This window comes from Mauremys reevesii, linkage group 11 (assembly GCF_016161935.1).
Source record: "Mauremys reevesii isolate NIE-2019 linkage group 11, ASM1616193v1, whole genome shotgun sequence".
In the NCBI taxonomy this organism is placed as follows: Eukaryota; Metazoa; Chordata; order Testudines; family Geoemydidae; genus Mauremys; species Mauremys reevesii.
The window spans coordinates 48632197-49179868 of record NC_052633.1 but is presented as its reverse complement, the minus strand read 5'-3'; the positions used below and the strand labels follow the sequence as shown (position 1 = coordinate 49179868).

The following is a 547672-nucleotide window of genomic DNA, read 5'->3' as shown; positions in this document are numbered from 1 at the left end:
CTGAGAAAGATTAGAAGATTAATGTGGTTACTCCACTATAAGGAGACCAGTTTTAAGACAAAATGTTGCTAGTTTGATTACTGGAAGTATTGAAACTCAGTTAAACTGATGTGTTGTATACAAGTCACAATAGTCAAACTAGCAGTTTAGATTCAGTTCCTAAATTCAAATCTACACATAGCGAGAGCACTTTTTTCTGTCTCAAACATATCTGCTGCATTTAAATTAATCTTATCACATCAAACTACGTAGGTGGTGATACATACAAGTGCACATGCATCTTGTCTGGTTGGAATTTTTTGTTTTATTTTGTATTCATAAAAAATATATGTGGTGTGTGCAGCTAAAATAAGGGCACAGGGGTGGGTAAAATGCCAACTATAATACATGGATTTCCTATTCTACAGCCCCAGATGGCTTTCTCCAACTCTTTCTTCAAAAGTAAGAGATGCCGTGAAATGGTCACATAATGAGGACATTTTTCTCTCTGCAGGTGTATAGAGAAAAGAGCAACAATAGGTAGTTACGTCATCTGCAGAGAACATTCTCTCTCTACTAGGAATCAAGTGCACTTGCAGTAGGATTTTAGAAGAAATAAGATGGGGACCTTATGCTTCAGGATATAAACCAATCTCTTACCACAGTGGTTAGGAAGAGACTTCCACTATGGGCAGGTTACTACACAATTGTCCACTGCAGATCTTCTTGTGAATCATCAGATAGTGGCCGTTGTAGGAGACAGGACACTGTACTATAGGATCACTCATTGCAACATTCCTGTATATCTCTATTCCATTTGCAGTGAGTTATCAGCCAGCACATGAGACAGGATCCGGAGAGGATAGTGAGCGTGAAACACAAGGAGGAAATTGAAGTGTATAGATCCATACATAGGTATCGGAGGCAGCCATCCCAATGCTTTTCTCCCCATGTGGCAGGACAATTTACTTCAATATCCTTCAAAAACCTTACTGAATAAGCTTAAGTATCTTTGGAGTCCATTGTATTGAATGCAAAGTTTATATATTACTGTCGGATTGCAGGTAACTTTTCTAGGAGAGAGATGTGGCCAGCATTATCCTTGGGACGTGTTATGAACTTCAAAAAACTATTTTAATCAATGTGCCAGAGAAGAAGGAACTTTTGGGACAAACAAAGTTAAGGAAATACCTGTGGGGAGGTTAATGCAAATTCCCACCTCTTGAAGCTATGCTCTGAACAGAAAACCATTGTCTGCTGATTACCTATTCTTAAACATGAAAACCAGAGGCCAAAGCTGTATAAAGAAGAGACAGACTTATTCATGTGTGTTCTTGTTCTAAGCAAAAGCTGTAACTGCGGAAGAACCCTGTGAGAGAGCTGAAGGACTCTTCACCTACCAGGGCTCTTGTTGGAGTTGCGAGTGATCTTTGGTAAGCTTATTAGCATGCATGTAGGTTTTCTATTGTTTTTAATATTTTCACTGTAAAGCTTTCACCCTGAGAATAAATGTGCTTGCTTAGAAAGAGCCGTGAGGTAACTTTTAAATGTGGGCAATTACAGCTGTTCATAGCCTCTGAGGAGAAAGCAAACTGACACAGGCCTGTTTAGGCAGTCTAGCTTTCAGGGAAACTCAGTGTCAGCATAGAACTGTGCAGCCGGGAAAAACCCAAGTCAGGATGGGGAGAGAAGCAGATCTACGCCCAACAGAGATGACAGCTAAGGAGATGGGAGCCTAGAGTGGGTGCCTTTGGTTGACCACAGAGAGGGCATACAGGTGCAGTTGCTCTGATGTGTGATATATATGGTGGGAGCATGTGTGGATCTTTGACAGTGTGAATTGCCATTAATACCCAGGCCAGTGAAAGCAAGTACTCTAGAAGAGAAAAGTCACAGTCTGCTTGGGAATTGTATAGTGAAAAGAGAGACGGGGGAGGGAATGAATTACAAACAGCTGAAGAAGGAGTCTACAGGTGCAGTTGCCCTGAACTGTGACACTCCCCAATGAAGCTGTGTTGCTGAGTCCACACTCCCAGAACAACCCCTGTGGCCCAGCAGCAGCAGCTGAGGGCTACATTCTGAAAAATGTTAATGCAACCAGGGGTCAGGACAGACAGGTAAAGGACAACAGACAATGGCAAAACACTTAGCAACCACAGAGGGAGATGGCCCCAGAGTTACTGCCCAGGATATAGCATTCCTCCTACAAAGTAACCCCAGTTCACCATCACACAGATAAGACTCTGTCACACAGGGGAGAGTCTGGCTATTGGATTCACGGGGGCCCCCTTCCTACCGTCACTTGGGTGACATTAATCAAGGAAGAAGGTAAAGAGCTCTAGGGGGTCCCTTTTTTAAAGAAGCTTCTTGTACCACAGCTGTCAAGGGTTCAAAGTTCCTCCTTCCCCCATGACTTCTGGTGTTGCTGATCAGGTTGGGAGATACCACATTTCTCTGGTGGTGGTGGTGGTGGTCTGGGGATAGAGGGAAGGGGATCAAGAGTTCTCGTTTCCATTTATCATGCTGCTGGTGTATGGGGGGAGGCTTCCAGAACTATTCTTCCTTCTGTCCCAATTTTTTCTCAGTTCCTGTCTCCTCTTCTCTAGTCTCCACCCTTTCTCTCTCTTTTTCCTACCCAAACAGAGGGAGATTATGTAGCAAGGGGAGAAAGGCAGAAACTGAAAAAGAGGATGAGAATGAGGATTAAAAGGAGGCGTTAACAAATATGGGCTATGTAATGAGTGAGAGGAGAGAGGGAATGAATGAATACAGTTACATGGAATGGAGGATGAGGGGGATTCAGGGGAGAGGGAATTGGAGTGGGCAAAACTGTGTTTCATATGTTTAAACTCAAACTCTTGGCAATCTTTCATTCCAGCCCACAGGAAAAAAGAAAATAGAGGGCATGTTGCCCTGACTCCGCTTTCCTCTATGTTTCACACTCTGACCCCCTCATAATTCCATTCCAGGATGATTTATAAACATGCAAAATCTGACATTTTATCATTCATTTTCTATATCAAGTGCTCATAAGGATCCACCTCAGCCATCTCCAGATACCAATCCTTAATTACAGAAAAAGTACCACTCTAAACCTCCAAGACTGAGAGAGAGCAATGAAATCCATCATTTAGCTGTATCTAGTAGTGCTGAAAAAAGTTATAAGAATATCTGCTATAAAGTGGAGGTTTATAATCCAATTATTTTTCTATTATGTTAATCATTTCCTTTGGGGCATGATCCAATAATATTAGTCAGGATGCTGCCTGCTCTCCCACATCTCGAGCGAAAGCATTCTTATTTAGTCCACATTCATAGCCATGGGGAGGAATCCAAGATGTTCTTTGCAAGATTTGGCATTTACATTGCTGTATGTTTAATACGATTGTTTGTTATTAGTGACTGGAAAGAGCTAGTCTTTCCAGAAAAATTAGACTAATTCTTCATGAGTCAGATGCTAAGGTCAATGAATACCCCTTCAAAGTATGGTTTTCATGCCAGAACATCTTGGGAGGAAACAGACGTGAATTTTCTCTCTGCATTTTCCTTTAGTTAAAGATATTTGAGTTCTGAATCAAATGGCCAGACCATTGGCCCCATTAGGTCCCTTTTGTACCACTCTGGTGGTGTCAAGTAGATTAACAGCTGCCCTAAAGGTGTAGTCAAGGTTTGAAACAGGAGGAAGTGGGGATAGGAGTGGGGTGGTCCCCGTGTCTTATCTCACTTTGCTGATGCATCCTGGGTTTGGTCAGTGTCCTTAGGCCAGGCAGTTCTTCCTGCCTCATTAGCCTTGTCTTTTGCATGTGTCATCGGTCTGTCCCCCTTAGCTCAGATAAACACCCACCTTGAAAACAGCATCTGTCCTCTTTTTTTCCCTGGTGCTTCTGCTGGGGGAAATTCTGGGCTCCAGTCCCCCCGTCAGCTTCTGTGTAGAGAGTCAAACAAAGTCAATGGCCGATTGTTCTGATAGGGGACAGTCATTCAAACCGATTGTTCTGATAGGGGACAGTCATTCAATGTTGATGGTTTTTGATGGCTCTACCATATCTCCTCGGACCTATTCTTTCCACTGGGTGTCAAGCCCAACTATAAAATGGTTGCTCTAATCCACACAGGAAGTTACAATACAATGCAGAGCCCTGAAACAAACCTGGCTTCGTGATCGACACAGTAATATCCCCAATCTGTCACACATAGTACTTATTTTAAGATACAACAAAGTAAAGCACACAAAAAATAAAAAAAAAGATGCTTTCCGCTGGTTCAGATTCTAATACCCTTATGCACCTTGAGTAGTACCTTACTGCTCAAGTAGTTACATGAAATGGGATTACTTGAAGACTAAGGTGCAACTAAGTAGGAATCCGGTCTTTTATCTGCATTATTCCTATAGAAAGTAAGTTACACACTAGTGGAATCCACAGACATATTAATTGTGAAGGAACTCTCAAAAGATGTTGTTATGCGCTAGTCTATTAGCTTGCCTTCTTCCAGCGTGCTTACCACCACTCTTCTTCCTCCCGACACAACACTTGCCAAACACACAGACATTATGTCTAAACTTGGAGCTAGGGATATGATTCCCAACTGGAAGAGACATTCGCTCACTAGCTTGGCTAACAACAGAATGTAGCCAGTGGCCACCAGCAGGAGGGGCTAGCTGCCCTCAAGTATGTGCCTATGGTCTCACACAGAATAGTACTTGGGACAGCTAGCTCCTCTCGCTGCTGCAGCTACACTCCATTTTTAGCAAGTAAGCTCTATCAAAGCTAGAATGGGTATGTCTTCTCAAGCTGGGAATAACGTCCCCAGCTCCAGATGTAGACACACCGAGATATGTATGCATCACTTTCTCTTTCAGCAGGCAAGACACTGTATAACAACTGTACAGTTATCGCCAGTGTAATACACAGCTTCTTCTCTTACTATCTGTCCTTTTAAAATCCTCTTCTTGGTAATGACCCAATCTATCTGTCTGGCCTAATCACCACTGAATCAGCCCTGCTGAAAGCAGAAACTCCTGTCAATTAGTCACAGGGAGACCTTTATCCAGAAGAGCAGTTTAGTAATATGTCAGGCCCAGAGTGACATTTAATCCTTCTAAAGACATTGTAACCCATTTTGAAGACTTAACCCCTCCCTCCCATCAAAAGTAACCCTAGTGTCCCTTTGCTGATACAGAAAAGAAGAGGAATGAGTCAGACAACAAGGAGAAAGGAAGGAAGAGCCTGTGCTCGCCTCTGCTCTGTTGTCCTTGTCCTTTTGCATTTATTCCTTCTTTCTTTAAGCAATTACACAACAAATGGCTAAGTGAAATGCTATAACCCTAATGTAATGGTGCCACAGCTACTGCTCTGCCTTGCTGGAGGCGACAACAAATCACTGTTTCATATGGTCCTGTATGGATTACTGCAGATACACATTTCAGAAGCAGTGTGGCAAAATGGACTTACTGGCTCACACTACTTAACAAAATAAACAAATATAATGACCATTTTTATAGAGGGTAAATTGACATTAGAATATTAGAATTTAAACATGAAAGGTCAAAAATGGATGTTGTAAACCCTTTATGATTTCTCAGGCCCTTCCCCAAACACCTTGCTCACAGAAACTGGGACAATACTACTGGATCCCGATACAAAACAATGTCCATTAGATTCACAACAACCCATCCATCAATAATCACAAATTTTTTCATGGACACAATGGAATTTTGCCAGGAAAACCATCAGGAAATACAAGATGAGGGCAGATGCATCTTGTCCTGAGAGCAGATCTTTCGATGTGAGTAAAAATGAAATTGCTTCTCAAATATGATTTTATTTTCAAATGTCAATGCAATTTTAAAGGCTTCACATAAACTGTGTTCATGGTTTAGAATTTTAAAGAGCTATAAAATTGTTTACAGTTCACTTTTGTATATGGAACAGTATTTGACACAATGGTGGTATATTAGTTCATTACAGTATAAATATTTCTGGCATAGCAGTTAGTAGAAAATAATTAAACCTATATATACACTTGATACTTATTTCCCTTTTTCACAGACTAAGCGTGAATATATATTTCCCTATAATATAATGTGTGTATATTTATGTATAAGTGCTATTGTTGTTTATTATGTTTCCATTTTATTGAGTGTTTATTGTACTCTAACAGATGAGACCTTCAATTCTATATTGTGATACTGCAAAGATATAATATCGTACATTAATTCTGAACTGATCAGTCTAGACAAAGTAAAGAGTTGGTTAAATTATAAAGACAGAAAATTGACCATTTCAATATTTCATAAAACATCAGTAAAGTTAAAACAGTTATCTGAATTGTAGTTGTTCAAGAAGTCCATGTGAATGTACGTACACTATAGCTCATAAAGGGATTTCAGTTTGATGAGGTTTTCTGAAAAAATACAGTGCTCTAAAGAAAATCAAATTAATTTTGGTCTGTGCCAGTCAAATTTAAATTTTGGAAGTACAGCAAGCAGAAAAACATCAGGTAGTTCTACACTAAGTAATGGCGATCATTCCCTCAACCAATTACTACTTAAAAAGTGGAAAGCTCAGAAAAAAGGAGATCCCAGGGATCAGAAAATGATGAGCAAGCATATTGATTCCTTAAATGTAAATCCACATTGGCAGTTCAAACATTATAGATTCCTGCTGTGATAATATCACTTAGGTCATATGAAAGTGTCATGAAGGAAAAAACATTGCAGTAAAACTAGAATATGTTATTATGGTTTACTCATTGTATGTAACTGAAGAACATTTTCAGGAAAAAGAATGTTACCACTGCAATAACATTTCCTATGAAAAAATTACACTATTCTCAGCAGTAGAGGCTGCTGTGGAGAAACAAAAATATTAACTGAAAATAAGTTTATCCTCTAGAGAGATTTAAAAAAAAAAATTTTTTTTACAGTCCTAGAACATTAGCATTAAAGTCTCATCTTCTTTACTACGTTTCCAAAAAGTGGTGGACATTCTTTTCAAAGCCTTGCTACTCTCTAGATTGCCATCTACTGGATGGATGTTTATTTTACATTTATAAGCTTCAATTTTCAAACAAACGTTTTAAATTATTCAGCCTTGTCACTGTTTCTTTCCACACATTTTTTAACACTGCTACAGACCTAAATGCAATTTCAATTCTATTTAGCTTAACAAACAGAAGGTAAAGGGGTGACAAGCCATCTACAAGGGAACAAATACGTAATGATGGGCTCCTCAATCTAACAGAAAAAGGATAGTCTGAACAGAAGTTGGATAGTCTGGCTGGAAGTTGAAGCTGGACAAATTCAGACTGGAAACAAGGCATAAATTCCTAATGATGAGAGTAATTAACCATTGGAACAATTTACCACGGGTTCTCCATCAATGACAATTTTAAAATCAAGATTGAGTGTTTTTCTACAAAACATGCTTAAGGAATAATTTTGCGGATATACTGAGGCCTGGGCTACACAGGAGGTCAGACTAGATAATCACAGTGGTCCCTTTGGGCCTTGGCATCTATAAATCTATAAGGGGGGGGCCAAGGTATTGTTGAACAACCAGACTTAGTTCTGGAATTTCCTAACTGTTAAGTGTTTGACCTTACATGCTTAATAATGTTTTTAATGATATTTTACAATGTACGTTAATCATGTTCCCTTTGTGTGTGTGTAATTTTCTAAGTTTTTAAAGAAGCAAACTGAAAAAAGAGAAATTCCATCGTATTGACACCCACATGGTCTGTCTGCTGGCTTGGAATCTTTAGGTCTCTTTAACAGGCCTCTGCCACTTGAGCTAACAGTAACTGACAGCAATAGCAGGATTTCATCCTCTGTGAACCAGCACTAGAAGGGGATGAGAGAGACACTTTGTCAGTGGGTTTCAAAGATATTTGCTGGCATCTGAGGAATGGTGAGACTCAGGAATCTTGGGTTCTATTCCAGGCTCTTGAGAAGGGTGAGCTCTAGTGAGCACAGACACCTCTGCCAGTGTACTCCAAGCTTTCTCCTTCTGCCCCATCCTCTCTAACCTGTTCCTGTCCCAGTTCTGTCTCTTCTGCACCTGACTCCTTGTCCAAGAGCCATTTTCCTTACCTACCCAATCCCAGTCAACTTGCACAGCTAGTCCCAATTCTGACAGTCCCATCCCATGTCCTTGCCCTTGCACCCAATCTCCTTGCTCAGCCAGTCACAGTTGCCCCCTCCTGGTTCTTTATTCAATCTCTCTTCCTCTCCCTTCCTACCGCACAGGCTCCCAATAGAATCTCTACCCCCTGGGCTCCTCATTCTCTCACTTCATACCTCCAGCCTCTCCCTGTGTTCTTGCCCAGCCAGGCCCAGTTCTCCCCTCACAACCCAGCTCACTGTTCAATCTCAGTGCTCTCCCTAGCACCACCCTACAGCTGGCTCCCAGTCCCACCCTGCCATTTCCCTCACCAGCTCCCCATCTAGTCTCCTCCCTTGTAGCTCCCAATCCCAGTCTCTTTGCCCAACCAGTTCCAACCTGTCTGCCACCCCGCCCCCTGCAGTTCCCAGTCTCTTTGCCCAGTCAGTCCCAGTCTCCCACCCCCCACAACTCCCAATCCGAGTTTCTCCCCACTCAAGTCCCAGTCTCACCAGACTCCTTGTCCTTTCCCTCCCCCATTTGGTCCCCTCTGCATTTGAATAAGATGGCTTCTTTCGCCATGCTGCCTGAACACTAGCAGGAGGATCATTGAGAACAAAGATAGGGTGACCAGACAGCAAATGTGAAAAATCAGGACAGGGGGTGAGGGTAATAGGAGCCTATATAAGAAAAAGGCCCAAAAATTGGGACTATGCCTATAAAATCAGGACATCTGGTCACCCTAAACACAGAAGATACACACTCTGTGCCCTCAGGGCCAGTGCCCAGCCCCACCCTCTGGCTTAGAGCAGCTGGGAGCAGTGCGAGCAGTCATTACAGGGAAAGTATTTTTGAGCCCCCATAGCCTAGGACTGAACATGATCAGTCACCCGGTGTGAATGGCGCATACACAGTGCAGTCACATATAGGAGCTGTGAGAAGCTTGAGCATGCTCAGTGAGGATGGAATATTTAGAGATTTCAGCAAGTGCTAGCAAGTCTCTACTAAGCGTGTGCAAACTGTAATTATTCAGTGTCTTATGACCTGACCAAATTTGGGTTGATTTTCATGGGGATGGCAAAAGACACCTGCCTGACACACAGGCCACCCCTGACAGGTTTAAAGTTCCTATTCTTAGCCCTGGGGGTGGGAGAGCTTTTCAAAGAAAAGGTTTCCAGAATTTTTTAACATGGCCAAAACAATGTATTTTTCCCCAGCCTTGTTTTCAGAAACTGCTCAATTGTTTTGGCTGAACTTTTTCAGAACAATTGAGCCTGAGGAAGACATCCAGCACATAAAATTTCACCTGAAACAGTTAAAGTTTCCAAAGTTAAAAGCAACTGGAAATTTATAATGGGAAGTGTCTGGCAATCTTAATAATAAGGGGTGCTACCAGCCCCACCTATAACACCACGTAGTCCTTGACAAAGGCCTGAAGGATAGATTTTTTTCAGAGGTACAAATGGTAGTTAGGCACCTATTCCTATTGAAAGTCAACAGGCGTTAAGGGCCTAACTGCCATTTTCACCTTTGAAAATCTCCCCCTTGATCCAGTGAAGACTTATTTAAAATTATCAATGAATTTGTGTGTATAGTCCTCTTAAAGTCAATGAGGCTATCAGGTGGTTAAAGTTTTGCATGCATTTAAGTGTTTTGCTGGATTTGGACATAAAAGTCCATGTTAGTTTTCTGTGGCATTTTGTGTTCAGTTAATGGAGACTACACCTACAAAATGTTTAGCTTTTGCTGTGGGCTGTCCACTGATTTCAGTTGATGGCGCTGTAGCTATACTCATAGTCTACATAAAGCTATACAATTTTACCAGTTCCTAATGCTTTGACTGCATTCTTTCCATGAACAACTTGAATTTACTACAATAATAGTTCTACATTCTAATGTTTTATGGTTTTGTCGGTAATGTTACTATGAGGTTACTAAAATAATGATATATCAGATTTGCATGATAGCTTTATTATGGCATTATTTTCTTGGGAATACTATTGAAATGCATCAAGTAAGGAAAGGAGGCAGATGAAAGATTGTTCAAGGGGAAAAACTGCTAAAATATTTTGAATAGGTTATTACAACCTAAATCTTAAGTGAAGGATAGAGATTCAGCCACAGTCATAAAGAAATGCTAGGCAAAATTTATGGAGAGCCACCAAAATAATAAAGAAAATTGCAGTTTCAAAATATTTTAAATTAACCAGGCTCCTATCAAGAGTAAAGAGTACCTTTGTTTTGCTCATTTTTCTATCAGTATAAGCAGTAATAACATTTTATTCCATTTTATTCTTCCATGTGATGTACATTTATTTTATAATTCAAAGGACAAAGGAAAGCTTTTAAGGGTGAGTCATGGCTATAATTTATTTAAACTTAAAGGGGGAGTTGCAATAGCACTGAAAAGAGAAATTGCAGGTTTTGAAGAATTCTTAATACTCTTACTGTCATACATGCAAAACATGTTGTATAAGATTCCTGTATTGACTGTAAAAGAAAAAGCACTATTTTAAACAGGATATGTTGAGGCATATTATATAAGATTGAATGCTAGCTGTAAGCTTCAGAAACCACATTTCATAATGCACATTACACTGTGAGTCTTTCAAAGAAAAGAAGCAGCAAAGAATCCTGTGGCACCTTATAGACTAACAGACGTTTTGCAGAATGAGCTTTCGTGGGTGAATACCCACTTCTTCACCAGACTAACACGGCTACCCCTCTGATCAAAGAAAAGAACTCACCCAAAAATCTATTAAATCTAAATTAAATTCTTTCACATGGGACACTTAATTTAAAGTGTTACCGTCACATTAATCTGAACATGACTCAGAGATGCTAGCAAGATTTGAATCATATAAAATAGTTTAAACAGGCTACCTATATGGAATCTTCAATGTCTGGTTCTAAAATTCTCTTGAAATTGAGTAAAAAATTTTGGAAAAATTCAGCCAAACTGGTTCAGCCACTTCTAAGAACAAAGCTAGGGACAAATACATTGTTTTTCTTATGTTAACAAATTCTGGCAATCTTGTCATTGAGACGCTTTGGAGCAGAGACTTGAAATTTTCCAGGGGAGATCTTTTTGTCAGGGATGTACCTTTTGCTGTGCCCATGAAAAGCTGTCCAAATTTGGCCAAGTCATAAGCCTTTGAAAAATCACAGTTCACACATGCTCAGAGACTTCTTAGATTTTAGCAGATAAATTCCCCCCAAAGATTCCATTCGCACTGAGCATGAACTGAGCATTACTTTCTCTACAATTGCAGCTCTGAGCCACAGCAGGCCATGTGGGGTCTGGACACATGAACTGAGAGCAGGGAGCCTGTCTCTCCTGTCCTCTCCCATTTATTAGCATATGAAAATATGCAAACCCTTTCCTTAAGGTAATGTTAGTAATTTACATTGAGTAGCAAAAACACAAAATCAAAGGATGTGGTTCAATTTACCCATCTATTAATTGTATATAATAATACTTATCTATTTCACAAGGGTAAAATGAGGCTAAATTAATGTTTGAAAGATGATGAAAGAGGGCCTTAGAAGAAAGGTACTGTGGAAATACAAGGTGTTATACAAAACTCCAAAGCTGTGCTACTTTGTGATCTGGGTTGAGTGGATTTCTTTGTGGGTAGTTAACTATTACATAGTTTTGTTACAGAGCCTGCTAGATTGCAAGATGATCACTCAATCATAAAACTAGGCATCCTGAATCTACTGTTTATCAGCTTATGCAGAGACTGATACAGTAATTGATAGTGGGGGAGGATATATGAAAGATGTTAGGGTCAGTGGCCGGAAAGGGGTTGGTGTGAGAGAAGCTGCATGAAGATTGACTTACACAATGCCATCCAAATAATTCCAGCAAGGTGGATTTGTCCCCCTGTCAAATGGGTCCAGGATGAATGCAGCAGATTCCATGAATTGCCTGACAAGTGCATAAAGGCATCTACATATTGATCCTGTGTCTCTGTTCTGGCTCTAGGGCTTCCCACATCCCTTACCTTCCATGCCCACTCCCTTCCCTAACAGGATAGCTTGGCTGGCATCCCACCTACCATGGCTGTCCCTGGAAGGCAGCCTTTAAACAGGTTCTCCAGCATAAAGGGGATTCTACAGAGATGGTATAAATTCATTAGCAGTTATTCTACATCTCTATGGGAATTGCAAGGGGACAATGTGCATCCCAGCACCATGGCCCATCCAGTCTGTAACCCTGCATGGATCCTGACCCTGTGGGGACCCCTTTGTGGAAATTGTGACCTGGAAGCAACCTACACTCCATTCCTTTTACCCCTCCAACCCACACATGGATATTACCCTTTGTGCATGGCTTCAAGGGTGTGATCTGAACCAGTGATAGGTTAACTTCCCTTTTAATCTGTATTTGACATAAAGAGGAGTTGTCCTTTCCTCCCAAATACTTTTCAAAGGACACCAAACCTGTGGCAAGATCTTCTGTCAATTCCACTTTGAGGTTTCCTGGACAAATAATACAAGTTCTGCCAGACAGTAGAACTATGGTAGGTTATTTGAAAAGAAAAGATGGAACAAGAAAGGAATAATGTCCAGACATGCTTGTGCTGACACTTACAGACAAACATAATTGGATATATATTTAGCAGCCTACATTCCAGAAAAAAGGGAACTGCACATCTTTGTCAGAGTCTTAAGTTCATCTGACAAAGAGTTAAAGAATTGAAGCTTCAAAAACAAGGCTTACAGAGGCTTGGGGACAACCTAAGGCATAGTTGCTGGCTCTGTAATTTACAAAATAAATTTATATGACTCAGACAGCAAACTTTGTGTTGAAAAAATACTGTTTCTCTGTAATATGCATGTATCTTTATTATTAATCAGTTAAATACAAGCAGTGTACTTACAAAATTTAGTATTAATGGTGTAACTTTTTTTTTAAAGGGAGCACAAAAAATGCCATGTCAGACAGCAACAGTCAAAACAAAATGTTACAAAGCATACCGAGTAGGATGGAAGAATAATACTGAAAATACTATAATGCCATTATATCTTAATATGCTATGTCTTTATCTGGAATATTGTTTTCAGGCTGGACCTTCCTATCACAGACATGATATAGCTGAAACTAGAGGTGGCTCAGAGACAAGCAACAAGAAATATTAGCGACATGGATAAACTTCCATATAAAGAGTTGCCTGTGATGGGGTGTTCAAACCCCATACTGGACAGCAAGGGGTTAAAGAACTACTCTGGGTCCAGCCAACCCATCCTGCCACAGTCATAGCAAATGCACCAACTGGAGGAGGAGTGAAAAGGCAGGGGAGCAGCTCATTGGTGGCAGAGAAGAGAAGAGAGCAGACCTGCAGCTTCAGGAGCCACAGCTGAGGGAGGCAGAATCTCCCCCTAATCAACTGCCCAAAGGTTCCTCCCTGAGGGAAGAGAGGGCATGCTGCAGAGACAGCCTGATAGGGATGCATCCTCATCTCCATCTCATACAAATTCCGGACTTTATTTTTGTTTGGAGTACCCCAGCGGGAGGAAAGCCCTAGGACTGAGCTGGCCCAGGAGGGCGGGCCATACTGCAGGAGGAGGCAGTTGCCACCGGAGAGAGAAAAGAGAGTGACCTCGCTACACGTGCAGATGCCAGAAGATGCTTTTTGGTGAGCAAACCCAGATGGTGACTTTGGGACAGTTGTGTGTGCGTGTGTGTGCGTGTGTGTGTGTGTGTGTGTGTGTGTGTGTGTGTGCGGAGGGGGCGGGGGGGGTGATAGAAAGTGGCCCAGGGAGGTCGGCCTTTAGGAGCCCTGGCTGTGAGAGCACTGACAGTCCTCAAAGGGCCCTAGCTCAGAGCCTGCTGGAGTGGGAGGGCCTGAGCTCCCCTGCCAGCAACCCCCCTGCACATCATTGGCCTACACCCTGATCACTAGGCAGCACTCCCCTACCAATCACCCCGAGCAAAATCCATCATATTGCCATAACTATCTGCAGCAAGGCTACTTGCACTTTCTGCTGAAGCACTCGGTACCAGCCCCTTGGTTAGATGGATGTCTGGTCAGATTCAGTATGGCGATTCCTCTATTCCTCAAATTGACAAAGTCTTCATGTGTGTTGGGACATGACTTGTTTGTAGAACTTTTTCTAGACAGAAAGCGTAGTTCAGTAGATTTTTGTGACAGTTCTGAATCAGTTGAGGTTTAACTTGAAGTTAAAATGTGAGTAAGAAACTATTGGCAAATTGACTCAATTTGAATTGGGGCCTGATTCTGCTCCCATTGGAGTCAATGGAATTTTTGCCTTTGGTTTTAAGAAGAGAGAGCTAGAACATACAAGAAATACAGTTTTTTTATATATAAATGGAGTTAAGTGAGAAGAGAAACAGGCCCTTAGTATCTTCTTTCTAGTACCTAGATGATCAAGCAACAGGACCACAGTCCAAAGTGGATTGCTCTAATTTAATTTTTGGTATCCTCCACCATCTTTCAACCATCAGTCATCAGCTGTGACTCTAGAGAAAGTAAAGGCTTGCCTACCTGGTCCCACAGCTTGCACTATGGGGATGTGAATTACAATGTGCTGCTGTGCTGTAACTCACCCAGTGGATGCTGCTGGCGTGAACACAGTGACCCATGTGGGTACTCCTGGCATAGACCAGAAGACTACATTAACGTGAAGTCCTTTTTAGTTTGTGGCAGCGCATCCACATGGGGCAGTTAGAGTACAACAGTTTGCTTTGCTCTGCAATTCAGACCCCTTTAGTCTGCACTGCAGTGTGATGTAGACATATCCTTAGGGTATGTCCATACTACCATTAAAAAACCCATGGCACTGAGGTTCAGAACCCAGGTCAGCTGACTTGGATTCATGGGGCTTGGGCTGTGGAGCTATAAAGCTGCAGTGTAGATGTTCAGGTTGGAGCCCAGGCTCTGAGACCCTCCCTGCTTGCAGGATCTCAGATCCAGGCTCCAGCACAAGTCTGAATGTGTACACTACACTTTTTAGCCCCAAAGCCCAAGCCCCATCAGCCCCAGTCAGCTGACCCAGGCCAGCCATGGCTATGCCACGGATCTTTCATTGCAGCATTGACATACCCTTAGATTAGTGGGAATTAAGGTGTAGATAATCTTGTTTCTCTGGGTCTTGGCAATGAATATCCACTTTCCAACCAGGAGACAGATGTTTTCTTCTTCACAATACATTCCACGTATTTGTCAGCTTACTCATTTAGGTTTCTCCTGACTTTCAGAAATTTCAGCATAGCAAACAATTGTTCTCAAGGAATAATGTCCAAAGCAATAAAGGCAACATCATACTAGAAAACAAAATGTGTACACCCAGATATTGTAATATTCTAGATCCTGAGAAATGACAATGGCCAGATTCTGCACTGTGGCAGAAATAAATATCAGAGAGATGGATTAGTGGGCAAAGTGCTAGTGCAAGTGGCCCAAAGTCTATGATAAAGAAATTAATCGGTTGACTGTGCAATTTATCACATGGGTAGCACCTCCATCTGTGTGCTGAGTGTACATATTAATAATACAAATATGACATTCTGAATCATGAGAATGCGTAACATTTAAACAGTGCTTTTCAAACAATACTTAATCAGTGCTCAAATACCCTGTGAAGTAAGCAAACTGTAGTGATGGCTACCAATGTTTTATCAAGATGTAAAGTTTTCCCCTTTAGCATATGATTAAACCCACAGGGTCATGTTCTTGCTGAGTGTGTTTCTTTCTCTTTACAAAATTTCATCAAGTTAGACCATGACCTTGTTGAGCCAAGTCAATACACAATGCTGACCACAACTTCGCAGTCATAGAATCTTAGAAATGGAGGGATGGAAGGGACCCCCCAGAGGTCATCTAATCCAGCCACCTGCGCTGAGACAAAACAAAATATGCCTAGACTATGCCTGACATGTTTGTCTAACCTGTCATACAGAGCAACTTGGATCACTTAGTAAAATTGACCCATTAAAACAAAATGCATTTTAATACAGCCAAATAAAAAGTTAGGAACAAGGAATGCAGGCCCTACATATTGTGATGGGGCTACAAACCCCACACTGGGATGGAAGGGGTTAAAGGAGAGTGCTGGGCCCAGCTAGCCCTGCCCTTCCAACTCTGCAGAGCATGCTCCAACTTGGGACAAGGTTGAAAAAGGAGCAGCCCAACTCAGAAGGATGGAGGTTCGGGGGCAGTACAGCCCTACCCTGCAGTCTCTTGCCAAAAGGGGCTAGAATCACCTCCTTGACTGGAGGACTCTGTGCTGAGTCTGGTTGGGGCTGATGGGTTAGTGTCCTTTTCCATTTTTTTTTCCTTATCTGGGACCAGAAGTAGAGGGAGGGTAGCTCAGAAGGTCCACCCCCACTCTCCATGGGCCCTGGATCAGGTCCTGGTGGAGTGGGTGGGCTCAGGCTCCCCTATTCCCTCAGTGGATCCTAACCACTAGCCCCCTCCCCACCCCAAGCCCTCTGAGGACCACTGGGCCCAGCTACCCAGAGTAGGGGACTGTATCCTGGAAAGCAGTGATTCTAAAAAGGGTTTAGGGATTATAGTGGGTGAGCAGCTCTGTGGGAGCTCTCAGTGCAATGTTGTGGCAAAAAGAGCTAATGAGATACTTGGATGTATAAATTGGAGTAGGAGTAGGGAGGTGACTTTTACCTCTGTACATGGCACTGGCAACACCAATACTGGGATGCTGCATAGAATTCTCATGTCCACATTTTAAAAAGATTGTAAAAAAACCTGGTGCTCCAGACCAAGCATAAACATTTACATGGCTATTTTTAGACCACAGTGCAAGCCTCAGTCTGTAGTCCAGGCTCTGAGACTTGCTGTTGCCAGGCCTTTTTTTGCTGTGTAGATATACCCTAAGCATCTATGAACATAGCACCGATAACGTCTGGCACAGGCATATACAGTTGCTATTAGTAACAAGTTAAATCTTTGTTCTTTGCAACTCTGTTGCTGAAGAAGTGTGATTTGATATTACGTGGGGGGAAACGGTGTGTTCTGTTGTTACTATTCCAACAGTGGTGGTAACAATAATAATTATCTCAGGCTCCCAGTGGACAATGACAGATAGTTAAATTTGTTCTTGCAGCAAGTCAATATTTATAAAAATTGTGAGATTTGCACTAGGGCAACTAAATATGTATTTATTTAATAAACATATGTATTAGTTTACCTGAGGAACTGCAAAATACCTGTTGTACCCTCTTTGTTCAGTCACAGGGTGTGAATGGTGCTTGAAACAATCAAATCGGTGGTTTGTAGTTATGAGTTAAGAACTAGGGCCCACAACCTTACAATAAGTTCTGTCCAGGTGGATCTCTATGTCCCAGTGCAGCTGTTCATGGGGTTCCACACAGGTCCATGGGTGCACCTACATTGGTGCTCGTTGCAGAATGGGTACCTAGAATTTTAAATTTGGACATTTCACTGACCACTTTGGAAATATGAAATATAAAATGAGGTAAATAGTGCTCACTATTGTACCAACTGTGACTCCCCAGGGCATTGGGAGGATTAATGAATGCTTGTAAAGCATCTGAGGTTGAAAAGTATTACATATACTGTAACAGAAATCTATTGCATTTGTGAATTTTCATTACATGCAGGTTGTCCATTGCCAATTTTCATTAAAGAAATGCAAACTCTTTTAATTTATCTTTGTTAGTATTATTTATAAAAATATTCAAATAACATTAAATAGTTCTTGTTTTGCAAAATTATATCAAATGCCCCCTGTGTATTTTTGGCAAAATGTGCCACTGGAGAATCATTATATATCTTATGTAGTGGATGTCATCTACTAGCGTATTACTGTTCATATATGCATCTACTGCACTTATCAGTATGCTTTAATTTTACAACAATCTTGTGCAGTGGTGCTGGTTTTTAAGAGTAATTCAAGGAGAATACTGACCTCAATGTATCACTACCATGCAATTAAGTGGGGGAAAGGGGCTATGTTTTTTGTATTCAGTTCACAATGATGTCTTATCCCATATAACTTGTTTTTGTTTGTGGTAAATATAATTCCTTGTTTATTAGACCGTAATCATAATTTTTAACCTCAAGCAGTGAAATATCTTGAGCCTTTTTAAAAAACCAAAAACCTTTGTGCAAGTCAAATTCTTGCAGGTCTATAGGGGATATTTTGATTTTTATGAATATAACAATAAAAAATAAGACTGAGTTTAAAAAAACCAAAGAGGAGACTCTTGCATGAGATATACTGGAAGTGTGCTACTTATATTTCAACACCAGGTATAACAATATTGGATTAGATAAAGAAATCAGAATTAACTGGCCAGATCCTCTGCTTCGATTGTACACGTGCAAAGAGTAGATGAAAGTAATGCTAATGATGGTATGGCAAATGGTCCACACATAATGGGAGAGTGTGGCATCACCCTTTTTTCCATCCAAGCCTCTGGACGTCCCTCCTTGTTGACACTGGAGAGTTTCCTGTGGGGTTTGGGAAGTTAAATGACCAGCTACTGGGGGGCAGAGCTAGGAAGGTGAGAATGTCTCTCGGTGGAGCTCTGCAGATCTCCAAGGAGACAAAGTTTCCTGTGGTAGTTAACCCTGCTAGATTCAGCATTAATGCCTGATGTGCAGCTTTTTACTCCACTTAACGGGGTCATTCAGTTGGGGGCAGGGAATCCAGGGGCGGCTCTAGGAATTGTGCCGCCCCAAGCAGGGCAGCAAACCGCGGGGGGCGCTCTGGCGGTCGCCAGTCCCGCAGCTCTGGTGGACCTCCCACAGGCACGCCTGCGAATGCTCCACCGAAGCCGCAGGACCAGCGGACCGTCCGCAGGTATGTCTGCGGGAGGTCCACCGGAGCCGCCTGCCACTCTGACGCCTTGGCGCGCTGGGGTCTGGAGCCAGCCCTGAGGGAATCTGAGGAGTCACATGGAGAGGATGGCCCTCCATGCATGGCCCATGGGCCTCGCAGATGGGGATTGAATTACCCACAGCACTTGGCCATAAGGCAGATCCCTCTAGCCCCTCAATGGGGCCTTAAATCATTCCCCTCAGTGGGAGGCAATTCTACAGTTCCCAAGTCTTAGCTATTTTTGTTTTAACTTTTCCCTTTCACTTGACTGAAAGTGGGATCATTTAATCCAGTATTTGCAGAATTAATTTCTCCATCTCTCTTGCCTTCACTGCAGTATGTTAATTTAATTCATATCATTAGTTACAGACTCAGAGGAAGGAAACAGGACAAGGCTGAACTGCACAGACTAGGAGAGGCAGCTCATGATGCTACTTAAAAGTATGAGTTCAGTATAAAACTGGCAGTAGAAGATTTTGATTTGTCTAATTTAGGACAATTTACTAGGGGAGAGACAGAGGGGAGCAGAGGTAATGAGCCCCCCTGCTTCATGTTAAAATAAATTTTCTGTGCCTCAAAGTATTGCTATGGTTGTGATCATTCTTACTACTAATATTTATTCATGGCTACAGCTTTCCTTCTAACTAGCCAGATTTTAAGTATGTCCCCCAGCAGAGGGGTTTAAAAAGAGGTAGAGGGAAAAGCGATAAATAGAAAGGGGACTTGCCTCCTTTAATTGACACTGTATCCTTGGTCTTGCTGCAGGAAGATGAGAATAATGTTTGTTATAAGCAGGCCATATTTTGTTCATACAGGCCTGATGGCCAAGCAGAAATGATGTTTCTATTGCAACCTTCTCAAGTTCTTTACATTATTCTGTTTTACTCTTTATGTATATTTAATATCCATGTTTTTCACCACTATTCACATTCTTCTCATTCCTGCTATGTACCGCACAGCTTGCTTGCTTCTATCAAATAGTCCAGCGTTGTATCTGTCAGAAACCATAACGGGGATAGTCAGATACAGTGATTGGAGCCATGGCAGTTGGGCTTAGTGATTGGAGCTGGAATCAAGAGTCCAGAACTGGGTTGGAGCAAGGCTGGAGTGAGAGCAAGGCTGAAGCAGGGCAGCAACAAGAACAGGGATGGAGCAGCCTAAGGCTTGGGAAGTCTGTTGTCACCATCAGGCAGGAGGGAGTTCCAAGCCCTGGAGTGACAGTGAGCAGACTGAGCTGCTGTTCCTCCTGTGGGGCTGGTATACCTACCCTGGGAGTCACCAGATCAGTTCCTGGCTTGCAGATTGGCTTAAGCCCAACACAGGAGTGACTTATCACCTTACAATATCCAATTGGGGTTACTTCTTATTTTTATATATTTTCCCTGTGAAACACAACAAGAGTTGTGATAGTGTAAAATCCTAAAGTAATCTGTTTTCTCATCATAGTGTAGGAGAATATTGTGACCTCATTCCATTAGTTGATCAGGAATATCTAAATATTTTTTTCTCTTCCCAATAATTGTTTTCATAGTTTAACAATGCTGTCTCCTAATTTCAGAGAATGTAAGAACTTAGAGCCCTTTAAAACTGCAATGAGCCAGACAGACTAATTGTTTCGTCCATGCCATCAGATTCCATTTCAGTTTGCTTCTCAAGGGCAAAAAGAAAACCAAGACAAAGGAAAAACAAAATAAAATACAGAGAAATCAAAATGAAGTATGAAAACAAAATACAACACAAACAAAAAGGAAAAAAATTAATGAACTAAACCAAAATGAGATACAAGTACAAAGAACATACAGTGCACAAGATATGAACTGAAAGGAAAGAGAAATCACTGACCTTGGAAAACTGAAAGTACGATATAGATGAATAGTTTGTCTGAAGGCTCTGAGAATAGGTACGTTTATAATGTAAGCTATCCAGTCATAGAATTATAGAAATGTAGAGCTGGAAGGGACCTTGATAAATCATCAAATCCAACCCTCTGTGCTGAGGCAGGACCAATTAATCCTAGACTGCTGTTAAGTAGATTTCATATTTATTACACAGTCTTAGGTATCCATCCTACTTGACTTCTTATTTTGAGAAGGTGAATCTTGTAAAGTGGTCAGGGAGTGCAGCTGGAGTGTTTTATTAATAGTTTAGCCTGGCATTTCCAAAGGAGCCTAAGGGAGTTAGGTGCCCAAGTTCCAATCAAAGTTAATAGGAGTTGAATACGCAACAGCCTTACAGCTCATTTGAAAATTCCAGCCTCACATTTCAAGGGTACACAGGGTATGCTGATCCCTTTGTTAAAATGAAATACTGTAATTAGCTTAGAGGGATGCTGACAAACCCCAAATATAATCCTCCCTCCACCACCAAAATCATTCTTTATGGAAATCTTAGATCCCGCGTTTGGTCCTAATATAAAGTATTACAGTCAGCTCACTGTATAAACACCGGGAAGAAAGGTCTGTCAGCATTGCAGCTGTAACAGCCTAACAAGGATGCAATGTATAGTAGCTGTATCACTGCTGAAATACTGAAATTCTCATTTACCTTTAAACTTATGTTTAAATGAATTTTCTCCAAGGCAGTTCACAATAAAATATTCCTTGTTATGTGCTATTTTTAGACATGATCTATGGAAATGAATGGAGTGAGAGAGTCTAGCTAATCACTTTTTAAAAGCCTACCATTATTCTGGCTTTTGGTGGCCTATGTACAATGAGTTTGGTGGCCTTAGTTTTAGTTCCTTGTCATGAGGTGAACCTCATGCCTCAGGGCTTACTGCCTACTGTGAAGTTGCTTGCACCTGCCTCTGAAGCATCTGGTACTGGCTGCTGTCAGAAACAGGATACTGGGCCAGATGGACATATGGTCTGATCAAGTATGTCAGTTCCTGTAGTCACATAACAATCATGCCACTAACACATATGGTATTGGCAGTCTTTGCATTGGCAAGTACTCGACATTATTGGCTTTGACGTCAAGGGGATTACTTGTGTGTTTGACAATTATCGGTAAGTGCTGTGCTGGATCAGGGTGGGTAGTATTGTAACCCCACATGGGATTTCTCATCTCCTGGAGCTCCAGTCTGAGTGTGTAGGGGGCTCTCTACAACTAAGTTAGCAGCCAAAGCCCCTTCACTCTATTCTCAGCATGCTTGGAGTCAGTGGTGGGGAAAGAAGAAATTAGAAATCCCTACGGGGGCCAATAGAGAGGTTTCTGTCTATGAACCGCCCACTGGACCAATGACAATTTAGGGCTGCACAGCCCCAGCATGTTGACGGGAGAAGTGGCAGCCTGACTTTAGAAACAAAGAAAGAGAGTTTGAGTTTGCAAGCTGCAGACAGAGTGCAATTCAGTGAGTCTTTGATTTACCTTTTTCCCTCCTGTGTTCTGGACTTTAAACTTCTTGTCAGCTAGGAGTATTGTTATTGATTTCTTAAGGGATAGGATGTCGTGGCCAGCATGTAGGAGGCTGAGTCTAGTGGTTTATAACCTACTTCAGAAGAGTCATGTTCATGTTCCTGGAAAATACGCATGGGGCCAGGCACTTATTTGGGGCATGAGAACTCAGGCTAAAATCAGAATACTAGGAATCAGGCAGGTCAGAGTCTGTAGTGCCAGGCAAGGGGTCTGAGCATCAGCCCAGTAGCACCCAGTTGTACAGACAACTTCCAGTGCCACTCTTTGAATTTAAGTAGGAAGCCCTGGCCAATCAGATATCCTGGTGTTCCTCCAATCAAGGCCCAAGGGAAGCCTCCAAATGTAGCTTCAGGTTTCAGGGTCTCTCAACCTGGTAGCAAGCTGCTGGGTGAAAGCAAGGAGTTGTTCAAAAATAACATGCAGAGCAATCCCTTCTTTCAGGAGCCTCAGCCTGACAGCAATGCCCAGGCAGAAGACAAACTCTCTTCTGCTCACATTGCTCCCTCTACCCAGATCCTTAACAAAACATAGCATAATATAACATAACCACAACACACAAGAGATCTTCTCAAAACTGAACATTTGCTCACACTCTAATGGACAATTATGTGTAATTTGTTATCTGGTGACTCTTGCCATAACAATACATTTATTTTTTTAAATGTAAAGTGTTTTTCTATTTGACTTAGACAAAACCCTAGTACAATGTGCTCAAACATATGGGAATTACTTCAATATATTGAAAATACAGCAGTGTAATGGTATATATATTAAACTGGTTGTGCATTATTCAAATGGAGAGAGAGAATGTGGAGTGGCCAAAGGTCATGTGGCTCATATGTTTGTCCACATACACATATGCAGATATCCCAACCATATATTGAACTGAGTACCTTACCTGTGAATTTACTTGTATATGAGAAAAGTTAGTGGTGTAGGTTTACAGATTACAGGAGTTAAATTTGTTAATGTTGCTAAGTGATAGGGGAAATGTAAAAGCAAATGGAAGAACTTATCTGGGACATTTTTTAAAAAAATGAAGAACATTAAGAGGAAGAACACCCGAAAGAATGAAAAGAGAAACAAGTGAAAGGGAGAAGGAAATAAAAGTAAATAAGATCCTTGAAACCAGAGCTGCCTGCATAATGAAGCCGAGACATCAGAACTCAATGGACAAAGAAAAGGAGACTAGAAGAATAGAAAAGTGATGGAGAAGACCAAATACCATATAAACACAAAGGGGAAAAAAGCATCTGCTTTTGTCCTAGTTCACAAAGTAGCCTGCTTTAAAATGAGCACTTATAGTTCACAATACAAGAAACTACTTAAAAAAATTCTAGGGTAGCATGCCCCCTGGCATCCCTAGATTAGATTAGACATCACTCAAATACTACTCTTTGTTTCTCATTCTGGAAGAAACTAATGTAGCTGCACTGCAGGGATACAACCATCTATATTCTTTCTACTTCTATTTTTGATCAAAAACTGTACACTTCCATAAAAGAGAAAAGGCAATACTTAGGTATATTCTATTGTAGGTGTACCCCAGGGGAGGTTTCTTTGTGACTATCCTAGAAGAAACAAAATAACAAAAATGAAATTTAATCCTAGGTTCTATTTTTCATGAGGAAAAAAGCAAGATTACTCCTGATAGCTGTGCATATTTATTTCCAGGGGGTCTGTAAAACTGCCTACTCTATTAAAGAAAGAGAAAACTTTTTTGGAATCAAGGTATAGATCATGCAGTGGACTTTTGCACTAGCCTTTTATATTTAGAAATGGAGACAAATCTTGCTTTTGTTTTCAGCTGTGTATACACATAGTTAGTCTATTTGCTTCCAATGGAGTTACTCCACATTTACACGAATGTGAAGGAGAGTAGAATTTGGTCTGTGGTTTAAATTCTACATAGTTTTGAGCGTGGCTGGATATTTCACATGTGTTGCCTGCCCACTATACCTGGCTCAAATTAATGCTAATGCCTCAGTTTTGTGGGCAGAAATGCACTTATCCACTTTAAAAAATGGGGGGAGGGAATATCCATAAAATATGTTTGTATAAGGTATTTTTACATTTCATGGGGACATTAAGTATTAGGCCTTTTTCTTCCAGTGCAATTCAGGAATAACTCCTCTGATGTAAAATTGGTTTAAGTGAAAAGAGAGTCAGGACTACTAGAATTACCCCAGATTTACCATGAGTGCAACTAAAAGCAGAATGTGGCCACATCAGACAATGTGGTAAACTGTTACGTTATTTCAATGAACGGAAAAGTCTGATGACAAAGTTCTCTTCAAAAACCAACCATCATACTTAACAAACACAGCAAACAAGCACAGAGAGAGGGATTACAGCTAAGGAATTACACAGAGAGACAAATGTCTGAAAAATATAATGGAATAAATCTGGTTTTGAACAACCATCAAGTGCATTGTGAACTAGCCCACATAGCATGTGACTGGGAGGGTGTAATGTATCCATAATATATTCACAGCTGTGCCTCTCCAACCAATGTATATTTTTATGTAGGGATTTTTGAAACAAGTAATGTAGCTTTATGATTACAGTTCGTAAGAAAGGAAACACGAGGTTATTTATTGGATGGAGTAGTAAGGGTGCCAAGGAGTGTTCACCACCACATGCTGGAATCTGTGATACCTTAGGTACTTCTCTGACTTAAATAACCAGATAGTTTTGGTAACTGTTGGTAAATGGTGACTTTTTAATGGCAATGACCTCCAGTAGCTGCACACTGGGGGAGTTTTTAAAAATATTACCGAATTTCTTTCAGATAAATAGACCCATTTATTACAAAGATAATATTTTTATTGTTAATGTCATGAAACAGGCTGAATTACCTAAATTGTAAGAGGCCAGAGGCTACTTAGTCAATTTAGAAAATTTAAAATAAAAAAAAAGTTTTTGTATTTTTATGGGAAATTTTTTTGCTTATGCTTAACTTCTAGCAATTTAATTTTAGTTTTCAGGAATATCTAGAGACTCTAAACAAGAGACTAACGGATATGAAGCTAGTCTCAGCTTCATTTCAGGCAATGGTCATTCTTGTTAACTGACTTCAAAGGGTAGTATTCTACTCAGGCATCATTGTCAAAGCAATGTCAAGACTGCCTTGAAATGATTTTACCTTGCACTGTACATGACCTACAAGGATCCTATTACTGTCACTGGAAGAAAATATCTACTATTTTTCAGCCTCAGTAACAACCTTCCTTTAGCCAACAGCATTTTCTTGTGATAAGATGATCTCCCAGTACCTGCATTTGTTATCTTAGAGTAAATTGGGAAAATGCTGGCTTACTAATATACCAGATGTGCAAATTGGAGCGTATTTGGATACCTGCACTCAGATAATAGCCTTTTACACCCAACTTTTTCCAGGTAAAAATTCTTCACTGCATTTCAGCTTTAACTTCTCAACTGGAATCAACTAATATTAATTCTACTACAATGTTTGTAGAACATTTACTCTGTTCATTCCATTTTCTGATTTCAACAACATAGGTGTCTTTTTCCCCTATCCACCCACTGATTATCTGTAAACATTTGTGAAATGGTACCCTAAACTTTGTGTAGGTTAAAAGTTTACACCATTCATACTTGGTCCTTTTCACTTCCCATAAGTGATTCTTTTCTTATGATGTTTTATTTTAAATATGCCATATGATGCTCTGTGTTGTAGTAAAGTACTAACCCAGTAATGATTTACTGGAATGTATATCAGTTGCAATTTCTCAAGTGATCACGAAAAGGTATAAAAATACTTTGTCAAGAAAATAAAAAAAGTTCAGAAGCCATGCTAGCTGTGAAATATGAATTTGGTAGTGGTTTCTGGTAATTAGGGGTAGTACTGTTGTATTAATTTAGATGAAATAAACGGGCCAAAGATGTTAATATTATCCAGTCGTTGTCCACCCTTAAACAGTGTTAAATGAGGTTTGGGGTTTGGTATACGGAGACCTCAGCCTGCTTAACACCATGGCAAACACACCACGAAACATCCTTTTAATCTTTTATTAAAGATAAAGAACAGAAGGAAAAACAGTTTAAAGCATCTGAAATGTAAAATATTAAATAGGGCTTTCATTTTAATGTTTCCTGTCCCCTTTCCCTTTAGCTGGAGAGAGTTTTGGAAGGAAAAACTCTCTTGTTTGACCCATCTCTTAGATGGTATCAAAGATGGTAATAATTGTCCTTTGGGGTAAAAGAGAAGAAGTTAGTTACTATAAACTGGAGTTGTTGTTGCCGCTGCTGCTGTTAAAGCCCAATTCCATATGATCTCAGAGGGTATTTGGAATTCAGCCAGCACTGGTAGAGGTGGTATTGTCATCTGGATCCCTCTCACTCCTGGTCTGACCAGGACATCTCTCAAGATCAGGATGATGGAAGCCCAGGATCCCAGGAAACAGTGGGGGTAGCAGCCAGGACCCCAAGATGGTGAATCTCGCTCCAGTAGCCTCCATCTTTTTCCCCCTCAAAATGTCTTTATTTAAGGACCCACAAAGGGAGTGGAGAGTGGAATAGCCCATTCCCTCATTATTTTGTCCACTAATTAGTCCTAATATCTGACACACTAATTTTGGTTTATTAATTTCCAGTTCCACATCTTCTGTTTTTTTTTTACCAAGTAGGATTTTAAGATAGTCATTGAGTTATATCAGTAGGCCTTTTTGTTTAGATTAATTCAGTTTTTTTGTCTTCCTTTCATACCTTATGTTGTTACAGGTTATTGTGACATTCCAATTAGGGTACATTTTTCGTCCCCATTATTACAACAGTACCTCCAGTACAGCACCTTTAGAGAGTTTTTTCACGTGCTCCATGGATGACTACTGTTCTATCATCCTTCTGACACACAGTTATTACTTTAAAATGTAGAAGAAAGAATGTTGCTTTCTGAGCCTCTAATTACAGAGCAAATACAGATGTAAACATAATTACGGCTCATGTATCTTTAGGACAGGGTGTAGACTTGAGTGTCTTCTTATGGCTCAACTAAGGAACAACTATAATTGTCTTTCAGTTTTACAGGCAGAAAACAGTCTGATGCTTAAGTTGTAACTTAAACTCATGAAAGCAAAGAAATTCAATTAATTCTGTCATTCAGTGCTTTTCTCCTATAGTTGTACTTTTGCATTTTCAAGATCTCCCATATATAGCAAATGTATTGCAACACAGGCAGCAATTGTTAACTACAAAGATGTATGTCTTCTCAATGATGAATGGCAGGATTTAAAGAACAATATTACCAGCTCTGATTGGCTGCTTCTTAGGATGAAAGCAGTAGATCTTAATGGCTCCAAAATGGATATGATAGTGTATTGTGTAAAGGAATACAGTCCTAATTTGGAGTGGGGGGGGTGACTTCATTTCTTTTAGACTTTCATTCTCTAGTGAATCCTCTGAGTCTGATCTCACTTAAACTGGTTCTATAGCAGTGCAGCTCAATGGAACTCAATGGAGCTACTACTGATTTACACCAGTGCAACTGACAGCAGAATCAGACTTTTCATCTGCTAATTATTAACATTTTGGCCTTTTAACACCAAAATATCCAAATCAACTTTTTTTCGAATTTTATTCCTCCCCTCTCCCCTACCCCCGATAATCCAAGAGATGCCAAGTATCCATAAGGAACTAATTTCTGTGGCCTAACTGTAACTATTTGCAGTTGGTATTAGCATTTCCATTACAAACTAAGATGATCTGCATACAGCTCTAATTCACTGGAAAAAGTTATTATAATGGAGTAGCCAAGTTGTGATTTATAAAGTAAATTCAGAGTTAAGGTTGCTATGGTTTTATAAGCCTGTTGCTGTTTGCATATGCACTCCTTTCATAATATGATGAGATAATACAGTATGAAATATTACTGGTAAGTTTTTATTGTACAAATATGGGTTAACATGTAAAATAGTAAAATATTTCATACATTGTTTATATTACATTTCCAGATTATACAGGTTTGATAATTACATTTTCAATGTCAGTATTCAAAATTAAACCCCCAACTTGTGTGTGTACAAATGTTCATGGGCACAGAATCCATATTTTTGTAGATAGCTTAGTAACCAATCTGCATATGCCAAGCCCTGTCTGTTTTACCAAATGCAGATTTTGTTTGCGTGACACTGTGCAGTTGTGGAGGCTGGCTTTCAGGCTGGTTGTAAAACTGGTTCCACCATATGAGAGCATCATTGTCCAGTTGTTCAACCACTGATGTGGTCCAGCAACATTTCTAAAACTTGTTCTGTGGGGAATCATAGGTAGAAAAGAACTAGAAGTAAGGTGGTGCATAGTTAGTCAGATAAATCATTAAATTATTCAATCAAGATATTTCAACATAGAAAAATATTACAAATGGGGTGTCTGTCCAGCAACATGCTTCCTCACTATTTATCTATCTATCTAGATAGCTATATGTGGAATACACTTCCTCTTTATCTCTCTCTCTCTCTTCACATATAGATGCAATACCTGTTTTCATTAAAATTAGAACAGTGATGAGGCTGTGCTAAGAGACCTAGTCACCAAAAACCTGAGCAGCTTTTCAGTTTTGGACTGGGAAAATATAAACTGAAAGCAAGATACCTTATAAAGCCTGCGGAGGAGGTTGAACAGCAGTGACTGAATCCTTCTGGCACAGACACATAACTGTAACTGTTTCTTTTGGCTGTTCTAGATAAACAGGAACAAGATGAAATGGAAAGGAATGGCTTAGCTAGACAGAACAAAGAATGTAAGGGACTGAAACCAGAAAATTGTTGTTTTTGCAATATACATTATATAATTATCCCTCAGTTTTATGGTAACCCAGGTGCAACTTATGGTCCCTTGTCTCAATTATTCAACGAAGGCCAGGAATAGACAAGCTATGACAGCCTTATTTACTTCATTTCAGACGAGGCAAATGTGATCACTGGGTGGGCTCTAAACCAGCACTTGTATTTTTGATCCCTGATTGAAGTATTTCTCTGAACCTTAGTGTTCTTATATAAATATAGCAATAGCATCACAAAAGATTTGTTTGATGAAAGGAACGAGACATAATATACAGTGTTACTTTAATTATACATGACCCTCGCCAGCAGTATATTCATTGAAGGGGACTTGACCTAAGGCCCCAGTATAAGAAAACACTTAAAGGTGTGTTTAAGCACACGATACTGCTGACATGCTTAAAGTGAAGCCTGTGTGCACCCCAGACAGATCCCCACCAGAATTAGCAAGAGGGAGCAGTGGGCTGGGTGATCTCCCTAAGGCCCTGTCAGCTTTGGAACTTGCTCCCCCAGTCTGAAACACTGACAGTTTATCAACCTTCAGTACATTCATCAAGGCCCACTTATGAGGGTCTGTGAGGGATCTTGTGGGAGATTGTAAAGATCATATGTATATTTTTCTGATATGTGTTAATTATTGGTGAAAAGTGGGGTTGCAGGAGTAGCCTGGTTTTATAACTATATTTTTTAGCTTACTCAAGGAACACCTAGAGCGAAGGCTACAGGATACTTTTCACTGAATTTACAAATCAAAATAAATAATCTTCTGAACATTTTAAACAACTACAAACAGATTGGATGACTTAGGGTTCTGAAAACAGCCCTTCTGGGTGACATGGGATCTGTTACAAAACTCCCACTGACTTTAATGGGAACAGGACTAGGCCCTGGATTACTCAAGGTCTGATCCTGGGAGATGCTGAGCTCCTCTTGCAAGTTGCTGAGTTCTCTGAACTCCCATTGAAGTCAAGTCACATCTCAGAGGAAGCATGCAGCACCTCTGGACTGGGCCAATACACAATAAGCAGAGCCATATTAAAGTAGCTGTGAATTTAAGTCAGACTATAGGAAAAAATCTTACAATGCATAGAATAATAAGTATACCCCCCTGAAATGATTAAATTAGCAGGCACTCTGCTTGCACTGTCTAGGAAGTACAATTCTTTGCTAGGTTATTGCCTCTTTTGTAGACACTCTGGGCCAAATCTTAAGCTGGGTATATTCCATTGAGCTCTATGAAACTGAGCCAGTTTACACCAGTGAGGATCTGATCCCATGCTTTCGTGCACTGTGGTTGTCAAGTGTTAAACACAGACTCAGAAAGATACTGACACTTACCTGGCCTCCTCATTTCTGAAGAAATATGTCAAAACTAAAATATAGTCACAAAACTAAAGAAAACCACCTTGTTATTCTAAGAACTGCTCAGTTCCTTTGGGAAACTGAACTGGGTTCCATATTTTCCTTAGACCAAGCTGAGAAAAAGTCTGTAGAAAAGGATATATTGCATTCTGCCACTCTGACCAAACAGTATAGATAACAATATATGAGAGATACAGGCTTTCCCATTTTGCACTGAGCTCTCATATTATTGATATGGACGATAGTATAATACTTTGCCCTTTATAGTGCGTCTCAAAACACTCTACAAATATGCAATAGAGTACGCCTCTCAACACCCCATTGAAGTAGAGGACTATTATTAACCCCATATTGCAGCTGTAGAAGTGGAGGCAAAGAGAATTCGTTCACCAGCTTGACCAAGGGCAGAAAGAAAGCCGGGTGTAAGTCCTGAGCGAGTCTCAGAGTGGAGGGATAGCTCAGTGGTTTGAGCATTGGCCTGCTAAGCCCAGGTTTGTGAGCTCAATCCTTGAGGAGGCCATTTAGGGATCTGGGGCAAAAATCTGGGAATTAGTTCTGCTTTGAGCAGGGGGTTGGACTAGATGACCTGCTGAGGTCCCTTCCAACCCTGACATTGTATGATTCTGGTCTCTTACACCTTCTATGGGTATGTCTACACTGCAATTAAACACCCACGGCTGACTCAGGCTTGCAGGGCTTGGACCAGTGGGCTGTTTAATTGCAGTGTAGATGTTTGGGCTTGGGCCCCGGGAGGGAGAGGCTCTGGGACCCCAGGACTGGGATGGAGGAAGGGTCCCAGAGCCCAAGGTCCAGTCTTAGCCTGAATGTCTACTCAGTAATTAAACTGCTCTGCAGCCTGAGCCCTAGTCAGCTGACATGGGCCAGCCACAGGTGTTTAATTGTCATGTAGACATCCCCTTACTGACTTTACATCCTCTTACTGACTCCTTAGGCTATTTTAACAGCAGTGCATCAGCTGGAGGTTGCAGTTCACTGGCCACACTCATTTTCCTCAAAGCCATTCCCTCGAAATATCTGCTATGCAAGGAGGATGCAAAGGGCATAACATAAAGCTACTCGAGCAGGTCCTGCACCATGCAGAGATGTCTCCATGCTGTGGAAAGCTGTAGGATGCTAGTTAAGTTAGCTGCAAAGCTGCTTTGCAGTGGTCAAAATCTGGCTGTGTACATGTAGAATTAAATTCTACTTACTATGCAAAGGCAGTTTTGGAGGCAATGAAACACATTTTTATGACACAATTAATGTGAGATTGCCTATGTCTGAGCATACAGGCTTGCATGCTATGAACTAGGCATGGACCTACTTTTAGGGAGAAGAGGAGGAGTAGGAGTAATATAAACAATTTGTGTGTCCTTCTCCACTAAGTATGTGGCAGAGTGCAGAGACAATATTCTAAAGTTGGCCCCGGTAATATGTATTTATATAAAACCAAGTGATGCTCACATTTTTGTTTCTAATGCTAAGCTCCAACTATATATACACAAACACACAATATATTAATGTACTACTAATTAATTGACCTGATAGTCAAAGGTTCTGGACACCCGGAGGCTCCCAGTAAGACAAATGGTGTCTAACAATGAATGCTTTGATGTGGAATGAAGTGCCTATTTTTAGGTTCCCACATTATTAATGCTTTGTTTTCATTTTTAACTATTTTTTGCAAATAATTTTTAAGATTCTGACTGCCATTTCCATTGAACTGGCAACCAATAATATTTATGTTCTTTACAGGGTCTGTTCACTGAGTTTTATGTGAGAAAGGACTATAGGGTCAGACACACAATACAGTGCATCGCTTTGAGCCTATCCCAGAGAGAGAAGAAAAATCCACATAGCTAAGCTTCTTTGAAAAATGGTTCTTGTATCTTGTATCTATCAACAAAAATCATATATTCTAGATGTTGAAGGTGGAGCAACATATTATATTTTCTTTGTTAAGAATATGAAAGGTATTACTTCTTCACCATGTACATACCTCTCAGTTTCTCTTCTAAGCCTTGTCTTTTTTCATAAGGTAGAACAGGACTAATTCCCTGTAGAAACAACTATATCAGATTCATTGTATGAGTTATATACAGAATGGAGCTCACTGAAAATTGCTGTGTGGCCACCTTGGTCTTCAAATTAAATACACAGATAAATCAATGGATGATGCATTTGCAAATGAAAACAAATGGTTAAGAAGACTGTTTCAGAGAGATTAAATTTAAAAATTGACCTATACCTATGGATATGAAACTTGAAAGACTTGCTGGGGCCAAGTTAGCTTTGTTGCACCTTGTTTAAACCAAGGTATCACATTATGGCCTCTGTTATTCCTGTGCACCCTCATGATTTCAGTGCAATTGCATGGATGTCACCGAGATCAGAACCTGGCACGGTGTATGTTTCCCATTACAATTTCTGGACCAGATTCTGATCTTACTTACACTTGTATAAATGAGGAGTCCCTGAACCAAAGTCAGTGAACTTACTAGGTTAAGTGCGATCAGGACTAGCTCCCCTCTCTTGACCCACTCTTTTTTTCATCTATCTTCTCATGTGACCTTTCCTCCCCTTTTCTCACAAGCCATCTATCTACTTACTATGGTGATACAGGCTAAATATCTGAGCACTTTAGGCATATTTGTTTTTCTGAGCGCTTGTCTTTCGACATCCTCAAAACATTTTACAAACATTAAGAGCCCATTCCTAGCTCCCAGCCCTGTGCTCACTTCACTGACAGTACCTTCCTAATGCTGTATTTATTTGAGGGGGTTTTGTAAATAGTACAAAATCTGATTGCATAAGGTGACCGGTTTGCTACTTTGGTGATAGATTCATATTATAAAGTTTTATTTCGAGTGACATTGCTGTGGATGGCTTTCCGGCATGCTTTTTGAAAATAATTTTGCTTTGGAATTTAAGGCTTATTTTAAGTTCATTTTTAAAAGGACCAACAAAGCAAAACGTTTAACAATAGCTCATGCTGGTTTGAATGAGAAATGTTTAAATAATTGTACTCATTCTGGAACATGTCAAGCAACCCACTTGAGAGCAATAGGACCAGATGTCATTTTTCAGCATGCTATAGGGCAAGAAAGAAATGGATAAAAACAGAGTCCTTCCTAATGTGGACTAAAAATAATCTGAAAAGAGCAATAACTTTACTGAACATTTTATAACATACCCAAATTACAGTAAACCTTCTGAAAATTTAGGTCCTAATTCTTTGTTATTGTCAGATATAATTTTACTAAAAGTTCTGATTTAGAAAATAGCAGCAGCCATAACATACACTGAAATCCTCACTGCAAAAAGAAAATTGATTCATAGTTACTGTACAGACACTGTTGCTGCTAAGAATCAAACACACACAGACTTGCACCAAGAAATAATCAGATGGGGTCACCATGTTAGCCCTTGGTACATATACTTTACATTTAAAAATGGCCAAGATTTTTTGTCTAAAAAATAAGACCTAGCCTGAACATTTGCACTTACTTTGAAAGGAACACTTCTCCCCCTACTCTTTGTTGATGGGCTCTCTCCCTGCAGCTGATGTTGCTTCTGCAGCTCCATTCAAAGGCTTCACTATCAGCAGTGCTCCAGAGTGCATAATGCATAAACCTTGTATAAGATGCAATGACATTTCTGGGGTACCTGTGGAGCAAATTAGCCCCCAAATCACCCAAGCACTCCACTTCCTCCCAAGGCTAAGTGCTCTACAGTTTGTAAGGATGTGTATTTGTACTCTGAGTGCACACTGAAATGCACGCACATGGTCTTGCATATTTGAGGGCATTTGGCCCCCGTAGGCAGTACAGAAGAGAGCTTGCATTTGTGTTAATATGGCGGGTGGGGGGCTGCGGTGTCCATTCAGGAGGGAGATGTTTAGACATCTTAAAGATAGTTTGTTTTTTTTAAAGTTGGTTTTATTTTCAGCAACTTTTTCACATTTTACTTGTGCGTGCCATGATTTTGGAAAACAAAAACAACCCAGCCATTTCTGGTAAAATGTGGAAAATCTGTGGCATGTTAGCTATCTACAGAATAGGCTAGAAGTCAAGGGGCCAGATTCTGGCTCCCTTTCCAGCCATTTTGTCCCACTCTGGCATTGCAAAGAGGCTAGAAAGCTGTCCTAACTGGATAACTGAGGCTTCCCCCAGGAAGGGTGTTTCAGAAGCATGGCCAGAGTGCGCTGCACTCCAGCAATCCCTGAACAATATAACAACTCCTTAGGAGTCATTCAAGCCAGCAAAATTAAGAGCTCTAAGTACTGAAGTGAACCCATTTTCATCCTTGGCAGTCCCAAGGAGCAGCGGAGTGTAACGGTGATGGAAAGCCACCTTTGATCTCGCTCGCCACAGCTGCAATTACTAAAGCTGTGTCGTGGCTGAATAGCAGGCCCAAAGCCTTTATTTGTTTATTGAGGGAATCATCCAAAATCCATGACCACATTCCATAGGAAACTTGAGGCCAAACTGGAAGAAGTTGAGGGTGTGGGGGCTCAAATTCTACTTATAAATCCAGGTCCTGAGTTAGAGGAAAGATTTCCATAAGGAGTTAGGGATTAGGAGAAGGAAACACAGGACCAGCTGAATGCCCAAGTTCAGGGCTAGTTATTTTTAAATACAGAGGGAGAGTCTAAAGAGAGGACACAGCATGCTAGGGACTATCACACTAAGCATGAGAGAAACAGACGACAATCTGAAGGCCCAAGGACAGGGTCTTTTTTATTCTAGTCCAAGCTGCTACATGAAACGATATGTGACAGGGCTGCTGTGCTGTAAATGCACTGTTTTCTGGGTCACAAACTCTGCTATGAGCAAGTAAATGGAATGTACTACGTGCATATAACCAAATGAAACAGAATGAAAGAGAATTTTTTTGAATGAGTTTAGAGCATAGTGACTTCCAAAGGTACACACATTTTATAGGTACACATAAATTATGTGCATTGTGCATGTGTAAGGGCATGTCTACACTTACTGGGGATCGATGCTGTGGTGATCGATGCACCAGGAGTTGATTTAGCGGGTCTAGTGAAGACCTGCTAAATCAACCCCATATTGCTATCCTGTTGACCCCGGTACTCCACTGGAAAAAGAAGCATAAGGTAAGTCAACGGGAAAGTGTCTCCCATTGACCTAGCATGGTGTAGACACCTCAGAAAGTCGACCTAAGCTACATCAACTCCAGCTATGTTATTCATGTAGCTGGAGTTGCGTAACTTAGGTTGACTTACCCCCGTAGTGTAGACATAGGCTAAGTGAGATCTTCTCTACATTGTGTATAGATAATGGAGACAGTTGCCCATCATTAAGGTGGTGATTGAGATACATTGGAGGAGCATTATGGAGAAGTCTTGCAGTGTTGTTGTTTCTGCTGTACCAGTCCTGCAGATTCAGAGGAAGACAGGAAGTCAATCTTAGATTATAAATTCTATAATCAGGGACAGTCTTTTTGTTTTTTGTTTGTACAGCACCTAACACAATGACTGAAGACCTTTGATGCTACCATAATATAAATAATAATTAATAATAAACCTTTCACAAGCACTTAGGTCAAAATTTTGGAAGTGTGCCTAGAGTTGAACATCCAAGTCCATATTTAGGCACCTAAATAGGTGAGCTGATTTTCAGCGGTGACAAAGAAGCCACAGCCACCAATCCATTGTTTTAAAGGTTTGTTGCAGGTACTCAGCAACTCTGAAAATCAATAGAGTTACTCATGATTTACATTTTGTGAGATCAGAATGTAGTTCCGTATATCTATTTCTATCCTAAGCTTGACAGGTGTATTAGTATATTACACTGACTCTAAACAAATATTGTGACTCGCAATATAGATTATGTCATATTTTTCAGAACTGCACCAGGGCTTCAAACATGATCAAAAATTACAAGCTACTAAATATTGCAGGTAGACATTGTCACAATGTTTGCCAAGGTCTTCATTTTTGAGAATGTAAAGAAACACTGTTAGCAGCTGAACACAGTAGCAAAGGTCTCTCTTCTTAATTATCTGTTGCTATTTCTAGACTATCAAGATGTTGTAGCACTTGGACGAATATATGCTGTGTTGCACTGTGCGTTGAAGTGCATAGGATATGTAGCAATTAGGAAACTCTGAGTTACCAAGTTTGGATCAGAAATTAGCATCCTTTGATCTGGTTTGAAGTTATTGCAAAGATTAATACAAAATGCAAAATTTAAATCTAGACTGGATTTTTTCTGAAATTTAGGGGAGGGGCTAGGATCCAGAATTCTAGGTCATATTCATCTCTATTTGTTAAAGTCCTTTCTAATGGAAACACTCATGTATGTGCCATCATTATTTAGAATCTATTTGCTTATATTGATTCTTGGTCTCATGAGTAATAATATTTCTTACTATGAAATTCCCTATGCTGTTTTTTAAAGTAGCTTTAATAATAAAAATGTTTAGCACTTATGCAATGATTTTCAACTCTAGATAACAAAGAACTTTATAAAGGTGTTCAGGTATTGTTATTCTCATTTTACGGATGAGGAAATGGAGAAGCAAAGAGGCCAATAGTTACACAATAAGTCAATGACAGATCTTGACTTGCACCAAAACAATGGTTCTTGACTCCCAGTATGGTGCTCTCTCAACTGGACTATATTTGACTCTCTTTAGGCTGCTTCTTACATTAAATTGCTTACATGAAATTTTTTATTATTAAAACGCCTACTGAAGTTATAGTGCTTTCCAGCTCAACTGAAAGCCCATTGTGTCAGGAGAAAATCCATTGTAAATAGGATTGTTGTATGACAACCAGTATATTAATTCCACTCAAAAATGAATTCTGCCAGCACTTTGTTTCAGCAGAGATTTATGTAGTTACAAAAATGTTCCAAGCATTAGCTAGTGTGCAGGTCAAGTAGCTAATTTTAAAGCACTGTGACTTAATTATTTTTAGAATTGTTTTTGGGTCAAAATATTGGGCAAATATTCAATGCAGCTTGTGTAGCGGGGTGAAATTAAAGCCTCGTTTGTATTTCCCTGATCCTTAGGAACAACTGAGAGCAGCCTCAAAAGTTGTAGGATGTGTTTTTAGAAGGGTTAGAGATGGAAAGATTTTAATTATCTGTGCCTTTATGTCAGATTAAATTTTTGCATCAGAACTAACATCTTTCAAACCAAATTGTAGTTTGCTCTACTTTCAAATTGACAGACATTAAACCATGAACATCAATGGATAAATTAATTATAATTATTCACTTCAAACTTTTAAACTTATTTCTTCATTATTCTATTCTATTGTATTCTATATAGGTGCTTATATTGCACTCATTACTATAGTGTCTTCCAGTAATGTGTTCAGCAACATGACAACACATCTGCCATGTGGTGTTTGTTCTCTCATTTGTTCCATGAGTAAGAATAACTGACGATAACAAAGCTTTAGTAACCAAGTCTTTGCTAGCTTAACTCCACAGACTTCAAGTAAAAATTCTTCCCTGCCCTTGTAGAGGACATTGGTTTTATCCAATAAACATGGATCAAAACTCTACTGAAGTCCATTCAGAGACTAATTTACTAATTTGGTCGTATATGTCTTACTGAGCTGAAGCCTAGGAAAAAGTAATGTTTTGTCTGTATTTTCCATTTCATTTATAAAGATGGCGCACTTGGCAGGAGTTCAGAAGAATGAGAGTTGGAACTGGGAAATGTGTCCTTTGTTCACTATTAGAAATGTAATGTGTAAAGGGCCACACTGATGCTCTGAGCTGTTCAGAGTCTTACATAGAACAGTAATCAGTGCAGCTGACCAGAAAACAAAAGAGGATTTAATATGCAGGAGGGTTAAAGGGGTTTTTTGTTGCTGTTTTATGTTTTGTTTTGTTTTGCTGTACATTGTGTCGTGGATTCTCTCTTTTATTTTCAGTTCATATACTGGGAAAGATAGATTGTCTCCCATAGACATAACAGAAATGATAAACAAATTGGAATCTAACAATGCAGATATAACTAGTAAAAAGAAACAGATGTTATTTAAATGCAGGGGCCAATGTTAAAGATTATTATCATGCAGCCAAACTAAAATCTCTTTCCAAGAAAACTGCAACTTGCAGAACCAAAGAAATTCCAGGTTAAGCTGCTCATTCTGTCCCTACCTCAACTCACTACTAGCCAGATGTTGTGAAACAATCTGAATTATTAGTTTGAAACAAGGCTGTAGTAATGAAAATACATTTCACCCATTCAGATAATTTGTTTACTCTCATGCAGCAGCAGAATTTACATAAAAGAAGTTGCTACTAAATTGTCTTTTAACTGATATGACACAGCTACAATATTAATATATGCTGTAGAAAAAACAAATATTATAGCTAGAGTCTTATTTTACCTGTCCTGGAGGAAAGTTGTGCTTCAGTCTCATTTGTCTCTCTAGACACCATCCTTTTTCTTATCCTTGTTTTTTCTAAAGTTCCAGAGTATGCGTCTGGGTTCAAGTTTTGTCAGACCTGAGATTGCTCTAATTTATGACAGCAGTGAGCCCCTGGCTGTCTCCTTACAGGGTGAAGGTAAAGGCAGCATACAACCTGATCACCCCCATGCCTTGGGTCTTGCGCCAAGCAGATCTCAGCTAGACCTAAGGATGTAACCAATCTTTTCACAGGTTGTAACTTGTCATGATTTTTGCCTTCACAATTGGAAAGCACTGCAGTCTTTTAAAACTCCATATTAGATCTTCTCCAATATGGCTTCTGACCTCACCAGTTCACCAAAACTCTTTGACTTAAAATCATAGATGTCCTCCTGCTTCCATATTCTTGTCTTTGAGCCTCTCTGCTGTCATCATTTGTCTCTTCTTTTTCCTCCCCTCTCTTAGCTTCCATAACTTCGTGCTGTCCTGGCTCTCCGACTGAGCTGTCTTCAGCATCTCACTGGTGACTTTTTGTGCTGCTTTCTGTCCAGTCTGTTTGCTTTCTTTATCTTTCTCTGTAAGATCTTCAGGTGGGACACTTGTATTTCTCTGTGTTTGTAATATGCTGTGTTAATTTTTTTGTCTTTGTAAAATTTTATACTATGATGCATAAATAAAATGAACTTGAAACCTGGAACAATGCATACAGGAACCTGTCTCTGAGAGTGGGAGAAATCCCTTTAGTTACAGTTGGCTAAATTGAAGCAGATTGGGGAAATTGTGCTTGACGGCAGGTGAAAAGGTGGCTTTGCATTGCCATTTACTTTTCACAGCATAGAAGTCATTGCATTTTAGAAATAAAACACAGTTAAGCATTGTTATCTAATATAATTTATTTACCATCCTGCATTCTTAAAGGATAAATTACATTTATTGAGGCTTGCATTTTAAAGGACAATACTTTAAGTGTTGATGTTAGATTTCTTTCTCTGACTGCCTCTCTCTCTTTTTCTGTTCAAATGTCAGAACATGGTTTAGAATTCTGAGTGACAGAGTCATTCCCTTTCCTCACTTAGTGCCAGTGATGCAGATTTTACAAGGTAAGTTATGGAGATTCAGTGATGTTTAATAATTTTCTTTGAAAGAAAATGTAACCTTGTCAGGCTTGCTGGATAAATCCACTCAACTTATCTTGGCTGTGAGCTTCTGACCAGTCAGACATAACTTGGGTTTCCACACAAGATGGATTATATCACCAAGAGTGATGTGCATTTATGTGAAAAAATTAATTTATTCGTCTGTCACCAAAGGAGTCCTGCTCCATGTCGAAGTATGAAGTGTTCCAACATTTATACTATCTGTCCTCTTAAAGCATCAGAGATTTGGGGCCAGATTCTGCCTCTGTGCACTGCATAGAGTACATTGCAGGGGGAAAACCAGCTTAAACAGCTAGTTGTTGATTCCTCTGGTATAGTGGAATTCACTAATGGCATACTCAGCTCTACATTATTCTCTTTCCTGGTACCAGTCTAGGAGGCGTGGTTAGAATGCTGCTGTTCTCTGGTGATCCCCAGCTGCATGAATAGCCTGTTGGGGCCATCGACAGAAAATGCAAGTTAGAGCAGACTTGAAATGGGGAAGCAGGTATGAAAGGTGTGAAAGTGGCATATCTTTGTCCCTAGCCGACCCCCCCTCACCCTCCAGGTGCTGCTCCAAGTGGAGCTGAGCCAGACCTTGTGGTCTATGCCATTCTCTTCAAAAGTTGCAGTTTGTAATATTTCTCTGTTTTCCCTGTTGAGTGGCATTGTGTTCTGTGCAGTTTTACAAACTGACCTAGTGGAATGAGCTTATGCTCAGCCAAGCCTGTAACGAGGTGGTGACAGCAACTGAAGAAAGGACATACTAGTTGCCAGATTTCTATTTTTCCTAGACCTTGATCTCCATTACAGCAGCATAAATCCGAAGTAACTCCATTGACGTTAGTGGAGTTATTCCAGTTTTATGGGGATGTAACTAAAATCACAATCTGGTACTATTCAATTTGTGGTGCTCTATACCTGTAAACAGGCAAAATCAAAGAGCTTGAATGTGAAATACTGTCTATAAAATGGAAAACTATATGGAAATTATATAACTGCTCCAAGAATGATTGATGTTCTTTGAGCTCAAGCCTCTCTGGTGGTTCTTGGCCTTCATTTTGCCTGCCTACTGCTGCTGACCAGCATTAGGCAATCCTCAGAAGGTATCCATATTCAAAATAGCTCAGAGCACTGATGTTTATGAGCTGTTGATTAGTATTCTATATGAGATACTAAACTGGAACAGCTGACATCTTTTATTTAAGCCAAAAAGGGCCTTCTGTTGTATAAAAGATTGCCCATATCCCATAGGTGAATATTCAAAACAACTTTCCTAGTATAGCCAATCACAATGTTTAAAAAAAATTAATCATGACTATAAAATGAAAGCACAATAAAAGTATGATATAGAGCCATAGCTATGGGGCAGACACTTAGAACTGATAGATATCAAGGCACTTCATTGTTTACAGCCAATTTCTACCTTTACTGACATCCTGGGTAGTTCCATCAAATTGAGTTCCATGTGACTACACAAGGTGCTAAGGGAAAAATTGGCCCACTCTCTCCAGCTTGTAGCAGTTTATTACCATGTTATCTCAGAAGCCATTTTTTATGGTCTATTGAGGAAGAATGTAATGATACATTGAAAAAATTCCAGGTTCAGTGTGTGGTTCCCCCCCGGTATCATATTTCTTCTGATTTAGTCTGCAACAAAGTTTTAATGCAAGGGAAATTTAGCACTGAAATATGACTGAATTTGGTCTAAAAGTCATTGTAAACAGAGAGACGTGTGGTGATGCAGATGGCTACTTGTTTGCCCTTCATAATTAAAGCATGTGTTGATGCTCCAATAAGACTAGAAATGTGCCACAAAAGCACATTGATTTCAATATAGCCAATCATCTGACTAAAGAAAAACTAACATCTGTCTACTACTGCACAACACAAAACCAGAATATGTAGATGGATAATATTCACTTATCCAACAAGGTGGTGTCTAAACTAAATGTCTAAAAACATCTTATGCTGTTAAAAATAGTAAATTCAACATGATTTTTCTTTAGTATAAGTTTGCTGCTATGTACAAGAATGTCCTTCTCATACAATATACACTGATTTAGTTTGTTAGCAAGAAGTATATTTGTTCAAGAATATTCCTATGCAATCAGCAATAAATAGTGAGAATATCCAAGATCTCAATAGGGCAGAAAGGGGGGAGAGGAAGAGTGTGTGTACTGGGTGGGGGGGAGATTAATCTAAACTAGATGAAACAACTGAAGAGAAAAAGATAAATGTGAAAAGAGAGTATATATTAATCTATTTAGCTGTCATATAAACCACCAGCTGTTTGGAAATAAACACAGCACCTAATAGAATGGGGCCTTCTTCCTCCACTGACTACCCTTGCTTTTGTTTTGTTCTTTGTCTTTTAAAAGCTAGCTCATTTCATTAAACTTATTTCTATGTACAGTAAATGCTGCACTTCTTACCATCCATCAGACTCTCTTAATCATGAGTCAGGCTGGTAATCTGTTGTTGGATAATGAACTGAATGTGCTATGGTTGGAATAAATCATCACTTGTCAAAAAATTGGATAAGACTCTTTAAATGCGATACTGCACTTCAGTCTGACCTCTAACTTATCCAAAATGGATGTAACAGCTCTGATGACCTCTGGGAAAGAATTGTGCTGATGAACCCAGCGTGAAATAGCACTGCAGGTCTTGAAAATGACATTCCATTAATTTTGCTGATGAAGTGTAACTTAAATGTGCAGTGTTAAAATAGTTCATAGTCGTTTTAGAGAGATCAGACCCATTGAACCAGATGGTATTGGAGCATTCATAAGGAAATGTCAGGGTTATATTTGCCTGTGCCCAGCCCCTTTAAGGATTGAAGGTCTTCTGAGAAGGAGTAAAAGGGGATGGCTCTGGTTGCAGCAGCAGAGTTGTGTATGCTCTAAGGATTGAGCAGCAATAGGGCTTGTGAAAGCTGTATTTGTTTGGTTTTTTATTACTAAGTTTAATAAAACTCTAGTTTTAACACCAGTGTAATATTTGGCAAGCACAGGCAGGACAGGCTACATTGCAATGATTTGACCTCTCTGAAAGAAAAGCCTACCTGCAGCTGCTGTAGACTGTTCCAGGAAAAGATGCCAGAGGAAATTTAATTATTTGCAAGCACTATTGCTGGGAAAGAGAGGACCTGCATATGGAGGTAGGAGGACTTTTATACCAGTTCACGGATGAGCATTTAAGAGAAGTCTGACTCTCTGGGAATTTCTGAGACAAGTTGCAGTGAAACTGCAGCAAAAAACTATCTTTCTTTAATTAAATATATAAGAAGCTACTTAAATAGGCAGGAAAAATTGGAAGATCAGAGGTTGTCTACATTGCTGGCATTAAAAGATAAGATTTTACACCTTGTTTCTACATCAGAAAAGGAGCAAACTGGAACAAATGAAGGACAGACAATTCAGATGGTACGCTGAAAAATGAAGATTGCTTGAAATACTGTTTCAGGAAAGCATGAAAGAAATTATGGAAAATCTGTCACCACCACCCCAGAAAACAGAACCAATTTTAAAGAAAGACTTTAAAATAACAGGACAGAGTGGGGACTCCCACCTAAGCAACTTGGTGTATCAGATTGAAAGTGGCATTCAAAAGGGGTACCCTGAGGCAGAGATCATGGAAACTATGATCAGGGCAGTTTGCCCAGGACTGAGCCTCAGGGGCTACTTGGAGGGACAAAACTGATCTGAGCCTTGCAAAACTGAGGTGCATCTTAAGGTCCTATTACCAGGAAAAAGGTGCATCTCAACTTTTCCTGCAGATTTTAAGAGCCAGAAGAGACACCTCAGGATTTCCTAGTCTGAGCACTTGATTTGAGACAGAAAGCATTGTTTGCCTCACAAGAAGCTGACTCTGACCCAAGATATGACCCTGTCCTTGTACAAAACATGTTCCTCCATTCAGGCCTGACAGGCCTGAAGAATGACAACATTCGGATTGTAATGCGACCTTACTTAAGAAGATAATTAGGTTGCAGATGAGACTTTGTTTGAGAAGCTGCACACTGCTGTAGGTGAAGAGGTAGAGAAACAACAGAAGTTGGGGAATAGAGCATGTACTAAGGCAGGTCTGTGCAATCACCCTACACAGAGCACAGGTCACAGAATAAAGCAGCACCTTCTCCCAAGAGAAAACTGATGAATGGGATATGGGAACTATAGGCTAGAATTGATTAAATCAAAGGTGTGAAAACTCAAATTAATATATGAGCAAGTTGTCCAGGTGCATGACAAAGGAACTGATAATGGTATGAACAGGCATGCAGACAGGATGTGCTAGCTGCAGGCAATCTGGCAGAGGCAATACTTGTAACCACTGTTTCAGATGTGGCAGGAAAGACCACTACCACTCAGGATGTTGTGCAGGAAAATCACAAGAGAGCAGAGACCAAACCGATACTGCATCTGATTTACCAGTAGCGGCCTTCATTTTCCATCTAATACCCAAGCAGCAAACCAGAGTAGCTAATTTAGTTGGAAAGAAATGTATGGCAAACATGGTGTTTCCTCAGTAAAGTAAAGACTCAGGATTGATGAGACACTGGAACATTGGTGTGCATGGTCTCAAGTCAGTGGGTGGAAGATAATCTCCCAGGGACAGGCCTTAGAAAGCTTGAAGAGTTATTGGAATTAGAAGATGGGCTTGATCTTAAAGCTGCCAAATCCCTTTCAAAGGGTGGATTGAAGTCCAATTCCAATTAAGCAAAGATGATGAAATCGTGACTTTTCCTGTGCTGGTCTGCTCACACAAATTAGAGAACTTGATCATTAGCTACGATGTTACTGAGGAGACAGTCAAATACCACCACTGCAATTTACTTGATGAGGCACCAGCCCCTAGAATAGAACATCATCAGAAACAACAATTCAGACGAACTGTGTGTTTAAAGTAGGGAGAAGGAATGTAATTATCCCCGAAGGAAAAACCACTAGTGTAACATGTTGGGCTCATGCAGGCCTCGATTCTGAAAGTTTAATGGCAATATTTGAGCTAGATGCTGCTGTTCAGTGTTCTGAGGATTTGGACATAAAAAAAAACATTAGTCAAAATACCCAAAGGATCATCTTGCTGGATAAATATCCCTGTGAGTAACCCATTAAAACATGACATCATTTTGAAAGGACAGCTTGTGCTGGGAAATTTACAGCAGATGAAATCTGAAATTCCAGGGAACATTCCACAGATAAAATCCTCACTGGTGGCATCAGTGTTAAAAGGCAGAGATGTGATATCCTGGATCAAGGACTGAGCCAACAAAGAGAACAACCTCTAAGCAGAGGTGAAGATTGAGCTCTGTCTGAACAACCTAAGCAGTTTATCAAAGATGCAAAGGAAAATGGCCCAGCAGATACTGAAAGAGGAGTCCAAAGTTTTCTCCAGAGGTGATGGACACATGGGAAAGATCCCTACTCTGCAGATGCATAGCAAGTTACATGACCAACAGCCTGTACAGAAGATTTAACAGTGAAATCCTTGCTCGTCTTAAACACAAAAGAACAGCTTACAAGAAGTGGAAGATTGGACAAATAACCAGGGAGGAGTATAAAAGTATTGTTCAGGCATGCAGGTGTGAAATCAGGAAGGCCAAATCACACTTGGAGTTGCAGCTGGCCGGAGATGTTAGGAGTAACAAGAAGGGTTTTTTTAGGTATGTTAGCAACAGGAAGAAAGTCGAATGAGAACCTAGTGACAGAGGATGTGGAGAAAGCTAGTGTACTCAATGCTTTTTGCCTCTGTCTTCACAGACAAGGTCAGTTTCCAGACAGCTGCACTCTGCACCATCTTTAAAAAAAGGAAGAAGGAAGATCCAGGAACTACAGGCCAGTCAGTCTCACCTCCAGTCCCTGGAAAAATCATGAACAGGTCCAATCCAAATCAATCTGAACCACTTAGAGGAAGGGAAAGTGATCAGAAACAGTCGCATGGATTTTCAATATCTTCATTAACGATCTGGAGGATGGTGTGGACTGCACCATAGCAAGTTTGCAGAGACACACTAACTGGAGAGAGGTGGTTGATGCTAAGGACAAGTGCAGAGTCCTGCACTTGGGACGGAAGAATCCCATGCACTGCTACAGACCTAGGGATGGAATGGCTGGGCAGTGCAGTCAAAAAAGGACCTAGAAGACTAATGGCATTTTGGGTTGTATAAGTAGGGGCATTTCCAGCAGATCGAGGGATGGATCATTCCCCTCTACTCCAGCACTGGTGAGGCCTCATTTGAGTAACTGTGTGTCAGTTTGGGTTACACTACAAAGAAGAGGATGTGGAGAGAGAGAGAGAGAGTCAGAGGGCAACAAAAAAATGAGGGCTGGGCACATGATGACATGAGAGAGGAGAGCTGGAGGGAGATAGTTTAGTCTGAGAAGAATGAAAGAGGATGGATCTAGACTGTTCTCAGTGGTAGAAGATGACAGAACAAGGAGTAATGGTCTCAAGTTGCAGAGGGGTTAGGTTGTTGGATTAGGAGGAGTAATGGTCTCAAGTTGCAGAGGGGGAGGTTTAGGGTTGGAGAAAACTTTTTCACTAGTAGGGTGGTGAAGAACTGGAATGGGTTACCTACCTGGCTGGGATGATTTAGTTTGAGATTCTATGATTCTAAGATTTACATCTCAGTGCCTCATCCACAATATAAAGAGGTAAAGGAATATCTGCAAGATCTCCTGAACAGGGGATGCATCACAAAATCAAAGTCATTCTATTCATCACCAGTAATGTGTGTCCAGAAAAGAAATGGCAGTTTATGACTCTCCGTCGACTATCAAAATTTAATAGAAATACCATTTCTTACTATAAATACCAGACAGACAACCCATCCCTCAAATCCAAGATGTTTTGAATGATTAGGTGATAAATCTTTTTCTCTGTCTTAGATCAAGGGAGGACCTTCCATCCAGGTTTTGTGGCTGAAGAAAGCTGTCACCTCACACAGCCTTCATTACATTAACAAATGCATTTCCTGCCTTCCAGCAGTGCATGCAAAGTGCCTTGCAGAATTTAGGGAAGAGATGTGTATTCCCTACCTGGATGATGAGTATTCCCTACTTAGACAATGTCCTTGCGTAAAGTGGCACTATTGAAGAACATTTTGAGGAATGTAAGGAGAGTATTGAAACAGTTAAGAAGCTTGGAATTAAGTTGAAAGCTTCTAAAAGTGAACTCTTTCAGATAGAGATACATTACTTGGGAATGGTGGTGTGTGCTGAAAGATAATCGGTGGATTCAGCTGACACAGTTGGTGTTCGTGCTCTTGCAGCAAAACCACCAAACACCAGAGTGGCACTTTGCAAGTTGTTAGGCTTCTTGTCTACTACGAAGGTATTTGGGTGAATTTGATCTATGAGTGACCTTGTGGGAAGAGACTAGAAAAATTGATGTTGATTATGAAAACAATGGTTCCTAAATGCCAGTACAAATGCATGCACCAGAATCAAATCAATAGTGCTGAGAACATATTGCGGACACCTTCTCTGCCCAACTAATGGTACCCTTTTTGTGGGTGCAATTTATCATTGGAGCAGAATGCCAATCTCAGGCACAACATATAAGTCCTGGTGCAGGAGCTGCAAGCGGTGTCTGTCTACTGCGTGACACAGGTGTGGCTGCACACCTTCTGCATGCTATGGGAAGAGTCTACACATACACTAATATGAAGGAGCACAATAGGGGTGATCTGGGGATGGGCTTGGTGGGGAGTACAGATTGATATTTACATGGATCCAGTAGCTCCAGTACCCTATGCACATGGCACAGAGGGGCTGCAGCTGCTATTCAAGTCTACAGTAATTGCATCTTTGAGGGATGGGATGAGATTGTACTGCAGCCTCATCACGCTTGCCCTAACTTGTGAATTTCTCCTTCTTAACTCATACTCTAAGCATATGGAGTGATTTTTTCAACCTGTAAGAGGATGTATCAATTTAAGCAAGTCTTCCAAAAAGAGTATGGGCACATTCCGTACATAATGTGAAATCAGTAAAATAAATTGTCACCTCCTGGCATATCAAGTACTACTATTCAGCCCATTCAAAAAGTCTACCAGGATTTAATGGCAGTGATGGACATCATGAGTTTAACAGTGTGTCGTTATAAAGGCTAAGCCAATTTGCAAAGAGAGATTTGACATACCTGATATTTTTATTCATCCCTTGCCACTCATCAATGCTCATGAAAATTGCAGAAACAAGTATCTTGTAGAGGCTAGAGAAAATATGATTCATTCATTCTTACAATTAATTAAGGGCTAGTCAAATGGTGGGAAAGCCTAAGGAAAGCACTGCATCTATTCCCTGATCCTGGGGCAGTGGGACTAAGGCATTTACCATGAGTTTCTCTATAGACAACAAAACCAGTAGTTATGAAACCCCACAACATTTTTATTATTATTATTATTATAGCTTTGTGGCACTGTATAGCAAAGAACACTAAGCATATGGGAGCAATTCCTAACAGTAAGAATTTCATTTGGGAAACAGTAACCCTGACGCAAGGCACATACCTTATTATATTCCTTATTAATAACATCATAAAGAATAGCAACAAATGTTTTCACCAACATTACCTTACTACTCTAAGTGAGAGAGATGCAAGTTCCTTGAAGGTTTATGCGTGACCCCAAAGTTCTGGAGCCAATGCCTCTTACTTGCATCTCGGCACAGTGCTGTGTTGTAGATGCATGTTTAACTTTTGGCTTGACAGTGTGTTTGGTTTTCACTGGAGTCTATGATAGCCTTATGATCCTTTATGACTCTGCTGGAGACTGTTACAAATGAAACCAGAGCCAATGTCAGGCTTTCTTCCTTTGTGAAATAATATTTTTCTGCCTCTCTGCCTGCTTTTGCTGGAATAAGCTCTTCTTTCAATATTGTCATATCTTCACAGTTGTTGATTATGAGCCTGTCAATTGGCTCAACGTATCTCTGCAGCAGAACCCAGAAAACCAAAGCAAGCCACTACCTTAGCAGTATGTGTCAGTGAGATCTTTCAGGGACAGAACTGCTGCAGTCATTCTGACTACAGTGCAGGGCAAATGGTGCATCTGAAAGACTCCTCCTTAGGGAAACCAATTTACTAGTTCTGCACTTGAACAAAACAAACCTTAAATGGGAAATTGTTTTATTAATTCTTTGTCTCCTGAATGAGTACTACCTAGTGATCACAAAGCTGTCTTGCCACTCTGTTCATCTTCCAGCCCCGCCCCTACCCTCTGTCTGTACAAAAAGAAAACTGGAGATGTAAAACAAGCCAGAGTAAGACTTAAAGAGTGCATAGCCCTTGTGTCAGAGGCATGAACTACAGACCTCCTTGCTTACTTGTTTGTTCTTATCCCACTTAGAAAGTGGATAAAATATGCTAGAATCAGGGACTGGAACTGTTGAATGTAGGTGTGAAAATAGAATGAATTATATTGTAAAAATAAGAATGGATTAAAGAAATGTTGTATGTTTAAGTTCTCACCCTTTTATCTGTATAAATAAGATAGTCTGACAAACTGTGAGTCCTGAGTCTAACTTTGATATAGGTCACCCTGAACCCTGTTGGGTTTTGCTGGTAACTGTTATATTGACATTCTCTTAGAATAGTTGTGCAAGCGTAGTAGGCTATTAGCATTCGGTATCTTAAAGCCTAATTCTCCTATCACTTATTAGTGATGAAGATTTATTAGTGATAAGGACTATTGTAAATTAGGAATAACTCCACTGAAGTTGACAGAACTTATAGCACTGTAAAACAAGTTTAAAGATATGTCTACTGGAGGTGTAATTCCCAGCTCAGATGGATGTACACATCCTAACTTTGATCAAGCTGGCATGCTAAAACTAGCAGTGTAGCAGAGTGGGTGGTGGCTTGGGCTAGCCCCTGAGAACAAGCCCATCCAAGACCCTAGATAGGTACTCAGGCAGTTAGCCCATGCCACCACCTGTGGCTATATCAGGCCTTCTTGAGGTCCAGAGAGGTCTGGTCCACTTCCAGCTTTTGAGGCCCCTAGCCATAATTAAAATAAAAAATGATGACACATGAAAACAAAATAAGGCGCCAAAAAAAAGTGAGACATAATTTGATTTTTTTTATTTAACAAATGCTTTTCTAGACTTTTTCTGTGCAAATGCACTAATTATTGAGGAAAAATCTAGCTTTCATGCATATAAAAACAAGTTGTGAACTTATCAAATGCCAAAAAATTAACAAGTGTCTAAATCTGAGGCCCCCTAACTAAACAGAGAAGCTATGTTTTAATTCTGAATTAATGTTAAAGTTTTTACTTACATTTTGAAAGGTGAGGAAACTTTGAGTTAAGATTCTCTCAGCACCATTAGCTGTGCCTCTTTATTTGTAGGCACTGCATATAAACAAACCTCATTTTATCTGTGCAATAGCTGTTTGCCTCATTTTAGGTGCTAAATGAGATTTTTAGCTCTTGTTCTGGGCAAAATGTACGAAGAGTTTAATTTATCAGTGATATTGCTACTACTGCTATTTATTATGGCTTTCCATTTAATCGAGAAGAAATGATATGCAAAGTAGTGGGCCTGATTTTTAAAGCGACTACTTTGAAATGTATTCATGGAGTGTTTAAGGTAATGGTTCGCATGTGCTATTTTTTGACTTGGCCTAGCCCAATCCTGGAATGCACCTCAAAATGCTATTTCTAGTTGTTCTTTACATTCACACTTGATCTGGGTGGCACTCGGTCTTTGGGATTTGCCATGATGATGATTTATATTCACTCTATCTTTTTAAATAGTAACATTAAATATCTTCTCCTGTATTTTGTGTCATGTTTGTGTATCTATGTGGTGACATCCCGATTCCACTAAAGTCAGTGGGAGTTTTGTCATTGACTTCAATAGGAGCCAGATTTCTGTTCTGTTCTGTCCAATGGTGTTCTGTTCTCTCAGATTCTTCCCCATAGACACAAGAAATTCAGTTGAAAAACATGATTTAGAACCCAAGCCAAACCAAAATGGTGATGATTATATGGTTAAGTTGTACCATACTATAAATATATTTGGAAGACTATTTTGAATTACAGTATGTTGCCACTAGATTTTATAAATGACACTCTCACAAAATGCTGTGAATATGTTTGTGTATCAAATTATGGTGGTACCACATGTCTTTTCCTGCCTAGGCACCTGATCCAAACCCTGCTGAGTAAATGGAAAGACTCTCATTGATCTCTGTGTGCTTTGTATCAGGCCCCAAATCCTGATCCTGTAATTGGGTATATGAGGAGGGGCCCTTGTGTCCAAATATAAGCCATTGAAATGAATAGGAATCTGCTTGCATGGACCTGATTACAGATTTGATGCCCCAATTTTGTATTACGTTTGTCTACATTAACAATAAATATTTCAAGAGGAACTCTCATAGAAAATGACTGACAAAAAATAAAGCTTTCTGATTTTGATGATTCATAGATTTTTAAGGCTAGACAGGACCATTGCGATAATCTAGTGTGACCTCTTGCCTAACAAATATCATTGAATATTACCCAGTAACTCCTGCATCTAACAATTATTTGGGGTTGAACTAAAACATATTTTAGAAAGACTTCCAGAGTCAATTAGCAGAAGCTCAAACTCAGGCAGCCCAAAGTTTCAGGGATCTTTCATGGTTTTTGTGTATGAAATTGTTATCAATACTTTTTGATAGTCCCAATGGTCCTCATTGTGGAATGGTCTGTCCTGCATCCTAAAATGTTAGTTTTTGGAATATTCTACCGACTCAATTTTAATTCAAATTAGAAAACCCCTTCATGGATCATGAGTGACTGAATGACAATGGGGTTATTTTGTACTGCTAGAATGCAACACTATGCTCCGAATTCCCTAGTACAATGGAGCTGCTTGTACCGCTGGCAGATCCAGCCACTGAGAAATTCCCATGGTGTAGGTTGTGGTTTTGTGGGGGGTGGTTAATTGTCTGTCTCCTGAAACCTGAATTTCATTGATGTATGTGCAGGAACTATGTGTAGCATCAGCAGAAATTAAAAGCTCAAGAATAAGGGTAAGTCTAAACTAGGAACATTACAGCTGTGCAGCTGCAGCTACACTGCTGTAGTGTAGACTCTTACTACAGGAGAAGGGATTTTTCTGTCACTGCAGTAAATCCACCCCCTCGAATTCTATCTTTGATCTACCTGTGTCTAGAGTTGGGGTTAGGTCAACCTAACTACATTGCACAGGATGTGAAATTTTTTACAGCCCTGAATGACGTAGCGAGGTTGGCCTAAATTTTGGTATAGACCAGGCCTAAGATCCAAAGCAAGTGAACTCCAAGGTGGTGGTGTTCTGTCTCTCAGTTTATAGCATGATAGAATTCCCAAGCACTTCCATTAAGTGCAGAGTTCCTGGCTGGAAAAAGAAAATTCTTTCCAGGGCATTGCTAATAGCAAAGTATTTCTTTCATTGAGCTCATCTGAATGCTAATGGAAATTCTTATACATTTATGAGTTTGTCTTGGCATCCACTCCCATGACATGCTTACCTTTCTGCAAGTAGTAAGACAGATATACACTTTCATCAATCCATCTATTACCACCTGGAATGATATCATGGATGTGGAAAGGAGCTGAAACAAATGTAGGAATACTCTTACAGGTGAGAAAATTGGTACTTCCTCTTATAACAGTTATAGTAACTAGCTACAACGTTCAGCACTTTTAATCCCACTAAGTAGGCTCTCCTTAGTGTAAGCAGAGTCAGGATGAGCTCTACCCTGACATCTGGTGGTAAATTATGAGGAGTGGGGAAAGGAATTTCAGGCATTTGCATTGGCAAACCCACTCCACTTAGCATAGTTCAGAGCAGCCTGGGATGGTTATTTTCACAGCTGTGGGATCCCCAATTTCTTTGTTATTGGGGCAGGAGGAATAAAGTGTTGTCACCCTGATTATGTGAATGAGGAACTTTGAAACTGCCTTATGACAGAGAATCTCACCATCAAGTAAATAGCACTCGCTAGACAAGGGACATGGGTGTCCTGACTCTGCTTACATTAGTATAAATACAGTTTATATAATAATCAAAAGTCTCTGCCGTGCCAAGCAGAATGGCAATGAAATGTGTTATACCCAAAGACATATGCCAGGAGAGGCTGGAGAGAGCAGCACAGGGAATGAAGAAGTGCTGGAAAGAGAGACAAGAACTATCAGGACCTGAGTGAAGACTGGACAGGACAGAGGAACAGTGACCAAAGGACAAAGTGTCCAAAGGTCTGATTCTGGCTTCCATTCACAAATAGGCCCACTCATTTGCAACCAAAAAGGAGCAAATTTAATTTAGTCTTCCTCAAGAATCTAGGCAAATAACGATGCCATCTGCTGCCCTGGCCACAATATTTCTTTCTTGGACAAAGGTAATCAATAAGTTGGTTCTGAAAAGACTCCAGGTGCAGCTGACATTTTCCAGTACACCAAACTCCTTACATTCAGGCTTCAGACAGGGATATAATGCAGAGATGGAACCATTGGATAAACTCTCCATAGCCATTTAAAAAAAATCCATGATGATATTTTTATATATATTGGAGGAGCCTTTGACACAACCAATGATAAGGTCTGCTGCTGACACAGCTAGGAGACCTGACAGAGTTCCGTGGAATTGCATAGAATTCATTCCTTTTCAGACAGATTTCCAAGGAGTGCAATGGGCAGTTCTTCTTGCATGTGGATTTCCATACAGCTCAGTCCTGTCCCACATCTGGTTTATTGTACATGTCTTATACCATTAGTGAGTTTATGAGAAGCAACAGGCTTTGATGTCAGCAATATGCTGGCGACACTCAACTTTACATTTCTTTCACGTCTAATGAAAACAGGGAAATAGGTGTCCCAGTGTTTGGGAGATATAAATGCATGGATGAAAAGCAGCTGACTCAAGTTCAACTGGGAAAAGAATGCTATGGTGCTGACTGGAAGAAGAAAGCACTTTGAGGAAGTTGCTTGAAGCTATTATGTGACCTCCTCCTGAGGGTTTTTGCATTCCAGTTGCAAGGTGTGGCATGTGATCTCTGGATCCTCTTCGAATTACGCTGCTCCTAGATGTCCAAATAAGAGCAGTGGCATCAAATGCCATTTTCTATCTCAGGCTAGCTAGAAGACTATGCTCTTTCCTACTGAAAGACCAACAAAAGTAACCCATGTTTTCTTCACCCCCAGATTAGACTTCTGCAGTGCCCTCTACGCAAAAGCGTTGAGATCATATAATGTCCTGCCCTAGATCCTGATCCAAATCTTTATAGCCCTAAATGGACTAGAGATTAGCTATCTCAGGGACTGTCTTTCATCCCAGGCCACACTGCAACAGCTACATTCCACACTGTCACAACAGCTGCTGGAAGCTATGGAACTCCCTGCTGCTGGTGATCAGAATAAGTGGAGGCCTCTCTCTGAAGGTCTTCATCTGGACAATTAAACCATATAGAAGAGTATGGAGTAACTGGAGCGGGCTAGATACTCAGAGTATAATCCTTTTGCTTTCCAGGGGCTGAGTGTATTAAGTTGGAGGATTTCTCTGGGAGGGAACTGCTGAGATCTATGTCAAACCAAGTCTTATAATACATTTTTATTAATCATCGGAGAGGGGGAGTAAACAGTATGATAAGGAAATCCACAGAGGATATTAAATTGGGAGGTGTTGCAAATCCTAGTGAGGACAGAGAAAAAAGTACAAAAAGACCCTAACATTATGTCTACACTGCAATAAAGCACCACCGGCTGGCCCATGTGAGCTGACTTGGGCTTGCAAGGCTTTGGATGTGGGGCTATAAAATTGCTGGTAGATGTCCGGGCTCTGGCTGGAGCCTGGGCTCTGGGAACCTCACCTATCATAAGATCCCAGAGCCTGACCACCAGCCTGAGCCCAGATGTCTACATTGCAATTTCATAGCCCAAGCCCTGTGAGCCCAAGTCAGCTGACACCGGCCAGTCACAGGTGTTTTATTGCAGTGTAGACACACCCTGTGAAATTAAAAATGTAGGTAGAAAATGACAAAGTAAAATTCATTTTGGAAAAATGCAAATTAATATTAAATCAAGGGAAATAATCCAAAACACATTTACTTAGCAGCATGGAGAATCCTATAAACCAATAATGCTGAAAGCGACATAGGAGTGTTAGAAGACAGAAAATTAGATATTAATTTGCATTATGACACAGCAGCAAAAAGATCACTAAATGTTTGTGCTGCATGCCTCGTTAGCATTATATTATGGGGCAGATAGTCTTTCTATAGTCTGCTATTACATTCATTTGTGGGTGCTTTATTCCCAGAATGATAGATTTACTGGAGGGAGAACAGAAAAGGGACAAATGAAATTGATCCAGGGGATGGTTAGAGGTATACACTTACTTTTTTCTCTCTAACTATTAGGGGCTAATGTGATTGGCTCACGTCCTTACATGGCTTTGGGGAGCAGTGGGCACTGTAAGGGGCTCTCTGCTCAGTTTCCTCTTCTGGTCAATTGTTTTTTGCCCTATAACCTTCACTCCCATCCCTGGTTTCTCATTTGTTGTCCTCCAGAATCAGCTGTAACCCTCATCTACTCACCCTACCCCTGGCCTTAGCTATGGGTGGGCTTAGGCCTACTGTTTTTCCCTAGTCCTATAATAGGTACTTTACTTCTGAGGGAATTCTGTGCCAAAAAATAAAAAATTCTGCACCTAAAAATTCTGCGCACAATATTTTAAAATTCTTCATTTTTTGTCAAAATAACGTAGTATAATCAAGGTGGTTTCAATTATTTTGGTAATTTATTTACACTACAATACAATAAATGGGGAGCACTGGAGGAAATCACCAAACCCTCTCTATCTAAAAGTAATGTAGCTAGTACTGAGTCTTTACTTCTAGTTATTAGTCAACAAATATATGCAGCCATATGCTCAGTGTTACGTCATAGGTAACTGAAGAGCAAGTATATACCGAAAACCTACCGACCGCTATGCCTACCTTCATGCCTCCAGCTTCCATCCTGGGCACACCACAAGATCCATTGTCTACAGCACTGAGGTACTGATCTGCTCTCTCTCCTCAGACAGAGACAGAGACAGACCAAAACACAATCAAAAAAGCATTCTCAAAAACTACAGTACCAGCTGAGGAAATAAGAAGAACAGAGCAGAGAGCAAGACCCAGCCAGAGCCTCCTAAGAAGAGAAAAAAAAAGAAAGAAAACCACCAAAAGAAACACACAGCTCACAGTCCCCAGCTAAACCCCCCCCAGCCTCAGATCATCATCATCATCTACAATCTCACACCCATCCCACACACTTTTGGGCAGGCCCAGGCAGCAGGCCCCAGTCCTCCAGTCTGCCACCTGCCAAACCTGAGCATATTCAACCATTCACACACACACCACTACCAGTAACTCGCACCTCACCAACCCAACCCACAACACCCACCACAACCCCACAGATCTCACCACCAACCACACCATCACACCACACCAGATCAGCCACACCACCACCACCACACCACCACCACCACCACCAACCCATCACCGGTAATATATCATATGCCATGCTGCCTCTGCTATGTACATGCCCAAACTGGACAGTCTCTCTAAGAAAGGAAGGATAAAGAAAAAAGGAAATATTAGAATGGGATATATGAAAAAAAATGGGGAAACACTTCAAGGACACACACACACTCTAGGGATCTTAAGGTGGCCATCCTGGGCCATCCTGCAAAAAAACTTCAAAAACAAAAGGAAACTGCTCAACTGAGCTCAGTTGATCATCAGCTCAGGATTGCTCAGGAGAAAACAAAGCTCAGGATGAACAAAGACAATTAGTTCTCCAGCCTCACTCACTCCTCCTCACTTCCTCTTCCAGGGCCTCATCCTCCCTGATTGAACTAACCTCGTTATCTCTAGCTTGCTTCTTTGCTTTGCATATAAACCTGCCCCTCCTGCTTTCCACCATAAACCCCACCGAAGAAGTTCGTATTCACAAGAGCTCAGAAGAAAGCGTTCACCCACAAATAAAAGCCCTGCAATAAGTGCCATGAAGAGCAAGTGAGGACTGAGGACTCAAACTCACAATTTATACTGGCTACTGACCATCTCCAAAAAGGTCAGTAGCAAACAGTTCATGGAGCACATTTTGATAGGAAATGTTTTCAGTCTAAAATTTTAGACCAGTTCAAATCACTAAAGCACCATAAGCATTTGTAAGGCCATACTGTCCTTTACAATAAGGCTCCTTTACACTACTCTGGCAGTTTTATACTCCTAAGGCAATTCACTAAGACCAATGGGAACAATTCACTAAGCAGGCAGGCTGCTACATTCTGCTCTGCATGAGGGAACAGAGCCTGCCCCATGCCTACCTCTTCAGAAACATCCCAAAGCCCTACGCCTCCATGCCAAGTGTGCCACAATAGCAAGAGAGAGGGACAAAGTGTCTCTCTCTCTTTTACATGCACAACTGCCTAGTTCCCCCCTGGCGGTGATTTATGTCTCTACTGGCTGCTCTGGGTGCCCAAATTGACCTTCTGCAGTTATGGGGATGGCGTGCATGATCACGTTTCCAGCTTCCCTTTGCTTCCCCATCAGAAGTCATTTTTCTGTGGGGAAGCAAAGAAATGTGCAGGGGCCATGAATTCTGCACATGTACAGTGGCACAGAATTCCCCCAGGAGTAGTATTCAGACATCTCTCTGCTCCCCCGCCCCAGTAGTCCCCCCCTGCACTGGCCAATCTTGTGACCTCATAATGGCCAGATTAAAACAGCTGAATATTTATAGTTTATCTAAGAAGTAATTAAAGGAAGTGGGGGAGAGATATGATTGTGCAAATATTTTAAAAGTGCAGTGCCAGGAGGCAAAAGGGGAATTATATAGGGTGGCAAAAGTTGTTAGGAATAATGTGAAAATATATTTCTTAAAGAGAGAATGCAGGCTGAAAATTAGGAAAGATATCCTGACAGTGAACTGAATTACATTTGGAACAGTGTCCCAGAGGTAGTGGGAAAACCCATCACTTGGGACATTTACAAGTAGACTACACAAAACATTGGGAAAAAATAATATAGAGACAATCTGGAGTGGCAAGGGCTGGATGGCCTAATCGATCACTGCTTGATGGACTTTCATGAGGGCTGTACACTGTCTTCACAGAATCCTGTCATGACTGTATTGTAAAGTGCTTCACAGACTTCTACCCAAAAAGACTGACCAGTTGTTACAATACTTACCCAAGTACTTCATTCCTCCTCACTTAGGATGCTAAAATGTTTCACAGCCTTAACTGTGAACACTTACTTATTAAAAGGCAAAATGATTTTAGTCAGTATGCCATAGCTATAGACAATAAACTAGACAACAAAATACTTTGAAATCACTTATATTTGTTGTTATTAGTAGGAAACAATATAAACATATATTTAACATTAACAAAACTATTTTATAAAATAATCTCAAAATTTTTAGAAAAAAAATAATTTTTAAATCTCTACATAAATACATTGAATATATACAATTTTCTCAGCAACTATATACATTAAAATAATTCATATTATTTGATTTTTTCCCCACATAATAGCCTTCGTCTATGTAACACTACATATATGGGAAACCATCTTTATCTTTCAACCTGTGCTTATAAGGACGCTGAAAATGACAGCCGAGGTGAGAAATAAAGTATGTTTTTAAGAAATAGATACATGTGATTATATCACATAACTCCTTGGAATCCTGATTGAAAATAAATGTGCTTACTATGTTCTTCAAATTAGTAATTATGTAGATATGAAGACTTAATTTTTATTTTTCTTCACTTTAAGTAATTGTCTGTCTTCATTTTGGATCAACTTTATCTGTAATTTAATGCAGTTTTTGTTAATTTCCTGTTGTGTTTTGATAGTTTGTTTTATTTAATATTTCTGTAATGTATAATAATATTCTGAGTACATAGAAATCAAACTCAAATTTACTCATGTTAAAATATTTAAACAAAAGAAGGTCTCCATATTCCTCCTCTGCATGCTCCATGAGAAGGCTTAGGAGAATTTACCCAGGAGGTCTCTGCACAGGTTGTTGGGGGATGGGAAAGTAGGCTCTTCTACAGAAGTCGGCTGCTTCTATTTATTTGTACTGGTAGCAACAACAAACCCCAGTCATGATGGACCAGGACCCCATTCTTCTAGGCGCTGTACAAACTGAGGACAAAAAGATGGTCCCTGTGTACGAAAGAGCTGATAATTGAACTGGGTGTTGTGCTCCAGGGCCAGGGAAGCAAATTGTGACACTACACTGGCTTCACCTCTGAGCCTGTGCCTGTCCCCTCGCCGCTCCTTTGCACAGTAGGAATAGGCATGAACCGTGACAGTGGGTAAAGGCTCCCATCACCATGCCAGGGGGCAGAGAGGGGGATTTCTCTGTCTTCACAGGACACCTGGCTCAGAGGCAGGGTGGGGACAAGCTGCCGTTGCCTGCCACCAGGGGAAGGAAAAGATCTGGGGACGGGATGAGCACTGCTCTTGACACCCTGCTGCCCTCTAGGCTCCAGGGAGGGCTGCTGCTAATGCAGACTGAGGAAGCCAAGGGTCTCCGGCTATGGCAGCTGCTCACGCTGCCGCTCAACCTGAGGCACCCGCTATAGGCGAGCTCCCCGGGCCACTGGCGTTCCGGACGCGGGCGGAGCTCCGCCAGCAGGGGGCGTGGAAGAGCAGCGGCGGCTGCGCTGCAGCGGCGAAGCGTCGCTGGGTCCGGACCGCCAGCTGCCCGTCGACCCAGGAGCCTAAAGGACTTTTCAGTGGGGGCACCAGTGGGCTGCTAGCCGTGCTCCCCCTCAATCTAGTGACAGTTTCCCCTGCCAGGTGCTTCTCCCCTCCATTCCCCGCCTTCCCACGCTTCAGCTTCGCGTAGCACAGGGCTGCCCCCCTCCCGGGGCAGATCCCTGAGTGGCCTCGTTTGTGTCTGGAGGGGTGAGCTACAACCTCAGCTGTGTCAGGAGCCCAGCCAGTAGCTGCACTCCTACTGCAGCTCCCCAAGCTGTCACCCCTTCTGCCCAGGGCCTCCAGCCCCCCGTCAGCTGCCCACTGGGTCCGCAGGCAGCGTGCTGATCACAGCTGCAGGCAGGGAAGCAGGCGCACAGCCTGGAAGACCAGCAGCAGCCAGCGCACACCAGGCTCTCCCTCAGCCTCCCTAAAGAAAGGTGTTATGGAGAATAAGGGCGGGGGGAGCCAAAGAAAGGAAACGAACGGCTGTGGGCACTAGTAGGTGCACGAAGGGACAGCTGTGTAAAATGTGAGGGGTTAATGGAATTCCCTTAAAAAGTTATGGCAGGGCACAAAATAGCGACACTGGTAAAAGTTCATCAATAGGAAATTTTATGAGTGCTTTTTTTAAACACAAAGAGGGTACTTTTTTAAAAGGAAATAACCCAGGAAATTATTTTATTGCCACCTCCACACACCTTTAAACTTTAAGCAACCAGCTATTAAGTTGTAAAAAATAAAAATGTCAGAGCAAACTGCTGCTGTAACTGTTTCTTTCAAATATCAGAGGGGTAGCTGTGTTGTCTGGATCTGTAAAAGCAGCAAAGAGTCCTGTGGCACCTTATAGACTAACAGATGTATTGGAGCTTTCGTGGGTGAATACCCACTTTGTCGGATGCATGTAGTAGAAATTTCCAGGGGCAGGTATATATAAGTCTGTTAGTCTATAAGGTACCACAGGACTCGCTGTTTCTTTCAATGCAACCCTAACCAGGCAGTGGGTACCCACGCCCCCTGACAGTAGTTGGCCCTCATGCTGAAAAGGTTCAACTGAACTAGATGGGTCCTTAGAATAGCAAGTGTCTGATCAGTCCAATCCCAAACCATAGTGTTATCTCTGGAGCCCAACAACATCAGCTTTTTATTAGAAAAGTAAAAAAGCTCTATGGTGTCCCATCTCTGTGCTGTGAGTATATTGACCAGGTGATTGCATGAGCATAATGTTGGGGGGGTACTTCTCTCCATCCCCTGACCTTTCATGGGGGGCGTGGAGGCTGGGAAAATTCACTGTTGGGTGCTGCAGCATGGGGGTGCTTGTTGCCCATCAACTGTTGAACCCTTGGGCTCAGTGGAATGCACCCTCCTGCCTCTAAGGCAGTGATACACAGACTTTAAGTGATTCAGGAACCAAATTAGCAATCAACATTACCAGAAAGGGTCACAGTCTTGTGAATTCATTGTTTCCTTCACTATTGTACTATATATTCAACCACACAGTGTTTTAATATCATGTGCCATAAAGAGCTGCAGGAGACACATTAAAGATCCACTTGCAGTTCCAGAACCTCAGTCTGAGTATCCCTGCTCTAGGGGTTGTTTTGCCTCCTTCCTGGGCAGCTGAAAGGCCTCCCAACCCCCCTCCCCAAGCCAATCCTGCTATATCAGAGCAGAGGAGTCAGCCAGGAGACTGAGCTAGACTAGATCACAGGGAGGAGACTGCACCACCCCCAGGCACTCCTGTACTCCCCTCCCCGCCACCCCCAGGAGGGAAAGAAGGGGAACTGGCCCATGCACAGCCCCATGCATGTGAAAAGAACATAAAATGCCTCTACTAGGTCAGACCAAAGGTCCATTCTAGTCCAGTAGCCTGTCTTCTGACAGTAGCCAATGCCAGGTACCCCAGAGGAAACAAACAGAACAGGTAATCATCAAGTGATCCATCCCCTGCCGTCTATTCCCAGCTTCTGGCAAACAGAGGCTAGGGACACCATCCCTAATAGCCATTGATGGACCCAACCATGAATTTATCTAGTTGTTTTTTGAACCCTGTTATAGTCTTGGCCTTCACAACATCCTCTGGCAAAGAGTTCCGCAGGTTGACTGTGCACTGTGTGAAAAATACTTCCTTTTGTTTCTTCTAAACCTGCTGCCTTTTAATTTCATTTGGTGACCCCCTAGTTCATCCACGGGTGGGATACAAGACTGGTAGGAGAAGGAAGCTGAAACCTGAGAGAGGGGAGGTGGGACTGGGAGGACCTTGGCGAGGAACTGGAGGGAGGGGCGCATGGTGGGGGGTTGCTTTGGCTGAGGGGGACTGTGAGGAGGAGCGTTAGGGAGGCAGGGGTATTTAGATGGAAGGGAGAGTGGGAGGCTGGTTATGAAGGGGAGGGTAGAGGGAGGAGTGTGGGGAGACATGGATAGGAGAACAAGGGGTAGGCAGTGGAGGCTTGGGGCACAGCAAGGGGTGTTTGGGGAAAGGGGCTGGGCTGGAGGGAGGCGTGTGAGGTACCGAGGGAAAGGAGCAGCGCTGGGGTGTGAGGCGGCGAAGACGGAGGGTTTGAGAGGAAGGAGAGTTAGGGACTATTTGCGGAGGAGGGCGGTGTATAGAGCGGGGAGGGAACATATTGCTGGGGAGCCTGGCGCACCACTGCGGTCCTGTGAGGGTCTTTGGGCCCCTCACGTGTGGGCAAGATCACGTGGCGACTCTCTCATATGTTCTGCATTAGGTGGCGAACAACTCATTTGCACCGAGCGCTGCCTCTGCTGTTGATGATGTGCCACAATCGCAGCAATTTGTCGGCTTCCGAGCCAGTGATCCACGAGCCGTAAGCCGCAGCCCGTTTGCCTGCTCTGCGGGAGGCGGGTTTGGAAGCCGCTGGGGGGAGCCCGTTGCTCTGGGGGGCGCCGGTGCTGCCCGGCACTGCAGAGCCAAGCAGCAGCGGTGCAGGGCAGGCAGGGGCAGGGGCAGGCGCGGGCGGGCGGGGCTAGCCGAGCTCCGCCGCTCCCCGCACGCGCCGCCGCGCGCACACCCCCGGGCTGCTGCCGCTGCCTCGCCACGCCGCGAATCGCGCCGCCCGCTAGCATGAGGAGGAAAAAACCCATGGAGCGTAATTCCCGTTCCAGCTAAAAACCTGAACGGGCGCAACCGACAGGCTGTAACCTCCGCCCCGCGGTGTGCAGAGGGCGGGGAGAAGCTGCCAGCCCAGCAGGGTCCTTCCTGCTGAGCTGCCCGAGCCGGGCTCCCGGGGTCCCTCCTTGCTACCAGCCGCCGCCGGGGGATAATGGGGGACCCGTATCTCAAGCCGTCCTGTAAGCAGCAGAACCGGGGCTGAGGAGAGAGAGGAGCAGGTCCTGAGCCGCAGCTAGGAAGCTGCCTCCTCCCGGGGATTGAGGTGCCCGGTGCTCGCCGATCGCCTCTCCGCCCATGTGCCTGACTTGTGCCCGGCTGAACAGCCGATAGTGAGACCCGGCTGGAAAGAGACTCACTTGCTGGGTGGGGGGATTAGGAAGGGCAGGGGGTCAGGAGGCTGCCGCTGCCGTTCCCCGCCTTACCAGGGGTGCACTGAGCCTGGGAAGAGATGCCTTTGTGCCCGGTCCTCGCCAAAGGATAGCGCCGTGGAGGAGCAGGAAGACGGGGAGGAGAGGGGCAAGCACCTGCCCTTCTCATTGCAGGCTTTGCAGCTAGTTTGCTCGGAATACATCGGTTTTCCCCCTCTGACATACAGGTGCAGCAGAGGGAAGTGGAATAAGGGCGATACAGAGCGAGCGAGCTGCACAAAGGTAAAACGGGACTGCATGTCTTTGTGTGGCTCCTGGTTTTAAGGGGGGTGGGGAGGGAAGGGAAGGTTCTGCCTGTTAATTAGGGAGCGATTGGAAAGTAAGGGGTTGCAAAAAGAAGCAGCAGCTGAAAAAAGGGGAGTGAGGGGAGAAGCAGGAAGGGAAAGAAAAGATTAGGTAAGGAGAGAATCAGAAAGAGGAAGGGAGACAGAAAAGTGCAGAAGGGCAGAGAAACAGGGAAGGAAAGAGGCAGGGAGAGAGAGGAGTAGAAAAGTAGAGAGTGAAGGGGAGAGGCAGACCCTCGCCCCCTTGTGCTGTGCAAGCCTAGTGGTGCCTCCTTTCTGGTGACTCTGGCTAGCTCCTCCATATTATGTCTGCACTCCGAAGGAAATTTGGGGACGATTACCAGGTAGTGACCACCTCTTCCAGTGGCTCAGGCTTCCACCAGCAGCAAGCAGCAGCAGCTGCTCCTAGAAGAAAGAGGCAGCGATTTGTGGACAAGAATGGTCGTTGCAATGTGCAGCATGGCAACTTGGGCAGCGAGACAAGCCGCTACCTGTCGGACCTGTTCACCACCCTGGTGGACCTCAAGTGGCGCTGGAACCTCTTTATCTTCATTCTCACTTACACTGTGGCCTGGCTCTTCATGGCCTCCATGTGGTGGCTCATCGCCTACATGCGGGGTGATCTGAACAAAGCTCATGATGATAACTACACTCCCTGTGTGGCCAATGTCTACAATTTCCCCTCTGCCTTCCTGTTCTTTATTGAAACTGAGGCCACCATTGGCTATGGCTACCGCTATATCACTGACAAATGCCCCGAGGGTATCATACTCTTCCTCTTCCAGTCCATCCTGGGCTCTATTGTGGATGCCTTCCTCATTGGCTGCATGTTTATCAAGATGTCCCAGCCTAAGAAGCGGGCAGAGACACTGATGTTCAGTGAGCATGCTGTCATCTCCATGCGGGACGGCAAACTTACCCTTATGTTCAGGGTAGGCAACCTTCGCAACAGCCACATGGTCTCCGCGCAGATCCGCTGCAAGCTACTTAAAGTAAGTTCATGGTCCTGTTCTTGTCCTCTCCTTGGTGGTCAAACAGCCTCATGAACCATTCATTTCTCTGCACAGCTCTTGTGCTGCTGTCTCCTTCGCAAAGTTCATCCGGCTCCTCCTTCACTTTCCTCTTCTCTCCAGAACCTTCACACCATCTTTTCCGCCTCCTCTGCATTAACACCTCCTGCACATTCCACTGCTTCCTGTAGTCCTCATGCTGCCTCTTCCTCCACAGAGCACTCACATTTCACCCTTCACCCTCTCCCCAGAATTCTCTCACCTTTCCTGCACCTTTCCTCGTTCCTTGAAGCACTCAGACTTTCTTCCCCTTTCATCAACCTCCTTTTCCCCAGACCACTCTCAGCTCCCCTTCTACTTTCCCACCTCTTCCAGACAGCATTCAAGATGATTTCTTCACCTTACCACTTCTAACTTCAATACCTTCCTCCTCTTTTCTCCAGAGCTTTTCCATTGTCTTTTCTGCTTCTCCTTCCTTTCTCCTCTTTCTTTACAGCACTCTCAGCTCCATCACCTTCCTTCTGAGCACTCCCATTTCCACCTTCCTCTTCTATCTCCAGAGTACTTGCATTCCCACTCTATCAGAATTCATCTTCATTTATTTATCTTCATTTTCAAAGCATTAGATTCCCAAGTCATAGTTAACTTTTAAACTCCCCTCCATCCAGCTCAGTTTTTTAAATCAACATTTTTCTTTGTTTGCTTCTTTGTGCGTCAATCTTTGGAGTATCTTGGAAGCACAAGTGTATTTTCTACAGTTGGCTTTAACTTTTGGTCTCTGCACCCTTTACACTATAGTTTGCTGTCAACACATTTCCAGTTTGTTTACTATGTCTATTCAGTACTGTAATATGTGTGCATTTTATAGACAGAATAGGTAGATTCCTGCCCTTAACATTATATAGTCTACATTTTGAGCTGTTAAGTAAACGGGGTCTATTTTTAAAGAAAGCAATCTCCATTCAGAATCTCTGGTTATTGTTTTAACTTTTGTTTTTGTTTTGTCAATTTTCTGGTGTATCTTTTTTTGAATAATATTGAGGACTAGTCATGGAGATATGTGCAGATAGTTCATTAACTTCATGGGAGGCCTAATCTCAAGATAGTGGGTTTTAAAATTGTATAGATGATTTGTAAGGAAAACTGATCGTTTAACTGACATTGTAAATATAATTTAACATCCTTACATGACCTAAAATAAACTTAGATTCAAGTCAAATTTTGTCCAAAACCTAAAAGCAATTTAAATATTTCTATGGTGTTCTACAAGAAAAATTCTGTGGTAAACAGTACATATTTTAAAATATCCACCTGAAGTGTTTGCAACTCAGACATTTCAGTATTCTTATAGAGCTTGATCTAAAATCCATTGAAGTCAATGGGAGAAACTCCCATTAACTTCAATGGGCTTTGGATGAAGCCCCTAGATTATAGTAGTCTGCAAATGAAATTGACTAGAATCTGACTAGTCAATCCTCATCCTCTAGAAAATGGATATTCACTACACTAAAATATTGAAAATTAATTTTTTTTAAATATTCTCAAGGGTTATTGGTAACAAAGGTTAAGATATTCCCCCCTCCCCCGTCCCCCCAGCCAAATTCTGCTCTCAGTTACCCCTGTGGAAGTCCTTTAAAATCATGGCAGTTCCATGGTTTTAACTAAGGCCCCAGTCCTGCAATTTGAAAAGTGTAGGCAGAGTCCCATTGATTTCCAAACAGTGAAGCATATATGCCACAGTATGGTTAAATGCAGAGGCTGCAACTTTATTAAAACTTTGTAAATTACCTGGCAGGGCTATTCTAGAGCAGGTTTCAACTGTTCATCAATGGCTCCAGCTTGGCAGACATGAGAATGGAAGTGAGGGAACCCTGGCTGGAAGCCAGAGTCCCAACCTGTTTCCCTCTCCTCCATGCAGGAGGTAGAAGAGATGAGGGGACCTCACGGTGCGTGAGACATGGGAGCGTACCCCCTCATTGTGCAATGCTATTCTTGGGGTCCTTGCTGAAGCAGCCCCTTGGGTTACATGGACCTCACCTTGGAAGCTTTTGAGCCCACCAATTGTACTAGAAACTTTTAAAGTCATGACAGATGTTATTTAAACCCTAAATCTGGACCTCCAGGATTATGGCTGGAAGGTGAAAAATCCCACATAGAAATTTGACAGTTTTGTCTTATCGGAAAATATCCCTTCCAGAGCCTGAAGAAAACTTGGCAATCAGATTTCTCCTGGCATCATAAGAAATCTAGCTCACTAGACAAGGGTGGGCCTGGAAAAGAGCCCAACATGGCTGCTTCCAAGCACCAAACAGACACAGCCTCCACCTTCTTGCTGCCCTGTAGGGGAGAGAGAATCAGCTGGCCCATCCCCACCCTCTGTGTCCAATGGCAGCAGCAGTAGTAGGCAGGACAGGCCCCTCCCCCTGCCCCACAGCACAGGGAATGGGAATGGGCGTGGGAAAGGGGAAGAAGCAGCACTTTTCCCCTCTCCCATACACACATGCTATGGGGAGGGAGAACCTGGGGAAGTGCAGGAACTGTGCCCCAGCTGCTCCTGCTTCAGATCTTTCCCTCTCCCCCCCACTTGTGGGGGTGTCCCCATTGCTCCTGGACCCATCAACGATGCACACTGCCTAGCCAGATGAGCACCAGTGTAAGTGTCTCACTACATGGATTCAGTGGCAGGATTGTGGCATTTGGACCTGAACAAACATTTCCAAATGAGATTATTCTCTATTTTCTGTAGTATTTGGAGAACCAGGTCCATAGTTACATACTAATTCATGGAAGAGTCTAACCTCCACACATTGTCCTCAACGTCAGTGAATTTCTCGTATGCATCATAGGATAGAAAAATTTAAAGAAATTGAAGTTGCTTCTTTATTACCTTGCCAGGATAATTTCCATAGATCAAAATTGAAATACTTAAGGGAGGTACTCTAACTTCCCCCGTTGGCAGCTATTTTAGATATTTTTGATAATTAAATCAGACATTAGTTATATATTTTCCATATCTGGTTAAAGGGGATTGTTTTCTATTATCAGTACTTTAAATTACTAAAATAAATTATGTGTGAAATAACCAGGTTGGTGGTGTTCATCTAGTCTTTAGAGGGCACCAAAATAAACCATGGAACTGCTTTACATTATTAGGCTCTACTGTCCAGTTAGAGGTCAGACTACTGATCTTAGCCCAACCTTATATTTAAATTAATTATTGTAAGGCATTTAGCCCTGAGGTACATTTCAATAACAATGCTGGTCTATGAATTAAAAAGTTCTCCCTTTGTGTAATTTTGGCATGTCCCTGCAAAGGATTATAAAAGCTGAAGCTGCTTTTAGAACTTGCCATGATTCCACAAAGCTTAGCAGATATTACCAATGTGAGTGCAAGAGTCCATAGTCACTTTTTATGCTTGGTTTAGAAGAGTGAGCCAGTCCATGAGTGAGATGTATTGTGCAAATTTGTTGAATATAAATATTTCTATGAAGAAACTTGTATTAGTATCAATTTAAATAAAACACCAAATGCATCGTAATATGTAGAAATAAAATCACATAAAACCAGTCTACAATTAAAAGCATTATATTAAAAATTGTACTGTAGACTGTTCATGCATACTGTGCCACACAAACAGTAACAGTATGAGAGTTTGTGCATTATGGTAACTTTGGACAGGATTGTGTCCCAGAGCTGACATGCATAGAGAGTGCTCTTCCCGCACACATTTATCCCTGACTGTGGAAGGATGAGGTGGTTTTGTGGAAATATGTCCTTCCTCAATTTTTCAGACCTGGTGGAGAGCTCTCTGTGAGGATGGGGATGTGTGTGTGGAGTGAGCTAAAGGAGAAGAGTAAGTTAGGGGCAGAAAATGGCTAGAAGCTATGTACACTGACCCCAACTAGCTCTGCAGGGTATACTCTGAAAAGTTTGTGAATCTCTTTTCACCATGGATCGTCCAGCATGCGCAGGTTCTGGGAGCTGAGCTCAGAGCATGCTGGACGAAACTTGGCTCCTAGATAGAATTATTCGACAAAAAATTCTGCAGTCAGAGTGATCTTGTAGACAAAGGAAAACTTTAACAAAGAGTACTGAAATGTGTAAATAGTCTTTTAAAAAAGTTTTCCATTCCAGTATACTACTTGGTAAACATTTTTCTCTGATTTGTGAGACCTATTTTGGATTTTCTTTATTTGAGGAACACAGGCCATTTTAGAGGTTAGTGAAACATTGTTTTATTCCAAGACAAAGTAATAAGATTGGAATTTCAAAGTTATCTCTACAGCTGGTTTTAAGAAAACCTTCTGTTAAGATGCTTATTTGATGGAAAATGGCTTTTTCAACAAAGTAGAATTATTCACAAAAATGTAAGTTGAGATCTTTTTGTTTTTTGCTGAAAAACCAAAAAACTCAAACTAAAAGTTCTGGAAAATGTTTGGTTTTGAGTTTTTTTTAACAAAATCCTAAAGATTTTGAAGAATTTTGACAAAAGTGAAAAACATGTCATTTCTGTTGACTCCTTTCTCTCCCCACCCCCTTTCCTCTGCCTTAAATATATAAATATATATTTCCCAGCCTTCTCTGGTAAACTCTGCCCGTCATCATAAAGTTCATTTGAGATCACTTGCAAACTACAATCCTATTGTTTAAAATAATGTAGGGACCAGACTCTTATACTCCTGTTCAGATTGAGTAGCACCTTGACTTTGGTAGGACCTCCTGTGGAATAATGGATTATATCACAGCTGTGAAATGTAAAAATTTTGTAGTGTAACATTAAGGGTATCCTGACCCTAGTTCAGGTACCAAGGGGAGCACAGTGATGAACATCGTATGCAGGGTAGAGTGATTTCATATCATGATCTGGACACCCACAGAACAACTTTTAGATAATGTTTTCACCTCTTAGCTCAGAGAGCTTTGACTAGACTTTCTCTGCCATGTGCTGAGTGGCTGTTTGCTCGAACCCTCTCCCTTCCTCTCCCTCACAATTGCTTCACCTCAGCTTCAATCCACACCTGCACTTCTTATCTTCTCTCCTGCTCTGTCTCTCTCCTTCCTTTGAATATTCCCTCTCCCTTCACTTTTCTTTCCATTTTAGCTTATTCCTCTTAACTAAACCAACCCCCCTTTCTCCCCTCCCCCTGCCTGAAAAAAAATTGTGGAGCTAACATGTTTGCCACCATCACATTGTTCACTCTGTTTATGTGTTATACTCTTTCCCTCACTCTGTGTCTGTCTTGTCTATTTACCCTGTACGCTCTTTGGAATGGGGATTGTCTGCTACTCTGTTTGTTGTAGAGTGTCTAGCCTAATGGGGCTCCATTCTTAGTTCATTCTTAAGGCACTACTATAGAAGACTTTATTATTAATAATAATTAATTAGCCTCAGGCTTCGTCAAGCAAATTTAAAAAGATCATTGTAACATCATATTAAAATTTATAGTGAACTAGATTATAAATGTTGGGTTTTTAAAAATACAAATTAAGGCTCTGATCCTGGAAACATGTTAGTAGATAGGTAACTTTATTCCTCTGAATACTTCAGTTGGACTCATAATGTGCTTAAAGTTTAAGCATGTGCAAAAATGTTTGCAGCAGTAGCTGTTAAAACTGCATTTTTATTAAAACCAGTCTTTGTAGCATAAAATATTGTCATGTCAGAATGAAAGGGCTTCAGCACTAACAATGAAAAGTGATTTAGACTTTCAATATATTATCAATTATCGGTAAACTTTTTTTATGCACATAGGCCAAAATTTTCAAAAATAGCCTAAAATTAGGATCCTAAACCCATATTTAGGGAGCTGAGGGTGGGATTTTCCAAACCACCTAAGTGACTTAGGAGCACAAGTCCCATTGACTTCAAATTGCAAATCTTGATAGAGAAATATAGCCTGGTCTAAGTATTTCAGCCTTCTTGACTTGTGGAAGTTAAATATATCAGAAAGTGGCAGATATAACACGGACTTTTCACTTATTTGTTTTTTGTGTCTGAATTTGTTTTGCTCATAATAAGGGCAGCATTGAAACCTTGGACTTTTCCTTTTCACTACAGATGAGGATTTTAAGTGTGAAACTTATTATTTAAAAAAAAACCTCCATGTAAATCTGAAATTCCACTAACATTTACTACGAAGACTAATGAAATTCTACTAACACTATACACAGTTTGGAAACTAATTAAACAACCACAAAACATCTGCATTAGCAGTTTAAAGTGGTAAGAAGGTAAAGAACTAGAAACATGGAAATAAAAAGCTGATTTAAATATAATAAATTAAAATAAAAAATCATTATTTCAAATGTTTTAGAAGTCAAGTTTTAAATTTATTTTTTTAAAATCATGATTTTATTTCCATTGACCACCTGCTGATCCATTAGGACAAGTGGCTGAGGAGGGACAGGGAATGTGTGGAACCATGCCTCTTGCTCCTTCAGCCTACCGAGTTGGTCGACCACTTGGGAGGAGGGTGCATGTTATGTATTGAAAGGGTGCAACAAATTGCTCCTCACTTCTAGTACAACCGGGATGCTCCTGATTCTATTCATGGGTTGGTGCTATTACATACTACTCCTTATTTGGGATGTACATATAATGCAGTAAAGAATCAAGAGGTTTGCAAGACTACTAAGATCATGCATTGGAGAATACTGAGAATATCCTGGAAATCTCAGTAAATCAAAAATCCTGAGCTGAACCCTCTTAAGATAAAAAATCACGAAGCAGAGCTTAAAACCTCATGAGATTTGCCCCACAAATCATGAGATTTTTAGAAACATCATTAAACCATGTTTTTTAGTCTGTCTTGTGACTTTTTAATTCCCTTCAACTCTTCTGGGTATGTGTGTGTGATAGTTTCAGCTTGAATAGTAAACCTTTAGTGCACACAAAATGCATGCCTCTTCCCGGCTGCTCAGATGGAGATTCCACTTACCATCGCCTCACCCCTAAGTTGTCTGTGGCAACTTCCAGACATTTCCTTTTAATGTCTTGACTCCCTTCTGCCTTGATGCCCCCTGGAGCTTCTCTTCTTCTCTGGACCCAGCAGCACCACTTCTTCAGCTCTTCCCCTTGTTGCCTTGCTGCCCCCCCCAGGATTTCTCTGTCTGGATCCCGAGCAACACTGTATTCCCCTGGCTGCTTTGGGAGGACTCCCCTTTTCCACTGCTACCACCAGGCTGGGAGAGCTGCCATCTGATACCTCCATCTGCCACCCCTCACTGTTCTCTGCAACCCCTTCAACCTCCCTCCTCTCCCAATTCCCTCTGCAAAATTTGCATCCTTCTCTTCCCCCCTGCTCTCCCTGCCCATAGCCTCTATTAAGGACAGCCTCACTGAACACCACATGCATCTAGACTGTAGGGAAATGGCCATCTTGCTGGCTTCAGCCTCAATGGCAGTAATAGGAGATGGTGGCCATTTTGAATATTTATGAAAATTAATAAATTGTCAATGTCAGCCTTTCATTATTTTTTTCTGAGAGAGGTAAGTGAACACTCCTGAATCGCTAGTCATGATAAAATGTAGAAGGTGGCAATACTGCACTCTCATTCAGCTGCCCCTTGTTGTGATGTAGCTCAGCTGAGATTGCCTGTGTCCATCAGGGTTATAGGATTTGCTGCTACTGGCCACCAAGGGCTCCTGTATAACCTGCCAAGCAGGCAGCCAGGAGGCCTCCATACCTACTCTCTTCCTGGCTTCCCATACTGGATCCAGGGGGAGATGCCACTGGGAGGGTTTAGGCAGTGGCAGAAGGTGAGGGGAAAAGCCCAGCTTTACCTCAGACAGCTCCATACAGCAACCAACTATCCCCTACAGCAGGCGTTCTCAAACTGGGGGTGGGTTCAAAAGGTTGTTATGGGGGGTCACAAGCTGTCAGCCTCCACCCCAAACCCCGCTTTGCCTCCAGCATTTTTAATGGTGTTAAATATATAAAAACGTGTTTTTAATTTATAAGGGGAGGTTGTACTCAGAGGCTTGCTATTTGAAAGGAATCACCAGTACAAAAGTTTAAGAACCACTGCCCTACAGCCTTCAGCACCCATCTTAGCTACCTTAACATCCCCCAGACTTTCTGCAGCATGCACCTGTCCTCTCCTCCCCCACAGTCCCTCATCCACGACTTTTGAGTTTTGTGTAGCTCCATGCCCAACCTTAAGTGTTTAAGGCAGGTTGTGTTGCTTATAAACTGAAGTTCATGGTTGTATGCAAAGTATTTTCAGCTATTCAAAGTGCATACAAAACACAGTGGAGCAGCACCAGTTTTGGCAGCTATTGATTTATATGCCATTGCATTGTAAGCATGTCACCAAGTTAAGTACAAGACTGTATTCAGTTGCATTGTTTTTTTACATTATTGAAGTGACCACAAGACTGCTAACAAAAACAGTTCCCTTCCAAAAATGTTCAGTGGCCCACCTGTATGTTTTTGGCAAAAATAGTGTTCCTGTGAGAAGCACAGACAAGGATATTTGTACAGATGCGTTTTAGATGTTTGATTTGATATATTTACATAAAGCTCATTGTTTTGTGGTAGGATGTGATAGCAGAGGCAGCTTCGTCACTCCTATCTACAATGGATTTAAATTCATTGTCGTATTGGAATCCTGTTTTAATAAAATGCAATAAAATCTCTTGGGCTTGTCTCACCCCGCCCCCATATTTCACAGCTAAAACTTCAGGGCTATAAAATATAACCTATGATTACATGTGAATCTGAAATACGATTTTCTTAGAGACTGGCTTTGGGATTTTTGGTATCGTTTAGGACCAAATCCTGAGAGAGGACCATAATAATAAACAGGCAATTACATCACAGAACAAACATTTTACTGAGGGGTTCTGATGATGATATAAACTATTGTGTAAAAACATGAGTATCCAATCTCAAAATGGAATTATAGCACTATCATTTAAAAATTAAATCGGATGCTTCAGAGTGCTGGACCTGTGGCTTTCATGGTTCTTGCTCTTCCACTGCTCCCATTTTGGTTAACCCTGACAATTCATAGAGAATTCCTCATTTGTGTCTCTCCCCCCCCCCCATCCCAATTTCCCTTTTCTGACCCTCTGTTCTGCTGCCTATCTGGAAGAGTCTTTGGGTTTCAGAGGCTTTTAATATACAGCTGCCAGAGCAGATTCCTCTGCTGCTTAAAAGCTGGATCTTTCTCTCAAGGCAACCAGTATGACTTCCTCTGGTACCATAATTTGTCGGATTTTGTAATTCACTGCTATGTTGACTATAATACCATCAACACTACAATCCACATACACACACTTTAAATATATGCAGATACAGTTTTATTTTTGTAAATGTTTACAGTCTAAGTATAATTAATTACAGATGCCTTCTGAATTATAACAACAAAAGACATAATTAGAGGAAATAATACAAGCTGGATCTTGCCAACATTTAAGAATGTAACTCTATCAGTGTGTGTAATCCCCTTGATTTAAATAAAACTATCCATGTTAGTAAAGTAGCATGCAAGATCTGGCCTACATCAGCAATGAATAGTTTAAAAAAGTATTACAATATTACTTTAAACCAGAAACTTCATTTTGGTCACTTATATCAAAAGTTGGTATTGGCAGATGTGCCAGTTTTTGACTTACCGGTAGTTCACTTTTACTTGGAGAAAATAACTTCTCTGTTTTGTCAGGTAAAGTCAACAATAAGCTGTGGTTACCAGCAAAGGCTACAGTGATCTGTGCTAGTCAGCATAGTCAGAGCACTAAGAAAAGGAAATAAAGAATCAGAGCAACAGCAGGAGGTGGGAGAGAAGAAGGGAAAAATATGGCAGAGCAGCAGGAAAGGAGGTGTATTGAGTCAATAGGAAGAGACGAAGGAGGGTGATATATGGTAACAGAATTGCAAAGTGTCCTTTGTTATTATACATCATATGTAAATTAGTAATCCAAAAATTATATAAAGCTTTAATTTTTTTGCGAGATCATGGCTATATTAACAAATCATTTGCATTTCACTCAGTTTATTGCCTGAGCCACTTGATACAATTAAGTATATAAAGTTGTTATATTTAGTTATTGAAGGTAGGATAATTTTCTCTTTATAACTTGGTAATTTATGAGTTTAAAACTAATTGGAAATAAAATGGAAGATTCCTTCATATATTATAAGGCCAGAAGGGACCATTGTGATCATCTAGTCTGACCTCTTGTATGACACTGGTGTTAGGACTTCCCTGAATTATTCCTGTTTGAACTAGAGCATATCTCGTAGAAAAAAATCTTGATTGTCAAATGTCCAGTGACAAAAAATCTAACACAGCCCTTGATAAGTTGTTCCAATGGTTATTTATACTCTCTTTTAAAACTGTACACTGTATTTCTAATCTAAATGTGTTCTGGTCTTGCTTAAATTTAAATTTTATAAATATGAGTAGCCACATGAGTTCTTACTCATGGAAGTAAGGCCAAGGGACTACTTATGTGAGTAAGGACTCATCACCTGGGGAAAAGGTTTTCCAGAACAAACCTTAAATAAGTACCATAAACTTGAAATCTAGTCAAATTTTAATAAATGTGTTAAAAGTGGTTTCTGATTCTATACCTGCCCTTGAATCCCTCTGCTAATTTTTGTGGTTTTTACCATCACATTTTCCTATTTAAAAAAAAAAACCCACAAAAAACCCAAAACATTTTCCCTCCCATCCTCTGTTGCAGAGCAAATAATTTTTACAAACAGAAAGAAAACTGACAAGCTAATGCTCCAGACCTGCCTTTGCACAAGAGGAGTGCTGTGTCCATGCAGAGCCCATTGTAGGACTAGGGCCTGATCACATGTAATAATAAAAAAATAATAATAATTGGAGATATACCAATCTCCTAGAACTGGAAGGGACCTTGAAAGGTCATTGAGTCCAGCCCTGTGCCTTCACTAGCAGGACCAATTTTTGCCCCAGATCCCTAAGTGGCCTCCTCAAGGATTGAACTCACAACCCTGGGTTTAACAGGCCAATGCTCAAACCACTGAGCTATCCCTCCCCCCAACAGTAAAACACTTTTACTGTTTTATGTGAAACAGTAAAACTGACTGTACGCAAAATACTGTCAAATGGACAAAATAAACAAAGTGGAAAATCACATTCTGGTCTGCAGTATTTTAACCAATGATTGCTACAATACCTAAGCTTACTGTAACTGAAAGAAAAACAATCTCCCCTAAATTTTGAAATACGTACATTTGAATAATAGACACACAATACAGCCTAGTTCTAGACACGCAACGTAGCCTATAAAGCAAGAGGTTAAATTAAATCAGATTAAAAAGTGTCTTTCACAGCACTGGAATGATATTTCTCATCTTTATAGTTACAGTGATAAAATGACCTTTTTTTTAAAGTGTAAAACTCGGAAGGTTTACGTTTTTTAACCAATGTTGCTGCCTTATACAGGTAGATTAAGATGATCAAAAATGGAGAAAAAAAAAGTGGCAGTTGTCATCAACATTTTGAAATCTGTGAATTTTTCCAAACTGCTTGAAAATAGATTCCATTTGAAGCTTGATCTGCAGAATTGTCTTTGATATTCCAATTCTGCTACCTACCAAATAGCTTTCATAATGACTTGACATTAAACCTAGAAAGCTTGCATCCTGTTTCCCTTGTTCACTAACAAACAGAATCATGCAAAAGAATAACATGAAGGAGGACACATGACCTGTTTTTTGATAAAAGGCAGTTTTAGCTGTTTGTGTTAGTCTTGTGATATATTTTAAATATAAAACAAAGCTTAGAGAAAAATTGAAGGGCTTGTCAGTATTGCCATGCAGTTTGAACTATGAGGCTATGAACAGCAATGCGCACCAAAGTGCTGCACTGTAACTCCCTTGTGTGGATGCTGCTGGCGCAAACTAAAAGGTTCCTAGTTCATATTAATGTAATCCTCTTCAAACTGTATTACATTAATGTGAACTAGGAACCTTTTCACTCACACCTGCGACATCCACGAGGGACTTTGAGTGTAGCACTTTGGTGTACACTGCTATTCAGGCCACGGTAGTCTGAACTGCAGGGCAGTGTAGAAGTGCCCTGAGAATCTATACATCATATAATAATGGTTTATTATTCATACAGGCTTTATTTGCAACTTATTATTACCAGTGTACATTTAGATATGGTGAAATTTACCCAGCTTCTTAAGAGACACAGTAGTTCCTAATACTGCAGAACTGCCATGGTTATGCTGCATGAGACAAGGAAAGAGGACTCCATACTCCTTGCATGCAATAGAATTGGGCTCCACGACTGCGTTGTGAAGGGCAGTGTGAGTGTGGTGTTTTGGTGGCAGGCCTAGCTAGTGCATTTGAGATTATACAGTTGCTAGTTCAGGTGCTGAAATAATAATGACCTGCAAAGTTTAAATTAAATATGCAGATTTTTTTTAAACAAGGTTTATTTGAGCTGAGACTTTGAACTTCAGCATTCAGCTCAGAATATTTTTACAGATTTGTTATGAGATTTTTTTAAATACAGTTTATAGGAAAGAAGTTGACAACCATTAACTACAACAACAAACACCACTCTCTACTCTGTGATTATGTACTTATGCACACTGAGTATGTAGTAGAGAGGGAATACTTTAAAATATGTTTTCTACTCACTTTTACACTGCCATAAGCATTGTCAATCAGCTTCCATACACCTGCATTTCATGGAGCAGCCCATCTACATTTAAATGCAGTAGATTTATGTAATAAGTTTATTATAATAGAATGCCTATATGTGGCCTTGTGACTCTTTGGTCTTCTCGATACATTCTGTAGCATGCCGTGGTTTTATATTACATTTTAACATATATACACCAGTGGCAATAGGTTAAACTTATAGGAGGGGCAATGTAACACTCTCTGGCTGCACAGATACTCATTAATGGCCTGAATCTGCCACCCTGAGTCTCAGGGAGTAGTCCCTTACATGTGAATAGTCCTATGGACTTGATTGCAACCACTTGCCTGATAGTAGCAGGGCTCTAATTAAGGGTACTTTTAAAATTTCCTTTCAGCTGTTTTTGTGGCTTTTCAATGAACTCTTGCTGCTTTTCTCTGGGGCCCCCTAGTCAAACATGCACATTTACACTCTAGCCTGAGCTATGGGAGGAGCTGCCCCTGCATGAATGTTCTGTAAAATGAAGGCTGTGAATGAGCTGCAGAATTGGATTAAAGGCACATTTATTTTACTCTGATTTTATTTCCTAACTTTTCAGTGTGGCAGTGCCCCAGGTGTCCTGGTGGCAAAACCACCACTGATGTACACCCACTTCTGTAATTTGTGTTAACAGACATTTTGGGGCCAGGCATTTTTCCAAAGCTCATGAGTTAGTGAGCTGTAATTATAGTAAGATGTATATCATAAATAATTCATGCATGTTCCGTATGAACAACATTGGGTTTCTGCCTGGTTTTCTATAACATAGCTGCATAATGATTTGTTTGGATTTTGTCTCGGATGATTGATAGTGCAAAGTGTTGGCAATGATGTGAATTGCTGTCAGGCTGTCTCGAAAATTGCTGTACTAGCGGTGATTTTTTCTCTTTTTTTCTGCATGCTTGTCTAGTCTCGGCAGACACCTGAGGGCGAGTTCCTCCCCCTCGATCAACTTGAACTGGATGTAGGTTTTAGCACAGGGGCAGATCAACTTTTTCTTGTTTCCCCACTTACAATCTGCCATGTGATTGATGCCAAAAGCCCCTTCTATGACCTCTCTCAGCGAAGCATGCAAACTGAACAGTTTGAGATTGTCGTCATCCTAGAGGGCATTGTGGAAACAACTGGTGAGTAAAAAAACCAACAACCCAGCAAAACATATGTTTGTATATAGTTTATAATTGTGTTGCTTTTTCCAAAGGTGAAATAGATTTTTACAATGGCTTTTACTCTATTGTAGTAGAATGTCATTAATGCATATAAGGTTACTATACACCTATTTTCAGATGAACTACATATTATTTGAGCGATTGTTTTGAAAACGAAAACGTATGTTTTAATATGCATCTGCATGCCCAAGAGGGTTGGTAAGCTAATAAAATAACAGTAAATATCTGTAGAATTTGATTCAGCTGTTCAGTTGTGCCTGTATCAGGCCTTTTGGAATGTAGAAAATAAATGACAGATGCATGCAGGTCTGCTCTCATTGCAGTCTTTACTGTAGAATAATGTATTTTATGCTTGCTGCAAGGCACATGCATGATTGTGTTGGAGTTACTAGTGGATAGACTCACCAGTAGGCTTGTGTGCATGCTAATAAGCATGACTTCAATGGGAGAATATTTAGAGATAATACATTTAGGAAAATATTCTATTTACTATTTTTTCAGTTCATATTTTTGTTTTTAAATATTTTTGTATTACCCAAATGTAATAGGGGAAAATGTTTAAAATAAAGAGAAACTTTTGATATTAGATTCCTTCTAAAGGAGAAAAGTGCACTGTGTGCATAAACAAAGGAGTATATTTTATGAAGAATTTATGGCACTAACTGTATTTTTAATCCAAACATACTGTTTTAATTCTGAACATTGTCAGCACTACTGTAATTTGAATACACCTTCTTCGGTTCCAAAAAATACCAGTTTTTTGAGGATGGAATATTGGATAATATAGGGCCATGAGCATGTGGACAAGAGTCAATGAGCATGTGGCAGGATAGAAGCCAGAGGGCCTAAGCTCGCAGTCCTTGAATAAATTCAGTACAGCTTCCACTGAAGTCAGTGAGAGCAGAAGTAGCTCCTCTGTCCTTATTCAACTAAAACTCCTGCTAACGTTAGTGAGTGTTTTGCTTGTGTAAAATCTTAAGGACTGAGACCCGGAATGTCTATATAAACAGAATTACTATGCATATGCTATTTATTAGCGATTGGTGATATTGGGAAAAGAATTCTGCAAATAATCATTGGAATTTTTAAACTTGCTTTGGCTATGTTTTCACCCCCTTTTTAATTCAATGTTTGTAAATATTCTAGTCTTAAAATGATCTTCATGTTATCAAAAATAAGCTGCTGGGAGTAGGATCTTATTCTGAAATCCTAACTCACATGAATTTGCAGGACCAGGAGCGAGATTTATAGAAGTAGTCAAAAGTGGGATAAACAAAGTGAAAAATAATATATATGGATAAAGCATGAAAAAAATGAAAGAGCTTAGAGTACAATAGAGAGAATGTGAACAGAAAATAGAAGAGGAGACGCTCAGAGAGAAAGCAACCCAATTCTCGAGTTAACTGGTTAGAGATGAAGCAGAATTAGACTATTAGAGTTTGAGAATGGAAATTAAGCGGACTGCAGCAGGGAAAGCAGGCTGTGAGAAATTAAATGGGAAAAGGATGGAACTAAGAAAGAAAAAAGGGAGGGCCGATTTCATACAAAATACATTTGGCATCAGCACTGTGGACAGTTTTTACCGTGAATCTGGTCTATAGAGAAGAAAGGATAGAAGAAGTGATACAAATAAAGAACTGAAATAAAAAGGCAGTCTGGTCTAGTTTCTGGTGCCAAACATATTACTTATAGGGATTTACCACATGTTCCTGGATTGAACAATAAACTGTGTTTCCACTAGATTAAGTGAAAATTATAAAGTTTCTCTCTTGCCTTTTACATTTTAAAAAAAAAATCCTTCTCCAGTTTTTTCCTTCTTTTCCTTCCTACTATCCCTTCCCAAAAATATACTACAAGATAAAAATTAAACAAGTTTTCATTTTTAAAACTGTCCTGTAACATTTTTAAGCATACCAGTTCTGATCTTCTCTAAGGACCAGATTGTCATCTACCTGGGAAAAACAGAGTTCCCAATCAGACTGTCTTCTGAGTTTTTTTGGGATTGGAGGCAGGATTTGCCCACACACAGACCTTGAAAAGGGCTTACCCCTCTAACTCTCTGGGATACCTGGCAGAAGCCAGGGCTGTGCACATGGACATCCTTTCCTATGCACTAGTTTCTAGGCTCACTTGTCTTGTGATTGCTCCTGAATCTTTCCTTGGGAAGGAGGTCAGTTCTTACAGTGGAAGGTGCTACCTGTGTAAGGTAACATTAACTGATTCAGTATTATTTTGCCTGGGTTTCTGGGCTGATGATGCTGTGGAAAGGTTGTCACCCTCTGACCACATGGTTTTCACATAGAGGGTCTTCTGTGATCTCTGAGACCAGGAAACACCACTCAGCCTCTTTCAAATGTTGGAGGGCTTCTCCACACCATTTGGGTTCCCCCCACAACACATAGCTTTAAATACTGCACGGTGACTTTTTTACTTATTGGATCCATTTGCTGGCCTTTGTAATGGTGTGTTCATTATAAGTTTAACTGAGATCATTGGATCGTCTTTCACCAGTGTGAGCTCTTCCTCGCTCCAAGGAAGTTACTGATGTAATATTTTCAGTAAGGGGATTAGACTTGGCAACACACCCTACCGCCTTCATATGGTAAATTGAGGCTAATGAGGAACTCCCTTTCTGCTTTGATTTGGGGACAGCATCAGCCCACACATTTGGCCTTAAGAGCATAACTTTAAGGGAGAGGATCCTCTTTTGAAAATATAATAATTATGTTGCTATGACTTCTATTCATATAGATGTCACTTCTGCAATGTCATCTAATGGTCACAGTTGAATCATAACAAAGACGCAGGAAACTGTAGTATCCAAACTCCTTTGGAAGAGTGACTGTATTTCTTCAACACAGAAATGTACAAAAGCAGTCCTAGGGAAACAATATGGGTTAGGACAAAAGTGACAGATTTCTCTGTCCGCACTAGCAATATGTGTTTTCATGAGGCTTCCCAGCAGATATGGTCTGAAGCAGGAATTTTTCCTTCAAATTTGGACAGCAGGTGCAGCTTGATGTATGTTTACTATAATGAGTGTATCTTAAATTGAAGAGTATCTCCATTATTCCAGTGGTATTCCTAACTAATATGATGTAAATGATGATGACTATGGTTCCTAAGTGCCCTGCTGCCCACCTTCCATTATTGTGAGAGGTTGGGATATCTCCTTGAAGAACCAGGTAAGGGTTGTATAAAAACTACTCCTTTAATTTTAAAGTTCAGTAGAGAAACAAGTGGCTAAAACCAAAACAACCTTCCCCGCCCCCGGGTTTCAACCCTACAAAATACTCCTATCTATGTTAAAAGTGATCTGCTAATCTACAGCTCAGACAAGCATTAAGACTCCTGGCCTCACTGAAATCAATGACGAAATTCCCATTGACTTCAATAGGGCAGGATTTCAGCTCAGGCATAACCTACTGCTACAGCTAGGTTTCTGCTTGCTCCTTTGTTATTTTTAGCAGTTGCTTAAGTGCTTCCCTTAGCTGTTCAACTCAACCCTCTTGATGATTCTGATCTTGAGAGTTGCTGAGCAAAGTGGATTGCAGCTGTATAGCATCTACCAGGATCAGTCCATACAGAATTGAGGAACAATAATTCCTATTTAGAAGGATTAAAATCTTCCTGCCAAACAACCCCTGGAACCATGAAAAACTACAAACCACAAACAACATCATTGTATATTACAAACATTCCTATAGTAAAATTATAATCTGTGATGTATTCTGTATATTCTGAATAACAAAATGCTACCCAGTTACTAACATACATATCCCCAGAGGCCACATCTAAAGTCAATGTTCATGTTACTCACCCAGCTTTTGGGTGTGTCTGTATCACATGGAGCCTCAAAGTGGAAGTAGGACATCAAAGGAAAATAGCAGTTTCCTGTGTTGCTGCCTACTTTGTTAGTAATGGTTCCATGGTATGAAGAGGAGGATGTACTTCTGTATAGGTTGGCGTGAATGTAGCAGTGAATGTATGAGGTGGCCTTGGAAAAATGCCATTCCCACTAACACACATGCCTGCTAAACTTTGCTGAATGTAATGTAACAGCAGAAAGGAGGATATAGGCAGTGATGAGCTGCCAAAATCTTAACAATCGGTTCCCTATAAAAAGTTCTGATTTAAGGGAGTGTAGGAAGACAAACAGTGCTAGTGTAAGCAGGTATATTGGAATGTCTGAGACAGTTCCCTTTATGGTCCCTGTTTAAACATTGCTGTTCTTGGTGCCTTCTGTAGGATCAATAGGCATGGACTTCACTCCTTCGTCCATGAAATTCTCTCTCAGTGACATGCAGGTTCCCAGAAGATGATTCCACTGGAAACCCTCTCAAACTTTCAGAACCTTCCCTCAATTTAAAGCTCACCCGATTTCTTGACCTGTATCTTGGTGGGTTGTCCTGCTAACCTAATGATGCACATCTTTTTGGACGAGACCTATAAATTGTAGGTATCCCTAAAGTGATACCAGTATCTCTGATAGAAAAGAAGACTACATCCTAGACTGTTACATGCACGTTTGCTGAATCATAATATTCAGAAATATTCTTGTTATTGCAGGAGGATTTGTAATGTTAGAAATAATTCAATTTGTTAACAAATGGAAAAATTAGCTTTTACATAATTTCTTCACCCTTTGGTCTCGCTCACACTTTCATATGGATTTCTGTGTTCTCTTGAGAGTACATTATTATTACCTTACATGACCCTTGACTAACAAGCCTGAAGAGTGGATTGGAGCTCTGTATCAAGGATGGCTTTTAGCTATCCTGGCTCTTGTATTATTCCACCTCTAAATATGTACCTTTACTATTAGGGAAAAATCTCAATTTCATACAGACTGGGTTGATTGTCTCAGGAATGAGAGAAAATGAATAAGTTATATAAATTGTTTCCTAAGGAATTAAATTTGACAGTTTTGGCAAGACAACATTTATGTTAGGCACAGTAGATTCAAGGGGTAAGAGTAACCACACCACACAGGTTTCTTTGAGTATATTCTAATACAGTATTTCAATCCCATTTTCTCATTTAGTAGTAAATATTAGCAAAATAGATTCATTTTACTTATATTTGTGGAAAGAGTATAGTATAAAAACTTGTTTTACTTTAATGTAGTAAAATACATATCAGGGCACCTTACTGTCTTTTAAACACATACATTATTGTAAATGTTGGCAACTAGGGCTAGAAATTGCTTCTAAATGCTAGCAGGTCTTTCAGAGCAGAAGTGGAGATTTCCGTAGGATTTTATATATTTTGCAACCCTCCCTGCAGGATTTTTCAGGCAAAAAGCTTTTAGAAAACCCTATGTTATCAGGCTATTTGGAATCATCAATAAAATAGTGTTAGTTGCCTCCAATGTACTGCTTAAATGATGCAGGGATACGCAATGAAAGTTTTAAAATGTCCTGGCTCTTTATGAATATACACACTGAAAAGAGCATCAGGCCAGTGGACTATTAAGCATACAGCTGGAATGGTTCTTGTTGTCTAGAACTAGAACTTCATTTTCTATTATATGCAAAGTAAAGCTTCTTTTCAGCATTTTTCACAAATGTCTTGTGAAATTCAGTGAACAGGTCATTAAGTTTTGTGTTTGAATGAACCTGGTTTGCAGGTCACAGTAGATGGAACTAATGGCAGTACTGGAAAACATCTTGTGATATGTCTCATGTGACCTACCCTAATCAATCTTTGTCAGATTCGACAGATAGCACAGAACAACTTCAATACTTGTGAATGTTTAGATGGGGAAAAATTGCAATGTGTGTTGATGAAGTTCAGATGAACTTCAGATGTTTTTGTAAATGACATTGGTGGCAGAATTTGAACCAAACCGTGTCCCCTCTCTCTCTCTCTCTCTCTCTCTCTCTCTCTTTTTCCCCTTTGATGAGAGTTTCAATTAACTCTCTCACAGAGCTCTAGTTCAGAAAGGTTTTGTTTTATTTAGGCTGTGGCTCAGTTTAGCTAATTTTTACTTTCACTACTTATCTATCTTTGTCATAAAATGTGTGCTGCTTCTTAATGTGAAGTTTTTGCTGATTGAAACCAAATACTGTCTAACTGTTACAAATGTCTCCTCTCCTCTCAACAAATACTCTTCAATAAAAATGAAATTTCATGGCGTCCAAGATCTGGTGCATCAAGTTTTTGAAGAGTAGCTTTACATGCTTAATACTTTCACCTGTGCTTTCATAGAAGTCCTTACTTGGTTGACTAAGGAGTTTGATTATCCAATTTATTGATTATCCAGTAAACTTTACCCCTGCAGTAAAGAAAAGTGGAAAGTATTCAGTATGCCAAGTTTTCTTAAAAAGAATACAGAAATCCTAAACTTTAAAAAAATATACGTTTGATAGATCAGTAATTTTAATTGGTTAACATCAACATTTCATTCCAAGTCTGCATTTAGTGTAAGTTCAAGACCTTTATTTTTGATGTTGGTCATATTTCATATATATGATAAGTCTGTGAATTCCATTATAATCTTCAGTGATAATAAATATGAGGTGAAGGTTAGTAGTTTAATGTTTCATTTTAAATGTAGTGAAGGATGAAACATTTTTGCTATGTCAAATGAACACATGAGAAGCAATGATTCAGTGATAATCCCTATTGTCCGAATCCCAGCCCCATTGAATTCAATAGCAAAAAGTCTTATTGACTGCAGTGGAATCAGGAATATGCCACATATCTCAAAATGCACATGTAGAAGGGACTGCTTTTTACTACATGTTAATTACCACAGTGATTGCATGATTGAAGATAAGCAAGGGAGTAAAATTTCTTATTCCCTAGGATTTGTCTCTGTTGCTACTCTGTCCAACATTGCGTCCCCCTTTTAAGTTCCCACAATGTGGGAAGTGTTCTTGAAGAACTGCTGCCTTAAAAGTCAGCAAGGGTTTTTCTGAAGCAGTTGCAAGCAAGGGATTGGGATAGTGTTTTTTGAAGCTGCATTTAATCTAGGTGTGGGTGTCAGCCACTTAGGAAAGAAGCCCCCCCTCCCACTTTCAGATAGCAGATCTCCCACAGAACATATTCCCATGCAATGTGGGATTGAAGGAAGAAAGCAGGGCATGGTCTTAACCATAGAGTACAAACCTTCCCATCCTTCTCTGTCCAAGCTGCATCCTGTCTGATAGCTGATGGAATGACAGGGGGCGTTATCTTTTTGCTGTAATGGGAAAACCATTTGTTACCCCATCTATCCTGGCATATGGTTGGTTCTTTTTTCCTAAGGTGGCATATCCAAAATTCAAATTTAAGACATATGCAACAATGTACTAGGCACATGTTACATAATGCCTTTTTATTATTCTGGTGTTTCTCTCTGTAGACAAAGATCTTCTCTGTAACCATTAAATAAACTATTGTTTGCCTAGATAACTGCTTTTTTAAAACTTTAAAATCTGACTCTAATTTCAAATTCACAGTATCAAAATATTTTATTTTTAGTTCAGATGCCTCACTCTCTTCAGAGGATCAGCACAGGGGTGAGTTTCAAACACAATGAATTTATATTTAGAATAGTATACGGCCTTTCTTCTGTTTTGCATCTACCTTTTTTTATTTCCAGACTGATTTTACATGTCAGCACAGAAAATATGATAACATAATATATCTGAATTTCAAAACATTAAGCAGACCTGTAACATAGTTAGTTTTCTGAAGCTGCTTTCTTTTTTTGTAAAATTGACTTGCAGACAGTCATTACCATGGAGAAGAGATCACTTCAGAAATAATAAAATTATCACATAGGGGAGTTGTGTTTTCCCCTTCAGTTGTGAAGAGCTCACAGACTAATCCTTTGTGGTTCATATTAGAGTCTTACTCCAGTGCATTTGTTAATACTAACATGACAGAATGAACAGAAAAGGCCTTGCTTAGTGCTTATTGTTTCTATAGCTTGAGTTTAAATGGGAATTCAACCCATCTGCCTAAACTCAGTTTTTGCTTTTTTTATGGTAAATTTAGTCTCAATACGCTCTTGAAAAGTACTGTGAACATAGGGGCCAATCCTGTAGTCTCCCAGCACAAAGAAATCTTACTGAGTTCTATAAATGGGTGGTTTATAGGATTAGGCCTCTGGAAGACTTCTACCTTAAAATCACTCCATTTTAATCATCTAATTATAATGAATAAAGTAAAAAAAAAATCCTTAGTTGAGAGAGAGTGTAAATTACTAAAGCTACTGTGCTGTTTTTAAAGACAAGAATTCTAGTGAACATTTGAAGAATCTTCATTTCAACTATGTATTCAGCATTCTCTATCATCTCCTTGATACTGATATGCCAGATATTGCATCATAGAAAAATCCAGTATATGAGGTTGAAAGGAAGAACTTTATTTCCTTTAAAAAAAAAAAAGGCAAAACAAAAACCTGTGTGAAGGAAAATATGGAATTCCAATTAAGAAAAAATATGAGAGTTGGAGTCACGAGAAAAGTATCAGGGGAACAATGTAGCACTCAGGTTTTTTTAACATTGTGTTTTATATTTTGAGACTTTTCCCTTTTTTAATTCTTACAGACATTTATTTGAAAAGATCTTTAAAAATGAAAAGTTTTCCTTTAATAGATGGGCTTAAGCATAGTTGGAAATAAAACTGTTTTAAATGTGAAATTAATGTGCATGACTTTCTTCCTGTTACTTCAGGGTGACACAGTACAAAATGCTCAGTGACAATACTACAACAATATACCTTGTCAACAAACAGGGAGAGACATCAGAGAACACCTTTATGATCCAAAAAATAGAGACTACAAACAAAGCAGAAGACTTCTCACAGTTGCTCTCCGCATAATACTGTTATAGAAGGCTAGACTAGGTTAGTGTTTGAGAAGAGGTGATGGGAATAGGTGGGAAAGCTGTCCCACTTAAACAGGGAGGGATAGAAAAATTAGAAGAGTTTTCTCCTTTGGGAAGGGAAGCAGGACTCCAATTATGGGGGAGTGGGGTAAAAGAGCATAGGAAGTACAAACTACAAATATATGTATCTTCTGAACCTCTGTGCAGACCAGTACATTTCAGTATACCTTTTCTGTTCTAAAGGCTGTAACCAGAATGGCTAGAACACTGGAAGATGCACAGGGAAGTGGACTTAGATTATCATATTTATGTCTCTCCCATCTGTAATTTTTAAGTTATGAATTATCAGGAGAAAATCCAAGTTGGTGGTCTTTGTGTGGCAGCTCTGTAAATCTCAGCTAATAGCTGAATTATGAATTTACTGTAATTCCTTCCTGCCATGTAGGGAAATATAACCCCTTTGTCAGGTACTTTTCCATCCACCCACTCATCTGTGAGACAGAAGCAAAATAAATTAGGCAGATCTTCCATTTCTTTATTCCCATCTGCTAAATCCTAGTCTGTCACTTTTTTAAGAGGGTCTATTTCTGTTACCTTCTGTCTAATGTTAATGCATTTGGAAAGTGCTGAACTGTGATCGCCTTTATTGAAAGGACTAATAGACTCTGAGTATGTAATCATATCTGGCACATCACAATAATATTTGGTGGTTTCATGATGTGACACTTACATTGCAGAGGATGTAATCCTTTTTGTCCTTGAAAAGCTTTTGTGTAATTTTTACTCATCTCCCAATTCTGTTCCTTAACTCACATGTTGTTACAGTACATGTTTAAATTGTGGATAAAAGCTTATGCTAAGGAAATGCTTTGGGAACATGAAAAAGTAGGTTGCCAACATTTTTGGATTATTCAAAGAAAGCTGCAAAACAATTCCATGTGGTTCTGCCAGGTTCATCAACCCTATCTCAGATGCCTACTTCTGAGGTGTTTGGGGCCAAATTTTGCTATTACTGCTGTAAATCTGGAGTAGCGCTATTGAAGTTATGGCGTTATTCTAGGTTTACATTGAAGTAACTGAATGATTAGTACTCTCTTCATTTTTTCTGTTCTTTTCTTCTTCTTGGTATTTGAAGTTCAGCTTAGCATTACTTTGCTTCTCAAAGATTGTGCAAAATTTGAAGGAAAAAAAAAAAAGGAACAGCTAAAGTGCTCAAGAGTGGCCATGACTCGTGAGGGTAATTTCTAATAGTTAAGGACCTGAAAATCATCATTTTATATATCTATATATATCTATATATATCTATATCTATATATATAGTCTCCAAAGTATGAAGATACCCTCATAGATGATGATGTACAAGTTTTTGAAGTGCCCACAAAGCATTTCTTTTCAAAATTGACTGAAGTACTGTCCCATTTTTGTGAAACGTTGCTGTAATAAAGATTTTTTTTAGACATCTGCTGTTAATATAGGAATAGCAAAACTTCAAGAAATTGGCTAGAGAGAAATAATGTTTGAGTCTTATATTGGATTTCCATCAGAGGCCTCAATTACTACGTATACTTAGGAGCCCATATCCTTTATAAATTGCAGTATTATCCTGCAACTTACTGATAAGCTACTGAAAGTGTTACAAAGCATTTCATCAGAATCTGAAACATGTCGGTGCCTAGTAGGAAACTGGTTCATGAATTCATTCTTAAAGCTTATTAAATGTTATTTTGAAAATGTTTAAACAGTATCTTCTGAGCACAGAAATCAAACAACCTGTCACATATTAATCAAAAAAGTTAGAATATAACTGAAAGCATATTTTTCATTGTTGATATATATATAAAAAACACGTTTTCTGAATGATGAAAATTTAGATATCCCCTTAAAAGAGCTTTCTGAAATATAAATTCCTTTCTAATAAAAAAATGCCTAAGTGATCAATGAAGTGCAGTGCAAATGTGGAAGCTGCATATAATTTATATAAATACTAGTCTTGTTTTAAAATATGTGAGGCACTAAGTATTGTCCTCAAGGTTACTCTATTCATATTGTTGCTTAAAACTTAAGGAACTTAAAAAAAAAAAGATAAACTGGTGACAAGCAAATACAAACACATTGTATTTCCCATTGTTTCTATTTTATGATCCAAGTTGTCATCTCCAGCACAGACTCGGGCACGATGGAGAGGGGCAGGGGAGTTTGTAAAGCACTTGGAGATTTGCAGATATAATAAATGCTAAATGTTTATTATTGATTTCAGCACAAAGAGACACATACATTGTAAGCAACTTCATAAATCCTAAGTAGGGTTCTGAGCCTTCCAGGTGCTGAGTATCTCTTGAGAAATACCCAGTACATTGTTAGTTTGGGAGCTAAATCAGGAAGGGGGGCCAGGGAGAAGCTAACTAGTGTAGTAAGAAATGTGCCACCAGCTGTCTCAAAGACTAGATAAATTCCACTTTGTCCCTCTACTTTTTAATAGACATTGGGCACTAACATACATACATATACATACACAAATATTTTTTTACATTAAATCTCAAAGAGCTTTATAAAGGAGGTAACTAAGAGGGACAAATGGTCAGTTTCAGGATGGAGAGAGGTAAATAGCAGGGTCCCCTAAGGATATGAAATGGGACCAGCGCTATTCAACATATTCATAAATGATCTGGAAAAAGGAGTAAATAATGAGGTGGAAAAGTTTGCAGATAGTTCAATTCAAATCTGACTATGGAGAGTTACAAAGAGAGATCACAAAGGGTACTGGGTGACAGGGCAACAAAATGGCAGATGAAATTCAGTGTTGATAAATGGAAACTAATACATATTGGAAAACATAATCCCAACTAAACATACAAAATGATGGGGTCCAGCTTAGCTGGTACCATTCAAGAAAGAGATCTTGGAGTCATTGTGGATAGTTCTCCGAAAACATCCACTCAATATGCAGTGGCAGACAAAAAGTTAACAATGTTAGGAAACATTAGGAAAGGGATAGATAATAAGACAGTAAATCTCATAATGCCACCATAGAAATCCATGGGATGCCTATACCTTGAATACCCTATCTCAAAAAAGATATATTAGAAATGGAAAAGGTAAAGAGGTCAGCAGAAATGATTAGGGTATGGAATAGCTTCCATATGAGGAGTGATTAAAAAGACTGGGCCCGTTCACTTTGAAAAAAGAGACAATGAAGGGAGGAATATGATAGAAGCCTCTAAAATCACTAATGGTGTAGAGAAAGTGAATAAGGAAGTGTTATTTATCCCTTCACATAACACAAGAATCAGTGGTCACCTAATTAAATAAATAGGCAGCAGATTTAAAACAAACATAAGGACTTCTTAATACAACGCACAGTCAACCTAAGGAACTTGTTGTCGGGGATGTTGTGAAGGCCACAAGTGGGGTAAAAAAAGAATGTAGATAAATTCATGATGGATAGCTCCATCCCTGGCTAATAGCTAGGATGGTAAGGGACACAATCCCATGCTCTGGGAGTCCCTAAACCTGTGACTGCTGGTTGTTGGGACTGAACAATGGGATGTATCACTTGAAAACTGCCCTGTTTCTGTTCATTCCCCCTGAAGCATCTGGCATTGGCCACTGTTGGAAGACACGATCCTGGGCTAGATGGACTATTGGTCTGACCTAATATGGTCATGCTTATGTTCTTAATTGGGCAGTTAACAGGATTTTAAGATCTTGCCGATTCTAACAATTTCTTATCCAGGTAAAACTCTTACTGAGGTATTGAGACATATGTCTGTTGAAAAAATATGCTTTCTTTTCTATATTCAGAAAAAAATATAACTCACTGTGTGGTTTTTATTTATCAGGTTTTCCCAGTGTTTTTTTTCTTGGACTTCTGTGTTGTGAATTATTCTAAAGTATTTATATGAACATAACACATATTTAAATATTTTGAATATAAAAAGTCTCTAATTTCATGCTAAATGAAAACTTTATTTTACAAAGCTAAAAGGGAAACAATGTATACTAGGAGAAAATTAGAAAGTTAGAACTATCGAAGATCTAGAATGGAAGTTGAATGGGTGGAGTCGGTGGTTGGAGCAAGTGGTGTGCCTTCTGGTTAGAATCAGCTGTTATTGATCACTGCTTTTTACATAGTTAAAGTGATAGGAAACTAGCAGTTGAATGGATGGAAGTAGTGAAAATAGATAATTCTTCTAAAATAAAATGTAAATATTTGAAGGTAATGCTATGGAGCCAAATAAAGATTTGTGCTTGTCTGAAATGCAGAAAAAATATATTTTTTTGATTTGTGAGGCCATTATCATGAGGAAATGTAATTGTAAATGGAGAATTGTCATTGATCCAGTGTGTTTCCAGTCTGGTCCCACAGGGGTTGGTTCTTGGCTCTACGTTATTAAACATTTTATCCATTTTCTGTAAGAAAACATAAAATCATCACTGATAAAGTTTGCAAGTGACACAGAAATTGGGGGAGTGGTATATAAGGAAGAGGACAGATCACTGATACGGCGCAATCTGGGTTGCTTGATAAACTAGGCACAAGCAAATAATATGCATTTTAATACAGCTAAATGTAAATGTATGCATCTAGGAACAAAGAATATAGGCCATACTTACAGGAGAGGACTCTATCCTGGGAAGCAGTGAGTCAAAAACATTTGAGGATCATGTTGGGTAATCAGTTGAACATTAGCTCCCATTGTGATGCTATAGCTAAAAGAGCTAATGTGATCCTGGGATCCATAAACAGGGAAATCTCAAGTAGGAATAGATACCTGTATATACTTTACATGTATATTTGGCTCTGGGGCGACTGCTGCTGGAATACTGTATCCAGTTCTGGTGCCCATAATTGAACAAGGATGTTAATAAATTGAAGAGGGCTCAGAGAAGAGCCATGAGAATGATTTAAAGGATTAGAAAACATACCTTATATTGAAGGACTCAAAGAGCTCAATCAATTTACCTTAACCAAGAGAAAGTTAAGGGGTGACTTGATTACAGTCCATAAGTATCTACACGGGGAACAAGTATTTAAGAATGGTCTCTTAAATCTAGTGGAGAAAAGTATAACACGATCCAATGGCTGAAATTTAAAGCTAAATAAATTCAGACTGGAAATAAGGCATAATTTTTTAATGATGAGAGTAATTATCCATTGGAACAATTACCAAGGGTTGTGGTGGATTCTCCATCACTGACAATTTTTAAATGAATATTGGATGTTTTTCTGCAAGATACGCTGTAGGAATTATTTTGGGAAAGTTCGATGGCCTGTGTTATACAGGAGGTCAGACTAGATCAGGGGCTCCCAACGCGGTGCCTGCGGGCACATCTAAATGTGTGTTGCACTAAAATAATGGAAAATGTCAAAGTAAAATCATGGAGGACAGGACAGTTGAATTCAGAATTTTGGGGGGTTTATATTACTTTCACGCCAGTCAAGCCAGCTCAGCATCAATTAAGTGTGTGTTTTGCACATTCTTTTGTTTTGCTCAAAATATATAATGGGGTAGGTGCTGAAAAAGCAAATAATTTGGTGAAAGTATATTGTTATCTAGAGGCAGATGCAAAAAACAGTAGTATCTAGTTGGCAGACGAGGGATGTTATTGTTATCTTGTGTTTTACTTACAGAATTGCAAGCTTTTCATTTTGGACAGTGTTTGCATTTTAATGTTTGAAGCATAAATATGCTAATAAGGTGAATTTATATAATGTTTTGTGTTTCACTTAATACAAGGTTCATGTATAGGTTATTCCCTTCACTTTTCCCCCCCTCAGACTGATGTTTTGGCTTGTTTTTCTGGGTAGGGAATAGCCATAACAATCCTGGTGAGACAAAAGAGAGAAATGATAGCAAAGAAGTTTTAATATTATGAGTTAGTCTTTTGGAGCTTTCCTTTTACCTTACATGACCTGAATGCCTGGAAACCAGTCATGTCGTTTAAAAACATTTAGTGCATCCTTTAATCCAGTGGTATTTAACCCTCTGGGACTAGCCTTCATTTACTGATTCAGAGGCATACATAACATTGACCATATGTGGTCTGTGTATACATGTATTTCAGTCTTTTCATGAACAAGTATTGAAGTGATAAGCATGAGTTAGTAATCACTGAGGGACTGACTTGTGCAATGATCCAGAAAACTTAGGCGCACTAAACTGTGATCTCTGATTGTATCATAAATCTGAGCAATGCTTGCAGCAAGTAGAACATATCTAACAGGAAAATATTAATTCCCAGATCCCTAAGCACATGTGATTTATATCCCTTGTGCAAGTGAAGCATTTTTATTTTCTTTTTAAAATATTGTATCTTAAATGTAGCTTAGAAGGAGTGAGTGCAAGTTAACCTTTAGGTAATTGTAGTAAAATGAAAGCACAGCCATGGCAGGCACTGATTTATTGCATCCTGCAAAATCCATGAACATTGTTTAGACATTTGTATAGAGGAGAAGAATACTTCTGTTTCCTCACAAAGTGATTTTAATGCTGTAGTGGCTATTGTTATCTCTTCAGTGCTGCAATGCTCATGTCACATTCTGTGTGGGATGCATTTTTATCACATTAACATTGAGAATAGTCTTGAAGGTGTGGATTCTACTTTGCAAATAAAGTACTGAATTGCTCCCTTCAAGTGAAAGGTAAACTCCACAAGGAGATCCCTGTGAAATTTCTCTTCTATCATCCTGTCCTTGATGGGAGTATAAATTGGAGCAGCGTGAAGTCATTATTTCACTCTTCTTGTATACTGTGTTTCTTGCTTCTTTTCACAAGTGTGAACTGTAGATTTCCTGGGCAAAAAATACAGAAGGAGTATTTTTGACTAAAATGGCATCCTATTGCAAATCCAGTGAAAACCCTAATATGTGTATAAAGGGAATAGCTTCTATGTAGGCTTGGAAAGATTCAGAAATGGTTAGTCATCAGTAAATGTCAATTTTATCTGACATGCAGAAATTGACAAAAATGCATCAGTATAATCAGGGAGCACAGGACTCCCTCTGCATCTTTCACCTACAGGGATATAGTATCCTGTTCCTCACATGTGTGTAGGGAGCCCCCTGGAACTCCACTGTCACTGGCCCCATTTGCTCACTCACCAGCTGGGCGGGGCCTAGTGGTGAAGGTGCAAATTTTCATCGCTACTTGTTGGGTGCAACCCTCCAGGAGGGACTTAAACCATTTTAGTGCCTGACCCTGGACCCGAGCCACCTTTCTCACATGACACAGCAGAATCTTATGGTCAGCAGTGCTGAATGCTGCAGAGACGTCCAGGAGGCTATCCTCTATCTGTTGACTGCAGGAAATCATTCATCGGTGTCACCAAGGCAGTTTTAGTTCCATTTCTGGTTCAGTTGTCATCTAAGTTCAGATAAATAAGAGTTGTTAAACTTCTGTTTATCAAAAGTATTCTCTTAAAGTCTGTATTGTGTCATCTTTTGGGGTCAGGGTGGAATGGGTTAACCACTGTGTAGGAATTGAGTCTAACAAGTAAGTTTTTTATAATTGTCTATGAGATTGTGGTCCAGCCATTATATAGTAATTTGTTTTCAATGTTAATGTGCTTAACCGTTCAGATTCTGGATTAGATTGACTTTGGTAAAATTCTTTAGTTGGAATTTATAATCAAATTGCCAGCCATCTTTTTAGAGTTCTTAGAATCTGTAAATATAGATTTTTTTTGGTATTTAATGATTTAACTCTAATCCTATATTGAGACTAACTTCATTGGTTTGTTGAATTGATCTGATAGCTGTAATACTTTTAGTTTAGTTTAATATTCTTAACAGTAGCTTTGTTTGTTTTCCTGTTTTGAATTTTAATAAAATAAAACATTTCTTTCAATAAAGCAATGTGGGTATAGAATCTTTGAGGTGGGATACCAGCTGGTCAACTTAAAAGCTTGACCAGTTCCCCCTAATTAGTCTTTGGTTTCCAATGACTTAATGAGTTACAGATTTTGTTATGTGAGCACGGGAAAAAGGCATAACAATACTAAGGGTATTCCTACACTGGAGTGGAAGGTGTCTCCTTGAGCTGGCAAGCACATACCCTGCTAGCACCAAGTGTAGCCATGGCAGTGCGAGTGGTGGGAGGGGCTAGCATCCTCAAGTACAATCCCATCCAAAACCCTAGCTATATACTCAGGAATGTTAGCCCCTCCCACCACTCGTACTGCTGTGGCTGCACTTCTATTTTTAGCATACTAGCTCAATCACAGAGAACTGGAGTATGTCTCCTTGAACTGGATATTATATCTTCCAACTCCAGTATAGACATACCCTAAGGTTTCCATTGAGATGGACACTGACCACTAGCAATCTTACAAAAGCAGTGAGCATTGCAGGGATCAGACATCCTATTCCCTTTTTGTAATGGGGTAATGCCAGCGTATCAGTATTCTCCTTTTGATTTGTAAATTTTCATGAGACTTTCTTTGAGAAATACAGAAAATAAAACTGTAGGAAGTACAGTGATGCAATTTTGTTGGTGCCTTGCCTCCCACATCCTGGCAAAGAAATGGGGAAAACCATCTTGACTAGATAGATGATTCAGGAATCTGAGCTTTATTACATTAGCTTCTCCATTTCTGCACAGAACCAGTCTTTCTTTCACCACTCCTTTTTTGCTGAGTGGTGGTGGTTTCCATTGTTGAAATTAGAATGCTTAATAATGTTGTTCATCTCTAAACAAAAATCAGTCACGTGACTAAGGTAGGTGTGAGAAGCTGTAGAGACAGTGTTATGACCTCTTGCATAGACCAGCTAGATTGAATTTCTTAAATGATATATCTCTTTATATGGTAGCACACTTAGGCTTGGTCCACACTAAAAAGGGGGTTCGAATTAGGGTATGCAAATTCAGCTACGGGAATAGCGTAGCTGAATTCAAAGTACCCTAATTCGAACTACTCATCCGTCCAGACGCGGCGGGGTCGAACTCGAACTAGAACTCGAACTCTAGATCAGACGCGATAGTTCGAACTCCATGAAGTCGAACTCACCGCGTCGACCCGCGCGGTGAGTATGGACCTGCCCTTAGTTGTGTCCATTGACGAGTCTTTGATTAGAACAGATGCTCATATTCAATATGTTGCAGCGCATGCCAGGTTTAGCATTAACAAACCTGAGTTATGTAACAGCAGGAAATAGTAAATCTTTTATTGTATGTGGATCTATGTCCTGGCAAAAACTTTGCATTAGGTACTCATAAGGATTTGGTGTTTTCAGTAGTTAAGGTCTCTGGTATCTGTCATCTATCAAACAGAAACAATAGCTTGAAAACTGACAATGCTATGCCCAAGTGAAAACTATTTGAAGAACTGTCAACCTTCAGTCCCTTTTTAACAGGGATGGTGAAGCCAAATCCCAAGGGCTATTGCTGGAAACTTCAAAAGTCAGGTTTCACCAGCTGTGCATGGTAAAGGACCAAAGAGATTTATTTGTATATTGTTGATCAGTAATACAGTAGTATCATCTGTGATGATAGAACAGTAAAAATTTGCTGTGAACAGGGAGTCAGTTAATACTTTGCCTTTTTTCCCTATGGAAATATTTCGGAGTCCTTTGTTCTGGTGCGACACAGCCTACAGAATCTCGCACATGCTGGTGCATACAATGTGTTATGCGCCACATAGACTACAGTGTGTGGAGGGTCAGGAATCATCTATAACAGTGTTTCCTTAATGGTGAGTCCTAGGAAGGTTCTAGCTTGGTCACTATGCCCAGGGTCAGATTAACCCATCACTGAGAGTGAGCCTGCCTCGCACTCATCCAACAGCAGCCTTCTGTCCCACAGGCTGGGGCTGACTTCCTATTCCAGGCATTGCGACCTGATGCAGGGGTTCGCAGCACCGCTCAGGTTTGAAAGCTCACCCTTTTGCTTTGGTTCTTCCTTCAGGTCAACATGCTGTTGCAAAGAGCATCATTGAGTTGATCACTCTGCAACCACTACTGCCTCAAAGATTAGAGTGCTTTGCCTGGACTGGCAGGGAAAAGAGGGGGTGGCTCCTTTAAGGGTCTCCCCTTCCCTTGCGGGTTGGCAGGCAAAGTGGCTGGGATTGGGAGACAGGGAAAGGCATCACCTGAACTAGTGGTTGGGCCAATGGGCACCTGGGCACCTGGAGGAGGGTATATAAACTCTGTCCCTCCAGCCGGAGCCCCCTCTCATACCTTGATTATCAGCTCCTATCTGAGGAATTATTGTAGGACCATTTGTTGCTCTGCTGTTGGAATTGCACTAATGTCTTTTTTGGGTACCGGGAAGACATTTTTCCTCAAGGCCATATTGGCTGAGGTGAGAGTGGAAGGTGTTTTTTGCCTTCCCCACAGCAGCTCGGACCCAGTGGGGTAGGTCGGGAGGTAAGGTTCAAGTTGCTGCAGGTGATAGGTGTCCAGTTCAGGTGCTTGTCTGGTTTCCTGATAAACCAGAACTAGAAGTGGACTTAGGGAAAGGTATTCCCTAAAAAGCTGTGCAATGGGAGTTGGGGTAACTAGTTCTGTGTAACTTGAAAGTTTGTGTCTCTCACCAACAGAAGTTGGCCCAATAAAAGATATTACCTCACCCACCTTGTCTCTCTAATACCGTGGGAACGACATGGCTATAACACTGCATACAAGGAAAATTCTGTCAGTTAGAAATTTTTCATTGATTCCTAAATTGCATGAGACTTTGTAAAATGAATAAACTGCTCATGAGTTCAGAGCAGGCATTTTTACAATTATAAAGAAAATAAGATCTTCATAGATTTAAACAAACACATGCAAGCAGATTTCTTTCCCACATTGCTCCAGCAGGCACATGGAAGTATCCTGCTAACTGACATGAATCTGTCTTTAGAAGAGATTCTAAGTTAGTGTAATGAACAGATCATTAAGTATTTAATTTTTTCCTTCTCTACATTGATTCACTGTTTACTGCAGTTCAGTATGTGAGTCTTGATTTATGTAGTGTAATCTGTAGAAATATAAATCAAGTGAGCATTCTGTCTTCAAGCATAGTTTACAAGCCTCTATTCAGCAAAGCACTTAAGCACAAGCATAATCTTAAGCATGTGCTTCAGCCCATCCCAGGATGGATTGATTTAAATCAAAGTGATATAGGTAATTTATCTTATTCATGGTTTAAATCAGCAAGCAGAAAATTTGATTTAAGTAATTGATTTTAATCTTGTTTTATATTCACACTTTTTAGTTATTTTCTTAAACAAAGAGTGATTCACATGTTCATTTGCAAATAACTATAGCCTTTACACTAAATTTGGTGCTTCTTCTTGCTAAGCAGGAGGATACATCACATCTATACATATTTACTTAAATCATTATATAGCTTAATTTACCTATTCAGAGTCTTACTTTTATATCTATTATGTTAGAAAAATGCCAATGATGCATTTCTTATTTACTAGATGACTAATTTTTTACTTGTCGTGTGTCAGTCTTTATTGGATGGAAATTCAATTAAAAATGCCCCAGAACAGAATTTTAATTGTTTTTTTTATTATTAATCTACCTTAAGTATGCTAGAAACATAAGGAAGGAAAAGTTTATCTAATAATTTATCAAACATTTGAAACTGGTTAATTTAAACAAAGAAAGTATTATCTGTAGTTAGTGCAATGAGCTGTTTGTTTCTGGTCAGTGTGTCCTTCAGGGTTTTAGAACTAGTAGATCTCATCATTTCACACCAAGTTTTCATTCATAGATTGAAAGGGGAAAATGAGCTTTCCTGTTTTTTCAGCTTCCAATTGGTTTCTTAACTTTGAATGAACTAGTAATTGAACTGAATTGATTGAATAAACTGAAATGAAGAAAATATTCTCTTTGTACCTGTAGAAGAGGCTACTGCTATCCAAATCTGTTTTAGCACTTCAGCAAACTGAGGTGCTCAGCCAGTGACTTCCACCAGTATATAATCATATACTGGGGATTTACCTGAATTGTTATTGACTAGAATGATAGTGGCAATTTCACTTGAATATGAAGAGGGAAGCCCATGTTAAAATCTTTCAGGTGTTTGCATGCTTTTAGAATTGTTACGGCTTTTTATGTAAAAGCAACAAAGAATCCTGTGGCACCTTATAGACTAACAGACGTTCTGCAGCATGAGCTTTCGTGGGTGAATACCCACTTCTTCAGATGCAAGAAGAATACCCACATTCTTCAGATGCTTTTTATGTGTTGCTGAAAAGAAAATAAGATTTTTTTCCATATGCTGTCAGTATTAATGTAGATATTTAGTTACTGTTTACCATTTTCAGATTAACATGCTTTAGAATATTTTTGTTGGTCTTTTTGAGAGAGATTTTTTCAGAAAATATTTTAATATCCGTATTGAAATGACCAAATTCAGACAATGTTTTACACATTGGTGCAGTGAATCTATGATCACTCGCATGGTGCTTGGAGACATGAGTATACTGAGGTTGTTGGGGAGGCCATTTCAGAGCTGTGCTGGTATCGCCCATACACCAAAACATTGAAATATTGCTCTGAAAGGATTGTTCTTGGTCCAGAGCTGGGTGAAGCTCTAACTTTCAGGAATAAAATAGTTTTTGTGGAATTTCACCCAAGTAATCCTTGCTCATGAGAAATGCATGTGAAACCTAGTTTTGTAAGTCTTATGGAGTGAGGCTAAAAGAAAGCAAAAAATGAAACCATCCATTGGGGGACATTACCCTACAGATCTTTGTCTCCAGCAATTATTTGTGCTGTTGTGTGGAAGTGGGACCTATAAGAGGAGCAAGGTAGGTCAGGGAGGAGAAGGGTAAGGTAACAGAACGTGACAGGATTTCTAATTTTCTTTAGGCTTGTGCTGCTGTATGGAGTTTACATACTGAGCTTTTTCTTCAGGATTATGTTAGGTTTTTATCTGGTGTCTAAGATAGATACTACATCTTCTGCTATGCAGAAGAGACTATATTGACTGTTGGGGAAAATTAGTTTTCTATTTCAAAAGAAGAAACTCTCATTGCTCTATTTCTTTGACTACAATTTGCCTGATGATATGAGCATTTTTTGCTTCCACTCAAAACTAAAACTGGTGGTTGCTGAAATACAAATACTCTGCAACTTATACAGTGCAGAGCAGAATGTGTGTCAGCTCTCTTTTATGTTACTGTGCACAGGGTATAAGAGGGTGTATTTTGATCCACTGGGTAAAACATTCTGCTTAGAGAGAGGAAAGTAGAAGCCCAGGGTTTTGAACAATAGCAGCTGCAGAATGGCTCTGCTGATACTCCATGGCCTTGGGAAGAAGGAGTTCTGACCACTGTGGCCAATGCCTGGGCAAGGGTCTTTAAGTGCATTTTTATCTAAGTTTCTTTGCACTGCAAGCCTTGGGTTGTGTAATGTAATGAAATCAGTCTTGGTGGGGGAGAGAGTTGTTGCACTCAACATACTGATACTGATTTACGTCACACCCAATGTACCCTCTGGCTGATTTTATGGGTGGTATTGACAGGGTGTAGAGCAAGGTCACATCCTGATGCAGGGTTTTAGACAGCTGTGGGGGGAGGGGTGTGTGTGTATCTGTCATAGGAGCATTGTGGGGATGAAATTGGAGGAGAAAAACCTGCATGGCTTTCCCCTCCTCACCAAATAGATTATTATTAAAGCAGTATTAAGCCATTTTGATGCATTTTAGTCATCATATTAGATAGAAGAGGGCAGAATGGCAAACAAGCACTTTTTGCTACAATTTACCGTAGTAGCATAATTTGAGTGATTTGTTTTAGATTAATGTCAGACTTCTACAACTATTTACAGCCTTTAGAGTATGTCCCTCAAGCAAAGAGGTCTTTGTCTAGCTAGCTGGAAGAAAAGGGGTATTGCCCCTTTAGAGGTTCCCTTACATTAGGTGGGAGAAGGGAATGTTTACAGGGATGGACAGGAAGGGCAGGAAGCAGTTGGGGCCAGGTAAGGAGAAGGTACTGAATTATGCTTCCTGCTGACCAGAAGAGTGTGTGTGTGTGTGTGTGTGTGGGGGGGGGGTTAATAATATCCCATGAAGTCCTAGCAAGGCCCTTTTTTACTGGGATCGGGTTGGCAGCAGCAACCCACTCTCAAATTTGGCAGGAGGATCTGGTTCCCCTTTGATCCACTGCAGACATTATATTAGTTGCCCTTTTCCTTGTAGGGCTGGAAAGGAATATTTCCCACACTGCCGGATTGGGGGTGGGGTTCACTTTCCCCACAGCAGGTCTGGGACCCAGTGGGTGGAAGTAGAGGGATTGGGTTATGATGTTGCAATTTAGTATGTAAAACCTTGTGGCAGATATCCAGTGCAGGTAGTCTGGTTGGAAGAGATATGGATATTGGATAAAATAGATTAGAAAAGGATTTCAAGAAAAGCATTCTTTAAGGTAGCTAAATAAGGTGGGTTGGGGTTCATATGCCTGGAATTGCGGGGCGCCAACCCCCTCCTCTTACAGTGCCCTTTCACCTTATGCAAGGGAAGGATAGCTGGGCGGGGGGTGGTGGTGGAACAATTTGTATAGTGGGGGTGCTGACAGCCATTAGACCTGTAATGCTGGAAACCACTTCAAGACGGGGGTGCAGCCGCACTCCTAGTTCACACACCTTTGTAGTTGGGACCTGGCTGGGGATTATTCGGAAATGTTTAAGGAAAGGAGGGTGCAGCAGCGCAAAAGTAAGGGAGGCAGTACTGCAACCCCCCCATAACCTTGTAACCCCCCCACAACTCCTTTTGAGTCAGGATCCCTACAATTACACCACCATGAAATTTCAGATTTAAATATCTGAAATCATGAAATTTACTATTTTTAAAATCCTATGACTGTGAAATTGACCAAAATGGACTATGAATTTGATAAGGATAAGAGAGAGAAAACCTACATCATGATGTGATCTTCCACCTATTTCTCATCCATATTCTGTGTATGTCAGACCTGTATGTGCAAGGTCTGAACTACACCTCTACCTTGATACAATGCTGTCCTCGGGAGCCAAAAAATCTTGCCGCGTTATAGGTGAGAAACGGCATTATAATGAACTTGCTTTGACCCACCAGAGTGTGCAGCCTCCCCCCCCACCCCCCCGGAGCACTGCTTTACCGAATTTGTGTTATATTGGGTTGCATTATATTGGGGCAGGGCTGGCTTTAGGCCTATTCTACCAATTCCCCCGAATCGGGGCCCGCGCCTAAGTGGGCCCCGAGCCCAGTGAGAATCCCTTCCCTGGCTAGAGGTGCCTTTTTAATTTTTACTCACCTGGCAGTGCTCCGGGTCTTCGGCAGTGGGTCCTTCGCTTGCTCTGGGTCTTCAGCAGCACTTTGGTGATGGGTCCTTCACCGACGGGTCCTCCAACACCGAAGATCCGCTGAAGACTCGGAGCACCGCCTGGTGAGTACAAGCCCCACATGTTTTTTTACATGTGTTTTTTGGGGTTTTTTAGTCATTCCTGCTGGGGCCCCGTCGAAACTGTTCGAATTGGGTCCTGCACTTCCTAAAGCCAGCCCTCTATTGGGGAACAGGTGTATCTGTATAATATTTAATCTAAGCTTTTTGAGAGAGGAGCTGCCTTTTCTTACACATCTGTATGCTTCCAAGCAAATCCAGCATTCTGTAAATAATAATTACAACCACAATCCAGATTAGGCTAATTCACAAATAACAGTTGGTGAGAGACAGTGGGTCTGTATTGATATATTTTAAAAGGTCTTGCTGTAGATACAGATTAACTTTCTTTGCTTAGTATTTATTATTGTTTCAGCTGTAGTAAAATAAAAACTTCAAGCTCATTGATAAAGAAGTTAAATATTTGTCTACTTACACTTCAGTGGTACTTACAAAAGCTATGTCCTTAATGTGCTGTGGGTGGACAAAGGTACATTTTTAATTGTTGAACATGAAATAATTTTATTGTAAAATGGCTAGAGAAACACGAAATAGTAGGCCAGCTCTAATTGTGTCTCTTACTGACAGCTCAGGGACGTGACTCCCACTATTTTAGTCATGGGGGTTCTTTTACATACCTTGGGGAACGCTGATTACAACGAAGCAAAAGAATCTCAATTATTAACCATAGCCATTATTTAAGAAAAAGAAAATATGAAACAAAACATATGATAAAGTGGTTACTGTAGTGATGTGTTTGTAGAAGATTATAATTTACAGCTTCCCTCATAAGGGATAGTATTATGAACATAGGAATTTGGAGATAGGTCCTGAAGGTGTGGGTTGGGAGCACTGCATGGCTGTGTGCATGTGCAGCAGTTTGCCAGAGACCCTCTCCAGTTTGTTTTATTAAAGTTTAATTCCTTTCCCTTTCGCTGGTTTGTTATTTAGTGAACTCCAGGATCGTTACTGCTACTTATTTTGAAATCTCTTTTGTTTGTCTCTTGTGGAGAGCTGTAGCCAGAGATTACATCTTTGAGAATGGGGATGCCCTTAGTGAAGCACTTTTCTTTTGGTACATATTGTTGCCAATCCTCCTGGATTGGCCTGGAGTCTCCAAGAATTAAAGATTAATCTTTAATTAAACATAGGCATGTGATGAAATCTCTAGGAATACATGCAACCAGAATTGACAACCGTTTTGGTATGCTGAAACCAAGGTCTGATTGCCCAAAATGATTGAGTCCAAGCTTAGAGTACCTCAGAAAAGCAAAGGCTGTTTATTAATTAGCAAAAGAATTAGTTTAAGGACAGGTGAGCTTGTCTGCTTAGTGTTAATCACCAGACAGTTGATAGATGAGCAAAGGAAGCAATCTTAACTAAATCCTATGAAATTCAAAGCTATTTTAATCAGTTACTTAGGAGAAACCATTCGAGGAGCTGTCTTATGACAGGCCAATTAACAAATATTAAGAGTCTTAAGTCCAATTAAATACCGCTATTTCTCTCGTTCCCTAACACCCCTACTCTATTTGCGCTACATTGATGACATCTTCATCATCTGGACTCATGGAAAAGAAGCCCTCGAGGAATTCCACCGAGATTTTAACAATTTCCATCCCACCATCAACCTCAGCCTAGACCAATCCACACAAGCGGTCCATTTCCTAGACACTACTGTGCTAATAAACGATGGTCACATAAATACCACCCTATACCAGAAACCCACTGACCGCTATACTTACTTACATGCCTCCAGCTTCCATCCTGGACACACCACACGATCCATTGTCTACAGCCAAGCTCTAAGATACAACCGTATTTGCTCCAATCCCTCAGACAGAGATAAACACCTACAAGATCTCTATCAAGCATTCTTAAACCTACAATACCCACCTGCTGAAGTGAAAAAACAGATTGACAGAGCCAGAAGAGTACCCAGAAGCCACCTACTACAGGACAGGCCTAAAAAAGAAAATAACAGAACACCACTAGCCATCACCTACAGCCCCCAACTAAAACCTCTCCAGCGCATCATCAAAGATTTACAACCTATCCTTAAAGATGATCCCTCACTCTCACAGATCTTGGGAGACAGACCAGTCCTCGCTTATAGACAGCCTCCCAACCTGAAGCAAATACTCACCAGCAACCGCACACCATACAACATAAACACTAACCCAGGAACCTATCCTTGCAATAAAGCCCGATGCCAGCTCTGTCCACATATCCATTCAAGTGACACCATCACAGGACCTAATCACATCAGACACACCATCAGGGGCTCGTACACCTGCACATCTACCAATGTGATATATGCCATCATGTGCCAGCAATGCCCCTCTGCCATGTACATTGGCCAAACCGGACAGTCTCTACGCAAAAGAATAAATGGACACAAATCTGACATCAGGAATCATAACATTCAAAAACCAGTGGGAGAACACTTCAACCTCTCTAACCACTCAGTGACAGACTTGAAGGTGGCAATTTTGCAACAAAAAAACTTCAAAAACAGACTTCAAAGAGAAACTGCTGAACTTGAATTAATATGCAAACTAGATACTATTAACTGTGGTCTAAACAAAGACTGGGAATGGTTGGGTCGTTACACCAATTGAATCTATTTCCCTATGTTAAGTTCTCCTCACACCTTCTATGGGCCATCTTAATTATCACTTCAAAAAGTTTTTTTTTCCTCCTGCTAACGATAGCTCATCTCAATTGATTAGACTCTGCCTGTTGGTATGCATACTTCCACCTTTTCATGTTCTCTGTATGTATAAATATCTCCTGTCTGTGTGTTCCATTCTATGCATCCGAAGAAGTGAGCTTTAGCTCACGAAAGCTCATGCTAAAATAAATTTGTTAGTCTTTAAGGTGCCACAAGTACTCCTGTTTTTTTTCACTATTTCTGTGTTAACCAGTGATTAGTAGCCCCTGCCTCCTCTCCAGGAATATATAGTCTAACGTTGTAGTGATTAACAACAGAAATTGTTAGTATCTTAAATTACAGTAGCATCTCTGAAGGGTTAAAACCTATGTGCATTTTATGTAACAATCTCAATATTCAAATAAAATAATTACAAGAGTTATTAAATGTAGTTCATTGCCAGTGTCTTTAGTTAACTTCAACATAAATTGGTAAAAGGAAGTTTTCTTTGGGTTGATTTCTTCTTGAGTCTTCTCTGTTTTTCTTAGCTATCTGTGGCAGCTTGCTTATGGAGATGGACATAGTGAGTTGGGTTGAGTGCTGTGTGTCTGAATAGGGTAGCAGAGTGTGTGTGAGGGGGGCTCACTTCAAAGCTTTGTACTCTTCTCCTTCCAACTTTCTTGCAATTATAAAAAAACAAACTTCTTCCAGGCTTGTTTAGTTTTATTGTTGGTTGCTGTCATCCTTTCATTGACTCAGTACTTTCATGGGTTGGCCTTAGGAGTGTCTTCATCTTATGAATATATAATTTTGTTAATGCTATGTGTGCATTAGGGTTGTAATTCTTCCTTGACAGTTTTATATTTCCTTTGTCTCTCTGGTGGGAGCATCTCAGAACATCTTTAAATATAGACATTTAACTCTCTTATTCAATCAATTTTCTAAGAGATTTCTTCAGTTTCCTTAGGCTTTAACAGGAAAGGAAATATTTTCAGAAAGTCCAAACACACCTGTTCTTTATATAAAAGCTTTCAGTTTTCAAAACAGTTTTTAAAATTAAATAACTATTAGAGTCTTTAGCTTAAATAGTTATTAAAGAAGTTGTTGATTCTTTAACAATTTTTTCCTCCAGTACCTTGTGTACTGCATTGACTGACATTCCCAGGGATCGCTTCATCAACAGAAGGGCTGAAGGTTGGCTTGTTTGTTTTTTTAAACAGTTAGTTTTTTATTTTGTGCAGAAAATAAAATTTGTGAAGCAACCCCAAATCCACTATAAAATGCAGAATCTTCAGTAATATTCTGCCACACTGAAGTCAATGGGAGTTTTGCCATTGATTTAAATAGGGCAAAAAATTGTGGTTCCATGCGTTCACAGTGCCCCTAGTGATGGGCAGACCCCTGAACAATTGCAGGTTTGCTTTGGCTTAGATAAGCTTAGAGAAGTGAGCTTACCTGAACCTTTTGAAGTTGCCCTTGTCCTTCCTTTCCACATACCATATTTCTTTTCTGCAGATCCCACAAGTCCTGACCCATGTCTCAGTGATGGTGGTAGGAATAAGAATGGGCAAGGGCACAGGGTCTAGCACCTCTCTGCTGTGCCTTGTCCAGTACTTAGTTTTGCATGCTTTTGTGCTTCTTCAAAGTCAGAGCCACTCCAGACTCCTGTGTGTCTTCTCTCATCCAAGTGAAATTAATTTACAATCACAAGTTAGCTCAGTAGAAACAGACAATCCTTGGATAAGACTCTGAGATGGAATTTAGCATAGGTACCTGGTTGGGAATCAATTTAGGGGCAAGGGTGTTACCAATATATGATAGGTTCCGTTTGGTTTCAGTTGTGGACTAAGCTTCAGACTGGCTTTTTTTTCCCCCGTATGACATTGCTCAATTATGTAAACAGTGGATACTGCGCTTGAAAATGCGGAACAACAAAATTATGTCCTTTGTTATGTATGATCCTCATGCATTTTCTTCAGGGCATGCGGTGCTGTGAATTCTGCACATAATATGCACTTTTTAATATCCTTCTTGACATTGTTGCCTAGTGTAGTTTTATAAAACTATCTGTTTCTCTAAATGCATTGGAAATTGGGTGACAATTGGAAGATAAGTGGTTCTAAAATATTCTGTACGCTTCAGTCATTTTAAACAATAAAGAAAACAAATTCTTCCAGAACCTAGGTAGCACTAGTCTATTTGACAGAAACTATGCAGGATATATATATAGTAACTTATCTGTTAATTAGATAGATCCCTAAATATGTTGGTAATATGCTTTGCTTAGAATATAATAAGTGGTACATTATTTATATTAAATCCTGCTGTAGATAGAGATAGACAAACCATTTTGCAAAATATTAAAACCACAGCCATATCCCAGAACATGTTTAGTTTTGAAAAAGTTTAAATAAACAGCTGCTCTCCTTCCTTTTCAGCTATTGAATATTCCTTCCCTGTAGGTAAGCTAGCTTCAGATTCAGACCTGCCACCTCTGCCCAGCTAATTTGAAGATCTCATTATGAAAGTTAACAGCGATCTGTTTCTTTGATAGAGTTTGGGGGAGAAGTCTGAGGTTTCCTCGCTAGAGGTGTCGGAGTGTTTTGGTGCATGGCTTTGGATCTTGTAGTTTTAAACTACATTTTCATAGGGGTTTGGGGCCTTATGGTTATGTCATAGGCATTGACCATTTCCAAGTGATGCAGTGCATGCATTTCCTAATGACATCATCAGTGGGAGGATAAAGAAGGGAGAAATACCTACACCTATTATTTTAAATTGGTGAAAAGAAAGGAGAAATAAAGATACACATTACTCTAGTGTACCTCTATTTCCTGAAACCTTGTCCTGTCCCCGGGTGTAGGCATTTTGTTTAAAACTGTACGTGCTTTATCTGGATCAGCAGCCAAAGGCTATAATCCCACAATTTGTATGCCAACTCCTTTTCCACTGCACTTCTCTCCTCCTCCCAGCTTCTTCCCATCTTCAACAAATGTTTCATCTTAAACTGAATTTAGAGCATTGAACCAGTTCATGATCCTACAGTAAATGTTCATTTAAATTCAGTCCGGCACACCACTTCCCATGACACTCTTTGGACACAGAGAGCCTCAAGGGTTTGACAGACAGCAGCCCCATGGCAGCTGATTAGCTCCTTGCCCCATATAAACCCAAGGGGCACTACAGGAAGTGTCCAGGCAACAGCATGGATTTTCTGTAGCTGCCATGATCATGCCTGCTCCTTGCTCTTGAATTCTTGGCTTGACCTCGGCTTGATTTGGACTTTGCCTCCTGACTCAGCTCCTGAAACCTGATGTGGACTCTGACCGTTGATGTGAACCATTGCCAGGATCTGACAATGAACTCCTCAACTATTCCTAGTCAAGAGTTTTCCCCTGCTCTGACCCTTGGCCCCAACTGCTCATGTTGGGATCCTGACACTACCGAGAACAATCTTCAAATGACAGTTTACCATAGGAAGCTCAGTTAATTAATTTAAAAATACAGAAGGAAAGGGGGAAGCAGAGGAGGAAAAGAGTGGCAGTTTGAAATTGTTTCTTCTTCCTCTTCCCCATTAGTTTGGCTTCCCTTTCAGCCTGTGCCTAGCAACCTCCGTGAAAGTGACATCTTTTTCCCTAGAAAAAAATAAAACGTAGGCTCTTACTTTAGCTTGTTTAAAAAAAAAAAGAAAGAAAGTGAGAGTCAGATTTATCCTTTGGGCCACACATTGATAGGGCAGAGATGTTCACATGGGAGAAGGAGAGGGTGAAGCAGAGCATGTGTCTGTGCGTGTGTGGGAAGAAAAGCAGAGACTGAGTCATTCAGGTGGATTTGAGGAAAAGTTTTAAAGTATATAATAAAAAGAGAGTTTTGCTTGCTGTGTGAGATAAGGAAAGGAGTGGCTTCTTTGTTATTGGTCTGCATCATCTTGCCATGGAATTTTTTTTAACCCTCCCTCAGACCTCCCTTTCTTATTAAAAAAGAAAATCTGAGCTATTCAGTTTCTGGAGTTTGCCACTCCTTTGATTTGTAGCTATAGATTTGTGGAGCCTTTGGCTTCTGGATCTGGAGCTATTTGTGTTGATGCATCTTGAACCTAACTGATCTTTCACTGAAATCTCCCAAACCAACTGTTAACTCCATGGCATCCTTAACTCTGTATCTGTTCAAATTTTAAACCATACAATAAAGTTGGCATGAGGCTGCCTGGTATTGGACATAGCTAAGAGCGCCAATCTCAGGTCAGACTGCTATAAAACAGAGCACGTTCCCCAAACTGGGTGGTATCATAAGAATTCACCAAGCCAGTAACAAATGTGTGCTTCCAAAATCCTGTACTAGTTATTATGAAGCCATAGACAATCTCCTTCAGGAACTTTAGCCCCTCATACACCACCCAGACAAACCAGACTTCTGTGATACATGATTATTAAAACCAAAAATCACATATATTAGGTTCTTCCAGTTCCAAAGAACCATGGGAGAAGGAGAGGGAGCCTTGAACCAGTTTGACATACTCCAGGTCAAAATATACTTTAGATATTTCCAAAAAACCACACTGGTAGCCAATCCTTTAGTAACTAAAAACTAAAGGTTTATTAATATAAAAAGGAAGAGAGTTATTTATAGGTTAAAAGGAACCATATGGGTTACAGCTGATTTCAGAGTTTGTAAATAAGGATAATATCAGTGATGTCTAATCTGCCAGTTTGTAATAAGTCTGTCTAGTTCCTCCCAAATATTGAGTTCCTTGGTCCATTGTTCAAAGGTTTTCTTTGTTAGATATCATAATCCAGAGAAATGGAGCAGGAAAGAGGAAAATTAGTAATGTCACAGTCTCCACTTTTGTATCCTGAGCCCATGTGCCTGGAAAGTTACTGGCACAAACATGGAGTCTTGGATCACGTGGCCTTGCATGGCATTGCTGAGTCATGGGGCATCCATTGTCTCCGTGCCTTCCGAGGCATCTCCTTAATGGCCCATCAGCCATGGCTGGCTGGTCAGGATGTAAATCTGTCTCATGGGTGTTACATGTTTGAGATACAAACACATAGCAAAAATTCATAACATCATACACAGTGCTAATACACACACATAAACAGGATAACATTGTTCAACAGATCACAACTTTTCCAATGGTACCTTGCAAGGCATACTTCGCATAAGATTTATCACAATTGCGCAACAGTGGTGATACCTTCGTGTACATGTGGTCATTTCTCTTTCTATAGGGTGTCACAAAGACCAAGCATGGAAAATGTTAACCTCGGAGATTGTGTTTGAGAACATCATAAGCAGCTGAAACGGTGGGCTTAAAATGGAAGGTGAAACTCCAGCTTGGAGGATTCTGACATATTGGACCTGATTCTCAGCTGGCATAGCTCCATTGTCTTCTGTGGGGAATGGAGCTGAGAATTCGGCCAAAAAGGTGAATGGGGAAACTTACGGGGAAACTGCTAGCATGTGAGATTGGAAAGGAGAAACTGGCCTCAAGCCAAATAAAGAAGCTGGATATCTGCTGGATCAGCAAATGTTCCACCCTGCACCCTCTTCCCTACAAAGGGCCTGGCCGAAGTGAGTAGGAACCTCTTGGGGTTCAGAGAAGGGAAGAGGACCCTAAAGGGTTAGACAAATATCTGAACATGGGAGTATCGACCCAAACCAAAAAGGCAGATTCTCTGAGGTTCACATTCTGACTTTTAGGTGGGAAAATGATAGTATTAATATTTCCCCCAATGGGTTTAATGCTTTATTTGTTAAAGCTACGTTGTTTAAATTATCTAATCACCTCCCACATAGCTGTGGTCTCTTGCTACATTTTGTTTTATAATAGATGAAATGTGCACCAAGAACTACACAAGAATTAAAGTGAAAAACATAAATCTCTACTTTTTTGACAAGTAGGACCTGCAAGTAAGCAATACAATCTATACCCTTCATGCTGTTCAATGATAATTCATTGAGAGAAGCCATAGCTCTGTGGTTTAGCACTCACAGAAGAAGAATGTAGTTTGTCTGAGAGTTATGTAATTTGAAAGGACTAGGAAGATGTGTTTTCTGTTTCACTGATATAAACCTATTTATTCTGCTCCTCACACTCTGTTAAATAATGAGCAGTTTAAAATGAGACTTCTGAAGAGAAGTGTCGTTTGTACTTGTCATACAAAAATCATACTTTTTAGTTGGTATCACAGCTTTTATACATTTATAAGTGTGACGAGGGCTTTGCTCTCATTTCTAGAAACCTTTTGAATACGTGAAAGATTTTCCTGTAATTGAGAGGGGGAAATAGAGGTGAAACCTTTTAAGTGAATCTTAGTGACAAAGTAAAACTAAGTCATTTAAATTACATGTGCAGTTAGAATATTATTGGTGTTCTTCATTTCATGTCTTAAACTTTTTTTTGTTTGGCGTTGCTCTGCACATGTTCCATTCCACAGTAAGAGAAATGATTTCTATTTGTGTGTGCAAATAAATTTGGGTTCCTTATATTTATAAAAGAACATGGAGAATCTGATGTAAAATTACAAATAGTCAGTTAGTTTCGCACATTTATAATAAACTCCCTGTTTATAGCAATCATCTTTCTGAAGCACACAAGGCATGTCTCCTCATAGCTAATGTCGAGAGAGCAATATTGTATATAAACTTACTCGCTGTTTTGCATTGAATCCGATTCTTAAAGGTATTAGAATAATTTGTTTGCTACAGTATGTAATCAAATGCCAGTCAGCTTTTGTTGCATGTAAATTGATTCATCTCAGAGGAGAACCACCACAAGAGCAACTGTTCTCAGTTGAAATTTAGAAAAATTAGGTTTTTGGGGATGGAAAATGATTGTATTGCAATTATAGAATGAATTTTCTATGTGTTTGGTTTTATTTCAGATAATTGTACATTCTATATTTTGTACACAAGTTGTTCCACAGACCGTAGCAACACCAGACAGAGTTATAGGCTCCTATTGAAAGACTAAAGATAACAAAACATGAGCCAAATTGTTCCCTGGTGTAATTCCATTGATTTAACATCAAAGGTGAATTTAGCTTTAGATATTCGTACAGCTCAGTTATAGACACTGCTCCCCGTTGGGAACAGTGCAGAGTTCCCCAGTCCCACTGGTGCTATACTCTGTCAGGGATGCAGCATATTTCCTACTGTGTACCCCGCCAATTGTTTCTCCCTTGTGCACCCCTGGAGAAGCTGGGCACATTCATGGTTCTGTATGTGTAGAATGTGGAAAATACTGGAAAGCAAGTACAGATATATGAAGCCCAGGAAAATGAGCCTCCCCTAATCTAAATACAGTAATTAACAGTAAAATTGATAGGATAAATTGTGTAGTGTCATAGTCCCTATTATATAATACACACAATATAGCACGTATATAGCAGATTTGTAAAAATTGGTTTCTGCCATTATATGAAACAGCACAAACGATAATGAAAGTGGAATCCTCCAAGACTAAATCATTCACTAAAGTACAGTTCTTTAGTAATACACCTTTTTACTACGGATTTGAAACCATTTCTAATCAATCTGCCAAGTCAGTTTACTGAAGCTGTGTTAATGCTTTACAACATTAGCCAGTGCCCATTGCATTCTTTAATGCTGTCATTCAGTCAAAGCCTGTCAAAAAACAATCTTCTTTACTACAGTTTTGCTCCAGTTTTTAGAACAGATTCATAATTATCTAGTCCTTTATTCAGTTTTCTGATCTGGGAATGTGTGTGTGTGTGAAGTGATTTCTTCCAACATTTAGTGTGGCTTATTGGTACTGAATTGCAATAACCCAGCATGATTCTTACAAAACATTAATGCAAGTCAACTTTAAGGACATCGGATAAGGTGGAGATCTATTAACATTTATAGTGGTTTCATAATCACAACGTGGAATTTGTTGAAGAGAGAAGAAATTAAATTCAACAGGATTAAGGAAACATCATAAAATGATGTATGTTCCAGACTGAGAAATTATTGCACTTTCTGTATACTGCTGCACTGATTACTGTACAAATGAAAGAATTACTGTTATTTTTTGAGCTCATGAACAGAATATTCTGTGCTTGTTTAGGTTGAATAAAACTAGTTGTTACAGTTATGGACAATTGCACGACATAATTTTCACTTGATGTGTATTTATAATCAAATATAACCAAGTCATTAAATTTACGTAAGGTCTTCAGTTCATTATTCATTTAATTTAATGTTGGGGAAAGCCATAGGCTTGGTAACCTCCCAGACTGAGTGATCCACTTCCAGGAGTGACCAAGTTTTCTGCTCCTTTGTTGTGGTGTCAAGTTTCTTTCGGGACTGTCCAAAATCCATATACCCCACTCTGCCAAGTTCCTATCTTCTGCACAGTCCCCAGCCACGCTTCTGGTACAGCCTAATGTGATGATACAGAATGGAGGGCCGATTCTACATCCAGATACACCGCTTCTGTACCTCACAGCTTGGATGTTGGCTGGCTGAAATTCATGGACAGATCCTTTTTCATAGATGTTCAGAACATTCTTGTTTGTAGTGGAAGAGATTCTACTATACTGACTTAGTCAGTGAAATGGAAGATGATCTATATCTGGACAACACATAAGCAACTATTCCCATTAGAAACGCCAATATCAGATATTCTGGATTACTTACTAGACTTGATGTTGAAGATTCTCCACCAGTTCCATAAGAGTCCACTTGGCAGCTATTTCTGTTCTTCCTCCTCCTACGAAGGTCACATATCTTCTCACTTCCTACAGTTACTAGATTCTTTAAGAGCCTAATTCATCATTTCATAGAGTTTTAAGGCCAGATCACTGAATCTGAACTTCTCTATATCATGGGCCATTGAATTTCACCCAGGTATCCTTATACTAAGCCCAAAGTTAGACTAAATAATTTCAGTCCACAGGAGACTTTGTTGTTGTGTGCACAGGCAGAGAACAGGAGAGACCAAGGTGCTACCGATGCCCGAGGCCCCTGCAATGACAAGGAATTGAGATATGCTCAGATGAAACCAGTAGGCAAACCGTATCCCATGCTACAGAAAAAGGTGAACCCTCCCCCTCCCTATGTCCTGGCCAATCTGACCTGGGGGAAAACTCCTTCCTGGTCCAATATATGGCAAGCAGTATGACCCTTGAGTGTGTGAGCAACATATAGCAGACGGGCATCTAGAAAGAGGATTTCCTGTATCACCTCAAAGCACTGTTTCACCCTGGCCAATGTCCCATCTCCATTTGTGGCCAATCTATAGTGCTTCAGGGGAAGGTGGAAAACCCCTAGGATACATCTAGCCAATTGTGCACTGGGGGAAGAAAACCTTCCTGGCTCCTGCAGGTGACTACCTGAAACATGCAATTTAATTGCAGTCACTATCTCCATGCAGAGTTGCTAGTGTTATGAACATGTAGAGAACAATGCAGGTAATCCCATTCTCCCTGTGACCCATCAAGGGAGGGGATTCTCAAACCTATCGACTCTCAGGACAGAAATGATCACCGTGACCATTCAGCCTACCATCCCATCCCCGTGTATATAGGCCACAGAATCTCTCCCAGAAGCAAGATTAAAGCATGGCTTTTTAAAATCTGTGTAATCTCATTTTAAAGACTCCAAGCAATGGTGTCTTTAGTCTTCTCCAGGTGAGCTGTTCCAATGTTTAATTACAGTCACAGCTAGGAAATTGCATCTTATTTGAAGGCTGAATTTATCTAGCTTCAACTTCCACATATTGGACCTCGTTATGCCAATGTCAGCAAAAAGCCTCCCTCTTTGCTCCCCTCAGTGTCAAGTATATTTTCCAACTCTAAGTACCCATACACAATGATTAAGTCACCTCTCAACCTTCTCATGAATAAGTTAATTCATGTCTTTTCTTCAGTTGGAGAGACTCCACCTTTAGGGAGTATTATTGAGATTAATGGGACTGCCCTTTGAACCCATGACAACCTGTTCTTTATATCACCTGTCCATGAAGGCAGCTTTCTTAGTGGCTATCGAAAAGAAAAGGAGAGACCCTCAATCCTGGATTCTTTAGCTGCTACTGCAATAGAAATAATTAATCACTATTAGTATTGTATAGTATTGTCTATATACTTTGAGTTATAGCCTTGTTTTTAACTTTACAGATTAGAAATTATAGGTGAAGCCTATGAGACTACAGATGACACTGCAATGAAATATCTGTGAAGGTCTTTCATCTCCATATTGTGGCCTTCTTAGCAAAGTTTGAGCAAAGTTGCTGATTTTTTTGTGAATAGGAGATCTGTTCAGTAATTGAGGTGTCTTTTTGGAGAAAGGTGATTCAAACTTTTATTTTAAAATCAGAAATAGATACTGGTACCTCTGAAAACAGAAAAGACTTTTCTGCAATTTACTTTTTAAAAAAACAAAGACCCCTTGTTTTTTTTTCCTGTTAGGTTTTCTTTTTAAAAAAGGCTAAAGAATTAAGGGATGAAAGAATCCATCACTTCAGTGTATTTTTGAAGCTTAATTTTAGTCCCTGATATTTTGATTAAATCAGTAGAAACTGTCATGCTTAATACTGAGGAAAGGTTTAGCACCCCAGATTCATTAATGCAGCTGAATCCGAGAATATTCCCTGGTTCTCTTATTTCAGACTTCTTATTTCAAACATCTTAATAAGATGATTCTCATTTTTTGAGTTATTTCACCTACATTTTAAGCAAAGGCAGGATATTGTCAAGTACTGCAACATTTAATATATCTATGCTTTCTTAGTTTTCTGGAGAATAATAAACTTGAATATCAAAATTTATAATTTACTTAAAGGACTGCTCTGCCTTTTAAATGTTGAGAACACATCAGGTTGGCAACTTATTTTTCTCTATTGCTTTGTGCCATTATGACATCTGTCTCAAGTTGCAGATTAAATCTCAGTTTTGCCCTCAGGTCCATGTTTAGGATCTATAAACACTGGACTTACAACAATTTAATGCTACCTAATTTTAGCTTCTGAGTTTCACCGTGCTGTGATTTTGTGAGGTTGTCTGCCATAGAGCCACAAGTTATCACACAGTAGGTGTGTTCCAGGCAATTAACACGGTGGTGGATCTGTGCTTCCTCCATTTTGGTTACAGAGTCTAATTCTGTCATTGTGAAGACTTTTTTTTTTTTTCATGGGGCTGTGGATCAAGTTACTCAGATTTTGAGTTTCTGCTTTTATGGTGTGGGGGTGAGGGAGAGTGAGCAGTGGCTTAAGGGACAAGGCTACTTTTTGGCTTTTCTGGCCAGGTTTGCTTACTGTGGTTCTGGAGATGCTCCATGCCAAAACCTGTTAATTGGATCCCTGTCCTTTGTGGCTGTTGGAAGGAGAAGGGTGCACATTGTCCTTGAGGAAGCCATAAGCAATCATTGCTTAACATTGACAGTTTTGCCACTTATTCACCTGCAGCACATCTGTTTTGGGTGAAAATAATTGAGAAGGGTGTGGCAAGTTAATTCTGGCAATTTCTGGAGTCTTCATATTTTCCAGATCCCAGTCATTTGGATTTTAGGATGGATTTGAATAGGAATGGAGAGATCAATTGAAAAAATATTAAAATAGCTTGTGGTAAGAAAGTACTTTACTGTCCTTCAAAAATGTGTATAACAGATCATGTCTCTTTCACCTTTGCAATAGTGGATCTCAAAATAGAGATGAAGTTTGAGCAAAAGTAGTTGAATTATGTATAATCTATAAGGGGGGTGGTCAAACTTACTGACCCGCTGAGCTGCATACGACAGTTTTCATAAGTTTGAGAGCTGTGCCCCGGCAGGCACACCCTGCAGGAGTGAAGCCCTGAGACCCCCCACTTCCCGCTGGGCAGAAACCAGAGGTGACACACACACGTCAGGTCTTCCCTCCCACACCTGATTTTTGCCTCATGGTGCCTCCCTGCACTGCAGCTGCTGGAGCCAGCAAGCTGGGAGCTGTGGCTGCGGGGAGAAGCAGTGGGAAACAGCTGGGAACTTCAGGGAGAGCCGCTGCTTTTGCTGCTGCATCTCCAAGTGGAGTTAACATCTGGGAGCTGCAGGTAGGGGCTGCCAAAGGTCAGAGGGGGGTATGACTGCAGGGGCATGACTCAAGCTGTTGGGAGGGCAGAACTTCCCACTCTCAGCAGGCAGCAGTCATCTCTGGCAGAAGCCCCTAGCCCCCACACCCCGCTGCCGCAGGGCAGAAGCCCCGAGCTCCCTCCCCAGCCTAGTAGGCGGAGAATGGGAGTGGGGGGCGAGGGAGCTCCAGAAGCCACAGTTTAACTGTAAAAGAGCTGCATGTGGCTCACAAGCCGCGGTTTGGCCACCCGAGTCTATAAACTGTTCACACTCTGCTGTCTGAAACAAGTGGTCCGGTGTTGCTCTAGTCAAAATAAGCTACAGCCAACTTCTTGTGGAACAGTTTATGAGCCTGCATAAATGTGGAGCCAAAAGGAAGTTGTCTGGCTGTAACTGGTGGGCAAGTTCCTTCATCCTGTACTTGCGCCGAATGACAAAAGCAGGAGCAGATGACTTATTAGTGGTTACTTCTAAGCTAAGTGATTCTAGCATTGGCTTTTCTCTCTGACTGCTGAAAAATACATCAGATAATGGCTCTTTTCTCTGACCAAATCCCAGTAACCTTTAGTTTCTCAAAACTTCCCCTTGTATCGCTTACACAATTAGGTGTGAGCTGTATGAAAATCTTTCAACTGTGTGTTCAATAAAAGGGAATAAAAACATTGTAGTGTTGCCCTCTATAAACATTTAATAGAACAAATATCAATGAATGTCAAATGGTGCAATTCCACGCTAAAAGGATAGCTCATTGTCTATGCATCTGATGAAGTGGGCTGTAGCCCATGAAAGGTTATGCTCAAATAAATTTGTTAATCTCTAAGGTGCCACAAGTACTCCTGTTCTTTTTGCGGATACAGACTAACACGGCTGCTACTCTGAAACCTGCCTATTTGCATTTCCCAATCTGAGAAATGGGAGAACATGCAGAGGGAAAATTAGAATACTCTGCTAGTTAGTTCAGTTTCAGTGACCTGTGATAGTAAAGTTTAATATTTGTATAGCACTCACTCTCGCCTTGGTGCTTAATAAGCAAGTATGAAGACCGGGACCTTGTTCCAGCGAATTTACAGTCTTAGTATAGTCCTGTAGCCTTAAAACTCTATTTGTCTCCCAGTGGTTTCTTACCTGGCAGTATGAATTTTATTAGAAAACATTGAGGGCCTGAATTTCCTTTATACTCAGATTCCCTTACAGTGGTCTGGCACAAGAAAGGGGTGTTAGCCTTGGATTAAATGAAAATTGGGCCCTCAGTGTTATCCAGTGGAATTCACCCAGCCATGGAAGAAACGATGGGCAGGACAAAGAGCAGTGTGAAGGGGCTTTAGTGTAAACGAAAATTTAGCCCTCCATTCCTGTAAAACAGTGGTTCTCAAGCAGGGATCTGGGGCCCCCTGCTGGTCCACGAGCAGGTTTCAGGGGGCCAGCAACAGGGCCCATGTTAGACTCGCTGGGGCCAAGGGCAGAAAGCTGAAGCCCCACCGCATGGGGCTGAAATCCCCAGGGCTGCACCTGAAGTTTGAGCAATGAAACTGTGGGAGGATGTAATACCAACGGACCGTGACCATCGGTGGGGGCAGGATTGAACCTAAGACCTCCGGTGCTTAGTGCATGACTCTCTACTGCATGAGCTAAAAGCCATATGGCCGTTAGCTAAGGCTGTAGAACAGACTCATTAATCTCTCTCTCTAAGTGGTCTTGGTGCCACTAGAGGAACAGAACACCACACCTAGGAGGTGTGTGGGTTACATGGGGCCCCAGGCAACTGCTGTGCTTGCTACCCCCTACCGTTGGCTCTGGCTTTTATATGCAGAAAACCAGTTCTTTTGGCACAGGTGGGCCATGGAGTTTTTATAGCATGTTGTGGGGGAAGCCTCAGAAAGAAAAAAGGTTGAAAACCCCTGCTGTAAAAGACATGCCCTTTCTGTAGAGCATATGGGATACTTATTCTTCCAGGACTGAACTTATCGATAATGTAAGTGGATTTTTTGAACAATATGAATTTTTTTTTACCTGGCAATGTACCTTTTATGTGGTGGTTCATTATGATCAGTGGACAAATGAATAGGGAGGGAATGAACGAAAGGGAGACCTGAAGTCTTTGAAGACAGGTACTTCTTTGGGTTAAAAAGTGAGCTCAGTCCTAGGGGCTGGCAGAGTATGGTCTACCCCAGGGGCGGGCAAACTTTTTGTCCTGAGGGCCACATCGGGTTTCCAAAATTGTATGGAGGGCCTGTTAGGGGAGGCTGTGCCCCCCCAAACAGCCAGGTGTGGCCCGGCCAACGCCCCCTATCCAATCCCCCCTGCTTCTCGGCCCCTGACAACCCCCCCCCCCGGGACTCCTGCCCCATCCACCTGCCCCCCCGCTCCCTGTCCCTGACCGCTCCCAGAGCCCCCGCCCCTGACTGCCCCCCGCTGTCCCATCCAACCCCTCCTCCTTCCTAACTGCCCCCCCGGGACCTCTGCCCCCATGTTCCCTGGCCTCTGACCGCCCCAACCCCTATCCACACCCTTGCCCCCTGACCACCGCCCCCCGATCTCCCCTGCCACCTTATCGTGCTGCCTGGAGCACCGGTGGCTGGCAGTGCTACAGCCGCGCCACCTAGAGCGCCAGGACAGGCAGCTGCACTGCCCAGCTGGAGCCAGCCTCGCCACTGCGCAGCACAGATCACCGGGTCAGGCCGCAGCTTTGCAGCTGTGCTGGCGGTGCAATGAGCTGAGACTGCAGGGGGAGTGGGAACAGCAGGGGCCGGGCCGAGGGCTCAGAGGCCGGGCAGGAGGGTCCTGTGGGCCGGATGTGGCCCACAGGCCATAGTTTTCCCACCTCTGGTCTACCCCGAGCTATTGGTTAAATGCCTAGTATGCAAGAGATGGGAGGGTTGGGCATGTAGCACCTCCTTCTAATATGAAGTTAATAAATGGCCTGGCGCTTAAATCCATCCCTGTATCTGTCTTCATTTGCCTGCATGTTGTAATCAATATAGTTCAGGGGTTTTCGGCCTTCTGTCTGAGTCCTCCCTGCCAACATGCTATAAAAACTCCATGGCCCACCTGTGCCACAACAACTCTTTTTCTGCATATAAAAGCCAGAGCCAGTATTAGGGGGCAGCAAGCTGGAGAATTGCCCGGGGCCCCCATGAAGCTATATTGATCAGGCTTCAGCCCCAGAAGGCAGGGCTCCGGGCCCTGGGCATCATCCCCATGGAGCGGGGCTTTGGCTTTCTTCCATAGTGAGTCTAATACTGGTCCAGCTTGGTGGCCTCCCTGAAACCTGCTTGCAGCCCCCCCAGGAGGCCCCAGATCCCTGGTTGAGAACCACTGACATAGCTAATGGACAAAGTGTGTAAGTATAGATTCAAATAGACCCTTTAATTATATTAAAATACTCATCATATCTGGCAGAATTATGGATCTGGAACCTGCCCTCTGTCATCAAAATATACACACAGTAATAATTGTAATATTAAATACCAGAGTCTGGTAGCAGATCTAATGATATTTTGATGTCCCTGCATAGATCGTTACACGTACCAGTTTGACTCCAAAATTGCACTCTAGTCTAAGGGTCCAAGGTTTACGTTTCTAAATATTAATCTAAGCACTAGTAAATTTGTTATTTTAAGCATTCAAGCATATTTGTAAACATTCCGAGGATGTTTTATAATTTCTGTCTTTATTCACAAATTATCAGTCAGTAGGTACCCGAGTGATCTTGTAGGTTGCTGCTTTGGAAAAAATAAATATTTAGAATGTTGCTATTTTACTGAGCCAAACTTCATGAGCAAAGATTGTAATCAAAAATTATAATTCTACTACAAGCAATCTTTATTTCTGTTCTGATTTTGGGAGAGAAGAGTTTCATTTTAATTTAGTAGAAAATGGATGTTCTGTTTAAAGGGGGATTCCTGTTTTTTTTTTTGAAGTGTTTTGTATGCAGCATACTGTAACTTTTAGGGGAATTTTTAAAATTGCCTTCACTTCCTGTAAGGTTCAGTTGATAACACTAGTTCTTGGTCTGGAAGAGGAACAGTTGTCCTGTCATGTCTCACCCCAGGATTTGAGCTACTTGCCAAGGCTCATACCGCAAAGTTGAGGGAAAGAGGTGACCCTACATTTGGCAAAATATTAAATTGAGGTTCCTTCTGTCTGTCTCATGTGCTGTCCAAATAAAAGATGATGAGCTGATTGCAGGACAGGAACTGAACTTACTCCTTAAACCCTGCTCCACCAACTAATTATTATCCCGAGCTAGGTTTCCTGGGCCCCTATCAAATCCAGCTTCCCTGTGGTACACCCTGTCTTTGTTGGGGAGTTTGCCAGCAAAAGATCTTCTAGGGAGGACTCACCAGTGGAACACTTTTTATCCCCAGGCAGGAGAGGCCAACAGCATTATTTTGCTGTACAAAAAACTAGGTATAGTGTTAGCAGCAGCTTCTGTCTTGTTGCTGTCAAGAAGAGGAAGACAAGTAGCAGGGGTCCTTAATCTACTCATTTTCTCTTAATTCATTCTAGTCAGTGGCTTAACATGGGGACTTGACTTTTGCAATTGCTGTTTGCATCAGCCATCAGCACTCTTTGAGCTTGTGTAACCCACTAAACTTTGGGTACTTGTATAATCACTATAATTCCATTTTACAGCAGGAATACTGAGCAGGTTCAGTCTGTTTTGACAGCAGAACTCCTGTCTATGAGTAATAACACACAAGATAAATATGCAAATTTGGACTGTCATGGATGCACATACCCTGAGTTGCTTCAGTTTGGAATAAAGACACCACAATGTCATAAAGCTGCTAAGACTAAAAATCTTTAAGTTTATAAGAGGGCAGTTTGCAAATACTATGTAAGCAAAAAATAGTATGAAACATACAGATGTCTTCAGTACCAAAAGATACACAGACCACAAATCCTATGCATTTAAAACATGCACCATTGATTTGGCATTAATGTCATCACACTGTTCTGAGCTGAACAAGCAGCAAGCGCCCAGTTATTTGAATAGGCTGTATCCTTCTCCTTGTGGCTATCTTCTTGCCGCAATTAGTAAAACCAGGCCTTTCTGCTCTCAGATTCAGCAGATCTTACAGAGTAAAGGAACAAAGGAGCTGGGAAGCAGAAAATGTGTTGCATGGGTGTCAGATGGCTACCTGGCAGCTACTGAAGAGCACCCCCAGCAAGGATCTCTGAGCTTTGGACTGGGGGTTTTCACTGACGGAAAAGGAAGATAATGAGCAAAGCTCTTTAGCCCATGCCTTTCTCCGCCACTATCAGAAAAACTCTCCTTGCTGAGGTTATGTGATGAGCTCCCCAAACCTCAAATTAGTATTTTGAAGTCTTTTGAAGTGTGTCCAGGAACACTGGTATTTTGGCTAACAATCTCTCTCTTATTAAACCAGTCTAATGTCAAACTGTGTATGAGCTATTGCTGAGCTCATGGCTGCTGTTTGTCTACACATAAACTGCACCTCCAGAATTTATTAGTCATTACTTTATATAGAACTGAGAGATATTGTGAGTGCCAATGCACTGTATAAAAACAAATTCTGTTCTGTTCTGTAATTGAATTCTATTGCTGACAGCAGTAAATGTCATCTTTGTCAATAAGACTTTTGGAGAAAAAAATGTGCCTCAAAGTAGCCTTAAAACTTTCCTGGAGCTGGGCAGAGAGATTCAGGTCAAACAGTATAGAGTGATATAGCTAGGCTTTTCCAGCTAACGTGAATAAAAATATAGGTTTACCTCACCTAGCAGTGCTAAAAGTGCTGTAGGGAAAGATAAGCAGCTGTTTGTTTGATTTTTTTTAAAAAGCAAGTTTAATTCCCATTCCACAACCACAAGATGAAAAGTTGTTACTATCAGCAAAAGCCAATCCAGTAGATACTGAACATATGGGAAATGCAGGCAGTATTTGATTTCTTTTTGAAGAATCTTATGCATATAAACTTGTGCAAGCAACTTTGGTCTGTATATAGAGTCTCAGCAAACTAAAATGTCTACTATTTTATGGTGTGATCAGATGGTGTTATCTGAAAGAACAGTGAGAATTACAAGCACTAGGAAATGGGTAGAATTTTGTATAGGCAGCATATATTGCAAGGGCTTTGACATTCCTATTTGTGTTTTCAGGGCAGGTACTTCTCAAGCAGAGCACATATTTTTGAAAAGCACTTGTCCAGTGGAATTCATAACACAGCTTCTCTCTCTCTCTCAGTTTTCAAATATGGAGCTAGAACAAGCTAGAGACGGAGACAACTTAAAATGAAGGTGAAAGAAATAAAGATGATGAAAAATAATATAAAATAGGAACATCAATAAATGTTTAAAAGAAACCAGTCAGTTCAAGGAAAGAAAGAAGGTGCACATGGAGGGGGGAGAATAAATGAGGGAGTGAGAGAGTAATAAAGTAAAGATAAAGAAGACTTGATATAGTTTTTATTGAAATTTTATTTTATTGACAGTATGGCTTAAATTAGCTAGCAGTTTCAGGGGACATTCAAAACCTTCAGATAGCCAGGTTGCCAGCTCTGCAAACTGAATTCAGGCTTATTTTGCATAGCTGACAATTTCTACTGTAGACTACTGGGCAACTTCCCCCAAAAGAAAACTTTGTGCTGAGGCCCTTAGACACTTAATGGCTTTAACTTCTGAAGGCTGTAATTTGACAGCCTCAAGGGCACAGTAGCAGTAGGGCACATCAAAGTGCCCCAATGCAAAGTATGCCCTTAACCACCAACCTTGGAAAGTGTATGTCAGTCTTTATAAATATCTGCACCTACTTTACCTTAAAACCCATTATAACCCTGTTTTGGGCAACAGAGGATTTCAGATAAGCTTTGCCAAATATCTTCTCTACTTGTTATTATATTCCCCTAGAAAATGGCTCTCGGCTTTTCTTATTTGGAAAAAGAAGTGATGATATAAATGATGTAGAGTGCTGCTGCTGTTTAGTGTTTGTTTCTAGCATAAGTTATTAGGCAGGTCTTTTAAAAAATCATTGCCAGGGCGACTAGTAGCTTTTTCTCTGAATTTCCAGCCTTCTTTGAAGAAGTGTGTATTCCCTGCAATGGTTTCACTCTGATAAATGTATTATTTTAAAGATCTGTTTACTTTAGTGCTTTATTGTTCATTTTTATCTTTATTCATTCTCAGTTTAACTTTTAAAAACTCAGTTTAAAACTTAACTAAAAAAGAACCAAAAATTTCTTCCAACTGGAAAGAGTTAAATACCTTACAATAAGAGCCTGAATCTATACTAGTCATTTCTAATCTAATGAAATATCACTGTAACTGTTAAATATTTTTTATGTTGCAGTATCTGAGTTCTTTTAATTTTACATTTAGGATTTATTAAACACATTTGCACCTTCAGACATACAGATGAATACAGATGGGCAATGCAAGCTTTTACTTTCCATGGTAGAGACATGTTCACAGCCTAATCTAAATGTAGAATTGTGCTTGACTGAGACTAGAACCCATCAGTAGTATTAACTTAAAAAAAGTGTAAGTTTAAAAAGAACAGGTGGCCTTTTTTTTCCCACCTGACCTTAAACTGTCATAGTATGTGAAATATGTCACTCTTACACTGCTGAAATTGCATTTATTTATCTTTTCCACAAACCGCTCTACATTTTTAATTCACAAAGTAGAAGAAATCTAAGCACTAATGGTGCTCACACATTCCTTAATTTATATGCCTGCTTGTACTGGGGCCAAGTTCTGTGTTTGAATGCATATGTATGTATCCCACTGATGTCAGCGGGAGCTTTGCAGACATTCAAGGAGAGAATTTGTCCCTGATCTCCCTTTTAATAACGTTGTTTATTTCTAAATGTCTTATAAAGCAAGAATGATTATCAAATTACAACAAAGCATTCTTACGGTATTTCTACAATGCCTGAATCAGTAAGATACTTTCTGTTGCAAAGAGTTGTAAAGTTAATATTTTAATGTAAAGTTTTGGGGTATTTTGGTTATAGTCCTTGAATATTGACAACAGACCATATTCTTTCTTCTTTGTCCAAGGAAGAGGTGGTTGTGTGTGATTTCTGTATTTCTTACTATTGATAGTCTTCCTTAACCGAGCTAGTATTTTATTTACTATATTAGCCAAAAAATTGGTTATTATGGTTACATGGTAGCTTAATAGGTCAATAGGGAGGGTATATAGTAGCATCTTACTGTGGCAAGGATTATTTTAGAGTTACTCTCACTAATGCTGTAAGCTTCTTCCCCATTAGTATAGTATTTACAAATGTCGGTCAGTGGGCCTATTAACACTTCTTGAAAAGTTTTGTGAAATTCATCAGGCTAGCTGAGGCAGAGCTTTCCCTGGTTTTATATCTGAGTTGGAGGCCCAAACCTCACCTCCTAGCATAAATGTTACCTACTTATGGATATTTTTATTTGGGGCATTATATTTTCCTTGCAAAACTCTTTAACTTCCAAACCAAAAGTCTGCCCATTTATTTTGTCTTTTCATATTTGTTTTATTTATCTAAGTTCTTTTTCAGTTTGAGTCTATTTAATTTCATCCTTGTATTTTGTAATTGTTGAAAAAATTCCTTTGAACCATTTTATTTATATAACTGGTCCAGATTAAGTACGTTCTTATCCATTTATCTTGTCTTTTGTGTCTTCTTTAATTGGGAGCATCTGCTAATTAACTGACCTCTCATTACAGCCTTCTCTGAGTCTAGTGAACAGGCCCCTGTTAATGTTATCTTTAAGTTCAAAGTATTGAAGGAGCTCTCTCTTTTTTTATAGCTTCTTTTCTCTGAGGAAATGAAGCCAGTTTAATCACCATGAATTAATCTGGGAAGACAATTTCTTAGGTCAAGTGAGGCTGGGCCATTGATCTTACCTTACGACTGTTCCAATTGTGCTGTATTCAGCTAATTGCAAGAGAGAATGTATAAAGATATGTTATATTAGGTATGGTGAAGGATGTCTGGCTAAACCCTGTCCTGCTTCAGTGTCTGATGATTCATTTGTGTCTGTACACCATGCTGCCTAACCTATTAGCAGTAATATATGTACTGTCAGTGATTCCTAGTTCAGGGTGGGTAGGGTGGGTAGGGTGGGCTGCAGGAATGGAGGCAAAAGAGGCTTCACATGGCCCCTGTGCTAGACAAAATCTTGGGAGCTTGGGAATGCTGGCCAGTCAGCATCCATCTCCTCCCGCTGGCCAGTGGGTGCTAGCGACCCCCCAGGTAGGGTATCACCTTTTCAAAAGGCAAAAGTGGGAAACATACAGTAGCCCTATCCCTCTCTGTGGGCCCTGCCTCTTATCTCTGTGAGGCCCTGGCCAGGCCAGAAGCCAGAGCCATGCTGTGGTAAGAACCACCCAGGAAGGTGTCCTGGGCAGGGGGCTTGGCTGGTGCTGCCCCTGAGTCTTGGGCAGATGCGGATTGGTGCTGCAGGATATCTGGTACCAATGCTGTCCAGGAGTCATTCACCCTGGGACCAAGACATTTGGGGACTGTCCCACCCAATTTGGGACACATAGTCACCCTACTCCCAGGGGGAGGAACTACCTATTGTCCCTTGGCGAGTGTCTCCCTGTCTTGCTACTGGGACTGTCCCCCTTTCACTGCTGTTCCCCTCAATTTCCTCCACCTGGTGATGAGGGTGGGTGGCATTAGCCAAGTTTTTCAAAGGAAAAGAGGGTCCATTCTGATCTTTATGGTTCTGTGGCTAAGGAAATGTGTTGTAGTGTGCAACTGCTAATCTAAAACCAAAATGCCTTATCTGTCAAAAATAAAGATACTAAGGATCAAGTTTTAGCCATCTGAAATAAGTCAGCATACTGGTTTTCCTATTAACTTGAATGGGAGGAGGATGAAGTCCGTAATGAGTAGGAAAGAAATAAGCTGGGACTAATGTTACTGCCGTATTTGCTTTTCAGTAGAAACCAACAATACCTTGGCAACTAGAGATTGTGCAGAAAACGTGTTCAGATTAAAGTTACCTCATCACCACACTCCAGTCCTGTTTGTTTGTTAGCATCACTTGTTGCTTTTGGTCTTAAATTTAGAGTTGTAAGTTGTTTGGAGCATGGACTCTCTTTTACTATAGTTTCTTGCTTTGTACAGCACATAAGCTTGAAGGGGTCCTGATTTTCAAAATAGTGGTGTAAAGTTTAATTATTTTTTATTTTTATTTTTATCATTAAAAAGTCTCCCTGTTTTTCCTTCATGGAATAAGTCAAAACAAGCTTACATGACTTTGCTGAATTTCTTGAAAAGAAGTAGGTAGAATAAACCTGCTGTGTGAATTTTCCGGATGTGGAAAGGTTGTTGAATTTCAACATTATATTATGTTTTCAGAATGGTTGATGGGATTTTAAATATGCAGTTGCTAATAAATGTGTGTCTCAGTGGCAGCATGTCATGTACCATTTTGAAAAAGGCTTGAGTCACAGATAGTTCAAACTTTTCACTTTTGAGCATTTTTGTTTCTTGTCTCTGTTATTTCTTATTTTATGTTTATATTTTTAATCATCAGCATAAGAAGAAAATTGCAGTCAATATTTATGGTCATTAAAGCCTACAGTGATTTGCTTTGGGGGTAAAGTAAACTCTTCCAGAATAGGGGATATAGAAATGTAACAACTGCATTAGCAATTGTTTGTTTTTTAAATGTTGCTGCTGAGAAGATGGGCTTCCAGCAAGGTGAACGTGCAGTGTTGCGAGCTCATGCATTGATTACATCTGTCCTTTTGATGTTTTGCTTTTGAAGAAAAGTAGTATCTGTTAAAGGTTAAAACCATATTTAACTACTAGTTCATTTGTGAACACTATGCTATAATTTTCTGATGCAAAGGCTATCCCTCTAATGGCCTTTTAAATACAACTGTTTAGTGTGAAACCAGAGTTTCTAAAACTCATTTTTATTATTGACTGGTTGTTTTTTTTCATAACCACATTCTTCAGTAAATGTCTAAACTGCCACCTCATTCAAACTGTTTAAAAGCTAAATGTATGTTCTGGAAAATATTTGACCTGTAGCTTACCTGATGCAATAATTTAGAAATTATGTACTATGTAGTAATGTTAAGAACTTACAGAGCAAGCGTTATTCACTTCTCTGATCCTTTTTGAACAGAATTATTTTTAGTAAATTAATTTTCTTAGATGAATGAAATAAAAATTTGGCTGCTGTTCTTAATGTTTTATTTATTATGATAAATATTTATGTAATCCGTTCAACATAGTCAAGTACAGTCTTACTGAAGATATGTCAGACTTGCTATACTTCATGCAAAGCCAAACACTTGTGTTTAAAAAAAATGTGAGGCAAAAGTGGGGCAGGAGATCCTCAGCTGGTGTAAACTGTTATACATTGGCTTGACAATTTACAGTAGCCGAGGATCTGCTTGTTAGTTTTTATATAATTAAAACGATGTATTGAGGGACATGATCTAAGACTAATAAAGTTAATGATGATGGTTTCCATGAAATTACAGTATATTGACTCTTAGGCCCTGGACTTGAAAGCTGCTCATGTGTATAGTTATTATGTGTTGTCACCTGCACAGAATTCCTCACGAGTGAGTGTTTGCAGGATTGGATTCTTAGGCATAAGCTATTACATAAATTATGATACACAGAAATCATTAAGGCCCTGTAATGGGGAATATAAATCCTCCCCTGGTCTGGAGGGGGTTATCTTGCTTGTATTAGCTATTAGGTCTGGGTGAAGGACTTAAAAGAGAGAGAAGCTGGGAGGAGGAGGAGGGGGAGAAGAGTAGACAAGCTTCTGCAGCCTGGTGCAAGCTGGATGCCTGCCTCTGTGGGGTTCTGGTGAGCCATAGCGTGCCTGAACCTCTGAGTAAGGGGGAGATTATGCCAGCTTCTGGACCATGGGGTTGATCAAGACACAAGTGCCTGTGGTTAGACAGGAGGATAGCTTCTTGCAGCAGCAGCAGCAGCATGCTGTAATGGGGTGGCAGCAGTTTGAGCCCAGCCAGGATGAAGGTTTGATTGTTTGTATGTTTCTATTGCCCTTTATTAAAAAAACCAAAAACCTCTGTTGCCCTGGAAAGGGCTGGTCTCTGTAAAGTAGTCTGGCTGGTGATCCAGGTTGTTCCTATGGCCAGAGAAGGCCAAAGTTAGTGGGGAAAAACTGAAGCGGTGTTGCTACATCACTGTGTGGCCAGAATGGTAACTTTGCTACAGGCTCCAATTCAGGCACATATATGCTTAAATGTTTCTCCAGACTGAAGCATTGTTCTTTTAGTGTGAACAAACTTGAAGTGTTTTAAATGTGTTGAGTGTCTCTTCTGAGATGATCAGCCCTTTGTTCATTTTTAGTGCTACTAGGTTTTGAGAATGGTTCCAATATGTTCCTGTTTTGTGGATATCTGATTCACTATAAATAGTGTGTGGGTAAAAATGTTTCCAATGTTTCATATTTTTATATACATGTGAATGAACAGTGCAGTACAACAACACTGCAAGTGTGTGTGTGTGTGTGTGTGTGTGAGAGAGAGAGAGATGTGGAAAACTTGAGGAGCTCTGTGTAGCTTGAAAGCTTCTCCTCCACCAGTAGAAGTTGGTCCAATAAAAGATATAACCTCCCCCACCTTCTCTTATATTTTATATAAGATTTAAAAAACTCTGTCTTTTAATAGCAAAATGTTTGGTGTGTTCATAGAAGGGTAGTTTCTTTACCTCTCAGTTAACAATATCAATAAAAAAAAAATAGACTGGGCACAGATTAACAAGTCCAAACAACTGTTTTTAATTAAGCAATACACGTTAGTATCCAGTTCCGCACTAGATGAATTAATGGTGCCAAACTTCCTAATTCTTATTCAGTCTTTGAACTGAAAATTGCAGGTTTTGGACCCTAGTATGTGAACAAATAAGACGGTTTTCCACTGTTTCTGTAACCTCTTCTGGTGGTTTTATTTATTTAGAAGGGTGGTGGTTATTAAATAAAAGACAATTTTAAGAATAAGGATTTTAATACTTTAAGGGCTGAATGCTCATTCTGCATGTAAAGATGAAGTTAAAGGAGCTCTATGTGGCCTGTGGGAATCCTCTATACCAGCGGTTCTCAAACTGTGGGTTGGGACCAGGGGCGGCTCTAGAGCCCAGCGGGGCAAGCACCCGCCTGGGGCGGCCCTTTCCCAGGGGGCGGCAGGCTGGGCCGGCGGACCTGCCGCAGTCATGCCTGCGGGAGGTCCACCGGAGCCCCGGGACGACCGGACCTGCCGCAGGCATGACTGCGGACGGTTCGCTGGTCCCGCGGCTCGGCTGAACCTCCCGCAGGCATGACTGCGGCAGCTCAACCGGAGCCGCCGGATCAGCGAACCGCCTGCAGCTGCGGGAGGTCCAGCTGAGCCGCGCGACCAGCGGACCCTCCGCAGTCATGCCCGCGGCAGGTCCGCTGCTCCCGCGGCTCGGGGGCGCCTCCCGGGCATGATTGCTTGGGGCGGCCAAATTTGTAGAGCCGCCCCTGGTTGGGACCCCAAAGTGGGTCATGACTCCGTTTTAATGGGGTTGCCAGGGCTGGAGTTAGACTTGCTGGGGCCCAGGGCTGAACCCGATCCCAATGCCTGGGGCCAAAGCCCAAGCCCAAGGGCTTCAGCCCTGGGTGGCAGGGCTCAGGTTACAGGCTCCCCTGTCTGGGGCTGAAGTCCTTGGGCTTTGGATTTGCCCCCCCGCCCGGGGTGGCGGGTCTCCGGAGGGCTCAGGTTTTGGTCCCCCTGCCTGGGGTCATGTAATAATTTTTATTGTCCGAAAGGGATCACAGTGCAGTGGGGGAGGGATAGCTCAGTGGTTTGAGCATTGGCCTGCTAAACCCAGGGTTGTGAGTTCAATCCTTGAGGGGGCCACTTAGGGATCTGGGGCAAAAATTCATCCTGCTAGTAAAGGCAGGGGGGCTGGACTCAATGACCTTTCAAGGTCCCTTCCAGTTCTAGGAGATTGGTATATCTCCTATTATTATTATTATTTTATTTATAAGTTTGAGAACCCCTGCATCTATACACATTCTGCCTCAACCAAGTCCAGGGCATGGAGCAGCTGTGCATTCCTGTGGCTAATACTGCAGTCTTCAGGCTGAAGTAATGGCATCAGCAAGCTATTCGGCCCCCCGCCCTAACTCCGACCACATGGGTATTTTTGTCCCTAGATCTGTGTAGTGTATTGACCTTCTGGCTGTTTTTGGGGAGCAACAGTGGGAAACTGAGTCACAAGTCCACTTAATGTAGGCTTAATCATTCTTTGCCTTTATTTATACAATTTTAGACAGAATTTTTGTCACTTACAGTGTCTAGACATGTTTATTTCAGAAAAATAACAGATAAGATGGAATTGGTAAACGGGCCCAGGTCACTACATTCCAAGGCACCTGGAAGTCCTTCCACCTTCCATGATAGTCATTGCCTTCTCTGATCCCTTGCTCTGGTCCTCTAATCCCACCTTTCAGTTTCTAGTCTGGTGTTTCTCCAGTTTGGACCCATGTCTGGTCTAGTCTGGTGTTTTTCTGTTTGGGCCAATGTTCACATAGGCCTTTTATCTGCAGTAGATTACTTAATCTTTATCCAATTGGCTTTAACACAGTAACCCTTTGGGTTTTAGGCAACCTGTACATTATGGATATGTGAGCTTCAATTACCCAACTTCTGCATTTTTCCTGCTGGCTTTGCAGTTTCTGGGTCATGTCATCCTGCCCTGGGTCATCCCTGAAAAAGATATTTTTGTTGTTACATGTTTGCACGACTTTTTTTTTTTAATACATCAAAACCTCCAGCACAATGTTACTTTTGTTCTGTCAGTAATAACATTATTTTAAGCAACACAGCAATTCTATGTAAATAGGCAAAACAGCACTTATGCCAGCAAGGCCTTGGCCTAAGTGTTACCTGATCTGTACTCATTCACTACCTGGAATTACAAATCATTAAAATATAACTGGCAAAGCTTTTAAGATTACCATTTAGCAATCCTTCACTTTTCTATTTTAGTGTTATAAGTCAGTATATGGGGAGGGGAGTTTGGAGAACATGCTAGGATTCTTTAATGTCAGTGGTTCATATCTTCTTTAAACATAGGGTTTTCATTCAAAAAGTTCAGTTTTGTTCGTGCATCATGACAAAAACATTATTAGAAATTATTTTGTGAATGCATTTTGATACGTCTCAATTTTAGGGCCTTAATATTTAGTTGCTTTTAATGATACCCCAACACGGTCTCCTGGCCTCCTCTTAACACTCCTCTGGGCTTCCATGGACCAAGCCCCTGCAGAGCAGTGTTATGCAGGGTGCACCATGCGTTACTTTTCTGAACCTGTTACTTGGTTAGGAATGTAAACACTTGGCACCAAATTTTATAATCTATATTCTTTGAAGCCTGCTTTCTGCATGGCTGATATTTGGTGGTTCCACTGATTTTTGGGTCCTTAGATGCTTATTCTGTGGATCGCTCACAGAATTTATCCCTACATCTGAGATTGGGCAGTTGTTGTAGATTATGTGGCTAGAAAAAAATGTAAATGATGCATTAAAATGAATTTTCTATTCATAGAACAGTATTCTCCAAGCTTAAGCATTTGAGGAAAGCCTTGCATGATGTCCTGTTGATGCAGCAGTTGTGCCACGGGACAGAGAGATACATACTCACAAACTGCTGGAAGCAGAAATTTTTGGTGGTGCAAACATGGCATAGCCAGCTTTACATTACCCTTGCACCTTCCGGCAAAGGGGAGAAATGGCAGGAGAGAGCAGGATGGGGTGCACATGGTTCAGACTGATCCATGGCCAGCAGAGGATGTATAGGACAGCGCCAACTGGCATAATTTAGAGTTGTCAATGTCCTCCGATTTGGGGGAATAAAAAGGTGTCTTAGAGGCACTTTCTTCCTCCCTTTATACCTCCCTGAGCTATGCCAAGTGAAACCTTGGCTCAGTTGAGGATCTAGTGGTTTTTCACTGAGAGGTACCACATTTGTATTTTTCCGTAGGTATAAATACAAACCAAGAGAGACCTCTCAGAATGAAGTAAATAGAAGCTGTGAAGTGTAATTCTAATTGCTGCTTCTTAGGAAAAGTCCTTGAAACTGTATTTTTTAATGTAATGACGCTATAGGAAAGTAGCCCCTTTTCCCATGTAACATTAACACTTTATCCTAGAATATAGAGAAATTACCAAATACATGTTTGAACCAATTATAACAATTGCTTTTTTATTTTCCTAATTCCCATGATTCTTCTTGCATAGTCCAGGTTTCCGTTTAATCTGCAATACTTTCAGGGGGACTGAAATTTCTTTTAGTATACAGACTCAGATATTAAAAAAAAAGACTTGTACTAATTACTAGGGGGCGGGCTGTCGATTAATCTCAGCTAACTCATGCGATTAACTCAAAAAATTAGTCGTGATTAAAAAAATTAATCTCGATTAATTACAGTTTTAATTGCACTGTTCAACAATAGAATACCAATTGAAATGTATTAAATATTTTGGATATTTTTCTACATTTTCAAATATATTGATTTCAATTACAACACAGAATACAAAGTGCACAGTACTCACTTTACATTATTTTTATTACAAATATTTGCACTGTAAAATTGATAAACAAAAGAGAGATTATTTTTTGATTCACCTCCTACAAGTACTGTAGTGCAATCTCTTTATTGTGAAAGTGCAACTTACAAATGTAGATTGTTTTTGGTTATATCACTGAGCTCAAAACCAAAACAATATAAAACTTTAGAGCCTACAAGTCCGCTGAGTCCTACTTCTTGTTCAGCCAATTGCTAAGAGAAACAAGTTTGTTTACATTTACGGGATAATGCTGTCTGCTTCTTATTTACAATGTCACCTGAAAGTGAGAACAGGCATTCACATGGCACTCTTGTAGCTGGCATTGCAAAATATTTACATGCCAGATATGCTAATCATTCGTATACCCCTTCATGCTTTGTCCACCATTCCAGACGACATGCTTCCATGCTGATGATGCTCATTTAAAAAAAAATGCATTAATTAAATTTGTGACTAAACTCCTTGGGGAGAATTGTATGTTTCCTGCTCTGTGTTTTACTTGTGTTCTGCCATATATTTCATGTTATAGCAGTCTCGGATGATGACCCAGCATGTTGTTCATGTTAAGAACACTTTCACTGAAGATTTGACAAAATACAAAGAAGGTACCAATGTGAGATTTCTGAAGATAGCTACAGCATTCGACCCAAGATTTAAGAATCTGAAGTGCCTTCCAAAATCTGATCTGAATGGGGTGTGGAGCTTTCAGAAGCCTTAAAAGAGGAACACTCCGATGTGGAAACTACAGATTCCTAACCACCAAAAAAGAAAATTAACCTTCTGCTGGTGGCATCTGACTGTGATGATGAAAATGAATATGCATCAGACCGCACTGCTTTGGATCATTATTGAGCAGAATCCAACATTATCAGGGACGCCTGTCCTCTGGAATGGTGGTGAAAAATTTCTTCTATTTTCACAGTGCAAATATTAATAATAAAAAAACAAAGTGAGCATTGTACACTTTGTATTCTGTTGTAATTGAAATCAACATATTTGAAAATGTGGAAAACATCTTGAAAATATTTATATAAATAGTATTCTATTGTTTAACAGCGCAATTAATCGCGATTAACTTTTTTTAATGGTTAAAAATGACTACTAATGACTATAACACAGACAAGATGGGTAATTGCAAGCTCAAGCTAAAGCTAAAAAAACAGTGGAAAATTCCATCGGCTGTTAACTTAACTAAAATGAGTACAGTATATTGAAAAATCTACTTCTAAGCAGGACAACTTTAGGGATTTTCACATAAAACTTTCATGCATTGTGTTCTACATCAGTTCATAGTGAGGCTGTTCTCTTTTGGAAATGCCTCGTTTGTCTATGTGGCACCTTCGGTTAAAAGTTATGAGAGGCTTATTTTGCCTATGTGATCAATTAACTCCTTTCTTCCCAAATGACCGTGGATGGTGATCTAGGACATCTTATGGTTTTCTTTGGACGTAATTTTCCTTTGGGGTCTGGTTTTATTGCAATATATATGAGAAACTGGACCTACCTGACAGTATGCAGACAGTAAACATCTAAGTGGTGTGAATTATGCTTCAAAATATTTGCAGGCACTAAAAAGGGAGACTGTATGAAAAAATGTAATTGTTTGTTTCTTTGTATTTATGTGTTTGTATGTATTTCTTTGTATTCCTCCATAAGTGTAGAAGATACTTAATGGGGTGAAGAGCCTGGTGGGAGGGAATATCTTATGCTGTTAATGCTTATGTATTTTCCTCTGCCATAGAGCAGGCGATACTAGGGAAAGTGGCCAACCAGGGTAGGTGACAGCCCCTGTAAGACTTCAGACAGGACTACTCAAGTAATTAAAACAAGCAGGATTTCAAACACAATTTTAGAAAAAGAAGGCATCTAGAAAATTCCCTTTTTGATTTTTGTATTTTGAATGATCTCTTCTATCATTACCAGTTCTGCAAATTCAACTTTCCTGTCCGTAGTTTAATTCTGATCAAATGAAAAATCACTAACTCTAATGTATTGGGCTACAGAAGATCACACATTAATCAACTCCTAGAATCACTGAAGACCTAGGAGTAATTTATATATTTCTGAGAATAAATACCCAAAGTCCACATGGGACTGAAAAATCTAAAACCATTTTGGTTCTAGCATCCCTCCACTAGAGGGATGGATTTACTGTATAGTGCCACAAGACTTTACTAGCTGCAACATAATCAGCATGTATATGAATAAGCTATTCTGTTGGATCAAACATACTTGAATGTATAGCAGAATACAGTGAACTTTTCTTATACTTCAATAATATATCTATCAATCTATGAGATTTAATTTGGGTATCTTGTTCCATACTTCAATCACTGGTTTACATTTCTACTGTTTATTTCTAGAAAGGTGATGATTCATCAAATGACTGTCTGTTATTTGAGTGAAGTTTGAAATATTTGACTAAACTTTGTCTTTGTTAAAGATAAAGATTATTTGGAAAGAATTGATGGGGAAAAATCCCTACTTATCCAAGATGTATACAAAATAAAATAAAAATTTCAAATACAGATTACCACACCGTTACTTTGTAGTGAGATGCTTTTTTTGGATTCCAATATTGTGGTAGAGTATACAAGGTTTTTGTTTAGGTTGGATACTAAGGCATTAAGGATGTAGTGTACTAGCTGGTCGGTTGTTTTTTCCTGTGTGTGGCACTGTAGTTTACAAAGTTTAAATTAGGAATGAGCAAAATGATACAAACTTCTCTTCAGGTGTGGGAAAGATGAGATATAATCCCCTCCCCCTTTCACCTTACCTTTGGCAATCCATCACAGGGATGATAATGGGAATACCCAGGGTCTTCTCTCCCCACGTGTTTTTCAGGGGTTGAAAAAGAGAAAGGAGACAATTCACAGTTTACATCTGTATGGGAAGAGTTGGTTGGTGGTGTCAAACAGGCTTCTTCAAGAGGTAGCTGTATATTTCAGTGTATGGGATCTGGTGCCTCTGGCATCAATCTGTTGAATTTTTCTAGTGAGCAGTATCTGTTGGTGCCAGTACCCCTCCACGTCCCTCATGAAGGATTCCAAGGATACAAAAGGGAGAGGGGTTCCAACTGCCCTCTAGTTCTTTAACCATTGAAGGATCAGTAAGTTGGAATCATACACATGTCGGTCTTGGGTCTCAGCCTGGCATTATGTGTTATAAATCAAGCAAGTCTGGACTAGGCTTCTTTAATATTAAGCACAACGTCCATTGTCTTCAGCTCTGCTTCGAGGTCAAACAAAACCCAGTGTCATTGGCAAACTCCCTTTTTTGGGGGGGACTAGAATCAGGAGGTCCTCCTCATGTTCCTTCTGATTTTGTTGGTTCAGGAGGTCTGCTGAGATATTGCCATAGTTGTAACAGTCTTGGCAGTTTGGTTCAAATATACTAGTTCTAAAGTTAGCAACACTTCCATATTACTGGGCCAGTGTCTTCAGTTTGAGGTAAGAATCCGCACCCGATCATGGATTGCCTTGGATTATGCCCTAACTTCTAGAGGTTTTGAATATTCAGGATCATCTTATGAGTTCTTCCATAGGGGAAGGGTTGTCATGGAGAGGAGTTGTGATTTCAGATGCCACCCTCACATACTCAGTCATTGTAATACTTTAGTATATGGAACCATTGCATCATGTACCACTAGGGTTACTTGTGTCTTCGTGACTGCATTGAAAGAATGTAGATTTCTTTATTGCTGTATACTCAGTTGTACTACATCAGAAATAGATGCATTTTGCTGCCCACAGGGTACTGTCTGGTGAGATACAGGCCAAATGGCCTTCCATATGGGAAATGTGACTTGGTCGGGGCCCTTATTGCCATTTCCAGCCTCAAGTCACTTATGTTTTCATGTCAAACCTGTCATCTACTACTACTGGTATGAAGAGAAGAAATGGCTGGAGCCCACTGACTGTCCCCTCCTGCAGCCTTACTCTGCAGATGGGGTTTTGAGCTGGTGTATCAGCACTGTCCGTAGACTCATCCACCACTGTTATGGCCTGAATCCCTTTTTTGCCACAACCATTCCTTTGTGCTGAGTGGCACAGAACTGCCCATGGGTATTTTTGTGGCAGTATACAAGAGTGTGTAGGTGAAGATGTTTCCTCTGCATTTTGACCTTTGCTTGGCTGTGTGAGGGGGAGGAGGCAGGATTTCAAGAGAGTATTTCCTTTTCTCATACGGCTTCACTTTAACGAAAAGAACAAAATAAATAATGAAAATTCAAGTCCACTAATTATTGAAGAAAAATGTTTGTAAAGACTTCTAATAATGTAAACATTACCCAAAGCCTAAGCAAGACTATACGATCTTTATAGAGAAGAAGCTTTGAGGGCCTGATCTTTATCTGATTTTAAAGCACTGGGGAAACTCCCATTCATCTCACTGGGAAGTGAATCAAGCCCTGAATGAAAAACTCTAAGGGTTCGATCTGTGAAGTGCTGAGCACCATTTACAAGGTGTTGAGCACTCTCATTTTTTGTTTGAGGACACTCGGGAATCTGCAGCATCTAGCCTTAAAAACTTTTGAAGGCACAATAGGATCAGAGTCTAAACAAGGCAACTAATTGCATAATTAAATTGTTTGGCAAGAGAAAGATGAAAAAAATCTTCATTTGGCAAAATTGTTACATTTTTGGGAGGTGTTATGGAGGCTAAATCAATTTAAATATAATTTTTTTTTGGGGGGGGGAGATGTGTATTTGTGCTGAGAGCCTTCCCAACAAGTTCCAGCCCAAGTGAATTAAAAATGTATTATGCAATCGGAATGCAGAAAACTTCTTAATTATAGTGGCATTGCCATTAGACGGGTCCGCAGAGTGCAAGAGAATCAATTACAAAGCTTTATAACTTTCACTTATTGTAGTTGCATATATTATTCATGCTTATGTTACATTCTTGAAACGTAAGCAATAAAAATAAATGATGAAATAGCTGTATACTCAGTTACAGCAACAACCTGGATCCCGCAACAACTTGGATCCCGCATATATTGGTTTAATGTGACTGAACACACACGCTCCCTCCAAAAGCATTTTTAACATGATGGTCCTGACTGGGCTTCTCAGTTGCATGTCTGTAATTATCAGTTAAAATATTTTTGGAATAAAGCAGCTGGTTTGCTGCATGCTTTAAATGTTCTGTACCTTTATAATGAACACACTATGAGCTAGTTGAGTTTAAAAATCTCTAGAAGCAAGTAAACAAGTTCTTTGTTAATATTAGTTGTACTGAATTGTGTGTAGTTAAGCAAAGTAAGGAAAATAAGTTGAGTCTAAACACTGCTATGCTCAAACATTCATATTATTGGAAATGAGGCCTTAGAAATGTGCCATAAGGGGATAATGATAAATCTTATTATCTCCAATCCAGAGCTGACCTGGTTTAAGGGTTAGTCAGATGTTGTCTTTTATTATGGTCCACCATTTGTGCTGAAATTTTAAGGGTACTTGCTTAAGGTCTAAGCTTTAAATTCTTAACTACATATGTTAAACTTTCTATTTTTATTAACTTAAACTTTCAGGGACTCTTGCTTTTGTTTTTTGTTTTTTAACCAGACAAATTTCAAAACCTGTTCTAACCTTTTATCTTATTTGATGGGCAATATGAGGTTATAACCAAAAATCTGACTGAACAAAAATGTTCAAATGAGCCAATAATCTGTGATTTTTATTATGAAGGTATGCATAGTAGATAGGTACAAAATGCAGCAATAGATCTCTGCTTGTCTATAATATTGTTATGCAAAATCTTATTATAAATGTGTTTTAATATGGGTTATTGCTTTCATAAAGGTGTAGAGTATGACAGAAGAATAATCAATTAACGGTACATCCATTGTTTAGAATAGTTTCTAAATACTCTTGTGAGAGCTGCATGGTGATATTCATTGTTACTTCATTACTTGTTGGGGATTGCCCAGATGTGTCATGATGCTATCAGCATGAGAAAGCAATGTCTATGCTAAATTATATCAGTATTCTAATACTAATTTTCGGCTGTAAGGAGTGTTCTGCCCAGTTTGGATAGGAGTGTTCTGTTTTATGGACACAGTTAGGATATCAGGGCCATAGGGATTGAGTGTCAGCGTAGGGTGGCAAGGCAGGCAGGTTAGTGGGAAGCTGCAGGCGCTCCGTGTTAAAGGGTATCCTGAAAAGTGATTGACTGATATTTCCATATTTGATTGCTATATCTGTACAGATCATCCTAGGGGAGGAGATGCAGTTGCATATCAGTTATGCACAATGGCTAAGGTGAGGTAAAACATGGCGGGCGGTGGAAGAGGGAGAAGACAGGTTATGTATTGGGAGGAACTGCAGAGCTGGCTCTTTGTAAAGAAACGCTTGCATTATGGTAGGACTGAAAGCTTTTGATCTGACCTGTTCCTGACATGCCACTCTATACCGGGACTAAATGGTTAAGAATTTGGGGAGTTACCCCATCCTGATGGTGTTAAAATTTTTCTTTATATTGTGGCTTGCTTGATCATATTGAATTATGTGATTTTTTTTTTCTTTTCTTTTTCTTTTTTTTTTTTCTATAGAGGGGACTGAGTCCTGATTTCAACTGGCCCCTGGTTCTTGTTCATGGAGGGCGTTACTCCTCACCTTTTTCCTAAGTTGTTAACTCTCCATAGGCCGTCATGTTGTTTGTGAGGTAGTTCAATAAATTGTAAAGCTCGTGGAATAACAAACTCAGTAATATATCAGGTGCCCAAGTGTGTCTGGAGATGAATAATTATGGGATTCATAGAGTTACCGTTGAAGAGATAATAGTTGAGAGGTTAAGAGTGTTGCTGTGCTGTTCTAAATATTGCTCCTGGAGGCATTCAGTGACAAAAAATTAAAAATTCTGCAAATTGTAGTTGTCAAAATAACACTGCATAATCACGCCAGTTTCAATAATTTTGGTAATTTATTTCAAAATAACTATCAGCAAGTATGTTTGTAACAATCCAGACACACACCAAAATTAGGGTTGCCAACTTTCTACTCACAGAAAACTGAACATCCCTGCCCCAATGCTCCCCCGAACCCCCCCATTCTCCGAGGCCCCACCCCTGCTCTCTCCATCCCCTCTCCCTCTGTCGCTCGCTCTCCCCATCCTCACTCACTCATTTTCACCAGGGGTTGGGGTGTGGGAATGGGTGAGGGCTCTGGGCTGGGGATGAGGGGCTTGGGGTGCAGGAGGGAGATTGGGGCTGAGGGTTGGAGTGTGGGAGGGGTTGAGGGTGCAGGCTCCGGGCGGTGCTTACCTCAAGTAGCTGCTGGAAGCAGCGGCATGTCCCCCCTCCAGCTCCTACACAAAGGCATGGCCAGGTGGCTCTACACACTGCCCCATCTGCCGGTGCCAGCCCCACAGCTCTCATTGGCTGTGGTTCTCAGCTAATGGGAGCTGCAGAACTGGTGCTTGGGGCAGGAGCAACACATGGAGCCCCCTGGCTACATCTAGGGGCTGGAGCGGGGACATGCCGCTGCTTCTGGGAGGCACGCAGAGCTATGGCAGGCAGGGAGCCTACCTTAGCCCCACTGCACCACTGACCGGACTTTTAACAACCCGGTCAGCAGTGCTGACCGGAGCCACCAGGGTCTCTTTTTGACCGGGTGTTCCAGTCAAAAACAACCCTAACACACATTCCTCCAGGAATAGAGTTAAAGAAACCCCTAAGATAACCCAGGTCCAGTTTCTCTGCCCCCTTCTCTCCTCCCCGTCCAGAGCCCAGCCAGGGGGCAAGACACCCACAACCCCTCCACCTAGAGCCCACATGTGGGGTCCCCCCAGCCTAGATACCCACATCACATTCCCCCCACAGCCAGCCGTGGGACCCCTCTGGCCCAGATATCTAACCCCTTTCCCCCAGAGCCCAGCTGCAGGGCCCCACCCTTCCCCAGACACCCATCCCCGGTCCCTGAGCCTAGGGATACAGAGGGAGAAACAGCTTGATGCTCAGTCCCAGACTTGCATGGCGTTTCCTGCACATGCTGCCCTCTCCTTCCCTCAGGTCAGTCTGGGAACTGCGGCGGCCAGGAATCCTCTAGCGCCTCTCCTTTCCCCTGGCAGTGTCTTCTATGTGTAAGCTGGACTCTGCCGAGTCTAGTGATGGCTAGCAGCACTGCAGCCCATTTCTGTGGGGGAAAGGAAATTCTGCACGCACAATGTTAATTTCTGCAAAATTCTGCATTGCGCAGTGGTGCAGAATTCCCCCAGGAGTAGAATATGCTTTCATATGCTTTTAAAAGCTAACTTTGGGCCCAGATAATGCTTTGTTTGGAGTCCTCCATATTGAAAGGCGTTTGGGAGCACTTCTATCCTTTGGTGCTCCAGACTCTGGGTTCCAGGCCTCAAAATAGAATTAATACTAAGAGGAAAAGTAAATTCTTCTTTAGCTCACGTCACTAACTGCTTTTGATTATGTCCTTGGTCACCCTTGTGTTCAGCACTTTTCTACATCAGGCTTTGTGGCTTGTATTCTTCCTAGAATGTTTACTCATTCCCTGCTTTTCCTTTATAGTGTATCTGGCTGAAATGGTACTTTAATTCTAATGCCCTACTTTCAGTGATTTATACTTTCTAATACAACTACTTTTAGTCTGATATTTCTCATGCGTGTTCTCAACCCAGAAGAATTTTTTTTTAAAGTTGGTAGAAAATTCACTTAGCTTGTTTATAAAGATCACATAAACAAGCACATTAAGACTGAGGATATGATTTAGTCACAGATGTCACGGACGTCATGGATTCCATAACTTTACCAGACCTGTGTGAGGGCTACAGCTGTCAATGGCTGCAGCCAGGGCCGGAGTCAGGATTGTGCGTGTACACACGCTCACCCGCTGCAACTTTGCCTGGGTTGGAGCTAGGGCTGTGCACCCTTGCTCCATAGCTGCGCCACCCCCACCCTCCGCCACACACACACACAGCTGGGGCTGCGTGCCCTCCCCTCAGACCCCCATGGATGGTGGGACTTGGGCTGTCAGTCCCCCTTCTATGGGGCTCCAGCTGTCCTCTCCTCTCCTCTCTCCCTCTGGTTTTTAGTACCGGTACATTTTAAGTGGACAGGTCACTGCTCCCCTGCCCTTTTGTTTATTGCCCGCAACCTGTCCATGATTTTTACTAAAAATAACCATGACAAAATCTTAACCTAGTTGGTCATTATAAAGGTTATTTTTCTATACTTTTTAACAGCCAAGGAAAGTAAATACAAAAAAGGCAAAGTTGCACAAAGGTTTAAATTTCCTTTCATAAAGTAAGGAAAATTCAGTTATGTTTCTCTTAGCAATGTTACTTCTGCCTCTCAACACAGTGGTCTCTCAATTACCTGAGCATCACACGATACTGAGCATTATTGCACGAGTAGACATAATTTCCAGTATATTGAAATGGAAAGGTACTGCATTCTTTTCTATACTATTCCACTGATAAAAATTTGGGTCCTGATCCTACAAGGTTTTAGCCACATAAGTAACTTTACTCTTGTGACTAGGCCTTGAACTCCAGTGGAACTGCTCTCATACTTAAGTGTCTGCAGGATTAGGGCATGTGTAAGTAGGTTACGTGGAAAAAATATCAGATTTTTCGCATGCCGAACACAACAAAGGACATACAAAAGTCACAACAAAACAGAAGGATTGCCTTGCATGGCGTAAGGGATCCACCTTCATCGTTTCTAGGAATGTTGCAAATTTGAAAGAATTCTGATATGATGTCAGAAAAATCATTTCAGGAGTTAATAACCCAAATCTTTATCTTAGAGCAAAGTCCTGATCTAATGAAATTGAACAATCACAAACACCCCATTAAAATCCCTTTGACTGCATGACAGTAAATGTTTTATCACTATGGCTGAATACAATACCTACTATGTGCTGTACATAAACAGAAAACTTGGCAAGATGTAGTCATTCCATTAGTTTAATTGCTGAAGTATTTGAGAACAGTCAGAGGAAGATGAACTGCTTTTTTTTTTAAATGTAAATGCAAATTGTAAGAGTAGATTTAATCCATAATGTAAACTACCTCAACTCTTGCTCTGTTTTCTTACTCGTACTTACCCAGTATAGTGAATGCTGTCTTTGTTTTATAATTTAAGATGTCAACAATTCAACTTAATGTTAATAAAAATTACCAAAGCATTTTGTATTAGTGCATACTTTTACTAAAACTGTGATGCAAACCCCCATTTGAAATGTATACAAAAGATAACATTTTGTTACAGATGCTGTGATAACATGCATTTATTTTCTAAACCTTAAAATGAATTAACGTATCCAGATTCTGCACTCCTCCTTTGCAGCCACATGAAACGTAACATGGAGGCACAGCTGTAACTTGGGTCAGAAATTTGCTCCTATACTTCAAGGTTTCTATTATAAAATTAAGGGAACAATGCAGAACTTTTGTACATAAAAATAAATTGGATAAACTCTCAATCCTTACTCTTTAGCGCTCTGTTGAAACACTGTACTAGTGATAGCATCAACATTCTGCTCAACTCAAGAGACTGAGCATATTGCGATTAGCCAGTGATGTGCTGCCAAAATGTTAATGAGGAACTCTCAAAAATATATCCTCTTGTTGTTTTTGATTAAACCCCCTCCGCTAGGTAAGTATGCACAATTTGGGGCACTAATAAACCTCAATGGAGTCTCACCTCCCACAGATTACCCATTATCTAGCAGATAATTATGTAGCTTCAGAGAGATTACTTGCATGCATGCATGCATGCCTAAAAGAATCAGAGGTATGGAAGAGACCTTGAGAGGTCATCTAGTCCAGTCCCTTGCACTCATGGCAGGACTAAGGATTATCTAGACCATCCCTGACAGGTGTTTGTCTAACCTGCTCTGAGATTCCACAACATCCCTAGGCAATTTATTTTAATGTTTAACCACCCTGACAGATGGGAAGTTTTTCCCAATGTCCAACCTAAACTACCCCTGCTGCAATTTAAGCCCATTGCTTCTTGTCCTATCCTCAGAGGTTAAGAAGAACAATTGTTCTCCCTCCTCCTTGTAACAACCTTTTATCTACTTGAAAACTGTTATCATGTCCCCTCTTAGTCTTCTCTTTTCCAGACTAAACAAACCCAACTCTTTCAATCTTCCCTCATAGGTCATGTTTTCTAGACCTTTAATTATTTTTGTTTCTCTTCTTTTGGACTTTCTCCAATTTGTCCCCATCCTTTCCTGAAATGTGGCTCCCAGAACTGGACACAATACTCCAGTTGAGGCCTAATCAGTGCGGAGTAGAGTGGAAGAATTACTTCTCATGTCTTGCTTACAACACTCCTGCTAATACAGGGGTTCTCAAACTGGGGGGTCAGGACCCCTCAGGGGGTTGTGAGGTGATTACATGGGGGGGGGGGGTCATGCACTGTCAACCTCTACTCCAAACCCTGCTTTGCCTCCAGTATTTATAATGGTGTTAAATATATTAAAAAGTGTTATTAATTTATAAGCGGGGTCGCACTCAGAGGTTTGCTATGTGAAAGGGGTCACCAGTAAAAAAAAGTTTGAGAGCCACTGTGCTAATACATCCCAGAATGATGTTGGCTTTTTCTTTTTTTTCAAACAGTGTTACACTGAAGGGTCACTTTACCAAAACAAGCTGCAGCCACTAGTTGAATTTCTCTCTATTTGCCTCAAAACATGAAGCATGTATCAAAGAACCAGTGATTTTTGCTATGTATTCAGTGTCATTCATGGTACATGATACCCATTTGATCACTTGGGTTTGAATAACCAGGAGTAAATAGAATACATGCTTCAGCAGATTCTCTGAGGAACAGAGACTAGAGTACCACAGCTGCTGCTGTGTTCAGCGCAATGGTGGGTATAGAAAAACTGGCTATATTACAAGTAGCCCCCACCAAAAAAAAAAAAAAAAAGCCCTCTTTGGACACTGCAATTCACCTACTTACTGCTTCTGATCTTCAGGTCACTTTTATTAATGAACACTTGAATCTGAGCCTTGTTACCATCTATAACACCACACCTCAGCACCTATTCTTCTGCAAACAAAGCCATCAGAGGTAAAATTATGAATTTATTTATAATTACAATGTACCACCACATCTCTTGTGCTGTTAGTCAAAGATGATTTAGTGTTCATCCAAAAACGAAATGGATATTGGCACCTTGCCACAGTCATAAAAGCAGCATCTATTGACAGGGGCGGCTCCAGGCACCAGCACGCCAAGCGCGTGCCTGGGGAGGCAAGCCACGGGGGGCACTCTACCGGTCACCGCTAGGGCGGCAGGCAGGTTGCCTTCGGCGGCATGCCTGCGGAGGGTCCGCTGGTCTCGCGGCTTCAGCAGATCTCCCGCAGGCTGCCGCCGAAGGCAGCCTGCCTGCTGTGCTTGGGATGGCAAAATACCTAGAGCTGCCCCTGTCTATTGGCAGATCTTACTGCACCCAGACCGTGCTGATGGATGTGAACTTCCTTAGAGCATGATGTATGTGATGAGGTTGATACAGATGTTAGTTCAGAATTGACAGATGCTTTCATTTCAACCACAACCCCTGCAGTAACCACGCAAACTACCAGTATTTGCACAGCTGAAAAGACAGTAGTCACAGTTGAATGGTTTTGAGTTTCCCAAGTATGGCAGTTAAATTTGATCCCAGCTGAAACCCAGAAACACTTCAAGTGAAGCTTGGGGAGGCGTTCTAAAACAATGCTGTCAATTGTCAACTGGGTTTCCCTTTGTTTGCCTTCTGTGGGAACACTGAGGCTTCCCCTTTGCCCTTTAGCCCTTCAGGGCCTGTATCTGAACCGCCTGGTTAAGGAAAACTGGGCTTCATAGTCTTTCAATACTCCTCCATAACTGGCCAGAGGGTCACAGGTGAACAGTGTGAGTGACATGCCACACATAAGGGCTCAGCTCATTGCCTATGCAGCGCTCCAAGACTTTAATTTCCAGGAAGCAAGAGGTTGGGACATAGGCCCCACCATAGATGAGGCTAACAGTTCCCCTAGGTTTGTTTATCATCTACAGTATTGGTGAATCTGTAATTTTTGAACTCAACATCCAATAAATTCAGGTAATGTTATGGGCATCAGTGAGCACAACCCTACTGACTGTGGGGCAAATCAGAACTCTGGACCAGCCTGGTTCACAGGAAATCAGGGCCCCTAGGATGCCTGGTGCTACAAACAAAGGAATCTCATAGGCAGCAGTTCAATTTACCATGTAGGACGAGTGTCTTTCTGTAGCCTGGACTCATAACAAAAATAAGGGTGCCTTACAGGGAGGATTTGGAGGAGAGAAGTGGAGACTGGGTTGTGAGGCAGGATTGTGGCAGACCCTGGCTTTGAGGTCTGCTGTGATAAAACAAGCAGACCATAGATATCAAGTGCCACTGAAAGGATTTGAGCATTTTTATACAAAAGTGTGAGTATAAAAATGTAAAACAAAAAAGTACATACATATGCTCATCCTACCCCAGGATGGCTGGTGGTGGCAATTAATTGCCAAGACAACTTTGCAGGCAGCGCTAAATGCTACTGACCTAACTGCAAGATCAGTGTCATAATGCAGAGAGCCTCTTGGTTGGTTGCTTCTGAGATTCCAAAAGAAGACCCGGCAAAAATAGAGGACTTATGATTTGTTTAGCTCAAAAACTGATGAGGTGTTAATCACTGAAGGATATACAATCAACCCACCATTGTTTAGGGCTCTCTGCCCATCACACAGGAGGAAACAATTCAAATCTCGGATGACTTTGAGGCAAAGACCATCTTCTTAGTAGTTTTACTATCAGAAACTGACCAGTTCTTCTAAGAGACCATGTTTTCAGAAAAGAAAGGCAGGGAACCACCCACATATTTCCGGTTTCCCTGCAGAAAATGGCAGGGAAGCAAAGGGAAACTGAGCTCTGAGGGGGAAGGCAGGGGACGACCATGGGTGCAGTTTTGGGGAGGGGATTGCCTGCTTCCAAACAGATGTGAGGCATGGGGGGGCACATGAGGTTATATACCCCTGTGCCCCCCGGCCGCATTCTGCAAACACAGTGCTGCCCATTTGAAGGAGGCTGACTGTGCAGCTGAATGCCACCTCCTGGTTCCTCGTGCCACCCGTGTTCCCATTCTGTGTGTGGGAGCCTTCCTGTTTTCTGTTCTGTTAAACAGTGAGTGCCCTCAGTGGGGCTGGGTAAGGGGGGTGGGAGGAGAAGAGGCAGTGGGGAAGGAAGTAGGTGGAATAGGGCAGGGGAATGTGTGAGTGAGGGGACAGGAATCTTGGGGGGTGAGCGGGAGCCTGGCATGTGGCAGCCCCTTGGCAGCAGCTGGGGCTCCCTGTTAAGCAGGCCCATCAGACCCTCATGCTGGCAAGCCCTACCCCGCTACACCTGGTCTCCTCCGATGAGTCCCCCACCCCCAGACCCCCATCCCACTGATCTCCAACCAGCTGCACCTGGACCCCACCCCATCAAGCCCCACTCTTCCAGCACCTGAGCCCCCCACACCCAGACACCCCCCCCCAGTGAGCCCCATCTCCCCACACCAAGCCTCTCCTCCCGAGTTCCAACCCCCTTCACCTGGATCCTCTGCAGAATCCCATTGCCCCTGCACCCAGACCACCCCCATGAGCCCCGGTGCATCCAGATCTCCCACTGAGCCACCTGCACTCAGATTGCCCCACACAGAAACCTCTCACCCCACACCTGGATCCCGCCCCACTAATCCCCTCCACACTTGGATCCTGCTGGGCTGCCCACACCCGGTGTACCTGGCACAGGGGTGTTTCTGGTGCAGGCCCAGCCCTTGCACTGTGTCAGGGTCAGGTGCAGTCTCACTGCTGAGTCTCTGAACCAGGGAGGTGAGGGCTTCAGGGTCATCTCCTACCTCAATGCAGCCAGTGATCTGTGCTCCCCACTGCCCTGCTGGAGCCATGTTTATTTATTTATATAAATTCTGCAGAATTCTAAAATGTGTGCATACTTTTTAATTTTTTGGCACAGAATTTTAATTTTTTTGGTGCAGAATTCCCTCAGGAGTAAATTAACCTGGTACTTTCCTGTGTGTGTAAATCAGCATCTTTGAGACCAGCACGGTTCTAGGAACAGTACTGATTTTTATAACCATTGTTTAAGAGCCAGCAAAAAGAGCTGAACAGTTGTTTCTTATGAGTCCTGCAAAAAGGGACAGTGTCAAGTAATTGTATATAGATCTTATTTTATTGTTTTCATCAGTTACTTGCTGTCTGTAGTGCTCAGAAATACCACATTCCATTAATAATCCTGTCATTTTCCACTTGATAACCCTCAAGATTTTTCCTGTGTCACATACTGAAATTGACACTGTTGTCTTTTTTTAATAAACAGAACTATCAAGTTACATAACACATTCTCCTGCCAAAACATTTTTGTTTTTTGAACCAGTGTCATCAATTGATCTGAACACAGCTCTGGGAATGGAGAATAGCAGCTGTACAGCTAGCAGCGGGAGCAGAAAGTATAGTCTGTATGGCTGTCAAAAATGGTGGCCCCTATTTTAAAATTAAGTGATTTTTTTTACAGTAGCTGCAGAATGCAGTGATTGCATCTTTCCCATATCTGGAAAACGGGTAGTTCAGAATCCTTTCTAGAGGGAACTTTTTGAGCATGTTTTGGGAGTCCATTGCCCCTAATGTCCTACACAGCAGTTCTCAAACTGTGGGTCAAGATCCCAGAGTGAACCACAACCCTGTTTTAATGGGTTTTGCCAGGGCTGGCGTTAGACTTGCTGGGGGCCAAAGCTGAAGCCTGAGCCCCACCTCCTGGGTCCAAAGCCAAAGCCCAAGGGTTTAAGCCCTGGGTGGTTGGGCTCAGGTTACAGGCCCCCTGCCTGAAGCTGAAGCCCTAGGCTTCAGCTTTGCCCTCCCACCCCCAACACCTGGGGTGGTGGGGCTTGTGCCCTCGGTCCCCCCTCCTGGGATCATGTAATAATTTTTGTTGTCAGAAGGGGGTCATGATGCAATGAAGTTTGAGAACCCCTGTCCTAACACAATGCCCAAACTGTCTGACATGTCAATTCTTGAGATTAGTCTGGGAAGTTGCCTGGAGTATACGACACACAGGCTTAGCAGTGAAAGGAGAGCCTGTAAGAATGAGGTAAAGTCTTCTGGTCAGTGCTATATTTTGTTGTTGCTTGAGGGAGTTCCCCTGTACTCTTTGTCAATTTTGTAGGAAAGTAGACCCTTTTATACTCTTATTTCAGAAGAAAGGAATCCTTCAGCTGCTACTGGGTGATTCAGGAGAAGATAAGTGTTTCTCCCTCTTGGGTAATTAAACACAAGCAAAATTGGTCAGATTGTGCTTGCGACTAGGGCTCATCTATATCTCCATGTGGAATTGGCATGTGTTTGTGTTGAAGCTTGTAAGTCTTTTTTGCATCAACTGCTTTTAGCAGTTCTAGGGTTTCTGCAGCATGAGGTGCAATGCCTGGAGTGGCTTCTCTGGGGAGAATATGCTTGAATTTGCAAGCAACCTAGATTTTATTTTTGTGGTGTTCTGGTAATTTTGATGCATAACCTTTCTCTTGATGAGCTATGGAGCCAACATCCATTGCCAACCAAATTTTACACTGAGAAGCCTGTAAATATGTTGGGCCTGACTGTGCTTTGACCTACAGCCAAAGTAGCATAAATGAGCTGTTAAGCCAGCAGATCTGACCATAAAATAGCCCAGATGTAGACTGATTTTTCCCTGGTTGGCATAGAGCAGGCAAAACGGCTCCATGGGCTCCCCAAGCCCTTTCTTACCGTTGGTATATGGGACTCCTAGTGGGTGTGGCTCCTTTCCAGTTAGTTTCAGCTGCCTGAGTGGCTCTTGGGGCCAGGGCAGCTCATTGTAAGTTAGAGCCACCCTAAGGCTTTTACAATGAATATGAGCAGCTGATCCCAGAATACAGAGAAGTTTGAAGGAGGCATTAAGTAGAGCTTCATATGATGCTTGGTCCATAAAATATCTGAGATGCTTTGAAAACCTGTTCTCCCACTGCTGTTAATTTATGTAACTCCATAAGTTAGTGAACTTTGCTCTGCCTGCTCCCAAGGACATTCCTCTCTCTGTGCTTGCTTTCTACAGAACGTCTTTTGAGAGGATGTGAAGATGAGGATACAGGCAACAAATAAACATCAGCATTATTTTCCCGTGTTAAGTTTATTTTTCTTTTGCATACCAAGATATTCCCAAGTATTGTTTTCATTTGTAGTGAAGTGCTCAGTCATCACAGAGTGAAGTATTCTCTAGTATTTAAGGCATTTTCACAAAGCTAAGACGTTGTTACAACTGCTTGGACTGACCAGATAAATTTGTACCCTGGAACATCATGTTCGCTGGGGCCCCATCCTCTTCCATTTCACTTTATTTTTACATATATTTTTGGGGCATAGCCTAGGCTCAGGGCCCAGGTACAACTGCCCCCCGCCATTATCTTCTTCTCCTTAGCCATGCCGTATGGGTTTGTACACCCAATACTTTAATTCTCCAAAAAATAATAGGAATAAATCCACTTAAAGTCAAAAGGAGCTGAGCTGGAGTTCCAGATTGAATATAAATTGAAATGTTAGATTCTGCACCTGTTTTTAATATTGCAAATATATCCTCGATCACAAAGACACATGCCATATCTTGTTAATAACAAATACAACTAGACACAATTCTTCATAGTTACTATAGTGATGGCTGCTACTGGAAACAGAAAGATCATCCATTAACCCAACAGACAGGCGCTTAGTTACTCAGTGGGATGCTGCATTGATATACAGGATACGGACAGGGGTACTGGAACAATTTGTATAGTGGGGTCTTGAGAGCCATTGAACCAAACACTGAACCCACTTCAAGTCAGGAGGTTTGACAGCACCTCCCTAGTTCCAGCACCTATGGATACTGACTGATATAGATGAACTTTTTAGTTTGGTTTTTAGTAAAGAAAAAAAAAATCATTAACCATTTCTAGAACACTTTTTTAATAAATATTTTTGGGAAATTGTAAAACCTTTAGAAAAATGAAAGATGTTTCTGTTTTGAACTAGGGCTGTCATGTGATTAACTGCACTGTTAAACAATAATAGAATATCATTTAATTAAATATTTTGGATGTTTTCTACATTTCAAATATATTGATTTCAATTACAACATAGAATACATGTACAGGGCTCACTTTATATTTAGTTTTGATTACATTTGCACTGTAAAAAAACAAATAGTATTTTTCAATTCACGTAATATAAGTACTGTAGTGCAATCTATCATGAAAGTTGAACTTACAAATGTAGAATTATATACATAAAAACTATTCAAAACTAAAACAATGTAAAATTTTACAGCCTGCAAGTCCACTCAGTCCTACTTCTTGTTCAGCCAATTGCTCGGGCAAACAAATTTGTTTACATTTGCAGGAGATAATGCTGCCCACTTATTGTTTACAATGTCACCTGAAAGTGAGAACAGTGGTTCTCATTGGCATTGTTGTAGCAAATGTTTCAAGATATTTATGTACTAGATGCGCTAAAAATTCATGTGTCCCTTCATGCTTCAACCACCATTTCAGGGGACATGCGTCCATGCTGATGACAGGTTCTATTCGATAACAATCCAAAGTAGTACAGACCGACGCATGTTCATTTTCATTATCTGAATCAGATGCCACCAGAAGAAGGTTGATTTTCCTTTTTGGTGGTTCGGATTCTTTAGTTTCCTCATTGGAATGTTGCTTTTTTAAGTATCAGAGGGGTAGCCGTGTTAGTCTGGTTCTGTAGAAGCAGCAAAGAATCAACAACCTGCCAACCTGAAGCATATTCTCACCAGCAACTGCACATATCTACACCAGCAACACCATCACAGGACCTAACCAGATCAGCCACACCATCAAAGGATAAATGGACACAAATCAGACATTAGGAATGGCAATATACAATTTAACACCATCAGTTTAGGACTAAACAAAGACTGTTGCTTTTTAAGACTTCTGAAAGCATGCTCCACACCTCTCAGATTTTGGAAGGCACTTCCGATTCTTAAACCTTGGGTCAATTGCTGTAACTATCTTCAGAAGTCTCACATTGGTACCTTTTTTGCATTTTGTCAGATCTGCAGTGAAAGTGTTCTTAAAATGAACAACATGTGCTGGGTCATCATCTGAGATTGCTGTAATATGAAATACATGGCTGAATGAGGGTAAAACGGAGCAGGGGATGTACAATTGTCCCCCAAGGAATTCAGTCACAAATTTAATTAATGCGTTATTTTTTTAACGAGCATCATCGGCATGCAAGCATTGCCTCTGGAATGGTGGCTGAAGCATGAAGGGGCATACGAATGTTTAGCATATTTGGCATGTACATACCTACAAAGGTGCCATACAAATGCCTATTCTCACTTTCTGGTGATGTAAATAAGAAGAGAGCAGCATTATCTCCTGTAAATGTAAACAAAGCTGTTTGTCTTAGCTATTGCCTGAAAAAGAAGTAGGACTGTGTGGACTTGTAGGCTCTGAAGTTTTATATGGGTTTGGTTTTGAGTGCAGTTACGTAACACAAAAAAATCTACATTTGTAAGCTGCACTTCCATGACACAGAGATTGCACTACAGTACGTGTATGAGGTAAATTGAAAAATACTATTTTTATCAATTTTACAATGCAAATATTTATAATCAAAAGTAATATACACTTTGATTTCAATTACAACACAGAATATATATGAAAATATAGAAAAACGTCTAAAATATTTAATAAATTTCATTTGATATTCTATTGTTTAACAGTGTGATTAAAACAGCATTTAATTTTTTTAATCGTGAGAAATTTTTTTGTTAATTGTGTGAGTTAAGTGTGATTAATCGACAGCTCTATTTTGAACACTTCACACTGAAAGACGCTTCAAAATTATGAATTTTTTCACATAGGTTATTATTTTTCAACAAATTCTGCTAGATAGGATGGGATCATCAGACTACCAGGCTCTGAGTAATTATGCCGTTGCAAAAGAAATTGCCAAGAGCCCATTTTGGATCAGACATTGATTCACCTGTTCAGTTTAAATTTGAGCCCTGTTTCTCCACTGTCTTGCATCTTTTATAATTACACCTCTGCAAAGTGCTACTGCTATGATTTTGTGTGTGCTTGGTGCAGGTGACTACACAAGGTGCAAGGCAATGGAGAATCAGGTATATAAAGTTTAAAAACTATATCAGGTGAACAATTAAAGGCGGTAAATTCAGGCTATGCTTTATTAGATCAAATAAAAAGAAATAAAGAGTGAGATATACAATTTATTCAGAAGAGTGGATTGATTTAAATTACTGAATTTAGTCTTGGTTTAAGTCAGCAAGCAAGAAACCTAAATCTAAGTTGTCAATTTTAATCTTTTTCTGCATTTTTAATTTTTAGTTACCTAAAGGAAAGTTTGTTCTAGCTGGTTGGTATATTCATTAAAACATGCTGATTTATAACTAAATATAGCTTTTACACTAAGGGTATGTCCATACTACCGGCTGGATTGGGTAGTCTAGACGCGATAAATCAACCCCCGAGTGCTCTCCCGTCGACTCCTGTACTCCACCGGAGCAAGAGGCGCAGGCAGAGTCGATGGAGGAGCGTCAGCAGTCAACTCACCGCAGTAAATACACTACGGTGAGTAGATCTAAGTACATCGACTTCAGCTACGTTTATTCACATAGCTGAACTTACGCAACTCTAGATCGATTTCCCTCCCCTCACCCAAGTGTAGACCAGACCTAAATTTGGTACTTTTTTGCTAAACAAGGATACATCCTATACACATTTAAATAAGTTAGCTTTATATTCATTTACTTAGCTCTGAGTTTTTTATTAAATTAGAAAGTGGAGAATGAATCTAGTAAATTTCTTACTTACTAGATAAGTATTTACCCTGGATTTAGGTAGAGCTTAATTTGGATAGAAAATGGAATTCAATTAAAATTATACAAAAATAGCATTTGAAAATATTTTTATTAGTTAAAACTGCCATTAAATGTGCTGGCTACATAAGGGGGAAAAAAAGCGTATCAAAATTTTGCATTCAAAACTGACATTAAACAAAGGAAAAATTAACTGTAGTTGGCAAATGGATAGATTGTTTCTGGTTGCTGTGGGCCAGATTTCCAAAGGTAGTTAGGTTCCTAAAGATAGGTGCCTACTGGAATTTTCAAGAGCATCCAAGCAGCTTAGGGGCCTGTTTCCCTTTGGTTTCTTATCTGTGTCATTAAGTGCCTAAGCAGGTTAGGTGTCTATCTCCCATGGAAATCAGACAGCCCTATGTCCCTCAAGATTTTACAGTTTTCTCTCATCCTCTCCCACCTGGATTTTTCTCATAGATTGGAAAAGGAAAATAAGCTTTCCTGCTTTTTCAGTTCCCGACTTTGAATGAATTAGTCCAAATAAAGAATATATTCTCTTAGTATCTGATAGCTAAACTGAAACAAAAAATAATTAAAGCGAAACAAATTAAAGCCCAACAAACTGAAACTGCTTGCATTTGGAAAAAGGTAAACACTGGTATTCCGTCCATTGTAAAGCCTGCAAATAATAGATATTTAGTTAGTGCAGGTGATATTGTGGACATCATTAAAGCTCGAGTTGACCTCAAGAGTTAAAGATGTTGTTTTCCTCTGATTTTAATATAAAATTTAAAAAGTAGCACTCTTTTTAGCTTATTAAAATTTGAAGAGTGCTCATTGATACAGCATATTCTATTTAAATGATTTTGATTTTAGTAATATTAGGCCTTAACATAGTTTAAAGTTATGACATTATTTTTTTATTTAAAAAAAAAAAAATTTTTTTTTTTTTTTTTAAATGTTTTTTTTTTAATTTTTTTTTTAAAAAAAACAAAAAATTTTGATTTTTTTTTTTTTTTAAATCTTTAATGCAAAAAAAATAAAAAAAAAATTTCATTTTTCAATTCATTTTCATTTGATTCTAAATAATTCAGATGCTTGGGATGGCGGATTGTGTCATTGACTCTACCATGTACATTTTCTCTTATGCCTCTAGTGGCAAAGAAGGATTTTAGACAGTTTCGGGGGTATGAATTTTGTGTACTCCTCTAACTGATAACATTGGATGGATTTCTCTGGAAATTTTGCTGACAGATCTCATCTCGTACCTGCCAATTTTGTTGACATGGAAGAAAAGAGCATAGGAAGGCAGAAAATAAGATTAAAATTATTTAAAAAATATCAGAACATGCAACTGAAACGAAGTAGAAAAATCTGTTAGCAAATACTTTTTAGTTTTGTAACTGAGAGCAAAGAGCAACCTTGATCTGAAATTTTGAAAATGAGACTATACCAATTGCTTTATTTATAAAGAGGCCTACTCTTCCAAATGGGAAAATTATATTTTAAAATTTAGATTACTGTTGTAAACATGTGTCTAGCCCCATTTTCTTATGATTTATAGTAGTTACAGTAAGTGTTTTTCACTCCTGGAAATTTAACATACTAGTAAAGAAGACTATGAATGTTATAATCTTGATTGCATCTGCATTATGGGGCAATAGCACACAAGGATGGTTTCACTTGAGAGAAACAAAGAAGTCTGCTTTGTAGTAAAATTACCTTTTCAAGACAGCATATTTTGCCAAAAAATAGTTTTAATATAGACCTAGCACGTTGAGGATATCTAGCTGGATTCAGTCTTGAAGAGGGAATGAAAAGGGAGTGCTGTTTATAGATTTCTAAGTGTGAAGTCCTGTCCCTTTGAAGCCAATGAGAGTTTTGCCGTTGACTTTACAGGGGTCAGGATTTCACTTTAGCATGCAGTCTGCTAACGCCTGAGTACTCAACACAACAAAGTTTGTAGGTGTTTAGATCCAACAGTTTGCTTTTGAGTCCAGATGCAGTTTCAGATTTTTAAAACCTCCTGTGCCAAAGTTTTGGTTGTTAAGATTTGGGATTTGTTAAGGACCTTTCTACAGACTGGGAGTTGCCTAAGTTATGAGAACCTATTCCCCCTAAAATAAAAATAGTATAAACATTTTAGGTGTAACTACTGTAGAGCTGTACATCAAGCTATCCCTATTTCAAACATCGTGCACTGGAGATTTATCATATTTCAATAGAAATATTGATCACGTAATGACGTGAACGCCTATTTCGTCCTAACAACTATTTCCTTTGTTTTCAGTACATCGTTTGTAAACCATATTTTATGACAGCTATTAAAGTGGTGTCTCCTTTGCCTTCAGGAATTTTCCTCATAAAGAAACTGTTCAGATATTTCAATTATAGGCATCAAGAATTACTTAAAGATGTGTAATCAGTATTGGCTTGCTTTGTATTTATCTTAAATGGTTGGAGAAGTGTCAAGCAAACTGATGTTTAATTACCTACCTTAACACTTTTTTTTTTCCATTTGACGTGATTCCAGTGAGTTTCACTGTTTGAAAGACTCCGGAGCATCTGGTAATTAGAGTTTAAATAAGTTGCAAGATTCTGCATAGGCATTTTTTATTCTTCACAATATTTTATATTCAGATTTTAATTAAATAATTTTACATCAAGTAAAATATTATGCTAGTTAAGTGGTAGGGTATATATGTGGCTGTTGATTCTTTAAAGATGAAGATAACTTAGGATATGCTATATGGGTGAAATGCTGGCCTTATTGCAGTCACTGGAATTTTGCCTTGATTTCAGTGGGGCCAGGACTTCACCCTAGATATACAACATGAAAACAGTCTGATTGGAATTATGGATAAGTTAAGCATAATTGTCAACTGTTAGATCATCTAGTCCATATCTGTGCCAATGCCAGCTTGTTCATCATATAAAATTGTCTGATGATTTGTCCAGTCTGTTTTCCAGTGCTCAAGTAATAGGGCTTTTACCAGACTATAAACAAAAAAAATGTGTTTCCTCTTATGGTATGTCTACACTGCACACCTCTAGTGGTGTCATGTAGGGCAAGAATAGCTACATGCTGCAGTGAAAAGTAGGCCACTTCCATGTGTGGTGTGTAGCTACACAAGCCTTTCCCTGCTATCTCCTTTATGCCAGAGCCTTTCCACACCTGAGAGGATTGCCAGAGCCTTTCCCTGCAGCAGGGGAAGGCTCTGGCAGTGGGGAGGTTACAGTTGCTACACTGCAAAAAAACAGCAATGAGGACAGGGGAGGCACTACTTGTGCATGTAGGGAACATACCCATAGAGTTCAAGCATGTCTTTACTCACCTAAGCAGTGCCTCACCATATACACTGCTATTTGTACTCATTCTAGGGGGAAGAGGGCATGTAGTGTATGTACTCTACACACTGCTGAAGAGTGTGCAGTGCAGACATACCTTTGAGATATGCCTGCACTGGGGCTGGAGATGTAATTTCCAGCTTGGGTAGATAGACCTTCTTTAGCTCTGGTCGAGCTAACAGCAGTGTAGCCACAGATGCATGGTTGGTGGGATGGGCTAGCCACTTCATATGTGTACCTAGGGTCTCCCTGCGTGAAAAGAAATATTATCTATAAAGCTATGCTATTTCATCATGCAAGGCGAAATCAGTGTTGTTTCACTGTGGGAAATGTAATCCTCATTGCTGCATACAAATTTGAATTTTAGGCTTCTAACTCAAACTGCAAATGTAACAAGAAAGATGAATTATCCCACAGTGAAATAAACAGTCAAGGATAGCACAACAGCGTGTGCCCTATGCAGTGACTTAATCTAATCAAATACTTCTCAAGTGTCTGGTAAAAGAATAACATCCCAAAGCATAATTTGGATATATTTATATTTAGAGAGAAACTCTCTGGGATCTTATCTATAGCTCTTATTTTGCTAGATTCTCACATGGTGTAAATTGACTTAGCTCTTTTGGTTTCAATGTTAATTGAATGTTGCATGATGAAATAGCATAGAGCTATATTTAAACTCCTTGCTAGAAAAAAAAAGTTATATTAAAAATATACTAATATATGTTTCCCAGGGCATTTGATTAATCCAAAGGCTTTCTCCTTGAAAGACATAACCTATCCACTTTTCATATATGGCTGGGGCAAGTTATTTTAATACACAATATATATTTAATTCACAATATAAAATTTTCACTAAAAGTAATCTCAAGATAAAAATTTGATAATGCCTATAGTCAGCCATTTTCTGTGAATGAATCACCATCACACTAAAGAGCTTTTGCATTTTTAAAACACGCAAAGCATAGCTACCATTTATACACATACTCCACTAGCCCTTTTTATTGCTCCTGTTAAAGGTTAGAAGAAGGGTACAAAGACTAATGAATGATCATGTGACAATTTTTAAAAGTTACTCAGGTTTTCCCTGCTTTCCTACATGTGCCACAGCATTGAGAGGTTAAACAGAAGAGATACAGAAATGGAGCTCCTCACTAACATTAAAGAAAAAGGGTCATATAATTCCCTTAAGCTTCATGACACAAAGAATGAAAGCTGTAATATTGATCTCGCATCTCTAATGCCATCGACAACAACACATTATTGTTTCCTTCTGAATGAACAGAGGCACCTCTGTCTCAGTGGGGTCTATGTGTTTTAAAGGAACCATGTCTGAAGAGAATGGCCTGAGACAGCTACTCGGCCACAGTAGCGTTCTCTCAGCAAATCTAAAATCGAATTCCTACAGGAATTAAAGTTGACATTATCAGTAATAATTTCTGCATATTTTGCTCCTGTTTTATGACATCCCCCTGTCTGGGAGTAGGAGCAGAGAGGAAAGGAGTGGCAGTATGGCTGTGACCACTATGCTGCTGGGGGAAGGAGGCCCAGGAACAAGTGCAAAGGCACCCGCTCTTCCACAAGCACACTGGAATGAGAAATACTTTCCTGTGTAGCTTTGCTTTTTCTACACGTTTTTTCCACTTGATGTAGACCCCCAAATCAGACCTTTTTGTTTTTAAGAACTAGTCCTCTTACAGTAAAAACTTTCAGTGTAGTCATAAAAGTCATAAAACACTTAATGGCATAAGTGTCAACTAGTCCTAATCCTAGTGTGATTAAAACATTAAGTGTATTTCTTCCTAGTTTGTTTCATATTATTCATTTAGTTCCATTCTGCATATTCACCTCCCATTGGCCAGTTTGTCTGGAGCTGGAAGGAATTTGTGTAATCTACTCCAGCTGAGCAGTGCGTCTATCCTTCCTTCTCCCAGTGCCCAGCTGATCACTGGGACCAGAAGGAGAGTGAGAGGTGTTCCTTGAGTAGATGCAGTGTACTGCATGGGGCCCCCAAGAGATTTTTTGGGGCTGAGGAGGTAAAGAAGACTTGCAGATCTGGGCTACCTACTTTGGCTAGTTCTGGGACAAATTAACTGGTGTTGATCTACCTAGTCTTGGTAGGTTTTCCTAGGATTCTGTGAAGTTCTCTAGCTTTGAGTACAAAAATAATGATGTGTATATTGTCCAGCTGTCTAGAGTAATGAGTGCCACGAATGTGAGTACCAACCTTACGGCAGCCTGTTATGAACCAGGGCACAAACCCCAAACTGGTTGTGGGGTCTGTAATTGGATTTCACCAACCTAGTATCAAGTGTGACTTCTTCAGGCACTATAACAGCCTTAACATGGAGTCCCCTTGGATACTCTGGTCTATCTTGCCACCTATGCAGATTTGCGTTTATTATAGATGGCCCCTTATACAAAAAATGTTCTGAAATGTTCATAATTCTGAACAAAACATTATGGTTCTTCTTTCAAAAGTTTACAACTGAACATTGACTTTATACAGCTTTTAAACTTTACTATGCAGATGAAAAATGCTGCTTTCCCTTTATTTTTTTTAATAGTTTACATTTAACACAGTACTGTACTCTATTTGCTTTTTTGGTTTTTGCTGCTGCCTGACTGCATACTTCTGATTCCAAATGAGGTGTATGGTTGACTGGTCAGTTTATAACAGGGCCGGCTCCAGGCACCAGCATTCCAAGCAGGTGCTTGGGGTGGCAGTCTGCAAGGGGCAGCAATCCATGTGTTTTTGCCCCCAAGCAGCACACCGAATTGCCGCCGCGGACAGCGGGGGGCAGTCCTTGTGCCGTTAGGGCAGCACACGCGTTTTGGCGGCGGCGGCAATTCAGTGGCAGCTTCTATGTTCAGCTGTCCGTGGCAGCGCAGCTTCTCTCTTCCGGCTGAAGACAGAAGCTGCCACCAAATTGCCACTGCCGCAGAAACATGCGTGCCGCCCTAAGGGCACACGGACTGCCCCTGCCGTCCGCGGCGGCAATTCGCGCGCTGCTTGGGGCGGCAAAAACAGTAGAGCCGGCCCTGGTTTATACGTCTGATGTTTGTAATTCTGAGGTCCTACTGTATGGTTAGAATAAACATTTAATATCACCTTATAACATGGAGTACAGGCGTTATAAGTAAGATTAATACATGCAGCATCCTATAAGCATTTCATAAAGTCTAAACACATTCTTTTAACTCTCTAATATCTATTTTAACAATACCTAACACCAGGTGAGCCAGGCAAGTTTCCAACTATGCATTTGCCAGTGTTCTGTAAGGCTTGGGGCCTTGGCATGAGCTGGCACCTGGTCTGTTAGCAGCACATATTTACTATGGTAAAGCATCACGTGCATCTGTAGAAACACATTTTTTTCTATTGTGCTTTTATGGCTGCACATCAATTTTTGTTCACCTACAGTATGCTAAAAGTATAGCCTTCTATAAAGGCTTTTCCCCCCTTCTATTATTGTCTACCATAGCAGCAGCAGTGCATAGTTATAAACCTATAGCATGCCCTATGTAAATAAAAAAAAATACAAGTAAAACAAGACAAGATCCAATTAATACGACTTCTTTGCTCAAAGGAAAAAATAGCAACAGATTCCAGCAAAAATAGTTGAATGTTGATACTGTAATTAATCAATTTGCAAAACTTTCTGGAATTAAAGCTATATTCTGAAAGTTTTCTAGTTCAGATTAAATGCTTCATTAGTATTGAATAGATCAACCTGAGAACACCAAAAAGTAAATAATAATAATAAATAATGACATTCAGATAATGCAGCTTGCTATTCACAAAAGCATATTGGACAGTTAGAATAACTTAGCCTATCTTAGCCTTAGTCCAAAATAACCTGAATTTGGCGACTTTCTGAGAATGCTCCTAAAGATTTGTTTGGGGGGATTTTTGGAGAGGGCTGGGAGGCATGCTTCCCAGAATTATGAAAAGCTGGGAAAAAGCTGCTGCCTTTTGTGGTGGTGGTGGTGGTGGTAGGCTGGCAATGTTCCTTTTTGAATAACTGTTTCAATCATGCTGGGATTTTGTTGTAGTATTAAGTATGTTTAGGAGGAGGGCACCTACTCCTTTGCATAGTCACTTTATTATTTTAATTAACATAGATAAAAGGATCTAAGCAGTAGGTACATGTATTTATGAATGTGTAAAATAAACTACTATACCCAGCAGTAACTGCAGCAATTATACAAAATCTATGAAAGTGAGGTGTAGAGATGCTTACTATGGTGATGGTGGAGAGGGGATCTTTTAGAACCGAACTGCTAACTCAAACAATATAATAGACTCTATGCTTCCTGGCCTCTCCCATCCTAACACTTCTTACACAGCACCAGAAATGTCAGATAAAATGAAGACCAGTTTTATAGTTAATGCAAGAGTGTTCAAAAAGTTTCATCACTCTGCCCAAATTCACTTAATGAGTGAGAGGGTTTAGGAAGGCATAATGGGGAGATAATTGTAGATGTTAAGTAACTAAGATAAGAACACATTTATAGTCACATGCAATAACGGAAGGATAAAGTGTGGGTCCTAGTGGCACATAAAGAGGAGTCAAAAACTTCCTGTTAAGCAGGATTATGGGTTAGCTTTCAAGCATCCATTTTTGTGCCCCTGAAGCTCTTTAAATAAACTGAGGAGAGAAAAGTCCAGTTTAAAGACAAAACAAAACAAAAAACCCTTTGTTTTGAGTAAACTCATTGGTATGATGAATGAGCCCTGGTACTTGCTGAGAACCGATGCTGTTCAAGGTTTCCTCAAATTAGCCAGTGCTTTGTCTGTATTTGGCATTGTTTTGTTTTGTTTTTTTTAAGATAAGTCTTATTAATATAAACCAGAGAAGTCTGAAAGTAGACACCCTACCAGTAAGACTTATTTTTTGAATTAAGTTCCCTGCTCCTCTACATGGTCACTCTAAATGCTGTTCCCCAATTATTGAATGTTAGCAAGTATTTTTCTTTGTCATCTTGGTGCCCAAGCTGGAGGTCTGCCAATAGTAGCAGCTGGTACACTTCCTGCTGCCAGGGGCCTTTCCCAGGGTCTGTTCTGGCAGAGTTCTGGCCAAATCTGGCTCACTATAGTTGCATGTAAATTGCTATGTTAGGTTGATTAGGATGGCTTTGTGTTGTTTTGGCTACTTACAGTTGACGCTAAAGCTTTAATGCATGCTGTTCTTTCTGTTAGACACCCTGCTGGATTGAGGCAGATTTGTAGCAACTGGTATCTGTTATCACCAACTAAAAGCTTGATGGTCATTTTTTTTTAACTGCCTTTCCTGCAAAGACTTGTCTAGATGCCCAAACAGGAGGTTTGCCAGCCACTTAAGTCTTAAGTTCTCACTTGTACTCGTATGGAGCTTGATCTAGTTTAACGTCTGATTCCACATTTTGTGCTTTGCAGAAAGGATTTATCCCTTCAAAACTCCATGTCAGAACAGTATTGACAATGTGTTGTGACCTTTATACTAGCATTTCTTTCTTGTGCAATGAAAATGGGGTTTTTCTCACCTGTTTTTGCTATGCAAAGACCTAGCCAGTGACTCTTAAAATGTCGTACTGCCTTGAAATGCAACATAATCAACGGAGGACATAGACGCTTTACAGTTCCCTCAAGCTTTAGACGCCAACTGCAAAAGAAAGAGCAGACAAATTAGCGCAACTGCAGGCTATATAGTATCTTCACTTTCTGTTTGTCATTGAGTGTCTACCGAGGCTTCTTAAAAAAAAAAAAATACACCACCACGAGCAGGTACAGTAATTATAGGTCAGTGAATAAGACTCAGGACAAACTTTAGATGAGAAATATTTAAAGATTTAAAAAAGAATGCTCACAGTTGTAGTTTATTTTGCTTCAATACTTATTTAAAGCTGTTCCTCCACACATTAACATCAGCCTTAAATTTTTGTTCTTAAAAGGAATAAATCATTGGTAATGTGACCATTATATAAAGACACTGTGGAAACTTAGGAACACTGCCACATTTTGTTGAATCCTTTCAGTATGTGAAAGTCAAGAATTTCCTGCATGTGCTCTCAAATTCTGTTTTTCTGTTGGCAGTGAAGGATTTCCGTTTTATTCTCAGGCATGTTGTTTAATATTTTTTGTTTTTAAGTCATCAACGACTATAGCCTTTTTAATGGCAAATTTATGCAAGACTGTACATATCAGAAGTTGTCAAAACTCAGTGTCTTAACTTACTTTCCAGTTGTAATTAGTTTGGTTTATGAGAAATGATTCTTCTCTGTTGAATCATACACTGTAGTTTCTTTGTGATACTTGTCATGTAACACAGACTGATCCTTACTTGCAGTAACCAGACAAGGGTCAGTGCCACAAATGGTTCCCAGCACTTTGTAAATTTAATATCAATTTTGGAGATGGATGGCTGTACCTCTTCCTTGACCTACTTCCTATTTTTTCCTCTAGTGAGTACCATTATAGCTGCTAATTAGTAATTACGTTCTGGTCTTTACCCAGGGCTGTGATCACACTCCATGCCCACTGTTATCATTAGACCTTGGTGCATATCTAAGATGTTGTGTAAATGTTTAAGTATGTTTACTATTTACGACAGACTTTATTTTTTCTGTCTCATGAACGCACAGCTTCAGAGACATGCAGAGAAGCTTATTGAAAGGAGCAGCTCTCAGAGAACATAGAGAGGACCAGAGTAGTAACTACATATACGAAGTCTGTTGAGGGTCCTAGCTCAACCTGACAGCAAATTATGAAGAAGTGTCAGGATGGCAAAGATGAGTGGAGGACTGTGGAGCTGTATGATTTTGTTTTGTGTAGTAATTTTAAAGGAGGTTCTGGTTGTCCAAAATGAAATTTTACACTGTTAGGACCACACTCACAGTAGTAGATTGCTGTGTCTGGACCAATCAATTTAGATCAGATTCTAGAAACAATTTATCCCATTCATAAAGATGTTTTAATCTATATCCAGCAAAGTATCATGATGTACTGTGACATCCAGTGTTTGTGCTCTTAGAATTGGGTCTCCTGATTAAACCCATTCAAGAAGAAAAATTGATTTTGTGAAACAAAAGATAATATAATAAGGACGTGCAAATAGTAATTATATAATAATTCCATGATGTATATAGATACTAATATTAACCTGTTTTTTTCAACAATCTGAGATGTCCAAATGCACAGGCAAAAATATTGTCTAATGTGCTCAGGTAACTTTTGCAGTTGAGTACATGGATGAAAAGATAGAGGTCTCTTTTAGCACTGACAAATCCCAGGTTTTATTCAAAATAATTGTAAAATATAGCATAGTAGCACATGCAGATTTTGCATACATTTATGGATGCATTTGTGTACATATTTGTAGGAAATGTGTAAAGCTGCAGGGAGTCAGAGAAACAATCACACAGAATAACATTTTCAAAAGAGCACAAATGAGCTCAATGGGAGGTAAGCACCTAACTTGTTGAGGTGCCTTGACAATTCTATTAAATCCCTATCTGCATCTTTGAGCACCCAAATTACTTCTGAAAAAAGGGATTTAGGCTCCTAAGTAACTTATGTCCTGATATCTTTTTCAGAGGTCTTTAGGCACCTAAAGGTGCAGATTGATTTTACCTATTAGAGTTAAGGGCTAACCTGCACAGTGATTAGTGGGATTTTCAAAAGCACCTGTCTGTATCCTAAGCATCTAAATACTGTAGAAAATCTGGGCATGTAATACATGAAGGGGGGTGGGGGTAGCACCCTTTTATGAATACCTGGCCAGCCAGTAGCTATAAAATCCCTCTGGTAGCTGTTCTCTAATTGCTCTACCTGTAAAGGGTTAAGTCTCACTGCTATGCATAGGTAAAAGGAAGTGAGTGCGCACCTGGCCAAAAGAGCCAATGGGAAGGCTAGAACTTTTTAAAATTGAAAAGACTCCCCTTTTGTTTGTCTGTCTGTCTGTCTGTTCTCCTGGGGACAGGGCAGCAGCTATGCTGTAAGAAGCTTGGGCCAGGTATGAAAAAATCATCAGTATCATACCTAGAAACTACTCATTTAAAATCCCAGCTATGTAAGTAGATCAGGAAATGTCTAGGAAGACATGATTAGGTTTGTCTCTTTTATTTCGTTATGGCTTGAGGATTCCTCTGTGCTAACCCCAGGTGCTTTTGTTTTGCTTGTAACCTTTAAGCTGGACCTCAAGAAAGCTATTCTTGGTGCTTAATCCTTGTAGTTGCTCTTTTAAAATCTATCAGTAGCCTGAGTTCCTGGATGTATTTTCTTTCTTGTTTTTTATTAATAAAATTTACCTTTTTTAGGAACAGAATTGGATTTTTGTGTCTTCAGAGGTTTGTGCACATGTTGTTCAATTAGTTTGTGGCAACAACTGATTTCCTTTTCATTTTTTCTTTCTCAGCTCTTCCCCGGGGGGAGGAGGTGAAAAGGCTTGAGGGTACCCCACAGGAAGGAATTCCCAAGTGCGCCTTCCTGGGCTCTCAAGGAGTTCTGCACTTGGGAGGTGGCAGCATCTACCAATCCAAGGTCAGAGAAAAGCTGTAAGTGGCCAGTATTATATGGCTTGGAGTGGCCAGTACTAATTTTTAGAATCCTTGCAGGCCCCCACCTTCTGTACTCAAAGTGCCAGAGTGGGGAATTAGCCTTGACAGGCCCTGAGGTACTTCTGAAATTTACCCCCCATTCAGAACAACACTGTTGGGTACAGTCAGTATCATTTCCCATTGTTCCTACCTACCTAGGGCGAAATTATTTCATTCAGGAGACTCAGAGAATAGATTACGTGGATCCAGTAAAGTGAGTGATTAAAATCAAACATTCACTGGAAGAACTAAACATACTAATGGGCAAGACTGAATGTTTGTTTGAGAAAGAATCTTTGTGTCCTGACTGTTTTCAAAGAAGTGGCCTCTGACTGATAAAGGATCAGAGTCATTAGGGACATTGCACTTTCTAAGCAGGTCCCCTACTAGGAGTTGTGTCACTCCACTATCTGGCTCTGGAAGTAGACAGCTGAATGTGAATCAAACCCAGCTGGGAACAAAGTAACCGTTTAAACTCTCTACTTTTGTGTCCAGTGTCATGTTGGGTTGTTTTTTTTTTTTTGTTTGTTTGTTTGTTTGCAATGCATTTCTATAAATACCAGAATCAGCCGCTCAGTGACTCAGGCCTACTGCTCATGGGTTTCTGTATGTTTTCTCTGCTCAGTTTTAAAATGTATATTTTGTGTAATCTAGAGTCTAATAATTAATTATTTTGTCTAAACTGATCTGCATTCATGATTTTGTCATTGGATGTAATGTCTCTATTTTTTGTTTTTGTTGTTTTTTGCCTTTTACTTTCTTTAGAAAATTAGTCATTTAAGGTAAAAAAAAATAGGAAATGAGATCTCCAAATACTGTCTATGTTTTGAACGTTTGTTTAATTGTATAGGTTCTTAGGATGCATTAGTAATTAATAAAAATAATACTGCATGTTTACTTATAAAAAGTCATACTGCCCTAAGAATAAAGTAGCTATCCGAAGAATTTCAAAAATTCATCCTGCCCATATAACATAGATACAGTATTTGAACTAGTATAAAAATTCACCAATAATTTCCTGCTTAACAGTAGATAACTCTCCATGTAACTATCCCCGTGAAGAAAAGGATAATTGCATATTGGGCTAAATAATGTCATGTAGTATTTACAGTGCTTAGCCTGCTACACTCTAGGTACTACACACAAACCCTTGTAAATGGACAAATTTCCTTTTTCTGAAGTAAAATCTTCATTGCTGACCTGCAGAGATGATCTTCTTCCCTTTAGCCAACCTGGTATGGGTTGATACCAGTTTAGGCATTGGGCTTTCTTTCCTAATAGATTTTAAACGTATATCTGATGTCCTTAACCTCTTTGGATTCAGTCCGGGATCCTGCAACCAGCTCTTCTTGTATTTTGCTGTGGCATTGAGCCAAAAATGTAGTTACTATCTTATAAACTCATAATGTTGGGCCAGCAAAGCAGCAACTCTTCTCATGATTCAGTTAGACTTAGATTACTCTGACAGAGGATCTACAATTATTTATATCTCTTTGATGCTTTTGTTTCCTTACACTGATTTTTTCCCTTTATTTTATCCTAAAAATATTTAAACTCTGTTTCCAGATGAGCTGGAGAAAAGAATTAGGAACAAGCACTGGCAGGGCCGGATCTGGCTTTTTTGCCAGCCCAAGCAAAAAAAAAGGGGGGGCGGGGGGGCCGGAGCGGCAAAGCAGGGAAAACAAACAAACAAAAAAACCAGTGGCGCGGCTGGAGTGGCAAAGGAGTGGGGGGAAAAATGTTGCATCCGGAGCGGCAAAGCAGGGGGGGAAAAAACAAACAAAAAACCTGCGGCACGGCAGGAGCCAGGGTGCAGGGGGACTCCCTGCGCTGCAGACATGCCTCAGCTAGTGGAGGGGAGAGGGAGGGAGTGGGGGGGGGAGAGAGAGAAGGGAGGTGGCCAGGGCTTCAGCGGGGCGCTCGCCACACGGCTCTGACCACCGAGCCCTGCGCCGCTCCAGTTGGCAGGGAGGGAAGGACGCGGGCTGCCCGGCTTGCTGCAGACCTGGCACCGGCTGGGGCAGACGGAGCGCGCAGCCCACTCCCAGCAGGGCGCTACCCTCCTCCGCGCCACCACCCCCTACAGGGCGGCCGGATCAGCAAAACAAAACAAAACAAAAAAGTGGCCGTGCTGCCCTAGGATTGGGCGGAATGCCGTCCCGTAGAATCTGCCACCCCAAGCACGAACTTGCTCGGCTGGTGCCTGGAGCCGGCCCTGAGCACTGGCCATCTGTGAGGCCTAACAAACTTGGTGATAGCTGGTTGCTCAATAAAAGAATATAAGTTCAACCTTAAACTTTCTAAAAACAACTTTAAAGTTAACAAAAGAAAAATTTAAGATATATTCAATTGGGGTACAGCCCAATTGAAAAAGGATAGAACCTAAAATGGAGGACAAAACAGCAAAACGTAGTGATTGGAAGTCACTTGTACTATTACACTAGAAGAGTATGAGCCTCATCAGTAGATTGATACGTAGAGGCGTGTAGGCATCATCTAATACACATGTATGACAAGGATTATCAGGAAGTGTCTTAGTTGTAGGTCATTCGAGGCTCCATGTCTCTGCAAGGTTAATGCTTCATACGGCCCCCACTCATGTGCTACACCAGCTCCCCATCTCAAGCTCTCAAAACTATACCAGGATCCTTAATTTTCTTGTAACCTTGTTTCTTTTCTGACATGCATCCAGAATGCTGAAATCTTCTCTTTAATGTAATATTTCTGTTGAAACGTAATTCACAGCAGTGTAGTAATTCCTATTGCTGCTGTGAAGGATTTGACTTGGGGGCTAATACATGCCCTTCAAAACCATATTTATTAAATTGGCTGTAATGAAAGTTTATTGTATCTAGAAGCATTGGGAATACTTTTTGTAATGTGATTCTGTATTTCTTTGAAGATGACCGGAGGTCCTGGAGTTCAGACTCCCATTTTCACAATAAAGTTTAAATCAGTGCATCAATAATTAGTCCAGTTACATAGCACAGGGTGTATATCTACCGGTGAGCTTTTTTGTATTTTTCAGAGGGGAAATCCTCTGGCTTTAAAATTATGCTTTGGCAGAGAGAAGTGCAGTATCTCATGAAAACCATGCAAGGATTTCCTACCTGCTGTGCTTAATTTCAGAATTCAATGCTATCATTAAAGTAATCATTTTTGGGGGGAGGGAATCTATTTGCTCTTTCATCTGTGTCCCTTGCTGCACCAATTTTTTTCAAAACACACGTTTTCAGAGTGAATGCCCTCAGGCACCCCAAGAATTTAGTGTCTTTGGTTTGCTGTGTAAATTGATTCTATTTATGCATGATGTGAAATATGTCATTTTCCCCCTGCAGAGTGGAGGAGGTCTCAATCTCCCTGCCAAGACCTCTAAAAATTCCAGTTTTCTCAATAAGCCTACCCTCTCCTTGAATTGTAGCACTCTTCTTCTGGCATAGGGGGACTGAACAGCAACAAGATTCTTTCTTTGCAGTCAGTCAATGCTGCTTTTTAATTTGCTCTTGGGGTAGTTGGATCTTTGCTGAGCAGTTCATGATTCTCTCTGCACACAGGCCAACTGAACAGAATTCATGGCACTCGCTCAGAATTTTTTTCTTGGGTTTAAGTGCTGAGCAGCATGATTTAGAAAACATGATATTAGCATACATAAGCTTTTTAGGGGACCATAGCCTATATAGGGGAATTATACCTGTATTTTGAAGTGCACTTGTGATAATCCTGGAAATGCACATTTTCATAAATGACCAGTACCGGTAAATATTATTGGCAGTATTTTCAAACCTGGATGCCTAACTTAGACCACCTGTTCACATTGGATGCTGACATTGGGACCTGTGTGCTCAAATAATCATATTAGCCATATGGTCAAATGCTGCTGTTACATCAGTATAAATCCAGAATAACTATTGAAATCTTGGAGGCTGAAATCAAATTGACATCTATGTAATGGAGAGCAGAAAATTGCTTCTGCATGCTAATTTAAGAACCAAAAGGTAGAATTAACCACCTTAACGCAAGTGTCACAATTGAAAATCTGGGATTCTGGTATTACTGTAAAAAAATTTCTGTTGACATATAAACTTATTGTTAACTATTATAATTTATCATCATACATTAATATCATTGCTTCCAACTTTTGCTTAAGATTGTATCAGCATATCTGTTATAAAGGCAATCCTTCTTCCTATAGTTTATATTTTACTGGTTTTACTTAAATCTGAAATTGAAACTGTTACAGTCTATTGGAAGCACAATATATTATGCAGAAATAGCTCTACATATTAATTCACTCAACAGATCAGAAGAACAGAAAAAGGTAAAATGCATTTGATTGTGTTTAGACATAATTATAAATTTGTAGTTAGAACTGGTTGAATATTCTTCAGATTCATTGTTTGATTAATTTTGTGTGTTTATCATCAAATAATAATGTTTAGCCAATTTTATTAAAACAGCTCTAGTATTTAATTGAGAAGGGAAGAAAATACACTGGCTCTCAAGAAACTCAGTGAGTACTTCACTGATACACAGGAGACAGGGCATACAGTCAGGACTAACCAAAGTCTTTCCTATCATATTTGCAATGAAGGGCCATGTAGGTATATCCAGGGGCAAAATTTTGCTCATTACAAACAGAGAGAAATATATTTTTGGACATCTATTGAACTCTAGCCAGGATTTCAGTTGAGCTTCCCTGCATTTATTATGTAAGTTTATAAAATGTCATCTAAGTCATACCTTTGCTATTGTGAGTATCTTATTAACATTAGTAAACACCCCTTCTCCAAATGCTTATAACATTTGCTACTGTAGGTCAACATCCTTTCTTGGTATCTTCTTTTGTACTTTCCGCCATTATTAAATTTTACTCATGTTATTCATTAAAGCGGTCTTCTATGTAATTCTCTTCATCACTGCTTCACGAATATTTTTTCATACAGTCTTGGAGCCTAACACTTCACTTTTTCTGTATGTGGCTTCTTGGCATACAAGGTGAATTTCATTGATTTAACTCTAAGTCCCCATTTTAAAAATACCAACTTTCCCCGTCTCCAGGACAGGGTGAATTTATAAAGTTCTGAGATTTTTATGCGTTGAGACCTTCTATAATATCTCATGGCACTCACAGGCTTCAGAACTCTGTAACTATCTCTGATGGATCTGGCCTACTTACAAAAAGTGTTTGGTGTTCTTTTGTACTAGAATTTCAGACTTCAAAGGAGTAAAATTTAGCTTCCTTTTCTTGGCATAAATAGCTTGAGATTATGCTTGTGGTATCATTGCACATTAAGTGGCACAAGCAAGAGTAAAGAAGATGGAAGGCAGCCACGTCATTCAACAACAAGAGTGAGATGTTCAGAAAGAACAAATTTCTTTGTCATCATTTTTGAAGAAAAAGAAGGGAAATATAACAACCACTTTGGAACCTTATCTCCTTTTCCCACTCTGCACCCAGTGCTTTGATAGGAGTTGGAGGTCCTCTTCTTCTCTTGTGAAAGAGATCATTATGCTGAAAGGGAAGTAAACAAGATATGCTTTCAAACTGAGATATGCAAACATATCTGCTATTTTTAGCAAATCACTAGGATCAGGAGAGGTATTTAGATTTGAGACTTGCATTAGATTTTAGTTACATCTTCCATCTTGAAAATATTTTTTTAAGTTAATATAAGCTTTATATAGCCACAAGCTTGCCACGGCTAACTGCATTTGTTGTTGCTTTGCTGAGCCTCAGATCAGGTCAGTTGTATGTCTTTTACTTGTAATGGCTCACCTTGTTGTGCCTATGAAGGAAAACTTGTGTATTTTTAATCTGTCTGCTCGATGGGGAGAAAAATGGGCATATTGTCTTTCATTGACAGACCTAAACACCCAGCTGCTGATCTGTTAATGTCCTTAGATTCTTAGGTGATATGCTGTTCCTTAATGTACACTGTAGCAACCTAGGAGAGATTTTTATATTGAAATTGCAAATTTATAATAAAGATGTCACCAGTTGGTTTACAATACATTGACTCTATATTAGTTTTTATTTATAGATTAAATGGGAGATAGGATATGATTGAGGCCATCAGCCTTGCTCATTTAAGTGGCCTCAAAGTCTCAGGATAGTTTGAAACCTTTCCACAATTCTCCATACAATGTCCCAATCAGCCTTCCACAGTCTTTAATGGTAAAAAGCAGGCAGGCTCACTGTAGTTGACACGCGGACATGTTCTCTGTACTTACAGCTTCTGAATTTTTATGTTAATGTAGGTTATCAAATTAACCTGGAATTATATATTAGCAGCCAGATTCTGCCACCCTTACAAGTCTTCCCATTAACTACTTATGGAGAAAGGTATTCATCAGCATTAGTAAGTGAGACTGAATTAGAACCTAAATGAACAGACCGCCTGTCACTGATGTCAAAAGTCACATTTGCCTGATCATTAGAACCAAGAAACCTGATTCTAATCTTACAACTGGTGTAAATTAGAAGCCAAAGGAGTGTATGAAATAGTGTAAATTAGTTCACAGGCAGGCTCAATAAAGCTTAGGCAGGAGAGAGATATCAAGGACCGAAACACTGGAAGTCGTACCATACAAATTCTATAACATGTTGAGTGTAGCATGGGATTCTTCATACGGAACCATGCAGAGTGTAACTTACTTTTGAACATGAGTTGATGAGTAATAAATATTTTGCATTTCTGTAGTGCTTTTTCACCTAAGCATCTAAAAACACTTTACAAACATTAATTAAGCCTCATAACATCTGTGCAAAAAATATAGGCTACTTAGCATTACTTCACTCAGCAGGGTAATAAAGTTGGTGTTTAACAGCACAGAATAACAGTACGTAACATTTTAGGATTAGCAATGAAGAGTAGGAGAAAAATTTAGGCAAGTAGAAAATAATCACTTGATTTTGAATTTGGCCAGAATACTAACCATTGCAAAAACTGCCATAGGATTTGTAGGCCAAAATTTCCAAAGAGGCTTTAACTTGGCCTTATATATGCACCTTAATTTTGGGTATGTAAATTAGTTAGCTTCTGTGATTTGGGTATACAAATGCAGGTTTTTCCAAGAACAACAAGTGGTGCAATGTAGAATTAGAAGCCACTTGGAAAATGTGGTCTTCTGTTACCGGTTGACTGGACCTTGGTTTTGTGATTTCATCTGAAAACTGTGCAGGTTTTTCTTGGAGTTCAGTAAACCAAGTATTGACCTGGCCTTACTCTGTTTAACTTGTGAGATCTGATGGAACCATAGCCAAAGGTGGTTTGGCTTCAGGCCCAATGTGAAATTTATCTCAGTAGTGTTTAAGTGGATTCACAGCAATGAAAAATGTATGTAGTGAGTAGTCACTGAAGTTATGATAGTCTGCTTGCTCAGGTATCTTAAATGTCTTTAGCCTAATCATTTTCTTGGTATGTATGTTTACCAGAATTTCTTAGAGAAGGTCTACACTATCACGTAAGTCGATCTAACTTATGTCACTTGGTGGTGTGAAAAAGCCTCTCCCACCTCCCAAGTGATGCAAGTTTTGCGCTGTCCATGCTGGTGCTATGTCAGCGAGATACTCTTTCCTGCTGACATAGCTCCCACTTCTCGCTGAGGTGGAGAATTATGCAGACAGGAGAGTGCTCTCCCATTGGCATAGCGCATCTTCGCCATATATGCTACAGTGACACAGCTGCATCGGTGCAGCTATGCTGATATAGCGCTGTATGGTAGACTTGCCTTTAGTCTCAGGTGGTGTCAGTTATGTCACATTGAAAAAATTGCAGAATTGGAAATAAAATATTAGCAAAGTGCTCCATTCAATAGGAAGTCTTTGTGAAGCAGAAATCAGCACTTCAGATTTGTGCAAAAAGAAGGTATTCTTTAGAACAGTGAGCTATATGCAGGAAGCGGGGAAAAGGAACTCTTGTCATAGGGCCTGATCCAGCTCCCACTGAAATCATCTCATTGATTTCACTAGAAGCAGCATCAGTTCCATGGTGAGCTTTGCATGGTATTGTCTAATAAGAAATAACTCAGTGTTACTTTAGAGTGGGAGTGAGTCATGGACTTGGTTTTAAATTAAACCAGCATTTGTCCTAATTTGAAAAGTACAAAATTAGTCTGCTGCTAGCAATTATTTCTTTACCAAACAGAGCCCATTGTAATGCACTGTGTTTTTTTTTAAATACTAGTCTGGTGATGAAAACACACAGCAGCAGTACAAATTGTGGCTGACTTGAAATCATCAAGCCACATTTCTTTTAGAACAAATAAGTAAAATTACTGTCATAGTTTAAATGATCTCAGGATGGCCTCAATCTGTCTAATAGGGTAGATTTACTGCAAAACTTTTTATGCATTGCATTTCTTTAATGCAACTTGGGTTATACAGTTTATATAAATGTACAGATATTTTTCTGAAAACAGTGTGATGGATATATCGCAGATTTTCCACTAAAACATGTTTAAAATTAAGTAAATTTTATTGTAATGTTATCTTAATGGCTATAACAGATCTTGATCAGTGTATAGAATATAGACTGAAAAATCCTATGTTCTGCTCAGAATGTACAATAATGTGTAACTTGAGTTGCTGCTAATGTATATCTATTGATGTGTTTTTCCTGTTGGCTGAAAACAAGTACCTACATAAATGATTTGTTGAGAACCTTTATAAAGGGAGGCAGATTTTGTATTCGAACAATGTTTCTTGATTCAAGTAACTTTAAGGATTGTAAAGTACAATATATTTGCAAATCCATTTAGACTACAGTTTGAATTATAGTAAGAGGCAAGACCGTGACAACATAACATGTGCAACATACACAGATGTAGATGCATTCTGAGTAGTGGCATACTAGTAGAGTTAGTATTAGTGACTTATTTCATTGAAAACACGAATCAAGAAGATCGACCATATCGGGTCAGACCACTAGTCTATCTCGCCAGTAATCTGTCTCTGACAGTGACTGGTGCCAGATGCTTCAGAGGGAATGAACAGAATACTGCAATTTCTAGTGATCCGACCCCTGTCATCCAGTCCCAGTTTCTGGTAGTTGGAGGTCTAGGGAAACCCAGAGCACGGGGTTGCATCCCTGACCATCTTGCCTGATAGCCCATCGGTGGACCTATCCTCTTTGAATGTATCTAATTCTATTTTGAATCCAGTTATACTTCTTCCCTTCGCAACATCCCATGGCAATGAGTTATACAGGCTGACTGTGCATTGTGTGAAGAAGTACGCCCTTATGTTTTAAATCTGCTGCTTGTTAATTTTATCAGGCGACCCCTAGTTCTTGTGTTATGTGAAAGGGTAAATAACACTCCCTTATTCACTTTCTCCACACCATTCATGATTTTATACACCTCTATCATATCCCCCTTAGTCATCTCTTTTCTAATCTGCAGTCCCAGTCTCCATATGGAATCTGTTCCATATCCCTAATAATTTTCATTGTCCTTCTCAGCACCTTTTCATATTCTCATATATCGCTTTTTGAAATGAGGTTACCTGAACTGCATGCAGTATTCAAGGTGTGGGCATACCATGGATGTATATTGTGATATTATGCTACTTTCTGTTTTATCTACCCTTTTCCTAATGGTTCCAAACATTGTTAGCTTTTTTGATTGCCACTGCACATTGAGCACATGTTTTCAGGGAGCTATCCATGATGACTCCAATAATGCTTTCTTGAGTGGTAACAGCTAGTTGAGACTCCATTTTTGTATTTATAGATAGTTACTTTTTACAGTGTGCATTACTATGCATTTATCAACATTGAATGTCATCTGCCATTTTGTTGCCCAGTCATCTAATTTAGTGAGATCCCTTTGTCACTTTTCACAGTCAGCTTTCGACTTATCTATTTTGAGTAGTTTTATATTGTCTGAAAATTTTGTCACCTCACTGTTCACCCCCCTTTCCAGATCATGTACGAATATGTTGAACAGCACTGGTCCCAGTACAGGTCCTTGGGGGATCCTGCTATTTACCTCTCTTCATTGTAAAAACTGACCATTTATTCCTACCCTTTGTTTCCTGCCTTTCAGCCAGTTATTGATTCACAAGAAGACCTTCCCTCTTATCCCATGACTACTTACTTTGCTTAGGAGCCTATGGTGAGGGACTTTGTCAAAGGCTTTCTGAAATTCCAAGTACACTATATTCACGGGATCATGCTGGATAAATTGGTGAGGCATGATTTCCCTTTCAAAAGCTGTGTTGACTCTTCCCCAACATATTGTGTTTATCTGTGTCTGATAATTTTGTCCTTTACTATAGTTTGAACCAATTTGCTTGATATTGAAGTTAGGTGTACTGGCCTGTAATTGCCTGGATCGCCTCTAGAGATTTTTTTTCTAAATAGGCATTACATTAGCTACTCTCTAGTCATCTGGTACAGAGGCTGATTTACACAATAGGTTGCATACCACGGTTCTTCAATTTCATAGTTGAGTTCCTTCAGAGCTCTGAGTGAAAACCATCTGGTCCTGGTGACTTATTATAGTTTAATTTATCAATTTGTTCCAAAACCGCCTCTATTGACACTGCGGTCTGGGACAGTTCCTCAGATTTGTTACCTAAAAAGAATGGCTCAGGTGTTGGGATCTCTGCCATATCCTCTGCAGAGAAGACCAATGCGAATAATTTATTTAGCTTCTCTGTAATGGTCTTGTCTTCCTTGTGTGCTCCTTTAGCACCTTAATTGTCCAGTGGCCCTAATGACGGATTGACAGGCTTTCTGCTTCTGATGTACTTAAAAAAATAACAGCAATTTTTTTTATGTCCTTAGAATTTCAAGAGCAACTAACTTTCTTGGCCTACTGTATTATACTTTTACCCTTGACTTGCCAGAGTTATGCTGCTCTCTATTTTCCTCACTAGGATTTGACTTTCACTTGTTAAAGGTTGCTTTTTTGCCTCTAAGTACCTCTTTTACTCTGCTGTTTAATTAGGGTGTCTTTTTTTATCCTCTTACTATGTTTTTTATTTACAGTATACATTTAAATTGAGCCTCTGTTATGGTATTTTTAAGTAGTCTCCATGCAGTTTGCAGGCACGTCACCCTGATGACTGTTCCTTTTAATTTCTGTTGAACTAGCTTCCTAATTTTTGTGTAGCTCTTCTTTTTGAGGGGTTTGTTGGCATTTTTACCCCTACAAGGAAGTTAAATTTAATTAAATTTTAGTCACTATTACTGAGCAGTTTAGCTATATTTATCTCTTGGACCAAATCCTGTGTTACACTTAGGACTAAATCAAGAATTGGATTTCCCCTTGTGAGTGCCAGTACAAGCTGCTCCCAGATGCAGTTATTTATGGTGTCAAGAAATTTTATCTTTCATCCTTTCCTGAGGTGACATGTACCCAGGAAATGAAATCCCCCATTATTATTGAGTTTTTTCTGTCTTTGTAGCCCCTCTAACATTTCAGAATCACCATCACTGTCCTGGTGAGGTGGTTAGTAGTATATTCCCACTGCTACACTCTTATTGTTCAAGCATGGAATTTCTAGCCTTAGAAATTCTCTAGTACAGTTGGAGTCGTGTAAGATTTTTATTTTATTTGACTCTATGCTTTCTTTCACACATACTGCCACTCCCTCATCAGCGTGACCCACTCTGTGTTCGCTATATATTTTGTACCCTGGTATTACTGTGTCCCACTGATTTATCCTCATTCCTCCAAGTTTCCGTGATGCCTATTATATCAATATCCTCATTTAATGCCATGCACTCTAGTTCACCTATTTCAGTGTCTGACTTCTAGCATTTGTATATAAGCACATGAATACTTTGTCAATATTCAGTTGCTTACCTTCATGTGTTATAATATTTAAATGGGAGTCTCTTACGTTTTACTGTTCCTCACTAGCTCCTACCTGTACTTTACCAACTTTTTTCCTAACCTCTTTACTAGGATATAGAGTTCCTCGTTAATTATATTTATCTTTAAAGGATGTCTTGGCCTGAATCATGTGCTTCTCTGCACCTACCAGCTCTTCCACAGCTCTTAGTTTAGGAAGTCTTCTAGAACCTTTTCTTTTAATTTTATAATGCCAGCAATCTGGTTCTGTTTTAGTTTAGGTGGAGTCCATTCTTCCTGTATGGGCTCTTCTATTCCCAAAAGGTTCACCAGTTCCAAAAAAAATCTAAACCCTCTACTCCTTACACCAGAGTCTCTTCCACACATTGAGACCCTGCAGTTCTGCCTGTCTAACTTGCCCTGCATGCAGAACTGGAAGAATGTCAGAGAATGCTACCATGGAGGTCTCTTACCTAGCAGTCTAAATTAGGCCTCCAGAACCTCTCTCCTATAGTTTCTTACGTCATTGATATCTACATGTACCATGACCGGTGGCTCCTCCCTGGCGCTGCACATAGGTTTGTCTAGATGTCTCGTGAGATCCACAACCTTTGCAGCTGGCAGGCAATTTACCACATGGTTCTCCTGGTCATCACAAATTCAACTATTTATAATTCACTTTGGGCCAATGGTGCACCAGCACTGAGGCTCCCCTACTATAAGCTGAAATCACTAAAGAGCTAAAATTACTGAGAGCTGAAATCACTGAGTGCTGTGGGGGGGCCTGAAGATATATTGCTGAGCAGCTGGCAGAGCAGAGCGGTTTGCAGGACAACTGGAGCAGCTCACGGGACAGCTGGTGGAGCGGCTCACAGTGAAGGCTGCAGCAGAACCCCATGGAGAAGTGGGGCAGTCGGCCTTGGACCACATAAGGTGCCCCTTAACACCTCTGCCCCCTTTTCCCCCCCTCTCTGGTTTTACCTCCCCCCCCCTCCGGGCTGGGAGGTAAAACTCTGCAGATAAACTTTTGAACTCTGGGACTGCACTGACCAGGGACAGAGACTTTTGGGTTGCTGGACTTAAGACCCTGATGGGAAAAGGATACTGCCAAACTTATGGGAAGGTGAGGGGAGTCTTTTGCTCATGGTTTGTGTTATGAATCCTGTTTGTGGTGGTTCCCCAACATAATGCCGCATTGTTTCCCTCCTTTATTAAAAGGATTTTGCTACACTCAGACTCTGTGCTTGCGAGAGGGGAAGTATTGCCTCTTAGAGGCACCCGGGGGGTGGTATGTAATTGTCCCAGGTCACTGGGTGGGGGCTCAAGCCAGTTTTGCATTGTGTTATTGAAACAAAACCCCTAGATACTGAACCCAGCCCTTGTTGCTGCCAACTCAGACGGGCCGAAGGGTTACACTAGTAACTGGGGCTACCTCCCCAGGAGGGGTATCCTCAGTGCAAGAGGATACCATGACATCATCTAGAAGGAGGCTCCCAGCTATGGGATTGTTTTCCCTCCACTCCAGCTTAATGTTCTCCTTTGCTGGGACTTTAACCCCCCTTAACAACACAGAGTCTGTCACACTGGGAATGGGACCATTCTGTTTTGTCCCTGAAAGTCTTCCTTATCTAGCTCTCTGTCTCCCTTAATTCCTCCAGTTCAGCCACTCTGGCCTCAAGAGCTGGTGCTGTGTCTTTGAGAGCCATGAGCTGCTTGCACTGGATGTACACACATGCCATTTGCCCACAAGGCAGGTAATTGTACATGCTGCATTCAGTGTGATAGACGGGATAGCCCTTACCCTGCCTGCATTGTTTTTGTAATTCTTGCTGGCTTGTAGCTTTTTTTGGTGGGGCGGGGGGTGGGTGGGAAGGAGGGCATTATTGGCCTAAGTTTAGAGTATGGTTGTTAGGTGTATCTGCCTCTTGCACTCCATTGCAAAACTCCAGGGTTCGCTACCTCCTGTGACTGCTTACGAGTTGTCTCTTTAATCCTGTGTTCTGCCTGATTTAGCCCCAACCCCTTGTCAAGGGACATTAAAGGGGGTAGGGATCAAAGGATGGTGGGCTAGGTCCTCATTAGTGAGCTCTCAGCCTAGCCTGGCAGGCTGCTTGGCTCAGCACACAACCCCTACAACAGACCACTAAAATCTTTAATCCAGCAAGCATACAGCAAGCAAGCAGACACACCATAAACAGACAGACTCACCCCAGTCCTTATGTAGTCTCTCCTCCTTCACCTGGAAAACTCCCTCACAAAACTCCCTTGTTTGCTACTCCCGTTCGCCAGCAATCAACAGCAGTCATTTGTTTATTGACTTTCTTACAAAAAGCAGTACATAATTAGTATACTGTCATCTACCCATTATCTCACTGACACTTTCTCAACAAACTGCATTGCCTAACAAAGGTGGCAGTTGTTCCATGTGTGCCCAGAGATCATATTTAACAAAAGTTGCTTCTTTCCTCTGGAATGGAGCACAGAGCCTCCATGTTATAAGGGGATTTCTTATTCTGGTATGACTATTACTAATGATTAATACTACAAATACATATGCCCTGAGTCTTTTAAATGGAGGCTCTTATAATGGCTTTGCACCTACATGCACTGTAATAAGTTACTTTATGTTCTCCCTTTGCATGAATTAATGATAACGGAGAAGGAGGTTGCATAAAGAAAAGAATATTGTTAAAGAACCCATGACTCAGCTCTTCCCTGTCAGGGTTTGCACCAGGAAAACCTTGATTTCATAATATGAAAAATAATTGGAGAAATTAAAAGGAACTATATGGCGCATTAGAAATTGGGGGTTAACTGTAAACTATTAGTCTTTTTTTTTTAAATGGACCTCTATCCAGGAGTCCATAAATTTTGACAGTGCAGTGGTGTATATGCATACGCGCCATATTTGTCTGTAGAAATCGGATAGCTAAGCATACCTATACCTTGCTTGCTTAAGGTAAATGTATGAAAGCAAATATAGAGGTCTGTTTGAATGTTTGGCCCTGAGAATATAATTGAGAAGAATGAGAATGTACCGGGACAACTTTCCAAGCAGAAACCCAGCTCTCTGGAGGAGTGAGATTTGTATTTACCCTCTTTGTGGGTTCATGTGTTGTATCTTCTTCTGGTGATAGGAGATTAAATTTGAGGGGAGAATATAAAGGCCCAGAACAGAATTGGTTAAGACTGTGTAGTATTTTTTTCAAGATTAAGCTGTTAAATCCAAAGCATCTTAAATGACCACAAGTGGTCAAGACTTTGATTGTACATCTCTTTTGAAAATGTAGCACAGTACAAACTGTAGCACAGTACTTAGAATCATGCAGGTGGTTTAATTATGGATTCAAAGAAAAGAAGGCACCTACTGAAACAGCACCACCACACCCTGTGCAACCTAGCTTAAGGTCCTCCCTCCTAATATGGATCAACATTTACCTTGCTTAGTTATGAGGTCTGGCAAGTTTACACCCCCATTATAGGTGAAGTTCACCCTTTTTGAAGTTCTAGCAAAGGACCTATGCATCCCTTAAGTCCTTCCTTAAGGTATTAAGTGAAATGCAGTTTCACCCTAAAAGTAAATGCTGAATATTGCGGTGGTTGAAGGTATGATTTGAAATGGAGTATTATACAATAAAAAATTACTTTGCAATGTGTCGTCTTATCCCTTTTCCTCATTACACAGCTGAAATTCTAACACAAATTCAGTCTATCTACATACTACCCAATTCATGCAACTCTTTTTATCTTCTCTAAAACTCAGTACTAGTTGAAGATTGTTTTTAAATTATCTCATCTTCTATTAGCTTTCTGTTTATTCTTCAAGGAAGTGTGTGTGTATTAGACCTTGTAACCAAAACTATTTATTTTCTTGAAGAATCAACAGAAAATATTCTAGTTTATTTTTTTTCTTGGAAAATATGCCTGTTTCCTTCTCTTCTTAGGGTAGGGACTAGTATTTTATCCTGAGAAATGAACTCCATGTTCTAACACAAAATAATGGGGCAATTTATTACTCTACATTTTATAGTCATAGCTACCAAGAGCTACTACTAATTATGTCCCACTGGGTTGCTATGTTTCAGCTGTGGCTCTTAGAAAAGTTACAGCAGTTCAACTTATATTAATATTAAAAGGTATCCTTAAAAATCTTAACTTCATCTTCTGTTTGAGCCATGTTCATATAGTTAAGTTTCTCCTAAGTCTGCCTTGCAAAATTAATAATTCAATTCAAATAGCATGCATTGTTGGTTTTGGACTCCAATATATGTAGAGCTGTTGGCACAAAAAGGAGGATGAGAATGTACAGGTTTTGCCTCCTTTATTAATTGACTTGAAAAATTACAACAGAGTTGAAACTTTTATATACATTTTTTTATTATATACATGTATATATATTTGTATTTTATTTGATAAAAATATGGCAAAACTTTGAGTCATATTCTCACTGATCTATGCTTCAGTCTATCAGTGAGAAATCTGGAAAAGGAGAACAGAGAATTTGGAAAGGGAGAAAACCCCATGTGAAAGTGTATTTGCGAAATTGTATCTGCAGTCTCATCCCTTCGTCATTGCTCTCTGTGCCCTAAGGACTAGGGGCCAGATCCACAAAGGTACTTAGACATTGCAACACCTAACCCTTAGGTACCCTGCCACCTACAGAAATCGTCAGCCCTGAGTTAATTGCAAGGCTTCCTGTGCATTGTATGTCTATGAAAGAGATCCTCAGAAACTAGCAAGCTGAGCAGGGAGCCACCTAAGCTATCCAAGAGTGAAATACACACCTACAGGGTCAGGACAAGCTGGCAAGATAAGTCGGGGAATGCCTCATTTGAGAACCCCACTTTGAGGCCACCAGGGCTTTAGCAGCTTTGTGCTGCCTACTGGTGAAAACTAAGGCATCTAGTCAATTTGGCGGTGATTTTAAGATTGGCACCTAAAGAGGCAGTTAGGAATGTAAATACCTTGGTGGATCTGGCCCTGATAGCCTTCGGCCCTAATATGCATGCAAAGCCCTGGTTGACTTGCTTCCCAAAGTGGCAGTCTTTGCAAACTGTTTGCCTAAAAGTGAGAAGTATTTTTCTAGGGTTGGTGGGGTTTTTTGTTTTTGTATTTTAGGGTTTTTTGCACGTATTTCAGGTTTAGCATTCTTATTGTCATTGCTACACATGCACCATTTCAAACAGGCATGCCCAGGAATCCAAACCTCATCTCACATGTTGACTTTTAAAGTAATCTAGCTGATTTTGTAAAAGAAGAAAATGTAATGCCATGATCAAAGAAAAGAAAAGCTAATTCATATCAAGTTACACAAAATATGTGGTGCAGCATGTAAGGCAGACTTCTGTGAGGAAACGTTCATAATCATCATGAATTAAAATAATGTAAGCAGATTTTTATAAGCTTGGTGCAGTAATTCATGCTGTTGAAATTAAACACCAGTAAAAATTATTGATTTAAAGATATGAAAATTCTGTTCAAGATCTCCTATTAAAATCAAATTTGTTTATTTTATTTTTCATTTTAGAAATATTAAAGATACAATTTTGTGGGAAAGAGCTCGCTCTTATTTTGGAAATTAAGTGTACTTTATTTAATGCATTATAATAGGATATACAGACTCCTGTCAAATCATGGAATTGTAGGACTGGAAGGGACCTCAAGAGGTCATCTAGTCCAGTCCCCTGCACTCCTGGCTGGACTAAGTACCGGTGTTATCTAGACCATCCCTAACAGGTGTTTGTCTAACTTGCTCTTAAAAATCTCCAATGATGGAGATTACTTTTCTTCTTTCTTCTTCGGCTGTCCCTCAATGAGAGGATGATGTCTGCCAAGGGGGTTCATTGGTGGGTTTTTTGGTGGCTGTGGAGCCCAATTTGTGCCCTGCAGATTTTCCCACAGAAGTAACAGGTGTAATCTTGGAGGAGACATAGTTGTTGGCTGAACTGTTGTGCCCTTTCTTTCCTCCTTTGTTGCTTCTCTGTCTCATGAACATGTCTCTTCTTCTCAAAGTGAGCTGTGGGTTGGTGTATGAGGTGACGCCATTGCGTTCTGTTCCGCGCTGAGTCCTCCCAGTTCGTTGGGTTGATGCCTCCCTTTTTAAGGGGTACTTTCAGTATGTCTTTGAAGTGCTTCTGCTGCTCTCCACGAGCCCTTCTTCCCTGACTTAACTGAGAGAAGAGTACTTGCTTCGTGAGGCGGGTGTCAGGCATACGTACACAGTTGCCAGCCCAGCAAAGTTGGTGTTTCATGACCTGCATTTCTATACTGCTGATGTTGGCTGCAGAGAGAACGCTGATGTTAGTATGTCAGTCTTCTCAGCGGATCCTGAGAATCCTCCTGAGACAGCACTGCTGGAACCACTCCAACTGCTTGAGATGTTGTCTGTAGGTTACCCAGGTCTCTCACCCATCGAGAAGGGTGGGGATGATAATTGCCTTGTAAACCAAGATCTTGGTTTACTCCTGCTTGCAGATCCCTATCATTGAAGACTTGTTTCAGTAGTCTTCCGAAGGATGTGCTGGCACAGCTGAAACTGTATTCAGTACAGGATCTGATGGAGATTCCAGAACCTGCCTAGGCAATTTATTCCAGTGCTTAGCCGCCCTGACATTTTCCTAATGTCCACCCTAAACCTCCCTTGCTGCAATTTAAGCCCATTTCTTCTTGTCCTATCCTCAGAGGTCAGGGAGAAGAATTTTTCTCCTTCATCTGTGTAACAACCTTTTATATGCTTGAAAACTGTTGTCATGTCCCTCTTCAGTCTTCTCTTCTCCAGACAAAACCAAACCATTTTTCCATCTCCCCTCAAAGGTCATATTTTCTAGACCTTTAATCATTTTTGTTGCTCTTCTCTGGATTTTCTCCAATTTGTCAACATCTTTCCTGAAATGTGGCACCCAGAACTGGATATAGTACTATTGTTGAGGTCTAATCATGTACATATCTAAAAATGGCACTGTAAATAAAGGGATAAAACACAGAATGAATAACTACAAACCTACGAGGACAATGTGTTTACTTTAAAATTATTAGGTGTGACCTACTGATTTATGGCTAAAACTGTTTAAAAATTATTTTCACTAGTAACAATGTTAATGTTGCCTTGTTGCTGCTTTTAATCCATTCATATGTATTTATCATTCTCCTATATATCCTGATCAAGCCACTGTTCTCAGTGGGAGCTGATGGGTATGGATGACTTCTGAAAATCTATTACATTCATGTAGGTGTCAAAAATGGGAGCTGGCCTCTTCTGAAAATCTGGTCACGAATGTAGTTGTCTAAAGAAGAGCCCTAGGGTGCTGAACACTTTTGAAAAGCTGAACCTATAACAATAGTAGTGTGTATTTGGTGTAATTTTAGTGTGTGTGTAAGCAGTAACAAATAATATATAATGGATTTACATTTAATACAAGTGTTCTATTAACAATCTATGAGCCAGAATGTGACACACACACCCCAACTCCCGACAGGGAGCATTTACTAACACAAATAGGCAGTGGAGTTGCTCTCATAAATTACTGCTCACAAATGTGATTTATAGGGCGAGATACTGAACCTGTCATTTTAATGACAACACCCTTCTCTTCTATGACATCCCACTCAAAATAAAAAGAGTGGATCCTAATGTGCAATATATCAAAAAGGCTTCTCCTTATCCATTGAGGAGAGGCAGCTGTGAGAAATTAGGTTCAGGAACAAGGCTGACTGAGAGGAGGATCAGCCAGACCCTGCGCGACTGGAAAGGCTTTTTTTTTTGCAAGCCTGTGTCCCCCCCAGGCAAAAAAAACCAGCTGGGGCTGGGGAGAGAAGACATGAGGGCCCAGCGCTTCCATGTGGAAATACCGGGGATGAGCAAGCACCAAGGTCCTAGCTGACTGACCTGATACTCGCGAAGTGGGCTCTCCTCCTGAGACCCATGCCAGAGAAGAAAGGTGGAAATCCTCCTATGTACAGGTACATGAGGGGGTTGCTGCCAGACATACGAGGTGGTCTGCAAAATGATCCCTCCTTGTGATGAACTAGCCCAATGCCCAAATCTAGGAGAGCTATGCAGTGTGAACTGGGGGATATAGGGGGACTATGTGATCTAATAAGTCTGGTTGGGGGTGCCGGTCATAGATATACACTATAGCCTGTTAAGATGGATGAGTATAGAGACCACGCGGCATTTGACTCGGGAAGAAGTGCAGTCACATTAGGGAAGGGGGTCAGCTGCAGGGAACTATCCAACTATCCAAGATCCTGGGTGTGTGGGGGGGTGTGTGGGGATCAACAAATAATGACCCTGGGACCCAAGGCATGGTCAGATAGTGACCCCCTTCCCCCCTTCCATGAGTTTAGCCAGGAGGATTTTCTGATCCTGGATCAGCCTGATAGAACGCAACCAGGATGTGTTCTCGAAAAAAACCAGGGACGGAGACTGAGTTCACCATCACATCAGAGCCCAACACCCCATCCTCTTCCTCAGTAGGAAGCTCCTACTAGGGAGGGAGAAGCAGAGAAGCAGCCAGCAAATAGGTGCAGCAAGGCTCTGCCCTCTTCCTGCAAGGAAGACTGCACTCTGTCCCCAGAAGAAAAAAAAAAGCAAGGGGGACTGAGAGAGGAGGATCAGCCCCCTATCAGTTACTCAAAGGTAAGTGGAAAGTCTGTCGTAAGCTCTGCAACAAGCACCCACACTTGAATAGCAGGGGGCAGTAGGACACCAAAACCAATACAGGGACTCTTCATTAAAGCAGTAAAGGGGATTACCAGTCACAAAAGTCTGAGTCACCAGCCCAGGCACTGGCATTTGAACTTGGGAAACACTGCATAACAATGTTTAGTATAAATTAGCTGGATTGCTTTTTTAAAGAATTACTAGTAATCTTACTGCTTCACATCTAACCATTCATATCCTCTAGTTTTATGAAAGTTTGACAAATCAAATTAATCTCCCTGGATGAGGTACACTTCCATTTTGTCTGGAAGCTGTTTGTTTCTGGCAGTGTATATATATTCCCATAATGTACATATATAAAGGCACCGTAAATAAAGAGATAAGAAATAAAGGTAAGCATTGTTACTTCCCCAAACATCTACAATCTGGTGAAGGTGCTTTATTTTCCAATATCTAGCATGACCAGAATTGACAGAACTTGAGCCAATTTAGTCATTATGAACATTAGTTTCTTAGAAGAACTTGTGTGCCTTACAGTATTTTCAAGAAGTTTTGTCAATTAATATCAGACTACTGAATATCATGCATCAAAGTCTGTGTTCAGTTCAAAGGATCCCCTGTGAAGTACTGCAAATGAAGTCTAAAAACATGACCCTAGCTGTACTCTATTGGGAGATGCTCATTATGATACAACTGGTAGTTAAGAATGCCATTTAAGTAGAAAAAGAGCATCCGAACATATGGTAGATGCAGATGAAATAGTTGCAGATGAAAACTAGTGGAAACACAAGATCAGACATTAGCGGTCTCTTGTAGCAGGAGATAATAGAATATTCCCTTCAAGATGTAAATTACTATTTTGGGATCCTTAGATTAAATTGTGAAGGTGAACTTGATAATCTTAAAGTTTTGCATGAACACTAATATTTCTAAGTATCTGTAATGTTTATCATCTTAAGGAAGGAGGGAAAACATGCAGGTCCAAATTCCGTCCTCAGTTACTATGAAGCCAGAGATATTGGGCATGGGTATATAGCCTGTAAGCCATCGAACTAGATTAGAAAAACTGACCTATGGTTCTTAAATACAATGAGATTTGTTGCACAGTACTTCATGTTCTATATTTCTGGTTCAGGATATCAGATTCTGAATGCTAGCTTCTTGGATTGAAATCCATGTTACGGTTTTTGAGAGTTAAGAGGTTGTCTTGTACTAAATACTTGTAGTTCAATACCAGTATTTGAAGCAATACAAAAATATACAAAATGGATGTTAAAATCTTATGGCTTATGTTTAAATAATTAAATGCAGTATGTATTAAAGGAGCTATTATAATTTCCCTTGGTATGTGACTATGGTATGTGATTGAGTTCATGAACTTCTTTAAAATATCTAATTTTATCCCTTAAAATAAAACTTGTGAAGACAATTATGCATTTTGGATTAAGATTTTTGATATTTATTTTTAGAGTCAGATCCACAAGCACAGTACATTATGATCAGCTATTCTCTTCCTCGAATTGAAGCCTGTGGAGATTATTAGTGTGACTTATGTCATCCAGAATTAAACCTCCTGAGGTTCTAATTGTTTATTATAATCAGTGTTTCAAAGCTTTATTCACCTCAGAATTTATGGAAGCAAATATACTATAAAATGATAAAAACAGCATGTTTTACTTTTGCTTTCAACAATGAATTTGAAGATTGATTTGCACAATTGCTTCATACTGCTGTATTCTAGAGAAAGTGTGCATATTAATATAATTAATTAATGATATGGCACAATGTCAAAATAATAGTATCAAACATTAGTTATGATTATCTGTCTCTGTTATGCAGGAATTATTTTGCACAGGAATAAGTGATGAATTTTCAGAACTAATTAATGGCTGATAAAGCTGCTAAACTCATATTAAACAATATTTTAGCCACTATAAATAAGCTTGCTTACATTTGGATATTGCTTTAAAAATATAGTCTGTAGATTTCTATTATGAAGAAAAAGTCATCAGTGCATATGCTACTGCTTTTTTGTTCCGTACTGTTTTAATGATTTTTAGCGAAATTCATCCCTAGTATAAGTAAATTGACTTCAATAATTGTTGAACTTTAACCTCAGTGAGAAGAATTCAACCAGTTATACACTCTCTTGAGGATATATGCTTCCACAGGGTCTGCATCAGAGTAAAGAGATTTTCAAAACATAATACACCTCTATCCCGATATAACGCAACCCGAGATATAACACAGATTCAAATATAATGCGGTAAAGCAGTGCTCCGGCGGGGGGGAGGGGCAGGCCGCACACTCTGGTGGATCAAAGCAAGTTTGATATAATGCGGTTTCACCTATAATGCTCCCGAGGACAGCGTTATATAGGGGTAGAGGTGTACAAGATGCTACCTTCCACTTGAACACATAATTGCGTGCACATATAATCAAAACACTGTACTACTATATGAATTTTTGATATCCTAATCTATTGCTATTCAAGATCACTATTGAAATTTCAGCTTTTTCAGTTTCATTGATTGTTACTGATCTTGTGTGTGGAAAGTGTGTATTGCATATCCCTAAAATATTTAATTTAGTAAATATTTCAACTATAACTAGAAAAGTAAGTCATTTTCACAACTTTACATGACAAGGATCAAATAATGAGCAGATTTAAAAAGAGTAATCTTCAGTTTGGTACAAAAAATATGCTAGTTTAGAGATCAAGAAAAAAATAACTGATGCAGAAAATTGTTTATCATGTATTTTCCCTTTGCTCAATTCAGGCTCTCTATCATTACTCACTCAATGTTTTTTAATTAACGATATGTCAGTTTAAAATAACTATGATAATTCAGTCATAATAATAATAATCGGAACTCTCTTCTTGTAAAAAACTGGAGTTCAGATATTTAAATCCTGGTTACATCTTTGAATCCTGAATATCAATAATATGTTGTGATGAATTTTGTTTCTTTAACATATATTTCCAGAGAGGTTTTTTTCATGACAGGAACCTCAAAATTGCACTAGCATGGAAAATGCTATATTAAAAAAACCTGCATATTTTTAGTACACATAACTATCTCTGTAGTATTCAGTTTTTGGTCTCCGCTTTCCCGCATTTTATATGAAATATATATATAGTTCTGTTATACACTTTTGTGACCTGGGGAGTTGTGGCATGTAGCAGTCAAAAGAGAGCCTCAGGTGAGTAAAATTGTGTGTACAGGCTTGGAGGATTGGGTCCTATAATAGTTACATCACATTATACCTGTGTTTAAAATAAGAAAAACAGACAAAATATGTATGGCTGGCAGACCAGTAGTGCAACTTTTTACACTATGTCGACAGATAAACTTGAAAAGGAGATGGTAAAAATTCGACACCATTTTAGACAGATTTCAGTATTTTCTTGCAAGTTACACTTTATTTAAAACCCGGCCCACCAGTGGTTGATAATTTTCTTTTTGTGTATCTGAGGTCATGATGTAGCAAAATGTACATTGCTGTTCTTTCCATGTTTCTATATGTGTCTGCTATATATATATTTTTTTCAACAGAGAAGGACATCCTTTAACACAAACTTTTCAGGGTTTGATGCTACAAATAATTAAATGTACAATTAATTTTACTCACATATTCCTGTTGAATTCAGTACTATGGGATGAGAGCTCTAATGACCAACTCGGGGGAAAAAACCACTTATGCTCATGCTCCATAAAACAAAAGAGAATCTCCAAATCAGTGTGTTGCCATATCTGTGTTGGATGTTGTGACTTGACTAAAGATAGGTGAAATTAGAAAAATAATTCAGTAATAATTTGTATTATCCAAAATTAGCTTAGTTGCATTCACATTTCACTATAAGGTACTGTCCACTTCAGATGCAGCAACTTGCAGTCTTGATCATCCTTGTAGGGTATCAGCTCTGCAATCTTTGATTTATTCAGAATTGTCGGGGTTGGGAAGACAGGGAAGCAAAAAGTACTTTTACCTTTTATCTTTAACTTAAGTGAAATTGGTAAAGCTAACACCCGTGATCTTGCCAGTTCAGAGATACTTGACTGACATGTCCCATGATATCCATGACCACCTTCTGTAAAGAGTCCTCTCTTATAGAGTGCAGACTCCCACGGGCTGCACACATCCCGTGCCTCAGTTTCTCCAATTTTGGCTGGGGTCTTAACCATGCCCCAGTTTCCCCGTGTGCAGGGAGGGGGAATATGACAACTTTTAGAAGGAAACAAAAAGTATAGTGAAGGGGGAGGGAATAAAACATAAATCAAAGTTGGCAAAGGTTTTATTTTATAGAAAGTTTGCTGCCAAAACACGCAAACAATGAACAGTATGTACAATAAATATTCTTAGTCTTGTATCTGTGACATCCATCTGGCTTTTTTCCACCTATTTTAAAGCTATTTAAAAAATGGAAAAGCACTCATTCTGACATGAATACAAAGGCTTTTGGTCTGCTAGTCATGTAAATGTATGATTGTAAAACTTCTCTTAGGTCTGTTGTGGTAATGGTAAATAGCGAATTTCACCTATCATCAGAATAGAGGCATTCTTGTCATGTTATTTTGGAGTGCAGGCTGATAATGACTCAAAGTATATTAAATCTTTGAAATTATTTACTGGCAGAACCAGGACTGAGTCCAGTCCCCAGCGTGCCAAGCGCGTGCTTGGGGCGGCATGCCGTGGGGGGCGCTCTGCCTGTCGCCGGGAGGGTGGCAGGCGGCTCCGGTGGACCTCCTGCAAACGTGCCTGTGGAAGGTCCGCCGGTCCCGCAGCTCCGGTGGACCTCCCACAGGCACGCCTGCGGATGCTCCACCGGAGCCGCGGGACCAGCGGACCCTCCGCAGGCACGTCAGCAGGAGTTCCGCCGGAGCCGCAGGACCGGCAACCACCAGAGCGCCCCCCGCAGCGTGCCGCCGTGCTTGGGGCGGCAAAATTGCTAGAGCCGCCCCTGGGCAGAACCCATAGAAATTGTATGGACTGCCCGCCCCAGCACCACTGGGGTCCTGGGCCACTCCCTCTCTAGAGCACCCACGGTGCCCCTGGGCTGCCCTCTGCCCCAGGGCACCCAAGATTTAATCTGGGGTATATAGTACAGGTCACAGGCCATACATTTTTGTTTACTGCCCGTGACCTGTCCATGGCTTTTACTAACAATACCCATGACTAACCCATAGCCTTAGTGGCACGTAAAATGGATTTCCATCTCGAATGGTGCCTTGCAAATTGTCTTCCTTCAGCAAGAGTTGGAATGGGAGGATTTAGGCCAGTGGTTCTCAACCAAGGATTCGTGTACCCTTGGGGGTATGCAGTGGCCTTCCAGGGGGTACATCAACTCATCTAGATATTTGCCTAGTTTTACAACAGGCTACATAAAAAGCACTAGCAAAGTCAGTACAAACTAAACTTTTATACAATGATTTATTTATACTTCTCTATATCCTATACACATAAATGTAAGTACAGTATTTATCTTCCAATTGATTTATTTTATAATTATGTAGTAAAAATGAGAAAGTAGGCATATGTTTCAGTAATATTGTGCTGTGACACTTTGTATTTTTATGGCTGATTTTGTAAGCAAGTAGTTTTTAAGTGAGGTGAAACTTGGAGTATGCAAGACACATCAGAATCCTGAAAAGGGTACAGTAATCTGGAGATTGAAAACCACTGATTTAGGCTTCTTAAATCCTTCAAAATTTCATCTTCCAACCTCATTCTAGATCAGCCTTGTCCTCTGCTTCCTTCAACCTCAGGTTAATAAACTTTCTGTAAAAATATACCTTCTTCTGCAGGTTGGACATGACCCAATTCATATATGCAGTATCTGACATTTAACATATATTCACAATCGAACAATCTTTTGGATTATTTGCTAGGTGTAAATACATGCTAGCCCTCTGTATAGGGACGAATTTCACTTCTCTTCCCAATCCTGATCACTCGGTCCTTCAGAATAATGCTAACCTCAGAGTCCTGTTTGTCCTCTTCTTCCACGACCATCTCTACAATTCTTACATCTCCCCTTCCCCAGGAATCACCTTTCCTAAGCCGGTCCTCAAAGCCCCTAACTTTCCCTCCACATTCCTACCCAAAACTTGCCAATTTAAATATCTCATTTATTTTTCTGTATTATTCTATTTTTTTAGCCTTTGCCAAGTGCAAGCTCATTGTCCTTCCTCATCTGCCTTTCCTTACGGTTTTGTTATCTGCCATGTCTTTAATTAATTTGTAAACACCTTGAAAGAAGAACCATCTCTTTTCTGTAGTGTGAGGCAACTAACACACTTCTGAGGCACTGTTGCTATAAATAATAATAAATTGCAGTTTACCACCACTGGAGAGAGGAGAGGGCCAGTGGAGTCCCCCTTACACCAGCCAGGATAGAGACTTGCTTGCTTGTTTATGTTGAATGTTCAACCTGTAATGACCACATACAAATTAGGGGTGGGAGTTAACAAATCTAAAGCTACATCAATACACTTGCAGTTTGTTTAAGTAAATCTCATGATTTTCTTGCGGGAGGGAGAGGCGGTTAGAGAGGTATAGAACGAGTGAAGAATCAATTTATTCAAATGTAAAGGACTGTTTTTCATTTTTGTTTTTCTTGCCTCAGAATTAAAACATTTTTAGTGCATGATTTTTTAAAATACTTCTTTTTAATTTCCCCTTCTGAATGTATGATTGCTGAATTTCTGTTAAGTATTTATCCGGTTCAAAGTTCTTGATAAATTAACTGACCTGAAACAGCATTTTCTGGTCAAAAACTCTTCCAGATGGAAAATCTGGAAAAGCACAGAAAAGTACTGCATTCTTGGCTGCATTGCTAATCTGTAATGGGTCATATTCTGTTCTCAGCTTCACTGGTGTAAATACAAAGTAACTCTATTAACTGCAGAGCACAATTTGGTCAACTAAATGTCCCAATAAAAACTGGTTGTAGAGTAAAGGACGTGCAGCACAGAACTGCATACTCTCTTAGCTTCCCTATGGGGAGTCAAAGAAAACAAATGATTTATGAGGCTTCAAGTTTAAAGGGAGTTCACTTCCAATATTAAATTAAGATGGTGATTTAGACTATTCCCTCCAGATATTCTGATATTGATCAAGGGTAATTTAAAACTGCTCACTGCTAAAATCAGAACTTGCTACTGGTATAGTGATGGTCTTTTATAGTCAATGTAGATTGTACACAATTCAAGAGCAGCTGCAAATTTAAAAAAAACAAAAGTTGGAATACATTTGCAATATTTTGCTATCACAAGGAGGCATGTTCCCTGTATTATAACATCTTCTCATTAGTCTGGCAGCAGATTGAATCCTGCAAGCATTTTCTACCATGGTGCTCGGTACTGTAACTAGTCCCATTGATCAGACAGACAGACCCTTATCCAGCGTGTTTTACTACATAGACTTTTCATAACCAGGTAAACCATTCATGAGAGTCTTTTTAAATGGTATAAGATGTAGTACAAACCTGGGTTTAGAGAGGCAAAGGAGCAGGCCTTAATGATGGCTTGAGGCTCAGTGCAGAGGTCCTCTGAATGTAAAGTATTTAAATAATTATTTTGCACGACAGCCAAAGCTGTCAATATTTCAGAATCAAACCTAAAATCACCTTATGTGGGTTCAAACTTTATCGCAAAGAGTTTGTCCAGTCCTTATTTCAAACCAATTCGTACTTTTTCTTACAACCTCTTCACTGAGTAACATCATTTTTTCCCAGTAACTTTTCTTTGAAGATTTGCATTCATTTCCCCAAGAGTTTCTCAGGTTGAAAGAGAGGGGTTTCTATTGAGACTGTGACTCAGTACAATCTACAGAGAAATCCTGTCTTTGAAAAACCTGAAGCCTAAAAGCTTTTAGGTTTTCTCAGGAAAAACAAGCATGGTATATAATAGTATCTCGGTTTCCTCTTATCTGAAAAGACTAAATACAGGATGTTTTAGGGGGGAAAAACTCTGAAATTTAAGAGAAGAAAAATTATTTGTCACATTATAAAGATTTTTGCTTCTTCTATACAGAGGCAGAGTTACTAGTGCTATTTATATACTTGGGATGCTTCATGTTACTTTCTACATTCTGTTCTTCCTCTATGTATGTTGTATTTAAATATATTGGTATTTTTCTTTAATTATCTTTATTCACATCAAGTTTGTTTCGGATTACTTGGGCTCATTTCAGAGCAAGACACACTCTAATGGCAAGAAGCTACATCTCCCACAGAGGAGAAAATCCAGAACTGATATTGATACCTCCCTGATCTCTTCTCATGGGGAGGGAGGATTATGCTGAGTGAGCCTGGTTTTCTGCTTCAGTGTCGGTGGAGGAAGAAGTTTGAAACACTGCACCATCCTTTCTTCCCTTTAGTGTGTTTGAGTCATAAGAATGGCCATACTGGGTCAGACCATCATCTAGCCCAGTGGCCAATGCCAGGTGCCCCAGAGGAAATTAACAGAACAGGTAATCATCAAGTGATACATCCCCTGTCTCCCATTCCCAGCTTCTGGCAAACAGAGGCTAGGGACACCATCTTTGCCCATTCTGGCTAATAGCCATTGATAGACCTATCCTCCATGAACTTACCTAGTTCTTTTTTGAAACCTGTTATAGTCTTGGCCTTTACAACATCCTCTGGCAAAGAGTTCCACTGGTCGACTGTGCTTTGTATGAAGAAGTACTTCCTTGTATTTGTTTTAAACTTGTTGCCTATTAATTTCATTTGCTGACCCCTAGTTCTTGTGTTATGAGGAGTAAATAACACTTCTTTATTTACGTTCTCCACATCAGTCATGATTTTTTAGACCTCTGTCATATCCTCCCTTAGTCGTCTCTTTTCCAAGCTGAAAAGTCCCAGTCTTCTTCTTCTTCTCTCATACAGAAGCTGTTCCATCCCCCTAATCATTTTTGTTGCCCTTTTCTGAACCTTTTCCAATTCCAATATATCTTTTTTGAGATGGGGCGACCACATCTGCACGCAATATTCAAGATATGGACGTACCATGGATTGGTATCGAGGCAATATGATATTTCCTGTCTTCTTATCTATCTCTTTTTTTAATGATGCCCAAAATTCTGTTCACTTTTTTGACTGCTGCTGCACATTGAGTGGATGTTTTCAGAGAACTATCCATAATGACTCTGAGATCTCTTTCTTGAGTGGTAACAGCTAATTTAGACCCCATCATTTTATACATATAGTTGAGATTGTTTTCCAATGTTCATTACTTTGCGTTTATCAACATTGAATTTCATCTGCCATTGCTCAGTCACCCAGTTTTGTGAGATTCTTTTGTAGCTCTTCGCAGTCTGCCTGGGACTGAACTGTCTTGGGTAGTTTTGTATTACCTGCAAATTTTGCCACCTCACTATTTACGCCTTTTTCCAGATCATTTATGAATATGTTGAATAGGACTGGTCCCAGTACAGACCTCTGGGGGACTCCACTATTTACCTCTCTCCATTCTGAAAACTGACCATTTATTCCTACCCTTTGTTTCCTATCTTTTAACCAGGTGCCAATCTATGAGAGAACCTTCCCTCTTCTCTCATGACTGCTTACTTTGCTTGAGAGCCTTTGGTAAGGGACCTTGTCAAAGACTTTCTGAAAATCTAAGTACACTACATCCACTGGGTCCCCCTTGTCCACATGATTGTTGACCCTCTCAAAGAATTCTAGTAGATTGGAGAGGCATGATTTCCCTTTACAAAAATTATGTTGACTCTTCCCCAACAAATTATGTTCATTTATGTGTCTGACAATTTGTTCTTTACTATAGTTTCAACGAGTTTGCCCAGTACTGAAGTCAGGCTTACCGGCCTGTAATTGCCGGGATCACTTCTGGAGCCCTTTTTAAAAATTGGTGTCACATTAGCTATCCTCCAATCATGTGGTACAGAAGCTGATTTAAATGGTAAGTTACAGACTACAGTTAGTAGTTCTGCAATTTCACATTTGAGTTCCTTCAGAACTCTTGGGGGAATACTATCTGGTCCTGGTGACTTATTACTGTTTACTTTATCAATTTGTTCCAAAACCTCCTCTAATGTCACCTGGGGATCACAGTGGACAATAAGCAGGATAGGAGTCAACAATCTGCCCTTCTTGCCAAGAAGGTTAACGGCATATTGGGCCACATTAGTAGGAGCATTGCCAGCAGATTGAGGGAAGTGATTATTCCTCTCTATTTGGCACTGGTAAGGCCACATCTGGAGTATTGTGTCCAGTTTTGAGGGCAACGAAAATGATTAGGGGACTGGGTCACATGGCTTATAAGGAGAGGCTGAGGGAACTGGGCTTATTTAGTCCGCAGAAGAGAAGAGCGATTTGCCTTCAGCTACCTGAAGGAGGGTTCCAAAGAGGATGGAGCTAGGTCGTTCTCAGTGGTGACAGATGACCAAACAAGGAGCAGTGGTCTCAAGTTGCAGAGGGGGAGGTCTAGATTGGATATTGGGAAAAATTATTTCACTAGGAGGGTGCTGAAGGACTGGAATGGGTTACCTAGGGAGATGGTGGACTCTCCATCCTTAGAGGTTTCTAAGGCCCAGTTTGACAAAGCCATGGCTGGGATGATTTAGTTGGGGTTGGTCCTGCTTTGAGCAGGGGGTTGGAGTAGATGACCTCTTGAGATTTTCTTCCTACCCTAATCTTCTATGAGTCTATATAGCTATAAGACCTACGGCCACTGCAGCTAATGGAAAGTCTTCTTTTTTCAGCAGTTAAAGGCCTGAGATTTTTTGAGTGGAAGGAGAAAGCTGTGTTCATGTATCCCTAGAGATTACACTGTGGCCACAGTGTGAACTATAAATAACTGTGCAGCCATAGAGTCACTGCAATTCACAAGGGAATATGGCAGATAATCTAATCTTTTCCAGCTTTATTTACCATTACTTGTCTTAAATGATTATGCTTGGATTTATTTTGGCATAAGTGTCGGTGCAATCCCTTAGATCATAGGTGCAGTGCATTAAAATTAAATAAATAATGCACGAATCTTTACTACAACAAAAACAATGCAACACATAATATAACCTTATGCCTTTCTGTTTGTTATTGAGCTTTCACAATTACTATTTTCCTAAGTGACGTAAGTGAATACAGCCTGTCCATGTTTGAAAGATGTATTTTTTACCCCTTTTTTCTTTTACTTCTGGATTTCTTATGTGATTGAACATGCAATAGCTTAAAGAGAAGAAACCTTATATTATATGTATATATAGCTCAAAAGTTACTGCATCATTCATTCTGTATATATGATGACGCTTTGGCAGTTCTAGTTCTGTTATAAATAAAAATAGAAATTGGTTGTCTGGGAAGTAGGAGGGAGGAAATCCATTATAATTTATGCTAACCTATACCTTTGTTCATGCATCTTTTGGCTGTTGTGTCCATTTGTAGTTAATACTAGAAAAGAGCTATGGACAGAAATATCACGAAACAAAAATAAGAATTCTGCTGAGTACTTGGACCTTCCATTCATCTAGTTATAAGCCCTCCATATCTTGGTGGTTTATAATAATTTATTTTTCACTGCTTCAATAACTTATTCAGTCATCTTTCTGATATTTTTTTTAAATAGAGCATACTGTATTCAGTATGTGTTAATCTTTTAGATCAATGAAAGTCTCCTTTTTGAGGGATTCTGTCCTTTTGAAATAACACACTCCTTTGGTGCATAGCTGAGTGGATCTTCCTTGAGAGAAAATATTATGCTATGTAATATAACTGCATTGTAGAGATAAACAATTTATAACTCCTATTACTCTACATACAATGATTCCTAATGATAGCGCCATTCAATGACTGGAAAATAACAAAAGGATGAATGCTGCTGGTAATTGGTCAAGAAGCTGAATATTTTTAACATCTAAGCTCTCCAAAGTATCAATATGTTGCATATTAAAATGTGCAGATTTGTTTAGCTTTTTAAATAGCATATTTGTCAGTCAAAGTAAGGACTATGAAGTGCATATCTCACAAAATTACATCGTGCTGGTGCCATGGATGTGTCAGACTATTATTTGGACAGTGCCAGCAATATGTCATTATCATTTAAAAAATCATGATCTTAAAATGTATTGAAAATATGAGAATAGATATTTTTAGAGATTTTATTTGAGTGGTATATGAAAAAGAAAGATCCACTCAATACTTCTGGATATCATTATCATTTGGGTGAGAGTGATTCAAGATACAAAATTAAATGTTTTTCATCTCACTCCATAGTTGACTGCATTCTGTATCAGAGAACAGCACTTTCAGAGTATAACCAAGAAGTCATCGGTTAAAATAAAAATCATGTAAGACAGCATGGGTTGTAACTCCTGCCTGTTATCTGGCATATGGATATATCTGATAGTGCCTCTTTTCTGATCTCGGGCATATGGCTACATCTTCTCCCTCCCTGTTCTCTCTTCACTCCATGTCCCTTTTAATTTTTCCTCCCTTCCCCTCCACTGGCCTTGGCATTAGTTGCCTGCTGTCTTTTTACACTGTGAGTCTACTGTTGGTACTAGTAGGAAGAAACTAAGATCCCTTTCTCTGAGGGATCCATGATGATGATCTTTATGGATCAGGACATTAACTACTTTTCACCCTGGTGCTGCCACTCATTTGAGTAACATACCAGTAGTAGGGAAACTGCAAAAATTGGTGTGTGACAAATGAGCCTTTAGACATATCTGCTCAAGAGTGTGATTGAAGGTGCCTTGAACCTCAACCTACACTTACCCCTCACCTTCTGTGCATAGGGTTAAACCAGCGAAGTTGATAAAATGGCCCACAAAACATTTGTGTTTCTTAATATGTTCTACATAAGAGGAATTATGGGACAGGTCCTCAGCTGGTATAAATTGGTGTAGCTCCGTTGAAGCTAATGATGTTATGCCAGTTTACACAGTTGAGAGAGTATGGTCCTGTGTTCTTAGAAGTGAGGAAACTGCTACTGACAAGTGCCAGTCCTGAAAGGAGAGTGTTCTTTTACAGTTGATCATTATGTGGTAAGTGAGGGTAACTCTGATAGTAATAACTAAGGCTAAGATTTTGTCATGGTTATTTTTAATAAAAGTCACGGACCGGTCACAGGCAATAAACAAAAATTCACAGAAGCCATGACTTGACTTTTGCTTCTGTGGCTCCATGGTTTCCCCTACCACTGTGGTGGCTGGGAGCTGTGGTGTTCCCCCTCTGCCTGTGTCAGCTGGAAGCTGCAAAGGGCCCCCCCTCCATCCACAGTGGCTGGGAACTGCAGGGTGACCATAATTCCCAAATCGAAAATGGGACACTCCCAGCTGCTCGCAGAAGGCTTCTCCGCTCCCTCTCCCTGTGCGTGAAGCTCTCGCTCATTGCTGGAACCCTGAGGAGGGTCCCCTCGGGAGTCTGTCACCTGTCGCTGCCGTTACCTGTCATTGGAATCCTGCCAGGGCCCTACTGGCTGCCAGCTCCAGAGTCCCGCAGCCCCTGGGACTGAAGCAGAGAATGTCACAGAGGTCTCTGGATTCCATGACTTCCGTGACATAACATAGCCTTGGTAATAACCAATCCTGGGTTTCTCTTTTGTAGGAACAGTACTTAAATCTGCACTGGAGCTTTCTGACTATTACTAATATTCCGTGTGTGATGCTGTATTGAATCTGGGGGACACTTGAGATATTATTAATATTAATATTGTAAAATTATGAGTTATGCCAGATATGCCATGTAAGGTATCTGAAAATTTTTTATGACTTGCCAGATATGATAATCTCATTTATGTGTTTGTATCACCTTTGTATTATGAGTTATAGATATGTATGTCTGTATTTCAAACTTGTGCTGTACTTCTGGGTGTCATACCCAGATAGTTTGGGTGTCAGCTCTGCCTAGCCTGCTCGATGGCCCATTAAGGACCATCAGCTATACAATTGACCCATTGAGAGAAGGCAGATACACCTTATGACTCAGCAAAGCATGCAGGGGCATGCCTACAGACAGAACTCTAAGGCCTCCAAAGCCATGTGCTGGGCAGCTTTTTTGTTTGAAACAAAGGAAGCACAGGCCACATGGCAAAAAGACTATAAAAGGCAGCTGCATCTTCTCCATTTTGTCTTCAGTTCTGCTTCTTACCTCTGGAGGAACTTTGCTACAAACTGAAGCTCTGAACAAAGCACTGAATGACCCATCTAAGCTGTGCATGTATTCCAGAGGGATTTTCAAGCCAGCAAACTCAGCAATACTGCGAAGAACCTGATATATGGACTTCTTGAAATTTTTGTATGTATGTGACTGTATTACCATTTAACATCTCTCTCTCCTTGTTTTTTCTTTTCTCTTTATAATAAACCTTTAGTTTTAGATACTAAAGGATTGGCTGGCAGCGTGGCATTTTGGGTAAGATCCAAACCTATACTGACCTGGTAACATGGCTGACCCTTTGGGGTCAGAAGAACATTTTGTATATGTGAGTAGAGTTTTAAAATAACTTCTCACTGTATTGGACTGAGGTGCTGATTGGGAGCCAGAGAACTGGAATGCAATGAAGGGCTGTGTGATTTCTCTTTTGCTTCTTGATAACAAGTTGGGGGATCAGAAACACGGTTTGTGACTGTTTGGGGCATTTAACTTCAGTTTTACTCCTAAGACTGGTGGGTATCTGCTCTTCCTTTTGCAACCTGCCCTGACCTTGGCATTTTCAGTGAGGGCTGCCCTAGGAACGACAGGTCACACCGTGCATGTGTTAAAAATGTATTATAATAAACACTAATAATAGCTAGTTACTTCCCTAATAAGTACCAGCTATCTTTAAGGCCCCACAAAATGATGGCTATATTTAGAGAGTGATTAAAAATGGCCCTAAAAAGAGGATAATATATTTGATCAAAAATATCTTGGCTGTCACTGCTAGGTTTTTTTAAGAACTGAGAACTTCTGGGAGAACACTGCAATTTGAACAAGCTAGGAATGTATTCATAGTACTGGAGCATAAACAAAGCATCTAAATTGAGCTGCAAAATAAAAGGTTCAATTTGCTATGCAGCATGATGGGAAATAAAGTATAGCAGCATATTGTGATGTTTAAATGTTAGTGATCTGAATGTATGTATTTTATTTCCTGATGAACTGTATGTATCTTCCTTTTTTACACTTTATTCACTTAAAAAGTGGTAGGAAATTAAAATATTAGAGCATCTTATAGATTTCATTAATAAAAAGTGATTAGGCTAGGCAGGATTTTCTAGGAGCAGCATGCTGAAGATTTAAATTCCAAAGAGAACTAATAAGGTTTTCTTTCTCAAACAGTAAGTCATTTTACCCGAGGCATTGTGCCACATCAGCGCCATGCCTGAGACATGATAAACTGATTCATGGGAAGAGGAAGAATTAAAGCATGATCCACTCACTGCAGTTAAAAATCAACATTTTTTTCTGATAATCTGGAAACTGCCATAGTTTCCCATGTTTTTAGGTTTAACTATTGTTCCTTTTCATCATAAAGATTCATAAGGCATTCAGTTGCCCTAATATTGTAATTAATCACAAATCAATGTATCCCACTGTAACACTGAATTTAGATTTACATTTCAATACAGTATATCTATATCTGGGATGATTTAGTTGGTGTTGGTCCTGCTTTGAGCAGACAATTGGACTAGATGACCTCCTGAGGTCTCGTCCAACCCTAATATTCTATGATTTTATGATTCTGTGATCAGCAGTGACTATATGGGTCTAGTATGAATTCTACATAATGATTATTGTAGTAATTGGGTTTTTTAGGGGGTTTCACTAGAGGGTTGAAAATCTCATTGACAGAGATCTTATCGACACTGAATTCTGAAGAACTATCTTAAAAGCTCAGTGCTATTCCTTATTAGCTCACAATGAATAATGATTTAAAATCTTTCAGCTGAGCTACCAAGCAGTTACAGAATTTCATAGAATCCTACAACTATGTTGTAGGCCCAAATCTTGTGGAAATTATAGAGCAGCTGCAGGAAAGGTCCTCGCAAGTCTTCTCCGGAACTGTCGTCTTCCTCTTGCCAAAGACATTTTTCCTGAATCTCAATGTGGGTTTAGAACATCTAGAGGCACTAATGACATGATCTTCACTGCTCATCAGCTGCAGGAAAAATGTATAGAACAGCCCAGACCACTATACCTGGGGTTCATTGACCTCACAAAAGCCTTTGACTCCATTAACAGGGAAGTGTTGTGGAAAATCCTTCTGAAGTAAGCCACTGAAATTTGTCACGATTCTTCATCTCTTTCATGATGACATGCAAGTGGTGATCCTCTTTAATGGACCTACTACAGCTCCTTTTAAGGTTGACAGGTATCAAACAGGGCTCTGTCATTGCCCCGATACTCTTTGCTGCGATGCTCTATTTTGATCACTGCAGGGGCGGCTCTAGACATTTCGCCACCCCAAGCACGGCGGCATGCCACAGGGGGCGCTCTGCTGGTCGCCGGTCCCGCGGCTTCGGTGGACCTCCCACAGGCATTCCTGCGGAGGGTCCGCTGGTCCCGCAGCTCCACCGAAGCCGTGGGACCGGCAGACCCTCCGCAGGCATGCCGCCGAAGGCTACCTGCCTGCCGCCCTCCCAGCAACCGGCAGACCGCCCCCCCACGGCATGCTGCCCCAAGCACGCGCTTGGAGTGCTGGGGCCTGGAGCCGCCCCTGGATCACTGATAAGATCCTGGTAGGACTACAGCTAATCTACCAAATGGAGACCGCTTCTGATTCAGAATCAAAACATTGCCGACTTCAGTCATCAAGCTTCAATATTCTGATGACGCTGTAGTGTGTGCTCAGTGAGAGAACTTCAGGTGATCATCAGTGACTTTGCTGAAGCATAGCAGAGAATGGGATTGACACAACATACAGAAGACAAAGGTCCTCTATCAGCAAGATCCTGGTGCACAATTCCCAGCACCAGCAATACAGATCCATGATAACCCTGTAAAGAGAGTTCCATATCTTAGAAGCCTCTTCTCACTGGTATTGATAAAGAAATCCAGTACTGGCTCAAACGTGCAAGCCAAGCTTTTGGTCGTCTGAACCAAAACCAAACTCATGGTCCATACAGCTGTTGTGATCCCTACCCTACTGTATGAGGCTGAAATGTGGACAATATTGTTGAAATATCATCAACTCTATATACTTAAGATTCTCCAAATCAAATGGGATGATAGATGCACTAACATCAGTGTCCTCTTGCAAGCCAATATTACAAGCATCAAACTGATGATTATTTATCATCAACTATGCTAAGCAGGCTCTGTTGTCCAGATGCCTGCTACCAGACTGTCAAAACAAGTCTTCTGTTCTCAACTCAGCCAAGATAAACATGCTACAGGAGGGCAGAAAAAACACTACAGGGATGTCTTCAAGGCCAATATGAGGAAATGCAACATTGATATCAACTTGTGGGAACATATAACACAGGATCGACAACAGGGGAGGACTACTTGAGGCAGGGAATTCAGCATTTCGAGAATCAGATGCTACTGCATGTAATGGAGAAATGGAAGTGACAGAGCATTCTGTGGCTTGAACCAATACCCAAGGTTCACCCACGCTGATGAGAAACACATGTCTGCAATGCGGAAGACTCTCTCCGGCTCTAGACGAGACCTTATTAGCCATCAGCAGACCTACAGATATTTTAAAATGGACAATCCATAAAAGACAATCATCCTGGACTTTGAGGTATTCCTGATGATGAGGCCCAAATCTTGTAGCCCAGCTAAGGGTTACAGACAATTTGTAATGCAATAGAATCAGTATGGTTCTGCTGCAAGCAGTGTGGTGAGTATACAGTATATGGACCCTCTGTGCGCAGCAGAACAAAGCTTTGCAGTAGCTCTGTGCATCCTACTGGAGAGAAGTTTGGGATATGGTCAGCGCCAATGGATCTGCTTCTTGTGGCTCCATGTGTGTACCCCCATGATGGAGGCTTGGTGATCTGAGAGGATTTCTTATCCCTTCTCCTTCAGACACCATCACCCCAGCACATAGCACATTTACTTAATCTAAGTCCTGTGAAGAGGACTTTCCCAAACAATTAGAGAGCAAAATGAGCTATGTGTTAGGTCGTCTGTATACTATCTAGGATAATTCTCAATATTATACAGTGCGTTGGCCATTAAAATTTTAAGTGACTCAAGCAGTTGTGTTTCTGCCACTTTGAAAGAGGAACATAACAGAAGACACTATCCCATAACTAGGAACAGTTATCGGATAGCTTCTGTTATTTTTTAAATGATTTTTGTCTCTTACATTTCAATTAACTTCTTAAATCTTCCCCATATATAAAAGTCTGAGTTGTAAATACATTGAAAAATTATTCCAGTAGTAATCAGTACATTCATACACTATCCATCAGTGCATATGGTAGGTAGCCATCAATGTGAGGGTGGATTATCTATCTCAGTTCTACTGAAAAGAATCAAGTTACAAAAATGAAAGCACAGCAAGATGATACATTTAACAAAGTATGGCACATCTAGGGTGGGTAGCCACAATTTAACCCAAAGTACTTCTCCATGCTGGCTCTGATTATTCTCAGTCTAATACACAGCATGTTCTGATAACATATTATGATAAAATAGTAATAGCAAAACTTCATCAAAATAACTGGAAAACTTTTACAGTTTAGATACTGACTAGCACCTTAGAATTCCTTGGCTAGATAGACAGATTGCATATTCTTCATAATAACCCCTTTTATGGGTTGCCATTCTAAATTTAATTTCAAGGGTTTTCATGATTGAAATAAAAAGTAAAGGGGTAAAAGCATCCATAGTGTGAATCTCTTTGAAGACAGAGCTCTGTGAAAAGATTTTGACCTACTAAAATTTTCTCTTCTCTTGGTTATGGAAAATTTTCGTATTCACCTAAGTAATCAGGGACTTTCAATTTACATTTCTTTACCTCTGTTTACAATGTCTCTATTTTCTGTGGCCAACAACAACACACAACACAAAACAAAATATATTACAAGTGAATACTGCCATAGCTGGTGGAAGCAAAGGGCATAGCTTACCATGGAGTCCAGCAAGGACATTGATTTCTATTAGTTGCTGTCGATGATATTCTGGTATTTGAGTGTAGAGGAGAGAGTTCTGATTTGGGGTCAAGATTGTTTGAATTTCAAATACTTTGTTAACACAGAATCCAGTCTGTTCATTTCAGTATAGTATTTGGTTTACAAATAAAGGACTGGATTGTTAGGGCTATTACCTAGCAATGCAGGTCTTACTGCCCTGCTCAGCCCAGTTCAGATTATGACTTGTGCTCCCCTAATACTCCCTGCAAGTGAGTGAGCAGGGAGGGGATTCTGGCCTCTCTCCTTCCCAATGTCATGCTCACTCCCCAGCCAGAGGAGCTGGCTGGGTGCTCAGAGGGAAATAAACAGCTCTAGAAGCAACTCACTCTCCTCCTAGACATCAAGGGAGGAATTCAGGAGGACTTGAATTCACCACTCTGTTCCTGGGTGCAGCTATGCTTATGTAGCGCAGATGGTAAAGTTACCATCTAGGCCAAATAAGTCACCTGCCCTTTTACTTTTTCCTGTGATAATATGCTTATAATCTAGTTCCATAATTTTGTTTTCTAAATCAATTATTTCCCCGTGTACATGTGTGTAGTTATGATAAGCCATCGTAGGGTTTTATTTTCTTGGGAGTATATTATATGTCATCTTAGGACATTGCAAGCAGTGAGGATTCACACCTGAAATTTAAAAAGAAAAAACCAAATGCATGCTTTTTCCTGGCTTATCTCACAATTCAGTCTTCAGTGCCTAAACTCTGTCTGCTTTAATTATTCAAAATGTATGAGAATGTGAGTGTGATCAGATAATTCTGGTGGTTGGGTTTAATGTGTAAGAAGGGGACCTGGCAAGCATTTGTAACTAGATGCATTTCAATCCTATTACTTGGCTGAAGCAAAGCAATTGCTGAGTCTGAAGGAACGCTGAGAAACAGAGGCTGTAGTTAATAAATGAAACACCAAAAATAGAAATGGAAATGGTGGCACCACTCTGGAGTGGGGGTGGGGGAGAGAAGCAAAACAGGCATAGTTGAAAGTGGTAGTTGAAGGGGCGGGAGATGTATCGAGGGGCAAAGTGTGGTACAAAGCATTAGAGTTGGAATTCCTAGTTTCCATTCCAGATTTCACCACAAACACACTGTTTTGCCTTGCTCAAGTCCCTTAATATCTCTGAGCATTGGTAAACTCCTCTGTGAAATGGGCATACCTACCTCATTAGGAGTATTCTTCTGCCTAAGCAATCTCGGTAAAGAAAACTTAGTAAAGCCTTTTGAGATACTCTGATGAAAGGTAGTACATATTAGTAAAATAGAAATGGCAGTTAATGAATGATAGGATATTGGCTAAATTCAGTAATAATGGGATATACATATACCATCCATATAATAATGTATTATGAGTTTTAGAGATTGATTAAATAGATTCAGCTCTATATGGATACTTCAGAATTCAGGAATGTTTTGAGGCTCATAGTAGGACAAGCATTTTGACTTAACTTACCTACAAATTTTGGCGTAATCCTACCCCCCTTCGAAGTCAATGACTTCCAAGAGACTCCATTCAAGCTTTTGAGATGTTGCTTTTTTTATTCTTTTGCAACTGTAAGAAAGTACTGCATCTGAAAATGGGTATTTGCTGAATGACAACACAGTGAATAAAATGGTGATATCATTTGCAGAAATGTTCTCTCTAAGAAATACTTTCCAGGGGAAAGCATTAAGATTTTTTTCAACCACCTTTATGATTCCATGGTTAGGTTTTTAGTACTTGTCCTTGGACATTTTAATCTGGGATCATATCTGATCAGTTCATGTGACGTACTCATCACTGTAGCAACCCCACCTAATACACTATTTAACATACTTGTACTAGCTAGAGTTAGCACAAGTTGCTGAGCCAAAAATCAGACCTCAGGTAAGTGGGTGCCACTCCATTAGAGACACTGAAGTTAGATCCACTTACAGACAGTTTAAAACTTTTTAGATTTGCTCATAAAAATAATGATTCATGGTCATGGTAACTCATATAAACTTAACGACTCTTAGGTTATTTTCTTAGCAGTCACTTTTATTACAGTCATTTTAAAGTCTAATGATTATTAAATTTCCAAATAATTTTGAATCTCTTGTTTTTCTGTTAGACACTTAGCTCATATTTTACTTAGAAGTAATTAGGATAGATACACTGTAAAGACATTGGTCAAAATTACCTCTTCTATTTTTATTTAATTATTTGTATAAAGTGCCATGTGAAAACTAATTCTAATATGCTGTGCTGGAATATTTGCATAATCCAACTTGTTTTCTGCTCATTGGTGCCCATGGGAAATAAGATACTGCATCTCAGTGGTGCCAAAATGCCATGAAATCTTAACTAGCTACACAAGAAGATAAAGGCTTAGACAGTCTACTGCCTGGCTGAGGTTGAAGTAATTACATCCAGTTTTTCAGTCATGACTAGACTCATAGATCTTCTGTTCTGAAGCCAAAAAGTTCTACCTCATTAGATGTAATAATTTGTAATTAATCATTTATAATTTGGCAAATAGATGCATTATTCAGTAATGAAATTGTTTCTTACAAATAAAGCACATAACAGAAAAATACATAAATGTTACCGGGAAGGTAAATAACATAATCATCTATGAAGCAAAAAAGCTAGTCGAAACCCCACACTAGTCTTCCAGAATTCTTTTTATTTTCTTAAATTAAAACGGTGAATGGAAATTCTGTTCAATATGAATATTTTTTCCTGCATGCCCTCCCTGTGTTATGTGCCACTGTGTTATGTGCCAGTCTGAACAAAGGGACAAAAGATCAATATGATTGGACACAAGGGACTAAATTAATCTGTAGTTAGTTTACTTTTAATTACATGGATTTACACCAGTGATAAATTTGAGTCAAGATTTTCAAAAGCAGATTCTGGCTCTCTTCTGTCAAAGTAAGGATAACAGACATAGGAAGGGGTTGTACACACATAATCACTATGGTTAGGAAAGGTCGCATCGCCAGTACCAACGCTGCTCCTGTCTCCTCTGCCTGCACCTGTATACAGACCAGTGGTTCTCAAACTTTTGTACTGGTGACCCCTTTCACATAGCAAGCCTCTTTAGTGTGTCCCCCCCAATAAATTAAAAACACTTTTCTATATTTTACACCATTATAAATGCTGGAGAGAAAGTGGGGTTTGGGGTGGAGGCTGACAGCTCGTGACCCCCCTCCCATAATAACCTTGTGACCCCCTGACCCCCAGTTTGAGAACTCCTGATCCAGACAGAGAGCCTAACCATGAATGCCTCTACCCAGATCCTGGTGTGGATTTGTGCCTGCAATTCCCACTCTCAGAAAGCCAGGTTGAGGGGACCGTCTTGTGTGAAAGGTGTCTGCTGGTGGACTCTCAGGATGCAAGTGTGAGAGCTACAGGAGAAGGTGGCTAGGTTGAGAAGCATCCATGCACATGAGGAATTCATTGAGAATATTCATATGGAGATGTCCAAGGCTGAGGAAGCTATTCAGCTAGAGAGGACTGCTGTTACATCACCTGGGGAGGATGATATAGCTCTGTCACAGGAGGGCACTGGCTCCTGGTTATTTCTGGCAGCAGGCTGTGCTCCATCCCTACTCTCAACCTGCCACCATAGTAATGAAGAACCATTATGCAGACATGGCAATGAGGAATTGCCCCCAAAGTTAGAGGAAGAGAAGCCATATATCTCCAAGGCTGGGAGGATTACAGCCACCACTCCCAGGAGGAGCCATAGGAGAGTGGTGGTTGGTGACTCTCTTCTGAGTGGGATGGAGGCGTGCATATTTTGGCCTGACACGGCATCCCAGGAGGTATGCTGCCTGCCTATTGTTGAGGATCATCCATCCCTCTGGTTACTACTCCATGCTACTCATCCATGTGGACACTAATGATACTGCAAGGTCTGACCCTGAGTAAGTCAGAAGTCACTACAGGGCTCTGGGAGTAAGGGTGGAAGGAGCTGGGGGTGCAGGCACTGTTATCTTTCATCCTTCTGGTCAAGGCCCAGGCAGAGACAGATGCATCCTGGAGGTGAATGCCTGGCTGCAAGGATGGTGTCACCAGGAGGGCTTCCTTGACCACTGGATGTTGTTCTGGGACGAAGGACTGCAAAGCATAGATGGGGTCCACCTGTCAAGGAAGAAGAGCATATTTGAAGACTGACTGGCTAACTTAGTGATGGCTTTAAACTAGGTTTGATGGGGGCAGGAGACAAAGGTCGAAAATCTGAGGGGCATGGGGCGTTGTAGCAGAGATATCCACCTGTCAAGGAAGAAGAGCATATTTGAAGACTGACTGGCTAACTTAGTGATGGCTTTAAACTAGGTTTGATGGGGGCAGGAGACAAAGGGTCGGAATCTGAGGGGAGCATGGGCCGTTGTAGCAGAGATATGGGAGAGACGAGAGAATAGAGGGCGGAATCAATCAGTATCTTAGATGTCTGTATAATAATGTGATACGTATGAGGAATAAGCAGGAAGAACTAGAAATGGTAGTTAATAAACAACTATGACATAGTTGCAGTGCTTAATTTGTTATGAAAGAGATGCCGGAGCTCACGCAATTAGGTAGGTTCCAGGGCTCAAGCCATGGGTGATGTCATGGTAGGGGTTTACTACAGACCACCTGCCCAGGAAGAAGAGGTGGATGAGGCTTTGTATAAACAACTAACAAAATCATCCAAAGCAAAGAACTTGGTGGTGATGGGGGACTTGAAATACCCAGACATCTGTTGGGAAAATAACACAGCAAGTTCTTGGAATGTATTGGAGACAATGTTTTATTTCAGAAGGTAGAGAAAGCCACTAAGGAAGAGGCTGTTCTAGATTTGATTTTGATAAATAGTGAGGAACTGGTTGAGAATTTGAAAGTGGAAGGCAGCTTGGATGAAAGTGATCATGAAATGGTAGAGTTCATGATTCTAAGAAATGGTAGGAGGGAAAACAGCACAATAAAAATAATGGATTTCAAGATGGCAGATTTGAGCAAAATCAGGGGAAGCAAATCTAAGGGGGGAAATAGTTCAAGAGAATTGGCACTTTTTCAAAGAGACATTATTAAGGGAAACAAGAGCAAGTTATCCCACTGCATAGAAAATATAGAAAGTAAGGCAAGAGACCACACTGGCTTCACCAGGAGATCTTCAGTGATCTTCCACTCTCCTCTGCACTGATTAGGCTTCAACTGACCGCCTTGGGAGGGGTTCTATCTTGGAAGATAGAATTATAATTCAAAATGATGTGGATAAATGGTCTGAAGTAAATGGGATGAAATTCAATAAAGGCAAATGCAGAGTACTCCACTTAGAAAGGAACAGTCAGTTGCACACATACAGAATGGGAAATGACTGCCTAGGAAGAAGTGCTGCAGAAGTGGGTCACAGTGGATCACAAGCTAACAACCATTTATGTACTTGATCTCAAAGGTCTAGAACACATGACTTATGAGAGAAGATTGGGGGAAAATGGATTTGTTTAGTCTGGAGAAGAGAAGACTGAGGGGGGGGCCTAGTTCTGGTAGCTTGGGTTTACTTCTAAGTGAACATGACTGCTCTTCTTATATTATTTAGTACATGATAAAGGATTTCTAGGCGTTGACATGTTAGGAAAGATTTAGAGAAGTGAATATGTATAGATTGGAAATAAACAGATTAAAATGTGTCATAACCGTCTGTAAATATCTGAAAGGTGTCAACATCAAAGGTGAAAGAAACTTTTCAAAGTAGTGCCAGTAGGGATAATTACAGTTTGAAATAGCATGAAGGAATTGCAGCCCTGATCTTGAGAGGCGATGAGCACCTTCTGTCTATTGACTTCTTGGCTTCAGGAATGTTGTTGTTCTTAATAGTAAGAAGAGTGAATTTAAAGAACTGGCTACTAAATTCAGTTGAAGATTCTCCATCACAGGTAAGTGGAGAACATGGAGACCTGGGAGATGGGTCAGAAATAGGAGAGAGTTTGGGCTATAATGGCAGAGAGAAAGAGTCAGGGCAAAACTGGAAGGCAAGATCAAATCAGTATCTTAGATGCCTATATACAAATGCGAGAAGTATGGGTAATAAGCAGGAAGAATTGGAAGTGCTAATAAATAAATACAACTATGACATTGTTGGCATCACCAAAACTTGGTGGGATAATACACCTGATTGGAATGTTCGTATGGATGGGTACAGCTTGCTCAGGAAGGATAGACGGGGGGAAAAAGGGAGGAGGTATTGCCTTGTATATTAAAAATGTACACACTTGGACTGAGGTGGAGATGGACATAGGAGACAGAAGTGTTGAGAGTATCTGGGTTAGGCTAAAAGGGGTAAAAACGAAGGGTGATGTCATGCTATGAGTCTACTACAGGCCACCTAACCAGATGGAAGAGGTGGATGAGGCTTTTTTTAAACAACTAATAAAATTATCCAAAGCCCAAGATTTGGTGGTGATGGGGGACTTCAACTATCCAGATATATGTTGGGAAAATAATACAGCGGGGCACAGACTATCCAATATGTTCTTGGACTGCATTGCAGACAACTTTTTATTTCAGAAGGTTGAAAAAGCTACGAGGGGGAAGCTGTTCTAGATTTGATTTTAACATAGGGAGGAACTCCTTGAGAATTTGAAAGTGGAAGGCAGCTTGGGTGACAGTTGTTATGTAAAGCCTCCACTCAAATGCGATTGTAAGATCTGTAACTTGTATCATTAAGTTCTGCAACCTTTTTGCAGACTTTGTAACTTCAGTTATTGTTAGCATAGCCTTTTAAGTTTTGTAACCTTTGCAAGCTCTTTAACCTTTTCAAGTTACCACTTGTATGAACTTCCAAGCTGTGTAAATATCCCATCACACAATCAGAGAGAGTGTGAACAAGGGAGTGTATGAGGGACTGGGCAGAGAGGAACTGCAAGGAGAAAGGAGCCCGGAGACAGGTGTGTCTAATATAATCTGCCCTGAGAAGGCAATCACGGAGTGCTATAAAGAAAAGAAGAACCTGGTATGCATGAAAGGAACTGGTCTAGGAATGCTTCTCGGTGATGGACCCAGAAAGGAAACTCAGTGTACGTGACAGGAGCCGCCCAGTTCCAAAATAAGAGGAAGAAGGCATGCACACAAGCCCCTGCTTCTTGACCTGCTCAGCAGCCTGGATTCGTGACTGCAGGCAGACATACCAGATCTACCACACTTCGGCTTCTCGGCCTCCATGCTGTCTCTGGTAACTCTCCACCTGTGTAAGTGTGTGGGTGCATGAGGGTATGAATGCAGTGAATGTGTGCGTGTATGAATAAGCTCCATCTCTCTTCTATCTGACCTAACAATGGCATTGTAATAAAACTAATACAAGTATGACCCTGGGTTGGTTTTTAGGGGAACAGAGGTAACAAAAGTGATCATGAAATCAGAAGGAAGGGTAGGAGGGAGTACAGCAAAATAGAGACAATGGATTTCAGGAAGGCGGATTTTGGTAAGCTCAGAGAGCTGATAGGTGAGGTCCCATGGGAATCAAGAGTGAGGGGAAAAACAACTGAGGAGAGTTGGCAGTTTTTCAAAGGGACACTATTAAGGGCCCAAAAGCAAGTTATTCTGCTGGGTAGAAAAGATATAAAATGAGGCAAAAGACCACCTTGGCTTAACCATGAGATCTTGCTTGATCTAAAAAATAAAAAGGAGTCATATAAAAAAGGGAAACGAGGACAAATTACAAAGGATGAATATAGGTGGTCAACACAGGAATGCAGGGGCAAGATTAGAAAGGCAAAGGCACAAAATGAGCTCAAACTAGCTACAGGACTAAAGGGAAACAAGAAGACTTTTTATCAATACTTTAGAAGCAAGAGGAAGACCAAGGACAGGGTAGGCCCACGGCTCAGTGAGGAGGGAGAAACAGTAACAGGAACCTTGGAAATGGCAGAGAAGCTTAATGACTTTTGTTTTGGTCTTCACCGAGAAGTCTGAAGGAATGCCTAACATAATGAATGCTAATGGGAAGGGGGTAGGTTTAGAAGATAAAATAAAAAAAGAACAAGTTAAAAATCACTTAGAAATGTTAGATGCTGCAAGTCACCAGGGTCTGATGAAATGCATCCTAGAATACTCAAGGAGCTAATAGAGGAGGTATCTGAGCCTCTAGCTATTTTATCTTTGGAAAATCATGGGAGACAGGAAAAGGGCAAATATAGTGCCCATCTATAAAAAGGGAAATAAAAACAACCCAGGAAACTACAGACCACTTAGTTTAACTTCTGTGCCAGGGAAGATAATGGAGCAAGTAATTAAGGAAATCATCTGCAAACAGACATATGCAAATTTTCAGTAATCTATTTGTTATATACTGATAAATTTAAGCTATACATTCTAGAGTAATTTATGCAAGATTGACTACTAATTGCAATATTCAGGCTACATTTCTTCACATATATAACTTGAAGAAAATCTAAAGCATATTAACAATGGACATAGAACTTTGTATGTCAAATTCTCCTTATAAATTCTTGAGTGTGCACACTACTTCCATGGAATTCAAAGGGATTTGTATGTATGGTTCAGAGAACGGTTAACCCTCCTGAAATGAGAGGTAGCACATCTATGTGTCTCCATATCCTTAGTGACTGATTCGTGTCTCGTTGATTTCAGTGGGAACAGGACTATGCCTGAGTGTGTAATTAACATAAAGCTGTGTATATGTGACAATGGAACACGGAAAGATAGAAGATGATTGAGGATATGCATTTGGTGCTCATCACCATAGTGTCTGAGCACCTGTATCGTATCTGGGTGCATCTTAAATGGTAGTAACATGCTGACAGTTGGGGCCTTCAGGAAGCATTCATTGGTTTGTCCACCTGGAAGGAGGAGTGGGGGGGGAGGGGAGAAGATTGTCAAGAATGAATTTGTGATACTGGACTTTGATGGGTATTTTAGCAGTCTTATAAATTAATTGCTAAAGTAAATTGAACTAATTTTGTTACACTGGAAAAAATTGTGTTTATACTATTCCCTTAGGCAACAATTAAAAATGTTTACTAGTCTACAACTATAAAAAATGACCTTAAACATGATTAAAACAAGACTACTTAAAACTGTTCTGTTTCATTAGAGGCTAGATGTTCATAAACCAATATTTCCTTGTGATGTTACAGTATCTGTCTGTCCTCATGGTAACCTGATTGCACATTGTTGTTGTTAACACACTTTTCCTTACAATAGGTATAAACCAAGTTTTATTATAGTTTAGGAGGGCAGCAAAACTGAATTGAGATAAATGATTTAGCTGGGCTTTTTCATTACCCTACATATAAAGGTAGAGCTGTATATGATGGAATCGATGTCAAAAAATATTCAAACAGTGTGATAAGCTCAAATATTAACAATGTAAAACTGTTTAAAACTGAAGGTAATGGCATTTTGCAGTGTTCCCTTTTGGGTACAAATGCAAGAGAAATATGTTTTATGTTCAAGGTATCTGTACTCTTTAAAGCTGTGAGCCATAGAACCTCCCAGGATATTGTATTCCAGCTGCATCATGTTGTCCATAAACTATTAGAGCCTTTTCTCATTATGAGTGAAGTTCACCTCTGTGCAGTAGACCAGCACAAGGCCTACTGCACATACATTAGTCCCATGTAAGAGGGAATTAAATGATACGCAGGGCATGTGCCATCTCTCAGCACAGAGATGATGTTCCCCATCTCAGTATAAAACGACTTCAGATCTAGAGATTTGCTATCACACAAAGAACCCTAATACATTTACAGGAACCCAGGATTTCTTTGGCCAAGATTTCTGCACATTGGTGACACTGTTAACACTTTGCATGAGGGAACAGATTCAAACATTTTGTACTGTCGAACAAGATGTCCATTAAAGCTAGTTTACAAAATATATTATTTGACCATCTTTTCAGATTTGAATACCGGTTGCTTTTGATTCTCTATTACATATGATAATTGCTTTCCTTGTCCTGTAGAATAGTGTCTAACAAAATCACCACTACAATAAACTCCCATTTATCCAAATAGCCCCAGGGACATCAACAAGTTTCAGATATCCAGCCATTCCGATGAACAGCACTGATTAGCTAATGTAGGGGTACATGGGGGGACGCACTGATGGATTCAGATAATGAGAATTTTCAGATAAAAGGAATTGGGATAACTGGAATTATACTGTATTTACCTAAGTTACATCTGGCCAATTTATGTACTGATATAAGACTTTGTTCAGTTACATGGTGTGACAGAATGTGCAATAGCACAATTACATAATATAATGGCACAAAAGAAACTATTGAGAAGAACCTTTATGCCATCTCACCACAGCTTTCTTTAATGCCATCTGACTGCAAAGGAAAAATGTAGCTCCAGGAAATTCTGAAAAACAATGCACTTGGTTATAATTGGGTCACTTAAATATTTCAGTTAGAATGTTCTTTTTAGTTACTCAGTTACGGTCCTGAGTGATTGCAGCTGCAGCTACTTAAGGGGGAAATTCATTAATGAATTTTTAGCCCATAATTCTTCAGCATCCATCAGTAGCTACAGTCCAATCAAGTTGGGAAAACTTTTTCCTTAGTCATAGGCAATAAACATTTGTTAATTGTAGCCTAAAGCAATGAAATAAATATAATTTTTTTCAAGTGTTGCAAAACAGATTACGTTAAGCGATTAGATTAAATGTATGCCTTCCAAGATATCCATCAGATGACAGTCTTACACATGCTTTTATCATAGTCTTTCTTTCAGTACAAATCAGTGAATACTGTATGTGTCTTTTAGCTCTCTGCTTATCTGCAGCTCAGTTTGCTACCTGTGAACTGTCTCCTGTGAGAAGATAGAACTCTCTCGTAGTTACGTGGATTACTTTCATGCAGGAACTTTTTTCAGATTTTTATTAAAAACTAATAAAAATTAAACTATCCAACAAACAACAAATTCAGAACCACAAGCATCAGTTGATTTCTCTCTGTCCCTTAAGATTTAGGGTACTGTCTGCACAGAACCACTCTGTTAAAGCTTGGTTCAGTTTCTCTCACATGCAAACCCCTAATTTGTTTTCAGTGTTTCACGTTTTAAAAAAAAATAAGGCTTTTTCTGCTCTTCTGTTGGTGTTTATGAAGTTACTTTCAGCAGGAGAGAAGCTGCCTACATATGCCTAAACCAGGGTTAATAGTGTTCAACATATTCCTCACACCTCTGGCAGGTGCATTCCAAAAGGGGACAGGACCATTGTCCTACCTTTTCCTCACCCTCTTTGGCCTGGTGCACCCTGGGAGCATACGAAGAGAGTGATCAGGTGGGGACTACAATTGTGGATGGTCCTTATGTGGGCTGCACAAATAAGTGTGGCTCTTTGTACCATTCCTCCTCACAGTCTGACCCTAGGTTCCATTCATTTATCCTTGTGTAGTGCTATTGATGGCAGTGGAGTTACACAGGTGTAACTGGGAGCCTGCAGAATCATCATTACTGGTGATGATATGCTAGATGGAAAAGATTCTGCTTCACTCTTAGAGCTCAGCTTGAGTTTGCAGGGATGACAGCTAGGAGGGAAAAAACTGTACTTGTAAGCTAAACACACTTGTTATAACTATCTGTGATAGCAACCAAACCTGTAATCTGTGGTACCATGTTTGCAAAGTCATTTTTAAAGAAGAACCAGACACTAAGGATTAAGTGAGTTTAATGTTCTTTTTTTAAAGCTCTCTGGGATGTTTGAATGAATGGTGCTAAGACAGTGCAAAGACTTATCTCATATGCTATAGCTATAGTTAAGCAAAAAAAAAACCAACCCACTTCAATTAAAACTCCTTGTTTTAACTTGTTCATAACTTTCAAGGGGCCAGTGTTGGTATAGCTTCCTTGACGGAAATATGTGTCTCATTGAAAAATTACCATGCAGTCCCTTGCTGTGTCCTACCTCCTGAGTAGGACTGAGTGATAACTCACCCCAGCCCTCCTGCATCTAGCCCCTGAGTAGCTCACACCTCTCAGGGTGCAATGGGTAATAAATACACTATCTGAACCCCAAAATGCCCCATTTAGAGCTCTCAGCTCCCAGGAAGGACTGCATAATAACATAGTAGAACCTCAGAGTTACCAACACCTTGGGAATGGAGCTTGTTCATAACTCTGAACAAAACGTTATGGTTGGCCTTTCAAAAGTTTACAGCTGCACATTGACTTCATACAACTTTGAAACTTTACCTTGCAGAAGAAAAATGCTGCTTTCCCTTTATTCTTTTAGTAGTTTGTTTGACACAGTACTATACTGTATTTGCTTTTTTTCTCTCTCTCTCTGTGCTGCTGCCTAATTGTGTACTTCCATTTCCAAATGAGGTGTGTGATTGACTGGTCAGTTCATAACTCTGGTGTTCGTAACTGAGGTTCTACCGTACACTCAACCAAATATCCCTCCTAATCTCCCGACGTTCACCTTCCTTTCTTCTTGTTTACTGAGTATGCACTACATCAGAGAGGCCCATTTGTGGCCAGTGACAGCATCTGCCTTTTTAGTAGTTTCTAGAGACAGGTGTGTTTCTGATTTCCATTACTCCAGCAGGGACACCCAGCCAGGTAGCTGGACACCTACTTAAAGTGGCCAGAGCACTTTTGGAGAAACAGGTGTGAAGACAAGTGAGGAACGAATGGCGTATGTTTAAACGTGTACACCAGATCAGAAGCTGCCGAGAACAATTCACTGTAACAGAGCTGGAACAGACACTGGGTAGCATTAAGTGTGTAACAGCTGCATGCTATGACAACATATTTCCAGAATTCCTGAAAAACCTTGGTCCCCGCTTGGTCCTACAGCGCATGTTACCCGACATGGAGAGAATTTTGAGCCCTGACCAAGCTGTCTTTCACTGAGGCCATAGCACATGTGACTAAATACTTGTGCTCACCAAATTTGTTGAAAATGGCTTCCAGAGAAACTTGAAAACAGGTGCTGTTTTCATCGACCTACAGCAGTGTATGAGAAGGGGAGGGGGGAGAAGATGAGTGCTTGGAGACGACAGAGCAATGAGTTACCCCAGGGCTCTGTGCTTTCTCCAACCCTGTTTAACCTTTACATCAATGACTTGCCAATAACGGAGTCATGAACGTTCATTTACACAGATGACATCTGTTGCGGTACCCAGGCCCGGACATTTCACAAGATTGATGCCACCTTAAACCAGGACATGATAAAGTTAGGTGACTACTATAGAACTTGGCACCTCCAGCCAAGCATCATAAAAACAATCTCCAGTTTATTCCATCTTCATCACGCCAGTGCAACCCAAGAACTGACTGTTTATCTGAGTGGTCAGGTGAAGCATGAAGTATAACTAGCCTATCTAGGTGTGACCTTAGAACGCACACTAAGTTACCATGCCCACCTGAAGAAGACAGCAGCTAAAGTTAAGACGCGTAGCAATCTTCTTAGCATGGCTTTCAGTTCTGAGCAACATTGATCTTCCTAGTATCGGATGAGAGGTTGCCGCTGGCAAGTTACTGGAGAAAGTACGTGCCAACTCAAGCCTGCCACTGCACAATGACCTTCTTAAACCACCAGCTGCACGTTTGCTGTCACTTTGCCCATTCTGGTGAGAGGAATGGGTATCTGCTATAATCCCCAACCAGGCCCTCATCGCCGACCCCACAATCTTCCCGCCTGGTTTTGACCTGCCCCGTCGCCAGTGGTCCTTGTTGAGCAGGTTCTAGACCAGGCAAGGTCTCTCTGCAGCCAACTAGGATCTCTGGAGCCTTCGTGACAGCCTATTGTGCAGCTGCAGCACAGCACAGATGATGCACATTGTCAATGAATGCCTGCTGACTAGGTTCAGTGGTGGCCTAGAAGAACTGCACTACGCCACTGAAGATACCTATGCACATGCTCAATAAAATAAATAATTCCAGCATGTCACTTAGGACTTATCTACACTTAGAAGGCTGCAGAGGTGCAGCTTCACCAATGCAGCTGTGCTGCTTTAGTGCTTCAGTGGAGATGCTACCTACACGGATAGGAGAGCTTCTGTCGCTGGCATAGGCACTCCATCTTGCTGAGAGGAAGTAGCTATGTCAACAGGAGATGCCCTCCCATCAACATAGCGCTGCCTACACTGGGAGTTAGGGGTATAACTATGTCATTAAAGGGTGTGGATTTAGTAACACTGACATAACTGCTAGTGTAGGCCAAGGCTGAGTTAAACTTAGATAGCTGACACGGTCATTTTTGATTACACAAAAACTTGTGTTTATAATTTGCGAGTTAGTGACTCAGAAAGCTCTATGCAAGTCATCTTACAAAAATAATTAATGCTGTAATATTTATGCTATTTTCTAGTCATCAGTGTACACTAGACAGTAACCCTTGAGCTGTTCCTGCTTTGTGTCTCACTTTCATAGTGAATTAGATATAATTTGAACCCCATCATCAAAGGCCACAGTTTGGGTGTGTTGTCAATTATCTCTTTTTTTGTAAAGAGATCTTTTCATTTTATGTAATTTGTTAACTACACTAAACAAAGGTCAACAGAGCTAAACAACCATGTGGTTTACAGTGATCACAGATCTAATTTCCAACACTGCTGTATTCATTTTCCATATATTGCTTACAAACACCCATCTACTAATGAGTTCCCTAGCTAACATGAGATAAAAAGAAGCTGAAGTTGAAGGTTGTCGTTGGGATTGTTCTTTGGCTGTGCCTCTATAGATAATGAACAACTGCATAATAAAGGACACAGATGGGCCGCGTACTCAACATAATTAACACTCTGCTAAAATTTATTTCATGATGATCTGTTGTGTGATGTGATTCTTTTCCACAATAACTTCATAACAAAATTGAAAGGCCCTGGGATAAAAAGAAAACAGGTCATCAATCTAATTTATATACATGAGACATAGAAAGAAATTCACTGCGTATAAATAATATAGCTTACCTGAGTGGAAGATGTCTATGGTTGAAGATTTGTTGTGCAGCAGGACTTTTCAATATCCTACTTTCTTTCACGTTATTTTAATAAAAAGCAGAAATGACCATGAAAAGAATTAAACAAAACTGGCAGAATAATACTAGTATGATGCACTAAAGCATATCTGTTTGCATTATTATAATTAATTAATTTGAAAATGAAAGATATAGGTTTCCAGGAAAGACTGTTCATCAGCAAAACAGTGGATTAAGTAAGGCTTTGTCAAAAATTATATTCTGACAATTGGGTTGGTTTGTTTGTATCTTTCAAAGGCTTCATTTAACTTTTTCTCATTTTTGAGTGTTGTCCTTTGTTGCTGCCTAAACCAAGGATGTATGCTCATGTATGTGTATCTTCCCCAAAACAAATTAGCCATTCCTACTGTTCGTAATAATAAATAGGGTAAAATTGAAATTAAGAGTTGCAAAACACGTTGGTAGATTTAGAATGTAATTATGTTCGCAGATAACTGCAAATAAAAAAAAGTCAAATCAAACCATCCATGGGAATCAGTTACAATGACTGATATGAAAACGTAGCTGTTGAAAATATAGCCTGTTCCTTACACTCAGTTCTCCTTATTTCTCCTAAATCTCCTGATTAAAAAGTATATTATGGTAGAAAACTGATTTTATTTCAAATTTTCAGGTATGTGAATAGGCATGACATCAGGCATTGGGTTGACATTAGCAGCAAAACATTAGAGGAGGAACCCCATTTTTAAACACTTGATTATAACTTGTAACAGGAGCCAGTACACATGTTTTGAGATTAGCAAAGGCTCAGTACATAAAAGTGAATTACCATATAGAACCGTACAGTGCATAAAAGTGATTACAAAACAAAATTTAGCCATTGTTGAACAGATAACTATTTCCCCCACTTTTCTGGGTCCCAGAAAATTCTTTGCCTTACTGTGCCCAGCCCCCTGGCATACAACCTGAAAGTGTGGGGCCACTGCACCCATTAATTCTCCAGCCTGGGCTGTGTTTCTCTCAATGCTTTGCCAGTGACAAACAGCAAACTCCTCCAGGTGCTGTTATCACACAGCCACCGGCATAGAGAGACACAGCCAGCGAAGTTGCATGAATGCTTTCTAAGCCACTCATGAACTGTACAGAGGGAAATGCCAGCAAATTCGCCCCGGATTCCAGCCTTGCAACCCAAAAATGTACCCTCTTACACTGTTCAAGACCAAGCTCATTAATTAGTTTGCTGCTTCATAGAAAGATTTCTACAGAAATCTATCTTTCTACAGAAAGATAGATTATAAGTGGTAGGCATAAAGGTCGGAGATAGTTACCTAAGAAATAAAAAGTAAACACATTCTAAATCCTAAACTTTATCAGACTCATTACACTTTTCTCACCCCACTGGATGTTGCAGTCAGGTTACTGTTCTTAATACACAGGCTGAATTCCCTTCTCAGCCTGGGACCAATCTTAGCAGTTCGAAATCTCTGTCTTGCCAGTGTTCTTGCTGCCTTCAGAGTAGATGGGGGAAGTGATCTCATGATGCCACTGGCCCCTTTTTGTACTCTCAATTCATGGGCTTGGAAAAATACTGGCCCAGGCATGTCCTGGTGGGCTTTGCTGAGTCACAAATCCCCACTGTGTGGGGCTTGCATAACTGTCTCTTATTGAATTTTAAATCTCTTGTTTATAGTTCCCCTGCTGGTCAATGGCTGGTGATGGTTGTTTAACACCCACCTGGGTATGGGTCACCTCCTTTGTTGCCACTGGTGAGCTAGCTGTGGGTGTCTCCTAAACTCACAACATATTTCAATAATAACCATATAGCAAAATCTCATAACTCCATATATAATGATGATCTGTATTTTTTCACAGAACAATGAGTTTTAGAAGATCATAACCTTTTATATGATACCTTACAAGGCATTTGTTGTAAAAAAATAAAATAAATAAACATACACTAGTATTGGGGTTACAGGGCGTATTTTGAGGTACCATATGTCATGCTTACAAATAAACATGCTGACTGAATTGTGGCTAGTTTTCTTCCATGAACATGTAAGTGACCATGCTCTCTAGCAGCCTCGATTCAATTTTGCATCTTTTAGTTTTTGCCATGACTTGTGCTTCTCTTTTTATACTTCCTCTAATTGGTTTTCCATGCCTGGAATCTCTTTTGGCTCATATGTGGTCTTTGTTATAAAACATGCAGCTGCTAATAATTTCTCTACTTCTGTGCAAAAGCAGATGGAGTGGAACAAATTCTTAGTAGAATACTGTGGCTCTGAGCATTCTCATGCTCCAGGTACAGGGCTCCAGTTGAGATACTGAATGGACAGCGGTAACCCAGAAAAGGGACTGGATAACCAGTTCCAGGAGTGATTCCCCCTTTGTTGTTGCCCTACACAGCCCATGCTGCTAGTTGCTCACTATTTCACACTTTTCTCTCTGTGGCCTCACAGAAGGAAATTGCAGAATACATAGTAGAGAGTTAATGCTCTCAAAGTAAAGTAGGAGAGCTGAATCATAATAATCTATTAAGGATTGTGTGGATTTTGTAGTTGGATGAGCAGGGCAGGTGCATCAAGTATTCAGTGATAACAATGTTTGAAATTAAGTGAATATTAGAGCAAGTTCTGCAAAACTGGGATTATTTTTATGAATAATCTGGCCAAACATGCATTTCAGAAGTGTGCAGGTATTTACTTAAGTTCCTTCTGTGTGTGTGTGTGTGTGTGTGTGTGTGTTAGTTAATATAAATTCTGTGGAAAAAGACCAAGAATTTGCCAGTTTGGGGAGGAGGGGTGTTTAACTTTCTTTTTAATGCATTTCAAAATCTAACAGCGTTATATATCATGCTGGATATGCCAGTACATCAAAATATGTTATAAAAACATTATAGATATACAACTTCTTTAAGAAAAATATGTTTTTTTATCATTTGTGTGCAGTTGGTAGAATTTACATATGCAAAACCCATTACCTGTGCGGGCATATGCTCATCATGCCGATATACTCTCGCAAGTGACACACAAAGGGGAACGTGTTAAAAATATGGCCTGTAAAATGCTACATAGAAATAGTGATAACAATACTTAGCATTTATTTAGCATATTATATCTTCAAGATGCTTACAAATGTGAATTGATTAATCCTTGCATCTAGTAGTTAATGTAAGCATTTTTAGGCAATGTATTATCTTCATTTTACCTGTGGGGGATTTAAGACAAAGGGCGGTTAAATGACCTGCCACATTCTGTGTCAGTGCAAACCTGGGAGTTCTTGGCTCCCAAAGAAGGTTATGTTCCTTGGATGGCAAGATGACTAATCTGTGTCTAGTTCTGCATTGCAGATGGTCTGCTCTCTGAAAATATAAACAAAGTCTCTTTTATGCTGAGATGGGAGTAAACAAGAACTTTTAAACCCTCAAGATTTGGTACTATTCATTTAAACCCTGAAGAGGCAGCTTAATATTGTTACACTAATGTTTGTCACTTTCTAATTTCAAATCTAACTAATTGGCCATTAAACTACATTACTATTTTATCTACACATTTGGAAACAGAACAGTCACCACATAAACAGTCATTTTAACTGAAGTACACTGCTTTGAGGTCAATATAAAGCAATAATATAGGAATGATTGGCAGCATGAGTGATTTTTTTTTCTCACAGCGTGTTTCTGGACTTTTAAAATCCATGTATCCATTAATAGTCATGACCCAAACTCAGATTGCTATCTGCCCCTCTGGTAGCTGGTATTTGTGGGACAACAACGTTTAGTGCAGTTTGTTCTTTTGTTTAGTGTCCACTTCTGCAGCAGCTACATACTTCAGTTACAGAGTAAAACAGAAATGAGCAAAAACAACTAAGAACAAAACTCAGTCAAGTGCTAAACAAAATAAATGGGTCTTGTATTGTGCCTGAATTGCCTGCTAGATGGGTTGCCAAATTTAAATACATAACATAAGTGGAGAGGGAAGGAGCTATCTGCTCATTCCATACCCATTTCCAAAGGAGCTGTGGAATTGCTGCATGACTGTGTATGTGTAGCCCTATTATAGCTGTACTTAACTCCTGATGAATGACCAAATTTACTTTACTGATGTAAAGCCCAGCTATTTGGGGTCTATACAGGGCTCGGTTATGGATTATGCACTGTAGGCTTAGGGCCCAACATTGAGTCGTCATATGATAATTTTGTAACTTGCTGCGCTCAGGGGGGTGTTTTTTCACACCCCTGAGCGAGAAAGCTGTACTGGTACCAAGTTAGGTTCTGATCTGCAATCTTGTTTGCACATGACTCCCATTGGAGAAGAGCAGGCTGCAAAATTTGATAAATTGTTTTTATTCAAAAATGCTTGTGAAATTTGTTTTCTGTTCACTGATGAGCTATAGATTTAAATTTATTAAATGACAAAAGTAAAAATTCAATGAAAAACAGAACTGAGGTTGTTCTGATATTTTGTGACACACACACACACACACCTCCCACCCATTTTCTGACCAACTCTATATTGGAGACAACAGTAATTTTGATTCAAGAGAATTATTTGATTGGAGATATGCAAAATGTGCAGGTAAGTGTCAAAAAAGGCCTATGTAACAATGTTTCTGATACAGGAACATATCTCCAAAATAGCTAGTCAATGATTTCAGCGTTTAATTAGCACTGGTGTGTTAAATGCATGAAAAAAGCATAACGTGTTTATATGACATATTACAAATCAAGATTCTATACATTCAAAATCAAGTTAGATTTGATTTATGTAATTTTATTTCTTAATAATTTATCAAGGCTTTTGTTTCCTTTTTTGTTACAGGGATGACATGTCAAGCCCGAACTTCATATACCGAAGATGAAGTTCTCTGGGGTCACCGTTTTTTCCCTGTGATTTCCTTAGAGGAAGGATTTTTTAAAGTAGACTATTCCCAGTTCCATGCAACATTTGAAGTCCCTACTGCGCCCTACAGTGTGAAAGAACAGGAAGAAATGCTTCTTATATCTTCCCCTTTAATAGGACCAGCTGTAAGTAACAGTAAAGAAAGGAATAATTCTGTAGACTGTCTAGATGGTCTAGATGACATTAGTACAAAGATACCCTCAAAACTGCAGAAAATGACTGGAAGGGAAGACTTTCCCAAAAAACTACTAAGAATGAGTTCTACAACCTCTGAAAAGGCCTACAGCATCGGGGATTTACCTATGAAACTTCAGCGAATAAGCTCGGTTCCTGGCAACTCAGAAGAGAAACTGGTATCTAAAACTACAAAGATGATGTCAGATCCTATGAGTCAGTCTGTGGCTGATTTGCCACCAAAGCTTCAAAAATTGTCAGGAGGAGGAGCTAGAATGGAGGGGAAACTTCCACCCAAATTGAGGAAGATGAATTCTGATCGCTTTACATAACAAGAATAGACATTTAGATATTATTTAAAGTTTGAATTATTAGTCAATCCAATTTGGGCAGGAAAGCAAACTCTCTGAAGAGGGTATAATAGCTAAAAGGTGAAAGTTTCCTAAGCACTACATGCAAACTGGGACAGCAGTGTTCTTCCCAGATAATGATGTACTGTAAGTATAATGTTATGATAAAAGACCTGAAGTCCTGACTGAGGTAATAGGAGAGCAAATATTAATTGGCATGTAGTATCACAACAAGCATGCAATAATAGTGTGCAATTTTTGCATATAGTTTTCTGGCATGATTCTTACTATATTTATATTGTATATTCTGAAAATATGTAAAGGGGGGTGTTATTCTCCCCTATATTTCTTAAGGGTAAGTAGTAGGTAAAACATGAGTAGGAAACTTTCAGGGCAAGTTATAATTTCATTTAAAGTGTATTTATTTTTTCTGATGTAGATTGTGATGTTTTGTTCAAACAAAGTAGTTATGGTGCATGTTTTCTTTCTTAAAATAAGGCTATAAGCATTAGTCAATTCTGAACACCAAATTTCTTAGCCTTAAATTATTTGCCATTTTATAATTTGCTCTAATAATTTCTTTGTTTTTTTTCCCTGCCATTACAATGCTGGGAGAATTTAAAGTGTACTTCATAAGAGGTGTTAGCAAAAAATTGTACTATTTAGGGCTGGGCAAAATATCTCAGAGTTTGTGTTTTAAGTACAAAATTTAAAATAAAATCATGAGATCATTTTGTTTCATGACTAATAATATTAGTGTAACAAAACATTCAAAATGGGCACTTTGCTTGATTTCTGATGTAAGTAGTATCAGTCTGATAGGAAAATGTAAAATCGACTACTTAGACTTTCCGAGTGAAATTTTGTCCCAATTACATCAAAGGCAAAATACCGATTAGCTACAGTGGGGCTGGGTTTTCACCCTCCACATTTAGGACCCAGTCATGCAAACTGTTACTTGTGCATTAGTGGGACTACTCACTTGAGTAAGAGTCTGCAGGATCTTTTGCTTTAGTTTTCCAACCAAATTGGAATCTCACAATCAGAATTATTTTTTCTGAATTTTCAAAAATTGCTAAATCATTTACTGAAATGCCAAAAAATGTTAATGCGCTCTTATTGTCGACAAAGTCCATCTAGGCAACTTTCCCCTCTTTTAGGGGAATTTTTCCCTCTTGCTTTTTGAAGTGCAAGAGGTCAATTCTTCATAAATGTATTTTTGAACTTGTTTTATTTTTCATTTCACTTTGTTCTAAATTCTCTTGGCAGAGATGAGCCAGCCTGGTATGGCATAGTATAGGTACCGCCAACTCAGCCATGGGTCGGTAGCATTTTGGTACTGATCCTCTGCTTGGAGTTGTCCTAGTTCTTCCACTAAAAGTTGAACTTCTATATAGCGTACATCACAGCATATGGAAATACTCATTCGTTGATGCTATATCATTACTAGAAGTGTTGCTTTGGCACGGTATCTGCATCTGGTTTGGCATTTCAGGAATAGGTCTGGCTTTCGGGGTATCTTCAGGCAGTGAGTATGTCTATGTTGGCTCATCTCTATTCTGTTCATAAAAGGGTCAGTGTGATTAATTTGACCATAAATGTGTAGCTGGTGCACTTATGGAAACAGGGTCATTAAATAAGACAACAGCAAAAATAATAGTAATAATTATTAATCCTGATCTCAAAGCGTGGGATGTAATTTTTTTGTAATTATCCAAAAGTACGGTAGTACCACAGTGAACAGGAATCTTTTTACTTTCAGAACATACATTGTTATTTTGATAACTGTGTGGTGTTAACTGATTTCAAAGGGCTTTGGACCATCTTAAGTGAGAGAGTGCACATTTGTAGTACTGTATAAAGAAGTAATAATAATAGCAGATCTACCAATATCTGGAAAAAATAATTTTTTATTTTATTTTGTAATTGGTTGTAAGGAATGAAAAATAGGGAACCTACGTTGCTAGAAGTGTTGATCCAAACATAACAAATGATACTCAGCACTGTTCACCATCTGCCAATTGTGTACATATGGATTTCACATTTACTTACCGAGTTTTTCAGAGTTTATAATGATCTGTGATCTACATTGCATGCTTGTTAGACTTTTGGCTAAACTGTCAGCCCTTTGCACATTATTTGGGGTGTGTAGTAGTACCATGCTGTAAATGCCTGGTGAGCAAAATTGTGATGCGTTAAAAGATTAATTCTGACAGCTTCATTGTCCCTTTGGTGTTGATACTTTATGACAGGCATTCTTACAAAATACATTTGACATCTGTGCCATTCAAGTCTGAAAAAGTCCTGTCAAAGCAATTTTTGGCACCTCTTATTCCATTGTGTAAGTTTCTGCAGTGTGGAATTTTTTTTTTTTTAAATCTTACCCTTAAGATATTAACTTTTTAGCATTTGCTTTTGGGAAACTTTGGAGAAAGTTTGTGCAAGAATATCAAGCATATTTTAAAAAAGTAAATAAATTATGCTAGTGGAACCTGAATACAAATGGTATGAGAATTAGAACTGTTGATAAAGTGCAAGTGAACCACAAATTACTTAGGTTGTGTCTACATGACAAAGTTTGATTGGCGTGCAGCTGCAGACTTTTGAATACACTTGGGCACGCACACACTTGGGTGCTTGTGTTGGCGCTGTGCATACTCACCACAAGTGTAAAATGGGGTGCACCAGAGGTAGATATCCCAGTATTCCCCATGGCACCATCTGGTGCAATGCCTTGTGGGATATTTTTTACTGGGGCTTTGTGAAATACCAGGGATTTCTGGGAACTAGGGGTCAATTTTCCACCATGCCACTTTCTTCATCCTGTAGTGCTTGCCCCAATCCCATAATTTTTGCACCATTTTAAAAAACTTCCACAGTCCTGCAAACTGCTTTCCTGTCTCTACCATCTCTGGCAAAAGCCTGAACCCTGCACAGCTCCACACAATTCTCATGAGTGTTGCTAATACAAGGCGAACGATTCTCCTGTATTTGCAGAACTTGAATGAGTACTACTACAATTGCTCATGCAGTGAGGAAGATGCAGAGATGTTTAAGCACAATGACTGGATGCAGATAGACATAGCGGGGGCCGGGGGGGGGGAAGAGATCCAGAGCAGCTCCACATGGTGAATCTCTGTGTCTGGGCCTGAGAAACTAGTACTGATTGGTGGGATTGCATCGTAATGCAGGTTTAGGATGACGAACAGCGGCTGCAGAACTTTTGGATGCAAAAGGCCATGTTCTTGGATCTTTGTGGCAAGCTCACTCCAGCCCTCCAGTGCAGACACACCAAAATAAGAGCTGAATTGACAGTGGAGAAGCAAGTGACAATTTGGATTCTGGAAACTTGCAATACCAGATTGCTATCAATCACTGGCCAATCATGTTGCAGTTGGAAAATCCACAGGGGGAGCCACTGTCATCCAAATGTGTAAGGCCATTAAGTGTGTCCTGCTGCACAGGACTGTGACTTGGCAATGTGCAGGAAATAGTGGTTGGACTTTCAGCAATGGGGTTTCCAAACAGTGGTGGGGTGACAGACAGACAGATATACTTCTAAGTGTGGCTGATCCTGTGGTTTTCACAGGTCAGTGTATGTGTAGCTATGGCTCGCCTGGTTTTCCCCCAGTTGGCGTGGTAGCAGTAAAGATGTATACCATATTGCCACTTGTTACATGGGGGCGGGTGGGTATCAGACCACGGTGTTTTCCAAGGCCTGGAAAAGCTACTGAGTCTGAGGTCTCTGGGCATATAGGTCAATAATGCTCTGTAACATCTAAGTTTGTTTTCCGAGCAAACCCATCATGTCCTGATGCATTTCCCAGTATGCCTTTTTCTTCTCCTGCAGCAACCGCTTTCTCCATTCTTGGTCTTTCTCCATTGTCACGATCATATGTCTTCTCCAAGCCCTGTGTTTACAGTCTGAGTTTGTAGAGGATTGGAAGATCTTGCAGAACATATTCTCCCTAGTCCACTTCTTTCTCCTCCTGATCAGGATCAAATATTCAGCAGATCTGGAGGGGGCACCTCTGAAGACTACCAGGTCAGAGGTTGCTGATTAAAACAGACTGATATTGTATTAGATTTATACCCACAATGGAAAGGGAATGATAAGTCTAAAATCTCTCATACGTTATTTCCTGTAATAAGAAATGCTGGTTGTCACTTCAGTTTTGGAGCGACTCGCAACAGCACCACTCTGCAGCCCAAGCCATGGTGAGTGGGGTGTGGGGTTGTTCTTTTGCATGGAAGGTTTAAATGCTAGGTGCCCCTGGGTGTGGGTATAGGCAAAGTGCAGTGAATACTGGCAGTATTTTCACAGGCAGTGATAACTTTGGCTGATATCTCGGCACAGACAGCCCTACTGCCAATGGCATCCCAAAGCTACCTGGGCCCATATTTACTGCAATGGTGCCAGCCAAATGCAACACAGATTGTCATGGGAAAATCTCATAGCGGGGGTGAAGAAAAAAGGCTGTCATCCTTAGAAAGGTTTGGGAGAGGATCGCAGAGGTTCTCCATGGACATCCCTGTTCAAATTAACAAAATTCTCTGCATGACCCCCTGCCCAGCCCAGCAAACCAAAGAATAGAAAAGTGGATGCCAATTCTACCTCTGTTTGGTCTACCTCTGCCTGAGCACAGGGCACTAATCTGATGTGAATTGTGTAATCAGACTGCCATATTACTCTTTCTGAATTTATTCTCTACCATTTTTTTCTAACATTATACCAGTTTTTGTTCTCTACATTTGCTGATGAGATGGGCACCCTTTTTTAAATGGGGAAGAAGATCAAGATGGGAGGGAGATGAGATTACTGCCAATGAAAAGGGCGAAATGATTATAAAGAATAATGTCTGTACACACTTACTAACACTCCCTTCCTATCAGCCAGCTCATCTGCGTTTACATGGTGGGACTGGTTTGAGTCTGATGGAAATTCAGACTGCTTCTGGCTTGTGGCATGGTTTTTCCCCTTCTCCCTACAACAGGTCTGCAATTCAGGCTCCTCCAAAAAATCCACAGTAGAATGCAGGGTGCTGGCAGGGTCACAGCCACGTATGGCCTGCAGGTCATTCTAAAAATGGCAGGTCTACAAGTTAGCATCAGTTTTCTTGTTGCCTCCCTCCCCTTCTGGTATCCCTGGCAAAGTTACTTCATTTTCACACAGCACTGCTGGTCATCTCTGTTGTGCTGCAGTTTCAGTATCCCCTGTGCAATTTGCACATAGATGTCTATATTTCCACAGCTATTCCATAGATTTTACAGTCTCTTCTCCCCACAGGCCAAGGAGATCCAAGACTTCTTGTTTACTCCAGGTAGGAGCATGTCTAGTAGAATCTGTGTGCGGAGCCAGCATGGCCAGATGCACACAACAAAGGTAAGCTGGTAGGTGTGCTTGCCAAGGTAGGCAATCAGGAAGAGTCATTTCAGAATCACATTGGAGGTGATAATAGGGAGGTGGGATGGTTAAGGGATTCCAGTCTCTGTGACCATTGGCACTGGAGTTCAAAATTGTTACGGGGACATGCATATTCTGAGACAGTTGCCGGAGGACTGCTAGAGATGTAATTCAGTATTTACACTTGCACTGCATCAACCTTAGTAGGCCAACCGTGGCTCTCTGACAGTCAGGGAGGTGGTGCTGTGTGATGGGCACTTATGTTGGTAGGAGATAGGCTTTGGTTTAGACACGTGCACAACTAGGGTCAACACAAGTGGACTTAAGTTGACCTAACTTTGTAGTGTAGACCAGGCCTTAGTAATCTGAAGAAATCATGCTTTGAAATTGGAAAGTACTGTCCTTTTTATGTTATGTTTGATGCTGCAAAATATTTTGATAAATATTCAGTTATGATTAATTCAAAATACCTAATTTTTTATACAAAACATTCACCCTTCCCTGCTGGGAATAAGGCTGCTGAGTCCTGTGGCATGTACTGGAATATAATGTATGTTAAGACTAAAATATTGATAAGTGCAAACAAACATGAATAATAAATTAGTTTGTCATTTTTTTTTAAGAAACAGAAGTTATTCTGGGTTAATATTTAATTTCTGTTAGCATAGCCACTTCTCTCATTTCATCATTTTTGTTTTTGCCCAGCCCTAGTGCTTAAGCTAAAAAAGTATTTCTGTCTGACTGCACAGCAGGTCTGTGTTCTCTACTGCTGAATTTATGCTTGAATTATATTGTAAATTGTATATATTCAAATTAGAATAAACTAATTGCATTTTCTGGCATGCAATCTATAATTGTATAAATGTACAAGTTTTTTTGGATTATACAAAATTACAAACTCTTGTATTCGTTAATACTGCAAGCTCAGTTTTATCTAAAGCTATATTAAACTTTCAAAAATTGTTGGGTTTAAACGTCATAGTGTACTTGTCATTTATCAAATGTACCCTACCTATATTTTTTAACAAATGAATAAATATTCAGGGTTTTGATTTTTGTACAATTATTTAAATGATGAGGTGGTAGCCTTATGATTTGGCATATACTATACAAAAATGACAGGTCCACTTCAAATCAAGAAATGAGAACGGGACTTCAGGTGATTCAGTTTTTAAGCAACAGTGATCACAGCAAAGGACATTTCTGGGGGGGCTTTGGGCCTGATCCATCTCCTATTAAAGTTAGTGGAAAGACTTCAACTAACTTCAGTGGATATTGGATCATGTTAGCCAGCTGCGAAGAACTGATGGCCCATGACAGTATTAATTCCAGGCAGTCGTCCGTTTTCAGGAAACACTATGCTCAGTAGAAGTTATTGCTCGTAAATTGTATGATATTGCCTCCAGGTAATTTGACCTTCTGTACACACATGCATCCCTCTATGGCACCTCATATGAGTCAAGATCAAAATTAAGTTCTAAACATAGAACCAGCAACAGGCTGTCTTTGGCACAGATAGGTGTATCATGTCTCTTTAAGAGCATTATTAAAAGCTACTTCCTGTCCCCCACATGTGATGTAATTTTTAAGGTTCTTCTGGGAGGAAAACTCCTTTTCCCCAAGCCTGTGTTAGTAATAGGCCAAATACTCTTTGAAAGTTTTGGAAGTGGATTCCTGATATATATTCATATTCACTTTTCTTTAATACGCAGCCCTTCTTAATAAAGCTGTTTACTTAGGAAGATGCAGGATGCGGTTTCAGTTAACCTAGATATTGTTGATTAATACAGGTCCATTTCAAACAAAGTCTTTGAATGTCAGACATTTCGATAGTTCATTTTCTCTTCTGAGATGGATTTATATACCTACTAGTTTCTAGAATTCTTGTTTCATTTTAATAAAAATATTCTACGCTAATGAACCAAAACACCTCTTACCACTATTGTAATTGTTTAAAAAAAACAAAAAAACAAAAACCATCATTACTATATAATATGGTAGTGGGTTTTTTTTCCAAGTCATCTACATTTGCTGGTTCAGGAAAGAGAATTAGTTTTGATATGAAGGGATCTGTGAATCAGACTTTAGTTGCACTGTCATAAAACCTACCAAGCTGTTCCCTTACCATGCTACCCAAGCCAAAAATATCTTCCTAATGCAGCCTTGGATGTTGTTTACCTGCAGATGATTTGCCGTCCATTGCATCAGTATGGAGGGCCTTTATAAATAAAATTTTTCAGTTACAACATAGTTCAATTATTCTTAGTGAGCATACCCTAATGTTCAGAAACATCCTGCTGATATCATTCCCAGATGTTTTAACCTGGTAGTGCACAAATTCTCTTTTTGCAGGGATGAGAGCAGGAACCTAGTAAAATAGAAGTTTAGTGGACTTGATGATGTGGATGAGCCATCACAGAACATTCAGACAGAATGGAGCTGTCCAAAAGACTTTAAGCTTCACACTGCTATAAATGAGAATACATTTCATGCTATATGGGAAGGTATCATTGTTAGGTCCTGTATTTCTTTACATTAACTATCATCCCATCTGCACAAAAGTGGGGAGTTCTGCTTCTGTGGCCTACTCCCCTAACCCTGAAAAATCAGGCACAAGATGCCTCCAAAAATCAGTGGCCACTTTTGAAAATTTAAGCATTCTGAGCCTCAGTTCCCCAAAAGTACAATGGGACTAATAACACTTTCCTGCCTCACGGAGGAAGTTGTGGGGTCCTTGGGCACTACAGCCATTGGCACATGCAAGTAAATGGAATCATGTGGGTTAACTCCAAGTTTTCCTGTAGTCAGCAGTTTTGGGGGGAAACATGCCACATTTTGCAGTAACCCTGCATCCTCTAGCCATAGCCACTTTTTCCCTGTCAGATCTTGGCTGCTGGATATTTTGTGAAGAATTTATCTGTGAATTTTCTCCCTTTACAGGTGAGAGCAATATTTGTGGGCCATGGATTGATAGGGACGATTGTACTGAGGTACACTGTGGGAAGACTTAAACTTCTGTATTTAAGGCAGAGGCTGTTTCATCTTCACATTATTATGGGAAAAACCCAATCAAGGATTTATAGTCACAATGCTTTGCTTTGGAAAAAAACAAACATTGATGTTAATTTCATTTGTGTTTTCATCCCCTTGATGCTAGAAAATGCATGATCAAGAGAGAAATTGGAAACAGAACTTTCAGATCAGGTAGGATTATTTAAAGGGGAAAATTATTTCTGGTACATTTAGGCCTTGGGTCTGAATGAGGCTTTGTCTTAGAGTAAAAGTAATGTTTGTATAACCTTGTCTGGAGGGTAGGGGCATGGAAAATATGGGCAAACGTAATTTTGTAACGGAAAAAGAGCGAGAGAGTGGGTGAGAAATTTTGCATGACATTTATATACATCAAGAAGGGAATGGTAATTTTTCACTGGATGTCCATGAACATGAACTTGTTGGAAGAAAACTGACCTTCTCTCTGAATGTATAATCTAAGGGTAACATTCCAATTTCACTGCAGTCAATGGGAGTTTTGCAACTGGAAAGTGAAAATCGCACTGCAGGCACCTGTGTGTATCATTCGGTACCTTAATACCTTTAAAAAACTGGCCCATAGTCACCTTTTGAAAGTGGAACCTAGGCTCCTAAACCACTTAGGAGCTTTTGAAAATGTTACCCTGATTCAAATTACACTTGCAATAAATACTTTAGATAGGATTTTATATTTAATTAAAAGATGTAAATAGAACTTAAATGTTAAGACAAAAATTCTAACAACAAAATATAAACAGGCAAGTTTGGAGCTCAAAAATCTGATCTTTTTTGTTCTGCAAGATAAGAGTGAAAAGTTTCACTGTAAGGGAAATAGAGAATATACAGCAGTTTGGTATTATTACAGACATCACCTTATTAATCACCTGGTGTAAATCGATTGACTGTCATGATTTACCTTCACACTTTGAATGCAATCCATAACATTTCATTAATGGCCAAGTGCTCAATGACCTGAGAAATCGAGGTATCTGAAGATAATCTTTTTCATTTATAGAAAAATGTTTAATTTCCTTTCTCCATTTATAAATTAGTACAATACTTTGATTTTATATACATAGTGCTATGTATATAAAACTGATCGTATATACAATCTTCCTTTACATTATTTTTCCCCATTTTGAACTGAAAATGGAATCCTATAATCCATAGCTTCTTTTAGCATACCAGCAATACTTACTACCTCAACCATCTCTTACAGCTCAATCTGATGTGCTGTAAGTGTGCATGTGGTGTTTTGAGATTGAACTGACTCCAGGAGAAACCCATGTTTTCACACACTGCTATTTTAGAGATTCTTACATTTAAATTTCATCTTGAAACGGCAGAAATATTGTTCTTTAAATTGCTATTTCTACTCCTGTTATGAAATATCATTAGTAATTACATAATACTGGAAACATGCACTGTGCATTACGGAACAAATAAAAAGAAACGTCTTGCCCTAGAATAATAGTTGGGCTAGATTCAGTAGCGTTCCTGTGGATTCACACTGGTGTACTGAAAGTAGAATTTGACCCTACGTTCTAAGACAGCCAACACCATTGGGCAATTGCAAATATTTGAGGCCTGCCTGATTGTCAAAAACAAACAAATATCATGGTGATAGATACAGCAAAGGAACCTGAACAGAATAAAAACAACATGTTCATAATTTGTGGATATAAACAAAATTGTTCATTTAGTCAGTTAGATACATAGTTGCACACACAAGTCCCTGAAAGTGGCAATTGCACTTGCCCATTTTTGAAAACCAGCCCCTGAAATCTCTGATGTAGCTTCAATGAATACAATCTGCTCCCATAGAAGTAAGTGACAAAACTCTGAGTGGGTTTAATAGGAGCCGGAATAGATCCAGCAGGTGAATTGCCATGGGCACAAATAGTGCTTTATAAATGAAGATGAATCTCTGCTCTGAGTCACTGGTCAATTAAATTATTGTCATTTAGTAAAGCTTTCATCCAAACCTCTTTATAAATAATATTTAACCATCTATATAAAATGGGAATTGGATAGCAAGAAGTGTATGTTGGGAAGCTGATCTGAAGGATTTGCTTGATTCACAGTAAATGATTGGATTCATGAAGACATGTCCAACTTAGTGATTTTGTGCCAGGTTTCAATGGGAAAACATTTTCTTTGTTATTTTTTGCCCTTCTGATTTAAGTGAAGAATTGTCCTCCCAGATTCAGTTTCTTATTACGTGTGTTAATTTAGAGTCCATCTACCCCAGTCAGGATTCGGGTTCTAGTGCACTGGACTCTGTACCACCAACATGTTGGAAGAAACAGTTCCAGTCCTTAATCTCTCACCATAGAACAAGAGACAAGAAGAGGGTGTGACAAACAAACCAAATGTGATGGTAACAGAGGTAGGCAGATGTAGTTACATAGATGAGGTAGGTGCACAATGCATGCATTGGAGTCTGCTTTTTTTGTGTGTGTGTGTGTGTGTGTGTGTGTGTGTGTGTGTGTGTGTGTGTGTGTGTGTGTGTCTTTTTTTTTTAAAGGATAAGGAACTCAAAGTTCCCACTTTGTCAATTCCTAGGCAACCACTGAGCCATAACAGTGCACTAATTATGGGTACAACAAATTTAAGGATCCCAATTTTTAGTTACTATGGGTGAAATCATGGCCCTGTTACAGCTAATGACAACATTTCCATTAATTTAGGGTGAAATCTTGGCCCATGTGAACAACGTGTATACTACGATCTATGCTTTCCTGAGGTAGATCATCAACTTTATAAAGCAGGGCATACCAGAAATGGAATGTACCCATTTCATTATTTTATTTACTGGTGTTATTTCCCAGTACAAAATCAATTAAAGCTCATTTGTATCACCATGATAAGATCTGATGATCAGTGTGCTGTGGAGCTTCTTTGTAATGTCTCATAGGTATCTGCCCAGCTATACCTCAGGAAAAAATGTTAGAGCTGAGGCTTCTAATGCAAACATATGTGGAACTGGAAAACAGTCTTTAAAGAAACATTGTGAATGAAGTGAAAAAACACATTGTGTGATACTATCAAGATTATTTGTGGAGCAAAATCTGTTGTTGAAATGGGCAGATGTTTGACAAAACGAGATCATGATGCTACAGAATGGTATCGGTCATTTTGTGTCATAAAACATAAGACATGTTGGAATCTATTTCCTCAGCCATGTACGTTACCAAGTGAATTGGTGACATTTATTCAGATTTAAAAACAAAACAAAACCCTGAAAATGCTGATAGGTTAAAAAATATTTATTTCAGAAGAATACAGCCTGGGAGGTGAATGTGAAGGAAATTGGAGTGAAAGTGAACCACAAAACCTGGTAAAATAGTAAGCCAAAACCTAGGTTATAGGCCCAATTCTGCTCCATTAGCTTCAGTTGGGACAGAACTGGGCCCCTAATTTTCCAAATTGTTTAATTACCCTAGAAAAGATGTTTGACCTTAGATCTAATATTTGTTTAAATGAGCACGCTGAATAAGAGATCATCTTATTGATGCTGATGTTAAAATATATATAAAATATTTCTAGGATCCAATCTTTTTTTGAATACATGTGTACAATCACTCATATTTGGTATGAGTGCATTAGGATTGCCTCTAGGTGAGTTAGCTTTTTGGGACCCTATTGAGCCCCACATGAGGCCAGTGGCATATCAATGTAGCATTGACAGTACCGATTTTTCTCCAAGCACTGCCTGTGTTCATAGACCAATTATTCAGGGAAAGACGGGTGGAGTCATGCTTTTAAAAACATTCACTATTTGTTTGTGATAAACAAAATTACCATTTTCATAGATTCAAGGTAACTTATGTTTATGCATTTCACATTTCCACTTCAAGAAGAGAAAAGAGAAAGAAAACAGATCCTTTTATGAAAGCCTAATTTTTGTATGATTACAAGTACTATTTAACACAAGTGCAATGCTGGTTTTGTTAATCTGTTTACAATACTTCCAAGTACTCTATGATTGCTATGAAAATGAACTTGAATTATTATTCCAAAGATAAACATCTGTGCATCATCTCCTATCAAGAGGTGAAAAGGCCCAGCCTACTCTATTATGGCATGGCTTTATAACCAGCAGGATGACTCCATATAAATAAATGTAATGATCTTTAATTTTATTATAGGAATCCTGGGAAAAAGACGGTTACTCACCGTGGTAACTGTTGTTCTTTGAGATGTGTTGCTCCTATCCATTCCAGTTAGGTGTGCGCGCCGTGCGTGCACGGCATCTCGGAACTTTTTTACCCTAGCAACACCGGCGGGCTGGCTGGCGTCCCCTGGAGTGGCACCGCTATGGCGCGTGTTATATACCCCAGCCGGCCCGTCCGCTCCTCAGTTCCTTCTTGCCGGCTACTCCGACAGTGGGGAAGGAGGGCGGGTCTGGAATGGATAGGAGCAACACATCTCGAAGAACAACAGTTACCACGGTGAGTAACCGTCTTTTCTTCTTCGAGTGATTGCTCCTATGCATTCCAGTTAGGTGAATCCCAAGCCTTACCTAGGCGGTGGGGTCGGAGTGAGACGTGGCAGAGTGCAGTACCGCGGAGCTGAAGGCTGCGTCGTCTCGAGACTGTTGCACCAACGTGTAGTGAGAGGCGAAGGTGTGGACCGAAGACCAGGTGGCCGCTCGACAGATGTCCTGGATCGGAACATTGGCCAGGAAGGCGGCAGACGAGGCGTGCGCCCTCGTCGAGTGTGCAGTGAGGCGGCGTGGCGGCTCGCGAGCAAGCTCATAGCAGGTCCGGATACACGCGGTGACCCAGGAGGAAATCCGCTGGGAGGATATCGGCTCGCCTTTCATGCGGTCAGCAACTGCTACGAACAGCTGGGGCGAACGCCGGAAGGGCTTAGTCCGCTCGATGTAGAAAGCGAGCGCTCTGCGGACGTCGAGGGTGTGCAGCTGTTGCTCCCGAGGCGAAGCATGTGGCTTCGGGAAGAACACCAGGAGGAAGATCTCCTGGTTGAGATGGAAAGCTGACACTACCTTCGGGAGGAAGGCCGGATGAGGGCGAAGCTGCACCTTGTCCCCATGGAAGACGGTGTATGGCGGGCTAACCGTCAGAGCGCGGAGCTCAGAAACTCGTCTCGCTGATGTAATGGCGACGAGGAAGGCCGTCTTCCAGGAGAGGTAGAGCAGGGAGCACGTGGCTAAGGGCTCGAACGGAGGACCCATCAGCTTGGCCAGCACGAGGTTCAAATCCCAGGTCGGGGCAGGACGCCGCACCGGCGGGTACAAGCGGTCCAGGCCCTTGAGGAAGCGGGAAACCATCTGGTTCGAGAAGATGGACCGACCTTCCACGGATGGACGAAAGGCGGACACTGCCGCCAGGTGGACTCTCAAGGAGGAGACCGCAAGACCTTGCTCCTTAAGGTACCAGAGGTAGTCCAGGATGGTAGGGACCGGGACTACGAACGGATTGAGACCTCGTTGATCACACCAGAGTGCGAATCTCTTCCATTTCGCTAGGTAAGTGGAGCGAGTGGAAGGCTTTCTGCTCTCAAGCAGGACTTGCTGAACTGCTGCAGAACAGCCCCTCTCCGCGTGGGTCAACCACTCAGGTACCAAGCTGTAAGATGGAGGGACTGCAGGTTCGGATGGCGGAGTCTGCCGAAGTCCTGGGTGATGAGGTCCGGCCACAACGGAAGGGGGATGGGTTCCCGAACGGAGAGCTCGAGCAGCAGGGTGTACCAGTGCTGCCTCGGCCAGGCCGGCGCTACGAGTATGATATGGGCTCTGTCCCTCCGAAGCTTCAGGAGCACTCGGTGCACGAGCGGGAACGGAGGGAAGGCGTAGAGGAGGCGATCCGTCCAGGGGTAAAGGAAGGCGTCCGACAGGGAGCCTGGCGAGCGACCCTGGTATGAGCAAAACAGGTGGCACTTCCTGTTCCCCCTGGAGGCAAATAGGTCTATTTGGGGAAACCCCCACCTCCGGAAGATTGCGTGGACGACATCTGGACGGAGGGACCACTCGTGGGAGAGGAACGACCTGCTGAGATGGTCGGCCAGCGTGTTCTGCACTCCCGGAAGAAAGGACGCTTCCAGGTGAATGGAGTGGGTCACGCAGAAGTCCCACAGGAGCATCGCCTCCTTGCAGAGGAGGGAGGATCGGGCCCCGCCCTGCTTGTTCACGTAGAACATTGCTGTTGTATTGTCCGTGAACACTGTTACACAGCGGCCTTGCAGGTGGGTGCAGAAGGTGCGACAGGCCAGACGGATCGCTCGCAGCTCGCGGACATTGATGTGCAGGGCGAGCTCCTGGGGCGACCACAGGCCTTGGGTATGAAGATCGCCCAGGTGAGCTCCCCAACCGAGCGCTGAGGCATCCGTGGTCAGAGTGGCGGACGGGCGAGGAGGGTGGAACGGGACTCCGGCACACACGACCTCCGGGTCGAGCCACCAGCTGAGGGACTCGAGGGTCGTCCTGGTGACCGTGACCACCATGTCGATGGGGTCTCGATGCGGCCGGTACACCGACGCGAGCCAAGACTGGAACGGGCGGAGGTGGAGCCGCGCGTACGTGGTGACATACATGAATGAAGCCATGTGGCCCAGGAGGCGGAGGCAGGAGCGCACTGTCGTGGTCGGGAAGGTGACGAGGTCCCGGATGATGGAGACCATCGTCTGGTGTCGAGCGCGAGGGAGACAGGCCCTGGCCACCGTGGAGTCGAGGACCGCTCCGATGAACTCCACTCGCTGTGTCGGAATCAAAGTGGACTTCTCGGCGTTGATGAGAAGACCGAGCCGCTGAAAGAGAGACAGGATTTCTGTCATCTGGTCCATCACAAGTTGTCGGGACTGACCTCGAACCAGCCAGTCGTCGAGATACGGGTAGACGTGTATCTGACGACGTCGGAGGGCTGCGGCAACTACCGCCATGCATTTGGTAAATACCCTCGGGGCGGTGGAGAGTCCGAACGGCAACACGGCAAACTGGTAGTGGGTGTTGTTGACCACAAACCGGAGGTAACGACGATGGGGAGGATAGATTGCGACATGGAAGTAGGCGTCCTTCATGTCGAGGGCGGCAAACCAATCTCCCGGATCCAGAGAGGGAATGATGGTCCCCAAGGTGACCATGCGAAACTTGGGCTTGAGCAGGTACTTGTTTAGCTCGAAGGTCCAGGATAGGACGTAGCCCCCCTTTCGCTTTGGGGATGAGAAAAAAACGGAATAGAATCCCTGCCCCGCCTGTCTTGAGGTACTGCTTCTATGGCACCCACTCAACAGAGTCTGAACCTCTTGTAAGAGGACTTGCTCAGAGAGGGGTCCCTGAAGAGGGACAGGGAGGGTGGGTGGGAAGGTGGGGCGAAACAAATTGCAGGCGGTATTCCGACTGGACCGTTTGAAGCACCCAGTTGTCTGTTGTTAATTGGGACCACGCCGAAAAGAAATGGGAAAGGCGGTTGAAAAATAACGGGGAAGGATCCGGTAGGGAGAGTGATGGGCCGTCCTCGAGCGTCCCATCAAAGGGCCTGCTTGGCCCCCTGGGGGGCCTTGGAAGCGGCCTGGCCCTGGTTACGGCGGTTGCCGGAAGGACGACGGCGATTTTGGGCCTGTCGCCGGCTATTGTATGGCCGATATCGTTGCTGATAGACGGGCCGGGAGGGCTGCTGCCGGAAGGACCTGCGCTGCGTCGCCGGCGTGTGCATGCCGAGAGTACGGATTGCAATATGGCCGTCTTTCAGGGTCTGGATCCGAGAATCTGTCTTTTCGGAAAAAAGACCCTGTGTATCAAAGGGCAGGTCCTGCAGCGTGTATTGGACCTCCGGCGGCAGGGTGGAGGACTGCAGCCAGGCGATGCGCCGCATCGTCACGCCGGAGGCTAAGGTCCGAGCTCCGGAGTCCGCCGCGTCGAGGGCGGCCGTGATGGAGGACCTAGATGATCTCCTTCCCTCGTCCTACATCGCCGTGAACTCTTGGCGGGAGGCTGTTGGCAGGAGCTCCGTAAATTTCGCCAGGGACGCCATGATGTCAAAGACGTACCTGGCGAGGAGGACCATCTGATTGGCGATACGCATCCGCAGACCGCCAGCGGAATAGACCTTACGGCCTAGCAGGTCCATACGCCGCGCGTCCTTCGATTTGGGCGCAGGGGCAGGTTGGCCGTGCCTCTCCCTATCGTTGACCGATTGGACGACCAACGAGTCCGGGGTCGGGTGAGTATATAGGTACTCATAGCCCGTAGGGGGGACAGAGTATTTGCGCTCCACCCCACGGGCCGTAGGAGGGACGGACGCAGGCGTCTGCCAGAGCGTGGTGGCATTCTTTTGAATTGTCCTCACGAATGGCAGTGCGACGCGCACTGGAACCTCTGCCCCAACGACATTCGTGATGGGGTCCTCGTCCTCCTGGACCTCCGCTATCGGCAGAGCCATAGCCGTTGCCACGCGGCGAAGTAGGTCCTGGTGCGCCTTCAAGTCTATGGGTGGAGGCTCCTTGGTCGACGCTCCGGCCACCGCTTCGTCAGGCAAGGACGAGGAGGACAAGCCCTGGATGACCGCCTCCGAAGATGGATCCGCTGCCTGCTCGTCGGGAGGGTCGGGCTGCGCATGCCCCTGGGGTTCAGGCGGTATGGAACCCGCGCCTGGTGGCGAAGGGGCTGGTCGGCTGAGTGTCGCCTCCGGTACCCTGCGCTCGGACGCCAGGGGTCTCGGGGGGAAGGGCAGCCCCTGAGCCTCATACTGGGCCCAGGGAACCCAGAAGCCCCACGGCTGTGCCCCTTGAGGATGGCCCTGCGGGGTGGGCGGCAGGTGTCCGTAGCCCTCTGTCCCCGAAGCGACCGACGCGGGGCAGGATGGCCATGGAGGTGCCGAGGCGCTGACGGAGTGCGCCGCTGAATGAGGCAGTCCGTCCCCGGATGGCAGCGAAGAGCGATGCTGGTCCGCTCGGTACCGGGATGGCGACCGGGAGCGACGTCCGTCACGGTGCGGGGAGCTCGACCGGTGCCGGGAGCTCGACCTGGATTGAGACCTGCGGTGCCGGGAGCGGCGCCGGGACGGAGACCTCCGCCGGTGCCGACGTGATGGCGACCTGGACCTCGTGCGACGCCGGGAGTACGACCGGTACCGCGATGATGAGCGGTACCGGGACTGCGACCGACGTCTCGATGGCGATCGGTACCGCGATGGCGAGCGGTGCCGAGATCGCGAGCGACGGGACGGAGATCTGGCATAGGACCGGGAACATGACCGGGACCGGGTGTGCCGTCCATGTCGCCTGTCCAAAGACGGTGGCCGGGTCATTCTGGCCGGCTTTCCCGCCGACATGACAGCCCGCACCGGCGGTGCCGGGGGCCGGAGGCTCGGTGCCTCTATGAGCTGAATCAGCTCACGCGCCGAAGAGAATGTCTCCGGCGTCGACGGCAGCCGGGGCTCAACCACGGTCGGTACCGGGGAGCGTGGCGGCGCCGGACTCGACGGGCCTTGCGGCGCCGGAGTCAAAGGTCCGGTGCACGACTTGTGCACGGTCACCGCGGGGGCCACAGGTGGCGCAACCGTTTTCGCCGAGTCCTCAGCGCGGGCCTGAGCAAGCGCCTTCGCCAGCTTATGTCTCTTTGAAGGCGAAAGCGAGCGGTGCCGGGACTTCGTAGCCGCTTTCTGAGGCTGCGGTGCCGCGGAGCCTGAGCGGCTCGGTGCCGCCGGTGCGCTCTGCACCGAGGAAGCTCGCGGTGCCGGCGCGGACGGTGCCGGGGGCTGGAGCGACGCTTCCATCAGGAGCTGCTTTAAGCGGATATCCCGCTCTTTTCGAGTTCGCGGTTTGAAGGTGGAACAAAGCGAACACTTATCTGTTCTATGTCCTTCGCCCAGGCAACGGAGGCAGGCGTCGTGCGGGTCTCCGACAGGCATAGGCCTCTGGCACGCTGCGCAGGGCTTAAAGCCCGGTGCCTTGGGCATGAGCCCGCACCGGGGGAGGCAAAGGGGGAAAACCCCCCCTTTTACCTTATCTAAACACTAACTATCTAACTAACAAACTGTAAAAACTAATCACTAAACTAACTATGTACAAACAAGAAGCGAGAGCTAGGGTTGTGGAGGACAAAGAGCACTCCACAGTTCCAACTGGCCGTCACGGGCGGTAAGAAGGAACTGAGGAGCGGACGGGCCAGCTGGGGTATATAACACGCGCCATAGCGGCGCCACTCCAGGGGGCGCCAGCCGGCCCGCCGGTGTTGCTAGGGTAAAAAAGTTCCGAGATGCCGTGCACGCACGGCGCGCACACCTAACTGGAATGCATAGGAGCAATCACTCGAAGAAGAAGCCTTCTTGTTGATGGAGTGAGCAGTTAACTTTTAAGTTGTGCTTCTAATAAAGTAATTTTTTTTATCAAAGCTTTATATTCAGACATTTTTCTGTTAAATGTCTCTTTTCCTATCACCTACAAATAATACATACACAAGTATTAAACTCCATAATCATACAGCAGTAAATCGGAAGTTACATTTAAAAAAACACCTGAAATACAAAGAAAATGGGGTACAATAATTAGTCACATGCAGACAAAACAAAAAAAATGTATCTAAACACCATAAATTCTTCATAGAGATCATAGAGCAATAGACTTTGAGGCATATATATTAGACTTAGCAAGATAAGCAGTTGTGCCCAGCTGTGATGAACATGGGAGCTATCTGTCTTAGATTTATAACATTCATAAAATTATCTGTGGGCTTTCTGGTGGTTTATATTTCTGGCAAAAAAATAAATGAGAATTAAATCAGGCTTAGTTAAGTTTGCAGGAACCAAATATCAATGGCTGTAGACTATCCTAATGGCTAGTACTCAAAAATGGATGTTATAATTCCTTTGAGGTTTACCTCTGCTAATGTGAAATCAGCATGTGGTTGGTCCAATCGAGGTGTGTGGAGCTTGAAAGCAGTTAAAAAGCAGATGTTATGAGGAGACAAGGTTGCTGCTTGATATCAAGGAGAATAGGGTGGGGGGCACCACAGCTATCTACCTGCATTAGGTAAATTTTAGATAATCCTTAAATACATATTATTAATATTGTCTTCTTTTTTTAAGTCTTCTCTGTTTAAGTTCCTATTGATAAATAATCATTTGTTTTGAGCAAACTATTCCGTGTCACTGCATTTTCTATCTGGTCATAGCTCCTGGAGTGAAGTATATGGCTGAGTCCAAAGGCAGTTGGAAATGCTGAGGTGATACAGTTGGTAAGCAAGGGATGTTGAAGCCTGGGGATTCATTCTAAAAGTGGGGTGAATTTCAGGATTCCACTGTGCGAGAAGTGCAGGTGAAGGCCTGGCACTTGAAAAGGATGCCCGGAGAGAGATTGGGGGGAAGTCAAAGGTACACCTAGCCCTGGAACCCTAAAACCAGGACGCAAGATAATTTTTATATATTCCTTAAGGCTGTAAGATTCCCCATTGTAAAGATATTTTATACATTATTGTACTACATACTCGGGGGGAGGGGGGAGGGCGGGCAGGGGGTTGACCCAAAGCCCACTGAAGTCAATACTCAAACCACTTTCTTCTTCCTTTCACCAGCTGGGGAAGGTGAAATCACACTCCAAACAATGGCACAGCTTCAGTTCTCTTTTCTGGGCATTCTGTACTGAAAATATTCAGACCACCACAATACAGAACAGTATCACTGCCCCACAGCTCTTAGCATGTGTTTCCAGGGCTTCACCGTCCTTACAGCCCTTCTTCCAGGGCTAACGCTTCCCTCAGCTGTTCTCATGCAGGTGTTTCCCTCTCAAGGTTTTCCACCTGACTGGTGTAGAGAGCCTTCTCGGTTCCTCATCCTAAGATGCAGGAAGTCCTATATGCAATTTCTTGTAGGGCACATGACTAGGAGCCAGCGAATGACCTGCAACTATAGCTCCCAGTCTGAAATGGCCTCAGATCTGTAATAGGCAGAGTGGGATGCATGCAGGCACCCTAAAGCCCAATGCCCTGTCAGATCACCCTCCCTGTCACAATTGTTAATTCCATTAACTTTCCAAATACTCAAATTTTCAATTTTGGTGTCATTCTTTTACCCCTCCTCTAACATCCAAACTATTCCCAACACCTGTTGCTTCTCTATGAACTTTCTGCCCATTCACTTGGGCTTTGTGCAGGGAACCAGGAGCTCTGTAATTTATACCTTCCTGCATGCTGTTTCTTCTGAATCAGGCTTGTTGTGTTTTACAGGAGTCCTGGTGTTGATTTTATAAATATTCCTGGTTAAATATCATCGATTGCTGGAGGTGAGTTAAAACTTTTGATGCCAGGCATCCTTTGACCCTCACCAGTCATAGCCATTTTTGGAAAACAATGTGTCATTGTTCCCCTCATATAAGCAGAATGACCTTTTCTTAATATCATATTTCAGGTAACCTGTTTTATCACTTGATATTTTTTAAATATCACAGAAATATGCTAATAAAAGAACAAAGCTAATGAATTCCTGTATGTTTTATTTGAGCAAAATGTAAGACTTATAAAAACTGTATTTTATATCTGACAGTCTCCAGTGAGAGAGACCTATACTCATGACTGCCTGCTCCCAACAGTCATCTGTGCTAATGGCTTGACAATATCTCTGTTACTAAGAGCTTTATCATCTTCATTTTAACTCACATTTAGACAGAAATAACCCAACATTTTTTTCCAGCTACACACAGACCTTATCAGCTGTGTAAAGTGAACTGCAAGCAACCGAGTAGGAGGGTTGGAAAGGATTTTTTTTAAATGCGAAGAATTCTAGTTAAGAATATTTTAATTTCTGCCTATGTGAAAGAGCATTGTAAAACCTGTAGCATGCAAAAGTGAAAGTTGTCTGGATGGTCTCTTTTGTTATAGTGTATTAAGTTATTACAATGGGATAAAAATGTGGAGTCATCTGATTTTATACAGATTTCATTGTATTCTACTGGAAAATAAATCTTGTACTTAGATTATGTATAAATTCCTACCATGTGTGCTATAGCCTTTTATTTTGCCCTAGATAATATTGATCATCCTGAATTACACACATTCATTTTACAAAAGAAATTTTTCCTCAACTTTTATTAGTCTATGTTAAATATATAGCATTTTAAAGCTGCATGGTGCTTAATAAATGTGCACTGTGTTTAATATACGCTCCGGACTGGACAATTTCAGTATTCATCAGTACTTGATCCTTTTTGGATTTATAGTCTAGTATCCATAAATTTCTATAGGGTTATTTCTGAAACCAACTCATGAGAAGAATTTTACTCTGGACCTAGTTATTTATGGGTACTAGTATCTCCCTCTGTTTTATTTAATTTGTTTTACTGCTCAGTTATCAATCGCTTAACTCTTATCTGCTTCATTTATCCCTAGAACAGATCAGCGCGCCCCACAATTGTTTAAACCCAAGGGGCAATAGGACAGGGAAAGTAAAATCTCAACTAATGGGGTCTTGAGATCTCATCTTGGGATGAATCTATTGTTTTCTAAAACAATCATCTCTGGAATTTTCTATACCAAAATTATGCCATTACTTTTATTCCATTTGATTATGAACTCTGTGTATGCATCTGTTTCAGACTGAAAACTCCATTTTGATTGGAAGGCTGATTTTTATTTTCCTACTGTCTGTTGACCTCCATCTTGAATTAGAATTCCAGAGGGTTGCTGGCACAAGGCTAACAATAGACTGTGAAACTTTGTCATTTGGATGGTCAGTCCTCAAAGAGATGGCAGCTGCTGCTCAGGGCAAACCAGTTTTTCAAATTTGTACTTAGTGGGGGAGAGAGGTCCACTTTGGCAGTGAAATGATAAATAATCCCAAGCTTAGTTTGCTGCTTTGCTTACACCAGAGCATGCCAATGGGAAGGCCTCTTGCCATGCAGTGGAAGGGATCTATTGTCCATTATTGTGATATCTGGAATATTCATTTGAAGCAACAACGGCATTTCTGCAACATGTTCTTTTTGCTCTCTGTTAATTTTCTATGGGGGAGAATAAACCAGCTGTCTGAGGTTCTGGACAAGATTTTGAACCCATTCAATTAGCAACATTCTGGGGCAGAGTCTCAAACTCATTGTCTGGATTTTCACACTTATTTTCATGACTAGACTCAAGAGGACTGGATTAAATCTGATGTTTCAGTCTCAACTTGTTGAGGAATATAGAAACAAATATATAAGACTGAACCTCCGGAATGCTCCTGAAGTACTATTGAACACTGTTAAATCATTTATAAAGTACTATAAATACATGCTGTTTTTTACCAGCATAAAATAATTACACATTTCAACCTGTTATTGAATTATTTATACTGTGCTATCAGTGTGTATAGCACTTTACACACATACAAGATGATGACAATGTCCCTAAATGAACAAAAGTTAGTTTGGATGAGGAGGGAGAATTACATTGCTTAGTGCATAGGAAGTAAGAGGATTTTCCAGGGGCACTATCTAGCACAAAAGAGGCACATGGCTTGGAGGAGGCACAAGGAGCATTAAGCAATGGAAATTGGCCAACGAGGGCTTGGGGAAGATGTAGATGGGACTGGAGCTCAGTAGAGCCTTGGAGATAAGGCCAAGGACCATTTGTCTGGTTAAATGCCATCTGTTGCTAGAAGTGAACGCCTAGTAAAGGAAGTTGAGGAGGGTCTGAGTGTTGGAGGAGAGGCATATATATGGAACAGCTGCATTTTGAATAGACTAGAGAAGCTTCAGCATTTTGGTTAGTTTCCCACATCTCCACTCTCTAGTCCAGGGATCGGCAACCTTTCAGATGTGGTGTGCCAAGTCTTCATTTATTCCCTCTGATTAAAGGTTTCGCGTGCCAGTAATACATTTTAATATTTTTAGAAGGTCTCTTTCTATAAGTCTATAATATATAACTAAACTATTGTTGTATGTAAAGTAAATAACATTTTTAAAATGTTTAAGAAGCTTCATTTAAAATTAAATTAAAATGCAGAGTCCCCCGGACCGGTGGCCAGGACTCGGGCAATGTGAGTGCCACTGGAAATCAGCTCGCGTGCCGCCTTCGGCACCCGTGTCATAGGTTGCCTATCCCTGCTCTAGTCTGAGACCAGAAAAGGAGGAGGCTGCAGTAGTCAAGGTGAGACATAATCAACACATAAACAGATGTAACCAGGTGTGACTCACCACTGCAGCACCTCCTGCTGGCTGTCCTGGGAATTAGCTCTGTATGTTAGTGTGCCCTCTTCGGATTGTGCTTTGCCATCATCACTCTTGCTCCAGGACCCATGTCAACTCTCTCCAAGGACCACAGCATCCTCTTCAGCAACACAGTCCTCCGGCCGTGCCACACACTGTGCTCCTGCCTTCCAGGGGACCTGAGGTCCACTGTTCAACCACTTCCCTTAGTGACTACTGGCCACTTCCTCATAGCCCCCAGCATCCTCTTCACCCTCACCACAGTGTCTCAGCCTGCAAACCCCAGCAGCCAGCCAGCTGTATCTCGGGGTACGTCTACACTACGGGATTATTCCGAATTTACATAAACCGGTTTAGTAAAACAGATTGTATAAAATCGATTGTGCGCGGCCACACTAAACACATTAAATCGGTGGTATGCGTCCACGGTCCGAGGCTAGCGTCGATTTCGGAAGCGTTGCACTGTGGGTAGCTATCCCATAGCTATCCCATAGTTCCCGCAGCCTCCCCCGCCCCTTGGCATTTCCGGGTTGAGATCCCAGTGCCTGATGGGGCAAAAATCATTTTCGCGGGTGGTTCTGGGTACAGCCTCACCCCTCCCTCCCTGAAAGCGGCAGACAACCGTTTCGCGCCTTTTTTGCTTGGTGAACTGTGCAGACACCATAGCACAGCAAGCATGGACCCTGCTCAGCTCAATACCGCAATCGTGGATGTTTTAAACACCTCGCGCACTCTCGTGCAGTATGTGCTGAACCAGGACCTTCGAACCGAGGCTAGGAGGAGGCGGATACGGCAGCGCGGCGATGACAGTGATGAGGACGTAGACACAGAATTCTCTCAAACCGCGGGCCCCGGCGCTTTGGAGATCCTGATGGTAATGGGGCAGATTCTATCCATTGAACGCCGATTTTGGGCCCGGGAAACAAGCACTGACTGGTGGGACCGCATTGTATTGCAGGTGTGGGACAATTCCCAGTGGCTGCGAAACTTTCACATGCGTAAGGGCACTTTCATGGAACTTTGTGACTTGCTTGCCCCTGCCCTGAAACGCCATAATACCAAGATGAGAGCAGCCCTCACAGTAGAGAAGCGAGTGGCGATAGCCCTGTGGAAGCTTGCAACGCCAGACAGCTACCGGTCAGTCGGGAATCAATTTGGAGTTGGAAAATCTACTGTGGGGGCTGCTGTGATGCAAGTAGCCAAAGCAATCACTAAGCTGCTGCTACGAAAGGTTGTGACTCTGGGAAACGTGCAGGCCATAGTGGATGGCTTTGCTGCACTGGGATTCCCTAACTGTGGGGGGGGGCGATAGACGGAACCTATATCCCTATCTTGGCACCGCAGCACCAGGGCCCCCGGTACGTAAACCGGAAGGGGTACTTTTCAATGGTGCTGCAAGCACTGGTGGATCACAAGGGACGTTTCACAAACATTCACGTGGGATGGCCAGGGAGGGTTCATGACGCTCGCGTCTTCAGAAGCACTACTCTGTTTAAACGGCTGCAGCAAGGGAATTACTTCCCAGACCAGAAAATAACAGTTGGGGATGTTGAAATGCCTGTCGTTATCCTGGGGGACCAGCCTACCATGGCTCATGAAGCCATACACAGGCAGCCTGGACAGTGGTCAAGATCTGTTCAATTACAGGCTGAGCAAGTGCAGAATGGTGGTGGAATGTGCATTTGGCCATTTAAAGGCGCGCTGGTGCACATTACTGACTCACTCAGACCTCAGCCAAACCAATGTCCCCTATGTTATTTCTGCTTGCTGTATTCTCCACAATCTCTGTGAGAGTAAGGGGGAGACCTTTATGGCGGGGTGGGAGGCTGAGGCAAATCACCTGGCCGCTGATTACGCGCAGCCAGACACCAGGGAGATTAGAAGAGCACACCAGGAAGCGGTGCGCATCAGAGAAGCTTTGAAAAGGAGCTTCATCAATGGCCAGGGTACAGTGTGACTGCTGTGTTTGTTGATGAACACCCCCCCCCCCTTGATTGACTCATTCCCTGAAAGCAACTCTCCCTCCCCCTTCGAGTACAGCTTACTTATGCAAATAAAGTCACTCTCGTTTAAAAATCATGAATTCTTTATTAATTCATTATAAAAAGAGGGAGAGAAGTAAGGGTGTGGTTTGGGAGGAGGATAGGAAGGATGGAGAAGGCCATTAAAAAAATTTCACATTAACGACAGCCTTCTGGTTGGGCTGTCCACGGGGGTGGAGTGGGCGGGTGCACGGAGCCTCCCCCCACGCGTTCTTACACGTCTGGGTGAGGAGGATATGGAACATGGTGAGGGTTGAGGGTGGTTACACAGGGGCTGCAGCGGCACTCTGTGATCCTGCTGCCGTTCCTGAAGCTCCACCAGACGCCGGAGCACGTCAGTTTGATCACGCAGCAGCCCCAGAGTTGCATCCCGCCACCGCTGATCTTCCTGCCGCCACCTCTCATCTCGGTTGTCCCTCCTGTCCTCACGTTCATCCCTCCTGTCCTCACGTTCACTGGCCTCTTTCCTGTAATTTGATACCACATCCTTCCACTCATTCAGATGAGCTCTTTCATTGCGTGTAACTTCCATAATATCCGAGAACATCTCATCTCGCGTCTTCTTTTTCCTCCGCCTTATCTGTGCTAGCCTTTGGGATGGAGGAGGGATGGTTGAAAAATTTGCAGCTGCATGAGGGAGATAAATATTTAGAAAGATACATTTTACAGAACAATGGTTATACTCTTTCACAGTGAACAGCACTATTCACCTAGCACATGTGATTTCCCTACAAGGCCTGCAGAAGCTACCAAGTCTATGACCCCTTCGATGGCAGTTTTCCAAACTGTCACTCCAGGCATCAGAATTCAGCTTGCATAGGGGTTACTTTTTTTTTTTGCTTGAAATTCCTTGATTCTTTAAAAATACTCATTTGTAATTGATTGATTTAAATAATTACTGTACAGCTTAGGGGAAGATTGCCAGTGACCAAACATAAAAAAGATCATCGGCATTTCACTCCTCCCCTCCCCCCGCTTCGCTACGTGCAGGAAAGGTTTTTTTAAGCTTGCAGTCCACGAACCCATTAGAAAAATGGCCACCCCCCTTACTTAAATTCCTGATTTTTAACCAGGTTATCCTGAACGATATCACTTTGCTGAGGATAACACAACAAGATAAAGAACGGATGCTTCTTGAATGCCAGCAGTCACCGGGACCATACGCTGCTATGCTTTGCCACGCAATGATACCTGATTACTTGCTATATGCATGGCGTGGTAAAGTGTCCTACCATGGTGGGCGGAACAAGGCTGCCTTGCCCAGAAACCTTCTGCAAAGGCTTCTGGAGTACCTACAGGAGCGCTTCATTGAGATGTCCCTGGAGGATTTCCTCTCAAACCCCAGACATGTTAACAAACTTTTCTAAGTAACTATACTGTCTGCGACCGCATCCCAAGTCCTCAGGGCAAATCAATCATTAAAAAACGCTTGCTTAAAAAACAATGTTTGCTATTTACAAAGGTACACTCACCAGACCTCCCTTCCATGGCGTCATTGTCTGGGATAGTTGCTTGTGAGGGTAATTCCGTCAGGGTGATAAAAAGCTCCTGGCTGCTGGGGCTCACGGAGTGCTGTGTGCTCTCTGCTAGGTCTTCCTCCTCTTCTTCATCTTCATCTTCCCCATCTGCATAATCCTCAGACATGGCAGAGATTACAACCCCCACCTCGGAATCCACGGTCAGGGGTGGGGTACTTGTGGCGCAGCCCCCTAAAATTGCATGCAGCTCAGCATAGAAGCGGCATGTTTTTCGACCTGCCCCGGACCTTCCGTTTGCTTCTTTGGTTTTCTGGTAGGCTTGTCTGAGCTCCTTAACTTTCACTCTGCACTGCACTGAGTCCCTGCTGTGGCCTTTATCCGTCATAGCCTTAGAAATTCTTTCAAATACTTTTTCATTTCGTCTTTTGGAACGCAGTTCTGTTAGCACTGAATCCTCTCCCCATATAGCGATCAGATCCAGTACCTCCCGAGCGGTCCATGCTGGGGCTCTTTTTCGATTCTCAGGAGACTGCATTGTTAACTGTGCTGATGAGCTGTGCGTGGTCACCTGTGATGATGAGCTCTCCACGCTGGGGAAGCAGGAAATGAATTTCAAAAGTTTGCGGGGCTTTTCCTGTCTACCTGGCCAGTGCATCCGAGTTCAGAATGCTGTCCAGAGCGGTCAGTGGTGCACTGTGGGATACCGCCCGGAGGCCAATACCGTCGATTTGCGGCCACACTAACCCTATTCCGATATGTTAATCCCGATATTAGCATCTCGTCGGGGAGGAGTACAGAAACCGATTTAAAGAGCCATTAAAATCGATATAAGATGCCTCCTAGTGTGGACGGTTGTGGCGTTAAATCGGTTTTACGCTCCTAAAACCGATTTAAACGCCTAGTGTAGACCAGGCTTCACTCTCCCACTCCCTGCTAACAGCACTGCTCTGTCCAGGGTGCTGGCAGTTCTCATTCCTCTGGAGACACAGTGCTTCCTCCCTGGGCTCCCAGCAGAGAACTACCCTCCTCTGCCCTGCAGCTCCCTTTTAATATGGGCCTGCTTGGCCCTGATTGGTTGCTCCCTTCAGCCCTTCTCTGATTGGCTGCCTCCTGTGCAGCCTTCCTAGGGCTCTATTAACCCCTTAAAGCCCAGTGTGGAGCAAGTGCCCCATCACAACAGGGTTTTAGTGGTACGGACAGAGAGCAATGTTGCCAACTCTTGAGATTTTATCACGTCTCATGATATTCAGTGTTTTACTTAAAGCACTAGCTCAGAGAGACGTGATTGTGTGAGACTCCCAACTTTCATATTTAAAACAAAAGTTTTTACCCTCGTTTGTGGTTGCAGAGAAGAACTTGGAAATCTGACCCAAGTTCTCCCTAAAGGCTCTAAAACTAAAACCTGAGCATTAAACCTGAGCAACTGGAACCTGCATTTGTCATCTCTGATCCTCAAGATGAATGTCACCTGTCAATTAGCAGCCTTCCTATCCCACTCAGGGAAGGAGCCACATCTATAAACTTTGAATCAACTTGTACAATGTAAAAAAATCCACTTGTATTTAAAAGCTAACTTTATTGTAATGTAAATTAACATGTAAAAAGGCTCATTATATTTAGCTACTAAAATAAGCATTTTCTGCTTTTCAAATTGTAAAGTGATAGTGTTTCAATCTCCTATGAAGTGGGCAAATGCTTCAACATTTTTTCAACAAAGAGATAAATTAATCTAATAAATTATTTGCGGCAAATTTTCCTCTCCACTCTAAACCCCTGAGTGGGAGAAGGTGGTGTGCAATTAACCTCTGTTTCCTCTCTTGTTTCAGTACCGGTGATAAGAAAAATCCCTAGGATTTATAAATTGAGGCATGTTGGATTGGGACTAAATGTGGAGTGCTAGGATTGAAAAAAAATACTCAAATTAACTACTGTCACTATAGTTTAATTTCATTGTCAGAACAGGTGAGCTATCTTGTATGAACAGCACTTTCTGAAAGTTCAATGTTTTGTTGCCTGAATTGTAAAACAGATGCAGCAATCTTCTGAAGAACTCCTGACTGGAGTCTCTGACTGAACTGCACCAGCCTGAGGACATTTAAATATGATGTTCATGCCACTTGCAGACATATTCGGGAGTAAAAAGTAAAGCAATGCCACGTAAGACAAAAGCCTGTAAGTACATATACGAAAAAAAGAACAAGGATCTGTTTCAGAAAACACAATTTCTAAAAATAGAAGACTTCTCTCCCCCCTCCCGCTCTCCCTCCCCCCGAATCTCAATCTCAACAGTAAGAGGTCAGGCACATCTGGAATACATTTCTAAGATATAAACACAACTCCAAAAAAGCCTGATTCTCCATTGCTGTTCATCTTATGAATTCATTTACACCTGGGCAAAGCATTCTAAAACTGGTGTAAATGAGTGGAAAATTCTAATTTGGTAGCATTTAAGATTCATTTTGTAACTGACTACAAGTGGTGCAGGGTAGAGGAGAATTTGTATGTTTAATTTTTCTAGGAATTAACCAGAAACAACTAGTTGCTGTCCTGTCCTGCTGCTATCATGCTATCCTATTGAAACTTACAATTTTTTTTCTAGCAAATGTCAAAAAATTAGCAGCAGATTTTCAGAGTTTGCACTCGAGCTAAAGGCCATGTCATGATCTTAATGTTGTATGCTATAGCTAAACAATTTACAAGCTACTATACCTGCAGAACTAAAAAGTGACAATATTCTCAAAGAGTTGAAAACATATGTGGAAAGTTACATCTAATGTATCTAGGATTAGCTGTGATGTAAGCTTGGGGAAATCTGCTGCTGAACAAAGCTCACATTGAAGATAAATGTTCTAAGCTTACCAAGTTTATGAGCCTTGAGTGACTTATTGTGGTCTGCAGCCAGGACACACTAGTCTTCGGTAGCGCAAAGAGATTGGCTTGGGCAAACCCTTATGTCTGTGTGGCACTCTTTGCAGGATTGAGGCCTAAGTCTGTGATCTTGCTATGCTGCCAGGCCTCATTAGTAGGTGGGTAAGAGACTTCCATATACATCCCATCAGGCTGTAGGGAGTAGTATTTATTGTTCAGGTGATTGAAACCTTCCCTGGAATCTGACCCAACAATGAAGCCAATGGATACTGTTCTGTGCATATGTATATAAACGATACACGTTATACAGATGATATCCATGTGATAAATTGCACAGGCATATATGATAAATAAAGGTAACTGATCTCTGATCCATTAATTGATCTCTGAAAGACATAGTCTAACATTCCCAAACCACTACCAGCATTTAAAAAAAAAGCCATTTAAAATAAACCAACCTGCTAGGAAAACATTTCCTCTTCCTACCACCAAACATGTGAAAGTGAGAAGGGGTGCAGAAGTTAGCAGCGACCACCACCTTGTAACAGCCTCCATCAAACTAAAACTGAGAAGTGTGGGTCCACCAAACAAGGGACGTAGACGTTATGACACTGACAAGCTAAAGTCCCTTGAAATACAGAAAGCCTTCGTTCTGCAGTTAAAGAACAGGGGAATGCAGATGAGATCAACAAGAAGTTGGACAAAGTAACAGCAATTTATGAACAGAGCAGTGAAGCCTGTCTAGGCTACAGGCAGAAAAGGAGGAAGGAGTGGATTCCACCCAACATATGGAACGCCACAGAAACCAGACGAACCCTGACAAAAAAAGTTTTAGATACAAAATCCCAGAAGCTAAAGAACAAATATCATGAGCAGTATAGCAAGGCATACCGGGAGGTCAAACACCTCGTGAGAGCGACAAATAGCATTATATTGATAATCTGGCAACACAAGCAGAGGATGCAGCTGCTCGTAGTGAACAAGGAACCGTCTATAAAACGATGCAGCTTATCAGTGGTAAATGGCAGACACCAACAAACACTCTCATCAGGAACAAACAATATACCGAAGAACAAGAAATGCTCTGAACAGAATTGCTGAACAGGGAGCCACCTAAAGAGGAAGCAAACATCCAGGAGGCAGAAGAAGATCTTGCTATCAACACAGACACCCCAACTAAGGAAGAGATCATCCAAGCCATCAAATCCTTAAAAATGGGAAAGCACCTGGCAAGGATAACTTGAATGCAGAATTGTTCAATGTAAATCCTAAATTAGCAGTATCTATCCTGAACCCTCTATTTACATCAGTCTGGGAAAGGGAAAAAGTGCCATAGTGGGTTATAGATGGGGTTATAGTGAAGATACCAAAGAAAGGAACTCTCAGTTATTATAATAACTGGTGTGGTATCACACTTTTCATTCAACCAACAAATTGGACTGAAAATCAATCAAAGATATCATGACCTTTAATATTGCCTCATCATCCCCGGTACAGATAGAGGATTGTGTTCTCACCAATGCAGAAACATTCACGTACTTGGGCAGCACCATCAGCCAGGACGGTGGAACATGCCAGGATATCCGGAACAAAATCAATAAAGCCAGGAACACCTTAAGGAGCTTAAATACAGTCTGGAAATCATCAAAATACAACACCAAAACTACTCAAAATTTATCAGAGCTGTGTACTTTCAACACTACTTTATAGTGCAGAGTGCTGGGGAATGAGAAAGTATGACATGTCCAAACTGTCATCATTCTATACAACCTGCCTTAGAAAAATCCTCTGTATCTTTTGGCCCAGAACAATCTCAATCCAAGATCTATTGACACAGTGCAGACAAGAGGATCTGAGCACCATCACTGCCAGGAAGCATTGGAGATGAAACTTGTGCTTCAGATGGAAACTGATTCCATCAGCAGAGTAGCAATAAGATGGCAAGTGAAAACAACGCCACTCAAAAACAACATGGTGAAGAGCTGTGGAAGCCGAGCTGAAAAACCTGGAGCACAGCTGGGGAACCATTGAAAGACTTGCCAGAAACAGACAGGAGTGGAGGAGCTTCGTCATTGCCCTAAATGCCAGAGGCGTAATAGGAACAGGATGATGATGATGACCACAAAACATGTACTTTCCTCACCTCCAAATTTCCCCTGCTGAATACACAAGTTGGGCAATTTTCAGTCCTGGCCCAACAGGAGCTTCCTTTGATACATAAACCGTCATTGCTTTAAAGTCCAATTGTTCATGACCCTACAGGCTACAAATGAGCGCTACATGTGCTACAGGAAATGGCAGAGTCCCCTCTTTGTTATGGGACCTATTACTTACCTCTAGCCTTGGAACATTTTTATGTATAGAAAGACTAGTTATAGGTCTTTTTTCACTTTTACTCTGTCTCTGAGCCTCACTCAGATCAAAGTAATTAAAGAACATCACTTTATAGCTGGAGGGATCCAAGAAAGTACTTCAGAATAGAGCTAATCATAATTTTTCAACATTTTATATTTTAAATTTCAGCAAAAAAGAAAAAAGAAAATGTTCTTTGACCAGCCCTATTTAAAAACACTTGGAAACATAATGTAACATGGGTCATGGATATGTTACATGAGAGTTTGGTGTGGTTTTAAGTTTTTATCAACTCTCATTTGGTATTACCTGCATAACTCATTCCTGATCTCACCCCAAATTGATGCCAATAAAATCTTTTATATTATGCCACACTGATATATTAAATACTCGTGTATGTATGTAGCATTGGTTTCTAAAACCTTAGAAAGCCAGTGTGAAAGAAATGACACTATAAAAATGTAATCTGCTTATAATGCTTAAGATTGAAATTAATAGAACAGAAAGTTAAAAGTGGTCTTATAACTCAGAAGCCAGAACAAGTCAAAATTAGATGAAATATTTTAAAAGGGTCTTTATGGGTTTAGGTTGTGTGACAGTTATGCCATTTGTTACCACATTAAGGTAACACCCCAATCTAGCACTTTGTTCCTTATCTGTATGCAAAATAATACTGCTTTAGCTGGCTGGCAGTCCGACTCTCTCACTTTTTATTTGCTTTGCACTTTCTAATAGCAACTGATTTTGAAGTGCTCTCTCTTCTCTCCCCCTCTATGTGATGCACATCATCCTGCCCTTGGGCTTTTCAAAAAAAAATACACAGAATGAGAATAAGATTCTGAGGCAGTGATTTTGTTCTGCAGATTAACTTCTACTTCACCAGCACCAGTGAATCCTGTAACTACAGTGTTTGATGGCTAAGAAGAGTGACAGTCATCTGCATTTGTTAAGCTTATTATCTCTCAATAGCCTAATGGAGACAGTTGGATTTATGATGAAAATGCTCAATAAGCAGCAGAGAGCACAAAGAATGTGAGAGGTTAGTTCACCAGTGTTGTTGCCAATTGCTGTGAATAGTTTACTATAGCTGTAATATATATAGTGACTGGAAGTCAGGTCTTATATATATTATATATAATCATAAAGGCACTTGGAGTCAAGTTAGGTGAATTTATTTCAGAGACTTACTAAGTAAGATCCAACTTTGCAGAATTTGAGGCACTGCTCCCACAATACTAATTACTGAAATTTTATTCTTGGTGCACAAAACTCATTGGCGTTATATCAGGGATAAATTTTGTTCAAGTGTTTTGAATAGTCCTTCTTTACTGAACATCCCGTAGGAAAAAATCTTTTAAATAAATGCTTTAGCATTATCATGACATAAAAAATTCTCTTTCCAACTTTTTGCGCTTTCTTCATTAAGAGATGAAGATCATCATTAAAGGGCTGAGAATCTATAATATTAGACTGTGATGGGCGGGGAAACTGCTCTCCAAAACTCTATGCCAGCAAGTGTACCAGGCAGCCCTAAAACAGGTATAGCTTTGTTTAACACTATTGAAACTAAGGCCTTGGCTACTCTACAAACTGAAGTCGACTGAAGTTAAGTCGACGTACAGCCACTGCAGTAATTAAAGTGGTGGTTCATGTGCACACTCTGCTCCTTCTGTCAGTGGTGCATGTCCTCACCAGGAGCACTTCCACTGACTGAAGTGGGGCATTGTGGGGCACTGACAGCTGGAGCCTGTCTCCCCAGGGTGTGGAGGGAGATCTCCAGTTGTGAGCCCCACACTAGGCTGACAGCCAACAGGGGATGTAAGTAATGCAGTATCTACACAGACACTGTCGTCTGTGAAGTCAATGTAGTAGGCAACTTACATCAGCAGGAGCACCACTGTAGTGTAGACCAGGCCTAAGTTTAGCTTCAGATTTAGCTAAGGCACTAGCTTTCTTTGGTGGAATATAGTCATGTTGGTTGAGATACTGCCTCCAATGAAATCAAGGGGAGTTTTGCCATTGACTTCAGTGAAGCCTGCATTTTACCTTATGATTATCATGTAGATTACATTAGTGTATGCTGTGCAGTAGGCAATTCCCACAAACAACAGAAGACATATGCCCTTCTCTGAAGAGTGTATAACTTAAGAGAGACAAAGGGTAGGGGAAATGAATACTCCATAAAAGCATTGTGATCAGGGTGCTGATACGCATGTATCCTATTAGTAGCAGGGCTTTAATTTTTTTTGTTTTTTTCTAAAGTAAACATTAACTTTACCTTTTCTCATCCTTCCTCCACAATTCAAGCCCCTTGTTTTTTCCCCCCACCCTCACTGGGAGAGACATGGATGGATATGAAGCTGAGAATATTTGATCCTTTCCCTCAACAAAAATGAACTGGTCACTCTCAAGATAAATTGATGAAAGAGGCTTGGCCATCTTCATGTAGACATTGTGGAAAAAATGGACCGTTAGGAGGACTATAAATGAGGTTTAGGACAGCTCCATGTGTGGAACACGGACACCTTACCCCTTCTAGAAAACAGTACTAAGTATTAATCAAATTCATAGCTCACCTAAGTTTGGAAAATAGACCTAAACTTAAAAAAGACTCGGACTGAAAATCATTCTTTTTAAATGAGAAAATCCTTTTCTTGGAGGCTAGGAAAAAAATGTTTCAAGGTCTAGTATCCTTAGCCAAGGCAAAGAAGATTGCAAAGCGACTATGGGCCTTAGGAAAAAGTAAAATGATAAATTTTAAAAAGGAGGCTAATGAGAGATCGGTGAAGTCTCAGAGCAGACTGCTATAGGAGACCAATATAAGAGCAAAGCCTTGGCCCATTTTAATCCTCTCATTAACATCAGTTTTTGTGACATCTCCTGTTTGTTTCCAGCATGGGTAAAAGAAATCTCGCATTCTTTTAAAATGGTCTCTACTCCTAACTGACTCCATAACTCTTCTAAAATCCCATTTCTCAGAAATAAGACACTTGTCATAAAACAGGCAAACACTTGTCACAATGATGAACCGTTTTCTATGGTTCTAAGGACTATCCTCAGGCAAAAATTTTTAGTGCTGGACACCGTCAAGTGCATAAACTAATCAAGTTGGCCCCAATTTTAATGTCCACCAAGAGAACTAAGAATAATGCAAAGAAATAAAAATTTCCAGTTAAGGCTTAGTTAAACTTCTTTTACAGTTACATCTTCTCTGTCACCATGCATTTCATATTATAGTACATAGCTCAAACAACACATTATGCAAAGTCCAACAAAATCATACATTTACAAACATCTTAACTTGAAATGATTGACACACACATTAGTTATATTATATTTTTCTTTGGTGTTTTGTAAATAGAAAGAATGATTTGTAATACACAGTCATAAAAAAGTAGAAATAGCAAACCCTGTATCAGCTTTAATAAGAACTGATGGTAGTTTTTCAATTCCACCAACAGATGTCATTAGCAATTTCTATCCTCGTTACACAATCAAAATATACTCCACAAGCCTCTCAGTTTTTCCATGCTTGAAAGTATTCTCTATGACAATTGGTCTTGGTATCTCTTTCCCCACCCTATCAAACCTATAGAGTCTTCCTCTATTTTGTATTGTAATGTCTCAGTTTACATGTATTTGCAGATGTAACTTTTCTGATGCTAGCTATGCTATGCAGGAAAAAAAGCTAATTCTACATTAGCATATCATGCTTGCATTTAATGAGCTTGCTAATTTCCTTTTAAACTTTAAATTGTTTATTTAGCTTTAACACCTTAAAATTAGCTAATATTTAGAAACAAAAAATTGAAAATTTCAGGCTGCAAAGAATGTTTATTTATAATGTAGAAAACTCGCTGTTTGCTGAGTAAGCCCAGCTCTTCTTTAACTACACTGGAGCTCGTGCTCCTTCAGAAACAGGCCAAATCCTATGGCCCTTAGTACTGACTGAATCCAAGATTAAATTGGGACAAATACTAAAATGTGCTGAGAAGAAGCAAATCTCCTTGGGCCAAATCTTGAATACTTTACTCAGTGGGTAGGTGTTACTGTATTTAGAAATGTCATGTCTCCATTTTTGAGTGCTACTGGTTAAGGGGAGAATTGGCAAGAATGATACCTGCCTGCCTGGCTGAAGGGGTGACACTACCATGGGTGACTGAGTTTCATGATCCTGGAATTCTATGAGACTCTCAGCTGCAGGTGGAAAATCAAATAGCAGATGCAGCCAGATGAAAAAAAATTGCTTATCTGCATCTAATTTAATGTTTCTTTCCTGTGTGGCTCTTGCTATCGTCCTTGGCTTTGCCGGTGCTAGACGAGATTCCTGTAGAGTTCTCTGCACAGGATGATGATTGGCTACTACTTGGAAATTTAAGGTAGTGCAGAAAGCAGCATGCAGGGAACGTGCAACATCCATACTTAGAGCGTTTCAGTGGCTCCTGATACATTTCTGAGGGGAGTTCGAGGTGGGTTTTAATCTATGAAGTCCTGATTTGGGACTGTTCTTTCCTTCTTGGCCTATACTGCCATGACTGTGATCAATGGAAGTGCTTAAATTGAAGCACTTTCAATGTAACAGAGAGAGCAGCTAGCAGGATGCATCTGGGGACTTTGAGTCTGAAGTTCTCTTCCTTTGTCAGGCCAAGAGTGTTATTTATGCCCATTTTACAAATGTGTAAACTGAGGCACAGGAATATTAAGCTCAAGGCTTTTCCCACTCTTACATACACACATGCTCTAATACTAGAAAACAATGGCTCAAATTAAAAAAACAAAATGCATGCAGAGACATGGATACAATCTCAAATTGCCTTGAGTCGTGCAAAAATCTGTCAGCTTTTCTTGACAGTTTGTTGACTACTACCTTCCTGCCCTTTGCAAAGTTTGGAAGGCTTTAAATGGTTTATATAACCACTATTAATACTTTGCAGTCACTTTCCTCAATAGTCATCTTACTATGAATAGTTGAATGGAAAAGTCATGATGACTTTGTTTAAATAAGAGATAAATGTAATGCATATTTTACTTATAAACCCAGAATTACTTTTATATGCAGAAATCTCACCTGATTCTCCTCAGGATTGTATCCAGTATGAATGGCAGTAGAAATGAAATATTAAGACCACCAAATACAATGTCTCTACATCTTGTACATACTAACCACTTAGCTGAAATATTTAGGAATGAAGAGCTGCTCATTCATTCTGAAAAACAGCTGTCAAAGAATTCTTATGACTCTGACTCTTACAGCTCCTGCTGTAATAGCAGCAGGCAGGGGCGGCTCCAGGCACCAACACAGCAAGCACCTGCCTGGGGCGGCAAGCCACGGGGGGGGTGGCCTGCCGGTCGCCGTGAGGGCAACAGTCAGGCTGCCTTCGGTGGCTTGCCTGCAGGAGGTGTGCCAGTCCCGCGGCTTCAGCGGGGGGTACACCGAAGGTGCGGGACCAGCGGACCTCCTGCAGGTGCACCTCTGAAAGCCGCCTGACTGCCATGCTTGAGGCAGCAAAATACATAGAGCCACCCCTGGCAGCAGGCTAATCAGAAATATGTTCACTAAACATGAATGAAACTTGAAAATAATGTTTTTTCTTTCACGAATTGTCGATGGTGTCCTCTCCCCAACTGTATTTGGGGCAGGTATTGAGGGGAGACAATAAAAAAAGTGCACAAGAAATGAATCTACCAGAAACTGACCTGAAAATGACCCTTACACCCTTTGTAATCTATGGCCCTGATCCTGCCAAGATTTTTGCACATGCTGAACTTTATGAATAAGCCCATATTTAATATTGGCGTAGGCCCTGACACAAAGCCCACTGTGTACAGTAGAATTACTCTTTTAGAATCCTTGTGGTACCTCGTTGTTCTTACTGACACAGACTAACACGGCTCCCCTCTGAAATCTTTTAGACTCATCTCCCTTAAAGAGTCAGTAGTTTCCTAGAATCATCACACAGTACAGTCATAGTTCAGAGCAACTGCACCAGTATTACCCCCTCTGTGGTCCACTGAAGACACTCTTTGCTCCCGGCTCCCTGGATGTCTCCTCTCTGGGGTAAAGACCTGCATCTCTCTCCCTTCTGATCAGTGCTTTTCCAGGCTGCACAGTTCCCCTTCTGCATTGTGATATTCCTAGGCAAGCCCGACTGGCTAAACAGCCCAGCATTTGTGCTATGCTTTCTCTTCAAAGGTTATGAACAGCATAATGTCCCATCCTCATAAGTTACCACAAAGCTCTTTCTAAGTAAGCTAATTTATTATGAAGGTGAAACCATTACAGACAAAGCATATTCAAAACAATAAAAGAATCTACACACTTGCCAAAAAGCTTACCAGAGGTCGCCCCAATTCCAACCTCTGGCTCTGGTAGGTGTCAGTCCTTGAACCCCACAACTGAGTTTTTCCCAGTTCATAACTGTCTCCGATTCTGGCAGCAGGCCAGGTGCTTATGGAATTTTGGGGAGGGGGATGCCAGCTCCATGCCTTCTCCTGTACCCCAGTCCTCCCAGTTCTATGGATATCCCTCTCCAGGTGCTCTGTGGGGATGAGGCTAAGTTGAGGGGATCCATTCATTCCCCAGTCACTATGGCTAGCCCCAGTGTAAGTTAATGATTACTGTCCGCATTAAGGGACAGATTGTGCTCCCTTTGAATGCAAGGGAGTTTTTCCATAGTCTTTTATGGGAGTGCAATTAGGCTCTAACTTACAGAGGTTCTGCTCAGTGCACAACCAACCCTCTTAGCCCTGAGGGAGTTGGAGCAAGAACCCAGCAGGGAGATATCAGCATCCAGGTATTGGAAAGAACCACGATGCCACAGACACCAGAGTCTGGAAGAGAGAATGGAGACCCGGTGCCTTCACATAGGTGATCTGCAGATTTCACAGGCTGAACCCTCTTTCACAGAGCTCTTTCTTGCCTCTAGCACCTATCAGGCCGAAACTCAGAGGTCAAACTCTGAATCCTTCACATATCCATGAGCAGGCAATTTGACACCACTCGCTTATGTCCTTTATTGGCTGCAGTCTAATGACCATCATCTAGCTTTTCATTTTTAATAGTTCAATGTCTTTCTATACTAACATGAGTATACGCCTTCCTATGGTTAAGAATGCCCGTTACAAGAGTGCTCTGTATATGTAAACAGTTGCTAGATGAAGTGTCTATAGCTGGTGCCCAGGAACCTGTATCTCAGCTCCTGGGTTTTGTACGACAAGTAAAACATCTTGTGCAAACCTAGTTAACATTTCTAAGTGTTAGGTACCATGTTCACTTGGAGACTTAGGCTATGGCTACACTACCACTTATATCGGTATAACTTATGCCGCTCAGGGGTGTGAAAAACACACATTCGAGTGACATAAGTTACTGACATGTGTGCCAGTGTGGACAACGGTATGTTAGCGGGAGAGCGTCTGCCACCAACATAGCTACCGCTGCTCATTGGGGGGTGGAGTAATTATGTTGATAGGAGAGCTTTCTCCTGTCAGCACAGAGCAGCTATACAAGAGCTCTTACAGCGGCACTGCTTCATCGGTACAGCTGTGCTGCTGTAAGCTCTCTGTTGCCGTAGGCCCTGTCTACACTAAACTGTTTTCCTGCTACCCACAGTGCCTCTCTGAACAGCACAAACGGAATGGTCACTGTTAAGGGGGTATATTTCCCCCCTCTATCTACAATACATAGGTTTGCAAGTGATTGTTTACAAGTTTTCCTATTATGAGAATTGTTTACTTCTCTCAGGCCTCTACAGTTGCCTGAGCATTAATAGTATTAATCCAAGTCACATTTAACCCATCAGTCTGGCCTACAGGATCCACATGAAGACTGGCTCAGACTACCACTGGATGGGGATTAGTAAAAGTCTGCTCTGCTGGACACTGTGCATAGTCAGACCTGTCCTTTGTGTTGCAGAGCAGCTGGAGAAAAGGTGGGATAAGGGGCAGGCCAACCTGGACTATACAGATGAGTTCCATGCAGTAAAAGGTTAGTGATGTTGGGCTAAAAGGCTTCCAGGGAGAGAGAAACTGTATGCTTAGCCCGAGAGAGGCAGGACAAGGCTGCAAACAAAAGATGCTGTTCCTTGGCAACAGGGCTTCACTCACTCATGTCTCAGCTCAGCAGTCTGCAAACAGAATTGTCTGTGTGCAGTTTTGGCCACCACTGTTGAAAGTGAAGAGCCCTGTGCATACCTTGTGTAACTAACTAAATGACACTGGAAAGTACCATCTGCCCGACACCAATCTTTCTGCCAGCAGGAAGCTGAGCCCTTGCAAAGGCCCAAATCCATTATGGTTTGCAAAGGGGATAACACCATTCACTGTACACTACCTCACCCTTAACCTAGATGAATTGCAGGTAGGGGGCTAAAGCTGTCTTCTCACCCCATCAGCCCAGGTCTTCCTGCTGAAACTACCACACCTGGTAGAGGGGGTGGGGGTTATGTAACAGAACATCTATCTGTTAGACATGGACTGGCAAGCACTGACTTGTGTACAGCCATCGAATAATAATGAATCCAGTTATCACTAATTTGGCCTGCATTTGAACCCACCATGCATAGGTAAAAGGCTCCATAGCCTATTATGGGTACCCTGCGTTTTCTAGGGTTTCTGAATTCCTCATTTTATAATACCAGATCTAGGTGAAATATTCACCTCTTAAAAAGCATGGGGAAAGGTTTCCATACTTTGGACTATCATTTACAAATGTTATGGCTCCAGAGTGATAATTCTAATAGTTTAATAAATCTTCCAGCAAATTTACAATAAGTGCCTAATGCAATGCACTAGAGGAAAAAGTAGAGGTAATGCTTTGTAAATCAAACAGAAAATCAGTCAGCATGTCCCACATTCCTGCTCCACTATTCCCCCTAGGTCCAAGAGGCCTCAGAATGTGACCTTAGAAAGCTTGCCGAAAAAAAGCAGTCTCCGTTAACCCTTCTAAGAGATGTACTTTTCTAAAGGAGAACATGGAATGCAATGCTCCAGATGCAGAACTTGATAGAGGGTATAACACGGGACCAGATTGTCCTCTGAATAAAGCAACCGTAAATGTATACATCATTTAACATGCATGCAAGATACAAATTACAAGTTAAAGAAAAAAAAATCTTGTAATCCCGCCCCACTTACAGTTCTGGAGACCAACCGGGCAGAAAACCAGGTCATTTGTTACTGAATCTGCTCCACTATGCAAGGCACCATCTAATTCATAGTAGATGTTTTATGTTCAAACACGTAATCTAATTGGTTCAGTAGTCCTATATGTTTTATTTTGTACTACAGCCATTAAACATTTAGGGACAAATTCATCCCTGGTGTAACTCCACTGAGTCCAATAGAAATACAAGACGACTGGAATTTTACCATTATAGTTCACCCAACAAAGCAGAAAAGGCCACTAGAGAGAGAGATTGTTAGATTTCCATCCTTTCTTTTGTTCTTCATTCACCAACCTTGATTACTGCTTTTTTCCCCCCTCACTGTCAGAAAGGGTTCTGATATGCCACTGGAAACTTAATTCGCCTTGAAGTAATGGGCGTCTTTTACCCCAGCAGAAAATCTTGTCTTGGGCCGAATCCTCTATGGTCAGTTCATATTGGCAGGTCTTGTGCAGCCCTGCAATTACTCAAACTCCCTGCAGCTTTCCAAACAACCCTATTTCTGAAGGCTTCTGAAGGTTTTTGAATCAGGGGTTTACTCCATCTCTAGGCATGAAGATTTATTATCTCCTCAGTGCACACATCTTGCATTCAGATGGCACTGGGAATGATATGCATATATGGAGGGGAGAATAAACTTTTATCATTTAACTATGTTGTGAAGAAACTATTATATACTATTTCAAAAGCTATTGGAATTGAAAAATAAATGGACAATTGATCTGGACTAAATCTTAATCAGAGATGCAAACAAATAGGTAAGGAAACTGCTTTGCTCTATTCATTGATTACCAGAATTATTTTCAGGTAGTTAACCTTTATTCTGCTTAATACATTTCTCCATCATTGTTTTTCTGCACATCTCAGTTTAAAGATTCTATTCCTTAGTGACACAACCACTTAATTGAACTTGTCATGGAAATCCATGGCTGAGACTGAGCTGCACTGTTCATGTGTCATGTGACGGCATACAATAAAGTCGAGGAATGTTATTTGGAACACATACAAATGTGGATGAACCGTCCCTTGGCTCTCTTGCTGGACTGGCACATGCCGGTTCTGCATAGATGAATGTGTGAATATGTCTATGGTGCTCTAGTTCTGGCTAAACCGGCCATATTATTCCCTCTCCATGTTTAGCTTTTAGGACGGATTCTCCAGAAATCTGCTTACACAGCAGAAAGGTGGCTCTACCTGATTCTGTCCCAGCCCTGTTGCAAGTTAGAGCTGCCTGGTTGGGACTGTCCACCAGCTGGTAAGCACACTCCAGCCATGCCCCTCTGTGCTGGGGGTACAGAGGGTGGGGTATACAAGCCAACAATTCTGGCATTATGTACTGTAGGTCTGCCGGGGTGGTCCCTAGCTGGAACATTCAGGCAGTTTCCATTCTTTGTGCCAGCTGATTTGCATAAAGTGGAGTGGAACTGGGCTGTGAATCTGGCCTGTAATGGTTAATATACTTTAGATATTTGTCCCCTCCTCCTTTCTTTGCATATTTTAAATCCCAAGAAGAAAATCATGCACTTCTTATGGGGGGTCTGAAAGTATTGGAGGTGGAACTCATTACCCACTGCATAAGGAGTCAAACCCCACTGCATTTTGCAGCATCATCTTCTCCTATCCCCGTGGATTTTTCCATTGGCAGAGGCAATGTGGCCCTCAGTTCTCGTTCAGGCAAACGCTTATATAAAGAATCCCAAAGAAGCTTGCCCTAGGTCCTGGGGAAGACAAACAGAACACACTTTGAAGTGGACTAGCACTGCAGACCTAATGTACATATGCAGAGTCTAAATACCACAGTGATGGACACCATAGAACAGTGTTTCCTAAACTGGGTCGCAAACCACCAGTGGGTTACGGGAAGGCTCTAGATGGGTCACAGTCTGCTGTGGTGGAGAGGCCAGGGGAAAGAGTGGGGCTGGAGGGCGAGCTCCACAATTCAGCATTGTGACCTGGTGCATGAGGCTGCAGCGCCACTCAACTATGGCCTGGCTGCCCTTCCAGCATGACAGAAGGGCAGCCACATCAAATCTGAGTGAGTGGCATGGCAACCTGGTGTACAGGGTCTCAGTGCCACTAAATTTGGCCCAGCCACCTTTCTGTCATGATAGAAGAGGGCTGGGCCAGACCTCAGTGGCGCTGTGAGGCCACACGCCAGGTTTCAACACACAGCGTGAGGAGCTGGGCCCAGTCCCACAGGACAGGAGCCACAACCACAGGGTGAGCATGGGATGTGCTCACTCTCAACCCCCCCTTCCCGCTCCAGGGCTCCCCTCTGTACCAGGCCAGGATCAGGGTTGGGGTGTCAGGGTGGAAGGTGCTGCTGTGGGTGGTTGGTGCTCCATCGGCAGGGTAAGGAGGCAGAGGAGAAGGATGCAGGCCTATGATTTTGCATCCCCCCCCACCATGAATTTGGACCTTGGGTGGGTCGAGTTTGGTGGTTCAATTTAGTGAAAAGTTTGGGACCCACTGCCATAGAAACCACAGAGAGATTGTATGGAAATAATAGCCACACAAAATAAAATATTGCTTGTCATCCAATACTAACTATTTCAGCCACACAGAGCAAACTTTTTCAGGGTTTTGGGCATAATTCTTGCTAAAATCCATTTCAACACATAACATTAAAAAGGAATCTAGATTTCTAAATTGTCCATGTACTTATCATTGGCAGCTAACAAGTGTTCTGCATTGCCATAACAGTTGATGTTCCTGGCATGCAAACAGACAAATGAGATAAAAGCATGAAATGCTGTTGCTAGAAGGTTGCAATGTAGGACTACTTTATTTCTGAAAATCCAGACACAACAACTAAAAAGAGAGAGAGCGAGCATGGGCTACTCCCTAAGGCAGAGAAGCACAGCTCATTCTATCTTGCTTTAGGTCGCCTTCTTGCAGACTAGCTCCAACTGCAAGCTTCCCTATAGCCATTTAGCCTGCCAGCAGGACCAGACCCCCCTACCACACACATCCACACTCTCAGAGCAGTAGCTTGCAACTCCAACACATATCCTCAGTTCATCACACTATGGGCTGCTTAGACAATCACATGTAGATGTTTTAGCAGCCGTCTGTCATAATGTGGCTACAGTCATCAACAGACGATTATCATCTATAACGTACTTGCTGTTTGTCACACTAGTGGAGTAGCAGATTATACACCCAGCATGCAATCTTCAACTCCTTAGGGCATCTGTCATAATTAGTAATGTGTGGCTATAATTTTCCAAAATAATGTATATTGTGTGCTGCGGCATACACACTAATAAAAGTCCCTGCTTGTTCTCTTCCTGCATCTGGCTGGGAACTGTTTATTAGCTACATGGGGTATGTAGTCATGAACACTATTTGAAATAGAGTTTGTTGTAGCCCACAGCACACCTCCAAGCTGATCTCCAAGCTGATGGAGAAAGCTTTTTTTGCAAGTCACAGTATCTGCTCCTTTATTGCCCTTGTCTGAGGTCTTAAATTTGAAATCAAATTGATTCCTGTACTTCTTGTTTCCTCTCAGTGTGTGTTTTATAGCAGAAATACATTTCATGGGCTGTAATATTATCAATGCAGGGTCCAGTCATACTATCTTTAGCTACAGGTGAAGTGGGAGCACCACATTGTCAAAATATTAATGAAAAATAGTTTAAAACTATCTGCTGGATGCTTTACTTCTCTCCAATTGTATTTCCAACAGAGACTGAAATAATCCACTGGGAGCTGCATGACCAACATCTACCAATTTTAAATGAAACTCAGGAGGATAAATCTTTACTGGCTAGACATATCTTTGCCTGGTCGCCACCACAGTTGCTTGCATGGACGTGGCATCTGTGGGTTTCATTGTGCTATAGCCTAGTTTAAGCCATCTTCAGTCTTCTTACAATACATAAGTGGAAAGGACTCTAAAATAAAAATGATACGAATAAATGGGACACAGCCCTGGCTGTCATCTACTTTGTTTTCAACAAGGTGTCCATTATCATCACTGAAAATACAGCACATTATTTCCCAAGTATCATAAACTGAGAGTAACTAATGAGATCACAACAAGCCTTAGCATGTGAAGACTCACAGTAGCAGAACTGCAGATGGGAGTAGTAGCCTGTTTCATTAGAGCTAACAGCAATTACAGCCTTGCTCTTAGGAATTTGGGAAATAAATAGAACATGAATTTATGTTTCTGAGCTGGGCCCTTGTGAATCACATAGGATAAATATTCAGGACTAGGGGACAGGACATCCCATGATCACTAACAAACCTGTGAATTGAAAAATCCACATCTGCCCTCCATGTGTGCACGCGCACAGGGAAGTTGTTTGGTTTTTTTCATTATAGATCTGTGAATTTTCAAGAATTGTCTAAGTTTTCTCTGCTACAGATCAGCTAATTTTAATGCCCTGTTACATGTGCTGTTGTAATGTCGACAGACCCAAGTCATTTTTCACGTGGGCTCAAACCTGGGATCTCTGGCGTTTAATGCATGAGCCTCTACTGCATGAGCCCAGGCTGTGGCAGGCTCATAAATTGCTAGTTGGTCTAGGTGCCACTAGAGAGGGACAGAGTGCCACACCAAGCAGGCATGAGTTATAGTACACTCTATGCCAGTGGTCTCCAAAGTGAGGTGTGCAAGAGGATCCTTGGGAGTGTGCGGCTGGAGGCGCACACGCTTTTTTTTTTCCGCCCGCTTTGGAAGTTGGGGCGGGAGTCCGAGCAGCACTGTTTTTTTTTTTTTTTTTTCACTTTGGCAAAAATGGTGGAGCCGGTGTGGCAGGGCGTGCGTGCTCAATTTTTTTTTACTGATAGGAGTGCACGATTGAAAAAGTTTGGAGACCACTGCTCTATGCAATAAAGACTTAATCCTGCTCTCATCAACATCAAGGGGATTTTCCCCATGAATGGTGAGAATTGGCTATTGTACTAAGTTTCTTAAAACATCTGTGGGTTTATAGATTTAGCAGGACGCTCCAGTTCGTCTTGTCTCTGGACTCACAAATTGGGTAGAAGCACTAAAAAGATTTTGATGTGAGTGAACTTTTTCTACCTATGACCTTGGAAGGAAACATAACGGCTACCTGGCCTCTAGATTTGTTCTCCCTGATTTTGGATCTGTGACAAACAAGATATTTGGGAAGGAGGTATGGGATGAGGTGAGCCAATGCTGAGCCAAAGGTTAGATTGCTGTGTTTCAAACCAAAATGGAAGATTTGGAATCACAGATGATAGGTAGATTTTGCACTGATGGTGGTGGTTCAGGCTTGCCTGCTTTAGGCCTGTGTGAAGTAGTTGATTTCTGCCTGTGCAAGGCTGGATAAATTGATTTAAGAGTGTCAAAAGTATCACAAACTTGTGTGTGAACTAAATCAGTTTTTGGTTAAACCACGGCACTTGTAATAGAGACACAGCCGAAACTTTCCTGGAACATATCCAGCCCCACAACACACAAACAAAAGCCCTGTAATGCAGCTAGTTCTGCTACAAGCTGGGCAGGAAGAATGCATGGGGGGGAGGGGAGTTGGCAGGTGGAGATGACGGAGGGAAGGAGGAAGAGAAGGAAAAAAGAAAAAAAAGATTGTTATTTCTATTTTTAAATACTTGGGATTCACTCAGATAGTTCAGTGATCAATGCCTTATACATAACTAGATAGGTGTCACTGTGAGCTGAAAGGGCAGAGGGAGGGTAAGGCTAGGAGCTGTATTTATGCACATGTATAAAACAATTTTCTTGGGGAGGAGGAGAGAGCGCTTGAAGGAACATCTTATCAGGAGGATAGTGGTGTTCTATGTATGCTTTTCTTTTTCATGGGGAAATAAAGGTCAGTCCACTCATATTCTTAATCCACCTTTGAAAGACTCAGTATCTAAAAATTTTGCCTCCACATACATACATGGCTCCATAGGAGTTCTGTGTGTTCACATATCTATACATTGTATGTGCTGTTCCTGGATTTCAAATGAAATATTTGTATCACAGAAGCCAATTGTGAACACTATACTTGCCTAAAAACTTCAAAATTTGGCATATGATATTTTTATGACTATGTAACCTAAGTGCAGACATAGCGCCCAGTATAAAACATTATTATATAACATATTAGAAGTCACACCTCTTTCCTAATGTGGAAAATCTCAACATAGCACTCAGATTTCTCAGCAAAATTGCCCTTTGCGTCAGGGTATAATTTGAACATTTGAATCTGCTAAAATTTTGAATGGTATAAATTACCACCTGTCTCACTTGTGTTTTCAAAATAAGCAAAGTGATTGTTCAAGCTCCACAGTACAGGAGTCTGGGAATATTTGGAAAGCTACATTTTTACTGAGCAAGATAATTAATGCCCTAAAAATAAATCGCCCCCCCAACACTGAAAAAGTTTAGAACCCATCAGTAACTTCAAGCACAATTTATCCTGTGGTGTCTCTGCATATACAGTAGTACTCCTGCACAAGGGTGCCAATAAAGCTGCTCTGTACACGTAAGCTTTATATCATGGTATTAGATCTTAAAATAATCTGATCACCTTTAAAAGGTTACCTCTAAGTCTCTAACCCTACAAAGGTTTATGTATGTGCTTAACTCAGTGGGACTACTCATGTGCAAAATTAAGCATGTGCATAAACTGTTCCAGGATTTGGATTTAGCTGTGCTCTTTAGCAGGAAAATAAAGGTTCAAAGTATCTGAACATCATAGGAGAAGAAAGAATGTCCCATCCCAGCATTGGCAAGTGGGAGGGGAAGAATGTTTGATTGGACTAAAAGGAATGATGCTTAAACTCCCGAATGGGGGAGTGGGAAAGGAACAAAGGGGCCCCTCCTCCTATATCGGTGAGGAACATGCATGAGGGGAGGCGGTTGTCCCCCACTGGACAGCCAGGAAGGGGGGCAGGTAGTGGAAAAGGAATTAATTGTCTATTATTCCCCCATTCCCTCAAATTTAAAACCTGCCCAGCCTTGCAGCAGCCATCTTGCTTTTAGGGTTGTCCTGCCCTCCCTGCCTTCCTATAGTTGTTCTGTGCTTTTAGGATGCTGTTGGCCTGGCTGATCCTCTCTTTTGGGGCTCAGGAAGGAATTTTTCCCCGTTAGGCAAAATTGACAAAAAAAAAATGGCAATTTTTTTGCCTTCCTTGCAAAATTGTGGAGGATCAATTATGTTCCAGGGGCAAGGGGATGTATTATTGGGAGATAATATAGAAAATTGTATTCATTGCAACTTGCAGCTGGAGTCCAGGGTCATAAATGCAAAAAAAAGGGGGGGGGAGCAGCTCCCAGATGTGCCCCTTAGTGGACCTTGTTTTTGTAAAGTAAGAAGAAGGGGAAACCTGCAGTCTTCACAAATGAACTCCACCTTGGTATCCTTTGCCTCCTTCATGAATGAGAGGAAGAGGGGCTTCCGAAGAGAGCTGAGATCTACAGCTAGGCCGAGAGGGTCTCCAGTGAGTTATTGGTGGTAATACAGTGTGTAGCCTACAGAGATGATGCTTGCTTATGTTATATAGAAATGTGTTCAAATGTAAGTAGGCCCCAAAATCTATTCTCTAAAAATAGGTTTGGCAAAAGTCAAGCGAGGCCTGGTAAAATATGAGTAAAATGAAGTGAGACAATTCAGAGACCAGTTAGGGCATAACTCCAGGTCATGTTGTAAACATGGTTTGGTCCTAACTGGTTTTTACAAGTGTTTTAGATGAAATGTGAATGTGTTGGAAAATGCTATCTATATTGATAGTTATCAGTATGGTGTTTATGCGGATGTTAATTAAAATTATACTTAATATTAAATAGCCAATGAGAAAATAGGGAATATTTAATTATGGTAGCAGAATATAGATATGGTAGAAGGTAAATGTAATGTTAATTTTAATGTTAACACCCCTTAATTAATTAAGGGATGTTATTATCATTGATTATAAATAGGGCAGTTTGCCAATTTTAGATAAGTGCACCCATCCATCAAGGTACGAGTAGGGACAGGATTATACCTGTGTGAGGCTGGCAGACAAGGTGCCCTGTCTTGCCAAAGATTTAAAGCCGAGCACTGACAAATTCATTGCTGGAAATCAGCCCGTTTCACCTGTGTGTTAGTACGGTTAAGATGGGTATTGGACTTATAACAATGCATTTAGTGTTTAGACTTTATGAAATGCTTGTAAGTTGCAATGCATTAATTTCACTTATAATATCTTTATCATTTGCTATAAAGTCATATTTCAGTGTTTGCTTTGTAACTGTAAAATATGTTTGTTCTGATACTGTGACCCCAGTCAGAGGGATCATCTCCTGCCCCTTAAGAAGGCCTATCAAAACTCAGTGGGCTGTTGTGGGAAATTACAATACGAAGACTTTGTTAATTGCCCTCTCAAATCCACGAAGAGGTGAGATACAAAAGGGCTCATCCCTTCGGTTTGAATTATGGAAGAAGGAAATAAAAATAGCTGACAAGAAAATATTTCATCTTTTGCTGTTTGGACTCTCACAGGCGGGAGCGATGGAAATACCCTAAAATTGGGGGGAGCTGAGAGGCCTGAACTGTTCCCCCCACTTTCTTCCCCAGGCCCTGCCCCATGCCACCCATTCCCCCAAGACGCTGCCCCCACACCACCTCTTCCACCCAAGACCCCACTCCCCACGCGCTCCTCTCTACCCTCTCCCCCTGTTGTTCACTTATACAGCCAGTAAAAAGTGGAAGGGGGCATGGCTCCCTGGCCCCCCTGTTCCGGCACCCCTGCTCACAGGCCTGGAGCTACGAAAGAGAAGCAGAGATCCCCAGGGTCAACTTGGTTTTGCCCTAAAATACTTACAGAGCTGAAAACTCTGTCACCTTTTGAAACAATTGACTGTAACTCATTTGTATATATGTATTTGCCTACTTTAAACGTAATAACTCTCGTTTCTGTTCTTAGTTAATAAACCTTAGATCGCTTACAATACTTTGTGATCTTTGGCTTATAGCAACCATCTATCACTAAGTCCAGCTTGCTTGGGTGGCAAGACAGACTGGAATGCCCAGGGGGACCCTCTGTGACTCTATAGTAAGACTGTTATAGTGCTTTATAAGTTCACACTTGTTACTAGATTGGGGTCTCTGCCCTGCTTCTTGACAGTCTGCCCTGAGGTTGGCATTCATGGTTGTGAACCACTCCAGACAATGTGAGAGCTCATTCTTCTCATCCAGGGACTCATCATCCTGGCTGCATTTCATCTTCGAACGTGAGCATTGCTGCAGTGTATGGTCTTATTGTAATGCCAGTTTGCTTACCTAGCTATTTTATATAAAGTCTTTCGTTTTATCACTCATTGTGGCATTTCCAATCCTCTACTAAATTAAATTGTCTGTAACTGCCCTGGAGGATCAAACCTTAAAGAATTCGTATTGGTTTTATTCCTTGTCTTTAAACTACTAATCAGGAACACATAAATCAAAGGTTATAGAATGGAGTACTGCAACCTCACACTGGACCCAGCTCAGTGCCTGGTATGTGAGATTTGGGGAAGCTGTCTGTGCAATTTGTTAATTCAGCATGAGATTATGAACACTCTTTATGTATCTTTACCAAGCTGCAAATCCTGTTTTCAATGTGCAGCACTCTGCCTTTGGAATTGCAGTCTGACATGGAGGTAGAAAAGGGAAAGGGACAACAACCAACCAGGAGAACTAGTTTATCTGGGGAGAGGTCACCTAGCAACAAATTCATTTGGTGAGGGTCTGGGATCACTGGGAGAAGATGACCCAGGAGTCACTTGACGGAAGGACGGTTGTATAGGACAGTCAGAAGCTGATCTATTTGCTCTCTCCCGGGACATTTTTCACCAGCATGAGAGGAGGGAAGCTGTTGCAGGAGTCAGATAAACTGGGAAGGTGCTGCCAACCTGAACACAAATGTTCCCCCAAAGACTCCCAAGGGAGTGAAGGCAAATGCCTGTAGGGTTTATTTATTTTTGTATAGTTCTGTATTTTTCATGTGATTCAGTAAAGAACAACCACAGTGTAGAACTCTGGCCAGTGTCTGTGTGTGTTATATCCTACAACTTTCACATGCCTCCTGAGAGAGTTAAACTGGAGCCTCGGTGATTCACACCTTTGGTGGTATTCTGGAAAAGGGTGTGTTTAGGCTGCTGGGATATCTTGGGTGTCAATGGTGGATTTGGGGGCCTAGACAAGTGGAGTGACGGGCTCTATTTCCATGAAGGGATAACAAAGTGTGTGCCCAGGAAATGGGCCAGAGAGGCCAAGGGAGCAAACACTGTGTCAGCCTGCTCAGACTTACAGAAGCTTAAAAAAACCTGGGGAAACAGAGGCTGGGTCCCTATGCAGTCTAGTGAGTGGCCAAAAGAGGGAACTCAGTTGGAGCCGTGACAGATGTCTAACACCCCACCCTAGTGTAAGTTAATAAGGTTGTGCCCTGCTGCGTAAATCCTGCCCCATCTGAAAATGATGACATCATTCTTACCTTATACAAACAGTCTGTGTGCAGGAAGTCAGAATACCAAGCTGTTGCTACCATTCACAATCTGCTCTCCATACCTGTCTGATATTTTGGGCTGTTGTATACATCCATGTTCTGTGCCATTAGAGAATGTGGTTGAGTGGAGTAAATTGCTTTACATGTGCCATGGTGTCAGGGAAGAAAGGGAATCTTTCATTTGTTCCTGTGGAAAAAATAAAAATGTAATAGTTATTTCTGTAGGTGAAATAGGATTTATAGACATTATGAAGTACATTTCAAACTCAGTCCTGTGACAAAAGTAGATAGAAATCAGGCCTTCAAGGCCCTACTATCAGTAAATGTAAGAGAGTCTCATTTAAGAAAATAACTGGAAAGTTAATTAGAAGGCAAGGTTCCATGTCACAGATTATTGGCTACAGGGAGGAAACACTTTTTGCACAGAAACTTCTCAAACACAGGAAGAATGATAGGTCTGACCTGAAAAAACAGTTACTGTCTAAGGTGGGAAATATTAGCAAATAATTAAGTGGGGTTTTGCAACAAAGACTAGCATACAAATGAAGGGTAGTGACTCTAAAAAATGTATGAAACCTATAGATTAGACTTTAGTTAGGATAATGGATTATCTTTTCCTAGGGAGGGTGTAATGTTAGAGGATTTTACAATACTGGAAAATGCAAATTATTTCAGCTTTTCAGAGGTTGTTTTTGTTACAATGGAGGTTTGATAATGATGAACCATGTTCTCGCACAAGTATCAGAGTTCAGTTGGTAGATAGGTTAATTAACAGCAAAGAGGGAAATCAGGTTGAAGTATTTCCTACACAGGAAATGGATAATCTTTCAGATAACATATGTAAATCAAATTATACATATTAGTTTAAGAAATGACTGACTTTATTAAAGACTGAATTGTGACTTTGCCACAAATCTCAAGGAAGGGGCAGCAGATTGTTGCCTTTCCTCTGGAGCAGACAAGGAAGCAATTTGTGTCTAGGAGAATCACAACCTGCTTCCTGTTCAGACCTGATTTTAGGGAGAAGTAACCAGTGCCAGTCCTATACTAGGCACAGTATATTTCCCCTGGTACGCTGGCATGCTTGTTCTAGCCAGTGCTTTTGGGGGACGAGGGTGGAGCCAAGACTGTGCGTATGGGAAGAGTATAGTGATTCCATGAGCCTGTTCTCCTCCCCATGATGCAAGTCATGAGAGAATAAGAGAGCATCTTAACCCCCTTACAACTTGGAGCTGCTGTGTAAACTGGATCTCAAGCTGGCCCAGTGAAAATAGGTACTAAGACTAGGGTATAATAAGCAATGACGCTTAGGCATATTAACATGAGAAGGATGCGGTATAATGGGTATCACTCTGATTGTGAGAGAAATGAGTGGGTAGGGCCATAGAGCTTATCTTCTCCTCCAGGGCATAGCTGGCCTATGTGTTTATGGGGGCGGGGCTTATAGGAACCCTGCCCTTGGGCTCCAGGCAGCATTGTGCCTCTCTACCCTTAAGGACTCCAGTTCTACCTTGCTCCCTGTCAAGCGCTATAACATTAAGCCACAATTGAATACAAATATTAATGTTTGTAACCCTACTAAGCCAATTATATTCTGCACAGAGGGACTGAGAGATGGTTAAAACAAACACCAATGGAACATGCCTAGTAAGTGAAATTATGTTTCTCCCTCCCCCCCAACCTCCGTCCAGATGTAAATAAATGTTTCATTCTTGGATAGCCCCAAAGGCAAAGATGACAATCTGAAAAGGAGGAAATTAGAAGGTGGGCAACTATAGATAACATGCTGTCACCCAAACAAAGCCAAAACACAAAGACAATTACAGGAAAATTTCTGCTGAAACATGAGGAAGAAAAAAAAATCAGAGTGCATGTTAAAAAGAAAGAAGATACTACAAGGGAGACGATGAAGCTAAGCTGAAATAGGCAAATGGAACTGCAGAATGGGAAGAGATACTGTGGTGACAGAGTCAGTGTTTTTCCTTAATTGTCAAGATTTTTCTGAAAACCTTGTTATAATAGAATTATGCTTCTTTCTCTGTTTTGGTTTTGAAGACAGACATTTTCACAGCTTGCTTAACCCATAGTGGCTAAGTAGATGCCAGAGACGACTCTTGAAGGCACAGCTATACAGCTCCCAAACTATAGTACTGTATGACTAGTGTCAGTGTATACTTGCACTAAGAGCAAAAATAGCACATCCCATGTAGTGATTCTTGAGCTCTAAAGAGATTAGGAAGCAATTCCTTAAATTGGTGTTCCATTTAACACCAGGTTCACTCAGCTTCTAGCTGAAGGTGAATGTGTTTTTTGGGACTTATATTCAGCTTTAGCTGCAAGAGTTTGTGTATGAACCTCAAAACCTGAGTAGGAGTACAGAATCTGTTCTGTGATGCCTGTTGCTAGGGAAACCACTTCCTTTGTCTGCTTTGTTCCGAACAGTGGTTTATTTAGGGACTTTAAATGATGCAAACCATATTGGGGCATCTGGAAAAAACGGTGTAATGCCTTTATATAAAAATATTATTGTATAATGAATAATGCTATAAGTACCTAAATGAGTATTCACTTACACATATGCCATCAATCCATTTTAGACTTGAGGAGGGACTAATTCATGAAAAAGCTATTAAGGTGCATTGGAATGTATTTATTTGAAAAAAGAAACTAGAGGAGCAAAACAAACAAAGTTTTCTTTCTGATTAAAAACATATATAAAAAAAGTGATGATCAGAATGCAAAATTCCTTCGGGGTTTGTGTGTCAGGCTTGATTATGCTCTGTTACACAAGTCTGAATCAAGAGTGACTCCATGGATATGTCTACACAGCAAAGAAAAAACCCACAGCTGGCTTATGCCAGCTGACTCAGGCTCACAAGGCTCAGGCTGTGGGCTGTTTCATTGCTGTGTAGACTTCCAGGCTTGAGCTGGCATCTTTGCTCTGGGACCCTCCCATGCCTGACTAAGAAGGGGAAGAGCATTTTTCATGCACTGACTTACTAACTTAGTGAGATGAGCTTTAAACTAAATTTGAAGGGGAAACGTCTCAAAAGCGCACAGTAAGCATAAAAAAGGGACTTGAACAGAGAGTTACATGTTGGGAGTGACGTGGAAAATTAGAATAGGGACATTTGAGAAATAAGAGTGAAATTAGGGAGGGAATCTGCTCAACATCTTAGATCTCTATTCCCCATACTCCTTGCATTTGTGTATAAACAGGAAGAACTGGAAGTATTAGTGTGTAAGCTAAATTATGTCTTAATGACATCACAAAGACTTAGTGGGAAAAATCTTATGACTGGAATATTGGTATGAAAACACATAGCTAAGTCAGGAAGTACAGGCAGAGAAAAAAAGAGAGGTGGTGTTACATTATAGATCAAATATATACACACTTATTCTGAGGTCCAGAAGAAGGTGAGAGGCAGACCAGTTGAAAGTCTCTAGGTAAAGATGAAAGGAGGTGATGTCATGGACATGGCTGGAATCTATTATTGACCACCAAATCAGGAAGCGGAGGTGGATGAGGCATTTCTAGAGCAAATATCCAAGACACAAGCCTGATAATACTGGGGGACTTTAACTACCCAAACATCTGTTGGAAAAGTAATACAGCAAAACACAACGTCCAATAAATTCTTTGAATGTATAAGGGACAACATTTTGTGTCAGAAAGTGAAGGAAGTAACCAGTGGACAACCTCCCTAATATACAGACTTGCTGAGTGAACTCTCTACTTCTGCATTAATGGCAAAAGTGACTGTCTAATAGAAATGTGTGGAAAGCAATATGAGGATATCTGGTCACACATGAAACTATTGCATATATTTTCAGTTTAGTATATATTAGTCCCTGATACTTGTAGATTATGTTCTTACTTGTTTGTCTATTTAGTCACTTTAATAATTAATATCTTGCATGACCTTTAGAGATTCAGGGGTTTCCTCCCCCGCTCAGGTTTTGCAAATAATGAACATTGAACTTCATTATTTATATGCTATTTCCACTTTATCTATTTATATATGTTTTGTTTCATTGTATACTTATATTTTATATATAAATAATAAAAAGAAAGTTTAAAAAAGTGGAGGAAGTAACCGGGAGACAGCCATTTTAGACTTGATTCTGACCAACATGGAAGAATTGGTGTGAAGGTGGAAGGCAATATAGGTGAAAGTGATCATGAAATGATAGATTTGCTGTTTCTAAGGAAAGGAAAGTGTGACAGCAGCAGAATAAGGATAATGGACTTCAGAAAAGGAGACTAAAACTCAGAGAATTGACAGATTTTCTTCCCATGGGATCCTACCTAAGAGATAAGGGAGTTCAGGAGAGCAGACAGTTTCTCAAGGAGACAATATTAAACACACTACTGCTAATTATTATGATGCAAAGGAACAATAGTAAGAGGCCAATGTAGCTCGATCAGGAGCTCTTTAATAACCTGCAAATACAAAAGGAATCTTACAAAAACTGGAAACATGGAAATTCTTATAAGTTGGGTGCACAACTGGTTGAAAGACCATACTCAGAGTAGTTATCAATGGTTAGCTGTCTAACCCAGATGGCCCAATCTAACTGGGTCCTGCACTATTCAATATTTTCATTAATGAGTTGGATAATGGAGAGGAGAGTATGCGTACACAATTTTTTTATGAGACCAAGCTGCGCTATGAAGTGCAGGATTAGAATTCAAAAGGAACTGGATAAACTGGAGAATTGATCTGAAACCAACATGAAGAAATTCAGCAAAGACAAGTGCAAATACTACACTTTGAAGGGTGAAAAATCAAATGCACAAAAATAAAATGGGGAATAACTGGTTGGGCAGTAGAACTGCAAAACAGAATCTGGATGTTACAGTGGATCACAAATTTAATATGAGCAAACAGTTGCAAAAAAAGCTAATATAATTCTGAGGTGTATTAACAGGAGTGTCATACATAAGATGTGGGCGGTAAGTGTTCTGCTCTACTTGGCACTGGTGAGGTCTCAGATGGAGTACTGTGTCCAGTTCTGGGTGCTACAATTTAAGAAAGATGTGGACAGAGTGGAGAGAGTCCAGAGAAGAGCAACAAAAATAATAAAAGGTTTAGAAAATCTGACCTATGAGGTTTAGTATGCAGGGGGGAGGGGCGCTGGTAACAGTCTTTAAATATGTTAAGAGCTGTTACAATCAATTTTTCTCCATGTCCATCAAAGGTAGGACAAGAAGTAATCCATTTAATCAATAGCAAGGGAGATTTAGGTTAGATCTTAGGAACATCTTTCTAATATAAGAATAGTGAAGTGCTGGAATAGTTTATCACGGGAGGGTGTGAAATCCCCCTCATTGGAGGTTTGTAAGAACAGATTGGACAAACGCCTGGCAGGGATGGTCAGCTGCTTCAGACCCAGGGGCTGGACTTGCTGATCTCTCAAGGGCCTTCCAGCCGTACGTATCTACGGTTCTCTGATTATGACTCCAAATGGAGTTATGTAAGTATAAGAAAAAAGGGTCAGAGAGAGGAGAATCAAAACATAGTATTATAGATGGAATGGTACAAAAAATAGGCCCAATCATATTTTTAAATTTCTTTGTGACAGATAGGACAATTTCCTGCAATATGTTTGAAAGACCTTATTGTATTAAGTGTACGTATTATTGTGGGCCAGGATTGAATGTAACCTCCCCAGGGAACAAATGTGACAGATGTAATACCTGGAAGTTCAAAAGAAAATGTGCCAGACAAGTATGGACTTTTTGGACAAGAATGGTTAAATGGATTTCATGGAGAATCACAATGCAAATTACCCAACTCAGGTTATGCTAAAACCCATCCTTTTAAAGCTATGGCCTGAGAAGAGGGTGATTTTCTGTTGATTACAGAAGGCCAAGATCAAAGGCTGAAGTTCTATAATGAAACTGCTGATCTGCCCACCCGGGTTCTGGATTTAATACTGATATGAAATTGTAAGCATGGGGAAGACCCAGTTGTGGGTACTGAAGTATTGAAACCTACCTGAGTCCTATGCTGGAGTTGGGAGTGACTTCTGGTAAGCTTTTAAGCATGGATGTAGGTTATTTTATTATTTTCTCTGTAATGTTTTACCTTAAGAATAAATGTGCTAGCTTAGAAGGAGCTGTGTGGTAACTTATAACTGAGGGCAATACACTGGGCATAGCCTTCAGAGCGAAAGCAAAGCCCCAAACCATACTGGCATGTTTAGGATACTTGATGATGAGGTACAACAACAGGTTCATTGGTATGAATTTCTCTTTTACAATGTCATATATGCACACCATTCATATTGTTTGTCTGGCTTTTCTATTTTGTGGCTAATATATTTGTAATTGCAGGTTCAGCTTTCTATTTCAATTTTTGCATGGTTGGACAAACATTAGAAAAGCATATACTTTTGACATTCTTTAGACTGCTTTCCCCTGTGCAGAGAAGGGATGCTCCAAGATCAAAAGCAATAACTATGCTTATCCATTCATAAAATCTTAAGAAAAAATTAAACTGCCCAAACTGCAGCAAGCATCCCGAGGATTGCCCTCCAACCAAAACGTTCGTCTAAGCTGCAGAACTGCTTTTATGCCGGAGCCTGTGTAAGATGTGGGGTGATTTTGTGATGTATAAAACTATCCATTTGTGGCTAATATGAAAACAGCAAATGTATTTCATTTGTGACATACTGTAAAAACCAATTTGCAGTCTTGGTGCCAGAATGCAAGACACACAGGACCACTTAATGGATTTATATGGCCCAAGTGACATATTCTGCTTTCTTTCAAGAATAAAATTGCTAACCCTTATGTATAGCCAGTGATATAGGCATATAGGTAAGAAATGGGTCTGAATTAAGGCAGTAACACAAAAGCCTACAGATCTGAAACCTGTAAGACTATAGCTTAGCCACAGTAACTGAAGTTGAAGGACTAAAGCCTTAGCATAGGTAACCAACCCATACATGACCTTATAGTATAAGATGTGTATACTAATAAGTTTGAGGTAGAAGATTTAGTGATCTAAAGAAGGAGGAGACCCCAACGTTAGTATAAGATAATGAAAAGGGACTGAAACCCCTATGGAATCTAGGTGTTAGCTAACCTATGATAAAAGGTACATGGCCTCTTACATTTCAAAGAGATTTCCTGGAATCTGCCATGCCAAGGACTGCTTAAGGGTAACCTTACCTCTTACAGGCTCTCCAGCAAGAGATGATGTGAGTATGAGATTGCTTGACACTCTATATAATTTCTCCCTACTTTGCTATGTTGTATTGCTTGTGATATTACTAATTGTGCTAATAATAAAAGTATTACAAATTCAAAAGGTCATATTGAGAGTGTCTCTCCTGCATCTACCAGGGTCCACACTCCCAGAGTAAATCTGTGGCTGATCTAGAGGCAACTGAACTCTGCCAAACCATGGAATGTTAATTGGAAACTGTACATAATACCTAACCAATAGATCAGGAAACACATGGTAACAATGATAACATTCCAAATGTGAACTGAATGCAAGATTTTCTCCCTGAGTCTGCACATAAACTGAAACAATAGTTTAGATGTGCTCTCCTCTGCCTCTTATTAATTACATTAGGGTGTTAACGCTACAGACTGTTGATGAGACTTTAAACGTCAGCATTAACTATTTCATTGCTGATCATTTTAGCAGATGGGACAGGAAAGTGAGTGGGAGTGGTCCAAAAAAAAGTAGAGGTGGCATTGGGAATTGCTTCAAGGAAGAATATGCAGCTAGAAAGCAGGAGGAAGACGGTAGAGAAACAGAAAGGAGAGTGAAAAAGAAGAGAAACAAAGGGAAAAAGTAGCATTGATGCTAAAGGTAAGCATGCTTTCCCTCTGAGCAATATTAAGAGCGGCAACTTTTGTGGGATTGAGATCCTAGCCTCACTGAAGTCAATGGCAAAACTCCCACTGACTTCAATTATCTTTCAACAAACCTCCTGGGGACATGGGTCAGTGTTCACATTGCACTCCACGTCAGTACCTGGCCTGGGCCAGGGAAGTTAATGATCTACCTAGCAGACCCAATTTGATGCTGAATCTTGGTCATGTGCCACCTGAGGCATGTATTACATATGCTAAGACAACCAAAAGCTCCTATTGACATTAGTGGGAGACTTGCTGTGGCTTGAGGGTAATACAGAGACAGTGGCGGCTCCAGGCACCAGCACTCCAAGCGCTTTCCTGGGGCAGCAAGCTGCAGCGGCCACCCTGCCGGTCCCTGCGAGGGCAGCAGTCAGGCAGCCTTCGGCGGCGTGCCTGAGGGAGGTCTGCCAGTCCTGCAGATTCAGTGGCTATTCGGCGGCGAGTACGTCGAAGCAGCAGGACCGGCAGACCTCCTGCAGGCAAGCCGCCGAATCCGCAGGACCGGGGACCTCCCGCAGGCAAGCCGCCAAAGGCAGCCTTCCTGCCGTGCTTGGGGCGGCAAAAAAGCTAGAGCCGCCCCTGTACAGAGAGCACCACAAAAAGTGCATTCTAGTTTTAAAGGTATTAGAAAGTCCAGTGATGATTCCATACTTGACATTGGAAATACAGCTGGAACCAGTAATACCTCTAAAATTGGAATTAACTTTTTAGTAGCACCTACTGTGTGCAATCCTAAATTTGGATAACGGCTTACAGACCAAATCAGAAATGGAATCCAGTCCCTCTCACTGAATGGGTTTGACTGTCCTGTTAGTAGGTTTTAATGCTAGTGAATATGAGAGACAAATAGTTAAACTGACCTATATCATCCCTCACGTTTAACACCGGAGCACTCAAAAAGAGGAAGTCTGGTCTTCTTGTCAAAAATCTGTATTTTTACAATCTACAGGAAAAAAGGGAGAGAGAGAAATTAATCCCCTTAAGCATGTACGGTGAAAAATAAAACCTGTGTAAGAATGTTAGATTGGGTTCAAATCTGAAACAGTTAACAAGTTACATTAATACCAACTAAGATTGGCCTAATCACTACAGCTTAATGGAATCTCACTGTATTTGGAACTAGCTTTCCCTGTTTATTTTTGGGTTCAATTCAAGATGCTAATGCTCATCTTTAAGATACTACATAGTAAGATACAGAAAGGGGCAGCCTTTCACCCTATATACTAGCATACTAGGATTCTTGCCATTGGCTGCTGGGATCAAATACTCTGCATCTATCTGTAAATAGGCATCTAGCTACTATGGTGATAATTGCTCTTTACTATATTAAATTATATACAATATAGTATTTTGGGACCTGTCTAGATTATTGGGCCTGGTCTGGTAACTATTTTCTTTTAATTTACTGTATCCTATTCAGTCTTATAGTCATGTGTTAAGGGTGTATCTATGGAGAGACCTTGTGTGCATTGCCACCGACAGCAAGGCTTGCAGAACTAGAGACTTTTAAGGGGAACCATTAGGAACAGCAACATGCTCAGACTTGAAATCAAACAGTTTTATCACTGATTTTCTGGTAATTCAAACTGTTCCTGTGCATTAGCCACTCACCTGGCCTACCTCTTTACAGAGGAATTTTCAGTAGGAGAGTATACTCCTAGTTAGGACTTGCTCTACACTCCAATACAGCCATAGTCACATTCAGACCCAAACACAGCATCTACAAAAGTCAGCTCAAATCAGTGTGTGGCATGCAGCAAAGGCTTCTGTTCTGCCATGCAGATGATAGATGAGAAGATAAATATGCATGTATATGGGCCCACTTTTAAAAATAATTTTACACCCCATTCAAACCAATGGATGCCTTTAAACATAATTGTAAAATAAGAATGGGACTTGCTCCTTTGAGATCTGGAAAACATGTTGTTACAAATCTGGTGGAGCTTCGCTTGCTGGACACTCAGACTGCTGAGCAGGAATCCAAAAGCTGAATCCTTGCTGGGCTGGGCAGAGTTTAGGCCCTGTTCCTGGCTTTGAGACTTTAGGTGTGCACTCCAGGTGTAGTCCTCATATCTGACACCCTTCTTGGCAGTGGGAACCACACAGCTCAATTGCCTAGCTGCAGAAACTAGTGCCATCTTCCACAAGTATCCCAGCAACTCTTATGCATTCTCCAGAATCCCGCCAAAATCCAAGCCTTCTGGTTTACAGCTTCTCTCTTCAGGGGCACGCAGTAGTGAAACCCAACACACATAAAGACTTCATATAGGATCCTAACCACAAGTCATTCCTCACTTATCACAAGATAAAGAACACAGACAAAATCAAAATACTAAACACACCTATACACACTTTCTCTGGCTCAGTTTCCTCATTACTATGGAGAGTTCTTCAGACGTAGGGCAGAGTCCTCTAAGGAATCCAGGATCTGTTCTCTTCCAATGACTGCTGACTCTTTTATAACCTCCAGCTCCCTTTTGTCAGGATACTTCCTGATCAACCTTATCAAATGATCAGAATGCCCCACTGAGTGATCTGTTGCTCAGTTAACCGACTTGGGCATCCTGGTTCCTCTGGGTAGGAGCCACCCTATTGTCCATGGTGGTTTCATTTCAGTGGTAGGGCACTTAAGTTAATGACCCTTTATTGTTAGTTTTATGCTACCATCTCTTGGAATTTCAGTCAAACACAGAGGTAAAAAAAACAGATAGGGCAAAGAAACAGCACATTCAAAACTGAGTTTGCAGGTTGATAAAGATACCTACTAAATTCATAATCTCACACAGAATAAATAAATTGTACAAAAATGAACTCCCCAGATGGTCACTCACGTCTCATAGTGAGAGACTAAAGAAACTTAATTTGTTTATCCAAGAGAAGACTAACAGGTGACTTGCTCACAGTCTACAAGACCTGGGGAAGAGATTTCTGAGAGCAGAGGGCTCCTTAATCTAGAAGAAAAAAGCAGAACTAGTGACAGACCTGAGACCTAGGAAGTGTAACAAATTCAAAGGCTTATATAGAAATGTGACCAGAAAGGCACTGATTTTGGGGGGAGTAATTGTTAAGTGGGCTTCCTGAGAATCCTTGAGGAGTGATTAATGCAATGTACACAACCCCAGTTAGGCAAAAACCCAGCCTTTTGAAGCTATGCCTTGATGAGAGGGCCATTGACTGGAGATTACCAGTGTCCAGAGACAGGAGATCAAAGGCTCAAGTTGTATAAAGAAACAGCTGAACTGTTCAGTCGGGGTCTGGTTCCTGATTTAAAAACTGACATAAATTTGTAACCAAGGTTGCAAACCGAGTAAGGGAGTTTGAAAGACTGACAGTTACCAGAGCCCTAAGCTGGAGCTAGGGGTGACCTCTGCTAAGCTTTTAGCATGCATACAAGTTATTTTATATGTTATTTTTGTAATACTTTTGGTCTAAGAATAAATGCAGTTTGTTTGTGAAGGGTGTTTGGCAATTGGTGTACACTGTTACAGCACCTGGAGAAAGAGTTAACCACAGGTCCTGGACCTTGGTCAGATCTCCTGGAAATTCGCAGTGAGGTGAAGACGGGACAGCAAGCCTAAACTCCCAGTCTGAAGGGAGAGAGAGACGAGTCTCCATCCCAAGAGAGTTGATGGCTGGGGAGCCAAAAACCCTCAGAGGTGCCCTCAGAGAAGACCAAGAGGGGGAATCAAAGATGCAGTTAACCCTGAATCTGACATACCTAGATTCAAGTATCAGAGGGGTAGCCATGTTAGTCTGGATCTGTAAAAAGCGACAAAGAGTCCTGTGGCACCTTATAGACTAACAGAAGTATTGGCGCATAAGCTCCATGAAAGCTTATTCTCCAATACTTCTGTATACCTAGGTTCAGTTGTCTGAAGCTGAATTTAGAAAATTAAAACTTTACATGTGATTAATAGTCTGAACATTGAGGATAATCAATCACTGGAAGAATTTACCTAGGGATGTGGTGGATTTTCCATCACTTGAAGTCTTTAACTACATATTTTTAAATACATATGCTATAACTCAAACAGAAGTTATGGGCTTGATGCAGAGATAATTTGTTGTGGTTCTTTGGCCTATGTTCTACAGGAGATCAGATTATATGATCATAATATTCCCTTTCTGGTTTTAAAGTCTATGAATCTGTATTCATTAGTCTTTATATTAATTATATTAATACAGACTAATACTGGCTGAATACAGAATCATAGAAATGTAGGTCTGGAAGGGACCTTGAGATGTCATCTAGTCCATCCCACACATGCTGATGCAGAAACAAGTAAACCTAGACCATCCCTGACAGATGTTTGTCCAGCCTATTTTTAAAAACCTCCAATGATGGGGATTCCACAGCCTCCCTTGATAACCTATTCGAGTGCTTAACTATTCTTATATTAGAAAGTTTTTCCTAATATCTAACCTAAATCTCCCTCACACTCGATGAAATGGATTACTTCTTGTGCTACTTTCAGTGGACATGGAGAACAATTGATTGCCGTCCTCTTAACATTTGAAGAGGTATCGAGCCCCCGCCCTTTTCTCAAGACTAAACATCCCCAGTTTATTTTTAACATGACCTACGAGGAAAAGTTTGCTAAATCTTTTATAATTTGTATCCAGACCTCTATTAGCTCCTGCATGTGGAAACTGCATGCTGGCCTGACCAATTCTAAAAATGTACAAGTTGTTGTAATAAAAACAGTAAAGTAGCTGTTCAGCAAGAATGCAGCCAGGACCCTGCCCCTTCCAGTGTGCCTTGTTAGTAAATATAGTCCCCTTCTCCTTTTTGTATATGAAATTTAATCACATATTAACTGTTCTCCCCAAATCTGTATGGTAGTAGCAAAGAGTGTGTTTCTAAGGCCAGGGAGCTGGTTTTTAATCTGTGAGTGAGCTGCATTCAGGAATGTAATGTGACCAGATACTTGAGCAGTACTTTATTGTGGCTGGTACCGCCAAATCTGTGAGGAAAATAGATGTCTATTGAAAAGACCTCTCACAATACAGAAATATGATCTAAACAAGTCTGGGTGATTTGTTAAGGAGTGCCTAAGATTTTGTTATTTTTTTTATTGATAAGAGGTACTTGTTGCAGGGCTGGCCCCCAAATCTTCATGCAATAATCATCTTCCATATCATGACTATTCTTAGTGCTGCAGGCAAGTATAAGCAGTGCTAGAGTGAGGATGGCATTTGGGTACCATGGTAACAACTTTCCTTTTCTCCCCTGTGTTCTGGATTTTGCATTTTGAAATTAATTATTCAGTGTTGAAGCAACAGCAAAAAGAGAGACTCCTTTCCCCCCCCCCCCAATATAGCCAGGAAGAGTCACGTCTCCCAGGTTTCTAAGAACAGCGATAATAAAAATTGCTTTGTTGTATGGTGGTTTATGATTTTGTTTCAGAGGAACTATTTATGCATATTCAGACAATTCAGGCTATTTAACTGAGCTGAGAGATTTTTTTTAAATTCTCTTTCAACAAAAGTTTTTGATAGATGTAAAGTTTGTTGTACTGTAGCAACATTGTGCATGATCCCATTGAATCAGAAACCTAACTGGGCCAGATTTTGATTATAGGACCCTATCTTGCAATGGATCTATGCAGGAAGATCCACTGACTTCAATGGAAATTTGTGAGGGTATAGTAGTGCACCCAGAAGGATCTGATTGCAAGCCTTTAGTCACACTGGTGTCAGGGCAGAGGAATTCCATTGATCTCATTTTTTAAATTATTTCAGTTGAGTTTCTCCTGTTTTACAGTGCTGTAATTAAGTGCTTTAGTCTGTGCCATTATTGTTAAAAATTATAATTCTGCCTGGCAAGTGAAATGTCTTTCTTTCCCTTTTTTTGTTTTTTAAAATGTAGAATTGTGTTTTGATTTGGGTTTTTGCAATTATTTCATCCACATTTGAAAGCTACAAAACAGGCCCGTTTATGCTTATGTAAATTAGTGTTATATGATGGTAAAATAAAAGTCCTTTTTGTAAACATTTTTTCAAGAATTTGGGGCTATAAAGCAAAGTGAAAGACAAATTTCTACTACTGTTAGATATGCCTTAATATTTATTTCCTTAACATTCTAGAGGTATTAATTTCTACTGAAAGCTGATCTCATCAGTGAGCTAAATCGCCTTGAAGTGGAACCTGGCATTTTTTCCATGTTGTTTTATTCTTTCACGAAAGGCAGCATGACATTCCGAGGAGAGGGTTTATTGAAAGAGCGGTGCATTTGATGTGACTGATACATCATTTGTCTTCAGAAATCCAATTTCAGCCATTTCCTGCAGCAGCACCAGGGAGCCCTGAGTGAGTGTTGGGTCTGCAAGCCCCTCTGCTGCTTCCCACACAGAAGAAACTAGTTTCAATGGCACCAAGCTCCACCTTCCCATTCCCATACTGTTCCCATGGTCTGTGAAGAGAGGAATGTAGCAGCTTCTGTGGCGCCTTATAATGCTTCCTTGCCCCAGTAAATCCCTGATACACAGTCACTGGCAGCAAGAACAGAAACGGGGGCCTACCTCTGTAGTCTCTTGTACCATTCCATCCACTGATTGTCTTGGACTCTAGCAACTATTACAATGCACAAGCCCCGATTCTAACACTCTGTCCCTCTTTTTCCTCACCTCCTCCTTTCCTTTCTTGCCTCTGTTCTGATCTCTTCTTCTTCTTCCCCAACATATGTACCCCTCTTTTTGCTGCTGTTAAACTCATTCCTTCCACTATTTCACTTACCTTCTTTTATACCTTACATTTTCTTCATCTCTACCAACACATCTGTTTATTGATGTAACCTTGCTGTCTTATGCCTTACCTACCCTAGCATTTGCCAACACTTGTCTACCGTTAGACCACAAGTTCTTCAGAGCAAGACCTCATCAATAACTTTGTAAAATGCCTGACACGCTAATGTTACAAAATGTTAATGAACAAATGTTAGCTAAAAAAAATAAAAATAGAATAAAACAACAACAGTGTTCAATTCTGAGACCTTGTTCATGCTGAATAGTACTTTATTCTGCAACAAAAGCAGTGCAATTATTAGTGGCATTAGGGTGGCAGAATCAGGCCTTTAAGTAGGAATATAGGAATTGCCAGACTGGATCAGACCCCAGATCCAGTATCTTATCTTCATCAGTAGCCAGTACCAGATGCCTCAGAGGAAGGTGTAGAAAATCTCCTATTCCCTAACAGAGATTGACTTATACCCTGAAGCAAATGCTATTGCAACTGAAGCAGAGCACCTGCTGGTGCTGCCTTTGGGGCAGTGCAACTCCACATGGCTGTTTATTATTTTTCAGTCAGAAGCAGTAGACAAAAGGCTCAGTGTTACATGCCAGAACTTTTATAGTCTTAGGTTAGCTGATCTACACAAGGGTACTTACATTTTTGTATTGACCCCTGTGCAATGTGAGGTTACAGTACTTACCCTGTTGGTTCTATATCAACAATAATTAAATAACTAGTTACATTAAATAGTTTAGCACATGAGTATTAAGCTCAGTAATAATAGAAATACTGTCCTATGCGATTCTAGTAAATAAATTGTCCTATTTCTATTTTCACTTCAACAGCTATCTTAAAAAAGCTAGATGAGGCTACACATCCACAGTGGTCCTTAGCAAAGAGCCTAGTATTGACTAGATTATCTGGAACATTCAATGAAAAAAAGGCCCTACCTAAATCCCTTTATCCATGGACTTGCTGAAAAGCTCGCATTTAAAATTATTTTGCTTGTCACCAATATGGAACTGGAGTGGCTCCAGGCATCAACATGCCAAGCATGTGCCTGAGGTGGCAAGCCACAGGGGGCGCTCTGCCGGTTGCCGTGAGGGTGGCAGACAGGTTGCCTTCGGCGGCATGCCTGTGGAGGGTTCGCTGGTCCCATGGCTTCGGCGGACCTCCCGCAGGTGCGCTGCCGAATCCGCAGGACCGGGGACCTCCCGCAGGCAAGCCACCAAAGGCAGCCTGCCTGCCATGCTTGGGGCGGCAAAATACCTAGAGCCGCCCCTGCCTGTGCAGCAGCAGTTCCTCTGGTCCTGCACAATTTTTTCTGCACCATCCCATCCTGCACACTGACACTCAGCTGGCTCTTTTGATTTCAGGCCCCCATGCACAGTAGAACTGCACAGATTCCATGGTCAGGGCTAGTTGGGACAGGATTTATCCCACATGGAGAGTAGAAAGACAATCAAGATCTGCTATGTGTATCTGATTCAATTTTGTCCTTTTAAGTATCCACAGCCTTGTGGTCAGCTAGGGATTACAAATATCTTAACGTAGAAGCCAAATAAAACAGTACTAGAATGGGTGGGATTAAGTAAAATCTCTATCAGAAAATGAGAGCTAACCAACCTACTTACCACCGGGGCTGTTCATAGAATCATAGAATCTCAGGGTTGGAAGAGACCTCAGGAGGTCATCTAGTCCAACCCCCTGCTCAAAGCAGGACCAAACCCAACTAAATCATCCCAGCCAGGGCTTTGTCAAGCCTGACCTTAAAAACCTCTAAGGAAGGAGATTCCCTGTTGGGGGAAGAAAAGACAAACCAAGCCAGTAATGCCTGTTCCATCGCAGTACCAAGAATTAGTAGTGACTCAATGCAGCCTTTTTCAGAAAACAGATGCTTTCAGAAAACTGGCCCTTGATTTAATGATGATTAATCTAATTTTACCATTGTGTACAACACTCCACTGGTGGAGATCCAAGACTCTCTTTTCTGAAGACCTTGTTAAGTAAGCAGCAGTTCTGTACCAGGCTTTTCACAAAAGACAGTCCAAACATATGGTTTGTGAGAATCTTATAATCTGTAACAGGGTACGCTCGCTGCCTGAGGGCCTCCTTGTGGCTAGGTCTGGGGATTAGCTCTTACCCGGTCTGGCACCCATTTCCAGCAGTTGCTTGCATTGTGGCCTCTCTTTCACTCTCTCTTTGTGACTCAGGCCTTGGGCCAGGTCATTATTTAATCCTTCCCTTTCGGGGTACCAAAATCCTACTAGAAAAGCTGTCCATACGCCGGGTCAGGCATTCTTCCTGTCCCAGTCCAGGTCCAGTGCCACTTTCCCAGTGGCTGGTAGGGGAACCCCAGCCCGCCCACCCACTAGTCTGCCCAGGGACTCTATGCCTAGCAACCATGGTCTACTCAATCTCAGACCCTGTTACTGTTTCCCTAGGCTCCGTCCTACCTCACTTCTCTATTTCTTGGCCAGTCTCTAGGTTTATCAGTCCTTTGTTCCAGTGGCTCCATCACCTCTCCCAGCTTCTTGAGAGGCCAGGATTGAAGGGTTTACTCTCCCCCTGGAACTCCTCCTCATCCCTAGCCCACTCCCTTTCTCTCTAGGTGGTGATTACAGAGCTCTTACTTGCAGCCCCCTCCTGTGCTCATCTTGCTGGCTTTATACAAGCTAAGCCTAGGCTTCCTCATCAGTTAGACTGTATCTGTCCCTGACTCTCCTTCAGGTGCAGCCTATAAGGTTAATTGACACTTTTTAACCTGCTCAGACCTTGTGCAGTGTGAACACCCCCTTGTATCATCAAATGCATGCTGTACAATTTGGGAAGTATAGGTTTTAGGTGTTTGATTGTGAAACTCATGAAAACAACGTTAGTTTTGATTGAATAATGGGTAAATGATTTTTTAAAAAGAAATACAATGCAGATACCTCCAAATGTCATGGATTTTCTAAACTAATTTTGCTTTTAAAAAAGTTCATCACATTACTTTCTACTCCATTTACAAACAAAAAACCTTGACAGAAGAAACCATATATATTTCTTTAAAATAGAGAGAACCTTGAAAAAACACTGGCAAAGCGAAAACATAGTAATGAAGCCTGTTTTTTTAAAAATGAATTGCTTATATCTACACTTGTTCAAAAAATTAAATTCACATTTACTCTTACATTTTAATTAGTTTAATATATCCCTTATAAAAGCAATAGAAACAGTATGGGTTAACAGATTTCTGCTACAGAACGAATCTTAAGTCTGTTCCTTAAAAGTCATTTTTTCTTCTTTTAAACTTCCAGGGAACATGTTGGAAAGCTTTTTGTCCTTTTCCTCAGATGCAATGGAAAAGAACTTTGCAATAAGTGACCACTATGCAGTGCTGTAATCAAAATATCTCAGAGTGAATAGTTCTGGTGTGCACAATTTATATAATGAATATATGAATTCCAGAATCTTAGCAAAATAACATTTCATATTTTATTTTCTCTTCTGCAGTTTTTTTTTAAACCAGAAATTATGTCCCTTAATCAGAATTAGCGTTAGGCAAAGATATGGCAGATGATAATACTATAATTAAAAGATTAACAGTAAGAATATAAATTAAACTGCTGTTTTGCTTCTCTATGCTTCATAAACTGATCAACATATTACACTAAAAATGTGATTGGTAGCATTCTTTGCATGCATTACCCATTATGTTTAGATTTGATTGCTACACTTGCAGACACAAACTATTTTTCATTCAGCAGACAATAGGAAGTTATGAAACAGTCACTGTTAATTGTGAATTAACTATAGATCAAAGATTTTGCTATGTGGAAGCAGCACTGATCATAAACACATAAGATTTACTGAACTTCTGCCCTCAACTGCACAGGATAATTTCACATCCTTAAAGACTGAAAATAATTTAATGAAGTCAGTTAGATAAATGACCTATGCACTTCCGCTGGAGTTGACATTACAAGTGCAGGTTGCCAGGAAATAACTATTTTTCCGTTATAGCAAATGCTGTTCTGGAAGCCTGTCTCTGAAGTCAGAATTGTTAAGGGGTCAATCTAGAAAAGAAGGATGTTTAATACCCCAAATGAAATAAGAGTCTGCCCTGCTGCTTCATTTGAACTTCATGTCTCATTCTTATGTCTCACTTTTAGTGAAAGGAGAATAGAAATTAATCATGGTATCAGGAACATTGTATTAACACCATTGTTCTGCAAATGCTTTAGGAAGCTTCTGGGTTAAGTTGGTTAAAAAAAGAGGGGGGAGGGTAAATTAGAATTGAAAAACATTGCTTTTTTTCTTAACTGAAATTTTGAAATTCAAAATTTAAAAAAATCTGTCCGGTTCTATAGCTGATTGAAAAACAGTGAGAGTAACAAGTGAAAAAAACAAGAACAAAATAAAACAAAAAACCCAACAACATACCAATGATATTTTAAAGGGTTTTTTTTAGGGCTGTTAAATGATTAAAAACATTAATTGCAATTAATCATGCTGTTAAACAATAATAGAATATCATTTATTCAAATATGTTGGATGTTTTCTACATTTTCAATATACTGATTTCAATTACAACTCAGAATACAAAGTCTACATTGCTCACTTTATATTTATTTTTATTACAAATATTTGCACTATAAAAAAAGAAATTGTATTTTTCAATTCACCTAATACAAGTACTGTAGTGCAATGTCTTTATCATGAAAGTTGAACTTACAAATGTAGAATTATGTACAAAAATAACTGCATTAAAAAATAAAACAATATGAAACTTTAGAGCCTACAAGTCCACTCTGTCCTACTTCTTGTTCAGCCAATCACTCAGACAAACAAGTTGGCTTACATTTGCAGGAGATAATGCTGTCCTCTTCTTGTTTACGTCACCTGAAAGTGAGAACAGGCGGTTGCATGGCACTGTTGTAGTTTGTGTCACAAGATTTTTACATGCCAGGTGCCCTAAAGATTCATATATCTCTTCATGCTTCAACCACTATTCCAGAGGACATGCATCCATGCTGATGACGGGTTCTGCTTGATAACGATCCATAGCAGTGCGGACTGATGCACGTTCATTTTCATCATCTGAGTCAGATGCCACCAGCAGAAGGTTTATTTTCTATAGTTTCTATAGTTTCTGCATCTTTTAAGACTTCTGAAAGCATGCTGCACACCTCGTCCCTCTCAGATTTTGGAAGGCAATTCAGATTCTTAAACCTTGGGTCAAGTGATATAGCTATCTTTAGAAATCTCACATTGGTACCTTCTTTGCGTTTCATCAACTCTGCAGTGAAAGTGTTCTTAAAATGAACAACATGTGCTGGGTCATCATCTGAGACTGCTATAACATGAAATATATGGCAGAATACAGGTAAAACAGATCAGGAGACATACAATTCTCACCCAAAGAGTTCAATCAAAAATTTAGTTATTGGATTTTTTTTAAAATGAGCATCATCAGCATGGAAGTATGTCCCCTGGAATGGTGGCCAAAGCATAAAGGGGCATAAAAATGTTTAGCATATCTGGCACATAAATACCTTGCAATGCTGGCTACAAAAGTGCCATGCAAACTCCTGTTCTCACTTTCAGATGACATTGTAAATAAGAAGCAGGCAGCATTATCTCCTGCAAATGTAAACCAACTTGTTTGTCTGAGCAGTTGGCTGAACAAGAAGTAGGACTGAGTGGACTTGTAGGCTCTAAAGTTTTACTTTGCTTTATTTTTGAATGCAATGTAACAAAAATATCTATATTTATAAGCTGCACATTCACAATAAAGAGATTGCACTACAGTACTTTTATGAGGTGAATTGAAAAATACTATTGTTTGTCATTTTTACCGTGCAAATATTTTTAATCAAAATAATATAAAGTGAGCACTGTTCACTTTGTATTCTGTGTTGTAATTAAAATCAATATATTTGAAAACATAGAAAAACAGCTAAAAATATTTAATACATTTCAATATATTCTATTGTTTAACAGTGCGATTAAAATTGAGTGAGTTAACTGTAATTCTCAATATTGACCAGCTCTATATATGGAAGTTTCACCAAGGAGTTCAGGGAGGACAAGGTGGGGTCCATAGTGTAACTTGCGGGTGAATCTTCACTGTGTTCCTCCAATTTTACATTTTCCATTGATGTCAATGTAATTACATTGGCCTAAGAATGGTAACACAGTAGTCAATTGGGACGTTGTAATCTAAAATAGCCTAAATCTTTGGGTTTTGTTTTTCTTAGAATTGACATGTTAAAGTTTCACTCTGATTAATTATGAGTAATTATGGTTAACTCAGCACTGGTTACCTATCAGACCTGGGAAAGTGTACCCCAATATCACAGCAATTAAAGATACAAGAGGGGGGAATTATTTTGTGGAAGGCGGTTGAGTACAGTTACCAGTTACAACATTTCTTCTGAGAAGGTCCTTTTTTGTCATCACTTTGGACTTTGTGTATTTGAAACCAATAACTATTTTATTACAAAAAACATGGTATAACCAGATAGCTCTTAAATCAATCAATCATTTTCTAGAATTTATACAAAAAAGTAAAAATCTCATAAAATCTCACAGGAATTGCTATCTCCAATTTTACCACCTTAAAAAGCTCCCAGCACTGTTTGCTGTACGTATGTAATTATTAAACCTGGCTGTAAAAGGTAACAATCTTTATGTTTTTTTTAAAGGGATTTCCATTTAGTCTTAGAATTATATATGTCTATTGTATGCCTGTATTGTTCCTTTGTCCTCTTTTTACTGAAATAAACAGATTAATATCCTTTAATTTGATGCATGAAAAATACATAGTGTTAGATTAATCCTTAATTCAACTCTATTGCCTTCAGTGGAACCGAGCACCAGCGATGACAATGACCCAGTACTCTTTGTGCCCTGATAGTAATCCATGATTAGATCATAATAATCAACAGACGTTGCAGCCTGAAATGTTCATCTATTTTACACAGAAAGAATTCTCTGAACAGCAGACTTTATTTACAGCTCAGTAAGCAGAACTCCAATTAAACCCAGTGACTTAAGAGGAAAACTGAACTAGTTAAGGTCAACAGATATAATAGCATTTAGCATAACAATCTGAAATAGCAGCTATACAGTGACTAAGCGAGGGGGGGAGAGACAGAAAAAAACCATGCATCATTCTTGTCTGAATCAAGAGATATCAGGTTTAGAAGACAGTCAGATACAACTCTGTGCTACTTTCTTAAGGGCTCAGGGACAGATTAACAAAGGGACTTTGGCACCTGCCTGCACCTCTAGGTGCCTAAATCCAACATTTAGGTGTCAATGACATTCACAAAACCACTCACTCAGCCAGGGCCAGCTCCAGGCACCAGCTAAGGAAGCAGGTGCTTGGGGCAGCCAATAGAAAGGGGCATCACATCTGGGTTTTTGGCGGCAATTCGGCGGTGAGTCTCTCAGTCCCTCTCAGAGGGAAGGACCCGCTGTCGAATTGCCACCAAAGAATGAAGTGGCATGGTAGAGTTGCCGCCGAAGTGCCACCGATCATGGCTTTACCTCCCCCCCACTCTGCTTCGCTGCTTGGGACAGCGAAAAAGCTGGAGCTGGCCCTGAACTCTGCTGCTATCTAAATTCTCATAGGCACCTACATTTTTGCCGGTGGGCATGCACAAAGCTAATGAGCTGCTTAGAAGTGTCAGACATGTCTAAACTCTGGTGGGATTCTCATTCGGAGTGTCTCCCATAGTACCCAAAAGTCCAGTGGTTAGGACACTCACCTGCATAGGCGCCAACTCCATGGGTGCTCTGGGGCTGAAGCACCCATGGGGAAAATATGGTGGGTGCTGAGTACCCACCGACAGCCCCCCTCTCAGTTCCCCCCGACTGCCTCCTGCCCACAGACCCTGCAGATCAGCACCTCCCCTTCACTCGCCATGACTCCCATCTGCTACTATTAGTTGTTTCGCGGCATGCAGGAGGCTGGGAGGGAAGGGGGAGGCATGAGGATGTAGCGCTCTCGGGGGAGGGGCAGAACTGGATGGGAAGAGGTGGGGTGAGAGGAGGTGGAGCAGGGGTGGGGTTTTGGGGGCAAGTGGTGGAGTGGGAGGCTGGGCCTGGGGCAGAGCCGGGGATCAAGCACGCCCCGGCACTCTGGAAAGTCGGCGCCTGTGCTCACCTAGGACATAGGAAACCCACATTTAAATCCCCACTCTGCCTTAATTGGAGCAGGGACTTGAACCCAGGTGTTCTATATCCCAGATAAATGCCCTAACCACTAGATTACTCCTGCTCCAGTACTAATATTGATGATGTAGTGCCCCTGCCAATGTGTGCATGGGTGTAGGCATTACTGTGGCACCTACAGATGCCTATCAAATGGGAGCTAGGCTTCTAAACAACTTTGAGTATCTGGGCCCTAAAGCCCTACTCCTCTCTTCTGCATTTCACTCCTGGCTAGTTTCCACACAGCTTCTCTCTGTTTTTCTGGCCTAGTTTTTCTTGCGTGCTCAGTTCTTGATATAACCCTAATGAATGTTATACTGTGTATTTTCTTGTCTTTTTCAGATGCAATTAACTCTTCCAAAATATTGGTGCTGGTTGGTTAGTCAAAGCATTTGCAACATATTGTTCGTTTTGGGCCAAATCATGGGCCATGGTGTCATCTGAATATAATAGTGCATAAACCCTCTATTCTGGTGCTATGTTAGCTTGATCTTCTCTGAGCAAGACAAAAAGATGAGGGAGGCGTGTCTCTGGGGCTGGAATAGAGAGCTTACATAAATCAATTTCTTTGCCATCATAAGCGACTCTTAAATGCTTAAAATTAGTTCCTTTTAAAATGTGTATTTCCAAATATTTTGTATGTAATAACTTCCTAATATTATTGTTATGTGAACAGGAGATGTTTCATGTAGAAATATAACAAGGTTATTTTATGTTGTAACTGGTGATTAACATAAGAAGCCATTTGAATATAGAATATTCATATTAACTGGGGAATTAGTTATCTGGTAATGCTTTCACAACTTCTTTACCAAACTCTGAAAGACAAATGATGTCTCCAAAGATTGCTAAGGACAATGACTTATTAAATAACAATTCAAGTTTAAAAAACTCTGTTTAAGAATTATCTATGTTTAAAAAGACCATTTTTTGAGCTGAATAACTTTCATGTAGAAAGGAAGAGTGTTTTGAGTTATTTGAAATAGAATTTCAACTGTTGCCAAGCCCAGATGAAACTAAAGAGAGATATCAGAAAACAGACTAAATAGAAGAAAAAAGTTAAAACTCTAACTTTAAAGATGAGAATTCCTTGCTATGAAGACAAAGGCTGTATAACCGTCAAGTTAAGGAAAAATTACAATTCTGCGGCATATGAAGTAGCAGATCACTCGTGAACTAACAAGACAACCTAGGAGGATGCTGAGACAATGAACGGTTGACAACAGCTAATTTTAAATCTAGCCAAACCTGAAAGAGGTGTGCTTTCCTCCTTCTATGAAATTATAGGAAAGAGAAGGGTATAATAACTTTCTGAATTGAGCAAAAAGCAGTACATTCTGCTCCCATCCTCCACTTGACAGCATTCATCGCAGCCCCACATCTCTGCTCAGCCTGTCTTTACAACCAAAACAGCTGGAAGGAAACAGCTACTGAGCAGCAGAAGCAACTTTCCAGGTCAGATGAGAATATCACCAGGACCTCAGCATGTGTTGGTGAGATAAAGTGTTAAAAGCACTGCCAAGGAATTAGATTTAAATTTTCTTGTAATTACTTATTGAAATGCTATGGTATTTAAGTACTAACAACTCCTCCTGTTAAACACCAAAATGTTAAACCATGTATTCCTAGAAAGGAAACATAAGCTAACCTTTGCTAAACTGAGAAATAGTGGTACTCCAATAGGATTTAAGTGTCTTAATATTTATTAATTCTCTGGTCTCAAGACAGCTTCTTGAATGACTTCTTTTTAGTAAGTGACTTAAATACTTCCTTGTTTCATAGACTTAGTTAAGCTCCACTATGTTCATTTATAAACTGTTTAGGTTATCCATGATACACCAAATAGCATTCATGTAAGTGAAGTTTCTTTGGCCATCTATAAAATGGTTTCATTATCTGTGATATACCGAACCAGGACTCTCTACAAGTTTGGAGGAATAATATATTTCTGTCACAAAGAGACATACAGAAGAGATTATAACTGAAGTAATCATTGTTCTTTTGTTTTTACTTATTTTCCTAGAGGAGGTAATAATCATCATCATATTCAAGCTCAATTGTGATTATGTTGCTTTTCTTTTATTGGGGTGTCCCCTAAGGCATGGTAAAGAACTCCTTGTGACTAAAACAGGGGGAGTTACATCCCTGGATTGGCATTACGAGAGAGAATTCTCAAGATTTAGCTGCCATTTCTTGTTTCTCTAGACTGTAAAGTTTTAGCAATTTTGAAGATTAAAATTGCTTGGTGTTCAGGAACCTGAAACACCCTTTTCCATCCCACAGCATTCACCGTCTCCCCAATACCATTCTAATCAGCCTGCAGATAGACAGAGCCACAGATTCTGTCCCCTGACTAGAGGTCTGGTGTTCAAGGGTCAGGAGGTGTTATGTGACCACTTGAAAGACAGTGTCCTCTGCTCTGAATACAATTAATATTCCAGTGGCATGGAGCATGATTGGACCACGTATTGTCAAATGGGCCTTATGCAGCACAAGGAGCAGGGAAAGAATGTGGCCCATGATTAAATTACCATTTAACAGTTCAGGAGCTTTTACTCCTCAGCTCTATAGATTTTGCAGCTATTTATCATGATCTGGGAGTGTGATGTACAAAACAGCTACAAACATTTTATTTATTGTGTCACTGTGTTGACCAAGTGATCATTTAAAACTTGAAAAATAAATATACAAGTCAGATTTGTGTTGATAGTTTCTCCCTCCCATTTGTATTACAGATTCCCTTTCTTCTAATGTATTAGCTTGCATTTTTGCAAGATCAGCCGCTATCTGTTCTTTTCTTGTCCATATTCCTAACCTCTCAGTCCCTTTATATTATTTCTTTGTCCTTCTGATGATTGCATAGTCTTTTAGATCTACGTTTTCTTTAGAACTATTGGTATTTGACCTTTCTTCCAGATCACCAATAAAGAACAAGACACAGAAATCACTTCCTGAAGCACTCAGTCTAAGGGCAGGTCTACACTATGGGGGAAAATCGATATAAGATACGCAACTTCAGCTACGTGAATAACGTAGCTGAAGTCGAAGTATCTGATATCGAATTACTTACCATCCTCACGGCGCGGGATCGACGTCCGCGGCTCCCCATGTCGACTCCGCTACCGCTGTTCGCGTTGGTGGAGTTATGGAGTCGACATGAGCGCGTTTGGGGATCGATATATCGCGTCTAGATGAGACGCGATATATCGATCCCCGAGAAATCGATTGCTACCCGCCGATACGGCTGGTAGTGAAGACGTACCCTAATACGTCCCCTCAACTCGATACATTAACCAGTTGTCCCCAACAAAAGCCTTAGTAGTTAGGTTCCCCATGAGTAGAGCATTCAGTCATTTGAAATTAATGAATAGTTGGGCCAAACATTTTCCGTTCTCATCCTTATGGTAACTGCTTACTGTAGTTTTCTTTGTAATTTCTCATATTTTTAACCCACTTCTTTTACCACTACCTCTCTTCATTATCCATTTTTCACCTCTCTGGCTCTCAGTAAAGAGCTTTGACATCCTTCCATCTTTCCTTACTTTTCTATCTTTCCAACTTTATTATATACATTGCACGTAACACTATTCATATTCCACTAAGTCATGCTTACCGTTTTTCATTTCTGTACTTGAATTTGTATGTAGAAACTGAATTACATGGATACTTTACAAATATTCACCTTAAGTTGCTGTCTTTCTTATAATTCAAACTGGAAATACATACCATAATTTCTGTTCATTTCATACCTTGTTTCATGTCCACCTTACAAGCCCCACCCAGTTTTGAATCCTGGATATTTAATAGTTATCAAAGCACTAAAGCCCATATTTTTTAAAAGTACTTAGGCTTGAAATCAATGGCAGTTAGGCGCCTTTAAAAATATGGGCCTACAACTCTATTCTGCAAAGCACTTAAACACATGCTTAGCTTTAAACACATAAGTAGTCTAATTAAAGATTATGGAATGAGTCATATGGTTAAAATTAAGAATGTGCTTATGTGTTTTGTTGGATGGGGACCTTAAATGATAATTGAGTAGTCAGACTCCTTTACTATATTTATAGAATCAGTTGGACTGTAAATCCCAAAAAGGGCTACTTGAACAAATCAATTTATTCTTTTACCAGTTACCATTAAAATACAGTGTTATATTCATTTAATAGAATTGTTTTGGACCACAGATGTGAGACACTTTACCTCTTTGCAGAACATGTTGAAACAAGATACTATGATGGATGGAATGAACATTTGTCGCAATGTTGATACTGCAGGATCAAAGGTTTTTAACCTGTAGCAACCATAATAGGCTTTTAGATTTAACATAAGCTTTGATTGCCATGAACTGCTGAAATATTGATGGTGAATTTCAAAGCATGCTAGATAAGTGAGAATCTGGGACTGCCAAGGAAGTTCACCACGTGCATGAGAGAAAAACTCCAGAATAAAAACCTATTGAAAGCCAGGCATAGGGGTGGCTGGCAACAAATGTGTAGTTTAGTACAGTGAATAACTGCAGTAATCCATTCAATGTCAGGAAGAAAGACACACTGAAGACAACACATAAGCAAAAGATAAAAACATGATTTAAAAAAAAATCCCAGAAAAATATGGTTTTGCCCTTTTATTGTTTTAGTCTATAACTCTCAGTTGCTAAATTAGGATCTGACCATATGAAGTGCTGAATGCCTCCTGAGATAGTGGAGTACTCTCTGGTCCCACTGAAGACAGTAGTGCTAAATACTGATAGAAGGCTGTCCCAGTGCCTGATAGAAAGTTATCATAGAAAGCCCTTTAAGGGCTTAGCCTGTGATGCATCAGCTACCCTCCCCAACAGCTGATCCTGATCAGTTGGAGATCAGTGACTTAACATAGTGTAGGTGTCATAAACAGATAGTTAAGGGTTAAGGTCTCTTTTACCTGTAAAGGGTTAACAAGCTCATAAACCTGATGGACACCTGACCAGAGGACCAATCAAGGGACAAGATAATTTCAAATCTCTGTGGAGGGAAGTCTTTGTTTGTGGGTTGTTCTCTCTTTGGATCTAAGAGGGGCCAGACATATATCCAGGCTCTCCAAGTTTCCTGAAGTATTTTCTTCTATTCAGTATAGTGAGTATTAGAAAGGCGGATTAGTCTTATAATTAATTTCTGTATTTGCAAATGTGTGTTTGCTAGAGAAATCTCTTTATTTCTGTTTGCTGTTACTTTTGATTATTCTGAGAAAGGAGGGGGGGGAAGTCCCTCTTGGTTTATGTTAAACCCTGTAATATTTTTCATCCTGGTGTTACAGAGATAGTATTACTTTCTTTCTTTCTTTTAATAAAATCTTTTCTTTTTAGAACCTGATTGATTTCTTCCCTTGTTTGGAATCTCAGGGGAAGAGGAGGAGGGGGGAAAAGGGAATCCCTCTTTGTTTGATTCAAGTAGTTTGAATCAAGGTGATCTCTCCCGTCGGCTAAGGGAGGGGGAGGTGGGGGAATGGGCTATTTCCCTTTGTGTTAAGAGCCAAGGAGTTTGGGTCTGTGTTCCCCAGGGAAAGTTTTGGGGGAACAGGGAGTGTGCTAGACACTGGAATTTCTAGCTGGTGGCAGCATAACCAGATCTAAACTAGGATTTAAGTTTAGAGGAGTCCATGCAGGTCCCCATCTTGTGGACGCTAAAGTTCAAAGTGGGGAATAAACCTATGACAGTATGTCTACACAGCAGCTGGGAAGTGTACTTCTCAGCTCAAGTACACATACATGCACTAGCTCTGCTCGAGCAAGCACACTAAAAACAGCAGTGTGGCTGTGGTGACATGAGCAGTGGCTCAGGCTAGCTGCCTGAGCACAGTCCTGCCTGGCCTCACAGGGCATGCACTCGGGCAGTTAGTCTGAGCCACCACACATGCTGCCACAGCCATAGCCACACTGGTATTTTTAGCACCTTGTTCAAGCAGAGCTAGTGTGTGCATGTTTACCCAAGCTGGGAATCACCCACTCTCCCCCAGCTGCTGTGTAGATCATTCCTTTAGTTATCAGTACCAGCTGGGAGAGAGCTGGGGATTTCCATAACGAGCTGGGTGAGCCACGTTGGACAAAGGAATCCCAGAGAAGAGTTGAGGTGGGGAATTCCTTCTTTCTGGGAAGCAGCCTGTAAGAAGGCTGAGAAGCAAATAGAAGAGGACTACTCCCAAGGTGTGCTGGACACCTGCCTGAAGGCAGGAATTCTGACCAGTGGCAACCTGCCTGAACCCCTTAGAAAGGGGAGGAGTGTGCCAGTCCTGGGCAATAGGGTTGTTTGAGGTACAGGAGCTGGCAACAAGGCCTGGGGAAAGACAATGAGTGAACCTGTGAGAAAGAAGCACCCCACTGAGCCCAGCTGGATGGAAGGTTTGTTTGGTTGATATTTTTGTTGGATTTTGCTAAAAGACACTGAGGCCCAGAAGGGGCTGGACTCTGTGACTGGTCTCACCCATGGCCTGAGTAGGCCAAAGAATAGCAGGGAAAACTGAGGCAAACTTGCTGCAGCACTACAGCTGGACATGAGGCGATATGCTGGAGCGGCAAGTTTGTAACAAAAGCATTTAGCACCCCACAGAATTGGATCCGTGTAGCACTCCAGTTGTAGAGGTAGAAGTTGAGTTTTCCTCAGTGAACATAATCTAAACAAACTCATGCATATGTAGGACTTGATGAGTAAATAGCCCAAGTGTTGATCCTTTCCAGCCCCATCTGGCTAATCTCTGTTGGCTTGAAAAGGGACCAAGAACAACATATTTGTGGACATAGTCACACAGTGAGTACTTAACAGCAATAGCAGCAACAGCAGACAGCACTAATGGGGGACTAACCTAGTCTTGTTCTTTATGATCACATCTAGATTTCAAACCAGATGAGTATGAGACAAGAATATTTTTATTCAAACTCTTGAACCTGAAGTAAGTTATTACACAATCTCAGTTCGCCTTACACCGATGGCAATGGCGCTTTAATTTAAAGTGAGGACAAACCTAAAACAAAAAGAGTCAGACACAGAAAAAACAAGAACATAAAAATAAGAAATCTTGACACAAGAACACAAAGTAGCACAAGTAGAGTGCAGAGAAATGTTTCTATGCAATAACAGCAACAATATTTCTTTTAAATTTATGAAAGGAAGGAGTCCACAACCTGGAAACTGGAACAACCACATTTGAAGTTTTAGTCTCCAATGGGCCAGTGATCCAAATATTTTTCCTAAACTTCAACCATATTTCCCCTTTCTTACCTGCAACTAATATTCCCCATCCCCTTACTTTCCCCTCAGATCTGTCTGTGGTCTATGTAGCCAGATCTGCAACCACAGACAATCCAAAACTACGTTAGGGTTGCAGATTCCTTCCCCATTGTCTATCTAACGACTATATATTTACCTTACCTATGAATATACTCTGTCTCACTCTTTGTCAATATTGTACCAAGTAAAATGTTCATCAAAGCATGCCATTCTGCCTCCTCTTTTTCATGCACCTTATTGTCTGAGTTCCCAACATCAATATGGTGTTTCTCTCTCTTTTCCCTTCCTGATATCACTGTGCTATTTTTCTCTGGTAATTCTGCATGGTCACTGTACTACTTTCCTCTGTTATTGCACCATTTTCTTTTTTAATACAACAGTATCTTGTTCTGAATGTTTAGTCTTATTATATTTTCCTCTCTTCTGATCTGAATATCACACTATCCTCTCCACCATGTTATTGAACTTTTCCTTATCTCTATCCACTCACTCATATTGTTGTCAGCAATACTTTTGGTTCATTTGGAGGAATTGTTTAAGTTGTCTTCTTTTTGCTATGGAAAATTTCTGAATCATGCATTCTGCCTCAGGTCACCTGGGGTGAAAGTCACCCCTGTGCAGAAGGCCAGCACAAAGCCTATGCCAGATTTAAACCTTATTTTGAAAGCTCAGTGCTCATCCACTGCTACTAAATAATGCAGTCTTCCCAACAAATATTTAACACACTTTTGTTAGATATGTTGAATAAAAGTTACATGATATGTGATATTCATAATATTTCTTGTCTTTTCTGAAATCTGAGCTGTAGGTTTTGGAACAATTAAGCACTTTTTGAACTTCTGTTCTGTATGGATATTTAAAACATTTAACTGTTTTAACTACAATAACAGCATTTTTGCAATTTCTTACTAGCAAATGCTGCATTTCACAAAGCTGATCATCTGAGGATCTGAAAGCGCTTTGCGAACTAAACTCCACAGTACTGCTCATCTGTGTGGCATTATAGATAAGTACTATATAGAACACCTTATGCACAATCTAAATTCTGCCACATCTTTGTGAAACTTTAAAAGATTTTTACTAACAAACAGCAGTGGACAGGACAAATAAGTGAAGCAGAGGATGATAACCAATTGAAACTGTAGGAGAAATCCAGATAGATTGTAACAACCTCTTTTGGGATTTGACAAAGACACCTCTTCTTCTTGAAAAGAGCCATGGAATTCTTAATGAACCCAAGCAGGAAATACTTTGGTTTTGGGTCTCATTCAAGAGACTGTGCCTCCAGCAATTTTCTGGAGCATTAGATCAGTACTGACTCAAAAAAGGAAGGTGCTGCCTATTGAATCACCTGCTTGGTTAAATGAACATTGAATAACCTTTTTTCCTAAGGTCTCTGTCTACCTTGGAATTGAAGGCTGAGATTTTCAAAGCCGTCCAGATTCTTTTGAAAATCACAGTTTACACTGCTAGCTAAACTATCTTTATACCAGTTCTGACTAATTTGATGCAGGCACTGTTTGTCAGGGCTTTGTAGACCAGTATAACATAATTATTTTTAAATCTGCTATTGATTAGCTTGCTCTGGGATTTACACTGTTAGACTGACCTGATTTTAAAATGGTCTACTGTGGCCAAACTAATTCTGTTTAAACAATGTTTGCTTGAGCTAGTTTAAAACCAATTTTACAATCTGCTCAACTAACAGTTCAATGCCCACTAAGCTGAGGGCCTTAAAAGCTGCACTTTTCAATAGTAGTGAAGGAGATAATTTCTATCATACAAATAAAATTGGTTCCAGAGAGAAAATATCTAATGGAATTATAATCCAATATAAGTAAATAAATGCAGTACATGGGCACATCAAACGTGTAATTTCTACAGACTAACATTTCACTCAGAGAGCAGAATGGCTAAGTTACTGAAGGGAATTCATTGATTGAAATCTTTACAGTGTTGTAAAACGTTCCAATCTCCTAGTAACATGAAGTCTCAATAATATAAAATTGTTACAAGAAAATGTAAAACCCTTAAAAAAAAAACAAAAAACTTTTGAGTGTAGAAACCTGTACAAAACGGTAAGAGAATCCCTGGCATTCTATATTTGTTGTGTGATCTCTCTTTTTCTCTGTAGATATATACAGATAAATAAATAAATGAATTATTTTGTAATTCTAGATACTGAGTGAAAAATCACCATTTTTGCATAGCTCACATTTTAAGCTTTATTTGTCCTTTGACACCAGATTGATGACTTAAATTTATCGTGAAGAAAATAATTATACATGCTATGTGATCAGAATCATCGATTGTCTTGCTGGCAGAATTTAATGCTAGTCACATTTGTCTTGGCTTTACAAATTTGCTTAGCATTCCAATCCAATATAGGACCAGTTTGATTTCACTTATAATTAATCATTTCTAGTTTTACAGTCATGCTGGAGAAACTCCCTGAGGTATCCCAATCAGGAAGAATCTTTCTTCAGGCTCCTTTGGGCTTCGTACTTATACAAACACATAGGAAGAGGAAGTCTTTGCCCCAAAGCAGGGCCGGCTCCAGGCACCAGCAGCTGCTTGGGGTGGCAAGTCCGGGTCTTCAGCGGCAATTCGGTGGCGGGTCCCTCACTCCCTCTGGGAGCGAAGGACCAGCCGCCGAATTGCCACTGAAGACTGAAGCGGCTTTTTTTTTTTGGGTGGCCAAAACCCTGGAGCCGGCCCTGACCCAAAGACTTACTATCTAAACAGACAAGCCCAACACAGGGTAGGAGGCGCAGAGGCACCGAGAAGTGACATTACTTGGCTAAGGTCATACAGAAGGTCAGTGGCAGGGTTGCAAATAGAATCTAGGTCTACCAGCTCCCAGTCCAGTGCCCCATCCACTAGGCTACACTGCCTGTCAGATAAAAAAAACTACAACATTTATATATTTTTGCGGGGGCCCCCCCTTGAGCTGGGGCCCTGGGCTACAGCCCCTAAAGCCCCTTCCTTAATCTGGCCCTGCCAGCAATTCTGTTTCATGGATACAGATAAATATCCTGAGGCAGTATTACTAGGATCTTTGAACTACCCCTGTTCATCTTTAAGGGTTGTGAACTCTAAGCCCTAATGATGACAATTAATTGGCAGTTGGTGATGGATGCTGTTGAACACTGACGGACAGCAACTTGGTTTACATACCATAGACAGATCCTATATTTCCATCTGAAAATTTATATCAGCCTCTACAAACCAGTGAACAAATGTATATTTCCCTGTCAATCTCAAAGGCACTCATTACTCAATAGACTATCTGCAACCAAGAATCTCACTGGGAAGTTCAACACAAAGGGAAAAGTTCATTAAAAAGCATTCATCTCCTGCTTGCTTTACAGTTGGAATAATTTCTAGCATAACAAGAACCAATGGCTGGAAGCTGAAGCCAGACAATTTCAAGTTAGAAATAAGACACACATTAACAGTGAGGATAGTTAACAAATGGAACAAACTACCAAGATAAGTGATAGATTCTCCATCTCTTGAAGTCTTCAGAGAAAGACTGGATGCCTTTCAGGGAGATATGCTTTAGTCAAGCACAAGTTATCAGGCTCAATACAGTAGTAACTGGATGGAATTCTATGGCCTGTGTTATACAGGAGGGTCAAACTAGACGATCTAATGGTCCTTTCTGATCTTAAAATCTATAAGTCTTCCTTCACTGAGTTCATTACTCCATAGGCAAAACTGTGAAGATTTTATAAGATGTTATAAGACATTCCACTGCCTTTTTCTGTCCACATTTAAGACTACAATGAAGAGCATAATCATCATCAAAAACTGGGCACTTAGATGCTATTTATTAGCACTACCAAAATTACTATTAATCTATTGTATGAAGTACAAAATATTAGCCCTAGTGTGCACCCTTCTGTTAAATGCTCATTTATAATTGGAAGACTACAGATATAGATTTACTTTTCAAGCTCCTTGGGGAAGAGATCATGTCTCCCTCTGTGTTTTGTATAGCATAGATGAGTAGCCAATAAATAACATTCAGGGCAGGTCTACACTATGGGGGAAAATCGATATAAGATATGCAACTTCAGCTACGTGAATAACGTAGCTGAAGTCAAAGTATCTGATATAGAATTACTTACAGTCCTCACAGCGCGGGATCGATGTCCGCGGCTCCCCATGTCGACTCCGCTACCGCCATTCGCGTTGGTGGAGTTACGGAGTTGACATGAGCGCGTTCGGGGATCGATATATCGCGTCTAGATGAGACGCGATATATTGATCCCCGAGAAATCGATTGCTATCCGCCGATACGACGGGTACTGAAGACGTACCCTCAGACTGCTCCTATGATACAACTAGTATATGGGGATCAGGATGTTTTTTAAAGTGACCAGTGATTTTTGATAGTCAAGTTTTGGGCGACCAACTTGAAAAACTTTTTAAAAGCTTGATTTTCAAGAGGTGTTCAGCAGTTTCTCAAAATCAGATCCTAAAGTGTCTTAGGGCTGGTCCACACTAAGAAGCGGGGTCGAACTAGGGTACGCAAATTCAGCTACGTGAATAGCGTAGCTGAATTCGAAGTACCCTAGTTCGAACTACTCACCCGTCCAGATGCCACGGAATCGAAGTCCGCGGCTCCAAGGTCGACTCTACCACCGCCGTTTGCAGTGGTGGAGTACCGGAGTCGACCGCGGCGCTTCCGGAGTTCGAACTATCGCGTCCACATTAGACGCGATAGTTCGAACTCCGAGAAGTCGAACTCACCGCGTCGACCCGGCTGGTAAGTGTAGACTAGCCCTTAAACTGGGCACCCAAAATTGAGGTACTCTAACCACTAATCACTTTTGAAAACATTGACTCCAATATAAGGTCACATAACAGGTCAATACTGATTGCTCAATGGAAAATAAGACTATTAAGACAAACTTGGGTTGCCACACTCATCCATAGGTCAGTGGTGAAGTAACACATTCCTTTTATTTGTTTCAGAAGCAAACTTTCACACATGCTAGGGAAAACATGCCAAATAAAAGGAATACAAATGGGATTATCAATTTAGCTATTAATTCTCCCAATAGTTTATTGGGAAACCTTCTTTCCCCTCCCCTCCCCTCCCCTCGACACCCCCCAAGTAATTAATAGTTATTTGGAGAGCTATAATATTGCTTTGTGCTTTGTTTTTCTACATGTTGAGTGTTATTTTGTAGTTGTGGTGAAAATACTGGAAAACATAGAAGGAAGGGGAGTCAATAAAAATAAACCAGAAACACGGGTTTTGTACAGATAGGAGGATTCTGAAAGCCTCAATATTACTTGCGGTAAGATTAATGTCATGAGCATACAGCAAGGGTCTCATTAGAAAACTGTTCCCATCTGGGATCTCTTAAAATTCTACTGTTGCTTTCTTTATCATTGAGGTTAACTCACAAACTGACTCTACACAGACAAGAATCATACAGGTGTTAAGTCATAACAGGCAAGTTTACATTCTAGCAAGCTAACAGCAATGGAAAGCAAGATGAATTTGTGTTTGCACTTTTCATTTAGCTAGATTGGGCTCTTGCTTTTTTTTGTTTTCCTTTTTCTTCAGAGGACTGGTTTTAAATCTCTTTTTATGTATTTGTATTCTTTTTCTGATTCTGAAAATGTAAGTGCTGGATTGAAAACTCTTAAGAGATTCTCTCTCTAACACACCTCATTGCATTCATAGTTTCCTTGGTGAATGATGCCTCTCAGTGACAGAAGCACAAGCTCGGTTTGCAAGGTCAATGGTGACAAGCTTCCTGATATAAATAAAGATAGATAGAAGCTTGTGCTCCTAGTCTCTATAGAATAGTATAGGAAGACCAAAATAAGTAATTATGTTAAAGTAAGTTTTTATACCTTTGACTGGCTTTATGTTGTACCAATTGTGGCTCTGAGAAATAGTGGAATAGATGGTATTTGTGAACACATAATAGTGTGTGGCACCATCAGAAAGCACAAGGGAAGGCTGTCATAGACAGGTTGCAGGCAGCCAGACCTAATGGTCAGAGCCAGAGTCCAAAGTCATAAGACAGGAGTCAAGAGTCACTGGATCAGGATAACAAGGGGTCAGAGGCAGGAGACAAACTGGAAGTCGGGAACCACAAGTCCGATGGCAGGAGTCAAGCAGGGGAGCAGGAGCAGGACGGATTCTCGTTGTTCAGACAGCTTCCTGTTCCTGCTGCTGGCTTAAGCAGGACCAGTGGGCCAATCAGCTGCTCTGGGACTCTGCCAATAGGACCTCAGGGGTGGAGCCTCAAATTGGGGCTGGACTTTGTGGGTCCTAGGTATGCTGTCATCAGCAGGCTGCCAGGTACAGACTTGGAGCATGGCTGCTCCTGTGAACCCTGCTGACCTAGGTTTGAGGCCCACAGTCATGACAAAGACTATATCAAAGGGTTCTGTCTATTGTATCCAGTATTTGTCCATTCAGACTGACCAGCAAGACAGAAAAGGAATATTTACCCTAAAATAAACTTAAACTTCCTTAGTTTATTTATCAGTTGAAAAGAAGATAAAGAGAAATACTCCTTATGCACTTGATAGAGCTTAATGCTGTATTCTGTTGGACATGTTTGCAAGAAAAAAACCAAGAAAAAATTGGCACTGAGGTGAAGTTGTCTGAAGTTCAATACTTTTCCCATTGAAAGCAATGGCAAACCTCACAATGTCTTCAATATGGCACCCTGGGTGAATTCTTATAAACCTGGTTTATACTAAAATTAGAACAAAACAGTGTGATGGGTTCCCCTGGGGTGCCACCTGGAACTGGGGGTACCACTGAGCCCACCTGACCCACCATCCTAGGCTCCCTTTACACTGTACTGCTGTGACAGGCCCTCAAGCCCCCTCCAGCACACAAACAGGTAGGGACACACCCAGCGGCAGCTACATACAGACACTGAGATCAGCTCTGCATGGGAAGGCTTCAGATAAGGAAGTGCACACCCCCATCTGGAAGGTAAACCCAAAATTATACCATCTTGCGCTGCACAGAGATCTGTACAGCATAAGTTCATGAAATTTGCCCCCTCCCTCAATGTGGAGAGGAAATATAAAACAGCTTTTTACCCCAAGTTATAACTCCCACACACTGGTTTGTGACAAAGCAAAAAGAAATGTATTAACTACAAAAGATAGATTTTAAGTGATTATAAGGGATAACAAACAGATCAAAGCAGATTACCTAGCAAATAAACAAAAACGCAATCTACGCTTAATAGACTGAAGAGATTGGACATGAATAGCAAATTCTCACCCTAAATGATGATTTAAGCTAGCTGCAGAGATTCTTGAGGGGCCAGCTGCACTTGCTTGCAGCTTAAAAAGCCCAAGTATTCCTTTCACAGGCTAGAAATCCCTCTGAAGCGGTAACTGAAGTTGATGTAGTTAGATCCACTTACTGCAGTGGCTACACTGCACTGTGTCGATGGGAGAGTGTCTTCTGTCGACTTTATGCTTCTTGGGGAGGTGGAGTACACAAATTGTTTTAGCATGTCTTCACCAGACTGGCTAACTCGATACTTGCTGCATCAATTGCAGCAGTGCCAATCTACAGGTAAGTGTAAATACAGAAGTGATTTATTCACCCCCCTGAGCGACATAAGTTATGCTGATATAAGCTGTAGTGTAGACATAGCCTTAGTCAAATCAAAGTGCTTCTTCAAGGCATCTTAGAGCAATAAGGTGGGTGAGGTAATATCTCTTGTTGAACCAAATTCTGTTGGTGAAAGAGACTAGCTTTCAAGCTTACACAGAGCTCTTCAGGTCTTCAGATTTGTACAGAAAAAAAAGTCATGGCAGGGTGGAAAAGGAGGAATAGATTCTTAAATGTGTTTGTACAAATATATTGTATTGTAACACTTCTTGGGATATGAAGAATATGTAACATTCACCACCTGATTATTTACTTTTTGATTGACTCCCCAGTGTTTCCCACTCCTATGATGCTTGTGCTTTTCAGCCCTGACCAACAAAATACATGCATAACTTTAAGCTTCAATGAGACTACTCATGTGCTTAACGTTACACACCTGCACAAGTGCTTTGCTGGATCAGAATCCTGACGCAAAAAGCCCCTTGTGGACTCAAACTACGTCCCCATTTGTTGATTACCCCCTTTTCTTTTATGTCTCTGTATCACTCTCTTTCTTTTTAACATTGTCATAAACAGATAGTTAAGGGTTAAGGTCTCTTTTACCTGTAAAGGGTTAACATGCAGTACCTGATGACCACCTGACCAGAGGACCAATCAGAGACAAGATAATTTCAAATCTCTGTGGAGGGAAGCCTTGGTCTGTGTTCTTTGTGTAAGTGTTCGTGCTCTCTTTGGATCTAAGAGAGGCCAGTCATGTCTCCAAGTTCTCCTGGAGTAGTTCCTACTATTCAATAGTGAGTATTAATTAGAAAGGCGAATTAGTCTTATAATTTGATTTCTACATTTGCAATTGTGTGTTTGCTGAAGGAAATTCTTTATTCCTGTTTGCTGTTACTTTGCTTTTACTGAGAAAGAAAGGAGGGGGAATTCTCTCCAGAGATTGATAAGTTTAGACCCTGTGTATTGTTCCATCTTGGTTACAGAGACAGTGACTTTCTTTTTTATTCTTTAATAAATTCTTTTCTATTAAGGACTTGGTTGGTCTTTCCTTGGGTGAATTCTCAGGGAAAGGAGAGGAGGGAGGTATCCCTCTGTAGTTGGATCCCGGTATCTCTCCTAGGAAAAGGGAGGGGGGAAGAAGCAGGGGGGGAATGGTTTATTTCTCCTGGGTGTAAGAACTCCATGGATTTGGGGCTCTTGGGATCCCCAAGAATTTTGGGGAAGGACTGTGTCCCAATCCACGTACCTGATTGGGTGGTGGCAGCTTTATCAGATCTAAACTAGGATTTTAGTTTAGAGGGAAACCAAGGCAGGTCCCCATTTTGGAACCCAACAGCTCTAAGTGGGGGTGAGACCTATGACAAACATAAATAGTGTTATTTATTCTACTGACAAGGGAGAGAATACGCAGAAACTTAAAGTAAAAAATATCCAAACTAATTCAGATGAAATTAGTAAAAGAGAATAAAACATACAAAGACTATCTGCTTTATATTTAAAGATGGACTTAAGCTGAGAAATTCACATCTGAATTTCCCCACTGGTGGAGGGAGATCAGATCCAGGATTCTCATATAATTAAGGCCATAGTAAAAAGATGGAGGAAAAGACTAAGCAAGGGAATGAAACAAGGGAACTTCAGACAGACTGTAAGACTAAGATGTTCATATAATATTTCATCATGTTGAAACCAACGGCTAAGGAGATAATTATCTGCATTTATTAGTAGTGAAGTGATAATATGTAGTCAAGGCCCACTAATGGGCTCAGTAACATATTGTCTCCAGCAGCGAGTATTTGTATTACTGCCAATTAATCTGTAATGGTGCTTTGAAAAACAAAGTGTTAGCCAAGACACTGGGGTGACTATCTTTGAATGCTACACTGAGTAGGGCAGAAGGCAGAAGACTGTTAGTATTCTGAACATTCACCGTTCCAAAAATAAGCAGATGGAAGCTCAGTATAAGAGTTCAAATAGATGGAACACTGGAAAGTATTACCTCTAAGGACTTGATCTTGCACATCCTCTCACAAACCACTGCACTGAAGTCAATAAGATTATTCGGGCGACTACATACAGACTCATAGAACTATAGAGTGGGGAGGGATAGCTCAGTGGTTTGAGCATTGGCTTGCTAAACCCAGGGTTGTGAGTTCAATCCTTGAGGGGGCCACTTAGGGAGCTGGGGCAAAAATTGGTCCTGCTAGTGAAGGCAGGAGGCTGGACTCAATGACCTTTCAAGGTCCCTTCCAGTTCTAGGAGATGGGTATATCTCCAATTATTACTTAAGTCCAGCCCCTTGAACTGAGACAGGACCAAGTAAACCTAGATCACCCAGATTTTGACCATCGTATTCTTAAAAACATCCAATGATGGATTTTTGTATGTGGTTGGGCCATGATATTGCATTACAGCATTAGGACTGAGCTCCTGGTTTAGATTTTAAATTAATAGTCTTCCTTCCTAAATATCAATTATTTTGTTTGCTTTAAGACAGTTGCCATAATCTGATCAGGAGCAAGCTTCTGCCTACATAATCTCAGGAATTTTATAAACACAATAGCCACAAAATTATTTTTATATAAAATAAAAGAGAAAGCAGTCACAGATGTCCTAATCCAGCACAGCACATTAAACACAAGTAGTCCCACTGACTTTGCTGAATCAAGGCTTGAGTTCCCAAATGGATAAACTATGAGGGTACAAGTCACAACTACCTGGAAAAGTGGCTGAATTTGTCCTTTTTAAGGGGTTCTTCAGAGAGTATCTTTTAACTAGGGGCTCACTGTCCGTTTGATATGATATGGCCTTGATTTGATAATATTCAGGACACACTTGGGGCTCTGGTTCCAACCCCAACATGCCAGTGAACACAGCTGATCCAGCGAGTGGTAGGTAGGTAGAATAGATTAAGAATGTGCTACTGAACAGGACCAGCATGTTCTCCCTGTAGGGTAACGAAGGAATCTTGCCTCTCTGAGGCATGATTTCTTTTCTGAGTGCTCCTGGGGTGGCACACACACTCACCAGCCTTACACAGGACAGATTGTAATTACACAATCCAATCTATGAACAGTACAAAACAAAATTCATCACGTCATACATAATCGATATCCATTCCAGGTCTTAATCCTATAACCACACAGTCTAATTTGGAGCTTGATTGCAATGGCATAAATCAGGAGAAACACTAATAAGGCAAATGAAGGTGCACTATTGCAAAACTGAGGTCACTGGTTTGAAAATCAGGCTGACAGATACCACATCTAATCACACATACATAGCAGAGAGGAGCAAGATCTGTATGCTCCCATAACCAAATGACTTTATTATTTGTACTGAGGTATCACCTAGAGCAGTGCTACTCAAAGTGGTGGTCCATGGACCGGTGCCAGTCCGCGAGCCATTGGCTGCTGGTCCGCAGCGAGTTTCCAGGAAAGAAAGAGAGAAATAATAGTATAATTTAAAAATCACACAGGAATTCCACCAAGAATAGTTATCAGTTGATAAAAGTTAACAATATTAAATATTATGTTTGCAGAAGCACATATTATATCGATAAACAAAATAAAAATGTCTGCCAATTTTTATTTTATTCATTATATTGTTTCTGATATAAATTAATATTACTACAAACCCATTAAAGTCAGTTAATATCTCATCTTGTCTCCCAGATTTTGCTAGAGAATTATTTGGAGGATCAGAGAACTGGAGCAAGAGCTTTCTCAGCTCTCAAGTGAGAGGTGCTGAATCTAAGAGACATCCTTTCTCAAGTATTTATTTTAAAATAGAGGCTAACATAAGTAAAACAAACTAATAAAAACAGTTTATTCAGAGCAAAGTTGCCTTAAATTGTCTGGTAGTAGCCTCTGAGAAACTCTTCATTGATGTAAAGCTGAAGGAGACAGCTCAACCACGCTATCACTTGTATAAGGAGATGAAGGCATGGGTGTGGGGGGGTGGAATTCAGCTCTGCTACACCTAATCCTTCACTGGCTAAAGAAAGACCTGCTCCTGCACAGTTCTAACATGCACAGACACCAGAGCACTGAAGATCAGGGAGGCACAAATGGGTCTCTCTAGCCTCCCCTGTCATTTGAAGCTTGGGTGGAATGGAGAGTTTGCTGCAGAGAGTTTTAAACAATCTGACTAAAATTCACTTCTTCCCTCAGTTCTTTCTGTTGTGACTACTTGATCCTACCAATTCTCCAATAGTCCATAGAGTCTTCAGCAAAACAGGATAGGCAAGACAGTCTCATGTAGAAAACAAGTAGAACTTATACTAGTGTTTTTGAAAAAAGATACTCATTATAAAGAATAAAAAAAAAGGGATAAACACATTTTATTCCCCTTTCAGAATACCTTTAAGCTTGCTTATTTCCTCAGGTGTGCCTAGTTTTTCCTCTGTATATCTACAACCTTATATAGGATTTCAAATTAGTGTCCCTCAATTGCTGTTAGATTTGTGGCATGACCTTCATTTAAATTTTGTATTTAAAGTTCTGCAAGGTTGACTTCTCACCCTTCTCTCCCCCCAGTGAAATGTGTTTTGGCTATTGGGGCATAACAGATCATAAAACCATTTTGTTAAGTTCTTGAAATGCACAGTAACTTTCAGAGCACTATCTTGAGGAAACAAAGTTTTGGGGAAATAACAGAAAAATCCAACAATAATCTTTGCACTTTCACTTTATTAAAACCATTTTTATTTCTCTCTGTGAGAAAGCTATTTATGTCACCAGGAGCCATCTAAAGTCCCCCAGTAAATTATTTCTGAAAAGCTCATGGCTCATTCTCTTTTCCTCTGTTTTTTATTAAGGACAAAATGACACAACAAACTAGGTATAGAAAATTGGAGGTGTGCTATTTATTTGGGTGCCAAATTGTTAAGCACCTAAGCCCAGCTACTGAAAACCCACAGTGATGCACTTAATGACAAGGAGCAATCTACAAGAGTGATATTGATGTAGAGTGCAATGGAAGATGCATTAATTTAATATGACTCCAGAATGTGATGCCCCAGATATCCTGGCTAAGAACCAACTTGTGGCCTATGGAGCCAATCTATATTTGTTATGTCTCTCCTAGTGGGCTCATCATAGCAGCTGTTGCCTCAAGAATTTGCCAAATTGCCTCCCATTGGTGAGCAGGCTTGTAATAAAATGCAATGGTAACTCATTGTCATTCTTAACTACAAGGGTTAATAGTGAGAAATTGTGCTATTATCTTTTTTACATATACTCATAATTGGAGGGGATTGCAATACACTGTTATTGAATAGTAATAGGCAGTCTTATTTTTTTAAATAAATTAGACATGTCATGGCCAGCACAAATTTGAGAGACTCAACTGTTGCCAAGAATGTTCCAGCAGGAAAAAGTGACTACACTGTAAACATGAGCTCACTGTATAGTTTATAACTGAGTGAAACAGCATCATGAAATTTCCACATCAAAAACAGAAGATTTCCTGAAGATTTTGGTCTGGTGAATTTTTTTCTGTGACTGAAGCTATGAAAGACTGCAAAGTCTAATGGCCAAATTCACAAGTGACGAAAATGAGCACAACTCCATTAAAATCAGTGTAACTGTTTCTCAAAAAATCATCTCTGCACTAATTTCTATGCGAAACCCTATGCATGCAATAATCTCCCAAACTGGACCACCCAACTAACACTCTTTCATTTAAAATTTCCCATGAAAACTCATTCTCTCTGTGATTCCTTCATTTAGGGAGTTAACTATTTTCATGTACACATACACACACACACACACACACACACACACTTACACTTTATATATATATATGCATACACAGGGCAAACTTAAAAAGTTGGAGGTAACCAGTTCTAGTGCTATATCCTATTCTTAAACTGAAGAATTCCACTATAACCAGTAACACCTAGAATCAGAATGAACACAGATACATACGCTTCCTTGTCCTTTGCCCCAGCTCCACCCTTACTTGCAAGACATTACTTAAATTTAGATTGTAAGGTCATTGGGGTTTTAGAGTAACATATTATAAAAGCAGCAAAGAATCCTGTGGCACCTTATAGACTAACAGACGTTTTGCATCATGAGCTTTCGTGGGTGAATACCCACTTCTTCGGATGCAAGTGGTGGAAAGAACTGTGTATCTGATCTCAGAACTATCTCAGATTACTACCTTTTAATCAGGTAGGGTGACCAGATATCCCAATTTTATAGGGACAGTCCCATTATTTGGGGCTTTATCTTCTATGTGCCTATTACTCCCCTACCTCCTGTCCCAATTTTTCACCCTCGCTATCAACTCATCCTATAATCAAGGGTGCTGGAACAAATTGTACAGTGGGGGTGCTGAGAGCCATTGAACCAAACTGTAAACGCTGTATATGATGGAAACCACTTTTTGTGAGGGGGTGCAGCACCCCAGCACCCTAATTCCAGCACCTATGCTTATAATGGATATTATATTTATACATTAGGCTAGATAAGAATATGTCCCTATTTTGTTTTCTTTATTAAATGGTAGCCATATAATAAGTCCTGGCTGGAACAGATCCTCTAGCACAACATTTAAATGAAAGATTGTCCTAGTGCTAGTGTCACAGATCTGAATACAAAAGAAAACAATATTCCGCAAATATAATGTTATTATAGCATTTTATGTGCTGTCAGCAAGACACAGAAAAACTAAAATGAAACATCAATTCAGTGACTCACCTGACACACAGATAAACTTCTCAACCTGAAGAGGATAAGAACACCCATGTTGTGTGTGTGTGCGCATGTGCCAGAGAGAGAGAGAGAGAGAGAGAGTGTGTGTGTGTGTGTGGTGGGAAGGGGGGTCGGGGAGGCACAAAATAATTTGTTTTTATGCACTCACACGCTGATGTTGTTTCTCATTCCAGGAACTTCTCTTTTAATTATATGTTGGGAAGCATGTTCTGAAGCATTATTAAAAGGCTACTTATCCCGTGAATAAATGATCCATAAAAAGACATTTGCTGGCACTGTTCGGATACATGCAGCGTATTAGTTTTACTCTACTGGCAATTCAATAGCTGTTTTTTCTAGGTCACAAAAATAATAGATCTGAAGTCCTAGGTTTTTGGACAATGCCACAAATAAATCTCTAGAACTACTTGAAAATTTTCATAATTTTGATGAAAATCAGAAAAAAAAATTCCATATTCTTTTTTTTCCCCCTCATTTTCCCACCTAGCTCTAGAAATCTCTGATTGAAATTAATAAGAGATATTTCTGGGTCTGTAAGAAAGAAATGGAAAGAAAAAGAAAAAATGAATAATCTGTTCTTCTCCCAGTCCATGAATACAGCACCTCTTACTTGTGGGCACATCTCACTAATCTTTTAATATCATTGCATGGAATTCCAAACAAGCTTTAATTGCAGATGCTTAGCTAAGCAAAGGCCTATTACAAATGTATAATGATACCATAGCACAGGTATTCAGTAAAACCTTGGGAAGAAAGCAGTGAGAAAGAACAACAGTATTGTGAAAATAAGGATGTATTGCCTGAGAAAGGATTGCTAGATTTGGCTCCCCGAGCCCCAAGCTCTTCAGATCTCAGCAAATAAAAATACTTTGTTAACTTGTAATTGTCTTGATCATGTCTGGTGATAACTTTTTTTTGTTTAAAACTGTAACAGATGTTACAGGCTCAGCAGATATCACTCTGATTGACTCATTAGAAATCCAAAGATGGATTTGATAATATTTTTTTAAAATCACGTTAATAAAACATTATAATAAATATTTTCAGAGGGCTTTTTGGAATTTAAATAATTGTCTTCTGCATGATGGCATTTTTATAAAATGTTTTGATTTTTTTTAAATCTCTGTGGGGAGTATCAACAAACCAGAAAAATCTAGATCAAAACATTTGACAGCAATATGCCCAGCAGGTAAATATATAAATATAGGTGTAAAAATGTAGATGTAAAAGTACAACAACACTGGAGACAGAGCAGATAACTACAGAATGTCAATGAAAGCCCGATAGTCTCTATCCTATAAGGCTATCCAAGAACCTAAAATACATAAATAAGTTATGGCTACAACTCATCTAGCAAAGTTCAGTCTGCACTCCTGAGATCTCAGTTTTAGAAATGACATGAGCTGAATGTACCAATGCACATGTTTTTCTGTGCTGGAGATAGTAACAGAAAGGAAAAAAATATCAACATTTTGAACACACCATGAGGATAAAAGCTGCAGGATGCTGAATTGATACAGAGGTTCACTCTAGACTTGTATTAAGAATTATAAACAGAACTCAGACTCAGCAGCGTCTTGAATACCTCAGTAGAGGACACAGAAATGCACGTGACTTTCCCTGACACTAAATGAACTCCTCTTTTTCCTGAATAGCTTAAAAAATTGGAAGGTGACCAATACTTAGCAAGAGTGTGATGGAGAAGATAAGTTGCAAATCGTCTACAAGTTGCCATTTGCCGTGAGAACAATTAAAAACCCAGGATGTTGGATGTTCAATAGTCCCTATTTAATTAGACATGACAGAGATGGTTCATCATTAAAACACTTGTTTTCCTCATAGTGAGCCAAAATGCTCCACCCCTCCCCCCGACCGAAGATATCCTCAGAATCCCTTCCCGTCTGTTCAGTCACAGGAGTGTTGCCCTGTACAGAATAACTCAAAGGAATGTTCTTTAAACCTGGTGGATCCTCAGGGTCATCCGCATAGAAGCCCTGTTCCTTCACACCAGCTAGTTCCCACCAGATATCTGGCAGTGCAATTACTAGATGCTCTAATTCACTGCAACTGCCCTGAACTATTTGGGGTGGAGGCTCCATAGCAAATATAATATAGACAACCCCACCCCAGACCACTCACTCCTTACTCAGAGTCTGCCTAGTCTCCCTCCCTTCCTTGTGGGTTCCAGATCTGTGAAGCACACTGAATGAGTTCTGGAGAAAAAGGGGATAGTGCTGCAGAGATCATTGGGTTTCGCTTCCCCCATTCTTGCAGGAAGTAGCGAGCTGTCCATGCAGAGTCCCTTCCAGTCCCTGCCCAAAACTATAATTAGACAGGGAAGTAACTATGGTATCTCAGATATTGTGCCTGATCCAAAGCCATTGAAGTCAATGGAAAGGTGCCCCGGGGAGTTTCAATGGGCGTTAGATCAGGCCCATTGTATGCTGTCAGGCAACTGACTTTTCAATGGTGACCTCAACATCATGGCTTACCTCTTAGAGTGCTTATACATCAATAATCTCTAAGTAAAGATACCTTGCAGCAACTGCATTCTGGGAGTCATTAAGGGTATCATCTGAGTTAAAGCTCTATACTTTGTCTGGCAGTTACAGCTCTAAGGTTCCTTTGTCTAGAAGAGCAGCTCCACAATAGAAGGGTAAGCACGTAGGCCCACCTAACCAGACCTTGCAGTCTCAGTGAGCAGTCTTGGACTAGCGGTTTCTCAGAAAAAAGTAAGGGTCTGAGGGAGAAGAAGGGATATTTCATGAAGCAGAGAGACACTGGAAAGAGACAGAGGCCCAAGGCAACTCCTTCTAGGCATGGGGGAGGAGCCTGACTCAAGATTTCTGCAAGGAGGCAGTTGCTTCTATACCCTTATTACCACACTACTCAAGAAAAGATGACTTGTGTACAATTTGTATATTTCCAAATTACATTAAGAAAATACCTGACCCCACATCACAATTTCTGCCTCACTTGTGAAACTGACTTGCAAGGCTCTGAAAATCTCCTTTACCAAGCAATAGAAGAAGAACCATTAAAGAACTGGTATGGTGCGTGCGCAGGAGCATGGCGGCTCCTTTATATGAAATTGTTTTCAACAAGACTGGAGGCTCCTGAAGGTTAGACCTCAGGGCAGTGAACTAATCCTCTTTTTAACCCTCCTATACAGAGTGTATTTAAAGATTCGATTCCAGGAGTATGACTTCATTGTGTATTAGAGCAGATATAATGAAAGCTTGCCACCTGATTAAGTCTAATAAGTGTTTTTCCCCCTACTTTCATGAAAGCCCGAGGATACATTAACAAACTATAGACTAATTATGTTCACTGAGCAGAAATATTTTGGCAGGAGTAAAATCTGTCCTTCCCAAAGAGGGAGAAAAGTCTAACCAAATGAGAACATAAAAACAATACAGATTTTGTGTAATGGCATAGTACTTCCAGCCATTTAAGGACATTACACATACTGGATAAAATTAACCAGTGCTAGTGCATGGCATGGCTGTGTTAATTACTTAGCTATTTAACGTGGAGGCCCAGTGGTGAATGGAAAGGTGTAGTGTCTCCTTTCTGCTGTGGCATCTTTCTCACTAGCTGGCTTTTCATCACCAGGGTTCTCAGGGGGCGTCTGTATCAGCTTCTGCTAGCATAGACCCTGCGGGAGTTTAGCCTACTGTCTGGAAAGAACAGCTTTTGATAAACATGTCTGCTTAACTCTGCCAGGAAGCGTAGCAGTGTTTTCTAACCAAAGTCAGCTATCCCCAGTCTGGTTCACTGTCTGATTATGGACAAGTCATGGCAACTCTCTGTGCCACAATTTACCCACCTGTAAACTGGATATTACAAGTGCTTATTGTACTTCAGGATGTTTGTAAATTGCTTTGAGATCCTTCCATGGAAAGGACTACTTAAAGAGTAATTATTCAGTATCATTAAACTACTTACAAACTTCTAGTGTTAGGGAAACAGCAAAGAAGATGTTTTACAAGATTATTTTGTATAGTAGATTACTTAAAATCTTCAGAAGAGATCATTTTAGAAAGATCTTTATTAAGCCAAATAAGTAGATTCCTTTTTGTACTACCTTCATATTCCTAACAGACATTTACATGAATTTACCAATTCAGATTAAATTGTCTTTTTATTGTAATCATTATTTGTCATTATACTCAGCATTTTCAGAATAACCCATTTCAATTTCAATTTATGAAAGTAGTGCACTATTTTAAAATATCTGCACTAAGTTAATTATTGAGAAAAATGAGATCTAAGTAGTAAATGTATTTGTTCCAGAATTGAAAATATTCCAAACGGTTCTAAGCTATTAAGCCAAATTTTTAAACTTGAATGCTTCAGATTAGGCATTCAGCACCATATTTATTCTCCACTCCTACAAATAGATCCATGTAAGTGGATCTTTGCATCCCATACATGACTTAACGGGATTCCACATAGGCAAAAGGTATTATAGCCGCATAGATCTGATTGCAGAAATGCAACTAGAGTTGGTTGGTTTGTCAAAACTGTATTCCATTAGAAAATGCCATTTTGACAAAACCTAAATTTGTCATGAAACTATCAATTTCCATAGAAATTCCCACATAATATATTTCAAAAGAAAAAAATAATTAAAAAACTTCATTTTGGAAAAATGTTCAAAATTTTGTTTCAAAATGAAATTTAATTTTTTTTTATTTTTCATGTTTATATTACTTAAATTTTACTTTATTTCATGGCATGTCAGTAGTAGTAGTGGATAGTATGACATATCCTCTACTACTCACATCATCGTATGATATGATAGTCAAAACATTCTATTTTAATTTATTTTTAAAATGAAAAAGGGAAACTGCTGTTTAGTACTGGCTGAAACATCATATCTTATTTGATGTTTCAGCCATGGGAATTTTCAAAAAATACTTGCTTATTTATTAGCTAGGAATGAAAAACTTTGAAATGTCAAAATTTCCCACAAAACAGAAATTACCCATTTCCACCAGCTCTATTTGTAACCTTCAATGCCTAAATGTAACCTGATTTTCAGAAGTCCTGGGCACCAAAAATCTACTAAAGGCAATGGAGCTAGAGATCCTTAGCACCTTGCAGAAATCCTCATTTTTAAACAGCTTGTGGTGTATCATAACTTGCAGCAAGTGTTGAAATAAAGAGCACTAGCAAAACCATATGAATCATTTTTCATCAAGCTGTGGGCAAAAATGGCTGGAACAGAAATCATCTTTTTGTTCTGTTTGTGTACAGTGCCTAGCACAACAGGGCCATAGTCCACTATAGGCTCCTAGGTGCTTCACAATACAAATAACAAACAGCAATAATTAGGTCTCATTTAAAACATGGATAAAATAATGGCAGGTCTGGGAATGGGGATTGAATTATCTGAAAACAAAGTAATGTAGCTGTTGTGCTATTAAAGAATCTCTAAAAATAAAAAGTAACACAGCTTCTTTGAATCATTACAGCATCACTTTCTAGCTCCCTGACAGTGTTAAAAAACAATATGGCATTTGGAAGAAAATTTATACACCAAAGCCTGCTGCTGCTGCTGCTATATTTGGATTCTCCTGCTGCTGTTACAATAATGCCAGATAGAATTTATTCCTACTAAATAGCCATTAAACCAATCCATTTGGACAGAAGCAGCATTGTGGTATTTTAAATAAACTTTTATCTAGTTCATTCAATATATAATATTCTACTGAAGGGCACAATACCGTGCAGTATTTGCAGGTAATCTTTTGAATCAAAATGGGCTGTATACAGGATTATATTCTACATAAAGTAGGCATCCCCAATAGAAGGAGAAAATTGTTTTCTATTGTCCTTTCTGTATATTATTTCACATCAGATATATTTTGGAGATTTTAGTCACTTGGTCAGGTTCACTTTAGCTGGGGAAAGAAGATGTGTTGCATCATCTTCCCCCCCACCAGTTTAACCAATTGCCCCTGGGAGATTCACCGGAGGATGGGTGGGCACCTTCCATGGAGAGGAGGTTGCATGAATCTCTCCCTGGGAGACTCCCTCCTGCAGGGTGTCCCTTGAATGAATTTGGCCCATAGTTTTAAATTGAAAAACAAGCTACTCAGGTAATGGACAATAAAAGGTATGGGGCGGGTAGGGTCGGGGAGAGGTTAGAACACCATTATTTCAATCTGCTGTACCAGGGTCCCTGAACCTTGAGGTGCTGAATGCCCTCAGCTCCCACTGCCTTCACCTCCCATTGACTTTACTTTATATGTCAAAGAATTGTGCCCACACAGTTAACAGTTGAACAACAACTGCTATAGAAGTTATTTGCTTCTTTCCTACTCACAGGAGGAAGCAGCAGTTTCTCTCTATTTCTGATGTACATTTCACACAGCTAATTCACAGGAAAGCAATTTTCCCCATGAGCTTAGAAAATGCTACAAGAAGCAGAATATTTCCTGCCTGCAGGTAGGTGACCTGATCTCTTTTAGTTAAATTAGGGTAATTTAACTCATTTTATCAGAGCTATTCAGATAACATGTGACTTGAATTTTACATCCAGTACTATTCTGCAGAGAATGCACTGGAAATAGCAGGATATCCTGAGTAAATGGGCTGTGCAGGCAAGGCTGAGGAATGGAATCCTCATCCATATCCTGCAGCAACGGGAACAGTGTCACCCTAGGGTCTCTATTGCAGAGCACAGACAGGAGCTCTGACTCTTCACATACATGACTTTGTTGGCTTGTAGATTTGTCAGTTGTGCACCCCCAGTTTATTGGACTTGTACGATCTGCAATCTCCTCATCAAGCTGAAAAATGGAAACATGTTGGGTCCGTTGTGTTTTGACTCTTTTCAGCCATGGTGAGGGTACAAGATCCACTTTTAGTTCCACTGACTGAAAGAACAATATGAAATAGTAACTTAGAACCATGGTTCACAGAATAACAACCACCCATTCTTAGCAATAGGGTTACCTACTCCCGTTGAAGTTAGACAGACTTTAGCCACTGGCTTCAATGGGAGTTTAAAGGGACCATTCTTTTGTGGAGGTTTCTGTTTGCTATTGTAGACAGAGTAGTGAGCATTTGAAACCTCACAAATTAAAAGATTATCAGGATTTTCTAATATAAGTTTGAGAAAATGTCTTGCATATAAAAATAAAGGCAACATGCAAAATTCAACTATAAAATTATGTATTTCATTGTCCAAATTAGAAACTAGCAACTTCAATAATTTCTCTATTTGTCTAGTTACTTTGATGGCTGTCAACATCTTAATATATGATGAATTACTTAGAAGCCATAAGCATATCCTACTTCATCAATCGAATTCTACCTTTAACTTTCATTAAAATGTAGTAGTATTGTCAATGCATTACCTGCAATTTACCTAATTTTATGTAGGTTGATGACTACCAAGAGTTTTTTTGTAACTCATGGTAAAGAGAGTGGAACCATATGATAATCAGAGTTACTAGCATCCAATAAAAAAAACATTTTGCCTTCCAACCTTACAGTACTTGGTATTTCACAGACATCTTTTTAAAATTTGATATTTCCCAAAGAGCCCACTTTATTTCTACAGAAAGAAAACATCTATTCTAGCTAGAGTGTATCTTTGCTTTAAAGAAATCTGCGTAAAGATTAGAGATTGAATATGATCATACAAATCCCAAAGTCCCCAGTCAGGCAAAATTTACAGCTTTGATAAGAATTTTGCCTGAGTAGGAAAAATGGCCCATATACATCAGTAAGAACTGTGGATTATATGAGCTATGTAAAACAAATGGTACAGTTGTTTATATCCAGAGGCATAGCATATTAAATTACAGCACTAAAATAATTAGGATTAATCAATTTAGGACACAAGAATCCTAAAAGCATTGGCTGAGGAGATCTCTGGCCCACTGATGCTTAATTTTAATAAATCGTGGCTTTTCTAGAAGACTGGTAGAGTGCTAATGTTATGCCAATATTAATAAAGGTTAAGTGAGATTATTTGGGTAACTAAAGGTCAATTAGCTTGACAAAATAATGGAAAGCTGATACAGGAGTCAATGGATAAAGGATAGGAATATAATTAATGTCAGTCAACATGGTTTTGTGGAGAATAGGTCTTGTCAACAAATGCTATTTCATTCTTTGATGAAATTACAAATTTGGTTGATAAAAGTAACTGCACAGATGTAATAGATTTTTATAAAGTGTTTGACTTAGTACAACACAACATTCTGATTAAAACAATAGCACTATCCAACATTAATAGAGCACATGTTAATGGGAGTAAGAAGTGTAGATGACAGATCTCAAAAAGTAGTTGTCCACTGGGAATCACCACCTAATAATAACTGGAAGTAAATATAAAATCACTGCAGATCAAATTTGCACATGATACTGAGGATAGGGTGGTCACACACAGTGATCTGGATCATATGGGAACCTGGGTCAACTGTTGAAACAAAATGTGTTTCAATAGAGCCAAATGCAAAGTTATACATCAAGGAAGAAGGAATGCAGGCCATATCCACAGAATGGGGGATTGGTCCTGGAAGGCAGAGATTCTGGAAAGGATGTAGGAGTCATAAGTGGATAAGCAACTCAACATGAGGTACCAGTGCAATGCTGTTACAAAAAGGGCTAGTGTAATCCTTGGATATGCAAACAGAAGAGTAGTGAGCAGGAGCAGGAAATAGTGTGTACAGTTTTGGTGTTCATTTTTAAAGAGGAGGTTGAAAAATTGGAGAAGGTGGAGGAAAGAGCCACAAAAATTATTTGAAGGCAGGAATACATGCTTTACACTGAGACAGTTGGCTCCATCTGTTCAGCTTATCAAAAAGAACATTGATTACACTGTATAAGTACCTTCACAGGGAAAAAATATTCCAGGTACTAAAGATTCTTTAATATAGCAGAGAAGCACATAACAAGAACCACTGGCTGGAGGCTGAAACCAGACCAATTCAAATCAGAAGTGAGGCACAATTTTTTAACAGTGTGGGTAATTAGCCGCTCAAACAGACTACTCAGTGAAATGGTAGATTATCCATCACTTGATGTCTTCAAATCAAGACTGGATACCTTTCTGGAAGATATACTTCAGCCAAACACAAGTGATGCTTTAGTTAAGCACAAGTTATTGAGCTCAATGCAGGGCTGACTGGGTGAAATTTAACAGCCTGGGATACATAGGAGGTCAGACTAGATGACCTAATGGTCTCTTCTGGCCTTAAACTCTATGAATCAGTGAAAGTAATTGCTGCTTCCTAGCGATTATCTTCCATTTAAGTAGAATTAAAACAAAAAACGGAAATGCCAAACTAGTATTACCTAAGTTAATTGAACGGGTGGGATGAGCTGGAATTGTTCTTTTAGTCAGATTTACCAATAACTGCACAATCAATGACAAGTAGCCAAAGCAAATGAAGTGCTAATGGAATACAGAATCAAATAGGATAGCATGTGGGACCAGATTTTTTAAAAGGTCTTCATGCACCTGAAAATGTAGATGGGCATCTAGTATGATTTTCAAAAGTGCCTAGGTGCCTAACACCTCATAGGCAGTTTTCAAAATCTCAGTAGGCACCTGTTTGCATCTTCAGGTAGCTAAATATCTTTGAAATAGTGGTTCCTTGCTGTTAATTGTTCCATGCACAACAAGTGTACTAAAATAAAAATGGACATTCACTGTTAGTGACCTAAATATATTCTGTCACATTTTAAAATAAAATATATTTTTTCTCTTTCTTTAAAGACAAATCTAAGTACTGGTAACAAATATTGGTCTACTTTAAAATAATGTATTTCTTTACAGTAGAAAACTATAGCTATACACAATTAGTATAATATACATGGCAGTTCTTACCACATAAATTATTTATTTTTCCTGACAGTTTTATCTTATTTTTAATATAAACAATAAGCTCCCTGACTTTCCGCTCAAAAGTCAAATGGTTCAGTCCAAGAAGCCACAAAAAATGTTATCTTTATACATAAATCTGTGGAAGCATCAGTGGGATGTAATGTCAAATATAACTTATGAGAGAGTTTTTATGACTTTGAGCTAAAGTCTCCAAACCCTTTTTTTTAAACTGCTTTGCTGCTGCTAAGTGTGCCAAATCTGTCCAGCAGGATGCATTTTCAGTGCTACCAGACTTACTAGTTACCCAATTAATTTCAGGAGAACAATCAATCAAATAGTCACCACTACAGTGTAAGTTAAAGGTTTCTGGTGTTCCCTGAAACTCAGGGTATGGAAACACAGATTTTAAAGCCTGCCCACCAGCAACCCTAATTTTAGAGGCTCTATTCAGGTTGCACTCTGGATCACAAGTGAAGATCACCCTTGACCCTTCATAGTCCACCTCCCACAAGGTCAGCTATCTCTGCCAATGAGGTTCTAGGAACTTGAATACAGCAAAGACGATCCCTTGCTGTCCAAATGACTTAGCAATGAAAACTCTGGAGCAGTAACCAAGTTTTGGTACCCTGGGAGTTTCAGATAACAAGAGGCATCAGTTATCCCAGTGCCTGATACTGCTCCCACTGAAATCAGTGGCAAAACTTGCAATATCTTTGGTGTCCCACAGGAGTCCAACTCTGCAGTCTTTACTCAGGCACAACTACCATTGGCTTTAATGGGAATTTTATCTGATTTAGGTCTGCATAATTGGACTTATTAGGAAAATTACACAAATGATTCAGAAATATTTCCATAGCTTTCTCAGATCCTAATAATGGCAGCACAGATCTCCTCCTCCCACAATAACACCTGCATGAGAAGATTTTGGGGGAAGCAAATCTCTAGAAAAGATGCCACCACATCCTTCTGTCAGTAGGTCAGGGTTCCTCAACAGCACAGGGGCTTCTGCAGGAATGACTATGCAACCTGGGGCTGTATTGTTTGTTCTCTGTAATATCCATGGGGCTACAGGAGACATAACATGCACTCTCTGTGACTCTAGGAGCCCCTCAATGCCCACTGTCAGAGGGCCCTCTATATTTGTAACTCATAACACACTAATGTCATAATAGGTATCCAAAAGGTATCGTATAAGGCATCATATGTAAACTGGTGATGTGCTGGTCAGGAATATCATTGAGTGATGTATGTACAGGTTGTGTGTAAAAAATTGTGTGTGTGTTCTGGAAATACATTCTTAAAACATGTTTTGGAGGCAATGAACAAATCAAGTCTGCCCTAGACAAAGGGATGTGGATTTACCTGTCTAGTCGGTTTCATTATAGGCAGAGGACAATGAAAGTACATTTACATGTATGTAAACTCTTACTATGTAAGTGGTCCATATTCAAAGTGAATTATACCACTGATTTAATGTATTTTATGTATATAGTTTTCTTGTAGAACTTTACATTAATTTATGCAATGGGCATGCCATATCCTGCATACCTTGTACATGAGAGGAGTCCCACTGATTTCCATGGGATTACCTGTGTTAGATACAGACAGTAAGATTTGATCCTATGTAGGCTACAGAGACATTTAGGGATATTTATTTCCATTTTTCATCAACAGTTTGAAAACAAACAAACAAAATATGAATTTCAAGCCAGCGATCCCTCTTCTCTATTTTCTTTAAATTCAATTTGGTGTGAGTTATAAGCCTCAGTTTTGACAGCATTTGGTTTTCAGTTCCAAGTTTTATTAAATCATATGGTAGGTATTATTTACTTCTGTCTCCATCAGTTCACATCTAGGAGGATTCACTGAGGTTAAAAACAGCCACTGTCACAATCTTGTTTTTCTTCTGTTTCTTTTTCATCATGGCTTGTGAACCTATACAGTCCCAACCTACTGGGTGTCTTAATGGTGTTTAACAGCCCGTAAATAAGGGTAAACATTTTAAAAACACTTAACTCCCAATGGTTATTACCAATGACACTTAGGTGCTTTTGAAAATTTTACCCATAATGCATTTAAATATAAGGGCTAGAATACACATTTTCGTTCTCATTTTTTACTTTTTGGAAGGTGTTATGAATTTCCTTTCTTAATCATTAAGAAGGCCTATCTTTATTCCAATCACTGTGTCATGAGCCAGAAAGCTGCCATCATCAGTGTCTGACTGTCTCCAACACTAGTTTGCCAGTCCCATGAATAGAACTCTCTCTGTACATATTATCATTCCATAATTATCTGACAGTTAAACAAATTTGAGCACGGCTTCGTATTTCATTATAATCGCCTTGATTTTTTTTTATGGGTTGAGTTTGCTCTGCTGGTTCTTCACACTGCCAGTACTCACATCACACAAACATAAATGGTCCTAGTCACGATTTCCCTGTAGCCCATCACACCATTGTCAGCAGAAAAGGGCCATCTGCTGGACAGAAAAATGCCCTTCGGAATGTCCTCAGAGTCAGAGAGTTCTCCAGCCAGCACATATAAGTCTCACTTTCTTCCAGTTCAGAGCAGAGGGGGAAGCGTCAAGGGAAGGAAGGGGCTGTGGCTTGAGTGCACTACTCTCTGGCTGTTCTCAACTGGTGGATGGCCCATGGGTGTACTTGTAATACATTAAAGCAGACCTGAGTCTCTTTGTAACTTACACCAGAGGCCTAGTAAGTCCCCAGACCACTCAAAGAACACAAAAAGCACTTGCTCCCTTCCCTGCACCCACTCTACTCCTGCACCAAGCACAGAGATGCAGGAACAGAGAATTGGAGCCATTATTTTTATCATAAACTTTTACAAATATTTCTAAATTCTATTAGAATTAGAAAGGTGACATTGAGCCTGAATGTACAGGGTAACCAAATGTACAGAATTCCTTACTCTGATCACTGTGGTACCAATTACATACCCATAGCTGCATTGAATAATGACACTACCATAAATCCTTAGAGCCTGATCCTCAGATGTGCTGTGAGACCACCACCACCATCAGCTCCCAGTAGTGGTCTCTCAACACTTCTCAAGATCTGAGCTATAATGTAAATACAATAGAAATCTAAGCTTCTCTGTGTTCAGTGATTTTTCTTTTAATGCTGACAAAGCAGAAGACCAATGTGACACTGATCTATAAGTAAAACAATTGCCCGACACTCTCTTGACACAATTGAGAAGCAGTTTGCAAGAATTACACAGTCCACTGCTGATCTAAAGGACAAAGCATTTAAAAAAAAAACACAACCAAGAATTCATTTTAGTAATACCTAGGGCTTCTTTATATGTGAGTAGCAGCAGCCACTAAAATAATTTGATTAGTCTTTGTTTTACTTTGGCTAGACGTTCTTTGAGGAGATTAAAGGTATATCTACACTGCAGCTGGAAATGTGCCTCGCAGCCTGGGTAAACAGATTTGTGCTAGCTGCACTGGCGCTACCATGCTAAAAATAGCATATTGCTGTTGCAGCATGGGCAGCAGCTTGGGCTAGCTACCTGAACTCAGACACTGGGGTCAGGAGGGCTTAGACTCAGATAGCCAATCCAAGCCACAGCCACAATATCCACATTGCAATTTAGCTTTCTAGCTAGAGTCTGTCTTCCCCGCAAACATACCTTAGATGGCTCAGTGTTTGGGAATGGATTGTTAGAGGCTTTCACTTCATGAACCAAACAATGCAAGCTTTCTATGTGCACAACTCCCACTAGAGCTGAAGGGACTTACACACATGGAGGTCCGCAGGTCCTAGGTCACCAACCAATTTCTGTGCAAATCCTGCTCAGAAATATAGTGTACTAGGCTGAGAGAAACCAAGCTCCTCTTCACAGGTTATGGTAAGGAAAGGACTCACTCCATCTAATTGCCTGGACAGACTATTGAAGTGGGGATGAACTTTATGTACCGTCTTATCATGTCTTCTATTGATGTACAAGAGGAACACTTCACCCAGCTGCAGACCATGCTGGGGAGTGGAATGGCAGAATAGGGGTAGGGGCAGGGCTTCCAGTGTTGCCTGTTTAGTGATGAGTCTATCTCCTACTCCTCCAGATTGTTTTGTTTTCTGATTTTAGGGGGAGGCCTTGGTCAGATGGGCTCCATGTCACTGTCTGAATCTGCTTTGTGCCTAAGGCCTCTTAAACTTCTTCCCTGCCTGACTTTTTGTCAACCAAAATGAGAACTTGACATTTCATAGAGACATCAAGAGACACACTGGACTTGAGGAGCAGATGCCCAGCTAAACAGATTTATATCAGCTGAGGATTTGGCTGGAAAAAACAAAAGTAGTTCTAGAATACTGATGACTCCAAGAAACAAGATTTTCATCTGAGAGTAAGGAGTGGACTCAGCTTTCACAGAGTCTAAAAAGCCCACTGAGGTTTTGTGGATCTGCAGAAACAACTAATTTTGCCTAGATTGGGCACGAAGAGTGACACATGATTCAGTGCAGAAACATCCGCACATGGTATTATGCAATACTTAAGTCTCGCCTAAACCCTGCAATGAGTGATTCAGTGGGGCTTAAACGATGTCAAGAGCAGGCCCTATTTGTTAGTTTGATATTTCATGCTCAAAATTCTCAGCAAGAATTTTCCTTACTAGTCTTTTGGTGACTGTGTGCAAGCAGTATCAATGTGTGGTGAAGATTATGGTATAACATCAAAATCTTACAACAATATGTTATCATTGGAACTGCAGTCAATGTTGTTATGAGGTGGGTGAAACAGCATTACATGTTGAGTTAAAACCCCATTGAGATTGATAGGTGTGAAGTTGCCCTTCAAATAACATAATTGTAAGAATAAGCCCCACCTAAGACAAAAGGTGTGTGTAAACCCATGCAGGAGCTTTTGACTGAATATAGTTTTGGGTAAGAGTGTATTAGAAGGGAAGAGAGAATACACAGAAACTGAGAACAGACAAGAGCACAGAGAGCGGCAGAGGCAAAAAAAAAAAATCAAGAAGCCAAGCAGTAGCTGGTGAGCACAATGTAACCCCCGAAAAAGGTAGAGAGAGAGCTTTTGGGTCCATTGGCTAAAGAGGCTTGGAGTTGTCAGCTAACTGCTCCTTTTGTTTTTGATTCCTTCTGCATTCAGAGAAACAGGACTTCGTACATTCCCGGTAAATAAACCAACCTATATCAGAGAAATACCTGACTATCACCAATTTCTACTCCCAGCTGGAACATCCCCATGACCCAGAAATTTGACTAGCTGCTCAGGTTGAAAAGGGGCAACAATATAATCTATATATCACACATTTGATATAGTAATTTGCTTGTGTATATTCATAGATATAGTTTTCATGTGTGTTTTGTTTGCATACACATATGCATGTACAAAGTCTCTCTTACGTATCCTTTCCCTAACTCCCTTTTTCTTACTCTGAAATAAAATACATTTTGTAATTTTAAAAAAATTGAAGAAGAGTACTCCACACAATGAATTATTCATACCTTGCAAAGAAACAACTGTAAAGAACTATAATTTCCAACAAACTGTGATTTCCATTCAGTGTTTTGCCTTAAAATTTCCCCAAGAGAAGTTGCAGCCCTTATACTTGCAGAATATATTATTGTAATTACAGTGGCTACATGAGCGTTTTCCCACATTATTGTCATTTTTGGTTTATGTGATTTTTAAATATTCTATTTTTATAAAGATCATTTTTGTACACAATAAAATTCCTAGCTCTTTTGAAATAACAGAACAAAGAATTCAATGTATATATAATTTGCATCTTTTAAAAAAAAAGTTATGGAAATAGGAATCTCGAAAAGCTAAGCTAGACTTTAGGATATATAATTTCCAGAAAATTATTTTAATTTTCTTTCCTTTCCAGTCTTTTTTTTTTTGTTCTTTTTCTTGTACTTGTTTAAATAGCTTAAAGTTATGGTACAAACTGCCATAATAAAGGTGATGCACACAAATAGAGGGTGGTAGATTGACACACACTATAAAGCTGTCCTCTCAGCAGAATCTATTAACAGAACAGCATATCAAAAATGACAACCCCATTAGGCTTCCAGTTACCACAGGAAAGAACTCATAACAGTAAACCAGGAACCACAGGAAATTACTGTTCATTCATTATATTTAGTGACATCTGATTTTTTTTTTAGAAGTTTTACACAGTCTGAAGAGATACTGAAACAAATCATCATTCTAAAATGGTTTCCTAAAACACTTGTTTTGCACTAACACACATAATCAATGGACCCAATAAAATATTTTAAAGCCATATTAACAAAACAGGAACAATAGGCCAAATTCGGATCTCACTGATGTAAATCTGGAGTAATTCCATTAATTTCAGTGGAGTTTTTATACCAGTGTAAATGAGAACAGAAATAGTCCAGTATGTATATATTTTGTTTGTATTAGTGATGCTACAGAAAGCCTGCCTTCAGAATATTATTTTAAATGCATACAGTTTTCATACACAATGATCCAATAAGTCACAAAAAGAGTTGAAAATCACTTACTCAGATTGTAATTGCTTCTTCCACCAAGTTATAAAATTCTGTTTTATGTTGCTGAAAATGAAAAGTTCTATTATTGGATTTGATTTAGTGAAGATTACTTACAAGAGTAAGGACTCCTTCCATGAGAAAGGATTTATAGGGTCAGAGCTAAAATGTTTTCACTGATTTTAGTTTATAAATGTCCTCCTGGCTCATAGGAGACAAAACATTACCTATGTGAAAATTGTATTGTAAAGTAGTTGGGTTATCTCCTGGTAAACTGACATGCAAAGGATTGCAGCTCCCCTTATCTTCAAGATAGACATACAACTTGTGAAGAGTACAAGTTCCAGCATGTATTACCCAATCTTGATCTAGCTAGCCCAGTATTTCAAGAGGGGACCTGCAGGATGACACCTTGTGAAGTCACTTTGGGCAGCTCTAAATGAGGTGAAAAATGCAACAAGGGAGAAGCAAGCTCTAATCTCGGTGCAATGACTCTCTCAAATAACAATGAAGGCGGTTGCAGGGCACATTTTTAAAATCCTTGAGCTACACACAGATAACTTGCAAGGTCTTGCTTTGCCTTTCTCTGATTTTTTAGAAGTCAGTTATATCTCCTGATATACAGTTGCCAGTGGCTTCACTGGAGTTGCTTTGGTATAACTCAGGAGTCGGCAACCTTTCAGAAGCGATGTGCCAAGTCTTTATTTATTCACTCTAATTTAAGGTTTCACATGCCAGTAATACATTTTAAAGTTTTTAGAAGGTCTCTTTCTATAAGTCTATAATATATAATTAAACTATTGTTATATGTAAGGTAAATAAGGTTTTTAAAATGTTTAAGAAGCTTCATTTAAAATTAAATTAAAATGCAGAACCCCCTGGACTGGTGGCCAGAACCGAGGCAGTGTGAGTGACACTGAAAATCAGCTTGCATGCCTTTGGCATGTGTGCCATATGTTGCTTACCCCTGGTATAACTAAAGGTAAAACTTAGAAGTTCTGCTGTTTTAATGAGGACATGGATGCTTGAATGTTTGAAACAGTTAGACAGAAAGTGAATATCTGTTTTTTTCTGCAGGTAATTACAGTGCACACTAAAAGAAAACATTGGAGGCCTGGGGAAGAAGCGATCACAACCCTCAGAATATATGGTGACCTGGATGCGGAGCAGCAGGAATGGACACTGAATAAGTCAGGCACCTATAGGCAGAAGAATGTGATGGATCTGCAAAGCAGGGGACTACAACTCACAGGGCCATCCTTAGGGAGGTGCAGGGCCAGGGACATTAGAAACTCAGTGCCTATCTGCGGGGGGGTGGTCACCTCTGGCTCCACCCAGGCCCCGCCCCAACTCCACTCCTTCCCCCAAGGCCCCACCCCTGCCCTGATTCTTCCTGCCCCCACCCTGCCTCTTCCCCACCCAGTTACACCCCCTCCCCCGAGCGTGCTGCACCCACCCTCCTCGCCCCTCCCCCTCAGCACCTTGTGACACTGCGAAACATCAGTTCTGCGGCAGGTGGTAGGCGCTTGGAGGGAGGGGGAGGTGCTGATCGGCGGGGCCCACCGGTGAGCAGAGAGCACTTGGGGAAAGGGGAGGTTCTGGGAGGGGGGCTCCTCCTTGTCCCCCCCCAACCCACCTGCTGCTCACCTCCCTCGTTCACCTCCTCACCCTGCTCGCCCGCCTCCCACCTCACCTCTCCACCCATGGGCCACCCCAAAGTCTCTCCAATTCACCATACCCAAGGGATGGCTCTGACAACTCATCAGTCCCCTCCTGACCACACTTCTCTTTCTCCTGGACAGGTAAGGGAAAAGGTCCTGAACCAGACATTACAGCTGGATGCAGAGGTGTATGGGATTTATGGGGAAGCACCAGTGGCTGGCAGAGAGCAAGGGCAGAGGGTTCCCAATGCAAGATATTAACAGATCCTGGCCTGGAAACCCGAGTTCACCTATTTGCTTAGGTAGAGACTGGACTGGAGAGGGCACCACAGGCATTAGGGTTGAGGAGCCCTGATTCTCAATTGGACTGCCCCAGGGACAAAAACATTTACCACTACTGTTCACCTTGAACTAACTGTTTAAGCCTCTGTACCAAGGCAACCTTTCCCTTCCCTTCCAGCGCTAGTCAAATAACCTTTCCCTTAGTCATGTCTGAATGGTTATTGTGACCCACCAGGGCTAGTGCCTGCAAGGCCTAGATGCTTAAGCACCTATAGAGCTTCTCCCAAAGTCTTTGTGCACTAGGTATGCTACTGGTACTCTAGGGATTTGCTGTACTCAGGCACTGAACAGCAGCAATAATTACAAGAGTAAGGAGCCACTAAGGGTACGTCTACACTACTGGACTATTCCGAATTTGCATAAACCGGTTTTGTAAAACAGATTTTATAAGATCGATTGCGCGCGGCCACACTAAGCTCATTAATTCGGTGGTGTGCGTCCGCGGTCCGAGGCTAGCGTCGGCTTCTGGAGCGTTGCACTGTGGGTAGCTATCCCATAGTTCCCGCAGCCTCCCCCGCCCCTTGGAACTTCCGGGTTGAGATCCCAGTGCCTGATGGGGCAAAAATCATTGTCGCGGGTGGTTCTGGGTAAATGTCGTTAGTCACTCCTTCCTCTGGGAAAGCAACAGCAGACAAGCATTTCGCGCCTTTTTCCCCTGGATTGCCCTGACAGATGCCATAGCATGGCAATCATGGAGCTTGTTTTGCCTTTTGTGACTCTCACCGTATGTGTACTAGATGCCGCTCACAGAGGCGATTCAGCAGCGCTACACAGAAGCATGCTTTTGCTTTTGCATGACAGCAGAGATGGTTACCAGTCATACTGCACCATCCAAACTCTTCCATAAATTGGAACTAAGATGATCATGGCTACCAGTCCTTTTGTACCATTTGCTGCTGTCATAAGTGCTCCTGGCTGCTCTTAGCCGGGGTGCAAAAGCCAAAATTGGGAATGACTCCCTGAGTCAATCCCTCCTTTTTGGTATCTAAAAATAGAATCAGTTCTGCCTAGAATATAGGCAAGTGTACTCGATAACCACTGTATCATAGAACCAGAGAGCACAGCTGCTCTGTGTCAGATCCTGCAGAAACTATGATCTGTATGCTATTCACAGGGGGTGCTCCTGTAACAACCCCACCTGTTGATTCCGTTCTTCCCCCAGCCTTTCTGGGCTACCGTAGCATTGTCCCCCCACTTGTGTGATGAAGTAATAAAGAATGCAGGAATAAAAAGACATGGTGACTTGTTAGTGAGAAATGAGTGGAAGGCAGCCTCCAGCTGCTATGATAGTCCAGACAGGACATTAAGCAGTGTGTAGGAGAGAAGCCCAACATCCCTCTGCTAGTCCAGGGGCAACTGAATCTGTTCTTTACACATGAAGGGTGGGGGCTGATGGAGCTCAGCCCCCTGTTGCTATGATGACGATGGTTACCAGCCATACTGCACCATCCACCATAAAAAATTAGGGCCAGGCGCCCTTGATTGACCTGACGGATGCTAGTCAGCATGGTTACTGCCCCATGTGCCAATAGGCTGATGACGAGGACGGTTACCAGTCCTTTTGTACCATCAGCCACCCATGGCAGGGGGGGAGTGAGGATGTTGGTGTTGACGGCTGCAGCATCGTGTCTATCTGCAGCATTCAGTAAAGATAGGGTGACATGTAAAAGAGTCAGAGGATTGTTTTCCCTTTCGCTTCTGGGGGTGGGTGGGGGGGGTGAGTAGCTTGCCAAGCTATGCCCTGACCCACCGCGGACACTGTGTTTGACCCTAGAAGCATTTGGAGCTCAGCCAAGAATGCAAATACTTTTCGGAGGCTGCAGGAACTGTGGGATAGCTTCAGTCCTCCAGTCCATGAGTGTCCATTTGATTCTTTGGCTTTCCGTTACACTTGTCACGCTGCAGTGCGCTGAGTCCCTGCTATGGCGTCTGTCTGGAGATTTTTTAAAAAGGATTCTGAATTTCATCTTCTGTAACGGAGCGCTGATAGAACGGATTTGCCTGCCCTTACAGCGATCACATCCGCATGGTCCGTGCTGGAGCTCTTTCTTTATTTTGATTTCGGACTGCATCGCCACCCGTGCTGATCGGAGCTCCACACTGGGCAAACAGGAAATATTCAAAAGTTCGCGGGGCTTTTCCTGTCTACCTGACCACTGCATCTGAGTTCAGATTGCGGTCCAGAGCGGTCACTGCTGCACTGTGGGATAGCTCCCGGAGGCCAATACCGTCGATCAGCGTCCACATTAACCCTAATCCGATATGTTAATACCGATACTAGCGCATTCTCTCGTTAGGGAGGAGTACAGAAACCGGTTTAAAGAGCCATTAAAATCGATATATGGTGCCTCCTAGTGTGGACGGTTGTGGCGTTAAATCGGTTTTACGCTCCTAAAACTGGTTTAAACGCCTAGTGTAGACCAGGCTCCAGTGACAATTAAAGGAAAGGAGACCAAGTCTACAACTTTACATGACTGTGATAAAACTTTTGAGCAGTGGTAACCCTTTTCCTGTCTCTGCCAGCACTCACTTCCCCTCCTCCTAACCCACAGTCAATTCTCCCTGTGAGATGGCCAATACTCCATCTCTTTTGGGGTGTCCTTCCTTATCTCCCCACCCCCCCAAAAAAAACAGATCCTTCGTGGGAGCAATATTTAAATGCCAGCAGGAGGCAAAGCTTCTCCCCGGAAAGGAATTGGTGTACACTGCCCCTTCCTGTTTTCAGTTAACTCTATTTCATATTTCAGTTCATACACACGAGCTGCCTGCAGAGAAGCAAACTTTGCAAACTGGGTTTTATACTATATGACTAGCTCTGGCATGAAACCAGCTTGCTTTTACCTCTCCACACTGTGACATTTCAGCATGTTTCTCATGATTGATTTTGCAAACAATTTATTATGCTGTACTTCTTTCCCTCTACCCATTAGACACATATAGGTGGAAGAGCGGAGGAGTGAGAGAGGGTGAGAAGGAACAGCATCATAATGTAAATCAAAATATATGTCAGAAGAGTCCTGCATTGGGGTAAGACAGAAAGAAAATTCAGTAACCAACCATAGTGAAGAACAGTCAAGATAAGTAGTCAAAATGCCAAAGAGCAAAATGAAGAGAAACAATGGATCACTGAGTTTTAAGAGAAATTCTCAGCAGCGTGCAAGTTACCAGCTCCCAACAGGAGCTCCTCTTCAGTATACATTTATAGATTTATTAGATTTTTCTCAAATCATGTTTGTAGATCAGTTTATTCTTGATTATACTAGCAGTATTTAAATTCCCTTATAAATACTCCTAATTCCTTAAAACAAAACAAAAAACAAAACCAAAACAAAACAAAAGGCCTGGGAAGGATACACTATAAAATGATTTGACAATTCAACCACATACTTCTAGGATAGCAAGTGCCAAGGTGAGATCTGGGACCCAATTAGAAGGAAGAACACAACTTTTAGATGGTGGTTACATTAACACCACCCTATACCGAAAACCTACCGACCGCTATGCCTACCTTCATGCCTCCAGCTTCCATCCCGGGCACACCACAAGATCCATTGTCTACAGCCAAGCACTGAGGTACAACCGTATCTGCTCTAACCCCGCAGACAGAGACCAACACCTAGAAAATCTCCACCAAGCATTCTCAAGACTACAGTACCCACACGAGGAAATAAGGAAACAGATCAACAGAGCCAGATGTGTACCCAGAAACCTCCTACTGCAAGACAAACCCAAGAAAGAAACCAACAGGACTCCACTGGCCATCACATACAGTCCCCAGCTCAAACCCCTCCAACGCATCATCAGGGATCTACAACCCATCTTGGACAATGATCCCACACTTTCACAGGCCTTGGGTGGCAGGCCAGTCCTCGCCCACAGACAACCTGCCAACCTGAAGCATATTCTCACCAACAACTGCACACCGCACCATAGTAACTCTAGCTCAGGAACCAACCCATGCAACAAACCTCGATGCCAACTCTGCCCACATATCTACACCAGCAACACCATCACAGGACCTAACCAGATCAGCCACACCATCACCGGTTCATTCACCTGCACGTCCACCAATGTAATATATGCCATCATATGCCAGCAATGCCCCTCTGCTATGTACATCGGCCAAACTGGACAGTCTCTAAGGAAAAGGATAAATGGACACAAATCAGACATTAGGAATGGCAATATACAAAAACCTGTAGGAGAACACTTCAACCTCCCTGGCCACACAATAGCAGATTTTAAGGTGGCCATCTTACAGCAAAAAAACTTTAGGACCAGACTCCAAAGAGAAACTGCTGAGCTCCAGTTCATCTGCAAATTTAACACCATCAGCTTAGGACTAAACAAAAACTGTGAATGGCTTGCCAATTACAGAACCAGTTTCTCCTCCCTTGGTTTTCACACCTCAGCTGCTGGAACAGGGCCCCATCCTCCCTGATTGATCTAACCTCGTTATCTCTAGCTTGCTTCTTGCTTGCTTATATATACACACCTGCCCCTGGAAATTTCCACTGCTTGCATCCGAAGAAGTGGGTATTCACCCACGAAAGCTCATGCTGCAAAACGTCTGTTAGTCTATAAGGTGCCACAGGACTCTTTGCTGCTTCTACAGATGAAGTCAGATCATTTCATTTTTGAAGTTTAATTGGTTTCTTTGCGGCTGCATGCTTTGATCTTTTCTGGGTGATAAAAGTATTGTGCTCCTTAATCAGATTATATGTTGGGCTAAACTCACATATGCGGGGGGGGGGGGGAGCCAGAATAGTCCTAATGATACAGGACACAGTCAATATTAACTACCTTTTAAATTTATTCCATCATGCATGAGTGACTTTTGGGATATTATTAGGAAATGGCGTCGAAGTCTATGGGCACAATTCTTTTCCAAGTAAAGTCAATAAGAGTTTGGTCATTGAATACAATGGGAGCAGGACTTGGCCCTATATTTCTTACAGGTTGTGAGAATTAATGATATTGAGACGTGCCTGAACTTTACAGACTATTTACTAAACTGCGTTGGACATGACCTACACTCCTTTGTGGACAGGATCTGTTATAGTTTTACTTCTAATTAAATGATAAGAAATTAGGTATATAGATATATGTAATGTAAAGTATGACATTGCTCTATAGAGATTCATAAGTGAAATGACTGGTTGAAAGTTGACAGCCTGGGCTGAAAACAATTAAATCTAAATCTTTATGAAGATACCAAGCCACATCAACCCTTCATCAGAATATGAATAGTGGAAGCAACAGCATGGACCTTATTTAGCTCCCATGACCATTCCTGCTCCTGAACTCTTAGCTTTGTCCTCAGCTTGATTTGGACTTCGCCTCCTGACCCAGACCCTGAAACCTGACTCACTCTGAACTTTGGTATTGACCCTGGCCTGGAACTCGACTACAAACTCCTCTGCTACTCCCAGCCTCATGTTTGCCCCTTGGTCCTGACTGCCTTTGATGGATCCTGGCTGTTTGCCTGGACCACCCTAGCCAGTGGTGAAGGCCTACCCTGGGGGAACATGGAGGCAGCAGACCAGCATGCCCAAGAGGGTACTGGAAATGTCTGAATGGGTTGACCACTTCCAGGATGAGTTCCCCATGCTTCAAGCCCATGTATCGAAGCTGGCAAGTCAGAAACAGCTCTGTGCAGGCATCCACCCAGCTCCATGATGAAAATGTGGCACTGCAGGCCAGCTGGCACAGTATGCCACAGAGAACCAGATGCTATGAGAGCAGGCAGCCAGGCTGGAGGATGAGAATGTGCCCTACAGCATTCACTGCAGATAAATACCCAGGTTCCCCAGCCTCCCTCCCAGAATGTTTTAATGAGGATCACCAAAAATTCAGGGGAGTTATTAACCAATGGCACCTGCTGTTTCTGCTCTGCCCGCAGTCCTATACCACTGGCCAAACAAAAGTAGGACTCATTAGCAGCCTCCTGATGGGAGATGCATTGTATTGGGCTTGCCCCTACTGGAACAAACAAGCTGGAAGCTATCAAAATGGGATACCTTCCTCCGGGCATTCTCTGCCTTATCTGACAATCCCCACCATGCCTGCTCTACAGAGGTTGCCCAGTGGTGCTCTTACTCACGTCTGGGGAGCTCTGAAGCTTGTCTCTATCAGCAACAGAAGTTGGTCCAATAAAAGACATTACCTCACACACCTTGTCCCTCTAACATCCTGGGACCAACATGGCTACAACACCACTGCATTTATAGACCTAATCATATGCATTGACAATAGGTTCAAGGAATAACATGAGGAAAGGAAGGGGTCTCTGTTGCCACCCAGCCAGTGCCTCTTGGTACCTGTCTCCTGGGGCCTGGATAAGCCCCAAGATAACACCCGCGACTCCTAACTGAGACATGCAGTGAGTACAGTGACATCTTTGAGAAGAAGACTGCTGACACCCTATCACCACAACAGGATGATGACTGGCCAACTGAACTGAAGTTATGGGGCCAAGGCACCATTTTGCCATATCTACAGGGTGTTGGAACCTGAGCAGGCTGCCCTGCATTCCTGGAGAATCTGGCCAAGGTTTCATACAGCCATTTACCTCTCCCATTAGGCCCCAGTTCTGTTTGTTAAAAAGCAAGATGGACCCCCATGCCTTTGCACAGATTACTAGCCCCTCAATCAGGTTACCTTCAGGGAATCAATACCCCCTTCCATGCATTCCGAAGCTACTGGACTGTGCACGAGCAGCCCAGTTGTTCATGAAACTCAAACTGTGGAGGTGGGGGCTTACAACCTGGTTCAGCACTGAGCTGGGGATGAGTGGAAGATGGCTTTTAGAACCTGGTCTGACTACTATGAATACCTGGTTATGCTACTTGACCTAAAAAATGCCCCTGCAACATTCCAGCACTTCATAAACAATGTCTTTCATAGCATCCTAGACCAGTACATCATAGTGTACCTAAATGTATCCTTATCTCTTCTGAGGACCCTGAACAACACACCTAGCATGTCCAGTTGGTCCTGGGACAGGTGTACCAACATAGCCTGTATACAAGCTGGAAAAGTGTAGCTTTGATCAGTGCTCCATGGAGTTCCTGGGTTAGAACCTGTCTCCCAATGGCCTTGGAATGGACCCAAAGAAGGTGGAAGTTGTATGGCCCTGGGTGCCCCACAAAATATCAAGGAGCTGCAATACTTGCTGGGGATCACTAACTTTTATGGACACATCATCTCTAGGTTTTCAAGCTAAATCATCCCATTGACAGAGCTTCTTTGCAAAAACACTTCCATCAACTGGTGTCCGGAGGCCCAATAAGCACTCAACCGGCTCCAGAGGACCTTTATCCATGCCTCAATCTTGATCCATCCCAACCTGGCATAACCCTTCATCTTCAAGATTGACATCTTCAGTGTGGCACTTGGGGCCAGCACCTTGCACCTACTATTCATGGAAGCTTCTCCAGCCAAACAGAATTATGCAATTCTAGATAAGGAAATTCTAGCTATCAAAGCGGCCTTTGAAAAGTAATGCACTATCTATCCCTCTTTCTCTCAGAGCACTTGCTTTAGAATAAAGTAAGAGAAAATTGCCTATGATGTCATAAACAGGACAGAAGCAGCTTTTCCTGCAACCTTGGAGACAAGAAAAGTTATATGGAAGCAAAATGAGTATAATTTTTAATAAAGTATTTATAAAGACTAATACTATTCTTGAACTTCACAATTTTAAGAAGTGATGTCATATAGTAAAAACTAACCTAGATGAACATGAGGAATTTCCCCCTTACCAGTGCAACTGTAGAATATGTACTCTCAGTCATTTGTGGTTTTGTCCCAGCTTAGGAGAGATATTTTCTGCTTCTGCTGGTTACTAGTGTTTCTATTATTATTATTATTATTTTTAATCAATAGTTTGAGGTCTGTAACAATCAGACTGCTGACTAAACTACAGTCAGCCAGTTTCTGATCCTATTGAAGTCAGTGGTTTTTTTTTCTATTGACTTTAATGGGACCAAGATTTAATGCAGTATTTTGATCTGTTTGTCACAGTGTGTGGTTGCCAACATGTAAACAGAGTAACGGTGCCAGTAATGCATGTGGAACAATTTATGCTCTATAAAATCCACCTCAAGTATTTGATGAGAGAGAATCTTAGTAATGTTGGGGCTTACAGGTCAAATATTCCCTTTAGCTTTACCAGTGCAGCTCCAATGAAGTTAATAAATTAATCTCTAGGTAGGTTCCTGAAAATGAATTGAGCATTAATATTTAATCTAGGTAGGAACAAAGCTGTGCAACAAAGACCCTTAGATAATTTTGGTGGAAGCTGACTTTTTCATTCAGGTGGGCACCCAGAATTCATTCACCCCCAAATCAAACTTTAGGTGTAGATGTGAGTCTGGGAAATTTACAGGCTGATCCTCAGAGGTGCAGAGAACTTCCTAAAAGATGCTGAGCACCCAAAACTTCCATTCACTCAGAACCTGATCCTGCATCATTAGTCAGTTGTAGTTTTGGTCCCAGTTCAGGACAGTACTTATACATCCATCTCCCATCAGGACAGCACTTAAGAATGCATTAAAGTCTCATTGAAGAGAATGGCACTCCAGCAACATATTTAACTGCTATCCTGAATAAGGATGCTTTCCTGAATGGAGGCCTTTGACAGGAGCATGACTGGACCCATCGTAAGGAGTTAAGGACACTCAGAACCATACCGTTGATGCTCAGAATCTTGTAAGATTGGATTGCTATAATTTATCTAGTGACATTTGTGCTAGTATAAAACAGGGGCAGGTAAAAATATTTTACAATATCCCAGATTTATTATTTAATTCTCATTCTTAGTAAAGTAATAATCTGAATTTTCCTGCTCATGTTTCTTGTGAGCTACCACTAGACGCAACCAAATGATACCTTATTATAAAGTGAATTTTGGTAAGGAAAGTTGAGCATTTATTAAGGCGATAAATTCTTAGAGAGAGAATACAATAATAGTGGCTTGTTTAGAGTTTGGTACTATTACTACAGATCTTTTGTATAAGGGTAGCTGTGAGTTGGAGGCCTGAGAGTCCTCCTCCTCTACCTCATGAAAATGGGTGCTAGAATTCTCTCCGAATAAGTTTAATTTGAGCAATGCCATTCCATTTTAACCCCCAATTGAAGATGCAGACCTTATCTGTTCTGTGATCTACCTACTGCTATATACACTGTAAATAGTAGTTTAAGCATAGCATTTCCTCGCTAATTCTTTCTTTGTTGCTCATTGCAAAAAGAACCCTAAGATATTGATTGACTCCTGTGTAAATAGCAAATGGTTCTTTTACAAATCCTTTTTCAATTTTTATTTTTTCTGTGTGCTGTTGAAAAGTTCTAGGTTGACAGCTCTTGAAATGGAATTCGCTTTCACTATCAACTCAAAAACAAAGATTCAGGCAGTGGCAATTCTAATTCCCTCATGCCCGGCCAATATGCTGCAACCCTGAGCAAGGATGACCACTGTTAGGGATGGAGAAAGCAGCTCAGACTCAGTACCTGTCTAATCCTTGACTTCTGTACTGAGTCTGTCATACAGTCCTAATGTGATAGCTGGTAGCTTTCCGAACCTCAGATCGTCTGTTTGGGCATATTAGCTCTTATTGGCCCTAGACTGCAATACCTCAGGGTGATATCCAGGTGGACTCAATTGCAGGCCTGCGGCAATTCTTACCAACTCATGTGAAAGGAACTCTGTAAAAAGGAAGAAGAAATGGAGCAGAGGAAAACTGTCCAAGTTAGCTTTAAAAAAGTTAAAGAATTGACAAAATTTAAAATACAGAGTGAAAGAAATAGCCAGAATGAAAGAGGAGGTAAGTAGATAATATGATGTAAACAGGTATGTTTACATGTTCTCCTTACAATCAGTTTGCACTAGTTATCTGAACACAGGATTGGGAGCCAGAGAGTCCAGTAATCCTGGTTTTGACATTGTATAACACCTCTGTGCAAATACATTAACTTCTCTGCTTTTTTCCTCCTGTGTAAAAATGGGAATACCAACTTATGTTACAGATATGAGAAATAAATTAGTAACTATTTGTACAGTGCTATATGGCCAAGATTTTAAAAACTGACTCGTGATTTTGAATGTCCAACTTGAGATGCCTTAACTGGGCTTGATATTTATAGAGGGTAGATAGATGTGCAGCACTTTCTGAAAATCGAGCCCCTTTAAATGGTCTCAAAGTGGGCACCCAAAAAACTGAGGTACCCAAAATCATTAGAGTCACTTCTGAAAATCTTGGCTTATGTGCTAAGTAACGTTCCTATTACAGCAGTAATGATCTTGGCACAGAGCAGTTCCCAGGGCTCAATCCCTCCCAACCGATCATTAAACTTTAAGGAAATGCTTTGTGCCCCTATCATTGCTGCTTAATCAATTACAGTATTATAGCTCTAGTACTACCAAGACCTAAAACCATTCATTGCTGCTAATGGGTTTTTGGTGAGTCATGAAGCCACTCAGATCTACTCTTTCCCCTCATTTCTGCCTACGACAAAGTTCATTATCACTTAAAGGTTTAAATTTTAAAAATTCAACTACTTAGGGTGCACGCAGAAAATAGTAGCCTGCCCTTCAGTAATACAGTTATTAAAAGGTACCATCAACAAGTCAACACAGTGGACTTACAGCTAACCCATATTCTGAAAGACATGGAGACAGTTGTATCTGAGGTAACGGATCTATGCTTATCGAGGTAACTTTCAAATGATGGTTACTATACACAAGTGGGTGGAGGGATGTTCTGTGACTCAGAACCTGGATTCATTTCCTAGATCTGCCACTGGTCTGCTGGGTGACCTTGGGCAAGTCATTTCCCTTCCTTCAGTTTACCTCAGCTGTAAAATGTGCATATGATAAACATTCCTGCAACTGTGAGAAAAGTTATAATAAGCTATTCTTAAAGTTATTTCTCTTGTTCGTTTCAAGAAAGTTGTTCCAGACTTTATATAAACTATTTTTTTTCATTTGGGGTACAGTATCCTCTATTGTGATCATTACACTCAGACAAGAGTCTTCTGTTTACGTGCTCCTAGCCTCACTTTGGGCACTTCTGAAGCTGACAGTTCCTCAACAGTTAGAGCCCAAAATCGTCAGTTGAGACTCTGTAAACTGACAGTAAAAACTGGGCTGCTCCAGAAGCCCCAGGAAGAACAAACAGACATCATTTATTTAACTATAGTTTTCAAGAATCCAAGCAGAGTTTGGCAGAAATACTATGCCTGCAATACAAGATTCAATATACCTGGGTAAGCTTGTCAACACATGCCTGGGCATCTCTACAGACAGCTCCGATTGGCATTTCTGGCCCACTACGGGCATATTTCTACCCCAAACCAGCATATTTCTTTTTTTAATTTATTTTAACTAGCTCAACGATTTGTTTCCCATTCATAATGAATATAGGATTGATTTCAAGGGAGTCATTACAGGTCCAGTTATTGCTAACTTTCTTCGTACTTCCCTCGTCCCTTTGAGCTTTCCCTCTTCATTTAACAGTTTTTGACCTGGAGGCTTTAGTACCTGGGTAGAATGGAAAGGAATTCTGATTATTTTGTGAGTCACACCCATGATCTGAAGATATAAATTAGGATTGAATTTCAGCCAACAGAATCCAATCTACTTGATACAAGAATGCATTTAATATAAATATATGTTCTTTGTTCTGATTACAGGGTTCACTAGCATTTTCCTTGCATAAAGCAATTACTTCTGTTTCATGATTTTAAGGAATATCAGATTCAGCACCGACAGGCACTTCTTTCTTTCATGGAATATTTAGGGGGTGGAACTGCCACCAGCAGTAGGGATGAATGCTGCACTCTATTAATGTGTTGGCTTGGGATGGAGCTATTTCTGCCTTTGGTGGGGGAATGTTCTGACCCTTTCACCATAGTTTGCATTTCTGTTGTACCTCCTTCAACAGCTGAGCCCTCACTGGCAGACACTCCTAGAATATTTATAAAATACAGATCACTGTTAAGAGAAACTGTTCCTTTTAGTGTTTTATAAGAAAGTTACATGTCAAATGAGGCTCCAGAGAAAGGGGAATAAAATCAAATTCCAAGTATGGCAGGGTGTGAGGTGTGCTCCTCTCATATTTTTGACCAGGAAGGTTTGGATTGTGTTGTGCCAAGTGTCCAGGAACTGGGGTATGACAATGATTCTATGTACAAATTTCTATGCTTGGCCAAGCGTATGAGTAGAAACACAAACAGGCGGAATTTGTAGTTATGATAACTGGTAAATGACTGTTTTCCTCCATTTACAGGTTGCCGTGCCTATTAATATTCTCATCCACTATTTTTACTTAGATTCTGAACTCCCTGGTGTCCTGCTTGCTATTGGTTTGTACACTGCCTAGTACAATGGTGCCCTGATCCCTTATGGGGGCAGGGGTCTATGCATTACAGTAGAAATAATAAAAAATTACTAAGAGTAGTAAAAGGCATTTACCCATTTAATAGATGAAGGCCTATTAAGGGAGTTGATTTTAATTCTGTCCATCCCAAAGGCTTCTAGGAAGCAAAGCTGGCAATAATTAGTTTCTTGCAAATAATGAATTTGTTGAAATATTCAGAAAACTTTCAATCTGGTAGATCCATGGTATCACTAAAGGATCCCATAACTCATTCCTGCCCTTATCAGTCCTTTGCCTTCATTCTCTGTCTGTTCCAATTTATGAGCAGTACTAACGGTATGTAATAGCTTTGTAAAGTGTTTTCAAATACCTTGAAAATAACATATGAAACCAAAGCCTTTCTATTCTAATTTCAAGCTCTATTAGAAACACAAGCAGAAATAATTCCATATTTGCTGCAGGGAAAGAAATGTTATTTCACAAATTCTAAAAGAGCCTGCAAATAATTGAGAGTAAAACTTTTAACTGTATAAATGCAATGATGCACAACAGAGAAGGGGAAAGTCCAACTTGTACATGAGGTGAGGAAAATGTATAATGTGAATTACAGTAGGTTAACAATTATGTTAGTTTAAGAAAAACAGGAGGGTTTGAAATTAGATCAGCATACTAAAGTGCTTAGATTTAGAACCCAATCCTCCTTTCATTGACGTAGATAGCAAAAGCCATATTAGGAGCAGGATCAGTCCCTTAATATTTTAGAGTGCAAGCCAATAATTCAAAATATCCAAATACATTTATTTGCTGCATTTAAAAATAGATTGCTTCTACACTGAAATCTTGCATACCAACTCACTCAGCCCAGATTGTATTTCTATGATCAAGGTGTTACGCCAGAAAAATATGGGTTTGCAAAAGATAGATTACACCCTTCACTGCTGCAGTACTATGGAGGTCCCTGCTGAAGTTTTACCTAAATATGGGTGTGGAGGAGGGAAACAAACATTTGCAGAATGCACAGTATATCAAAGAACAACACTGCTAGTAAAAGATCTGAAGGATAAAAAAATATCTTTGAAGACCAGCAAAGCTTGCAGTAATTAATCTTGTGGGTATAAAAGAATATACTTTTTGTAAATTTCACAAGAACAGTCATTGAAAAAAAATATATGCATGCTTTGTTTATATATAAATAGCTTGGCACCCATTTTAGTAGTATTTTGGCATTCATGTCACCTATTTGCTTAAAAGTTCACAACTAAGAATCTAGTTTGAAATTATTACATTTAGGACAGGGGTAGGCAGCCTATGGCACAGGTGCCGAAGGTGGCATGCTAGCTGATTTTCAGTGGCACTCACACTGCCCAGGTCCTGGCCACTGGTCCGGGGGGTGCTGCATTTTAATTTAATTTTAAATGAAGTTTCTTAAACATTTTAAAAACCTTATTTACTTTACATACAACAATAGTTTAGTTATATATATTATAGACTTATAGAAAGAGACTTTCTAAAAACATTAAAATGTATTACTGGCACGCGAAACCTTAAATTAGAGTGAAAAAATGAGACTCGGCACACCACTTCTGAAAGGTTGCCGACCCCTGATTTAGGAGGTTACATTGAGCACTTTGTTTATTCATTTTTACAAATGCCAACCTGTGACTTGTGGAACACCATCTGTCTCTTACCACCAGATCTCCATGAGAAATATGTCTAAAGTGTGGTGCGGGATACTGCATTAATTTTACGTTACAGTTATATTCTGATTTGGTTTGGAACATTTGTATTTTTATTAATTATACTAATGAAAGTATTTAAAGCTTTGCTTTGCTTTGCCCTTAGTGTGAATGTCATTACTATGCATGCCGGGGGTCCCAACCAGACATTGAACTTAATTCTGTAGTGCCTGATTCTGGGACTAGAACCTTTTAAACCGCAGAATTTTAAATTAGTGACTAATTGGAAATTCTGAAAAAAATCAATAATTAACCAACAATCACTCATTGAATCAGGCAACACTTGGAGGTATACACAGGAGAGTAGAGGAGTAGGGAGGTATATATGGCATTGGTGAGACCGATACTGGAGTATTGTGTGCTATTTTGGTGTCTATATTTTAAAAATCGAGAGGGTGCAGAAGAGAGCCACAAAAATTATTAGAGCGCTGGAGAAAATGCCTTACAGTGAGAGACTTAAACTGAACAGATTGAGCTCTTTATCACATAAAAGATTGAAAGGTGATTTGATTATAGTTAAGGCTACGATTTAGTCATGGGTATTTTTAGTAAAAGTCATGGACAAGTCATGGCCCATGACTTGTCCATGAATTTTACTAAAAATACCCCTAATTAAATCTTAGGTGCTGGGGGCAGGTGTGTGTGTGGTGCTCCCGTGGACACTGCTGCTCCTGGTGGGGGGTGGGGTGGCCCAGGGCACTGCTGGTGCCGGGGGAGAGGGGGGGGGGAAGCCTAGGGTCCTGGCGCTGCTGCTTGAGTGGCCCTGGGATCAGCTGCACCAGCCGCTGCAGAAGTCACAGAGGTCCTGGAAAGTCATAGACTCCGTGACTTCCGTGATCTCCGTGAAAGACTTGCAGCCTTAATTATAGTGTACAAGTATCTTCATGAGGAAAAATACCAGGTACTAAAGGGCTCTTTAATCTAATGGAGAAAGGCAAAAACAAGAACTGAAGGATAAAACTGATGTTATCCTCCATAACATATGCAAACTCTGTTAAATACTAAGCCTGACATCTTGGACATTCTAAACAGTATATTTCACATATTTTATAAAGCTGAAAATTTGTCTTTTTCATAGCATCCAAAACACTTGTTCATTTGGGATCCTGTTCAGCACCATAGCTGTAACCAAATTTCAGGTTAAACAGAGTCTGGCTAGACTTAGTGGGGCAATTTTTCCCCACTATACGGAACATGGACAAACGGCACCACAGCCAAGAGGGAACCTTTATATTTTGCAGAATCCAGCTTCATGGGATTCCCATGGCTGTCAGCTGAATAGGTTTGCTTGGCAGCATAAAGACGTGGATGATCTTGTGTCATGAATGAAAACCTAAGATCCATGAAGATCTTGAGGGATCTGTGAATCCAGGGGACCAGACATGATTCTTCCATGGGAACAGTGGAGGAGGGAACCCAGCCCTAGAGGGAATGAAGCTGGAGGAAACACCATAAGAGGAACACTATAGAATTCCCTCCTCTGAAGGATCTTAGTTCTTCTGGCAGGAATTCATGTGAATAAGTGTGATCTGGGCCAGTACTAACATCACTCAAATATAATTGAGGGGTTTGTTAGTAATATAAAAAACATTGACACAGGATAATGATCTCCTGCTGCTATATGAACACAGACACATTTATGGAAATTGTAACAGTAATGAAATTACTGTTATACCAAATGAGTGATGTAAATTTAATAATGTTATTAGATGGATGATGGTGCACTAGAGTAACAGTTACTCACAACATTGTTATTGACCTGCTGAGTTATAGTTGCCTTTAAGACCAGACCCACTGGCCCAAATTCATCCATGCAGAAAAACTCTATTGACTTCAACGAAGTTAATAGTGGGGATGAATTTGTCCCATGTATTTCCTAGTAAACCAGAGATCTTATACATGGGGTTGGGGGGTTTAATCAAATGTATGCCAATTTTATAAATATGTATTAAAATTTAAAGTAATTAAAAACACAATATAGATATGTCTGGATAAGAAAAATGTAAGTTGCCAACATGCCTTAGAAACCTTATTGCAGTACATGCATATCGCCAATTGGCCAGAGAAAGAAGCAAGAGCTATTTTATTCATCAATGAAAGGATAAATTAGCTTATCTAACACTGACTATTGAGTGGGTTAAGGGAGTGGGATATAGACTGGAAGAGACAAGACTTCTCCTATCTGTCAATATCTTACAAGACACGGTCTGATAAAATATCACTTAAAAAGAATGTAGAAAAATTGGAAAGGGTTCAGAAAAGAGCCATGAGAATATTCAAGGTCTAGGAAACCTACCTTGCAGTGAGAAATTTAAGAAGCTCGATATATTCAATTTATCCAAGAGAAAGTTAAGAATTTGACCATGGTTTATAAATACCTGCTTGGGGAGAAGTTTTCTGATGGCACAGGGCTCGTCAGTCTAGCAGCTAAGCCATAATGAGACCCAATAGCTGGAAGCTGAAGCTAGACAAATTCAGGCTAGAAGTAAAGATGCACATTTTTAACAGTGCAGGTAAATAACTATTGGAACAACTTACCATTGGATGTGGTGGATCTCCATCAGTGGATGTCTTTAAATCAAAGCTAGAAGTCTTTCTAAAAAGCTTAACCAAAATTTATGGCCTTGATGCAGGAATTACTGGGAGAAATGTTAGGCCAGTATTATGTAAATAGTCAGATTGATTATAATTAGAGCTGCATTACAAACTGATTTAAGTTCACTTGCCATACCCCATCCCGCCAAAAAAAAATTTGTTTTGAGACAAACATCTGTGTCATTTGCTCCAAAGCCATTATTTTTTATAGAATTGAAATAAACTTCAAAACAGAGTCATTTAAAATTGAAACATTTTATTTTATTAATGTTTTGGTTTTCATCCAAAATAATTTAGCAAAATTGACATGAATTTGCAAAATGTGTTTGGTCACCCTAAATCTGCATTTTTCAGGAAAACAAAGTTTCAGATTAAACATTTTGCCTAGTTGTAATCATAATGGCCTCTCTTCTGGACTTAAAAACCTATAATCTATCAATCTACATTTTATATGAGGTATGTTCTTCCAGAGATCTATCATCTGGGATTTCAGGAGGAAAAACAACTCGGATTCAGCTATCCAGGTAAATAGTCTTTGATCAACATCTGTTCCACACACATTACTGATATGAGTCCTTTATTTTGCAATAAAATCTTAAATTGAGGAAGACACTTCAAACTTAATAGGTTTAGACTCTATGGCACATGCTTAGATTCTTGATTAGTTTGTTTTCCAAATTAGCCTTCTGTCCTGTCTAGAAATTCAAGCATGCATTCTGAATCCTAATATTTTGAAAGGGTTTACAGTTCTTCTTGGAATATCTTTCCAATAATTTTCTGTTTTTCTTGTAAAAAATTAATAATTGCATCTCTATTTTCTTTCCCCTTTCTCTGTATAGCTGACATTTTTGTTGTTGCTGCCCTGCTTACTTCACCATAATTGTTTTTTGCTTTAGGAAAAGGTGGTATTGCGGCAGCATTTCTAGAGTGCCTTTATTTAATAGAGCCGAAAAGAATGCCAGTGAATTGAGACATTGAAAGATATAAAATCTTAAATGGAAGAGAGAATAAAAATGTTATTCTAGTTTTGTTTTAATACTAGAATTAGTAACCCCCCTCCTTTATTCAGATCACTGAGCAAAAGCAGTACTGAAGCACAGGCCAAGTCACAAACAAAGCGCTCAGCAACTTTTTGAGGCTATTTATCATATTTTATGGCCCCATCACCATAACCTGTGAGCATCTCATAATCCTTAATGTATTTAGTCTCACAATACTCCAGTGAGGTAGGAAAGTATGATTATCCCCATTTTATAGATTGGGCAAATCACTTGGTCCCAAGTTCACACAGAAAGCCTATGGCACACTAGGGAACTGAACCTAGGTCTTGCAAGTGCTAGGCTAGTTCCTAAGCACTGCACCCCCTTTTCTGAACTTTCAAAGTGGCCTATGCTGTAACTTGCTAGGTATATTGTAACTTTCTCCTTAGTCCATTATTGCTTAAAACTAGCATTTCCAAAGAAATCTACAAGAGATGAGATGCCCAATCCCCACTGAGATGCAATAGAAATTGGGTGTCTAACTACTAGTTTCCTTTGAAAAACCCCAGGCTAAGTGAGATTACAGTAAAATGAAATATGGGGCAGAGAGACATGCTCATCCTTTTAGTGTTCTGGCATCTGAGGGCCATGTTATTCTCTCTCCTTTATGGGTCAGAAATTGATTGCCTGGTCCCCAAACTCTAGGAGAGAGGAGCCAATACGCTCATTCTTTCTGATTCTGTAGTAGCCCCTATGAGCAAGTGTTGCATGTTTGTGGTGCTGCAGGGTATTTTTTGAAGGATCACATAGCCATAGGTAGGCAAAGACAATGAACAACTACTATACATAGCACTGTTGCTGATTAATTCTCTCCTGAAATTTCTAGCAAGATTTTTGAATAATTAACTTCTGCTCTGCCCCTTTCACACCACTTTGATGAGGAGAAGGTGGTGCAGGTAGGGAGTCAATGACAATATAGCTCATGAATGAACCATATTGCTATGGGGAAAAGGTGGACCAGGGAAAAGTAGAAAGGAAGGTGATTGTGCAGTTCCTCCTGAGCAATGCAAAGTGGCAGACAAAATTCCCTCTGGTTCCTAAGACAACCCACAAATTATTCCCTTCTTAGGGGGTGATAAATGTGAACTGAGTTTCCCTACAACATTTTTTCTTCCTATGTGTTTAATATAGGAGGTGATGATTGAACCCCAACTAGGGAGCAATTATGAGCCTCAACCATCCTCTCTTCTTATCCAGTGGTCAAAATTACAACTTGTGATATTCAACCTCTACTCTTGTTATCATTATGCTTTTAAATTATACTATAGATTTTTCAGGAGTGCTATAAAAATAATACACAATGAGATGATAAACAACAGTATAAGAGTTTCCTTTGTTCTTCACCAGAATTTCAATGAATAGCTGTGCCTATGATCTCTTTGACATCCATGCATATTTTAGTCAAGTACAAGCTGTGCACTTGTTTTTGGTGAATGCCTAAGTTACATTTGTCTGATTTCAAGTTGGTACAGTACACATTTTTCTAGGTGACCTATCTTATGAGGCTATCCAAACTACACCACATTTTAAAACTTGTGTTTTAAGAGCTATTTGCATTTATCATGAACTATGACAGGCAAAGCAGTCACCTGCCACCAAGAAACTCACAGAAGGACCACAGCAGCCAGGAAACTCAGAATTCTCACCTGCTCTTGTACATTTGCAAGGAGGTCAGAGGCCTGACCTCCCACATCAACCAATTCAGGGGATCATAGGTGGTGAGGGCCTTGGGGGGCTAAAGGGGGGTGCCCCCCAATATATTTTTGAGCCACTGCCTACACACATTCCCAGTTCAGCAGGCAAGCCCCACATCTGGCAGTGCTAACACCAGGAAGGGGATGGCATGGGGGGGGGCAGGCATTTCCTGTGCACTGGATTCCCAGCAGGGAGCGCTGGCTTCTGAGCAGCAGTTCATGAGAAGATTCTCTGGGATGGGAAGAGACTAGTCCTGGGGTGGGAGGGAGGAATCATGGAGGAAGAGGAGATCCTGAGGCGTTACAGCCAGCAGTGCTAGAACCAGGAAGGTGGCGAGTGGGGTGTTGCAGGAGGAAGGCCCAGTCTACACAAGGACACGCATATCAAGTGATGCTGTGGTGAGCGCCTCTGAAACTGTGATAAGCGAGCCAGAGGAGGGAGCTGGGCCCAGCCCCATAGGACAGGAGCCACCATTGTGGGATGAGCTTAGCCCTCCCCATCCCCACCTCCCAAGAATATTTTCACCCTCTGCTTATAGAAGGGAGCTGCCAGGAAGGGAATCCCCAGACCTGTAGATTCAGAACCAGTGTACAAGCATATGACTTCTCCAGTACTGCCTTGTTGCCTTATCCCCACTTCTTTGCTGGAAATGGGCAACAGGGGATGGATCACTGGATGATTATCTGCTCTGTTTATTCCCTCTGGGGCACCTGGTGTTGGCCACTGTCAAAAGACAGGACACTGGGCTAGATGGACCTTTGGTCTGACCAAGTATGCCGTTCTTATGTTCTTAGGCAACATGGATTCCAGTTATCTGTGCAGTCATTGGCTGAGCCTCCCATCTCAGATCTCTTACCTCATCCTAGAATGATGCAACCTCTCCATTTGTTCCTCACCACAGCTGTGCTTCAATTTCCAGCTATTCTTCACCTCTCTTGGACACAGCCCCCTCCCTAAGATCTGCAACTTTCACCCCTTATAATCAGGGTTTCCAAAGTTCTTCTTTCCTTAATTGCAAGGGCCCAAACTGAATCCAGCCAGCTCTTTAGCCACTCTGGACACAGGTCTCTGCCAGGGTTATGACCAACTCCCATCCACACGCTGTGGCAATTTCCTCCCTCTTCTTCTGAAAGATCCAACTCCGCCCCCCTAAGAGGAAGCAGATGCCTGACATAGGTTTTCTGCAAGCTCTACTTCAATGAGTCACTTTCTTCACCCATTTTTGCAGCATGTCTTTAGGCCTCCACCCCATTCATGGATCAGGTTTTTTCCCCCCACTGAACTGAAGCTCCTACCCAGACCCTAGACTTCCCCCCTGGCATTTCTATATATGCAGAAACCCAGAGTTCCTGCCCTTTATCAGTCTTTTCTTTTCAGTAGAGAGGAACCCATTTCTCTTCTCAAGCTTTCTCCTGGGCTCTCTAGCACAGCCAAGTCCTTTTCCAGGCCTCTCAAAGACAGAACTAGTGAACATCCTGTCCCCTTCCTAATCTCACTCACTGAGGGAAAGGAAGCTCTTATGTCCCTTCCCTAGCAAGCATTACTATCCAGTCCACATCCACTCTGGGAGCTATATCTCCCAGATAAGTCCTGGGGGAACTGGGATGGCCTGTAGCCTTTCTTAAAGGAGTCAGCTCACCTTATTACAGCACTTTGTCCCAGGACTGCATATTGGCAGTGGCGGAGGGAACATAGCAGGAATTAATGCCATCTCAGGCAGCATTACTCTCACCTGTGATATTTGCAGTAGAGGTCTGCCCTTGTCTAATTTTTATGCTCTTCCCAAACTGGATCCAAGCCCACCCAATCCAACCTTGACCTGACCCCATCCTTTATCCCAAACCTGAGTCAGCATTGCCACCATCACTGCCTCCTGTCCATGGAGTCGGCTCTCCTCCTCCTGCCTGTTAGGTCACTGCAGCAGCAGCCACGTGCCCTGCTCCTGCCATCTGCCATTCCCTGCTGCACTAGAGAGCATGAGGCACTGACTCCTGGGTGCATACACTCCATAGCACACACAGTGCAATGAGGTGGTAGCAGCCAGCAGGAGCAGGGCATGCAGCCATTCTAGTATCAACCCCACAAGCAGAAGGAGGAGAGCTGACCCAATATGATCCCAAGAAAGTCCAGTTGTTTCCCACCTGACCCCACCTGGATCTGCCATGTGTAGTCAGGTCCCATTGAATTTCAGGTCTCTAATTTGCATGGATATTCCCAAGTAGGGCTCAAAATTTTTCAGACAAAATAATTTATCTGGTGAAAAATGAAGTTTTATTGCAAATTTATTTTTTTGCACAATAAGTGATTTTTTATTGAATTCCCCCCCCGCCCCACAGCAAATTTCAAAACAAACATTTAAAAAAAACTGAATGAAATAAAAATGTTCCTGAATTTATGGCATCCCCCACACAAAAAAAATGTGATTAAAAAAAGGTCAATATGAAAAATCCTTCAGGAACCCCACCCTCTTTTTTCCAACTAGCTCTGTTCACAAAATCAGCATGAGACAAACTGGCTTCTTGTGGTCCCACTCCCAAACTCCCATGAAGATCTGACCATATGGAGCTCCAGCATGCCATCTCATTTACTTGTAGTTTACATATCATAATCATCAATAAAGATTCTGCAGGCCCAATAATGCCTGAAGTTATACCTGATTAACCCACTGAAGGCTTATGTGGTTGCCCAAGGGTAACTGAAGGCATAATTTGAAGAAAATTGGATTGAACGGAGATAACTCAGAGCAGAATAAGGTCCACAGATTTTTTTTTTAAACTGGTAAACATGAGTTGAAAGAACTCAGCTTGACTCTCAGATCCCTGGCTGAGTTAGCATGCTATCAATTAGAAGGAAAAAAGCTCTCTTTGTAAGTAAGTAAAAAAAAGTTAAGTAATTTATATTCAACAAGCATGGAGCCTCACAATGCTATTTTTACATAGGCAAAGCTTTCCAACATGAATATGCCTCAATGTTTTGGAGACCAACTTAAGAGATCTTAAATGGACCTGATTTTCAGAGGATGGGAGCTCAATGTTTTCTGAAAATTAAGCTCCTTTACGGTGTCTCAAGTTCAGTACCCAAAGGTCACTGGTGACTTTTGAAAGTCCTTGGCCAGAGGTGCTTTTCAAACCATACCCACACCATGTTACATATCACTTATTTTGCTTTGATATAATATAAATTAAAAACAACGTTTTGTTCTATATTTTAGTATAGTTGTGGAATCCCTTGCTCAGAGATGGAAAAGGGACTCTGTGGAAGAAGTTTAATTGAAAAGGCTTCATTTATATGACTTCGGGCCCTATTTATTTTGTGCTGCTTCTGTAGCACCAAACAGAACTGATTGCTTTCATCATGCCAGTTAAAATAGACCCCCACACAACACAACTCCAAGGTGAAAAATAAACCCAGTTTGTACAACAACCTCTGTGTAATTGCAGAAAATATTTACCAAATGTAATTTTTCTCTTTTAACCTCTATTGTTAATTAATTTTAAAAGCAGATCTACAAGATCCATTCTTGTTTTCTAATTAAATGATAATGCATCGAATAGGTAGATATATTTATAACAAAAAGTTAGTCATCTATTTGCAGTAATAAGAATGGCTTATTTTTAATTTCACTTCTTATCATGCTGTTACAGTTACTGCTGCTCCCTCTGTAAACCAACTGCCCACGCAACACCTGCCACTTTAATAACTGGCGGGGTGCATAAAATTATTTAGTCATAGCATTTTCAAAATGTTAGACACTATGACTATTTATTAGAAATAATATGTTTTATTGCAGCTCTGAAGTCATGTACTGAAAATGATTAAACCTAAATTTAGCTGAGTTGGTCTTTCAAAGAATTTTCTAGTAACTTAGATGAAAAGAAATGTGCATTCTCATGTCATCTGACCATAAAGGTCCTACAAATACTGTGCACAATGCTATCAGCTACTGTCAAGTTAGCTAAAAGCTTTCATGAAATTACAGTTGCTAACTGGGCCAGATCAACCTTTCCATTTTTTGCCAGAAAGGAGACGAAATAAACAGAAAAATTGTCCAGTTGACAAGAAGTCTACTGAAGAAAAGAGTGGTGCCTAAAAGTGGCATCATGCCCCCCCACCCTGATATGAACATTAAATCCTACAGAGTCTTACTATGCACCTGCCCTCTGGGAAGGGTTTGTTCTAGCACTGGTAGAGGGATTGAAGCAATGGCAGCTGGTAGCCAGGTGCAACATTTTTACTATGTACATAGGAGACCAGAGGAGTACTGCAGAGCTTCTGGCCAGTACCTGTGCTCAATGGTCTTCACTTACATGCAACATAGTATTTATTTTGTCACCCCAGAAAAGCTAAAACTGATGCCTTAGGACACCTTCAGGGTTGGCGGACCATGCTCTGCTTCCTCAGGGTGAAATTCACCAGCTGTGGAGGGGCAGCATGAGGCATGTGCATGACTTAAGTCCCACTTAAGTCCCTGAGCTAGGGCCTATGTGGGACTTAAATGGTGCAGAGGCATTGAGCTCACCCTTTGCACAGACATGTATTTTATCCTCACTGAATTGCCAAATCCTGGCTACCTGGGAGGGGATGATGCAGTAGAAAACCTGTAGTCTTCAAGTCAAAGAGTTTCCCACCCATCTGAGGTCGGTCTGTGAATATTTACATTGGGCAGTATGTCTTTAAGAGTTTATTTTGCATGTGGTGTGTGCAGGTTTAAATTCCATTCAGTAATATACATTTAATATACATTTTCCGTGCTTTTGCAAAAAACAGAAACACTCCCCTTTCCCCCCAACACACACACACGCTTTAGGTAAAACAAGGACATTTTTCTTCTTGAGCAGTTTATAGAACACATTGTTGACATATTGCCCAGAGTAATGTTGAAAGGGATGTTATACAAAGGCCCAGAAAGACTAAACACTCATCTGCAACACATTTGTGTAAATGCTCAAATCTAAAATCTTTTGGGTAGCCAAAATAGCCCTGAAACATTAAATACAATTAACATTCACCTTTTTCCTTTTAGAAATACTAATTAGAAATAAATTCAATCATGACACTTAATGGGGATTGAACAGATGGAGTTCTGTGGAAGTTGCTCAAAGCAACCTAAATTACACGAAAATAAAGAGTAATTGAACTGAATGAAGGAAACACTGGGCCCTATTCTGTTCATCTACAGAAATAGCCAGCAGAGGGGAGATGAAATAGAGTTTCAAATACAGCTGGTCAAAAAATGAGATTTTTTTCCACCCCCTACAATTATGTTGTAATTAAAATTTTAAAAATTTCAACCCCCTCTAGTTGGTTGAAAAATGCGAATATATCCCGTTTTTCATTAAAAATTGAACTGATGAACATTTTTGAAAAAATCAAAATTCAAATAAGTCTCACTAGCTCTAATTTCCACTGAGAGAGTTCTCTCTACATTCTTGTTTTAGGGGTGGAGACAGTCTGTAAACCCATAACAGCTCAGAACCATGTTCCCCATCCCTTGTGCACTCACAGTGGGCTAGGTGTTAATTAACCCTAATTTTGGTGTTTATTAATTCATGTTAACAAATGTCTTGATGGGAATTTAAAAACACCCCCACTGTTCTCGAAAATAGTAGTCAGTAATGTTTCACTGAACTATTCGTGAAAAAAATAAAGGACAAATCAGCAGGACGATGAGCAGCATTAAATATTCAAGTAACCTTTAATTCAAAGTTTTTGCATTTAGAGTAGCCTAATTATTGAAGAATAAGTGTTTTTTAGGAAGAGTACATAATTTAGTAGCTTTCCCACCTGAAAAAGATAAAATCTTAAATTTTTGGTAAAGAGTAGGGTGCTTAATCATAAATGCATCCTGCTGTTTCTTTGTCATGGAATGTGAGCTTCACTTAAATGGTAAAATGCTAGGTTCTCCATTAATATTCCAAGTGATATAATACGCTCAATTTTAAACTCAAAGAGATGCACTAGCTGTGATCAGTAATTAAAATACATTTTCACAAAGAGCTTCTACAACTAGAAGTAAAACACATCTCACCCACAGTTTTATCTTTGCCCCAAAGTAATTTATCCATGCTTTAACTGTAGCAAAGAATCTGAGTTGTAACTTTTTTTTAAAAAAGGGGGGTGGGCCGGAATTTAAAGGCATTTTTTCATCTTTCCAATATGCTTTGCAAAAAGCTTGCTGCTGCATCAAGTTATTTAGTCATGACGTTTTAAAAAACATTAGACATTACAAACATTTATTTGAATTTGTAATCGATCACAGATCAAAGATCATTATGAACATTAGGGAGGATTTTCTGTTACAAAATATCTCCTTTGCACCACTTCAGTGACACAACAAGGTGGAAACTACCTGTTTTAACCAGCTACCTGAACAGCGAAGGGGAAAATGCTGGGTGGCATAGCACAGGCATAATGATTCCATGACAATCATATCACAGTCTGAATGTAGGAGTGGCTATGGAAAGAGAGGTATAGCCAGAGCACCCAGTATTCTAGGTATTCCTGGCTGCTGGAATGGCGCCTTGCAGCTATAGGCAGCAAGGCATAGAGTACAGCAGCTTTGAGACTGCTCTAATTTACCATACTGGCCAAGCCAGCGCCAGGCTGGCCTCATAATTGGGAAACTACAAAAGATGGCAAAGCCGTTTTCCCCAACCCCTTTAGGTCCTGCAGTAAGGCACAGCAAGGCTGAATCCAAAAACTGCAGAAATTATGCATCACAGCATTCTGAGAGATGAGTATTACTCTTATTTCGCATATTGGCAAACCAAAGCACTGAAAATTTAAGTGACTTACCACCCTAGCTCACACAGAGTCAATGGCGGAGCCAAATATACAAATCTAGAACCCTTGACTACCAATCTTCCATTCTATGCTCCCTCACTGAGGCACGGAATTTTTATTAGACCAGCAAAGTATGATCTCATGTGAATACATAAATGGTGATGGAACAACTATAATAATGGCTAGTGTCTACCTTAAACACCATATACTCTATTCTAGAGCCAACACAGTGCCTAAATGGCCAAAAAAGATGTTCTCTGTACAAAGATCCTCCCAGCAAAATGTTGAAGCCAGCTGACAGAAGTCAGAACAGACACTTGCTTGCACATTTCTAAACATGATACACTTGTGCATTTGGTGTAAAAAAAAAAACAAACCCAACCCCAAACCGAAAACCAATCCTCAGAAAACCCCAACAACTATCAGACCCACTGAGCACAGTTTCCATAACGCCAGTTAATGTGGACCCATAGTGCAAAAGTCCCCTTCATGTGGAATAAAAGAAAATGAATCCCTGTTTTATTTTTTAGGTAAACATTCCCGACACAGGACCAAAATCTGGTCTCACTTGCATGGATGTAAATTGGGAATGACTATTGACATCAGGATATAAGTGAAAGCAGAATTTGGCCTCCTGTGTGGCAGTGACGTTTTTTAAGTACACAGGGCCACATTTTTAAAAGGTATTTAGGTGCCTAAAGATGCAGATAAGTGCCTAGTGGGATTTTCAAAACTGCATAAGCAGGTTAGGCACCAAACCTGCTTCAGCGCTTTTGAAAATATCATTAGGCATCTAATACCTTTGAAAATCTGGCCCATACACTATTAGCTGGTTCCTAAACACTTATGTATGGAAGTGTATTATCATTACAGTATTTTTATTGTGTTAAATCTAAAGAGACTGACTGGACCATGATGAGGGATAATTAGAAAATCCCATTTAGCGAGTTCTGGCTGGCAAGAGGGCTGTTGGAAGATCTAGAAACTACCAACATAGAATGCCAGTGCTACTAATGCACACAAAACTATCAATGGACTTCAGGCCTGATGATGCTAGTGCTAAATATCCTCAGTTTCCGCTGAAATTGATGGGAGATGAGGGGACCCTTCAGTAGATGTGGAGGCCCTTAAATAAACCCTCTTACAATGCAATTATGAACATAAAATATCAACTATCACCAGATGAGGTATCTTATTTATGAATAATAATGGCTAAACGTCAAACATCAAAGGATCAATTCAAGATAAGTGTTAGATGTTTATTTGGACCACCATGACTCCCTTCATTCCAATTTGTGCTTCTCAGGCATACCAGGAGACTCTGGCTAACTCTACATTCAGTTACTCAGACCCCCTATTAGAAGCAGGATGGTCAGGAAGCACACTGCCATCTCTTAACTGCAACTAAAATCTTCCCAAGGAGACATCATTTCCTCCACTCCCACCTCCTGAATTTGTTTGGGCTGTGGGCAGCACTGTCCACAGGATGTGGTTGAGAGACACGTTCCTGCTCTTGGTAAGCATATTTAAGGAAAGAAGTAGGATGCAAAGTAAAACCTTCTCTCCCCAAGTGAACTTCTGCTCCATTTTAAATGACAGGTCTTTACGGCTTCCCCTTGAATTGTGCTCCAGAGCATGAGAACTGTCCCTCCCCACAAAACCCATTAATTGTGTAAGGAGGAAAAGGTATTTTGGATAAAGGGTGCAGCTCAAGAGGAAACAAATTTGAAAGGAAGAGTAGAGTGGCCAAGAAAGGAGGTTACTTGCCCTGCCACAGCATCCTATAAAGTAACAGCCCCCTGGCTAGGGAGGGGGCAGGGTCAGGATCAAGGGCGCTTTCATTTAGGCTTATTGGCCGAACCTATAAACAAGTTTGGATTCAGGTCAGGGAACGTGCAAATGTTTAGAACAGCTCTTATTTTGCCCCAAATGGTTCACCCAATCCTAACAATAACTCAGTTGTTTAGAGAAAGAGGAGGACTAACTGCTGATACAAGGAGAAAGGGCAGAAGATGCAGCTTCCATTACAAATGCTGTTACACTTCCCGCATTCTTTTTCTGTGCTGCTATTTTAGCAATGTCATATATATCACTAGCAATTTGGGTTACCTGTTTTAAAGTAGACTCTTTCGGGGCTGGGAGGGGGCATTGGGAAGCTGGTAGAAAGATAAATATTTCACTAAGAAACTAAGAAAAAAGTTGCAGGGATATATACTAACCCTTAAAGAAAGTGGCAAGAACATCAGCTAAGATTGCAGAACTGAAAGATAAAACTCATTCCTTTGTAAGGTTATATATCACTTTTAAAGAAGCCAGTTACAGTTATAAAATATGCAGACTCTTTAATGCTATGGAAAAGGAACACTTTGAATTGGTTTGATTGATTAAAATGTCCTGTGGTACATCTATGGACTTTCTTTAAATTCATGTTCATATTTAATAATAGGCTTCATTCATGCTGACAAAAGAGTAATGGTAAAAAATAAAAACGGATACTTTTATTAATTTTGTAAATAGGAACAATTTTTCCATAAGTTTCCTATAATTTTCTGTTGGGCTGATGAAATGGAAGAGGACGATACTGAAGAACCCATTGGAACACTGCAAGGTAAATGCTTGCTTACAGGGAGGAATATGTGTATATACCAACAAAGTTGCCATAATGTATATGATAAATGAGTTTATATTGCACTTTTGCTCTCCTCACCTTCATTGTAATCATCAGTCTCAGCTGGGATAACTTCTAACATTTTGATTCTGTCAGAACTTGCAAAAATCTTCTACCCCCTTCCTTTTTTTAATTAAAAAAACAATGTTTCTAACTTTTCTCCGAAACATGGAATCTCTCACCACAGGTTCAAAGTCTAGTACTGACCAATTTCAATTCAAGTCCTATGGAAATATTTGAGGTCCAATATCATGTGGCCCATATAGACTAGAACCCATCTGTCTTGCTCCCACTAGAAATCTGAAAGTCAACCATTCAAAATGCATTGGGCATCCATTTTTAATCACAGCAGGTTACAAGTCTGTAGACCCTCAAACGTCAATACCCTAAGAACCTAACAACGGCCATACTGGGGTCTGATCAAAGGGCCATCTAGCCCAGTATCCTGTCTTCCAACAGTGGACAATGCCAGGTGCCCCAGAGGGAATGAACAGAACAGGTAATCATCAAGTGATCCATTCCATGTCGCCCATTCCCAGCTTCTGGCAAACAGAGGCTAGGGATATCATCCCTGCTCATCCTGGCTAATAGCCATTGATGGACCCATCCTCCATGAATTTATCAAATTCTTTTTTTAATCCTGTTATAGTCTTGAACTCTTTGCCAGGAGATGTTATGAAGTCCCACAGACTGATTGTGCATTGTGTGAAAAAACACTTCCTTTGGTTTGTTTTAAACCTGTTGACTATTAATTTCATTTGGTGACCCTGATTTATAGAAATTTATAGAAAATCAGTAATATTTTCTCTGTAGACTTGTAGTACGTAAAGAAACCTGGCTTTACAAGATAGATAGATAAAATAACACCTACACACACCTCTAAAAAATGCCACTTGTGAGTAATGTGGCCATCCTATGCTCAAGCCAATACAAGCTTTATACCACCTCAAACCATCATGTATTCTCACATATCCATATACCATCTGTGGTGGTAATATTTATGGCCCTCATATTTATGCATATGCTTAGCTCTAACCCTGACCACCTGCACCCTTCTTTCTAATTTGTCTCAACACAACTTACTCGAGCAGTCAAAGCCTCTAAGCAGCACTAAATGGTCACAAAAATGTTCCATTGAAATTGGGAATTTTCCCTCCTGCCCGCTTTGTCTGAGGTGAGAGGGAAAGGACTAGGGGTCAGATTTTCAAAGGTATTGGCATTGCTGTGCTCAGTATAGCAACACCCAACACATTTAGGAACCTAAACCTCATTCTTGATTTAAGAGAAATTTAAGCACTTAGGAGCCCAAATGCTGGGCATTGCACTGCTGAGCACATCAGTGCTTAACTATAGTTAGAAATCTGGTCCAACGAGCCTCTCCTCCAGGGCTAGGAATTGGAGTTTTATGCCGCTTGAAAAGGGAGAATTCTGAGAATTCTTCAGCTTCAAGAAAGTCCCATAAGGACTTCCAAGTCATGAATTACCTTTGTGCAGCTCCTATGTGGGGAATAAATGGGGCAACATACAGTCTTTCATGCCGTCAGGTTATCAGTCTTGTGTATGTGTGCACACAAGAATTTTTATATATATCAACAGACAAAGATTTCTCCTACTCAGTGATTTATCAACATTTGTTACACCTAATAAAAGGGAATGCTTGCTTAAAGATCTATTACTATAGAGGAAAATAGACACTTTATAAGTGTTTGTACAACACGTAGCAAAGATATACATGTCTGATCCAAACAATCATTTTGAGTTGCTATAGAAAGAACCTTAGATAAAAATGGACAATTTTTAATGTGCTGCTAATATCATGTACTGCGATGAATTATGTTAATTTATAAAGGTGCATAGTATGGTTGTGCTGTTGTCTACTTGCCTTTCATAATTCCTATATGGATAAGGAAACAAATTACTAGATTTCAGGTTATCTTTCAACAAACTATTGTTTTCCATTGTCTGAAAAAGGATAGATCCTGCTCAAGTTCCCATTTTAGCTAGGTGAAAATTCTATTTGATTCTGTTTAGGTTCTTAGAGCATGCTCATTACTTTGGACTATCTAAGTACCATGGATGGGACAGGATGGTGCCAGTAATGTCATAAAAGAGATGAGACTAGAAAAAGAGGACCATATTTAATGTAAAGCTGCTACAAGAGTCTTCTCATTAGTTTTATACTATATAAAAACTACAGTAAAAGGATGTTTGGTTGCATGGTCAAGTGCTCAAAAGTTAGAAAATGCCTGTATTCAGGTTGCTTGTGCAAACAATTCAACCCCCTTGAATAGGCATTACGATACAGTCTTTAATTTCATGATTACATACTATCGTATATACTCGTTCATAAGCCACCCCTTTTTTACTAAAAAAAATAAGCACCAGAGAAAGGGGTTGGGTTATGAGCTGGTATAGAGAGGGAGAGGTGGGATACAGCCTCTCCCCCCAACAGAGGGAGCAAGGAGAGGCAGCACAGCCAGCAGAGACAGAGGGAAGAGGCAGGACCAGAGTCTCTCCGCTTCTGGCCATGCTGCTCTTCCCCCAGCTTCTGAACAGGGGCGGCTCCAGGCCCCAGCACGCCAAGCGCGTGCTTGGGGCGGCAAGCCACGGGGGGTGCTCTGCTGGTCGCCGGGAGGGCGGCAGGCGGCTCCGGTGGACCTCCCGCAGGCGTGCCTGCGGATGGTCCGCTGCTCCTGTGGCTTTGGTGGAGCATCCACAGGCACGTCTGCGAGAGGCCCACCGGAGCCGTGGGACCGGCGACCAGCAGAGCGCCCCCCCACGGTGTGCTGCCGTGCTTGGGGCGGCGAAATGGCTAGAGCCGCCCCTGCCTCGGAAGCAGCTGGAGCTCCGGGGCTCGCAGGCTGCAGCCGCGCTGCTCGGCCCTGCCCCCCAGAGTAGGCTGTGGCCATGCCATCCAGCCCACTGGAACACGCTGTGGCCGCGCCGCCTGGTCTGGCCCGCCAGAGCAGGCTGCGGCCGCACTGCCCATCCTGCCAGAGCAGCTCCAGCCAGGTGAGAGACATCCTCCCCTGGCCCTCCCCAGATAAGGTGGGAAGGGACGGGGAGAGTGTGGGGGTCCCAGGCTAGGGGTGGGGTCATGTGCGGGATGGTCACAGGGGTTACTCCCCTGACCTCCAGCTTCTCCCACCCCAAAAATTTCTCCACCTGTTGCTGTCCCGGCCCATCAGGGTAAGCCGCTGATGTGCAAGCCATCTCAGCCCATCAGCGGCTTATCCTGATGGCCTGGGAGCCAAAGTTTGTTGACCTCTGAATTATAGGGTCAGTTTATGAATTGGTTATAAACCTTTTCCATTTTTACTTATCCATCTTGTGGGGAGAGGGGGAGAGGTCGGCTTATAAATGAACCAGCTTATGATCAAGTATATACGGTACTTTTCCCACAAGACCTTCTCTTATTCAGGGAGGAATCAGGGTTGTATAGTTAATAAGCTGTTGTCTATAGGAACCCTGCCTGTAGAAAAGACCCTAAAATGGCACTGTACAAAAAGGCTACATCTACACCCGAAAAGCTACAGCAGACCAGCTGCAGCACTGTAGCTATGCCACTTCAGTTTAGACACTTACTACAATGACAGGAAGCTAATCCACTTCCCCGAGAGGTGGAAGAATTCTTCCATGGACCTAGCACTGTCTACACTGGGAATTCGATTGGTTTAACTACATCTCTCAGGGGTGCAGATTTTTCTGCACATGTGTCCTGAGACACATAGCTGTACTGACGTAACTTTGTGTCTGGGGGCTGGTTCTGCCATAAAGAAACAGCCCCCACTTACAATCTAAATAGCAAAAAAAGACAAAAGGGTGAGAAAGGAATATTCATCCCCATGTCATAGATAGAGAACTGAGGCACAGAGATGTAAAAGTCACTTGCCCACCCAATATTACACAAAAAGTCCATGTCAGAGCCAGGAATTGAACCCAGATCTCTTGAGTCCAAGTCCAATACCTTAACCACAACGCTTCCTTATTAGAAATATTGCACTAATAACCTTAGTTAAATAATTAATAAATAATAAATAATAATAAAGGAATTCATTTAATGGATTTGCTAACTATATGTAACATTTCAAGATGGATTCTCCAGGCATTTATAATACATAGGATAGCTACCTTCAAATCACATGTACTGTGAAAGCGTTAATCACATATCAAAAAAGCAATAAAATCTCTTCTACACTTCAAAGATTTAGAGGTAAGGAATTTTTAGTATAATGATTCAATGATAAGTAATTGCTAAAAGGACTAAAGCTTAAAAAGGCTACAGATATGACTACTGCAAAAATGATAATTTCCTACTGCTATATAACCCTGAGCATTATACATTTATTGAAGTTCAAAAGGTTGTCACAGTTGTCTATATTGTAGAGTGGAAGAGACAGAGGAGATAATAAATGACATAGTACCCAGTAAAAAGCAAAAAAAGGCCTCAATGCTCAGACATGAAATGATAAAGCTTGCACTGCTTTAGACCCTTCAGCATTACTGGTACCATAGCTGTGTTTTAACAAGGCTAATAATATTACATGAAAGTTATCATTTAAATTACCAGGATTTGTAAGAAGGCTTATTAAAGTAAATATATCCTTAAATAGAATTTCAGTGTTTGAATGCCTGTAGATCAAAAAACTAATACTTTAAAGTTAGTTTTAACTAAGAAGAAAAATATATATAGTTGCTTACACTGGGACCTAATCACTAGAACTAAGGAGATAATTCACAATGAATAGTTCATTTGACCAATTTTCTCTTTATATATTTTGTAAATTGTTTATGAACAGATTTTGCAAAATTTAGATCCATTGCCCTGAATTATATGTGAATTTCTCCAGTGAACAAGTCTTAATCTAGAGGTTGCTCACAAGCAGTTCATTATGAATTCTTGCAATTCAAACTGCATAGGTTAATATAAAGTCACATGGTATGTTTTCAGTTAGATAATTTTTATATAATTAACCAACATTGTGTGAATGACTGAAGCCATCTTAGTATAATCTTTGTATGACTCGGAAGTGTAAAAATAGGAGTCCATGGACCTTCCTATCCAAACCTGAGGGGAGGCCAGAAACCTAAGTACAGAGATGTGTGTCCCTTGGCCATGTCTAGGAGGAGATCATCCATCAGTGGAAACTCTGTCCTGTTGGCTGATTTGACTGAGAAGGGTTCAGACTATTGGCATTACCCAGGTGTTGTGGGAAGTCCCTTGCAAATACCTCAGTTAAGTTAGATACTTAGTGGTAGTTAAACAGGTCAGTTGCATCAAGCAAGGGTATCCGAAGTACCATTTGGATTATAGTGTGCTTCAGGGAGGGAGTAGATTTCTATGGTAATTCTATATCTAGTATTTTGTTTTGGTTTTTTTGTTTTTTTTAAATTAAAATGTTGTGTGGTACCAACTCAAACATCTTACAGAAGCCTAAGTATATTATGTCAACACTTGTAATCTCATCCAAAAAAAAAGATTAAGTTTGGCAGAATCTGTTTGCACCAAATACATTACCCTCCTTTATTAATCGAGTCCCATATAAGCCATTGTATTGCCCAGGATCAATGTCAGGCCAACATGCCTGTAATTACCCAGGTCATCCTGTTTACCTTTTTTAAAAATTGCCTGTCAGGGATGCTTTAAGTTTACTTGGTTTTGCCTCAGTTCAGGGAGTTTGACTTGATGACTGACGTCCCTTTTAGCCCTACATTTCTATGAGTCTGTGTTTCCATGAATGCACAGAATAGGTTTTCCATTGATTTTTTCAGGGGAGACTAAATAGGAGCTGCCAGTTTTTCCCTGCATTCCAATTTCTTAGGATGGGTTTTTAATGCAAGCCAAAACTTGTAGACTTCTCCGTTTTTTCTTGAAAAGGTGGAGTTTGTAGATCTAGATATTGCACTTTGAGTGGTTTTAATATCTCAAGTTAACTTTTCAATCCAGTTCAATATAGGCCCTCTCTCATTTTCTATCATGTCAATCATATGCAAAAGCTCATCATCTTCATTTGCACCGAAGACTACTCCAAAAATCATTTTGTCCAGATCTTACCAATGGCCATTTCTCTATAGATTCTGTTTGAATGCCCAGTTAGTGACTCTTTCAAAATTCATAGTCTCCTCAGGATATTCTTGACATTTTAATGTTCTGTTGGTGTGATTGCATGGAATCTGCAGAAAACTGGTAACTATCTTAAACACATCCTGAAATGGCAGCAAAATAGCCTTATTTCTTTATGTGGAACAATATGCATCTGATTGTGCAGCTGGAAACCTTTCTTCTACATCAGCCTTTATGAAAAAATGTTTTAAGGTTGCATGATGGTCAAATAATGCACTGCTAGGAAAGATCTTACTCTATTGATTATCATTATTTATATAGTACAAAATTCACTCATATGCAGAGAGCCAGTGCAAGGCTGCACCACTTAAGCCCTCAAATCCACATAATTACTCATTGAGTAAAATGCAGGGTTTGGCCCTAAATGTAGTAACTAAAGGCCTGATCCAAATCATATTGAACTCAGTAGGAACGGGATTAGGCCCAAACACAGACTGAACACTACTACTCATTAACTTAATCCCTGTAGCATTGTGGTGCGGTGACTGATACCATACTGCCATCTGTAAGATCATGCTCCTAAAAATAAAGATTCAGTGCTAAAGAATATATGCTATTGACAGAGTAAAGTGAAGGTACTGAAGCAAGTTCTTATTTACCTGAGCTGAAAAAAGCCTCAGGTCATTAAATATTCAGCTCAGTGAACCACACAATTAACAGGGAAGCTTGCACTGTCTGAAAAAAGAAAGCACTAGAGTTTGCATGTGTACTACCTTAGTATCTTACAGACACAGTGCAACTACTGCACCCCCTTAAATTTATCTTTGTTTAGGTAATTAATCATTCTGTGAAATGTAGCCAAGTGTAGGTTTTCAGAAGAGCTGTGAGAAGTATTTTAGGCATAATTATAATTCTGTATTTTTCATAATTGGGCATCAGCACATACTTTTTTAGCAAATCTGACATCTACTACAGTACTTAAAATCTTATTAGAAACATTGTATTGCACAGGTTAAAATAGTTATGAATGGTAGCATTTGTGTAGTATTGGGAATACATTTCACATTTCCAGTCCCCTGAGACTTACAGTACATCTGAGAGGAAAATGCAGAATAAGCAGCAACATAAAACTGCAGAGTTATCCACATCAACAATTTAAATGCAATATTTTTGCATATCCAGTTTCTTAGTAAGATCCAAAGCCTGCTCATCCTTCCACAGGTGCATAGAGACCCGGGCACAATAGAACTGTGAGGAGAGCAGGATTCTGGGAGTCTGCACAGGTATCCGCACTCCATACATACTATAGAGCTAGGTTTCTAGGGACTTTCTACACCCCATTACGTAGGGGAGATATAGAGAGTCTGGTGGGAGGAGGAAGTGGCTCAGCAGCTATAGGAACATTTTCCCATGCTGGAAGTGGGGTGGAAGGGGAGTGCAAACAAATACTTGAACAGTCCTAAAACCAGTCCAACTGGCCTAAATGTCAAACAGCGTAGCCACTTGTTCATGCTGCATACCGGAAACAGGATTTGTCATTAAATGCAATTTAACCCTTGTACATCCAATTGCACTGAGCACCAGTGCAACAAGCTGGTCTGTGTGGAAAAGTAGAATTATTTTCCAGCTGTTCATAGAATTGTGAAAATCATTTACAATTTGCATTTGCTATTCTACTGACAGTGAACAGTACATTTCCATACCTCAGATTTTTTTTTTTTTTTTAAGATTTAGCATAGAATCATAGAATATCAAGGTTGGAAGGGACCTCAGAAGGTCATCTAGTCCAACCCCTTGCTCAAAGCAGGACCAATCCCCAGACAGACTTTTGCCCCAGATCCCTAAATGGCCCCCTCAAGGATTGAACTCACAACCCTGTGTTTAGTAGGCAAATGCTCAACCCACTAAGCTATTCATGCCCTAATAAGGTTGCCAACCCTCCCAGAATGGCCAGGACTCTCCCAGAATCAATCTCCTGGTGGCTACTGAAAGCAATCTGGAAGATTTTAATAGGCTGCAAGAAATCAGGTCAGTGGTGCATCAGGGCTAAGGCAGGCTCCCTGCCTGCCTTGGCTCCATGTGGCTCCCAGAAGTGACTGGCATGTCCCTCAAGCTCCTAGGCAGAGGGGTAGCTAGGGGTTCTCTGTGTGCTGCCCCCACCCAAGTGCTGATTCCACAGCTCCCATTGGCCAGGAACTGCAGCCAATGGGAAATGCAGGGGCAGTGCCTGCAGGCAGGGGCAACATGCAGAGCTGCCTGGCCGCCCCTAAGCCTAGAAGCCAGACATGCTGGTCACTTCCAAGAGCCACCCGAGGTAAGCACTGTCTTGCTGGAGCCTGCATCCTGCACCCCCTCCCACACCCCAACCCCGTCCCAGCCCTGAGCCCCCTCCAGCACCCAAACTCCCTCCCAAAGCCCCCACCCCAACCTGCACCCCAACCTCCTACCCCAGGCTCAGCCCGGAGCCCCTTTAGACTCAGAACCCCTCGGCCCTACCTCCCAGACTAGAGCCTGCACCCTGTCCAGCACCCCAACTCCCTGCAAGTGAGTGGGGGGGGAGAGAACAAGTGATGGAGGGAGGTGAGGATGGAGTGAAAGGGGCCTTGGGAAGGGGAGGGGTAAGGGTGTTCGGATTTGTGAGATTAGACAGTTGGCAACTCTATCTCCTGAGGAAGACAGACTTGTTTTGGGGAGAATTATAACATACCTGTAATGCTTTAACCCTTATGTTATCAATATGTAGTCAACTGTAACTACAACTTAATGTAGTGTTTTATTTTGGGAATATACTCTAAGGCAGTGGTTCCCAAACTGGGGTTCGTGAACCCCTGGGAGTTTGCAAAATGTTACAGGGGGTTCTTGGGAAAAAAATTCCTAATGGCAGCCAGAGCTGTCCCTAGGGACCCTGGGCAGCACGGGGCCAGCAGCCTGGAGCCCCTGGATTTCTAAGAGCTAAGCAGATCAAATCAAGCATATCTATCACACTGAGATTTAAACTTTAAGACTCCTTATAAGAAATGGAAAGGGAGGTGGATATTTTTTGCTGTTTTTAAAATTCAGTAGGCAGCTAGTATGGTTTTAAAAATTATTATGAAGAACAAGTTTAAGCTTTGTTGTAACATGCATTGTTTGCCTGGACTGCTCAAGATCTGAGTGCTTCTGTAGGAGGAGCTCTTTGAGTTGGTTTCTTAAATACCTTCATGCTGTTTCACATCTGATACTCCTTGATGAAACATAGGAGCCGTGTCTTATAACAAGTTTATTCAAAGTGATACAAGCTACGAAAGTGAGATCTTGGAAGAGCATTGCCATTTTCATAATAAAATACTGTAATGATAAATAATAATAAATAATAGTGTGTAATGAACATGTCATAAAACAGATTTCCAAGATCACTGCTTTTATAATTTATACTCAGGTAAAGGAGAAAATCCCTGGAAACATTAATTTTCAGGAGGGGGTTCGCGAGACTTGACAGTTTAGTGAAAGAGGTTCACAAGTTGTTAAAGTGTGGGAATGACTGCTCTCAGGAGTTTTGGGTACAGAACATCCTCTGCAGATAGATGAAGGGAATAGAAGTGGCAAGGGTAACAGGCATGAGCTCATATTATTTGGAGGGGAGGGCATGTAGGAGCAGTATCATGGACCAGTGGTTAAAGCAGGGAAACTTGGGTTGTATTCCTGACTCTCAGTTCCTTGCTGTGATCTTGGGAAAGTTTTTAAGTAAAATAGTATAAATGGATTTATCACTCCTCAGTGGTAGTAGAGCACAGAATACTTCTATTTCTGGTTATTCAGTTTTAAGATGAGTAGGAAAGTCCCAGAGACATTCTACCTGTCACTAGAATATTAAAATACCACCAGAATGATTAAACCTGCCCCAGCCCTTCCTTTCATAGAATGACCCAGGGCTCTCATTAGTCACATGTCCTAGTATCTTCTATTTTCTTATTATGCTAGTTGCTGCAGAGAGCATAGCTGGGATTTACACAGTGTATTTACAATCTAATTCCATTTGCTTTCTGGGGAACACAGACAGATGAGCTGATCTACCATGAGGTGTGGAATGTGGAATCTTGTAAGGGAAAGTAGCCATTTATATTATCTACAGCTAAAAAGGCCATTTTTCTGGGAGTTATATCCTCCCTAACACTGCCTACCAGCTATGAAGATGGGATGATTTGATGAGGTGAAGACTTGTCAACTGAGAGCCACATCCCTGCCAATTCTCTACCTCAATCTTGGAGTTGACTGAAGAGCTCAGAAGAGAGAACCCACCAAGGATCCCACAAACGAGTCACATGACCTGCTGGAGGCTGGCAGTTTCCACAAGTCCCTCACCAGCATCACATCTAGGAAAACCAGCTCATGTTGTGGAAATGACGAACTCAGAACTGCTGAGATTTCCATGCTGGTATGGAAGAGAGCCTGGAGCTCACTCTGGGTCCTGGAGGATAAGGAAAGTGAAGGCATATCAATCTTTGGAAAGGCATCATCCATCATGCTAACAAATACCTCAAGTCACCTCCTCCCCAAGCCCCCACAGTGGAGGTGACAACAAGATGGCTGAGTGAGGAGTTCTCTCTTTAAAAAGGCCAGATCATCCCTGTGAGAGATGACAGCTTCAAAGCAGGATCTGGCCAGAACAATCTTCAGTTCTTTGCTGGGGCTAATTTATGCAGCAAGAGCCATAGGAAGAATCATCCTAATGGTTACTGGAGAGTTCACACAGAGCTACAGTAAGTTAAAGACTTTAAAAATCAGCATAGTCATTTATAATTGATGTGCAGAGAAAATTGAAGTCAGAATCTGAGAAGTTGTGTGTAAAGTTTATTTTTGGTCTCTTCTACTTGATTCTGTTCTTATATAAAGACCTGATATCAATGTGACAGAAAGACTCATTCAAAATTAATTTATTATTAAAATGAACTGGCTAGACCAAAGATGATGTAGTAAACCCGCATTTTCTCAAACTTAAAAGAATTTTAAATAGCTGAACATTTTTACCCTAAAATTTATGCACAAGCTCCTCAGTGATGAAAATAAAAATATTTTACCACTTCTTGGTATTGAGAACACAGACTTTTTTCTACAGATTGTGAGAACAAAAAGCAAGCATCTGCAGTCATGCTGGCTAGGTCTATTAGCAGTACATTTTGGGGTAATCCAATCAGTGAAACAGATGTTGGGCTTTCACATTAGCCACCTATTGATCAGGTCATGCATGAGAATTGGACAGACACAGAGACTGATTTTAAAGCAGAAGGCTGAAACTTTATTAACCTAACTTTAATGGGGGGGGGGAACTAATTCCCCTCCCCTCAAAAACCAGGCATTTATTTGGGTCAAGTGCAGTGTTAAATGGCCTGCATGCCAAATAACCTACTCAAGTTTGGCTCCTTCAGCATAACTCCTAAAATTCAGCCCCACCTGTGCATTCTCTTCCCTTTGGAGGGGGGAAGAACTGGGGGAGAAGGAAGAGAAGAGACAGACAGACAGACAGGGCCAGTGCAACCACTAGGCGAACTAGGCGGCTGCCTAGGGTGCCTAGTGGTTGAGGGTGCCTAAAAGCCCTCTCAGGCGAGGAGGTGGAGTGGAGGTGAGCTGGGGCGGTGGGGTGCGGAGAGGGCCACCCGCAGTAATGGGGGGGTGCGCACAGGAGAACCGCTCCCTGCCTCAGATCACCTCCACTCTGCCTCTCTAATTCTCCTCCAATTGGCACCGCAAGCCTGGGAGGGGAGGAGAATTAGAGCGGTGCCGGCGTGCTCAGCGGAGGAGGTGGAGCAGAGGTGAGGTGGGGCGGGCTCCCTCAGCAGTGTTAGCTGCCGCAGAGTGAGGGGGCCTCCCCAGGCGGGGTGAGCTGCAGAGGGGTAGCTGCTGTGGGGGGGGGCTCCCCAGGTGGGAGGGATGGCGGGCTGGGTTAGCTGCTGCAGAGGGCAGGTTTAGCTCCCGTGGGGGGGCTCCTCTGGTGGGTGGGGCAGGTGGGCGGGTTTAGCTGCCGCAGGGGGGCTCCTCTGGTGGGTGGGGCAGGTGGGCTTAGTTAGCTGCTGTTGGGGGGGGTGGGCAGGGTTAGATGGGTGGGGGGTGGCGCAAGGTGGAAGTTTCGCCTAGGGCGCGAAACTTCCTTGCACTGGCAAGCTGTCCCAAACTTTTGGGAGAAACCATGTGATGCAACAGTTAAGTTAATCTCTGTATGCATTTTGTATTTGAACAGGACTTCCAGCTTTCTGTTTCTTTTCCCTGTGCGCTAGTACTTCATAAACTGAAAAATATAATGGATTTTTAATTATTCATTTCATATATTTCAAAGTCCTTGCAGGATAATTTGACACTGGCAACAAAATAGATATATGCCCCCAAAATGCAATAAAGCAGATCTGAAAGAAATGTTAAATCATATTCATGTCCTGTTAAATGAAAGCAGTCATTTGTTTCTGAGGATGAGCTCCTACTTTTGTAGTGTGGATATTTTATGGTACTAGAATTTATATAATCCACATTAGCCATAGTCTTAAAACATGCACTGTCTCAGCACTTAGAATGCAGACTATAAAACTCAGATTCCAATCAATTAATTGGCCATCTTATCCCATGGGTTCATTTCAATACAGCATACTCCCCATTGTTCTCAGGGACTGAGAAAGCCTTCATTCAAGAGTTTTAGCAATACAAATCATCACTGTCTGAACTACATTGAATCATTACAATTCTGTCACCATTTTAAGCACCAACAAGCTCCCATCCTTCTATCACACTTCTGGATCAAAATCTTCAGGCTTACCTGATACTCTTTCATTCAGTGAGGAAACAAAATATTCTTGTTAAGCAAAAACATTCAAGCAGCTTTTCCTTTGTCTTCAGTATACTAGACATCATATTACATGATACTGGGAAGGCTTTTTGAAAACCCTGATGTCTACGTACTTTACTTTAATAAATCAATATATCTGGAAACTTAGCTATTGCAAATTTAGCTGGATTAATGTATTGATACCAAATATGTCACTACAGCTACAATTGTGCACCACTATTTCATAACGTAGTATTCAAGGACCTTTGTCCAGAAGACTGGCTTTGCTACCAAAAAGAGTTTACTCACTACATTTACTAACAGGAATATACTTTAGGTTTTTTTAATCTATTTGAATTACTACATTATTTGCTTTGCTTTAGAAATATTAACAGCCTCCTTGGATTCCTCTACCCATTCCTAAATTATAAGAATAAAAAAGGATAGAGAATTGTTGTAATTTACAACTTTGTTGGTGCATTTAAAAATACCCACAAAACTGGAATAGATATTAATAGTTCTTTAGACAATGTATTTGAGGTCATAATCAATTTTGTAAGAGCACAATACTCATTTAATAATATTGCTTAGTGCTTCTATAGTGCTTTTCATCTTCAGATCATTTTGAAAACATTAGCTAATAAAACCCAATATAGTTTGCAGCTCAACTGGAAAATATTAACTAATAGATATTAAGACAGCCATGAAAAATTAAATCAAGATACTTTAAGAATGTTTAAAACATGGTTAAACTTTGAAAAGTGACTCTCAAACTGGCACTATAGATTTAGACATCAACTATCTGTCATTGGTTCAATTTCAGATTAGTTTATAAGTAAAATTGTATTTAATTGCCAGCCTTGCAAACTAATCCTGGCATCTGAAAATAAAACAGTTCTTTTTGAATGACATTTTTGGTAATAAAGATGTATGATTGGATCAGATAGCATTTTTGATTGTGAGAGCTGGAATAAAATCCAGCTCCCCTCTATTTGGTTGTATTGACTCTGCCATGCTGGTTAGAGTAGATGTTTGCCAGAATAGGCACCAATTCAGCTAGAGCTGATTAGGAAATAAAGTTTCCAGTTTGTGGAAAATTTGAAGATTTTGGAAAACGTCTCTCTCAATTCAGGACAAAACCATAATGGTGACTTTTTTTGTGCGTTGAACCAAAACAGAATTTATTGGCTTTCCAGCTGCCTAGCTGGAAGAATCTTATCAGTTTCATCTCTCCTCTCCAGGACAGTTTTCCAGGCTTTCAAAGTCAATAGGAAGACTCCCCTTGATTATAATGGCTTTGGATCAAACCTAAGTCACTTCAAATAATGCAGTTACATACAAGGCAAAATGCATATACGTATTCACCCAAGAGACAGGACTATTATTCTTGTAAATAATTCCCCTACACCCAAAGGGAAGATTTACAAGATATTTTACAGCATATAAAATATCTCCTCCATATCTTTATACCTTTCTAGTCTTTGAAAATTTAACTTTTCATAGGGAACCTCTAAAAAAGATCCAAGAAATCCTCAGATTATATCCTTGTCTCCTTTCAGTCAAATGAATGTCTATTATCTACACTTTGGGCCGAATTGAGATTTGGTAATAGCGGGTACAGCTCCTAATAGACTCCTTACACCAAAACTGCATTTGAAGTGTTTTGTCTTGCATTATTTCTGTTCTACTTCCTGCATCAGGCAACACACAGAAATGCAGGGACAAGTAAAAATGTGAAACAATAAAACCAAGAGTCTCCTAAACTTTTATGATTCTCTGAGAAAACCCAGGCTCAGCCAGACAAATATCTGAGTTTATCTTGTATCTAGATCAATTTGATCAGCTGGAAGCTGTGGTGTAGAAGCAGCTAAGTTGTGCAATGGCTCCTGACCTAGTTCTTGCTTCCCTCCCAACATCCACCAGTTCCCCAATACAAAGCCATTTTGCTTGGCCTCTGCACTGGAGCCCATCTCTCATCAATAATGATTTTTTCTTAAAGTAAAGTTTGTGTCCACTTTTACTAGAGTCATTCAAGCAGGCAACATACAAGTGAGTTTCAGTGCTTTTATATAGTGTTCATAATCCAAGTAAGGCAAATGCCATCTTCCACTTTAATATAAAAACATGGCAATATTATAATGTGCTGCCATTTTTTAAGGGAAGGTGCCAATGAACATTTTCCTCTGAAAGACCCAGTGCTGGCATTTAAAAGCAAATTGTCCATTGAAACCAATGAGGGAGTTGCTTGGAAACAGAGTGAAGAATCAAATCCTGATAATGTAATGGCAGTACCATAAAGCCTGTCTTAATGATTTGCTACAGTGGAAGGAACTGAAATCTCTATTACAGCACCTTAATTGCATTGCTGAAGCACAGCTTCATTTAACCAGAAGTTGTAGCTTCTGTCTTCTCTGTGGCACTAGGCAGTCGGTGAGGGGCATGGAGCTGAAGGAGGTAGGCAGAGCTGGATAGCTGCAGAGAGAACGTCTTAGGGAGTGCTAGGGAACAGCTCGCTCTAGTGCTAGTTATAAAATATTTTTAAAAGGAGCACTGGAGAGTCCATCGCCTATTGATACATGCTAGCATGAGCACAGAAGTTGCAGTATCTTGTATGTGTTTCCAACCCAAGCATGGAGTATCATTGGATAGGCTCAGTGGCACCACATCCTAATGTATGAGAGGATGCCAATCCTGTACTGGGACTAACACCTATGTCACCACATCAGTCAAGTCAAGTCCCTTTTCCCACTTTTCCCAGTGAAGGGGCAGCAGAATTTTGCACATAGTAGTGAGAGAGAAAAATATCAAGAATGAATGTCATGCAAAGCTGATAAAGCATTTGAATCTACAATCAGATCTGTGCAATAAAAATATAATTTTCCAATCAGGATGTCTCATTATTTACTTTCCATTTCATATTTATAATATTGGGCTCTGCAGTGCGTTCAATCTGTGTTCGTATTTCAGAATGTCTTTTGTATTTTAAAAAGTTAATTTTTCTGTACAAGACTATATTATGGAGCAAAATGATAGATGTAGAGAAATAAAGTATTACTGAAGCAATGAACAAGCACAGAGTTTGACAACCTAGAAGTATTTAACCTTCATTCTTCACTGTGACTTTTTAAATTTGAGTAGCAGACATGACTTCAGTCAAAGAGCACTACCATTATTGTCAGTGCAGAAATATCCCACACCACTGCTTGCAAGCAATAGAGCACTACATTACTATCAAAACACATTGAAGGCATAACACACATCGAAGAGCTGCATTTCAAAATTGAAAAGATATGCACTGGCAATTATATGCTTAGTTTACTTGCACAGGTACCATGACTGTACATGCAACACTATCTAGGCATTTATCACACATCATCTTACCATCTTGTTTGCATGAATAAAGGAACTGTGATGTGACTTACTAGCCTTTTGTTTATAATTATCTGATTTGTTGTGGAATTGCACCACTTACTTGCATAATAAATAAGAAAAATCACACATGTTGTTGCATACACAAATCCTACAAATCTCACACAAACTTTTAATTAGATAGGAAATAACACTTGTTTCCTTATACAAATATCAGAGCTGGCTCTAGGGGCTCTGTTGCCATAGGCAAACAAGCAAATGTCTGTCCTTACACACCCATTGTCACCCATACCAACAGTTCATTGAACAACATCTTGCTGACCTAGGCGTTCTGCTGGGATATTCTACCTGATAGAGATCTCAACGTTCTACAGCTGACTGCTTATTTTTAAAGTCTGGTTTTAAAATATTACATTTTTATGCCGATACTCTCAAAACTCACACCCATTGTTCAATGTGTTAATCAAAACATGCAGACTGTTAGAATAGGTCTTCAAAAAGTACAAACCCCATATTTCCCCCCAGGAATGGAAAATAATTAGGAAACTTAAAATAGGTGGTGAATCTGAATAGGAATGGAAGAGCCAGAAGGGAACCATCTGCACACCAGTTCACTTGCTTACTGACAAAGGCCTCCCCACCCTTAGCAACACAGGCTGCATTGAATCCATTACAGTTCTGATGCAGGTGCATGGCAAAAGATAGAGAGAATTAGTACTTGGGATACAGAGACAAAAGAGAGAGAAATATCCAAGGCCAACCTCAGCTTCCCCAATGGTTCTTTGCGAACTTACCCCTTAATCTGCCAGGATCTCCCGAAGATCATGGGTAGAGTTGTTGGGAGTGGGGGAGGAAGAGGAGAAACAGGCTGGGTAACACCATTTGACCCCATGGGATGCTTTGGCATTGGAGCCAACTCTGGATCCTTAAATCAGACACAAGTGAAGATGTAAATTAAACATATAACCATAATAAAATAACTTTAGCAAACTTAAATTAAAAACTTTTAAAGTTAGGCTCCTAAATCTATATTCAGCATTATTAGTATAACATTTCCACTGCTGTCTAAATAGAGCCAAAAGTCACAAGAGCAGCAACGGCAAAAACAAAGTAAGATTCTAAGAAGGACCACTGTATATTACATTTGTATCCATGCTATGTTAAAAACTCACCATGCAAACAATAAAAATAAGTTTTAAAAAACGTTGGTTGATTTCTGTGACCAGAAATCCAGAAAGAAAAACAATCTGGCTGACCACAAACAGATTTGTTAACATCTGTTTTTGGGGTCTGTCAGCATAATAGAAACTGCAGAGCCCAGTAGTCCCTCTGACTTGTCTGCAGCACAGGAATCACTTAACAGTATAGGACATTTGCAACAATGAACAATTAAAGGGTCGGCAAAATTGCATGCTATGAAAAAGGTAATAGATGGGGGGGTGGACTTATGGGGGATAGATTGTGGGAGGGGGAGGTAATGTGCTCTGCTGTGAATTTTTGGCTGAGACACAGAATGAAGACTATTGGAGATTTGCACTTTTCTTGCTGCTGCTAGGACTAGGACAGTATGAATGTAAATGTGTCTGTCTTATATACAGTTATATATAAAAATAATCTGCTGAATCCTTTCAGACCTGTCAAATCTTCAGGAAGGAAAGTACTATGCTGCATGAGAGAATGTCAAGAGCTGACCAGGTGTGACACCACCATTCATTAAAGATTTTATACATTTTTTATATAATTTTTATATAATAAACCTGCAAACACACCCAAAACAAAGGCAAAACAAACTACTGAGGAATGAACTATGTAGGAGAGAGATTCGGCTGGGTATTGTTTTTAGTGGTGGTGGGGGGTTGTATGTGAGAGAGAGAGGGACAGGAGAAGAGAAGAAGAAAGAGAAGCACACAGAAACAAGAAGACAGATCATGGTGAGCAAGCACAGAGAGAAAGAACATGAACTGAATGCGCTGCTGGCTGAATGCTGGCTGCTGAGAGCTGATTCTTTCTTCCTTCTTCCTTCCTGTGTTCAAAAAGACTGTTTTTTTTTCATGCTGTATGTGTATGAGAAACCTTAAAAAAGATACCTCACCTGATCATCAATTCAAACCTCCAAAACCCGTAAGACCTCAAAACCTCAGATAACCACCTAACCACTAACCCCCCAGTTGCCAAACCTCACCTCATTTTATTACAGTATATTAATATTACAGTATATTAGTATATATACTTATTATATTTATTGCTGGGGATATTGCAAATATTTTGTCATTATTTTTGTCAATTGTGTTTTTAAATTTGATAGTTTTAGTGTCCTATAACATTAGTTTAATAAGAGCAGAAAGAGGAGGAAGGGAATAGATTTTGGAATAGAGCAAAGATTTTTTCTAGAGTTTAGACCTTGATTTGAAGGAGTATTTTTTACTTCAAATACTGAAACAAAACAAATTAACAACATTGGAATTTTGTTTCCTACAATTACAACGATGTAGGTAACTATGTGAAAAATAATTAAATTATGTAGAAAACTGAAAAAAAAAACTATTTAACTATTTTTTCAAATTGCAACAAAAAACTTTTCTGCAACTTTTTTTTTTTTTATCACAAAATTATTTTTATTTTTTTTTAAAGTTTGGTTTGATTGCATGCTTTTTATACTTTGAATAAAAATAAAATAACAACATAAAAAAAATTTTTAAAATATTTTGGCTGATTTGTATGAAATAAAATAAATATATTTTGACTTTTTTTTATTTCTGGTATCACCTACTGGCTATTACAGCCCAATCATTTGGCATAGGTTACATTGTCATTGGCCTAGCTCTCCTTCTGGCTCTGTTCCTAAGTCATTGGCCAACATCCACATTCATCACACACATACAACACATCTGACAATCAAACTCCAATCTAGTCAGGGTAAATGGTCCTCTCTGAAGTCTAGTTTCTAAACTCCTGAATTGCACCCTTCCACACTGCTACTAAATAACTGGATTTAATTGGAAAATTTTTATTTTCCAATTTTATTTACATTTTTAAGAATTTAGTTTTTTATATTTGTATTAATTTTTTATTTAATAAATCTATAGTCAATTAAATTACATTTTAAGTAGTTAGAGCATCAGGAGAGAAAGCTGTAAGAGAAGCCATGGCAAATTTAGTAAGGCAGAGAAAGAGTAGGTAAGGATTCAGTAGAGCAAGGCAGCAGGACATGACTGAGACTGCTGGAAGTCTGCATCACTGAAGTCACAAGATTTATACAGAAATTTGACATTCAATTAAAAAACTCACCACAAAATACAGAATAGAACCAAGAGATAGAAATAAAAATGATAAAAATCTAGAGAATAGAGATAGAAGATTTTTGAGTATAGAAATTAGATAATTTTATTTTACTTATGAAGTATTTGATATAATTTTTTTTAAATTTATTTATATATATTATCAAATATATTTATATTATTGAATTTACATTTACATAGTTCCTGCTTATATACACACCAGAAAGACATCACCTCTTCACATTGATCCCCATCACACAGAGAACTTGATTTTTTGGCATTTTGAGAATTTAGGGTTGAGAAGTTGGATTTGTTGAGAATGTTTGATTTGGAGAGATGATATGTTGTTGTTTATGATGAATATATACATTATAAGAAATACTTAAAAATTTAAAAAATTAAAAATGCTTTAAAATTTAAACATATTAAATTTTTTTCTTATAAAATTCTTATTCTAAATATTGTGAGGCAAAAATGTCCCACCCATGGCCAGTGGAGTTCAATGAAGTCCCAACCTCTCCAGTAAGAAACACCAAGACTTCAGTCAGAGTACAACATTTTTGAATGTCTATTTTCATACCTATTTACTTCAACATACATGATAAATACTTATAAGAAAAATCACTTAAGCACAACTTATAACCTAAGTCATCACTATATTGTATGTTGGATGAGATATAAAATAGTTATAAATAATGTTGGTTCTTTGTTTATCCAATGTTTCTTTTTTAACAAATTCTTTTTTTTTTCTTTATTAGCTTGAATTTATTTTTTTTTGATTTCCACCTCTTCTTTTAAAACCAAGTCCTTTTTTATTTTTCCACCTTGATTCACTCTAATTACATCTCCTTTCTTTTGAAATTTTGGTCTTTGAATCTAGTAAAATCTTTCTCCTCAGGAGAAAAAATAGAAATGCAAGATCAATTTTAATTGTGATGAAATAAATAAAGTTGATTTAATTAAGATGAAGATAATATACTATTATTTTATTTAAAATATTTTGGCCAACTTGCTTAACTACTAGAAGTTCAGAATCAGGCTGGCTGCTTTGCTTGGCATGTCTGGGAGTGCAGGGGCTGTAAGGGGAAGAGGTTGAAGCAACCATATAGTCTAATACAGCTTTTATCAGCATCAAAGCAGATTTTACATGTTGCTAAGGACTGAGAATTTGCCCATTTGTTACTGGCATTTCTCAATTTTAAAATAATGAACTGGATCAATAATTGTAAAGAAAACCTTTTACCATTAAACAACCTGCTATCTTGTGAAAAATAAGGACTTAGCCCTGAAGTCGTTACTGCAGATGACGTTCTGGATACTTGTGAAAATTTTGAGTAAAAAGGCTTTGCCTGGGATATACAAACAGATGTTGGGGCAGAGCAGGGATTGAATGCAGACTTGCCCCCTGCCTCACAGGAGCACTGAAACAGCTTAACAGCTACTATTGCATGGCTAAAGAAACAGGCACAACCTGCTACATGCCCACATACAGAGAGGATTATAGTATACAGTGGATCCGCAAAGTTCAGACTCATCATGACTCCAGCCTGCTCCTGCCCCCCACTGCTTTAAGATCCTGTGGAGACAGATTCAGGGGATCGATTCATGGCATGGAGACAAGGGGCTGCAGAGTTCTAAATAGCCTCTCCAGTTTCTGTCCTCAGATTTTCTACTATGTCTAGAGCTTTTTTTGGCTGCAGGATTTTATCTTTGGTCCTCACTGGGAAAATTCCAATGGACTTCATGGGGGCGTTGTATGAGCGAATACAATAGTTAGCATTAAAATGAAAATACTAGAAGTCTCACAGTGAAGACACCCTACTGTCTTCAACTTAATAATTGAGTTAACATTTTAATTATGCTAAATCTATTTTCATATTACCAATTACAATGGTAATACCAGATACAATGTTAAAGAGTAAGGTGATCTACCAGTAGGAAAAACTCATTCTACTGGAGCCCAATGCTCATTTATGTCTTTAATAATATGTAGTACTTTATAAATGATACATTACTAGAGCTGGCCAAAAAATTTTTTTTCCTTGAACATTTTTTAGAATTTTTTTTAAATAAAAAAATCACACTCCATTGAAAAGTCAAAAACTGATTGTTTTTTAACAACCTGAATCCAGAATATTTTTTGGCTTCCTTTTGTCAAAAACAAAAAAAGGTACATTTTTCAATGTCTCAAAATACTGATCAAAACAGAAATCTTTGTGAAAAATCACGTATCAAAAAACAATTCATCTCAAAGTAGACAAAATATTTCAACATCTAAGTATTACTGAAAACGCCAGTACATTGATGGGGTTTGAACAAACATGAACAAACTAAAGACAATTACCTTTGTAGGCATGAACTTTCATATGTGGAAAAAATGCACAGTTATGGAAATACATTTTTGGTGCTGTACATTTCCAAAATGGAATGGAAGTAGCCAAGCTGAAAATCAGATGTACTCTTTTGTCCTGTTTAATTATCTCAAAAAATACATTCGATTTCTTGTATAATTTAATATATGTAATTGTCCATTTTCTCAGAAACCATTTAAGGAGAAGTGTTTTCTGCTGATTAGAAATAGGGCATGGGAGGAGCCTTTTGGAGCAATGGATAGTTATGACCTTGTCAGAACTATATAACAACACAAAACCACATACTGCTCTAGCCTTTGTTGATTGTTTGCTTTTATGAGCATTAAATTCACTCCAAAATAAGAAACACTGTATAGCAGACTTAGCCTGAAGTATATGGGTCATAGTCTGCATGTACTAACTAGAGCAACAATTTATGAATCTGTTGCATTCGTCCAACTGGGGGGAAACAGGGCAAAAACTCAAATATATAATTTTATGCCATTCTCTTCATAATGGAAACCCTCTAGCAACCTTGACTTGCTAACTAATTTTACCATTAGAGTGTAAGGAGGACTTTGGAAGTAAAAAGATAAAAGCTTGTTATAGGCGGTGTTGATGAGGGTTCTCTCTGCTGGGAATGTGCAGATGGTTTGTGGGAAGCCAAAAAAGTATAATTAAAGAAAGCCATATATATTATGGGAAGGTTGCACCTGCTTTGAATGAGTGCAGATTTTTCCACTCAGAAGATAAACTGGGTGATAAAAAAAAAGCTTGAGGAGTTGTAACTCAAAAGTTATTAACACAAGTAGGAAAAGAAAAAAGGGGGAGTTTATGGCACTTATTCAGTCTTGGAAATATATAAAGGGCTTTGCACTTCTATAAACACCCTTAACCCCATGATCTCAAAGCAGTTTGCAAATATTTGTGTCTCTATAAATACAACAAACTCTTCAGAGCCTGGATGCCTTGCATTTATTTGAAAAATTGAGCATTAAAAGGGATCATGGGTCTTTTAGGCAGGCTGTAGCATACAAGGAGGAGGTGATAAACTATCTTGTAGTTTTGTCTGGAAAATTTTAGATTGCTGAATTTTTGCAAACTAACACAGAGAGTTATGCATGTCCTTAGTCCTATGTTTTAACTATAGCTACACTTCTTCCATTCAAAGCCTTAAGAAATACATTTTTACCAATTCATATGTCAAAAGAAAGTGAGATTAAAGAATAGCAAGGTAAACATTTCAATGAGGCCAGAACCTCAACTGGCATAAAGTGGCAGAGCTCCATTGAAGTCAAGCCAGTTTTTGCCAAATGAAGATCTGGTGCAACATGCGAAAATAGTAAGACTATGCTCACTGTAAAAATAGAAGCAAAACAAATCTATTTTTGGTACATCAGAATTGGTGAGTGAAATTATAGATTTACTCTTGGAAAAGGAATAGATGCTATCTCAATTTTTTAAGCAGGTCTAATTTAATTTTGGCTTTCTTCTCTCCCATTCAAATTGCACTGCATCTAACTTGAAAATATTTAAATCCTATGACATAACTAATTTATTCCTTTGCTGTCACATTAATACTTCAAGACATAAGGATATCACTTTGTCTTTGAATGATCTGAGTTAGTAGTGTCATCAAGTTAGCTTCTCACTGGCTCCTCTCTTATAAGATGATAATTCATTTCCCAGGAAACTTAGTGACAGCAATAAATAAACCTAAATATGTGAAATCTTCAAGTGACATTTAATTGTTCAACAGAAGCTCAGCAAGCTCAAAATCGTCTAGAGATATGGTAATTTGAGGCTCATTTTTCTATTATACACCAAACAAAGAATTAATGATAAAAATAGTAGATGATACCAAGAGCTCTTTTTATTTTACCCTCAGTGCTAAATTTGTCAAGTATGCTATTCATTGATGTTGACTTTTATAGTATACAGTCAATCTACAGTAATATTTCATAACATTATACAACAAACAAAACTGAGGTGACATTAAATTCCACAAATTGTCCAAAGAATAAATTTTAATAGTATACAAAAAAATTTCAACGTGTGGACGGTGGACTCTCTGTGGGTGCACTACCTTGTGAGCTAGGCATGACATAGCAGCTCTTCTCTCCATCACCCTCTGCTGGTGGTCACTCTGGCCCTGAGGTAATCTGCCTCTTCTCAGGACTTAACCCTCTAGCCAGGTCAAATTTTTGTTTCCGCCCCTTCTGATAGAACAAAATGTAACACAACAAAAGATCCTTCTGACAACTCTCCAGCTTTTGTCATTGAGGCTCAATTTTCAGCTTTAAGGTCAACTGTCCTTACAGCAGACTTGTATGCCCCTTCCTCAGAGCTGGTAGGGGAACCCAGGTGCACTCTCTGTTCTGAGTTATAGCAGTTAGGTCTGCTCCTTCAGATGCACTGCAATTTCCCTGGACCACTTCTTATTTCCAAGGGCATGGCTACACTTGCGAGTTAGAATGCATTAAAGCAACCCCGGGTGCCCTACCTCATATGTCCACACTGGCAAGGCATGTAAAGCGCACTGATTCCGTGGCTAGAGTGCTTCTGGTAATCCACCTTGGCAAGTGAAATAATGTTTGATGCGCCCCTGCTGGAGTGCTGCAGCACCAGTGTGGACTCCCTGGCCTGTTAATACTCTCTGATCAGCCTCCAGAAGTGTCCCACAACGCCTGTTCTAGCCACTCTGGTCATCAATTTGAACTCTACTGCCCTGCCCTTAGGTGACCAACCATCAGACCCACCCTTTAAATTTTCTGGGAATTTTGAAAATCCCCTTCCTGTTTGCTCAGCCAGGCGTGGAGTGCTTTCAGTGAATCTTTCCCGGTGACTATGCCTCCATGCACCAGGCAATCCCCAGTATGGAGCAATGGTGAGGTGCTGGCCCTCATCAGTGTTTGGGGGGAGGAAGCTGTCCAGTCCCAGCTGCACTCCAGCCGTAGGAATTACGATACCCTCAGGCAGATATCAAGGGACATGATGGAAAGGGGCCATGACCGGGACGCACTGCAGTGCAGGGTTAAAGTGAAGGAGCCGTGGAGTGCCTACCGCAAAGCCCGTGAGGCAAACCGCTGCTCTGGTGCTGCCCCCATGACCTGTCCTTTCTACAAAGAGCTGGATGCAACACTGGGGGGCGACCCCACCTCCATTCCAAGTACCACCCTGGACACTTCAGAACCCAGTTCAACAAGGCAGGAGGAGGAAAGCAGGAGTGAGGGTGCTGAGGAGGAGGAAGGCACCCTGGCATGCCTATGCATGCGGCCAGGAGCTGTTCAAGCCAGGAGGAAGGTAGCCAGTTGCGGCGGCCAGTGCTTGGGGAAGGACAAATACCAGAGGAGGTTCCTGGTAAGCAGCTTTTATTTTGGGAAGGAAGTTATTCGGTGTGGGTTCTTGGGATGAGGAGGGTTATGGCTACATGCATGCTTAGATGCAGAATAGGGTGTTGATGTGCTCTCTTACCCTTACCCACTGCACTCAACCTCCATCACGCTGCTTTATAGCCATCCTGAAGTGCAGCACTTATTGCACAGCACTCCAGACAGGAAGGCTGAGTATGGTAACAGGACATACTCAAATCTGTGATTGTACCGTTCCCCACCCCCTTGCCCTTTCTGTTTCCCAAGCAGTTGTGTTTCTTTTCAATAAATGCATTTTGTTTTCAATAAATTGATTTTTTGGCTTTGAAAACATTCTTTATTATTGCATAAAGTAAAAGATACCTTAGCCCAGGAATGCAACAGGCACTGCAAGTCAGTTTAGCAAACACAGATTCCTACTAACATTGGAACCACAGCACTTCACTCCTGTGCAGGGTACCAAACATTACTGGTGGCTTTCAGCCTCCAATTGCTCCCTCAAGGCATCTCTAATCCTTGCAGCCCCACGCTGGGCCCCTCTAATAGCCCTGCTCTCTGGCTGTTCAAATTCAGCCTCCAGGTGTTGAACCTCTGAATTCCATGCCTGAGTGAATCTTTCTCCCTTTCCTGCACACATGTTATGGAGGGTACAGCATGCAGATATAACCGCAGGGATGTTGTCATCGGCCAGGTCTAGCTTCCCATACAGAAAATGCCAGCGGCCCTTTAAACAGCCAAAAGCACACTCCACAGTCATTCTGCACTGGCTCAGCCTGTTGTTGAACTGCTCCTTGCTGCTGTCAAGGCTCCCTGTGTAGGGTTTCATGAGCCATAGCATTAAAGGGTAAATGGGGTCTCCAAGGATCACAATGGGCATTTCAACTTTACCTACGGTGATCTTCTGGTCTGGGAGAAAAGTCCCAGCTTGCAGCTTCCTGAACAGGCCAGTGTTCCGAAAGATGCGCGTGTCATGCACCTTTCCGGGCCAGCCTGCATTAATGTCAATGAAACACCCACGGTGATCCTCAAGTGCCTGGAGAACCATAAAGAAATATCCTTTCCAATTAACATACTTGGAGGCTAGGTGGGCTGGTGCCAGAATCAAGATTATTAGCCTACACTCTCCCCTGTGACATTGTGTGTAGGTATGGTATGCCAAAGGTGATTTAACTGGCATACATCCAGAATAATTTCACTGGCTTCAGAAAAGTTATTCCAGGTTTTAGACCTATGTCACTGAGAGCAGAATTTGGCCCTTGGCATTGGTACAGTTTTACAAAGTAATTTTTTCTTTTGTTTTTTGGGGGTGAATTTCAGTGCTCACGAGCGGTGCTGGATTGGCTTGGTTACTTCGCAGGAACCAATCACTGTACAGTATGCACTGTCTATGCTTCAACTTCCTCTTTACTTCATCTCTACATTCTTAATTTATTTTATGCCTTGTTATCAAGTTCAGAGTAAATAGTTCCCTGGATATTCTCCCTCTTATCTTAGTTGGCTCAGACATTCTGTCTTCTTAGCCTATTGATCTATTTACTTATCTTATTCAGCACAAACATTCTGTTTTCAACCTGATGATTCATTTATCTTCCTAATTCTATCTTCCCTCCGTGTGTTCATTACTCATGTCAGGCCAGGCCTCAGCTGGGGTGGTTTCAGGCACCAGCACGCCAAGCACGTGCTTGAGGTGGCAAGCCACGGGGGGCGCTCTGCCGGTCGCTGCGAGGTGGCAGGCAGGCTGCCTTTGGCGGCATGCCTGCAGAGGGTCTGCTGGTCCTGCGGCTTTGGCGGACCTCCTGCAGGCATGCCGCCGAATCCACGGGACCAGGGAACTCCCGTAGGCAAGCCGCTGAAGGCAGCCTGCCTGCCGTGCTTGGGGTGGCAAAATACCTAGAGCCGTCCCTGGCCTCAGCAACACTTAGGAGCTTAAGTCTCACTGAAGGTCAATGGAATTTAGACTTTTAAGTGCTTAAATCGGTTTTGAAAATGGAAAACTCCTAAATCACTTTCACACTTTTGAAAACTTTACCCTATGTCTACATCCCGAGGCATTTAAGAAATGCTTATATTCCAGATTTTTTGTGAATGTTAGGGTCCAGCATGTGCACAGTAAAGGACAGGGGCAAGTAGTGGTGTTTGTGGCATCTGGATTAGGATTTTCCCTGATTAACGTTTTGTTTGCTTCTCAAAATCTTACTTTATCAAACTTATTGAGCAAAATTACAGTCCTGCTAGGTCTGCATCAGTTGATTTTTTACATCCACAGGCGCACATGATTTAGACTGTGCTGCACCTTTATGTTTTACATGGTCATTAAGTTTTATCTCATTATAATTTCACCTCGTATTAAAATGGAATAACCATGGTAAAAATGTGAAAGTTGACTTAACAGTTCAGTAATTTAAAGAGGTTTATTAAGCACAGTAAGGAGTCCATGTTCTTTAAATACTTTTCTATTAGTTACTCAGTGGAATAATAAATTCAGGCACTTGAGCATATAGAGTACACTCAGAGGTCATGATACAATGGGTGGCGTAGATTCAGGCCTCAAAAACATGCATTTAATTGTTAATTTGGGGTCCTGGCAACTGAACCTCAAAAAGTTAATAATTTTCACTTTCCCCCCCTTGTACAAGCAGCATCAACTCAATTGCCCTTTTCCTTTTTTATCCTCCTCTTCAAAAGGCCCTATGTTGGTGTCACCAGACCTCACAAGTAAGGTTGGCTACATATCGGACTAAGTTCCTTTCTCACTAACAACAGTGTAAATTCAAAGTAAATCCATTGTAGTTACTCTTGATATAGATCAGTAGAAGTGAGAGCAGAGTTTGGCCCCAAATTCATAGGGAAGGCCTCTGACATGGGTATTAAAAGGACCAAAATTCATAATCTTTTTGCCATGAGTGTGATGCATACAACTGTATGCTATCACTGAAAATACAGATATATTTATTTTATGTAATTTCCTTACTGCCACAAGGATACTGTAACTGTAAATTTGCCTTTGTCTAGTTTCTCCCCCCCCACCACCTTCATTTTAACAACAAAAGCTTTCGTGGGTGTGCAATAATGTTTGACACTTTTCCTTGTACTCAGTTAGTTCAAAATGAGGATATGGCTTCTCCCAGGCTTTTACAACCTCCTCTTGCCTAACTGCTTCCTCCAGATTCTTTCTTCTAGCCTCCATGCTTCTTTTTAAGTTGTGAAGCAGAAGAGCTCACATGCACCTCCACCACAAACTACTGGCTGGGCAGCAAGTGTAAAGCAGGATCATGGTGAGTAGGCATGGGGGAAGATATTCAGTTTTCCTGTCCAGCTGAGAAGAGTACCTCAAAAGGAGGAGTGCTTCTGAGGTATAGACATAGCTGGGTTTTATTCCAGTTAGCACTTCATAGCTGGATTTTGTTTTGGCTCACACAACCAGAAACCACATTTTTCACTAAGTTCCAGTTACCTGACTAATAGAATTGCACTGATGGAACAATGAGGTTTCACAGATGTAGCAGAGCACACAATTTGAAGACAGTGGGCCTGCACTAAGGTGTAACTAAGGTAGAATATGGCATCTATTTTTGGTGATGATACAGAAGTCCTGTAGAATCCATCTTGATTCCCAGATCAAGTTTGCAGAGCTCAAAGTTTGAATTTATTTTTTTTAGCTTGTAATCTGAACAAATAAGATATGAAAATTATTGAGAAACAAACATGCAAACTATTACAAAATCAGCTTTCAGAGTGAAACTGCATTTAAAACATGCTTTTTGTACACTTCTGCTTTGAATGGACTAAATACAGTTGGCTCTCTCATTCACACCATCATCATCATTTCGGTAACAGATGGGTGGAGCTTTAAAAACCTGATAATATAGGAGGGCCCTTGACATACTTGTAAAAGCCTGAGAGATAGGACACTATCATTTGTACGATTTAGCTTAGCCTGGTATCATTGAAACTCACTGTAGAACCATTGTATGCCAGACCTCCACTGTATTCTGATTTGATGTCAAGAAGTAACACTCATGAATGTCAAGTTTTATTATTCCAGTGGGAGACATCATTAGTCCTTACAGCTGAAAAAGGAGAAGGATTTTCATTTTACTTTGACAGCTTCACTTCACGACAATCTGCGTGTTTTGCTTGGTTCTCAGTTATTTTCTTTACTTGTTTAGGAAGAAATTCACTGCACCTGCAAGAAGTCTGATTACTTTGGCTTTATGAAGATAAAATCCTGAGGCAGCACATCGGGGAAGGGAAATCTGTGCTTTCAATCTGTGACTGTATATGGACTACATTTCAGGGGTCCTCAAACTGTGGCATATGCAACACTGATGGTAAATGGGCTTAATGTTCTATCCATTCACTTCACAGCAAATTTTTAAGATGATGATATGCAAACCAATAAAGTTTCAGAATCACTGAGCTAGAATAATGGGCACTGCTTCTCTCCATCATTTGCATGCGGTGCTTGGGTCACCTAATCTACATAGTCACCGATTCTGTGAACGACCAACCCCCCCTCCCCATTAATTTCAGTAGGGCTCCACAGAGGTCTATCCATTCACTTGTAATTAATATCCCACTTCTACAATCATTAAGATGAGATAACCCTGAAATATGCAAGCCAGTAAACAGAAACACTCAGCAGTCATTACAATGAAAAAACCTTAATTAATGTAGAAAGTGGTTATTATTAGAAACCCATTACTCATTAAAATGTACATTTATAAGCAAGTGTAAATACAGCAGTCACCTAACATAAGACAAAAACCCAATTAGTCTGAACTAGATAAAGCCACATTCTAAAGAGATGTAAATTTTTGGCACCTTCTGGACATGAGAGGCTTTTAAAACCAACCCAGGGACTGAAAATGGTTTGAAGTTTAAAAGGATCTCAGAAAAAGCACTAATAGAGAATCCTTTGGTTTCCTTCTATTTAAAATGGGAGAGTTTATAAAGCATTCAATAAAGACCTACTTGAAAGAACAGATCTCCTTGCTGATAGCAACTGCTAATTATGTGCCAGTTATGATCACTTAACTCGTGTTGAATAGTACCCTATTTTATAAATATTCCCAAAGAAGCCAATGGCCAGATCCTCAGCTTTAGACCATGTGAGAATTTGCCCCGGTGGGGATATTGATGGACTAAAGCACTGTTGCAGTGCTCCCAATAAACTAGAAACCTAAAACACCTCAAGAAACTTTGGAGTTCAGAGAAACTTAATATACATGCAATACAGCAAGTGGTAAATAATCTGAAATTCCTGCCTACTGGCAAATACTATAAGACTAGAATGTTTCCATTCTGAAAAGTGATTAAGTGAAATTCTCAACGTGGGATCCATACTTATCTAATTAATTTTTGTGTTACTTGCTCATTTCATAAATAAAAATATTGTTTTTCTAGCTGCTGGCACTACAAACTCAGCATGAGCTCTGAAAGAGAAGCTGTTGAGGGTTTTCTTTCCCCCCACCCCGTCTCCCTCCATTAGTATATATTACGCTTCATTTACTCCTGTGCAACCCATTGTCTTCATGCTATGCTCTCACTTGACATTGCAAATGTAGTGTCAACAATGGAGTTGTATTGGTGTAACTGACTGATAAAGGCCAAATTTTCAAAAGACCTCAGCACTCAACAGCCTCCATTTAGGCATGTAGGTAAGTGGTCAAATTTTCAGATGTGTTTGACACTCAGCAGCTCCCACTTATAACGAAAGGTTGGGTGCTTGGCACTTTTGAAAATCTGGCCCAGTTATGAGCACTTCAGAAACCTGACCCTTAATAAACCATCCTGTTGGCTATTGATAAGAAAATCCAGCTCACTCTCCTGGCTGTGTTGCTTTGTTGTGCTGAAAGGAAAAGTGTGTGTGTGGGGGGGGAACCCACACATGAACCAACCTTACTTTGCTGCTAAAAATAATCAGCTATGGCTCCATATCCACACAGGGAGCATAGCTGTTATGTATAGAGACATTTGTACACAGTTGCTTTTCAATGTAAATCCACACTTTAAATTACTGAGTAAAGGGACTTTTACAAATAGGGTGACCAGGAAAATTAAATTATATATCTCCCATCAAACCCATGTGTACCATGTCTGATGGATATTTAACTCAAAGTTCCACAAACACAAAACCTGGTGGGCATGGTCCATACACTTTTCAGCAGTTTTCCATTCTAAATCAGTATTCCAGCTGTGTGGTTGCAACAACACTGAAAGTTGACCTGGCCGCCTCTCTAGACAGACAAATGGGTGGCTGAGCCAAATTTCAGCGAGTGGCATTACAACTTGGCACACAGGGACCAGAATTCCCCTCACACTCAAAGAAATATGTGAATTGGTGCCACTGCCCAGAGTATCTACCTTCTGATTCTGTTTTCCTTCTAATCATACTATGTTTCCTTCCACTATAGATATGGGATTATCTTTTCCTCTGTCTTTTTCAGGGTCCCTCTCTCTTATAGTTTCTTGATCTGAAGACAACTGTTATCATAAACAGTTAGTTAAGGGTTAAGGTTTGTTTTTTACCTGTAAAGGGTTAACAAGCAGTACCTGTGAACACCTGACCAGAGGACCAATCAGGGACAAGATATTTTCAAATCCCTGTGGAGGGAAGTTTTTTTTTCTGTTCTTTGTTTTAGAGAGTCTCTCTTGAGAGTTAAGGGAGTCCAGACATCTTAATCAAGTCCTCCCAGGTTTCTGCAATAAATTCTTCTATTCAAGCTAGTGAGTATTAGCAAGGAACTAGTATTCTTATACTTTTATTTCTGTATTTGCAATTCTGTGTTTTGCTATAGAATTTCTTTAATTCTGTACTGTTATTGCTTTTACTGAGAAAGAAAGGAGGGGGGATTCTCTCCAGAGATTGATAAATTTAGACCCTGTGTATTGTTCCATCTTGGTATTACAGAGACAGTTACTTTCTTTTTATTCTTTAATAAATCTTTTCTGTTAAGGACTTGGTTGATCTTTCCTTGGGTGAATTCTCAGGGAAAGGGGAGGAGGGAGGAGGACGGCATCCCTCTGTAGTTGGATCCCGGTATCTCTCCTAGGAAAAGGGAGGGGGGAGGAAGCAGGGGGGAATGGTTTATTTCTCCTAGGTGTAAGAACTCCATGGATTTGGGGCTCTTGGGATCCCCAAGGATTTTGGGGAAGGACTGTGTCCCAATACATGTACATTATTGGGTGGTGGCAGCTTTTACCAGATCTAAACTAGGATTTTAGTTTAGGGGAGTCCATGCAGGTCCCCATATTGGAACCCAACAGCTCTAAGTGGGGGTGAGACCTATGACAACTGTTTTTGACTCAGCAGTGATTTCACTGTTTGAAAATTGCATATACAGCAAAATATTTTGTTAAGTCTTTAAGTTTCACTTGGAGACCCGTCCAGTTCTCATGGACTTCAGTGGCCATTGGCTCAAACCCTTAAAGCAAGACTCCACATGTAGCCTTTTTAAAAAAAGAAAAGTGAGCTAAAAGTAATTTCAGATATTATAGCTGCCTTTAAGGCTCCCTTACAAATTTTGTGGTTTTACAATCATTTTCTCTCTCATCCCTGTTATGTTAAGATCCACCCAAACAGTTGAGAAAACTAACTAAACAGAGGAAACCGTGAAACTCAGTATTTAATTGTTTTCAAATGGACAAGGTAAACACTCTAACAAAAATATCCTCTCTAATCTGTGTCATTTATACTAACCGGAGGTGTTATTTGTAATGTCAGGGCGGGTGCAAGCAAGGATGTTTCGTGCCCTAGGAGAAAATTCCACCCTGTGCGCCCCCGCTGCCCTGAGGCGGCCCCCCGACCCGGGGAGCCGTGCAGCAGCTCCCTGCCCCAGCTCATCTCTGCTCTGCCTCCTCCCCGAGCACGCTGTCACTACTCCACTTCTCCCACCTCCGCCTAAATGCCGACGACGACTGGGGCGGCCAAAGATCCAGCCGCCAAGGTTGCCACCGAAGGACCCGAAATGCCACCCCCTCAAATGCTAGTGCCCCAGGCCTAGATCACCTAATGGGTTGCACCGGCCCTGATGGTAGTCGTAAACAGTTTTCACACAAAAGTGTTATTTGTAAGTTCTGTATTTGAAGTGACATATGTGACATGCACGCGTGTAGCTACTTAAGTGTACACTTGACAGGGAGTTTGCAAGCTCCACTAGCAAAGTCTCCAAGACCCACAAGCTCATACAGTGAAGCTTTTTGCTGAAGCAGGGGGATCATGGAGCAGGAGTGGAGTGGCTAGAAAGTGGGTCCCAATAACAGGAAGGCTGTAACTGGTACAGTAGGACAGTGCTCTGCAGACGGTGACGGCACCCCTCAATCAGCTCTGCCCTTGCCTTCTGGTCCCCTTTTCCATCCCCAGTCCTGCTAGAACTCCTGCTCCTCCAGCCATTGATTCAATCCAGGACTCCTCTTCCACTTTGATCTGGCAGAGCTTAGGAACTCTGCCAGAGCAAAAAGATCGAGGAATACTTGTGGAAGTTTCATATGCCCCAGGTATGCCCTACTCTAGCACCTCTGTTGTTCTGGAAAAGTCAGCAAACTCTACCTAGAAGAGCTATCCAGATTGCTTTTGAAATCTGTTTAAGTGAGCCTGAATGCAGGGCTCAGAGACCAGCTAGCCACTCACTGGAATGTATGACATTTTTGGGTGGCCCAGAAACATTTGGATAGTTGATTCAGAAGAAAGGAACTGCAAACCACTGGCTCTGGAGCCGGGAATTTACCAGTTTTCCTTGCAAACTCCTCAACCCAGAGTTCCAGTATTTTTAAGTTTTATTTGCATTTTATTAAATTATATTAATATATTTCTATAGTGCCATAGCTCTGAGTAGCCAGTGTGCACGTTGGGAGGGGATTACATGGGGATTCAGAGTGAGTTCTAGGGATGTACCACATGCATGGCTGGTGCCAAGAAGGGGTAGAGGAGGAATGAGGTGCAATGCATGGTTTCTATGAGTGCTGAGGGAGGATGCATGGGCTAGTATTTTCCCTAGCCTTGTTCTTGGGAATACTGAACCATTTTGACTGAAATTTTCCAGAAAGATTTTGCCTGAAACAGACATCCAACAAGAAAAAAAAAACCCAAATGGTTACAGTTTGGCAGAGTTATAAGAAAGTAACAACAGGTTCTTTTAATAGGAAGTGTTAGGCAACCTTAGTAGGCTGGACTTCCAGCCCCACCTATAACAAGAATACAGGACTACATGGACCACTAATCTGACCCAGTATGAAAAATCTTATATTCCTATGTCAAGAATGAAAGCACTTGTTTTGCTGTTTGTATACCTCTGACAAAGGAGACCACAGGCACTACCTCATCACCAGTGCACAAGAGCTGAACCTCAGCTTCACTTCTCCCACTGTTCCTCTGGGGCTCAAAAGGAAGAGCTGTAGGAATGGCTTCTGGAGGGGCAGAATGGGGAGAATGCCTGTGGTAAGGCATGGCTCAAAATCCAGGGGTGAGTGAACACGGGGCCAGGAAATCTTTTTGTAATTTTTTTTTGCTTATGGTTACATGGTTTGATTTATGCCGAAACAGGTCGTCCCTGCTGAAAAATCCTTGCTGATTACTGCTGTTTAGCTTCTGTTGAGTCATCTCACCAGCTTACCATATGGAAACATTAAGTTTTCTTCACCATATGCAAAATGTAAAGCTTTCTTCTGTATTTTTCCCTTCCCTTCCTAGTCTTTGGCTTCAACAACCACTACTGTGTCTCAGATTGCCTGATGGCCTGCTCCTCCCCATAACATTTGGGGGAAAAAAAACAAGAGAGATCAATTTCTAAGCGGCACTCATGTCCATTTCAAGCAAAATGGCCTCGTTGAGAGATGTGTGATAGAGAGGATAGGTCCTAACTCTAGTCCCTTGCATGTACCTGTAGCTCCTTATTATATGTGCCTTTGTTGGGGACATGTCTCTCTGTCCTGTCTGCAGTATAAAACCATTTGCCATTACTGACTCTATTCCTGCACTTCTTCACTGTGTGAGGTATTGGTTTCATGCCTTAATAGCACAGATAATACTTCTGATGATTCGTAATTTTATTGGGATTCCATGTTCCAAATTCAACATTAGCTTACAGCGAAATAATGTGACTCAGTTATGTCACCCCATTAAAATTCAGGTCACTTCCCCATAGTTAGGAGACGTCTAACAGGAGAATGATCTAAATTTAGGAGTGAAGGCCTCAGTCAAATAAATTGAAATACACTTGCCTACGTAAAGGAGAGCTTAAACAAGGCTATGGCTTAAACAAATGTGACGTGTCAAATTTTAATCACATAAATAACATGTAGCCTAGGCTTGTAAGAATGTCACTGGCACAACAGAACACATTCTTGTAATACACAAGCCTAGTGAGCATAATCATAACCACATTGGCAAAGGCCCAATGACTATACAGCCTCTTACTTTCCAACAGCTAAAGGAACTTTCCTTTAACACAAGTGACAGTGGCCTTATTTTTGGTGATGAAGCTCTGGGGTTCGACTTCCACAGCTGACTGTAGCACCTATATGAGTATGTGACACAGTTTATGATGTTCTCTGAAGAAAGTAAGAGAAATAAATGAGGGGCCTGAGGAGACCAGTGGCCTACAATCCCCCTCCCATCACAAAAAATTCAGGGACTATTAGGAAAAAAAAAAAGAGAGAGAGAGAGAGAGTCTATATTCCATCAGCATTTCCCAGATTAGATCACCAATAGCCACCTGCCCCTCTCCTGTCACTATCATCTGGAGATTAGTGAGAGAAAATGAAGCAAGCCATGCCCTTGCCTCTGATCTGAAGGAATGGCCATTGTAGGGATGGGACAGAGACTGATTGACCACGTTCATCAGGGCAGGAAAGACTAATGATGCTCCTACCACACAATGGCCTGACAAATTAAATACTTGTCTCACACAGAATGCCCCCCTCCCCAATATTCCCCCCTAAATGGAGGGGCTCTGTGTCAACCCACATTGGGAGGATCTATTCAAATAAATGGGAATAATTGCAAAGCAAGGTACTACTAAGTGAGAGAGTAAAGGAGGCAGAATTGAGCCGTGTGTGATTTCCCTAATCTCAGAGTATTAAAACTGAACGCATTTGGAATTTACATAGCAACCTTGGGAGAATATTAGGCATATTAACTCTACCACACAGTGAAGCTACTGTGTATCATTTCTTCTAATACTCAAGAGAAAGAAGCAGCATTGCTCACTGAAGATACTAGCTGTTTTAAGGGTAAATGTGTAGATCATATTCATCTCTTGCTTTCTAAAGTGCCATGTCCACCACTGACACAATATAAAGAAAAATAACGAGTAAACAACAGTAAAGACCTGCTATCCACATTTGAAGTAATTTCCATACCATAGTGAATATCTTAATTTAAAATGTACTATAATATAAATGAAAATATTCTAACAGTTGTAGATATATCAGGGTGTATTTTTGTTTGGGGCTTTTGTTCAAGAAAAAAAAAAATCAAACCTTAGTATAGATACAGCTTTGTGGATTATTTTAAAGACCCCAGGGATGCAGAAGTACAGTTTATCCAGAGTCTGTTGCTAGGAAACCTTAACATTGGCTAAGTTAATGAGCAGAACATTATTTTACAGTTGAAATAATGTAACAGGCAGATCTAGACCACATGAATAATCAAACAGGTTAGATAAATAATCCACAGCTTTTCAAATTTAGTATTAAAATATCATATTATACAGGTATTGTATTAGAATAATAAATGATTAAGGTTATACATTTTAGGCTATTAATATCAATAGCAGCAGTTAAAGTTAAAGAATACACTGTCTTGTACGTATGTCACTTATTTCTCCCATAGAATTAAGTTTTTGGTTGTGACAACTGCTTTGTCCTTTATATCCCCGCAGTTTGTTTTCTTTTGCACTGAAAAATTAATGGGCCAGATCCTCAGATGGTGCAAATTGGCAAAATCTGGCCCTTAAATGTGAGGGCAAATATATAAAGCATCAATAATTGTGTGTTTCCACTGAGGTAAATTAAGAGGCAAATATTACACAAGGCCAGAACTTCAGCTGATATAAACTGGCTTCACTGAAGCCAAAGTTCCACTGTGTGATATCTTGCTCTCAGCTAGTCCCATTGGGTTCAGCTGTGTCTGGGAGACCTATTAGCAGCTAGTGGAGGTAAAAAGAAAGATACAGCCATGGGATAAATGGGTTTAGAAAAGTTATGTCCCATCCTCAGACAGGAGTGTTTGAATGCAAAAGGCAAAAGGCTAATGTTCAAGCCTTTTAAATAAATAATAATAAAAAGGATGTAGTTCCACATGTCCAATAACATTCACAGAACAATGTTACATTACCAGGTTTGCTTAGAAATATTTAGAAAAGCAGCATGATCTAGTGGGTTCTGCATGAGGCTAGGAGCCAAATGCTAATCATGGATCTACCATAGCCTATACCAAGCTGGTGATCCTAGGGCAATTCACTTAAAAGATTCCTATGCAGGTCTGCTTCCCCATCAGTAAATTCTAATATAGTGATTATGATCTTCCTATGCCACAAAGGTGTTCTGAGGACACGTGTGTATTAGCTGTATAGATATGAAAAAATATAGACTACATACATACTATGCATTAGGCAAGCAAAATCTTCTGTTATAGTATTCTACAGTAATAGTATTAGAATATTTTAATTACTGCAGTTGAATGCTGTAGCACATTTTCAAATACACGAGCACTGATTACACAGTTTGCATTTAAAACAGGAAAGAATTAGAGTATACAAATGTTTACTTAATACTTGAAGTTACGTCTTCGAAACTCTGTCTTTTAATATTAGATGCTCATCCTAATATTTTCTGGTTAATAGCTGTATATTTGCGGGGGTGGGGTGCACACATGGGGCCTGGCACAAGTAATATAATGGAGAAACTCAGATTTTCTTCATTTAAGAGCAGTAACTGGGTTCTGACAGACTGATTTTGCCTGAATGTGTTTCATAACAGATATATAAACATATTTCTCAATTTATTGCTGTAACAATGAAATATTTGCTGTCCTGTGTCAATAATCTTCATTACAACCTTTTTCTGACTACAAGGAACACTGACAGTTCAGAAATAATCCACATATGCAAGACATCTGCTTTGATAATGAATGATAAAGAAATTCTGCTTGTTAATAGTTCAAAAACTTATTATGGTCAGTGTTTATTTAAACAGTAAATATCCCCAAGTGCCCAAGATAAAGGTTTATGATTTTCCATGAAGACCTGGGTTTTTGAATCTCTAAACTGCTAAGAGCTAGCTAATTCAGATTCCCAGGAATATTTTCTTAAATGAAGCTTCACTGCCTAGAAGTTAAGCTTAACAACATCATCCCTCCCCTTCTCTCCAAATTATGTTGCACAGACTGCATTTGCTGATGGATTAATTCAATGTGACCAAGGCAATACCCTCTGTCAAGTGGGAAAACACTGTGTAAACCAAAATGATCAAAGGCCCTGGAATATCTGGAGCATCTCATACAAAGATACTTCACTTCAACTTTTCTAAAAGATTCTCTGCAGTTAATGAATCCATGTGAGAGGATTGTATCAGAACTATTACAGCAGGAAGGATATGACAACATTCAGGTTTTGCATGCAGATATAGTCTTATCTGCATTGCAGATTGCTATTTAATGTGTCAGATGGAGATTAAAAATATGCTTAGATAAAAGCTGTATCTCCTGAAGCTTAAATATAATATTTTCAATTTTATAATAAATTGGTCATTTTATTTTCAATTAGTAGCTGAAATTCCAGCAAATATTCAAAACAGACCAGGTAATTTTAATTAGGTTTTACATTTTTAAAATACAAAGAATATTGTGTTCGCCTACACTTTCTAAGCATTAGATATTTTCGAAGTTACATACAAAAATTAGAAAAGGATTAAAGATTTAAAGCTCCACATTTCATTTCCATTTCCCAAATCTACAGTGCTTAGTAATAAGCTTTAATTTCATGAGTCAAATAATAAAAATTGGAGTAGGTTAAAATTACAGAACTATTGATTCCTGCTGCACACTATGTGAATAAACTTGGCAAGAGGACTTCTCTCCCCCAGGCCAAAGAGTAACAGCAAAAACTGCTTTTCAGTTACTATTGCAATGTCAGGGCAGCAGCAGCCTGTTTAATGTACACCAAACCCCAACACATGGAAATGACTGGTAGATTGTGTAGTCATAGATCCACCCATCTTTCCTGTGGCCCACCCCCATTCCTGCTGGGGTGTACTAAAACTGTGCTCAGCAGCATATAGGATAAACAGATTCTCTGTGTGCACACATGCTTTTTGCATCCTGGCCCTTTCTATGGTGTGGAATTTCATGCTTTTTGGTGTGTGTAGGGCTTTCTGCAACCCAAACCTGGGTCAGAGGATTTGAGCCAAAGTGAACAAAAAGTAGCCCTATGTTGTGTGTATGTGTTCTATATATTAGCTGTTCCTTTGTACAATTCATAGATTTACACTGTTTATATCCTATCAGATTTACAATTCTTTCAGCTGTCATGCTTTATCATGAGCCAAATGTAAATAAAAATATAACTGAGCTGCCATATATCAAAGAGCAGAAATGGATGAAAAATAAGAAAAATTAAGCCAGATTTCAGGACAAACTTCCTAATGATGGAATTGTGGAATAACCTTCCAAGATTACCAGAATAGTCATCTTCCCTGTCGTTTGAGACATTTAAAGTTCATGGCTAATAACAGTGCCATTTTGGACAGGTCTCTCAGGTGTTCAAAGTCCTAGCCTTTCACGAGGAGGCATGGGTGCTTGGGGACAAATTCAGAAAGGTACTTAAATGCCTAACTGCCTCATTAGTCCATCATCATTAGTCTTAAGTCCATCATCTAGGCTAGCGGTTCTCAAACTTTTTTTTCCCCTGCAGACCACTTGAAAATTGCTGAGGGTCTCGGCGGACCACTTAATGACCTTTCCAAATGTTGTTTGTACTATTGTTGTTGTTGTTAGCTAACTATTGTAAAGCGCTTTGGATAAAATATATAAATAAAAAAGACAAAACATTTTTTGTTCTACAAATAAAAGCACACAACTCACATTTTAATATCAGTAGTCTTACATTTCTAATGCGATGGATGTGCCCTCTCTCCTCCACCAGGGCAGCCACAGAGCTGTGGCTGGGAAGGAGGGCCATCTCTCCCTAGCAGCCACAGCCCTGGAGCTGAGAAAAGTCCCCTCATTCTCTGGCCGCCACAGCACTGCACATCCCAAATTCCTCTCACCCTACTGCCCCCTCCCACCTGTCCCCATTTCCCCCAAAGCCACCACCTCACCTTACAGGTGCATCTTCTCTAGAGTCCAGGCACCTAATTAGCGGAGCCACGCCTGTGCAGTTCCACTAATTAGGTGGGTGGCTTTTCATTCTCCCAAGTGCAGCCGCCCAGGCGTGCACCTTAGAGGGAACTATCCGTGGACCACCTGAATGGAGCTCATGGACAACAGTTTGAGAACCTCTGATCTAGGCACCACTGACATACTCAAAACCACAAGCTGCTGCCTGCACCAGCACTCCCCACCCCAGTGGGTCAGCATTTGCAAAGGCACCTAAGCCCTAATGCTACCCTACAGCTGATCAGCTGCTTGGAAGTCCAGCACAAGCAGAAGCCCTCACTGTTCCAAACTCGGGGGCGGGTTGTTTCGGTGGGGCAGCGCTCGGGGTTTGGGGTTTTTTTGCTGCTTGGGGCAGCAAAAAAGTGAGAGCCGGCGCTGTCCAGGTGTGGGGGTACAATACATTTATATGGTGGCATGATGATATTTTCTGTCTTACCTATCCCGTTCCTAATGGTTTCTAACACAGTTAGCTTTTTTTGACTGCTACTGCACACTGAGCCAAACTATCCACAATGATTCCAAGATTTCTCTCTCTCTCTTTAGTGGTTACAGCTAATTTTGATCCCATCATTTTGTATGTATAATTGGGATGATGTTCCCCCATGTGCATTACTTTGCACTTAACACTGAATTTTGCCAGTTTGATGCCCAGTCACCCAGTCTTGTAAGATTCCTTTGTAATTCTTCAGAATCTTCTTTGAACTTAACTATCTTGAGTAATTTTGTATCATATGCAAAATTTTTCCATCTCACTGTTTACCCCTTTTTCCAGATCATTGATGAATATTTGAACAGTACAGATCCCTAGGGGACACCGCCATTTCCCTCTCTCCATTCAGAGAACAGATAATTTATTCCTACCCTTTGTTTCCTGTCTTTTTAGCTAGTTACGATTCATGAGAGGACCCCCAGGCAAATGTGTGTAAATAAAAGTCTTTAACAGTCAGGAAAAAACAAAACAGTGGATCTTGACATGGTAGAAATGACTGCGTGCACGCGCGCGCACACACACACGACTTGATTAACAAGGACACTGGTGAACCCAAACCAGTGGAAACAGGTAACTGAACGTGTGCACTAAAAAGATCTGTCCAAGTGTCCCTTTTCATGGCTAGGACATAGGCACCCTGATCTAGCAGTTAGGAACATGGTCCAGGAGAGCCATGTTCAGGTTACCAGGAATCAGGCAGAAGCCAGTTGCACTAATCTGGACTGAGTCACCCAAGGTCAGGATACCTAGAATCAGGCAGATCAGAGTCTATAGCAGCAGGTAAGGGGTCCAAGCAGCAGCCAGATGGAGCCCAGTTGTGCAGACAGCTCTCTCATACTCTTTAGGTTTAAATACAAAGCCCGGCCCAAGCAGAGATCGCAGTGTTCCTTCAATCAGGGATTAAGGTAGGCCTTGCCTGATTAGTTTCATGGTCTCTCTGGGCGGTCAGTTGGTAGTGAGCTGTTGAGTGAGAGCAGAGACAGACAGTTAATTGGGAACCATGTTGACCATGGTTAAAAGCATGTGGGGTTATGACATGACCTGCTGCTGTGTAAGATGACTCTGGGGGAGATACTATCTGACTCAAAGAGAGTAGGTAAAGCTTGCTGCACTTACCCTGAGAGGCCTCAATTGTTCAAACAAACATCTGTAAAACCCCAAGCAGGAACTCCTATTCCTATTGAATTTTTAGTACATGATTTTTATTACACGTGGAAAAAATGTAAGTGAGAAATAGAGTTTCCTGATTTGCTGACAAGGCATACAAGGAAACATTTCAACATCTGTCTCAAGGTTAGAGAGTTCTGCGTGGTGCAGAGAGTAATTTGGTTGCTTAGCAACTTCAGTTGCTTAAATTAGCTAGATCTGTCCAAATAGGTTGGGAAAGAACAAGAGGGAGGGTAAGCTATAGAGGTGTCCCTCTACAGCAAAGATACATGCAGCATCCTACAGATCACTGCAGAACCTCTACGCCCATCTTTGCAGCTGGCTGGTAACTGCATCTTCAAACTGCAGATCCTGCGGCAACAAAGCATTGGTTGGGAGGTGTTAGGAAGGCGAAGGCCTACAAAGCCCACTCCTGCTATCACTAGAGAGAAGAGGGAGTGCTCCATCTTTGGTGAGTCTCTCATGAAGCTGTTTCTACTGCCACACAGAAGAAAAATTGAGCTCACCACTGGCCACCAGATAGTGGGAGGAGCAAGAGTGACACCTCAGAGCCATGTGTACTTCCAGAGACCGGGGGCTACTTTCACCTTCCTCTCTCAGACTTTTGTAGATTCTGTGAACAGCTGTAAATTCTGTAGTCTAGCCCAGTGCTTCTCAAAGCTGGTCTGCCGCTTGTTCAGGGAAAGCCCCTGGCGGTTCAGGCTGGTTTGTTTACCTGCCGCATCTGCAGGTTTGGCCGATCGTGGCTCTCGCTGGCCGCTATTCGCCGCTCCAGGCCAATGGGGGCTGTGGGAAGCGGCGTGGGCCGAGGGATGTGCCGGCCGGCCTTCCCGCAGCCGCCATTGGCCTGGAGCGCCAAACCGCAGCCAGTGGGAGCCGCGATGGGCCAAACCTGCAGATGCGGCAGGTAAACAAACCAGCCTGAATCGCCAGGGGCTTTCCCTGAACAAGCTGCAGCTTGACTTTGAGAAGCACTTGGCTAGCCCTAATTCTATTTCAGTGATTGCAGGACTGCTGAGTGCTATAGGCTCTGTGTGTACACTAGAGTGTGCTTCAAATAGCAATGCATATTTGGAATGCGGGAAAGGGGCCTGGAATTTATCTTTCCCAAGTAAATAAAACCTGCTTAATACTCCAATGGTACACAGATAAATTCCAACTTGGTTTTTGGAAGGTAACTCACATGTAAAATATTCAATATTTTTTCCACTTATAAAATACACTAAAACATTGATTTTTATCTCTCTTCTTGCTTCAGTTGGTTACTCTCTTCCTTTATTATGAGGTGGCAGAGGCCTCTGTGGTTTGGGGCTAGCATTAAGCCCCCAGGCAAATATCTAAAATTGTATTTACAAACAAGCCAGCCATTTGACCTATAGTGAAGGCGCTTTTGAAAGTTCCACCTGTAGTGACATTGCCTTTACTATCAAGTGACCTAGGTTCAGGGTTTCAAAATCATGACTGAAACTTGCAGGGTGCCTCAAGACAAATTGGCTCATTTGTGCCAGATTATATATATATAAGCAAGCTACCACCACCTCCCCCCACTATGTTAACCTTCTTAATATCTGCATTTTAGACGGTAGACTCTGACACCTAGGCAGTCTTTATGTTATGGTTGGTACATTACCAAGCATATTGTCAAGGTTTCAAAAATAAATAGTAATAATAATTTTGCTCTGAGCTGAAGAACCAGCATGCCATAGCATTTTCAGCATAGTTAGTGCTTTATACTATCGTTGTCAGTGATCTCTCAAAGTCAAGGATGATCTTTCACAGGTTTTATTTTTTCCATAGGTCCTTCGGTGACTAAGGACTCTGATTCTTGAGTCACAGGTCCATTGGCAGACACTGCAGGTGGTGTTGGAAGACAGGCTTGGGCCACAATTGCTGCCCACATATCATGTCTGTCAGCGAATGTTTGGATTTCTTTTGCTTTGTCCTCCCACCATTTGTTTTTGATATCTTGGATCCTCCTTTGTACTCCAGCTTTGAGCTGATGGAAAGAGCTCTGCTTCTGATGACTGGATAGTGATTGGTTTTGCCAGTCACAGAAAGCTTTTCTCTTCTGGTTCAAAAGGGCTGTAATCTCAGTGTTGTTGTTGTCAAACCAGTCCTGATGATGGCAGATAGCAAGGCCAATGGATTCTTCGCAAACCTCATGGATGGTCTGTTTTAGGGCTTCCCAGTCTTCTTTGGCACTTGTGTTGTCATCTCCAGGTGTGCGTAGGGCCAGTTTTTCCACTGAGGAGCATTTGGAAGTGCTCTTGGTGCACTGAGGATTGAAGTCTTTGGATGTTGTATTGCCATCTATGTGATTTGGCTTGTTTTCTATGTTTTGGTGCAATCCTGATGTACATGACTGACCTCATCACATGGTGGCCAGTCCAGCAATTGTCACCTCCTCTAATGACACGGGTGATTTGGACATCTCCTAGGTCCTGCGTTCTTATAATGACATAGTCTAAGATGCCACTGTTTTGAGCAGCAGTGTTGCTAAGTTGTTTCGTATGTGTCATTTTGTCTGAAGATTGTGTTTGTGATCACAAGGTACTCTGCACATTTGCTGAGTAAAAGGAAGCCACTCAAGTTGGTCTTGCCCACTCCTTCCTTCCCAATGGTGCTACTCCATATGTTAGAATCTTGGCCAACTCTTGTGTTAAAAAAAAACAGGAGTACTTGTGGCACCTTAAAGACTAACAAATTTATTTTAGCATGAGCTTTTGTGAGCAGCTCACGAAAGCTCATGCTAAAATAAATTTGTTAGTCTTTAAGGTGCCACAAGTACTCCTGTTTTTTTTGCGGACACAGACTAATACGGCTGCAACTCTGAAACCTGTCTTGTGTTAAAGTCTCCTAAGAGGATTATCTGATCTGTTTCTGGAATGGATGACAAAATTTTATCAAGGTCAGTATAGAAGAATTCTTTCTGTTCTTCAGCTTCAAGAGTTGGTGCATATGCACTGATGATAGTGGCAAATGATTTATTGACCAATTGGATGCGTTTAGGTCTTTCACTTTTCATGCCTTAGCATTTGTAGCATAGTTAGTACTTTATATTGTATATGGACCTGCAATACTGTATCAGCTACACTGAGGAATTCATATTGCCTGCTGGTATCAGAAAATAGGGGGTTTGTGAGGAAAGGAAAGAAAAGCAACAGACTTGCATCCTCTCATTCATCTTTGTCAAAGCTGATTCCCCACTCCGGGGCGTCGAGTGCACAAGCGGGTGTGGGGGGGTACCCTCTAGCCCTTTCACCCCCTTTCTCCCCCGAGGAAGAGCTGAGAAAGACAAAGGAAATACAGCTGTTGCCATCAGCTAATTTAAACATGTGCACAAACCTCTTAGACACAAAAAATCCAATTCTGTTCTTAAAAAAGGTAAATTATATTAATTAAAAGAAAGAAAAATACATCTGTGAGCTCAGGCTATTGCTAGATTTAGAGGGAAAATAACTACAAGGATTAAGCATTAAGAATAGCTTTCTTGAGGTCCAGCTTAAAGGTTAAAGGCAAAACAAAAGCACCTGGGGTTAGCACAGAAATCCACAAGCCATGAAGGAATAAACCTAATCGCGTCTTCCTAGACATTTCCTGATCTACTTACATATCTGGGTTTTAAATAAGTAGTTTCTAGGTCTGATACCGATGAATTTTCATACCTGGCCCAAGCTTCTTACAGCATCTCTCTGCCTTGTCCTCTCTCTCTCTCTCTCTCTCTGAGAGAACAGCCACAGACAAACAAAAAGGGAATCATTTTTCAACTTTAAAAAGTTCTAGTCTTCCCATTGGCTCATTTGGCCAGGTGCCCACTCACTTCCTTTTACCTATGCATAGCAGTGAGACTTTTTAACTCTTTACAGATCGAGCAATTAGAGAACAGCTACTAAGAGGTATTATATAGCTAGTGGCTGGCTGGGTGTCCCTAAAAGGGAGCTCCCTGCCTTCCCCTCATTTATCACAATCTCATACTGAAATTCTGCAAGCTGTTTGCAAGGGACCATGTAAAGGTAGTTTTATAGAGCCAGTTAGGAACCAGAACTTCAGACTTTAAAAACAAAATATTTTGGACTAAAGCTGAAAAATTGAGATTTTCTATGAAAAAAATTGTTTTGATTCAGGACCATCAAAATGTTTCATTTTGCTTAAATTAGACTCAGTTATATAACTATACATATAAGCTATATAAATGTTACCAGGCTGAATACAAATCAGTTATATTTTATATTATAATTAAAAAATAAGGCCTAATTTCAGAATGAAATGTTATCTAGATTATGACATGTCATGATATGACAGTATTAAATTACTGATTCAACTTTAATAATATAAAGTCAAAACAGAACATTGACTTTTTGTTTTAAATTGGAACAAAATAAAATCATTGAAGTTTCAGAATTTCCTGTGGAACATGAATTCCAAGTACTGACCAGCTCTAGGTCTAAGCCTTCTATTTCCAGTAGTCCATTAATCTTACTGTTGTTCAGGAGAGGGAGGTGAGATTGTTCTGCTACCCTTTCTCCACGTTGGAGTTGGGGAAGGAAGCCTGTTCTTCCTCCTTGCCACTCTATATGGAGAATGGAAACAGCAGGATGCTGCACTTCAGACAAGGCCAAGAATAAGGGAGCTACTGAGTGACTGCTTCCCAAAGGCCATGAGAAAGGCTAGCATTGTGGGACCACTAGGTAAGAGGTTGGAAGATCTCTAAGGCCTTGCAAAGCCCAGAGGAGATCTGAACAAGCTCTTCATTCCTGCTCATGCATATTCAGGGGTTTCAGAGAGAGGGGATGTGTGGAGCAGCAGGTAGAGGAACACCTAGTTCCTGCATGGAAGCAGTGAGGAGGGATAGGGAGCAGTGTCCCAAATGACAATTTAAGCATTAATGTAAAACATTCTTCCCTAATCAGAATAGAAATACACTGTGCATTGAAAAACACATTGCAACTGAATTTTGTTGCTAAAAGTAGTGTGGGATTAGTAATAATTACTATATTTTATTACAGAAAAGAGAAGAAAATCCAAGATCAAAGTTTAACAGCAATAAAGTAATGATGTGGTTTTTTAAAAAAAAACAAACAAATATTAAAGCCTAATTAACTCTTGGCCTCCTATCCCCAGGCACTAGCAAAGCTACTTATTTCTGATAACATTTATAAAGATAATGCTTTTGTTTATTTTGTTGATTGTAGTGGTTTCTGCCTATAAAATTTCTATGATTTAATATACAATAGAAGAACAACCAAAATGCATGTAGGACCAAAGTTCGATATCAGCACCTTTATGCAGGCTACTTGTTACTAATTCACATGCTTCATAGTTGGAAGTCATCTTCCAGAACTTTCAGGAATGCCTTTCCATCCAGGGAAACAGAGTTAACAACTAACTGAACCCAGCTTTCAAATAATTTGTCTAGATCAGGATGCCTTCTTTTACATGCCTAAGCTCACACTCTGGAAACTTTAACACAGCACTCACATTTGGAAACTGGGCTGCAATGGTAAGTCATTTGCTGAAATCCAGACTTCTGTAACAAATCCGTGGTTGTACAGTATGTACTCCAGCTGCACTGCACATTTGTGATAAAGTGGACAAAATCCCAGTCTTTTGTTCCAGCTATAGGGTCCCTGGGTCGGGACCCAGAGTAGTGGGTGGGCCTGGGTCTGCCGAGGAGCACTGGGGATACTACAGTTCTGGGCAGGGTAGTGGAGCTCTTGGCTGACCATGGCCAGACTAAGGCCTGGAAGCAAGGGCAGGGAAGGTGCTAGGGCTATGGGGGAAGTGGCCCAGGGAAAATAGGCAGCTGGAATAGGATAAGGGGCAGTAAATGGCTGCCAGCTATAGGGTCCCTGGGTTGGGACCCGGAGTAGTGGGTGGGCCTGGGTCTCCCCTCCCCTTTACTGCTACTTGCCAATGAGGAGAGTGGCCTAAATCCAGACTGCAGTTTGCCCCTGAAGCCTGGGCCTAGAGATTGCAGTTAGCCACTGAGGCAAGTGGAAGGACTGAGGACCGTCTATCCCGCAAAGAGGGGGGAGAGTACAGCTGGAGGGCAGTGTCCCGAAGAGGATGCCCTGGTCTGGGAATAACGTGGGTCTAGATGGTGGAGACAGTGGAGGAAGTGAAAGTAATGGCAAGTGAGACACAGATAGTAAAAGGCACCCTGGTGGTCCAAGAGTATTCATTCCTAGCACGACCAGCAGGAAGTGCTGCAGCAGTGAGTCGGCACCGTTACAGTTTAGAAAACATGATCTATGAGGAAATATTTTAAAAATTGTGTTTGTTTAGTCTTGAGAAGTTTGGGAGGGGGACATAACAGTTTAAGTACATAAAAGGTTATAAGGAGGAGGGTGAAAAAATATTCACATTAACCTTTGAGTATAAGACAAGAATCAATGAACTTAAATTGCAGCAAAGAAGGTTTAGGTTGGATATTAGGAAAACCTTCCTGTCAGGGTACTTTAGCACTGGAATGAATTGTCTAGGGAGGTTGTGGAATCTCCATCACTTAAGGTTTTTAAGAACAGGTTAGACAAACACCTGTCAGGAATGGTCCAGTTTATTATTTAGTCCTGCCTTGAGTGTAGGGAACTGGACTAGATGACCTATTGAGGTCCCTTCCAGTCCTACACTTCTACGATTCTATTTTATTGGGAACACAAACACAGGCTACAGCCCATGGGACCCAGAAGATGAAGTGCATTCAGAATTTGATCTGCATTATATCTAGGTTGCTACCAAGTATCTGAAGAGGTATAGTGTATAGCTGTCTAGTGTGGGGACAATTACACAATGAATTTATGATTTAATGGATAACATGCTTTCTGTGTCTCAGATACCCTGTATATGATGCTGAATTAATTTATGAGCAAGTAGTTCAGACTTCATTTTAATGCTTTCATTAAAAATGCAGAATTGGTAGAATGTATTTGCTCAACTTATGTTGAAGATGAAGTCTGTTTTAATGGTCGTATTTTCATTCTTACTCCACGCTTATTAGCATAACAAAGGTTAAAGGAGAAACAGCACAACATTAATCTATGCTTATGGCAAAAGTTTCTAAGAACAGAAACTAGAGCAAATAAGGATGGAACTGCAAACCATTTCCATTCTAGTCTAAGGCAGGCAATCCAGTTTACCATTAATGAGGATACTGGCACAGCTATGTCTCCCATTCTGACACTTGAGACACACACTGCTTTTTTTTACTCTATATCAGATTTCAGATGAAAGTAAATTTGTGTAAACTAATAGCTTTATAGATGAAAATGTGCCTTCCATTTCTTATTTTTAGAGGGAATCAGGCTTATTGTGTAGACATGGTATATTTAAGGGAGAGGGATAGCTCAGTGGTTTGAGCATTGGCCTGCTAAACCTAGGGTTACGAGGTCAATCATTGAGGGGGCCATTTAGGGAACTGCGGTAAAAATCTGTCTGGGGATTGGTCCTGCTTTGAGCAGGGGGTTGGACTAGATGACCTCCTGAGGTCCCTTCCAACCCTGTAATTCTATGGTTCTAAGTTACTGTATGTTGCACAGTGCCACATAACTGCTCTGTGACAAATTAATAAACAAGAAAAGGTGTGGAAAAGCAAGTTTTCAGTAAGGACTGGAGAAATGTAGCATGTGTTAAATTACTTTAAAAATATCATCTTGGATACTTGCAAAACAGAACTTTGAGATTCAAAATTTTTATGCCTCTTCTCCTAATTGAATAAGTTACATAAAATCTTATAAGTAGCCTTAAACATTACAAGCTAAAGGGCTTAAATCTTCCAGACACTTTAGGACCTTACAAGAGAGATGAGTATATTTGCAGCACTTAGCCAGTAAAGAACGGAGAGGGTCTTTCTATTGTCAGTCATTCCTATTTCCCCCTCTTCCCTCAACTTTTCTTTAAATGTTTGGCAGGATCTCGAAGGTCAGACACAGGCATTGCTGGAAGGAAGCTCCGGATGTATAGGGGGAGACAAAGGCACATCCCGCCACTGTGCAGGTAGAGGAACGTGGGCAATGCAGGCAGCAGAGGTGCCCATGTGGGTGAAGACAAAAGCCTCCACCTCAGACAGAGAAGGGGGGATTTTATTTGCTATATCACTGGTAATAGGCCCCTTCCCTCTGGCCCAACTGCTGGTACTCCAACTGCAAGCCCCTCTTCCTTTCCTGCCCCTAAAAGGTCCCAAGGGACAGTGAAGCCATGAGTCAGCCTGGAATTTTGAGCAGCCATTGCAGGGAAAGAAGGCTTGACACCAAAGACAAGATGGTTGCCGATGTTCTGACATGGCAGCAGACAAATCAGCTTATTTCTCACTAGGACCTCACAGCGTACTCAAGGCATTACTGAGTATAACAACATGCAAGCTGGAATCTACTTACATTAAAGACAAAAGTTGATTTACAGACATTAAGATTTAAGAGCAAGTGTGTAAAGATAAGAAGAACAGGTTACATGCCAAACAAAAAGGTACATCAGGCTTCTTGAGTCTAAAATTTAACTTACATTAAAATCCTTTGTCTAAAACAACGTCTCACTTAAAAGCAGCCTCCTAGCATCACTAGCTCACTTGGCCAGGATCCACCTTTCATGAATGCAAAAAGCATGGTCCTTGTGCTCTCTCAGTGAAGGAGCAGTGTCTTTTTGCTTCTTCCGTTTCCCCAAACTCACTGTTTTCTCTCCTGTGGGTCCCATCTTAGGCTGCTAGCGCTAAAACAGTGGTGAGCAAACTTTTCCTATCACGCCATCCATTACGAATAATGGAGTCTGCTCACACCACCTCCCACCCATTACCACACAGCCAAGACTTCCTCAGCAGAGGAGCTTGGGTCGAAGGCAGAGCGAGGCTGGGTGGCCCTCTCTCCCTGCCCTCTGTGAGGGCTGGCCAGGGCTCCATTGCACACACCCCTTAACATTCCTCCACACCCCATGCCCCTACAGTTTGGGGAGCTAAGGTGTTTTATAATCCTGTGTTTCACATTTCACACCCCCCGGCTGACCTATTTTTCCTGTTGACTTTCACATGTAAATAGGGCTTTCAGTGTGTTGGCTTTATGATGCTTAATCTACATATGAATCTAGGCAGACATCTGAAAATACATTTCTTTGTCTGGAAAAAACACTTTTTGCCCTCTGCTTGGGAGTAACACCTATTAACTATAGAGACACATTTTCAGTATATAGACATAACATCTTAGGTAAAATCAGTATCTACATTTCATAATGATATTAGTGACCAGCATGATCCCAGCTTTCATCTAAGAGCTCACATAACATTCCTTGTAAATACGACGACAGCAATGTAGCAAGGTTGTCAGGTCTGATAGGAGTTGCTGTTACAAAACAGTGACCTCTCTGCCAGTGGATATCAAGGGTTTCTTAAGGTCACAGTGACACATTCACCAGTGGTTTATAGGTCCCCCTCTATGCCTCATCTGCAATGGGCAAGAGTCAGTTACAGCAGTAACTAGCTAGCTACAGATGCTCATGATTTATCTTTGAAGATCTGTAGTTCCTTCCTGAGTGTGTCAGCCAATAGGGTGGCTGTCACATATACACGGGGAATGGAAACAAGCATCGGAAGCAACCCTAATTTATGAAGGCTGTGCTCTAGTGGGTAATGATGAGACCTGGCGAGTTTTTGTTTGGTTGGTTGGTTTTTGGGACATTGGAATACCAACAGGGATGAGTACAACCTTTATAGAAATTGTCTTCATAGCACAGGGAAACCAAATTTCATCCTTCAGATTTAAAGCACCACTACAAGGGTCAGGACAGCCAGAAGGAAGCTATTAGTGCCAGCTGCACACTAGTTCACTTGCTTACTGACAAAGGCCTCCCCACCCATATTAACAGACAGCACTGAATCCATTGCGGTTCTGGTGCAGGTTCTTGCGTCCCATGTACAGTATTTCATAAATGGCTAGGTTTATCATGTATGTCTATATATGGGGAGGGGCATGTTTACCATTTGCTGTTGTTTGAAGCATCAAGAGAAATTGCCAATGAGCCTATAGTCTGATCTGGTATGCAAACTCCAGCATTCCTATTATTTTAAAAATCTGATTGCTAAAATAGGTTTTGTATCACAAGAAACTAATTTATTAAATTCCAAATAGTCCTGAATTTAGATAACAGAAGTAATCTTTCTCCTTACAAGAAATACTTTAGCTCTCTATTTATAGTTCAGGAAATATTTCCCAGAAACCAAAAACGTTAACACATCACCATGTTCAGTTTTTGGTTTCAAATTTTCATCCACAAATCAAAACTAAACATAAAACGAAAACAGCAGTTCAATATACTGGGCAGATTCTCTCACTAACATCACTCCTGTACCATTCTGACTCGACTCATGATTTACACTAAGGTGAGTGAGCACAGACTCAGGACCCTTGTCTTCGCCAAGTACATTTCTAGGCTTAAGAGTTTCCGCCATTAGGTGGAGCAGTCAGTGAATTACCCAATGGGACCAAATCCTGAAGACCTCATTGAAGTAAAATTTTGTTAACTTTTTGGGACCAGGATTTAGTCCACTGCATTCAGTGAAACATTTGCCTGAGTAAGGTCTGTTGGTTTTGGCCCATAATGAAGCGGATGGGGGAAAAAAAAAAGCCAGTCATGATGGAACAATCATTTCGATTAGCTGATTTAGAGAGACCCTAACATTAATTCCAAATGAGGAGTCAGGTGATACAAAAACACCCGTTTTGTGTTTCCCTTCTATCAAGTGAAGAAATAAAACCTTTTTGGCAAACTTACCCAATTCATGGTCTGGCTAATACTACTTTTTTCCCCTACCACAATGTATGATCTTCTGTCTCTGTACTCCAAAGAATGAATGAGGGGAAAAAATAAAGGAGAAAAGGTAATACCTAAAAAGGGCTATTCCCTAGATAGCTGAAATATTCACCACTTTGTTCATTGTTTCTCAATAGCAATAAACTCTTTAAAAACAAAACAAAAAAAACCTCTAAACTGCTGCACATCAACTATCAACCCTATAAAAATGAACAACAGTCCCATGTCACAAGGGAAACAATCCTCAGGTGGAGAGAAGCTTTGCAAATATTTATTGCATTTTTGAGTGAGTCTTGAACAGCATGTTATTTCATAATCCAGAATTATTCATAGCTCTAAATATAACTTTTGTTTCATTTGTTATGCTTGAGCTGCCAATTAAAAAAGCCCAGGAAGGTTCAGCTGTTTGCTGAATGGAGTTCATCACAGCTAGTGAATCTAAATACTGTGTATTCATAGAGAACAAGCACATCCTCCTGCCATGTTGCCAGCTTCTGTTACAATGCCAAAATGTATTGGTGTAGAAGCTACATCAAGTTCAAGGAGAATTGCGCTTCTGATTTCAGTAGTAGCTGAAAGTCAGTATTTTACTATTTTCTGGACTTCGTCATGCACTTTTTTCCCCATAGACAATCATACACAATCAAATTTAGAATGCCTCCACTAGTCAAAACTGCATTAAACCATACACAGCAATAATATCAATGACCTGAATTTCTTGTCAATATCACTGTGCCAAGAGTAGTTTTCTATTTCCCCTAGTTTTCTTTTTTCCCCTCACGTCTTCAAGGGCTGTTACAATTTATCCTTAATTTACAATAGACTATACATTGCAAGTGCCATGCTACAGGGAATTTATTTTCTCAGTTGCGTGTAAAACAAGATACCCACCTATGGTGCAATATGCATAATAAATAATAGCAATTAATTCAACTATCAGTAATGTATGCTATCAGGCCACTGTTGATGTACATGACAGACACTGAAGAGCGGTGTCACATGAAAGGAAGTATGATAATAGCCTGAACTCAGAGTATAATTATTTTTATCATATGGAAACTCATGAAGATGGGGTTAGCTCACATCATTGGCTACTTTTATTTTTGAGAGTCTAAATTGTAGATTCTGGAAGCACTTCAGTTCTGTTTGTTTTTCAGTGTATACAGGTCACATGCAATGCTCTTATTTTATCCACAGTTTTTACTTAACCTGCCCTACATGTCACAGCCAGCTCCCGAAGATCCCTAAGTTGACTAACACAAGGGAATTTGGGTTTGACTTTCAGAGGGGCAATTTAAGGATTTCTGCTACCACCAAAACCCCCTATTTTATTTGTATATGGTTCCCAGGGCTAAAGGTTTTCTCCCTGATCTCTCTACAGTGTTAGTTGTATGTCTTCAGGGTAGTCAAGTTAGACTACTTCCCTCCTTAATTACTACTACTAAAAATACTAGATAATGGAGCGATGAGGTGACAAAATAAATCATTGGTGCAAAGAAGCCAAAGTGGGGATCAGAATCTGGCTCCTTCTGTTGCCTCTGGCTAAGACTAAAAGGGCTGCACGCCAACCATGTGTAAGGGAAGTTTAAAAAATAAATAAAGGACACTTTGCCAGTTAGGTATAATGAAACCAAATTTGACACCAGTTGTGTGTCAAACGCACTCTTAAATGTACTTGAATTTTTGCTTAAGTATGCAGAGAACTAGTCAGTGGGTCATAGAAAAAAAACCCACACTAAGTCAAATCAAATTTTAAGTGTAAAAATGACACTCAGGCTGTTTTTTTGCATTTTCTTTTGTTCTTTTTACCACTGGACTCTATCACTTGTTTAGTGTCACTGTGGGCCTTGGCCATTCTGAGAGGTTAATGCTTCACTGCCTCTTGGTTTGGCTTCCAAATTCAATGTGGGAGTAGGTAGACACTCAGATTAATAATGCACAGACTTTCCATCCATTGATGCTACCTCGAAAGATATCCCCCATAGCATTTTTAAGGTTCTACAGCTCCCAGTTGGAACTCCTATATCACACTTCAGTAGACATTCTTCCTAAGGTGATAACATCAGCAAAAACCTTTAGTCAGGAGAATTAATCCATAGGCTCCAGAGCAGAAGCACATAGGTAGCAAAAAAGAAGAGACACCAATGACCAATTACTCAAACATCTTTCCACTGCAGTTTAAATGTCTGATCTAAGCTGAATTCAAGTATACTTGTGCTAGGTTCTGCAATCTTCTGTCAGCATCAACACTGCCCTGGGGGTGAAAGGATCCAGTCATGGAAAGCACCTGAACACCTGCTCACCACAGAGCAGACCAGCACCACCTCAGAAGATGGTATGGCTAAAGTGCCCAACGTATGTGTTAATTCAGTCATAGTGTAGCAGAGCCCTCCCGGGGGATAAATCTCAAGAGGCCCAGCAAGCATCAATTTAGTTCAACGTTTTTGTTACTGTGGGGGATGATCATACATTAAAATTATACAATATAAAAATAATTAAACAATTTTACCTTTATGTGTTGAATATACAAAAAACAAAAACAAAACCACACCCCTCCCCCCGGGAAACCAATATTGTAAGCCATCCATTTGGCATTCCTGATGACATCACAAACCATTTCAGCTTTGTTCCTGTGGTTAGCAGGATGTTATCAGAACCTTGACACCCTCAAACATCTTTATTTCACAGTTACCTGTGTACAGTACGTACACATATACAAATCAAGAGGTGGTCTCTTATATATCCCTGCTTGTTTCATTTATGTGCCAGAGCTTGCAAGTGCTATGGTTTACTCGGGGGGGGAGGGGCAGGACGATGACACAAAACAAAAACAACAAAAAAAACCTTGATTTTGCTTAATGACGACTGCTAGCCTTGTCTCCACTTCCCCCATTTCAGGTGTCTGCTACAGCAGTGCTTCTCAAAGCCGGTCCGCTGCTTGTTCAGGGAAAGCCCTGGAGGGCTGGGCTGGTTTGTTTACCTGCTGCATCTGCAGGTTCGGCTGATTGCGGCTCCCACTGACCACGGTTCACTGCTCAAGGCCATTGGGGGCTATGGGAAGGGTGAATAGCATATCCCTCGGCCTGCGTCGCTTCCCGCAGCCCCCAGTGGCCTGGAGTGGCGAACTGCAGTCAGTGGCAGCCGCAATCAGCTGAACCTGTGGACGCGGCAGGTAAACAAACCGGCCTGGCCCACTGGGGGCTTTCCTTGAACAAACGGAGGACCTGCTTTGAGAACCACTGTGCTATAGGACATAGTAAACAAAGTGGTTAAGTTTCTCTTTTGCCTACTGAATCTTTCACGTGTTTGTTGTCATGTCATGTGATACACAACTCCAGTATTTTAATGTTTCCCACCTCTGCTTTTTAAAAAAAAAGAAGAAAAAAACACTTAAGATTTATATTTATTATGTTTACAAAATAAATTTATGTGGTATTTCTGCATTCTTTTCCACGCACAGTATTATACATTTCTGCCTATATCTGTACCTAACAGGCCACAATTTAAAGTAATGAAATGTAGTGCATTGAAAGCATTGTAATATTCAAAGAGTACTTTCACTAAGTAGCAGATTTCTCATCTTCTTTCACTTTAAAGCACTGAGATACTTTGTGGGAAAGATGCTCTGTAAAAATAAATTGAATTGGGTCAGGGTTTCCAAGACATCTGCTCTATCAGTAGACTAACATGTATCTTGTTCATTTGATGTCTTTGATGATTTGGGGAATTGATGTACAACTTATGAATTCAGATGGATGTTATGAAGCTATTAAATTGTCACGTCATGGAATACCTGTATGTGTAACCAGGGAAGATAGTCGCTAAATCGTACTGGTTGCTTATGCAGGTGGCAGAATCTTGGGACAATGGGTTGGCTGAAGCTGGGAGAAGCTAGACCCTCCAACTTCTGAGGGAAAATTCCCAGCAACAGAACAAAGAAACCAGATGATGTTAGGGGGACATGTAAACTTGAGGGACTCAAACAGGAAGTTTTGGGCTTTCATAGGAGAGGTGTCCTGTTTAACTGAAGGACAAGCCAAGGTCAGAGACAACTAGCTGACCTACAGAGGCTCCACAATTCTTAACACACACTATCTGCTGAGAGGCAGTAGGCAATACACAAAGAAGCCATGTACCACTTCACTAGCTCACACTATGTTTTGCACAATGCTCATCACCTCCCCTGCCCAGTTCCCATGAATTGTGCTTCCTTGGAGCCAGGCTGTCCAGAAGGCCCTCTGCTGTCTCTCCTTAAGAATGCATTCCACCATGCTGAGAGATACAAGGATGGCTTGATTAACTTTGGGACACACGTCCCATAGAGCCCGGGGCAGGGCATGTGCTTCCTTCACCATCCTCTGCCCTTTCCCCTATAGGCACTCCCTAGACACAGATTCCCTTGACTTGCACTGGGCCCTCCGCTAGTCCCAGAATGACAAGGAACATTCGCCTCAAGATCAGATGAACTCCCGCTTCTGCACGGAGAATGCACCTCATTAGGGACAGAGAAAGAATTGTACCACAGCAAAGCTGACAGAATGCATTCAAACTAGGCAATTGCCGGGATTTAAAGGGCCTGTTGCAACATGTCAAAACAGGGCTAGAGGCTGTCTCTGCTACCATCTCCATTCCTCACTACCCCTTTGTTACTCCTCGCATCCACCTAGGTGCCATATTCACCTATTGAATGTACACATTTAGGCACATGTGTACACATGCCCACACTACAGTTAAGTGAATGTAAAGCCTTTGAAAGATACTGGCTTGATCACACAGAAGACAATCTTCAATTTACCTCTCTACCAGGCCCATCATAGGCAATAGGAGTGAGGAGCACCAGGGTATAGCTGTTTCCCTGCCTCTAACTGGGCTCAGATTTTCCATAAGGATGCCTATCACAGGCCAGCTGGCCACTGTAAGTGATGTATATCCACTGTGCCAGAACAGGTGCTCCCATTTGGCCTATTAAGTGGCTGTGACAGTGCCTGGGGCTATAAAGGATCAGAGAACCTAAGAGAGAGTCTCACAGATGTCAATGGATAAGCCCCTCTGCTGTTTTCTCTGTGCTAGAGTGCTGGATCCAGTAGAGGAGAGGGCAGGGGGAGCGAGGGATGCTTCCGTGGTGAGGAAGATCTCCCCACAGAGAGGCTGTGAGGGTTCCCATTGGGAAGAGTGAGGTTATACTCAGGCTGGGTGGCTCCTCTGGCAGAGGGACAGAAGAGGATGACTAGGAATCTAGGTGTGGCAGATACTGGTGTGCGGTATGTGGGACATCACATCATGGGATTGTAAGGACTATGTATACTGGGGAATAAATGGATTATGATGGTAAATTGTTAGAGATAGATTTACACGGTTTGTTTTGATAATAAACTGCCCCCAAGGAAAGGTAATGTTGAGGCATGAAATTTTGTGGGAAGTTACTGAAGATTCTGAAGGAAGGAAACTGAGGCAGGTACACCTGGCATGCCAGAGTGTACTGCAGGAGGGTGCTTGAGGTAGGGCAGCCCTATAGCAACAGCAATTAGTGCTAAGCACGATGTTTGCTTTGTGATATCAACATCTGTCCATCAGGAATAGAACTGAGGCCTTGTCTACATGAGAAAATTGTACTGATTTAACTAAATTGGTGCAGCCCCCTTGCATGGACGCACAGTTTCTTTATTTTTTCTATTCTTTCTGCATCCAGTGGGTTGCCAGCCATCCCCTGCTCCTTGTTCTGAGAAAGTGTTCTGTATTGCACTATCCAGTTTAAGAGTAATTTATGTGCATAAGGACCAGCGGCGGCTCTACCTTTTTGGCCGCCCCAAGCAGTCATGCGTGGGAGGCGCCCCGGAGCCGCAGGAGCAGCGGACCTCCCACGGGCATGACTGCAGAGGGTCCGCTGGTCGCGTGGCTCGGCTGGACCTCCCACAGCTGCGGACGGTTCGCAGGTCCGGCGGCTCCGCTTGAGCCACGGGACGAGCGCCCCCTCTGCAGTCATGCCTGCGGCAGGTCCGGTCCTCGCGGAGCTCCGGTGGACCTCCCGCAGGCATGACTGCGGCAGGTCCGCCGGCCCAATCTGCCGCCCCCCCGGGAAAGGGCCGCCCCACGCGCGTGCTTGCCGCGCTGGGGTCTGGAGCCGGCCCTGATAAGGACTCCACTTTCACTAGCTTAGTAAAGTTTATAAACTGATCCGATTTCCTAAGTAGACAAAGCTTGAGTCTATTATACTTCAAAGAGTACCCCACCAAAACCACAGGAAAAAAGTCAGATAACAGCAATTCGGTCACAGTTGATGTGAGCTGTATTTTGAAACAGTAACCCTACAAGTGAAAGGCTTTATATGCAGTTACCTCACCCCATAATCCATACAGATTAGTAACATGGTACATTTAGTACAGTACATCACTCCACTAGTTCAAGCTTTGTTGTGTTTTTGCTTTATAATGAAGTAGGCAGTGCTTGAACTTGCTTGCTTCATGGTCAGATTAATAATTTCCTTAACTATTGTTCTCGTTCATCTTGCAGTTACTGAAGGACGTAATACAAATCATTATTCTTCACATAATTGAAGTCTATAATTAAAAATGATGAATAGTGTAACATATTTTACCCCCACTAATCCCTGTACACTTGTCCTCTTTGAGCCAGCACAAGCAAGTTTGACTAATCAATGTTCTGCTTTTTTGTCTAGCAGATGTTTTTCTCTCCCTATTTATTGTTTGTAATAAGGTACAGATTGCTGTTAATCATCAAAACATTTTAAAATATATTGACGTCAAAACAAGAAGATTGATTTTTGTAAAGATTATTTTTTGAGTGAAGAGTTAACAAGATAGCAAACACGTTTCAGTATAATAATGACTTGAGCGTGTTCATTGCTAATTTGGTATTAACTAGATACTAGGCAAATAAAACTCAATGTAAGCTATGCCTGTTTGGTGTTGTGCTCTGACCCCTCTAGTGGCAATTTGGCCAATGAGAGATTGATGAGCCTGCTCCATCCTTGGCTGAGAGTGCAGGATCTTTTAGCTGAGGCAGAAGCAGCTCTCATGAAAAGGGATCTTAATGGGTGATTACAAGTTTGGTTGATAAAGGTAATAGTGTTGATGTAAGAGAGACTTATGTAAGGCATGTCACTTGGTACTGCATGACATTTTGGTTAAAATAGAAAAAAAAATTAATATGGCACACATTAAATAGTGGCTAACAGGTCTTAAAATGAACAGGGAATCATCATCAAGTGCGTGTGTTTCTATTGGGGCCCCCAGGAATCAGTCTTGACTCTATACTATGTAATGTTTTTTAATCAATGACCTGGAAGAAAACAGACAAAATTTGAAGATGACCCCAAAATTGAGAGTATGGTTAAATAATGAAAAGGACAGATCCTTGACAGAATGATATGGATTGGTTGTTAAGCTGGGCACAAGCAAACAATATGCATTTTGAGATGGCTAAACATATACATCTTGGAACAAAGAATATAGGACATACTTATGTGATGGGGGACTCCATCCTAGGAAGCAGACACTGAAAAATTTAGAGACAGTAGTCTCTAACATGAGCTCCCAGTGCGATGCTGTGGCCAAGAGGGCTAGTGCATTCATTGGATGCCTCAAGAGGAGTGGGAGTATATTTGGTACTGGTGCGACCACTGACGGATATTGCGTTAAGTTCTGGTGTCCATAATTCTAGAAGAATATTGTTAAAGAGGTGATGAAAGAGGGGCCATGAAAATGAAAAAAGGATCAGAAAACATGCCTTATTGTGACAGACTCCAACCCATTTAGCCTGACAAAGAGAAGGTCAGGGGGTTGCTTGATTACAGTCTAGAAATTTCTGCATGGAAAACAAATACCGTATTTGATAATAGGCTCTTCAATCTAGCAGACAAAAGTATTACACAGTCCAATGGCTGGAAGTTGAAGTTAAACAAATTCAGACTGGAAATAAGGCTTTAAAAAACCCCACACCGTGAAGGTAATTAACCATTGGAACTATTTACCAAGGGTCATTGTCTGAGAGGGAGAATTCACCATTTTTACATCAAAACATATGCTCTAGTAATTACTTTGGCAAATTCTATGGCCTGTGTTATGCAAGAGGTCAGACTAGATGATCACAGGTCCCTTCTGGCTTTGGAATCTATGATCCAGAGGTCCCAAGTTTGATCCCCACTGTTGATGAACCCAGTAGGGCAGGGATGGGCAAACTATGGCCTGGGGGCTGCCTCCGGTCCTTCAGATGTTTTAATCCTGCCCTCAAGCTCGTGCTCTGGCACTCCAGCTGGGGAGCTGGGGTGGGGGGTTGCCCCACTTTGTGCAGGCCATTGCTCTGCACAGCTCTCAGAAGCAGCAGAATGTTCTCCCTTCAGCTCATGTGCATGGGGCAGCCAGGGGGCTCTGCACGCTGCCCCCACCCCAAGCATGGCCAATGGGAGCTGCAGGGGCAGCACCTGTTGATGGGGAAGCACGCAGAGCTGCCTGGCTATGCCTCCACATAGGAGCTGGAGTGGGGACATGCTGCTTGAGGTAAGCCCCCTGCCCCCATCCTGTGTCCCAACCCCCCTGCCCCAGCCCTGATCCTCCTCCCGCCCTCAAAACCCCTCAGTCCCAGCCCAGAGCACCCTCCTGCACCCCCAACTTGAGCATTCACCTCTCCCCCGCACTCCAACACCGTGCCCCAGCCCAGAGCCGCCTCCCACACCCTGAACTTATTTCTGGCCCCATCCCAGAGCCTGCACCCCAGCCGGAGCCCTCATCCCCTCCCACACCCCTACCCCCAATTTTGTGAGCATTCATGGCCTGCCATAACATTTCCATACCCAGATGTGGCACTCGGGCCAAAAGGTTTGCCCATTCCTGCCCTAGAGGCAGGGTTATATCAATTTTGGCCTTGGGAATTGAGTCAGTGATATGGTAACTGCCTTATTAAAAAAGGGCTCACTCAGGATACTATTTGAGGACCTTTCCCTGTTTAATTAACTTTGATAAGTGACATAGTTCACTTTTCTGATCTCCTTGATCCTTTCCAGGAGTTGCAGTTTATGAATTTCAAAATCAGGGAGATCATGTCAATGAAACTACATCCACAGACCAGTAGAAGAACAGAAATAATTCTGAACTGTGAAAGCTGAGTGGAATAAGTGGAAAATATGACATCACATTATTAACAGAAATGACAACTCCTTTCTTCCTCTCAGTCTCCCCCACCCCCAACCCCCCATATAGACAAAGGACAGAAGGTTGGGATAGGAATGAGGTTAAAATAATTACAGACACTTTCTGAAAAGCAGTGCAGGGTTTAGAGGGTAATATTTTCATTCATGTTTTCCTCACACAGTAACTCTGATTGCCTGGTGTACTCTTTTAGACTCGATGGAAATTCACTACATTTACATAGTTTTGCACTGTATCAGCCTTTACTTTACATATCAAATGAACCTTCAAAAGTTACTGTATGTATAACACTGGATTTGGGAAATGTATGTCAAATATTTTTGTACAAGCACAAATTTAAAGAAATTTTCCCAGTAAGTCAATGACAGAAGAAGCAACAGGAAAATGACCTAGCAGGCAAAGGCTTTGCACATAAGGACCAATCCCATGGGCCATCCAGTCCACAATGTACAGTCTCTGATGATTTATGGCTAAAACTCAGGACAGGGAGTCAGGATACTTGGGTTCTGTTCCTGGTTCTACCGTGGAATTTGTGTGAACTTAGGCCAACATTTTAAAAGTTGTGTGCCCAATGGTAGACACCCAAAAACCATATATATAAATAATAAGTGGCCTGATTTTTAGCAGCATTGCACACCCACAGATTCCATTGTACTTATTTAGGTAACCTAACAGTTTTAGGATGCAATTTTTAGTGGTGCTGAGCATTAGTCTTCAGTTGACATTGAGTTTCTTAGCACTTACAAAAATAAGTCCCTTAAAAAGTGCCTAATTTTAGGCACTCGTGTGTAAATGTGTTGGTCCTCATCTTTATGTCAGTTTCCCCATCTGCAAAATGGAGGAGGGGTGGAATTTATATCTGTGTTGAGAGGCTTAATTCTTTGATATTAATGAAGTGCTTTCACATACTCAAGTGGAAAGTGCTATATAAGCTGAAAGAGTCCTATTATTGGTGCCCATAAATGTAAGCAACTACTTAATAGCAAGGTCATTTAAGAAAATTCCATTAACATTCATGATATCAAGAACTTATGTGCCAAGTCATTCCTTTCTCACTTATAATAAGGCTGAGGGTGGTAAGTCACTTGTGCCAAGAAAAACAAAACATCCTAGCATAGCAGGTTAGTGGAGTAAGTTTACACCCAGTCCAATTTTTGCAAGCAGCAATATTTCTTTCCACAAGTAATGACCAAAGCTTCTGCAGATCCCAGAGTATTCTCCAAAGTCTGATGGAATAAAAATAGTCAGAACTCACTCCCTCTTTCCCTTCCAAAGTAATGAGCCTTCAAAGACACCGTTTTGCCATTTACAGAAAAACAGTTTTCTAAGGAGCACCCATTAGGGGACAGCAGTTTCAATATGCTTCTGCTGGATGTATACAACAATAGTTGTCTTGCTGCATGTTCCCAGATTTGAATTCTGTGGCCTTGGCTTGGAATTCAGTGAAGCATTACATTCAACTAGAGGCAAGTTGCTTCTATAGAGAAGAGCTGGTAGAAGCAATTAATAAATTCTGGCAAGACTGCATGTCTGAAGATGTTTGAAATAGTTATATCAGCCATATCCACAAGGTACTCCCACTTATCAAACTCAACAGTCCTGGAACTATAGCATGGCACTTCCTTTTCAACACATGAAGGCAATAAATATTTAATGCAAAACACTACGTGTGGAAACAGTGAGGCAGCAGAATACCTCTTTCCCTTTAACTCCCCCTTGCAAGATATTCAAAGAAAAAAAAATGGTAGTGAAAATATCAGGGCCACCCAGAGGATTCAGGGGGCCTGGAGCAAAGCACTTTCAGGGGCCCCTTCCATAAAAAAAAAGTTGCATAACATAAGAACATAAGAAGGGCCGTACCGGGTCAGACCAAAGGTCCATCTAGCCCAGTATCTGTCTACCGACAGTGGCCAATGCCAGGTGCCCTGGTGAACCTAACTACAATGATCAAATGAATCTCTCTCTCCTGCCATCCATCTCCATCCTCTGACAGACACAGAGGCTAGGGACACCCTATTACCCCATCCTGGCTAAATAGCCATTTATGGACTTAGCCACCAATTTATCAGTCCCCCTTTTACACATTGTAGTATAGCTAGCCTCTCCTCACTCCTCTCAGTAGGAGTTCTTGACACAAGTTGCGCTGCGTGAAAAAAGAAAAGAAGTTTTTTTTTTATTTGTTTATTAATTTTTTTTGGTTTTTTTTCTCTGTAGATTCTGTGATGTATTAAATAACTTTTTTCTTTTTTTTTTTCATTTTTTTATTCACATCATATATATCTTTTATCAATATTATAGAATACTATATTCTCGTGGGGGCCCCTGCGGGGCCTGGGGAAAATTGCCCCCCTCCCCCCCCCTCCGCCGGGTGGCCCTGGAAAATATAGAACTTCTTGCCAGCAGTTCTAGAATCTCTTAAGGATACTCTGATAGAGCACAAATAGCCGATTAGAACTGGGTTGTCTCCCTCTGATCTGAATGTTATGATCCAACTCATTGGGAGGGACTCTGAAGTTTTAAGGAGGCTAGAAAGACAAGGGCTCCCATTTCCTGTTCTGACAAGGGGCCTGATCCAATGACCACTGAAGTCAACAGGAATCTTTCCATGGACTTCAGTGCACATGGCACCACCATGTTGTGTCCTGGAAGTGGCCAGCAGGTCCAGCTCCTAGGTGGTGGGGCACCAAGCGTTGCCCCCACCCTGAGCACCAGCTCTGCACTCCCATTGGCCAGGAACCACAGCCAATGGGAGTGGCAGGGGCAGTGCCTGCAGGCAAGAGCAGTGCATGGAACCTCCTGGCACACCTGCCTAGGAGCTGTACCTGCTGGCTGTTCCAGGGTGCAACACGGTGCCAGGACAGGCAGTGAGCCTGCCTTAACCGCACTGTGCTGCTGACTGGGAGCTGCCAGAGGTAAGCCCGCACCCCAAACCCAAATCCCCTGCCCCAGCCCTGAGCGCCCCCAAACCAGAGCCCTCTCCTGCAACCCAAGCCCCTCATCCCCAGCCCCACCCCAGAACTTGCACCCCCCTGCACCCTAACCCCATCTCAACCTATAGCCCCCTCCCACACCCCAACTCCCTGCCCCAGCCCAGAGCCCCCTCCCACACCCTGAACCCCCTACCCCCAGTTAGAGCCCTGACTCCCTCCTGCACCCCAATCTCCTGACTCAGCCCGCTGAAAGTGAGTGAAGGTGGGGGACAGCGAGCCACCGAGGGATGGTGAGCAGGGGCAGGGCTAGGGTGTTTGGTTTTGTGAGATTAGAAAGTTGGCAACCCTACACACAGCACATTTCAAATAGTACTTTAAACCAGTGGGCACAATGTGGTACTGCAGTTGCAGTTTGTGGCTGCAATGAACTGACACTCTAAAACCATACAGTTTGAGGCCAGAAGGGACCACCAGATCTAGTCTGACCATATACATATCACAGGCCACTAAACCTCCACAGTCCATGTGTTAAATTTTCAAACACTTCTGTGCCTTCTCCCATCCTGCCCCTCATAGTTGGGAGGAGCTCCCCATAAAACTTCTGCAAGCTCACTCATTAACCTTCATTCCCCAAAACTTAAACTCAGATGCCTACAACAGACTTGATGATGTGGGCTGCTGGTATGCTAAGACCTCTTCCTAACTATCTGAGCAATACTGCCTCATTTTTTTCCTTGTAGTGCCCCTTCTGTCTGCATCGGTTTTCTTGTTTTATACTTAGACTGTAAGCTCTTTGGGGCAGGGACTGTCTTTATTCTGTGTTTGCACAGCATCCAGCACAGTGGGGTCCTGGTGTATGACTAGGGCTCCTAGGATCTATGTAAACAAAACAATAGTTGAAGATAGTGAGTCTTCTATAGCATACGCTGGCCATAGCAACTCCCTTCCCCAAATGGAGCTAAATCAAATTCTCATTTGTTACGTTAAATGTAAATCTGGAACCAGGGGCAATGCAGGATTATGTATCTTTCCCCCTCAAGATTTCTGCCATCCACTTAGCAACATGTTCTGAGGGGACCCATCCAGAAGGGCTGCTGCAGACTCTGCCCCGCTGGGCAGCGGATAGTCTTTCACCAGGATGGCCAGCAGTGAGGAGGTAGCGGCTCCCCCTGGTGGTGGCACTCACCTTGTGTCCATACAGCACAGGGAGGAGGGAGGAAGCAGCAGGGTGGCTGGCTGTGGACCGAGTCCCATCACTCCCCCTAGGGTGACCAGATGTCCCGATTTTATAGGGACAGTACCAATTTTGGGGTCTATATAAGAAAAAGACTCCTATTACCCTCCATCCCCTGTCCTGATTTTTCACACTTGCTGTCTGGTCACCCTAACTCCCCCACTTACATGGGACTGCTTCTCCTTCCCTGCTGTTGGAGTCTTAGTGCTTCCCTCTGCCTGCTATGCAACCTACCCTGGGGCGAATGCCCCATTCCTCTTCCCAGAGAAGTGGCTGCTCACCCACTCCTATAGCAGGGGATCTGCCCAAGGGAAAAACAACTCCCCTCACACTGCACTGCCTTCCATTTAACAACAGCTTTAAGGGGAGTCAGGGGGTGAAGGTGGCCTCGCTGGCCTGATCCCCAGCAGGCATTCCTCTGCCCCCCCTCAGATTAGGGGGCATGCCCCAGTTTTAATACCAGTATTCTAGATCCAGAGGCAACATGTGGGGTGGTCATGTGTCCCATGCCCATCAACAGTTACACAGTGCCCTAGTCTGGAACAATTCCAATGGATTTTAATCATGCTATTGCCACTGAAGTTAGTAGGTTAACCAGATTGATAATGATAAGACAAAGATCAAGATTTGGACCCCAAACAGTAATTTCTTATTGGAACAGACTAGTTTCCCCAAAACAGACTAATGCTTGGTGCTTCACAGGACGCTAGCACTCCTAATTGCACAGTACCCCTTGGAGGCAATTTCTTGCTGACTCCAGGTTGTGATCAGCTTATGCCCAGAACCTCATAAGACACTTAGGAATATGGATGAAAATTATCTTTTAAAAACATAATTATGTTTCATAATGCAGGCTAACAATTTACGGTTACTACCTATTATAAAAGCAATATTTTGTCTCAGATGCTAATGTAGTTGGCCCATGCACATGAGTGAAAACCACATGAAATCAAGGTAAAGATAATGAACAGATGACACAAACGCAGTATGAAGAAGGCTCTGCTGAAAAATGAAAAGAACACACACATTTCATTCCCCTTCTACTGCTATCTTCTGTTTTAAAGACTGTCTCAAATGGTGAGTCACAGTCATTTTGGGGAATTGCTTAAGGCTCATTCCTTTCCACTGAGATAGCAAAAGAAAAGTTTGAGAGGCACTTACAGTATAATAGGCCATCTCTGAAATGGTGCAGTGCACAAGAAAGGGCCTCTGTGGATTAGAGGTCCCTATCTACTTGTGCTATTTAAGAACGATTATTAGTTTAGCTGGCATGTGGTTCCACTGAATTTCAAAGGAAAGGTAGACATTGGTCTTTCTTTCTAATCTCTAAATATAATGTTCCATGTGACTGTTCTCATGAGGTAATAATGCCTGTTGTGATTGACAGTTATGATTCCATTAGCTTAATGAACTTTAAATGCTCTACAAATAGCAAACATTGATTTTTCACCAGTTTTCTAGTTTAGTTTCTGGAATATTATTCTCTCATAGAATGGTTTATACCATGCAGTTTATCACTGCAATAGACATAGAGAGAAAGCATGATTTAAAGTGATGCATATGTTAGAAACACAGCAGGTGTTGCCATACTATGCCTGGAGAACTACAGCACCAGTCTCCAAGTTCCTGCAAAAACAATGTGAAACTGACAGGGCTCACTAACCAAAGGTGGCAGCTCTGGGGGAACAGCTCTCACCCAATTCCGCACCCTCTTCTGTCAGTTACTGAAGCGGTGACCCATCTCACTCTTCATGACTGAGCCCTTGAGCCAGGTCATCATATAGCTGTCCCCTTCCAGGATAACAAAGTCTCTCCAGACTAGCTGTCCAATTTGCATCTTCAGTGCTCCTGTGCCACTTTCCAGTGGCTGGTAGGGAACCCAGGCCTATCCTCTAAGCTGGGTTCCAGGCAAGGGACCCTATCATAATAGGCCAAAATCCACACAGTCCTACCCTCATACTGCTGTTTCCCTGGGCTTCTTCCTGCACAGCCTTCTCAGACTTTCTTTCCCCACAACTCTTCTTGGGGTTGACCCGCTTTCCAGGATTAGAAGTCCAGTATTTAGCCTCTTGCCCATTGCCCCCTGCTTCCAGAGAGAGATTGCAGAATCTTTCTGCTGTAAGATTCTTGGCTTTATAATCTAGCCTACTCCTGCACAGCTGGGTTTCTTGTTCAGTTGAGCCTGGCTCTCCCTCCAGGTGCAGCCAGCTACCCTAATTGGCTCCTCAGGCCCACATTAACCCATTCAGAGTCTGTGAGGAGTATACACCTCATCAGTTACACACATTCTCTGTAATGAAGTATTTGACCGCATTTCTCCAGGGGATGGGGAGAGAAGTGGTGGGGATGAGACATGTATCTTAGTTGATACTCTGTCTTTGCACATATGCAGAGAACAAAGCAGAGGGACAGTTTCAGAACAGACCATTACCAGATACATTCGGTGGCTGTTCTGAGGCTGTACAGGAAGTTTTTGTCATGAACAATGAACCTGGCAGGTCACACCCTAGTGATTCAGAGCTGAGCCAGTCAGGGAGCACAAGGGTTGGGGAAGATTTACAAATAGAGGAGTTTAAAGCAGCACTGTGGACTCAGCTGCTGATCAATGTAGAATCAAGATGTGTCTGCAGTGAGGGCTGATTCCCCCACTCTGTATGCAGGTGAATGCTAGTCCAGCTTTATTTACTAGGGAAGTCCTCCATTAGGATGTTTGGTCTAGTAAGGTGTGTTTCATGGACCTAGAGTGAGAGCTAATGAAAACATTTGTAATCCCTTAGATGACATTTGTCAGGCATTTAGATTTAGCTACCAGCTAACTGCTTAAACCAGGATTCTGTGTCACTGAAAGAGAAACTCGGGCAGCACTTAGTGAGGTATGTATTTGTGAATTCTTAGCTGAGCTTCTGGGGAGAAAATGATGCCTTATAGTGTAAGGCCCTTATTGAGATCCAGGAAATGTATATTTTATGTGCTGATCCCAGTGCCTGTACTACTTTGGATACGGGCTACAGGCTTTTGTTTCCATCAGCAACTGAGGACCAGTCAGCTATTCCCCTAAGGGCTAAAATGCTGCTAGCAGTGGAGATTGTCCCTAGACTATTTATTTGCTGACCGGGTTCTGAAATGTTTGAAAGGACAGAGATGCTGTCACTTGGACTCTTCAGAGCTTGAGAAATGACACATACTACATATTGTGGACACATCATTAAGACAAATCAACTCAGAAAATCAGAGGGGAATGTGTTTTGATGTGTATGCTGAAGTATAGAAAATGTTATGCTGAAACCTTATTTGAACGTTTGTAACAGACAAGTCTATATAAGGAACACCAGTAGATTTACTGTTTAATGGCTTTTGTTTAAAACTTATTCAGAGTGTTCCACATACTATTTACAATGTGTTTTGTGCATTAAATATGTTTTACTTAAAGTGTATCTTTGAAATTGACTGGCATTAATGACATCCATATATCACTATTTTACACATAACAACCCTGAGGTTTAACTCTAGATAATGTTTTTTCAAAAATTCCTAGAAGACAGAACTCCAGTTTTCATTTCAGCAAGGAGTTAAACTGAGGTGCAGGAAGAAGGGGAACTTAAGAGTTATGCTGAACATCCCCTGCTCTCCCAGTACACACACACACACACACACACACACACACACACACACACACACACACACACACACACACACACACACACACACACACACACACACACACACACACACACACACACACACACACACACCTAAATTTGTATTTCATAGGCACAATTCAGAAGATCTCCCACTTATTTAAAAACAAGAACATTTCAGATAGAAATAAGGGACTAGGAAAACTATTCTATCTTCCCTGGGCCAAAGTCAGTTCTGGTGTAAGCAGATGCAATTCCCATTAAAATCTAAGCCAAATTCATCATTAACAGTTATGTAAGTTAAGTGTTGGGTGTAAATTGGTCAAAAATGGGGACAAATGGCAACTCATTAAGTGAATATGAAAAATGACTATACTGGCTGATGGGCAGAGAAGATATTAACAGGAAACCAGTTAAGAAGACATCTGAAAAAGCACAGATTAAATAGCACCCCTTTCCCACCACACTTTACCCTACATCTCCCTGTTTCTCCTACTACTCCATCTCCTTCAGCATGTAAATTACATTCAGAAAGTGAAGTAGGTGCAGGATACAAGTTTAGTGCTTACACCACCCCGAATTTAGGCACCTGGGCTTAATTCTCCTCTAACATCAGTGTAAGTGAGGAATAATTTAGCTGAATTAATGGAGTACAAGACTGGCATAAATGAGGAGAAATAGACCTCATGTGCCTTTTGCTTACAGCCCTGTCATTTATTAGACTTTTTGTTTTGAAAAACCACTTTTCCCTCAAAATGTTTCCAGGACCCTACTTTGAATGAAAGAATGTGGGATTTTTAGGGCCAGCCTTAGGGAAAATGGCACCCTAAGTGAACTGGTATTTTGGTGCCCCTGGCTACTGCTACCCCGGAGCCCCATGCGACCCTGTGAAGCTAAGTTATTTGCTTCAGTCCCATGTGGTGGGACTCAGGGATACAGAAGTCTGGAAAGTCTGAGAACCACTGCCCTATAGCGTATAAAGGGTACCTCTTATTGCTGCATTATAATCAATTTCAGTGAATAATATGGGTTAGAAGAGCATTACAATATAGCTGTTCTATGAATTCTGGGTGTGATCAGTGTGTTTGTGCCTTGTTCACCAATTTTTAGGTGGATACATCTATGGAACTCAGTGTTAACATTAGTATTTAAAACAATCGTACATGTTTGGAAGCAAACCCTCCTACAGGCTATAGTAACCCTATAGTTTTAAAAATAGAATGATTTGTACTGGCCAAAGAACTGCAACATCTAGTTAAAATAATTGAACTTGACAAGATTGGAATAGCAGCATATGCATATAAATTGTATAAGATACATTTATTTTTAAATAAATCATTTGTATGTAAATAGTATACACAATGGATCCTCTCTCACATTAGAATTTCCATCCTACATCATTAAAGTCAAAGCCAGATAACCAACTACATAGCTAAAATGCAAAAAAATGGACATGCTAGTTAGTGTTAGAACAATTACTGAAGTCTGGGTTTATCTAGGAGAAAAAGGAGACAGTTTGTCCCTTAATCTATGAATGAGATTCTTAATTCAACTCAAGAAGAAATAGATACAGATTTGAGAATATATACATACTAGGGGTCTAATCCAAAGCACACTGAAATCAATGGAAATATTCTCACTGACCTCAGTGCGGTTTGGATGAGGCCCCAGGTTAGAAGGGAAAAGGTTGAATTTTATGATCATTGCTTCCATGAATCAAACAGTCACATTGCATAACATAGAACATTCAGAATCAAACCAGAAAAAAAAAACAATTCAAGCAAAGCAAACAATCAGTATAAGGTGAGCACATGTAACAAACTGAATCACAGCTTTTAATACTAAGTGACAACCCTAACATCAACTACGCAAAACTACTTGGATTCCCAAACCTGAGCCATTCTTTTTAGGTGACAAATCTGAGGAACTGTCCCAGATTTAGGTGTCATTAGAGGTAGTTTTGGAACAAATTGATAAAGTAATAAGTCACCAGGAGCAGATGGTATTCACCCAAGAGTTCTGAAGGAACTCAAATGTGAAATTGCAGAACTAACAACTGTAGTCTGTAACATATCATTTAAATCAGCTTCTGTACCAAATGACTGGAGGATAGCTAATGTGATGCTAATTTTTAAAAGGGCTCCAGAGGCAATCCCGGCAATTACAGGCCTGTAAGCCTGACTTCAGTACCGGGCAAACTGGCTGAAACCACTGTAAAGCACAAAATTGTCAGACACATAGATAAACATAATTTGTTGGCGAGGAGACATGGTTTTTGTAAAGGGAAATCATGCCTCACCAATCTACTTGAATTCTTTGAGAGGGTCAACAAGCATGTGGACAAGTGTGATCCTGTGGCTATAGCGTACTTAGATTTTCAGAAAACCTTTGACAAGGTCCCTCACCAAAAGCTCTTAAGCAAGGTAAGCTGTCATTGGATAAGAGGGAAGGTCCTCTCATGGACTGGTAACTGGTTAAAAGATAGGAAACAAAGGGTAGGAATAAATGGTCAGTTTTCTGAATGGAGAGAGGTAAATACTGGTGTCCCCCAGGGGTCTGTACTGGACCCAGTCCTATTCAACATATTCATGAATGATCTGGAAAAAGGGGAAAAGAGTAAGGTGGCAAAATTTGCAGATAATACAAAACTAGTCTAGATAGTTAAATCCCAGGCAGACTGCAAAGATCTACAAAAAGGATCTCTCAAAACTGGGTGACTGGGAAACAAAATGGCAGATGATATTCAGTGTTGAAAAATGCAAAGTAATGCACATTGGAAAACATAACTCCAACTCATTTCCTATTTACAATCGTCATCTGAAAGTGAGAACAGGAAGCGTTTTCAAAATCCTCTAATTGACCATCTTTTCACTGACCTCTGAAACTTGGATTCTGGGATTACTTCTCATTTTCTGCTCCCATCATCCTCATTTACTCCTACCATCACAAGCCTTCAGCTACTCACTCTCAGTCTCCCTGTCCATTATCCTCCTCACTGTCTTTCTCCCATCTCTAGCAATTCTTTCCTTTCCCCCACTTCCACTCTGAGTGCCATCACCAAAAAACCCTGAAGTTTAACAAATAAAATATAGAGAAAGATCCACAGAACTAACATGCCACATAGATACAAGCAAAGCAACTAGGGTGATGGCAACGAACACCCCCCTGCACCACCACCACCGCCACCCTTTCTATACTGTAAAATTCTTTGGGACAGAAAATACCTACCTACAGTGTAGCACTGACCATAGCACAATCAGGTCCAAACTGTAACTGGGGCTTTGGAATGATACTGCAATAATAAATAAATACTTAGAGTCACCAAAGGGTGACTCAGCTTTTTGCACTTTACCTAGTGGTTTAATGTTTTCAAAGCAGTATAGGAAGATTGAGTCCTCACTACTCACCTTGTGAGATAGGCAAGTCAAAGTTTTGGGGGGGTTTGGTGAAGGGAAAGACAGATAAGTGCAAAAGTTTCAAACATGGCTATTGTTTCAAGTTACTCAAGTGATGCTGGTCCTAGGGTAAAGAGGTGCAGAAAAGAGAGAGGGACATGAACGTCTGACACTGCCACAAAGCTCTTTGCTTGACAACAGTTTAATAAAGTCAACTCAGCCATATTCCCAAGTATTGCAGCTACCTAGTCAGCTGTCCAAATTTAGAGTCTTTGCTGCCTAGAGTCCTAGTTATCATAAATCAACTAATAAGACAGTTATTAACAATTTGAACCACATAGTTAACAAACTATGTTGTAATTGTTTGTTAAATACTTATTTAGAGCATCTAATTCAAAGTGCTACCTGGTATCAAAATTCATTCCAAAGCTGATTAGTTTTTGGAGCATTCATTTATATTGTCACAGTGGCCAAGAATTTCCTGTTTAACTTGCTTTGCACTTGTAGGTCTCGTAGAATTATATTGAAGTATTAATGAAACCTGAAAAGCACCATCATTATAGGTCTGCTGTCATGTCTTCATGGTATATTGTATAGACCTCTTTACAAAGTGGAGTTTAGAAAAAACATCCTCCTTTTAGAATAAAAATTGACCATCTACCATTGAGTTATTTTGTCAATATTAACTTTTTCATTCTGCCTTTGCAGCGCTCATTATTTGCTCTAGCAAACCTCAGCACACCTGAGTCCTATCCATAATGGATCAGAGTTCTGGAGTATCAATCCATAATAGAAAGATAAGCCATTTTTCACACACATCAGTCATCTCAGCTCAGGGATCTACTGACCTCTCTTGGATTTGAAAATGCTATTTTGTTATGGTTTTCCTGTCTTTTGCAAAGCAATTTTACTTGAATGATATTACTTTACTACTTTTTATAACAGTTCATGAGAAGTTTATAAGAACTTCTAGGAGACAACTGTGATGGGGCAAGGCCAGATGGCTACAGTAAAGTAGTAAGGAACAGGTATGTTAGCCCCAGGCTAACCAAATCCCTAGTACCATGGTAACCAAATGGCAGTTGCTCCAGGTTAATCAAGACACCTGGGGCCAATTAAGATCTTTCTAGAAGGCAGTGGACATAGCTACATTGATTGGGCCACCTGAAGCCAATCAAGGGCAGGCTGGAACTAGTTAATATCCTCCCAGTTAGTCAGTGAGATTTGCGTGCGAGGAGCTGGGGGCAAGAGGCACAAGGAGCTGAGAGTGAGAGGGTGTGCTGCTGGAGGATTGAGGAGTACAAGCATTATCAGACACCAAGAGAAGGTCCTGTGGTGAGGCTAAAGAAGGTGTTTGGAGGAGGCCATGAGGAAGTAGCCCAGGGAGTTGTAGCTGTCATGCAGCTGTTTCAGGAGGCACTATAGACAGCTGCGATCCACAGGGCCCTGGGCTGGAACCCGGAGTAGAGGGCGGGCCCGGGTTCCCCCCCAAACCTCCCAACTCCTGATCAGACACAGGAGGAGTTGACCCAGACTGTGGGTTCCACCCAGAGGGGTAGATCACTGAGGTAAGCAAATCTGCCAACAAGCACAGGACCCACCAACGTAGAGGAGGAACTTTGTCACACAACATACTTTATTATAACATGGAATAAGAAATTACATTAGAGGTTTTTCTTTGCATATAAAGAATCATTCTTTTGCCTTCAAATTTAATCAATTATATCCTAGTTAACAAACTATCATCTTTATAAAGCTTTCATTTCTCAATATTTAATTGCTGTGCTGTTTATAACCAGACATCAAGCCATAAAATTTCCAAGAGGATATCTAGGCATATTTTGTGCCTCCCATGATTTTCATTTCTCAACCACTGCTCCCAGCAGAATGACCTGAAAGCAGCATTAAAAATATACAAAGAAGGAAAGCCTGGAGTCAGTGTGTTGCTCCAACATAACCCAAACTATAGATTTATCCATAGCAAGTTTTTAAGACAGGGTCTAGCTATGATGAATTGAAAAATCCCAAGAGGCAGTTAGAGAGGGATATTTCTTTAGAGGTACAGTTTCAGCTAATAAGGTATTGAGTTAAACAATATTATCATTGTAGATATGGCAGAGAGAGTGCAGGAGAAAGTGAGTCAGGAAAATGAAGGAAGTCAGACCTTAATTATCTGATCTATGGTTAGCCAAAACATGGGTTTCTTGGAGTTTGACTGAAGCTTTGCAGAACTTGCTTTAAGCTTCTGTTTTTGAAGATCTTGGCCAAGGTAACCATCCCAGATGGGATGAGAGAGAAATGTTAGAACACCTTTATATTTGTCTCTTACTACTCTTACCTAGTCACCAGCCTTCAAAGAAGCAATTCTTCTGTCCTCTTGTAATAGCTTTTCTGGTTCCATAGGTAGGCTGCCATCTTCTTAATAGAGCCACCATTACTTGGTTTAAATAAACTAGCTGTAGTTGTCAGTCCAATTTTCTGATCTCTACCCATTATCATGTGGGTGGATGATTCCAAGTTGGCTTCTTTGGTTATTTGTGTATGCATGTATAGACATTAGGATGCCAGTTATCCTTCATTTTCTTGAGTATATTTTTGTCAGTTTATGGCCTATAATTAAGGCTAAGATTTGTCATGGTTATTTTTTAGTAAGAATCACAGACAGGTCATGGGCAACAAAATAAATCATGAAAGCCATGAACTGTCTGACTTTTGCTGCTGCGGCTCCATAGTTTTCCCCCCACCACCGTGGTGGCTGGAAGCTGTGGGTAAATGGGACCTAGATGTGGCATCTACCAAAACTAATATCTTCATTGGCACCTGGATTAGATTCAAGTATTTCTTTTGTAATCTCACATACAATGTTTGTATTCTGGGAGATTCAAGGATTGGGGAGTTTCTATCCCAATTGATTTTATAACAGATATATTAGTGAAACCTTTTATACCATAGGATTCTTGCAAACTATTTTGGGGGTCTCCTTCTGTGTGGGTCATTTATCTAAAGGCAAACAATTAGAAACATGGTGTAATAAAACAGCACCGCATCCACTTTCAGATATCAGGAATCAATATAGTCAGTATGGATATTTAAAGCTGCAAAATAGTGGTGTTTTTTGTTTCCTTTTTGGTTTCTATTCCATTTGGATCATTCAGACAGACATCCAAACTTATTAGAAGTACCCTATCTAGGTTGAGGTACTTGCACTTAATTGGTTCCTTTTTTGCAATATTTGGGATCAACATGGAATGAATGCTCTGAGCTACCAAAAATAGCAAGACAAAGAATAGACATAATTTTGGCAGAATTCTTGAAAAGGAGAGAACAGTCTTCAGAGGATCTGCCAAAAAGACAAGACCAAGATAAATGGACAAATTTTAAATCCTGAATTGTATGAGCATACTAAAGTGATTTTGCTTTGTGGGTTTTTTTGAGGTTTTTTAAAACTAAATTATGGAGACAGATGACATAACAGGAACAGCTGGCCAGTTTTCACTTGTACACATCTTTTGCAAAAGAAATCTTCATTTCCATTGCATCAGTTAACAGTCTACCATATCAAACACTGATGTTCACTTTCCTTTCTAGCACTTTCAGCTTTTTCCATTTCTTTTTATAGAATATTATTCATGAGCTGTGGTTTCCTCTGAAGCTGATCCTCATCAAACATGACCTTTCTGATGGTTCATGTTGCTCTGCTATAAATGAAATGGAAGGAACTTGGTCTGAGATTAGCACTGGTGTCAATCAGAAATCTATCCTACCACATCTGCTCTGTCAAGCCACAGATTGGACACAAAGGAGTACAGCAGATGGCAAAAACTTTGAAATCAACTAACTTTTAAAGATGTTTTATTTTGGATGTAGAAATGAGATGCTTTCTAGTGGATAGTTCTCAAAAGCAGACATTATAAAAGGGCAGTACCCACATCTGATAGACTCTGGATAACTGTCACTATCAATAACAGGAAAATCTGAAAGAAGGATGTGAGAAGAGAGTTGGTAAAGCTCATAAGAGAAGTTCAAGTTTAATATGAGCAGCAATTAACAATGCAGATTAAGACTTCTTTAAAAATCATTTGATGGGCATTTATAGAAAAAGTTGGTACTCAAAATAGAAGTTCACTAAATTCGTTCTGTAATATTTTCGTATTACCAGCTAATCAAGAAGTGATTTTTTTAGAATACTTTAGTAGAAAGCATAAGTGAAATTTAAATACTTTGCACAGAAGTTTAAAAGACATGTCACTAGGAAGGGTTAACCATGCTATGAAGCTGTAGAACAGGTTTGCAGTTCAGTAGGAATCCGAGGACCAAAAAAGTGTGGTGATGTTAAAAGATGAGAGGAAGAATAGTTTTGTGGATAAGGCCAGGGGGTGCTGGAACAATTTGTATAGTGGAGGTGCTGAGAGCAATTGAACCAAACTGTAAACCCTGTATATGATGGAAACAACTACAAGTACTCCTATTTCTAGCACCTATGGTTAAGGCACTGGCTTGGGTCTCAGATCTCAGCTCTGCCAGACTGCTTATGCATTCATCCTGCAAACACGTAAATGTGCTTATTTTCACTACCACAAGTAATCCCATTGATTTACTCATGGTGATAAAGTTAACCAGAGTGCATAAAAGTGTTTGCAGGATTGGGGCCAGAACCTCTCCCCCTCAGTTTTCTATTTGTGAGCCCTATAAATACCTAGAATAGATAAATAGGTTTTATTCTGTGATGGCAAAGCACTAACAGACGAAGGGGAAGAATGCCTAACAGTAGACTTGGAAGTTTAGGTCATAGTGCCACCATGCTCATCATTCCACACTCAAATATGTAGCACCGTCAATTATCATGGGAGAATTAGAAGTAATTGAGGACCTGATTCTTCAACCTGTACTCACACTGGACAGCACTAATATGGCAGTCCCACTGATATTAAATAACTCACTCATGTCAAGTCTGGAGATAGAATTTCAACCACAGAGAAGTACACTGGCTCAAAGGTTAACAAGTTGCTTGAGATCAAAAGTAGGCAACATGGTGAAAAGATAACAAAAGTCAAGTTTTCTGAAAAGAAAATACCAGTTGGACAAAATTTAGCAATCTAACAAATGGATGCTGACCTATAATAAAAGGGATCTATTGATTAATGCATTGGTTGGAAATTATTATAGGAGTGCTTTACTACACATGCAGAAGAAACCTATAAAAACCACTTGGATTTAGTTTTGAAATGCATAGAGGCTATGGCTGGAAACAGAGGGCTAAATTCACATCTGACATAAGTAAACAATTCCCATTGATTTCAGAGGATGTTTCACCCAATTATTCTGGAGCTGAATTTTTAATTTAAAGAGCTTGAGGGTAATTACTGTGGCTGCATCATACAAAATTTGTTGAAGTTAGTATATGATGTTTGAGTCAGAAAAAGCAAGTGAGAGTTTAAGTGATTTTAGGGGGTCAAAATAGCTAAGAACCTCCCTGCTCCACTACAGAGGGAGTCCACAGAAATGGAACACTTCCTTTGGGACAGGTGAACCATATGCAAGGCCACTTCCCAGGAGGATTGCAGTCATGTCACGTCACATTATGAAGCACATGGTGTGAGTTGCTCCAGTGACAGCATAGAAGAGGGCATCAGTCAGGGCAGGATCAGAGGATCTGCTGCTGCAAAGTGGAGCAGGAAAATATGGATGGCTGACTCAGTGAGCTCCTCATCACAAGAAGAGGATTCCTTCCCCCATATCTTCTGAATATCTGGCCTACTACCTCCTCATGCCTGGTGTTAGGCTCAGAATTTTCCCTTCAACCCAGGGCATTTTGTTCACAATTTGGAAAAAATGCATAAGCATGAGAAATCACAAGAGGATTCCAGGCCGGGTTTCCAGAACCTGGATCTAATAAGTCTATATTAGTTCTAGAGGAATCAGAGCATTTTACTGTCGCAACCTGATACGCAGTTATGGCTCTGTATGGCCAATTGTCGGTCCACGGCCATCTTGTCCTGTTAAAAGGACAAGGCAGCCTCCATCTTGGACCAGGTTCTTGTTGCATAGGAAAGGGCAGAGACCTAATCCTGCCCAGCAACACTAAAGTGCTGTGTGTACTTTCCTGTTTTTTTTCTGTTGGGCCGTCTAAAGGTCAGGCTAGTGCAGTGTGCAAAGACCTGATTCTGCCCAGCAACTCCGTAGTATGCATTTTCCCGCTCTTTTTGGGCCCGGTCGTCTGGAGGTCAAGCTAGTTCTGCCCAGCAACTCCAGAGTACTGTATACAGAGACCTAATTCTGCCCAGATACCCCAGTGTGCCGTGTGCAAATCCTGCCGGCGTGGGGGGCAACAGCTCGAAGCCTGGAGGGAGGGGGAACCAGGGACCAATCAGATGTTGACACGAGTGAGTGAGACCCTTTCTATAAAACTAGATTTCCCCAAAAAATCTTTGGAGTGTCCGCGTGTCAGCTGAAGGACCTGATCAGCCTTTCAGCCAGGGTCTCCTCCCGGTATAGCTAGCTCGTGTTGTGTCGTTTGGATCCATTCTATCAGCTCGTCATGCTTCTGGTGTCTTCTCTGCTGGTCAGCTGCGCCTGGAGTGCGGTATTTGTTTTCTAATTTCTGGCAGTTTGCTTATCTAGCCTCCTATTTTTCCCCTCCCTAACCCAGTACCAAGTGTGTACACAGTGTTAAGGATTAAAGTATTGAGCTCATAATTGCACAATTGCCTAGGTGTATAGTTGTTCTAAGGTTTTAATAAATTGTTTATTGTAAACTGTTTTAAGTGTGTGAGTCACTGCTCTGTCTTTGTCCGGAGTGTTTGTGTCTGGGAGCTGTCTCCACCTGGGGATTAGCTGACCAAGGGGTTCTTGTCCCCGCGGTCTGAGAGTGGAATCTGCCCAACTGCAGCCGCACCACACTCTGGGTTTACCCTTAGTGTGAAAGCAAGGGCGGTTGAGGCAGTGGCCTGTGGGTCTCTTTCCTGTGTTGCACCAGGCATCGCCCTGACGAACCCGATTCCCATCTTGTGAGATTGGTGTGTCTGCCTATCCAGTGTGGTGCAGTGAGCAGTATAGAATTGTACTGTTAATGATTTTTGGGTTGTTTATATTGCCTAACAACATCCCAGCTAAAAATTGCCTCTCTCCCTTGGCCCAAGTTGTAACTTTCCCCCAAATAAACGCAGCCACTTGGCTTTTCACTGTTCTGGTCCTGCCTGTTTTTCCTCACTCAATACCAAGCTTAACGGACAGCAATCTATTTTGGACATTTACAAGATAAGAAAAATACACTGGTTACTCCCCCACCCCAATTTCAGTAACACCATTAATCTGAATGGCACCCAAATGCCTGTAGGATCCTGTGCTTGAGCAAGAACAGGCTGAAGCTGCCTGTTTCAGACCAATAGCACCTGTAATATCCTAGCACATTGCTAAATGCCATTACAACCAAACAGATTTTTTTATTAAATATTGAAAACTCCTGGTCTGTGGGAGGGCTATACTCCAAAGGAAGCAGCTTAGCAGCTCACAAAATATTGGAGTGCTTGATAAAAGGGGGTAAATAAGTGGAGCTGTTTAAGTTAGGGGTTGAGAGAATGTGGCTGTTGTAGAGTTGCATCTACAATAACCTTTTTTCAGAAGTCTATCATTACAGCACAATCGTCACTGTAGCACCATCAGCAGTAGAAACAGTTGTGCAGTGTTGGCAAGACATTTAAAAATGCAATATGCAAAATACATCATTACTTGCATGAAGTATAGAGTGATTACTGAGTAGGGCTAGATACTCCCCTGGTGTAAATCAACATATCACCATTGTAAGTCAGCAAGGTGAAAACACCAGCTGAAGAACTGGCCTATGATTAGTTCAATAATTGTATAGATCAGAATTTATTGAAATCTATCCATTCTTTAACAAATACAAAGAGAGAAAAACATGGAATAATTTTAATTTCCTGTGAATATGCAATATTGGCTCTCTGATGGTTAGTTGCAATAGGTCAAGGAAGCTATTCCCTTACTGGTTAAGCATGCAAACATTTCTGATATTACTACCACTTGCCTATATGGATGTAAAGTTCTAGTTTCATCAAAACTTGTACACAATTTTGGAATTTGCATTTGCTATAAATATTGTAACAAGAGTATATCTCAAAATATAAATATCACCAGAAAAATTAGTACCCCAGGGTTATTAATTTTAGTAGCTTTCCCGCATTTGGTGGCCATGAGTTAAGAAGTTGGCAAGCGTGATGAATTAAAAACAAAGACATTGTGAATGAACCTAATACATTGTACTTTGCTAGCACAAGAACAGTTTCAAATATCAGACAGTATTACATTAAAAAAATTATGCTAATCTGTTATTTCCAAAGTCAGCTCTCAAAAACTGAGAAATGCAATAATTAAGTAAAAGCAGCAAAGAGTCCTGTGGCACCTTATAGACTAACAGACGTATTGGAGCATGAGCTTTCATGGGTGAATACATGACATGCATCTGATGAAGTGGGTATTCACCCACGAAAGCTCATGCTCCAATATGTCTGTTAGTCTATAAGGTGCCACAGAACTCTTAATCTGGATCTGTAAAAGCAGCAAACATGGCTACCCCCTGATACGCAATAATTAACATTACTCCACTGCAACTTTAATTCAACCCTGTTGTGCATATGCATTAAGATACAATTTTAGTTACATGATCACATGCTATTTTTCCACAGGACCCTGCTTCATTCAGTGAACAGTAGGGATGGTGCACTGTCGGTAGACAGATACTGGGCTAGATGGACCTTTGGTCTGACTTGGTACGGCTGTTCTTATGTTCTTAGGAAAGTAGGCAGCAAGTCAAGATTAATACTGCATCATTTTGTGATATCTTCCTTCTTTACAGTTTACCATCCAAAGCCTGTAATAATACAGAACTGTGCATTTCCCCATGGTCCTTCTATGGGAGTAGAATTTGAGTGCCTCATAAACATTAATACATTTATCTTCATTGTGAGATGATTTTATTATCCCTTTTACAGATAGGGGAACTAACAAAGAGGCTTGCCTGAAGCCGCACAGTGCATCAACTGCAAAGCCAGGTCAGAACTCAGGATGACAGTTGGGATCGGAAAACAGTTCCCTGTTCAAGAGGAATTTGAGATTTCAAAATTTTTCAGTCTCTAATCAGGTCGAGAAGTCAAAAATCTGGAAGATTTTCATAAAATGAAGAAAGTTTGGCTCTGGTCACACAATGTTTTGTTTTCAAACTTCCCCTCCCCCACTCTAAATTAATATATATTTCAGAACAAAGTCATTTCAACCCAATAAGAGAATGTTTTCAGTTATAAAAAATTAAAAGTGGACACTGACAATTTTGAAACTTTTCAGCAAATATTCACCCTTTCCTGTAAGTGTTTTGGTTTTGACGAATCAGCATTTTCTGACCAAAAAAGTTCAAAGATTCCCAACCAGCTCTCTTTCTCCCCAGGATATCCTAACCCTGTGCTCTGTCTTCCAGGCCACACTGCCTTGCTTACAGAGGTGCTGAGCATGTACAGTTTCCATTGACATAAGTTATAGTGAGTGCTATATGTGACCCAGGTGTGAAGTTGGGGATGTAGAAAATAAGGGACTCAAATTAATGGGCACCTGAGAAAATTTTTGATTTAATAAGTGATTTGCATGGCACCACACAGCATGACATTCTATGGGCTATACGCAGGGCTTAAATTCTCATCAACTATCTTCCGGAGCCCTGTTTCCCCCTCTGCAGGCAAGGGGCTTCCATGGGTATGAAAATATTTACTAGAGCTCTGCTTCAGACAGCTCTGGCTGAATGCAAGTCCTGATTATAAGCGAGTTCTCATGTGGGACAGTCACCACAAGACTTTTTCTATAGTCCCTTACCTTGTACTCTACACACCTTCCAACACCTTGAGCAAATGAGGCAGAGATTCTACAGAGAGCTTAATTCACTACACAGGGATTCATTGTCTAAGCACTATCCATCCCACATATTGAATGAGGCATGTGTCCTATGGGAAAAGTGTACAATCAGATAATTAAAGACTATCATAATGCATATACACAAGGAGGCAAATTTTAAGTAATGCAGACATCTGCAGGGGCAGGTGAAAGCTTGGGTGAGAAGCCAGCAGAAACACAGAAGAAGCAAAGAAGCCCCACGCACAGCTAGAGAAGCCTGGTAGCATTACCCTGAGAGAAATGCTAAGAACACTTCTGATAAAGTGCTAGCTGAAAAAGACTTGGAGCTGTGAACAAACAAATGATCTCCTGTTTCATTCCTATGATGTTCAAGGAAACAGGACTTCTGTTTATTTACAAAGAATATACAGACTGCATCAAAGAAATACCAGACTCCAAAATCAATTTCTCCTAATGAAAACAATGTGCCAGACTCTGAAAATTGACTAACTGCTCTGGACAAAAAGTAGTAACATTTTTTGGTTTGCAAAACTAGTTTAATCTTAAGTCTGTTTCATTTTTAAATGTGTGTCCTTGTCAAGAGTGTTATCTCTATTACGTTGGGGGGAGGAGAGATAGCTCAGTGGTTTGAGCACTGGCCTGCTAAACCCAGAGTTGTAAGTTCAACACTTACAGGGGCCATTTAGGGATCTGAGGCAAAAATTTATCTGGGGATTGGTCCTGCTTTGAGCAGGGGGTTGGACTAGATGACCTCCTGAGGTCCTTTCCAACCCTGATATTCTATGATTAGCACCCAAAGCAGCTGAGATCAGGGTCCCATTGTGTTAGCTGTTGAACATATCCAAAGTAAGACAGTTCCTGCTGCAAAGAGCTGACAAGATAAGAAAATCAAAACAAAGGAATCATTACCCTCATTTTATAGATGGTCAGTTGAGCCACAGAGATTAAGGTCACAAAGTTCAGTTTCTGGCTGTGCAAAAAACTCACTCAGATCTTAGCCTTGTTTTAAGTATTGAGTTGGAACTGTTCTCTCTCTCTAATACATAGCATGAAATGTCCCATTATTTTTTTAAAAAGCCAACCAAAGCTGGAGAGAAGAAGATCATGCCCCTAAAGCTAGACTACCACAAATAAGGGACCCTGGGGACAGGATGAGAGAATAAGCCATACATGACAGATCACTCAATGCACTACCGGAAAATGGTCAGATATCTCATGGTATAAGAGCCTAACTCTATATACAAATGAAGTGGTTGCCTTTAAAATCTTTACAGTTTTGCCATAACATGACTTAATTACTTGTAAATTATCAGCCTCTGCATTTGTGGGTTTTGGTTTTTTTACACTATGCTCCATTTTCTTCTCTGTACTCATGTTTACCCCATTTTTAAGATAGGTATTGCATATATACCCGTGGAGAAAGAAGTAGTTCATCTGTGGAGAAAGAAGTAGTTCTGGACTATTTAGAAAAGCTGGACAAGCACAAGTCCATGGGACCGGATGCACTGCATCCGAGGGTGCTAAAGGAGTTGGCCGATGAGACTGCAGAGCCATTGGCCATTATCTTTGAAAAATCATGGCGATCGGGGGAGGTCCCGGATGACTGGAAAAAAGCTAATGTAGTGCCCATCTTTAAAAAAGGGAAGAAGGAAGATCCAGAGAACTACAGGCCAGTCAGTCTCACTTCAGTCCCTGGAAAAATCATGGAACAGGTCCTCAAGGAATCAATTCTGAACCACTTAAAGGAGGGGAAAGTGATCAGGAACAGTCAGCATGGATTCACCAAGGGCAAGTCATGCCTGACTAACCTAATTGCCTTCTCTGATGAGATAACCGGCTCTGTGGATGAGGGGAAAGCAGTGGATGTGCTATTTCTGGACTTCAGCAAAGCTTTTGATACAGTCTCCCACAGTATTCTTGCCAGCAAGTTAAAGAACTCTGGGCTGGATGAATGGACGGTAAGGTGGATAGAAAACTGGCTAGATGGTCGGGCTCAACGGGTAGTGATCAATGGTTCCATGTCTAGTTGGCAGCTGGTATCAAGTGGAGTGCCCCAAGGGTCGGTGCTGGGGCTGGTTTTGTTCAATATCTTCATTAACGATCTGGAGGATGCTGTGGACTGCACCCTTAGCAAGTTTGCAGATGACACTAAACTGGGAGGAGTGGTTGATACACTGGAGGGTAGGGATAGGATACAGAGGGACCTAGACAAATTAGAGGATTGGGCCAAAAGAAATATGATGAGGTTCAACAAGGACAAGTGCAGAATCCTGCATTTAGGACAGAAGAATCCCATGCACTGCTATAGACTAGGGACAGAATGGCTGGGCAGCAGTTCTGCAGAAAAGGACCTAGGGGTTACGGTGGACGAAAAGCTGAATATGAGTCAACAGTGTGCCCTTGTTGCCAAGAAGGCTAATGGCATTTTGGGTTGTATAATAGGGGCATTTCCAGCAGATCGAGGGATGTGATCATTCTCCTCTATTCAGCACTGGTGAGGCCTCATTTGGAGTACTGTGTCCAGTTTTGGGCCCCACACTACAAGAAGGATGTGGATAAATTGAAGAGAGTTCAGCAGAGGCAACAAACATTATTAGGGGGCTGGAGCATATGACTTACGAGGAGAGGCTGAGGGAACTGAGATTGTTTAGCCTGCAGAAGAGAAGAATGAGGGGGGATTTGATAGCTGCTTTCAACTACCTGAAAGGGGGTTCAAAAGAGGATGGATCTAGACTGTTCTCAGTGGTAGAAGATGACAGAACAAGGAGTAATGGTCTCAAGTTGCAGAGGGGGAGGTTTAGGTTGGACATTAGGAAAAACTTTTTCACCAGTAGGGTGGTGAAGCAGTGGAATGGGTTACATAGGGAGGTGGTGGAATCTCCTTCCTTAGAGGTTTTTAAGGTCAAGCTTGACAAAGCCTTGGCTGGGATGATTTAGTTGGGTTTGGTCCTGCTTTGAGCAGGGGGTTGGATTAGATGACCTCCTGAGGTCCCTTCCAACCCTGAGATTCCATGATTCTATGATATAGCTCCTGGGTCCAGGAAAGTGGCTTTTTGTAACTGATACCCCACCTCTGCCCCTTTTCCATTTGAATAGGTCTTGTGGCCCAGTTACAGGAAACAAATGAAGTCAAACTTCCACAGAAGCTGTAATTCAATTATTTCTCTTTAATAAATACTGATAAGCTTGTATGTATAATCTCAAAAAAATGTGTTTTGCAATTCATGGTTCAAAGCACATTTTCATTAAACTGTAAATCTTCCCCTTTGTGGTGATCTTGTCTTGCTCATATAAAAGGTACTCTGCATCAAAAACAAAATGAATGCTCCTCACCGATGAACAGGAAAACAAGGAAATAATGGTGGCTAGAAAGCTACTCTATGAAGCCCTAACCAATCTTAACATATATTTAAAAGCTTAAGCAGTTTAACAAAGTTTAAATGTTTGCTTTTTAAATTAGTTTTGTAGTCAGCTTTCAATCTCGAGTCCAATTTTCTGAATTTTCCCTCCTCCCAAATATGTTCTTTTCTTGTATTCTCCCAGCTTATGATCATGAATGACTTGCAATCCAAATTCTGCTTAGCCCTTTGAAGTCAATAAACCATTCACTCAAAGCCTGCTCACCTTATTCATGTAACCCCCTTTGCATGCCAAAACTACTACATAACAAAGCTAGAAATTGAAGTTGTACATGTTCCTGCCCCTTAACTGTAAAGGCTTTGTTTTAGCTTTCCCAAATACACTTCTAGACTTTTGAACTTTTAGTTCAAAACAGTTTTTGCAAAGTTAGCACTATTAAAAAGTCCATTGGCCTATAGTAGAAAAGGAACATTAGCAGTCATTCGCTAAGTAAGATTCCTATCTCCCACATAGTTGATAAACAGGAACGTTACACTGAGTAGAAGTGTCAAACAGTTTTCTAATTGCAGCTATTGCTGATTATGGGGATTTTAAAAAAAGAAAAGGAAAAAGAAAAAAGCTAAATGCCATATAGACAACTGTATCAACCAGAGCTCTGTGAATAATTCAGCTAGAACCTCCACACAACTCAAAATGATGGTGGATTGGAGTCTTGGAGTCCATAAATGATGAATTCGGGTTTAGGAATGTGCACAAAACTGGGATGATTTAGTTAACATAACTCTAGCCTTCCCTACAAGTGATCCAGACTCTAGGCATCTCCATTCTTCAAGGACCTGCAACTTTCCTTTCCCACACCTTACCATTTTGGGGGTGAGATGCTGGGGGAAATCTATTCAACAGCACAATCCAAAAGCACAACTAAAGAATGTTTTCTTCTTACTCATCTCCTGCCTCCCTTTCTCTTTCCCATATTTCTTATAGCCATTCAGAAGATTGCTGGTGTAGGTCCAGTGGTAACACAATAGGTATACATTTACAGTTTTAAGGAAGTGTGTGGAGGGGGAAGGTTCCACATAGTATTCTGAATCATTTGGAGAGCTACCTGGGGATGAAGGAAACTCATACATACATTTTCCCCTTCTCAGGTTTGGGAAGTTATGTGTTTTGCTGAGTTGAGCCTCGTCATGATAAACTGGGTTTATTTTTTATGCAGCTCAGGAATCTGACTAAGACATTGCTTTGACAGTTGTCTCTCATGATTACAGCTATTTGTTCTCCTGTGAGGAGAACGTTTAACACAGACCGAAAGCAAAGCAAAAATATTCTTGGCAATATTGCCCATTGTGTATTTTTCAGCCTGGAAATCTATTTCCATCTTTTCACCCTATACTATTCCAAGCTTAATATGCAGAGTTTGATAAAGATTACATCCCTCAAATTTTGGAACTCACATGCCAAATTTCCAGATGATCCTTTTACTTATGCCTTTCCCATGAAAAATATTTAAATATAACAGGAAACTAGAATACATGTTTAAGATTATCTTTATTTTACTTGTGCGGAGAAGTGGTTATATAGTAAGAACTACATCTGATCTCTTAAACAAAATGAATAAAGTCATTAGACACTGGGTTACACTGGTTTTCTAATGACATAGCTAAGAGAAGATGAATGAAGTACTTAATCAACATCAGCCTGTACTAGTTTTGCTACATGGAATGCAGAGGAATCATTTTCAGGTAAAGAACTGAAAGTGTGTTCCAGCGGCCATTATCTAAATCGGATCCACAGAACTGTCCCTGCATCCTCTACCTTGTACACAAAGCTTTATCTATAATTGAATTCTTAGGGGATGAATTATAATTCTCTGATAAAATAAATCCTACAATATTTTCAAATAAATTTAGTGGATTTAAATATTAAAGCTAATTGGTCTCAATGGGAAATTAAAATATATTTTGAAACATTTTTCACATTGGTGTGGTTAGCCTTTGTTCACCTCCAACATACTGAAAGAGGACACCTTCTAAGCAGAAGTAAAGACTTGCACTGTGGCATTCTCTGTTAAATATAAACTATTTATTCATTTAAATTCATCTGATAATTTACAGATAGCGCTTCTGATTGTCCTGAATGTTCCATCTATTCTGTGCTGCTCTGCTACTGTAATTGTTGTGTGATGTTTGAATAAAGTGCCTGCTGGGGATTCAGTAGCTGCAGATGCAATCCTTTAGTTACATAACCCAGCATGTCTCCTGTACAACTGGTCCTTGATTGCCATTACAGTATAGAAGCCAAAGCCAAAGCAGATGCAATAAAAAGTGGGTGTGGTTATTTCTGTAGGATGCTCTGCTATCTCTACTACATGAAAAGGTACAAAAAGGACATAACTTGAAGAGCCATCAGTGGGCTGGTAAGTCATGGCACAAAGGTCCTCTACACCTGCTAAACCAGTGACGCCTTTCACATAAGCCTCTGAGTGCGACCCCCTTAAATATATAAAAAAGTGTTTTTAATTTATAACAACATTATAAATGCTGGAGGCAAAGCGGGATTTGAGGTGGAGGTTGACAGCTCGCGACCCCCCATGTAATAACCTTGCAACCCCCTGAGGGGTCCCGACCCCCAGTTGGAGAACCCCTGTGCTAAACAGTAAAACAAAACAAAAACAAAAACAACAAAACAACATGTAAGCAGAGTCAGGATGAGCTCTACCCTGACATCTGGTGGTGAATTATGGCGAGTGTGGAAAAGAATTTCAGGGGCTGATCGAGTTTGCATAGGCACACCCACCCCGCCTGGCATAGACCACGGCAGTCTGGGATGGTTGCTTTGGCAGCTGTGGGATCCCCAGTTTCTTTGTTGTTGGGGCAGGAGGAGTGGAGTGTTGTCACCCTGATTGTGTGGATGAAGAACTGTGAAACTGCTTTGTGACAGTGAGTCTCACCATCAATTGAGTGGCACTCGCTAGACAAGGGAGTGGGCTCCTTGTGTGAGCCAGAAGCATCAATTGCACCTCCTCCTCTCTCCATTGTTGAATGCTAGAGCTGATTTTTTATTCCCTTAAGAATCTAAGTTACAGGTTCCTGAGCTGAACTCACTAAGAGCTGAAATCACTAAAGAGCTGTGCTAACTAGTGGGGGAGCCTGAAGCTATATTGCAGAGTAGAACAGCTGGCAGAGCGGAGCAGTTTGTGGGACAGCTGGAGTGCCCACGGAGTTAGTGGAGCCGAGCAGTTTGTGGGGACGGCTGGAGCGGATCACGGGATGGCTGGTGGAGCAGAGCAGCTGGCAGAGTGGAGTAGTTTGTGGGATGGTTGGAGCGGCCCATGGAGCGAGCGGAGCCGAGTAGTTTGCGGGGACGGCTGGAGCAGATCACGGGACGGCTGGTGGAGCAGAGCAGCTGGCAGAGCAGAGCGGAGCTGAGCAGTTCGTGGGGAAGGCGAAAGCAGAATCCCATGGAGAGGCAGGGCAGTCGGCCCCAGACCATGTAAGGTGCCCCTTTCTACCCAGGCTGGTGGGGGGAAAACCCCTGCAGATAGACTCTTGAACTCTGGGGCTGCACTGACCCAGGACAGAGACTTTTGGGTTGTGGAACTTTTTGGACTGTGGGTGATCCTTGGGTTGCTGGACTCCAGGGACATTTGGGGTATTGGACTTTGGAGTCTTGGGGTGATTTTGGGGTTGCTGGACTCAAGAGCCCAGGGAAAAGGACACGGCCCAATTTACTGGGGTGGGTCTTTGCTCATGGTTTGGTCTATGAACTCTAGTTGAGGTGTTTTCCCAATTTAATGCTATGTTGTTTCTCTCATGTTATTAAACATTTTCTGCTACACCGAGACTCCGTGCTTGCGAGAGGGGAAGTATTGCCTCTTTGAGGTGCCCAGGGGTGTGTGAAAGATTTTCCCAGGTCACTGGGTGGGGGCTTGAGCTGGTTTTGCATTACGTTGTAGGGAAGGGACCCCTATGTATTGAACCCGGCCCTTGCTGCTATCAATTCAGCCTGGCAGAAGGGTTACAAACAAACAAACAAAAAACAAAACACTGTTCAAATGGTGCTAGCCTACAGGTACCTGGATCTGGCAGTGTGGTCAATGGTTACTATTCATATCCATAAATACCCTGTGACAGCACAAGCCTAGAGCCATGTTAATAGGCCTGGGTGTGAGGTAGCCAATAACAACTCACATATATACAGCAATAACTGAAATGTAGGAATTGTGTGTTCAATTGAAAGGGGGTGGGAGTGGGAAAGACAACTCACCACCACCCCACAGGGCTATATAAAATGTAATTAATCTGTTGGAGACATCTTATGTGCAGCCATCAGACAGCTTATACTACTGAAAACTCCTATATCAGGACACAATCCTGTAAGCACCATGGTTATACCTTCAAAAGCTAGATAAGGAAATGGTTTTCTATGACTTGAGCTATCACTCCACAGCAGACCAAGGCATGTAGAGAAAAAAGTGCACTTCAGCAGCAGACATGATAGTAATATTTATGCCACAGAAACCTCACTGTCATGTACACGGCCTGAGAAGGCAGAATGCATCTTCTACCATTCACCCACATCGATATCCAGCAATTGCCACTGCTTTAGTCATTTGCCTCTGTGTATGTTAACATCCAATACCATGGCTGGTTGTTTTGAGGGTTCACTACACATATTTCAACCACACTCTCTATGCGAGCTGTTAACGACTGCTAGAAAATGCTATCTCAGACATCTTTCAACACAATTTCTAGGCAAGAGTCAAATCCCCTATATCTGTCTATCTGGATTCAGTGCCACACTTGGGTTATCTGCCTTGCAAATGGATCTGCCATCAACAGAATCAGCTGTCCCAGCATGCACAGCAAAGCCCAGGGGGACATTCCATGCTAGGACTGCTTACTACAAAATATGCGTGGTAGAAATGAAAACAGTAGACTCTACAGCCGTTTAACACAGCTTCCATACCTCTTCTGCCTCCCCCCACGAAAATTCATATGCTACACTGGTATCCATATACTCCCACACACCTTTACTTTCTGGACAGCTGTATTGTGCTGGGAGAATTTCATCCATAGGTGTACCCAAGTTTTCACATTGCTAGTTCTCTTTGTTAAATAAATAGCAAAAGTTTGAATGCATGAGTGAACAGAACTAGTTACCAGTCAATGTTTACTAACCCCTGGCACCACAGTGAAACAAAGCCATAAACCTCAGAGAATATAGAATGGTCCTCATTCAAAGGCTATTGAAATACATTGAGACTCTCCCACTGACTTCAGTGGGGTTTGGATCAGGCCCAGTTCAGAGTACTCACATAGGATGTGCTGATGCACACATCCCACTGCAAAAATACAGCCACAGTACTTAGACTGAAATATCTTTAGTGCAATGATATATTGGCCCATGCATGGTGCTCCTAGACACTCCAGCAACACAACCACAAGGTTAGCAGACCACCTATTACAGCCAAGGAATAGAGAGCACAGGAGAAGTCTGGCAGAAGGACTATTCCATGAAAATTGAATAAATGAGAAAGAACAGAGGCATTTGCCAGAATAAAAAGCTTTCTTCCTGTTGTGGCTATCAATGTTAATTAACATTACAGAGCTTCCCACGATCATGAAGAAGCAACCAATTCTTCAAGTCAAAATGGTAAAGTCATTTAACTGTAGATAACCAAATATTCAATAAAAATGGAAACATATGAAACAATTCCCATGTCACGTTATTTGTGGCAGCACATATATACACACACACGAATGCTGTTAAGCCAGTCTTCTCTTTCACTTATTATTGAAGTGTTCTCATTGTAGTGACAGAAATAGAACACTTGCACAATCCTACATTAGTGAAGCTGAATCACCATATTTTAGACGTGCTAGTGCCCACTGTCTTTTAGAGGCATAGTCAAACAAGTTTTAATCATTTTCATTATTACTTGTTCAATGCATATACACCTGATGCTGCATTGCTTGACTGAGAAGCATGAAAGTGACTAAGGTGTGCATTTAGCACATCTTCTAGTAACATGTACTAATACCAACTCTATGGCTAAGTTTAAAAAAAAAATCTGAAATCACTGCGTTACTTGGCTAAATAACTGCAAATGTTGTCTCTCTAGTATACCTTTTCAAACAACAAACATGCTACATTGTCAATCAAGTAAAATATCTCACCAATGTAACTCACTAAAGCATGAAAAAAGGCAACATATGGTGCGCTACTCAATAGCAAAATATTTCTTTAAAAAGCAAATGGTCATGTTTGTTTTCTAATTCTAGCACTTTGTATAGCAAGAGGTAAGATGCTCTTGTAGTTAAGGCACAGGACTGGGATTTTGCAGATCTGGGTTCAATTACAAGCTCAACCACAAAAACCTCACTTCCAAATCTCTAAAAGATAGGGATAACAATTCCTTCCGACAGCCCAGGGAAAAGGACACGGGACATGGGACCTCCCACAGGCAAGCTGCCGAATCCGTGAGACTGGGAAACTCCCGCAGGCAAGCCGCCGAAGGCAGCCTGCCTGCCGTGCTTGGGGCGGCAAAATACCTAGAGCCGCCCCTGCTAGCAAGGTTTATTCTTCAGGCCCAAGTCTAAAAACAAAGGAAGTTGTGACAGGGTGTTTTACTCACAACTAGATGGCACTGCCTGCTGGCAATTCTGGGGATTAGCTGGTCAGGCCAATGCCCCTTCCAGCAATTACATCACATCAGTTTCTCCTCTGCAGCCCCTCTCAAGCTCTCAGGAAACACAGCTGTCCTCTTCGTGATTCAGCCCTCTGGTTGTCACTATTGTGGTTTCCCCATCCAGGGGGGAGTGCATCAAAGTTCCTGCTCTCCAACAGTCTGAGGCAGTCTTCTGCTACACTCCCTCACAGTGCCACTCCCACAGTGGCTGGCAAGGGATCCTGGGGCCATCCTCTACTCCAGGTTCAGGCTTAGAGACCCTCTACACAGCAGCCTGCACCTTGCTGCCTTTTCCTTAGCCATTTCCATACCACCTGGCTTTTCCCACTCCTCTGGGTTTGCCAGTAACTTCACTCCCTCCATCTGGGAGTAACTTTAGGCAACTAGTCTCTGCAGCCCCTCAAACACTCCAGGGAATGATTGCAGCCTTCTTCCTGCTATCACTTCTGTTTCCATTTTTCTGGCTTTGATAGAAGCCCTGTCTGTCTCTCACAGGTGAGCTTCTTTCTAATTAGCTGCCTCAAGCCTAAAGCTCCTCTCTTTGCAGCCCAGTTAGATGTTTGGGCCCACCTGGTCCAACTCTTGCAGGGCCAGTGTGGGGTGCACACCCCATCACAGGAATATTAAATCATTGAAGGATCTCCAACCTAAGAATGGAAGGGGGTTTGTGTGAGCAGCAGCTGGAGTGGAGCATCTGAGAGAGACACACTCAGAGGCTAGTGCAAGCGGCTGTTTGTAACTCTTAGCAGAGAAGTAAGGCAGTCTGGGCTTAGTGGAATTTACCCCACTCTGGCAAGGATGTTAAGAACAAGGTACATGGGCCTTTGATGTTGTAACCAATATCTGATCTCTATGTACCTTTGGGTGAATGAATAAACAATGTTTTGTTTTGAAGAATCTGTTTCTGAGTCACTTTAATCAGTTGCTGGTCACAGGTCCCTGGTGTAAGAGGGCTTACAGCTGACAGAGAAAATTGGGTTTGGTGTGTTAACACGCTTGGGAGACAGGAAACAGGGGAACTGCCAGTTACAGAGTGGTTGAAGTACACGATCCCACCCTTGACAGAGGTGAAGGCAGTCAGGACTATCATCTGAGGGGCGCACTTGAGAGGGACAAAAAGGGGTCTAAAGCTCATTCTGTAACCATTACACCAGATAAAAAAATGTAGGACTTCTGTATTTGTCTCAAATTAAATGCTAGTTTATATAATCAAACATTTTTTCCTGTTAAATTCTCCCCGCTCTCCAAGTGGTGCAATTTCACCTCTTGAGCAAGTATATTATCAAGTTACTGAACATAAATATACAAGTTTAAAGGAAATCTGGTCAAGACATAACGGCTGATGTTCTCTTAGACAAACTAGCAGGCTAAATACATCACCAAATCTATGTAGGTAATAAACGTTTCTATTAGCCTATTGCTTAGTATTGTCTGGAAGGCATCATGTGCTGGAGAAAAATGAAGATTGGTTTCATGTATCCTTATTTTTCTTGTTGATAGTATTACACATAAAGGAGATCTCACTCACCTTTCCAAAGGCAATGGGTACATTTTGCAGAAGGCATCCTGAGAGCTAGGGGAGTTATGGTAACGTCGCTGATCCATTGTCACTGCCCACTGGACATATGCTTATGACAGCTGGTGCATTGCTAAAATAATTCTCCATCGCTGAATGAAGGATAGATTGATTTGGACTAACCATTTTACAAGTTTATACAATGGTTCATTGAATATTATAGTTGTGAGGGCCAGTTTTTCTCTTTAAAAAACATTCGAGTCATCACTCTGAATACCTCTTTTCCCTAGCATACTGTAAATATAGTATATGTTTCTTATTATACTTCAGAATATATCCACTCAATTCATGTACCAAAATGACAAAGCTCAAAATTACTATTATATTTTAAAAGCTGTACATGTTCTCATGTAAAAATTACTTTATAAACACACTCTTCAAAGTTTATACTGAACTCATTGATAATATACAGGAAACCTTGTTTGAAATCATACCCCCTGGTCTTTTCTCTCTCAGAGATATTTTCCAGACTAATCTATTGCAGTTATAACATGTAAGTGCTTTAGGCAGTCTCCCACCCTTTAGCCGAGGAACCCTAACACATTCAAACACACAGGGTAGTATGGTACTGCTACTGACATTATCATTATACAACAGGTAGCATCTGTAGATGGAAGCTTGACTTTAAACCCAAAAATGTGCAGTCTGTAGGGAGTGATTTTTTTCTTCTTTTTTAAAGGTTCTACTTTCTTAATATTAGAACTGCACCAAATGAAATTTTTTCCTGCTTTTTTCTATTCTCCCTTTGTGTCTGACTGCAGTAACTGAGGCTAGAAAATATGAACACTCGGATCCAGGCAGCTAAGTCTGTGTTCACACTGCCACCTGGGCAACTGCACATGATAAGAGGTATTTCTGGCTTCATATACCATTTGGTTATGCAGAAGCAGTTAAAGCTGCAAGAAGGAGCCCATGACAATATGTGCTTCTTTCACAGCAAGGCTTCAGATATGCTCTGTTGAGAGTGATGTTATGATTTTGTCCAATTTTTAAAGATATGTTCCTCTTCTCACATACTTCACCTGTATCTTTATAGAGTTCACTTTCAGTAAGCTACTCTCCAGGCAGGTGATGGTGCTGTCTGTATTTGGTACGTGATGGTAATTTAGACCTGTCATTTGTATATTGCTGGCCCTGAAGTTCATGTCACCGTATTCTCTCTCCTGTGGGATTTCCATACATATTGAGTAAGATGAGGGGCAAAGCTGATCCCTACTGTGGTTCACAGATAAAAATTCTCAAGGCAGAGGGAGAAGTGACCATTTCGGATGCTGGTCCAATGAAAGATATTACCTCACCTGCCTTGTCTTCCTTTGGGAATGGTCATAGAAGGCATTGGAGCTGACTCAGTCCACTCTTTCCAGACAAGTCAGAGCCAAATCATGCTCAGTTGTAATAAATGTAGCAGATAGGTAGGGCTGGAAGGATTAGATTTTTATCAGTAAGTGTTGGTAAACTTCAATTTTGCCATACACACACAGACCAATCAAGATATTTTCAGCAATAATCAAATTTTATAGATAGGCAAAAAGAATGCTGATTGAAAACTTATTAGAGTTTGATTAAAGGATATTTAATTTGTATATTTTTACATGTGATGTTGACAATTTACGTTTTATACATTTATATAAACATTTAACACTCTGAATCCCATCTACTGTCATTAAATAATTATCATCTGACCCACCCATAATGTCCCACAACTGTGAAAATTTAAATAGATAAAAATAGAAAAATGCTTAAAAATAAATATCAATATTATCTATCACAATTATATAAAAAATTTAATTTTGCCAAGCCTACAGACCTGATATTTCCCCCCTATGTATTTGAAGACTGTCCACCAGTGGAATCAATACCATACACCTGCTGAAGTCTTGCTGTGAGGGATCAGAGATATCGGCAGAGGTCAGAGGCTCTCATCAACCTCTCAATCATTTTAACTAAAACTAGGAGGATAGGCACTGAACATTAATTGATGGGCAATCATCCACACTTAGTCATGTTTTTGACTGACAGGTCATAGCTACAGTAGCTGTGTGCAACCATGCATCATTTTTGTAGTTCTATAACTCCTTTCCAGAATCTTAAAATGTTGTCAAAACATTATTTAAGTCTCAACATAACCTATGAGGTACTGTAGGCAGCATTATACATTTATAGATATAATTAAGGTACAAAGACAAATTATTTAAAAACAGATACATCAGGATTTTATTCCAATATTTGCTATCATTTCTACTCTCTGAAAGTGTCAGTCTCACTCTTTCCTTCTTTAGAATTTCTTTTTATTTTTAAGCAATATTAATAGTTATGATGTAGGTTATATTATCCAGTATTAAAGAATAAGGAGCTCTAAACTGTACAGCTGTAAAATGGTTTAGAACTTCTATACTATCAACAGACTGCAGCTTCATTCATTACAATTTTATAATTATGCACTAAATATTAACATATCACATATACTTTATAATTAAAAGTTTAATCAGATGGATCATATTAACTCCATCTTGGCATTATTTGGGGATAAGTTCCATGTGCGATTTTCAAGACTTCATAATTTTTCAAAAACCTCCATATGATTTTACCAATTAATTTTTTTTTATTTTATTAAGAAAACATATTGTAATTAAATATTTCAGGACAGTTTACCTGATGGTGTAAATCCATGTCATTTTATTCACATCACTGGGGCAATGGTGATTTGCATTCGATGGGGACCTGGCCTTGAATTTAGAAGCTATCATCACTATTTAAGGCCTTTGTCATGCAGCTCTTAGGACCAGTAATTACATTTACTAGAAGCCGACCACATTTTGACTGTAAAGTCACAGGTGCAGGGAAGAGTGCCAGATCCTGTAACTAGAAGTAACTAGAGACCCATGGCCCCAGTGACATAGGGTGAAGGGATATGCCTTCATGGATCCATTTCCAAGATCAATCCTTTATATCATATTTTAGGCAAAAAGTCTCTGATTTAGAACCTCTCTGGCTGACCAGATCCCCCAGTTGGATCTTTTCATGAAACATTGTCCCTTGCTTTCTCTTTCAGGTTTGATCTTTCTCTTTATTTCTTGGCCCGCTCCACCATTCTCTCTCTTTCTCTGTGAAAGCCCATTACTCTCTTAAGACAATATGCACTTAGCCTTCCTTTCAGGTAACAACCCCCTCTTTCTTTCCAAGCCTTCTGCTCTGATTATTCAGGCTTCTTTCAGCTCTGTATCTCCTTTGTTCCATACCCTCCTATAATCTTGGCCTTGGTCTTGCTGGGTGTGTTTTGTTGCATAGATATACCTGCCCCTGGAAATTTCCACTACATGCATCCAACGAAGTGGGTATTCACCCACGAAAGCTCACGCTCCAAACGTCTGTTAGTCTATAAGGTGCCACAGGATTCTTTGCTGCTTTTACAGATCCAGACTAACACGGCTACCCCTCTGATACTTTTGTTATAGTCTGCAGCAATTCAAGATGGAGTTTGAACTGCCATCTTGTCTTGTTGTTTACTGGTATCATGGCCCAGTCATAACTCGATCCAACTGGTTTTTCCCACCACTGGCAAATCCAAGGGCAATTTTACCTCAGATTGTTTCCCACCTTTGTTGGGACTGTACCATATTTTCCCGCCACTAAAGGCATAAAGGAACTGAACTCACTGACAAGTGGCGCAGTTCATCCCAGTGACTGTGCGTGCGCGGTTCAGGCCTTCACAGCACCAGTGCATCGTTGAAGGGCACCATCATTCCTGAGATGAAGAGAAAGGGAAGAAGACATTCCATCTTACCTGCTCCTGTTCCTCGATAGAACATCACCGGAGGGTTTCTTCCACCCTGAGACATCGAGGGACTCTCCAGTGCTTCTCCTCTGCGGGTTCCAATTACCCAACAAGTGTAGGTCCTGGACTTCGCCGCCGCCACAGACATGCTGACAACATAGTGAGATAAATAGGGTTTTCTCAGTTGGGGGGTTATATGTGTTATTGCCAGGGTGATTTGTATTTTGGGCCTGAGCTTTATGCTCCTGTTTTAAAGCTGCTGTTTCACTGTTTTGTATTGTTTATCTAGTTACTGTTTATTCATAATTACCCCTTCCCTGATTTGTAAATTTATCCCCCCCAATACACTTACCTGTTGTTGTTTTTACCTTTACCTATTGCCAGTTTTTTATTATTTGCACTACACATAGGGAAGAGGGAGGGAGACCTGTACACCAGTCCACTGGTGACAGACATGGCAGAGGGTGGGTCTGCTCTTCTGAGTAAAAGGGGCTTGTTTTACATCTTAATACCTACATCATTATACATTTACAGTTACCTTGGCTCCCCTTTGAGGTAACGGTCTCTGCTCCAGCCTCCATCCATAGGTTTGTTCAAACAGTTTCCAGCCCCTGCATCTCAATTTCTCACTTTACCTTTGCTCCTTAGTGATTACAGAAAGAGTAACGGGTCCTAACATGTATTTTTGCATGCTTTGGAAGTTGAGACACTGTTTTCTATGTACTTTGTATTCACATTAAACTGTTAAAACCAACCATCTCCCAGCAAAAGCATCGTGTTCAAACAATTTTTCATTGGGAGTTCACAGATGTTATAAACAAAATAAAAATAAATTAACTAAAGTGGTCTGGGGTAGAGGTCACTGAAGAGAATACTACAGCAATAAAGAGAAGTCTAAATGATCAGGAGAAGCAATTAAAAACCTATTATAATTATGTCGGTAAATAATGGAGAATACGTGTAAGGAAGTTCTGACAGAATTACACAGTTAACTCGTGGATTGTGGTAAGAGCTGTTCAGTTAGTAAAAGCAAACATTGTCCAGGTTATAGACACTACAAAGGCAAGAAAAATGAGCTGAGGGCAAAATGAGATGTCCTGGTACAAGCTTAACATTGTTTGATGTATCTTGTATAACTTGCCCAGAAAAGCAGTTCAGTGACATTACTGTTTTTCTCCTTATGCAAACAATGCAACAATATAACAAGTGAGATCATATTTGAAAGGGCAAAAAGGGACTGAAAATGCTGTTTCCTACAAAGAATCAAAGTGGACATGCTGTGGACTGTGCTGAAAGTAGTGGAAGCAAAAATACTGTGAAAGTCCCAGTGAAGAGCAGAAGTAAGGCTAAGATTTTGTCACAGATATTTTTAGTAAAAGTCATGGACAGGTCACGGGCAAAAATGAAAAATTAACAGAAGCTGTGACCTGTCCCTAACTTTTACTAAGAATGTCTGGGATAAAATGGGGATCTGTGGGTCCCCACACCACCTGAAGGGGGCGCCTGCAGCAGCTGGGGGCTGTGGGGTACCCCTGCCACCTACAACTCCAGGGATGCCCACTGCCCATAGGGGCCAGAATCTGTGGGGTACTCACACCATCCACAGCTTATGGCTCCAGGTGCTGTGACAGCTGGGAGCCTAGGGGTTCCCCTGCTGCCACCATTGAGGAGCTCAAGAGTTCCCCCGCCACCCCTGGTGACCAGGAGCTCGGGAATTCCCCTGCCACCCAGGAGCTCGGGGGTTCCCCTGCCACTGCCTGTGAACTCGGGAGTTCTTCCACTGCTCCCGCTGCCTGGGAGCTCAGGGGTTCCCATGCTGCCCTTGGCTGCCAGGAGCTCATGAGTTCCCCCATCGCCCAGGAGCTCGGGGGTTCCCAAGATGCCCCCGGCTGCCAGGAGCTCGGGGGCTCCCCTGCCACTGACCACAAACTTGGGGGTTCCCAGGCTGCCCCTGGCTTCTAGGAGCTCAGGGGTTCTCCCACTGCCGCCCGCAAGCTCGGGGGTTCCCCCCGCACCCACTGTAGCCAGGAGCGAGGAACCACCTACAGTGCCTGGGAGCTGTGGGATACCCCGCCACCCTTGCAGCTCCCCACCTCTGAAGTCAGGGAAGTTGCTGGAAGTCACAGATTCTGTGATTTCTACAACCTCTGTGACTAAATCGTAGCCTCAGGTATGAGGTATTAGAAAAAGGGAAGGCCATGGATCAGTTGAGCTGCTCTCAATTGTCTATTCAAAACTACATTATTGTTCTGAAAAGAACAGCCTCTATGGCAGAAACAGCTACTATAGGGTGTATATGTAAAACAAACATAGCATCTAAGTTCCATTTAAGTAAAGTAGAGTTCTTCTCCATTTTTTATTGTAACTCAAATGGCATCACCACTAGACATTTTATGGGAATCCTCTTCCCACATTCTCATTTCAGGTTCCCACCAGGTTAGTAAAGACCAGAGATGTGTAGCTTTTTGTAGCTATTAAACTGCTGTCCTCCCATTTCAGCAATGGCTAACCTGGCCAACCTCTGTAATTAGCATGGAAATGCTTCTTTTCCATCTGTTATTGCCTCAATAATAAGTTTAGTACAGAGTAGTGAGAGGACTAGTTGTCCACAAAAGATAATGGTACATAATAAAAAGTGTAACTTATGTTCAAACACGTCACACTTTTCCACAAAGTATATGAGCAAGAAATGGAAACTGCCCAAACACTTATATGTTGCACTTTATGACCATCTGTCTTCTCTGGGTGTATAAGAAAAAATGCTTAAAAGTAAGAAAAGTACCTAAAGAAATAGGCTGCCTGGCTTTTTGGCATATTGTGCAGTGCCATGGGAAACAGGACCAAGCCAGAAGAGGGGGACATACTCACAGGAGTATGGCCAGAAGGAAAGGGATTACTCTCCCATGCAAACAGAAACAGAAATTCCTCTAAAGGTCATGGCCTAGACTCTAAGAAGTCCAGGATTTTTACAATGAAGTATTACCACCTCAGCTCCCACTTGCAACCAGTTCTTGAATGTTCAGCAAGAATGGAGGACTGGAAGGGAAGGCATTGCTAACCCTGATTGCAAGGAATGGGAATGTTGTATTATTATGGATTTAATAAGTACCTAATCTCACTTCTGTCATTTTACTCTCTCTGTTACTTTGTTTTCCCTTCTTTGTTTATTTGGTAAACTCTGCTTGCTAGCTTAGTGCAAAAGTAGCAGAGGGCATGGGCAGAGTGTAGTCAAGATAGCTCCCTTATTCCCAAACACCAAAACTATTCTACAGCCCCTGGGAAGTAGCTGAAAAGACTTCTCCACTCCTCTCACACACTGTGGCCCAGGTGAGTAGAAAGAGCCATCGAGGGAGGTTTTTAGACGATCTAAGCCATTAGAGTTGCCCCCACTCATCAGGCAAGAGCAGCAGCAGAAGCTGACCTCAACATCTCTTGCAACTACCTATCATTGCTGTAACTTCACATCTATTGCATATGAACTGTAAACGTAATTGATCGATTACTCCTCATGCTCCTTACCACACTTTCATCTTTAATTCTTCCCATTCCCTTGTCCACCCACAATCACCCTCCCTGCCTCTCCTTAGACCTGCCATTTGTACTGTGTCACATAATTTTAAAAAAGCAAATAAACAAACACACTCCAAAAAACAAAGACCCCCTAAAAGACATCTATAGTACCACCCAAGCTAGCTCATTGATTTATATACACCTTTTCCCATTCCCTCCTTTTGCTTTCATCGTTTTCAGATTACAAGCTCATTGGGACAGGGACAGGACTCCCGTACAGCACTTAGGGCAGTACAGATACTCCTTTAATACATATAAATTATCATTAAAGAATACAGAAAATAAAGGAGCGCCCCCTTCTGCAGGGCCTGATCTAGATCTCATTAAAGTAGATGAAAAAAGAGACCCATTGTCTTCAGTGGGAGATAGAGCAGGACCTCAGATACAAAGGGCTTTAAGTTGCAGACACATAATGCAAGGGTAGGTCTTTGCCCTAAATGCATACCATTCAAACCCAGAGGTTTGGTACTCTTGGGGATGCAAAAGATGGACATAGCCCCTCTCTCAATTCCATTTTTAATTTTAGCTGACTAAAGGCTGAAGAGGATAGTGACTTCTGAATTTAAATAGGGACTAGAATAGCTTCCACTTCAAATACTAGAATACAAAACCCAAACTGAACTATAAACCATAACGAGATTGTTCTCGGAAGAGTCTGAACTGTTAACACCAATAACGTGATTGTTTCTAAGGCCCAGTCCAAAAGCCCTTACCTCAGGTAAAATTCTCGTTCACACCAATGTAAATTTTGCCAGGACTTGGCCCTAAGAGAACATAAAATGACTAAGACATTTGAAGGGGCTCATATTCTAGAAAAAGCCAAAAAGATTTTTTCCAAAACCTCTTTATCTTTTATATACCATGAGTTGCAAAGAATGACTACAATATGAAATTGCCAGTACTTTTTGTACGATAAGTGAAAAACCCAAAAATCTAGACTACAGAACATTACATGATTTTAAATCAAGTCACTAGCCAATAACTCTGGTTTTCTACCATTATTGTTAATAATTCTTTGTAAGCCCAAGGAGATTTAGATATTGTGAGTGCATTTAAAACCCTAGGAATTTGTGCAATAACTCAGTCTGCAAGCTCTATTTTCTTCCTGTGCAAACTTTGTTAAGAACTTTGGTAGCCATAACTAAGAAAAAGTTTGTAAATATTAAAGGTTGCAGTTTTATAAAAATGAGAGTGTCAGTACACTTATGTACCACTTAAGAACATAAGAAAGGCCGTACCGGGTCAGACCAAAGGTCCATCTAGCCCAGTATCTGTCTACCGACAGTGGTCAATGCCAGGTGCCCCAGAGGGAGTGAACCTAACAGGCAATGATCAAGTGATCTCTCTCCTGCCATCCATCTCCATCCTCTGATGAACAGAGGCTAGGGACACCATTCTTACCCATCCTGGCTAATAGCCATTTATGGACTTAGCCACCATGAATTTATCCAGTTCCCTTTTAAACATTGTTATAGTCCTAGCCTTCACAACATCCTCAGGTAAGGAGTTCCACAAGTTGACTGTGCACTGCGTGAAGAAGAACTTCCTTTTATTTGTTTTAAACCTGCTGCCTACTAATTTCATTTGGTGACCCCTAGTTCTTGTATTATGGGAATAAGTAAATAACTTTTCCTTATCCACTTTCTCAACATCACTCATGATTTTATATACCTCTATCTTGTCCCCCCTTAGTCTTCTCTTTTCCAAGCTGAAGAGTCCTAGCCTCTTTAATCTTTCCTCGTATGGGACCCTCTCTAAACCCCTAATCATTTTAGTTGCCCTTTTCTGAACCTTTTCTAGTGCTAGAATATCTTTTTTGAGGTGAGGAGACCACATCTGTACACAGTATTTGAGATGTGGGCGTACCATGGATTTATATAAGGGCAATAATATATTCTCAGTCTTAAAATGCTCCCACCTGCCACCATTTGACTTTTCCCCTTTTATAGTATTTTCATGATTTTAAACTTTCAGCAAATATTTTTGTAAAATAATAGCAATAAAAATAGTGTGTCATAGTGTAATTCAAGACTTTATCATACATAAGGCATACAAGGGGACCGAATTAATGTTGCAAAGACTACTGTAATCCTGGCATTTTCTAGTATTTGCATGCTTGACTTTGCAGTCCTAATAATGTTCTTTTTTTGTGTGTAATCTGACATAGGCTGGAAGAGCAGTCGTGAAATATATCATATATTCAACAGGGCAGAACTAAGTTTTAGATGGAAATCAATGAGGGTCTTCAATCTGTATATAGAAGGCATTATCAACACAGAATTAAATATGGTTTTGGAACGTGAACTGCAATTTTTTTCAATTACCATTTAGTTATTTTTTAAAGTGTATTAATTTTTATTTTTCAAACAATACACCCTTACTTATATATCTCCAGGTCAAAAACACCGATAACTATATTATTACATGCATGTTATAATACAGTGCAGGGGTCTCTACCTAGTCTCCAGTAAATCAGGAGTTAAGACTTCCCCTTTCCCTTGTACAGGTACCCGGGGGAAGAGTCACAGCCCTTCAGAGGAAAAAGCCCACACCAAGGGGTGGAGGGAGAAGGGATCAAAAGACTGGCTTGACCGTCTAGCCTTAAAGATCTGTGAATCTAAACTCTGAGAAGAGACCTTGCTGACTAACCTTTTTTTCCCCTGCTGGGTTACTCCATTGGTTTACAGTACAGTAATTATCATCATATTATGGTATTTCACCTCAACTCCCAACAGAAGTCAAACAGTATACTAGCAGCATGAATACAGGAGAAAAATATTCTTGATCATATTCTTACAAAAATAAAAGTTCATCTGTATCAAGAACAGATGCTTGGATATGAACAATTATATCAATAAATTTTCACATCTAAAACTACAATTCAGAATATTTACCTGAAACACACCTACTTAGCCAGTGACATATGACTATGTACCGTTTTCACTCCCAGCAGAAAGGAAATATTAATGTAGTAGAGGTCAGTCAGAATCCTTTCCCTGATCAGATGACATTTCAAAGGCTCTCTCTCTCTATCTGACTTTATGATCTGCACAAATCTCAGTGTCCTTGGGGCTGTTGAAGATATATGCCTGTCCACTCCATTCTGCTGACGACCTTGATGAGTGCAAAACAGCTGCACGAAAATGACTTAGGTGGGTTTAGGTTCTAACTTTTAAGAATTCTTTTAAGTATACAGAACTATTCTTTTACTTTTGTTTCAAAGGACAATCTATTCTCCACCATAACTTTGGCTCAACACGATTTTTAGAGGGAGGAAAGTGAAAGCATTAGCCCTAAAGCAATTATTCCTGGACTAAACATATGGATTAGCATCAGTGTCAAAAGTTATAAGTAGGGCTGGTCAAAAATTTTCCATCACAACTACTTTTCAAAGAAAAAATAGCATTTGACAAAATGATTTTTGTTAAAAATGTTTTCTTCCTGTGGAAAACTAACATTCCACTTCTGATATTTCTATGTTATTGAATACAAAGAAACCCAGCCTATAGAAGAGACTTAGGAGCATAAGGCACCCAAACCACAACTCTCATGAGGCACTGTGGTGACATTTACAAATTGAAATATTTGGGGTTTTGGACAAAATATATTGGCTTTTGATTCTTCACCAAGACCTCAAAGTATTCTTCAGAAAAAAAAATCCAACCACCTTTAGTTATAATGTATGTCTAATAAACAGTTCAAAATCCAGCACAGGTTAACTGACCAAATGTTACTAGAGTCAGCCATCTTGATGAGAAGATGTTCATGAGATGGGAAAGACAAGACTTATAGTCCAAACAATATCAATTAGGACTTGTCTACACTTTATTTTTGTGCAGACTTAATTACATTAATTTTAAACATATTTAGTTAAATCGGTACAACACCCTAGTGTAGACACACTTACATCAGCTGAAACTAATATGAACAGTTTTAAAACAATGTAAGTGCCAACACTAATGTAAGTGCAAACACTAATTTAACTAGATTGACAAGATTTAACTAAATCAGTGCAAAAACTGTGCAAAGACAAGCCCTTAGAAGGAAATAACGTGGGGCCATGTGAACTGCATAACCATTAAATACGTACCATGGAGCTGAAGCCACTGGGCTGCATTAAAAGGCTCTAGCATCTGCGGTTTGCTCATATGTTCTTTTGGATGAAAATTTAATATTTAGTAATTTACTTCCCCAAGCACTAAGTGGAAACAACAAAAATATAACTCACAAAGTACTACAATCTGGTCACCAAGAGTCAAAAGATCCATGAAGCATATGCTGCAGAAAGAGATGCCATGTGCACATATTTTTATATAACTAGAAGGTAGAATCTGTGGTTGTAGTGCCACACTGTGCTCACATGGTATTGCTGCAGAAAAGAGTGTTCTGAACAACTAACTACAGCATAACACTGATCTAGGTATTTGGCAGTAAGTTTTCAGTAGCGGAGTCAATATTAAGTGTGAAGATTAATATTAGTATTATGAATTTAGAGTGCAAATGAAAGTCTCTTGAACCTTTTTATTAAGACACAATACTTCATGTTGAAACTGATATTTATCTCCCCAAAATACATAAGAGCACCTTCATTAAAGCCACTAATCTAATGCAATTCTCAAATTTCAAAAGTGAAGGCACCATTTTAATTTTTTTAGATGGAATGCTCATACACATATCAGATAGCTTTATTTGTTTATAAAGGAAAAATCCAGGCACTTTACAGAGGCCCAAGAAAGTTCTTATGAACAAATTTTGGAAAGTAAGCTCCAATTTGAGAATTATTACAGTCTCCAATACAAACAAACTATAAATTATATATAAAGTTAGAAAAGCTTTTAAAATTACCTTAAAAAAACTATATAGGAAGCAGTTTCTGTGATAGCAAAAATTGACTAGATCTTATTGTGCATGTGATGAATAACCAATGCAGCTAGACATACGGTATCAGCATAAGTCCTTAAGTTATGCAGAAGCCAACTTTATGATACAGAAAGTAGAGGTATCATTGTAGATCTACTTGGTACCCAGAGGAAAGAATAACTGAGAATGTCATTTTACTAAGGAAGCTGGGTATATTGCTCCAAACAAAAAGTGGGGGGGGGAGAAAAGAGGGAGATGGGCTCTTCCCTGTGCAGCTGGGTTGTGCTTTAGGAAAGTTTAACCCCTTCTGAAGATTTCTCTGGGGACATTACCAGGGGCGGCTCTAGGCACCAGCGGGCCAAGCGCCCGCTTGGGGCGGCATCCTGGGGAGGGCGGCATTTGGCCCCGGTGGAGCTCCCGCCGGCATGCCTGCGGCAGGTCCACCGGAGCCCGGGACGAGCGGACCTGCCGCAGTCATGCCTGCGGCGGGTCCCGTCTTCCCGCGGCTCCGGTTGAGCTCCCGCAGGCATGACTGCGGCAGGTCCGCTCATCCCGGGCTCCGGTGGACCTGCCGCAGGCATGCCGGCGGGAGCTCCACCGGAGCCAAATGCCGCCCTCCCCAGGAAGCCAGAGCCGCGGGAAGAGGGGACCCGCCGCGGGACTGGGAAAGGGCGGCGCAGCGCTCCGCGCTGCTTGGGGCAGCCTACTTTGTAGAGCCGCCCCTGGACATTACTTCTCCTCATTATCACGCTTGTGTACTCTACGATAAAACCTAGCACCAAAAGAGACATCTAGAGGTTCCCATTGCAGTACTGTGATCTAAATATTCTGAAGTCAGAAGCTTTATCTTCACTCTGCCTCTGTACAGATGATGCTTATACAGCTCCAGTCCCCTGATACAGTAGCATTCACACAATAAGTTCCTGAATAGCTTTGCCTCTGATGTCTACTCTCACACAGCAAAATATTATTATTTCTTCTAGAACTAATTATATAAGCATATCAGTGGTTTGGGCAGTGCTCCTACAGTGGCAATATTTGTATCTATGACAAACAGATTGCAAGACTAAAATATAACTTCAAATTAGGGTGACCAGATGTCCCGATTTTATAGGGACAGCCCCAATTTTGGGGTCTTTTTCTTATATAGGCTCCTATTACCCCCTGTCCCGATTTTTCACATTTGCTGTCTGGTCACCCTGCTTCAAATATGTGCTAGATTTTCATCAAAGACACAGAGCATATCATTTTATCTTGGTGCTTTTATCAGTTTGGTTAGAGCGCCCCTTAGTGGATAGCTCTAGGATCTAATTCTGCTAATCAGTACTGCCAGAGGTTAATATAATGACAAATACCATTCCATTTTCAAAATGGTATCAAAACATTTAATCATTTGATCCTCATCATCAACAGGAGCTGGACTAATAATAGCCATGCACCTCTTTAAAGAGGTGGGAGTGAAGTGCACTTTTGAGAAGAAAGTGTCCAAAGAAAGACTGATCAATAATCCAGTGTTGTGTACAACAAAGAAAAATGAAGCAAACTAAAACAGATTAACAAAAAGGATCAAAAACTGTTGCAGCAACAGTGTCCTAGTGTGGAAAATAAGGTCAGGGCTGCTTTTACATCCCCTTCCAGTAAATGCCTTCTCATTTTAGCTTTATGACTGTTTCCTTTTCAAATATAATTTTTAGCCAGAACTGAGACATCACTATTGAACTGAATGCAGTGTTTACTGTATATCAATGTGATGTTTCCAGCAGCAGAGAATCCTTCCAGGAAATTCCTCTTTCAGATATGGTAATGACAGCATTTATTATTTTTATCATCTAACTACATAGGTGATCAAAACTGTTATATTAACTCTTTATTTTATAGACTTATAGACTTTTACTGGATGACTTAAGTCTATCTCCCCTTCCATATAGGAATTTTCCCTACTTCTTCTAATCTTTTTCTATAGTCTAGTTTTAAATATCCCAAGAGATTGACCTTCTGCAACTTCCTTTGGGAGACTCTTCACAGAGAATTTTCTTCTTAACAAGCTATATGCTGCAAACAGTTAATAAAGTTCACTTTATATGGCACTAATGGCTGTCAGTAAACACTCGCCAAACTAAATACTTTAGTTCAGTGCTGGCCGCCGCTTCCCGCAGCTCCCATTGGCTGGGAATGGCAAACCACAACCACTGGGAGCTGTGGGCGGCCATGCCTGCAGACGGTCAATGTAAACAAACTGTCTCATGGCCTGCCAGTGGATTACCCTGATGGGCCACATGTGGCCCACAGGTTGCCCACCACTGCTTTAGTTACTATGGAAACAGCATAGTCTAAATCTGCTTCTTTACATTTAATAAGATGCAATCCAGTCACAAAGCCCTAATAAAATCAATCAAATAAATGGCATAAATAAGCCACTCTTTGGTGTCCGATAGTGTTGTTTGGTATCAGATATTCTTTGTCCAGAGCTGGGGAAATGCTACTAGAGGTCGTCAAACATTTGGTCAAAATTATTTTCCAATAAAAAATGTCTTTTCCACAAAAAACAATTTTTTTCCTGTGACAAAATTTTAGTTTTGCTGAAAATTTTTCATTTTCCTTAAGAAAAATCAAAATGATGTGTGTGTATATATATTATAGAATCATAGAACTATAGAACTGGAAGAGACCTCCATTGGTCATCTAGTCCAGTCCCCAGCACTGAGGAGGGACTAAGTATTGTCTAGACCACCCCTGACAGGTGCTTGTTTAACCCGTTCTTAAAAACATCCAATGATGGACATTCCCCAAGCTCCCCAGGTAATTTGTTCCAGTGCTTAACTATCCCTTACACTTAGGAAGTGTTTTCTAATGTCTAACCTAAATCTCCTTTGCTGCAATTTAAGCCAATTACTTCTTGTCCTGACATCAGTGGATAAGGAGAACAATTTATCACCCTCCTCTTTATAACAACCTTTTATGTACTTGAAGACTTATGTCCCCACTTAGTCATATCTTCTCCAGATTAAACAATATTTTTCCTCATATGCCATGTTTTCTAGATCATTATAGATATATATGAGAGAGAACATAATGGCAGGGCAACACCATTACATTTCTAAATTAACTTCTCTTTGCCATAAAGTTTAATGTATAACAGAGATTGCAGCCCACTTTTTATATTTTAATGTCTATAGATAATTGCCTAGGCACTATACTCTAGATAATAGAAAGAATATTGTCAGATTCATTTTTTCAGTTCTTATCCAACTCTTCAGAGTTAGGGATAAGAATTATGCTTCTGATTTGTTTGACTAGGGTATAAGCAATATAAAGAATTATTTTGAGTTTAGTTCTCCATAAACAATATAAATCTGTTCCCAGTGAAGTCAATGGGAGTTTTACCATTCATCTAGGCCCTTCACCAGTAAAGATCAGACCTTGTACAGTATTAAGGTGACATCACTGTGAAGTATTGAACTGTTACTTTCATGGAGAAAGTAACATTTTTCTTGTGTGTTTCTTTTTAAAAAGAAACCATTTTTCAAATGAAAGTGTTACTTTCTCTTTTTAAACTTTCACTTTTTCCCCATTAGAAAAGCATAGGGAAAGCAAGAGATGGGGAGAAGCTGAACATTTTTGTACAACATATCAAAAATTGTCAGTTGTATCCCCCAACTTTTTGTTTTCTCTTTTTCTAAAAACTAAAAAGCTTTAGTCAAATACTAAATTATTCTTTCCATGAGAAATTTTGTTTTTGGCAAAACATTTTGAGCAGCTCTGTGCTGGGATTAACAGATTTAGTTACACTTTTGCCAAAGGTGATACTATCCCTGAGAAGTTCAGAGAAATTAATGCTCTTACTGTGTCTGGTTTCTTCAACAAAGCTGACTCTCCCAAGTGTTCCTGGTTCTTCCTTTTAGCTATAACCCACCTTTCCTCTAATGAGAGTTTTTCCTGTAGTTCTAATTCTGTGCTGCAAGTCATCTTGTTATCCAGATTTGATACACATCTCTGCAGATTTAAACATCTTCCAAGCTTTCTAAAAGACTCTCATGCGGCCCTTAGTTCTTTTGCTGGTTCTTTCCTGTCTCTTACTGATACTTGGAAAGAGTTTTCATAGCAGCTTCTCTCTTTGCAAAGACATTTTGGGAGATATTAAACTTTCCATCCAATGGAGAAAGTTTGATTGCAGTTCTTGTCCTTTTATTCTTCAGTCCAGCAAACACAAAAGATGAAAGTTAAAAACAAATTGTAGCTATTTATGTTTTCTGTAGAAACGTAAAAATCACTGATCTGGTAATAGTGGGAATATTTTTTGATTCAAGCTAGTTTCTTTGCTTCTCAGATTTAAAGTTTTATCAAAATTCCCTCAGAAATTCAAAGTTAGTATAATTTCTTCATGTTTCCTAGCTAACATCTGCTTAAAACCTTACCACAATTCTTTCAAGAGAATAAGAACATAAGAACGGCCGTACTGGGCCAGACCAAAGGTCCATCTAGCCCAGTATCTGTCTACCGACAGTGGTCAATGCCAGGTGCCCCAGAGGGAGTGAACCTAACAGGCAATGATCAAGTGATCTCTCTCCTGCCATCCATCTCCATCCTCTGACGAACAGAGGCTAGGGACACCATTCTTACCCATCCTGGCTAATAGCCATTTATGGACTTAGCCACCATGAATTTATCCAGTTCCCTTTTAAACATTGTTATAGTCCTAGCCTTCACAACCTCCTCAGGTAAGGAGTTCCACAAGTTGACTGTGCGCTGCATGAAGAAGAACTTCCTTTTATTTGTTTTAAACCTGCTGCCTATTAATTTCATTTGGTGACCCCTAGTTCTTGTATTATGGAAAGAGACAATTTAAGGCTTTGTTGTGGATTTACTGCTTGTGCTGTGAAAGGGGCAGCTGCCCCAGCAGTAGAGAAGGGACTGAATCGTGAGGCAGAGTCATAATTCAGACCCTGGTTCCCTGCTTGCTCTTGGTGGTGGAGGGAATAATCTGCATCAGCCTCCACCTCATTTGGATTACTTCCTCATTTCCTCCTGTCAGCTGCAATGGTTGGTGTATTAGAGGCATGTAATCCTGGCTGCCTACCACACTTCTGTGTGAAAGAAGGAATAGCTGCCTTATGAATGCTGCTCTTCCAGACACTGTAACCTCTAATGTGGGTAGCTGCTCTGGGTTACCTTTCTCTTCTGTGTGGATGATTAGGCCAAGCCACAGTCTTACTTTTAATGTTTTGTTAATGTCAGACTTTGTCATCACATTCAAGTGGGTCTATAAATACAAATTCCTCAGTCACAATGAACACATCTTTTAAGGTGTAACTTGTTATTGGTATTTGATAAGGTGAAATCACCATGAATAACCAAGTTCTCTGTTAATTCTACAACAAGAGATATATTTCAAATTCACTTGTTTTCTCGATACCCATTTTCAGTTGTTTTCTAGTTTTTATAGCCCAGTATTATCTCTGATTACTATTAGGAATCTTAATGGTGAACATACATGTCAATATTGATCTGTTAAGTTTTGGAGCTCATTTTGACCTTTATTATTCAGTTATGAATAATTCGATTTCAGGAAATAAATTTAGCATTTTCAGTCATATTTATGCAGGTATCTGATGGTGTATGAGCACATAATTTGTAGACATAAATATAACATTTTTGTATGGGGACTTATTTTTCTACAACAGCTATGTCCCTCAAAGACTGTTTTTTGTTGTAGGAAGTAAGAGCTTGGAACATAGACATCTCAGTTTCTTTCTAGAGCAAGGCATTTATAGTGCTATCTCAGGCAATGCAATTCTCATGGCAGAGAAATGATACATGTACAAAGGGAGAAAGATGATAAACATTCTCAATCTGTGGCCCTTGGAATGTTAGTGGTCATTGGAACATTTCCAGGTGGTTCATGGAATTATTTCCCAAAATGTCAGTCAGTCTTCAAGCAATGATACTTCCTGCCCAGTCCAGGACACTTTTAGACACTTTTCAAAATAGTTGCCCACAAGGAAGGTGTGGACTCAGGAGCGCCAGCTTGGGAGGAGACGCTGTCCACAAGAGGATCTGTAATACGACCAACAGAGAGATTTAAGAACCATTCATATAATAGAATCTTTGAATAAAGCATTGCTCCCAACTCCTAGTAGTCCATTACTGTAATGAAAGGTGGCTGCATACATTAATGGAGATAGAAAATGGAGCCCTCAGCATCAAAAGCCTTGGTTTCTTAAGCAAAGGAAGTAACCATTAGCTCTCACTAAGGGTATGTCAGTGCTTTGAGCAATTTCCAGTTCAAGGAGAGAGACCCATGCTAGCTCATAGCTGCTGTGGTGTGAGTGGTGGGAAGGGCTAGCCACATCAAGGATGTACCCATGGATGATGCTAGGTACCTGCTGGGGGCGGCTAGCCTCTCCTGCCGCTAGTTCCATGGCAGATACACTCTATTTTAAGTGCACTCGCTCGATCAGAGCTAGCATGGGAATATTTCCTTAATCTTGAAATTACACCTCCAGCTCAAAGTGTAGCAATAACCTAAGTAGCAGGGCCTTATCTTTGCTAGATCCTTCCACTGGAGGGAAATGTGATCTCACACACTTGCCAGTATATTACATTATGCTCAAATAAAGTGACCTTAGAGAAGAAGGAATTTTCACTTACTCAGCTGAAGACAACTCATACAGTATCACCATCTTAGTTTGGGGGTTAGATCAGCCCCTGTTGCCTAATATAGATTACAGCTCTACTGAGCAGCTCAGTTCTCAGAATCTGAGGCTTTAAGGTTTAGAATCAGGGGAAAAGTTTACTCCCTATGACTAGCTACTGTGGCTCAGAAAGCCTCTTCCCAGAGAGTAGGGTTTTTTTCATACCTGCTTCACCTCAGCCAACCACTTCCCCGCTGCCTTTCTTCCTCATTCAGTACATCAGGGGTCGGCAACCTTTCGGAAGTGGTGTGCCAAGTTTTCATTTATTCACTCTAATTTAAGGTTTTGCGTGCCAGTAATACATTTTAACATTTTTAGAAGGTCTATTTCTATAAGTCTATAATATATAACTGAACTATTGTTGTATGTAAAGTAAATAAGGTTTTTAAAATGTTTAAGAAGCTTCATTTAAAATTAAATTAAAATGCAGAGCCCCCTGGACTGATGGTCAGGACCTGGGCAGTGTGAGTGCCACTGAAAATCAGCTCGTGTACTGCCTTCGGCACCCGTGCCAGAGGTTGCCTACCCCTGCAGTACATGTTGTCAGTTTGGAGATGCTTCTTCCTCACTATCAGCCTCAGTTGTATAAAAATTTTAGTTGTATACTGTTTGCTTACTTGGGTATAACCTATAAGCAGTAGAATTGTATCAGTTAAAAAGAGAGTAGGATTAAAAAAGAAAAGAGTACTGATGATATACTAAGTCTTTCAAACAAACGGCACCATAGCTGACAGTAAGCATTCCTTCCAAGAGCTAATTCCTTATACATTCAGTAAAACAAACCTAATATGTTTGGTTTGGTCAGCATCTGGCAGTTTCCAGTAAAGTTATAAGCTGCAGTCAAGTGCCACCTTCCTCCTGCTTCTTCCTAGCTTGAAAGGGGAGCTAGAACCAACTGCAGAGAGAGATGGAAAACAGAGTGCATGCTGGCGGGGAGAAAGATGGTCTGAAAGAGGGAGTGAAAGAGACAGGGTGGGTCATGACTTGCTTCTCCCAAGAATTCCAACCCAGACCCTCTTCCCAGAGGCCACAAGGAACCCTAGAAACTGGCCAGTCCTTGTAAACCAAATTTTGCAAAGATGAAGCAGAGTTATTGGGATCTGTACTACGGCGGGAAGGGATGACTGCATCTCCTGCCTGTCTGAATGCCGAAAGCCTATAAACAGGTTGGCCCAAATATTCAGCCTACTACAGGGACAGAAGCAGAGTGAAATGAACAGATAAAGAGAGGTAAGTGCAGAAGACAAAGCAAGAGACTGAACAAACAAAGGAAGGTTGTGCCTTTCTTTCTGATGAAAGAAACCGAGACAGAGAAGAAAAGTCATTTAACATGCTGATGCCTGGGGAGTTAAGAGTATGGCAGAATTTGATAGAAGGCTAATGTAGTTGGCTTTTCATCATATCAAGTGAGGGGTGTGTGGGTAGAGCCCAAGTAGTAATTCCATCTGTCACTGATGAGAAACCTAACTGGCAGCACAGACGAGCACAAATTTGACAAGAAAACAGAGACTGGGGCCTGAGATTCCTACAAGAATCTTCCAAGGTGCCATAGCCGTTGTCTGTGATATTAAAGAACAGACATTCTAGGAACTGGTACATGTTGAAGTGACTCAGAAATGAAGAATTTTTTCTGTTGTATTGGTAGGTATCCGTCTGGTAGGCCAGCATATTTGCCTGGTAGTACTGCCTTCACATGGGCTCCTTTGTGTATATATTTTAATGCAACATGCCCTGGTGGTCATCATTTAAAAAATCGTATTTCAGGGCCCCTCTTCCTCCTTCCACTCTTTCAATTTTCACATGATCTGGTATGCAAGGGATTCTGGAGCACTGGTTCATTTTCATAGGATCACATTAAGTTATTGCTTTGGGAATTTTAAATTTGTTACATTCCATCTAGAGGTAGTTCTTGCTTTTTTAATTCTCTTGGAAATATGCATAACCTACCTTCTTAAATGTTTCTAAAAGTTTATAAGAGATCATTTAAATATTATCAAATTATAAAGGTATACAATATTTCCTTTTACTAACAAATATTTAAATTTGTTTTAAATATGCTACTTCCATGAACTTGCCATTTGAGCTAATTACTTTACAGTAAATGCACTTCTTAAATAATTGCTAAACCTCAAGAAATGCTTTCAATAATTGACTGAGTTTTCATAAGGAAAATGGTGTTATTAAATCTAAATTAAATGCACATTTGAGACACTTAACTTAAAGTGCTAATATACCAAACATTTTCATACTGTAAGAGAAATAACTTTGGAAATTAATGGCAGGCAACAGTCATTCAGCAACTCCATTGACAGTTTTCCCCATTTCCTTTCATTTATCTGCCAGACATTTCAAACATTTTTGCAAATATAGAGGAAATTAATTATAAATAGTCTGCAATTTAGGGTATTCCACATGCAAATTAACACAAGAACTGTGTGAAACCCATGGTTTCACTATGGTTCGCACTGTTTTTGTAAATCAAAAGCCCCTTGTTAGATTTGCAGAGGTGTAAAATGGCATGGAGTTTCAGGTTAGCATGAGCTCAAAAACTTTGAGACTACTTGGAATGAATCCATGCAGATCCCAAATCCCAAGCCATGTGTCTGAGAGAACCCTGCTTGCCTCCCACACCCTTTCAGGAGGCAGGAATTAACACCAGAAATGAACCCAGCACTCAGAACATTGCACCATGGGGGGAGCGCAGCTATGAGGAATCACACATACCCCCACACCCATCCCAAATGTCTAAATAGACACCACAGCAACACTCTGTAACCCAGTTAAAAGCCCAAACAGCCTTCCAGGCCCAATTTCTAAGGCCCAAAGCAAGTTACCTGCTGCCCCGTGTAGTGCTGGGTGGGATAGGATTTGTCTAATAAGCGGAATAGTTTCAAGATAAATCCTTTGTTAGGACCGAAACCATGTACAGAAATAAAGTGACAAACCTTCTTGCTACTCCCTGCCTGCAGCCTGCACCTGCCCTGCCCTAGGCTCTTTTAATTCTGCTCCCCAGCAGGAAACATGTCACAGGAAATCAAAGACTGCATGAAGAGCTTCTAGGAAGGGAGGACTTACTCTATAGTTCTTGGGTGCTGTGTGAGCACGGAGTGGTGAATCCCAGTCTCTGCAGCATTGCCAGTGGTGAGCTGGAGCAGGTTCCCACAGGTTCCCAAGAACCGGTTGCTAAAATTAGACCTCCGTGGAGAACCGGTTGTTAAAGGGCCAGGGGGTGGGCAAAGAACTCCGGTCCGTGGGCCGGACCATCCTGTTGCTCCCAGGATTCCCAGCTGGGGAGGCTGAGGCTCCCCCAGCCCTTCCCCCGCTTCCCCCCAGCTGCAGCGTGGCCAGCTGTCGGCATCAGCTGGGCAGCTCAGCTGAGCTCCAGAGTTGCTTTGAGCCGCCAGCAAGGTAAGTGGGGAGGGAGCTGCTGGGGGGGCAAGTGGGGCAATTTGCCGCAGGCCCTACAGGGGCCCCCGGCCCCACAAATATGTCTCTGCCTGCCCTGGCCCCTCCCCCGCTCCCCCCCTTAAATCAGAACTTTTTATAGGGAACCGGTTGTTAAAATTTTGGCAGCTCATCACTAAGCATTGCCATGTGTTTATCGTGGTGGTGACCATGTTAGTCAGGACTCCTCTGCTGTCTGCTTCCTCAGGTCCCAGCTTGCACCCCACCCCTGGTTTCAGGCTGCATTTGAACTGGCTCCTGCCATAAGCAACAGGAACAGATGTTCAGGCCACAGCCATGTGGCTCCTCTGTGTAGACCCATCGCTATACCAGCCAACTGACCCAGAACCAAGCACATGGCCCTACAACCACTACCCTATCTCCATGTCAGCAGAGCTGAGCTCCTGCTCTGGAGTGACAGATTTCTATCTGAAGGGGGAGGTGAGCTGGCAGCAGGAACTCAGGGGTGGTATTTCTTCCCAGTCCTCAAGCAAACAGTGCTCTAGGATAACTCCTCTCTCTGCCTGGCCACCAGTTTCTTAACAAATTTCACCATCCTGGCCATTCTACAAGCCCTCAGATCCCCTTCCCCGCCAAGCATCCCCAGGACCTCTACTGACTTGTTTTAGACTTCTAAGAAAGAAGGGTCCCAGCATCATCTAACCCCCAATCTCTGTTCAGATGTCTTCTGGGGTGCAAGGTGGCCTACTCCCCCAGCATCTTACTTGTTGTGGGTGAAGAGGAGGCAAGACATGCTATCCCCTGTCATTTTAGGAATCATCATAGGTCAACGTGCCATCCTAGGATAGGATACATGAACAAGAAAGCTCCTTGGTTCTATTCTTGTTATCTCTTTACTGAGTCAGGTTACCTCATGAGACAGCTGGGGAAATGCTGCTGTTTCCCAGACTGCCATGGTGTGAAACCAAGAATCCATCTGTGGATCTGGAGTGCTAACTACTTCAGAAAAACTGTATTTCCCAAGGTTTCATTTCTGTCACCAAAACTGTAACTCAGATCACTTAGATCAGAGACCACCACCTTTTGTACTTCCATAAATATACTGACTGCAGTTTTGCTTCCGTGATATCTCATGTGGTGCCCCACCACAGCACTAGCCAAGACTTACTCTGTAGCTCTCCATTCCCTTTACTCTCCTTGACCTCCTATATACATGATGTCCTCTCCCAGAGCAGTCACAACCCTTCCAGCAGGAACCATAAGATTCAAGCATGAGAGTGGGAGAAGACAACACCAAAAAGGATGTTAGCGATTTCCAGACCACATAGATAGATAGATAGATAGATAGATAGATAGATAATCAAACCTAATATTTGTGATGGGGAAAAAATATGACTGGACCTAAACACTAGGGGGAGATATTTTCCCACATAACATTAATCTGAAAGAAATGTAGCTCAAAAACCAGTCTGTGTCGAACATGCTGGTAGCAGTGACGATAGATCAGTCTTATCCCAGACTACATTAATAAAATATAATTAATAAGAGTGGGCATTCCCTTGTACAGTTTTGTGGGATATACTGGTATGTTCTGGAGTTTCAGAGTCCTACTATTCACCACAATCAGCTCACACTGGTTGCCTCTGTACAAATAGCAACAGATACTAAACTCAATTACACTATTATACAGGAAGTTGCACTACATTTTAGAGAAAAATGAAGTTATTTACTGCTATGAGCCTTAATTTACTGCAAATTATAAAATTTAAAAGAGAACAAGCTTTAGTAGAATGGAAATTAGAGATGAAAAGATCTAACAGATCATTGGTCCTTTCTTAGAAAATCCCAGTGCAGGACTGTCTGCAGTCACTACAGTGTATTTTCTAGCGCTTTGACCAGTCTAGTTTTAAACAACTCAAGGGAGTGAGCTTCCACTAAGTGGGAAGCTACTAGTAAATATTTTAGGAGGGCAGTGGACTCTTCCCATCCTCATGCATGCTCATTAATTGAGGTCACTTTTGAAAGTGACCCTCAGTCCTGTCTTGAGGCTGCCAGGCTATTCAATGAAGTGCAGGATCCCTTCATGAATGGCTATTGCTTTGAAGGCCCCCTAAAGAAATCATCATCTAGATTTTTTTCTTGAAATGCACCTTCCTTTTGCCTTCACTTACTTTTATTCTGCTGAAGTTTTTGTACTCCCTTTATAATTACAATTCCCAGTACTGCCTTTGCCATCTCCTGCACCACCATGAACAATTATTTTCCTTCCTCGTGGAAGCAGCATCTTCATCAGTTTTAGATAGTTTCTGATCAAGATTTTTCCTTTAATGCTGTAAACTCACTATTGAAACATGTAAAAAACAAACAATTTGGAGATGTTTTGCCAAAACTTCTGTGTCTGTGCATTTCCCATTTAAAGATTGTGAAAAGATGGACAAATATCTGTGTCTGAAGTATGAGACTAGCTAACTATGTAATGCTATGCAGATTTATTATTTCATAAAAATTGTATGAACTTGCAAAATATAAAAATCTAAAATTATCTACATTCATTTCTGAATCATACTCAACGTTGGGTAAAAAGTGGAATTTGGAAATTCAGCAATATGATGGCATATGGGAGGAAAGGAATTTAATCAGACTATTTTTTTGAACCCCATTAAAAGTTCAATTCAGATTCTGGGTGAACTTTTGAGTCAATTACTGTTTTTGTTTATTTGTTTGTTTTTTCTAACCTGATCCCCAGTGGATGCAAAACATTAGAACTTGTATTTATAGAAAAAATCTCTTGGAGTATTATTTTCCTTTTAAATCCATCAAGGCATTTATTGACAATTGAGATCTTTTTTATTATCACCTGATCATTACATACATTTATGAATAACATTTAGGTCTTCATGAATTTCCTACAGTCATTGCTGGATGGAGCTACAGCATAAAAAATACACACACAGAGTATGTGCTTTCACTTTACAGACTACATGGCACTAACCTATCTAAAGTTGTCTTTCAAGATTTTATCAAAACAAATGAAGATGTGAAGAAATGTCATTAGAAATCAAATGCATCAGATACTTTAAAAATATTGAAAAGTTTATTCTTATAGAGTAACATTGGTGCACATGGTATGAGGTGCTCTCTGTCCTGAGGAGCACACAATCACAGGTGATTAGCTTCAGTACAGCTCTCAGGGGGGTTTGTGTGGGAGTAAGAGCAGCCCCTTGGGAGATCAGCAGAAGTAGGCTAGAAGAATAAACTGAGTTTTAAGGAGAGATTTGAGGGAAGAGCTGAATGCTTAGTGAATGAGAAGAAGGAAGCTGTTCTACAAATAGGCAACAACATGAAAGAAGGCACAAAGTTGAAAGGGAGTGGCATGATCCTGCATACACTTATGCACAGGCTTTACCCTAAACCCATGAGTAGTCACACCAAAGTCAATGATACTTCTTCTTCGAGTGATTGCTCCTATGCATTCCAGTTAGGTGTGCGCGCCGCGCGTGCACGGCTCTTCGGAAGACTTTTACCCTAGCAACACTCGGTGGGTCGGCTGGGCGCCCCCTGGAGTGGCGCCGCTATAGCGCAGGATATATACCCCTGCCGACCCATCCGCTCCTCAGTTCCTTCTTTCCGCCCGTGACGGCCGTTAGAACAGTGGAGCGCAGCTTAGCTGACCTCCACCTCCCTAGCTACTCGTAGTTTCTCTCATTTAGTGTATAGTTTATAGTTGTAGTTAACTTTATTTGTTTGTAGTATAGGATTTATTTTCAGGGGTTCGGGGTTTATCCCCTTCCCCTCACCCGGTGCCGGGTCCGATGCCCGGTCCACAAGGTTTTACAATGCTCGGCCGGCCACAAGCCATTGCCGACAAGAGATCCTCTCCTAAGTGCCTCGAGGATTCTCAACTGACAGATAAGTGCCGCATTCGCGGGGCCTTTGATCCTAGAACAAAGGGGAGCGGGACTTTCGTCTCAAACAGCTCCTGAGGGAGGCAGCTCTTGCTCCTCCGCTCTCGGCGCCGAGCGCTGGTTAGTCTTCAAGGAGCGCTCCCTCGGCACCGGTTCCCCGGTGCCGCCAAGGCCTCCCAGCACTGGCCTCGCTGACTCCGACGTCCACTCGGCATGGTTCCCTCTCCTGGAGGATGAAGAGGCACAATATACTTGCTGCGTCCGAGCCGCCTGCTCCGCAGCCGAGCGCTATGCTCAGTCGGATCGCCCGGCACCGATGTCTGCTGCGGCACCGACAATTTGAAAAAAAAATATGAAAACCACTCTGCTGACTGGTCAAAAAAACACCAAACAATTTTAATGTTTTTTTTTTTTTTTTCCAAAAAAATGATTTTCACCAGTGTGACAGACCCAGGCCAGTGGGGTACAGGAGTCTGGTCCTATTTGGCATCCAGGAAGTGGGTGGGCGAAGCCCGCCCACTGCTAAAGGACTCCCCCCAGCCTAAGGGGAGGATCCACAGGTCTGGGATACCAACTAATTACGGGGGACAACAAATGAAAAAAACAGGACCGGGAGTGAGGTCAGAGGACTAAATCAGGGGAGCCTGATGGGGACACCGAGCAGAGAACCCCAGACAACGCCCACTGCTCCTCGAAGGTGTCAAGGGAGCCAGTGGACGCCGCCCAGAGGAACTCTGCCCGGATGCGTGAACGGACAGAGGAGCGGAAATAGGCCCCACAGTCACAGGAAATCCCATCAGCCAACCTCCTCTCCATGGTTTTGTAGATGGCTAGTTTGGCCAGGGCCAAGAGGAGGTTGACAAGGAGATCCCGCGACTTTGTGGGGCCACGGATGGGGAGTGCATAGATGAACAGGTGAGGGGAAAAGTGCAACCAAAAATGCAAGAGGAGAGCCAAGAGGAGCCGGAACAGGGGCTGCAACCTGGCGCACTCTAAATAAACATGTGCCAGGGTCTCCTTCATGCCGCAAAAGGGGCAGGTGTCGGGGACAAGGGTAAACCGCGCCAAGTACACGCCCGTGCTCACGGCCCCGTGAAGGAGCCGCCAGCTGACATCCCTGGCGGGCCTCGGGACCAGGGCAGAATACAGGCTGGCCCACTGGGGCTCCTCACCCTCGAGAGGTGGCAGGAGGTCCCGCCATTTTGTATCGGGGCGGGACGCGAGGGTGAGGTAGTGAAGAGTGTGGAGCACGAGCGTGTACAGATGTTTTCTTGGCGCGGTCTGAAACAGAACCGGCTGCAGATCGGGCAGCTGGCTCGCAGTGAAAGGGCGAGGGGGTCGATTGGGTCCACGGGGCAGGGGCCCGATAAAAAGGTCCATGGGGCCCGGGCTGGAAGGTGGGCGGGGCGTGCCCTCTCGCAGGACCCGGTCGAGGTAGGCCCGAGCAGCGGGCAGTAAAGAGGCCTTCACCTCCTGAAGTACGCGCCGGGGAGTACGAGGGCTGGAGAGCCCCATGCGCTGAGCGAGCGTCAGGGGATCCAGCCAGTCTCCCCAGTCGTAGTCCAGGAGGTCTCCGACCCTGGTGACTCCTGCCAAGACTAGCCTCTGGCACACCGCGGGGGACTCCGCCACCTGCACACGGAGCTGGGGGTTGTGTAGCAGGGGCTCCGCGAGGAGATCAACCCCCACGGTGGCCGCCACGGACCTGGTCGTTGAAAAGGGCTTCCAGGTCCGGAGGAGGTCTTGGTAGAAGACCGGCAGCCCGGAGAGGTCTCACGGAAGACCTCTCGGATGGAGATAAAAGAGCTGCCGGTCGTATCGGAGCCCTCGGAAGCGGCAGAGGAAGGCGTGCGCCAATACGCTCCACGCCGGACTACCCGCACCATACAGGAGCCTCTGCAGGGCCTGGAGGCGGAAGACGCGGACCTGAGTGCGCAGGCACTTCAGGCCCTGCCCCCCCTCCTCCAGGGGCAGGTGGAGGACCCCTGCAGAGACCCAGTGCGTTCCTGGCCAGAAGAACTCCAGAACCGCCGTCCGGAGGTTGGCCAGGAAATCCGGGGCCGGGACCAGGGTGTTGAGCCAGTACCAGAGCATTGACAGGACTAGTTGATTCAGCACCAGCGCCCTCCCTCGGAGAGAGAGGCACCGGAGTAGTCCTGTCCATTTCCGGAGCCGTGCCCTCACCCCACCCTCTAAACCATGCCAGTTCTCCGGCAGAGACGGATGCGTGGCAGAAAGGTAAACGCCAAGATAGAGCAGCGGACCCGTGCTCCACCGGATGGCCTGAAGCGCGGGTGGGAGGGAGCTCGCCTGCCACCCGTCCCCTACCACCAGGCCAGAGCTCTTGACCCAGTTGACCCAGGCGGAGGAGGCCGCCGAATAAATGGCCTGGCAAGCCTCCACCCGCGCCAAGTCGCCCGGGTCCTGGACCACGAGGAGCACATCGTCGGCGTACGCCGACAGGACCAGCCGCAGCCCCGGCTCTCGGAGCACCAACCCCGTCAGCCTCCACTGGAGGAGACAGAGGAAGGGCTCGATCGCCAGAGCGTACAGCTGACCCGAGAGGGGACACCCCTGCCGTACTCCTCGCCTGAAGCTGACCGGCTCGGTCAGGGTCCAGTTGAGCCTGACCAGACACTCAGCGGAAGCGTACAGCACCTGGAGAAAACCCACAAACTGGGGTCCGAAGCCAAACGCTTGCAGAGTGCCCAGGAGATACCCGTGGTCCACCCTGTCGAACGCCTTCTCCTGATCCAGGGACAAGAGGGCGAACGACAGACCATCCCTACACCCTAATTCCAGAAGGTCCCGGACCAGATACAGATTATCAAAGATCGTGCGGCCTGGGATGGTGTAGGTCTGGTCTGGGTGGACCACGTCCGCCAGCACGGACCCTAGCCACATCGAGATGGCCTTCGCAACGATTTTGTAGTCCATGCTGAGGAGCGAGATGGGACGCCAATTCCGTAAATCGCGGAGGTCCCCCCTCTTCGGCAATAAGGCGAGCATGGCTCGCCTGCACGAGAGAGGGAGGACCCTGCCCTGCAAAGACTCAGCCCAGACGGTGACTAGGTCTGGGCCGAGGACGTCCCAGAACACGCGGTAGAACTCCACGGTCAGCCCGTCCATGCCCGGAGATTTATTGGTGGGCATGCGACGGAGGGCTTCCGAGAACTCGGCCAGAGTGAGAGGCAGCTCTAGCCGGTCCCGGTCGCCCGTGCTGACCGTCGGGAGTCCGTCCCAGAGCATTTTGCAAGCGTCAGGATAGGTCGGATCCGGGGAGAAAAGAGCCGCGTAGAAGGCCCTGGCCCTCCCGCATATCTCCACCGGATCCGTGAGGGGGGTGCCGTCCTCCGCCAGGAGGCAGGTGACGTGCTTTTTGGCCCCCCTCCTTTTCTCCAGGGCGTAGAGAACCCGGGGACAGGGGGACCGAGGTGAGGTGCTCAGATCGAGGCCCGCTAGCAAAGGGTCGTCCTCCCCCTGCGTAACTGGGGTCAGACCCAGGGCCTCGATCTCCTCATAGATGGAGGGGAGATCGCCGTCCGCCACCCCGGGGCCCTCCCCGCCAACACCCGAAGCGACGCCCACCTCAGCGCTCACGGGGGCTTCGGATGGCAAAGGGGCAAGAGGGGCTTTCTTGGGGGCTCCCTCGGGAAGGGACCCCGGAGGAGGGGTAGCGTCACCGTCCGGTGCTGCCACGTCGTCCCCAGCCGGCACCACAAAACGGGCGTCGTCAGGGGGCAAGGCGGAAGGCTCGTCATCGGTGTCCCCCTTCCTGCTCTTCCGGGGGGTCTCCGAATCCAAAGAACATAACGGGGCCTGAGCCTTCCGCTTGCCCCGCTTCCCCTGTACTAAGGACCAGCCCTCCATGGCATCATCCGGGGGCTGGCCAACAGGGGTCAGGTCTGGGGGCAAGGGCGATGGCTCAGAGACTCGGGGAAGCAATGGAGGGGCAACAGGAACAAGGGAGGCGTCTCCCTGGGGCGGGCCCTCTCCCACGCCCGGCGTTATCTCCGCCGCACCCTCTTCCACAGCGGTGGACTGAGAAGGAGGAGGGGCAGCTCCAGGTGCCGGGCAGCCAGGGGCACTGGCGGTGACAGGGCTGGCGCTTCGCCGGGGCTCCTCCGTGCCGGGCCAAGGGGCAGTCCCTCCGGACGTGCCCCATCGCCCCAGAGGTAGCACCGGGCCTCCCCCGTTGAATAATGCACCCGGTAGCGGGCTCCCTGGTAGGGGATCACAAAGGACCCCTCGAGCGCCTCTCCGTCATGCGCCGCCGGCGGCAGTTGAAGCTGCACTTGCCGGCGGAACGAGAGGACGTGACGGAGGGCGGGGTCCTTGCAGCCCAACGGGAGAGGGCTGATGACGGAGATAGGGCGCCCCAGGGCAGAAAGGGCAGGCAGCAGGGCGGCATTGGGCAGGAAGGGAGGGACGGAGGTCAGGATCAAGCGGACCCCCAGGTCTTCCAAGGGCTCAAGGGGCACGAACACGCCCCCCACCGCCAGGCCCGTCTCTACCGCCTCCTGGGCGGCGGCCTCCGACGCCAGGAAGAAGACTACCTTCCCGTACATCTTGGAGGCCGCCACGATGGCCGTGGGCCCCACCACCCTCGCCAACGCCTGCACATAGGTCTCCACGTGGGGCGAGGCGGGCACCAGGAGGCAACGGATGCCGTGCTTCCTGGTCAAGGTGGAGAAGGGGCCCCAGCTGCTATAGACGGTAGAGGAAGCGGCAGTCGGAGAAGCAGCGGCAGGTGGGGGGGCCGCCGCCACTTGGGCATACGCCCTGGGGGCCGGGGGAGGGACACCTGCGGAGCTGGTAGAGGGAACAGCGGGGAGGGATGCCGCGGCCGGTAGTGGGGCCGCGGCAGTGGGGGTAGTCCCCGCCATGGAGGGCTTGGTCTTTTTAGCGGGGCCCTTACCCTTCTTCCCACCCCGACCTTTCCCACCGGCTGGGGGGGCTCCCCCCGAATCGGAAGGGGCGAGGGACGTGGCAGCAGCGGACGTCTCCCTGGTACTTGCCGCTGCAGGTGCCCCAGAGAGGGCAGTGACAGATAGACCGGCAGCGGCGGTCAAGGTAGTGGCTCGGGGAATGGACATGGGGGCTTCTAGAGGAGGGGCGGAGGGAGCATCACGAGGGGTCTCCCCCGCCGTGTCCCCCGCCATAACGAGAGCGGGGAGGGGGACAAACAGCGAGGGGAGGGGAAGGAGAGAAGGCAATCACCCCTCCCCGCTAGGCTGCAGGCAGGGGAGGAGGGTGCCAGAAAGGGAAGGCTGAAGGGGTGAGGGGAGCAATCAAGGACCCAGGGGCGGGAGGGTGTCAGGTCACCGACTCAGAGGGGAATTCCGGCTCCTCTAGTTGCACTAGGGGATCAGGGGGGCTAACAGCATAGTTAACAAGGGCAGTGAACAAGGGCAAACTCAAAAGGGGGAAGGGCACAAGCGCATGGGAGGGGGCATGGGCGCACGAGGGGAGGGACCAATCAGGGCTGGGGGATCACAGGGCTGGGTGGGGGGAAGGTCGAGCTAGGAACGGGACAGAGGGACCACGGGGCTAGCTGCAGGGCTGGGGCAGGACAAGCAGAGCTGCAGAGGGAAATGGGTAGGGCAAACAAATGTGGCAAAGGAGAGGGGGCCAGGCTAAAGGGGTGGGGGTGGGGGGTGCGCCCACGGGCACTTGTGCAAAAAGTCAGTGGTGGCTGCTGCTGTTGCAGGCCCAAACGGTGGAAGTGGGCGTGGCAAGCCAGGTGAGCAGCTCAGTCCCAGAGGCAGGAGGCCGAAGCAGAAGGAAAACAGCCAGCGGGGGTGGTGGAGGGGGCATCGATGGTGGTGGGGGCGAAGGGGGACACGGATGGACCAGGGGCGGGCTCCACGCCACACCCCCGGTGTCCCAACAGACACAGTCCAAACCCCCACCACAAGAGCACAGTCCAAAAAATACTCAGTCCTTTAGTGCTCCCTCCACGGTGATCTTCAAAGTCTCCACGTGGTCCTCCAGCAGCAGGCGGTCCTCTCCTTCTCCTCCTCCTCGGGGCTCCAGCAGCTCCCCAGTAGCAGACACAGTAGCTCCAGCAGCTCCAGGCGGTGGTCCGGTGGCCAGGCAGGAGGGACCCCGCTCAGAAGATGGCGGTGGTGGAGCCCTCAGCAATAAGGGCTGGAGCTGGGGTCCCTCACTCCCCTCCTCTGGGGAGCAGGCCAGCAGCCCCCCCCCTCAAGGGGCTGTGGGTGGAGTAACAGCAACAACTGAGGTGGGGGGGGGGGGGAATCTACTAATCAGCCAGCAAGCAGATAGCAGAGAAAGGGGGTGGGCGGTGGTGTCTAGCCCAGCCAGGGGAGCAGCCGGAGCAGCAGCAACAGCAGCAGCGAGGGCCCAGCAGGAACAGCAACAGCAGCAACAGCAACAGCAGCCCTCTCCCTCCTACCCTCTACAGCAGAGAAGGCAAAGGGAGGTCTTCTGGCCACTGGAGACAGAGGTTTCTGTTCCCTGAGTGACCAGAGCAGGGGCTGCACTAGAATAATCAGGAACCTGCTAGAACCAATTCAGGCAGACAAGCTGATTAGAACACCTGCAGCCAATCAAGGCAGGCTAATCAGGGCACCTGGGTTTAAAAAGGAGCTCACTCCAGTCCAGGAGGAGGGAGCCAGAGGAGAGGCAGTGCATGTGAGGAGTTGGGAGCAAGAGGCACGAGGAGCTGAGAGTGAGAGGGTGTGCTGCTGGAGGACTAAGGAGTACAAGCGTTATCAGACACCAGGAGGAAGGTCCTGTGGGGAGGCTAAAGAAGGTGTTTGGAGGAGGCCATGGGGAAGTAGCCCAGGGAGTTGTAGCTGTCATACAGCTGTTCCAGGAGGCACTATAGACAGCTATAATCCACAGGGCCCTGGGCTGGAACCCGGAGTAGAGGGTGGGCCTGGGTTCCCCCCCCCCAAACCTCCCAACTCCTGATCAGACACAGGAGGAGTTGACCCAGACTGTGGGGAAGATCACTGAGGTGTGCAAGTCTGCCAATAAGCACAGGACCCACCAAGGTAGAGGAGGAACTTTGTCACACCAGCTTTATTCATTAGCTTAAGCTTCAGTATGTACGTTAGTGTATGTGGCTTTGGGGCCACAGATCTTTAGGGAGACAGCAAAGTGCAGTGTGTAGGGCCCATGAGAGGGTGAAGGAAACACAAGAGCCATGTAGAGTCTTAAAGTTGATGCAGAAACGGAGAGTAGTAAGTTTTAAGATGAATACGAACAGCAAGTCTCCTGCACAGATGTTATGTTCTTGGTAGACGTATACTTTCTCTTAGAAATCTTTGTCAGACTCTGCTTAAGTATCCTGTTGTAAGGAATATAGTTTATCCAATAAGGGGTCTATTCCCCCAAAGATGCTCACACAGAACTCTTTGTAACTATAAAGAGAATTGTACACATGTGCACCCAGATTAGGTTAATTACTCAGCTTGTAAATATAGTAGTAATTCAGGGCCCAGTTACCAAGCCACTCTCTCTGTCAACTCCCTGGAGAACTGAGTTTTAAGGCAATGTCTACACTGCAATGTAAGCCCAGGGTTTGAACTCAGGCTCAAGCCTAATCCCCCTTTTCTATCTACACAGCGCAGACCAAACCAGTGCTCAGACCAGTGTCCTAGGACCCCACAGGATGGAGGGTCCAAGCATCAGTCAATCCAGGACCCAGGGTTCAAGTCCTATTGCTTTGCAATGTAGCCCCACTGGACTTGTATTCTGGGAGTCCACCAAAAGTATTCAACAGTCCCATGGGCTGACTTTCTTTGTCTTCTGGACATTCACGTTTGGCGGACAGTCAAGTTTTCCCACTCTGCACCAGGAACAAAGGGCTAGAGCAGCCACATTTTGGGAAGGCACTACGAAGTCTGGGATATAGGTAGATAGACTCGGGCCTGCATAGTGCTGGGACCCAGGGTTCAACAATTCCTAATCTGGGAATCAAATGAGTGTAGATGCTGAAGCCCTAGGTTAGCAAACCCAGGGTCTGCTAACTCAAGTTCTGCTAGCAGTGTAGATATACCCTAAGCATTCAGCTCACTCCAGTATAATGCTACCTGGCTAACCCGTGACACCATATACAGAGGTAGATGTGTAGATACATACACATAATGCATATATAAGTGGGGATGAGAGACAGAAACTAAGGCTGAAAAAAAGATGAAGGTATTGCAATCCAAAATAAATTAACAATAATGTATGGTGGCAACAGTGTGAAAGATGCCAAAGAAGAAATACAACTGTCATTTGTTAATTATTATTGTCATTTACAAATGCAATATACTTCATGTTATTACCTCTATCTATTTTTAATTTCCTGACAAGGCAGCATAGAATATCAGGGTTGGAAGGGACCTCAGGGGGTCATCTAGTCCAACCCTCCACTCAAAGCAGGCCTAATCCTCAGACAGATTTTTGCCCCAGATCCCTAAATTGCCCTCTCAAAGATTGAACTCATAACCCTGGGTTTGGGGGGGGGGGCGGCAATCCTCAAACCACTGAGCTATCCCTCCCTCTTCTACAGTTGGTGCTCAACCAACCTCAGTCACTTTTTTCAGCGAGGCATAGTAGGAAATACTCCCCAAAATATGAGGCTATACAGCTTACAATCTTTATTGGCCTGGTGCCTACAATCCTATCTGTTCCTAGCACAGCTTACTTGTGAATCTGTTGCAGTTAACAAGCACCAGACCAATTTAAATCATTTGGAAGAGGATGGGGGAAACAGTGTTGATGTTTTCTATGAGATTACAGCTTAGATCACTATTGAATGCTGTGTTAGTAATCAGGAAAACAACTATTTTCAAAAGATTACTATTGTGAATTAATTAATGCTGTTTGTCCCTTGTCAACATTATCTCTGTTGTTTAACCTAAGAAAGTCCATTTGAGGAGCAACTGCAAAGTTGAGTGAAGTCCAAAATCTAAGGTAAAGCTTGATGTTATATACAATAACAAGATAACACACTCAACAGCTGTTACTATACTGAGAAGTGTACAGGAGACTTGTAGTAAATGTTTAGACTAGTTCACATGATTTTTGCAAAGATGAGTTGGACCTCACTTGCAAAAGTCATCAGCAATGTGTGCAGGGGTTCAGTTGAAATATTAATTACTTACATAGCATCATAGATGTCCATACAAGCAAGGTAGGTCTATAGTAGAGACAGGGCCATATTAAGACAATCCAGGCTGAAATGGAATCCTCTCATTGCTCTGCTGCTGTGCAGTAGTGGGATGCTGCTTCTCCCATGTGGAGAGACACAAGTGGTGGCAAGGCCCCTCATTTCCTTCTGAGAGCAGTGGCAGGCCCCTATTCCTCTTAGGAATCAGGGGTGGGAGCATGGGGTTCCTTTTTCTCCCCCAGGCAAGACAGGAGTAGTTGGGGGTGGGAGGATCTTCCAGTATTTACCTAAACAGCCGGCACATACACATGGGTGAGTGGGCTGAGCCTTCTGTACATGTTTTCTGTCAGACTCCATTGTTGGGATGGTGTTGACAGAGCCTGAGAGCAGTCGATCTTGAATTTAACACTCCATTGAGATGATTGGGGTAGTTCTCCCTCTCAGAGCTATTATTTCAGACTTTCTGCAGACTCAGACAAATGTCAGTGTTATTCTCAGGGTACATTTTCAAGCTTTATTTCATAATCATGAGGACTAGAAATTTCCTTTTTAACTAAAGATATTGATGCTTATACCTTAATTCATCCCTGGGTAGAGGTAATATAGAGCAGAGGTTCTCAACCTGGGGGTCATGACCACTCTTCCCATATCACTAAATGTGGGAGGAGGGTCCTATGCCAAATCAGAGAAATGTCTCAGTATGAGAAGGGTTGAGAACCACTGGGGTATTGAATGGACTAGGAAATTAGGAGTGCCACACCAGTTTGACAGTTTTGTAGTGGTCTAATAATCAGTCATATTTTTGGAAGGGGAGGGGGCCTGAAATGAAGACTGAGGGCCGGATAAAGTTACATGTCTGTGCCAGCATAGATTCTGACTCAGAGCTACTGGCAGAGGAAATTCAGTGCTGTAACTTCCTCTACATATAATATGCTTGCAAGTAGGCGGCCTATCCTTCAGAGTGTACTGAACCAATTGGTTTGATAGGTACTACTCTCTTTAAGTACTAGGCCCACCTTCATTAAAGACAGATTAGATTAAAAATCATGACGATTTTGGGGTGTGTGTATGTGGTTTTTAATGTGATTATTTTCTTCCAGAAGATTGGAGCAGCAATTTGAGATTTTGAAAATCTCTATAAATTCAAACTGACCCAAATTCTGTCCTCAAATATATATCAACTGTTTTTGAAGTCAGTGAGTGCTACGCACAATCTGAATATCCCCCTATTTTATTATAATTTAAATTCTGTCACCTTCAAGGACACACTCAGTCCATAACACAGTGGGACTGATGCAGTTGCATGGCACTGTGCCAGACTTCAGAAATCCTGCCCAGATAGCTGCTATCCAGAATTACCATCCACACCCATGTTGTAAGTATGTTTTCAGTGGTGTGGGCCACATTCTGGCCAGTGGATCCCTGTAGTTGTGCAAAGAGCAGAGATGCACTCACTGTGGTGTAGTTGTGAGTCTTCAAGAGTAGCTGTGGTGAGGTGCTGCTGATGCTCCACTGCCTTGGGGAAACATTTCATTCCCTCAACCCCTGCAGAGCAGCCTTTTGGGGAGGCTTTCTCCTTGGGTGTGCCTGGGTGTGACTGGAAAGCATTCACATGGGGGCTACACTTAGTTGTAAGGTCACTAGTCTTAGCTCTCCCCCATTTCCAACATCATTCATCAGCAGTCACCCCGGTGCTGTGCTGGGCCCCCCTTCAGTAGGTAGCTTCTCCACCCTCCAACCGAGTCACCAATTGGGTTCATCCCCTTCCAGGGTAACAGATTCCAACAAAATATGTATAGTCTAAGGTCCCCAGAACAGAAATGATCTTCCACCCACCTTCTGCACACCCTTGACTCAGGGCTTACAACATTTCTACCCCATCCTTATCTCCAAAGTATGGGGGAGGCAGGAAGAAAGGTATTTATGCCAGTCCACAAAAAGGGTCATTGGTAGAAGAGCCCTGTGATGGGTTGGATCACAGAAACCCTCTTGGGGCTGCCAACTGATGTGCCAAGACTACTTCTTCCCCTGCCTTCCCTGCCAGCTTGGGACTCCAGAGCCCTGCCTGGTTGTGCCAGACATGCTTGCTGGCCACAAACGCAGCTCCAGATCTGGACCATGTCCTACAAACTGCAAGCTTAACTGAAAGCAGCTTAAGAAGTGTTCCTGTCTTTAACACTCAGATGCCCAACTCCCAATGGGGTCCAAACCCCAAATAAATCTGTTTTACCCTGTAGAAAGCTTTTACAGGGTAAATTCATAAATTGTTCGCCCTCTATAACACTGATAGAGAGAGATGCACAATTGTTTGTGGACACCCTCCCCCCCAGCTATTAATACATACTCTGGGTTAATTAATAAGTAAAAAACAATTTTATTAAATACAAAAAGTAGGACTTAAGTGGTTCCAAGTAATAGCAGACAGAACAAAGTGAATTACCAAGCAAAATAAAATAAAACAAAACACACAAGTCTACGCCTAACACAGTAAGAAAACTGAATATAGATAAATCCTCACCCTCAGAGGTGTTCCAGTAAGCTTTCTTTTGCAGACCAGTCTTCTTCTAGCCTGGGTCCAGCAATCACTCAACCCCCTGTAGTTACTGTCCTTTGTTTCAGTTTCTTTCAGGTATCCTTGGGGTGGAGAGGATACCTCTTGAGCCAGCTGAAGACAAAATGGAGGGATCTCCCAGGGGGTTAAATAGACTTTCTCTTGTGTGTGGACACTCCTCCCTCCCCCTGTGTAGAATCCCAGCTACAAGCTGGAGTTTTGGAGTCACATGGAAAAGTCACATGTCCATGCATGACTCAGAACTTACAGGTAGCAGCCATGGTTCACATGCTACTTTGAACATCCTCAAGTAGACTTCTTATGTGGATTGGAGCCTTCCAAGATCCATTGTCTGTTAAGTGTTTCTTGATTGGGCACTTAACTTGCACATTCCTTTCTCAAGAAGCTGACCAAATGCTTTACTAAGGCTACTTAGAAATCAAGCAAGTACACAGCCAATATTCATATCTTTGAACACAAAAATGATACATGCATACAAATAGCAGGAATAGATTCAGTAGATCACAACCTTCACAGAGATGTGTTACATGGCATATGTAGCATAAAACATATTCCAATTATGTCATATATACATTCATGAGCATATTTCCATAAAGCCTTATGGAGTGCAATGTCACAAGCCCAAGCCCTCCTCCTCCACCAGGCTCTGACCTAGGGTCCTGTGAGAGGTGGCAATATCGAATACTTTGGAGTGCTTTGAGACTGCCTCCCTGGCCATTTCCTACCACTCACTTGCCTGAAAAGCCTTAAAGTCTAACAGAAAATATCAAAAACAACTGATTCTTTAGCCAAGGAGGGTTCAGCTGGTAAACAACTTCTTTGCTGGCTCGCCCCATCTTCACACAGGCCCAAGTTCCTGGCTTGCCCTCCCCTCACCTCACCACCATGGGGTCCGTCACACTCCCCTCTACTCGGGATTCTAGACAGGCTGCAGTTCCTGATCAGCCCCTATCTCCAGTCAGGATCCCAGCTGAGGACTTGACCTCTCAGGATTCTTGCAGCCCAAGAGAGAAAGCTCCTAGCTACCTCTCCTCCCTGGTTCCTCTTCTAGGGGCTAGGATAGTTGCTGCTTGCAGGTCTGTTCCTTTGCAGTAAGGACTTTTACTCAGAGGCTTGCAAGATAGACCTGTCCTCCTATCCTGTCTGCCCCTGTTCTGAGCTGTCTGGCTTTTATATTCCTCTTCCAGCTGGGGCAGACCTACAGGTACGAGAGAGCAGAGTCACCTCAGCCCTGAGCTGATCCTTAACCTCTTCTGTCCCAGTGTGGGGTTTATAAATCCCATCACAACACCACATGTTTGATAAGACTTGTAGCATATTGGCCTGCATAATAAGGCAGCACTGGAGAAATGGTATATAATGGCATGTCAGTCACAGTCAGAGAGTAAGAGCCCTAACACTTATTTCACATGGGATTTTGCAGTGTTTCATCATGTCACTCAACCTGTTTAATGTGTACAGCTGGCTAAAAGTAATAGAAATGAAATCTTCAGGAAAACAGATTTAAACATTGTCATGATCCACCCCCGAACTCCATTTTCTGACCAGTTCTGTTAACAAGGTGTATGGGAGTGAGGTCAGCAGGACAGAGAGTGAGATGGCTTGAGCTAAGGGGCCCCATTGGTATGTGGATATCATTCAACTAAACTATGTCTTATTTCATCAGCCATGGATGGTCAGTAGAGTTTCCCCAGTGCCTAGCTAATGTTGAGCTTATCTGACAGCTAGCTGGATAAGACTCATTCCAGATGGGACAAATATGTTTGTAGTTTGGAGGAAATCACCATAAGAAATTGTAATAATATATTTTCCTTTGATTATGGGAATTTATCCCAGTTTTGTTACTTGCGTGTTAGCCTTTTGAAGGTCTTACTGAATCCCAGGAATCCACAGAACAGGAATGGCTAAGACTGCTTCTTTCAGCTGTACTTGTCTAGGACATTGTAATTTATTCTTCTGGATGTGGAGCATTAATGTGGAGCAACTGAGTTGCTTTGTAACCTCCAATCCAGTATTTCAACACACTCTACTTGGTATTAAACCTGAAGACTACACGGACACATCAGTTGCTCACATGGTCAGTGGCATGGCATGCCAAACAGTATCACACCTGAAATCTAGAATCTACACTTGCTTCCTGTCTTAGAGACCCCCCCTCTCACTATCTCCAGCAGTTCAGATCATCTGAGATATGGGCATTAAGGCAGGCCATTCTTACAGAGAGAGGGCCCTCAACTCTGTCTCCACTTAGTCTGCCAGTCAAGGTCATACTGCAAAGCCTATCTATTTTCCCAGGCTTTTTCTGAGGGGTGAGTTTGAGTGGGATGGAGGAAGGTAGAATAGGGAGGGTATTAGCTTTTGGTTAGAAGAGTAGAGTGAAAGTATTGATAGGTAAACTAGATTTCTCATATATGCATGTGAGGGTTTTTTTAAGTGGAAAATTTTAGTGCATCTATGAGGCCACCTTCATAAACTGAAATAAATAAGAATTTATTAAAGTTGTGAAAAAGATGTTTGCTTTGGTGAGGAATGTAAGATCTGGGCCAGTATCTTTAAACCATTGTCTACTGTAATCAGGACTAAATATTGCATTGTATCATCGAACTACGGAAAGCCTTGTATGAAAGATGCTATACAAGAGAAAGTTGTATATTACTGTGTAAGTTCTAGGTTTCTGGGCTGCAAGGTTTCATTTTGCCTGTTTTTATATGAATAATTTATTTTCTTTATTCCTGATTATGATCATTCCTTATGATCTGTCAGAGAGAAAAATAAATCTTTGCCAAATTTCAGCAGTGTTTGAATACAAACATACACTGTGCATGGGAGGAAAAATATAGAACACATACACACAAGCATTATTGAAATAATTGCTTTATTTTCTCTTGAGGCCCCCAACCTTAAAAAACACAGGTATTTACTATTCCTATTCAATGAGCGTTTTAGACAAAATAAGCATGAGCAACTGGGGTAAGTCGTATATTCCTTTTACTGTGGGAATATTTTCCTGGAAAAGCAATTCTGTGAAAGGATTTGGCCAGAGGAAAGAACGAGGAACAAATACACAGGCAATACGTGGTGTGACCAAAATGATCTCCTGATTTGTTTAATGGAGATTTGTCTGATTTGTTTAATAGTTTACACCATGAAAGTTGAAAACAAGTAAGGGCAGAGGTGAAGTATATGTAAGTGCAGTTTAGTGAAAGATATGTTTATAAAGCATGGTTTTGAAAAGTAAAGATCAAACAAATAAGCTTGTTCCTAGGTGGAAATTATTTAAAAGCTCTCTAGAATAAACAGATATCAGTTGTTTCTTCTGCGCTCAGTTCTCAGGCTAATGGAGACTGATTTGGTGTTTTAACGTACATGAGCTTTTCACACACAAAGGTTTTCCTTCTGTCAGAAAACTGAGGGCAGGAAACTTGTTCAGGGTTTCATGTTTGTTTACTTTGTATTCCAGATGTTACAGCTGATTAACCATCAAGATATTATATAGAACAGCTTTATAATAGTCAAGCACCTAAATGTAGCTCGGCATCCTGCTCCCATGTGATGTGGTTGAAAGCATCATTTTGATTTTCATCACTAGATGGCATTGTTACACTGAAATGTAATTTAAATAGTAGTATGACCAACAGAGATAGTTAAATTAGTAGACAATTATCCCTATTCCTTTCTTCCTTTTATGTGATGAAACTGGTTACTTATAGCCTGCAGGATAAATTCTATAGGGTGCCTGACTCAGTCAAGGCTGTTTCTTCACAGGCTCTCTCTTCCCAGCTTTCACCTCAATCTGTCATACAGATTTGACACTGCATCGTTCCAACAGTACTCAGAAATGACATGTATATAATGTGGAATATTGTGCACATTTACAGCCAGGATTCTTTTCCCTTAAAACATTGCTTGCTATTTTCTGGCAGTCATCGTTCTGTAAAAAACAGAGGGTTCTTTTCCTTCCATGTACCAGAGACCATCTTAAAGAAAAACTTTTTTTTTAGACAAAACAGTGCTAGATAAAGTGCATCCGATTTTTAGTGATAGTGGTTAGTATTTTTAAATTGTACCTGTAGTTCTAGTCAAGAGAAAAAGACTACTGAGTAACAGGACATATAGTTTACAGTTAACACGATATTTTTATGATTCAGTTCAATTAACACTTCACATTATAAATCAAGTTAAGTGGCATTACTATTTAAAGAGGCTCCTCTTTATTTTGTAGAAGAGCAAGAAGACCAGCTCAGGAAGCCTGAGAATCCTTTTTCTTGAGTGTATTAAACACATGGCAGTAGCTTTGTTTTGCTGTGCTGTTCCTCGGTAGTGCTTTTCCTGCCCTAAATGAAAATGTAGAGACTAAGTTAAATCCTTCATTAAAAAAAACAACAGCATTAAACATGTAGAAATTCAGAATTCATTTTTAATTACAGACAAGTATCACTCTATTTTTACACCTGGTTATAAGCAAGATAATATAAACAGTAAAGCTTTTAACCACAATATGTACATATTGCAAAAACACAAATATGTACATACACATGCATATGTATATATAGACACACACAGGTGGCAGAGATACTGACAATAATTACAAATCTCACTGTAAAATATTTCTTGTTTTAGTAAGATTTCAAAGCAAGTAATTTTGGCACGCAATGAGTAATGCAGCTATAGGACACACCTTCTGACTAGAACGGCTGCTTTATTTGTTTATTCCCTTAATATCTTTTGTTTTCCAGTTTCTGATTGTAACTTTTTAAGTCCTTTTCAGAGCTCACTGCATGAGGCTTCCTCCTAGATTTCTGAACATGTGCTTTACATTCATATTTCTGACTGTCGAAAAAGGGAACTTAATTACTGAGGTCCTGAAGAGCCAGAGGGTGGGGCACTCAAGGAGTTAATCCTTTGGAATAAACTTTTAAATGATGAAGTGTGTGTTAGCAAGATAGATATTTCTTGTTAACGTTTCTCGCATGAAGGCAAACAAGGGTTACACACATGAACTCAATTTCAATTTACTAATGTCTAAATGTATGGCATATGGAGCAAATTCAGCCCCAACTTCAGACTGGATTACAGTAGCTATGTCATTTTATGGAGGGGCGGGGGGGGATCTCACAAGGTAAGATTTATTGCCATAGTTAGAAAGGAAAGGAAAGGAAAGGAAAGGAAAGGAAAGGAAAGAAGGAGACCACTTTCCTAATAATTAACAGTTCCTAGAACTGATTGAGGTCCTTATTTCAATGTGGTTTTAGCACCAATGTAGTATCATCCCAAATATAATTTGCAAGCTCCCTGTAGAGATCACCAATGTTAGGAAGCTTTTGAAATAAGCCAATTATTAAAATCCTTCTTTTATTTTTATTAGTTTAGGCAACAAGCGTGGACCAGTATACAGCCAGACAAATCACATGGTTTTGAATTGTTGCGTTCATTTCATATAGCATGTAAACAAAAACTCACATCCAAATATTTTCTCCTATAAACAAAAATTTCATTTCAACTGAGCCTACATATCAATAAGAACTTTGTGCTCCTCTCATTTTATATAGCTCACTGATATCTCTATATATTTATTGTTTTATTTACATGAGAAATTGTAATCCAACAATATACATTTCTCTAGTTTTATTTAAAATGTCCATTTTTTATAATCCTAGATTATTCTAGGATTTGAAATCCTGATTAGATCCTATCAGCTTCAATTAGATCCCTTTACATTCCTACAGTAGTATTATCCATTTTCTGTACATGAAAAAAAACCTACTGCTTGCTCTCAAAATCTTCCAGCTCTCTTTCTGCCTCAATACCCCCACAGTTTAATCTGAGAGTCTTTAAAACCAATAAAAATGTTCATGAATTTAAATGATAAAAGTCAGTATGGTGGTTTAGCAAAGCCTGTTGTACAATCAAAATTCCTAAAATAGATGAATTGATCCTTATGGATTCATAATAACAAACAATGTACAAATAGCTGCATGCTCTGAAGAAGTTCATTGTAATCCATACTGAATATTTTTCCCTTACCAAAACCAACAAAAAAAATTGTCTCAGTGCTTTTATAAAACTTTATAAATTACTTTTAAAATGAAATTAAATTTGCTGAAATTACTATAATTTTTAGAGTGCGCGTATTCCATAAAATGCTTGACTAAATACGATAAACAGATTTTCTTTAAAAGTAGAAACACAATCCAAATAATGATTCTGCAGGGCTTAAAATCACGGTGACAGTTTATGAAACAAAAGGATTTTGATTCAAACTTGCTTAGGGTTCAGGTTAAGATTCTCTGAAACAGCATGTTTAATTCTGTAAATCAAGGAGGCTGGTGGAGGGGGAAAGGGTTCCGCACATTATTTATTTATGGGTTTTCATGGCTATAGCACAAATTAATCAGCTCTAATACTGCAAATGAAACCAGCTGCAGTTCTTCTTGTAGGCTTATGATGCTTGCTCTGTTAAATACTACACACTGCAAATCAAAGTTTTCATTGCAGTGGTCAAAGATAGAACATTTTTCAGTGTCACTTTGTTAATCTCAATGTATTTCAGGATAAACATGAGTTTTATGTGTACATTGTGGATATGTTTATTTTTAAAGCAGTCTTGGCAAAGTATGTAATAAAATATAAGCCACCTGAAGGATAGGCTGACTAATCTTCAGTGTTACCACTGAAATGATGTAGCAATGCATGCAAAATTACAAACATTTGTGTCCCTCCTTGTGTTCTTTAGAAACTTTAGTGGAGTTTGAAATATTACGGTAGTTTGAATTCTCTCTCAGGCTGGTAAGATTGTAGTATACACTGCATGAAAACTCATGTATAATCTTTACATGTGAAATCAAGAGACCAAAGACACTTCTCACACCGTATTACAGGACCTTATAGATTCAGATGTTTGCCTGTAAGTTTCCAGGTTCAATCTTAAATATTTGTTTTAGCCTATAAACCCTAAATGCTTTAGACCCCTCTCTCCCCAGACCATACTGCTGCACTTCCCGATAGCCAAGGCACTTGAGCTGGATTCTCTTTGATATAAAAGATAGGGGACAGCCCGCAAGACATTCTTGTGAGGACCCCTCCACTGTGAAATTTCTCTCTCTCTTTGGTTTATTACAATCCAATTTTGTTAGACTATTGCACATGCTGCCATCTCTTTGCATGAGCATTTGGGGAGAATCTGGGATGAGGGATATAGAGGCTGCATTGATTTACTAATGGTCTTATGTTTGGAGCTGGGTAGTTGGTAAAATAATTTGTCATGATCAGTTGTTTTTTCATCTGTAAATAAAGTGGCCATCTCAGCATCTATCTGTTTGAATAGTTTTTCTACAAACACAATGTACATTAAACAGAACACTGGTCACCCTAGATTTGCTATTCTTTCAGCGTACCATCATTAGAAATCGGATGACTGTAGAAATGGAATTATCAGAGAGGTTCTACCTATAATGCTAAACAGTTATTTGAAATATCTGAGTATTTACAGTGGTTGTCAACATGCAGCATATTCCATAATACTGAGTACAAGTTGTGAGCAAATGGTGACTTTTTAATGGGACTGCTATACTCTCATGGTGACAATACATATACAAATAACCATTTATCTGTCATCTATTAAAGGTATTTCTAGGGGTCCCACCAATCACCACAGTAACTGAATGTCAATTACAGCAATTAAGAGTCACACAGAGCTCTCCTTTATAATCAGAAGTTGCTCTATTTTTTAATTTATTTATTTATAAGCTTTTGTCCAGTGCTCATCACCATTGTATCTGAGCAGCTCATATACATAAAGTACATCCTTGTGAGATAGGGAAGCATTATTACCCCCATTGTATAGTTGAGGAACTGACATGTCCAAGGTCACACAAGAAGTTTGTAGTGGAGCTGGAAGACAAATCCAGATCTCCTGAGTCCCAGTTCAGTGTTTCAATCACAAAATGATACTTGCCCTCTTTAAGTCTTAATTCTCCTCACTAGGGGAGTTGTATAGATATCTAAAACAGACTGCCAGATCAGTGTGCGCACATTATTTTCAATACTTGATTTGAAATGAAGCCAAGGACCAATGAAACAAACAAATCTGTGAGTGTCAGTAATAGCTTTGTATATCAAAGTTTTCCAGGCCCACACGTTGTATTTAAGTCTCTAGTCAGTTCAGTGCAGACAATGAGATTAATTTACTGTCTTAGTTTTAATATTGTCTTAATTTTTAAAAACTCATTAATGAGATCAAAGATTTTTGGTTAGATAATTTTATCATCTTTCTCAAATCAGACACAAATTAAAGCTAGAGCTAAATTAGAAAAATCTCACTATTTTACTATTCAGAATAAACTTAACTATTTTGAGAAATGGCAGGGCTCCAAAAACCACATATGCAAATGAAAATTCATATCATGTTACTCAAACTACTGTTATATTTGTGCAGTTTACTAATTAGACATAAGTATCTGCTCCAAGATACCACATTAAAGAACCATTCCAGGCTCAAAATATCTACTTTTCACAGTTCAATTCTCTTTGGTGAATGGCATAAAAGACATTTTTGTTGCATAATGTCAAGTGGGGTATATCGGGTTACATTGCATCACTAGACACAACAAGACATAACCACATGCAAAATGACATAATGCAAATTTCAACAAGATGCTACAGATTCCTGCTACAGATTGAAGTGCTTTCCAGAACTTGTACATCAGTGACTTACTGCATGATGACTGAAATACTGAAAGTATTTTAGGGGAATATCATGTACAATGTAAACTCCACCTAATGCAGATGGAGCACTGAAAAGACATTTTCATTCATAAAAGGTAAGAGAGCAATATTAGCCTCTCCCTCTTCCTTTTGCAACATAGCTTGTTGCTGCCCCTCTTGTCTTCTCCCTCATATTTCTTCAAGTATCAGAATTTTCCTTTGTATCATGGCACTGGTATTGAATACTAATGGGTCCAATTGGTCCCATTTCAGCAGTATCTTTTCAGTTAGTTTGTGTAGGATAAAGAACACCTAACCCATATATGAGTATGTTCTACATAGAGTGGGCTACCTAATTTCAGCACCTGAAGATATGTAGGGAAACTAAAGCATCTTCACAAAAGATCAACCAAGATAATTAGGAAACTAGAAGGATCTCTTTAGGAGGAAAAATGAAAAGAGCTAAATATTTACAGCTTGGCTAACTGATAACTAAATGGCAGGCCATAAAAACTGTGATGGGCTGGATCACAGAAACCACCTTGGGAGCTGCCAACTGATGTGCCAAGACTACCTCTGCTCCTGTTTCTCCTGCCAGCTCAGGACTCCAGCACCCTGTCTTGCTGAGCCAGACACTCCCATCTGCTCCAACACAGGCCCAGGGTATGAATTACCTGCCCCAAAGCTGCAGGTTTACCTGAAAACAGCTCACAGAAGTGTGCTTGTCTTTAGCACTCAGATGCCCAACTCCCAATGGGGTCTAAACCCAAATAAATCCGTTTTTCCCTGTATAAAACTTATGCAGGGTAAACTCATGAATTGTTCGCCCTCTATAACACTGATAGAGAGAGATGCACAATTGTTTGCTCCCCCAGGTATTAACACATACTCTGAGTTAATTAATAAGTAAAAAGTGATTTTATTAAATACAGAAAGTAGGATTTAAGTGGTTCCAGGTAACAACAGACAGAACAAAGTAAGTCACCAAGAAAAATAAAATAAAAGACAAATCTATGTCTAATCAAACTGAATACAGACAATCTCACCCTCAGAGATGCTTCAGTAAGTTTTACCTCAGACTGGACACCTTCCAGACCTGGGCACAATTCTTTCCCCTGGTACAGCTCTTGTTCCAGCTCAGGTGGTAGCTAGGGGATTCTTCATGATGGCTCTTCTCTCTCTTTGTTCTCTTCCACCCCTTTATATATCTTTTGCATAAGGCGGGAACGCTTTTGTCCCTCTCTGAGTCCCACCCTCTCAATGGAAAGAGACCAGGTTAAAGATGGATTCCAGTTCAGGTGACATAATCACATGTCACTGCAAGACTTCATTACCCACTTGCCAGCACACAGGTATACAGGAAGACTTACAGGTAAAACACAGCCATTTGCAGACAATGGTCCTAGTTAATGGGAGTCATCAAGATTCCAAACCACCATTAATGGCCCACACTTTACATAATTACAATAGGCCCTCAGAGTTATATTTCATAGTTCTAGTTTCAGATACAAGAGTGGTACATTTATACAAATAGGATGATTACACTCAGTAGATTATAAACTTTGTAATTATACCTTACAAGAGACCTTTTGCATGAAGCATATTCCAGTTACATTATATTCACTTATTATTAAATTTTTATAAAACCATATAGACTGCACAACGTCACACCCCTCTCCTGAACTTACTGCCAGAGACTTGGACATTGTCCATGGCGGAGGCAGTATACCTAAAATTTGTTTTTGGGCTCCCCTATGGGACACTCCTGTGTCCCCCAAAAAGGAAAGAGACCCTGACCCAGCTGTAGGCTCACAGCTATGAGAGACCTTTCGCTGGCCAGCAACCCCCCCTCCCACACTTTCACTCAGGTTTGGTTTGCTTCCAGCTAGAGTCCTTGGGGTTTGTTCCCACCGCAGCAGTCACCAGGACCCCAACTTCCAGCTCCAGAATATGTCTCTGTGCCCCTCTTCCACTCCATTACAGCCAGTTCATGCTTCTGGGTCTTAATGGCTTTGTCTCTTAAGTACAGGCTGGTGGGCAGCCTTTTCTTTTTCCAGGGCAGCCTTTTCCCAGGCAAACTGTACATCAATTTTCATTTGTCTTCCCTTGAGACCGTCACTCGATCACGCAATGAGCTGGGATACCACAGAGGACCCCCTTCTGCCAGAACAGGCAACCCTCCATTCCTGTCTTGCTACTTTAGACACTCCAGTCAGCTTCAGCACAGACACAGCGGTTGGGCCACACCCGTCTGCAGTTCACTGAAACTGAGATGCACTCAGCTCAGGAGATTCTTAGTTAACAGAGACTTTCACAGTGCCCAGTGTTCAGCCTTTCTGGGCAATTTGCACCCTGTGCAATTTTAGCTTCTTCTGATCTTCCTTCTTATTTATTTTGCTTTCTTTTCTATCCCTACTTCCCTTACCCAAAATAAGCAAACAGAAAATAACAAACCAGTAACCACTATGTCTGTTCTCCAGCCACCACACTTAAAACTCACTTAAAATCACTACCAGTACCTCAAAGCAATCAGCTGTGCACAGATCCTGCCGACTACGCCACTGTGACGGGTTGGATCACAAAACCCCCCCTGGGAGCTGCCAACTGATGTGCCAAGTCTACCTCTGCTCCCATTTTCCCTGCCAGCTCAGGACTCCAGCACCCTGTCCAGGGTCTGTGGTGGAGCAGACGGGAGTGTCTGGCTCCACAAGACAGGGTGCTGGAGTCCTGAGCTGGCAGGGAAAATGGAAACAGAGATAGTCTTGGCACATCAGTTGGCAGCTCCCGGGGGGGTTCTGTGATCCAACCCCTCACGATAATCATCTATATGTATTGGAAAATTGTAAACCAAAAGGATGGAAGGGATTTATTATTGTGATATAAGGAGCATATCTAAAAATTAAGAAAAGAAATAAGAAAAGGATCCTCATAAAAATCTATTAGATTGTGCAATGGCTGTGGAAGAGAATTAGTGAGAACTTGCAACACTGACTCCAGCCTGTTGGCCATGCCTTAATCAGAGTGATGGTGGTCAAGCGCTCCTATCAGGATTGTTTGAGGTGGATAGCCTGGGCCTACATCCCCTTCCAGCCAATGATAGCCTCACTGGGATGTGTGACTGAATGCCCTCTGGGCATAAGATTGGTTGGAGGGGTTGATCAGATCCCCTCTTAAGGTAAATTCTAAGGGAAGAGAAGTCCTTTTGTTTCCTCTCTCCTTCCAGCATTCCTCCCACCAGCATGTCCATACACTGAAGCAGAGGAATTGGCTCTTTCAGTTGGCTGTGTAAACTATATAAATGTCTTCTGTATTTGTTGAATGTTACTAATATATTGTGACTGTTTTTCCTGTATCACTAAGTTGAAATTATGTTCAGGTAATTTATTAAATTTATAACTGTGAGTTTTTGACAGGATAGTTCTTGTAAGGGAAATTTGCAAGCCTATTAGACTGGGGGAGGTGGTCTTTATCTCTCAATCTGGTAATTGAAAAAAATGTGATGTCTCATTATTAGAGACTGGCAGAGGGGGCCTGGCCTGTGGACATTGTAGCCCTCATTGGGACAGGGAGTGTTCGCTGGTCTAAATTGTAAACCAACAAGGCCAGGCCTTGGTTAGTTGTATGGCCAAGTTGGTCCATGGACTAGCTAGACTGGAACATAGTAATAAACATTTATTTCATTATATTGTATCATATTTATTTAATTATTCAGTATATAATGTCATTATTATAAACCAGTACAAGTAGCATCCTATTGTGGGGAGACTGGCTGTGTCTGCCCTTTCTACAAGAACAATCCTTTGTTTGCTGTGTTGACTGTTTTGTCCAATAAAGAAAGCTGTAGCCTCTTGCTATTCTTTACGTGTATCATCCTTACACGTTCTTGGCTGTATAAGATTGGACAAAGCAGCAGCACTAGAAAATATACCATAGGAAACAATCCTGTAATCCCAGAGGGTGGGCTAAATGAGCTGCTGTAGCGGATCTTGTTAATCTATAATTTCTATGATTCTGTGATAATCCATGCATTCTCCAGTAGTTCAGCTATTTCAGTCTCAGCTTGTTTCTAATTGGCAAATGAGAATTACTGCCAGTAGTGATCATACAAATGTGTAAATATTTATGAACTCACAAGTTTGGAATATACAGCTTTTCTGGCTGTCAATCATCATAGCTACATATTTTTGGCTTACAGACTCATATCTGAACATCAAAAATTGAAAATTTCAAGTCTTTTGAGTCAGGACACATTTTCATGCCAACCTCACCACAACACATTTAATTCATTTTCAAAAAGGGATGAAAGGGAATAAATGTAATGGGAGCCTACTGTCTCATGCAGGTTCCCATGGCAGCATAGCAGGCTCAAGAGCCATCAGACAGTGAGGGGGGGGAAAGACACACAGAATGGAGATGCTGGATCTCTTACATGGAACCACATCAGAGAGAAAGCAAAAGCCCAGGAGCTGAGGCAGTATGATATCTGGTAATCTAAGCAAAGTGAGAGATTAGTGAGGAGTGGGTAGCCTTCAGCAACACTTTCCTACCTCTTCATCACTGATCTCCAGTGACTGCACTTTGATTATCAGAAAACATCCTTTGCATCTGTCCTCATCCTCCTCTCTAGAGTGCTCTTGCTTTTCTGCTCTCTTCTGGTCTCATCCCTCCACTAGAAGCTGTTTTTCACACGCAAAATTCTACTGTCACTACACCTATTGGCCACAATGGGGTTGCACAGGTCTATGGGCAGTATCTGTCCAATGCTCTCTAGTACTCACATCACAATGCTCTGCAAAAATGATTCTGCAAAAATGTAATTGTGGGTTCTGCATTTACTGTAACTCAGTTATTTTCAGGTCAAGTAAAAACATTATTTTTCTAAGTTACCCCAGCAAGCTCATCCAAGATGGCCTAGATCCCTTCTTTATGTTCATCATCACCTGCCCCAACTGAAGCCCCAGAACCAGAACTAGCAGTGAAACAGTTAAAGTGTAACTGAAATATATACAGAATCTCAAGCCATACCTCTACCTTACACACACCTACACCTATAGTACACAAAAACTGGTTCAGGATTACTGGAGAGTATATATGAGAAGGAACAAACACAGCTTGGCTTTCATGTCTCAGATGAATTCAGAGGGCTGAAAATTAACTGGAAACCACTGAGACACACTAAAGATGCAATTTTACAATCACTTTTCAGATATAACCACAATTTAAGAAAATATTATTAAAGTAAAAACAACTGGGACTACATCTGTTCAATTTATTAATTGTGATTGATATTGTGAAGTTCTATTATGAATGCCTATATGAATGTGGACCCACCATTGTTGACAGGTCTTGTATCATGTACACCCCGACAGATACAATGGGAATTACTTAAGATTAATGACAATACTTAAATATTAAAGTACTTAAAGCCAGCCAGGAGAGGAAGCATGGGGCACGAAAGAGCAAGATCACAGAAACTGAGTGAAGGGCTCCAGGAGAAAGAGGTCACTCATCATATGCAGCCTCATGGGGCTTGTCTGCATGGTGGCCCCAAGGACTCTGAACAACCCAAAGGACTTGGACCCCAGCCCAAAGTCTGCTCTGGGGTAGTGAGGCATGGACATGCATTCAGTGTTTGTTGTTTTACATGATCAGTACTCCCTGGTGCTTTACATGATGAAGTATAAAAGAGCATTAAGGTGTTAGATTCTGTGCAAAGTATATGTATGCACATGCTTAACTTTACTCATGTTTGTAGTCCCATTGAAATACAATTTAATTTAATTAAACAACACACATTTGTATGATTGCAAGGAGAGCAGGAAGCCATTAAGTACTAAAAGGTGGACTGGGGTGTGGCCAGAGCACTGCTGTGCTCCAGCAATCTCTAGCTTCTAGAATTGTAATTTGGGGGTTGTTGCAGCCAGGCTCAAGTTAAATCAGCCCAGAGATTGTTCTAACCTTTGCTTTGGCCATAACGGTTGTCAGCCATGCCCTGGATCAGAGGAAGTATAAAGGTTCTGTACAGCCACCTTTGCCCTCCACACCAGGTCCTACTCAAGCACAGCTTAGCTGGACCCAAGTATTGGTCTTTCTGGGTCTTTCTGTTCAGGAGTCAAGTCCTTTTAGAGTCATAGAGTGGGGGAGGGAACAAAAACGGGCTGGGTCCCAGCTTCGGCAGGAAGCAAGCGTGCTGCCTCTACAGCATAGTTCTCTTCTTCTGATCCTGCAGAAGTCCCTTCATAGGTGCACTGCTGGGGTTTAAACTTACAAATGTAGCTCAATATTGGGCCATCCCCAATCTTCTAGGGGACAGTGACCATCTGCCTTTTCCTTCAGGCTTGGTTCCTAAACAAGCCTCTGATTCAAGTGTTGCTTGGTCCTTGGGGGGTCAAGCTGTTCTACCCCAGGTGCTGCTCTGGCTAGCAGACCTGTCTCCAACTCTGAAGAAAAAAAACACAAAAAGTGTTGCCTTCTTCTAACACTGAACAAGAAACTTCATTAGAATAAAGAAAACACTATTGTCCTTTAAAACTGCTCTGCCACTCTGTCTACCTGCTTTACTGTAGTATTTCAGCCTATAATCAACTCCAGGAGCCATCTTCCTGCTTCAGATTTAAGGAAACAGTACACATGTCCTCACATGTACATTATATTTGTTCTGGATCTGCATCCCAATGACCTATAATCAAGTTCCAAATAAGATGTAGTTAAATATTGCTGCTAATTTTAAACGGTGCAGCATACAATACTAGTCTCAGAATGAAGTGTGAATAAACATCATATTATGTACAAGTGAAATATCAGGCCTTGATTTGGCATAGCATGTCAGGTGTTTCTCTTGAAAATTGTTACATATGTTTGTTTTGATCTTCTGCCAAGATTGGGAAATTGTTAAATATCTTTTATGTATTGCTTGTCTAAATTCAACAGAAAATAACAGGGTGTCTGAGCATACTTTAATATTGCCCTTCATCTACAGTTTCAGTCTGTGGGAAGCCAAAACAAACTGCACTCAAATTATGGCTCTACCTGTGGGAAACAAATCTGTGAATATTAATTCATTACAAAGGTGCAGTGATAATGGGTGTTAATCCACTTTAACTTGCATCTAGGAGGAAAACATCTGAGACACACTTGTAATTGAAACAATGTATTTATAAGAACAGTTCAAGGTTCACAATTCAGAGTTTTCAAATAATCCTCTTTCTATCCTCTCTTCCTGTAAAATAGTGCAAGATCATGCAACTGAGATTTTAAAGAGAACCCTCAGTTTCAAGCCCTCAAAAACTTTGTATCATCAAATCATCCGCCTCCACATCCATGGAGGCTCATATGGTTTCTCTGCATTCTGTAGTAAATGGAGGGTTTAGAAATCGTGCATAGACCAAGTTCATTGTACATAGTACAGCACACATCAGACAGCAGCAACTTTTGATTGCTCTCCAACTGACCTAGAATAGAATCAGTGACACATAGGTGTAATACTCTGTCTCCCATTATCTATCTCTTGAGCCATCTGATTCCCATTATTGTAAATTGTTTCACTTTTAGGGGAAGATCCTCAAGATCTGAAGAGCAGTAGGATATTTGGTTAAATTCATAGCTGTCGTCACTTTATTTGAACCCAGAGAAGTTTAGGTTAGGGTTCCATCCACAAAGTTCATCTAACTCAAAACCTTTCCAGAGCATTGTGGAGTACTGTCTTTCAGAAAGTAAATCCAGGCAAACATAGAAGAGCACATCCAACAACATTTTATTAGCAGAACTCTCTGCTTCATACTCTAATACTTCATGCTTTACTGACTGAGTAACAGTATTCTCAGGTGATAACTATACGGTGGCCTTCAAATAGACACATCATTTAAGGGTCTCAGAACAACAGGCTTTTCTGGTCTGGAACTACAATGCATATATCATCAAACTGCAACACTACCTTTGCCAAACCCTTTATTATCAAAACTCAGACTCCATTTCATAGGTTAGCATGTAGCCAGTCCTTGTGGGTTTGGCCAAGTAAAATACTAATGTGGCCAAGTATAAAAAACAAACCTGCAGCCAGATCCTCTGCTAATGAAAATTGCCATGCTGATGTCAATGAAATACTCCAGTTTACACTAGCAAAGGATCTGGGCTCTATTCTTTTCTTTTCAGATATAGCAAATTCTTGCTAAATCACACTGTCCCATAGCTCAAACCGCTGCTGTTTTTCCCAACTTCTTAGCAAAAACTTAATAGCAAAGGTCTCTAGTGAAGTCTCTAATTACTAAAACTTCATTACTTCTACAAAACATACTACAGAACACATTTATTAGTATATGAGCAAGCATTATAAATAATTAAACTAAACTATGCTTAGCAAATAAATGAACAATATGCATCCTTGCTTGTTGACTGTTTTTGTGAGGGTGAACTTGCTACAGAATGTAAGGTTCTCTCTGCAGGGACGGGGGCTTTTATTAGACTGTAAACAGCCATGCACACCTATACGCTGAACAAATAAATAATAAGCGTTTGTTCAATTGCCCATTAACTCAAAACACCAGGTAATTCACGAAGTCTCACAGCACTAATTAGCAAGATTCTACTACAGACACTTCCCGACTTACACAAGCGTTCTGTTCCAGAACGCCTTGTGTAACTCAAATTTTGCATAAGTCGGAAATATATACCCAACCATTATGCAAAAAACAAACAAACAAACAAAAAACCCCACAGTGGTAGATCATTAGAGTAGTCACATATTAGAATCAATTTGTGCTTTAAAAGGCCCCAATCTTGCCATGGAGCCCATGCAGACTCTCACTGAAGTCAGTGGAATCCATGTCAGAGTAAAGGGTATGCTCACATGTATCCCATTGCATAATAGGGGAATAAATGTACAATAAAGAGGGAGTTAAAGAAAGACAAAAACATTTTACTTGTGAGTCAACTGCTCTGTCCACCCTGCCCTTTATTTCTCAGTGCCAACTGCAGGTGCATATTTCAAAGGGTGGATAAACCCCTTTAAGTGTGGAAGCTACAAGAACTATGGAAATAAAAGGAAATACTCAGAATACAAAAAAAAAATTCACCAGTATGCGGGAAGCACTACTGTGTGGCAAAACTATGAAGCCACTTTTTCCTTTCCAGGATTCAAATGGGGATAAAAAATACAGAAAGCAAGTAGTTAAAGACATTCTATCATCCTCAGACATTGTCAGAATGTGAGATATGCTGGAGAGGAAATTCACAATATCTTTGACACCTTATCAGAAACTTGCGATACTGCTGTATACTGGACAGCAATATAGATGCTTAATGAATGTTTCAACTCTAAAAGATCACCAAGAGGAGATCTATGCATTTTGTCAAGATAGACAACAAACCTGCCTCCACCTATGAATTTTCTAATGTGGGAAGAGATTAAACCCAGAGATTATCCTCAGAGACATAACGTGGCTGACAATGTTCCAACTGCTTGTGCATCTCAAATGAGGGACATCATGCTTTTGCATATAAAGGAATGAATTCTTAGGACTTGTGATACCAGCAGAAAACTTTCCTAAATAAAAATAAATGAATAAAACTAAATGTCTAGCACTGTGTTACATTATGGCAGCTAAACATGCCACATTTTATATTTAAGAAAGGCTGTGAAATAGTTTATACCAAATACACTAGACCTACAGTTGTAATGTGGTAGAGAATGTATTTCAGAGTCTAGATGTCTACTTTCATTTTGTAATTGTTTCTGTTCCTAAAATACATAACAACATTATATATAACTTTTCATATTTAGCATGTATACAGCTATCAATTAATCCTTAAAGCAACTAATCCTTGTGGCTAGGTAACTAAGCATTATCCCCATTTCACAAATGAAGAAAACATGGCAGAGAAGTTAAGTGACTTGTCCAAGGACACTAAGTTGAAGCCAGATTTAGAAATTCAGAGATCCTGCCTCCCCAGATCATTACATCACAATTCTGTCTAAAATACAAAGCCAAACAATAAGCCCCGTTGATAAAATACTTACAGTCTTTTGTGTATGCACTGTCCTGAACCACCACACACTGTGTGTGTGTGGGCGGGGGTAGGGTTGGGGTTCTTTCAGATGAAAGGCCCCTCGTGATGACTCATGAAGCTTCCTATGTAACCAGGTTTTGAAGGAAATGGAGAAGCCTTGTCCATATTCTTGAGCCTGATTTTCATGAAGTGCAATTTCCAAGTAAAGTTGTGTAATAAATCACCATAGGCATTTAAACAAAGTTTACAGTACTCTCTGCTGTTTCACAGCATCACCATTTTAGATTCTATGCCCAAAAAATAGGTTGATTCTACTGTTATTATAGTTCTAGGACCAACTCCAGTTTAAAGACTTCCCTTGACTTTAATAAGAGCTGGTCAAACCATTATTTTGGTTTCTATGGAAGTTTGCAGCCTGAGTCCTCCATCCTCTTTATGCAACTTGATGCATTTAGAATTGTAACTAGTGCCAACTAGAAAATTGCTGACACCTACTGAGTCACAGTATCGAGGCTAGCATCGACTTCTGGAGCGTTGCACTGTGGGTAGCTATCCCACAGTTCCTGCAGTCTCCACTGCCCATTGGAATTCTGGGTTGAGCTCCCAATGCCTGATGGGGCAAAAACAGTGTTGCACGTGGTTCTGGGTACATGTCATCAGGCCTCCCTCTCCCTCCCTCCCTCCATGAAAGCAACAGCAGACAATCGTTTCACACCTTTTTTCCTGGGTTACCTGAGCAGATGCCATACCACAGCAAGCATGGAGCCCACTCAGCTCACCATCACCGTACGTCTTCTGGGTGCTGGCAGATGTGGGACTACATTGCTACACAGCAGCAGCTCATTGCCTTTTGGAAGCAGACAGTGCATTACAATTGGTAGCCATCATCATCGTACTCCTGGGTGCTCTTTTAGCCGACCTCGGTGAGGTTGGTCAGGGGCGCCTGGACAGACATGGGAGTGACTCAGCCAGGTCATTCCCATCCTCTGCCGAGCACTCAGGAGATGACGATGGCTAGCAGTCATACTGCACCGTCTTCTGGCGAGCAGCCAGGAGATGACGATGGCTAGCAATCGTAATGCAGCATCTTCTACCGAGCACCCAGGAGATGACGATGGCTAGCAGTCGTACTGCACTGTCTGCGGCCAGCCAAAGATGTAAAAGATAGATGGAGTGGATCAAAACAAAAAATTGACCCAATTTGTTTTGTGAAATCAATGGCCTGCTAAACCCAGGGCTTTGAGTTCAATCCTTGAGGGGGCCATTCTGTGTGACAGTTGTTTGTGTTTCTCCTTGATGCAAAGCCACCCCTTTTGTTGATTTGAATTCCCTGTATGCCATGTCGTCAGTTGCCCCTCCCTCCATCAGAGCAATGGCAGACAATTGTTTTGTGCCTTTTTTCAATGCAGACACCATAGCACTGGGATCATGGAGCCCGCTCAGATCACCGTGGCAATTATGAGCACTGTAAACACCACGTGCATTATCCTGGAGTATATGCAGAACCAGAAGCTGCAAAAGCAAAACCAGGCGAGGAGGCAATGGCAGCACAGTGATGAGAGTGATGAGGACATAGATATGGACATAGACTTCTCACAAAGTACGGGCCAGGCAATGTGCACAGCATGTTGATGAGCTCTGCATGAGCTCTGCATGGTCACCTGTGCTGATCAACTCACCACGCTGGCCAAAAAGGAAATGAAATTCAAAAGTTCGGGGGCCTTTTCCTGTCTACCTGGCCAGTGCATCTGAGTTGAGAGCGCTGTTCAGAGCGGTCACAATGGAGCACTCTGGGATAGCTCCCAGAGGACAATACCGTCGAATTGCCTCCACACTACCCCAAATTCGACCCGGCAAGGCCAATTTCAGTGCTAATCCCCTCGTCAGAGGTGGAGTAAAGAAATTGATTTAAAGAGCCCTTTAAGTCGAAAAAAAGCGTTTCCTCGTGTGGACGGGTCCAGGCTTAAATCGTAACGCTGCTAAATTTGACCTAAAATCGCAGTATAGACCAGGCCTAGGTCAATTTCTACTCTCAATGTCCCTTTTGAACCAAGTCAGCGGTCAGGTGCATAAAGCAGAGACTATAGAACACGTATGTAGCAGTCCTGTAAAATATGAACATGTGCACTTATATTTTTCTCAAATTTCTCCCCATAATATGACAGTGCATATGGTATTTTGAACATGCATAATTTGTTTCCATGACCTTAATTTTCAGTTGCACAGACAAATGATAACGTTTACTATTACACACAAATAGCTATAAATTTCAGATTTAATTTTTTAAAAAGCCTTTCAGAAATGGTCAAAATTTGACTTAACTCCTCTCCCATCCCCACTTTATCTCACTATTTACTAGAATGCATAGCTAAGCGTTGCCACTCGAGGAAAGCATTATAGGAATTTACTAAAAAACTTTGTACTAGGAATAAAAAAGTCCTTGGGCAAGCTATAATCGCTCCTGTACAGATCTTGATCCTAAAGTGCGCTCATTTGAGTCAAAAGATGTTTTTGCTTAAAAGAAGGAGTGTCGCTTTATGAATGACTGCAATAAAGGATTGAAATCTACTGTAGCTAGAATGTTTTAGACTGCAAAGAAGCATTCTTGGAGAGGTTCTTACTGCATGCTCATTAAAAGGTAAACTTTTCTTGGGCTGTATGTCATGTCAATCATTGCTTTCTTGCAGACCCAAAGCCTCCTTTTTCTCTGTTAGAAGCTGTTATCATCTTCAAAGCCATATCAAAACAGTGTTTGTTCTGCACTTTGATTTCACCCACACAGAGAATTCAAAGAGTACAGGTCTATTTGAGAGAGAGAATTTCAGATGCTATGTATGCATTTGTCTTTCTATATTTGTGAGCTTGAATTAAGTGACTAGTTGTTAATAAAGTCATGCACATTAGTAATGGAATGTTCTCATTCAACCACTCAACCCCCTCCCCATGTTCATAAATGCACTAAAACTTAGTGGTATTTAACCTCAGAGCTGCATTCTCTTTATTAAGGAAGTCATTTTTATTTAAAAACAAAAAACAATAATGGATGACAAATTCCAACACTTGGTACAAATGGTAAAATTTGGTTTGTTTTTCCAAAAGATAACTCATTTGTAAATTTTACCTATAGTACATTTTTCCTGAGGCATGTTTGACACCATGCATCAAAGATAGAGGAAGGTGATAGAAAAACATATCAGACAGTGCAAAAATGTCTATATGAAAAGATATATTCACTGAATTACCCCTCACAATAATTTCTGTTTATGCAAAAAGGTAAACTGAGGAAACATTTTAAGGTTGGGATTTTCAGACATCTAAGGGAGATGGCCCAAATCCCACTGAATTTCAGTGTGGGGAGGGAAAGGGGTCATATGCAAGTGCCTAACTCCCATAGGCCTGGTCTACACTAAGAAGGGGGGTCGAACTAGGGTATGCAAATTCAGCTACGTGAATAGCGTAGCTGAATTCGAAGTACCCTAGTTCGACCTACTCACCCGTCCAGACGCGGCGGGGTCGAACTCCGTGGCTCCCCCGTCGACTCCGTCACCGCCGTTTGCAGTGGTGGAGTACCGGAGTCGACCGCAGCGCTTCCGAAGTTCTAACTATCGCGTCTAGATCAGACGCGATAGTTCGAACTCCGAGAAGTCGAACTCACCGCGTCGACCCAGAAGGTAAGTGTAAACCTACCCTTAGACTCCTTCGAAAGTATCAGATTCGAAAAATATCACTAGAGTAATATTGGTTAAGCAAATAGAAAAATTAGAGAAAATTGTCAGCAAAACATATTGGGAATGCATTTTTATTTAAATCAAATCTTTTGGATCTACAGAATGATAAGATAAGTCATAAAAATTAAAGATTGTCAGAAACAATAAAAAGCAACATCTTGGCTTTCATTGAGATCTACTCTTTCAGGGTCACTTCATGCCATTGAAAAATATCTTAGCATTAGTCTTATATTCTTCAGCTCCTAAGTCTTTTACGATGAGATATGGATGAAAAAGGACTAGGTAAGCAAACAGGCAAAGCTATGTAGATGTATAAAAGTCAAGTACACTACACCTGCAGACTATTCGCAGAGACAACTGCCCTTAAAAGACTGCAGATGAGGGCCCTGAAATTCAGTTATTTGCAGTATTTAACCACCCAGTGTTTGAAGAGCAGTTGTGTACCTTTTCACTGTCAGTGAAAAGCTGCTCTGATTTTATTTTATTTATTTATTTATTTATTTTGCATTGTAGAACACTGCACTATAGGAGGAGGAGGAAAAGACAGAGGTCAAAGCATAATTCCCACTTACTGAGACACACATTCTCCATCAGTGCCTAACTCTCACAGAAATCAGAGACGAAGTTGAAGAGTCTAGGAGTTCTTATAGTCCTTTTAGGACCAAACCTCCTCCCCCCCCTTAAAAAAACCCCAAAACACCCTTTACTAGGATATGGTTAATAGACCTGTACTAGTATGTCCTTTACTCTGACACTATTTTGGACATGTCAAAATTCCCTACCACTGATTTAGTTGGTGTTTTTCAGCAAGTAGCAAAAAGAAAAACATAAGGTCAACGCTGACTTTCCTCCACTTTCATAATAATTAAAAATAAAACAAATGCAAGTACTAGCTATAGAAGTGTGTGTTCATTTCATTCTCACACCTTCACTGAGTTTGCACCAATATCAGTAAGCTAGCAGCCAGGTCCCAACTCACACAATCAAGTATCACAGTGCAATGGACAGATTTGTAAGTCTTTTATTCAGAGATACTTAAATATAATCGCATTGGTTGGATCGCTTATCGAAGTTCCTACAGTGGTCATGATTTTTTAGTAATCATGCCAATGATTTAAATGGGAGTTTTGTTTAATGGGTCTGTTGTTATTACGCTGGTTATGACTTTTGATTTTATAGATCTGATTCTTTGTTACAGTCTCTTTTACAAAGGCAAACAAATTTCTTGAAGTGTGAGGATCACTAATAATAATGATGATAGGTTTGTAATGAGACAATTAACATGGCTTTTCTCTCCAACTCTTCCTTGTCTCAGGAAGTAGTTATATATGTGTTTTCCGTTGTCCTTTTAGTCATGACTTTTATTCCTTAACTCACAGATCCAGGGCCGGCTCCAGCTTTTTTGCCGCCCCAAGTGGTGAAGAAAGAAAAAAAAAGAAAAGCCTGATTGAGCAGAGCAATTGAGCTGCCGCTGAAGTGCTGTCGAACAAGAAGCAAGGCACTGAAGGACCCACCGCTGAATTGCCGCTGCAGACCTGGACGTGCCGCCCCAACAATGGACAGACATGTCACCCCTTTCTATTGGCCGCCCCAGACACCTGCTTCCTTCGCTGGTGCCTGGAGCCGGCCCTGCATAGAACTTTGTTAACCTCCATGGATGTTCTTGAGGGGGTTTATGGCAAGGCTTTCTAATTGCCCTCTCATAGCAAGCCACTCTGAACAGCAAGAGGGAAAATGTCTGCAGTTCTGTTACATCAGTGTTGTTTGTTCCAGGATCCCCAGCCTCTCTTTCACCTTGTTTATCCTTCCATTCAGTTTAAACTGAATTAGCTCATGATCACTTTAACCAAGGCTGTCCCCTACCACCAGTTCTTCTATGAGATCCTTGCTCCTTACCAATGCTAAATCTAAAATGGCATCACCTCTTGTTGGGTTGATGACTATTTGGTGATGAAGTCTGTCAGTTATCACATACAGGAATATCTGGGCCCTACTATTATTGGTAGCATTTGTCCTCTAATCAATGTCAGGGAAATTGAAATTTCCCATAATCACACAATTCCTAGTGGTAGTTAGTTCATTAAAATATTAAAGTCTCTATCCATAGCCAAATCAGATCCTGGGGGTCGGTAGCAGACCCCCAAAACTATTCCAGTTACTATTCTGTTACCTTTCTTCCCCAAAGTGATTTTGACCCAAACACTCTGTTTTAGCAATTCCATCACTTCTAATTGCTTTACAGTCTACCTCACCATTTATACATGATGCTTCTCCACCAACTTTACCTTTATTTCTGTCTTTTTGTGAACAACACACCACCACTTCAGTACCTGTTTTCCAGTCATGACTAGTATTCTACCATATTTCTATTATCTCTATAATATTTGGTTTCACTTAATGCACCAGTAAGTCCAATTCCTCCCTTTTGTTACTAGGCTCCTTGCATTGGTGTACGGATATCTTAATTGTTTCTGCTCAGCTTCACCCAGATTCCTATTCTATAACCATTTGTAATAGATGGATATGTAGTTAGCTCTGAACAGCTCCAAGTATGACAATTCCATACCCTCCTTTGTCTGATTATTCTATGGGCCAACAGTTTTTTATAAAGTTTTTTTCCCAATATTAAAATTTTCCCTGCTGCAACTTAAGACCATTCCTTCTTGTTCTGTCTTCATTGACTCATGAGAATAATTGATCCCTGCCCTGTTCAAAACATCCCTTTGTGTGTTTTTAGAGCATTATTATGTCTCCCTTCAGTCATCTTTTTCTCTAACCTGAACATGTCCAGTTCTCGTAACTTTTCCTCACCGTGTTATTTTCCAAACCTTTTATCATGTCTTTATAGATAGTTATCATGTCTCTCTTAAGTCTTCTTTTTCTCTACCCTGAACATGCCCAGTTCTCATAATGCTTCTTCATGGTGTTATTTTCTAAACCTTCTATCATTTTTGTTGCTCCCCACCGAACTCTCCCCTATTTGTCTATGTCCCTTTCAAAAATGTGTCACCGCTGTACATTTTCCTGTGCACATGGCACACTACTTGAAAATGTACCTTAAGGCAGGGTTCTCAACCCTTTTCTTTCTGAAGCCCCTTCCAACATGTTATAAAACCTTCACAGCCCACCTGTGCCACAAGAACTTTTTTCTGCATACAAAAGCCAGAGCTGGCATTAGGGAGTAACAAGCAAGGCTATTTCCTAGGACCCCACACCACAGGGGGCCCCCAAACCTAAGTTGCTCAAGCTTTGACTTCAGCCCCAGGTGGCAGGGATCAGGGCCCCGGGCTTCAGCCCCGCATGGCAAGGCTTCAGCTTTCTGTCCTGGGCCCCAGCGAGTATAACACTGGCCCTGTTTGGCAGACCCCCTCAAACCTGTTTGCAACCTCCTCATCCGTCAATGGGCCCCAGACCCCTGGTTGAGAACCACTGCCCTAAGGTATTATGCTGCTATATCTGATCCTCTTGTTGGAGTATGTGCATGTTTGTTTTTCCTAACGTTTGTTGTTTCTTTCACTCTTGTTCAGCTCTCTCTTACTCTAGGTCTTGTTCATTATTGTTTTCTTCCTGATACCCTCAGTATGCTATTAAGAGTTTATTTACAGGAATATTGATGAATGCATAACAGTGTGAACTGAAGTGCATCAAATGTTTATATCTTTCTATTTATTTGATCTTGTTAAAGTAAGGAAACAATTATTTTGTACAAAATATCTGTATCAGGACTTTTGTTTCTTTTGCATTTATATGTTAATAACTCAGAATTATATGGTCCTTATTTAGCTCTTTGGATGAATAAAGCAATTCTCAGAATGTTTTAATAATTAATCGAAGGCTTTGCTGCAGGGCTGCTTTGTTCTGAAAATTATACAAACTACATGATGGAGAGGAATGCTGTAGGAGTTTACTGAGGTTGCATTGTAGTAGGTACAACTTTTTATTGAATATGTATGTAAATCAGAGCATGGGAGAAAAAAAACCAACATTCGGTGCACCGCTTTCCTTTTGCAACATTTGCAAGTTTTTTTCCTGTATTTTAGAAAGGTTCTGAACTTACAATGAGCTTCAAGCTAACAAATCCTGTGTATGCACACAGAGCCACAAGTGGAGTCAATGAGGCTCTGTGCAGTGGTAGTTACCAATATCTGGAATTCATTTCAGGTTTGGTGCCTAGGATATTGGCTGGTTTTTGCAACAGAAAAAGGATCATCTGAGCTTTGTTTGGGAAAAGTCCTCTTTACACAGTTTTCTTCTAACAACAAAGAAATTCTCCATCTGCGTTTTGGTCAGTTATGTTAATGTTACTTCTCCTACCTTCCATTGACATCAGTGACAGCTCCAATATTGCTATCAAAACATAAGCAGTCTCATGTCTTGGATTACTTTCTGCTAGTGCAAAACTAATTCCCTGTACATTTTCTGTGTACACATGCATATGCACAATAGACAAACACACCAATCCTGCAAAGTTCTAGGAAGCTCCTTGAAAAATTAAAACCCATATAGAGTAAACTATCTCTTGTTCTTTTCTCTTTAGTATATTACACAATTATTTAATAGATCAGGGTCCTTTATAGTTCAGTTACACAGAGGGAGAAGACAATTAATTCAGTCAGTTTTAAGTGAGCATAATCATCATAATAAATAATCTTATATAACTTTAATTTAGTCCCGAGGTTCTCAAACTGTGGTCCATGGACCACCAGTGGTCCGCGAGCACCATTCAAGTGGTCGACAGATAGTTCCTTCTAAGGTGCATGCTTGGGTGGCTGCAGACAAGAAAATGAAGGGCCACCCACCTAATTAGTGGAGCCGTGCAGGCATGGTTCTGGTGCCTGGACCCTGGAGAAGATGCACATGTAAGGTGAGGTGGTGGCCTTGGGGGGAATAGGGTGTAGGTGGGAGTGGGGTGAGAAGAGGGGGTGGGGGGAATTTGGAATGTGCAGGGCTGCAGTGGCCAGAGAAAGAGGCAACTTTCCCCAGGTCCAGGGCTGTGGCTTTCAGGGAGAGATGGCCCTCTTTCCCAGCCCCATCTCAGGGGCTGCTGCAGTGGGGGACAGAGGGCACATCCATCGCATTTGAAAGGTAAAACTACTAATATTAAAATATGAGTTATGTGCTTTTATTTGTAGAACAAAAAATCGTTAATTATTATTAAGGGGTGTTTTTTTATATAGCACTTTTATCCAAAGCACTTTACAATAGTTAGCTAATCGTACACACAAAATTTGGAAAGATCATTAAGTGGTCCGCTGAGACTTTCAGCAATATTCAAGTGGTCTGCAAAAAAAAAAAAAAGTTTGAGAACCGCTGATTTAGTCTGTTCAGTAATAGAGGGGAGAAACCCAAAATATCTTCAAATCCAATCCCTTTGAAACTTCAGATGAATACATCAGATACTATAATGATGGGCATGGTATAAATGCTGAGAAATAAGGTTCAGATCTGAATCCCCACATCTATATCTATATCTACCTCTGCGGTGTACATGTCAAGCTGGATCCAAAACCAGAAGGGAGCTGTTTCCTGGTTTAGTGTGGATATGACTTAATTCAAGCAAGAAGCTGCTGGTGGAAATCTCCTGAGAATGGCTAACGTTATGAAATATTCAATGTTGAAGATGGACCTGGCAAAGACCTCCATGATAAGGAGAGGAATTTGTGTGATATGGACAAAATCTCATGGTGTGATGGGGACTGACTGGGCCTGAAGATATTTCAGTGCAGAGAGAAAGGAGGGACTAAGACACCAGTATGAATGAAAAACAGATTTTTCATTTCACTGGCAATTCTGAAAAATTGGGGGGAAATTGTTTTGGATCAATAAGAAAACAAAATATTTTAATGTTTTGAGCAAACCAAAAATTTTAAAAAGAATGATTGTGTGTTGAATAAAATGTTTGGCTCTCATTCTGAGCCTTTTTTTTAACATTTTAAATTTTCAAAAAATAAAATTTGATGAAATTTTTAAACGAAATATTGTTTTGCATTAAATACTGAAATGTCTAATTTCAAAAAATCAAAACAGTTTCCTTTTTTTCTGATTTTGTTTTTTACTGAAACAATTTGACAAAAATCCACATAAATGAACAAAAGTTATACATGAGGTATCACCAATTCCTTTTTTCATCAAAAAAGTTTCACTGAAAAATTTCACCCAACTCTAAGCACTTGTGCCCTCATAGGTGATATTCACACATCCTATAAAAATTGTAAGTGTTATTACTTTTTCCATTTGGCAAATATTGATTTGTTTTCTGCAGTTTTAAAAGGAGCAGAACTTAGCACAGCAGAGTGGCTGGGCAGCAACTCACGCATGTCCTTGTCATGCCAAATCATTGTTGTTACTAGTATCATGGGCTTATAATTAACATTCTTCAGGGAGTGTGGTTGATCAGTTGGCTGCTGTTAAACAGTCATCAGGGAAGCCCAGAATATTGTAAGACCTGCAAAATTAGTATTTGTATTTTGAAGGACCTCCAAAGCTAGCGGCTACTTTAGCATTTCTAATTGGTGAAATAGCAATAATAGGTTTAAAAAGAAAACTTGACTTATAGAAACTGGATGCTTTACATGACTGATTTACAACAGCATTAACACAGATCAGATTTTAGTCCTCAGAGCCTGGCAGTGATTTAGATATATTCAAATTCCGCAGAAATGAGCCACCTTTGTTAGAAAATAGAAATTTTTACAAGCCTCATACAACAGTAGAACAGATCATTTCATTTAAGGCCGCAGCCCACACTGGATTTTAACTTCCACATAAAGAATTACAATTATTTATTTATCCTTTAAAATACATTATAGTGTTTTAAGGACAGGGTATTTTTGCATAGTTGAATTTATTGGAATTGCTTTCAGAGCTCCCAGAGCCTCCTATTTTTGAGTCACACAGAGACAGTTTTATTTTATTTTATTTATTTATTTATTTATTAAAGAATTTTTTTTTAACAGTATGGCCCAATTAAACTTGACAGCTTATTCACAATGGGTTCTTGCCTGATGGCATCTTAGACATATTACATTAAAGAAGACAGCATAATAAAGAATATAACAAGCAGAATTAGCTATTGGTATATTTTGTGCTCCTCTGTCTCTCCCTTTTACTATCTGATATTGACAAATCTTGCATTTGGATAAGACGGAGCACGGTACTCTGTGTGTGTCATGTGGATTGGAGTTAAATCAGCTGGCACCACTTCACAGAAAGTTGTAAAAAATATTGTTTTGATTAATCCTGATCCATCTTTATGAGGCATATCAGTGACTTCCTTCCTGCCTCCCTTATCATTTCACACACACTGAACATTACCAATAAAACGTCCAACTGAATGTTTGAATACATTTTGGAAATCATTGAGCTTACAGTGGACCTCCCAGTTGTTTATGGATTTCAGCAAGGATATCAGTTTCAATCTCCAGATGATTAACAAGCAGACCTGGGAGTTGAGATTCTGTCAAGGGGAGGCACTTACTGAGCTCATGCCTCCAGCACATGGTCAATGTTCACCAATGGTCAATGATAAGTGAAGCCATTTATCTAGGACTAGCTTTAAAGATATGCTGTTGCTTCAAGATTCAGTATTTCAACTGCCAAACACATAACTGGTTATTATTTTCCAACCTGCAATTACACAAAGTATCCTTCACTTTGGAACTAATGTACACTGAATTATGTTTGTGCTGGTAAACCAGGGTTTCATTAGTTAATCCGATAAATTATTCTGGAATTGGTTATCATCAAACAACATTTAAACTTGGGTTCTGAATGTGTGTTTGTTTCTGACTGCTGGTTTTTTATACCAATAAAACTTTAAATGACTTGTGTCCTAGTTACTTCAGAGACTGTCCCTATCACCTGTGGCATCTGAGATCACCTGAGGTGACCAATTTAACAACTCCTGGTTTACTCAGGAGGAGGCTGACAGCAGGACATTTTCAGTGAGGGCTTCCAAAGTGTGGAGATGGCTTGCCAGCTGAGTTTGCTAGAGGCCAAATCAGTTGCCCTTCCAGTCACATTGCAAAGTTCCTTGTTCTTCCATGCTTTTTCTGGATGTGGGAGAGGAGAAATTGGGTAGTGGTAGTGGCAGAGCTTTGTGGAAGGACCCAGTGAGATCTGGGAAAATTCATTGTTCTTTTTGTACATGGGTCTAAGTAGTTGCTGTTTTGATAATATTTGTGCCTGTGTCCAGAGCAGAGGATGGGCTTATTTTAGAAACTCAAAATAAATACATATAATATGGATGAGAGAGCCCAGAGAAAGAAGATTGTGAACCCTTTTAAAGTAATAGTCATTTAAATAGCTTTTCATGCTGAAGGAAAATCTGCTGAATGCACTGAATGTTTTCCCCCGGGTAGCAATACAAGTGTAAAAGGTCTTTTAATTTTTTCTCATACAACTATTTTTGTATAGGCTAGAAGTCACTGAATAATAGAAGCAGACACTAAATACCTAGTCTGAAAATGTATTTGAAAGGCAGACCATTCACAAATGTTAATATGCTCATTAGAACCAAGTTTTGGGGTTTTTTCAGCTGGGTAAATAATGGGTTTAAGATTTAATGCACATTTCAAGCATCTTAAGCTATGTTTAACTAGTAAGCACTTAATATAATGCTACTAGCTGGCAGGTGGTGTAACCAAACTTTTTTTTCGCTTTCCAATTCAGTGTACAGATGAATAGGGAAGTTAATTTCAGGAAATATGAAATCCACTGTAACTATGTATTCAACATCGCATGATGGTGCTGAGTCTTTTGGGCATGCTGGCTGTCTTCCAAGGAACAGCATGGAAGTGTCCCAGGTAGCCTGTTGGAGAACCATTTAATCAAAGGGAAATAGAAATCTTAGGTTTTGGGGGATGGAGAAGGAAGGGGAAGAAGACAGGAAAACAGGACAAATGTTTTATATTTCCTATACCTATAATTAGGACCTTTGTGTAGGACATAGTCTCAAACAGTCATTACTTCTATTAGAAATTGAACAGGGAGTTCCATATCACAGTAAACAGGCTTAAGTTTCAGTCTTGAACGAAAACTTACCCCAATGCACAAGATCACTGCCCCCATCTCAATCCCCCTCCAAAATTACTGAAATATTTATGCAAAGGCAGCCATTTTGAGTATTCAAGTGCTCACCCTATGCAATGTGTGGAGATGTTGTTGGCAGATGAGCAATCATGGTGCTGTGGCTTACTCTGGTGTAGGAGTTTGGGAATCCTAATTGGTTACTTAGTTCCCTTGCCATTACATTATTAATGTTTCTATAGCCTTTTTCACAACCCCAGTTACCAGTCCAGCTCTCCCTTTCCAACAAATATTCCATATGCCCCCCCGCCAGACCTTCCACTGAATTCATTTGCATTTTCCACTCATTTATCATATTTAATCTTTGCATCCATGAACATTTCTCCTTCAGGATAATCACAGGGGGAGATTAATTATGCTCATCCAGTTAATTATGTCAGCCTTGGTTTGCTTCTCTCTTTAGCCTAAACTACAATGCCCATTACAATATAATGTGTAACCAGCAAACCCACAGAGCAGTTTAACAAAATTTTTGACTTTTTATGTAAGCTATAAATCACTTATATCTGTGACTCCTTTTTTTTTTCTACCTCATTCTACCAACCAGGGGTTGGCACCTTTAAACTGCCACACATCTGCTCCAATATACATTCAACTGGAACACCAAAACTGGCTTCAAGACTGAGCTTGATAAGTTTATGGAGGGGATGGTATGATGAGACTGCCTACAATTGCATGTAGACAATCTGCAACTGCTAGCAGCAAATATTTCCAATGGCTGGTGATGGGACACTAGATAAGGAGGACTCTGAGATACTACGGAGAATTCTCCCAGCTGTCTACCTGGTGGGTCTTGCCCACATGCTCAGAGTCTAACTGCGCTTCTTCAGCTCTGTGTAAGTTCAAAAGCTTGCCTCTCACACCAACAGAAGTTGGTCTAGTAAAAGATATTACCTCACCCACATTGTCTCTCTAATAATAACCTAGGGCCATCATGGCAATAACACTGCATACAAAAAATGTCCTAAAATTATAGGTGGAGGAGATGTTTAGATCTGGGAATTTGGTTTAGCCCTTTACAATTAGGATGATAATTATTTATGTGTACATTACCAGTACTGTACAGGGGTCAACCAGACCCAAGTTCAGATTCCTAGCCCTTGTGAAAGGTGGGTGTGTTTAGATTCAAGGTTTTGGCTAACATCCATATCTTCTTAGATAATACTTTGTGCTGACATCTTATTGAAAAACCAAGAAACAACTGTCAAATTGTGACTGAGGGTCTACAATGCACAGGAACCATAGGAAGAAACTAGCAGTGAATCTCAATTTAATCCTGTTGAATGAAGTCAGTGCATTTCTGTCTTTAAAATGCAAAGTAGTAGTAAAGAAATAGAGTTATATTTTCTGGAAAACAGACATGAAAACACATTTTTATCTTGTGAAACTGCTTTATAATACCTTAGTGCAACATTCAATAATGCATTTTAATCTAATTTATATTGCACTATTGGGAAACAATTTAGAGACACTCTGTCTTCAAGAGTGTTCTAATGACATTGATATTATTGACCTTAGCATCAAATTTACATGTAACAACACTAGGGAAGTTCTTAAAATTCATTTTACCAGAGTAGTGCAAATATCAAATATCTGCTATTTGCATCAGGGTGCTTACTGAGATTCCCTATAGGCACATAGTCCCCTCAAAATTAAAAAAGTCCTCTCTGAAAGCCACAAAATCCTGATTGTGTCCCCAATTACTAAAATGGTTCTCTTGGCTCTCTGGGAGCGTAAAACAGCAGAGATGCTTAGTTACTGTATGCTGACATATGAGAGTAAAGAAGAGTAAGGCTACTCCATTTCATTTTCAAAAGGGAAGAATAACAACCCCAGAGATCAGCTGTGCAGCACAAAGAAACTCCACTGTGTGGGAATCAAGGCATATCCATCTAGGGGATAACAGAGAATTCTACTAAAACTGGCAAAGATATTTTTTTGTCAAAGAAGTCACCCATTTTTCATTAAGGAAGAAACAATAGATGTTTGGGAGTTCAGATAAGCAGCTAAAAGTTTAGATGTCAATCCAAAGTACCTGGAGCTCTTGAATGTCAGCACCGGTCTGGGCATCTCATGAAAACTATGATGCTGCTCTGTGTGTTGGAAATACCACGAGAACATTCTCTCTCTGGAATCGCAAGCCTTCCTGCTTTGGACTGGAATCCTGAAGTGTAGAGACACAAAATAAAAAATAATGGGCAAAAATAACTATCCAGCATTTCTGAACCTCAAAAAAAAATTGGTTAAGGTCTTGAATGAAGATTCATGTTTAGTCTCTTTTTATTTAACTGGTTTGCTGAGTTCCAGTAGGAGATGCACAGTACTAACCTTACAAAGTATAACTTGGTGCTGTTTAGTTTAACTGATCTACTTGCCTACAGAATACATTTTCTTGCTGTTCTAAATGATACATCAAGTATGAAAAACTGTCTGGAATAGCAGAATTCCTCAGATACCTGTTCTTACATGGGTACAAATCCCACATTTTACTTTTTCAACTCCTCTTCTCTATGGAAATAAACTGTACTGACACTGTACCAACCACCTGAAAAGGATTGTTCAGGTTCAAAAATACTTCAGAAAGTAATTTCGAAGTTCATAATGTTATCTTCTCAGCAACCTCCTAATCTTTGTGAGCTGTTTATATTGCCACTCCTATTAAGCCTCTCTACCATCAATCACCAGCACTGTGTGTGATCAGTTTAAGAAGCTAAACCAACCGTTTAGATTTGAACATTTTCTTTATATAGGACCAAGCTCTACTCTCCCACAGAAATACCTTTCCCTTCTAAAGGAAATGCAGTTCCCTTTAAATCATCCTAATAAAAGTGAGGGGAATTGCTACAAAAAGAGCATCTTACCAATCTTCTGGCTGCAAAATTTTGAAATTTCACCTTTTCACAGTGAAAATAATTTAGCTTGAAATGAGCCAATTTTAGCATGAACATTTTGTGAAAACAGAACCAATTTTTGATTTTACAATGAAATGTGATGATGTCCAAGTTTTGAGCTGTTTGAATTTCATTGTGAATAATCTGTACACCTCTGGGAGGATGGTATGGTATGAGATACTGAATGCTCTGCATTTCTCTTACAAGGGAGCCCACTCATTGGGAAATTCATATTACCGGTAATAGGCATTTGTGTTGGCTGCCTGTGGGCCAAAGCAATCTATAAACGAGCCCAAGAGGCCCTTTTCTGCTTCCCTTTGTTGCCAGTAATCCTACCTTCCACCTCTGTTGTGATCTCTGGTGATGGCTGCACTTTCCAGGCAATGTGGCATGACTCAGAGACTCCAGATGCTGGGACTTTCTCTTTGGCACCGCTGGACACTGGAACCTTCTTTGAGTGGTGCTGGTATAACACCGACAGACCCTGGTCGTCGGGGGCGGGATTGAACCTGGGACCTCTGAAGCTTAGTGCATGAGCCAAAGACCAATTTGCTGTTAGCTAAAGCTGTAGAGCAGACTCAATCTCTCTCTAAGTATCAGAGGGGACACAAATCAGACATCAGGAATGGTAACATACAAAAGCCAGTAGGAAAACACTTAAATGTCCCTAGACATTCAATAACAGATTTAAAAGTAGCCGTCCTTCAACAAAAAAACTTCAAAAACAGACTTCAAATAGAAACTGCACAGCTACAATTTATTTGCAAACTTAACACCATCAATTTGGGCTTCAATAGGGACTAGGAGTGGCTGGCTCACTACAAAAGCAATTTTCCCTCTCTTGGTATTGACACCTCCTCATCAATTATTGGGATTGGACCACATCCACCCTGACCGAACTGGCCTTCAAAATTGTTTCTCCACTTGTAAGGTAACTTCCTTCTCTTCATGTGCCAATATATATTTATGCCTGTGTCTGTAATTTTCACTCAATGCATCTGCAGAAGTGGGTTTTTTACCCATGAAAGCTTATGCCCAGATAAATCTGTTAGCCTTTAAAGTGCCACTGGACTTCCTCCTAATCTCTCTGTAAGTGGTCTTGGTGCCACTAGATGGAACAGAATACCACGCCCAGGAGGTGTGTGGGTTACACTGGCAGGTTTTTAAATATTGTTGGATAACTGCATAGATGCATTTAGCCTCTGGGTTTGTTGTCATGTGTTGGACAGTAGCAATAGTTTGCTTGAATTTGGCAAGACTAGAGCTGGAGTCAGGGTAAGGATTCGGAATGGGTTTAGGACACAGTTACCTGTTTATAGATTCACAGGATCACAGCTTCAGGCAGTAAGTCCTGGCAGTGGAAATACAGATATCCCCTTCATTAAGGATGGCCAGAAACAAGGTGTGACAGGGTTTCAAGGAACCATGGGTTGAGGCTAAGCATCCTTCTTCAACACAGGGCATTAACTTCTCCTGGAAATGAATTCCTGAGCACTTCTATGAGGCTCAGTGTTATTTCTGCATAGTAACAGGCCCATAATCTCAGGCCTGGCAGTCCCTGCAATAGAAGGGCTCATAAGCCTTGGTTTAAGTGGGTGGGTCATGCCCTAAAGAGTTTGAGGGGCTTTACAAGAGAGTTTCAAAGGGCTAGGGGTAGATGTAGCCAGGGAGCAGCCTCATCTGCCCTTCTCCATCTTTAATTCTGCCCAGATAGGTCACTCCTCAAAAGTAATCCTCCCTGCCTTGCCTTTTGAATGTGTTGTTAAATAAATTTGCAGCCACTTGATCAAAATTTCCAGATGTCTGTCTCATCCTCATTTGCTCCATGCTACTCAGAATGTTAATTTATGAACTCAGAATTCATTTGTAAGTTAAATCCAATACTTTTTTTGATAGTATTAAACTTGCTACACCTCATTGAGAAACAATTTCAGACTGAACTGGAACTCTTAGTGTTTTGCATTTCTAACCTATATACTGCATAACCCCAAATCACTTAAACATGGTCTTTGGGACAGGGATTAGTTCTTACTATGTGTTTGTACTGTGCTTAGCACAATAGGACTCCAATTTCAGTGGGGAACTCTAGGCACTACTGTCATATAGGCTATAATAAATAAATACTAATAATACAATTACCCCCAATTTTTGCCTTCAGGGACAGATCAAGAATAGAAAAATAAAAGCTTAAGAAGAAAATGTTTTGGGAGGTTAAGAGCAAGTGAAAGCAGGAGACTAGACTGCAACTGAAATCCTTTTATAACCTTAAATATTATTACACGTTACTAATGTAATATGTACTGAATAGGTTTGCAAAACATACGAGTCATGAAAAATGTTTATAAATAGATTAGACCCTGATCCTTCAATTTCTTACACATAGATGGACTTTTTTGCCTCATGTCCAACCATACAAAAGAAGTTGCATAATCACGACCTAATACTATCCTAGGACAGTAAGATTTTTCAGCAAAGAGAAGAGTTGAAATATGCCATTAAATTCTCTTCTGTTAAACCCCACTGTATAACAGATGCTTTCTTCTATAGCAATACAGTCTTTCAGCCTTCCTCCTTACCACAAACACCCTCACACACATACACACACACGTAGCAAGAGTGTGTGCGCCAACTGGCATGGGAGCAGAAGAATAATTGAGGAAGTGGATCACTTTGAGTCCCAGTGGTGTGTGTGTTTTAGTTACATGAATAATGCTAATGAAGAAATATATTTTTCTCTCTCTCAAGTATTTTTTTTATGTTTCAAATGCCTAGATTTGATTTTTCATTTCAACAGTTTGTGAAAAGTTGTTTTGTGGCTCAAAAAACAATTGTGCATGGAGCAAAATACAATATAATGGGCTGCAGCAGCAGAAGGGTATCTGTTGCATATCTTTGTAAAGAAAGTTTGTTATTTTAGCTAGAGATTAAAGATAGAGTTCTTTTTGACCTCTCAGCAGAGCAGCCAAACATTAAATGGGCATAATGTAAGTGATACCTACTGTATTGAATGATGTTACTCTGAGCTCAAACAGGATTACATACAAGAAATCTTTGAGGTCAGAGATTAAGATGCCCACCTCTAAAACCATCACTGTGTAGACAGATAGATAGTCCATTGGAATTTTAGAAAGACCAATCTTTTTATAATTATTTTAAATATATATACATTTAAATTCTGCCACTAAGATATGTGTGATTTTGGTGTTCTGAATATATTTAACAGAACTGAAAAAATGTATTGGAAAGGCACAGTACCACAAGGTTTAAATTTTATTCAAGTCCATCTACTTCTCTGGAAGCAGTAGAAGACAAAAATGTCATAGAAAGGCTACAGCATAAACAAAACTAACCTATTTCTATCTAACTAGAAGTTTATCTTTGGTAGTATTTTTTAGTTTGATGCAGTAACTCCAGTAGTTTGGTCTCCATTAATCTGTTCATGTGACATTGCCAACCTGTTTAAGTCCCTTCAATTTAACCTTCCTCAAGAAAAACTATTAGCAATGTGTTTGCTGGAGAAGTATTTTACATTCAGTATACCTGTAGAAAATGATAATTAGTGTTATTATAATAATACACTTTTCACATAAATTCTTTTCATCTAAGAATCTCTAATTTATTAAGATTTACAAATTGAAATGCCTTTAAAAATTGATGCATTATCCCAGACATGTAAATTGTTCAGATTGAAGCATACTTAGAATATGTAAAAGAGAACAAAATGTATAGGATACATAACCTATGTTTCTCTGAAACATAGGATAGATATGTGTATTTGTATTTCAGAGAAAGAACAAAAGCTATTCTTTAAACTGTTCTAAATATAGATTAGATAGCTATTCCTATAAACATAATGTTGCATATTATATGGTCTCCCAGCTTTGTACTATCTTTCCACTTTCTGCAAGTCAGTTACATCTCAGGGAAGCATATACAGTTCATTTTTATTTCCTTTCAATGTATTTTTTCTCAAACAAGCAATATATAGATGCAGTAATATTGAATAATAACCTGTAAATACCATTCATAGTATAATTATTTAAGATAGTTACTGCAATAGCTCTAGAAATATATATTTATAATGAATGTGCATTTCAGCATCACTAGATGGTGTTGCAGAATAGTTTTGCTTTGAATTAGTGAGAATTTAAACTGGTTTGATGTTATGTCCAATATAGCAGTTTTATAGGGTTACATTACATAAAATGGTTTGGATTCTAATTCACCTTTCTAGGTTGCTAAAAATTTAAGCACAATTGAATTAGAAAGCACTACCATGAAGTCTGAGGATGAGAGAAACGGCATGAGCTGAAAGAGAAGACTCGAAAAAGGAGTGTGGCTCCAACAGAAATCACTAACTGACTATTCTTTGTTTGAAAACTGAGGGCACAAAGTATGCAGAGTTTGGGTCTGAAAGGAGATGGCAGGATGGAAACATTTAAGAAGCTGAACACCACTTAGGAAATTGGAACAAATGGACAGTATTTTGTCCTGATTTGGATTAAAAAATAAAAATTTATCCCGTCTTGAAACTTGGAGACTATACTATACAACGTACTATGTACGTTGCAACCAGGAGAGCTTGATATAGTGCTCACCATTGAAAGTCAACATTTATAAGCACCTACTACACAGCATGAGATGTAACTGAAATTTGTGATACCAAGTACAGGGAACCACTATGGTATTTCAAATATAGACCTGGAGCCTTAAAATTTCACTTTCTTTTAGGGAGTCACTTTTGTACAAAAACTCAATGTTATTCAATAAAATTCAATTTGCAGGGAAGAGAATAACCTTCAGCATAGGTGGAATGTCAGAGCTTCAGGACTGTACCACTTTGTGATAATTTTTGGCACTTGCTGACCTTTAAACAGTGACCACATAGGACTTTGTGCACTCTGAGGTAAAATTACTCTGGATCTCTGTAATTTTAAATAATTACTTTTACTTGCAACTCTGTTTCCAGTTAGTGAAGTTTAAGATTCTGTCTCCCCATAGGCACTTGTTTTTATTGTGAAATGGCACATGTATACTATCAGAATATTCTGAACCTGGTAAAATTTGGGCCCAAAGTTGCAAAATTCCAGAATGGATTCCTAATACGCCAAATTTTTTGTAGATCGTCAGATCTCGAGTTTTGGTTGGGCTTCTTACAGAGATAGATATAAAGCTACAAACTTCTGACCCAGGTCTGGACCTTAGCTAGAGCTCATCAAAAATGTATATTTCCCCATATTGTTTGCTTTGAAATTTTCAATTTTCAAAATATTTCAACCATTCTATAAACTGGTCAAAAACAGTCATGACTGTTTGAATCTGGAATTGAATACACTATACCAACTGTACTCTTAACAGTGGACAAGGCATCCACTTACAATGAACTTGGATATAATGAAGACAATAGAGATAGTACTTGCTCTTTGTACTTTGGTGAAAAGCACTATGGTTAAAAAACATTGTGTAAGAACTTAATAGCAGTAGTAGCACAGTTTATAGTGAAGAAGATTGAAAATCCTGAATAATTTCAATGCCTTGCAATACTGCAAATTGTAGTCCCTATTAAATTGTTCTGTGAAAAATGCAACCACTACATTTCTATAATGAAGAGCCATACTTCCAGAAATTAATTATATTTTACCTTTAGGTAAAGTACAAATTCTTCTAGAACTCAGTGACTCATTCAATAAGTTGTACTAGTCTACAATAGTCAAACCTGTTGTGGATTTCCCCCATTCCCCACTCCCTTGTCTTTTTTTTTTTTTAAGTAATAGGGTATTTTTAATAATTACACCTGCTCTGAGCAGAAAATGTTCCTAGGGCACACAGTGCTAGAATCTTCTACTGTAAAGATTTGGCACTTAGGCTATCACTATTTAAAATCTGATTAATTCTAATTATTATTGCATTCCCAAAAGAATAAACTAAGCTGCATCTCAATAGTGGGAGTAACTGATATCCATTCCTGGCCTGTCCATAATTCTAACACCTTATATTATCTCTCACTCCTACTCTCTTCATTCTAGCATATGCCCATTGTGATCTGAAGATGGCTTTCTGCAGAATGAGTTTCAGCCTTAGGCCAGTGTTGAATTTATTAATGTTTCTGCACATTCCCATAGCATGTTGCATAGAAGTTCCTTTCATCATCCCAGAAGATATTATTATCAGGGACACTTATATAACTAACAGGAGAGATTTTATATGTGTGGTATTTCTGAGTTTAGTGTAACATATGGCTATCTTGCTTCCTCTGTCATCAGCCCAGAGCAGATTTATATGAGTAAGTAACTGTCAAATTTGATCTGAAGCACCTAATTCACTACAGCCAGCTTTATATACTTAAGTCAAACATTGGTATGTTCAAACCAGTAGATATACAATACAATAGGTATAAAGTGTCTGCACGTTACTCTGAAAGCCATGAAAATAACCATTTGCTGTACCACTTACTCTTGTTGGAAATTGTGTACCATGGCCCCAGTATTTCAAAGGACTTAAGTATGAGCTTAATTTTTAGCACATGACTAGCCCTATTAAAATCAGTGGAACTAGTCTTGGGCTCAAAATTAGGCACACCCTAAAGTCTTTTTCAGGTCCAGAGCTGCTTATGCAACAGGTATAAGGCTAATGTATGTCACCATGGTTGAGCCAAATTCACCTTTCAGCCACATAGGAGCAGCTCCTAGTTTCTTTAATGAGATTTGTACTGACGCTATTGAGAGGAAACCTTTCCCCATAGTTTCTTAAAGATATGCACCAAGTACACAGCTATGTCTCTGTGCAAAAGGTAGGCTCCTAAATCCATAGGTAGGCACCTAAATAATAGTGGCCTGATCAGGGCCGGCTCCAGCTTTTTTGCCCCCCAAGCAAAAAAAAAAAAAAAAAAAAAAAAAGCTAGAGTGCTGCCACCTAAGCAAAAAAAAAACCAGACTGCCGCCTCTTGAAAAGTGCCGCCCCAAGCACATGCTTGGAACGCTGGTGCCTGGAGCCGGCCATGGGCCTGATTCTCCAAAGTGCAGAATATACACAATCCTTTGAATTCAGTCTCATCTCCACTTACTTGTGAAACAGCACAGATTCTAGCTTAGTATTGTACAACCATTTTTTAACTGTATCAGAAATTTTATGGATCACGCTTTTTTAACGTTTATTATACTGTACCATACTATACATTTCCATACAATATTATTCTATAGACCAAATTTTTTAAAAAAACCTTTTGTCAAATTGCTATCTTTTGCCCTCATCCCCATGTGATAAAAGTCCTTCTACATTTTTCATTATTCAAGCACACCACCAAGCACCCAGAGTGAACAGTGAAAGACTTAATGAGACATTTATCTAGTCTATGTATTTTACATTTTGCTGATAGTATAATGAGGCAGAGGTACTGAAATGAAACATCCCTAACATTTCACATAATTTTCCACTTCCACTCCACCATTTTTAGTATTGCTTTTGAGTTTTTCACTGTTCGATGTTTTGAACTTTATCATCACTATCAATAATCACTGTGTCAAATGCAACATTCTGCTATGCTTTTTTTCCTGAAAGAATGCCTAACCATTTATCTTCAAGCATATTATGAAGATGATTGCAGTCTAATAAATAAAGCATCAATTTCTCATTCGGTTTCACTACTTCATGTAGGTTTTTCTCAATATTGCTGCTGCATTTCTTTCAGAACTTAAACCTTTATCAAAACTATTAAATATGTATTCTTCACAGTCCCTAAATAGCTTTTTATGCCTATTTGTTTTCCACCTTCATTTTCTGTATAACTCCACTGATACTCAACATTGACAGTTACCTAAAAGAAAGTTTCTTCTGGTCTTTAATTGTTTTTCAGTGATAAATTTTTGATGCTATAATTAATGTTATTTGTTGGTATTTTCTTTGACCACCTCTTCCTCGTATTTTTCATATAGAATGTAGCAGTCCTAAAGAGGGCAGAGCATACACACACCATATATTTTACACACACACTTACTTACAATGGGCACATTAAAAAGTTTCTTCCATTTTTGAGAGATATTACTTGTGCCAGTGTTTCTTATTTTAAGGATAGAGAATATCTTTCAAATGTGCAATATCGTTCAACACAAAAGAAACCTTTTAACTGTGACCACTGTGTATATGTGTGTGTATGTGTGCATATACACAAATATATTACACATGAATCTCTATGCAGTCTATTGTAGGTAGATACATAACTATTCTGTGTCCTGTACAAAAGACCAACCATATTCGACAACCATCTATCTCAAGAGAAGTCCTCAAAATAACCCCAAATGTCTAGAGAAAATCTGGGTCCTGATTCTTCTGGGTCATCTGAATGGTCACTTAAAATTTGTCTCTCTATCAGACTTTTGGCATTTTTCGCCTCTCGATGACTCAAAAAATCTAAGACCATGAGTATCACAGACACAAACAATACAATGATGAAAGTGACTCAATAGAATAAAGGAAGAATAGACAGTTGGGATCCATCCAGGCAGCAGCAATAAAACAGTTTCTGAATTCTTGAACTTTCCAGTGTTCACATTTACTTACAAGCTAGGATATACCGATTGTCGGTTTTTTGGTCAAAGATGCTGGGATGTAGATAATCCAAAAGATAAAGGCTCAAGGCTCCAAGATGAAGATATACCACCCAGATCTGCAACTGGACAGTAAAAAAGCAAATGGTACCATAGGTGCTTCCTTGTGAGTAAATATGAACGTGGATGCACGTGTACAATTTGAACTGTGCACTTCCCCAGCCTGATGCCACTACAGATTAATGCTTGTCCCATGTCATAAAAGAAACATAGTATGCAGCATGTACACCCATCAAGCCAAGCGGAAGAGCTGGAGAAACAGAATATATTCACATAAATACAAAGGATCAGAACAGAACCCTTTATGCACTGACAATTTAAGATCTGTGAATATTGTTATTCTATTCACTCATTATCTGAGAATGCTTAGAAGCAAATAACTGTTCAGATGACAAAAAAAATGAGAGGCCTCTTCACTTTCAAAAATTAGACTTTTATAGAATGTTGTTTATTTTCAGCTGAAATTAATTGTCATTCTAGTATGCCCCTACTCAGACACACCTATCTCTCCCTTGTCTCCGCATTCTCAACTACAAAACACATTAATAAATCTCTCTTTCTAGTCTCCTGACACAAATATCAGACTTATAAAAATGATTTCTTTTCTGCATGGGAGTCCTTCATAAGCTTGATGGCACCCTAAGGATTCACCTATTTCCCCAAATGTAATCCCATCCATCCATAAAGCTCATGTAATGTAATCCCATCCATCCATTCAGTTGAGGCAAATGGAATGGAGCTTTCCTAGGAGACTACTAATCCCTCATTCTTTAATCAGCAGGAGGGGTAACTCCAGATGGGTGTCCAGGTAAGCAGGAGGAGACAGACAGGATATGGGGAGCAGAAGACTAACCATAAGTAACAAGAGACATGGGAGCTGCACGAACATCATCCTTGGCTGGAACTGAAGAAGTGTTTTCTAGAAAGTTTTTTAATGTGGCTTTTTGTTTTACTGAAGGAAAAAACAGTGGGTGTGGCTGAGGATACATGCATGTACATGAAGTATACCTGTTTCATTTCTGGAAGTAAAAATATGCCCACTAAAGTCCAGACTATCAGAGCAACAGAAGCCAAGGGCTGCCCAGAAAACTGCATATGCAGACACAATTCCATGCACATGGAGGTTAGGCATTTCTTTATTATGGCCTAAACAACACAATAGACTATACTATGCATAATACCATAGCTTTCTAATATACTGTACATAATGTTCAGTGAACCCGCACACTGTACATGTGGCTCAGGCATAATGGGTGAGATTAAAGAGAAGAAAGGGTCAAGAGTCTGGAGAGAGGGAGAAAGCATCCTCTTTTGTCAGCTCAATGCCTGAGATATTTGCTATGCCAGCATTTCAGGTGCCTCAAGGAAGGGATCAGTACACAAGACCTGATTTTCATTTTCACAAAAGCCACTTTACACTGGCCTGGCATTGTAAAGCAACCTTAAAATGAGTGAAAATGTAATTAGTATACACTCTTAATGCCTGTTTACATCACCAGAGCAGTGTAAAGCATCTTTAATTGACTCAGAATCAGGCCTAAAGTTTTAGAACTAAAGGAAATTCTACTCAAAGTATTGCACAAGTCACTGTGAAAAATTGTCAGAATAATACAGCCATGTGGCTTTTGTCGTTAGCATAGAAGTGCTGTCAGCTAAGTTC

At 41.0% G+C, this 547672-nt stretch overlaps 1 protein-coding gene and 1 long non-coding RNA gene across 7 annotated transcripts; one reads left to right on the top strand and one right to left on the bottom strand.

The window, feature by feature from the left end:
- The first annotated feature begins 63409 nt into the window (after positions 1-63409).
- On the top strand, positions 63410-227767 carry KCNJ3 (potassium inwardly rectifying channel subfamily J member 3). Of its 4 annotated transcripts, XR_005586235.1 has the most exons (6): positions 63410-64601; positions 78203-78419; positions 81538-81646; positions 82710-82916; positions 85929-85966; positions 87128-89223. XR_005586235.1 is itself a non-coding variant. In XM_039494957.1 (4 exons), exons 1-4 carry the CDS (start codon positions 63915-63917, stop codon positions 87152-87154), a joined length of 969 nt encoding a protein of 322 aa, XP_039350891.1. In that variant the 5' UTR covers positions 63410-63914; the 3' UTR covers positions 87155-89223. The 4 variants fall into 4 exon arrangements, 2 of the variants coding, with proteins under 2 accessions (XP_039350891.1, XP_039350890.1); XR_005586234.1 differs by lacking the exon at positions 81538-81646; XM_039494957.1 differs by lacking the exons at positions 81538-81646; positions 82710-82916.
- LOC120374771 lies at positions 172152-357764 on the bottom strand. Of its 3 annotated transcripts, none has more exons than XR_005586238.1 (5): positions 357734-357764; positions 339255-339305; positions 287213-287295; positions 278536-278660; positions 172152-172182 (listed from the first exon to the last, which is right to left on the bottom strand). It is a non-coding gene; the product is annotated as an uncharacterized LOC120374771 (long non-coding RNA). The 3 variants fall into 3 exon arrangements; XR_005586237.1 differs by lacking the exon at positions 172152-172182 and adding an exon at positions 271678-271920; XR_005586236.1 differs by lacking the exon at positions 172152-172182 and having other exon boundaries at positions 278495-278660.
- Positions 357765-547672: the final 189908 nt, after the last annotated feature.

Bases quoted from the DNA above. Each gene is read 5' to 3' on its own strand.
- KCNJ3 (XM_039494956.1), top strand. From the start codon at position 63,915: ATGTCTGCACTCCGAAGGAAATTTGGGGACGATTACCAGGTAGTGACC. The intron at 64,602-78,202 runs GTAAGTTCATGG...ATGCTTGTCTAG, and splicing joins TCCGCTGCAAGCTACTTAAA to TCTCGGCAGACACCTGAGGG. The intron at 78,420-225,943 runs GTGAGTAAAAAA...TTTTTGTTACAG, and splicing joins GGGCATTGTGGAAACAACTG to GGATGACATGTCAAGCCCGA.